The 576,716-nt window shown below is 48.6% G+C and overlaps 1 protein-coding gene across 2 annotated transcripts; it reads right to left on the minus strand.

The window, feature by feature from the left end:
- Positions 1-5,679: 5,679 nt before the first annotated feature.
- Positions 5,680-475,047, minus strand: LOC140741216 (rho guanine nucleotide exchange factor 25-like). 2 transcript variants are annotated; one of them, XM_073071159.1, is made up of 16 exons: positions 474,592-475,047; positions 449,826-450,060; positions 85,066-85,337; positions 78,562-78,690; positions 57,958-58,088; positions 51,247-51,313; positions 48,621-48,724; positions 39,129-39,198; positions 31,472-31,561; positions 30,997-31,089; positions 28,443-28,493; positions 21,751-21,828; positions 20,574-20,765; positions 17,560-17,740; positions 12,702-12,946; positions 5,680-10,201 (listed from the first exon to the last, which is right to left on the minus strand). In XM_073071159.1, the coding sequence occupies exons 1-16, from the start codon at positions 474,685-474,687 to the stop codon at positions 10,121-10,123; spliced, it is 2,115 nt and encodes a 704-aa protein (XP_072927260.1). In that variant the 5' UTR covers positions 474,688-475,047; the 3' UTR covers positions 5,680-10,120. The 2 variants fall into 2 exon arrangements, with proteins under 2 accessions (XP_072927260.1, XP_072927261.1); XM_073071160.1 differs by lacking the exons at positions 449,826-450,060; positions 474,592-475,047 and adding an exon at positions 159,264-159,715.
- Positions 475,048-576,716: the final 101,669 nt, after the last annotated feature.

Genomic DNA, 576,716 nt, shown 5'->3' on the forward strand with positions numbered 1-576,716 from the left:
AGTCTGCAAATCTCACTATTTCTTTTGCTGGAAGAGGAAAACAAAGCAGTTAAGCTTGCTGTGATTTTCAAAGACTTATTTTGTAGATTTTGCATTTGATCATGGCTGATTTATTATCTGTCCTAGCACTATTCTCCTGCCTTCTCCTTGTAGCCTTTGATGCCCTGACTACTCAAGAGCCTATCAAACTCAGCTTTAAACCCAGTGACTTAGTCACCATAATCATCTGTGGTAATGATTCCACAGATTCTCTGCCCTCTGGATAAAGGAATTCCTCTTCGTCTCTGTTCTAAATAGACGTCCTTCTATTCTGAGGCTGTGATCTTTGGTCCAAGACATTAACCTGTTATGGCACATGGGAAGATTAGATAGGACCTACTTTAATGTATAAAGTCTGACTACTTAGGCAGATGAACTTAGGAGCAGTGATCTGCACAAGACAATAAGATATTGTTGCAATCAGTGAGATGCGTTTGAAGGAAGGACAGAACTGGCAACTCATTATCCTAGGGTACAGAAGCTTTACACTTGATAGATGGATGTAAAAGAAGGGGTGATGTTGCAGTAATGAGGGAGAATATCTCAGAAGGTTCTTCCAATAAGGCCATGCGCATAGAGTTTAGGAACAAAAAGGAGGTCACTTCATTGGGATTTTGTGACAGGCTTCCTAATGCTCAGTGGGACAGAGATACAAATGTGTAGGCAAATCACAAAGTAAGAGTTAATAGGTGGAGTGTCAACTTCTCCAATGCTAATTGAGATCTTAGTGTGAAGGATTAAATGGTGTAGAATTTTTAAAGGAGAGCTTTTTGTGCCAGTATGAATATTGTCCAATGAGAGATGGGGCAGTACTGGACCTAATTTTGTGTAATGTAGTCAGGCAAGTTGATGAAAAGTCAGCCAGGAGCACCTTGGAAATAGTGCCATAATATAGATCATAACAGCACAGCACATGCCTTTGATCCTACAATGTTTTGCCAACCTTTTAAGATCAATGAAACCCTTCCCTTCCACATAGCCCTCCATTTTTCTATCATCCATGTGCCTATCTAAGAGTTTCTTAAATGTCCCTAATGTATCTGCCTCTATCACCGCCCCTGGCAGGGCATTCCACTCATCCACCACGCTCTGTGTAAAGCACTTACCTCTGACAGCCCCCCTAGATTTTCCTCCAGTCACCTATAAATTATGCTTTCCTGTATTAGCTGTTGTGGACAGGGATACGGAATGGTCCAAAAATCAAGGAAGGCTGATTTCAATATCTTAAGGCTGGAAGGTATAAAGGTAGACTGGGAGCAGATACTTAGAGATAAATCCACATCTGACAAGTGAGGGTCATTCAAAAGTTACAGAGCAAGAGTTCAGGGTTCCTATAAAGGTCAAAGGTGAGAGCTGCTACTCCAAGGAATCCTGGATGTCAAAGAATATTGAGGGAAAAAAGCAAGCATACAGCACGTAAACAGCATTATAAAAGGTGGTTTAAAGTGTTTACATTGCAGTGCAGTGACTGAGGTAATAGATAGTGGGGAGCGGAGGCAATTACAATAGTTGAACAGATTAACTGCCTGGGGGAAGAAGCCTTTAAAATGGCTCGAAGTTTTTGCTTTAATTGTCCTATAGCACTTTCCAGAAGGGAGCTTTTGGAAAAGGCAGTTTGCTGGGATGGTCGCGTCCACAATGATTTTTCCTGTCCGCTTCTTTGTCCCAGACACATAGAAGCCCTCCAGCGATGGGAGACTGCAGCCAATGACCTTTCTGTTGACCTGACAGTTCACTGCAGTTTCCGTACATTATGAGAGGGTACTGCACCAAATCAAACCGCAATGGCTGACATTGTAACTTTGTAAAACACTGGTTAGACCACACTTTGTGTGCAGTTCCAGTCAGCATACTACAGGAAGGATGTAGTTGTGCTGGAGAGAGTGCAGAGGAGATTCACTAGGATATTGACTGGATTGCTGGTCAATCTATCTCTTGGGAAGAGGTTGGATAGACTGGGCTGTTTTCCCTGAGTTGAAGGAGCCTGAGGGAGACCTAATCAAGGTTTATAAATTGTAAGAGGTAAAATTGTAATAGATAGGGCAAATAGTCAGAATCTTTTTGTTTTGTGGAAGAAGTATCAAATGCCATCTCAATGACTCTTCACTCAACCCTGGAACATTGGGATAGCAATGATGCATACATCAGGATGCTCTTTATCAACTACAGTTCAGCATTCAATACCATCATCTCCTCAAAACTCATCAATAAGCTCCCAAGACTTTGGCCTCAATACATCTAAAACTTAAACAAACTTCTGTAGATGTGTGGTAGAGAGGATACTGACTGGCTGCATCATAGCCTGGTATGGCAACACCAATGCCCTTGAATGGAAAATCCTACAAGAAGTAGTGGATACGGCCCAGTCCATCATGGGTAAAGCCCTCCCCACCATTGAGTGCATTTACATGAAATGTTGTCACAGGAAAACAGTTTCCATCATTGGGGACCTCCAGCACCCAGAACATGTTCTCTTCTCGCTGTTGCTATCAGTAACAAGGTACAGGGCCTCAGCACTCACACCGCTAGGTTCAGGAACAGATGCTTCTCAGGCTGCTGTGGGAGTCAAGAGGAGGAGATTGCTGAAACCCTGATGGAGATTTTGTATCTTCACTGACCATGGGTGAGATGTCTGATCACTGAAGGGCAGGCAAATGTTGTTCCTTTATTCAAGGAGGGCAGCAGGGATAAGCCTGTAAACACCAGGCCTGGGAGAGATCCTATCTGACCAATGAGGTTGAATTTTTCAAAGAGGTAATAAAATGTGTCAACAAGGGCAATGTAGTTGATGTAGTCTACAAGGATTTCTATAAAGTGTTTGGCAAGGCCCCACATGGAAGGGTGGTCCATGAGATCCAAGGTGGATGGCAAATTGGATCCAAAATTGGCTTGAGGATAGGAGGTAGATGATGAAGGTAGAGTTACGTTTTGTGATTCAGAGCCTGTGAGCAGTGGTAAAACACCAGTGCAGGGACCCTTACTGTTTGTCATATAGATTAGCAATCTGGAAGGAAGGGTGACGAGGCCCTGTAAAGTGAGTTTAGGGGGTTTAACATGTAGCTAAGGAGTTGGTGCAGGAAGGAGGACTTCAGATTTTTGGTCATTGGCCACTCTTCCAGGGAAGGTTTGCACCTGAACTGAAGGGGTCCAGTATCCGTGTGAGTTGGTTTGCTAGTTCTGCATGGGCGGGTTTAAACTAGAGTTGCAGGGAGAGGGGAACCAGAGTGCCAGAGCAGATAGGAGAGTGGTTGTGGAGAAAGATGTTATTAAGCTGACATACAAAGACAGGAATAGAAAGTTTGAGCACGGTGGGAATTATAAGTTGCATCTATCTTAATGCAAGGAGTATTGTAGGAAAGGTAGGTGAGCTTGGAGCATGGATCAGCACTTGGAATTATGACATTGTAGCCATTAGTGAGACTTGGTTGCAAGAGGGCCAGGACTGGCAGCTCAATATTCTGGGGTTCCGGTTTTTTAGACTTAATAGAGCAGGAAGGATTGAAGTGGGGAGGGGGGGGTGACATTACTAGTTAGGGAAAATATCACTACAGTGCTCAAACAGGACAGATTGGAGAGCTTTATGGGTAGAACTGAGGAATATGAAAGGTATGACCATGCTAATGAGATTATATTATCGACCATTCAACAGTCCGTGGAATTTAGAGGAGCAAATTTGTAGAGAGGTCGTAGACAATTGCAAGAAACATAAGGTCGTGATAGTAAGTGATTTTAACTTTCAACATATTTTATTTTATTTAAAGATACAGCAATGGAACGGGCCCTTCTGACCCTTCGAGCCAAGCTGCCAGCAACCACCGATTTAACCCTAGCCTAATCAGTGGACAATTTACAATGCTGATTAACCTACTAACAGTATGTCTTTGTACTGTGGGAGGAAACCGAGGCACCTGGATGAAAGCCAGACAGTCATGGGGAGGATGTACAAACTCCATATGTCAGAATTGAGCTGTGAACTCTGAACCCCTGAGCTGGAACAGCCATGGAGCCACGCACAGGAAGAGCATAACTGTGTACCTACCTGCCCGAAAGATATAAATAAGCTTGAAAGAATATAGAGAAAGTTTACAAGGATGTTGCTGGGACTTGAGGACCTGAGTTAAAGAGAAAGATTGAATAGCTTAGGACTTTTTTCTCTGGAGTGTAGGAGAATGAGGGGAGATTTGATAGAGGTAGACAGAATTATGAGGGGTTCAGACTTTTTCCACTGAGGTTGGATGAGACTAGAACTAGAGGATGTGGGTTAAGCGTGAAAGGTGAAATATTTAAGGGGAACATGAAGGAGTCCATCTTCACTCAGGGAGTGATGAGAGTGTGGAACAAGCTGCCAGCAGAAATGATGAATGTGGGTTCAATTTCACTATTTTAGAGTAATTTGGATAAGTACATGGATGGGAGGTGTATGAAGGACTAGGGTCCAGGTGCAGGTCAATAGGACTAGGCAGAGTAATAGTTCAGCATGGACTAGATGGACTGAAGGGTCTGTTTCTGTGCTGTAGCATTCTATGACTCTTCAGCTCTAAAGCTAATCACTCCTTGAGTGATTATGCAGAAAATTTGAAGTTAATAACTCATCAGTTAATAACGCATCAGGGGTGATTGATATGTTTGTGACCTAAGGTAGAAGGAGATGAGTTATTAACTTCAAATTTTCTGCATAATCACCCAAAGAGTTGAACTGCATGTGCATGTGCTGTGAACACTTTCTGGAGGTCCAAGATCCGTATGCTCCATGACCGCTGGACTAAGTGTGTAAATGTAGGAGGGGACTATGTTGAAAAATAAATGTGCAAGGTTTTCTAAAATTGACTCCTTCTACCTTAGGCCACGAACATATCAATCACCCCTCGTAAGTCCTGCAGTGATGGTAGACTGCAGCCAATGACCCTTCTGTTGAACTGAGATCGCAAAAGGTGCTATATCAATGCAAGGCTTAAAGGAGGTGACTTTATATTGTACCTGGGCATAACACACAACCTGCTGGAGGAACTCAGCAGCATCTGTGAGACGAACTGCTGAAAGAGTACGGATTGAACGAATACAAAGAAAATGTACCAGGATGTTGCGTGGACTTGAGGACCTGATTTATAGGGACAGGTTGAAAAGGTCAGGACTTTATTGCCTGGAGCGTCGGAGAAGGAGGGGAGATTTGATGGAGGCATACAAGGTTATGAGGAGTATAGATAGGGAAAATGGCAGCAGGCTTTTGTTCCACTGAGGCTGGGTGAGACTAGAGCTAGAGGTCATGGGTGAAGGGTGAAAGGTGAAATGTTTAAGAGGAACCTGAGAGGGAGCTTCTTCACTCTGAGAATGATGAGAATGTGGAACGAGCTGCCAGTTCAAGTGGTGCATGTGGGTTTGATTGCGATATTTAAGAGAAATTAGTTAGGTACATGGATGGGAGGGGGATGGTCCAGGTGCTGGTCAATGGGACTGGGCAGAATAACAGTTCTGCATGGGACATAGAGCCTGCTTCTGTGCTTTCGTTCTCTATGACTCTCACAGAAGCTGCTCGACCTGCTGAGTTCCTCCCACAGATTGTTTGTTGCTCCAGATTCCAGCGTCTGCAATCTCTTGTGCTTCCTACCTCAGTGTCTTATGAGAACATAAGAAACAAAAGCATTTGATAATTTTTTAAAAGTTTTTCAGTTTTAATTTGATATATGATACAACAGCATTGTACTCCATCTCAACATTTCTTTAAAAGACAATATTTTATTAAAACATGCATGTACAGGAATATAATACACAGAAAAATGCTCAGCAGTGAACTCTGTGGAAATGCAACGACAAACTGACACAAGATATATTGGTAATTGGAACCATACATTCCATTGACCTAATCCCCCAACTCGTATTTCCCTTTTGAAGTCCCTCATGCCTCCATCTTGTGCTAGGAGGGCGGTGGTGAATCACTGGCCACCCTGAAGGCTCAGCAGACTGATGTTCAGTCTTGCCCCTTTCACCTGCTAAGGTCAAAACTTTCCTTGGTAAAGCCACCCCAATTGCTCTGGTCAATAATGATCAGAACCCCAAGTATCAGCCACTACAGTTGAGGCCTGTTGTACGACACACTAATTGTGACCTAAAAGAGGTATAATTCAGCTCAAAGGAAAAGTTTCCTTTGGGATTCAGTTCAGTAATATTACCAGAAGAACCATCAAAAGAATTCTGTGGATCTCCTAATCTTGAGCAGGTTTAGGTAGGAAGATAGGTCACACAAAATCGACTTACATTCTCTTGTGTTCAGTGCAGATCTAATCAAGGTGTCTAAAATGCTACAAGGATTCAATAGGAAATGAGATTCCAGAGAAATTATTCCTCTGAAGGAAAATATAGACCATAGAAAGATAATCTTAAAATAACTACCAAGGGCAAAATTAAGAAACACATTTTATTTTACATCAAGGGCTGTGGATGTGTGGAGATCTTTTCTCCCGAAAGGCTGTGGACAATGAGTGTCAAATGAGCAAAAGGAAAGGGGGCAGGAGTAGGCCCTTTGGCCTCTCAAGCCCGCACCACCACTGAATACGATCAGAGCTGTTCTAATCTCGACCTCAGCTCCAATTTCCTGCCTGTTCCCCAATTGGAAAAGGGATGGGAGTCCGACATGATTTAACTGGATGGTCCCTTCCTCTTCCCAGGATACCAAACTAATGCTGTTTCCATAAAGTGATGAGATTGTTTCAATTTTGTCCCATACCTTATTTCCCAAAGCCATGTCACTTCTAAATATTTTCCCAAGCTCCAGTTTACATTTTTAAACTGCTATTTAAAGGTAAAACCGTCATGTGATTGGGGGGGGTAATATCATACACTTTGGGTGGAGCGACTACTTGACAGCTCCAGAGACCCGAGTTCAAACCTGACCTCCGGTGCTGTCTCTGTGGAGTTTGCACGCTCTCCCTGCGACCATGTGGGTTTCCCCAGGTGCTCCAATTTCCTCCCACAGCTGAAAGTCAGGTGATTTTATGAACTAATTGTGAAACTGCGTGGGTGAGGGGTCGGCCATAGAAATGTCGGGGGATTTGTGTTTAGTTAAATGATTATTCAGTATGCGGCATGGGTTCGATAGATGAAGGTACTGTTTCTATGCTGGATGGCTGTGTGATATGAAGAACCACATAATGTAGCACTACCAATCCTTGGCCCATGAGATGCCATCAGCAGCAGAAGGCCAAACTAATGTCAGGTAAACCGCCATCTGAAATTCAGCACAGGGGCGTGAGTACAGCGGAAATGCTTTGTATTCATTTTGCAACGTGGGACAGTTCGCTGAATGTCAGGAAGGTGTCAGAGAATTGGGATCTGGAGTAAAGCAATCTCGCGGCACCTGCTTGTCAGCAGGTGAAAAGCATAAACACTGCAGATGCTGGAAATCGTAAACCAGAACAGAAAGTGCTGAGGACACTCATCAGGTCGGGCAGCATCCGTGGAGAGGAAAACAGAGCTAATGTTTCTGCTCCAAGATCTCTCAACAGGACTGATGACGGGGCTTGGATCTGAAACATTAACTGTTTCGTTTTCCGCAGCTGCTGCCTGACCTACTAAGAGTTTCTAGTTTAATCGCCTCTAAGATTGGAGTCTTTCAATTTGTGCTAACAATTAAAACTCTAGTAACTGAGCATCATTCTTTTGCTGTTGAGTGTAAAACATGGAAGAGCTTCCCACATGGTTCAGCAGTTATACTGAATTCTGGATGTTTTCAGGTAATTATGGAAGAATACCTTTCAATGATCTGTGAAAACCCTAGGCTGTTTGGAATTAAAATGTGGCAAAAGAGGCCGTTAAACCTGAGATAAGATTTTCACAGAACTTGGTCCTGACCAAGTTTTCCCACTGGAAAACGAGCATGGGTAAATGTTAGGTTGGGAGGGGAGTGCTGTTGAGTCCTAGGTTAGTGAAGAATACTTGGGTCAGGAATCCCCCTCGGCACTGTGTAAAAGCCACTCCAGCTCAAAACAGCATTTTCAGAAGAAGGCGCCTAATTCCCTGCTGATGCCAAAATACAGGCTTCATTTATAAATATACTTCAAATCCCTCTGACAAGCTGCCCAGCTTGCACATTCTTCTGCTCCCAAACATTCAAACTGCTCATACCAGATCAGGAAATCGTGAGGCTTACTCTCAAATTAAACAAGAGATTGCACATATCAAGCACATACACATTCCAGAGAGGATGTATGTACCATAAGTTGGCCACATCTGAATCCTTTGATAAGGTCACTAACTGGGTAGGCTGATTATAATTCTACTCATAGAACAAGCCCATTCCAGTGGCGGGATCTGAACATTGAGAAAAGGCAGGGAACAGGTCAGGAAGAGTGCATCATTAAGTGCTGGAATGTAAGCAAGCATACTCTCAAGGATTAACATCAAACAATGGATGTAATCATACCAGCTCAGACTGAGAGTGTCCTTTGGAGCATATTCTGATTCACTATTTACACATTAACTGCAGTGTTCAAGGGAGCCTGGAATCATTTATTTCTTGACTTCAGCCAAGGCAAGGTCGTTCTTGTTTTTATTCATTTACCACCTTGATACTGCACTAGTGCTGACCAGGAGTGGGAACGAATGGACTGCCGCAAAGCAGCTGAGGTGCGGTAGACTCTGCACATCTGATTGGTTGGGACAAGGAGCCATTCGAGTGAGCCCAGCTCGAAGTACATGCCTATGGATGCAGTGCAGGAACTTGGAAGTTGCAGAGAAGCTCATGGGCTGTTCTCCCAGCTTCTAGCGGGCCTGAGACAGACCGCTGGGGTAGCAATGAAGGTCACAGACTGGAACACTAGTCCAAATTTCAGAAGCTAAAAAGAAGCCAAGAAGGGCCAAAAGGCCTGTTTCTGTGCTGTAATATTCTATGCTTCAAACTGAAAAGCAGATATGGAGCATGAATTTGGAGATGTTTACAATGATCTTTCTCACATGGCGCAGACTATGACAACGTGGCTGGACACTGGCACTGGAAATTTGGCCTTACCTCATGAAGGGTCAACCGCTCTTTCCCTTCCCACCTTGCCTGACACTGTTTGGTTTGGCCGCTTCCTCAGAACGTTGCAGTTGCATCTGGACCTCGAACTAACCTTTACGTTGGCAGTGTTCTCACAATTTCTCCAAGTGGTGTTCAATAGTCTTCACTACAGGAGGCCGACTATGCTTTGACTTGCATTTTGGGTGACAATAATCTTGGGGTCACCTTCCTGCTTTCCCCCTCTCTAGTCAATGAGGGCATCAGGGTTTATGTTCAATATTCAAACACCAATGATAAAATTCAGAAGCACTGTACAGTGTGCTAAAAGCTGGATACAATTCCTCTGGAGACAGCAGGTACCGTTATTCTGAAGCTTTGGCCTTGGACTCCAGTTGTGACAGGAGTTTACACTGCCAGCTCTCTGCTGATGGGGAGTTGAGCTTGTATTAACTGGCAGGACACAGGACTGTGAGGAAAGCGAATGGGGAGGACATTGAAAACACCACATTGGTGCCTCAGTGATTCCGATGGAGTGGATCACACACTTTTCGAAAGTAACCTTGACTGACCTACTTCATGGGTGAAGCTTAATGTAATTCTCCCCTCCTGCTGAGCAGGGATCTCTCACTGGCCACTGAAGGTAGCTGACTTTCATTTGGAGAACACACTCAATGGGCCTTATCTTAGAAGAAAAGCCTTGTCTACCAGTGATGAAACAACTACCTTTACTGGGGCTGGCCAATCAAAGGGAGAGTTAAATAGACACTTCACCACTGAGTTATGATATTCCTATGTAGAAACTGTACTCAGAAGGCAAGAATGAAATGAAAAGCATGACAGCACAATGCCTTTGACTTTCTAGGAATTTGTGTCTGTTATCACACATAACTAGTGTGCAGGAGAACACTGTTGATAGTTGAAACAAATCCGGTTGATACAATCTGTCAATGCTCGTCAAACCTCAACTGACTTATGCTGGGAATTAGTTCATGGACAGAGAACTGAAAGTTGCTACCTGAACCCCTGGTGTATAAGCTCCTGAACCCTAAGTTCCTCTAAGCAAAAACAAAACACAACAAAGCAGCGATATTATAGGTTGATTTCGTCCAGCTTGTCCTCTGAGTTGTGACGTGGGTCATCACTCTTGGCAGAGTTTCCATCCCTGGCGCACTGCGGAAGAGAGTCAGACAAGGAAAGAGGATCACCGTTTCAGTCTCAGGAACCCCACCACAGCACATGCTAGACTTCGCCTCCTCTCAAACCACCAGGCACTTTTTAAGAGAGTGTGCTTTTGTGGTTTTATTATCCTTTCTAGCCAATTCTCCGAACCAGTTTCCTTCCCTTCTCTTCCCTCCACTGCCTGTGGTAGGGCCCCATTGGCAGTGACAGTGTGACAAATCCTCGGAGTGTTGCTGGGCTGTTTTCCCTCAAGGGGTACATCTAATGCTCCAGCAAAACTCACTGGAGGAGGTTCAAAGGGCTTTTCTCTCCCAAAGCTGAATCAGAATCAGAATCAGGATTATTATCACTATCATATGTCATTGAATTTGTTGTTTTGTGGGAGCAGTACCTTGCAATACAAAAAAAATTACTATAAGCTACAATAAGAAAAATATAAAAATAAGTAAGTAGTGTAAAAAGAGAGCAAAATAGTGAGGTAGTGTTCATGGGGTCATGCAACGTTCAGAAATCTGATGACAGAGGGGAAGAAGCTGTTTCTAAAATATAAAATGTGTGTCTTCAGGCTCCTCTACCCCTTACCTGATGGGAATAAAGAGAATAGGGTATGCCTTGGGTGATGGTTGTCCTTCATGTTGGATGCATTTTGAGGCATTGTCTTTTGAAGATCAACACAGACAACACGCTGGAGGAACTCAGCAGGTCGGGCAGCATCCGTGGAAATGAGCAGTCAATGTTTCGGCCCGAGACCCTTCGTCAGGACTTTGTCTTCGTCCTGACGAAGGGTCTCAGCCCAAAACATTGACTGCTCATTTCCATGGATGCTGCCCGACCTGCTGAGTTCCTCCAGCGTGTTGTTTGTGTTGATTTGACCACAGCATCTGCAGTGTACTTTGTGTCTTTTGAAGATGGTGGGAATTCTCGATGGTGGGAAGGTTTGCGCCCATGATGGAACTGGCTGAGTTTACAACATTCTGCAGCTTTTTCCAATCCTGTACAGTGGCCCCTCCATACCAATCTATGAAGCAGCCTGTGAGAATGCTCTCCACGGTACATCTGTAGAGATTGGCTAGTCTTTGGTGACATACCAAATCTTGTCAAACTCCTAATGAAATATAGCCGCTGGCATGCCTCCTTCTTCATTGCATCAAAATTTTGGGCCCAAGATAGACCTTCAGAGATGTTGACGCCCAGGAACTTGAAACTGCTCACCCTTTCCTCTGCTGATCCCTCATTGAGGACTGGTGGATGTTCCCTCGACTTCCCGTTCCTGAAGTCCACAATCAGTTCCTCGGTCTTAATGGTGTTGAGTGCAAGGTTGTTGTTGCAACACCACTCAACCAGCTGATCTACCTCACTCCTGGACACCTCCTTGTCACCATCTAAGATTCTACCGACAACAGTTGCATCACCGGCGAATTTATAGCTGTGAGCTGTGCGTAGCCACACAGTGTAGAGAGAGTAGAGCAGCAGGCTCCATTCTTTTTGAACTGGAGCACTGAATCCAACAGTGAAACTTCTCACACCACATTGGCTAAGATTGGGAACCAGCAGTTTAGTTTATGACATGTATAGCCCTCAAGTGCAAGAGGACTGGAATTGAGGAATAGGGCAGCATTGTTACAAGTGTACAAGGTGTTGGTGAGACCACACCTGGAGTACAGTGTATAGTTTTGGTCCTTTTATCTAATGAAGGCCATACTGGCTTTTCAGGCAGTCAAGAAAAGAGATTCAACAGGTTAATTCCAATAATGAGAGGGGCATTCAGTGTATTTTGGAGCTCAGAAGGAGAAGTGAGCTTACTGAAGTTTGTCAACCCTGAAGGTGCTTGACAGGCAGATGGTGGGATGTTTCCACTAGTGGGAGAGTCTCAAATGAGGATTGAAGGGCGGATCATTTAAAATGTCTCACAGAGGGTGGTAAATCTCTGGAATTCTCTACCCCCGAAAGGTGTGGAGATCAGATCACTGAGTGGATTTAATGAGATGGTCGACAAATTTTGAAAGATTGGGGAATTCGGGGAACTGGCACCAAAGAGCAGACGAGGCCTGAGGCAGATTATCACTACCATCTGGGAGGAGGTATAGGACCCTGATGACCCACACCCAACGATTCAAAAACAGCTTCTTCCTCTCCGCTATCAGTTTTCTGAATGGATTATAAATCGAGAACACTCCCTCACTATTCCTCTTTTGCACTGTTCATATATTTTATTTTTTTAATTGTAACTTAGAATAACTTTTACATCTTGCACTGTACAGCTGCGACAAGATACATTTCCTAGCATATGCTCGTCGTGATTCTGACACAGAGTATATGTGATTAAACTTGATTCTGAGATCAGTCATGGCAGGTTCAGGCTCACAGGGCCGAGTGACCCACTCTTGCTCCTGTGTAGAGTCTGAAGCGCCACAGAGCAACGTAGGAGAGGCCTTGTTCAGGGCAAGCTGTAGAGACTGCCGTGAGAGCCACACCAGGACCCAGCACTTACCTTCTCTTGGCTTTGTGGCTGATGTGTATCCAAGGCAACATCACCTGTCCTGCAGGCGGGCAGGAACAAGGCTGGCAGTGATGTGTTGTAGGCCTTCATGGAGGGAAACTGGTTTCTATCCATGGATGCGGAAGAGTGGGGCCTCATACCGCCTGAGGTGGCCAGTGTTGTCCTGGTATCACGTGGTCTCCCCAGGCTGTTGGATTTATTTTCCCTCCGCTGATATTCAATGGGAGATTGCAGAGCTGGAGAGAGGGAATGAAAAGATGATCCTCTTTGGTTAATGCAACAATAACAATCTACACAATGTTTTTAACATTGAAAGGAGATCCACAAGTGTATTTAGAGTCCAGCTGGTCCATGCTGACAAAGATGCCCATCTAAGCTACTCCTATATGCCTGCATTTGCCCCAAATCCCTCTGAAATCTTTCTATCCATGTACCTGCCCAAATATGTTGGAACAATTGTAAGTCCATTAAATGGTCCCCTTGTACATAAGTCTCTTGACCTCACTGTCTACTTTGTTATGTCCTTGCGCCTTATTGTCAGCCTGCACTGCACTCTCTCTGAGACTGTACCACTTTATTCTGCACACAGTTATTGATTTTCCTTGTACTACCTCAATGTACTGATGTGGGGAAATGATCTGTAAGGATGGTATGTAAAACAATGTTATTCGCTCTATCTCAGTCCATTCCTGGGAATGAAAGCATTAATGCATAAGAAGCGTTTGATGGCTCTGGGCCTGTACTCACTGGAGTTTAGAAGAATGAGGAGGTATCTTATTGAAACATATTGAATATTGAAAGGCCTATATAGAGTGGATGTTTCTAATAGTGGGGGAGTCTAGGACAAGAGGGCACAGCCTCATACCCAAGGCTATCCATTTAAAACAGAGATGAGGGGGAATTTCTTTAGCCAGAGGGTGGTGAATCTGTGGAATTCATTGCCACAGACAGCTGTGGAGGCCAAGTCATTGGGTATATTTAAAGCAGAGTTTGATAGATTCTTGATTAGTCAGGGCAACATAAGTTACAAGAAGAAAGCAGAAGATTGGAATTGAGAGTGAAAATAAATCAGCTAAAACTGACAGAGTAGGTTTGATAGGCTGAATGCCCTAATTCTGCTCTTACAATATATCTTATTATGGTGACAATAATAAACCAATCCGAATTGGAATCAGTTGTGCTATCTCTGACACAGGTCATGTAATTTGTTGTCTTGTGACAGCAGTGCAAGACATACAAATTTACTATAAAGTACAATAAACATAAATAGTGCATAATACAAATAGTGAGGTGGTATTCATGGGTTCATGGACTATTCCGAAATCTGATGGCACAGGGGAAGAAGCTGTTCCTAAAATGTTCAGTGTGTGCCTTCAACTCCTGTACCTCCTCCCTGAATGTAGCAAATTTACTAACTTACCAAACTGACGGCTAAATGTTTGACCAAGTAAGATTTTCAGTAAAATGTAAGGTTCCAACTTGACCAAAGTACCCAGCATGCAATAGCTATATAAGATGATGAGAGGCATTGATCGTGTGGATAGTCAGAGGCTTTTGCCCAGGGCTGAAATGGCTAGCACAAGAGGGCATAGTTTTAAGGTGCTTGGAAGTAGTTACAGAGGGGATATCAGTGGCGTTTTTTTTACACAGAGAGTGGTGAGTGCGTGGAATGGGCTGCTGATGACGGTGGTGGAGGTGGATACGATAGGGTCTTTTAAGAGACTCCTGGATGGGTACATGGAGCTTATAAAAATAGAGGGCTATGGGTAACCCTAAGTAATTTCTAAAGTAAGTACATGTTCAGCACAGCATTATGGGCCGAAGGGCCTGTATTGCGCTGTAGGTTTTCTATGTTTCAATCGGATTGACTCAGCAGGACAGATGTCAGTGGAGTTAGGCCAATGATGCTGAGAAAGAGTGAAGATTACTAGCTGAAGTAAGAGTGCAACATTAAGGAACTGAAGAGCAAAGAACAACTTAACCACAAGGTAAACAAATAAACTAAATCTGTAATAGAAGGCAATTTCGACAGGCTGCAATGAGCATGAGAGGCCACTCGTTGGTGATGTAGCATGAGGTTTAAAGAGAGCTTGGGTGCTTTTGGGACTTTTCAGCAGGAGCTAATAAAAAGAAGTGGAGCGGCCACTGTGGCCACAGAAGTGGAGAGTGTTAGAGTGGTCAGTCTTTGGATCAGCAGGCTTAGGTGATAGAAAGGCTTGGGCTAGCATAGAATCACATTTATTATGCATGTGACATGAAATTTGTTAACTTAGTAGCAGCAGTTCAATGCAATACATAATATAGAAGAAAAATAAAATAATATTAATAATAAATAAATAAGTAAATTTATTCAGTATAGTTTATAAAGTATTTGTATATTGAATAGATTAAAAATTGTGCAGAAAACAAAAATACCATACATTTAAAAAAAGTGAGGTAGTGTCCAAGGGTTCAATGTCCATTTAGGAATCGGATGGCAGAGGGGAAGAAGCTGTTCCTGAATCGCTGAGTGTGTGCCTTCAGGCTTCTGTACCTCCTACCTGATGGTAACAGTGAGAAAAGGGCATGCCCTGGGTGCTGGAGGTCTTTAATAATGGACGCTGCCTTTCTGAGACACCGCTCCCTAAAGGTGTCCTGGGTACTTTGTAGGCTAGTGCCCAAGATGGAGCTGACAAAATAGGTGGACATTCTAAGTAAGTTTCCAGCAATTTTCTTCTGCTAGTACATAGCTAGTGTGCTGAGAATGTGTCTGGAGTTAACGATATGTTCTTTATGTGAGATGTGGGAAGTTTGGGAGATCACCAGTCTCCCTGATAACTACATCTGCATGAAGTGCATCAAGCTGCAGCTCCTTACAGACCGTGTGATGAACAGGAGATGCAGCTCGATGATCTTGATAGGGCTAACATTTGAGAGTGTTTGATGTCTCTGGGCCTGTACTTGCTGGAGTTTAGAAGAATGGGGGTGGGGAGAATCAAAATGTATTGAATGTTGAAAGGCCTAGATGGAGTGGATGTGGAGTGGGTCAGTCTAGAACCAGAGGGCACAGTCGCAGATTAGAAGGATGTCCCTTTAGAACAGAGATGAGGGGGAATTTCTTCAGCAAAAGGATGGTGAATCTGTTGAACTCATTGCCACAGACAGCTTGCAGGCCAAGTCTTTGGGTATATTTAAGGCGGAGGTTGATAGGTTCTTGATTAATCAGGGTGTCAAAGGTTTATGGGAAGAAGGCAGGCAAATGGGATTGAGAGGGATAATAAATCAGCCATGATGGAATGGTGGAGCAGATCCGATAGGCCAAATGGCCTAATTTTCCTCCTATATCTTCGGGTCATATGGTCTTTTGGCAATTAGTTGATCACAGAATGATGGTAAGCCATTGGAATAGGGACAGGGATCACAGGTAGAAGATCAGCTAGACCAGAGGGTGCTCAACCAACTTAGCAGCCTACCTAAATGGCGATTTTATGTTTTAGACAACTTAATGGCATTATTTAATGAACTCTCTTCCTCAAAGGACTGCACAGAGTCAGTGAATACTTTTAAGGCAGAGGAAGAAGGAGGTTTGATAAGCAAAAAGGTCAATGATAAAGGTCAATGTGGGGGTGAAGGGCTACCGGGGATGGGGAATGGTAGACAGGAATGTGGAGTTAAAATTACAGGCAAATCTGCCACTGTCTTCCCACATGACAGAACAGGGACAAGTGTGGGGTATCATCACAAGCTGCAGTTTCCCTTCCGACTCACACACTGTCTTGACTTTGAGCCACAGAGATATGGAGCAATGTAGCATGGATACAGGCCCTGCTGGCCCAAGAGTACCCCCTCCCTCCCAGTTAGTCCCAACTTCCAGTGTTGCTTCTTAAATGATAACATTGTACCCGCCTCAACCACTTCTTTGGGAAGCTTGTTCCATGTACCGTGAAATGAAATGAAGCATCAACTGTTTATTCTTTTCCATATCAGAATCAGGTTTAATATCAGCGGCATATGTTGTGGAACTTGTTGTTATGTGGCAACAGTGCAATGCAATACATGATAATAGAAACTGTAAATTACAGTAAGTATATATAAATAAAAAAATAGTTAAATTGAATAGTGAGGTGGTGTTCATGGCTTTGATGTCCATTCAGAAATTCATTAGCACTTAGTGAAGGGACTTTACCTGAAACACAGACCGTTTATTCCTCTCCATAGATGCTGCCTAACCGGCTGAGTTCCTCCAGCATTTTGTCTGCGTTGCTTTGGATTTACAGCATCTGCAGAACCTCTTGTATTCTATCCCACTGTTATCAGACTCACAAATAGTCCCTCATATACTAAAGAAGAATACTTGATCTCCCAATCTACCTCATGACCCTTGCACCTTAGTTGTCTACCAGCACTGCCCTTTCTCTGTAACTGTAACACTATACCCTGCATTCTTTTTATTGTTTTCCTTTTGTACTACCTCAGTGTACTTGTGTATGGAATGATCTGAGCGGATGCCTGCAAATAAAATCTTTTCACGGAATCTTGATACATAGGACAATAATAAACCATTGACCAGTCCCATGCTGGAATCACACAAAATGCTGGAGGAACTCAGCGGGTCAGGCAGCATCTATGGAGGGGAATAAGCAGTCAACATTTCAGGCCGAGATGCTTCATCAGTCTATTCTTCCTGATGAAGGGTTTCAACACAAAACATTGACTGTTTATACCCCTCCATAGATGCTGCCTGACCTGCTGAGCACCTCCATCATTTCGTGTGTGTGTTGCTCAAGATTTCCAGCTTCTGCAGAGTTTCTTGAGCCCACGCCAGAGTTGTGCCTTCAAATTAAGCAGCAATTATTTGCGTTTCACTCACCATTCAAAAAGTTCCGCTGCGACTCCAAGATTTGACTAACATTCGAAATCCAGGCCTGCCGGATTTCAGGATTTAAGACCTGTAGGACGTAGCGCACCATATTCCCATCCGTCCCACGTGAGGTCAGGGCAAATTTACAAGGATCATTATCCACAGTTTCTTCAAGGCCGAGGCAGCTAACCTAAATGGGGGTGGGATGGAGAGAAGCACTCAATAAATAAAAATCACCACAGAAGTAGCACTCATTTTCTGGTGATGCGGAACAGGAGGGGCCGTCACATGCAGACTCCACACCGAGAGCATCCTAGATCAAGATTGAACTTGGGTCGCCCAAGGATGAATTCTACCCACCAACACAGATTTTTCTGACTATCTTTGAAAAGTGGTCCATTGGAAAACCATCAAGGTCATGGTGTGGGGTGTCAGCATGAATTGTATGTGGTATGTCGGAGGAGTATGAGTTGGAAGGGCCAAGTTTGACCTCCAGAAGGTTGTTGAGTGTGAGAGGACAGGGAAGCTGAGGGAAATGATTCATGGTAGAGAATGTATTTGCTTCAGAGTCTCAGCTTCGACACAGTGAGCATGCAACATGGAGGTTGAGAGTCTGATGAGGTCAGTATTTGGATGACAGAATTGATGGGCTGTGGCCATGTTTGCAGGCGATACAATGACAGGTGGAGGTGTGGTTAGAGGTGAGGAAGCCTGCAGAAGGACTTGGACAGATTAGGAGAATGGGCAAAGAAGTAGCAGATGGAATACAGTGCATGAATTGTATGGTCATGCACTTTGGGGTAGAAGGAATATAGACTATTTTCTAAAAGGGGAGCAAATTTGGAAATCAGAGGTGCAAAGGGACTTGGGAGTCCTGGTGCAGGATTCCCTAAAGGTTAACTTACAGGTTGAGTCGGTAGTAAAAAAGGCAAATGTAATGTTCGTATTCATTTCGAAAACACTGGAATTTAAAAGAGGCTCTGCTCAGGTTATATTTGGAATATTGTGAGTAGTTTTGGACTCCAGAGGAGGTTTATGAGAATGATCCTGGAATGAAAGTGTTAACATTTGAGGAGCATTTGGTGGCTGTGGAGTTTAGAAGAATGAGGGGTGAACTCAGTGAAACCCATCAAATATTGGAAGACCAAGATAGAGTGGAAATGGAGAGGATGTTTCCAATAGTCGGAGAGTCTAGGACCAGAGGGCACAGCCTTAGAATCGAAGGACATTTCTTTAGAACAGAGATGAGAGGAATTTCTTTAGCCAGAGGATGGTGAATCTGTGGAGTTCATTGCCACAGACAGCTGTGGAGGACAAGTCATTGGGTATATTTAAAGTGGAGGTTGATAGGTTCTTAATTAGTCAGGGCATAAAGGTTATGGGAGAAGGCAGAATATTTAGGCTGGGAAGGAAAATAAGTTAGCTATGATTGAATAGTGAAGCAAACTTGATGGGCCAAATGGCCTAATTCTGCTCCTGTTTCTTAAGGTGTTAAGTATTCATTTATGGGAAACCAATAAAAAAAGAGCACGCCAGCCAGTGAATCCTTGCCTTGAAAGACTGCAAGGGAGAGAATGAGTTTGAACAAATTAAGTAGAAGAGAAATAATAGATTAAAAGCAAAGCAATCTCTTTTGATTTTTCTGCTCATTGAAATCTCTCACATATTCTGCAACCTAGCAACAAAAGATGTAGCAATTAACGGCCTCTCGTTAATTGGGAGCTAGTAGGTATTTATATGCATTGGCATTATTTGAAATAAAAATGGATTCCTGCCTGTGATTGACTCCTAGCGTATTGAGCACTTGCCCTGGCCAGGATTTGTGACTGGGCCTCTCACCATGCGATTCTGCGTTCAAGAGCAGGTTAACACCATCCCCCCTCTTGGCTCAGATGATCAGAGAGAGTCAAGTCCCAGAGTAGGATCCTGAATCCCACTTCCAGTCCAGCACTTCGAACTTCCTCAACCCTTTCAGAAGCTCTTAGGAAAGGAAAACTGTAAACAATAGCTAAAATGCAAAAAAAAAAGCCCCATTTATTCCTCCCCCACCCCCATGCATGCTTGGACAGCTTCACAATTTGATAAAAAACCTCAAATTTGATAAATTCAAAGGAGCTGCTTCAGAAATGGAAGTTGAGGACCTGCCAGATCCCTTAAGCTTCACAGTGAGTGTGTGAGTGAGAGAGAGAGGAGAGAGGGGAGAGGGAGAGTGGAGAGGGGGAGAGAGAGAGAAATATGTGAGAGTGTTTAAGTGTCTATGGGTGTGTCTAGGAAGGATGTGCAAGAGCAAGTGTGTAAGAGTGAGAGAAAATATGTGAAAGAGCATTTGTCAGTGTCTGTGGGTGTGAGGGAAATATGTAAATGTAAGTGTGTCCAAGGAGTGTTTCAAGAGTGGGGGGGGGGGGTGAGTGTGTGTGTGTGTGTGTGTGTGTGTGTGTGTGTGTGTGTGTGTGTGTGTGTGTGTGTGTGTGTGTGTGTGTGTGTGTGTGTGTGTGTGTGTGTGTGTGTGTGTGTGTGTGTGTGTGTGAGAGATAGATTGATTGTAGGAAAGTATAGGGGGGATGTCAGAGGTAAGTCTTTACACAGGAAGTGGTTGAGTGTACGGGTGGTGGTAAAGGCAGATATATTAGTGGCATTTATGAAACTCTTAGACACATGGATAAAAGAAAAATGGAGGGCTATGTAGGAGGGAAGGGTTAGATTGATCTTAAGAGTAGTTTAAAAGGTTTTATGCTGATAGGCCTGTACTGAGCTGTAATATTCTACATTCTATTTTCTATGTTCTTCTACGAATGGTGGACCAGGAATAAAGGGCCAAATGGCCTACTCCGACTTCAGTTTCCTTTGTTGTGAGCGAGTGAGAGCCTCTGTACCATTAAAACTGGGTTGGAAGTCTGGAAAATAGAGGTTAGGTTCTGTTCCATCAGTGGGTGGATAGACAGATGCCCATAAGCCGGAGGTGGAAGAGATTTGTCCTACTATAAGCACAGCAGAAAGGCAAAAAGGAAAAGGCTGTCCATCACCTTAATACTGTTCTTGAAGAGATAACCCGGCAGAGAAAATCCCTTCTTCTTATCTAGTGGCTCACTAAAGATCACGATCTGCTCGAAGAGGAAAACTCGCCGCTCCTTGCTGCGGGAGAGAAAGCCGGCATCCTGTTCGATCACGTGGAAGGTGTCCTGTTGAAGGAGTTTTCCCTGAGCTGTGATCTTGCCCTGGAGTTGGAAGGAATGGCGCACATGTCAGATTCTGCTGAGGTGCAGCGATTCAGTGATCAGAGTGAGGACAGCGGATAAATGCAGCAAAGCTGAACCTGTCACCTCAGAGCTGAGGCTGGAGTGGCCATAGTGTGATTTCTCATCAGCTGTCCACCCTACAACTACCCTGTGGGGTGGGGGGCAATGCCCAATGAGCCCAATCATTACCACTTCTTTAGATTTCTGGCCTAAACCATGGGCCCTTACACTGATGTCACTGTGAGCAAGCAGCTTTTGAGAAGGGCACCGATTTTACCTCATTTCTTGTGCACAGAGCTAATTCCCATGCGTACTGTATGTCTCTGTGGAAAACTTGGTTTGAGACCAGAAGACAAAGATTTATGGTCCTGGAAGTATTCTGACTGGGTGCATCATGGCCCGGTATAAAAATTCAAATACACAGGACCACAAGAGATGACAGAGTGGTGGGATGCAGCTCATTCCATCACAGGTATAGCTCTCCCCACCAACAAGGTCATCTACAAGAGACAGTATCTCAGGAAGGCAGCATCCATCATCAGGGACCCTCACCATCAGGGCCATGCCCTCTTCTCAATGCTGCCATCTGGCAGGAAGTACAGGAGCCTGAAGACCCACAAGGTTCAACACCAGCTTCTTCCCCACTGCCGTTAAGTTCTTGAGCCGACCTGAAAAGCCCAAACACTATCCTGGACTATATTCCCCTCAGATGTTACTGGTGTTGTTTTGTCATTTAAATTGTGTTATTTTAAGCTTATGTAATCTATGTTTGTAGTGTACTGTGTTGCTGCTGCATTTCCTAGCATTTATAAACATGGGTATGTATGCCCATGACATTAAACAGACTCATAACGCAAAATGACCATCCTCCAGACTCCTTCCTAAGCCTACAAGGTGGAATAAAGAGCCTTGCTGAGGGTTGTTAAACTGGAAAATGAGGAAAGCAGCTGAAAGCCAAAGGTACCTCGAAGCCTTGTAAGCGACCGACGTTCATCATATCATTGCAGCGCCTGGGTACAAAACACATCACCTCCACAGCTTTCTGCAGGGGAAAACATCACAAGGTTAAGACACGTGCAGGAGGCTCACCTTGCCTACCCAGGTTTGAGAGTGGAGAGAGGGAAGGTGAGAGGACTCTGTAAAGGAACTCCAGAGTGGGGCACTAAAATGTCTCCCACAAGAATCCTGGACTAACTCATTGCCCCGACTGATGAAGGTTAATGTACCAAAAGCCTTCTTCACCACTCTGTCTACCTATGACTACTTTCAAGGAACGTGTACACCTAGGATCACTCTGTTCTACAACACCCCTGGGGCTCTGTTGTTCTCTGTGAAAATCCTACCTTGGCTTATCTTCCCAAAATGACACAAAAGTTGGTGGTGTTGTGGATAGTGTAGAAGGTTGTCATAGGCTACCACAGGACATTGACAGGATGCAGAGCTGGGCTGAGAAGTGGCAGATGGAGTTCAATCTGGAAAAGTGTGAAGTGATTCACTTTGGAAGGTCCAACTTGAAGACAGAATACAGGTTATTCATAGATTCCTGAAGTTACCACACAAGTTGATAGGGTTGTTAAGAAGGTGGCCTTCATTAGTTGGGGAATTAAGTTCAAGAGCCGCGAGATAATGTTGCAGCTCTATAAAACTCTTATTAGACCACACTTGGAGTATTGTGTTCAGATCTAGTCAACTCATTATTGGAAGAATGTGGAAGCTTTAGAAAAGGTACAGAGGAGATTTACCAGGATGCTGCCTGGATATTGAGAGCATGTTTTATGAGGATAGATTGTGTGAGCTAGGGCTTTTCTCTCTGGAGTTAAGGATGATGAGAGGTGACTTGATGGAGGTGTACAAGAAGACAGAGTGGATAGCCAGAGACTCTTTCCCAGAAAATGGTTCTGGTGCAAAAACCTCTTACCCCAAACTGTTTCCATCATAACCAATCCCCAACTCGGGACAAGAAGTGCATGGCAACCAAGACCTCAGATATTTCATATTATGGAGGCAAAAGTGTTAAAGAGGCTCTTAGACAGATGAATATGCAGGGGAAGCAGGAACATAGATCATGTACATACAGAAGGACTTAGTTTAATTTAGCATCGTGTCTGGTACAGACATTGTAGGCTGAATGGCCTATTAATCTGCTGTACAGTTCTGTGTTTTAAATTTCCCTACCTCTGACACTGGCTTATCCATAAGACCATAGGACATTAGAGCAGAATTAGGATATTCAACCCATTGAGTCTACTCCACCATTCCATCATGGCTGATATATTATACCTCTCAACCCCATTCTCTTGCTTTTCCCCATAACCTTAACTCCCTTACTAATCAAGGACCTATCAGCTTCAGCTTTAAGTATACTCAATGACATGGCCTCCACAGCCATCTGTGGCAATTAATTTCACAGATTCATTGCCCTCTGGCAAATAAATTCCTCCTCATCTCTATTCTAAATGAATGTCCCTCTATTCTGAGGCTGTGCCCTCTGGTCCTAGACTCCTCCACCAGAGGAAACAGCCCCACCAGATCCACTCTATCTAGGCCATTCAATATTCGATAGGTTTCAATGAGATTCCAACCCCCTCCTCATTCTTCTAAACTCCAGCGAATACAGGCCCAGAGCTCCTCATGCATTAATCCTTTTATTCCTGGAATCATTCTTGTGAACCTCCTCTGGACCCTCTCCAATGCCAGCACATCTTTTCTTAGATAAGGGGCCAAAAAACTGTTCACAATACTCCAAGTACGGTCTGACGAATGCCTTATAAAGCCTCAGTGTTACATCCTTGTTCTATTTATATACTGTACTAGTCCTCCTGAAATGAATGCTAACATTGCATTTGGCTTCCTCATCACCATCTCAACCTACAAGTTAACCTTTAGGGAATCCTGCACAAGGACTCCCAAGTCCCTTTGCACCTCTGGTTTTTGAATTTTCTCCCCTTTTAGAAAATAGTCTACACTTTCCTTCCTCCTACCGAAGTGCATGACCATACACTTCCCTTCCATCTGCTACTTCTTTGCTCATTCTCCTAATCTGTCTGGCTCCTTCTGGAGACTCCCCACTTCCTCAGCATTACCTGCCCCTCCATCTCTCTCTTTATTATCTGCAAACTTGGCCACAAAACAATCAATTCCGTCATTAAAATTACTGACAAATAACATAAAAAGAATCGGTCCCAACACTAACCCTTGCAGCACACCACTAGTCATTGGCAGCCAACTAGAAAAGACTCCCTTTATTCCCACTCTTTGCCTCCTGCCAATCAGCCACTGTTCTATCCATGCTCGTATCTTTCCTGTAATACCACTGACTCTTAATTTGTTAAGCAGCCTCATATATGGCACCTTGTCAAAGGCCTTCTGTAAAACCAAGTACACAACATCCACTGATTCTCCTTTATCTATCCTGCTTGTTATTTCTTTAAAGAATTCCAATAGATTTGTCAGGCAAGATTTTCCCTTAAGGAAACCGTGCTGACTACAGCTTTTTTTTATCATGTGCCTCCAAGTACCCAGAAACTGCATTCTTTGAACTTCTTTGTGAACCATCTAAGAGAGAATTACTAATGGCTAATCATACTAATAATCATACCAATAGAGGGATAGAACTGATGAGATATCCCTGAGACAACATAGTATAGAATTCCCTGAAGGCATGACAGTAAATATTGCAGTAACAGAGACAGGGGTATGGAAAAAGCCACAACTGGAAAAGGTCAGAGTGCTTGGTGGGATGGAGCAAGTCACAATAAAAGGGAGGAAGTTCATTAGCATCATCTCAAGGGAAACTAGGGATGGACAATAAATTCTGGTAATGCCCACAGAAACTGAAGAAATTAAATAAGCTATCAAGTGATTTGAAAACATAGTGATCATTTTGAAATCAAAAGTGCCGGAGTGCTGCAGTACAAGTTTGGATCGGCAATTTTAAGAAAGGTACAAAACAGCATAGAAAGAGACCCTTTGGCCCACCAAATCAGTCAACAGAAGGGGAATGGGGAGAAGAGGAGAGCTATGGTGATAGGGGATTTGTTAGTTAGGGGAACGGAAAGGAGGTTCTGTGGGCGAGAATGAGATTCCCCGATGGTATGTTGCCTCCCGGGTGCCAATGTCCGGGACATCTCAGATCGAATCCTCAGCATTTTCAAGTGGGAGGGTGATCAGCCAGAAGTCATGTCCCATGTAGGTATGACTGACATGGGTAGGACAAATGACAAGGTTCTTTATAGGGAGTTCAGGGAATTAGGTGCTAAGTTAATGGGCAGGACCTCCAGGGTTGTGATCTCAGAATTGCTACCCATGCCACACGCTAGTGAAGCCAGAACTAGGAAGATCATACAGTTTAACATGTGGCTAAGGAGCTGGTGTAGGAGGGAGGGAATAAAATTTTTGGATCTTTGGGCTCTCTTCCAGGGAAGGTGAGACCTGTACAGAGGAGACGGTTTGCACCTGAACTGGAGGGGGACTAAAACCCTAGTGGGAAGGTTTGTTGATGCTGCGCGGTTGGGGTTTAAACTAGTGTTGCAGGAACCAGAGTGCCAGAACAGTTAGTGGAGAGGTTGTGGAGACAGACGTTGGTAAGACCTCAGACAAAGTTAGGGATCAAAGGGTTGAGCATGAAGTGACTAGTGTCTTGAGCTGTGTAATTTCAATGCAAGAAGCATTTTAGGAAAGGCGTATGAGCTCAGGGCATGGATCAACACCTGGAATTATGACATTGTAGCCATTAGTAAGACTTGGTTGCAGGAAGGACAGGACTGGCAGCTCAATGTTCTGGGTTTCCATTGTTTTAGATGTGACAGAGTGGGAGGGATTAAATGAGGAGGGGTAGTGTTGCTAGTCAGGGAAAATGCCATGACAGTGCTCTGTCAGGACAGACTGGAGAACTCATCTCGTGAGGCGTTATAGATGGAACTGAGAAGTAAGAAAGGTATGACCATGTTAATTGGGCTATATTACAGACCGCCCAACAGTCCGAGGGATTTAGAGGAACAAATTTGTAGAGAGATCACAGACTGTTGCAAGAACCATAAGGTTGTTATAGGAGGTGATTTTAACTTTCCACATTTTGACTGGGAATCCCGTACTGTAAAAGGACTGAATGGGATAGAATTTGTCAAATGTGTTCAGGAAAGATTCCTTCATCAGTACTTAGGCATCCCAACAAGAGAGTGTGTGATATTGGATCTGCTATTAGAGAATGTGACATTCTACACATATATTAAGAGCAAAAGGATTGCAATGGACAAAATTGGTTCTCTGGAAGGTCAGAATGGTAATCCATGTATGGAGATCTTAAAAGATTTTTTTTGCTTCTGTAATTTCTCAGGAGACAGACACAGGGTCTATAGAAGTGAGGCAAAGCGGCATCAACTGTTGTTTCACCTTATAAAAAGGGTCCAAACATAATAAGGAAATTATAGGCCAGTGAGTCTGATATCATTTGTAAAGTTATTGGAAGGTATTCTAAGGGACCAAATACATAAGTCTTTGGATAGACATGGAGTGATTAAGGATAGTTAGCATGGTTTTGTGCATGGTAAGTTTTTCGAGAAAGTTACTAGGAAAGTGGATGAGGGCAAGGCAGTGGATGTTGTCTACATGTACTTTAGCAAGGCATTTGACAAGGTCCTACATGGGAGGTTGGTCAGAAAGGTTCAGTTGCTCGGCTTTCAAGATAAGGCAGTAAACTGGATTAGACATTGGCTTTGTGGGAGAAGCCAGAGAGTGGTAGTAGATAGTTGCCTCTCTGACTGGAGGCCTGTGACTAGTGGTGTGCCACAGGGATTGGTGCTGGGTCTGTTGTTGTTTGTCATCTATATATATGATGGTTAACTGGATCAGCAGGTTTGCAGATGACACCAAGATTGGGGGCGTAGTGACAGCAAGGAAGGCTAACATGGCTTGCAGTGGGATCTGCATCAGATTGAAAATGGGCTGAAAAATGGCAGATGGAACTTAATGCAGACAAGTGCAAGGTCTTGCACTTCAATAGGACCAACCAGTGTAGGTCTCATACAGTGAATGATAGGGCACTGAGGAGTGTGGTAGAACAAAGGGATCTGGGAAAACAGCTCCATAATGCATTGAAAGTAGCATCACAGGTAGATAGGGTCGTAAAGAAAGCTTTTGGCACATTGGCCTTCATAAATCAATGCATTGAATACAGAAGACGGGCTGTTACGTTGAAGTTGTATAAGACAGTGGTTAGGCCTAATTTGGAGTATTGTGTGCAGTTTTGGTCACCTACCTACAGGAAAGATGTAAATAAGGTTGAAAGAGTAAAGAGAAAATTTACAAGGATGTTGTCGGGTCTGGAGGACCTGAGTTATAAGGAAAGATTGATAAGGTTAGGACTTAATCCTTGGAACATAGAAGATTGAGAGGAGATTTGATAGAGGTATACAACATTATGAGGGGTACAGATAGGGTAAACATGAGCAGGCTTTTCCCACTGGGGTTAGTCGGGACGACAACCAGAGATCAAGGGTTAAAGGTGAAAGGTGAAAAGTTTAAGGGGAACATGAGGGGAAACTTCTTCACTCAGAGGGTCATGAGCGTGTGGATTGAGCTGCCAGCACAAGTGGTGCATGCGAGCTCCATTTCAACGTTTAAGAGAAGTTTGGATAGATAAATGGATGGGAGGGGTATGGAGGGCTGTGGTCCCGGTGCAGGTCGTTGGGAGTAGGCGGTCTAAATGGTTCAGCACGGACCAGTTGGACCAAGGGGCCTGTTTCTGTGCTGTACTCTATCTCTTCTCCACTCTCCCATTAGGCAGAAGTCTGAAAATACATACCAACGGGCTCAAGGACAGCTTCTATCCTGCTGTTATAAGGTTAACGCACAGACTCTTGTACAATAAAGGTGAACTCTTGATCCCAATCTATCTCGTCCTGGCCCTTGTGCCTCCATGTCACTTTCTCGGCAAAGCTATGTTCTGTATTTTGTTATTGTTTTTCTTTCCCTATTCTGTTCTTGTTTTTCCTTTCGTATTACCTTGATGTTGTCAGGCCTCCATAGGCATACACCTCCCAGTCTTCACCCAGCTTGTTTCCAGCTCATCTCCTGCAGCCTATTTAAACCCAGCTCTCATCCACAGCTCTTGCTCACCCATCAAACCAACCAGTTGTTTCTAGTCTTCAGTTACCGTGTTGCCTTGTTGTAATAAGTATCTGTTCTCTCTTGTTTTGTGGCCCCTTGTGGCTTGTTATTTTGCAGTTATTATCAAAGTTATCACTCACTGCCAAATCACCTCCGCGGCTCAAGCCTCCTCTACGTTTGACAGATGTACTGATATATGGAATGATCTGTCTGGGTGGCCTTTCCCTGTATCTCAGTACATGTGACAATAATAAACCAATTACCACTCCTGCATTTACACCAATCCCATTTTATTCTCCCCACATTCCCACCAACTCCCCCCAGATTCAAACCCTCAGCCTCACACTGAGGATAATTTACAGCGGCCAATTAATCCATCAAACTGCGTGTCATTGCGATGTGGGGGGGGGGGGAGATCCCACGTGGTCATGGAGAGAACGTGCAAACTCCACACAGAGGTCGGGACTGAACCTGGGTCTCTGGAGCTGTGAATGGCAGCTCTACCCGCTGTGCCACTGTGCTGTCTGCAGTGAGCGGTAGTTACTGTACCTCTAACTGAGTGGTGTCCAGCTCAGCCTTCTTTGAATACTTCAGGAGATCCTGGAGAAAAGGGGGAAAGAAAAGGAACAGGTGACTTAAGGGCTGCAAATTTGTCAGCCATATCAGTATAATCAAACAATAAATTATTATTTTCCCACGGCAACCAATTGAGTACTCAGAAGTGGTCTCCAAAGGGCAGCAGAACCAGTAATGCCTTGTTTTTGGGTAGGCTGAAGGAGGAGGAGATCTGTTGTATCATGCAAAATCCCTCCCCAGTGCCTGGAGTGCTAACTGGAGCTACATGGGGTTAAGTTTATTGGAAGGGCAATTAAATAGACCTTGCAATAAGCTGCCTGGCCTTGCCGATTGCACTGAGTGTGTTGGGGTTGGATAAACTACAAGGAGTGGGAAGGGCAGGAGTTTCGCCCGTGTCTCGTCCCAACAGCTGCGTCCCTGTGGTGGCTTTGGCAATCCAGGAGGGAAACAGGCTCAGTGGAGAAATAACTGATCAACAGGAAGTTGGCCGGGGTGTGGGGGAAGAGCAGGGCAACGGGACAAATTGGTTGGCACTTTCACTTAAAAGGTGCAGACACTGTAAGCAAAATAGCTTCCACCCTTGTTGTATGATTCAATGCTTGACCCTTCTAGAAATGTACAGATGTTGCATGGTGTTTTAAAACAGGCTCTTCAAGGTGCTTATCCAAACTAATTTTATTTCCACAAATTCTCCCTAAACCTTTCCTATCCATCTACCTGTCCGGATCTTTTTTAAACACTGTAATTGCACACACCTTTACCATTTTTCATCCATATATTCACCACCTTCTGTGTGAAAAAGCCGTCCCTCAGGTCCCTTTTAAATCTTTTCCCTCTCACTTTAAATCTATCTCCTCTAGTTTTAGACTTCCCTGCCCTGGGGAAAAAGATTGTGATTATCTATACCCAGTGTAAGTACTTATGCATAGCCAATCATGCTGCAACTCTTCTGGGTCATAAGCATAGATTATGTTGATGGCGTGAGAAGGAGAAGGGAATTTAACCAATATGGTTTAGGTGGACCTAATGTCCTGTGTTTGTGCTGTAATATGATGGGATAAGAATTTAAAGGGGCCACGGCAAGCTCACATTCATTTTACTGTATCTGGTGCTCCCGGTGCGGCCTCCTCTATATCACTGAGATCCAACGTAAGATTTGGGGACCGTTTTGTCGAACATCTTTGCTGCATCTGCTACAAAAGGCAGGTTTCCTTGGTGGTCACCCATTTTATCTCTAAGGCACCGCAGACTGATTGGATGTACATAAAGTGACGCTAGGTGAAGTGGAAGTAGTGGAGGGGTGGGTTAATGGGTGGAGGTGCTGATCAGCCTGATGGCTTAACTGTTTGTGAGCCTGGTGGTCCTGGTGCGGACGTCTCAGAGCCAGTTCCCTGATGGGAGTGGAGCAAACAGTCCAGAGGCAGGGTGAGGGAGTCCATTATGATATTGCTGACCTTTCTGGCGGGTAGTCTGGTGCCAGTGATGCGTTGGGCAGTTTTAACTACCCGTTGCAGAGCCTTCCTGCCCGCCACGGTGCAGTTTCCTCACCATATAGTAATACAGCAAATTGTGAGCCTGGTGTGAATCTTTCATTCCCGGGAAATCCAGGACATCCCTGGAGCTGGGGGAGGCATGTGTACTGGAGCTGGCAATCGATCCAACACATAACATGGAGCATAACTCATAACTGGCTGCAAGGCGTCAGCAGGGTCAGAATTAGATTTATTATCACTCACTTTGACGTCATGAAGTCTGTTGTTTTGCGGCATCTGTACAGTGCAAGTTCATGAAATTACTGTAAATTACAAAAATAAATATTGCAAAGGGAAAAGGTAGTGTTCACGGATTCGTAGACTGTTCAGAGATCTGTTGGCAGATGGGAAGAAACTGTTTCTGAATCACTGCGTGTGTGGGTCTGCCCTTAAAGGGCCAGAAGATTTGCAGGGTGGCCGGAACTGTTTAGTACAGAAGCCACAAGCGTCGCGTGCCCGGCAGTGCGTGAAGAGTCGCTGCTTTCAGCTTGTTAAAGTGCCTCGCTAACAGGTCAGCCATAGCACCACTGTTGTGCGTCCAGTTGAGCACAGACAGGCTCCTGAGTACCACAGAGCAAAATTGCGCATCGCAGAGTGCGCGTTCAGACATGCAAGAGATTAGAAGCAGCTCAGATGCAGCTACCTGGGAAGGATGTTCCAATCCTCCATGTTAGAAGGAAGGAGGAAAATTGTTCATTGGGTCGGGTACAGAGCAGCTTCCGGGAACTGGCAAAGGAGCAGGAAGGAATTGTTTGGCCAGATCAAGGCTTACATACAACTACAAACCACACACTCCTTCCATTCCATACCCACACTGACCCTTTCTCTGTTGCTATGTTGACAGGGGTTGCTGCCTCACTACGTCGGCCGGTGCAAATAAACAGATTGGCTAAGGAATGGTAAACAAATTTTAATGCTTAATCAAGAACAAGCATCCCCTTCGATAATGTTGGTTATTTATCAGTAGGCCCAGGCATAAACAGACTGGTCCCCACCTTCAGAAGAAGCTGGTACTTCATGATTCTTTGAACGGGTTTGATAAGTAAGTCATTCAACTGAAGCCTGTGGCCTAGCTGCTGCTTCAACTCCTGAAAAACAAGCACAAAGCATTACTATAGAAGGGGAGGTCAGCCTTATGCTTCCTGAATGTTGCTTTCTTCCCCCAAATTCACCACATTCACTGCACTCTATGCAACTGTTTGTTATCTTTTAAGCATATTTAGCACTCTGTAATCAAGGAATATTCTGTATCAATTAGTGCCACGTTAAAAGCTCTACCCTCACTAAGCACATAAGTTGCACAAAATGCTTGCAGTCAGCAAAGCTGGAATTCTGGATTCAAAGCCACATCTCCAGAGATAACATGGAATAAGCTCCCTATTCTTCCCCAGTTAAGCTCAGGCATACTAGCATAGAACTTAGTCCAAGTGCTGTGTGTGCAAAACCAGAGCGAAATGAAAGGGCACTCACTTCGAAGTAGGTGTCGATGTACTCGGAGACGATATGCTCTGATTTAGGTTTATTCTGGCAATAAACCACGTACATGTGCAACCGTCTTTCCTGGAAAATAATAGACGTTCATTCTGCTTAAGTTTCAACTCCAGACAAGAACACTCGACACAGGCCCCTTTGCACGTGCACGTTGTTTTCTTTCCTGGCCCTCGCACAAGGTGAGCTGGCTAAAGGATCCAAAACTGACTTGGTGGCTTGGTAATAGGAGGCAGAGGGTCATAATAATGGTGGAGTTTCTGATTGGACGTCAGTGACAGTGGAGTTACTGCAGGGATCAGTGCTGAGACACTTGGAACTTGTGAGATACACTCAATGGGAAATACCCTCCAGTATCAAAAACAAGTCGGTACAGGTTTAAGGTGAAAGGAAGGAGTTTTAAAAGGGATTTGAGGGGAATTTTTTTTTGATCTTTGGAATGTACTGTTAGAGGTGGAATCAGGTACAATCACTATGTTTGAGAGACATTTTGACAGGCTCATAAGTAGGCAAGACAGAGAAGGATATGGATCTATTGTAAGCAAATGGGATTGGTGTAGGGGGTGAAAAGGTCAGCATGAATGTGGTGGACTGAAGGGCCTTTTTTGTGCTGTAAAGCTCAGTGACTCTAAGACACTTTGCAGTTCATCTGAACAGCACACAAAGGAGTTACATACAAATGGTGAAACGTGTTCCTTAATTTGTGCACAGCATAATTGCAAAGTTGAAGTCTGCTTGATGCTTGTTGCACAGGGACAGGGTGTGGTGGGGTAGGTGGCTGCACAGCCCCTCCTGCATTTGCCCCGTCATTCACCATCACAGCAGGTGTATGGTGTATAGCTGTTAAAGTGTAAGCCATCCCATGCGTTCTCACAGGGAGCCCAGAGGCTGAAGCTCACAGGCATTTACCAGCTCTTTACACTGAGTCACCGCTGGGATCCTGCAACGGGTTAGAAATGGCACAAGGACCCAGGGCATGTTCATTTCTATGGGAATAGTAGGGCTTTGGCACTGATGTGAAGGGAATATTTTAAAAAAAGTCATGTTTAATTTGTTCAAAGAAGTTTAAGATGTCCAAAATTAGAATTTTAGTTTTGTTTCTCACTTTAAACTTTTAAAGAATTATTTTTAATTACTTCAATCTTAAAAATGTTAACAGTGCCTAATTATTGGCTATTTAAGCTTATTTATGAGAATGTTGCTTGGACACGAGGTACAATCCTCCTTGGAAAGAGAATGGGGGGTGACTTTATACAGGTGTATAAAATTATGAGGGGCATATTTAGGGTGAATGCAGTTCGACTTTTTCCCATGGAAAAGGAACCAAAAAACTAGAGGGCTGAAGTTTAAGGCCAGGGTTCCCTGAGAGGCAACTTTTTCACCTAGAGGGTGGTGAGTATATGAAATAAGCTGCCAGAGGGAGTGGCTGAGACAGATACTGCAGAGAGTTGTGGACACAGCTCAGCACATCATGGAAACCAGCCTCCCCTCCCCTCCATGGACACTGTCTACACTTCTCTCTGTCTCAGTAGAGCAGTTAGCAGAGTTAAAGAACCCCCCCCCCCCCCGCCCCAGAAATTCTCTCTTCTCCCCTCTCCCCACAGGCAGAAGTTACAAAAGCCTGAAAGCATGTACCACCAGGCTCAAGGACATCTTCTGTCTTGCTGTTACCAGTCTTGAGTGGACCTCCTGCACGATAAGATGGACCTTTGGCCTCACAATCTACCTCATTGTGATCTTGTACTTTATCATTTACCCGCACTGCACATTTTTGGTAGCTTTTACACTTTATTCTGCACTGTTATACTAGCTCAGTGCATCGTTTGATTTCTATGAACGGTATACAAGTCAAGCTTTTCACTGTATCTTGGCACATGTGAAAATACTAAGCCAATACCAATACCAATACCAATACCATAATGACATTTAAAACACAATTAGTTAAGTACATGGATAGGAACGGTTTAGAGGGATATGGGCCAAATGCAGGCAAATGGGGACTAGCTTACTTGGGCCCTTTGGTCAGCATGGACCAGTTGGGCCAAAGGGCCTGTTTCTATGCCGCATTACCCTATGACTGTGTGACTATTAATAATGATTTGAAGTTTAGACAGCCAGTGAAGCTGTGGTAGGGCTTTGCCAGCTGTAAAGACTGTCTAGGGTGCTTAGAGGTGGTCTTTCCTCAGTGCTCCTGCCATTGATCAGTTCACCTTATGTTAGAAAGAAAGGCCCTCAGCATAGGGCAGGGACATTTGGGGATGGCTAAAAATATTTTAATTTACAAACTTCAGCCTAATCTGACTGAACAGCTCTCTCCCCCCCCCCCCCCACCATGTACAAAGTAATTTTAACATGTTGGATTTCTATTTGCAGTCAAAGTACATCTGATCCAAATGGCACATAATTGTTAGAGCAAACACGAGGAAATCTGCAGATGCTGGAAATTCAAACAACAGCACACACAAAATGCTGGTGGAACACAGCAGGCCAGGCAGCATCTATAAGGAGAAGCACTGTCGACGTTTCAGGCCGAGACCCTTTGTCAGGACTCAAGGGTCTCAAAAGTCCTGACGAAGGGTCTCGGCCCGAAACGTCGACAGTGCTTCTCCCTATAGATGCTGCCTGGCCTGCTGTGTTCCACCAGCATTTTGTGTGTGTTGGCACATAATTGTTTCTCTGTAGGGGACCACAATAGTGAAACCAGCACAGAGCAAGATCCCACAAACATCGAAGGTGTTTCTACTTGGCAATGTGACAGTGTGTATGACTTGGAATATCAAGAGGAACCTTTACTTCACTGAACACTTGAAGCCCCCCAAGAATAAGATAGGGCCTCAGCTGAATAGTGGCCTTCAGGCTCTGCAGAACTCCCTCTGTATTGCACATCAGTTTGGATTTAGTATACTTTAGGGTATGGATAGAGACCCACAACTTATGACATCATAACTCATCAGACATAGGAACAGAATTAGGCCATTTGGCCCATTGAGTCTGCTCTACCATTCCATCATGGCTGATTTATTACCCCTCTCAACCCCATTCTCCTGCCTTCTCCCTGTAACCTTTCACAACCTGATTAATCAAGAACCTATCAACCTCCACTTTAAATATACCCAATGATTTGGCCTCCACAGCCTCCTGTGGGAATGATTTCTACAGATTCACTACCCTCCGGCTGAAGAAATTCCACTTCATCTCTGTTCTAAAGGGATGTCCTACTACTCTGAGGCTGTGTCCTCTGGTCCTAGACTTCCTCACTATAGGAGTCATCCTCTCCTCATCCACTCTATCTAGACCTTTCAAAATATGATAGGTTTCAATGAAAACTCCTCCTTATGCTTCTAAACTTGAGTGAGTACAAGCCCAGAGCCACCAAATGGTCCTCATACATTATTGATTCCAAGGACAAACATGCTGCTAACTAGGTTACAGGTGACACCTCATATGAGCACCAGTCAGCGCAGATTCTAAACCTGTGATCATAGTGTCCCTGTTGAATTATACGTGTTCTGTATCACTCGGACGTCTTATTCAAACTGACCCATCTGCCTTGTTCCAGGTTCACAATGAGTCACTTGGGTGCTTCACAGTGAACTGACCCTTCCCACATACAGACAGCTGAAGGCAAAGATTTACTAATTTTGCTCGTGCAGGCAGAGAGCAGATGTTGCAGCTGGCTCCAGTCTGAGGTGTCCGTTTTGATTTGGATGCCCGACTGGAGCTCACACTCTGTCAGAGGGCCAAGATGAAAGCTGAGAAGTACTACAGCACCGGGCTTGTTTACTGGTCACCAACAAGACACCAAGTGAGTCTGCTGTCATGCTCCAGAAAGAAGCATGAGTTGGTGCCAAAATGCACAGAGACAGCATTGAAAGGCAAGGATCTGTTGCATTAATCAGAGACTTGCGCTACATGCATACTCTAAGTGACCCCAGCACCTCATATGCCAAGCTCGCTCAATATATCTACTAACCAGTCAACTGCTGGACAGCTACCACACCTTATGGGTCCTCAAAGTGCTTTACTTTATGATAAATAAGCGAGGTTTATTCATTAAAAAATTGCACGTTAAAATTTGCGCTCCCCCTCAAGAGTTTGCTCGCATTTCGAGGTTGTCCTTGAAGAGTTGACTTTGTTCTGGAACATTGTCATTCTTTATGGGCGGCACAGTGGCACAGCGCTGTCTCACAGCTCCAGAGACCCAGGTTCGATCCCGACCTCTGGTGCTGTCTGTGTGGAGTTTGCACGTTTCCCCTGTTACTGTGTGGGTTTCCCTGAGTGCTCCGGTCTCCTCCCACATCCCAATGACGTGCAGGTTGTTGGGTTAATTAGCCACTGAAAATTATCCCGAGAGTGTGGGTAAGGGGTATCTGGTGGGGAATAATGGGAACATGGGGAGAATAGATTACAGGGGAATATGCTGGCATTGAATTGAATGACCTCTTTTTGTTTCCTATTAAAAAAAAGAATATGATAAAAGATGGCCAAATTTGAGGATGTGACTAAACACATTGATGAAGGTAGAGCAGTAGATGTAGTGTATATGGATTTCAGCAAGGCATTTGATAAGGCACCCCATGCAAGGATTATTGAGAAAGTAAGGAGGCATGGGGTCCAAGGGGACATGGGCTTGCCCACAGAAGGCAAAGAGTGGTTGTAGACGGGTCATATTCTGCATGGAGGTCAGTGACCAGTGGAGTGCCTCAGGGGTCTGTTCTGGGACTCCTGCTCTTCATGATTTTTATAAATGACCTGGATGAAGAAGTGGAGGGATGGATTAGTAAATTTGCTGATGACACAAAGATTGGGGGTGTTGTGGATAGTGTGGAGGGCTGTAAGAGGTTACAGCGGGACATTGATAGGATGTAAAACTGGGCTGAGAAGTGGCAGATGGAGTTCAACCCAGATAAGTGTGAGGTGGTTTATTCTGGTAGGTCAAATATAATGGCAGAATATAGTATTAATGGTAAGACTCTTGGCAGTGTGGAGGATCAGAGGGGTCTTGGGGTCTGAGTCGATAGGACACTCAAAGCTGCTGTGCAGGTTGACTCTGTGGTTAAGAAGGCATACAGTGTATTGGCCTTCATCAATCATGGGATTGAGTTTAGGAGCCGAGAGGTGATGTTGCAGCTTTATAGGACCCTGGTCAGACCCCACTTGGAGTACTGTACTCAATTCTGATCGCCTCACTACAGGAAGGATGTGGAAACCATAGAAAGGGTACAGAGGAGATTTACAAGGATGTTGCCTGGATTGGAGAGCATGCCTTATGAGAATAGGTTGAGTGAACTCGGCCTTTTCTCCTTGGAGCGACGGAGGATGACAGGCGACCTAATAGAGGTGTATAACATGATGAGAGACATTGATCGTGTGGATAGTCAGAGGCTTTTTCCCAGGGCTGAAATGGCTAACAGGAGAGGACACAGTTTTAAGGTGCTGGGGAGTAGGTACAGAGGAGATGTCGGGTAAGTTTTTTACTCAAGAGTGGTGAGTGTGTGGAATGGGCTGCCGGTGACGGTGGTGGAGGCGGATACGATAGGGTCTTTTAAGAGACTCCTAGATAAGTACATGAAGCCTAGAAAAATAAATGGCTATGGGTAAGCCTAGGTAATTTCTAAGGTAGGGACATGTTCAGCACAGCTCTGTGGGCCGAAGGGCCTGTATTGTGCTGTAGGTTTTCTATGTTTCCACGTTTCTAAAATGTCCAACCAATTTTACTCTAACCTGATATCCACATAAGGAGACTCCATTTAGCAAATGTCACTGGCTTGTTATAATGCCTTGTCTGCATTCCTGTCTCCCTTCCTAAAACAGGACAATTGTTTGACTGACTTGTAATGGTCAATAAAACCATTTATTAAATATAATTGTGATGGTCCTCCCCTAACTAAGACAGGCTGGCTTCAAAAGTGTGCCACTGTCTCCTTCCTTGACCTACAATGAACCAATCAGCAAGGACTGAACATCAGCCACGTGACCTTGCTGACCTAGGAGATATATAAGCATAGAGCTGGTAGTTGGGACTAGGCTGACATTTGGAGATTTGACAACACCAGTGCTTTGGCTGAATGGTCTATACTGGAATTTCTAATGTAATTCCATGCCAATGAATAGGCCTAAACTTTTGAGGAGAGCAGTCTGTCTCTGACCCAGCATTAGCTGCTGGTGTGACCTCCTTTAGGAATCCACCACCTATCTTTTCTCCTCCTTCTACCATCCACCTGAGGGAGCAGTTCAATTCCAGATGCTGTATGTGAGGAGCTCCTACCTATGCCCAAACTGTGAAATGACACCTTCTACCTCAGTAGCATGTTGATAGATACCTCAGCAGTACCCACCCATGTGCGGACAGCCAGGAATCCAGATGTGGAATTCAGGAGTGGAGAACATCAGCCTGACAGCCGTTTCTCATCTCGGGGGATGTGAAAGTTCCTGAGCCACCACTGGGGTCCTTCCAAATGGTGTCCTGGCCAATATTCCTCCCTCAGTCAACACTACCCGAATCTTATGCCACCTACCACTGGTGAGGATGACCTCATCCCTTTCTCAATCTCAGCAGGGGTTGCCAGCTCTGGTGAGGTTTTGTCACATGACCTCTTGGTGACAAACCACTCCTGCTACTGGCGCAATCCACTCCTGCTATTGGTCATCCATCCTGCCAATCTTCCCAGAGGTGATCAGAAAGCGAATAGACTCTTCAATTCTTGATTATTTGTCGATTAACACACCCTTGACTCCCCTGCACCCATCTCTAAATATAAGATTTTAAAGAACACCTCATTTCTGGAGGTTTGACAACTCTATTTCTAGTTCTGGGAGTCTCGGCAGAGTTAGCTAGAGGTAGAGTGGGAAAATAGTTTGAACTTAGTTGCTCCAGTCAATTTCTACAATCTGGGGAAACGATAGATTGAGTGATTGAAGAGGGAATATGCTTACTGGAACAAGCAAGGGATTTATAGCGATTTATAAAGACCGCTCAGGGATGTACCAGGTAGTGAGGCTACCTCACAGCTCCAGGCTCAATCCCAACCTCGGCTGCTGTCCGTGTGGAGTTTGCACGTTCTCCCAGTGACCATATGGGTTTCCCCTGGATGCTCTGTTTTCCTCCCACATCCCAAAGTCATGCAGGGTCAGTGGGCTAATTGGCTGCTGTAAGTTGTCCACAGTGAGTGGGTGTGTGTTGGGATAACCAATGGAAATCAATAGAAAGATTAATATTGAAAGGAAGTAAATTGGACTGTTTGGATGCTCTGAGAGCAGGCATAGACCGAATGGGCAGAACAGCCTCCTTCTATGCGGTAAGGAAATATGAGCAGTGGCGGTGTCGGGACTCAGTGTTGCAGTCTACCATTTCAAGAGAGAGCAGGACACTGGCAGACTAGAGAGGCTGCACATCCCAAATGCACAATCCATTCCCGAAATTCAAACCACACTGTGCTTTCAAAACCTCTAACCCTTTTGCGCAAGTTTGCATCAGAGAGAACAAAAGCAAATGCAGACCAATTCTGAAGTGATAAAGGGCCAGGGGAAACGATTAGATGGTGGAGGGCAGGGGAGGTGGGGAGGGGGTGGAAGTGCGCCTGGGGTCCATTTTACGTCAGTTATTTCGATAAAGTGAGCAGGGTCGCTGACGACTCACATGTTTTATGAAGAGCACTGCCAGTCGCTCTGGTTCTTCTAGGCATTTCTCCAGCTCGCCTAAGAAATAGCTGTGAATGAAAGATAGATAATTTAATAATAATCGGCCCTGCACATCATTGCCCGCCAGGATTCCTGTCAGTACAGCACGATGGAAAACCAAATTCTCATCAAGGGAACTGGGCTTTTACAGGACATGCTTCAAAAGTGCCAAATAAATGAACCAGAACCGCAAATGCTGGAAATGCAAAGTAAGATCAAAAAGTACTGGAAACAGTCAGCAAGTTAGATTGCATCTGCAGAGAGCAAACCAGTTTCAGATTCACATCAGGTCTTTGTTTGGCCTCAGCAACACTTCCCTGCTCTCTCTCCATTCCCCTTGAATCGCTTGTGGTTCAAAGGTTTGTCATTGGCACCTGGGGTATGTTCGATAACTCTGCCTCCACACTCTCTGAGGTGGAGCGTTCCAAAGTTTCAGAATCCTCAGAGAAGAAATTGCTCCTCGTGTTCATCTGAAATGTGAGGTAGATAGTGAAGAGTCTCACCTCACTATCCCCCCTAGTTCTTTCTACATACCCATCCCCCATCAGCACCACCAAGAGGAAACTTCCTCTCAGTACCCAGCCCATCAAAACCCCTCAGAATATTTGTATTTCAATGAAGTCACCTCGCATTCTCTTGAATTCCAATGAGTGTCAGACCTGATCAACCTCGCTTCTGACATCTGCCTCTCCATCCCAGGAGTCACCCAGTGAAACATCGCTGCACAGTCTCCAACGCAAGTACATCTGCCCTTAAACATGGAGACCAGAACTGTACACAGTACTCCAGGTACGGTCTCACTAGTGCCCTGTAATCTTGCATCAAAACCTCACTACTTCTATATACTATGCCAGTTGTAATAAAGGCCAACATCCCATCTGCCTTCCTGAATACTTGTTGTATCCGCATGCTAATTTGTTACGTTTCATGTTCTATGATCTCCAGAGCTCTTTCCGTTCTCCAAATGACCACCAAAGAGAACACCTCTGTTCAGTCCACCAGGGTAATGTTGGACATCCAGTCAGCTGTCAGTTAATTTCCATCCTACTTCCACTCTGATCTCTCTGCCTTCAATCTCCCACACTGTCCCAATATAATCTCAAAGTACAGCAACCCATCTTCCTCTACAGCCCTCAGGAACCCAACCAAATTCAGATAACCATTCTGTCACAGACATTTTCTTTGTTCCCTTCTCAACTTCTGATTAAGGGTGTTTGGCCTGAAATGCCTCCACAGATACTGCCTGACCTGGTGAGTGTTTTCATCAATTTGTAATTTTTATGTTCATTATTTTTACTATTTGTTTAACTTTGAGGGCACCTTACTGTTGTACTACTCACACTGCCAGCAAGCTGAGTTAAGAGCTGAGAGGGGAGGCTATTTTGCCCCTAGAGCTGAATTGCCTCCTCCTCTCAACTGTAACAACAGTGTGAGCCATGAGTTCACTATAAATGTGTCATCTAATACCAGACATCCATCTTATATATTTGGTTAACAACTGATGTTGCCTCAACAGTTGCTTGGAGAAGGGAGTTCCAAACTTGTCTGCATATCTCCAAACAAGTGCTTGTTATCCACTCCTGAACCTTGGTTTCAATGTTTAGACTCTACCGAATTAACATACGGGTCACTCAGATCACAACAGGCCTTGAAAGGGTGGAGGGGCGTAGGTGTTTCTACTTGTGATGGAGCCCAAATGAACAAAATAATCACTGATAAATCCAGTGTGATATACAGGAGAGACATCTTCCCCCTGAGAGGTGCAATGAATGTGGAGCTTGTTCCTCGAGCAAGAGATTGAATAGCAGAAGTAATTTTTGTGGGGAAGTTGGATAAGCCCACAGGGCCAAAAGCATTTGGTGAGATGTAGAGGAGATTGATGTGGAGTATGATCACCAGAAGGGACTAGTTGGGCCAAATGGCCTAAATCTATGCTCCTGGAATATTTATGTAATGTGGCCTTTAAGGCTTTAGGCAGCACAGTGGCAAAGCAGGTAGAGCTAGCACCCGACAGCTCCAGAGACATGGCTTTGATCCTGACCACTGGTGCTGTCTTTGTGGAGTGTGCACGCTCTCCCCGCAGTTTCCCCTAGGTGTTCTGGTTTTTTCCTACATCCCAATAATATGTGTGCAAGGGGTTAATTCGCTCATGCAAATCACCCTGAGTGCAGGTGGGTGACAGCAACACTAGGAGGGAGCTAATGGGCAAGTGAGAGACAATAGGTTACAATGACAAAAGAAGGCAAATATGATGGTTTTGAGAGCTAGTATAGACTTTATGGACCAAATGGTCTCCTTATAGATTGTAATACAATGTGAAACAAAATTATCAACCACTAGAGTATGTTTCCATTGGCCACAGTCACATGCAATTTAACATGCCATTCTAAAAACATGTCAAAAGATGACATGGCCTCACAAAAGAGGACACAGGTCCTAAAAAGCAGGCAATCTTATTGCCATATGGAATGGGAGTCAATGATATGAGTACAAATAATCATACTACTAAGGCAATTGGACCAAACAATGCCCATATCCAAATTTAAATCCCTAAATGGTAAACAAGGCAGGAGCCGTTTGCCTGCCTGAAGATCACATATTGGGAATCCTGAGTGCAGTCAGGAAAAACACAAGGAATAGGGGCTCTAGTTCTCCACATGTCCTTCTAGAGGCAGTAAGGTTTTAGATTGAGAAGACTGGATTTCTCAAGGCTAGGAAAGTGTGAATAGAACATTGACAGTGCGAGGTTTAATTGTGAGATAAATTGGGGTCCAGAAACACTTCCCTCTCCTACCCCTGAAAGATGTCCTTATCTGCTGCCCAACCATTACTGATGTGACTGACAGAGAGGGAAAATCAAATAGGCATGTGTGAGAGAATTGCTTACAGGGAAGTACTCAGAGAGTCAGCACAGATCTGATGGGCCAAATGGCTTCCCTCTATTGAAAATATGAAAAGAATATGTTTAATTGCATTTTATTAAAAACTGTTCTCTAATTTGCTACTTGAGGATTAATCCTTCCTTTTTTCTATTTAAAAAAAAACTCTTTCTCACAGCAGCAGCAGATAATCAGTTTCTGAAAGATAAACAATTTTAATTAATCTTCTGTTTCAAAAATAATATACTTTTACCATTGCCTCATGGCAGTTATAGGAGAATTAAACACAGTTCTGCTGCCCTTGAGACCACTTCAGTCCATGCCGGAGATACTTAATTTAGAACCATGCATATAGTATGCCTCACATTTCTGCCCTAATCCCATTCATACAACTGGGAGCACCATGTTGAATTGGGTCCAAAAGATATGAAATATCTTGTGAAATGTCTCACATTTGTCTGTTGCTATTAAACATCATGGTGCACTCCAGTCGCCTCTTCCTGTTGTGAACATTACATTACCAGCCCGAACCTAGTTCAGGATTGTCACTAGGTTCACCACACATTCAGAGATAGCCTCACCTTTTCTTTTCCCTGTTCCCCACACAGTCTGGAATCTTCATCCCTCTACCCTCAGTTAATCCATCCTACTCTTTTAAATACTAGTTCCTTTCTCTTCTAACTCCGTCCAGGGTATGGTAACCTAGGGGGCAGCGTGGTAGCATGGCAATTAGCGCAACACTTTACAGAGCCAGCGATCACTGATCAGGTTTAAATTCCTGCCACTGTCTGTAAGGAGTTTGTACGTTCTCGCTGTGACCACATGGGTTTCCTCTGGGTGATCTGGTTTCAAAGATGTACAGGTTAGGGTTACTAAGTTGTGTGCAGAATACGTTGGCACCATCAGCACGGCGACACTTGTGGGCTGCCCCCAACACATATCGGACTGTGCCGGTCATTGATACAAACAACGGATTTCGCTGTCTGTGCCAACGTTTCGATGTAAACTAATCTCTAACTCTGCTGGGATGAATGGGGTGTGAGAGGCAGCACTGATAAGTGTGGGACTAACTTTCATCTCCCCTGCCCATGGGAAACCAACGGTTTGGCGTGCTGGCTTTACACTGTACAACGGCAGGCAGTGAAGAGTAAAATTAGGCACGATTCCACTCAGTTCAGAAAGGGGTTGGCATAGAATCAGACTCCAACAAGAGATTGTGAATTCCTGGCTGCAACAGCTCTCCAAATCAGCTGGTGGATGTTTTGTGAGGTATGAGCGTGGTCCTTTGCACACACACGATCCGTGCAAACGCACGCACGCGCGCACACACACACACACACACACACACACATTCAAACTTTGCACCTGAACCACTAGGCTGCAAAGATAAGCCAAGGTAAAGGTGGGGCCATTTGTACAGACAGTTGCAACGGCTCAGAATGAGATAGGCTTTATACTCTTCAAAATATGCGAAGGGAAAAAAAGCAACAAGTTAAATCGATGGTGAAAAAGCTAGCACATGAGTTCAGAGGAGTCCCAAACAAAAATGTTCCTCATGAATGCAAGAGATTACACAGATGATGGAAATCTTGAATAACACATACAAAATGCTGTCGGAACTCAGCAAGCCAGGCAGCATTATGGAGGGAAATAAAGTCAATGTTTTAGTCTGAAACCTTTCATCTCTTGACCTGAAACGTTGACTGTTCATTCCTGAAACTTCAATAAAAGTTGCCTGATCTGCTGTGTTCTGCCAGCATTTTGTGTGTTGCTCAAGAATGTTCACTTGTAAAAGAACTTGCAAGCTTTAGCGCCTCTCAGTAGCTCAGGACATCCAAGGTGCTTTATAGCCAATGGAGTTTGTAGTGAAGAGTGGTCGCTATTTCATTATAGGAAACAAGGCAGTCACTTTTGCGCACAGCAAACTCCCAAAGAAAACAAAGTGACAAACAATAATCACTTACTTCAGAATTGCTTGTGAGGGGAAATATTGAGCAGGATCCGGAACTTCTTCAGAAAACTACCGTCCAGCACAGACACCTCTCTGAATGGCAGCACCTCCATTAAAGTAGCACTGTGGGATGTTTCTACTTAACACTCTGGAGTCAGCTTTGAACCCACAGATTAATCACTGTGAGCATGACCACTAGGCAAGGCTGATACAGGCGGGAGAGAGGAATGGGGCTTGTTTTGCTGCTTGTTGTGCTCTGTGTTGTTCTGCCGAGCATTGTGGGTATGCTATGTTGGCGCTGGAATGTGTAGCGACACTTGCGGGCTGCTCCCAGCACACCCTTGAGAGTGTTGGCTGTTTACACAAACGACGCATTTCACTCTATGTTTCCATATACTCATGACAAATAATAATCTTGAGTTGAATCTTGAATACAGAGGGGAAAACAGCTGTCAATTTGCCAGCAGTTGAATTGTAAGTTAGAAAAGGAATCAATCTCAGAAGACTGAAGAGATGTTGTCTAGAACTTGAGAGCTGCCTGTCAAGGTTTGAGGAGCACACAACACCGAAGATGCCATATCACAGCGGAGCCTTTCCGTCGCACCTGCTGCAATAGCGCTGCATGAAGAGAAAGACGGGTCCCCTTCACAATCGCTCTGAAGGCCTGGTTCAGAGTGAACGTCTTCTGGAGAACAGTGCGAGGACCAAAGTTCCAGAAGTGGTGCCCAGGAAATTGCTGAAACCCCCTGGAGTCAAGGTGCATGCCTGAACTTGCGCCATGCCAAATGCACAGAGGGCTCATCGGGAAGATCATACAGCAAGCCCCAGGTCTTCCTTTATGTTATTCATCAACAATATGCCACTTTAGGCACCAAAACAAGGCTCTAGCAGATCTAGTTTCTAAGCAATAAATTCAAATGGCCTCAGATTTAGTGATATGGAAAATGTCACTTGTACTAAGGATGCGGCATCAGTCTTTAGGTCAGACATTGACTGGGGGCTTCAGAGGTAATTTGGGTCAATGTGATGATTACCACAAAGACAGTGTTTGGTTTGGCTCAAATGCTGCAGCAACTGACTGAATGAACACAGTGGCTGAAATATCCAAGGATCAGGCCGGAATTGAGTCACCATATCTTGTTATGGGCACAGGTTGAACAATGGTGCGGTGCACAGATTCCCTGTTACAGGTGAGCAGTCTGCCTTCCAGCTGGATTCTGAAAAACCAACTCCTGTACCTGTGCTGGAAGTCAAGTTCCCTCTTCTGTCCCATCACTCAAACTGAAGAACATGGTTAGGAGGGGCCTCTCCCACATCTGCTAAGGCTAAAACCTGGAACTCCCTCCCCCACAGTACTGTGGGAGCACTTTCACCAGAAGGACTGGAGTGGTTCAAGAAGGTGGCTCACCCCCACCTTCTGAAGGGGCAGTTTGTGTTGGGCAATAAATTCTGGTACTGATGGTATTGCACAGACCTCAACAATTAATAAAAAAGCTTGCTCTATAATTGCCTAGTGACATCTTCTTATTGTTTTGGTCAATTTGGGGCGGCACGATAGCGTAGCAGTTAGCAAAACTCTATTATTGCGCCAGCGACTCGGCTTCAATTCCACCGCTGTCTGTAAGGAGTTTGTACAATCTACCCATGACTGTGTGTGTTCCCTCTGGATGCTCCAGTTTCATCCCATATTCCAAAGATGTACAGCTTAGTAGGTTAATTGGTCACATGGGTGTAATTGGCTGGTGCAGGCCCATTGGGTGAGAAGGGCCTGTTACTGTGCTGAATCTCTAAATAAATAAAAATAATTAATTCCTAAACCAACCCACACCCAGTCCTCTGTGAATGCTTTTGACCAAGACAGCTTCGATCAGTATTCCTACAAAGATACAAAAAGAGTATTTCAAAAAGGCCACTTAAAAAAAATTGTTTTGAGATGCAGACAAGCTGAGGAGTACAGGTACATGGTTTCCTGAAAGTGTTGTTGCAGGTAGACAGGGTAGAGAAGGTTTTGACGCACTGGCCTTCATCAGTCAGGGAAATAAGCACAGAAACTGGGATGTTATGTTGCAGCTGTATAAGACTGTGAGGCTGCATTTGGAATATTGTGTTCAGTTTTGGTCACCCAGGAAAAAGTGCAGAAAAAATTTATGAGGATGTTGCTGGGTGTCAAGGGACTAAATTGTAGAGAGACGTTGAGCAGGTTGTGAATTTATTCACTGGATCATAGAAGAATGAGGTATGATCCCACTACCACTCTGCATTCAACACTATCATCCCTTCATAATTCATCACTAAGCTCTAAGACCTAGGCCTCAAAACCTCCTTGTACAATTGAACCCTCAACTTCCTCACTTGCAGACCCCAGTCAGTTCAGATTGGCAACAGCATCTCCTCCACAATCTCCATCAGCACAGGTACACCACAAGGCTGTGTGCTTAGTCCCCATGCTTAAAACTAATGATTGTGAGGCTAAGTGCAGCTTAGCCTCACAAATGCCATATTTAAGTTTGCTGACGGCACCACTGTTGTTGGCCAGATCAAAGGTGGTGACAATTTGGTATATAGGAGGGAAATTGAAGAAATGTTTGTGTGGTGCTACAACAATAACCTCTTATTCACTGTCAGTAAAACCAAAGAGCTGATTATCAACTACAGGAGGAAAAAGCCAGGGTCATTAGGAGATCAGAGGTGGAGAGGGTCAGTAACTTTAATTTCCTTGACAATATCATATCAGAAGATCTGTCCTGGGACGAGCACATAAGAAGACACAACAACACCTTTACTGTCTTAGATGTTTGTGTAGATTTGGCACGTAACCTAAAACTTTGACAAACTTCTATAGATGCACAGTGGAGAGAATCCTGAGTGGTTGCATTGCAGTCTAGTATGGGAGGACCAATGCCCAGGAATGGAAAAGGCGACAGAAGGGGATGGATACAGCCCAGTCCATCACAGGCAAAGCCCTCCCCACCACTGAACACATTACCATGGAGTGCAGCCACAAGAAAGCAGCATCCATCATCAAGGACCCCCACCATCCAGGCCATGCTCTCTTCTTGCTACGACCATCAGATAGGAGTTACAGGAGCCTTAGGTCCCACACCACCAGTTTCAGGAGCAGTTATTACTCTTCAACCATCAGGATCCAGAACTGGTGTGGATAACTTCACTCACCTCAACACTGAACTGATTCCACAATCTATGGACTCACTTTCAAGGACTGTACAGCTCATGTTCTCAGTATTGTTAGTTTTTTAGATGCACAATTTGTCTTCTTTTGCACATTGTTTGTTTATCAGTCCCTATGTATAGCTTTTCTACTGTATTTCTTTATATTCCTGTAAATGCTTTCAAGAGAATTAATCTCAAGGTATTATATGGTAACATATGCATACTTTGATAATAAATTTACTTTTACATTGACTTTGATCTTGTAGAGGTGTAAAAAAAAAATCACGAGGGACTAGATAGGTTTAACGTGCACAGTCTTTCTTTTCCCCAGAGTTTGCGAGATGCTGTCTGAGTAGTCTAGGTGGGTAACCATGGTGTATTTTGTGGCTGGTACACAGTGCAGCCACTCTGTGCCGGTGGTGGAGGGAGGGGGTGTCCAGGTTGGTGGAGGGGTGCCAATTGTGGCTGTTTTGTGCTGGATGATGTCAAGCTTCCTGAGTGTTCCATCACACTCCTGACTTACACTTTGTTGATGGCGACAAGGCCTTGAGATGTCGGGAGATGAGTCATTCACCACAGGATCCCCACCCTCTGACCTGCTCTTGTAGCCATATCATCTATGTAGCTGGTCCCTGGTGGAGTTTCTGGTCAATGGTGACCCCTTGGATGTTGACAGTGGGGGCCTCAGCAATGGGAATGCCACAGAATGTCCTGGAGTATGTGGTCAGAAGGAATGAAGGAACAACGATTTGTGTACCTGCAACATTTAGATAAACTTTCTGCTCCAGCACCAATCCCTGGCCTGGTGTTGCAAAATGAGATACAGAGTGAAGTCAGACATGCAGAGGTTTCTGAAGTTCTCATGGGGTGAGTGCCATCAGGACACATTGGGGACCTTTCTGCCCTCATGCTAATCTCTGCGTAAAGGTCATTGACCTGAAATATTAACCGTGTTTCTCTCTCCACAGATACTGCCTGACCTGCTGAGTATTTCCAGCTTTTTTTCTGTTTTTATTTCAGATTTGCAAGCATGGTCGTATTTTGATTTTGAACGGAGTGAAGCTTCCTCTACTCTGGTTCAACGGCATCCCTGATCGTGGGATAATACAGCATGCCCTGAGTTTTCAGTGTGAGAGTCTGGAGCGAGGTGCATCCTCATGGACTCTGTGATGACATTGACATTCTCCTACTGTCAGGGTTTTGACCACAGAATGATAGGCCTAATGAAATTTACATCCTAAAGGTCAGAGCTGGATTTGGATTCAGATAGCAGATATCAAAGGGGAAATCTCTTTAACACCAACTCCTTAAACTTCTGAGAAACAATATATCTCCTCTCAGGTCAGGTGCACAATCAAACAGAAACCTGACAACAAACCAAACAGCATGTGTATAACTCAGTGTCGGCTACTGCGCTGGTCATGTCTTACTGGTAATGGGGACTTCTTACTTTTTGTGCCATTCATAGATCTGGTGAATGTTCCCGAACACTATTTTGTCTTTCCCTTTCATGTCTTCGGGCACTCCTTTTTCATTCATTTTTGCTATATATCCCTGGAAAAGAAAAGAACATCCTCAGTAGCATGTAGAGATTGGCATGGCTTAAGAGTTAATGCAATTATGGTCAGTCGCTAATTAGAACTTGTAAGTCCAAAATAACAACAGGCCTTCATGTGTTCCCTACTAGACAGCAAGCAATTGTCCAAGGAGTCATAGAGACTGGAAGTAGATGGTTGCCTCACTGACTGGAGGCCTGTGACTAGTGGAGTGTTGCAGAAATCGGTGTTGTGTCCATTGTTGTTTGTCATCTATATCAACAATCTGAATGATAATGTTGTTAACTGGATCATCAAATTTGCAGATGACACCAAGATTGGGGGTGTAGTGGAGAGTGAGGAAGTCCATCGAAGCTTGTAGCAGGATCTGAAACAGCTGGAAAAATGGGCAGAAAAATGGCAGAAGGAATTTAATGCAGACAAGTGTGAGGTGTTGCATTTTGGGAAGACAAACCAGGGCAAGACTTACACAGTGAGTAGTAGGGCAGAGTGCGGTAGAACAGAGGAATCTGGAAATACAGATCCATAATTTCTTGAAAGTGGCAACACAGGCAGATAGGGTTGTAAAGAAAGCTTTTGGCACATTGACCTTCATAAATCAAAGTAATGAGTACAGGAGTTGTGATGTTATGTTGAATTTGAAAGAGACATACATGAAGCCTAATTTGGAGTATTGTGTCCAGTTCTGGTCACCTATCTACCAAAAAGATATCAATATGATTGAAAGAGTACAGAACATTTACAGGGATGTTGCCAGGACTTGAGGACCTGAGTTATAGTGAAAGGTTGAATAGGTTGGTACTTTATTCCCCAGAATGTAGAAGTCTGAGGGGAGAATTGATAGTAGTATTCAAAATTATGATGGGTAGAGATAGAGTAAATGCAAGCAGGCATTTTCCATTGAAGTTGGGTGAGACTAGAATTAGAGATCATAGGTTTAAGGTGAAAGGTTTATGGGGATGTTTATGGGGAACATGAGGGAGAACTTCTTCATTCAGAGGGTAGTGAGAGTGTGGGAAGAGATGCCAGCCGAAGTGGTGGATATGGGTTCGATTTCAACACTTAAGAGAAACTTGGATAGATAAATGGATGGGAGGGGTATGGAGGGCAGTGCAGGTCGACGGGACAAGTCAGAATAATAGTTTGGCACAGACTAAGTAGGCCAAAGGGCCTGTTTCTGTGCTGTAGTGTTCTATGACTCTGTGAAAATGAATCACAAAATTGTTATACAGCAAACATTACAGGCAGGCAGTTGCTGAATACTGAAGGTCAACTGACTAACATGAGGTGGGTAATTTGCAAGAGTATAGGCCAAAGACTATGGAAAAGAAACTCAGGTTTTCTCAGTTGCTATAGTAACGGCAGGGTTGAACCTGAGCTTCCAGTTCCCTGCCACTTTATATCTCCATTCCACTCCCACTGTAACCTCCTGCACTGAAACACTGAGACCCAATGCAAGCTTTGTGCCATCAGGCTGGAGGAGCAACATCTTATATTCCATCTTGGTAGCCTCCAACTTGATGGTATGAACATTGATTTCTCCTTCTGGTCAACAAATTCCTCCCCCCCCCCCCCCCTCCTCCATTCCACACTCTGACTTTTTACCTCTTCTCACCTGCCTATTTCTTCCCCTCCTCTTTCCCTTTCTTCTGTTATCCAATCCCCTCTCCTATCAGATTCTTTCTTCTCCTCGACCTTTTCCACCCACCTGGCTTCACCCATCACCTTCACACTAGCCTCCTTCCCTTTCCCCCACCTGTTTATTCTGGCATCTTCCTCCTTCCTTCTCAGTCCTGAAGAAGGGTCTCGGCCCAAAACGGCGACTATCTATTCATTCCCACGGATGCTGCCTGGCCTGCTGAGTTCCTCCAGCATTTTGTGTGTGTTGTTTTGGATTTCCAGCATCTGCAGACATCAAAGCATAACGCCCTGACTCCATCCAACATCGCACTTTGGGTCACTGAGTCACGCAAGCCTCTAAACCCTACGACAAGGTTGTGGTCCTCTTGGAGGGAACCAGAGGTAATGCAAGTAGATCACGAGAGGTAGAGAAAAAGGAGTGGTGTAGAGAATTTGGGCTCTGGTTCACTCAATGAAAGCACTTTCACACGACTATTGCAACTAGAATAATGAAGCTGGAAATACCAACTTATATTAATATTAATAAAAATTGTTAATTGGCTTACTATTGTCACATGTGAAAGATACAGTGAAAACTTTTGTCTGCATGCAAGGTCATTCCATACAAAAGTACATCAGGTTAGTACCAAGGGAAAAGCAAAGGCAGTCACAGAGAAAGTGCAGTGCAAGGGTCATGACGAAGTAGACTGAGAAATCAAGAGAGGAAGCCCATTCAATAGTCTTAATTAATAAAGGCATCACAGTGTGAGTATGCATCAAAACCTTAGTGATTTAAATTGTGTCTTAACACTAGTAAAATGTCCCAAGATAGTTGACAATGCAAACAACTTGTTCTTTCATTAAGATCAGAAAAATATATCAATACATGGTGAACTGTACCTCCACTATAAAGCCCAGGTCAGCAACATATAATTTTTCTGTTTCTACAAGTTCTTGAAGGACGTACCTGTGTTGAAAGAACAAAGTTATCAGTAACATAGAAAAGAGCCTGCTGTTGTACCCATCTCCATTCTACATCAAGTTTGCCCCAAATTCTCCAGGAATTAATTTAGACCAGGAGATGTAGGATCAGAATTAGGCTATTCAGTCCACTGAGTCTCCTCTGACATTCCATCATGGCTGATATATTATCCCTCTCAACCCCATTATCTTGCCTTCTCCCCGTAAACTTTGATGCTCTTACTAATCAATCTCCGCTTTGAATATATACCTACTGACTTGGCCTCCACAACTGTCATGGCAATGAATTCCAAAGATTCTCTGCCCTCTAGTTAAAGAAATTCTTCCTCATCTCTGTTCTAAAGCGACATCCTTTCAGTCTGAGTCTGTGCCCCTGGTCCTAGACTCCCCCACCATTGGAAACACTCTCCAGATCCACTCTGCCTAGGCCTTTCAATATTCAATAGGTTTCAATGAGATCCTCCCTTGTTCTATTAATTTCCAGGAAATTGTTTGGAACCAACTGGAGGAAAAGATATTGGATACTAAAAATGATTGTGCTTATTTAATATTGTTGTACACTTCTGTTTGGACATTGTAAAATACTGATGATTCTGAAAAAGGAAGTCAGGAATCTTCCAATCTGATGTGACGATTTTCTAGCTGGCTATTGAAAGGTAGAACAGCATGAGGATGGACATGCTAGGCAACCAGTCAGAGGGTGGTTGGAGGCAGGAGGTCACGCATTACTGGACGACCCAGACTAGAAAGGTGCCATGTTTGATTGCTGGACTGTGGGGAATGGTTGAGGGCTCAGAGGTGATGCTGCAACTTGGATCACAGCAAGGAAAAAGGCTATTCATACAAAGCTTCTGTGCTAGATTCTGAGCCAGCTGATATTGGGAGCATTTTCTTTTCCATTAAAATGACCAAAGACATCATCTCTCTTGTTATTTTTGGAGTGTTTTGTGTTAAGATACCAGGTAAGCATCCTTTAATATTCATTAGAAATTGATGATAGCATTGCAGGACTACAAATGTTAAATCATGAGGCCTGACTTGTGCAGACTAGGTGAATACTCCCCTACTGAAGCTATAGGGCTGATTTATTTAAGGTGTTTAGGATTTGATAGGTAGATTGAGAAAAACTATTTCCTTAAATGTGGGAATCCAGGACAAGGGGCAACACCTTAAAGATTGAACCAGGCAATTGTAGGTGAGATTGGGAAGTATTTTCTTTAACCAAGGGGAGTGAAAATCTGGAATTCCCTCCCCAAAAATGTAAAGCAAGGCTGAGATACAGATGTGAGGCCAGAAGCTTAAGGCAGAAAGATGCAGGTATCATCGAAATCATCTATTATCTGAATGGCTCATGAACAGGTTTGAGGGGCTGATTGGCCTCACCTATAATGATCCTGACGCTAAAATGTTGAGTACATGCCTTGCAGCTATTGAGGTAAATAGCTTCACTGTGCAGTTGTAATCCAAATCCTGGATGCCTTTGTTACTATGATCAGCATTCACTATACAAAAGGTAAATTAAATAGATGTGCACAGAATAAAAATAATAATTGCTAATGTCAACTCTTTGTTATTGATTATTTTTAGACGAGTGCTATTGGTGAGCATTTCAATTTCAAATCATTCATTACATGGATTGAAATTATAATTTAGCATTTTTATACGTGGGAAATATTTAACCTTAAGCCATAAAATTACCTAGCACATCACTGAGCATAATTTAAATAATGCTTCAATGAATCTCTGAATTAAACACAATCAAGAAAAGTAAAATACTGAGGGTTCAAATGGAGGCCAATGCATCTCTGTCAAAGTAAATTAAACATCCTGTGGAGGCACAGAATAGAGCAAATCATTAAAGAAACTGAACAAAGGGTTTGTTTCACATTATCCTGGGCCCACGATGGAGAGAATTGCAAAGCAATGTGAAGGTGTAAGGTCTCTCACAACCTTCAAGACTTCACAGAGCGCTTCATAGTCAATGAGGAGTAACTACTGTAATAATGTCGGATATATGGAGCCAATTTAGCCAAAGCGAGTAGCAAGAAGATAATGACCAGGCCATCTATTCTCCTTTGTGCTGGTTGTGCTGGTCTTCTGGTCTGTTTAGCATTGTACGTAGAGTATACAACAGTACAGTACAGAAGCAAACCCTTCAGCCCACAATATCTGTACTGAATACAATGCCAAATTTAACTAGATCGCTTCTGTCTGCACATGATAAATACCCCTCCAATCCCTGCATATTCATGTGACTGTCTAACAGTGTCTTAAATGCTGCTTTTGTATCTGCTTCCAACACCACCCCCTGGCAGCTCTGTGACCAATCTTTGTACTAACAAAATCTTGCCGCACACATCCCCTTTAAACTTTCCCCATCTCTCCTTAAATGTCCTCTGCCCTCGGAAGAAGATTCTGACCATCTAGCCTCTCTGTGCCTCTCATAAACTTCAATCAGGCCTCCGACGCTCCAGAGAAAACAACCCAAGTTTGCCCATCCTCTCCTTATAGTGCATACCCTCTGATCCAAGTAGCATCCCAGAATACCACCAAGTGTGAACACCTCCCAGCACTTTCTGAGCTCAAGTCACTGAAGCGATAACTGATCTCAGAGACAAGAGTATTGCCCATAAGTGGCAGCCAACACCTGCCAATGGATAAGGACAAGCATCTACCTCCATAAGACAGAAAGGACTTCGTTAGAAGGGTGAATTTACCCTGTGGCATAACACAGCAACCTGTCAATTTACAACCATCATGATGCAAGGATTCAGAGACCTCAAGAAAGACTGCTGGTTGGAGCCCACACAGAGCAGTGGGCATCATAGGGAGATGCCCTCCAGCACAGGCTTGCATGAGGAAATATGAGAGCTGGCAGTTGGATCAGTTTTGTGGAACCACAAACTTGAGTGCACCTGTGAAAGTCACGCGAGTGCAGTGACCCCAGAGCTGGTACTGACAGGCTCATCGGATTTGGTCTACGTCCAAACAACTTGCCAACTGATTGGACAGCCTCATTGTGCTACCTGCCAACATCTCCTCGTGAAGGGAATAATGTTGGCCAAGTAACAAAATGGCCACCTGTCGTGGTTTCCCCAGCATGGGATTAGTGTGGGAGGTTCTTCGTAAGTCAAGAATGAGGCATAATTCTCAAAATCATATTATCTGTTCATAACAATAAAAATTGGTACCCAATTCACTCTATTTGTAAGGGAGAGAGAAAAAACGAAGGAGGAGAACAAAGAAAAGATAAAGTAAAAAAGAAGTTGTGATTGTTGTATGCTAAGCACTAGCTCACTAGGTAGATAAAACACATTTCAATGATAAGAGATAACCTATGAAATAGCCAGATTCAGTGTCGTGACACAGGTTGCAGAGAAACTTCTAGAAAAATAATGTATCAGTTATACTACAGTTACTGAAAATTCACTGAACAATTCCACACATAAAAGTGATTATAGAAAATTATAAGCAAGCTTAGTAAAATAGCAATTTTACACTCTAACCCAGCGGTTCCTGTTTTTTTTTGCCATTAACTTTGTTACTGATTATTGCCTTTTTTTATATCCCTACCATTAACTGAGGTGTCTGTGGGCCCCTGCTTGGGAAATCCTGCTCTAATCCAACACCGCTGACCCTCTGAAAGGGGTGTTGTGGGATGGCAATTGAAGGCAGTGTATACTGCTGGTGACACATACAAAATGCTGGTGGAACGCAGTAGGCCAGGCAGCATCTATAGGGAGAAGCACCCTCGACGTTTCAGGCCGAGACCCTTCGTCAGGACTAACTGAAAGAAGAAATAGTAAGATATTTGAAAGTAGGAGGGGGAGGGGGAAATGCGAAACGATAGGAGAAAACAGGAGGGGGAGGGATGAAGCCAAGAGCTTGAAAGTTGATTTGCAAAAGGGATACAGAGCTGGAGAAGGGAAAGGATCATGGGATGGGAGGCCTAAGGAGAAAGAAAGGGGGAGGGGAGCACCAGAGGAAGATGGAGAGTAGGCAAGGAGTAATTGTGAGAGGGACAGAGAGAGAAAAAAGAGAGAGAAAAAAAAGGGGTGAAAAATAATAAATAAATAAATAAATAAATAAATAAGGGGTGGGGTAAGGAGGGAAGGGGGCCTTAACGGAAGTTAGAGAAATACTGCTGGTGTGTAGGTGCTACGTAGTTAAATGGGTCGGGTTATGAACATCAGCTTCAAGCTGCGGTCTCCCTGGTGATGTCTCTCTATGGATCGCAAAACTCTATTTACGTCCAACAATATAAAACTTAAAGCAGCAAATTTCACAACATACATTGGTGATAATGACCACGATTCTGATTCTGATGGGGGGGGGGAGTATTTTGGCCCATTAAATGGACATTTGCTCAGATTATTCTGAGCACTGTAACGTGTAACCTGTTCTCCCCACATCCCCACATGCTAGCAGCAATAGACAATGGTCAATTAATGTACTGACCCTCAAGTCTTTGGAATGTGGGAGGAAACTAGAGCACCCATGGAAACCCACATGGTCACAGGGAGAATGTACAAACTCCCGAGGGCAGGATCGAACCCAGAAATCAGGAGTTGTGAGGAAGCAGCTCTACAAGCTGTGCCACTGTGTTGATGATATCATGGTGTATCTACTAGCCAAGGTAAGTTGTCCTGAGACTGACTCTTAGTAAGTACTGAAATAGCCTGCTTACAGTAGGTGGGTGCTGGAGTCCTGCAATGAACCTTCCTTTATGATTTCCAGCCTGAGATCCGTAGGAGTGGTTGAGAAAAAAGAAAGACTTGCATTCCTGGGTCACCCCATTCAGGGATGTTGTAAAACACTTCCCAGCCAGTGAAACACATTGGAGACACGGCCACTGTTGTAACAAAGCAATCTATTCGCAAACCCCCAGTTCCCACAAAACAATCAAATGACCAAACCATGTTTGTTGAGGGATAAGTATGGGCCATCGCACTAGAGGTAACTCCCTACTCTTTTCCACATCATGTCATGAGATCATACACATCCATCAGATGGCAGGTAGGAACCTCAGTTTGAAGGCTCAGTACTCATTGTACTGAATTTGTAGAAGGTTCATTCTGACAGGCTTCTCTCCTTGCCTTTGATTGTCACTGGGGTGAGAGAATCCAAAAGGAGTTTTTTTCAACTTAATCTGCCAGGAAGCTTAAGGGACAGCTGTGAGGTAATGTTGCAGCTCTATAAAACCCTGGTTAGAACACACTTAGAATATTGTGTTCAGTTCTGGTCACCTCATTATAGGAAGGATGTGGAAGCTTTAGAGAGGGTGCAGAGGAGATTTACCAGGATGCTGTCTGGGTTAGAGAGCAAGACTTATGAGAATAGGTTGAGCGAGCTACAGCTTTTCTCTTTGGAGAGAAGGAGGATGAGAAGCGACTTGAAAGAGGTGTACAAGATGATACATAGAGCATCATAGACAGAGTGGCTGTCCAGAGACATTTTTTCCAAATAAGGTAAAATGAGATTGAAAGTGTACAGAGAAAATTTACAAGAATGCTGCCGGGTATGGAAGATCTGAGTTATAAGGAAAGATTGAAAGGTTAGGACTTTATTCCTTGGAACATAGAAGATTGAGAGGAGAATTGACAGAGGTATACAAAATTATGAGGAGTATAGATAGGGTAAATGCAAGCAGGCTTTTTCCACTGAGATTGGTTGGGACAACAACCAGAGGTCATGGATTAAGGGTGAAAGGTGAAAAGTTTAAGGGGGGCACGAGAGGAGGCTCCTTCACTCAGAGAGTCGTGAGAGTGTGGAATGAGCTACCAGCACAAGTGGTGCATGCAAGCTCGATTTCAACGTTTATGGGAAGTTTGGACAGGTACATGGATAGTAGGGATATGGAGGGCTATGTTCCAGTGCAGTCTGAGGTGAGTAGGCAGTTTAAATGGTTTTGGCATGGACTAGATGGGCCAAAGGGCCTGTTTCTGTGCTGTACTTTTCTATGACTCTAATACAAGGGGGGATAATTTTAATGTAACTGGAGGAAAGTATAGAGAAGATGTCAGCGGTAGTTTTTTTTACCTAGGCTGGTGAGTGGACGTAACGGTCCTGCCAGGGGTAGTAGTAGAGGCAGAGACATTAGGGGCATTTAAAAAGCTCTTCGGTGGGCACATGGATGAAAGAGAAATGGAGGTCTATAGAGGAGAGAAGGGTTAGATTGATCTTAGAGAAGGTTAAAAGGTCAGCACAACATTGTGGGCTGAAGGGCCTGTACTGTGCTGTAGCGTTTTATGTTTTAAGGCAGCTCAGTACCACTTTCTCATGGGCAATTAGGAATGGGGAATAATTGCTGGCTCAGCCTGCAAAGCTGTCAACCCTTGAATGAATTTTTTAAAAATCAGCCCCACATTCCACCAATATGTTTTACTTATTTGTTCATGGGACACTAGTGTTGATGGGCTAGCGTTTATCGCCAATCTCTAATTGCCCCAAGCTGGGCAATTTCAAAGGCTGGTTAAGAGTTAACCACATTCCTGTGGGTCTGGGATCACAGCTAGGTCAAATGTAAAAGATTTTCTTTCCTAGAGAACACCAGTGCAACAGATGGGATTGTTGTTCCAAACAATCCTGCAATCTATTATAGAATAAAAGTAAAGAGGCTCAGTCACTTACATACTCTTTTCTAAGGCATTCCTCTTTTCCTCCTCAGTGTTGACTGAGGTGACTGATTGGCGTGGGAATCCATTTGGAGGATGGGTCACCGTCACATCCTGATCGGAGAGGGGGGACACTGGAGCCTGCACCTGTGAGACACAAGTCCATGAAAGTGTTACTCACACTCCTGGCACCCACCACTTCTGGAAAGGAACACGTAGGAACACTGACTACTTTTTCCCAGTAACCTGAAGTTGCTCCGTTTGGAAAGTCAAGTTTGAATCTGCATTTAACCCCCCCCCCACCCTCTCCCCTTCATCAATGAATTCCAGTTCAGGTTGACTCACAGAAGGGAAAACTGTCTCTCATATTTCATCTTACGCTTGGAAGGAGGCCATTATGCCCATCAAATCCACGCTGGCTCTCAGAGCAATCCCATTCATCCCATTCCCCAGCTCAGACATTCCCATCAACCTCCCCCAGATTCCAATCTTCACCCACACAGCAGGGGACAATTTACAGCAGTCAATTCGGTCACTGACCCGCATTCTGTTGGGATGTGGGAGAAAACCGGGGCACCTGGGGGAAACCCGCATGGTCACGGGGAGAACGTAGAAACTCCACACAGACAGCGCCAGAAGCCAGGATCGAACCTGCGTCTCTGGACCCGTGAGGCGGCAGCTTGACCCGCTGTGCCTCACTCCTTCAAAGATGGTAGATGTACCTGTGCTAGAAAACAAAATTCACTACAATGGTATCCTACCGAGCTGCACACGCTCACACCAATGCGCTGATTCCACACCCCGTTACAGGTCCTGTGCATAAACATACTACGCATAAACTGTGCATTATACTGTGCATAAACACACATAGACGGTTTCAGCCCCTGCCATCCCCTCCACCACACACTTCTTTCCCTGATCACATTCTCACCCTCAGCACCCTTGATTTCCACTCCCCTCACACACATTCACCACAAACTTTTCCTACATTCTTTAGGGTCTGGCTTTACAAATTCTGAACTACTGTAAAATAGGTAAGAAAAAAAAATTGCCATTCAGCCCATCTAGTTTCTCCTACCACTCAAGAGAGCCACTGTCACTTCACCCTGCCCACAGCTGCCTACACATTAAGGGGTCTGTACTGTTGCGGTTACACTGAGAGAATGTTGGCATGTTTTCAATTCCCAGGATTAAGCATGTGATCGAACTTTGTACTTGGAACCACTTCAGATGACAGTCAGGTTCCTGCATCTGACCTACTCCTTGAGAGTGCCGCAGTTAGTTAAAGCTCCACTTAGTCACCTGTTTGTCAGTAATGGCAGTGTTCTCGTTGAAAGGGGCTTTCCTGGGAGCTATCATAGAGCCATAAAGGAAACAGGCCCTTCTGTTCAACTGATCCAGGCTGACCAAGACACTCATCTAAATTGGTCCCATTTGCTGGTATTTGGCCCATAACCCTCTAGACCTTTCCTATCCCACCATAGGGGTTAAGGATTACCGGGAGAAGGTAGGCAAATGGGGTTGGCTATGATTAAACCGCTGAGCAGACTTGGCCTAATTCTGCCCCAATATCCTATGATATTATGGTCCATCTGTGTACTTGTTGAACTGTCTTTGAAATATTGTTAATGCACCTGTGTCAACCACTTCCTCTGGAGGCACTACAACAGTGCAGGTTATCATTGCTTCATCAATCGTCTAGCCTTGACATTGACAGAGAGCCAAGGTGGGAGCAGAGGAGGGGGAACGGTAGGGACTGTTTCCTTCAAACCCTGCTGAATTTCGTGGCAAGATCAACCACACATTATTTTGTGTCCCTTCCGCCTGGCAGGTGGACAGAGAGGGAGGCTGGTGATTGGGAGGCCAGGTGGCTGGACCGGAGGCACAGCCACAGGGGAGAAAAGAAAAGGGAGATGAGTTAGAAAGGCCTTGGGTTGGAGCAATGGGAGGCCAGTGTTGAGGGAGATCAGCGGTGGTCAGAGTGATCAGTAGATATAGGTAAAACAACCCCATGTCACTGCATCAAAGGTGATCAAGGGAGAATTCTGTAGGAATATAGGGAGCAGAGCAACCAATTTATGTACATTAAGCTCCACAGCAATGTGATAATGACTAGAGAGTCTCTTTCAAAGTCAAAGTAAGTTTATTATCAAAGTATGTATATGTCACCATATCCTACCTTACAATTCATTTTCTTGCAGGCATTTACAGGAAAATAAAGAAAATTTATGCATGAGAAGACTTCCAATCAACCAATGTGCAAAAGAAGACAAACTGTGCAAATAATTTTTTAAAATAAATAAATAGTACTGAGTTGTAGAGTCCTTGAAAGTGAGTTGATAGGTTGTAAAATCAGTTGAGGTGAGTGAAGTTATCCACATCGCTTCAAGAGCCTGATGGTTGAGGGGTAGTAGCTGTTCCTGAACCTGGTGGTGTGAGACCTACGGCTCCTGTACCTCCTGCCCAAAGCTAGTAGCGAGCAGGGAGAATGGCCTGGATGTCGGGTTTGAGTGGCACCCATTGAGTAACAAGTGTTAGCCAGGACCCCATAGATCTCATTCTCAATCCCACCATTGCCTCACCTAAATGGCAGCAACTCTGAAAGTACAGCGCCCCTCAATATTCCCTGCGAAGCATTAACTTTTTGTGTTGTAGTTTTGCGGAGCAGTTGAAGTGGATTATTGACGGCACTCAAGAAGTGTGTAGATGAACACACAAATCGTCTTGGTATAGAAGGCTATGAATCAAGTGCTGAGAAATGGGATTAACACAGAAAGATGCCCAATGGTCAGCACAGATGAGTTTGGCCAAATGGCCTGTTTCCATGTCGTATAATTCTATAATTCTCAAAGTGGGACTTGAACCCACAATGCCCTCACTCAGAAACGAGGTTGCTTCCAACTGAGCCACAACTAACACTAGCACTTAAAGCAAGCTGGCTTTCATTGAAAAGTGCTGTGCTTTGCTGTTATGGGTGATGAATAATTCAACATGGAGACAAATTTGACAAATCAGCCATTTTATTTGCAACCTCCAGAAACCCTGCTCCAAGTGGAGGCTCGGTCAAAAGAGGAAAATTCCTTGGCAAGCAAATTAGCAATTGAATCCAGCCCAGGCGCTTGGCTTGCAGTTTTAACACATACTGTGTTCTTCTGCCAAAGACAAAGAGGAAAGAAACATTGTCAAGATATAGATTCTGTTTAATATTCCATTTCTGAATCTCATTGTGGGTCTTGGCAAGGAACCAGCTGCAGACTCCAAAGCACCTCCCACAGCCATGGAACAGTTACGGGACATCGTAAAGCTGCCCAAACTATCAGACCAGGGCGCTGTTACATGTGCAACAGCTTGCTCTCCATATTGTACTGCCCTGGCTTGTGTATCTAGACAGCTAGGATGCAAAATCCATGGTCAATCCTGTCTGATAGAAACCTCAATATATCCCCCTATACTTTCCTCCAATCATCTTAAAATTATGTACCACATCATCATCTGTACATTGACTTCCCACAGTGCAACACCTCACACCTATCCAGACTAAACTCCATTTGTCACACTACTACTGTTGGGGAGGAGATACAGAAGCCTGAAGTCCCACACCACAAGGTTCAGGAACAGTTACTTTCCTACAGCCATCAGGTACTTGAGCCAACCTGCACAATCCTAATCCCACCTTGGCAATGGAACACTATGGACCACCCCTTTGCCCTACCAGGGACTTGTCTCTGATTGTGTTTTATTTTCTGCACTAATATCTTTGTGCACACAGTACTTTTCCTCACTGTTTTGTATAATTTATGTATAACTTATATCCTGTGTGTTATATGTACAGTACATTCAGTACACAGGAGTTTATGAGCATGTGATGGTACTGTAAGCAAGCTTTTCAGTGTACCTCACTGCACAGGACAATACAGTCGACTTAATGATTTTCTAAATGTCCTGTCACTACTTCCTTCACAGGGGATTCTCTACATCTTTCTTCCCAGATGCTGACTGACCTCCTGAGCTTTCCCTTGCAGTTTCAGTTGTTATCACACTGATAAATGAAGGGTTCATCCCCATGGCAACGAAAAGAACTGCCTTAGGCAAGGAGGCCCTCTGATAAACCTGAGATTCAAATGGAACTACAAGCTCGATGTAGGTCCTCCAGACATATCAAACAAGGGAGTTCCCAGGCGGGCATTGTGTGTACTGACAGAACCCTGCTTTGATTTGGGCTCTGAATGCATCATCTCATCAATCATTTAAGACTTTGAAAATGGACACATTTTCTTTCATTATTAATTTCCTTCATTATTGATGTTTTTGTAGTGAGACAAGGGAGTGTGGTCCCTCTCTCTAAGAAGACACTTATTTCCAAGCAACACACACAAAATGCTGGAGGAACTCAGCAGGCCAGGCAGCGTCTGTGGACAAGAATACAGTCGACGTTTCGGGCCGAGACCCTTCGGCAGGACTCAGACAATTATTTCCCACAGGATTGGATTCTTCAGGAGGTATTCTGTTGGGAAGTAACACATTTTAAGCTGCTGAACTCACACTAGCAGCGGAATAACAATGAGTAGAGAAATACAAACATCCCACATTCAAAGTTCAGATTAAATTTATTATCAAAGTACATATACAGTATGTCACCATCTACTACCCTGAGATTCATTTTCCTGCACAGGCATTCAAAGTAAATACAAAGAAATATGATAGAGTCAATGAAAAACTACACACAAAGTCTGACAAACAACCAATGTGCAAAAGAAGACAAACTGTGCAAATAGAAAAAAGCAAATAATAATATTAATAAAAAATTATATAAATCTCCAGAAAACCACAATACTAAACACTACTAGTGCTAAGGAAGTCCTTGTGCAGGATACCCTTAAGGTTAACCTCTAGGTTGGGTCGATGGTGAAGAAGGTGAATGCAATGTTGGCATTCATTTCTAGAGGAATAAAGTATAGGAGCAGGGATGTGATGTTGAGGCTCTATAAGGCACTGGTAAGACCTCACTTGGAGTACTGTGTGCAGTTTTGGGCTCCTTATTTAAGAAAGGATGTGCTGACGTTGGAGAGGGTTCAGAGAAGATTCACTAGAATGATTCCAGGAATGAGAGGGTTAACATATGAGGAACATTTGACCGCTCTTGGACTGTACTCCTTGGAGCTTAGAAGAATGAGGGGGGACCTCATAGAAACATTTTGAATGTTGAAAGGCATGGACAGAGCGGATGTGGCAAAGTTGTTTCCCATGGTGGGGGAGTCTAGTACGAGAGGGCATGACTTAAGGATTGAAGGGCGCCCATTCAGAACAGAGATGTGAAGAATTTTTTTTAGCCAGAGGGTGGTGAATCTGTGGAATTTGTTGCCACGGGCAGCAGTGGAGGTCAAGTCATTGGGTGTATTTAAGGCAGAGATTGATAGGTATCTGAGTAGCCAGGGCATCAAAGGTTATGATGAGAAGGCGGGGGAGTGGGACTAAATGGGAGATTGGATCAGCTCATGATAAAATGGTGGAGCAGACTCGATGGGCCGAATGGCCGACTTCTGCTCCTTTGTCTTATGGTCTTACTAGGTTTTGCATGTGATCCATACAGATCATTTCATCACATTAAAGTATTGAGGTAGAACAAGGAAAAATTAGTAACAGAATGCAGAATAAAGTGTTACAGTTATAGAGAAAATGCAGTGCAGGCAAACAATGAGTTTCAAGGTCATAACAAGGTAGATTGTGAGGCCAAGCATCCACCTTGTTGTACTAGCAGACAATTCAATAGTCTTAACACAACGAGGTAGAAGTTGCTTTTGAGCCTGGAGGTATGTGATCTTAGGCTTTTGTCTCTTCTACCCAATTGGAAAGGGAGCAGAAAATGTTCAGGGTGGGAGGGATATTTGGTTAGGTAGGCTATTTTACCGACCCACTGGGAAGATAGGCAGGGAGGAAGGTGTGACGCTGAGGTATGAGGATTGAGCATGTTTTATGTAGGGGCCCCAGTCTTTGACCTTGTCTAACAGGTGCAAGGTACTCCCTGACTGTATGGATGCCAAGACTATAGGGGCAATGGTAGCCTGGGACAGGAGACCTTTAAGGAACGTGTTAGTGTAGAGTTGGGGGAATAGTTACTGCTTTCTGCAGCTGTGTCTTGGGATCCCATAGACTGAAAACTCTGCCATATGCCAACATGAAAGGGGTTGAGGGGAACAGAATGGAGGTTAGGGGGAGAGGATGGGATGTAGGGAGGAAATATAGATCTTGGGATACAAGTCCATAGCTCCCTGAAAGCAGCAACGCCATTGGTAAAGAAGATGTACGACATGCTTGCCTTATTGCTTAGGGGATTGAGTATAAAGACTGGAAAGTCATGTTGTAACTGTATAAAACTTTGACAAGCCACATTTTGAGTATTGGGTGCAGCTCTGGTCACTCTATTACAGGACAGGTCTGGAGGCTTTGGAAAGGGTGTAGAAGAGATTCACCAGGATGCTGCCTGAATTAGTGAGGATATAAGGGGAGTTTGAACAACTTGGGTTGTTTTCTTGGGAGTGTTGAAGGCTGAATGGTAACCCAATAGAAGTTCACAAAATTATGAGAGGCATAGATAGGGTAGATAGTCAGAACCTTCCCCCCACAGTAGGAATGTCAAATACCAGACAGCATTAGTTTAAGATGAGAGGAGGAACATTTAAAGGAGATGTGTGGGACAATTATTTTTACACAGAGAGCGGTAGATGCTTAGAATGGGCCACAGGGGAAGTAGTGGGGGCAGATACAATCACAACTTTTAAGAGGTATTTAGACACACATGTGAAGAGGCAGGGAATGGAAGGATATGCAGCCAAATTGAATTTGTTTTCGTTGGCATTCTGGTTGGCACAACATTGTGGGCCAAAGGGGTTGTTCCTGTACTGTGCTCTTCTAGTTGCCATAGCCTAACAACATAGGTGGAACTAATAGACAGCCAGCAAAGGCAGTATGTGAAACCAAGGTCCAAATGAACAAGTCAGACCACCAGAGTGATATCCTTTAGATTATGTGTAAAGTGGCCCAGCACAGAGGCTGGTGTTGGGATTGGGTTTCCATTGGTGTGGATGTCACATGAACTGAGCCGGATTCAATATGAATCGGAGAACTGGAATTGCCGATGTCACTTTAATCTAAAAAAGTTTAAAGCCAGATCTACAATCCTGAGCGGGTGCAAGGTCCTGAAGTGGGAGAAGGTTATAAATTTAAAGAGAAAAGTAAAATAAAAAGCAGCGTGGTTAATCATCAGCATGAAACAGGAAGGAGCAGAGTTTAATGGTCATAATGTCTTCGTAAACAAAGTAAATTCAAAGAGAATTGGTAAAAAGTTAAAATTTAAGATGGTGTATCTGATTGCACAGATCTTTCAGAACAAAAGTGATGAACTAATGGCACAAATAAAGAGAAATGGTTTTGACTTGTCAGCTACTACTAAGGCATTGTTGCATGGCAACCAAGATTGGCCATTAATTATTCCAGGGAGCTTAGTATTTTGAAAGGAGAAAGGAGAGGGCTAATCATGGGTATGTTAGGGCAATGGGGAGGATTAATCTTGGTCCTGTGGAATAGTACAGGGGGTTCAATATGAATGGAAATATGACATAACAACAACAACATAACAGGAGAGAGGATTAGTTAACAAATGAGAAGAACTTGCAGTGCAGGTATTAAAAATTATAAGGGGATTTATATAGCCTCTAACAACCATGTCTAGCTCTTGGCCTTTATGTGTGGCTTAGCTACTAAGCCCATGGAACTATTTCTACTGATAGGACAAGGGGCAAAGGCAGGTTACTGGCACCTTAAAACCAGTTGCTTTGGGCAGATGGGGCTCATCAACTGCGATTGGCAGCTTATCTAGGAGAATGGAAATACCAAACTCAAGCCTCCACAAAGAAATCTGCAGATGCTGGAAATTCAAACAACACACACAAAATGCTGGTGGAACACAGCAGGCCAGGCAGCATCTATAGGGAGAAGCGCTATAAGGAGAGTCCTGACGAAGGGTCTCGGCCCGAAACGTCAACAACGCTTCTCCTTATAGATGCTGCCTGGCCTGCTGTGTTCCACCAGCATTTTGTGTGTGTTGTTTGAACTCAAGCCTCCGCTGCCTTGTGGTTATACCCACTCATGGGGAAGGTTCGGGAGTAAACCCTGAGGGAAAATCCGGAGCTGGAGTCCCTAGTGCAGTCCTATGTTAAGTTCAACATTAACTGGCAACTCTTGTGATACCGCTGGTGCCAAACTATACCGGTCTCAGCTGTTCCTTTGGGCTCATCAGATGCGTGGAGAGGGGAGCTTGCTCTCCATATCGTACTGACCAGGCTTGTGTATCACGTAGACTGCTGGGAAGCAACATCTATTATCAAACACAACCAACAAAGATGGATTTAATCTTAGAGGGGGATTTAATTTTCAGTAAGTCCTGGGACAAAAAATTTGAATGCTTCAAAGAATGGATTGGGGCAGCTTTTAGAATAACACATAATGGCACCAGTTAGGCAACACATTGTCTTTGAGCTTATCTTGTGCAACAAGACCAGATTAATCAGTAAACTTGGAGAAGGTTCAAATGAGGACGTAAGGAATATGACTCACTGAGTCTCACAAACATGACTGTCAACATGATTTTATGAAGGGGACACAGCGTGGACAAACAGAGGAGGTTTTTGAGGACACTGCGAGAAGCAGGTGATATAGGGACTGGGGGACAGAGGACTGGGAGAGATTCGGAACAAGTCATAAGATCAACTGTGATCTTTATTGAACATCGTAGGAGATTCCAGACGATGGACTACTCTTGCAGCCATTTCTAATATTCTTCCTTGAGCTCTTCAGAAACCATGTACGATCAACACTATTGTGCATTTTAATCCTGCCATCAATCTGTGTGGAGTTTGCACCTTCTCCCTGTGACTGTGTGGGTTTCCTCTCACACTCCAAAGGCGTTTATTGGCCGCTGTAAGTTGCCCTCAGAGTGTGGCTCTGAGGTAGAAATGGTAGTGGAGCAGGGGGAGCTGATGGGAATGTGGGGAGAATAGATCACAGGAAAATAGAAGATAAAATGGAATTGACGGACTTAGGCGCTACTGGGCATCTCGCTATGTTGTAAAGAGATGAAATTTTATAGAACTCCAGCCAGGCTGCATCTGGAAAACTACACTCAGTTCTGGTCGCCCCATTACAGGAGGGCCTGAATTGGAGGGCATGTGCTATAAAGAGAGAGTGGATAGATGCGAGTTGTTTTCTTTGGAGCAGCTGAAGTGGGAAGGAGAACAGCCAGAGGTCGTGGTACATATTGGTACCAATGACATAGGCAGGAAAAGGGAGGAGATCCTGAAAGCAGACTACAGGGAGTTAGGAAGGAAGTTGAGAAGCAGGACCACAAAGGTAGTGATCTCGGGATTACTGCCTGTGCCACGTCACAGTGAGTATAGGAATAGAGTCAGGTGGAGGATAAATGTGTGGCTGAGGGATTGGAGCAGGGGGCAGGGATTCAGATTTCTGGATCATTGGGATCTCTTTTGGGGCAGGAGTGACCTGTACAAAAAGGGCGGGTTGCACTTGAATCCCAGGGGGATCAATATCCTGGTGGGGAGATTTGCTAAGGCTATTGGGGAGAGTTTAAACTAGGATTGCTGGGGGGTAGGAACCAAACTGAAGAGATGGAGGAAGAGGCAGTTGGCTCACAAATAGAGAAAGCTGGGAGACAGTGCAGGAGGGAGGATAGGCAGGTGCTGGAGAAGGGACGCACTTAGACTGAAGGTTTGAGATGTGTCTATTTTAATACAAGGAGTATCATGAACAAAGCGGGTGAGCTTAGAGCGTGGATCAGTACTTGGAGCTATGATGTTGTGGCCATTACAGAGACTTGGATGGCTCAGGGACAGGAATGGTTACTTCGAGTGCCAGGCTTTAGATGTTTCAGAAAGGACAGGGAGGGAAGCAAAAGAGGTGGGAGCGTGGCACTGTTGATCAGAGATAGTGTCACGGCTGCAGAAAAGGAGAAAGTCATGGAGGGATTGTCTACGGAGTCTCTGTGGGTGGAAGTTAGGAACAGGAAGGGGTCAATCACTCTACTGGATGCTTTTTATACACCCAATAGTAACAGGGACATCGAGGAGCAGATAGGGAGACAGATTCTGGAAGGGTGTAATAATAACAGGGTTGTTGTGGTGAGAGATTTTAATTTCCCAAGTATTGATTGGCATCTCCCTAGAGCAAGGGGTTTAGATGGGTTGGAGTTTGTTAGGTGTGTTCAAGAAGGTTTCTTGACACAATATGTAGATAAGCCTACAAGAGGAGAGGCTGTACCTGATCTGGTATTGGGAAATGAATCTGGTCAGGTGTCAGATCTCTCAGTGGGAGAGCATTTTGAAGATCGTGATCACAATTCTATCTCCTTTACCATAGCATTGGAGAGGGATAGGAACAGACAAGTTAGGAAAGCGTTTAATTGGAGTAAGGACTGAAAAGCTTGAGCACATAGATATTAAGAAAGAGGATGTGCTGGAGCTTTTGGAAAGCATCAAGTTGGATAAGTCACTGGGACCAGACGAGATGCACCCCAGGCAACTGTGGGAGGCAAGGGAGGAGATTGCTGAGCCTCTGGCCATGATCTTTGCATCATCAATGAGGATGGGAGAGGTTCCGGAGGATTGGAGGGTTGCGGATGTTGTTCCTTTATTCAAGAAAGAGAGTAGAGATAGCCCAGGAAATTATAGACCAGTGAGTCTTAATTTAGTGGTTGGTAAGTTGATGGAGAAGATCCTGAGAGGCAGGATTTATGAACATTTGGAGAGGCATAATATGATTAGGAATAGTCAGCATGGCTTTGTCAAATGCAGGTCATGCCTTACGAGCCTGATTGAATTTTTTGAGGATGTGACTAAACACATTGATGATGATAGAACAGTAGGTGTAGTGTATATGGATTTCAGCAAGGCATTTGACAAGGTACCCCATGCAAGGCTTGTTGAGAAAGTAAGGAGGCATGGGATCCAAGGGGACGTTGCTTTGTGGATCCAGAACTGGCTTGCCCACAGAAGGCAAAGAGTAGTTGTAGATGGGTCATGTTCTGCATGGTGGTCGGTGACCAATGGAGTGCCTCAGGGATCTGTTCTGGGACCCCTTCTCTTTGTGATTTTTATAAATGACCTGGATGAGGAAGTGGAGGGATAGGTTAGTAAATTTGCTGATGACACAAAGGTTGGAGGTGTTGTGGATAGGGTGGAGGGCTGTCAGAAGTTATAGCAGGACATTGATAGGATGCAAAAATGGGCTGAGAAGTGGCAGATGGAGTTCAACCCAGATAAGTGTGAGATGGTTCATTTTGGTAGGTCAAATATAATGGCTGAATATAGTATTAATGGTAAGACTCTTGGCAGTGTGGAGGATCAGAGGGATCTTGGGGTCCGAGTCCATAGGACACTCAAAGCTGCTGCGCAGGTTGACTCTGTGGATAAGAAGGCATACGGTACATTGGCCATCATCAATCGTGGGATTGATTTCACGAGCTGAGAGGTAATGTTGCAGCTATGTAGGACCCTGGTCAGACCCCACGTGGAGTACTGTGCTCAATTCTGGTCGCCTCACTACAGGAAGAATGTGGAAACCGTAGAAAAGGTGCAGAGGAGATTTACAAGGATGTTGCCTGGATTGGGGAGCATGCCTTATGAGAATAGGTTGAGTGAACTTGGCCTTTTCTCCTTGGAGTGACGGAGGATGAGAGGTGACCTGATAGAGGTGTATAAGATGATGAGAGGCATTGATCGTGTGGATAGTCAGAGGCTTTTTCCCAGGGCTGAAATGACTAGCAACAGAGGGCATAGTTTTAAGGTGCTTGGAAGCAGGTACAGAGGAGGTGTCAGGGGTAAGTTTTTTACTCAGAGTGGTGAGTGCGTGGAATGGGCTGCCGGCGACGGTGGTGGAGGCAGATATGATAGGGTCTTTTAAGAGACTCCTGGATAGGTACATGGAGCTTACAGGGCTATGGGTAACAACCCTAGGTAATTTCTAAGGTAAGGACATGTTCAGCACAGCTTTGTAGGCCGAAGGGTCTGTGTTGTTTTGTAGGTTTTCTATGTTTCTATGTTTTAACAGGCACTGAGGGAAGACCTGAAAGAAATTTATAAGATTATAAGAGGTAATAGTAGGCAGCTGGTATCTTTTTCATAGGGTGGAACTGGCATGTATTTAACATGGCGCGGAGGGGGTTAAGTTTTTTTGTTTATACAGAGAGTGATGGGTACCTAGAACACAAAGCCACCAATGCTGGTGGAGGTAGATACATATGTTTAAGAGGCTTTTAGACAGTCACATGAATATGCAGAGAATGCTGGGATATGGACATTGTGCAGTCACAAGGGATTAGTTTAGCTGGGCACTCAACAACTAGGTTAATTATTTGAGTATAACATTGTAGGCCGAATGGTGTGTAACTTTCCATGCTGTGTAACTTTATGACTCTATTGTGCTTAAAATAAAGTTTCACCATGTTAGCTCTCATCATTATTGTGATACCATTAACTACCTTCTGACTCAGAGACATGAAGCCTAATGATAGGGTAAACTGAAACTTATGCAAAGGGCAAGAGGCTTCAGACAAAGTGTGGTAGGGTTGAATCTCACAGTGGAGTCTCACCTGGTTGGGGGCTGCTGATGACTGCGTCATCCACTGTCCCCATTTCTCCCTGTCCCAGTGAACTTCAGGCTGCTTCTCCAGCCGAGCCCAGGGCTGGCCTTTACAGCCGCGAGCTTTGGGCAAACTTTTATTAATGTTCTCTGCTGCCATGCATGCATTCCCTAGCAGACTGGTGAAACAGCTATGGTACTGTAACACTGGCACTGGCCCAGTTCATCAAGAGGATTAGCAGGGATCAATAATCTATCAATGTCCTATTCTGAGAAAAACACACACTCTCTTTTCCTGGAAAATAAGACAAAATTCTGGCAAGACTAAAAGTGCAAGGGTGGCAAAATACTGCAAAGAATAGTTATTAATTTCCTGTTCTAAACAATAAACTTAACACAAACCTTTTATTCTATCTTCTTGGAAAAAGTTATTGAGATTGAATGAAGCAGAGTTGTGTTAATAACCACTCTAATCATTAATTTAGCTCTCTCCGGGATTAAAGGGCACAGTCTCAATTTAACCAATGGATTTCTGGGAAATGAGTTTGCTTTTGGCATCGAAGAGTCTGGCTCAGATTATTTCTGTGCAATTAGTCACATACAAACCTCTAAGAACATTGACTTGGAAGGATATGTCCACTTGTGTACCGGGCAAAAGAAAGCTTGTGCAACAGCAAGTTACATTTAACCCCGTGTGCTATTCTGGAGGGAAGCTAGGATGGAGACTTTAAGTGGGAAGGTCCAACATGCAACAAGGATGGTGCCGTTGTGGGCCCTTCAACTTGAGAGAGTCACAGAACACTACAACACAAAAGCAGGCCCTTCAGCCCATCTTGTTTATGCTGAACTGTTATTCTGCCAACTTCCATTGACCACATGGCCCTCCATACCCTCCCATCCATGTACTTATCCAAACTCCACTTAAGATTTGAAATTGAACTCGCATCCATCACTTCTTCTTGTTGCTCCTTCCACACTTTCACCACCCTCATGGTCCCCTTTCACCCTCAACCTGTGATTTCTAGTTCACCTAGCCTCAATGGGAAAAGCCTGCTTACATTTACCCTATCTATACCCCTCATAATTTTGTGTACCGCTATCAAATCTCCCCTCATTCTCCAATGCTCCAGGGAATGAGTTCCCAACCTATTCAACCTTTCCCTATAACTCAGGTCCTCCAGTCCTGGCAACATCCTTGGAAGTTCTCTCTGTACGCTTTCAGTCTTATCAGAGTCACTGTGTGGGTGAGGCTTTCACTAAAAGGAAGAAGGAAGAGTCAAGACCACCTGGGTTGCTCGAAGGTCAACTTCTGAAGCATGAATGCTGTTGCAAGTTGGGAAGATTTGAAGCCAACTTGTGCACAGCAAAATCTCACAATGTAATAGCAAACAGATAATGTGTTTTAGTGATGTTAATTGAAAGCCACATGCTGGCCAGAAGACAGAGAGACATACCCTGTATAGCATAGAAAGAGGTTTCTTCAAACTACTATGATTGCACTCAATGGCCACTTTATTAGGTACATCTGTACACCTGCTCATTAATGCAAATATCTAAACAACAAAACATGTGGCAGCAACCCATGGTCAAGATGTTCAACTTTTGATCAGACCAAACATTAGAATGGGGAATAAATGTAATCTAAATGACTTTGACCCTGGAATGATTGTTGGGGCCAGACGAGGTGATTTGAATATCTCAGAAACTGCTGATCTCCTGGGATTTTCACAACAGTCTCTAGGGTTTACAGAGAAAGGTACGAAAAACTAAAGAAAATCCAGTGAGCGGCAGTTCTGTGGGCGAAAACACCTCGTTAATGAGAGAGGTCAGAGGAGAATGGGCATACTGGTTCAAGCTGACAGGAACTCAAATAACCACGTGTTACAAGTGGTGTGCAGAAGAGCGTTTCTGAATGCACATCATGTCAAATCTCGAAGTGGATGAGCTACAGCAACAGAAGACCATGAACATCTACTCAGCGGCTACTTCATTAGGCAGAAGAGGTATCATATGAAGTGGCCACTGAGTGCACAGCACAGAAACATGTTCCTTCAACCTACCATGTCGATGCTACCCATTGTAACTATCTCATTTGCCTCCATTCAGTCCATAGCCTTCAATGCATTGGGCAGAGGACAAACCCAATTCCCCGTTACTGCCCAGCCCTGCTGTTCACTAAAATAACATCGCAGGATTCTGGGGCAGTAGATGGGGCTGCATTTTATCTAATTATCTGAATAACGTAGCCTCCAACACCACAGCAGTCCCTCAGCACTGCACCAGAGCACCAGTCTAGAGCTTTGGAGGGGTCTTGAAGCTACCACGTTCTGGAGCAGAGCTCCGTCTCCCTTTCCCTCGCCGATCTGAATTCTTCGGCAGATTGTCATATCGCAGAGGGCACTACTTGCAGTGGCCAATTAACCCACCCACGCGCACACGCCACTGGACGTGGGAGGAAACCAGACGGTCCCAGTGGGAAGTGCTCACTTGAAGTAAAAAAAGAAATCCCGGAAATGTACAACAGTAAAAATATCGGGAGAATTTGAATTAAATCCGAGCAGAAATCCAGTGGCTTGCACCTGATTAGTGCTCCACCCAGAGGCACCTCAGTGGCACGGCTGCCTCACAGGTCCAGAGATGCAGATTTGATCTTGACCTCAGGTGCTGTCTGTGTGGAGTTTGCACGTTCTTCCCTGGTTGCTCTGCTTTTCTCCCCACATCCCAGAAACATGGGGGTTGTTGGGTTAACTGGCTGCTGTTCAGTTGCTCCCTGTGTGCAGGTGATGGTTAGAATGCAGGCAGAGTGACGTGGGATCAGGCGCATTCCCCAAACGCCCCCAGCCAGTTCTGTCCACGCTCCCAGTGACTGAACACTTTAAACATTCCAGGTTGCATGGTCGTGCATGCATGATGGTTCCAACGAGTGAGATATCCTGCAATTGGGAATCAGCTCTGGAACGCTGAAAGCTCGGGGGTATCTGGGTGGCCACCATGAGTGTCCCACTGCACACTCGGAAAAACTGAAGCAAGTCCTGGATCACCCCGAGAGGTGCAATTAACCAAGGGGCTTCTGGGATTGCTCCATTTTGCCCTTCTCTGCAGCGAAGGATTGCAACCCAGCCGCAAAATGCGAGGAGAAATGAACAGATCAGGGCACAGATTCACAGCTGCTGATGCGGTGCAGAAACTGGGCGGGCTCAGGCATCGAGAGGATGAACCGTATCTATCAGGCCACTTGACCTCAGCACCGCTGGCATTACAGCCACTGCTACCAAAAAGCAACAAATTTCAAAACTTATGTCAGTGATCCCACCGCTGCCTGGAAGGAGTTTGTACATTCTCCCCGTGACCGCATGGGTTTCCTTCAGGCTCTCCTGTTTCTACCCACAGTTCAAAGACATTTAGGTTAGTAGGTTAATCAATCATTGTAAATTGTCCCATAATTAGGCGAGGGTTAAATCAGGAGCTGCTGGTTGGCACGGCTCGAGTAGCCTGTTCTGCGCTGTACCTCAATAAATAAATAAACCTAATTCCGATTCAGAGTCAGCAGGATGATTGCAGTACCGCCACGCAGAAGGAACACTGACATTCACGATTTTTATGCATTGAGGTCACAAGCCAATTGTAAACTCGGCAGCTGAATTTCCCATCACCTTTTAAGTCTCTGTTTATGCTAACTTTCAATTACTGTGCTTTTTTCATTGAAAGGTCAGCTTGAATGATTTGACATTTGAAGAAGAGTGCAACAGAACTGTTTGAATTCCTTTTAATGAAGGTCAACCTGCTGATTATCCCGAGTTTGAGTTGACACTACTTCCCCTCATTCCTGGGTTAGGATGACAGGTCACGGGCCAGTACTGGATCCCTTTTTCAGCCCACAATAATATGTATGGCTGGCAAAGTGACTGCCTGGGCTACAGGTGTCACTCTTCCAGCTATCTTGCTAAGTGTGAAACTGAACAAAGGTGCTATTGCTTCATATGGGTCTGTGCTTGTAAATGTTGGCAATGGTGGAATGGGATCAGTCGTTGGTGACTGTTGGGGGCTGTTGATCAGTAGGTGGGCAAAGCTTGTGGTGTGGGGGGGGGGGGGTCAATCAGTTAGGATGATAAGTGGCCATGGAAGTTTTGACCTTAAAGAGGATCCGTGTCAGTTGGTGTCTGAGTGCTTGGCTTGTGGGTTGGGACCCTCACTCTAATCCTGTAATGAGAATCCAGTCTTTGGATATCCTGCACTTAACATGAGCTGGTCACCCCTCCACAGGAAGACAGCAGAGAGGAAATGGACTGGGCCATTACAGACCCAGTTGCCAAACAGTCTAAACCTAAAGATAGAGACCCACTCCAAAAAACTAAACAGAAGAGGTTTAGAAAAAAGGCCACAAATATCAAACGCCACCTTCCCTGTGCTAGGAGCCTCTCTGGATTATTCTGGAGAGGAATACACATTTCAGGACAAGGGTCCTGATGAAGGGTCTCAGCCTGAAACGTGGACTGTTTGTTCCTCTCCTGACCTGCTGAGATCCTCCAGCGTTTTGGATGCGTTGCTCTGGATTTCCAGCATTTGCAGAATCTCCTCTGTTTAGATCATCTTGTTGCTTTCCTTCCTCCTACCTCAATGGTCTGCATGGATGCCAAAGTTCTTCACTGGATCTCGGTACATGTGACAATAATAAACCAATGCCGATTACCAATAAGATCACATAAACAGATGTAACTCTGAACTATAATGAAGTACCTTGACAGGACGACCACCTACCACCAGTAGAAACTTCTCCCTTAGGTTCAAGCCTTCCAGTATAACCAGACACTGGTTTTCCCCCAGGCATATAGAGCCCTCATACATCCCCTTCATGAGCCAAACCCTAGCATCCCAGGGCAGGAGACTGCCCTCTCCACACCACAGCAGCATACTTCTGACCCTCAGCCACCAGAGAAGTACTCCCCCACACTCACACCCCACAAGCACCCTAACCCACCCCCCCCCCCCACACACACACACACACAGTAGCATAGCAGTTAGAGTAACACTTTACAGTGCCAGCAACCCAGGCAAGGGGTTGTATGTTCTGTCCGTGACCACATGGGTTTCCTCCAGGTGCTCTGGTTTCCTCCCACCGTCCAAAGGGTGTGCGGGTTAGTAGGTTAATTGGTCACATGAGTGTAATTGGGTTGCGTGGGCTCGTTGGGTTGGAAGGGTCTGTTACTATGCTGATTCTCTAAATAAAATAAATACAATACTTGGGTCTCCCATCTGTGACCCCCCCCCTCCCCACCCATAATAAAAATAAACAGTCCCGTTTGCCAGCATTTTGCCCCATAACCTTCTAAACCTTCCCAACTGTCTTTTACAAGTTGTTATTGCACCTGCTTCAATTACTTCCTCTGGCAGCTCATCCCACATACAGACCATTATTTGTGTAAAAAAGTTATCCCTCAGGTTCCTGGTATCAGTTTCCCCTGCACCCTCTGCTTCTTGATTCCCCAAGCCTGGGAGAGAGACTTGGTACATAAACACCGTATCTACAGTACGTTCCTAACTCTCGTCTCCCCCCCAAACAGATCCTTTACTCCAGCTGAAGGAAGGTCAGTGAGCCTCTGGTGGGCAAAGGAAATGCTTCAAAGATGACATCGGAATCAGCCTGAAGAAATTCAACATTACATCTGAAAACTGGGAAGGCGTTGAACTCGATGGACCTGGAGGAAATGTGCTCAGGAGGGAGCTGCACGACCTCCGCTGTGCCGCGGAGAGCAAGCGGCAGCTGTGAAAGGAGAGAATGAACAACCAGAAGACCCAGCCATTGACCAGAGTCACCACCTACTCTTGCCCAGTCTGCACCAGAATATGTGGATCCCAGATCTGCCTCTACGGCCACCAGTAGACAACCCCTGAGGAGAGCATCACATTCAACTCCAGTGATTGCACTACTATTTCCTGCAAACTGACACGCTAACCCTTTAAACAATGCTACGCTGACGATGTAAAAACACTATAAAACACTCTTTTGCAAACTTGTGGGAATACGTAACAGAATTGGGAATTAATACCCAATATTGAGACATAAAATTATTATGACTACAAACTCTTGTGTACTTGGTATTGGGCACTAGCATTAAACTGGACATTAACTCTCTCAGTGGGTGTATCACTCGGTAAGATTTTGTTAGTCTCTTCTTTTGGTTTCACTCTCTGTCAATCAGTATTCAGTTTCTTTGTCTGTTTCACTCTCCTGGTTGACACATCTAACCTCTGACGGAGCTCCTCAGTTAGGTCAATCTCTTTCGCAGTGCCTTATTGACTTTTGTGTTGCCTTGATTTCTCTTAAGCGAGTGCCGTCAAAAGAATTGCATATAAACAGGCCAATAATTGTGGAATAAGTGGACCAGAATCCTATGTTTTCATGGATAGTATCTCTCAACATCTTCATAAAAGCTGAATAATGTCGACAGTATGTCCTTCCCTACCTTGTAAAACTAGATCATTTATCTTGCTTTTCTTAGAAAAACTTCAAATGTGTCTCTCTGTGCCTCAGAAACCTGCATCATTGATACTCAGTGGCTACTTTACTAAGGACTTTCTAGGCCTAATAAAGTGGCCACTGAGTGTATGTTCGTGGTCTTCTGCTGCTGTAGCCCATCCACTTCAAGGTTTGATGTGTTGTGCGTTCAGAGATGCTCTTCTGCACACCAGTGTTGTAACACTGAGTTACTGTCACCTTCCTGTCAGCTTGAACCAGTCTGGCCATTCTCCTCTGACCTCCCTCAGTAACAAGGCGTTCTCACCCACAGAACTGCCGCTCACTGGGTGTTTGTTTTGTTTTTCACACCATTCTCTGTCAACTCTGGAGACTTGTGTGTGAAAATCCCAGAAAATCAGCAGCTTCTGAGATACTCAAACCACCCTGTCTGGCACCAACAATTATTCCGCGGTCAAAGACACTTATATCACATTTCTTCCCCATTCTGATGTTTGGTCTGAACAACAACTGAACCTCTTGACCATGTCTGCGTGCTCTTATGCATTGAGTTGCTGCCACATGATTGGCTGATTCTCTGCCCAGGGAAGCAGTTGGGGCTCCTTCACTAAACATATTTAAGATACAGTTAGATAGGTGTTTACATAGTAGGGGAATTAAGGGTTATGGGGAAAAGGCAGGTAGATGGAGCTGAGTTCACGGACAGATCAGCCATGATCTTATTGAATGGCGGGACAGGCTGGATGGGTCGGATGGCCGACTCCTGCTCCTATTTCTTACATTCTTATGTTACTGAGCAGGTAATATAGTGGCCACTGAGTACATATTCCAATGCCTCATGTCCTTCCAAATTGATATAAAGTTCAGATCCATTTTCTTCATGCCCTCATGAAAACTGTATATCAACCAACAAGCTTCCAGTTAAAAAGGTTTGAGCTGTTCTTCATTACTGATTAATGTTATATCTGCTGTTAATCTGGTTGGCTTTATCTTGTCTATCTTAGTAATCTGAATCACCAACAGAGTTCTGTGACAGAGTCACAATTTCTTAAACAGGCTGTTCAGCCCATTGAGCCTGTGCTGACCATCAACCATCCAATTACACTTATCCTATTCAAACTTATTTTATTCAGCCAACATTCACACTGACTCCGCCCAGAGATTTTGGGACGTGGGAGGAAACTGGAATACCCACGGGAAGCCCGCACGGTCACAGGGAGAATATGCAAACCCCACACAGACAGCACCAGAGGAGGGGATGGAACCGGGGTCACAGGACTGGGAGCTCTACCAGCAACAACACTGTATTTCCCTTCTTGCTATTTTATTTAAGTGTGACTTTACCCTCTGCGTTTCTACGAATGTTTGATTGATCTTACGGGATGGATTTTCTCCACAACTATAATCTCAACCAAATGCTTTATGAGAAATGTCTCTGTTTGTGTGGATATTTTGTAGAGCAAACCAAAGCAGGAAGAAATTACACCCACAACTTACTGCAGTATCCTGTTCTTCTACCTCTTTCTTCGGCTCATCGCAAAGGACTGGAGGTGCCTCTGGAATTACTTCTGTTACCCGTTCATCTCTGGATGATCTGCGGCTACCTGGCCCATCCTTCCATTCCTTCTGTGAAGATCAACAAGAATTTGATTGCTTTATTAGTGAATCAGTGGGGCTGCCACATGAACCGGATGTCAAAGCCTGGAGACTATAGGCCGGAAGCCCAGAGGCCAGCCCTGGATCTGGAAGACTGTTCATGTGCGTGGGTGGGTAGGAGGGAGGAAAGGGGCTTGTTTTGCTGTTGTTTTGTTGCTTGTTATGTTCTGTTTCATTTTATTCTGCATTCTGCCGAGCATTGCAGGCATCTTATGTTGGCACCGGAATGGATGGCCACTTCTTGTTACTATCATCAGGAAGGAGGTACAGGAGCCTCAATGCTTCAGGAATAGCTTCTTCCCTAACAGTCCATAAACCAATGAACACAACCTAATTACCCTTTATTTTTGCTCTGTTTATTAACTTCTATAATTTATAGATTTTTATGGCTTTGCGCTGTGGTGCTGCCACAAAATAACAAATTCTGCGTCATATAAATCAGTGATAATCTGATTCTGATTCTGAGGACATCTCTGATTCTGGCAATCCATTTGATCTATGCCTCTTATCATCTTGTACACCTTTATCAAATCACCTCTCATCCTCCTTCATTCCAAGGTGAAAAGTCCTAGCTCGCTCAACCTATCCTCATAAGACAGGCTCCCTAATCCAGGCAGCTTCCTGGTAAATCTCCTCTGCACCCTCTCTAAAGCTTCCACATCTTGAGGCAACCAGAACTGAACACAATATGCCAAGTGTGGTCTAACCAGGGTATTAACCTCACGATTCCCACCATCTACAACGTGACCCTGCCAGCAGTCACATCTCCCCTACTCCTCCCCTGAACGCACTTTTCAGGGAGCGCACTCTTTGTGACTCCCTGCTGCCCTCTTTCATCCCTACCCCACACCCCCCCTTTCCATGTGACCAGAGGAGAAGCAGACTCTTCCCATCGCACCGTCCAGGAGCCCACATAATCATTAAATGGATTGCTGTCCCTGTTCCTTGAAAAACACACTGCCGGCTCATAGAGTTCGAAGCGCGGGTGGACCATATGGTTAAAATGTAAGTTGCCTGAAATACAATTTGTAAACCACTGGCCCACAGGTTGTCTGTGTTGAACCCACAACCTCATGACTCAGATCTGAAGCTAATGTTAACTGGCTCAATTGGAAAAGGCAGCAAATTATAGCTTAGTTTGTTAGAGCTCAGTTGTCGGTAACTAGTACTGTTTGAAAGGGTGAAATTACTGCATTTAGGGACACATTAATCAGGCCAGTCAGTGCAGACTTCAGAAATATAAGTCAGGAGAGGAAAGAAGCACAGAAAGATAAAAGATAAGAAACCTATTGAATATTTGAAGGCCTAGATAGAGTGGATGTGGAGAGGATGATTCCTATAGTGGGGCAGTCCAGGACCAGAGGGCACAGCCTCTAAGTAGAAGGATATTCCTTTAGAACAGAAACAAGGAGGATTCTTGTAGCCAGAGGTGATGAATCTGTGGAATTTATTGCCACAGATATCTGTAGAGGCCACGTCATTGGGTATATTTTAAGCAGAGGTTGATAGGTTCTTGATTAGTCAGGGTGTCAAAGGTTATGGTGAGAAGTCAAGAAAATGGGGTTGAGAGGGATAATAAATCAGCTCTGATTCAATGATGCAGCAGACTCGATGGGCTGAATGGCCTAATTCTGCTCCCATGTCTAAATAACAGCAGTGGTTAGCCTTTCAAGCTTGCCCTGCTTTTCAATGTGATCATGTATACAATTCATTGTGGTCTCAAGGGCAATGAAGAAGGTCATCTGAGGTTACAAGGGGATACTGATCAACTTGGGAAATGGCCCAAGAAGTTACAGATGGAACTTAACATGGACTAGTGTGAGATGTTTCATGTCGGGAAGTTAAATCATGGCAGGACTTGCATAGTGGCACGTACGAAGTGCTGGAGGAACTCAGCAGGTCAGGCAGCATCTGAGGGGAATAAACAGTAATGAAGCCTTTCATGAAGTCTCATCCCGAAACAGCAACTGTTTACTCCCCTCCATCGATACCGCCTGACTTGCTGAGTTCCTCCAGCATTTTGTGTGTGTCACTTAAGATTTCCAAAATTTGCAGAATCTCACGTTCGGGATTTACACCGTGAATGGTAGGGTCTGAGGAGTGTTGCAGAACGGTGAGAATGAGGGGGCAAAGTAAATGGTTCCTGAAAGTGGGAACAAAGGCAGACAGAGTGGTGAAGAAGGTGTCTGCATGCTGGCCTTCATCAGTCAGGATACTGAGCACTGGAGTTGGGATGTCATGTTACAGCTGTACAAGGCAATGAATCAGAATCAGGTTTATTATCACAAGCGTGTGACGTGAAATTTGTTAACTTAGCAGCAGCGGTTCAATGCAATACATAATCTAGCAGAGAGAGAGAAAAATAAAATAAAACATAATAAATAAACAAGTAAATCAATTATGTATATTGAACAGATTTTTTAAAATGTGCAGAAACAGAAATACTGCATATTAAAAAAAGTAAGATAGTGTCCAAAGCTTCAATGTCCATTTAGGAATCGGATAGCAGAGGGGAAGAAGCTGTTTCTGAGTCGCTGAGTGTGTGCCTTCAGGCTTCTGTACCTCCTACCTGATGGTAACAGTGAGAAAAGGGCATGCCCTGGGTGCTGGAGGTCCTTAATAATGGACGTTGCCTTTCTGAGACACCGCTCCCTGAAGATGTCCTGGGTACTTTGTAGGTTAGTGCCCAAGATGGAGCTGACTAGATTTACAACCTTGTAAATGATGAGACTGCACTTGCAGCATTGTGTACAGTTCTAGTTTCCCAGTGACAGGAAGGATGTAATGAAGCAGGAAAGATTCTCAAGGGTTTTACTGGATCTGGAAGGCTTGACTTATAGGGAGAGACTGGATTGGCTGGCACTTTTTCCCCTGGAGCACAAGAGGCTGGAGGTGACTTTAATCATGAGGAGTATAAAATCATGAGTATAGATAAGGTGAGTGATTACAGTCTTTTCCCCAGGGTAGGGGAATCTAAAACTAGAGGGCATGGGTTTAAAGTGAGAGGGGGGAGATTTAAAAGGGACCTGAAGCAACTTTTCATACAGTGGGTATAAGGAATGAGCTGCCAGAGAAAATGATAGCGGTGGGTACAAGTACAATGTTTAAAAGAGATTTTGACAGATTTTGAAAGATAAGAAAAGCTTAGAAGGAAATGGGCCAAATGCAAGGAAGTGAAACTTGCTTAAGTAGACCATGAATAAGCTGAGCTGAACATCCTCTTTTATAACTCAATGACTCGACCTTAATACTACATTCCCTCTCTTTCCCGTTGATGTCATTGTACAGGATTCCAAGATTAAAAGGCAGAGGTTTAGGAGAAGGGGTAGGAAATCTGAGGAAATCTGGGGGATCTGAAAAAAAATGGCTCGATGTAATCTGGGAACATGCTGCCTGAAGGGACTATCACAACGTTTAACTGAATGAGTGCTTGAATCACCAAAGCAGAAAATGCTGTGGACTAAGTGAGCATAAGACCATAAGATATACTGTAGGAGCAGACTTATGCCATTTGGCTCATCAAGTTTGCTCAACTATTCAATCTTGACTGATATTTAAATTAACCTCATTCTCTTGTCTACTTACAGTAACCCTTAACCCTCTTGTGCTGGTCAATGGGGTTAGTATGATGGACAGATGGACCAAAGGGTCTGTTTCTGAACTCTGTGACTCTACGACTCTAAAGCATGGATATGCTTTACATAAATAGAATTAAGTCTTTGCCTTCTTAAATGTATTCAGTGACTTGGCCTCCTCAGCTACTGTGTCATCAGCAAATTTGCTAATGTTACTTTTAATCCCTTCATCTAAATCATTAATGTATATTGTAAACAGCTGCGGTCCCAGCACCGAACCTTGCGGTACCCCACTGGTCACAGCCTGCCATTCCGAAAGGGACCCGTTAATCGCTACTCTTTGTTTCCTGTCAGCCAGCCAATTTTCAATCCATGTCAGTACTCTGCCCCCAATACCATGTGCCCTAATTTTGCCCACTAATCTCCTATATGGGACTTTATCAAAAGCTTTCTGGAAGTCCAGGTACACTACATCCACTGGATCTCCCTTGTCCATTTTCATAGTTACATCCTCAAAAAACTCCAGAAGATTAGTCAAGCATGATTTTCCCTTCATAAATCCATGCTGACTCGGACTGATCCTTCTACTGCTATCCAAATGTGTCGTAATTTCCTCTTTTATAATTGACTCCAGCATCTTTCCCACCACTGACGTCAGGCTAACCGGTCTATAATTCCCTGATTTCTCTCTCCCTCCTTTCTTGAAAAGTGGGACAACATTAGCCACCCTCCAATCAGCAGAAACTGTTCCTGAATCTATAGAACATTGGAAAATGATTACCAATGCGTCCACGATTTCTAGAGCCACCTCTTTAAGTACCCTGGGATGCAGACCATCAGGTCCCGGGGACTTATCAGCCTTCAGACTCAACAGTCTATCCAACACCGTTTCTTGCCTAATATAAATTTCCTTCAGTTCATCCTTTACCGTAGTTCCTTTGGCCACTATTACATCTGGGAGATTGTTTGTGTCTTCCCTAGTGAAGACAGATCCAAAGTACCTGTTCAACTCGTCTGCCATTTCCTTGTTCCCCATAATAAATTCACCCGTTTCTGTCTTCAATGGCCCAATTTTGGTCTTAACTATTTTTTTGCTATTCACATACCTAAAGAAGCTTTATATTCTTGGCTAGTTCATCATCTATAAGGAGTCTGTACATTCCTCCCTGTGGAATGAGTGAGTTTTTCTCTGGGTGCTCCAGTTTCCTCCCACAGTCCATAGACGTACCGGTTAGTAGGTTAATTGGTCATTGTAAAAATCATTCTGTGATTCGGCAAGGGTTAAATCAGGGGATCGCTGGGCTGCACATCTCGTAGGGCCGGAATGGCCTATTCCATGTCGTATCTCAGCAAATACATAAATAAATAATATTCTACATTCTAGGAAATAAAGTCCGAAGCTATTCAACCTTTCCCTATAACTCAGGTCCTCAAATCCCAGCAATATCCTTGTAAATTTTCTCTTTACTCTTTCAACCTTATTTACATCGTTCCTGTAGGTAGGTGACCAAAACTGCACACAATACTCCAAATTAGGCCTCACCAATGTCTTATACAATGTCAACATAATATCCCATTGTATAAGGAAAGGGGAATTAGATTCTCCTCCCTTATTCTTCTAAACTCAAGTGAAAGCAAATCTAATCTCTCCTTATACAGCAGGGTAGGTCATCACGAAACAGTATGTGGTGAATACGGATAAAAGAACTGCACAAAGCCTGCAGTGATAGATAGCCTCTGTTTGGTGATCACACAGGAACAGCAAAGGACAAGGTTAATCCTAAAGTAATAATTCAAGGGCCTCCCAGATAAAAATGTGATTTGCACAGAGGGTGGGATTGTCTTCCAGTAACTGTTGTTGAATCTTTTCTTCTGAGGGTGAATTGAGCTGTTGCATAAGAAGGAAGAATGTGAAGCAAGTCCGTGATTTACTGATGATTCAAACAGCCTCATTTGTAACACAGCACAAACTCCTTCCCTAAACAAGTGACATTATTAGATCTTACCGTATCTGTTTGACTGTTATTGAGTTCAGGTTTTGTAAAGATCATCATTACTGCTCAGTTGATCTCAGTTTCCCTTCAAGTTTTTCTTAACCCGGGGGAAGTCCTGCACAAACATGGAACCAGGTCTTTTATTCACGATGCTGATACGCAGGCCCCAGGTCACGAATCCTCCCATTTACGAAGACCAATTTAGCAACATGCCTTGCTGTTCTCTCCCCAGTGTGATCTGAAGGCAGTGGTGGTGATGGTTTTGGAGAGGGGAAAGTTGGTGGGAGGGGAAGCAAGGGGAAAGGGATGCAAAAGCGAGAAAGCAGAAGGCAAGAAAATGCAGATGCCAGATATCTGAAATAAAATCATAAAATGTTGCAAACACACAACAGGCTAGGCAGCATCTGTGGAGAGAGAACACGTTAAGTGATGACCTTTCATCAAAGAGTCCAACAAATGATGCTGGTATAGGCCAAATTCAGGTAATGAATGGGTTCTGACTTTACAGATGCCCATAAATTAATTTTGTCCATAAGTTGGAAAGAAAAAATACATTTGATATTGTAACCACACCTCCACAGTGTTATATGAATGCCGTCAAACACACATCTGATTGGTGTCCATAAGGTGTGCCTGTGATGCTGCTGCAAGCAATGTTTTCAATGTTCCTGTACCTCACCTCCATATGTATGTGAGAATGCACTTGTCTTTAACTTGTTAACACAACTTTAAACTTTCTTGCAGCTTTACTTGCAGGAAAATGAAAGGGCTCTTACCACATCCTGAGCTTCGCTGCCTTTGTTGACAATGCCCAGGTCGATACTCTTCCTGCGCTCCGTTTTCTTGGGCTTACACTCCAGCTTTTTCACTCGCCTGTTGACCTTGCTGCTGCTCAACTTGCGGACCGGGCTGGTCAGCCACTTCTTCAGCGTGCTCACTGAGTGCTTGGAGCTGGGCGAGCTGGGGGCCGAGCTGGTGGACGGCTGTGGCTGGATGGAGGCCGCGGAGGTGGAGATGCTGCCATCACTGCCCGTCACGGAGTACGACTCTGCAAAGAGAGGGGCAGGGCCTTTCAGTGCAAGCTTGACTATCCCCTGCATTTAACTTCACCTCGCCCTTCTGCTTCCAAACCCTTGGCATGAAATGATGGCAGAGCTGAGAGGTTGCATTTGTTATATTTTCTTACAAGATCAGGGGACATTCAGCCCATTGAGTCTACACTGGCTTACACAACAATCCCATCTATCTCACCCTCCACTTAGCTCCCTGTAAACCAATCTCCTTAACCTGACAGAGACAGGAAGAGAGTGCAGATGCTGGAATCTGGAGCAACGCACAAAATGCTGGAGGAACTCAGCGGGTCAGGCAGCATCCGTGGGTGGAAATGTTCAGTCGATGTTTCAAGTCAAGAGCCTTCATCTGGGCCGAAACCCTGATGTAGGGGACAAAAGCAGAGAAGGGTTGATCATAAGACATAGGAGCAGAATTAAGCCATTCAGTTCATCGAGTCTTCTCTGCCATTCCAACAGCACTGATTTATTATCCCTTTCAACCCTATTTTCCTGCCTTCTCCCCTAAACTTTGATGCCCATACTAGCCTAGAACCTATCGACCTCCACTTTAAATATACCCAATGACTTGGCCATTGGTTGAAGGAGGAACTGGATAAGCACAAATGGCAGAAAGGACTGGTGGGTATGTTATTGCAATGTGTGAATCGGAGGCTGGGAGGTAACCTGATTAAAACATATAAAAATTTAAGAGGCATAGACAGGGGAGATAGTCAGTCTTTCAGTGCAGATCAAAGGTAACACCTGAAACATCAACTGCCCTTTTCCCTCCACAGAGGGTGGCAAAACTACCCAAGAGGGTTGCAGGGGCTCAGTCACCGAGTAGATAAGAGTCCAATATTAATAGTTTTCTTTAGCTATTAAGGGAATTGAGGGATGCAGGGCTGGTATGGGAAAATAATGCTGAGGTGAAAGATGACATTGAAATAGGGGAGCAGAAAGAAGGGGTTGAAAGGCCTCCTCCTGCTTCGAGGAATTGCAGCGAGCCAGTGCAGACTGAATAGGCCGAATGGCATAAGGAAATATAAAAATATGATTTTGTGACTCACATTGAGGTGGACCAAGTCAGACCAGGGTTCAACGTAAGACAAAGAAGAGGAACCTGAGAAATACTTCTTGCAAAATTAGTTTCTAATATTTATTCACCGAGATTGAGAAAAAGAATCCTGGACAGTAAATAATGTAAGAGAAAGCATAGTTTCAAGATAACTACTGCACGATATATTTCTTCATTTTATAAAACTTTCACAGTTTAAGGTAATTCTGAGTTGATTCTCCCATATTGTTCCTCCCTAGTTGGAATGCTTTGGTGTCACACATTCCAGATAGAAAATATTCTCCCCCACCATGACCATAAACCTTATCCTGACATTCACTGGAATAACTCAGCTCCTTCTACCTTAGGCCATGAACTTATCAATCACCCCGATGAGTTATTAACTTCAAACTTTCTACATAATCAAAGAGTTGAACTGCATGCGCATGTAACGAGAGCTGTATAACTCATCTCCGTCTACCTTAGGCCACAAACTTATCAATCACCCCTGCTGTGGACACTTTCTGGAGGTCCAAGATCTGTATGCTCCACGACCGCTGGACTAAGTGTGTAAATGTAGGAGGGGACTATGTTGAAAAATAAATGTGCTAGGTTTTCTAAAACTGACTCCTTCTACCTTAGGCCACGAACTTATCAATCACCTCTCGTACATTTACTTTGATTTTTGTCGATAACATCATTCAGCTCGATTTCAATGTTTTACATTTGGCGGTGGTAAGGACCATACCAGAGGACATCCATTTGAAGTGCTTGGAGGAAAATTCAGGGGGATATCAGAGTTAGGTTATTTACACGGAGAGTTATGGGTGCCTGGAACACACTGGCAGGGGTGGCAATAGAGGCTGATACACTGAGTTCAAAGTTCAAAGTGAAATTATTATCAAAGTATGTTTATGTTACCATATGCTACCCAGAGACTGGGGAAATTTAAGAGACTCTTAGGTAGGCACATGGATGTAAGAAAAATGGAGGGTTATGTGCTCTGTTGGGTTAGATCGATCTTAGAGTAGGGCAATATAGGTTGGCACAACATAGTGAGCCAAAGAACCCGTATGTTATATGCTCTGTTATATGCTGTATGTTATATGCTCTATGTTCTACGTTGAGTGCTGGATTTTATTATACCACTGGATATTGTCACTATACCTCATCTCTCCAATCACTTATTTTTAATAGAACCTTACTCATTACCACATATTTTTCAGGCTTTCGTTGTGTATTTTGTCTTTCTAAGTTGCTATCTCCAAAGCCACAGTGGAAATGCCCTGTGTCACCATGTCACGCTGTAATTATACTCTCCCAACAGTCGCAGTAATGAACTATCTCCCTGCTCCTCAGTATTTTGCAACCTCATGTCCTGCAACCAACTAGAATTTGTTTATCTTAACAGCTTACTATGCAAATTCAGTTATAAATATTAAAGTAAATAAAGTAAGGATGGAATGGATTCAGCTATATCACTTAAATGCCATACACAATTCCATTCTCTCTCCTCCTGATCTTCCCAGTTCCTCACACTTGACCTTTGGCCCATAATGTTGTGCTGGCCCTTTAACCTACTCTAAGATCAATCGAACCCTTCTCTCTTTGGCTTCGAGTGACTTTCATAGATGTGAGACTGGTAGTGACCAAACCCACTGGAGCCAATCTGACCACTGTCCTGTGCAGGTTTCAACTGAGCACCAGATGGAAACAGACACAGAATGGTGGAGGAACTCAGCAGATCAGGCAGCATCGATGGAGGTGAATAAACTGTTGACATTTCAGGGTGAGACCCTTCATCAGGACTGGAAAGGAAGGGGGCAGGAGCCAGAATAAGAAGGTGGGGGAGGCTGATAGCTGCCAGGTGACAGGTGACACTATAAACACAAGAAGTTCTAAAGCATCCACAGCAAGTGGGGTTTCCCAGTGGCCAGCCATTTTAATTCCAATCCCCATTCCCATTCCGACATGTCAGTCCATGGCCTCCTCTACTGCCATGATGAGGCCACACTCAGGTTGGAGGAATAACACCTCATATTCCATCGCCTCCAACCTGATGACATGAACATTGATTTCTCCAACTTCTGGTAAATTTATCCCTCTCCCCTTCCATCTTCTTTCATTCTCCACTCTGACTTCCCTCTTACCTCTTCTCTTTTCCTAACCTGCCTTCACCTCCCCCTGGTGTCCCTCCTCCTTCCCTTTCTCCCATGGTCCACTCTGCTCTCCTATCAGATACCTCCTTCTTCAGCCCTTTACCTTTTCTACCTATCACCTCCCAGCTTCTCACTCCATCTTCCCTCTCATGCCCACCTGGCTTCACCTATCACCGTCTAGCTTGTCCACCTTCCCCTCCCCCCACCCTCTTATTCTGGCATCTTCCCCCTTTCCTTCCAGTCCTGATGAAGGGTCTTGGCTCAAAATGTCAACTGTTTATTCCTTTCTGTAGATACTGCCTGACCTGCTGAGCTCCTCCAGCATTTTGTATGTGATTGGTGAGGCCAGGGGGGTGGGGAATGGAAGGGATACCTCCACTGGCATCAGTATTGACAGAGCGCACACTGGTGATGTGACTTTGTTTGATTTTGGCACTTTGGCTTTGCCATGTGCTGCTACTGTAGTGTAAACAAGTGAACCTTGCATACTGAAATAACACTGAAACCCACCGTTTAGTCACAATGCTCCATGAGGGTTGACCTATGAGCAATTGGCTTGTCAAATAAGTGGGGAAAAGATAACAGCAGGATAATTGAGGGTATTCTTGTTTTGTGGCTGTCTGTGAAGAGTACAAACTTCAGGTTGTACACTATATGCATTCTCCGATATTAAAGGAACCTTTGGAATTCCTTTGAATGATTCACTAGGCATACTTGGCCCCATGGGATGATTATGTGCTCATTTCTTCTTGACAAGGACCTTGCCACAGTCACAGCACAATGCAATCGCTTAGCTAGGACCCGATACCTACTGAGCGGCACGGTAGCATTACGGTTAGCGCTGCACTTCACAACAACCAGCTGTAAGATCAGGGTTAGTGAGGTGTGGGCATGCTATGCTGCTACAGGAAGCATTGCAACACTTGCGAAATGCCCCCAGCAAGATCTTTGCTGATATGATTGACGTCAAACGACGCATTTCACTGTTTGTTCCAATGCACATGTGACAAATAAAGCTAATCTCTACTATTGCACTTGATCCCCTGGCTTAAATCAAGATATTTATACCTTAGAAAATGATGACATGATTCAGTTGGAAGAAAGTGTCTGATGAAAAGATTCTGCAGGTGCTGTTGCTGAAGGAAGTGTCTGTCTGTTAGAATGGATTGTTAATGAAAGTAAGTGTACCCATCAGAGTGGCAATGGATTTGGTTGCCAGGTTGGTGCCCTGGCAGTGTGAAGTATCTGTCTTCCAAATGTCATGAGTGTTGCAATATTGTACCAGAAGTGGTCCATTTGCTTCGGAGGGCATTTAAGCAATAGCACCCTTCAGCCAAGTACCACAGCTGCTGTGGACCTGATGACTTGACAGCTCTACTGACTAACAGGCATATTTTCTCCCAAGCTCAAAGCACTAATACAGGCAAATTCACCTGAGCTGTGTTGCACCAGTGACTGTGCTGTTACAGGACTCCTAATTCACCTGAGAGTGTCCTGATGTTTTTCCCAGCGTCAGTCATAACCCTAACAACATCACTCTTTACGCATTACACATTCCTTCCCCTTTCAGTGCAGTTTCGGTGCAACCTACGACCTACGTTCGACACTCACTAGAGTAGTAGCAGATTTCAGTGAGGTCACTCGCGAGACATGAATCACGGTGGCCACAGCTTGACGTTATCTGTCAGCTGCTGTGGTCATTTTATGTTTGGTGTGTCCTTCTTGCTTCTTTCACAGATGGTCGCCTATTCATTCACAACCTTTGACCCGTTCAGCACAGTGACAATAGCACGGAAGTGTATTGGTTAGTGCAACACTTTCCCAGAGTTTTATAGAGCTGCAATATTATCTCATGACTCTTGAACTTAATCCCCCGAGCAATGGAGGGCAACGCCCCACCTTCTTAGACACTTGTGCAGCAACTTTGAGGGATCTGTGGACATGGACCCCCAAGATCCCTCTGCTAAGAATCCAGCCATTAACCCTGTATTCTACCTTCAAATTTGACATTCCAAAGTGAACCACTTCACACGTTTCTGGATTGAATTCCATCTGCCACTTCTCAGCCCAGCTCTGCATCCTGTCTATATTCCGTTGGCGACCTTCCACACTGTCTACAACACCATCAGCCTTCGTGTCATCTGCAAACTTACTAACTGATTCTTCCACTTCCTCATCCAAGTCATTTATAAAAATCAGAAAGAGCAGGGATGCCAGAACAGATCCCTGTGGAACACCACTGGTCTCTGACCTCCAAGCAGACATTAAAACAAAGCACAGCATTAATTTAATTCTGCATTGCAACAGCGACCAGAGTTATAAAGCTCTCTGGGATATCCTGCAATGGTGAACCATGTTATATGAATACCAGGCCTTCCTACCACTTGTATATATATTTATATTTGATGCTGTAGCGCTGCGGTTATCATGGCACTATTACAGCTCAGAGTGTCAGAGTTCAGAGTTCAATCCCAGCATCCTTTGTAAGGCGTCTCTGTACGTCTTCCCTGTGGAATGTGTAGGTTTCCTCCGGGTGTAGGTTTCCTCTCACAGTCCAAAGACGTACTGGGTAGATTAATTGGTCAATGTAAATTGTCCCTTGATTAGGTTAGGGTTAATCGGGGGTTGCTGGGCGACGTGGCTCGAAGGGTCAGAAGGGCCTGTTCTGCACTGTATCTCTAAACAGATAAACTATATTACGTTGTCCTAGCAATGATAGGGCTTATAGTGGCATAGATATCCTAGTTAGGTCACACAATGGACTATGCCTAACATTTAAAAAAAATTCAAATAGGGTCAGACTCGATTATATTTTGTCAAAAAATGGAAAAAAAAAACTGGAAATCAGAATTAAAATAAAAAAATATTGGAGATACTCATGAACACAGAGATTCTACAGATGTTGGAAATCCTGAACACACACAAAATGCAGGAGGAACTCAGCAGGTCAGGCATTATCTATGGAAGGGAATAAACATTTAATGTTTCCATAAGACCAATAGATATAGGAGCAGAATTAGGCCAATTGGCCCATCACTTCTGCTCCACCATTTCATCATGGCTGATCTAATTTCTCTCTCAGCCCCAATCTCCTGCCTTCTCCCCATATCTCTTCATGCCCAGACCAATCATGTATGTATCAACCTCTGCCTTAAATACACATAAAGACTTTGCCTCCACAGCTGCTTGTGGCAAAGAATTCCACAGATTTACCACTCTCTGGCTAAAGAAATTCCTCCTCATCTCTGTTTCGAGCCAAGATCCGTAATCAGGACAAGAAAGGAAGGGGGAAGATTTTAGAATAAGCTTATTCTGCCTTCTTTCTTTTTGCTTTCCAGTCCTGATCAGGGGCTCAGCATAAAACGTCAACCCCTGGAGATACTCAGCATCTGTGAAGAGAGAAAGCGGTCCCAGGCCTGAATCAATCTTGTCTGCAGATGCTGCCTGATCTGATGAGTGTTTCCAAAACTGACCGTTTCTGCTTGCTGGGGTGCCAGCTCATTTCATTAACAGTGCTCCCCGAAGAGCTGAAGACGACCTCTGACATGTGCAATCGCCACAGGAGTATTCACCCTTCAGCCTCAATCAGCAATGCATCAAATATCCAGCTCAAGCAACTGGATCTAAAGCAATATGAGAAGAATGTCTCCCTTTATGGAACCACTGAAGTTTTCAAACACTAATCGAGTATGAATTCCCTTCTCTGAGGTTGTAGCAGCCCTTTGTAGCTTTGTCAAATCTCAACTTTGTGCATTGATTTAGTAATACAGAGATTTACTCACTGGTCACTGTGTAACACCATATGTTACAATTATTAAACACCCAATTAGCATTGCAATTGTTAAATAACAGTTAAAAATGAATATTATACACTTGTTTAAAATTTGATAGCCAACAAGTAAAAGGAAAATGTCAGTTTGCACAGCGACAACTTGTCAACAACAATCTGCTGGAGGAACTCAGCTGGTCGAGTAGCATCTGTGGGAAGTCCTGGGTTTCAACCCAAAGCCAACAATTCCTCCACAGATGCCGCTCGACCTGCTGAGTGCTTTCAACAGATTGCTTGCTCCTCCAGATTCCAACATCTGTGGTCTCCCATACCTCAATAATCTTTCAGTACCTTTCTCAGCTCTTTCCTTAACAGAAAAAAGGTTAATGGACTGTTCAGAAATCTGATGTTAGAGGAGAAGTAACTGTTCCTAAAACACTGAGTGTGTGTCTTCAAACTCCTGTACCTCCTCCCCGATGGTAGTAATGAGAAGAGGGCAGGTCCTGGGTGGTGGGAGTCTTTAACGACGGATGTCTCATTACAGATCTCCCTCTCTTTTCAGGTCTCCGTTATCACTGTTTGTTGCAATATTTTTTATTTCTCTTTTGATATAACTAGAAGTCTTTGTCTTAGCTTTCCTGTCTTGTTCCTTCTACCTTCCAAATGCTCCCTGTAACCACCCCCCACCCCTGCCTCACCATGCTCAAGTTGGTGCACATAGCTTCAAGCTCCAAAAGATCAGCCGAGTGCATTCTCTCACCTCCCTCACCCTCCCCTCCTCTTTCAGGCTTGTAAAACCCAAGTTAGTCACCCCCTCTTATTTACGCCTTTGCAACACTCCCAACTTTGGTGGGAGGCATCCCTGGAAATTCCTCCATACACCCCAGCCTTGCTAAACCCTCCCACCATTGACCACTTATCTATCCCTCCTCACTGCAACCAGAATGTGGGTCTGGCCTGGACAAGGGCTTCCTCTATTAGCTACAGACTTTTGCTTTTGCCTCACCATATGTCTTATAACTAATACATAAAACTGTTCAAGGAAAATGAAACCTTTAACAACCCTGAAATATTTACTTGCACATCTCTTGTCTTTTTATTTCTTCATGGGGTTAAGACATCTTCAAAAAGTGACACCTCAAAAAGGCTTCATCCATCATTAAGAACCTTCACCACCTAGGGCCCGCCCTCTTCTCGTTACTACCATCAAGGAGGTGGTGCAGGAATTTGAAGGCATACACTCAACATTTTAGTAAGAGCTCCTTCCCCTTCGCTCTCAGGTTTCTGAACAGTCCAACAGGCCCAAATCCTGTACCTAATGAAGTGGCCACTGGGTGTGTGTTCGTGGCCTTCAGCTGCTGTGGCCCATCCATTTCAAGGTTCGATAGTGTTGTGCATTCAGAGATGCTCTTCTGCACAGCACTGTTGTAAACCGTGGTTAGTTGAGTTACTGCCACCTTCCTGTCAGCTCAAACTGGTCTGGCCATTCTCCTCCAACCTCTCTCATTTTGCCCACAGAACACTGGATACGTTTTGTTTATCGCACCACTCTCTGTAAACTCTGGAGACTGTTGTGTGTGAAAACACCAGTTTCTGAGATACTCAAACCACCCTGTCTGGCATCGACAATCTGCATTAGCAAGCAGGTGTACGGGTGTACCTAATAAAGTGGCCACATGGTGTATATATATTTTTAATTGCAATGTAAGGTATATTCTATGTGTTCCACTGTACTGCTGCCACAAAACAACAGATTTTAATGGAATATGTTGGTGACAATAAACCTGATTCTGATTCTGGCTGGCACGGCCTGCATTTATTGTCCAGCCCTGAAAAACAGTACACAGTAGTTTTGGAGTCAGTACAAGGGAGATTCACCAAGATCATTGCCGGGATGAGCAGTACATCTGATCCAGAGAGGTTCTTTGGAGTTCAGGAGAATGAGAGTTGACCTTATTGAAACATGTAAGATCCCGGGGGGTCATGACAGGGTAGCTGTTGAGATGTTTCCACTAGTGGGAGAGTGACGTGGTTACAGGATTCGGGGCCGGTCATTGAAGGGACTTCATCTCTCAGAGGCTGTGAACCACTCCCTGTGGTGACGGTGCTGACGAGAAGCAATTGGTTTACCGAGATACAGTGAAAACTTTGATCTGTGTGCCATCCATACAGATAATTTCATCACATCAGTGCACCGAGGTACTACAAAAGCAAAAATAATAACAGAATGGAGTGTTACAGTTACAGAGAAAGAGCAGTGCAGGCAGACAATAAGGTACAAGGACACAATGAGCTAGACCGTGAGGTCAGGAGTCCATCCTATTATACTAGGGGTTCATTCTATTTGTCTGTCTTATAACAGTGGGATAGTAGCTGTCCCAGGCTTTTGTATCTTCTGCCCGATGGGAGGAAGGAGAAGAGAGGAATGTCTGGGTTTTTGATTATTCTACTGAGGCCAGAAGTATGGACAGAGTCCACGGAGGGGAGGCTGGTTTCTGAGATGTGCTGAGCCATGCCCACAACTCTGAGACTCCTGCGGTTACAGGCGGAACTGTCGTCGTGTATGGTGCCCCCACATAGGATGCTTTCTATGGTGCATCAATAGAAATTGGTGAGGGCTGATGGGAACATGCCAAAGAGCTGGTCCTCCATTCATGGAGGTCTGAAGCTGCTTGCTGCAGTCACTTATTACTGCACACTAATACTGAGCGATTTGAGAAAAATGCTCACCAGCGATCAAATCGCGGCATGCTCATGGCCTGTTTTTTAAAGGGTGCATCTGTGCCATTTTGGGACGTTTAGGCAGACTGCAGGCATGTGGGCTCTTGTTGTTGGGGAAATCCGTTCATTCACTCATCGGCTGAATGCTGCATTCGTGACCCTGAGATTTATTCAACTTGTGCTGTTGCACGCCAAAGTGCCCAAGAATGGAAGAGCCTACAGAAAGTAGCGGATACAGCCCAGTCCGTCATGAGTAAAGCCCTCCCCATCATTGAATGAACTTGCAAGGAGCGCTGACACTAGAAAAGAGCATCCATCATCAAGTACCACACCATCTAGGCCACACTCTCTTCTCACTGCTTCCATTGGGCAGGAGGTACAGGATCCTTAGGTCCCACACTACCAGCTTCAAGAACAGTCATCACCCCTCAGTCATCAGACTCCTGAACTAGCGTGGGTAACTTCACTCACCTCAACACTGAACTAATTCCACAACCTATGGACTCACTTTCAACGACTCTACATCTCATATTCTCAATTTTATTTACTTATTTATTATTTGTTCTTCTGTACTTGCACAGTTTATCTTCCTTTGCACATCAGTTGGTTGTGTGCAGGTTTTCATTGATTCTATTGTATTTTGTTGTTCTACTGTGGGAATACCAGTAAGAAAACGAACCTCAGAGTACTATATGGTGATAAATACATATTTTGATAATAAATTGATTTTGAACTTTGAACTTTTAAGTGGATTTGCACTCAAGTCTCCTTCCATTTGCCACCAGAGGGCCTCAGTCTGCTTTGGAAAGCTAAGTAACACACACAAATTGCTGGAGGATCTCAGCAGGTCGGGCAGCATCTATGAAAAAGAATAAACAGTCGACTTTTTGAGCTGAGGCTCCTCTTCAGTTAAGTGCTGGGGTTTGTCTGAATCAAGAGTTGTGAGGCCAAACGATCTGCACGTGCGCTCCCATGAACTTTATTGTTACGCTTGGTCCTGCTTGGGATTTACAGGTCGCAGTATGTAACCATGGCATGGCCTTCTTGTTCAAAGGATCCCACTGTGCTTGTGCAGAGAACAGAGACGTTCTCCGGGTGCTTGGCCAACAGTTAAAAGCTTCAAGATACACCACCGAAGGCAGCTTAATACCTTAAAAATGAACTTGCAGCATGGCTGTAAGCGTGAAGGGACAACCTGCAGATGTGCAAGGTACTGGACAAAAGCAATCTTGCAGGCACAAGAAACTGCAGACGCTGGAATGCAGAGCAGCAAACTATCTGCTGGAGGAACTCTGCGGGTCCAGCAGCATCTATGGGAGGGAAGTGATTGTCGACGTTTCAGGTTGAAGCCCTGTGTGAGGACTGCAAAGCTTGCAATGTTGCCAGTTCTTCCCAGCCAGTTATTCCCTTGCAATGGTTGTGAGAACTGATTGTTTTCATGCCCCTGTCTTGCACCACACCTCAACCTTGCTGGGAAGGTTAGCAAGGTGTAACAGATACGTTCCATATGTGAGGAATCTGCTTCAGCCCAGAGTGTATACTGAGCCTTCAACTTAAATTGACAAGTACTGATATGTAAATATTCACCCAAACATTAATAAGATTGGAACCTAAAACTGATATTTTGGCTTTTTAGAATGTCACTTAGAAGAGCTGAGGAACTTCAGCAATAACTAATTCCAAAATTTCCTGACACCTGGGCAATGGGACAACTCAGCTGCACACATAATGTGCTGGCAGAGTTGAGTTGAACAATTAATGTTCAGTAGGACAGGGGAATCTTCATTCTAACCCATACCGTGGGAGTGTGTGATGGGACAGTGTGGAGGGAGATTCACTCTGTGTTTGACCCCAGGATTTTACTCTCTAGTTTTAGCCACCCCTGCCTGTCCACTATATCTATGCCTGTCATATTCTTACACACCTCTATCATGTCAACCCTCAGCCTCCTTCACCACAGGGAAAAAGGACCCGGCCAGTCCAATCTCTCCTGATAACTCCAATCCAGCCAGCAGCCCTTGTGAATCTTCTCTGCATCCTCTCCGGGTTAAGCATATCCTTCCTGTAGTGTGATGACCAGAACTGCATTTTAAAAGTATGTTGGGACACAGTGAAAGGTGAGAGTCTTTATACCTTTGAGTCAGCAGCGGCTGATCAAAATGTGCAGCATAGCCCATGGTACAAAAGCTGTTGTGGCTATGTGAATGCTGAGGCCTTATTATGCCTGAACCCAGGCCCAGCCAGAGAAGGCAGAGATCTGAGAGAGTTAAAGCTGCCCTCTGAAATTTCACCAGCACAGTCTGACAGAAAGTTAAACAAAAGGCAAAATGGCTGAGTGAAAAAAAAAATTGAGATTACAATATAAACAGAGTGAAGCAGGAAGTTAGGAGAGGGAAGGTCTTTCAAACAAATTCCCTCTGGGAGAATGTGAGGCCCATGAAAATCCAGCAGAGGGCCTGACTTGTTTCTGCTTCCTGCAAAATTAGTTTAACTTTGGGAAAGTGCTCCTGCAGAACTCGATGTAAGTGGCAGAACTTCGCTTGAAGGAAAACGACTGCCTTTTGATCAGGCTGGTGGTGAGATTTACACCCTGAGCCATGAATCACACCGGCAGGTATGCAATTAGTCAGATTGGATGGGGCAGATTGGATGCCCCAAAGGATGGAGCTGGGAGGCTGGTGGTGATGGTAGGGTGGTGTGTGGCGGTGAAGAGAGAATTAATCACTCCCCCTGCCTGTTCGTGGCCTGATTGCCAGCGGACAAAGAAGCACTTGAGTCTCGAGCTGATTGCATTATCGACTGCTGAGTCTAATTAATTGCTTCAAAGTGGTGACCATTTCTTTGTGGGACTGCACCGTGCTGACTCTTTTAAAAGTCCTTGAACTAGTTTGTACCATGGAGACGCGCTTCTTGCACTGGTCTCAGTGATAAGCATTCTCTCCCCAGTCACAAAGTTTTTGGTTCATGCCATACTTCAGTAAAGAAGTGTTATCACCCAGGTCATGCCCTCTTCTCATTGCTACCACCAGGGAGGAGGTACAAGAGACTGAAGACGCATACTCAACGTTTTAGGAACAACTTCTTCCCCTCCAAAGATTTCTGAATCTCAGAGATTTCAGATTTCTGAACAGACACTGAACCCATGAACCTACCTCAATATTTTGCTCTCTTTTTGCACAAATTATTTCATTTTTATATACATTTATTGTAGCCTATAATAGTTTTTTATGTCTTCTTTCAAACTGCTGCCAAAAACAACATAAACAACATGTATCAGTGATAATAGACCTGTTTCTAATCCTGAAACCCAGGCTAGCTGCCTGCTGCACCGTCAGAGGGTCTGTGTTCTAGGGAGGGGCTGGCTGGTCAGGTGTGGCCTTTATTCCTAGGGGTATAGGAGACTGAGGGGTGACCTTCTTGAGGGGTATAAAACCATGAGGGCCTAGACAGGGTGAGAGCACACAGTGTTTTACCCAGGATCAGGGAATCAAGAACTAGAGGGCGTAGATTTAAGGTGAGAGGGGCTCAAAGACAGCTGCTATAAAACTATTGAACAGTCTCCTAAAACAATGTGGACCCTTGATCTCGTAGTCCGCCACATTATGATCTTGCACCTGATTGTCTGCCTGCACTGCACTTTTTCTGGAGCTGTTACACTACATTCCACGTGCTGTTATTGCTTCACCTAATGCACTGTGTAATGAACTGATCTGTACGGACAGAATGCAAGACAAGTTTCTCACTGTACCTCGGTACCTGTGACAATAATAAAGCAACTTAGCAATTTATTTTCAATAGCATGCAAGTCTACCCATGCTCTGCTTCTATATGAACCAAAGATTGATCAGGGAAAGTTGGCTGCAATTTGTGAGGATTTATTCAAAAAGAATGAATCAACAAGGAAACTCCAACTCTCATCGTCCCGATAAAGCCTCTCCATCTCTTCCCTTTTGCACTTCTTAATACCCGCCTTTTCGGTCATGATTTTGTCGTCTTTGCTATTATCTCTCAATATGGCTCAATGCCAAATGTTTGCTTGGTAATGATCCCACGAGGTACCATTAGACATTTCAGTATGTTAATGGCAATTTTTAAAAGCAAGTTGTTATTACTGGCATGGCATATCTCAGCACATAGGAGGCAGCTAACCTCCCGGCCTCGACCGTCTTTTTTTCACAACACAGAAACAGGCCCTTTGGCCCAATATGATCATCAATTGTCATTTACACTCAACCTGTTTAGTTCTTCCCACTTTCCCATCAACTCCCCCCAGTTTCTACCACTCACCTACACACTAGGAGCAAACTACAGTGGCCAATTAATCCACCAGCCTGTACGTCTTTGGGTTGTGGGAGGAACCGGGGAGGGTGCGTTGGGGGGGTGGGGAACAAACTACACAGACACGAGGAGGACGTGCAAGCTCCATAAGGACAGCGCCCAAGGTCAGGATTGGACCAGGATCACAACCTGCTGCATTTCTGGCCTGCCCCCTCCCTCTTCTTTGCAGCCCTCTGCTCTCTCCCTATGTCCAAGCACCATCCGGGCCATGCCATCTTCTCAAAACTACTGTCCTTGGGGTCACTCGAGGTTAAGGATAAGTTGCTTCCACCCTGGTTCTGTGGGTCCTAGGGTGACCCTTGAGGCCAATGTGGGACCCATAGACCCTTCAACAGATGGGGCAGAGGACGTGTGATGAAGCAGGCGAGTAAGCCGTGAGATGGTGAACTCGTTCGACCACTTACACAGGGTGTCCGTGTCCTCCCGATGCATCAACTCAAGCTTCCCAATCCCATCCCAAATGATCCTTCCCCACACTGAAAGTTCGCGGGCCAGAGATTCCCCAAGAGTAGGGAGGGTGGGGCATTTCTGTAAGTAGGCACTGAGCACATCCCTGAATCTTTCTCTCTGTCTACCTGGTGAGCTCTTCCTGTCACTAAGCTCAGGACAGAGAGCTGCCATGCTAGGGATGTTCATCTGGGAGAAGACAATGCGGTCAACTCATACATCCTTTCAATCAATGTGAAGGGATTTGTGGAAACTTGAGGTGCCTCCTGTAGGTGAATCGGAGTCGGAATTGGATTATTATTGTCTCATGTACTGAGATACAGTGAAAAGCTTGTCTTGCATACTGTCCATTCAGATCAGATCATTACACAGTGCACTGAGGTAGAACAAGGTCAAACAATCAAGTGTAACAGCTACAGAGAAAATGTAGAGCAGGTAAACAAGGAATTATAAAATCACAACAAGGTAGATTATGACATCAAAAGTCCAAGTTATTATACTAGGGAACCATTTGATAAAATCAGAATCAGAATTAGGTTTAATAACACAGGCATATGTTGTGAAATTTGTTAACTTTGCGGCAACAGTACAATGCAATATATGATAAAAGAGAGAAAAAACTGTGAATTGCAGTGAGTATATATAAAGTAGTTAAATTAAATAAGTAGTGGAAAAAAATAGGAAATTGAAAAGTCGTGAGGTAATGTTTATAGATTCAATGTCCATTCAGGAATCGCATGGCAGTGGGGAAGAAGCTGTTCCTGAATCACTGAGTGTGTGCCTTCAGGCTCCTGTACCTCCTCCCTGATGGTAACAATGAGAAGAGGGCTTGTCCTGGGTGATGGGGGTCCTTAATGATGGACGCCACCTTTCTGGGGCACTGCTCCTTGAAGATGTCCTGGATACTACAGAGGCTAGTGCCCACGATGGAGCTGACTAAGTTTACAACTCTCCGCAGTTTATTTCGATCTTGTACAGCCGCCACCCCCCCCCCCCCCCCCCACACCCATACCAGTTGGTGATGCAGCCAGTCAGAATTCTCTCCACGGTACATCTGTGGAAATTTGCAAGTGCCTTTGATGACATACCAAATCTCCTCAAACCCCTAATGAAATAAGTCTTGTAACAGCAGGGTAGAAGCCGTCCTTGGGCCTGGAGGTACAGCTTTCTCAGAAGCATACAGATGGCCAGCGATCACTACCGCCCAAATGTCCATGGATTATGCGTCAGGTCTGAAACAACCTTTTCCTCAGTGGATTAAAGACAGTTAATCATTGCACCACTGACTCAGAGAATCCTTTAACTCAGCAGCACCTTGTTACACATCACTACCGAAAGTTACAACACTCACGAGTAACAGGGCGTCCTACCAAGGTAATCAGAGCTGAACTAAACTGAAATCAGGGAGCCAAAGAGTGTTGGTTCCAAAGGGTTAAGTTAGATCACTGCTTCTGACAATCCTTGGGCCAAAATTAAACATAAATCCTTGCAGCTATATTGAGGCATTAAGAAAATACAGGCCAGAGTGGAAAAACTCCAGAAAGAATCGGAGGGAAATGGGCCAGAACGGAATGTATGACCAAAAATGTTTTGGGCTGGAAGCTCACTGCATTTGCCCTCTTTTTAAATACATTTTGAAGAAGTTTGAGATGCCTTCTCCAATTGCACACTAGGCATCAGGAAACAGAAAGTCCTGGGAAAAAGGAGTCTAAATCTCAAAGTACTTCTTGGGCAGCCTGAGAATTGCCTTTCACATCCCAGGGCATGTTGCTGGAAATACATGATTTGCAAGGTGCCCTGCTGTCAAGTGGCCAAACATGATAGCCAAGTGGGGCAAAGCAAGATCCCACAAACGGCAACTGAGATGGCCTGTTATTCCATTGTCGTTATGTCGGATGAGTCAGCAGATAGGAGGTAGGGTTGTTAGTTGAGGGATAGGACGTAGGATTACTTGGATTGGTAGGCAGTGGGTAGAAGTGATTTGTGGAGGCTCGGGTTAGTCATTGGAGGGTTGGGTTCCCGCCGCCGTCCATAAGTATACTCTCCCCGTGACCGTGTGAGTTCCCTCTGGGTGCTCTGGTTTCCTCCCACATTCCAAAGATGTATCAGTTGGTAGGTTAATTGGTCGTTGTAAATTGGCCCGTGATTAGGCTAAGGCTGCTGAAGAGCTACAAGGGCCAATTCTGCGCTGTATCTCAATCAATCATAAAATGAAGGATTTCCGGTCATAGGGTAGGATTGGTTGTTGGAAGGATAGATCTTTTTATTTTATTTATTTAGAGATGTAACACGGTAACAGGCCCTTCTGGCTCAACGAGCCAGCGGTGCCCAATTACACCCACGTGACCGATTAACCTACTATCCTGCACATCTTTGAAATGATAGAGAAAACCAGAGAGCCCAGAAGAAACCTGTGCGGTCACGGGGAGAATGTACAAAAACCCGTTACAGGTAGAAATGGTAGCTGGAGAGTAAAATTAACAGAAGGTAGGACTAATTGTCAGAGGGCAGGGGAATAGGAATAGGTCGTCAGGAGATAGTAGTTAACAGGTTAGGAGAGATGGTCAGGAATGTAGGGTTGGTAATCAAAGGGTAAGATATGTTTTTAGGAGGGTAGGATTAGTAGATGGAGAGTAACATTTAAAGTCAGAGAGGAGGATTAGTAGTTGGGGCATACAAATTAATAATCAAGAGACAGGATTGGTAGTTGGAAGGTAGAATTAGTAGTCAGAAGATAGGACTGATAATCAGTGGGCAGTTAGGAAAGAGAACTGGTGCTCAGGAAGTAGTAATGGTAGTCAGAGGGCATGACTGCTAGTCAGGAAGTATGTCTGGTGTTTGGAGAATAAGACTGGCAGTCAAAAAGTAGGAATTTTAGTTTGGGAGTAGGGTAGATGGCCTTCAGCCCCCCAAGTGGTAGTGTGAATGCGAGTCATCATATAAATCAGGAAATCCGAGATCTAAAGTATGTGACAAGGGTAATGCAAGAAAGATGTGTAGTGTAATCTACACAGAGACAAGGCAAACCAGCTTAGCAGTAATAGTGTGGAGTGTATTTGTAATGCTTTCCTAGATAGTTAAAATGGAAGATGAGCTGCTGATTTTGGATCTCGTTTTACATAATGAGAAAGGATTAATTAATGATCTGGTAGTGACAGGGTCCTTAGAGAAAAGTTACCATTGTATAATCGAATTTAATGTAAATATTGAAAGTAATTTAATTCAATCTGGAACAAGGGTCTTAAAAATTAAATAAAGCAAACTACTAAGGCACAATGTGAGATTGGGAAATTCCATTAAAAACACCACATTAAACAAGCAATTTCCACATTTAGACAATTGATACATAGTTCACAATAATATCCCTGTACTGCACAGAAACTCATAGGAAATGTGGTCTAACCATGGGTATCAGGAGAAGTTACAGATAATATTAGATCAAAGGAAAAGGCTTGCAATGTTGCCAAACGAGCAGTAAGCCTGGGGGTTGGGAATTTTCAGCATTCAACAAGGGGCGACCACAGCAGTGATAAGGAACAGGAAAGCAGAACACAAGAGTAATAAAACCAGACTGTGAGTGTTTCTGTAGATATGTGAAAAGGAAATGATCAGCAAAAAGTTATATGGGCCCCACATAGTCTGAGACAGAAGAAATTATACTGGGGAATAGGGAAATGTCAGCAAAATTAAACAAATATTTTGTGTGGTCTTCACAGGAGACACAAGAAATTTCCCAGATCTAGTGGAGAATAACAGGCTATACTGAATTCTCAAACAATACAAGAGACTGTTTGACCCAATGCCAAGACAACGCTAGGCTAGTATTTTATTCCTTGCCATGCAGGAGATCAAGGGGTGACCTGATAGAGATGTATACAATAATGAGGGGAAGAGATGGAGAAGGAGAGAGGGAAGGAGAGAGGGAGAGGGGGAGGGAGAGGGAGGGGGAGAGAGAGAGAGGGGAAGGGGAAGGAGGAAGAGAGAGGGACAGAGAGAGAGAGAGAGAGAGAGAGAGAGAGAGAGAGAGAGAGAGAGAGAGAGAGAGAGAGAGAGAGAGAGAGAAAAGACTTAAAATGGATCTGGGGGCAGAGGATGGTGTAATTATGGAATGACTTGAGGTAGGTACATTAAAAGTATTTAAAAGACATTTGGTACATATATGCATTAAAAAGGTTTAAAGGAATAAAGTACTAGCTTAGATAGGCACCACTGTTACCTCTAAGCTACATGGGTATGTGGCTGCACAATAACTGAAATGCTCCTACGCACATGGCCTTTGTCGCAACGGACCTGAAACTTTCTTTTATATAATATTAATATAATTTTGAAATCTATGTTAATAGAATTGTGAAATACCCTGTAATTGTGTGTTAATGAATATAGTCCATAAATTTTCTAAATAATAAACATACCAGAATCCTTACTTTGAAACATTTTAGAGCTTCATCATATTTAAACTGTCAGTATTTTAAGTTACAACACTGTTACAAATTGTAACAATAAACACAGAATGGAAGTCTACAGACTTCCATTAACAAACTGCTGAACCCTAACACTGAACACTAACACTAAGTTTTAAGGTTTATGAAATATGAAAGATTTTCTTTGTTGTACTGTGAATGAGTTGGCTTTTCTCAGTGGAATTTCCCCAATTTATATTCCTGTAACCAACTCCCTTTCATATGCCCATCAACTCTCCCAACTCTTCATACCTAGCAGTAATTTACAGAGAGCAATTAATTGACCTGTACGTCTATAAGGCTCTCGAGATAATTAGTAAAACATGAATAGGGCTGAAAAGCAATAAATCCCTCATGATCAGCACCCTAAGATCTTAAAGGAAATGGCTACGGATGCATTGGCTGGCATCTAAAATTCCATAGCTTCTGAAAGAGTTCCCACAAATAAGATGAGATGAAATGTAACTCTGCTGTTTAAAAAAGGAGAGAGCGAGAGAGAAGAAATAGGGACATCCTAGCCCCGGTTAGCCTGATATTAGTGGCAGAGGAAAGGCTGTAATCTCTAATTTAAAATTGTCAACAAGGCACATAGAAAATGTCAACAGGATTGGGCAGAGTCAATGTGGATCTATCAAAGGGAAACCATGTTTTGAGAGTGCAACAACTAAGTGTGGTAAATTGGTAACTTTCTTTATTATTTTCACATGTACCAATGGACGGTGAAAAGCTTGTCTTGTATACCATCCATTTAGATCATTTTATTACAACAGTGCATCAAGGTAAAACAATAAGAGTACAGTATAAAGTGTTACAGTACAAAGAAAGTGCAGTGCAGTTAGACAGTACAAGGACACAACTAGGTAGTTTGTGAGGTCAAGAGTCCATCCTATCGTACTAGGGAGCCATTCAATAGTCTTATGACAGTGGGGTGGAAGCTGTCCTTGAGCCTGGTGATATAGGTTTTTGTATCTTCTGTGTTTGCATTTTTAGAAGCCTTCAGTAAGGTATCATGCAGCAGGTGATTAAACGTACGATAAGTTGATCTTGATCTCACAGTCTCCCTCGACATGCCCTAGCACTTTAGTTGTCTGCCTGCACTGCACTTTCTCTGCAACTGGAAGACCATACTCTGCATTCTGTTCTTGTTTTCCCTTGTATTATTGTTTTACCTCAATGCGATGAATGGATCTGTATGGATGGTATGTAAAACAAAGATTTTCACTGCACCTCGGTGCATGTGACAATAATCACCAACTTACCAAATAACAGCATGTATGATTGGGATAAAATCCTGGCACGGGGGAACTGTGACAGTGGGAGCAGGGGTGGTGGAGCTTATCTATTCACAGTCCAGAACATTGATTTGAATTCAGGTGAGGACATCAGAGAGATTCGCTTTATTCGCTACATATATATCGAAACTTACAGTAAAATGTGTTGTTTGCATCAAGTCAAATCAGGCAGATGTCACCATGCTTCTGGTGCCAACATAGCATGCTCAAAACTTGCTAACACTGACTGCACATCTTTGGAATTTAGGAGGAAACCAGAGCACCTGGGGCAAACCCTCGTGGTCGTGGGGAGAAGTCTGGCGCTGTAAAGCACATGCAATAACCGTTATACTACTGTGCTGCCCCACGCGGCTATCAGGTGCAGTATATACAAGCTTTCTGATGCAAAAAGATTGGGTGATGAGGTTGATGTCAAGGAAAGTTGATAGATTGGTGGATGTGGGCAAGTTCAGGCAAGAGTTAGAACATAGAACAGAGAACAATACAGTATAGGAGCAGGCCCTTCAGACAATAGACAATAGGTGCAGGAGTAGGCCATTCGGCCCTTTGAACCAGCACTGCCATTCACCATGATCATGGCTGATCATCCACAATCAGTACCCCGTTCCTGCCTTCTCCCTATATCCCTTGACTCCGCTATCTTTAAGAGTGCTATCTAACTCTCTCTTGAAAGCATCCAATGCCTTCTGAGGCAGAGCATTCCATAGATCCACAACTCTCTGGGTGAAAATGTTTTTCCTCAGTTCCATTCTAAATGGCCTACCCCTTATTTTTAAACTGTGGCCTCTGGTTCTGGACTCCCCCAACATCAGGAACATGTTTTCTGCCTCTAGCATATCCAATCCCTTAATAATCTTATATGTTTCAATCAGATCCCCTCTCATCCTTCTAAATTCCAGTGTATACAAGCCCAGTCGCTCCAATCTTTCAACATATGACAGTCCTGCCATGCCGGGAATTAACCTCGTGAACCTACACTGCATTCCCTCAATAGCAAGAATGTCCTTCCTCAAATTTGGAGACCAAAACTGCACACAATACTCCAGGTGGGGTCTCACCAGGGCCCTGTACAACTGCAGAAGGACCTCTTTGCTCCTATACTCAACTCCCCTTGTTATGAAGGCCAACATGCCATTAGCTTTCTTCACTGCCTGCTGTACCTGCATGCTTACTTTCAGTGACTGATGAACAAGGACACCTAGATCTCGTTGTACTTCCCCTTTTCCTAACTTGACACCATTCAGATAGTAATCTGCCTTCCTGTTCTTGCCACCAAAGTGGATAACCTCACATTTATTCAAATTAAACTGCATCTGCCATGCACCTGCCCACTCACCCAACCTGTCCAAGTCACCCTGCATTCTCAGCCCACATTGTTGTGCCGAACTAATTACTAACTAAACCAATCTCTTCTGCCTACATAATGTCCATAACCTTACATTTTCCTCACATTCATGTGCCTATCTAAACATCTCTTAAAAGGACCCTAATGTCCACCACCCACCACTTTCCCCTCACATCTCCTTTGAAATTACTCCCTCTCACCTTAATTGCATGCCCTCTGGTTTTAGACATTTCAACCCTGGGAAAAACATAGTCTGTCTACTCAAGCTATGCCTCTCATAAACTTCTATCAGATCTCCCCTCAGCCTCTGCTGTTCAGAGAAAACAACCCAAGTTTGTCCAGCCTCTCATGATAGCACATGCCCTCTAATCCAGGCAGCATCCTGATAAACCTCTTCTGCCCCTCCTCAAAGCCTCAACATCCTTCCTATAATGGGGCAACCAGAACAGTATGCAATAATCCAGATGTGGCCTAAGTAGAGCTTTATAAAGCTGCAACATAACTTCTGACTTTTCAACTCAATGTGTGGTGCATGGCCATGTGGTTAAGGCATTGGACTAGTGATCTGAAGGTCGTGAGTTCGAGCCCCAGCCGAGGCAGTGTGTTGTGGCCTTGAGCAAGGCACTTAATCACACACTGCTCCAGTCTACCCAGCTGAAAATGGGTACCGGCAAAATACTGAGGGTCAACCTCACGATAGGCACGCATCCTATCCGGGGGGGGGGGGGGGGGGGAGTCTTCTGCTCTCAGTCACTTCACGCCATGGGAACCAGCATAAGCACCGGCCTAATGAGTCTATAGGGCTCGGGACAGACTTTAACTTTTAACTTTACAACTCAATGTCTCAACTAACAAACCATGCCATATGCCTTAACCACCATCAATCTGTGTAGTTACTTTCAGGGAGCTATGAATTTGGATCTCAAAATCCCTCTGCCCATCAACACTGTTGAAGCTCTTGTTCTTAACACTGTACAGTCTCTTTACATTTCTCCTAGGTGTAACACTTCACATTTGTTCAGGTTAAACTCCATCTGTCATTTTGTTGCCCATATCTGCCTATATCCCGCTATATTCTTTTCTAGTCTTCTATGCTATCCGCAACACCACCAATCTATGTATCATCTACAAACTTACTGGCACATCCATTTACATTTTCATCCAGGTAATTTATATACAGTGGATTCCAATTAATTGGGACACTTCAGGACCAGAACATTAGCTGAAGTTTTATGGAAATAGTTAAAAACACATAAAAAAAAACACTGTTTAATTGAGTCACAAATTATGTATTTAAATGAAATACAGAACAAATGAGAACATTACTAATACTAGTGCAGTACTATAAAACTGTGTATTAATTCCTAATTGTTATTGACAGAGGAATTTATTCAGTGTATGCTGACATGTTCATTTGACTGACTGAATCAATGCAAACACCCAAAGGACTGCCTTCATACCATGCTTTTGATGATTGCATCCTCAATATCTTCATTTTCATTGTAAATTCAATATGATTGGCAAAACCTTCAAATTCCTCATAGTTCCTAACTTGTTCAAGCAGTGAAATCATTTCATTTTCACTCCTGGTTGCTTCCAGCATCTCCAAGCCTGAATGCTTGAAACCGTCTCCAACCCTCTTGCAATCCTGTGCATCGGAGCCTCCACACCAAGCAGTGATGCAACCAGTCAGAATGCTCTCCACAGTACATCTGTAGAAATTTGCTGAAGTCTTTGGTGATGTACCAAAGCTCCTCAAACTCCAAATGAAGTACAGCCAGTGGCATGCCTTCTTCGTGATTGCATCAGTGCGTTGAGCCCAGGATAGATCCTCGGAGATGTGGATGCCCAGGAACTTGAAGCTGTCCACCCTTTCCATTGCCGGCCCCTCTTTGGTGTATGTTCTCCCATATACCAATATAACAATCACAGCACGGAAACAGGCCATCTCGGCCCTCCTAGTCCGTGCCAAACTCTTAATCTCACCTAGTCCCACCTACCCGCACTCAGCCCATCTTTCCCTTCCTTGAATCCCAAAGAGCCAGGAAGATATCCAAAAAAGCTGCTCACTTGCTTGGCTCCAGTCTATGAAAGGCCAAAGGCGCTGCCTTAGTTCATAAATACTTCTCTGTTACATTAGGTACTACGGACTGTTGATTCCTCTATAATCCTCTTCTGAGAAAGGGAGAAACTGGTTCCCACCCACCTCTACTACCCCACCCCACACCCTCTCTCCCCACCCCCATCTCATTTACCTGCTCATTGCCCAGCCCATGGAACCAGCTGAAAAACTCTTGGGATCAACCAGATAATAGGAGCTTGAAGCACAGAAAGAGCCCATGCTTTTTTTAAAAAAAAATTTTTTATTAGTTTTTCAAAACATTTTACAAAATTAAAAACCCCAAATCCCAATGAGGAGCATTAATACAGAGCAAGGTTAAGCATACAATAACAATATGCTACAAAGGAAGAGAATTTAACAAAAAAGCACCTAAATTAAAGACAAGTGAGCTTAGTGTCCTCCCCAAACCCCACAACACAAGAAAAAAAACAACAATTCCAGACCAACCACCACACAATATAAAGAGTATAAGTCCGGACAGTCAAACTCCCAGACTGTGAATACACTTAGCAACAGAGGATAATAATGCCTACTACCAGAAAAAAAAAGGAGCTGAAAGCAAGGGACCAAAAAGAAAAAAAACCCTAGTCAAGAGGAAGGTTATGAAAGTACTCGATAAAAGGCCCCCAGACCTTATGGAACTTTAGATCCGAATTGAGAACTGAATAATGAATTTTTTCGAGGTCCAAGCAGGCCATAATGTCGTTAAGCCATTGCGCATGAGTGGGCGGGGCAACATCTCTCCATCTAAGGAGGATCAAGCGTCTCGCCAGGAGAGAGGCAAAGGATAGTATTCGGCATTTGGTCGGACCCAGACATAAATCTGTCTCGCCCCAAAAACCGAACAGAGCAATTAAGGGGTTAGGTTCTAGGTGCTGATTCAGAATACCCGATAGTGTAGTGAAGACATCTTTCCAGAATTTCTCCAAGCTAGGACAGAACCAGTACATATGGATGAGAGAGGCCACGCCCCTCTTGCATTTATCACAGAGCGGACTAATGCCAGGGTAGAATCGAGATAGTTTAGATTTAGACATATGGGCTCTATGAACAATATGGGCTCTATGAACAAACTGTAAGAGACAATGGCGAGCACAAAGAGAGGTTGAGTTAACCGATTTGAGAACTGAGTCCCAGCTCTCCTCGGATAAGGAGATATTTAAATCCTGCTCCCAGGCCATTTTAATTTTATCCACAGGGACCCGTCGTAAGGCTGCTAGTTTATCTTGGATAATTGAAATTAAACCTTTACCTAGTGGATTAATGGAGAGAAATAGGTCCATAGCATTTTTCGCAGGCATTTCAGGAAAGTTAGGAATTAAAGGAGCAGTAAAGTGTCGGATTTGGAGATATCTGAAAAAGTGAGCGTTAGGCAGGTTGAACTTAACAGAGAGCTGTTGAAAAGAAGCGAAGCGGTTATCAATTAAGAGATCTTCAAAATGTCTAATGCCCTTCCTGTACCAAACATGGAATGCTGAATCGAACGTGGTAGGTAAAAAAAGGTGATTATGTGCGACAGGGCTAGAAATGGAAAACCCCTGGAAACCATAGCATTTCCTGAACTGAGCCCATATACGCAAAGTGTGTCTAACCAGAGGATTAGCTATTGATCTGGGCAGACTGCTAGGGAGTGCAGAGCCAAGAAGTGCAGATATAGATAATTCTTTAGTGGAGCTCAACTCCATTGCCACCCAGTTAGGGCACTCAGGTTGACCGTGGAAGAAAGACCAGAAGGCAGCACAACGTATATTAGCTGCCCAGTAATATAAGCGAAAGTTAGGTAAAGCCATGCCACCCTCTTTTTTAGATTTTTGGAGGTGGATTTTATTAATTCTAGTGCACTTATTCTGCCACAGATATGACAAAATAATAGAGTCTAAGGAATCAAAAAAAGATTTAGGAATTGGGATAGATTGAAATAAGTATAAGAATTTGGGGAGAACATACATTTTGACAACATTGATACGACCTACCAAGGACATAGATAGAGGTGACCATTGTACCAGATTCTGTTTTGTAGCATATGAAAGATTGACAAAGTTTTCACGAAAGAGATCTTTAAACTTCCTTGTGACTGTAATTCCAAGATAAGTAAATTGATTATGGACTACTTTAAAAGGGAGATCACGAAATATTAGTTCTTGTGCTTCTTTATTAATTGGGAAAAGTTCACACTTATGTAAGTTGAGTTTATAGCCAGAGATCTGGCTAAACTGGTCAAGAAGTGAAAACATTAGAGGTAAGGATGTAGATGGATATGAGAGAAAGAGTAGTAAGTCATCAGCATAGAGAGAGACTTTATGCTCAACACCCCCTCTCCAAATCCCGGTCAGTTCAGGACATTTTCGAAATGCTATCGCCAGAGGTTCTATAGCCAAATCAAAGAGAAAGGGACTTAAGGGGCATCCCTGACGGGTGCCACGTTTGAGATTGAATACTTGGGATTTCTGAAAGTTAGTTAGAACAGAAGCAGTAGGACACAGGTACAGCAATTGGATCCAAGAGATGAAACTTTGGCCGAGGTCAAATTTTTCTAAGACTGCAAAAAGGTAGTTCCACTCTATACGATCAAATGCTTTCTCCGCATCAAGGGAGATAACACATTCAGGAGTCCCAGTTGGAACTGAGTATAAAATATTAAATAGACGCCGAATGTTAAAAAAAGGGAGACGGTTTTTAATAAAGCCTGTTTGGTCATCAGAGATAATGGAGGGAATAACGGTTTCTAATCTATGAGCCAACACTTCAGCTAAGATCTTTACATCAACATTGAGCAGAGAGATCGGCCTGTACGAGGAACACTCTGTTGGGTCTTTGCCCTTTTTTAAAAGAAGAATAATAGATGCCTCATTGAAAGAGGGTGGCAATTTGCCGTAGTTAAACGAGTCAGATAATACTGAAAGTAACTGAGGAGAAAGAAGTGAGGAGAATGATTTATAAAATTCCACAGGGAACCCATCAGGAGCCCATGCTTTTTGATCTGTGCGAGAACTTGTGGTGTCAGGGTAGGTTGCTAAGTTCTGTACTATCGCTTACCTATTGTAAATATTCCCTGGAGGAAAAAGTGGGTCATTACCTCCAGACAAACAACCATGAACGTATATTCCAGATCGTTCATACTGCAGTGAGGTTTCCGTCTTACAAAACTCAGCCCTCATATCTTCATTCACGGGATGCAGATGTCACCGGCAACATCAGCAAGTCATTGTCCATCTCAAAGGGGCAGCACTGCTGTGCCTCATCTCCAGGGACCAGATGAAACATGAGCTCATAATCTCTCAAGTCTAAATTGTTATGGCTTTTGAACGCTACTGTATGCCTGCACTGCCGCTTCTTTGTAAATGTAATGCTATCCGTTCTCTCTTTACTACTTAAGTATGGCATAATTGGTCTGAATGGCACACAAACAAAAACAGATAATAAACCAAGACCAATCTCATGGCATTATTTAATGAAGACAAGGAAGGTTCTTCCCTGTGATTATTCCTCAACTAACACCAGTAAAACATATTGCCTGGTCTTCATGACATTGTTTTGTGGGAGCTTACTATACAGAAAAAGGTTGCTGCATTTCCTATGTCATACCAGCACAAAAGTACTTCATTGGCGCTATGGGATGGAATGAAATGCAAGTCTCTTTTTTGACCAACTCATCAACCCAATAGGCAGGGTCTCCCTCACACAACACCATCTGATTGCCCTCCGCATCAGAACCTGAAGCATGTAAAACAATGAGATCAAGGTCTGAAATAAAAACTAGATAAATTATCAATGTACGTGGTGGTCAATGCTGTGCTCAGCAAATGAACCACTGCACCAATATACACTCAGAGGCCACTTTATTAGTTACACCTGTACATCTACGCATTAATGCAAATATCTAATCAACCAACCATGTGGCAGCAACTCGATGCACAAAAGCACGCAGACATGGTCAAGAGGTTCAGTTGTTGTTCAGACCAAACATCAGAATGGGGACAAAATGTGATTTAAGAGACTTTGACCATGGAATGATTCTTGGTGCCAGACAGGGTAGTTTGAGTATCTCAGAAACCAGTGATCTCCTGAGATTTTTGCGCACAAGAGCAGAATGGCCCAATTGGTTCAAGCTGACAGGAAGCCGACAGTAACTCAAATAACCAGGTGTTGTAACAGCGGATGGGCTGCAGCAGCAGAAGACCACGATCATACAGTACACCAAGTTCCCACTTTATTAGATCCTGGAGGTACCTAATAAAGTGGCCCCTGGGTTGTAAAGCAGCAAAGTTGATCATTTTGCTATTCGGTGGTCTTCAAGAAATGGTTAAGAGTCCTCAGTTGCTTTGCAACTCTCGTGAGGATCAGCATATTTACAGTGAGCATTCATAACAGGAATACAATGACTTGGATGAGATCAAAATGTTTCAAGAAAAAGTTCTTGTTAAAAGAAATTGAACAAGAAAGGAAGTGATTCAGTCTCATTCAGAGAGCAGGTGCTTTGGGAATTATCTGACGGGCTGTACCTTGTGTTACTGCATAGATTATTTGCAATTAGAGTGCAGGCAACAATAATAGAACAGATCCAAAAATCTATAACAAACAAAATGTTCTTTCATTTTCCAAATATTGCTAAATCAACTCAGAACTTTAGAAAGGGAAGCAAGGTAAATAGAAAAGAGGTACAGTGCAATGATGTAAGAGGAACAGAGTTGCATTTCCACATTTGTTTATGACAGAGGAGGCCATTCAGCCCATTGAATCTATGTTGGCTCACAGAGCAATTCTCCTCTTTCACTAATTTGCCCTCTAACCCATTCCCCTCTTATTCCTATCAACTCCAATCGCTCCAATACCTCACTGTGGCCCTTGCACTTTATTTTTCTGCCTGCACTGCACTTCCTTTGTAACTGCAAGTCTTTATTTCACCATCTCTTTTCCTTTCTACTATGCCAGTGTTGTTCAATGTAATTATGCATGGCATGATCTGTCTGGATGGCACACAAACTAAAAGCTTTTCACCATATCTCAATACGTTTGCCAATAACAAACTCCCATCCACACACCAGGCTCAATTTACAGTGGTCAATGAAACAAATGACTTTCATACTTTGGGGTGTGGGAGGAAACCAGAGGGTCACATGGATGGTAGGAGGACTGCAGAAGTCTGACTTGCCCTTCCAAGCGGGGGAGCCAATGACAACACTGAAAATTACAGGAAGCCTTCAGACACACATACTCAACACTTTAGGATCAGCTTCTTCCCCTCAGGCCATCAGATTTCTGAATGGTCCATGAACCATGAACTCCAACTCACTAAATTGGCCACGATGGAATGGCAGAGCAGACTCGATGGGCCAAATGGCTAATTCTGCTCCCATGTCTTTTATGTATGGCATTATTTACACACACACACACACACACACACACACACACACACACACACACACACACTCACACACACACACACACAGTGGCTACTTTATTAGGTACATGTCTGCACATCAATGCAGACATTGAATCAGCCAATCATGTGGCAGCAACTCAATGTATAAAAGCGTGCAGGCATGGTCAAGAGGTTCAGTTGTTGTTTAGACCAAAAGAAAAGTGATCTAAGTGACTTTGACCGTGGAATGGTTGTTAGTGTTGAGTATCACAGAGACAACTTATCTCTTGGGATAGGTCTTGCACTAGTGCTGTCAGAGGGATATCTGCAGAACAAGAGAAATGGTGCGGTCGAACATTAAGACAGAAAATCACACTAAAATGGTCATAATGTGCCTTCTAGTAGCTCATGGTCACCACAGAGGGCAGCACGCACAAGGAGATGGGGTCAGGTTCAAGAGAAACAGCACCTCCTATTCCCCCTAAGTAATCTACAGCCCGAAGGCATGAACGTTAAATTCCCTCTCTGTCCCTTTTCTCTCTTCTCATGATCTACCCAGTTCCTCCTACACCCATACCAGCACCCATCACCCTGTTCCTTTCCTCTACCTGGCCCACTCCATCTGTCCATCAATCACACACTCCTCCCACTGGCTGCCCTCCCCCACTGTTCCCATCTGCCCTCCCACCTCCACTATATGTTTCCACGGTCCACCTTCCTCTTTTATCAGATCTCATCATCTGCAGCTCTTTGTCACCTCCCAGTCGCTGTCACTATCTCCACTCCACTCTCCTCTCCTCCATCTGCCTATCATCCCTCCTCACCTGGATCCACCCATCACCCGCCACCTCTTCCCCTTACGTCTTTATACTGACTATTTCCCCTTTACTGTTTCAGTCCAGATGAAAGGTCTGGACCCGAAACGTCAACTATACATTCCCCTCCACAGATGCTGCCTGACCCACCGAGTTCCTCCAACATATTGTGTGTTATTCAGTCACTGTTCATCTGCTGAACTGCCTCATCTCAGTCAGAGCAGTGTTAGAAAAGCTGGCAGTTGGACTGTGGTGGGCAAGTGGGGTCAGGAGATGGAATCAGTGATTTTCAGAGCAACATACTCAAAATGCTGGAGGAACTCAGCAAGTCAGGCAACTTCTATGGAGAGGAATAAATCTCTCCATCTCAGTTTTAAAGAGAAGATTCAATTAAAGAGAACCTATGATGAGTCCTGATGAAGGGTCTCGGCCCAAAACATTGACTGTTCATTTCTCTCCATAGATGCTGCTTGACCTGCTGAGTTCCTCCAATGTTTTGTGCCTGCAGCTCTGGGTTTCCAGCATCTGCAGACTTCCAGCCTGATTACATTACATGGAACAAACAGGCTATTCAGCCCACATCGCTGTACTGTCAACATGGCACTGCAAATCAGGCATGATAATCTAGCTTGCAAGATCACAACTGGGCTTGATTATGAAGCTTCCTTTGGGCAAAAGGAGCTCACTGATACCCACCACCATTGTTCGTAATCAGGAAAGGAAAGTAGAAGGGGAAAATTCATTAATGATAAATCTCCCTCAGTGAAGCTGAAAGGCCTGGATAGGGGGAACATGGAGGGGATGATTCCATTAGCAGCAGAGTCTAGGATCCAAGAGCATAACCTAAGAATAAAATCTCTTTAAAACTGAGATGGAGGAATTTCTCCATTCAAAGTATGGTGAATCTGTGGAACTTATTGTCATAGAGTTCAGTGGAGGCCAAGTCAATGGGTGTATTTAAGGCATAAATTAGACCATTCTATTATTGTATTTTATATATATATATATACACACACATATATACATATGCAGAATTAGGCCATTCAGCCCATCAAGTATGCTCTGCAAAGATTGATAGGTTCTTGATTGGTAAATGAGTTAAGGGTATGGGAAGAAAATGAGAGAAAAATAATCACCCATAATTGAATGGAGGATCAGACTCAATGGGTCAAATGGCCTAAAATAGATCTCTGTTTATAAAGAGCAATTAGGATGATTCCTTAAACTGAAGCAATGTGATTTCATGTAATCCTCTAGATAAAAGGGAAAACTCAAGGGGCTGAGATGGCTGCCAATAACGTTATCAGCGATTTCACAATGACATCATGGGGGGGTGCATTTCTACGCCAATGTTATGTGGTATGTTTGGCTTGGGAAGTTTAGGCTCTTACGTGTATGACTCAGAGGCAGGTGTAATCCTTGCAAGGGTTTGCGTTTCGCAGCGGAATGAAGACTTCATCCAGACTTTTCCAGAGCTGGTGACCGCTGTGTGAACCCTTCCAAAAGAAAACTGAATGAAAAGATGGTCAGTGAATCAGAGACCACTGCCATACTTGGCATGCTGATATGAATAGTCCTGACTTACTGGCTGAGCAGAGTTATTAGCATAATCACTCGTTTCCTCTCGAGCCCCTGGCGGACTGAAATACATTTTCTTTTGAACTGTATGCAACTTCCTGGCCTTTTCTGAAAGACAGCCTGCCATTCAGTGATCTGCTGCGCCTTCAATGCAGACCACCGCTTGCTTGTTGGAGACAAAATGGTTCTGAAAAGGGTGTTAATTCCTAATTGGCTTTTATGTGCCAGTGGATCAAGGCTGGAAGGAATCGAGAAATCATTGGGTTCTAGGAAACTGCACTGCTGACCGGGGGAAGAAAAGCAAAGACAGTATTACGTGGCTCCATGCCAGCAGTTACCATCTGGGCCATGTAATAGCTTCCTGTCTCACTCCTTCATTTCATACTTTCTGCAGGCATGTTCCGAGAGATTTGTTCCGTGTCTAGTTTGAAAGCGGTAAACCAAAAACATATTAACGAGTTAGATAACTGTTTCAAAACAAAATGTTTTAGACTCTAGTGTCAGTGTTGGGTGATGTAACTACACATGTTTAAAGAAAAGAAAGCCAGCCATTTATACAGCATTTTTCACAACCTAATGTTACAGCTGTTGGTGGGACCACACCTGAGATACTTTGTGCAGTTCTGGTCACCGTACTACAGGAAGGGTAGGATTAACCTAGAGAGGGTACAGAAAAGATCCACACGGATGGCAGGATTCTTAGCAGTGTGGAAGGACAGAGGGATCTTGAGGTCCACATCCATAGATCCCTCAAAGTTGCCCTGATAGGATGGTTAAGGTGTACGATGTGTTGGCCTTCATTAATCATGGTATTGAGTTCAAGAGCTGTGCGGTAATGTATAAAACCCTGGTCGGTCCTGCCGAATGGTTTCAACCTGAAACATCGACTGCACTCTTTTCCTAGTTGCTGCCTGACCTGCTGAGTTCCTCCGGCATTTTGTGTGTTGCTCAAAGTTACAGCATCTGCAGACTTTCTCCTGTTTGTGATTAGACCACACTCGAAATATTGTGCTCAGTTCTGGTCACTCCATTATAGGAAGGATGTGGAAGCTTTAGAGAGGGTACAGAGGAGATTTACGTGATGCTGTTTGGAATAGAGAGCATGTCTTATGAGGACAGATTGAGCAAGCTAGGGCTTTTCTCTCTGGGTGAAGGAGGATGAGAGGTGACTTGATGGAGATGTACAAGATGATAAGAGGCAGAGATTGAGTGCATATCCCGAGAATTTTTCCCAGGATGGAAGTGGCTGATGTGAGGGGGCATAATTTTAAAATGATTGGAAGAAAGTGTTGGGGAGATGTTAGAAGTAAGATTTTACACAGAGAGAGGTGGGTGTGTGGAAAACCCTTCCGGGATGGTGGTAGAGGCAGATATATTAAGTCATTTAAAGAAACTCTTAGATAGGTACAGGGATGACAGAGAAATGGAGAGCTACTAAGAGGGAAGGGTTAGGTTAATTGGTCATTGTGAAGTGTCCTGTGAACAGGTTCAGGTTAAAACAGGGTTGTCAGGGGTTGCTGGGGTGCATGGCTCGAAGGGCCGGAACAGCCTGCTCCGTGCGGTATAACGAAACAAATAAATAAATGACGTTCATGGATAGGAAAGGTTTCGAGAGATATGAGTCAAATTCAGGCAAGTGTGACCTGCTCAGCAAAGCTCTTTGATTGGCAGGAACCAGTTGGGCTTTATAACTCTATGACCCTGACTCTGTGACTCTAGTCAGCCAAAACATCACTGTTGTGGTGAATGAGAATGTGGGGAAAATATTACAAATTGGAATTAATGTAGGATAAGTGTATATAAGTATATAGAACATAGAACACTGCAACACAGTACGGGTCCTTCGGTCCATGATGTTGTGCTGACCTTTTAACCTACTCTAAGGTCAATCTAACCCTTTCCTCCTATATAGCCTTCCATTTTTCTATCATCCATGTGCCTATCTAACAGTTTATTAAATGCCTGTAATGTATCTGCCACTACCACCACCCTTGGCAGGACATTCCACACACCCACCAGTCTCTGTGTAAAATACTTGCCTCTGACGTCCTCCCTGTACCTTCCTCCAATCGCCTTATGATTATGCCCCCTCGTATTAGCCAGATTCAATGGGCCCGTTTCCCTTAGACTCTATGAACAAGAATATCCAATGTAGTCACAGTCAGCTCCTCCAAGCAGCAATGAGCAAATGACCAGGCCGTCTCCATCTCCTGTTGCTGAGCAGCAAGTCATCAAGCAGAAACTCATTGCTCTCCTTCAAAGCATCTTAACGGACCTTAAACAGCCCCTGACCTTGGTTCAATGCTGAAAGACGGACCTTCTAACAGAGCAGCACCAAAGTGTGTGCCCCCCACCCCCCATCTGAACTGTGGGCTTCAAATCTGTTACCTCCTGACTCAGAAGATACACAGCCTTTAATGGATAGGTTGTTTGAGTTAAGTGAGCGATTACTGTATCAAAGCAGTCCAGGAGTACACAAAAATTAACTAATCCATTCACATCCTGATGTAGGAAGCACCCAAGCCCCACATCAAAAATGGCTGATGGCGATAAATGGCTCTGAGTGATCTCAGCAAGTGGCCATTAAAACTATATTGAGTCTCTACACACACTGAAACATGCACGAGCTTCCGATAACAAGGTCTAAACACACAATTCATAAAAAGGTATGCAATCAAACTTTATCATAATATTCAAACACATCCTTCACATTAAGGTATATGAACACAATCCATTATAAACAGCCTTCATCATAATGATAAATTTGCCTTCACCCTGAGATATAAACAGACCTTACAGAAAAAGCATATAAACATCCAATAAAGATTCAATCTATCTTCATAATATATACAAGCACCTATCATAAGATACATAGGCACTCTTTTAAAGAAGTGTCTTTTATAAAGAAAGAATAAATATACCATTCATTGCAGTTACATATCCTTTAAAATATACATAAGCATTAGAGGTGTACAAAATAATGAGAGACATTGATCATGTGGATATTCAGAGGCTTTTCCCCAGGGCTGGAATGGCTAGCATGAGAGAGCATAGTTTTAAGGTGCCTGGAAGCAGGTACAGAGGAGATGTCAGGGGTAAGTTTTTTACTCAGAGTGGTGAGTGCGTGGAATGGGCTGCCAGCGACGATGGTGGAGGCGGAAACAATCGGGTCTTTTAAGAGACTCCTGGATGGATACACGAAGTTTAGAAAAATAGAGGGCTGAGGGTAACCCTAGGTAATTTCTCAGGTAAGGACATGTTCGGCACAGCTTTGTGGGCCGAAGGGCCTGTATTGTGCTGTAGGTTTTCTATGTTTCTATACTTTATAATGTTGTACAGATACATCCTTTACTATAAGAAAGAGTCATCCCTCATCATACATCAATTACACACAATAGCTCAGTATTCGCAATACCCGCTACTTTTTCTTCATCAGCAGTGTCATTGTGGATTCTATTCTCTCTGATGACAACACAAAACAGTTTTTTTGGGGTGGACTGCAGTTACTTTCGGAACTGATTATGCAGGCTCCCACTCTTAAAGAGTTACTGAATTCAGAGTCAGCATCTGTCATGCCAGGTACCGAGTTTATGAAATCTTGATAAGGAATGCTGGAAACACTCAGCAGGTCAGGCAGCTTCTGTGGAGCAGGAAACAGTGAGGATTTCACGTGGCAGAAGGGTCATCAACCTGAAACATCAATTCCATTTCCCTCTGCACAGATGCTGCCTGACCTGCTCAGTGTTGCCACCATACTCTGTTTTCTCTTTCTCGTAAGATCTCATTGCACACTCAGTGCCATAACAACCGTGTTGTTATCTTGGAGATAAAAATGTGTTTGTTCATTCTCTAGACTAATATTCTCACTTATGGGTTGAGAAAAACAACAGGAAGCAGTCCTGTTAATTGTATCCAATGAGCTGTATCAATCAGAGCTGATTGTAGCTAAGTGTTGTGGAGTAATTAGGGACTCTCTTGTGCACTTAAAAGGATACAAGCTTAGAGAAGCAGAAACTTATAGATGTGTGTGTGTATTTGTTTGAATAAAGGCTATGAGCAACTAATGACATGATAGCCCAATGCTCTGCATCACTACTTAGCTGTCTGAATTTAACAAGCACGTAGCATTGACCCTATTTCTCCATGATAATCAGTCATCCACGACCAGTGCTTCTTACGGAGATCTGCATTAGATTTACAGCATAGGAACAACCCACCTCACCAAACTGGGCTCGCTGCTCCAATGTTGCCTCCTCCCACCCCACTTACCAGAGTAACCTTTCACGGCAACTTTCCACCCCTCCTTTACTCTCTTTGTTGTCAAAAATATACTTGGATCATAAAATATAAACTAATGCAATTGGGACACGCATGAAGATATTCAGGGCAGTTGCAGGATTGGCAACATTCACTCCTGCACATCTCCATACACCTTCGTTACTGGTGACAGAATCACAGAGTCAATGCGTCCCAGAGTCCTACAGTAGAATCAGGCCCTTTGGCCCAACTTATCCATGCCGATCAAGTTGCCCAACTGAGCTCGTCCTATTGCCCCGAGTTTGGCTCAAATCTCTACAAGCCTTTCCTATCCAGGTATCTGTCCAACCGTATTTTAAATGTCATAACTGTGCTCACTCTACCATTTGCTCTGGCACCTCATTCCAAATGCATATCACTCTCTGCAAAAAGTTGCCCCTCTCATCCCCTTTCGATCATTCCCCTTCTCCTTAGGCTTATGGCCTCTTCTTTTGGACTCCCTTAAGCTGGGATAAGGACTGTGGCAATTCACCATATCTGTGCCCCTTAAGATTTTATAAACCTTTATGAGGTCATGCTCCAGGGAAAAAGTCCTGGCCTATTGATCCTCTCCTTAAAACTCAAGCCTGTCCTGGCAACATCCTTGTGAATATTCTGTGCACGCTCTCCAGTTCTGTCACATTCCCTGTAGCTAGGTGACTAGGAAAGTATGCAGTAGTCCAAATGTAGCCTTGTAAACATATTGCACAGCTGTAAAATGACATCTCTATTGCTGTACTCAATGTAGGCAAATGTGTCTCTTCTTTATCATCCTGTCTACCTGTATCTGTCACTGGTAGGCAGGGTAGTAAAGAGAGCTTTTGGTACATTGGCCTTTATAAACCAAAGTATTGAGTATAAGAGTTGGAATGTTATGGTGAGGTTGTATAAGGCATTGGTGAGGCCGAATTTGGAATATTGTGTGCAGTTTTGGTCACCGAATTACAGGAAGGATATTAATAAGGTTGAAAGAGTGCAGAGAAGGTTTACAAGGACTTGAAAAACTGAGTTACAGAGAAAGGTTGAATAGGTTAGGACTTTATTCCCTGGAGTGTAGAAGAATGAGGGGAGATTTGATAGAGGTGTATAAAATTATAATGGGTATAGATAGAGTGAATGCAAGCAGACTTTGTCCACTGAGGTTAGGGGAGAAAAAAACCAGAGGACATGGGTTAAGGGTGAAAGGGGAAAAGTTTAAAGGGAACATTAGGGGGGGCTTCTTCACACAGAGAGTGGTGGGAGTGTGGAATGAGCTGTCAGATGAAGTTGTAAATGCAGGCTCACTTTTAACATTTAAGAAAACCTTGGACAGGTACATGGATGAGAGGTGTATGGAGGGATATGGTCCAGGTGCAGGTCAGTGGGACTAGGCAGAAAAATGGTTCAGCACAGCCAAGAAGGGCCAAAAGGCCTGTTTCTGTGCTGTAATGTTCTATGGTACCTGTGTCTCCACTTTTAAGGAATCATGTACCTGCACCCCAAGTTCTCTCTGTTCTACAACACTCCCCAGGGTCCTACAAGTTACTGTACAAGTTCTGCCCTGGTTTGTCTTACCAAAATGCAACAGTTTACAAGTTAACACAAAGTACACTGCAGATGCTGTGGTCAAATCAAGACATACAAACAAGCTGGATGAACTCAGTAGGTCGGGCAGCATCCGTTGAAAGAAGCAGTCAACGTTTCGGGTCGAAACCCTTCATCAGGACTGACAAAGGGTCTTGACCCGAAACGTTGACTGCTTCTTTCAACGGATGCTGCCCGACCTACTGAGTTCATCCAGCTTTTTTGTACGTCTTGAGTTTACAAGTTAAGCTCTATCTACCATTCCTTGACCCCCAGTCCATTTAATCAAGACCCTGTTGTAATCTAATAGTCGATCACCTTCTTCACTGCTGTAACACCAATGTTAGCTTCCTTTGAAAGACATCAATGCAACATGCTCACTGTGGTGGTTTTGTTCCCCACTCTCATGCTCCTCTCAGTCCCATCCTTCACCGTGACATCTTGGAGAAGAACAAGCAAATGGACCTCAGTGTACCGAGAACTGTCAACTGGCTATCGACTTTCCAGATGAGACTTCCTGGGTTGCTATGGGAAGCTACAGCCCAAACCTGAAGTGGGATAATGAACCCAAAGCCTCTGATCATGAGAGCAGAGGAGCCCCAAGCTAAAGCTAATACTGTCCAAAACACCAGAACCTAAGGGCTTCAGATATGCTGGGTTGCCTCATTTGAAGCAGGATGGGGCTTCACAACTGACCATGGTCCTCTCAGACTTGAACATGCACTGTTGAGAGGAGGCTTGTTCTTCAATGGCACCTGTCACAGCCATGGTCTATAGTACTGGAGAACCTGGGCAGTGGGGGCACAGGAATGTTGGCCACTCAGACTTGGGCACACTAAGGCATTCCTTTACCACGTGTACTTTAATACCCTGGGGCTCCCTATCTAACCTCACAGTGTGAGCACATTCCTAATGCCAACAAGAGATGGTCAATATAGGAAACAAGAGATACTGGAAATCCAGAGTAACACACACAAGATGCTGGAAGAATGCAGCAGATCAGGCAGCATCTATGGAAAGGAATAAAGTGTCGATGTTTCAGACCGAGACCCTTCATCGGGACTGGAAAGGACGGGGGAAGGAGCCAGAATAAGAAGGTGGGGGAGAGGAAGGTATACAAGTTGGCTGATGATAGGTGAGACCAGGTGAGGGGGGAGGCGGGGAAAGGAGGATGAAGTGAGAAGCTGGGAGGTGATAGGTGGAAAATATTAAGGGGTGAAGAGGAAGGAATCTGATAGGAGAGCAGTGTGGACCATGGGAGAAAGGGAAGGAGGAAGAGGACAAAAAGGAGGTGATAGTCAAGGTGAGGAGAAGAGAAGGGGTTAAGAAGGGAGCCAGAATGGGAAATGGAAAAGGAGAGAAGAGGGAGAGGGAAGAAATTACGAAAGGTTGAAGAAATAGATATTGATGGCGTCAGATTGGAGGCTCCCCAAATGGAATATGAAGTTCTTCCAACCTGAGAGCAGCCTCATTGTGGCAATGGACCAACATGTCAGAATGGGAATGGGGAGTGGAATTAAAATGCTTGACCACAGGGAAATCTTCCCTGCTGCAGATGGTGCGAACGCGCTCAACAAAGCGGTCCCTCAATCTATGTCAGGTCTCACTGATGTAGAGAGGCTGAATTGTGAACACCGGATATATTAGATGACCCCGACAGACTTGCAGGTGAAGTACTGCCTTACCTGGAAGGACCGTGCAGGACCCTGAACGTCAGTGAGGGAGGAGGTGTACGGGCAGGTGTAGCACTTGTCCCACTTGCCAGGGATAAGTGCCAGGAGGGAGATCAATGGCAAGGGACAAATGGACAAGGGAGTCACGGAGAGCGATCCCAGAGGAAAGCGGGGTGGGGGGGAGGTAAAGATGTGTCTGGGGGTAGGATCCCATTGTAGATGGTGGAAGTTGTGGAGAATGGTGTGCCCGCCACACCCTGAGAAGAAATTTAGGAAATAACAGTCAGAATGTAAACACTACTTGGAACTGTCACAACTATACTTCAGCCAGATAATGAAAAAGTTATTTTAAAGTTTGGAGAATCCAGGAGATGATGGAAGATTCAGGGAAAAGTTCAGAGCAGTCTTTTTCAAAATTATTAATTATTTAATAAGGTTATTTTAATATAAGTACATCGATGCTGTCATTGAATTAACTGAGAGATGAACATCACAGGAAAGCATCCGACCATTGTCTGCTCACTTTCCACTTGATGCTTTCTATCTCCCTCAGTCTTTCTCGCTCCTTCCATCCAAGTCCACGCCACTCGCTAAGCCCTGACCCCCCTGCCAGTTCCTTCAACTCACCATCTGTTCTTTTTGACGATATGTCTAGGTCACAGCGTGGGATTTTTCCCCCACATAAAAGTGGTTTTGTAAAAGCAACTAGTTAAATTATTATGGAGTGTCACCAAATCGACTATAAAACCAGGTGGAGCTCAGCTCCATGTTGATTGGCCTGGTGGTAACAATATATTGTTCACTCGTGTGTGCCGCGTCATATGACGTGGACGATTGTGGTCTGTCCATGACCATGATTGTTCTTGGCAAATTTTTCTACAGAAGAGGTTTGCCATTGCCTTCTTCTGGGCAGTGTCTTTACAATGTGGGTGACCCCAGCCATTGTCAATACTCTTCAGAGATTGTCTGCCTGGCGTCAGTGGTCGCATAACCAGGACTTGTGATATGCACCAGCTGCTCATACGACCATCCACCACCTGCTCCCATGGCCTCAGGTGACCCTGATCGGGAGGCTAGGCAAGGGCTACACCTTCCCCAAGGGTGACCTACAGGCTAAGAGAGACATATCTCCACCCCACCACCCTATCTGACAGAGTAAAACACACACAAAATGCTGGATGAACTCTGCAGGTCAGGATACATCTATGGAACATTTTGGGCCAAGACCCTTCACCAGGACTGGAATGGACATTCTGACAGGGTAGGTTGGAAGAATACGTCCATTTTCTACATTTTTAATTGCAATAAGAGAGGAAATCTAAGACTGGTGCCGAAACTCAGCCATCGGCTATTTTGAAAATGATGGTTCACCAGGATGCTGCCTGTCTTAGAGGGTATGAGTGACAAGGAGAGCTTGGATGAACTTGGGTTGGTTTCTCTGGAGGTTAAGGGGAGACCTGATAGAAGTTTATGAAATTATGACAGACATGGGTAAGATAGACAGAATTTTTCCCCAAAGATCAAAATGTCTAATACTAGAGGGCATGCATTCAAGCTGAGAGGGGGAAAGTTCAAAGGAGATGTACACAGTGAGTGGTAGGTACCTAGAACGTGCTGCCAGTGGTGGTGGAGGCAGATATGATAGAGGCTTGTAAGAGGTCCTTAGATAGGCACATGAATGTGCAAAGAATGGAGGGATTTTTGGTCCCTTACCCAAGAAAAGGTGTGTTGGCATTGGAGAGGGTCCATAGGAGGTTCACAAGATTGATCCTGGGAATGAAAGGGTTAATGTATGAGGTGCATTTGATAGCTCTAGACCTGTACTTGATGGAGTTTAGAATAAGAATGGGGGATCTCGATGAAACCTATCAAACATTAAAGTGCATAGATAGAGTGGTTGTGGAGAGGATGTTTCCTATTGTGGGGGAGTCCAGGACCAGAAGGCATGGCCTCAGAATAGGACGTCCATTTAGAACAGAGATGAGGAGGAATTTTTAATCTAGAGGATGGTGAATCTGTTGAATTCATTACCACAAAGGGCATATACCCAAGTCACTGGATATATTTAAAGTGGAGGTTGATAGGTTCTAGATTAGAAAGGGTGTCAAAGGTCACAGTGAGAAGGCAGGAGAATGGGGTTGAGAAGGTTAATAAATCAGCCATGATAGAATGGTGGAACAATCTTGATGGGCCAACTGGCCTAATTCTGCTCCTAAATCTTATGATATTGACCATGTGTAGGCAGAAGGTACTAAGTTAATTAGGCATCATTAGTTTAATTGGTTTAGCACAACATTATCAGTTCCTGTGCTGGACAGTGCATTGTCAGTGCATTGTGCATTGTCAGTTCCTATGTTCTACAAAATCTAAAAAACCTGCCAGTAACAGGAGATCAATATTCTGAGGCTCTGGACAGACACGTGGCTCAAACTGAGCTTTCACACAGTGTAGCTCTAGAAGGAGCCCTGACCCCTGGATTAAATGCTCTGCCCACCTGTTTTGCAGTCTCTAGGCATCACGGGCCTAGAGCCCCATCAAATTCCCCTAGAGCCCTGGTCAAGAGTCAACCACCACCACTGGATCACTGATGTTTGCAGGGTCTTGTGGAACAAAAATGGCAGCTCCGTTCTCCAACAATCAAAAGCAATTCATTGCAGGAAGAGGCCTGAAATGGTTCAATATGATAGCGCTCTCTATAAATAAGATTCTGATTACAATGGAGAAAAAAAACATCACTAGGTTTTTCTTACTCAGGCAGGCAGGCATCAAGAGGTTGGCTGAAATCCCACAGCTTTTCCTTCTCCCACTGAAGCCAGCAAGAACAAAACATGCCTGTTTATTTAAATAAGACTCAATATATTTATGACGAGACATGCAACTAGCTGATTATTTTGGCTGTGTGTCATTTTCTGTACTCCAGGGATTAGAAATAGTTTGCATTAAGCAGAAGGCCTTGAGCCTCTTCCAGATTGGGAACGGCCTGGAAAAATGGTTAGGGGGCAAAATGCTATGGGTCACAATCTCTGAACAATCAGGTTGATGAATTGCAGGCTCATGTGCGTATCAATTCCACCCCTTTTTAAGGATTAGAATGCTCACACCAGCGGCCGCCTCTGACTACTTGCCAGAAACTCTAACCCGCGAGATCAAAACATCGGATTGCAATCATAGGAACATGGCTGAGGGAAGGACAGGGCAGGGTTCAGGGGTACAGAAGTTCAGATGTAACAGAAGGTGGTTCTAAGGAGGATGGAGAGTCCCGTCACTGATTAGGGAGAACATCACAGCGGTACTGAGAGAGAATTTCCTGGAGGGATTTTCCAATGAGGCTAAATAGGTAGAACTTTGGAATAAGAGAGGGATGATAATTTTTGCTGGGGTTGTTTGGTAGGCACTTTAATAGTCAGTGGGAATTTAAGGAACAGATATGCAAGCAAAAAACAATCTCCTGGAGGAACTCAGTGGGTCGAGCAGCATCTGTGGTAGGGAAAAGGAGTCGTCGACGTTTTGGGTTGAGACCCTGCCTCAGGGTTGCTCCAGGTTGCAGTATTTGTAGTCTCTTGTATCGCCAGATATGTAAGCAAATTGCAGAAAAGTTATAGTAGCAATAGTGTTACAGTAGTGTGGGATTTACCTCAGGGCAAGGAGATGAGATGGGGTGGGGGGTTCATTATGTGAGTCTAGGGTAGTTTTATGAGACATTATCCAGATAGAGAAGGGGCTGTACTTGACCTTATCTGAGGAAATTAAACTGGGCAGATGGTGGAAGTGTTGGGGGGGGGACGACAATTTGGGCACAATTACCTTAACTCTGTATGTTTCAAGATAGTTAAGGGATAAGACTAGTCCTCCATTTAAACTCATAAATTAGAGGATGATTGATTTCAGTAGATTGAAAAGTTAGGGAACAGATGCTTGTCGGGTAAGACAGCATCAGGCAAGATTGTCAAAAAGCAAACTCAGCAGGTCAGGCTGCATCTGTGGAGAAGAAGAGATGGTCAGTGTTTCAGATTGACCATCTTTCTGATCGTTGGTACAGAAGGTCGGGGACAGAGGAGGCGAGTTGGTCTGGGAACCTCCTTATCTGTCACATTTGTCTCCTCCCGGGCCTGTGAGCATTCTCTCTGAGCCAACTGCCTGCTCCTCTTCCGAGGACATCTCCGTGCATGTGGTATCCCTGGATATGGAGGACATGGTGTCCATAGCTCTCTGGAGGGTTTATGGGACCAGTGGCTGCCAGAGAAGCTGAGTTGTATCCAGCGCACTGAGGATTGCATTTTAATCTAAAATTTGTGCAAGTATTGCAAATAAGTGAAGCTATTGTTTAAAAACAGACGATTGGGGTTCTATGGAGAAGGAGCACAGTTCAAGACCCTCCATCATGACAGAGGTGTTTAAGACAAGAAATTAAAGGTTTAGAGTGAGGAGTAGGAGCAGGAGGTTTAGAAAGGATATGAGGGAAAATATTTTTACTGGGGGGGGGGGTTGAAATCTAGAACACACTGCCTGACTCTCACTACAATTAAGTACGTGGACAAGCACTTGAATCATCAAGGCAGAGAAGGCCAGTGAATGGGATTAGTCTAGATGGGTATCTGAAGGTCAGCACAGAAATTGTGGGCTGAAGGGCCTGTTTCTGTGCTATATAACTCTGTTGACACAAGTTAGTTAAAATTTGTGTTAAAAACCCATGAACTATTTATTTTAATTTGTAAATGTCTGATAACTGATATATTAATGTTAAGTTATGGAATGAATATTACTTGTTATGAAAAATTTGATTTCAATTTTCTGTATTTAGAATGTTTTATGCATAAAGTATATTCTGAAATAAAAATCAACGTAAGACCAGTCTATTCAGGACAACATCCATGTGTTAAAGGTGCAGTTCTCAACTGGGTCACTATTGTAGATGCAGGGTATGAGTTCCTACATCGGATTGCGTTCAAGAGCCGTGATGTTGCAGCTCTGTAAAACTCTGGTTTGACCACACTTGGAGAGCTTGTGTTCAGTTCTGGTCCCTTCATTATAGGAAGGATGTGGAAGCTTTAGAGAGGGTGCAGAGGAGATTTACCAGGATGCTGCCTGGATTAGAGAGCATGTCCTAATGAAAATAGGTTGAATGAGCTAGGGATTTTCTCTTTGGAGTGAAGGAGGATGGGAGTTGACTTGATAGAAAGGTGCAACATAAGAGGCATAGATTGAGTGGACAGCCAGAGACTTTTTCCAAGGGTGGAAATGGCTAACACAAGGGGGCATAATTTTAAAGTGAATGGAGGGAAGTATGGGGATGGGGGATGTTAGAGGCAGTTTTTTTTACACAGTGAGTGGTAGGTGCAGCTGTGGTTGGTGGTAAAGGAGATATACTATAAATATTTAAGAGGCTCTTAGATGTCTTTCTGCAGACAAACACATCACAGCCAAAAGTAGACCTGGAATCAAAACCTGTCCCCCAAATGAGTGAGTTTAATCAGCTTCTAGCAAGGCCATGACACATTCAAATAAAGCTTCAGAGTTGTCTTTACCCACCATATCTTATTAAGAGAGTGAGGCACTATAGTTGGAAAGTGGAGTGTTGGATATAGTGGGACGATTGGGTGCACAAAGGGACTCATTATGCCGTGCCTGTCCAGGTTAAAGACCATGTTAGGGATCTGGAGCAGTAACTGGATGACCTTCGGCTTGTACGGGAGAGTGAGGAGATAATCAATCAAAGTTACAGGGAGGTAGTCACCCCGAAGTTGCAGGAGGTGAGTAGCTGGGTGACTGTCAGGAGAAATGGAAATGTGAATAGGCTGTTAGAGCAGAGCGCCCCTGTGGCCATTCCCCTCAAAAACAAGTATACCGCTTTGGATATTTTTGTGGGGGATGACTGCCCAGAGGAATGCCATGGTGACCGGGTTACAGGTACCGAGCATGGGTCTATGGTGCAGAAGGGAAAGAGAGAGAAGAAGGGAGCGGTAGTGAGGGGAACAGACAGGAGATTCTGTGGATGTGAACGGGACACCCGGATGGTACGTTGCCTCCCTGGTGCCAGGGTCAGGGATGTCTCAGATCATGTCCACGATATTTTGGAGGGGGAGGGAGAGCAGCCAGATGTCTTGGTACATAGTGGTACCAATGACATAAGAAGGAAAAGCAAAGAGGTCCTGAAAAGAGTATTCAGAGAGCTAGGCAGAAAGCTGAGAAGCAGGACCTCCAGGGTAGTAATTTCTGGATTGCTGCCTGTGCCACGTGCCAGTGAGGGTAGAAACAGGATGGATTGACAGATAAATGCGTGGCTGAGAAGCTGGTGCAGGGTTTCAGGTTCTTGGATCATTGGGATCTCTTCTGGGGGAGGTATGACCTGTTCAAAAGTGACAGATTGCACCTGAACCCGAGGGGGACCAATATACTCATGGGCAAGTTTGTTAGAGCTGTTGGGGTGGGTTTAAACTAATTTGGCGGGTGGGGGGTGGGAACCGGAGTGATGGGACTCAGGATGGGACGGATGGTAAAAAAGCAAAGATAGTGTGCAGTCAAACTGTCAGGTAGAGCAGGCAGGTGATGGGACATAGTGGCAGCCAACAGGGTGAGTATCAGTACATTAGGGATGCAAAATCAAAAAGGGTAGCAAATACGGTACTCAAGGTGTTGTATCTCAATGCGCGGAGTAGAAGAAATAAGGTGGATGATCTTGTTGCACTTTTACAGATTGCCAGGAATGATGTCGTGGCCATCACTGAATCGTGATTGAAGGATGGTTGTGGTTGGGAGCTGAGTGTCCAAGGTTACACGTCGTATCGGAGGGATAGGAAGGTCGGCAGAGGGGGTGGCGTGGCTCTGCTGGTAAAGAATGGCATCAAATCAGTAGAAAGATGTGACATCGGATCGGAAGATGTTGAATCCTTGTGGGTTGAGTTAAGAAACTGTGAGGGTAAAAGGACGTTGATGGCAGTTTTATACAGGCCTCCCAACAGTGGCTGGGAGATGAACCACAGATTACAACAGGAAATAGAAAAGGAGAGTCAGAAGGGTAATGGTATGATAGTCATGGGAGATTGGGAAAATCAGGTTGGTATTGGATCTCCAGAGAGTAAGTTTGTTGAATGCTTAAAAGATAGCTTTTTAGAGCAGTTTGTCGTTGAGCCTGCTCGGGGATCAGCTATACTATCTGCTGTGGCAGATAGAGCAAAATTGCTTGAGAAAGCGGTCTCCAATCCACATCATTTCTCACCAATGTAGAAGAGGCCACACTGGGAGCACTAGATCCCACCCAAAGCAACACACACAAAATGCTGGAGGAACTCATCAGGCCAGGCAGCATCCATGGAAATGAATAAACAGTCGACCTTTCAGGTTGAGACCCTTCATCAGGACTCCCACCCTCAGCTTTGTTTTCCCTCATTCTAGTGGCTCCCTCACCCCTTCTCTTCCCTTCATGACCTGTCCATTACCTCTCACTTCCCATCATCCTCCCCCTCAGCTGACTACACACTGCACAAGTTTTTCCACTGCAAGAAAGTCCATTACAATCACATCAGGGCAGTCCTCCTCTGACATACTGAACTACTTTTCAGAGACAAGCTTTAGCCAAGCTCCCAGGAGGTCAACATAAGGGGCACCAGACTAATGTTCACCATCACAACCTACACCCAGAGGCCATTGAAGTGTTCCCATCCACTTCAAGGTTTGATGTGTTGTGTATTCAGAGATGTTCTTCTGCACACCACTGTTGTAACGGCTGGTTATTTGAGTTACTGTCACCTTCCTGTCAGCTTGAACCAGTCTGGCCATTCTCCTCAGACCCCTCTCATTAACAAGGCGTTTTCTCCCACAGAACTGCCGCTCACTGGATGTTTTTTTTTGTTTTTTGCACCCTTCCCTGTAACCTCCTGAGACTGTTGTGTGTGAAAATCCCAGGAGATCAGCAGTTTCTGAGATACTCAAACCACCCTGTCTGGTACCAATGATCCTTCCACAGTCAAAGTGACTTAGATCACTTTTCTTCTCCAATCTGACGTTTGACCTGAACAACAACTGAACCTCTTGACCACGTGTGCATGCTTTTATGCATTGAGTTTCTGCCACATGATATCTGCATTAACGAGCAGATGTACCTAATAAAGTGGCCACTCAGTGTACATCGCAACCTTCATCCGGATGGCCATGGAACAGCTGCTGCATTATCCCAATAAATCCACAGTCGACTGAAGCTCTCCGAGTACTTTGGCTGGGATGCTCTCAGTGATGCTAATGTGCTGCATAAATACGTGTATTTACATGGGGAATAATCCTCCTGTCATATCATCATAAAATTCATTGCAATTCATTAAGATGAAAACTGGTTGAAGAACTAATCAACACTCACATCTGTCAGCGTGGAGACTTCATGTTAATTGGATCGCTAGTGTTGAGTGTGAAAAATGGGATGAAAGCCTCCAGTTTTTTTCCTTTCCATATCTGTTTGATCCCTAATTCTGAAAGAACCAAGGCAGTTATTTTAGTTTCCCCCTCAAGAGGTTTAAGAGATTTGGAGAACTTGGGTGGGTACACGACGATAAACCATTTCCTCTGGTGTGGATCTAGTACATTAAAACAATCGTCAATTTCGAGTCAGAGCTGATGGCGGAGGTAACTCGTCGCGCAGTAACAGGAGAGGGGAGTAGCGAGGGGCATGAATCTGGAACTCACTCCCCCAGAGACTGTCAAGAGTGTGGGGGACTCGGGAGAAGATGAGGACAATTTTTTGTTCAACAAGAGAATGAACAAATGTGGGGAGAAAGCAAGTTGAATGAATTTAAGTACAAATTGGGTATGAACTGAGCCGCTCAGAGACCATGAGTGACAGACACAAAATGCTGGAGGAACTCAGCAGGTTAAGACAGGATCTATGGAAATGAATAAACAGTCAATATTTCCGGTTGAGACCCTTCATCAGGAGTCCTGAAACATCGACTATTTACTCCTCTCCATAGATACTGCCTGACCTACTGAGTTCCCCCAGCAATTTGTGTGTGTTACTCTGGATTTCCAGCATCTGCAGAATTTCTTGTGAATCACCTGGAGAGTCAATGTTCCCCTATCCTGAACTGGTTGGAGGTAGCAGTGGGCAAACACAGACCACCCCCTGTTCACACACCACACACCCTGTACAGCTACTGTACCTCATCATCTCCCGAGGGTAGAGGATGAGCCTAATAGTCACCCTTGTCGCCTGCCCTCATTAGGGCACCACTTTTCTTCTGCAATGCACAAGGTGCCGGAGGAGCTCAGCTGGTGAGGCAGCATCTATGGAGGGAAGTAAATGGTCAACAGTTCAAGCCGAAGTCCTTCATCTGGCTCCCCAAACAAAGTGAACAAGAGGCCCTCAAAGGAAGGAGTTCAAGTTCAACCTTGTATATTGGGTGAATACCAAGTAAAATTTCTCGCGTGTGGAGGCTGACCATGAATTAAAGGCAGCTGACTAGAACAAAGGTGCCCAGGCCAAACTGCTACTAATGGGCTAAAAGTCTTGTGTAAAACAAGGCTCAAGAAGGGAGCATCTAGGGTCCTCACCCTTCGGCTATGCCCTCTTTTCACTGCTACTATTAGGCAGGAGCTACAGAAGACCAAAGCCCCACACCAGCAGGTTCAGGAACAGCTTTCCTACAACCATCAGGTTTTGACCTGCCGTACACAACCCAAACCGTACCCCGTTAATGGAACAGTGCAGACTATGTCTTGCAATACTAGAGACTAGTCCAGAGTGCGCTTTTTTACATTAAGGTCTTGTTTTGCACGTCTTTCTTTTCCTTACAGTCTTGTATAATTTATATTCTGAGTGTAATCTGTACCTACCTGCCTGTGATGCCACTGCGGGGTTTTTGTACAGGCACATGACAATAAACTCAACATCACAGGTTGATGGCTACGTGCAGTGGCATCACTACCCTGGAGATAGTTGGGTTTCTTCCCTGTCATTCATGACTGTTAATGATGTCATGTCTCCATATTGAATTCCGGAACTATCCAACACTCTCTGCATGTTGTTGGAGGATCCCACCTGCAATCTACGAATAAATCCAATAATGCTTCTGCCATGATGGAATGGCAGAGTAGACTTGATGAGCTGAATGGCCTAATTCTGTTCCATCTTTTTGGTCTTATGGTCTTATAACCCCTACACCTCCTCCATCTCTTTGGGTGGTCTCATAAATCGTTTCCCATACTTTCTCATGATACAGGTGGCTATTTGGCCCATTTATTCCATGCCAGCTCACGGAGTAATGTCAACATTCCCATTTCCTGTAAACCCCTCTCCCCGGATTCTGCCTCTCACATATGTACTGGGGTCAATAAACACACCAACTCATAGTGCTGGAGGTCAGGATCGAACACAGGTCTCCGGAGGTGTGAAGCGGCGGCTCTGCTCCCTGTGCTACTGTGTTGTCAAACTGGGTTCCCATGTGCTTCCTGAAAATGGCTTCCACTTCTCTCTAAAACAATCCAGAGCAACGAACGGACTTGTACTGCTCTGACCAGCTGCTTCTTTGCTTACATTACACCAGAGACCACACCTCAAAAGTAATTGGAAATTTTAAAAAACATTGAAAAGATAATAAAAATCTGAAAATGAAGAAAGAGAAAATGCTGGCAGCTCAGTCAGAAGGTTCTCAAACCTGAAACATGAACCATGTCTCTCCCTCCCAGATGCTGCCTGACCTACTATGTGTTTTCTAGCATTTTGTTTTTACTCCAAAACTAATTGATTGATTGCAAAGTACTTTGGATACCCTGGAATTGTGAAAGTTAGTTACTGCCTCTTACACCGCTGCCATTTAGGGCAGCAATGAAGGTCCTCCATCTCTCTCTGTCCTTGGCCATTGTGCCCCAGGCGTGGTTATCCTGGCGGTGTTCAGGGCTTCCTTCATCTCGCTAGTAGCTTGCTCGCCGTTTTCACCACTATCAGTCGTGCAAATCCTGGGTGCAGACTCAAGAATACCGTCACACACTGATATAGGGTTCTTCATTGCTGCTTTCGTAACAGTTTTTCTTTGACCAATCAGGGTTGTTGGCCCTGAGCTGAACCCCTGAACATGGAGGACGAGTGGACCACTCTTAGTCTGGACTCTTACCCTTTGGCCTGTTTGACATGCGTGACCCTACCAAGAGTCAAGGCATAATGCCCTGACTCCATCCAACATCGCTCCCTGGGCCATTGAGGCACGCAAGCCTCCAAACCCTACAACAAGGTTGTGGTCCTCTTGGAGGTGGAAGAGTGAAAGGTGTGATTGAAAATCAACTCTTCATTTCTGTTGACAGGGTTCCACCTTTGCTCTTAATATTGACGACCCCATGACTGCAGCCACATTTCCCTTACTGTTTCCCTTACAGTAGCGGGTAGTGCTAAGGCAGTGCAATGTATTAAGCAAAATCTCTCACCTATGGAACCTGACCATGAATTAAATGCAGCTGACTGGAATAAGGGTCCCCTAGCTAAACAGCTGCTAATGGATTTAAAAGCCGTGTATCAACATCACTGATCAGTTTGGCAACATGAGCAGCTCTGTGGATGGAACCATATAAACTGTCAATGGATTAAAACAAATGTGCACATCGCTCACTCGAAACTTTTAATTCAGCGTTCTCCAAGGTTGCAGTCATTTCTAATGATGTTTTGAATTCAAAAGAGCTTTACCCTCCCTGTCTCTGGAAACTGCTCCAACTTTACAACTCTGATCATTTTCTTCAGATCCAGATTCAGATGTGTTGGGTCATGGATCATTACAGCACAGTGCACACCCTTCAGCCCACAATGTTGTGCCGACCTTTTAACCCACTCTAAGATCAATCTAACCCTTCCCTCCTACATAGCTCTCCATTTTTCTACCATCCATGTACCTATCTAAGAGTTTCTTAAATGTCCTTAATGTATCTGTCTCCCACCACCCCCAATAGGGCATTCCACACATCTACCACTCTCTGTGTTAAAAAAACTTACCTCTGACATCGCCCCTATACATTCCTCCAATCACCTTAAAATTATGCCCCCTTGTACAGTATAAACCACTCCCTGGGTTATTGTTGTATGCACCAGGCTGCAATGAAATTCCTTGCTGGTGGGAAGCTCAGTGTTAATGATAAATGCTTCAACAAATATGCTTCACCACTTCTAGCCTCTTGTGTATCCAGATCTTCTGCTGCATCACAGATGCCCTAACCTTCAGCCAGCGAGCTCCAACGTTCCCTTCCCTGAACCTGTCTGTCTCTCACCCCCCCTTTCTCCATGCCTTGCCAGTGCTTTTGGTCGCCTGTCTGAATATCACCTCTCTACAAAGTAATTGTGAGAGGCTGACAGCACACAGTCCATTCAGCCCAGCTGGTGTGCACTAGACAACGTTTCTACTCAATACCAGCCTCACTTTACCAGCTGATCCCTTTATTCTCCTCTGCCTTGAACACATTTCCCAACCGCTCCCTACGCAAGATCCTCGCTGTTCTGGGTAAAGAGTTTCTGCAAAATTCCCTGCTGGATTTATCAATGATTTCACGTTTAAAGCCCCCAGTTCTGGCCTTACCTGTCAGGACAAGCATTTTATTTGATTTAGAGATATAGCATGGTAACACAGGCACTTCCAGCCCAACAAGCCTGCACCAACCAATTACACGCATGTGACCAATTAGCCTACTAATCGGTACATCTTTGGAGTGTGGGAGGAAACCGGAACACCAGGAGGAAATCCACGCAGTCACAGGGAGAATGCACAAACTGCCTACAGATAGCAGCAGGAATTGAACCAATTGCTGTCCCAAGCATTGACACTGCATCTGCCCTATCAAACTCAACCGCAGCCTTTTATTGACCCTGCCCCGATTGACCAGTGTTCAGAATCTCTTGGCTCCTTCATTCAGTCCCTCCAGAAGCTAAGCTCCTTTTTGCGTTTAGTTTTTCCTCTGGCTTTGTATGAGCTGGGAATGATTACAAATTTCCACAGCTGTATGTCTGTCTGTTGTGGAGACATCAAAGTACAGGATTGCAAGAGACTGCAGACGGTTGTGAACTCGTCCAGCTCCAATACAGGCGCAACCTCCGTCACCACTGAGGACATCCTCAAGAGGCAGTGCCTCAAGAAGGTTACAGTCCCTTAACACCCAGGAAATGCCCTCTTCTTGTTTCCACCATCAGGGAGGAGGTACAGGAGGCTGAAGACCCACACTCAGTGATTCAGGAACAACTTCCTCCCCCCCCACCATCAGATTACTGAATGGTCCATGAACTCATGAACACTACCTCATTAATACATCTCTTTTGTGCTATTATTTTGAAATTTATTACAATTTTATGCCTTTGCATTGCACTTCTGCCACAAAAAAACAAGTTTAATGTCATATTAAACATAATAAACCTGGTTCTGATTCTGATCGAGGGAGTTCAGGAGAATCGCATTGTCTGGGGACAGAAACAGGCTCTTCAGCCCATCGAGTATGTGCTGACCATCAACCACTCATTTACACTGATCCCATTTTATTCTCCCCATGTTCTCATCAGCGCCACACCAGAAATTTACAGCAGCCAGTTAGCTCACTGACCCGCACATCTTTGGGATGTGGGAGGAAACTGGAGCACACCGGGGAGATCCACATGCTCACGGGGAGAACGTGCAAACTCCACATAGACAGCACCCAAGGTTGGGATCAAACCCAGGTCATTGGAGACCTGAGGCAGTTGGTCTACCCACTTGCCACCCCAGACAAGCCCCAGCAGCAGGGTAGCTGTTGGGGTGGGATGGAGAGGAATTTGTTGCATCTTTCCTCTCTCTGGCCTACGGATGTCTGCAGCAAGGGCCCAGCGGGAGAGAATCAAGACATTCCTCGCCCTACATCCAAAGTGACTTAAGTTTATTACCTGTGCAGCCGTATCAGAAATGGCCTCCTTACCAAGGTACTGTACAGCTTATTGTCACCTTTTGCTTTGTCACATGATCTCAACCCCCATCTCACACACCTCCTCTGCAGATCCGACACGATGCCGCCAACTTTGATAGCTTTCACCAAAGAAGGGAAGTGGTTGTTGAGGAATTGATGAGAAATCTGAATAAACTGGAGAGGGAGGGGGGGGGGGTAGAGGGGTGTGCTGAGAAGCTGAGAGGAAGTTGGGTGGGAGGAGGCTTGTATGGAGCATAGGCACCAGCACAGACAGGTGCTGTAAGTAGAACAGTACCACACAGGAACAAGCTCTTCTGCCCACAATGCCAAATTAATATAATCCCTTCTGCCTGCACATGATCCATGTCCCTGCATATTCCTGTGTCTATCTAACAACCTCTTAAATGCCTTTATCGTATCCGCTTCTCCACCTCCCCCCGCAGCGTGTCCCAGGCACCCACAACTTTTTGTGTGGAAGCCTGCTCCACACATCTCCTTTGAACTAATCCCCTCTCACCTTAAATGCACACCCTCTGACATTAGACATTTCAATCCGGGGGAAAAATTCTGACTGTCTACACTATCTATGCTTCTGCTAATCTTATAAACCTCTATCAGATCTCCTCTCGGCCTCCGATGCTCCAGAGAAAAGAACCCAAGTTTGCCCAACCCTTCCTTATAGCAAATACTCATTAATCCTGGCAACTGTACCTCAGTACATGTGACAATAATAAAGCAATTTACTAATTTGCAAACACGAGGAAATCTGCAGATGCTGGAAATTCAAGCAACACACACACAAAATGCTGGTGGAACACAGCAGGCCAGGCAGCATCTATAGGGAGAAGCGCTGTCGACGTTTTGGGCCGAGACACTTCGATAGTTAGTCCTGACGAAGGGTCTCGGCCCGAAATGTCGACAGTGCTCCTTCCTATAGATGTTGCCCGGCCTGCTGCGTTCCACTAGCATTTTGTGTGTGTTACTAATTTGCATCCTGGTGAACCTCTTCTGCACACTCTCCAAAGCCTCAACATTCTCCTTGTAATGGGAATGACCAGAACCTTATCTGATAAAAACTGTATGTAAAAAAACAGAAAATGCTAGAAACATTCAGTAAGTCAGGCAGCATCTGTGGAGGGAGAAATAATTTACAGTTCAGGTCTTAGACATCCTCCGTGGAAAGAGAAACAGTTAACTTCTCAGGTTGAAACCCCTTCTGATGCTTGACTGCTTCCCTTTCTGCTTGATCTGGATAATTGTCCCTGTTTCTCTCTTCGCAGATGCTGCCCGACCTGTCGAGTGTTTTCGGCATTTTCTGTTTTTATTTCAGATTCCAGCACCTGCTGTTTTTTGTCTTGATTTTCACATGTCAAAAAATACTGACTTCAATATAGCTAAGATATTTCTCCAGGGTGGTTCAGAAGATTGGTTTTTTTATTTGGTGGAGACCCCAGGACAACCCAGGAAGGGTGGTAACGCCCGCTGCAAGGATAAAAGTGACACTGATTTAGCATATCAGTCTAACACTGCAGATCTAAATTTGCATTTGCTTTCCAGCTTCTCAGTTAAAGTGCTAATATAAATGGTGTTGAAATATGCACTGTGATCTCAGGCAGAGAGGCTTCAGTTCCAGTGGAGTCATTTAAAGGCACAACAAAAGCTGGACTGCCAGCTGAGGGCCTGAGGCAAAAATGGGATTACAAAAAATAAACTGTTCAAAACCAGTCCATTTGGCCCAATAACCAAATGCTAGTGTTTGATTGTTCCCTGCTGTTATCTCACTCTCTTGATATAACCTTCTAGTCTTCTCTCCTCCTACTTAAACAGAATTTCCTTAAATATATTCCGAGTACTCATCCCATCCACTCCAAATTCTCTCTGTGTAAACTTTTCTGAGCTCCCTTTTTTCTTGATTACATTCTTCTACTGATGGCTTCTGGTTTATTCTTCTGGACCATTAGTGAAATCACTTCCTCAGTTTCTACACAAACAAAACTGTTCAACTTTAAAGAGACTTCATTTGTTAAGAAAGACCTACACAGTTAGGCATTCCCCTGTTAGCATCATCCTTGAACAACTTAACTCAGCCTGCTTTTTAGTGCCTCTTTATCCCTTCACTATAGCAGAATGACACATGGCACTTTGTGTAGTCAAGCCAAGCTTTCCAAATTGTTAGCAGGCAGATCAACGACGGCACGGGGTGCAGCTGGTAGAAATTGGTCTAAAGACCAGGGTTCAAACCTAACCTCAGGTGCTGTCAGTGTAGAGTTTGCACATTCTCCCAATGGCTGTGTGGGCTTCCTCCCACATCCCAACAATGGGCGGGTCGGTGGGTTAATTGGCTGTGATCTGGCCCCTGTAGCATGTGGTCGAGGGGTAGAATCTGGGGGTAGCTGAGGGGTATGCAGGGAGAACAAAATGGGAAGGCCGGCATGGACTCGATGGGCTGAAGAACCTCATCCCACGCAGGATGACTACAACCAGCAATTATATACAGCAGGGCACCCCGAAGCAGTTCAAACTGAACCTATTAAACAACATTGGACACAGAGCCACACAAGTACGTAGATGCCTGTAACTCAGCAAAATGCGCCCCCCACCCCGCGCTCCACAAGAACATAAGAGACGCAGTTTGCCACTGAATCAGGATAGTCTGTAGGGATCTCTAAACTGGAAAGAGAGGGACACAAGAAGGTGTGAGGGAGGGTCCCCGAGTCCATGGCAGCTGAAGGGACGCCACCAATGTCAGAGCAAACACGTCAGGGAATTGGGACCGGAGATGTGCTGAGAACCTGAATGGTGGGTGTGCAGGCAATGGAGTTTATATTGATGGTGGGTGGAACACGTCTGTCAGATATCCAAGCATTCATACAGCACTCCTCTGCTTTTATCAGAGAGGAGTTTTTCTTATAACATAAGGGATTATCCAGCCCATCAAATCCATGCCAGCTCTTACAACAATCCCATCAATGCCACCCCTCCCCCTACCACCACCACCTTTATTCTCTTTCATTTATCCGGGAGGAATGTGAATGAGATTTTTGGTCAGAACCCACCTGATCTCCTTGATGGACGTTAAAGAATCCCGTGCATTATTTCAAAGAATTGCTCCCTGCCAAACCAGGCTGTATTTCTCCGTCAGTGAACAGCACTGCCTGACGGTGTGTGGGAACTTGGTGCCCACATGACAGCAATCACTACACTTCAAAGCACCATAAGATATAGGAACAGAATTAGGCCATTCCACCCATCAGGTCTGCTTCACCATTCAATCAAGGCTGATTTTTTTCTCAATCTCATTCTTCCACCTTCACCCCATAACCTTTAACCTCCTTACCAATCAATCTCTGCTTTGAATACATCCAATGACGATCTCCACATGTGTCTGTGCAAATGAATTCCAGATTCACCATTCGCTGGCTACAGAAATTCCTCATCATCTAAAGGGATGTCCTTCTATTCCGAGGCTGTGCCCTCAGATTGTAGATTCTCCTCTCCACATCCACTCTATCCAGGCCCTTCAGAATTCAGGAGGTTTCAATGAGATCCCCCCTCATCCTTCTTAACTTCAGCAAGTAAAGGCCCAGAGACATTAAACACTCCTCATATGTTCATAGTCACAATCGTTCTTGTGAAGCACCTCTGGACCAATACATTTTTCTTTAGTTGCAGCATCTACAAGTAGTTCTTGTGTGATGTACCTTGGGATATTCTGAGTTATGAAGGGCGCTATAGAAATGTAAGTCCAGATTTTCTGACCTTCCAAACTTATCGCATCAATCTAACTTCCTCACAATATGGTGACATGGCTAATAATAGCTGTTATTATTGTCAGCTGTGGCTCAGTGGGTAGACATTTGCCTCTGAGTCAGGTTTGTGGTTATAATTCAGAAATTTGAATCTAAAACCCAGGCTGACAATCTGAGAGAGCATTGCACTGCCAGAGATTTTGTCTTCTGCATGAAATGTCAAACCATGATCCTTTTTTTGCCTTCTTGGGCTGATGTAAAGGTCCCAGGACTCAGCAAGGGAGATGGCGCACTGCCTGGGCCACAATCTATCCCTCAGTCAAAAATCGTATAACACAGCAACAGGCCCTTTGGCCCATGGAGTTGTGCCAAACTAATTAAGCTAAATCTAATGACACCTAATCACTCCTGCCGACACAATGTTCATACCCCTCCATTCTCTGCACATTCACGTCTCTCTCTAAGAGCCTTTTAAACACTTCTATCGTATCTGCCTCTACCACACCCCTGACAGTGCATTCCAGACACTCTCCACTCTGTAAAAAGCTCGCCCTACATATCTCCTTTGAAAACTCCCCCCTCTGACTTTAAAACTGTCTGGTATTAGACATTTCAACATTGGCTCTTTATGTTAAAAAGTGTTTGCAGGAGGAGGAGGGGAGAGATTTAATAGGAAGCTTTTTCGGAGGAGGAAGACAGCTGTGGAGGCCAAGTCATTGGGTGCATTTAAGGCAGAAATTGACAGATTCTTGATTAGTCAGGGCGTGAAGGGATACGGGGAGAAGGCAGGAGATTGGGGCCGAGAAGGAAAACAGATCAGACATCTCTCCACATAACTTACAGCCCTCCACTCCAGGTCACATCCTGGTGAATCTCCTCCACATTCTCTCTATCACCCCCACATCCTTCCTACAGGTTGCCCACCAGATCTGTACACAACACTCTAAGTGTACACGGTATTCCAAGGAATAGGCCATTTAGATCAGAGATGAGGAGAAATGTTGTCTCTCCGAGGGTAGTGAATATTTGGAATTCTCTTACAGGGCTTGTCCGACTCAGTAATTCAAATAAGAGATCAATAGAGTTGTCTATATTTTAAAGGAATCACAGATAGTGTCAGGAAAATGGCACTGAGGTAAAAAGTCAGCCATGATCTTGATGAATAGTGGGGCAGGACTGAGGGGCTGAATGGCCTACTCCTGCTATTATTTCTTATGTCCTTATGTTAGGATAGTGCAATATCCTGGTTTCTGCAAGTGCTTCAATAATATGAACACAAGAGATTCCGCAGATGCTGGAAATCCAGAGGAACAAACACAAAATGCTGGAGGAACTCAGCAGGTCAGGCAGCCTCTATGGAGAGGAGTAAATAGTCGATGTTTCAGGCTGAGACCCTTCAGCAGTACTGAAAAGGAAGGGGGCAGAATCCAGAATAAGAAGATGGGGGGAAGGGAAGGAGTACAAGCTGGCAAGTGATAGGTGAGGCCAGGTGAGGGGGGAGGTGGGTGGGTGATGAAGTGAGAGGCTGGGAGGTGATTGGTGGAAGACGTTAAGGGCTGAAGAAGAAAGAATCTGATAGGGGAGGAGAGAAGGCACAAGAGGGGAGCGACAATGGGGAATGGAAAAAGAGAGAAGGTGGAGGGAAGAGAAATTACCAGAAGTTATAGACAAATTGATGTTTATGCCCTCAGTTTGGAGGCTACTCAGACAGAATATAAGGTGCTGGTTCTCCAGCCTCAGAGAGGCCTTACTGTGGCAGTACAGGAGGCCTTGGACTGACATGTCGGAATGGGAATGGCAGGCGGAATTAAAATAGGAAATCACACCTTTTGTGACAGACGGAGGAAAGGTGGTAGTTGTGTTGCCAAGCGTTGCAAACCTGCTCTTATTTCAGGGATCTGATGGTGCACATACATTATCACGATCAAAAGAGGCATCATCACTATTAACTTTGAAAATGAGCCAGATAGTTACCTGCTAGGCTCCAGAGTGTAGAAAAGTAAGCACAGAGGTAGTTACGATATCTCACCTCAGCATCAACAAAACTTTATATTTATCGGTGGCTAATGTAGCAACCCCTTCCAAGGTCCAGAAGAGGAACAATTATATCAAACGAACTCTGAACAGAAGAAGAGATACAAGAGCAGGTGACCAAAGGGACATAGAGAGATACAGCATGAAAACGGGTCATTTGGCCAGAGTCCACACCAACCATCAAACACCTACTTACACTAATCGTTAATGATAACTCATTGTTATCATCTCCCACCCACCTACACATTCAGGACAATTTACAGTGGTCAATTAACCCACCAAACCACATATTGTTAGGACGTGAGAGGAAACAGAAGAACTCAGGGGAAACAAAACTAGTCCTTCTGCCTACACAATGTCCATATCTTTCCAGTTCCTGCATGGTCATGTGCCTGTCTAAGGGCCTCCCAAACACCTCTATCGTATCTGCTTCCACTACCACCACCGCTGGCAGCACATTCCAGACACCCACCACTCTCCGTGTAAAAAATCCCTGCTCCACACGTCTCCTTTGAACTTATCTCTCTGTAATAGACATCTCAACCCGGCGAAAAAGAACATGCAAGCTCTACACTGTAGCACTGGAGGTCAGGAGTGAACTCAAGCTGCTTCACCCACTGATCCATCCAGAGATGTGGGTTAATTGGCTGCTGTAAATTGCCCTGAGCGTGTGAGTGAGAGGCAGAATCTGGAGAGAGTTATGGACAAAACGGGACTAGTGTCGGATTCAGAGGCTGATCGTCCCACCTGTTTCCACGCAAGTAACTCTATTCTGCACCCATGGATTTTAAAAAGCAGCAACAGAAGGAGATACAATCACACACACTCCATCTTTATCTCACAAAGAAACTTCGGACTGCACCAGTTGAGAGGGTCTGGTATGCTTGCCTTTATTCGTCGAGGAATTGAGTTTCAGTGCAGCTTTATAAAACTCTGGTTGGACCACATCTGGAGTAGTGCATTCAATTCTGGTCACCTCATTACAGGAAGGATGTGGAGGCAGAAAAGGTTCACCAGGATGCTGTCTGGATTAGAGGGCATGTTATAAGGAAACGTTAGATGAACTTGGGTTGTGTTCTCGAGCAGTGGGGATGAGGGGATTGTGAGATACAGGAGACAATGGCTACTTTTTCACAGGGTTGAAATGTCTAGTACAGGGTGTCAAGTTCAAAGGAGACGTGTGGAGCAAGTTTTTTTTGCACAGAGAGTGGTGGGTGTCTGGAATGTGCTGCCAGGGGTGGTGCTGGTGGCTGATACAATAGAGGCGTCCAAAAGGCTCTTGGATAGGCGCAGGGAATGGAATGTGTAGGCAGAAGGGATTAATATAGTTGGGTATTTGATTACCAGCTTAACTGGTTCAGCACCACATTGTGGGCCGTTCTGTTCTATATTCTACGTTCTGTCTAATTCCCACCACTGTCTGTGTGCCAGTGGAACTGATCACAGCAAGCCGCGAGGACAGAGACTTGGTGCTTTGGCTCTGTGACTGGTTTGCCTGTCTGCTTCAAGTAGAGATCGGAATCAGATTCAGGTTTAATATCTCCGGCGAATGTCGTGAAGTCTGTTAACTTTGTGGCAGCAGTACAATGAAATACTTGATAAATAAATGTCGAGAAAAAAACCTGAGTTACATTAAGTATATGCTCTGTCTATTAAATTGTTAAGTTAAAATAAGTAGTGCAAAAAAACAGAAATAAAAAAATAGTGAGGCAGTGTTCACGGGTTCAATGTCCATTTAGAGATTGGATGGCAGAGGGGAAGAAGTTGTTCCTGAATCACTGAGAGTGTGTCTTCAGGCTTCTGTACCTCCTTTCCGACTGTAACAATGAGAGGGGGGCCTGTGCTGGGTGATGGGGTCCTTAATAATGGACGACTCCTTTCTGAGGCACCGCTCTTTGAAGATGCTTTGGTTACTGCGGGAGCTGCTACCCAAGATGAGGCTGACTAATTTTACCATTCTTTGCAGCTTGCTTCGATCCTGTGCAGTAGACCGCATACCAGACGGTGCTGCAGCCAGTCAGAATGCTCTCCACGGTACTTCTGTAGAAGTTTGAGTGTTTTGGATGACAAACCAAATTTCCTCAAACTGCTAATGAAATATAGCCGGTGTCTTGCCTTCTTTATAGCTGTATCGATATGTTGGGACCAGGTTAGGTCCTCAGAGATCTTGAACACCCAGGAATGTGAAGTTACTCACTCTCCCTACTTCTGATTCCTCTGAAGTTTGATTTGTGTTCCCTCGCCTTACCCTTTCTGAAGTCTACAATCAGCTCTTTGGTGTTGCTGGCATTGAATGCAAAGTTATTGCTGCAACACCACTCAACTAGCTGGTGTATCTCGCTCTTGTACGCCCTCTCGTCACCATCTGTGATTCTGCCAACAATAGTTGCACCATCAGCAAATTTATAGATGGCATTTGAGCTATGCCTTGCCACGTAGTCACGTGTATATAGAGAGTAGAGCTGTAGGCTAAGCACACACCCCTGAGGTGCCCCAGTGTTGATCATCGATGCTTCCAATTCTACCTATTCCACCAGTTCCAGCAATTCCACTTATGGCAGCTTTTGGACTCGGTGGTAGAGTCCTTACATCAACACCTAGCTCCCCTCGTCAGCCTTCGTCAATGTTAATTACTTACAGAAAATGGGGACGTATTGTTCAGTGCTCCAATAATCTGAAGGTCCGGGAGAAAAGGAGTCAAGAGGTGTGCACAAATTTAAATCATTGCAGCTAATATCATTCTTGCTTGGGTGCACGGCCAGTAACTTGTAGCCACACAGTGAGCTGTTTCAGCTCCCCCACATTGAATAAATATTTAAACGAATGTAATCGAACTGCAAAACAAAAGTGGCTGTTAGAGCTTTTCACAGAGCACTCTACCCCGACTATTTTGCTCCCTCTTTGGCTCTAACTCTCCCTTCCCGTACATGACTGATATCTGTAACCCATTGGCGAATTGTCTGGGGCACTGGATTGGTGTCAGAAGGTTTCTGATCTATGTCCAAGCAACATCATGCAGTCTGATTTAAACAGAAAACATGCAAGACACACAAATGCAGGAGGAACTCAGCAGGCCGGGCAACATCCATGGAAAAGAGTACAGTCGACGTTTCGGGCCGAGACCCTTCTTCCGGCCTGAAATGTCGACTGTACTCTTTTCCACAGAATGCTGCCTGGCCTGCTGAGTTCCTCCAGCATTTTGTGTGTGTTGCTTGGATTTCCAGCAACTGCAGATTTTCTCTTGTTTGAGAAAGCAAGCAAGGTTAATTTTGTTGGGGTTTCTTTTTACCTTCAAGGTCTCATCACACCCTAAACAGCCTTCCTACCCAGCAAGCGAGCCAAGAGTTGCTAGGCATATTCAAATTATGGCCGAGCTGCTGCATGAGGTTATGTGGGCCCAGATGGGCACCGCGGCACCTCATCACATCACGGCTGAAGAGAAGTGGGTGCGATCTCTAGTTTCACAGTGTAATCAGCAATGTGAGCCCCTGATTGGGGAATCAGGACAATGTCATCAGCACCTCACAGGAGCAGATGAAGAACCCTTCTGAACGTGTGCAACCCAGCCAGATTTACTATAGGCCCTAAACCTTTGCATTTATGATGTGGAATCCAGAGAAAACAAGCAGCCAGTGATTCTCTGTACAGATGATTAATTTTCTATTTGCTGACAGGATGTGGATGTTGCTGACATTTATTGTCTGCAACCCTAATATCCTCAAAACTGCAGAGGCCTTTAACAGTCAGCCACATTCTTGAATCACATATAGACCAGACTGGAGAATGTAATCATCAGAATCAGGTGAGTTTTCACAATATGTCGTTATTACCGGTGACGAGATTTCTTCTGCTATTCCAAGCATATTTCATTATTGAACCCTACCCCCCCCCCACATTCCCACCTTCTCTATCACCTGCCAGCTTCTGCTCCTCCCCAACCACCCCCACCCCACCCTTTTATTCTGGCCCCTCCCTTTTTCCTCCCCAGTTCTGATGAATGGTCTCAGCCCAAAACGTTAACTATCCCTCTCTCTCCATCGAGGCGCTCTAACCCCTTGAGTTCCTCCAGCATTTTGTGTGTTTTGCTCCAGATTTCCAGCATCTCTGGTGTCTCAAAGAGATAAGGAGGAATTGTTTTGACCAGAGGATGGTGAATCTGTGGAATTCATTGCCACATGGTTATCAACTTCAAGAGGCCTCACACAGCAGTGGAAACTGAGGCAGTTTCATATTCCTCGGGTGCACAACCTCTCACAGTCCCAGAACACATTCTACACAATCAAGAAAGCTCACCAACATTACTCTTTTCTGAGGAGGCTGAAGAGAGCGGGACAACAGGTAGTCAAAACTGCCCAAAGCATCACTGGCACCAGTCCACCCGCCATCAAAGACATATATACAGAAAGTGGGCAGAAAAAGGCCACAAGATCATGAAGGATCCCACCCACCCTGCTCATCCCACTCCCATCAGGAAGGAGGCTACATATCCTCCTTTACACTTGTGTACTGGAAGTGACATTAAACAATCTTGACACGAGGAAATCTGCAGATGCTGGAAATTCAAGCAACACACACAAAATGCTGGTGGAACGCAGCAGGCCAGGCAGCATCTATAGGGAGAAGCACTGTCGACGTTTCGGGCCGAGACCCTTCATCAGGCCTAACTGAAAGGAAAGATAGTAAGAGATTTGAAAGTAGAAGGGGGAGGTAAATGCGAAATGATAAGAGAAGACCAGAGGGGGTGGGGTGAAGCTGAGAGCCAGAAAGGTGATTGGCAAAAGGGATACAGAGCTAGAGAAGGGAAAGGATCATGGGACGGGAGGCCTAGGGAGAAAGAAAGGGGGAGGGGAGCACCAGACAGGGATGGAGAACAGGCAGAGTGATGGGCAGAAAGAGAGAAAAAAAAGGGAGAGGGGGAAAAAACTAAATATATCAGGGATGGGGTAAGAAGGGGAGGAGGGGCATTAACGGAAGTTAGAGAAATCAATGTTCATGCCGTCAGCTGGTATATAAGGTATTGTTCCTCCAACCTGAGTGTGGCTTCATCTTGACAGTAGAGGAGGCCATGGATAGACATATCAGAATGGGAATGGGACGTGGAATTAAAATGTTTGGCCACTGGGAGATCCTGCTTTCTCTGGCGGACAGAGCGTAGGTGCTCAGCGAAATGGTCTCCCAGTCTCAGTAAACAACCTTGAATCTTGAATCACAGATGGCTGTGGAGACCAACCCATTGGGTATATTTTAAGCGGAAGTTGATAGATTCTTGATTAGTCAGAGTGTCAAAGGTTATGGAGAGAAACAGGAGAATGGGGTTGAGAGGCATAATAAATTAATAAATCAGCAAAGATTGAATGGTGGAGTAGACTCGATGGGCCGAATGGCCTAATTCTGCTCCTACGTCTTATGGTCTCACGCTCTCAGTTATTAAGTTTTCCTGGTAAGATTCGCACATACGACCCCTGGACTCTGGAATGGTGGAGAGACTAAGTTCCACATACCTGCCCACCTCATGTTACTGACAGTCACGCTCAGCTATTACCACAGATCTTTACTGCCTCAGCAGGGCAGGTAAAAACTCCTTTCGTGCCTTCTCCAAAGCCCAGTGCTTCATTGTTCTAACACCAGGTTTGGAGCATTGAGGGGAGTTGAACCCTGTCCCCACCTCTGGCCTCTGCCAAACCATTACCAGGCACTGTTGCAGCACTGCCAGGATTTCCTCAAGGGTCTCGGCCCAAAATGCCAACTGTTAATTCCCCTCCATAGATGCTACCTGACCTGCTGAGCTCCTCCAGCATTTTGTGTGCGTTGCCCTAGACTTCCAGCATTTGCAGAGACTCGTATGTTTACAGTTGCACTTGCAAAGCCTTGGCACACAACACAGCACAGAATGGGGGTGGGGGGAGATTCAGCTGCTTTGCGTGGAGATATGGAGGAGTTTCTTCTCTCAGAAGGAAGCCTCTGTCTGTGGAGCTCTCTCTCCCCAGAGAGTAGTGGAGGTTGAGTCACTGAAGGAAATCAAGACCAAAACAGGTACCTGATCCAGAATGAAGTGCAGGGGTCTGAAAAATAGGCAGTGAAATGGGGAGCTGAGACCAAAATCAGATTGGCCAAAGTTCTATTGGATGGCAGAGAAGATCTGGGGGGCTGAGATCTACCATTTCTTATGTTCTTCCTGGCACTGGTCTGAATCCAGCGCTTGCGACGATGTAATGAGGCACTGTACTGAAAATTTACAAGGATGTTGCCAGAACTTGAGGACCTGAGTTAGAAGGAAAGGAAGAATAGGTTAAGACTCCATTCCCTGGAGTGTAGGAGAATTAGTAAGATTTGATAGAGGTGCAAATCATAAATATGAGAAATTCTGCAGATGCTGGAAATCCAGAGCAACCCACACAAAATGCTGGAGGGACTCAGGTCAGGCAGCATTTTGGGCCGAGACCCTTCTCCAGCACTGGGAAGGAAGGAGGTAGATGCCAGAATAAAAAGGTGGGGGGAGGGGAAGGAGGATAGCTCAAAGATGATAGGTTAAGCCAAGTGAGTGGGAAAGATAAAGGGCTGAAGAGGAGGAATCTGATAGGAGAGGAGAGTGGACCATAGGAGAAAGGGAAGGAGGAACAGACCTAGGGGTAGGTGATAGGCAGTTGAGAAGAGTAAGTGGCTAGAGTGGGGAATAGTACAAGTGGGGAGGGGGAGGGAATTTTTATTAACCAGAAAGAGAAATTAATATTTATGCCATTAGGTTGGAGGCTACCCAGACAGAATATAAGGAGTTGCTCTTCCACCCTGAGGGTGCCTCATTCTGGCACAAGAAGAGGCCATGGACCGACATGTCGGAACAGGAATGGGAACTGGAATTAAAATGTTTGGCCACCGGTAAGTTCCACTTCTGGCGGATGGAGCGGATGCGCTCGACAAAGCAGTCCCACAACTTACGATGGGTCCTCATCAAAGTAGAGGAGGCCACATCGGGAGCACTGGACACAATAGACGACCCCAATAGATTGGTAGATGAAATGTTGCCTCACCTGGCAGGACTGTTTGGGGCCCTGAATGGAGGAGAGGGAGCACATAAATAGGCAGGCGTAGTACTTTGGCTACTAGCAAGAATAAGTGCCTGGAGGGAGTTTAGTGAGGAGGGATGGAAGGATAAGGGAATCACGGAGGGAGCAATCCCTGTGGAAAGTGGAGGGGGGGTAAAGATATATTTGGTGGTAGGATCCCTTTGGAGATGGTGGAAGTTGTGGAGCATGATGTGTTGGATGTGGAGGCTCATGGGGTGGTAGGTGAGGAAAAGAGGAACTCTATCACTGTTGAGGTGATGGGAAGATGAGGTGAGCATGGATGTTTGGGAAATGGAGGAGATGCGGGTGAGGCCAGTATCATTGGTGGAGGAAGAGAAGCCCTGTCCTTTGAAGAAGGACATCGCTGATGTCCTGGAAAGGAATGCCACAACCTAGGAAGAGATGCGCTGGAGATGAAGCAGCTAAAAAACGGAATAGCATTTTTACAGGAGAGATGTACAGAATTCTTAAGGGTAAACGTAAGCAGGCTCTTTCTACTGGGGTTCAGTGAGACTACAACTAGAGGTCATAGGTTAAGGGTGAAAGGTGAAATATTTATGGGAAACCTGAGGGGGAACTTCTTCACTCAGAGGGTGGTGAGGGTGTGGAACAAGCTGCCAGTGGAAGTGGTGGATGCAAGCTCTATTTCAACATTTCAGAGAAATTTGGATAAGTACATGGATGGTTCAGGTGCAGGTTTATGGGGCTAGGCAGTATAACAGCTTGGCACAGACTAAATAGGCTGAAGGGCCTATTCCTGTGCTGTAGTGTTTGATGACTCTATGACTTTAGAAAGGATTCACCAGGCTGGTTCCTGGGATGCGAGTGCTGTCCTATCAGAAGTGGCTTAAGTAATTAGATCTGCATTCTTCGGAGTTTAGAAGAATGAGGTGTGATCTTATTGAAACATATCTGATCCTAACAGGGTAGATGTGAAGATATCAGCACCAGTGGGAGAATCTCAAACAAGGGGACATAGCTACAGATCAAGGAGGCAGTCAATTAAAACTGAGATACATAAAAACATCCCACAGAAGGTGGTGAATCTCTGAATTCTCTGTCCAAGTGGGATGTGGAGGCCAGATCACCCGGGGTATTTAAAATTGAGGGAGGTACACTTCTGGAAGATTGTGGAATTGAGGGCTCTGGGGAACTGGCACAGAGAGGACATGAGGCCTGGGGGCAGATCAGCCTTGATCACATTGAGAGGTGGGGGAGGCTTGAGGGACCGAGTGGTCTCCTCCTGCTCCTATTTTCTTACCTCCTTCAGCTCTCAATCCTCCTGACTGTATTCCCAACAACTGGGGCTCATCCTTTCATCCCCCTCCTGGGTAGCTACTAATGGCATAAACTGGGAGCAAACACTCGATCTCCCTTCTCCTGCCGTTTCTAGGTGACACTCAGAAACACTCTGGCCATTTGTCTTTGCCTCTCAGTGGAGAATGGTGAACAAGCGGGGCAAAAATAATCAGATTGCTCATTCACAAATCGGTGAGGTTTGTGTGAGGCCACAGTTATTAACGTGTAATTTGGTCATGAAAGACAAAATCACTATTTTGTTAACCAGATCACACATCAGGTTGCCTGCACCCAGCAGCCTCCCCTCACCAGCAAGGAGGTCAAAGGCTTGTCCCTGCAGCTCAGCACAGCACGGAGTTCAACAACCTCTATCTTTTGGACTGGATGGTTCTTATCGTGTTTACTCTGCCAGGAAAATTTCTAGAATGTAAATCAGAGACAAACAGCTTCTTTTTTTAACAGGCGTCCCTTTCATTGTGTCACAAAGACCACGTGGAATTTATTTGGGTCTCTGCGATCATTAATGGGATCCGGGTGTAGAGTAGGTAAAAGATCAGATGTGATGGCACCTAAGAGAGCAGCCTGCTTCTGCTCTTGTCTTCTGCCCCTCAATCCTGCCCCACTACTCAATACAGAACTGAGATGGATGAAAGAAAGATGGAGGGCTATGCGGGAGGGAAGGGTTAGATTGATCTTGCGGGAGGTTAAAAGGTCGGCACATTGTGGGCCAAAGGGCCTGTACTGTTCTATGTTCTTTGTTCTATGTATGTTCTAGAACAATACAACACAGGAAAAGGCCCACCATATCTGTGTTGACCATGATGCCAATTCAAACCTATCCCCATTTACCTGCACACAGTCCATATCCCTCCAGTCCCGCCTGTTCATGTGTCTGTTTAAATGACTCTTTAATGTTGCTACTGTACTTGCTTCCACCTCCTTCCCCGGTAGTACATTCCAGGCACTTACCACTCTCTTTGTAAAAGATTCCTATAAACCTTCTCCTCTCACCTTGATCTTGATGTGAATGTTTTGAGTTTGTGTCAAGAAAGGCTAAACAGGGTGGCTCTGCATTATTTAGAGATTAGAAGAATGAATGATCGTACTGAGACCTGTCAGATCCTGAGAGGGCTTGACAAGCAGACGTTGAGATGTTTCCACTCGCGGCTGAGTCTTGAACGACGGGACATAGAGGATTCAGGTTTGGTCACTTAATTATGAGGTGTGTAGGAACATCACGGGGTGGGGCAAATCTCTGGAATTCTCTGCCCTGTCATGTTATAGGGAGGTTATGATCATTGGGGGGTTTTGAAAGGAGCAGTTCAAGTTTATTATCATCCTCCAGGCTATAAGTGCCATGAAGATTTGCTTTTTGCAGCATTAACACAGCATATTACAGACATGGCAAACATATACTGTAAATTAACATAAACTTAAATTAGCATTAAATCAAAGGTAAAAGATGAAATCATGGAACTAAAAACAGGGGTAGGCCAGTCATGATCACATTGAATGCCAGGAAAGGCTTGAGGGGCAGAGTGGCCTTCTCCTGCTCCTATTTACTTATGTTCTTGACAGGGAGTCAAGAACTCTAGGCCTGTAATAGGAATTCGGAAGAATGAGGGGTGACCTAAATGAGTCCTATTGGATGTTGAAAGGCCTTGATAGAGTGGACATGGAGAGAATGTTTCCTATGGAGGAAGAGTCTAAGACCAGAGGACACAGCCTCAGAATAGAGGGGCGTCCTTTTAGAATGGAGATGAAGATGATTTTTTTATAGCCAGAGAGTAGTGAATCTGTGGAATTTGTTGCCACAGGCAGCTATGGAGGCCAAATCTTTATGTATATTTAAGGCAGAGGTTGATAGATTCTTGATTAGTCAGGGCATGAAGGGATACAGGGAGAAGGCAGGAGATTGGGGCTGAAGTGGATCAGTCATGATGAAATGGCAGAGCAGACTTGATGGGCCAAATGGCCTAATTCTGCTCCTATATCTTACGGTCTTACGGGAATCTCACTCTATACCCAGTATTTGGACACGTGCCTTTACTTTGCTCTACTGTGGATGAAGGTGGGATAATGGCTCCTGGTTCTGCTTCAGAATTACCTCACACTGTTCGAAGAGAGGGCAACAAACAGAAGCTCTGCAAGATAGAACAGCTCACTTGATTGGTACTCATAATCTCAATACATCTTGCAATAAAGGACAATATGCCTTTTATATTCCCAGTAGTGTTCATGCGTTACACATTTTGTAGTCCTAATCCATTTAAGTAAAAAATTTGCTTTTTTTCATTCTTCTTTCCAAAGTGGATAATCTTACATTTCCTCCCTTTGAACATAAAACAAAGGGCATGGAAAAATATGGCACAACGACAGGCCCTTCAGCCCATAGAATCTGTGCTGACTATGATGCTGATTTTAATTAATCTCATCTGCCTGCACGTGATCCACGTCCCTCCATTCCCTGCCTGTTCATGTGTCCATCTGAATGCTTCATTATCAGCTTCCACCACCTACCCTGGAAGTGCATTCCAGGCACCCATCAGCCTCTGTGTGAAAGGACTTTTCTCAGTCATAAGGACGAAAGAAAAATGGAGGGTTATGTGGGAGGGAAGGGTTAGGTTGATCTTGGAGTAGGTTGAAGGGTTGGCACAACATTGTGGGCCGAAGGGCCTGTACTGTGCTGTACTGTTCTATGTGACAGTAAAGATGCTACAGCTGCTCAGTAGATAACAGGCTCGCCCTGCAGTCTGAAGTTTATGAGTTCAAGCCCCATAACAGACACATTGGCATATAATCCAGTCTGCACTAACCGTTGGAAGAAAAAGATAGGGAGTGTTCAGCCTGATATGTGTGTGGGAGCTTACAGTGTGCTAAAACACTGGAGCCATATTCACTGTGTTACCAAAATACTGTAATGCTTTTTTTTTAAAAAAAGTATTTCATCAGATATAATGTGCCCTGGGATCTGACCAACAAACAAACTGCTGGAAGAGCTCAGCAGGTCAGGCACTATCATGGAGGGAAATGGACAGTCAATGTTTCAGGTCGAGGCCTTCATCTGGACAGTCCTGGCCCAAAACATTGACTGTCCATTTCCCCTCACTGATGCTGCATGACCCACTAAGCTTCTCTAGCAGTTTGAGTATTGCCCCAGATCCCAGCACCTGCAGTCTCTTGTGCCTCCATGCTCTGGGATCTATTGTACTACAGCAAGATAGACAACAGGACAGAAGAGTTTTAGATGAGCTCGATTTGACAGATGATTATTTTTATGCTAAGTTAGCCAGAAGGAATGGGGGGGGATCAAGTCCATTTTGGGCACCAGCGTGAGGTGTCTGCTTGGGAAACGTAACATGTCTCACCTGTATCGGTGGAAACCAGAGAGAGGCAGAGTCACGTTGCCGTCATTTGTTACTGCATGCACAGCATTGTTGCTCCAGGCGAATCTCACTCCATTCGCCAGTTTACAAAGCGAATTTGACGTGTTCCCCGAAAACCCTCACCATTTTTTTTGGCAGATGCACCACAGAAAGCATCCTTTCCGTGGCTTGGTATGGCAACTGCTCCGCCCCAGACCGTGAGAAGCTGGAGAGAGCTATGAACACTGCCAAGTCTATCACGCAAGCCAGCCTTCCCTCCAATGCCTCAGTCTACACTCCTCACTGCCTTGGGAGAGCAGACAACATAATCAAGGATCCCTCCAACCCCCAGACATTTTCTCTTCCCTCCCCTCCCATTGGGAAGATACAAACACTTGAGAACACGCCCCACCAGGCTCGAGGACAGCTTCTATCAGGATGAACTCTTGATATTCCAATCTACCTCATTCTGGCCCTTACATTTTATTTGTCTGCCTGCACTGCATTGTAACAATGTATTCTGTTGTTATTTTCCCTTTGTACTCTTGTGATGTATGGAATGATCTGTCTGGATGGCAAGCAAAACAAAGCTTTTCACTGTATCTTGGTACATGTGACAAGGATAAACCAAGTCCAATACAGTGCACCTTCACTCCGTCCACCACAACAAGCAGGATTTCCTAAACACAGGAAAATCTGCAGGTTCTGGAAATCCAAGTAACACACACAAAGTGCTGGAGGAACTCGGCAGGCCAGGCAGCGTCTATGGGAAAATGAACAGTCGACGTTTTGGGCCCAGACCCTTCGGCAGGACTGGAGAAAAAAAGACGAGGGATAGATTTAAAAGGTGTGGGGGAGGGGAGAGAGAAACACGAGGTGATAGGTGAAACCGGGAGGGGGAGGGATGAAGTAAAGAGCTAGGAAGTTGATTGGTGAATGAGATATAGGTCTGGAGAAGGGGGAGTCCGATTGGAGAAAACAGAAGCCCACGGAAGAAAGAAAAAGGGGATTTCCTGATGGCCACTCATTCTAATTCTACTTCCCATTGATACATGGCCTCCTCTACTGCCCCAATGAGGCCACTCTCAAGTTGGAGAAGGAACACTTCATATTCCATTTGGGTAGCCTCTAACCTGATGGCATGAACATCAATTTTTTCCAGCTTCCAGCAATTTCTCCCTCCTCCTCCTCCTCTCTTTTTCTAATCCCCATTCTGACTTCCCTCTTACCCCTTCTCGTCTCCTCACCTGCCTATCACCTCCCTCTGGTGCCCCTCCTCCTTCCCTTTCTCCCATGGTCCACTCTCCTCTCCTATCAGATTCCTTCTTCTTCAGTGCCTTATCTCCTCCACCTATCACCTCCCAGATTCTCCCCTTCCCCAACCACCCACCCACCTTCCCCCTCACCTGGTCTCATCTATCACCTGCCAGCTTGTACCCACTTCCCTCGCCCCCCCCCCACCTTCTTATTCTGGCTTCTTCCCCCTTCCTCTCCAGTCCTGATGAAGGGTCACAGTTTGAAATATCGACTGTTTATTCCCCTCCACAGTTGATGCCTGAGTTGAGCCCCTCCAGCATCTTGAGCGCGTTGCTCCAATGCAACGCGAATGGTGCAGAACAGCAAGAACAAGGCACTGAACAACATCACAGTGGGCAGCCCCACAGAGAGGGACTGCATGTTGAGTCCTGGCAAGTCCTCTCATCATTACCTTATGCCCCCTCGAGGTGGGCTGGATTCCCAGCCTGATGCCTGAAGATACTCCCCCTCTCAGGGACACTGCCTGAGACAAGGCATTCACAGCACTTGCCTGAAAAAGTACATCTCCGATACAAAACAGGCGAACTGCAGCCTTGGCTTTGAACAAACCAACAGATTGGATTCCTGGGACTACATTCATTACACAAGCAACCTTAATTTCACAACATGACATAGAAATTACCCACTCATCGCCTTAATTAATAATCAATATTTTTTTATCGCAAATCAGAATTGTGCATTGGGGGAGGGGTTTACTTTATCACAGACTCATGCCTGAGTCACATAACCTTTAAACTGCACAGGACAGAAAGCTAAATCAGGGAGTTGTGAGAAAGGCATGCTGGAGAAATAAGGTAATTTGAAAGTGAGTTTTATTCAGCATAAGGAGCTGAGTGTTTCGAATCTGTTGCTCAATATGGCACCTGACAGAACTCTGTGTAATCCTTGCAGGGTCACTGAAGTAAATGATGACAGCTTTTGTGTGCTCCGACGGTGGTTTAAGCCACTTTAATCACAGGAAGTGCAGGAGGAACTCAGCAAGTCTGAAATGTCGATTGTTTATTCCCTTCTGTAGATGCTGCCTGAATTATTGAGCTCCTCCAGCACTCTGTGTGTGTGTGTTGCTCAAGATTTCCAGCATCTGCAGAAAGTTTCATTAACTCTTAAAGCCCTGAGCATTCTTTGTTAACTCTTTACCTGCCCACCTTCCTACTGCATCCCTCCACCCTGGAGCACTCCACAGCCTGGGAAATCGAAGTACCATTTAAAAGTTGTCCATCATCTTTGATCTAGTTTATTAAAGATCTTTTACTTTTCAAAAAGTTTCAAGAGTTCTGGAAAAGTTTAGAGTGGGTGGGCAAAAGGGCTGGAAGAAACTAAATGGGCCAAATGGTTTTCCAGCGACAGTCAATGACCAACCAAAATCTGGGAATTCCAGGTGATTCCCACCTCTTCCTCCCACCTCCCCACAATACTTGGCTGAAGGGCTCCCAGCACAGTTACAGCCGCAATGACTGGTTCTGTGTCCGGTGACCAAGAAACAAACAGCCCCAGCTTCCATGGCCAGCATCCACGGAACCATCCGCTCCAGTGGGAGGCCATTCAACCCTCAGTATCCATACTAGCTGTTTGAAAGACTGCTCCGAGCAGAGCACAGCTCTCCACCTTCTCTGCTGCTGCTCCATCCCTCACAGCCCTGTAAGTCGTTTCATAAGCAAGCTATCTACTTCCCAAACTGCGTGCAAGCTGCAGAAAAATGACCAAGCAGGGAGGGAAAAAGAAGGGTGATTTGTTTCACACTGGCAGTTAAACAAATTAAAGGATTTTATTTGGTCAATTGACTCCAAAACCAGTGTTTACAGCTGCCCATGCTTTTAAGAGATTGCTCTCAAATCCTAATAGCTTTTTGAAATACATCAAAGTGACCTCGTCAACATCCCGGCCGACAGTGGCAGCATGCTGTCAGAGGGGTATTTTTTTCAAAAAGTTGCCTGTCAGACAGTGACCAAAAAATTGACAAAACAGGTGTGAGCTATGTCTTCTATTGAAAACCCGAGGGATGGTAATTGTTCCAGACAATTCCACACACACACACTCACACCAACACACACACATGCACTTACATAGACACACACACACACACAGATAATGTAGATATTCACGTTCATGGACACACACACAAACAGACAGATATTCATGTGGACACGGACACACACACACACTCACACAGAGTCAGAAAAGTGTGCATGGCGAGCAAGTTTTAAGTCACTAACCTCGTACTCTGTAACAACATCCACACTTTGCCAAGACCTTACGGAACAAATGTTGGCACGCGCAGCCTGACCGCTGGTGCCCACTCTTCATGCTGCCTGGTTGGCACTCATGCCAGCCTGCCGTGGCGACTGAGGTACCTTGGCCATGTACGCGGAGAGCCAGCAGTCGGGGTGGGCAGTTGCTCTGTGTGCACAGATATACATGCGAGGAACCTGCTCACTCCAGAACAGGCACAGCACATGAAGTAACGGTTTGCTTCTCTTGGAAGCGGGTGGAGACTGCCTTCACTCGCGTGCTCTCTCTCTCTCTCTCTCTCTCTCTCTCTCTCTCTCTCTCTCTCTCAATCTGTGACTCTTCCAGCAATCAAGGACCACCCCCTCTGCTGCTCTCTGCAGCACTGACTGCAGATTCTGAGGCCTTGCGAAGGGTTGAGAGCACACAAGCTTTCTGTATAGCTGGGTAAAAGTCCAGAGTAATCGTCAACCATTCCAGCAGCCTGAGCTGACAGTTGTCTCCAAGAAACCTCTGCATCCTGACTGACTGAGGCAAAATTCCAAGCTGCTTGCTTTAGTGTCTGCCTGTGAGCTCGATGAAAAGCAGGATCTGAGTGAAACAGTCTCACTACCTTGTGTGCTTTCCAAAACTGGGGCTGATAGCCCGCTCTCTACGTCCTGCATGGCCTGTAACCCAGTCTACTGCCAACACCAGTACGCTCAGTTCAAATGCCAGTCTTAAAGGCATGATACTCTTTCCAAGATGTTGAAGTAAGGTCACAGAGAACCATTTTGACAGGAATGACAGTTTCACAGGCAGGTCATGGAAATGTAGAGCAAAGATTTACATGTATTGGTCAGGCACAGCAAGAGTACATGGTACCAGTCTCTGTAAGACTGACTGGACACCAGACTCTGTGTCAGTAAAGCAGCCAGTATAATCAAAGACCTCACCCACCCCAGACATTCTCTCTTTTCCCCTCGCCCGTCAGGCAGAAGATACAAAAACTTGTAAGCACATACCACCGACCCTAAGGACAGCTTCTATCTTTCTGTTATAAGACTACTGAATGGTCCCCTAGTAAGCTCAACTGGTAACATCTGTCTCTCTCACCACTCAGTCTAAATCCTGCATCTTCCCACCTTACAGCCCAGTGGGAGCACATTTGCCACACACACCATGCCAGCTTTTCGACAGGAATTGTTGATGATTATTGAATACAGTCATATGCCACAATATCAGTGTGTTCTGGAGCTCTGCAGGGGAAATTTAACGGGTTGTCAGAGGAGTGACTGTTAGTGGATATTTCTGAGGTAATGAGATCACTAGGTGGCAATAGACAGGGAGACTACCAAAGCAAGATTGCAACTCCCCCTTTTCTTTTAGACCCCCACCTTAACCCCATCACTGCTGAGGTCTGATTGACTCAGGCCCCAGCGTATTTGGGAAAATATGCAACAGCTTTCCACGAGGGCGGCACAATGGTGTAGCGGTTGGAGCCGTTGGCTTACGGCTCTGGAGACGCGGGTTCGGTCCAACGTCTGGTGCCTGCCAGGTGTGGAGTTTGCATGCTCTCCCTGTGACTGTGTGGGTTTCTAGGTCGGTAGGTAGGAGGGGCTGCTGTAAATTGACTCCTGGTGTGTGGGTAAGCGGTAGAATCTGGGGTGAGTTGATGGGAACTTGGGAGGAATAAAATGGGATTAGTGTAAATTAATCATTGATGTCTGGCACAGATAGGATGGGCAGAAGGGCCTGTTACTGTGCTGTATTTCGCTATGACCCTATAAAGTGTCCAAAGCATCAGTTATGCTCTCTGGAACTTGTAAAGATTTTGGACACCTCCACCAAATTTCCCCTTAGTCTTTGTTGGTGGGAGTTTGACGCCAACTCCCTAGCCACTTCCAGGCACTCTTTGGGCTGTAATGTCTTGACTAAAACAAAAGCAGACTTCCTTGGTTGCCCTGCTGTTCTAAGCCCTCTTCATCAGCTTGCCCTATCAAAGTGCTCAGCTGGCAAGCAAAATAAAATACACTGGAAACCCAAGACCAACATTTATCGACAGCCAATATTTTCAACCTGTGAACTAACTCGCTTTGACAACCTCCTCCTGTTTTCAAGAGCAGTGCCTTTTGCCTGGAGAACAGCGAAGTGCTTTGTGTAATCTTCAGCATGTTGATGGTGCACCTGAGTGCTGATACAATGCCTGTGTGGACTGGGCGATGAACTGGGGTTGAGCCACACCTGGGCTCTGGACCAGGACAGAGGGTGAATCAGCCAAGTTTCCTGGTCCTGTTTCTGTTCAGTGACCGTTGCAATCAAGTGTTAGCCCACAAACGCTTCCAGCAAGACATTTCACTCTCTCCCATTGTGGAGGAGCCCATCTCCCCTACTGATATGATGAATATACAGATAGATATTGGCATCAGTGAGTGAAGACAGGAGGAGGAGGAGGCTGTGGGTGGGAGGGAGAAGGAGGATGGATTGAGAACATTAGCTTCCTCTCTCATTTTAAATAAGACTTTGCCACTTTAAGTGAATATCTTTTCATGAACTGTGTTATAATTCTTACAATATTTACCAAATAACATCCAACTTCTGTATAAACTCCATCAGTATTCACATTCGAACACAGAACAGTACCCTTCATCAGGAACAGGCCCTTCAGCCCACCATGCCTGTGCTGGACGTGATGGCAAATTAAACCAACCCTGTTTGCCCGCACTGGAGACAATAAGAAATAAGAGCAGAACCAGGCCATTCGCTCCATCAGGCCAACTCTGCCATTTGATCACAACTGATTTATTTTCCCTCTCAACCCTGCCTTCTTCCTGTAACCTTTGACACCTTTACTAATCAAGAGCCTTTCAAACATTGCTGTAAATATACCCAGTGACCTGGCCTCCACAGCCATTTGTGGCAAAGAATTCCACAGATTCACCACCCCCGGATAAAGCAATTCCTCTTCATCGCTGATCTAAAGGTTCATCTTTCTGTTCTGTGGTCACTATTGGAAACATCCGCTCCACCCAATATATACGGTATTTCACTATTTGCTAGGTTTCAATGAGATCCCCCCTCATTCTTCTATACTCCAGCAAGTACAGGTCCAGAGCCATCAAACATTCCTCACACATTAACCCTTTCATTCCCGATACTTTGCTCGTACACCTCCTCTGGATCCTCTCCAATGCCAGCATATCTTTTCTTAGATAAGGGGCTCAAAACTGCTCACAATACTCCAAAAGCGGTCCTTTATATCCTCAGCGTTACGTCCTTGCATTTATGTTCTAGTCCTCTGGAAATGGATGTGACATTGCATATGATGTCCTCACCACCAACTCAACCTGCCAGTTAACCTTTATGGAATCGTGCACTAGGACTCCCAGGTCTCTTTGCACCTCCGATTACTGAATTGGCTCCCTGTTTAGAAAATAGTCCGCATCTTTATCCCTTCTATCAAAAATAAATGATGATACACTTGCCCACGCTGTATTCCATCTGACACTTCTTTGTTCATTCCCCTAATCTGTCCAAGTCCTTCCTGCTTCCCCAACTCTAGTTACCATTCCACCTACCTTTGTATCATCTGCAAACTTGGTCACAAAGCCATTAAACCTATCATCCAGATCATTAACATATACCGTGAAAACTGGGGGACTCTAAACTGACCCCTGCGGAACACCTCTTGTCACCAGCAGCCAACCAGAAAAGGCCCCCTTCATTCCATCTCCTCAAATCAACCAATCTCCTGTCCATTCTAGTACCTTCCCTGTAATACCATGGGCTCTTATCTTGTTTAGCAGCCTCATGTGCAGCTAGACATATGATCCATATCTCTCTATTCCCTGACAGTCTCCTAAAACACCTCTACCGTATCTGCTTCCACCACCACCCTAGGCAGTGCATTCCAGTCCGCTGCCACTCTTACCTCACACACCTCCTTTGAACTCACCCCCTCTTACCTTAAATTGGGTGGCACGGTAGTGTAGCGGGTAGCATGGCACTATTCCAGCACCAGCAACTCGGATTCAATTCCGCCGCTGTCTGTAAGGGCTTTGTCCGTTCTCCCTGTGTCCACATGGGTTTCCTCCCACATCCCAAAGATGTACGGGTTAGTAGGTTAGGTGGTCACATGGGTGCAACTGGATGGCACAAACTCTTTGGCCTGGAAGGGCCTGTTACTGTGCTGTATCTCTAAATAAAATATATGCATGTCCTCTAGTATTTGACATTTCTTCCCTGGGAAAAAGACTGACTTTTACCTTATCTACTGTATGCCTCTCATCATTTTATCAACCTCTATCAGGTAAGCCTGCATCATTCATCTTGCCTCCCAATGCAGGCCACAAAGGAAGAGGGGAAGGATAATCAGCCTCTGCCATTCAGAGAATAATTCAGTTCATTCACTGTCTGTTGATCTCTGCCGATTGTTCTTTAACAGCCTGGCCAAACAAAATGCAAGAAATCCATCTCTGATGTGTGATCACAACAGCATCTTAGGTCTCTGCCACTGAGATTCATCCTGCTGACTTTAACTGCAGCTTCTGTGCAGGCTGCTCGGCACCACTGACTAGGAGTGTCAGACTCGAGCACCAAGTTTTCAACTGGTCTCCAACCTCAACAGCTTCACGGGGCTCCATCTCACCCCCCTCACCCCACCCATGTGTGTACTAGGGTCACACAGCACAGAAACGGATGATAACGCTGCACCAGCTCATTGAGAACCCTCGGCCGCAGATTAGTCTCCCTTCTTTCAGCAAGTGTCCCTCCCAAGGGGGAAAGGAGCACCTTGTGTGAGGAAGGTTTGATCACAGTTCATCCTGATAGTCTGTGTGTCTGAAACCCCTTGATCCTGCATTGTCCAGCGACCAGATGGGGGGACATGGAGAGTGCAGACCATCAAATGCCCATTTACACTAATCCCATTTTATTCATCCCACTTTCCCATCATCCTCTCCTGGACTCCACCACTCACCCAGACTGTGACAGAGCCCATGGTCAAAGAATGACATACAACACATAAAGAGGCCATTTGGCCCATTAGCTCCATGCTAGCTCTGTAGAAAGCAATCCCATCAGTCCACTTCCCCCTTTCCTTATATTCCTGCACCCCCAGAACCTACTTTCCCCACATATCCATCAACTCCCACCAGATTCTACCCGTCGACCACACTCTAGGGACAATTTACAGTGGCCAATTAACCCACAGACCCCACTTGAGGAAGAAACCAGAGCTCCAGGAGGAAACCCACATGGTCATAGGAAGAATATGCAAAATCCATTCAGACAACACCAGAAGCTAGGATCGAACCTGGGTCCCTGGAGATGTGAGGCAGCAGAATTACCAGTGCACCATTGTGCTGCCTTTATGTGAGCAAGTATTTCCTGACATCACCCTCAAAACAATCTGGCTCTCACTTCAAAGTCATGCCTCCTTATTACTGAACTCCAAAACAAAGGGAATAGTTACTGTCAACAGCCTTAATGATCTTAAAAAACTCCATCTAATCTCCCCTCCATCTTCTCTACTCAAGAAAGCACGATTTTACTTTTTCAGTCTGCTGGACTCGAGCGCACCCACCACAAGGCCGTCTGCCCTGAGGTGCAGTGCTCAGACCTAAGCATGCTACTCCAAACAGTACCTACCTGAAGCCCTATCCATCCTCCATGTTGCGTTGATCGAGGTTGCAGGGAGACTCCAAAGACTTGCTTGTTCATGATTCAGAGGGTGTTTCATGCTCTACGTTTTGCCTCAGAGCCCCATTCCCCATTTGGCCACCCCCCTTCACCATTTCCCTTCCCCTTTCCCCTTGCTCACCTTATCTCCTTGCCTGCCCACTGCCTCCCTCTGGTGCTCCTCCCCCTTTTTTCTTTCTCCCCTCCCCACACCTTTTAAATCTACTCTTTGGCATTTTTTTCTCCAGTCCTGCTGAGGGTCTCAGCCTGAAATGTCGACTGTATGTTTTTTCCACAGGTGCTGCCTGGCCTGCGGAGTTCCTCCGGCATTCTGTGTGTGTTGCTCGGATTTCATGTATCTGCAGCTTTTCTCTTATCTGCACTCTCTGGTGTTTCTGTATTTATATGGCACCTTTAATGTGGTAAAATAAGATGCTTTGCAGGAATGTGTTCAGTCAAAATTTGACAGACACAATTTTCACAATGCTGGACTAGAGAGGTAGGATTCAAGTAGTAGAGAGAGACAGGGAGGTGTAGGGAGGGGGTTCCAGAGCTCAGGGACCCGGGGTTCTGAAGAAGGAGAGAGGACGGAGATGTCAGTCGGGTGTTCCAGAGTTCAAGGCCCAGTGTAAGCGAGCGACACAACTGTTGTGGGCAGAATCACAGATGGTGACAAAGAGGCACCCAGGAGTGAGATAGAGCGGCTGGTTGACTGAAATTGCAACACTCTCGCACTCAACATCAGTAAGACCAAGGAACTGGTTGTGGACTTCAAGAAGAGGAAGCTGGGAAAACAGACACCAGTCTTCATTGTGTGGTCTGCAGTAGAAAGGGTGAGCAGTTTTAAGTTCCTGAGTGTTCACATCTCTGAAGATCTATCCTGGGGCCAACATATTGATGCAATTACAAAGATGGTATGCCAGTGGCTATATTTCATTAGAATTTTCAGGGGATTTGGTTTGTCACCAAAGACTCCAGCAGATTTCTACAGATGTCCTGTGGAGAACAGTCACCACCATCTTGTATGGAGGACCACTGCACAGGATTGGGAAAGCTGACTCAGCCAGCCCCATCATAGATAGATAGATAGATAGATACTTTATTCATCCCCATGGGCACTAGCCTCCCACCATCCAGAACATTTTCAGGAGGTGGTGCCTCAAAATGGAGGCATCCACCATTAAGGACTCCCATCACCCCAGTCACGCCCCCTTCTCATTACTACTACAGGACCCTGAAGGCACACACTCAATGTTTTAAGAACAACTTCTACCCCTCTGCCATCAGATTTCTGATCAAACCATGAACCCATGAACACGACTTCACTTTTTGTTCTCTGTCTGCATTTTTAATGTGTATTTCTTATTGAAAATTTTAGTATTTTTTTTACATTGCACTGTACTGCTGCCACAAAACAACAAATTTCATGACATACGCCAGTGATAATAAATCTGATTCTGAACACAGCGGCACTGGTGAAGGATACTGTATATGAGTTAGTGCACCAGGCAACACAGTCGGTCAAAAGGGATGAATTAAAGGGGAAAGAGAGGCACAAATTTAAATTGAAGAGCAACACTTTGTGACAAATGCACTAACACACACAATCACGTCCTCTTAGCCTGATGAATGTCATGTTGGTTGATCAGTGTGTGGCTTAGCTCCACAGCCAGCATACGTTTACCAAAGCAACCACCTTGGCAAGCTCACAATGCTTCTTTCACACATGTATATAATTAACAAGAGGTGCAATGTTGTGACCTAAGTAGTGGTAGTTTATAGATCTAATCTTGCCAAGGGTTAAGGTTCAAGCTCACAAATATTAAATTGATGGTCACCATGCCAACGAAAAGTCACGGAAGCCAGCACATCTTAGCAAAAGTGCAAGTGGAAGATTTATCTGCATGAACATCACTGAACCTTAATACAGTTCTAGCATTTACAATGTAGTACCTCACAGTGCTGGCCACTTACCCTATCACAGCACGGGAACAGGCCCTTCGACCCACCAAGTCTGTGCTGACCATCAACTACCCATTCACACTGATCCCATTTTATTCTCTCCACATTCCCATCAACACACCCACTCAAAGATTCTACCCCTCATCCACACTCTGGGACAATTTACAGCAGCTGATTAACCCATCAACCCGCATTTCTATGGGATGTGGGAAAAATTTGGAGCACCCCGGGGAAGTCCAGGTGTTCCAAATTCACTCTGCCCTGACCCACCTGGACAGCCCCAACTCTTACGTCAGAATGCTGTTCGTTGACTTTAGTTCCACATTCAATACTGTGATCCCCTCCAAGCTAATCGCCAAACTTCGCCAGCTTGGTATCAGCTCAGCCCTCTGCAATTGGACCTTGGACTTTCTGACTGACAGACCCCAATCTGTTAAGTTAGACAACCTCTCCTCCTCCACTCTCACCCTGAACACCGGCGTGCCTCAAGGCTGTGTGCTGAGCCCTCTTCTGTACTCCCTTTTCACCTATGACTGTGTTCCTGTACATGGTTCTAACTCCATAATCAAGTTCGCAGATGACACCATGGTGGTTGGCCTGATCAGAGGGGATGACGAGACAGCCTACAGGGACGAGGTCCAGCACCTGGCCACATGGTGTGCTGACAACAACCTGGCCCTTAACACCCAGAAGACCAAGGAGATCATTGTGGATTTCAGGCATGCTAGGAGCCACACTCACATCCACATCTATATCAATGGAGCTGTAGTGGAGCATCTATCAAGCTTCAAATTCCTTGGTGTCCACATTTCCGAGGATCTCACCTGGTCCCTGATCTCCTCCATCCTGATCAAAAAGGCACAACAGCGCCTTTATTTCCTGTGGAGCATCAAGAAAGCTCACCTCTGTCCCAGGATACTGACGGACTTTTACCGCTGTACCATTGAGAGCATACTCACCAACTGCATCTCAGTGTGGTATGGCAATTGTCCCGTATTGGACCGCAAAGCACTCCAGCGGGTGGTGAAAACTGCCCAGCGGATTATCAGCACCCAATTGCCCACCATTGAGAACGTCTACCATAAATGCTGCCAGGGCAGGGCGAAAAGCATTATCAAGGACGCATCTCACCCTAACCATGGACTCTTTACTCTCCTCCCATCTGGTAGGCACTACAGGAGCCTCCGCTCCTGCACCAGCAGGCACAGGAAGAGCTTCTTCCCTGAGGCTGTGACCCTGCTGAACCTCACATCACAGCGCTAAGCAGTATTGCACCAATATTGTACTGTCTCAGTACTTTTATATTTGTTGCTGTAACACTTACTTTTTATTCACAGTTATTTTGTAAATAACACTATTCCTTGCATTTCTGGTTCAATGCTAACTGCATTTCATTAGCTTTGTATCTGTACTCGGCACAATGACAATAAAGTTGAATCTAATCTAATCTAGTCTAAAAGTCCATGCAGTCACAGGGAAAACATGCAAACTCTACACAGAATCGAACCCGGGTCACTCGGGCTGTGAGGTACAGGCTCTACCCGCTGCGCCACTCTGCCATAAGATACATTCCATCTAAATGAACGCTGGCATCTTTTGGCCTATTGAAGGTAAGGTTCCCCAAGAGGCAGGTTAACAGGAGCCTGCCAGTGAGGGAGAGAGCTGTCCCTACTGGAAAGTCGGCAGACAGTCTCATCGTGATACTAGTCCCAAACAGAGGAGGCGCTTTGAAGCACTTAAAGCCCTCTATTGCCGGAGTACAGTGATGCTTTCTTTATTTTCAACTCTTCTTCTTTGGATAGACACAGCCCAGTCCATTACCATCCTTCCCTCCACTCACCCTGTCTACTCTTCCTGCTGTGTCGGGAAAGCAGCCAATGACCCCTCCCACCCTGGACATGCTCTCTTCTCCCCCTCTCATCGGACAGAAGGTACAAATACCCGAGAACACAGCTTCTACCCCATTGCTGTAACAGTCTTGAATGGACCCTTATACAATGAGAATAAACTCTTGACCTCACAAACTACCTCACCACGGCCCTTGCAACTTATTGTCTGCCTGCACTGCACTTTCGCTGTAACTGTGACACTTTATTCTGTTATTGTTTTTCCTTTTGTACTTTGATGTACTTATATTTAGAATTATAATTTGAATTATAATTGAACTACAATTCCCAATTAATTACCAATGCTACTAGTTAAGTAATGACATAAAGGGATATGGAGCCAAGATATTCAACTTTGGAAAGTCTCATAGCCAATCTTAAACATACTGTGTGTTACTCTCAAGAAATGTTTGTGCAGTGCTTTCAAGTGGTTTTTATGCCAGAATGGGGAGGAGCTAAGGTGGCATCAGAGGGCTACTTCTTCGAGCTCATCTGTGAAACAGCTTAAATTCTTCTCCTTAATGTCTGTTTTTCCCTTTTCACGGTGGCTGGGGTCCTGTCGGAGTCTGTGATTGATAGCTGCACTCTAACTGCGGTGGGTCCCCACTTCACAGAGATCAGAACATCGGGACAGTGGGTGCAGCTGTTGGAGGCCTCTGCACTTGGGCGATCTCTCTCCTCTCTCCCCCTTCTCCCTCTCTCTCTCCCACTCCTACTCCTTCTCCCTCGCTTGCTTGGTGAGTGCTGATGGAACAGGTGGGGGGAGGGTTGATGCTTTGTTGCTGCTTGTGTGTACGAGGGGGGTGAGAGGGCTTTGGGGTCCTCACATTTTTCTGTTCATTCTTTGGGGTTTTTCTTGTGTTTCATGGATGTCTGCGAAGAGTAAGAATTTCGGGTTGCATTCTGCGTAAATTCCCTGATATTAAATTGAACCACTGAACCACTTATTGTCTTTGAGCTCAGGACAACAGCCTTAGTCCAATTCAGTGTAGAGGAATTGAACCATCCTGTGCTGGAGCCAGGGCAGGTGCCTGGCTACCTGACCCAAACTGGACTGGAGCCAACAATACCTGGATGGGTCTGTTGCATATTCTGCAGGAACATTTGGGCTTGGGTCGGGTTGGGTCAGCCTGACTTCAGCAACCTATGTTAGTACCTGATCGGTGGTGCTGTGTACGAAGCTTTTCTGCAAATGACTGGGCCGCGTGGAGTGTGGAAAATATCACAAACCTTCAGGCTGGGGCTAAGATTTGGACTTTAATCTCATACTTATGAAAACCTGCTGGTGAGCCAGAGGGAGCCCATTGCACTCCAGTGTTACACTTACTGAAAGCTAGATTCAAAACACATCACCCTCTATAGACCTATGCTGATGGTACCCACATCCTAAATCATGTCCCTCCCGACCACTGTGCTCACTGACCCCTGGCCCACCATTGCTCCGGGGCGCCTAGGTGCGACTCGAGTAGCAGTGGTACTCTTAATGGATATGATTAAATATTCCCGTTTCAGCCTGATACAGCTAAAAAGGTCAACTGCTTCCAAGGTCAGTACAGTCAACAAAGATGTCTTGATGTGTTTAAATGAACTATCGCTGCTTAAAACCGATGGAAACAACACCGATTGTGGCCGGAAGCGCCCATGGAGGACACCTCGGAGGAACCGCGGGTGTGCGTTTAAGGAAACAGGGTTTTAAACTCCCTGTACCGACTATCTTGCAGGCAAACGTGCAGTCTCGGTGAATAAAATCGATTATCTCAGAGCTAGGGTGCTGAATCAGAGGGACATTAGGACTGCATGTGTCCTTTGTTTCACGGAATCCTGGTTAACCCCCTCCGTACCGGATGCAGCGATCCAGATCAACGGGTTTACTATACACCGTCAGGATAGATCTATAGAGTCTCTCAAAAGCAGAGGAGTGTGCCTCATGATCTCTCAAAAGCAGAGGAGTATGCCTCATGATCAACTCTCCTTGGTGCACAAATATATCAGTGCTGTCCCAATTCTGCTCACCAGACCTGGAATATCTAGCAGGAAAGTGTCGTCCTTTTTACCGACCACGGGAGTTCTCTGGGGTCATTCTGGTAGCAGTATACATTCCACCTCAGGCCAATGTCAAGCAGGCTTTAGATCATATATGTCAAACTCAAGGCCCGCGGGCCAAATCCGGCCCGCGGTGGAATTATCTTTGGCCCGCGAGATAATATCTAATTACTATTAAAGCTGGCCCCAGTAATCGAAGCGCCTATGGCGTATGATATGGCTAATGCTGAGTTTATTCAGGTACCAGGTTTTCAGGGTTTTTAGTGTTTATTCGGCAGTCTTGCTCGGCAGTCTTCTTCATAAGAAACGGAATTTGTAAAGTGAAACACTTTGTAGTTATAGCAGAGACTGAGACACATGAGAGCAGGCTGGAAAAACGGAGGCAACAAAAGCTGCGTTCGCACGCGTCCGACTGATCGGGCCCGCATGAAGCTGCATTTTGCTCAATCCGGCCCGTGACCTAAAATGAGTTTGACACCCCTGCTTTAGATGATCTGAGCAATGGGATCAATATGCACGAAACAGCGCACCCTAATGCCTTCACCATCGTTTTGTGAGATTTTAAACAGGCCAGTCTGAAAAAAATCACTAAGCAATTATCACCAACAGATCACTTGCAATACCAGAGGAAACAACACCGTCAAGACCATTGTTACACCACCATCAAGAATGCCTACCACTCCCTCACTTCGGGACCTGCCTGTACTTCTACACCCCGAGTACAGGCAGAGACTGAAGACTGCAGCACCAGTAGTGAGGACCAAGAAGGTTTGGACAAGGGAAGCACAGGAGCACCTACAGGACTGCTTTGAATCGGTGGACTGGACTGTACTGAGGGATTCACCTTTGAACCTGGATGAGTATACTGCAGTTGTTACCAACTTCATTAAAACCTGTGTGGATGAGTGTGCGCCTACAAAGACTTACTGTACATTCCCAAACCAAAAGCCGTGGATGAACCAGGAGGTACATCGTCTGCTGAAGGCTAGATCTGTGGCATTCAAGTCTGGCAACCCAGGCCTGTACCAGAAAACCAGGTATGACTTGTGGAGGGGATTTCAAGGGCAAACAGACAATCTCAATGGCTCTCCACACAGCTTTAGACCACCTGGACAACACAAACACCTACGTCAGGATGCTGTTCATCGACTATAGCTCAGCATTTAATACCATCATTCCCACAATCCTGATTGAGAAGTTACAGAACCTGGGCCTCTGTACCTCCCTTTGTAATTGGATCCTTGACTTCCTAACTGGAAGACCACAATCTGTGTGGATTGGTGATAACATCTCCTCCCCGCTGACGATCAACACTGGTGCACCTCAGGGGTGTGTGCTTAGCCCACTGCTCTACTCTCTCTACACCCATGACTGTGTGGCTAGGCATAGCTCAAATACCATCTATAAATTTGCTGACGACACAACCATTGTTGATAGAATCTCAGGTGGTGACGAGAGGGCGTACAGGAGTGAGATATGCCAACTAGTGGAATGGTGCCGCAGCAACAACCTGGCACTCAACGTCAGTAAGACGAAAGTGCTGATTGTGGACTTCAGGAAGGATAAGACAAAGGAACACACACCAATCCTCATAGAGGGATCAGAAGTGGAGAGAGCGAGCAGTTTCAAGTTCCTGGGTGTCAAGATTGCTGAGGATCTAACCTGGTCCCAACATATTGGTGTAGTTATAAAGAAGGCAAGACAGTAGCTATACTTTATTAGGATTTTGAAGAGATTTGGCATGTCAACAAATACACTCAAAAACTTCTATAGTTATACTGAGAAGAGCATTCTGACAGACTGCATCACTGTCTGGTATGGAGGGGCTACTGCACAGGACCGAAAGAAGCTGCAGAAGGTTGTAAATCTAGTCAGCTCCATCTTGGGTACTAGCCTACAAAGTATCCAGGACATCTTTAGGGAGCGGTGTCTCAGAAAGGCAGTGTCCATTATTAAGGACCTCCAGCACCCAGGGCATGCCCTTTTCTCACTGTTACCATCAGGTAGGAGATATAGAAACCTGAAGGCACACACTCAGTGATTCAGGAACAGCTTCTTCCCCTCTGCCATCAGATTCCTAAATGGACATTGAATCTTTGGACACTACCTCACTTTTTTTAATATACAGTTTGTACATTATTTCTGTTTTTGCACATTTAAAAAAAATCTATTCAACGTACATAATTGATTTACTTGTTTATTTATTATTATTTTATTTATTATATTTTTTCTCTGCTAGATTATGTTTTGCATTGAACTGCTGCTGCTAAGTTAACATATTTCACGTCACATGCCGGTGATAATAAACCTGATTCTGATTCTGCTCTGATTTAAAAATTCTCCTGCTGGCTTTCAGCCTCACCCCTCTCTATCACTGTTACCTCCTTCAGCCCTTATAATCACCAGGATCGACGTACTCCTCTAGATATGGTCTCGAAAGCTGCTGCTGTCCATTGCTCCCCACTGGTGATTGTCTTCAGCTACCTGTGTCCTAAGCCCTGGATTTCCTTCTCGAAACCTCTCCTTCTTCAAAACCTACCTTTTTGTCCAAACTTTTAGATACCTGCAGAGGGTTGTAGCCTCAGCTAACTCCATCACAGGCACAACGCCCCCCATTACCATGGAAGACATCTTCAAAAGGTGATGCCTCAAAAAGGCGCATCCCTCCCCACACGGGTCATGCCCTCTTAGGGAGGAGCTACAGGAGCTTAAAGACTCACAACATTTTAGTTTCCTCCTCTCCACCATCAGATTTCTGAAAGCCCATGAACTCATGAACACTACCTCACTATTCCTCTTTCGCATTATTTCTTTATTCTTTGTAACTTACAGTAATTTTTGTCTTGCACTGTACTGCTACCACAAATCAATAGAGTTCACAATACAAGCCAGTGATAATAAACCTGATTCTGATTCTAGGATCTCCCAGGAATTGAAGATTTTCCAACTGGAAGAGAAGTGGTAGAAATGGTGTTTAACAATGGAGGTGTTTATTCACTTCGATCTCTTCCGTTAATTAATTCTGGAAATGCAGATATTTGTTGGAAGATTGGAAAGCGTTCGTTCAGGAGATTCAGGTTCTTCCAAGGGCTTGCTGGCTTTCAGATTGGTGTGGGAAGCGGGAATGCCATGTGGACTGACACACGGGGTGACCAATGGCAAGGCATGGGGGCGGAGTTCTAGAGGGAGGAGGCCTCCAGGAATGAGTCCAACTTGGGTTGGCAACCCTCGTCCAAACGATGATTGTACGCAGGAAAGCTGGTCATGACTCCAAAAGACAAGGCCTGATGTGTCTTACAAGTCAAGAGTGGTTGCTATGAGCCCTGTTCTGCAATCACTAATCAGCTACTCCCGGTTTTGAATTTCACTCTTATGTTCCTGCTAATTGTAGAGAGTCACGCAACTTGCATCAAACAGCTCTGATTACATAGACACTGCAACTAAATTAGGTCACATAATCAATGTAAAAAGAGTTAGACAATTCTCAGCTAGATTTACAGCTCCGACGTGCACATCAGCTCTGCAGGTTTTCTCGACTACTGGTAAAGAGGTGGGAAGTCAGGAAATGGAGTAGGTTGAGGTGGGGAAGAGATGAACCAGCATTTCGGATCACGGATTCAGATGTAAGGCAAAGTTACTTTTCACTACTGGGAAGAGGTCATTTTCCTCCTGGTTTAATCTGCTTCCCAATGGTCAGGTCTGTAACTCATTCACAACTGGGGGTTGCCGCCTATCAGTTACACCAAGTCATTTGACGTACTGTGAGGACAGGAGGATAATCGTTGCCCCCAGGGGCCTGAAGAACCATCCATCATCGCCTCAGCTAACCTAACCCCAAGACCAACAAACACCCCCCTCCCCCCGTGTTCCCGGAACTGAAAAATCCAGGGAAGAATATGCTTACCCAGCTAAAGTGTGACTGTGAGCCTCACTGCCCAGCTATGCAGTAAAAAATTCTATTGTAAACTTCCTGCCTTGCTGATTTGGTCTCTGTTCCCAGCTGTAGCACTGCCCAGCTTTTCTTTCTACACATGGCCTCACACTCTGCTCTTCTGCACTTCCTCCTGCCCGAACAACAAAGATGTCGTGGGCAGCTTTCTTGCTGATGCGGTGTCTGCTCTGAGGGATGCTGACGTGCCAGAAATCCCTGGGAATGCAGTGAGCCAGCGTCCCAACCAATGGCAGCATCTGCTTTTGATTGCAATTTTCCTGGAGGATGCGACTGTGAGGGTTAACTGACGAGAACGGGTTGATTAGACAAGGTTGCTATTTCCCCTGAGAACAGGAGATTAGGGTTATTCAAAGAGGTGTTTCTGAACAGATTCAAACCTGGACCTGATTGACTGGAAGCAGGGAATATTGCAGCATTTAAGAAGTATTTGGACCAGTATTTCAATCACATAGAAGGCTATGGACCAAGTGCTGGTAAATGGGAGTAATATAGGTAGATACTTGATGGTCCACACAGACATGAAGGGCCTGTTTTCACGCTGTGTGACTCTGTGATTCCAGGAAGCCCTCTTTTATCAGCCCTGGTGGAGGGAACCTGGAAATCATCCCCACCCCACCCGCCGAAAAGCTTCAGAGGGTTTTTTTTTCTGTTCAACGTGTTCAAACTGAGACTGATTGTTTTTCATTTGACAAGGGGATTAAGAGGAGCAGAATCTAGGTGAGGGGATGGTGGAACGATGTAGATCAGCCACGTGAGGGGTGAGAAGGCCTGAGGGAACAGCTTGTTCCTGTTACCGTGTCTCCGATTTCAGCCAACCATTGTAAACCCTGGCTCTGTGCAGTTCTGCCATCAGTCTGCCAAACTCCATTGTAAAGTACTCTGCTCTGAACCAGAAGATCATTAGACATAGGAGCAGAATGAGGCCATTCGGCCCATTGAGTCTGCTCCACCATTCCCTGATGGCTGATTTATTATCCTTCTCAATCCCAGTCTTCTGCCTTCTCATAACCTTTGACACGCTGACTAATCAAGAACCTATCAACCTCCACTTTAAATATACCCAATGACTCGGCTTCCACAGGCATCTGTGGCAATGAATGCCACCAATTCACCATCCTCTAGCCAAAGAAATTCCTCCTCATCTCTGTTCTACATCGACAACCTTCTACTCTGAGACTATGCTCTCTGGTCCTAGATTCTCCCACTACAGGAAACATCCACTCCATCTCGGCCTTTCAATATTCTGTAGGATTCAATGAGATTCCCCCCCCCCCCCCCCCCCCCCCCCATTCTTCTAAACTCTAGTGATTATTGGCCCAGAGCCATCAAACACTCCTCATACGTTGACACTTTCATTCTTGTAAATCTCCTGTGAATTCTCGTGGCTGGTCTGCCTCAGGACTCATCTCCTACTTGGTAACTAGTGGACAATTCATTGGAGCTGTATAAACATTGGACAGACCACGTAGAGTAATCCTTGCTGTTTTGGTTTCCACATTACAGAAAGGGTGTGGAGATTGTGGAGAGGGTGCAGAAAAGGTTCACCTGGATTAGAGGGTATTAGCAATGAGAGGTTGGACAAATTTGAGTCATTTTCTTTGTAATGTCAAAGGGGGCTGAGGGGAGACCTGAGAGAGGCAGAGATAGGGTATACAGTCAGGATAGAAACCTAAAGAAAGGTCTCAGCATAAAATGTCGACTGTTTATTTCCCTCCATAGATGCTGCCTGACCTGCTGAGTTCCTACAGCATCTTGTGTGTGCTACCCAGGATTTCCAGCATCTGCAGAATCCCGTGTTGATGATTTACACAGAGAGTGGTGGGTGCCTCGAACTGGGGAGGTAATGATGGAAGCAGGTACAATATGGGAGGCAGTTACAGCCTCCATTATGAGGAAGCTGAGCGCCACAGTAGTGTAGCAGTTAGTGTGACACAATTACAGCTCAGGGCGTCGGAGTTCAGAGTTCAATTCTGACATCATCTATAAGGAGTCTGTATGCCCTCCTTGTGGAACACATGGGCTTTCTCTGGGTGTTCTGGTTTCCTCCGAAAGCCCACATACGTGCAGGTTAGAAGGTTAATTGTTCAATGTAAGTTGTCCTGTGAGTAGGCTAGGGTTAAATCGGAGGTTGCCGGGGAGTGCAGCTCAAAGAAACGGCAGGACTATTCTGCTCTGTATCTCAGGAGGTAAATACATAACTAAATAAAATGGATTGCATGTAGGCAGATGGGATTAGCTTAATTTGGCATTGTGTTCAGCACAGACATGATGGGCTGAAGGGCCTGCTCCTGCTGTACTGTTCTGTATGCAAATAATATCTTTGTCACTCCTCTCAGGATAGGCACAATATGAGGGCACTTTCTTTTTTTGGGGTCAGTGTAAGTGCACAGACAACACGACTATCAGGTGATGCCGGTTTGCCAAATACTATCCAGGTGCTGCTTTCTGTTTTTGGTTCAGTGGATGACCAAGTCTGGTCCTACTCCAGCCTCAGTCTCTTTGTTTTTTGGGAGTGATGCACCATCAATAACTCTCTCTGAGACGTGAAGTCGAGATATCGGCTTTTATTGACTGGAAGAAAGAACAAGCAGTAGTTGACCACCATACTACATCCTGGAGAATGAGGCCGGGCTCAGGCCTCAATTGCCTTTATACCGGGGTCTGTGGGAGGGGCCACAGGAGCAGTCAGCAGGGGGGGGCGTGTCCAGACAGGTATATGTAGTTCACCACAGGGAGCAGAGGAGGAAGTTAGGGGTTAGGTTAGGGTTCAGGGACAGGGATGTGAGGAGTAAGCAGACAGGCCTCTGCTATGTGTTCGAAGTCCAGCAACGGGGACAGGTGATGAAGGACATCTGCGGTTCAAGCCTGCGCTTCATGTTCGAAGGCCACGTGACTAGAGTTCGAGCCTGAGTTCGTCTGGTGTTTGGGTCCTGTCATTGGCAAGTGGGGGGGGGGGGGGGGGGGTTAACACTGAGATCGGAGCCAAAAGATTGATCAGAAGTCTGGAAGTCAAAGCCCACTGGCTAAAACCTGCAGACCGGAGGCTCGGAGCACTGTCCGAGAGTTGTAGGACTATCTTGTGTGCGGGTGGGAGGAAAGGGGCTTGTTTTGCTGTTGTTTTGTTGCTAATTGTATTCTGTGTTGTTCTGCTGAGCATTGTGGGTATGCTGTGTTGGCACCTGAATGTGTGGTGACACTTGAGGATTGCCCGCAGAACATCCCTAAGTTGTTTTGCTTGTTAATGCAAATGATGCATTTCACTGTATGTTTCGATGTACACGTGATAAATAAATCTGAATCTGAATCCTTGTTTTTTCCCTGTTCCTGGGCACGCTCAGAGCCCCTGTTTTCTGAGATCCGACAGCTTCCCACCCAAACAACACTGCTGAGGGTTGGCCGTCTAACAAGCCCACACCTCAAAGTGTACAACATCTTCTTCTAGGGGCACAGAAAATGCTGGAGACCATTTAGTCCATCTAGCCTGTTCCACAATTCACTACCACTTTGATGAACTGTTTAATTTCCTGAATTTCAAATTTTTGCTCATTGGTTGTTTGTCTGTCCTGTTGGGTGCAATCTTTCATTAATCCTGTCGGGTAACGTAATTGGTGGAAATGTGCATAATTCACAACCACCGACATTGAGTTGGGGGTTTCACTTTAAGAGGCTGGTCTGACGTGATGACGTAATTACATAAAGTGTTTGAGCACGCTTCTGTGTTCAGATTTTTGGAGTTCAGTAAATGTGTTATTACGGTTTTCTTAAACTTAGAATGCCTCATGTTGTTTTATTTGCGAAAACCAGCAATTATATTGTGTTTCTCGGATTTACAGTGTATGCCCACAAGAAAACAGATCTCAGGGTCAGATGCGGTGACATACATGTACTTTCATAGTAAGTTTACTTTGAACTTCCGTCAGGGCACTGAGTACAGGATTTGTGACATCATGTAGCATTTGTGCAAGATGTTGAAGAGGCCTCAATACTGTGTTCAGTTTTGATCATCCAACCAAAGGAAAATGCCACCTCAGCTGGAAAGAGTGCAGAGATTTATGAGGATGTTGCTGGGAGTCAAGGGACTGAGTTATGGACAGAGGTTGAGCAGATTGGGACTTCTTTCAAGAGAGGGTAGGACACTGAGGAGTGATCTCCTCAACAGGGCATGGACAGGGTCAATGTGCACAGTCTTTCTCCTGGGGTTGGGGAATCAAGAATTAGAGAGCACAGGCTTAAGGTGAGAGGAGAGAGATTTAATAGGGGCAACTGAAGGGCAACTTTTTCCACACTGAGGGTGGTTGTATATGGAATGAGCTGCCGGAGGAAGTGGTTTGAGGCAGGTACATGTACAACATTTAAAAGGTAGTAGGACAGCTACGTGGATAGGGAAGGTTTAGAGGGATATAGGCCAAATACAGGCATACAGGACTGGCTGAGATGGACATTCTGGTCAGCATGAACTAACTAGGCTGAAGGGCCTTTTTCTGTGCTGTGTGACTCTATGATTCTTTAGTTGTTGCTTGGGCAGGAGAGTTCCAGACATACGCATTTACGATGTGTGCATGTGTGTGTGTTTTTCCTGTCAACTCCTGAAATCCCGGTTCTAATTTTTAGACTCTGCCGCTGGCCAGATACTTCCCCTCCATAAACCCCCTTGGTTGCCCTTGTTACCACTGGAACAAGTACATTTTCGGATGAGAAAGCTACTCCTTTTTCAGCCCGATCTACAGGTCATCGTTTCACTGTGTTTGGGAAGGCACACCCCTGCTCTCTTCCCTCCTTGCCTCTCCTCAATCGACACATTTATTCTCTCCATCTGCCCTCAACAATTCACCCATTTCTCTTCCCCCTCCCACACTTTTGAAGCCAGTGTTACAGTTTGCTTTAATATCCACTGCCCTGGCCATTGCACAAAAGCAGTAAACCTTGGGGAATAATTTGATTTGTTTCCTGAGTAGTGAGCTGAGTAATTTTTAATTTTTCTCCTCTGGCAATTGAACTTTTCCCCGCACACAATGAGGCCAATGTCAGCCGTTTCTCTGCATAATCCCAACTCAGATGAGCATATAAGATAGCACCCCTAATGTCCCAGAGCATCTCACAGCCTTTCTGCTTTAAATGCAGCCCCCATTCTCTATGTAGGCAGCAGCCATTTTGTGCAAAGCAAGAGTTCACAGACAGCAATAAGCCTAATGCTTGTATAGTGCTGGTGATGGGATAAAGCTCCTCAACCGGTACCCATCTCACTCAGCGAGGCGGGCGGGACTCCAGTTAACATCTCACCCGATACGAGAGATGTTCTAACAGCATGACATGCCTTCAATCCTGTATTACTAGGTGAGATAACATGTGTCTAGGTGGCACAGCTGCCTCAGAGTTCCAGAGATTCAGGTTCGATCCTGGCCACCGGCGCTGCTTGTGTGTGGGAATGTTTCACCAGAATGCTCTAGTTCCCTTCCATATCACAAACATTGCCGGGGGACAGTGTAGGGTTAGAGTAGGATGAGTATGAATGGGTGGTTGATGGTCAGCACAGAGTCAGTGGCATGGTTGGCTAACTGGCCTCTGTAAATCCTGTCTGGCGAGTAGGGGATCAGAGGGGCATTAATGGGACTATGGGGAAAATAAAAGAGATGGTGAAATTATTGCATGTACTCAATGGGCTGAATAGCCTATATCCTTGCTGTATGACTCTATAGCCTTACGCCCTTCTGATTCAGGGATAAACCAAGATTACTTCAGTTAGGTGACCTCGTAACCTCTTCCTTTGCTTCACTGGAAGGGGGTGAGCTGTACATTGGCTGCCATTGCACACTCTGCTCTCTGCCTGATATTGAAATCAGCAGGGCTGATATTAGAACGGCACTACAACAGGCATTCAATGATATTGAGCCCATTTAGTACCATCGACCAACGAGCTATTTCCACTCTTAAGTAAAGTTCCTTATGTTTGAAGTGAATAAGGCAGAGTTTCGATCCCTGAACATGAACATTTTGCAAACTAGTGGGAATGAGATTGATCTTGCAAAATCCTATATTTGAGTTTAATGGGTTGCTTGTGTCTCTTCAGAGTTTCTCAGTTCTGTCAGGGTAAGCTGACATCTCTGGGTTCTGATAGTTGAACTCAAAAGCCTTTGGACTGACAGCCCAGCGGAGAGCAGTTCCCTCATAACGGTGGGGGGGGGGGGGGAGATTGTCTTTCAATCTATTTGTGTTACCACCATAAGCATGGGAGAAGAGAATTGGCCTTGTTTTACATTTTCTTTTGCATTTAAAGTCGATCTGAGCCAGACTAGTAACCGAATCAAAAACACCTTCATACCATTAACGGGAGAGGCAGCTTGGACTTGCTTGAAGGAATTAACTCAATCTTTCATTCATCTGCAATGTTTCTGGGATGTGCCTGGGCTGGGTTCTGCAGTGTCTGGGATCTAGGGTCTGTGGTGTGTCTGTGTCTGAGACTGGGTCTGGGATGTGCGGCGTGTCAGAGTCTGGGGTCTGGGGCCTGCAATGTGGGGTGTTTGCATATTGCCCACTACCCTTAAACTCGGAAGTTTCACCAGGAAATTTATCACACTACTGTGCTTAGGGACATAAACGCATTGATATGACCATGAATTATGTCCAAAAGTCCAGTGTGGGATTAATAGAGTCTTTCTGTGCATGGAATTTTCACTGCGTCCAAAGTTCAAAGTAAAAATTTATTATCAAAATATATACACGTCTCCAAATGCGACCCTGAGATTCATTTTCTTGCAGGCATTCACAGTAGAACAAAGAAACACTACACACAAAAACTGACGTATTGTACAAATACAAAAGGAAACAAGTAATAATAAATAAATCTGCAAATATGAGTTGTAGGATCCCTGAAAGTGAGTCCGTAGGTTGTGGAATTAGTTCTACGTTGTGCTGAGTGATGGATCCTGCTTTCGCGTGGCAGTGGTGGCGATGGCTTATCCAGAAATGCTGTCTAACTTGTGCTATAATTTGTTGAACTGAATTCATCAAAAATTGTGCCTAATCACTGGGCTTCAAGAGGCAGGAAATGATTGGACTTCACATCATGTCCCTTTGTCCAAATTTGGCTCCCCGGTTCATTTCACAAAAACTGGAAGCAGTTTGCTAAGTGTAGCTGGCCTCAGGATCTGCAGTTCAGCTCTCTTCTTCAGAGTCTTTGAAACCCTGTGATTACACCGCAGATAAAAATTGTGGACATGTGCAGCCCAGGTGTGCTCCCTTGTACTCCCTCAGAGTTGTACAGTATAAGCATTATTTTTCTAATTGGAACCCAATCAAAATAGCCATGATTTTAAGCCAACTTGGAAGGATAATAGGCTCTTCCAGTGGTTTAGCTGTGTTTGCTACACTCTTGAGAAATTTCACCAAATTTTAACGAATTTTTCAAATGTTTACCCTTGCCCATTTTTATTAATGCACCACAGATAGCAACCTACCTGGAAGCGTAATGGCTTGGGATGGCAACTGCTCAGCCCGTGACCACAACAAGGTTGTGGACATAGCTCGGCACATCACAGAAACCAGGCTCTGCGGGAAGATCACCTGACTTCAGCTCCTGACTGACAAGATTAAGGAACTGGAGCGGGAGCTGGATGTCCTCGGGATCATCTGTAAGCCTCATTATGTGACTTTTACTGAGCTGTTCACACCCAGAGTGCAGGCTTCAGATGGGTGACCACCAGGAGAGGTAAGGGGAGTAAACAGTCAGCACGGGGTTCCCCTGTGACCTTTCCCCTCAGCAACAGGTATACCCCTTTCGATACTGCTGGGGTGATGACCTATCAGGCCACGGCAGCAGCAGCCAGGCCAGTGGGACTGTGGTCAGCTCTGAGGCTCAGCAGGGAAGGGGAAAGTCAGGCAGAGTGATAGTGATAGGAGACTCGATAGTTAGAGGAATGGACAGGAGAGTCTGTGGCCGTGACAGAGAAGCCAGGATGGTGTGTTGCCTTCCAGGAGCTAGGGTCCAAGATGTTTCAGAGCAGAATATTCTCAAAGGGGAGCGTGAGCAGCCAGAGGTCCTGCACAGTAAGTTTAGGGTGGCACAGGGTGTTGGGAAAGAAGCTTAAGAGCAGGACCCCAAGGTAGTAATCTCTTGATTACTCCCGGTGCCATGTGCTAGTTAGGATGATAACAAGGATGAGGAAATGGTGCAAAGGGCAGGGTTTTAGGTTCTTGGATCATTGAAACCTCATCTGCGGCCGGGCTGACCTATACAGCAGTTCCACGGCAGGTGCCAGTTCATTGGCTCTCCACTTCTGGAAGAAGATGGCATCAGCAAACAATGCGACCAAAGGCGGCATCCTCCAGATGGTTCACGAAACTACTTTCACTTCTTTCACGCCTTCTCTTTCCTCCAAATATGACTCTGCCACTGTTGAAGCCTGTGATCTACATTTTGGTAGTATGTTTTTGGGCTGATTGAGCGATCTGTTGCTTTGCTGTCTCCAAGAAGGTTTCGAGCGAAGGGTTCAGCCTCGAGCCCAAGATGACCAGAGACTATGATTGCCTCCATTTCTCATCGATCTCACCAATTAAAGTGTTGAGGAAAATTAAAATCATCGAGGAGTGAGCAGAAGACAAGCGGGTGTTCAGTGCTGTTTATCAGCCTCTGGAGGAAGGCGTCTGCGTGTGACAGTCTCTCTCTCCCTCTCATCCGCTGCTGCCAGAGGATTGTGCTGGAGTCCTGGGTCTTGGGTGAGGGTTAATCAATGGGGTTTGTGGATTGGACTCTGTACTTCACGTTATGATATGTTTCTGGTTCATGGTTGCTCTTTTTGTTGCTATTTTGGTCGATTTTGATCGGGGCGGCCTACAGATAATGAACGACACAGCACTAGATTGAAATGAACTGAGCTGAACTGAATGCCTGGACTCTTGAATTTGTGTTTTATATTCGGTGTTTTTTGCTCGTATTTTACCGTTTGTGTCATTTGATTTTATTTTTGCACATAAGGTAGGGTGGAGGGTGAGGCGGCTGATGTTTTTCTATGAATGGGTTCCAAGGTTTTCTTTGTTTAGTGGCTGTCTGTGGGAAGATGAATCTCAGGGTTGTATTCTGAATGCATACTTTAATAATAAATGTACTTTGAATCTTAAATTAAATCTTTGAACCTTGGAACATCTGGACAGCAAAGATGTACACATCCGGATGCTCTTTATTGACTACAGCTCAGCATTCAATACTACCATCTCCTCAAAACTAATCAATAAGATTTAAGACCTTGGCCTCAATACCTCCTTTTGCAATTGCATCATTAATTTCCTTACTTGCAAAACCCAGTCAGTTTGGATTGCTAACAACATTTCCTTTACAATCTCCATCAGCACAGGTGCACCACAAGTCTGTGTGCTTAGCCCCCTGCTCTACTCACTTTACATTATGACTGTGTGGCTAAGCACAGCTCCAATGCCATATTTAAGTTTGTTGATGATACCACTGTCACTGACTGAATCAGAAGTGGTGATGCATCAGTATATAAGAGGGAAATTGAAAATCTGGCTGAGTGGTGCCACAACTACAACCTCTTACTCAGTGTCAAGACCAAGGAGAAGTTTATTGACTTCAGGAGGATTAAACCAGAGGTCCATGAGCCAGTCCTCATCGGGGGATCAGAGGTGGAGACTGGCAGAAACTTTAAATTCCTTGGTGTTAACATTTCAGAGGACCTCATATGTAAGTGTAACTATGAAAAAATCATAGCCATGCCTCTACTTCCTTCGGAGTTTGTGAAGATTCAGTGTGCTATCTAAAACTTTGACAAACTTCTATAGAAGTGTGGTGGAGAGTACATTGACTGCCTGCATCACAGCCTGGTATGGGAACACCAATGCCCTTGAATGGAAAATCTTACAAAAGGTAGTGGATACGGCCCAGTCCATCACAGGTAAAGCCCTCCCCACCACTGAGCATGTCTATATGGATTGTTATCACAGGAAAGCAGCATCCATCATCAGGGATCCCCCACCACCCAGGACATGCTCTCCTCTCGCTGCTACCATCAGGAAGAAGGTACAGGAGCCTCAGGACCTACACCACCAGGTTCAAGAACAGATATTACCCCTCAACCATCAGATTCTTGAACTAAACGGGATAACTTCATTCACCCCTTCACTGAAATATTCCCACAGTCTATGGACTCACTTTCAAGGACTCTTCATCTCATGTTCTCGATATTTATTGCTGATTTATTTATTATCATTTCTTTTTTCCTTTCTTTTTTGTCTTTACAGTTCGTTGTCTTTTGCACACTGGTTGTCCACCTTGTTGGCGGGGTCTTTCGTTTGATTCTATTCTGGTTATTGGATTTATTGAGTACGCCCACAAGAAAATGAATCTCACGGTTATACATACTGACATATATGTACTTTGATAATAAATTTGCTTTGAACTTTGAACCTTGAAGAAGGATGGTTTGCACCTGAACATTCTCTCTTCTCCCAATCCCCCATCAGGAAGAGATACAAAAGCCCGAAAGCGCGTACCACCAGGCTCAAATACAGCTTCTATCCCACCGTTACAGACTCGTGAACAGACCTCTTGTACAATGAGATGGATTCTTGGCCTCAAACTCTACCTCGTTATCACTTTGCATTTTATTGTCTACCTGCACTGTGTAATGAACAGAATGCAAGAGAAACTTTTCACTGTGTCTTGGTAAATTAATAAACCAATACTCATACCAAATTCCTTCTCATAAGCACCAAGAAAACTGTTCATATGATGTTGGACCTGGTTCAGAACAGTAATATACTTCAGCTTGGCCTCTTCAATCTGGCAGGAAATTTCACCTCCAGGGGAAATTCAGGAGCATCAGAAGCAGTGTTCCGGTGTAAAACAGGCCCAAAGGACATCAATAACAAGGGCCAATGTTCATCTCTGGTGGGATTCTCCACATCACTCCTTGTTTACTCCTGGAATAAGCACCTTTCACTGACCCCAGTCCCCCCAAACCCTTCCACTCAGCCCTTCTCCAGGCTGCTGCAGTTCCCCGTGCACCCTCTCTGCTCACTCCACACACGGCCTGCTTGTCCTTCCCCACTCCAGACCAACTTCCAATGGGCTTTGTCTGTGCCCAATGCTAGTGGCCAGGATAATGGATCACTGACTTCGGAGGGAGTGGAGAAACTTGTGGGGGAGGTATACAGGGTCCCTCACCTGAGACCTTGTCCATCCAGAGCTTCCCAGGGAGCCTCGCTCACAGCCGGATGTCTGAAGAACAATGTCTACACGGACTGGATCTCACCAAGACTGCCCTCATTTAGATTCTGAGGCCTGTGACCTACTGTGACCTCATATCCAGACTCGCTTGCCTGGGGCACGCCCAGCTTCCTGACCTCAGGGCTCATCTCTGCCACCTCTCATGGCTTGCTGCTCACCGCATTGGGGAGTCTTCAAATTCCTCCCTCAAGGAGAGGAGACTTTGTCGTCTGTACACCCAATTCCTCTGACTTAAACATGCAATGCAGTAATCCATAAATATTAAATTTACCTCTCTACCTTTCTGAGGCAGTTTTACTTGCATCCATTATTGCAGCATGCACAGCCGAGGGCATACTTGTATGCCGCTCTATAAAAAAACTTACTCTGCACATCTTTCAACTTTCCTCTCCTCAATGTAAAGCTCTCCAGACATTTCTACACTGAGAGAATGATTCTGTCTGTTTACGCTATCTATGCCTCTCATAGTTTTAAAAACATCTATCAGGTTTCCCCTCAGCCTCCGATGCTCCAGAGAAAGCTACTGGACCAAGCATGCTTCACCTTAACATGTCATTCTGGTGTAACAGGATTTTCATGTTCAAAGTTCAAAGTAAATTTATTATCAGATCACATATATGTCACCATAAGATTAATTTTCTTGCAGGTGTTTACGGAAAATTAAGAAATCCAATAGAAATTTTGAAAAACTAAACAAAAACAAAGACTGAAAAAACAACTAATGTGCAAAAGAAAACAAATCATGCAAATCATTAAAAATAACAATAAATAACACTGAAAACGTGAGTTGTAGCGTCCTTGAAAGTGAGTCTATAGGTTGTGGAATCAGTTCAGGGCTGAGGGGAGTGAAGTTATCCATGTTGGTTCAGGAGCCTGACGGCTGATGAGGACTGGTGTGTGTTCCCTCAACTTCCCTTTCCTGAAGTCCACAATCAATTCCTTGGTCTTACTGACACTTCCATTTCCACTGGCCTGATACTCACACGCTTTCACTGGATCCGCAATGTACTCCAATGCCATACACATGCTGGGCCATTTATTCTGTTGTCAGGACACAGGAAAGGATGCCATCCACTCTGTACCTGATTTTCAATTGGAAGATAGCAGTTGGGAAACCAATTTCTATCTGTGCTCAAAAGCTTGGCTGGTAAAATGCTAGCTGCTGACTTTAGCAGCTACCAGCTCCAGGGTGCCTAGGATACAGACGATGGGTCCTTTGCTACTGCCAACTGGTTCACACTTTTAGCAAAGTTTATGAAAACTGCTGAGTTTTTTTTCCCAGATCTACAGCAATTTAACCATGGAAGCCAGCCAAAAACAGACATTTGTATTTACTTACCTCACTCCAATGCCCCTCTCACTATCCCTCCACTCACCCTGTGAGCTAAATTGCTGACTGAAGGATCTGACCTGACAGGCTCCAACCTTGATACCTGACTGGTGCTTAAAGATTACAAACGAATCCAAAGCCAAATTTCCTGACCAAGTTCTCTTTTCCATTGTTGAACATTCAATCTAGCTTTTTGCTGGAATATCCAAGGAAGGAAAGCTAGCCCCTTAACTCACATGAGAGTACCAGAGCCATGGAATGATCAGCTCTCACAATGCTCCAGAGGCATTTTATCTCAGTCATCTTCTGAGATAATGGAAAGAAGGTGGTAATTCACATGAGTTACAAAGATAATTTATTAACTAAAAAAGTTTACAGTGCCAGCCAACATCTATTACTGTGAATGTGACAGCTTAGTTTTGTGTTTGAGACTTTTCACTCAGTTGTGCTTTTTGTCTACCTTGCTCACTCTCTCTCTGTGACCTTGTTTGTGACGCTTTCTGCAGACTTTTCCTTTGAACCAACAGTCATTTGCATCATGGGAGGATTTGTCACACCGATAACATCTTTGGCCTTTTGCACCATTCAGGGACATTTTGCGCATTTCCCATTCTAACCTCCTTTTCTGTAGTCCTGCTGCATCCTTTGCTGCAGTCTCTAGTGATATTGCAATGGTCAATGCCCGTTCTAAGGTTTGGTCTCTTTCTGCCAGTAGCCTCTTTTGAGTACCTTGACTATGCGTGCCACATACAAACCTGTTCCTTAATGTGTCAGAAATCCACCTCTAAAGTCACAGTACTGGGAAAGTTTGCGCAGTTCTGCAGTGTATTCAGAAAGGCTTTCATCTTTTGACTGGATCCTTCGGTAAACTCTAAATCTCTCAGCTATTGCCAGCGGTTTAGGTTTCAAGTGATTTTGCAAAATTGTCACGATTTCATTGAACGTCTTGCTTGCTGGCTTTTCAAAGGTTACTGGGCAGCGTAAGAGACTGTACGTCCTTGTACCCATTAAGCTAAGAAGTGCAGGGGCTTTCCTTTGCTCCTCCATGTTGTTTTTGTTACAATACAGTTCAACACTCTTGATATACGACTCCCAGCCTTCATTCACACTATCAAATGTGTCAACTTCCCCGACTGAAGCCATTGCCACGTTATTTTCATTCTGAATTCAGCGTGTCTTTCACTGTTACTCATGGGTCCTTTGGCATTTTCTGACATTCAGGTTCGTACTCGTTGCCAATGTGTTGTGTCTGTATTCACATTGCAGAGAGAAGAATGCGCGTGCCTGGATCAATACTTAGCGCTAAGGGGGAGGGGTCATTGCTCTAATAGATCCATACACTACAGGCACCCACATCACATCCACAATCTCCACCAGCACAGGTGTACCACAATGCTGTGTGCTTAGTCCCTGCTCTAGTCACTTTACACTTATGACTGTGTGGCTGAGCACAGCTCCAATGCCATATTCAAGTTTGCTGATGACATCAATATCGTTGGCCACATCAAATTTGGTGACAAATCAGCATATAGGAGCCAGATTGAAAATCTGGTTGAGTGGTGCCACTACAATGTCAGCAATTTGTCAGCAAGGAGAAGGAAACCAGAGGTCCACGAGCCCGTCATCATTGGGGGAATCAGAGGTGGAGAGGGTCAGCACCTTTAATTTTCTCGGTGTTATAATTTCGGAGGACCTGTTCTGGGCCCAGGACATAAGTGCAATTACAAAGAAAGCACAACAACACCTCCACTTCCTTAGAAGTTCGTGAAGACTCAGCATGACATCAAAAACTTTGGCAAACTTCTACAGACATGTGGTAAAGAGTATATTGACTGCCTGCATCACAGCTTGGTATGGAATCACCGATGCCATTGAATGGAAAATGCTTCAGTGGAGGTCATGGGTTAAAGGTGAAAGATGAAATGTTTAAAGGGAACTTGAAGGGGAATTTTTTCACTCAGAGGGTGGTGAATGTGCAAAACGAGCTGCCAGCAGAAGTGGTGGATGCAGGTTCTATTTCACCATTTAAGAGAAGTTTGAATAAGTGATGGGAAGGTAATGGAGGTCTATGGTCTAGGTGCAGGTCGATGGGACTAGACAGAATAATAGTTTCATAATAGTTTGGCCTGAACTAGATGGGCCAAAGGGTCTGTTTCTGTGTCATAGTGCTCTATGATTTTTATGACTCTAAGAAGGCCCAAGTTATCCGGCTACATTGCAGAAAGGGTGTTGTACAGGAAATGCGACCATCTCACGCACCACTGAGGCAGAAGTAGTGTTTGGATCATGCCCAGAATTGATGGGCAAATTTCAGATGTGGCAAAGTGCTCATCCCGGAAAAACAAAAGAGATTTTCAGTTGTATGATGCTGAATCACCTTAATCACCTTTAATCACCTTAAATACCTTAATCCATTCACACTCAACTACTACTCTTAATGGAATACAAAGGCTCTCCAAAAGAGTGCTACGACCTTTCTGAGATTCAATAAGAGCCTGCGAGAGCCATGGCAATTGCGCACTTAATGTAGCTAAATAAAATGAGATATTCATCAACTGTCCAGCTTCATGTTCTTAAGCAATGAGCACTTCAGCCTCTAATTTGCCCCTCCAGTTTCCTGGAAGTCTCAGATTGTTTGCTTTCAGGTTTTCCAATGCACCGAAGAAAGCATCACAGCTTCATCCAACAACTGCTCTGTTCAAGAGCTCGAGAAAGTACAACACACAAAATGATAGAGGAACTTAGTGGGTCAGACAGCATCTATGGAGGGAAATGAGTAGTCAACATTTTGGGTTGAGACTAGAAAGAAAGAGCCAGTAATCAAAAGGTGGGAGGAGGAGCTGACAGGTAATAGGTGGATTTGGGTGAGAGGGGAATGATAGGGAAGGGGATATCCAGCATCCTCAATCTCTTGTGTTTCTACAAGAAACTGCAGAGAGCTGTGGACACAGCCCAGTCCATCACCTCCATGGACTCTGTCTATACTTCCCGCTGTGCCGGGGAACAGCCAAAGTATTGAGGGGCCCCTCTGAAGCCAGTCATTCTCTCTTTTCCCCCTGCTGTTCAGTAAATGATAGAAAAGCCTGAAAGTATGTACCAAAACGTTCAAGGACAGCTTCTATCCCACTATGAACAGACCTTTCATATCCTAGAAGGTGTACTCTTGATCTCCGAACCTGCCTCGTTGTGGCCATTGCATTGTGTCTACCCGCACTGCACTTTCTCTGGAACTGTAACACTATTCTGCATTCTGTGTTCCTGTTACCACCTCGATGTACTGACGTGTGGCACGTTCTGCCTGGGTGGCACGCAAACTGTGTTTTGGTACAGAGGGCAATAATAAACCAACACCAATACGGCTTTACTTTGTCTCCAGTGAACATATCCTTGGGCCACCCTGGCAGCTAACAAGTCAGACATTTCAGACGAATGCAGGTCGACTTAATGGAAAATTATAAATGCTCTCCACTTGCAACTTGGGCCGTGTTGATCCAAAACACATATGGGACGTGCCAACTTGGCTGCTTACCTACTTTATTTTTGGAAGAGGTGAGATGGTGTTAATTGGCATGCAGAATGAACCCGCATGTTGAATCAGCATCTGGTCACTGGCTTGAAGCAAATGAACCCTGTGTTGACACTTGTCTCAGTTCTATTGACAGTACTGACTCCTACCAGACTGGAATATCAACTAATTTTTAAATTACTTGTGCACCTACTGAAGTAAGACACTAAGGTCCTTGTTCACCTCAAACCCGAGACTGGTGCTCATCCATATACACTGCTTCTCCCCATGGGGACGAGGTTCCAATATAAACAAGGCAGCTTCTGTGCTGGAAATGCAAATAGTCCATGTCTACAAGCAATTAGAGGGACTGAAATCGTCCAAAGAGTTCCCTCATTTTCTAATTGGTGCAGAGGTATGCCCCATGAGGATGGACATATGGGCTGACCAATGGTGAGAGTGAAGGGGTGGGACTGCTAGGGACTGGAGGTTGCAAGATAAAGCCTGTATGATTATAATCATCCAGAGTTGGCAATCTGAATGCATGTTTATTTAAACCCAGTGCTGGCAACTCCACAAGGACTGCTCCCTTGTGCCAAGCCCATCCTCCCTATAACCATAAGATCATAAGACATTGAAGCAGAGTTAGGCTATTTGAACTGTCAAATCTACTCTGGCATTCCATCATGGCTGATTTATTATCTTTCTCAACCCTATCCCCCTGCCTTCTCCTCACAACCTTTCACACCCTTACTAACTGGAGAGATATGCACATAATTTAGCCTAGAGGCACATACTTCCTCCAATTAGACCTAACCTACACTTCTCTCGAGTCCTGGAATTAATGGGCAAAGTGCCAAGTGAAAAACCTCCATGAATTAGGCTAATATTAGGCCAAAGGGCCTGTTTCACTGCCACAAGAAAGCAGCATCCTTCATCAAGGACCCCCACCATCCAGGCCATGTTTGCTTCTTGCTCCGATCATCGGGCAGGAGGTACAGCATCCTTTGGTCCCACACCACCAAGTTCAGTAACAGTCATTACCCTACAACCATCAGGCTCCTGAACCGGCATGGAAAACTTTACTCACCTCAACTCTGAATAGATTCCACAACTTACAGACTCACTTTCAAGGACTTTACAACTCATGTTCTCAATATTTTTTAATTGCTTTTATTTGCACGATTTGTCTTCATTTTGTTTGTCAGTCTTTGTTTATGTATAGTTTTTCATAACTCCTATTGATTTCCTTTATTTTCCTGTAAATGCCTGCAAGTAAATGAATCTCAAGATAGTATATGGACTTTGATAATCAATTTACTTTGACTCTACAGCTTTGGTACAGAAGAGCAATGAGCATGTGTCAGCCTTTGGTGGAGATAATGACCACACTCCAAGTAGTCAGTGATCAGCTGTTACCTTAGGGACTTACTATTTTCAGTCAGTTGTGTACCTTCACTTGACTGATGATGCAAATTTTCAGCAGGATTAGAATAACCAGCTCTGTGCCAGTTTTACAATCTACTGAGGGACAAAGTGTGAAAGTGCATCACTTTGCAAGGGATATGGCTCACAAAAGAAAGCCCTTGACACAGCGAGAGAATGGATTTCTTTTGATGTACGGTTACTCCTGGCATGGAAGCAAGCACAACAGCCCAATTGTGCATAGCAAGCTCCCACACACTGTGTAAATGATGGAGGCCAGATGCTTTTCTTTTGATGTTTGAAGAAAAATATTACAGCGCCATGTCCGTGGGCCCTGATGAAGGGCTCCTGACTTGAAATGTTAACGGGTTCTCTCTCCACAGATGCTCCTGATTTGTTGAGTGTGTCCAGTGTTTTCTGTTTATATTTCTATATAAATGGAATTGTTTTACTGTATTGAACAGATTTTTAGTTACCCACCTTTGTAGGAAGGATAGAAGAACAGCAAAGATGGTAATAATATAGCACATAACAGATTGTGGCAGGAAGGGATAAAGTGTGCATGTCTTAGAGAGTATCAGCACATAATACCATCAGATATAGGAGCAGAATTAGGCCATTTGGCCCATTGAGTCTGCTCTGCCACTTCATCATGGCTGATCCATTTTCCCTCTCAGCCCCAGTCTCTTGCCTTCTCCCTGTATCCCTTTATGCCCTGACTAATCAAGAATCTATCGTCCTCTGCCTTAAATATACATATCTTGGCCTCCACGACCTTCTGTGGCAATGAATTCCTTAGATTCACCACTCTCTGGCTAAAGAAATTACACTTCATCTCCATTCTAAAAGAACGCTTCTATATTCTGAGGCTGTGCCCTCTGGTCTTAGACTCTCCCACCATAGGAAACATCCTCTCCACAACAACTCTGTTGAAGCCTTTCAACATTTGATAGGCTTCAATGAGGTCAGCCCTCATTCTTCTAAATTCCAGCGAATACAGGCCAGAGCCATCAAATACTTCTCATATGACAAGCCTTCCAATTCCAAAATCATTTTTGTGAACCTCCTTTGAACCCTCTCCAATGTCAGCACATCCCTCCTGATTCACAGTACTCCAAGTGAGGCTTCACCAGTGCCTTACATCCTTGTTTTTATACTCTAGTCCTCTTGAAATTAATGCTAATATTACATTTGCCTTCCCCACTATCAACTCAACCTGCAAATTAAATGTTAGGGAATCCTGCACAAGAACTCCTAAGTCCCTTTGCACCTCAGATTTTTGAATTTAGGAAATAGTGTGCCCTTTTATTCTTTCTACCAAAGTGCATGACCATACACTTCCCAACACTGTATTCCATCTGCAATTTCTTTGTCCATTCTCCTAATCTGTGTAAGCCATTCTGTAGCATCTCTGCTTCCTCTACTTAGCTTCATATCACCTGCAAACTTTGCAACGATGCCACAAAGCATCATAAAAGGACAAAACTAAAGGCACTGTACTTGGATGCCTGTGGCCTTTGGGGAAAAAAGGCAGATGACCTGAGAGTGAAAATACAAGTAAATATACAGTAGGTCATCTTTGGGTTACAAACATCCAGCTTTCAGACAACCTTGCCTACAAGTTAGCTCCCATTACAAAATTCAAAAGCCTGACGTACATACATAAACCTATTCCTTCAAATGGCAGAACTAGTTTCCCCTCTCTCTTCCCTTTCTTACCAGTCTGATGCGGGTTTGAAAGCATTCATTACAACACCATGGTTGAGTGATTGAGTGATCTTTGTGTATTTTCCAGCTTATGGACTTCTGCAAAAATAGAACTTGTTTGTTACCTGGCAATATGACCTGATGACCATCACACAGACCTGGCAACCGGTCATCGTTGGTTGGGACAAACATGCGAAAATCTGCCGATGCTGGCAATCCAAAGCAACACACACAAAATGCTGGAGGAACTCAGAAGGCCGGGCAACATCTATGGAAATGAGTATAGTCGACGTTTCGGGCCCTTCATAGATACATTCCAGTCCTGATGAAGGGTCTCGGCCCGAAACATCGACTGTTCACCCTTTTCCATAGATGCTGCCTGGCCAGCTGAGTTCCTCCAGCATTTAGTGTGTGTAATGTTGGTTGGGACCTGGATATTCTATTTTGGAAGGACAGGAAGCTGGGGAAGGTGGAGGAGTGGTTCTGTTAATTAACATTCGTCTGAGTGTGATCGAGAGCAATGACCCTCATTCAGAAACTGAGGATGTAGGAGTTGTTTGCGTGGAGATAAGAAACAATAAAGGGCTTAAAGTTGCTTGTGAGAATGCTGTACAGGCCCTGGAAGAGTGAACAAAAGTAATGGGAGCTTGTCAGAAAGGCAGAGTGAAGTGAGTGGGGAAGTTTCAGACTATTCATACAGTAGACTAGAAACTCAGATGTACGCATGCTGTGCGGATGGGCAGTTCACAACGTTTTCAGGGCGATTCTGTAGAACAGCACACTCTAGAACCAAGCAGAGAGCAGTCTACACTAGACCAGGTATTGTACAATGAGACAGTATCAATGACCTCACAGTGAAGGCACCTCTCAGTAGCAGCGATCAGAAGGTGATTGAATCTTACGTTCAGTCGGGGAGAGAGAGGAGTGGGTCCGAGAAAAGTATTTTAAACTTACATAAGAACGACAAAGAGGGGACAACAAGCAGAGCTGGCTAAAGTGAGCTGGGTTCAGTCAGTGGAGACACAGTGGCAGATGTTGATGGGAATCGTTCAGAATACACAGAACAGATACATTCCAATGAGAAAGAAAATTCCCGTGGTTCACTAAATAAACTAAGAGTAGTAACAGACTTAATGAACAAACACATTATTGGGCCAAGATGGATGGCTAGTCAAGAAACTGGACGGAAGATGAAAAACCACAAAGAGCTGATGAAAGGCAAGAAAACCCTAATGAGACTTGTAAAAACAGATAACAATATAGCAATATAACAGTTAATATTGATAATACACTGCATCAGTTTTAAGAAGTTACAGTGAGTGATAGTCCTAAAGAAAGTGAGTTTGGGGAATTAATATTTGAAAACAAAGAGATGCTAGATGAATTATAAAAATATTTTGCACATGTCATCACTATGGAGAATGTTTTTATAGGACGTGGGCTTTGCTGGCTTGGCCAGCATTTAATTAGCCATCCTAATTTCCCTTCAGAAGGTGGTGGTGAGCTGCCTTCTTGAACTGCTGCAGTCCTTGTGTACCCCTCAACATAGCAGCGGTACAAGTGACGTCCCAGAAAGAGCCAGGAAAGGAGACCCTCAGGAAAATTACAACCACTGAGCAAACTGGTGGAGCTGTAGGCCGACTAACAGTTTGGTGGGGGGGGGGGGGAGTGCAATTTTACTTAATCTCAAGTCAAGCTGAGTTTATTGGCATATGCACAAAGTACACACCTGGGTCGATCTCTGAGGTTAGTGTCCTTCATCAATTTTACCTTGCACTCTTCTTGTTCATCCACTTTCTGACTTACTTCAACTTACGCTGCCCGACTCCCCCAACACCCACCATTTACCTTGAACCAAAGGGTATATCTAGCTGATCCAGTGCGGGCTGTTTCAGTCCAGGGCTGCTGTTGTACTGAAATGTGCCGGGTACAGTTGTGGATTTCAGTTACACTCACACTCTGTGTGCGACTGTTCCTGGCTCCCATGCCGCGTCACTCTGGCAAGGCGACTCAGGCACAATAAAGCACATTTGCAGCAGAGACTTTTTCCCCCACTCGCGCATTACTGCCCCGGAAGAAGCCCATCTTGTGTTTCGAAGGGGAGGACGCATGTGCTATTGGCTCCAGGAGGTGGTCAGTCAGTTACTGCATGGCCTATCTACATCTCATCCCTACGTTCTCATCTGCATCCTACAACTTTTGATACAATTCTCCGAACAACTGGATCAAATCGTTGAAAGCTCTTACGGGACTCCAGTGTCCACAGCCTGTCATAAAATGTAAGAACTTAGGATTCAAGATTGTTTAATATCATTTCCAGTACGCAAGTGTAAAGGAGAACGAAATAGTTGTAACTCTGGATCTGATGCAGCACAAAAAACACAATAAGATCAAGAACATAATAATAAAAAAGCACAAATATAAATACATAAGATAGCTTGTATACTGTACATAGATTGATTGTGTGCCCATAAAGTGACGCTGGGCACAGGAGCGTCTGTACATGAGGTGACTCTGACAGGAAATGATAAAGTAGTGGTGGTTGGGGGTGTGGAGGGGTGGGTTAGTGGGTGGAGGTGTTGATCAATCTTATTGCTTGGGGAAAGTAACTGTTTTCGAGACTGGTGGTCCTGGCGTAGATAATACGTAGTCTCCTCCTTGACAAAGAGTCTGTGAGCAGGGCAGATGGGACCCTTATGATATTGCTGGCCTTTTTCCCACATTGAAGCTGGACTAGGCCACTTAGTGCTTCCCGTATGTCTGCCATTGATTAAGAACATAGGTGATTTTTTACCTCCGTGTTACTGTCCATCACAATCACTTAATTCCCTTAAAAATCCAAAAATCAAGTTTTGCTTTGAATCCAATCAGTGAATGAGCCTCTACAGTGCTCAAAGGCGGCAAATTCCAAAGGTTCATCACACTCTCCCTCATGTGGTTACCAACTACTCTGCACTTCTCTCTTGGCACTCTCTGCATGACAAAACTTCTCCTGAATTCCCGGTTGGATTTATCAGTGTCTCTCCACTATTTATGAACTCACCTGAGATTTCTTCACATGGAAAATCTTCTATCTGACCAAAGCCCCTTCATGATGCAAACTATGCACAAGCAGGTGAACCCTCACCCTCAGGAGAAGAGTGCCAGCCTGTCATGTCATTCCTGATACAAGCATCTTCTCAGTACTAGGATTATGTTTGTCACTCGTTATGACACATTCTCCATGCATTATACACTCAGTGGCCATTTTATTTGGTACCCCTTGTAACTAATAAAGTGGCCACTGAGTGTATGTTTGTGGTCTTCTGCTGTAGCCCATCCACTTGTGCGTTCAGAGATGCTCTTCTACACACCTCTGTTGTACCATGTGGTTATTTGAGTTACTGTCTCCTTCCTGTCAGCTTGAACCAGTCTGGCCATTCTCCTCTGACCTCTCTCATTAACAAGGCATTTTCACCCACAGAACTGCCGCTCACTGGATATTTTTTGGTTTTCGCACCATTCTCTGTAAACTCTAGAAACTACTGTGCGTGAAAATCCCAGGAGATCGGCAGTCTCTGAGATACTCAAGCCACCCTGTCTGGCACCAACAATCATTCCACAGTCAAAGTCACTTCAATCACATTTCTTCCCCATTCTGATGTTTGGTCTGAACAACAACTGAACCTCTTGACCATGTCTGCGTGCTTTTGTGCATTGAGCTGCTGCCACGTGATTGGCTGATTAGATATTTACATTAATGAGCAGGTGTACAGGAGTACATAATAAAGTGGCCACTGAGAGTATATCCTAATGAGAAAGAGGGTTGCAATTCAGCCCACTGAATCTATGCCAGCTTACAGAGCAAGCTCTGTGCCCCATTGGCACCCTTCGCACAATACAGAGGTCAGAGCTATCCCTACCTTTTACTGTTAACCTTTCCCTTTTCTGCTACTAATCCTTGGTCTTATTAACCCTTTAGTGCATTCCTCTACTGAGGTACTGAACAAGTAACAATACATCCTCTGCTCTCCCAATAAACCGAGGGATTCCACTGACTTCTTCATTCAGTGCCCAATGCAGTCTCTGTGTCAACACTTTTTGCAATGCGCTCTAATTAATTTTAATAATGTAGAGAAGACTCAGGTGGCTGCTGACAAACACATGATTATTAACTTTTTATTGAATCAGAAGGCACTTTAATTACCACACATTATCAGTGTTTGCTGTGTTACACTGTAATATTCTAAAAAACAAGAGGAAAAAAATCCTCTAGGCCCTTAAATCTGTAATGCAATATATTTAATGGAATGGAAAATGCATTTCAGGGACATTGCTTAATCCAGATGAATTACTGATCACTACATCCCAGCTATTTCAGTTCTGTGACCTTAAATATCAGAACAGGTGCATATGAGTCTGAAATGGTATTTTAGTTTCGACCTCAAGTGAATAATGAATTAGCCCAGGGTCACTCAGCAGAAGGTCCACTGCCCCATGGCAAATTTTGCACAATTTATCCAGTTAATAACAGATTGAAGGGAGGGTGGGGCCCAGCCTGATGCCCACAAAACGGGTGCTTTGTTATGATGCCTCAAAGTTTGGCTGCATGGTGCCCGCAGGATACAAGATTTGTAGATAGATCCATGCAAAATAGTCGGCAGTGTGCCTTGCCCACAGCTAAAATGGCCCGTTGTGCCCTTACTGGCCTTTCCTGAGGCAGCATTCAGGTCCTCCGTGAGGGCTGTCCTCAAAGGGTGTCCCTCAAGCTACCTACAGGCAGATCAAAGGTAGCAACAGGGTTCTGTTCCCGAGAACTGTCCGTAAGTTGGAAATGAACATCAACGTGTGGGAGATGGTCAGGGAAATAGGTGTGGCGAGAGGGGGAGCGGGCACGGGAAGAGCCGCTGCCAGCTGGCTTCGCTGACTCAACGTGTGAGTGAGTCTGCTCGGCGCTCCCGGCTCCACTCAGCCCCCGAATAGTGCGGCTCGGGGAGGGTGAGGAGAGAAGGCACAGGGAAATATCCCATTCCGACCCGACAGAAGATGCTTCCGGCCCTACAGCAGTCGGCAGATGTGTCCCCATCCGTCCCGTTGGTCTCTCAAACTCTCGATTGTATGTACGGAGTGCCCATAAGACAGGTGTCCATTACCCGGGGCGGGCCTTTACTTAACTCATGCTTACCACCATGGAAACAAAAAGTTCAACAGTTTAATCCACCCACTTCCCACACTAAAGCATTAACAAGATGCCAACCTCTTTGCCTCTTTCTGGTGCCCGCACTCAGTGTCTCAGTGGCACAGTGGGTAGAGCCACAGCCTCATGGCACCAATAACGCGGGTTCAATTCTGAACTCTGACACTGTCGACGTGAAGTTTGCGCATTCTCCCTGTGGGTGTGTGGGTTTCCACGGATGCTCTAGTTTCCTCCCACATTCCAAAGGCGTATGGGTTGGTGGGTTAGTTGGCCGCTGTAAGTTGTCCCTACTGTGTGGCTGAGGGGCAGAATCTTGGTGGGGGGCTGATGGGAATGTTTAGAGAACAGGAGAACAAGTGAGGGAGTGGAACTGATGGGATTAATCAGAGAGCTGGCATGGACTTGATGGGTTGAATGTCCTTTTGTAAGGAAATATAAGTGATTTTACTCTATACAGTGATACCTCACTGCAAGTCTGCCTCTCAGCATTTGGCAGAGGAACCCTCCCCATCAGATGCCATGTCATCATTCCTCAATGTTGGTGCTCCAGGATGGTTTACTGATTCCAACATCCAGAGAAGCCATCCTGGAAACTGTGAAAGATGCAGTTGAATTTACCTTTCCTGCAATCTGGCCCTAAAAATGAAGGGAAAATCACCTTTGCTGCCAGTAGGGCAGCTTGTTACCACGGTTTGGTCGGTGCCTGGCAACACACTAGATGAAGAGGAGAGTCCTGATTTGATTTTTTCTCCCTGCATAACAAAGAAAATGCTTTGCTCACCAGTTGATCTGCTCCTGCCTCATGACCCTAGCAACCCTTCTTCCAACTCTGGCCTCTTACACACCACTGATTTGTCGGCAACCATGCCCTTAGTTGTTAAGATCCTTCCTCAGGCCTTGTGATCCATCTTTGTCATTTTTATCATCACTAGCCTCCCCAACATCAAGAACATCTTCAAAAGGCGATGTCTCAAGAAGGCAGCATCCATCATTAAGTATCCCTACTGCCCAGGACATGGCCTCTTCTCATTACTACCATCAGAGAAGAGGTACAGGAGCCTGAAGACACCCACTCCATATTTTAGCAACAGCTTCTTTCCCTCTACCATCTGATTTCTGAACAATGGACCCATAAACACACTACCTCAATATTTTTGCTCTCTTTTTGCACAAATTATTTATCTATTTAAATATATATCTTTCTTGTTATAATCTATGGTAATTTTTATGTACTGCACTGTACTGCTGCTGCAAAACAACAAATTTCACGACATACTTCAGTGATAATAAACCTGATTTTAATTCTGACCACTGCACAAACACAGGAAGAATATGGGACTATGACCAGAGGCCATAGGTTAAGGGTGAAAGGTTTAAGGGGAATGTGAGGGGAAACTTCTTCACTCAGAAGGCCGTGAGAGTGTGGAATGAGCTGCCAGCACAAGTGGTGCATGCAAGCTTGACTTCAATGTTTAAGAGAAGTTTGGATAGGTACATGGATGGGAGGGGTATGGAGGGCTATGGTTCTGATACAGCTGGATGGAGGAGGCAGTTTAAATGGTTTGGCATGGACTAGATAGGCCGAAGGACCTGCCTCTGTGCTGTACTTCTTCATGACTCTATGACTAAAAATAATGCAGAGGAATAAATGCAACGGCCTCTGTCTCCCTCTCCTTCCTCAGCAGTTGCTCTGTAAATGGATTCTTCAAGTCCAGTCATATCCTGAAAACTGGGAAACTCATCCACAAATACACATCACCCAGGCACTGGAGTTATTTTTAAACCGCAAACAGGTCCTGCTAATGGCCAGAATCTGCAAATCTTTATTCAGCTGCCAGTTTAACTATTAATTCAGGAACCCAATCTAAACAGGGCTGTGTTAATTGAATCTTTAAAAGGAGGATGTGAGGTGTGTCAACTGTGGGCACAGCCTCTAACTCCAAACCCCCGCAACTGCATCTGGTCTTCAAGGCTGCTCACAAATTGGTCAACTAGAGGAGATCGCCGATGTTTCAGGAAAGCACTGAGTGTGTGAACTTAGCTGGCAGCCCGTCCCTGAAGCAGCAGCCATGGGCTCGAGCCCCCTGCATTGCTCCTCTCCTCCAGTGCAGTGCCAAGGGAGTGCTGCATCACTACAGCAGCTGCCCGCTTGACAATCACAGACCCAAATCCTTGCCTGCTGATTTTGGATGCATGCCTTCACTGAACTCTCCAGTAGATTTCTACGGTTTATTTTACAGCAATTAATCTCAAGGATCGGAAAAATCCAGCCTCAGCAATCGACACAGAGCCCAGCCTGTGTGCACAGCAAACACCCGCAATGGAGGGTCCTGCCTCATCGGCGTACTGCCATGCTCAAAATGGCTGCCATGCTCACCCACATGGCAACAGCGAGAGTGCCGCAACAGGAAAGGGGGCCTTGCTCTCACTGGCTACAGGGAGAAAAGAAAAACACACTCTGACCGCAGGGAGCCTTGGGAAGGCTCTGCCTCTTGGGATTTTAGTCTTAAATTTGGCTGGTCACTTGGGTGTGATGAAAGGCCAACTCGGCAGTATTAAATGAAGCATGAATTCTATTTAAAGAAAGCCTGCTGCCATGTGTACTTTGTCCTGGCTGCTTTGCTCAAAGGTTGCTATTTCCACAATCACATGACTAAAGCTGCGAACGTTATTTCCAGTGGTTCGCTCTTTTGCCAACTGTTCGGTCCTCCGTGAAAAGCAGCCTGCAGGTCCTGGAGAGCTGCCCGCTTGGACAGCACTCCCCATTGCGGTGTAGGTGAATGGATCTGAAACAGCAGCCGACTGCCTGAAGTCCACAGAGCCCCTGTGCCTGTTGCTGCCGGTGGAAACAGTAATCCAGGCCACGGTACAAGCAATGGCGGCTGACAACCGGAGAGAACTGTAAAGAGAGGCAGGCTCTTTTGTGGTTGGGTTGGGCTTTAAGGGTGCCCAATGACCACTGCTGTCTGTAGTGGGTTCAACTAGTTGAACAGCTAGTGACAGGTCCTGCAGTCAAAGAATGATGCATAGTACTTCTTAAAGCACAGAAAAAGGCCGTTTGGCACATTATCGCCACACCAGCTATCTCATCAGACCAATTACACATTTCCTTATTCCCCTGGGCCCCTACAACCTGTTCTCCCCACAATCATATGAACTCCCCCCCCAGATTCCACCCCTCACCCACATTCGAGGTAATTTACAGTCCACCGACCCCGCATGTCTTTGGGATATGAGCACAAACGGTCACAAGGAAAATTTACAACACATAGAAGCCATTGAGCACATCACAGAACCTGGCCGCCCCCTCCATCGACTCTGTCTGCACTTCCCCCTGTCTCGGGATAGCAGCCAACATAATCAAAGACCCCACTCTCACCCTAGACATTCTTACGTCCCATTGAAGATACAAAAGTCTGAAAGCACATACAGCCAGTACCAATACTATTCATTGTGTGTGTGCTGGTGGGAAAAAGCTCACCTGCCCCATCGCATCCTCCCTTACCGTGCCTGCGGCCTTGCTGGACATGAACGTGAGCATGGGTTTCTGCCTCCAGCACCTTCTCAGGCTCTGAGCTTCTGACCTCTTCCCCATCCTCTGGTGAAGGGAAATGTTATTCCTCCATTTCTCTCTCATCCTTTCATCAATTACGTTCAATCCCTGCCCCCTAGTTTTTGTCTCTTCTACTAAGGGTGGCGGGGTGAAGATATTTCTCCACTAAAGAAGGTGTAAGGTGCATTGAACTGCTGCTGCTAAGTTAACCAATTTCATGAGACGTGCCGGTGATAATAAACCTGATTCTGATTCTGACTCGCTAGCCTGCAGGTCACCCTTGGGCAAGGTGTAGCCCCCGACCAGGGTCACGTGAAGCCATGGGAGCAGGAGGTGGATGGTCGTGTGAGCAGCCGATGCCGATCACAAGTCCCGGTTATGCGACCACTGACGCCAGGCAGATAATCTCTGAAGATTATTGACAATGGCTGGCGTCACCCACCCTGTAGAGACACTGCCCAGAAGAAGGCAATGGCAAACCATTTCTGTAGAAAAAAATGTGCCAAGGACAATCATGGTCACAAGATCGTGATTGCCCACGTCATACGACACGGCTCATACTGATGATGATGACTAAGGGAAGTAAGTTATTGTTTTAGTTTATTGTCATGTACACCAGGCTGCAAGGAAACTCCTTGCTCGCGTGACGCTCTCAGAAGTACGGCAACAAGCACGAAACAGTGGAATGACACGCAGATTGTACTGTATTCTGAGGGAATGCAAACAGAAATGGTAAAGTTAAATGCTAAACTCCCAGGGTACAAATGGCAAATTCTAAGGAACACGCTTTTAAGGTGAGAGGGGCAAAGATTAGAGTCGATGCGTGGGGTAAGGTTATTCACAGTGATGTGGGTGCCTGGAACACGCTGCCAGAGGTGGTGGTGGAAACAGATATGACAGTGACATTTAAGACTCAGATAGACACATGAATATGCAGGGAGCGGAGAGATATGGACCAGGTATAGAAGAGATTTTGTTTAATTCGGCATTGTGGGCCAAAGGGCCTGTTCCTGTGTGTACTGTTCCTTTTTTCTATGATTTACCCAATATGGCCAACTAACGTAATTAGAGCCTCGATATGGGGGACGTTAACCTGGGAGAGGATACTTACCCTGCCAGTGGATTTCAAGGGTTTTGCGGCCTTTATTATCAGAGTGTGGTGCAGTGCAGTGAGGTCAAATTGGTAGGGGAGCCTTTTGTTGGAGACGATGCCGGAATCCACAAATGTGCTTCATTTTTCACTGGGAACAAGTAGTTGCAAGGAACACTGGCAACAAATTACGCTGTGATTAGTAAGTTTGCAGGTGGTACCAGAATATTTGATGTCATAGACAGGCAAGATGGCTGTCAGGATGTACAGAGGGATCTTAATTGGCTGGGTAAGTTGGCCGAGGAATGGCAAATGGAGCTTAATTTGGATGTGCGAAGTGTTGCATTTTGGGAAGACAGATAAGGGTAGGACTTCCGAAGTGAGCGGTAAGGCCTCCTGGGGGCATTGTAGAACAGAGGGACCTACGATTACAAGTACATGGTTCCCTGAGAGTGGTGTTGCAGGTAGACAGGGAGGTGAAGAAGGGTATTCGCACTCTGGCATTGAGTACAGGAGTTGGGATGTTATGTTGCAGTTGTACCAGACATTGGTGAGGCTACAGTTGAGTGTTCAGTTTTGGTCACCCTGCTATCAGAAATATACCATTAACTTGGAAAGAATGCAGAGGAGATTTAAGAGGGTGCTGCCGGGACTCGAGGGACTAAGTTATAGGAAGCTACTGGATCCAGATGGGGATTGGGAAGAGTGAGAGAGGCTGACGCTGTGCAACTCTCCCTCACTTAAGTCCAAATCAAGCGCTTGTCTCGACACCATCAAACTCGACCTCGTAAAAAGTACTAATGGTGTCGAGGTCTTCATCGATGACGATGGACGAACCTTATAGGAAAAGCATGGGTAGGGTGGGACTTTATTTATTGGCATGTAGCAGGCTGAGAGGTGATCTCATAGAGGTGTATAAAACCATGGACAGGGTCAGTGTGCACAGAGTCTCTTTCCCGGGGTTGGGAAGCCAAGAACCAGAGGGCATAAGCTTAAGGTGAGAGGGGGGAGACTTAAGGGGCAACTTCTCCACCCAGAAGGTGGTCTGTAAACAGAACGAGCTACCAGAGGAAGTGGTTGAGGCAGGTACATTAATAACATTCAAAAGGTAGTTGGACAGGCACATAGATAGGAAAGGTAGCGGGCTATGGGATAGATGTGAACAAGTGGGACTGACTTAAATGGAGATTTTGGTTGGCATAAGTCAGTTGGGCCGAAAGGCCTCTTCCTGTTCTGTATGACTCTGTAACTGACAACAGGGGTATCACTCTGTAGTTACCACAGAGACTCTGAGGGGTGATATTTATGGTGAACTGTTCAAACTCTATTGATCACTTAAACACCACTCCTCCATCTCTCCCGGCAGTGTGCTCCAGTCACCTACAACTCTGTAAGATAAAAATGACCTTGTAAACCTCCTTCAAACATTCCCCTCTCACCTTAAGGCTATACCCTGAAATATTTTACATTTTTACATTTCTGTCCTGGGAAACAGACTCTGACATAAAAGAGAGAGGCCTCCCAACTGAGCCACTTCGATCGAATCACGTGTTTCTGCCCAGTAAGTAGCAGCATTGTGGTCAAAAGATTCAGTTGTTGTTCAGACCAAACGTCAGAACGGGGAAGAAATGTGATCTAAGTCACTTTGAATTTGTTTTATTTCCTATCTGCTTTCTGCAATTAAAGAAATAGAGAGCGGAATCAATAACACATTGAACAATCATCATTATGTTTAAAATGACTCATAGTCAGTCAGATCACTCGGGCTCAGAAATGGCTCATCCAGACTGACAACGCGTAAATTAGGGACACAACATACAAACAAAAGGGAAAGGCCGTTAAGTCAAACAAAGCACTCCTTTTATAGACGTGGGACTAGCTGCACCAACATGGATTAGGGGGTGACAGCACACCCACTGAAAGGTAGGCTGGAGTGAGTCCAGGAAGCACTTCTTCTCAGACAGGGGCCAGTACATGGGTGCATAACCTGGAGAATCAGACAGAGAGGGCTGGTGGGGAAATGGAGTGATGGTGGACTTCATAAGAGACATAAAATATAGGACCAGGAGTAGGCCATCTGGCCCATCGAGCATGTTCTGCTAGTCTACTAGATCATGGCTAATCTAGTCATGCACTACCTACTTGCCCCCATAACTCCTGAATTCCCCTGCTATGCAAAAATCTATCTAACTGTGTCTGAAATATATTTGATGATGTAGCCTCTACTGCTTCTCTGGACAGAGAATTCCACAGATTCACTACTCTCTTGAAAAAGCAGTTTTAACTTATCTCCATCCTAAATCTATTCTTCCTAATCTTGAGGCTATGTCTCCTAGTTCTAGTCTCACTTACCAGATGAAACAAGTTTCACACCTTTAGTTTATCTATCCCTTCCATGATTCTATTTGGGCCCCATGGAAGTGTAGCGGCTGTTTCAGCTCAGGACATTCGGGAGTTCAGAGTTCATGTCTGGCGCCATATTGTAAGGAGCCTCTGTAGATCTTCCCCATGGAATGCGGGAGTTTTCACCGAGTGCTCTTGCTTCTGCTCACAGTCCAAAGACGTACCGGGTAGGTCAATTTGTCGTTGTAAATTATCCTGTGATTAGGCAGGGTTAATTGGGCTTGTTGAGGGTTACTGGGGCGCCATGGTTTGAAGGGCTGGAAGAGCTGACTTCACACTGGATTGCTAAATGAACATAAGAACATAAGAGATAGGAGCAGGAGTAGGCCAATCGGCCCCTCAAGCCTGCTCCGCCATTCAACAAGATCATGGCTGATCCAATCTTAACTCTAGTTTTCACCGAATCCCACAAGTCAACAGTGCCAACCAACAGGGCACCATGCCGCCCATTTTATTTTATTATTCATCCCGCCCAAACCCACGTGATCACCCGGGGGAAAAAAAACGATTTGCCAATTGAGGAGAAAAAATCTGGAAAATTCCTCTCCGACCCATCCAGGCTATCGAAAACTGGTCCAGGAGATCACATGGCTGATCTAAACCTAGCCTCATGTCCACTTACCTGCTCGCTCACCGTATGCCCAATGCCATTTTTATCCAGGAAAATGTCTATCTCCGTTTTGAATTTATTGAGTGTAGTAGCTTCCACAGCTCTCTGGGGCAGTAAATTCCACAGCCCCACTACCCTCTGAGTGAAGAAATTTCTCTGCATCTCAGTCCTGGAACGGCATCCCCTTATTTTAAGATTATGCCCCCTAGTCCTAGTTTCACCCATCATTGGGAACATTCTCCCCGCATCCACCCGATCAAGCCCCTTCACAATCTTATATGTTTCAATAAGATCGCCTCTCATTCTTCGGAACTCCAATGAGTAGAGTCCCAATCTACTCAACCTCTCATCATACATCAACCCACCCATCCCCGGAATTAACCTAGTGAACCTTCTCTGCACTGCCTCGAGAGCCAGTATGTCCTTTCTTAAATATGGACACAAGAACTGCACGTAGTACTCCAGGTGTGGTCTCACCAATACCCGGTACAACTGCAGTAAGACCTCCCTGTTCTTATACTCCATCCCCCTAGCAATAAAAGCCAGCATTCCATTGGCCTTCTTGACCACCTGCTGCACTTGCATACTAACTTTTTGTGTTTCCTGCACCAGGACCCCCAGATCCCTTTGCACAGAAGCACTTTCCAGTTTCTCTCCATTTAGATAATAACTTGCTCTATTATTTTTCCTGCCAAAGTGCAAGACCTCACACTTGTCAGTATTATATTTCATCTGCCAAATGTCTGCCCAATCACTCAGCCTATCTATGTCCCCCTGCAGGGTTTCAATGTCCTCCGCACTCATTACACTCCCTCCCATCTTTGTGTCATCAGCAAACTTCGATACGTTGCACTTAGTCCCTTTCTCCAAATCATTAATATAGATTGTAAAGAGTTGGGGTCCCAACACCGACCCCTGCGGAACACCACTAGTCACCAACTGCCAGTCTGAGAATAAACCATTTATCCCAACTCTCTGTTTTCTGTTAGAAAGCCAATCCTCCACCCATGCCAGAATATTATCCCCAATCCCATGATTTTTTACTTTAAGTAATAATCTTTGGTGTGGCACCTTGTCAAATGCCTTTTGGAAGTCCAAATACACCACATCCACTGGTTTCCCTTTATCTACCCTATATGTTATGTCCTCAAAGAACTCCAACAAATTTGTCAAACATGACTTCCCTTTTGTAAAGCCATGCTGACTTTGTCCTATTAAGCTATGTTTATCCAAATGCCCTGTTACTGTTTCCTTAATTATCGATTCCAACATTTTGCCAACCACAGATGTTAGGCTAACTGGCCTATAATTCCCAGCCTTCTGTCTATTGCCCTTTTTAAATTAAGGAGTTACATTAGCATTTTTCCAATCAAAAATGAATATGTTTCCACAAGATCCCCTCTCATTCCTCTGAATTCCAGCAAGTATAGTCCCAGGCGACTCAATCTCTCCTCATGGGCTAACCCTCTCATCTCCAAAATTAACCTGGTGACCCTCCTCTGCACCACCTCCAAAGCCAGTATATCCCTCAGGTAAGGAGACCAGAACTGCACGCAGTACTCCAGATGCGGCCTCACCAGTACCCTGTATAGTTGCAGCATAACCTCCCTGCTCTTAAATTCAATCCCTCTAGCAATGAAGGCCAACATCCCATTTGCAAACCAACCTTTGATAACTATTATTATTCCATGGACTATTATTTATGAAGAAAGAGCTGTGGATATTGTCCGTAAGGTGTTTGACAAGGTCTAAATGGTAACTCGCACAGAATACTAAGATGCATGGGATTCACTGTGACTTGGCCATTTGGATTTGAAACTGATTTGCCTATAGAAGATCGAGGGTAGTGGTCAATGGGTTTTATTCTGGCTGGAGGTCCATCTTCAGTGCTGCACCACAGGGATCTGTACTGGGACCTCTGCTGTTTATGATATACTGTATATCAATGACCTGGATGAAAATATAGTTGGGTGGGTTAGAAAGTCCACAGACAACACAAAAGTTGGTGACGTTGTGGCTAGTGTAGAAGGATACAGTAGGATATAGATCAGTTACAGATATAGGCAGAGAAATGGGTAATAGAGATTAATCCAGGCAAGTGTGAACTGTTGCACTTTGGGAGATCATATGTAAAGGTGGGACCCTTAAAAGTGTTGATGAACAGAGAGATCTTGGGGTCCAAATCCATAGCTCCCCGAGAGTGACTGCAGATAGGATAATACTTCCGACATTCCCACTAGACTTTCCTCCAATCACCTTAGAATTATGCCCCCTCGTATTAGCCATTTCTGCTCTGGGGAAAAGTCTTTGGCTGCCCACTCTATCTTTGCCTCTTATCATCTTGTACACCTCTATCAAGTCACCCCTCATCCTCCTTCAGTCCAAAGCGAAAAGCATGCTCTTTAATCGAGGCAGTAAATTTCCTCTCTACCAGTAGTTCCCAACCTGGGGTCCACGGACCCCTCAGTTAATGGTAGGGGTCCAAGGTTGGGAACCCCTGCTCTAGACCCTCTCTAAGGTTTTGATAAAATATCAGCAACAATTATATTCAAATACCCTCCGATGGGTGTAGGAGATAAAGACTTACTGCTCCATTGTTCAACTAGATGTCTGTTGCTCCAAGAACAATATACTTGAACATCCCTGCACGGGGACAGAAAGAATCTGTTGGTGAAGCAGAGGAGGAGGTGCAGCGGCTTTAAGAAGGATCTCCAAGGAGGAAAGTGAGGAAGAGGGATTTGGGAAATGAATTCCAGAATCCTGGGCAGCTGCCAGTGTTGGAGAAATGGAAACTCAGAATTAGCGAAAATCATGGTGCCCATTGGAGTACAGACAAATCAGGGTCACAGCAAGGAAGAATATGACTGTGAGTATTCTCCTCTGAACTGAATGATTTTGTCAAAGCCTTTTCAGGATTCCAACTGAGGGTGCATGCAAACCTTCTGAGTACATCGCTGATTCAACTTGGGGACTGGAACTAATTTACTGTTCCCACAAACATCTCATATCTTCAGCTGACCACACTGCATACTGTGACAGATCCTCTCGCTGCTCTCCGAGCTTCCGTGGCACGCAAGTATGTGATCATCAATGCCTGGTAGCTTTGCCAGTCATGAAAGAGACACAAGCCAGAATACACCCACTGCTCCGAAGCCGGTGTTAACAAAAAAAGCAGAAGAATGCAACGTTTGAAAACAGAACAGCAAGAATCTGGTGGATCAACTTAGTTCCATAACATAGTTAAAAAAAACACAACGGTGTGAATTTGGAAACCTGAAATTAAACAGTGTACTGAAACACAGCAGCTCAGGCAGCATCAGTGGGAGAGAAACAGGGCTCATGTTTTAGGTCAAGTGAGCTGAAGCAGAAAACATTAGAGGGATGAGGGAGAGAGGAGAGGCTGGAGATAGGCACAAGAGACTGCAGATGCTAGGATCTGGGGCAACACACAAAATGTTGAAGGAACTCAGCAGGTCAGGCTTCATCGATGGAGGGACGTGAACAGACAACGTTTTGGGTCGAGGCCCTTCATCAGACTGGAAAGAGAGGATGTAGTATAAAGAGGTGAGGGGAATGGGTAGACCAGGAGCTGACAGGTGATAGGTGGATCCAGGTGAGAGAGGGAGAATGGGAGTGATGCAAGAAACTGGGAGGTGATAGGTGGAAGTAGCAAAGGGCAGAAGAAGATGGAATCTGATTGGAGAGGACAATGGAGCATGAAATAAAGGGCAGGTGGAGGAATCCGAGGGCAGAATGTGTGGGTGATGGGCAGATTGAGAGGAGAGGAGAGGAGAGGAGAGGGGAAAGAAAATGAATGATGGGACTGGTCAGATCAGGAGAGAACAAAAAAATAGGAAAAAAGGGATAGACTGGGTGTGTTTACTGGACGTTAGAGAATTTGCTGTTCATGCCGCTTGGTTGAAGACTGCCTAGGTGGAATATGAGATGCTGTTCCTCCAACTTGTCAGGACCTGGCAGTGTCAGAGAGAAACAAGTTTCTGTTTTAAACTGCAGAGACTGTGGGTGATCCGATCAAAAGGCAGAGAAGATTAGATGATGAAAGGGAGGTTAGTGTGAGGTGATAAGGCCTAGAGCTGGTGAAAATGTGGGACGATAAGGAGAGGGGATTGGCGAGGAATGTCAGACTGCTGATTACTTCAAACTGCTGAACTCAAAACTAAGACCGAAAATCAGAAACCTTTGATTTGTTCAACCCCTGTGGGGGGTAAGGCGGCTAGTTGTGGTGAGGGGTAAAGAGTTCAGGGTGAACAGGAGAATGGTGGCTGGGGGTGGAGTCGAGCTGTTGTGAGCGTGGATTGGGGAGAGGGAGCCAAGAAGCTGGAGGTGCTGAGCAAGAACTGTGTTGTTACATTACCAAAAGGGGGCCTATGCAAATCAGGTTCTAAACACCAGCCTAGGACCTTTAAGGATGTCACCTTTAAGTCCCACTAAGGAACTTTCACTAGCATTGTGAAAGGCGCTCTGCTGAGGCTGGAAGGCTGCTGTTCTGCTTAATGTATTAACCTTCAGATGAAACATCAAGCTTGCTCACTTGGGCTGTGGTGTAGCAGGTAGAGAAGCTGTTTCACAGCTCCAGAGATCCAAAACCAAAAAGCTGATTAATGACTCCAGGAAGAAGCAGGAGGTCCGTGAGCCAGTCCTCGTCAGGGGATCGGAGGTGGAGAGGGTCAGTAACTTTAAATCCTCGGCATTATCATTTCAGAGGATCCGTGCTGGGACTAGCACGTAAGTGCTACTGCAAAGAAGACACAGCAGTGCCTCTACTTTCTTCAAAGTTTACGTAGATTTGGAACATCATCTAAAACTTTGACAAACTTCTATAGATACACAGTGGAGAGTATCCTGACTGGTTGCATCATGGCCCGGTGTGGAAACACCAATGCCCAGGAATGGAAAAGCCTACAAAAAATTGTGGATAGAGCCCAATCTACCACAAGAATAGCCCTCCCCACCATTGAGCACACCTACAAGGAGTACTGCCACAATAAAATAGCATCCATCATCAAAGACTCCCACAATCCAGGCCACGCACTCTTCTCACTGCTGCCATCAGGAAGAAGATACGGGAGCTTTAGGTCCCATGCCACCAGGTTCAGGAACAGTTATTACCCTTCAACCACGAGGTTCATGAACCAGTGTGGATAACTTCACTCACCCAACAGTAGACTGATTCCACAACCTACAGACTCACTTTAATGGACCCAACAACTCATGTTCTCAGTATTATTTATTTTTTATTATTATTATTTGATTGTTTTATGTTTGCACAGTTTGTCAGTCTCTGTGTATAGCTTTTAATTGGTTCTATTGTATTTCTTTGTTCTACTGTGAATGCCTGCGAGGAAATGAATCTCTGGGCAGTACATGGTGACATATACAAATCTTGATAATAAGTTCACCTTTGAACTTTAAATTGCTCCAGCGTGTGGCTGAGGGGTAGAATCTGGGGGTGGGGGGGGGGGGAGAATAAATGGGATCAGTGTAAATGGTCAGCACAAACTCAGTGGGCTGAAAGGCCTGTTTCTGGGCTGTATTGCTCTGAGAGCAAGATGGTTCTTAACAATAGTTATTCATCGAACAATATCATATTGCTGTTTGTGGGAGCTTGCTGCACATTAACCGGCTGCCATGTTTGCTCGATTGGCTACTCAAAAGAGTGTTTTGCTGGCTGGGAACCTTTTTGGGACATCCGGCAGCACTACAGAAATACCATCTCTCTTCCTGCTCCTTGAACATTTCAGATGCCAGGGGATTGTGGAGTGCGACGAGACCTTTTCGACAAGTCAGCAATGCAAGCCCTGGCAGCCTCTGCAGGCTCACCGATTCTATCTAAGAGTAAACTGTTGAGGTTAGAAAAATATACAGAGATTAAAAGCCACTAACCGCAATCAGTAAATAGATAAGGCTCCGAATGGCAACACATGGAGAATGCGGCCATCACTGCAGACGGATGATATGCTTTCATCTGAGGTGCTGCTTTTGGTGAATAGATCCAGGAGCCTGGTGAACCCAATAATCCCTGTGTGATAAAGCATAGTCATGACTGATTGTCTCCACCATAGCCACATTTCTGGGACCCAGCTTCATTTCTGTGCCTGAACAAAATGGACTGTTGAGGTTTCGGGTCAACCCGAAACATCGACTATCCATTTCCCTCCACGGATGCTGCCTGACCTGCTGAGCTCCTCCAGCATTTTGTGTGTTGCTCCAGATTCCAGCATCTGTGGTCTCTTGACTCTCAGTTTGGACCTCGACTGACAACCGTACTGTGGGAGCACCTTCACCAGGACCACAGGGAAAAAAGAAGGCAGCTCAGCAACCCCATCCACCACCCCTTTCACGGGCAATAAACAATGGACAGTAAATGCCAGATTCTCTTTTTGTACATTGTAGTAGGCCTCTGTTAGTCTCGATAGACCATGGATTTGTACCTTGGAAAGTTTCCAGGGCGCAAGCCTGGGTAAGGTTTTTTTTATGGGAGACCGGCAGTTGCCTATGCTGCAAGTCTCCCCTCTCCACGCCACCGATGTTGTCCAAGGGAAGGGCATTAGGACCCATACAGTTTGGCACTGGTGTCGTCGCAGAGCAATGTGTGGTTAAGTGCCTTGCTCAAGGACACACACGCAACCTCAGCCAAGGCTCAAACTAGCGACCTTCAGATCACTAGACGAACGCCTTAACCACTTAGCCACGCGCCAACACATTTTGTACATTAACTTGCTGTGTCTCACGACCTGGTGCCCAGATCCCTCTATATACCAAATGTGGAAAACAAACTGATGCACCATCAATAACTCACGCTGAGACTTAGGAAGCGAGATATCGGCTTTTATTGACTGGAAGAATAAACAGCACTACATCCTGGGGAAAATGAGGGAGAGCAGCAGCCCACAGTCGCCTTTATACAGGGGTCTGTGGGAGGAGCCACAGGAGCAGTCAGCAGGGGTCTGTGGGAGGAGCCACAGGAGCAGTCAGACAGGTATATCTAGTTCACCACACAAACCTTCCTTCAGATGTTGTCTCATTTAAAGAGCTGCACTTTTAAAAATCATCTCTCAGTCTGGGAGCATGTCAAAGGATCTTAAAATCACATGAATCAGAATCAGATTTATTGTCACTGATGTATAACATAAAAACCGTTGTTCTGCAGCAGTGCAGTATAAAGACATAAACACAGAACACAACAGCACGGCACAGGCCCTTCAGCCCACTATGTTGTGCTGACCTTTTAACCTACCCTCAGATCAATCTAACCGTACCCTCCTGCATAGCCCTCCGTTTTTCCACCATGCATCTGTCTACCTAAGAGTTTCTTAACTGCCTCTACCACCAGCACTGGCAGTGTGTTCCACACACCCACCCCTCTGTGTAAAAACTTACCCTTGACATCCCCCCCGTACTTTACTCCAATCACCTTAAAATCATATCCCCCGGTGTTAGCAATTTCCATTCTGGAAAAAAAGTCTCTGTCTATCGACATGATTTATGCCTCTCATCTTCTTGTACACCTCTAGCAATATTACTACAAGTTACAAAATAAATAAATAGTGTAAATATGAATAATGAGGACGCTCATGGACCGTTCAAAAATCTGGTGGCAGAGGGGGAGAAGTCATTCCTGAACCATTGAGTGTGGGTCCTCAGGCTCCCGTACGTCCTCAATGATGGTAGTAATGAGAAGAGGGCATGTCCCAGATGGTGAGAGTCCTTAATAATGGATGCTACCTTCTTGAGGCCGTGCTTTTTGAAGATGTCCTTGATGGTGAGAAGGCTGGTGCCTGTGATGGAGCTGGCTGAGTCTGCAGCCCTCTGCAGGCACCATACCAGGCAGTGATGCAACCAGTCAGTATGCTCCCCACAAAATTTGCAGAGTCTTTGTCGACATACCAGATCTCCTCAAACTCCTAACGAAGCAGAGCCACTGGTATACCTTCTTTGTGATTGTATCAATGTGTTGGCTGGTGTGCAGCCACTATTGTAATGTTGGAAAGGCAGCAGGCAATGTGTGCACAGAAAAATCGCACATCTGCCTTCTCAAGCAGAACTGAGAGAACTCCTGCTCTTTAAAAAGAATGTCTGCTCAAAGAGAAATTAAATAAATATTTCCCAGTTGTTCCTCTTGTTAATAGCCAATTCTGTAAACTGATGCTGGCACCTTCAAGGTAGCTGCTTCAGGTAGCCACCCAGGATGCCCCAAAAAATGTGATGGCAGCCAGCCATCCCATCAGTCGTGGCATTTGGGCTTGATTGAAAGAGGACTGACAAGTTTGCAGCCCTGATGCATGTCAGCATCCTGTTGCGCTTCCTGCAGGTGCCACTCTGGCAGCTTTCCTGACGTTGCAGTGGGAAATGTCAGGCTCCATTGCTCAGGAAAGCCAGAGCATTCCCAGAATTTTGAATACTCTATTTTTCCTTTGAAGAGTGGGCTCCAGATTTCACCTAGGCCATAAGACCCTAAGACTTAGGAGCATAATTAGGCCATTTGGCTTATTGGGTCCACCTTACCATTCAATCATGGCTGATTTATTATCTCCCCTATTCTTCTGCCTTCTCCCTGTAACCTTTGACACCCTAACTAATCAAGAACCTATCAACCTCCACTTTAAATATACCCAGTATAAATGACTTGTCCTCCACGGCCATCTGCGGCAATGAATTCTACAGATTCACCACCCTCTGGCTAAAGAAATTCCTCCTCATCTCCATTCTAAACGGATATCCTTCTATTCTGAGGCTGTGTCCTCTGGTCCTAGACTCCCTAGATAATACTCCAAGTGCAGTCTGACCAATGCCTCAGCATTACATTTGTGCTTTTATATTCTCGTCCAACAACCCCAAAGTTAAAGGGCAATTAGACTGGAACAATAGCCTAGTATATACTTTGGAAGTAATTAGCAGATTTAGTGGCATTTTATACAGTACAAAGTAGCATATAGTTTGCAACAGCTGTGCTAATCTCTAATGTAAGCAATCTTCTCAAATAGCAGTGCCACTTCTCCCCATCTACAGGAGCTGCCTGGCCTATTTCCAGCTATGCTTGGCACATTTCCAGAGCAACCCTTCTCCCATGCATTTCAGACACCTGTTACATCCGCCTTGCAGGATTCAAAGCCCCCTGAATGCTGAAACTATCTCTCCCGGATGGTAGGAGACAGGGTGGACAAGCTGAGCCCACCAGACTGACAAGTGACTGGGACCAAGATGCGAAGATTTAAATCATTGCTTACTCACTTATTTATACCCCCCCCCCCCCCAAAGGCTAAAAACACGCCGTCTTTGAACTGAATGGCTTTATCCTTCTTGGGTACACAAACAATTTGCTTGAGGCAGTTTCCCTCATTGAAACCAAGACTTTGTTGGAGCGCATTCTGGGGTTAGTGTATATAGCAAATATTAACTTCACCAGCAGCCGATCTTCAGCTTGCAGATTGGATTTAAAACGCAGCTCAGAACATTTAGACCTCTGATGCCTGCAGACGCATGAAATCAAACTGGAGTCAGTGGAGATTAACATTCATATTGGGTGTCTGGAGTGTGGACGTGAAGGACGAGTGCTTGAAAACTATATGTAATTCAAAGGAAGCACTGTAGATACATCGTAACTATAGAATTATCCTGCTGTTACCTTTGATTATTAGTATATAAAATGTCATGTAATATTGTGTCAGGAGGCCTTTTCCTCCAAGAGAGTCTCAATATGATGCCTGTTGAATAAAACATTCTGTATCCACTAGCTTCAGCGTCTCTTCAGTGATTTTGCTCATGTCACAACAGCTTAACCTTTTATACCATACGCAGAAGCAGATGGGAGCCAAAATTATGCTGAATGGACATCATGGATAGGATAGGTTTAAAGAGCCATGGACTAAGTGTGGATAGGATGGGACCCTATAAAGATCCCTCGGAACAACCTGCCAGGGGCACTTAAATGTTGTTGGGGGCTTTCTGACCACCCCTCAGCCACCCCACTATGACCACCAGCACACAGAAAACTTGCCCCTCTCTAGCTTGTCCAGGTCTCTCTGACCACATGGTAGCACCTACCCTTGTTTCTCCCTTTATTCCAGCGTCTATTCGCCAAGCTGCAACACTTCCCTGTAGCTGGAAGAGCGCTGCGTTTATTGTGCCGATATCCTTTATGGTTGGCTGCCAAGGTCGCAGGTGTGAGGTTAAGTGCTGGCAGCTGCGAGATCTTGAAATAGATCAATGGATTAATGTGCACTGAAATTAACACAGCTAATTAAGTAGGGAAATGGGACAACAATGTTCTGACAATATTGCAATGGAAGATCAGGGTCCTTAGGAGGCTTTCAAAAGGTGATTCAGGGTGATTTACAATGTTATAGTAATGCCTTAAAGTGGCAGTAAAGCAGTTTCTATGTTCAAAACCTTAGAAGTGGTCATTCTTAGTTAAATGCTGGAAAATAGAATCACATGAAAAACAGGCATGGATCCACACTGGCAGCTTTACACTCTGGCAGTAAGTGAAGAACCAGCTGGACTTTGAGATGATTGAGGTCCAAATGATATGGGAGAGGAATTGATTCTGTGGCACGAAGGGTCTTGACCCAAAACATCGACTGTCCACATCTCTCCATAGATGCTCCCTGACCTACTGAGTTTCTCCAGCATTTTGTGCGTTGCTCACTCCCGCTGCATTGTGAAACCACCCAATAGAATCAAGGCAGAAAATACAAAAGCTTGAGAACATGTACCACCTGGCTCAAGGGCAGCTTCTTTCCCAATGTTATAAGAAAAGACCTCTAATACACTGGCATCCCAGCCTACCTCATTGTGCACTGCACTTTCTCTGTAACACTGTATTCTGCATTCTGTTTTCCTTTTGAACTACCTCAATGTACTGATGTATGGGATGATCCATCTGGATGGCACACAAACAAAGAGTTTCACCGCATCTCTGTACCGCTGACAAGAACAAACCAACTACATAAGCCCTGCCCACTGGCAGCCATGCCTTCTGCAGCCTCTCCACACTTCACTTTTCAGATATTCTTTAAAGCCTACCACTCGGACCAAACTACAGTATGCCTCAGCACTAACATGCAGTTCATTTATTTCAAATCTTCTCGTGGCTTCCTGTTACTTTTTATTTGATATTGCAACTTGGAAGGATCATGAGATGTTTTCCTACTAAAGTTCAAAGTAAATTTATTATCAAAGTATGCACATATGTATATATATATATATATATACTACACACTATATATGTCACCATATACAACTTTGAGATTCATTTTCTTTCAGGCATTCACAGTAAATACAAGAAACACAGTAGAATCAATGATAGACCTCACCCAATAGGACAAACAAACAATCGATGTGCAAAAAAACAATAAACTGTGCAAACACAAAATTTAATAAGTAATAATAAATAAAAGAGCAATAAATATTGAGAGTGAAGTGAGTTCATAGGTTGTGGGAACACTTCAGTGATAGGGCAAGTGAAGTTATCCCCTCTGCTTCAAGAGCCTGATGGTTGAGGGGCTACAACTGTTCCTAAAAATTTAGTGGCGAGTCCTGAAGCTCCTGTACCACCTTCTTGGTGGTAGCAGCAAGAGGCTGGATTGTGGGCGTCCTTGATGATGGATGCTGCTTTGCAGCAACAGTGCTTCGTGTAGATGTGCTCAATAGTGGGGAGGGCTTTAGCCGTGATGGACTGGGCCGTATCCACTACTTTTATAGGATTTTCCATTCAAGGGCATTGGTGTTTCCATAGCAGCCATTATGCAAGCAGTCAATATATTCTCCACCACACATCTATAGAACACACAAGAGACTCTGCAGATGCTGGAAATCCAAATCAATATATATAACATTCTGGAGGAACTCAGCAGGTCAAGTAGCATTTATGGAAATGAATAAACAGTTGCATTTTGGGTCAAGACCCTTCACCAGGACTGGAAAGGAAGGAGCAAGATGACACAATAAAAGGTGCAAGGAGGGTCAGCTAGAAGGTGAGGGGTGAAGCCAGGTGGGTGGAGGAGGGAGGATGGAGTGAGAAGCTGGAAGGTGATAGGTGGAAAAGGTAAAAGACTGAAGAAGAAGGAATCTGATAGGACAGGACAGTGGATCATGGGAGAAAGGGGAGGAGGAGGGGCACCAGGGGAGGTGATTGGCAGGTGATGAGAAGAGGTAAGAGGCCAGAGTGAGGGATAGAAGAAGAGGGAAGGGGGGGCGGAGGGGAAAAATTACTGAAAGGAAAAATCGATGATTGAGCCATCAGGTTAGAGGCCACCTAGATGGAATATGAGGTGTTGCTCCTCCACCTTGAGAGTGGCCTCATCATAGCCTTATAGAAGCTACCACATGACCTTCTGATCAGTACGATTCAGTATTACACAGCAGGCATCTTTACTCACTGACCCATCAGTCTCTCATGTTTCTCAGCACATTGAAGAAGGCCATTTGTCCCATTGTGTAGATGCCAGCTCTCAGAACTATTCCTTAGCCCTCACTTGGGAAAGCCTTTACTCTGACAGTCTCGGGGTCTGGAAGCAGAGGTCCCTGGCAAGTGCTGAGTTGGAGGCCTAATGTTCAGTGATTGGTGAGCCCTGGGATTGACGCCAAGGCCAAGGGTCAATTGGAAGTCCGGAAGTCGAGGCCTGATGTCCGGAAACCTGACACTGCAAATCTCTACAAGCCAACTGGGGAAGCTGAAGGCCCACTCTCTGAGAGTCCAGCTGGGGGCTGGAGGCCGAAGATGACTCGCCTTTGGGTTGGAGGACTGCGTAGGGGTGTGGGAGGGAGGAAAGGGACTGGTTTTGCTGTTGTTGTACTGTGGCTTGTTGTGTTCTGTGTTGTTCTGCAGAATGGTAGGTATGCCAGACTGTGTGGTGACGTCTGCGGGCTGCCCCCAGCACACCCTCGGCTGTGTTGGTTGTTAACGCAGATGATGCATTTCACTGTATGTTTCGATGTACATGTGAAAAATTAATCTGAATCTTGGACAGGCCAGTCAACTAGAGATTGCTTGGGATGACTTCTGGATGCATCAAAGTACTTTAAAGGTCTTCTGATACCATGTCAGGCATGGCTCGCTCGTCCCTTTCCGTCCCAGGGTTGTGTGTTCAATCCCCAGTCCAGACAGAGGGAGTGCTGCACTGTTAAACACACAGGCCTGGAAATCCAGCTGCATTGTAGAACACGGAACAATACAGCACAGGGACAGATCCTTTGTTGTGCCAAACTAATTAAATCAGTTATCAAATGCTCATAAAGCTAATCCTTTCTGCCTAAACAATGTCCAAGTCCCTCCATTCAATGCGCATTCATATTTGCCTCCATCACCATCCCTAGCAGTGCATCCCAGACACCCAACACACTCTTTGTGTCAAAAAACCTTGCCCCGCACATCTCCTTTAAACTTATCCCTTCTCATCTTAAATGCATGCCCTTTGCTATCAGACATTTCAACCCTGGCGAAAACATACCAGCTGTCATAATCTTAGAAACTTCTATCAGCCTCCACCACTCCACAGAAAACAACCCAAGTTTGTCCAACCTCTCTTTACAGCACATGCCCCTATATCCAAGCAACATCATGGTAAGCTTCTTCTGCACCCTCTCCAAAGCCCCCACACCCTTCCTATTTTGAGTGACCAGAAATGAGTGCAATACTCCAGACGTGGCTGAACTAGAACTTTATCAAGCTGAAACATAACCTACCAGTTTGTGAACTCAGTTCCTCAGCTAATAAAGGCAAGGGTGCCATGTACTCTCCTTACCACCTTCCCAAGCTGAGGAGCCTACTACTGCTTATAAGCTAAAGCTACTTTTGAGCTAACACTGCTCATTTCAGTCCTAGGGAACTGAAAGTGCACTTTAGATAGAATGAAATGTGATCGTGATCTTTCCTGTCTCTAGGGGAGCTGACACAGAAGAGGAGTTGAGGCCTGAGGCTGATCAGCCATGATCACCTTGAGTAGTGGGATAGGATTAACAGGCCGAATGGCCTTCTCCTGATCCTACTTCATTGTGTTCTAATGGACACTCACTGGGGAAATTACTCCACTGTGTTTTCAGCACACAGCATCAGTCGAGGTCCCCAATCAGGCAACACCCATAATTATTTTCGGTCTTATAGATGATCCCATCCCTCAATACCAGCCCTAACCCCCCATCATCAATCTCACTTTCCAAGTCCTACACAAACATGATTGGCCCTGGCCCCAGTCTCCTGACGGAGGTCCTGATCAACAACATACTTCCCAACCCCCGTATGCTGACGGAACGCAACCGGCTTGTCATCAATATGCTCGTCGGTACACTGTGACACCGCGGAGTCGTACAGCTAATCAGCTTGGAAGCAACCCAATCCAGGGTTTGCAGTTTTCATGCTTCTGTCTTTTAGACCGACACTCCTCTGGTCTCTTAGCTCAAACACAAAAACATCCCTTGAGACAGGCACATTAACAGCAATCAAAACATATTTGGATGTTTACATGGACAGGAAAGACTTAGAGATACACAGGCCAACCGTGAGCAAATAGGGCTTACTTTGACGGCATCTCGGTTGGCAAGGACGAGTTGGGCCAAAGGGTCTGTTTCCCTGCTTGTTTTTCTATGACTCTAAGAGCAAGGTGTATCTCCAGTGACCGAGCCAATATTTACCCCGTAGTCAACAGCTGTAATAAATAATTTCACTTCAGTATTGCTGGGAAGTTACTCTGTTCTGATTGGCTGCTATGCTTCCTACACTGTTGACTACATTTCAATGAAAATAATGAGCTGCGATGGACATTCCAAATCCCAATATACCCATTGATATCTATCCACTGATATTGAATCACATGGCACCAATCGAACGTCAGTGTAATCACTTCCTATTCGTTTCTGTGGATCACATATTTACCAATCACATTTCAGTTTATTATTGTGCATCATTGACTCTCAGTCGTTTCTGTACCAGTCATTTTCTGTTCATTCCCAAGAAACCACCTCAAATATTTTAACATTTCTTTCAGTCTCTTGATGCAGAGACAACAGCTTGCTTTCCTATACACTTCTCAACTTTGTAAGGACAGACTGAAGGTGTACAAACTGTCACAATGCCAAAGAGTGGATGTTACCGGGGGTGACCAAAATCATGGTTAAATACGCAGGTTTTAAGTAGACTCGTAAAAAAAGAAGAGGGGTGAGAAGGAAGAGAAAGATGAGAGGGAGGAGAGGGAGAGGAGGGTGGAGGGGGGAATGAGAGGGGAGGAAGAGGAAGGCAGAAGGTGGAGGGGGAAGTGGAAGTTGGGAGGGGGGGGGAAGGTGGAGGGAGAGAGGATTTCAGAGCCGGCAGCTGTAACGGCAGAAGAGACTGTGGGCCAAGGAAATCAAATCTGGGCATGGTTACAGAGACAGGGAGGGGTGTAGGGAACTGAGGGGGTTACAGAGACAGGGAGGGGTGTAGGGAACTGAGGGGGTTACAGAGACAGGGAGGGGTGTAGGGAACTGAGGGGGTTACAGAGACAGGAGGGGTGTAGGGAACTGAGGGGGTTACAGAGACAATGAGGGGTGTAGGGAACTGAGGGGTTACAGAGACAGAGAGGGGTGTAGGGAACTGAGGGGGTTACAGAGACAGGGTGGGGTGTAGGGAACTGAGGGGTTACAGAGACAGGGAGGGGTGTAGGGAACTGAGGGGGTTACAGAGACAGGGTGGGGTGTAGGGAACTGAGGGGTTACAGAGACAGGGAGGGGTGTAGGGAACTGAGGGGGTTACAGAGACAGGAGGGGTGCAGGGAACTGAGGGGGTTACAGAGACAGGGAGGGGTGTAGGGAACTGAGGGGGTTACAGAGACAGGGTGGGGTGTAGGGAACTGAGGGGTTACAGAGACAGGGAGGGGTGTAGGGAACTGAGGGGTTTACAGAGACAGGGAGGGGTGTAGGGAACTGAGGGGGTTACAGAGACAGGAGGGGTGCAGGGAACTGAGGGGGTTACAGAGACAGGGAGGGGTTTTGGGAACTGAGGGGGTTACAGAAACAGGGAGGGGTGTAGGGAACTGAGGTGTTACAGAGACAGGGAGGGGTGTAGGGAACTGAGGGGGTTACAGAGACAGGGTGGGGTGTAGGGAACTGAGGGGTTACAGAGACAGGGAGGGGTGTAGGGAACTGAGGGGGTTACAGAGACAGGGTGGGGTGTAGGGAACTGAGGGGTTACAGAGACAGGGAGGGGTGTAGGGAACTGAGGGGGTTACAGAGACAGGAGGGGTGCAGGGAACTGAGGGGGTTACAGAGACAGAGAGGGGTGTAGGGAACTGAGGGGCTTACAGAGACAGGGAGGGGTGTAGGGTACTGAGGGGGTTACAGAGACAGGGAGGGGGGTAGGGAACTGAGGGGTTACAGAGACAGGGAGGGGTGTAGGGAACTGAGGGGGTTACAGAGACAGGGAGGGGTGTAGGGAACTGAGGGGTTACAGAGACAGGGAGGGGTGTAGGGAACTGAGGGGGTTACAGAGACAGGAGGGGTGTAGGGAACTGAGGAGGTTACAGAGACAAGGAGGGGTGTAGGGAACTGAGGGAGTTACAGAGACAGGGAGGGGTGTAGGGAACTGAGGGGGTTACAGAGACAGGAGGGGTGTAGGGAACTGAGGGGGTTACAGAGAAGGGGAGGGGTGTAGGGAACTGAGGGAGTTACAGAGACAGGGAGGGGTTTTGGGAACTGAGGGGGTTAAAGAGACAGGGAGGGGATTTGGGAACTGAGGGGGTTACAGAGACAGGGAGGGGTTTTGGGAACTGAGGGGGTTAAAGAGACAGGGAGGGGATTTGGGAACTGAGGGGGTTACAGAGACAGGGAGGGGTTTTGGGAACTGAGGGAGTTACAGAGACAGGGAGGGGTTTTGGGAACTGAGGGGGTTACAGAAACAGGGAGGGGTGTAGGGAACTGAGGGGGTTACAGAGACAGGGAGGGGTGTAGGGAACTGAGGGGGTTACAGAGACAGGAGGGGTGTGGGGAACTGAGGGGTTTACAGAGACAGGGAGGGGTGTAGGGAACTGAGGGGGTTACAGAGACAGGAGGGGTGCAGGGAACTGAGGGGGTTACAGAGACAGGGAGGGGTTTTGGGAACTGAGGGGGTTACAGAAACAGGGAGGGGTGTAGGGAACTGAGGTGTTACAGAGACAGGGAGGGGTGTAGGGAACTGAGGGGGTTACAGAGACAGGGTGGGGTGTAGGGAACTGAGGGGTTACAGAGACAGGGAGGGGTGTAGGGAACTGAGGGGGTTACAGAGACAGGGTGGGGTGTAGGGAACTGAGGGGTTACAGAGACAGGGAGGGGTGTAGGGAACTGAGGGGGTTACAGAGACAGGAGGGGTGCAGGGAACTGAGGGGGTTACAGAGACAGAGAGGGGTGTAGGGAACTGAGGGGCTTACAGAGACAGGGAGGGGTGTAGGGTACTGAGGGGGTTACAGAGACAGGGAGGGGGGTAGGGAACTGAGGGGTTACAGAGACAGGGAGGGGTGTAGGGAACTGAGGGGGTTACAGAGACAGGGATGGGTCTAGGGAACAGAGGCATTTACAGAGACAGGGAGGGGTGTCGGGAACTGAGGCATTTACGGAGACAGGGAGGGGTGTAGGGAACTGAGGCATTTACAGAGACAGGGATGGGTGTAGGGAACTGAGGGGTTTACAGAGACAGAAGGGGTGTAGGGAACTGAGGGGGTTACAGAGACAGGGAGGGGTGTAGGGAACTGAGGGAGTTACAGAGACAGGGATGGGTGTAGGGAAATGAGGGGGTTACAGACACAGGACGGGTGAAGGGAACTGAGGGGTTTACAGAGACAGGAGGGGTGTAGGGAACTGAGGGGGTTACAGAGACAGGGAGGGGTGTAGGGTCTGAGGGGAGTATAGTGACAAGGAGGGATGTAGGGAATTGAGTGTTTACAGAGACATGGAGGGATGTAGGGAACTGAGGGTGTTAGAGATACAGGCAGGGATGTAGGGAAATGAGGGGTTTACACAGACAGGGAAGGGTGTAGGCATTTGAGGGGATTACAGAGACAGGGAGGGGTTTTGGGAACTGAGGGGGTTACAGAGACAGGGAGGGGTGTAGGAAAATGAGGGGGTTAAAGAGACAGGGAAGGGTGTAGGGAACTGAGGTGTTTACAGAGATGGAGGGGTGTAGGGAAATGAGGGGGTTACAGAGACAGGAGGGGTGTAGGGAACTGAGGGGGTTACAGAGACAGGGAGGGGTGTAGTGAATTGAGGGGTTTACAGAGACAGGGAGGGGTTTTGGGAACTGAGGGGGTTACAGAGACAGGGAGGGGTGTAGGGAAATGATGGGGTTACAGAGACAGGAGGGGTGTAGTGAACTGAGGGGTTTACAGAGACAGGGAGGTGTTTTGGGAACTGAGGGGGTTACAGAGACAGGGTGGGGTGTAGGGAAATGAGGGGGTTACAGACAGGGAGCTGTGTAGGGAAATGAGGGGGTGACAGAGACAGGAGGGTTGTAGGGAAATGAGGGGGTTACAGAGACAGGGAGGGTTGTAGGGAACTGAGGGCGTTACAGAGACAGGGAGGGGTGTAGGGAACTGAGGGGTTTACAGAGACAGGGAGGGGTTTTGGGAACTGAGGGGGTTACAGAAACAGGGAGGTGTGTAGGGAAATGAGGGGGTTACAGAGACAGGAGGGGTGTAGTGAACTGAGGGGTTTACAGAGACAGGGAGGGGATTTGGGAACTGAGGGGGTTACAGAGACAGGAAGGGTGTAGGGAAATGAGGGGGTTACAGACAGGGAGGTGTGTAGGGAAATGAGGGGGTTAAATAGACAGGAGGGTTGTAGGGAAATGAGGGGGTTACAGAGACAGGGAGGGGTGTAGTGAACTGAGAGGGTTTCAGAGACAGGAGGGGTGTAGGGAACTGAGTGGGTTACAGAGACAGGGAGGGGTGTAGGGAACTGAGGGGGTTACAGAGACAGGGAGGGTTGTAGGGAACTGAGGGAGTTACAGAGACAGGAGGGGTGTAGGGAACTGAGGGGTTTACAGAGACAGGGAGGGGTGTAGTGAACTGAGGGGGTTACAGAGACAGGGAGGGGTGTAGGGAACTGAGGGAGTTACAGAGACAGGAGGGGTGTAAGGAACTGAGGGGTTACAGAGACAGGGAGGGGTGTAGGGAACTGAGGGGGTTACAGAGAAAGGGAGGGTGTATGGAACTGAGGGAGTTACAGAGACAGAAGGAGTGTAGGGAACTGAGGGGTCTACAGAGAGAAAGGGATGCAGGGAGTTTAGGAGGTAACATAGAAAGGGTGGGAGGTGCAGGGTACTGAAGGGTTTACAGAGACACGGAGGGATTTACGGAACTGAGGGAGTTACAGAGGCAGGGAGGGGTGCAGGGTCTGAGGGGAGTATAGTGACAATGAGGGATGTATGGAATTGAGTGTTTACAGAGACATGGAGGGATGTAGGGAACTGAGGGTGTTACAGATACAGGCAGAGATGTAGGGAAATGAGGGGTTTACACAGACAGGGAAGGGTGTAGGGATTTGAGGGGATTACAGAGACAGGGAGGGGTTCTGGGAACTGAGGGGGTTACAGAGACAGGGAGGTTTGTAGGGAAATGAGGGGGTTAAAGAGACAGGGAAGGGTGTAAGGAACTGAGATGTTTACAGAGACGGAGGGGTGTAGGGAAATGAGGGGTTTACAGACACTGAGGTGTGTAGGAAAATGAGGGGGTTAAATAGACAGGAGGGTTGTAGGGAAATGAGGGGATTACAGAGACAGGGAGTGGTGTAGGGAACTGAGGGGGTTACAGAGACAGGGAGGGGTGTAGGGAACTGAGGGCGTTACAGGGACAGGGAGGGGTGTAGGGAACTGAGGGAGTTACAGAGACAGGGAGGGATGTAGGGTACTGAGGGGGTTACAGAGACAGGAGGGGTGTAGGGAACTGAGGGGGTTACAGAGACAGGGAGGGGTGTAGGGAAATGAGGCAGTTACAAAGACAGGAGGGGAGTAGGGAACTGAGGGGGTTACAGAGACAGGGAGGGGTGTAGGGAACTGAGGGGGTTACAGAGACAGGAGGGGTGTAGGGAACTGAGGGGGTTACAGAGACAGGGAGGGGTGTATGGAAATGAGGGGGTTACAGAGACAGGGAGCGGTGTAGGGAACTGAGGGGGTTACAGAGACAGGGAGGGTTGTAGGGAACTGAGGGAGTTACAGAGACAGGGAGGGTTGTAGGGAACTGAGGGAATTACAGAGACAGGAGGGGTGTAGGGAACTGAGGGGGTTACAGAGACAGGGATGGGTCTAGGGAACAGAGGCATTTACAGAGACAGGGAGGGGTGTCGGGAACTGAGGCATTTACGGAGACAGGGAGGGGTGTAGGGAACTGAGGCATTTACAGAGACAGGGATGGGTGTAGGGAACTGAGGGGTTTACAGAGACAGAAGGGGTGTAGGGAACTGAGGGGGTTACAGAGACAGGGAGGGGTGTAGGGAACTGAGGGAGTTACAGAGACAGGGATGGGTGTAGGGAAATGAGGGGGTTACAGACACAGGACGGGTGAAGGGAACTGAGGGGTTTACAGAGACAGGAGGGGTGTAGGGAACTGAGGGGGTTACAGAGACAGGGAGGGGTGTAGGGTCTGAGGGGAGTATAGTGACAAGGAGGGATGTAGGGAATTGAGTGTTTACAGAGACATGGAGGGATGTAGGGAACTGAGGGTGTTAGAGATACAGGCAGGGATGTAGGGAAATGAGGGGTTTACACAGACAGGGAAGGGTGTAGGCATTTGAGGGGATTACAGAGACAGGGAGGGGTTTTGGGAACTGAGGGGGTTACAGAGACAGGGAGGGGTGTAGGAAAATGAGGGGGTTAAAGAGACAGGGAAGGGTGTAGGGAACTGAGGTGTTTACAGAGATGGAGGGGTGTAGGGAACTGAGGGAGTTACAGAGACAGGAGGGGTGTAGGGAACTGAGGGGGTTACAGAGACAGGGAGGGGTGTAGTGAATTGAGGGGTTTACAGAGACAGGGAGGGGTTTTGGGAACTGAGGGGGTTACAGAGACAGGGAGGGGTGTAGGGAAATGATGGGGTTACAGAGACAGGAGGGGTGTAGTGAACTGAGGGGTTTACAGAGACAGGGAGGTGTTTTGGGAACTGAGGGGGTTACAGAGACAGGGTGGGGTGTGGGGAAATGAGGGGGTTACAGACAGGGAGCTGTGTAGGGAAATGAGGGGGTGACAGAGACAGGAGGGTTGTAGGGAAATGAGGGGGTTACAGAGACAGGGAGGGGTGTAGGGAACTGAGGGGGTTACAGAGACAGGGAGGGGTGTAGGGAACTGAGGGCGTTACAGAGACAGGGAGGGGTGTAGGGAACTGAGGGCGTTACAGAGACTGGGAGGGGTGTAGGGAACTGAGGGGTTTACAGAGACAGGGAGGGGTTTTGGGAACTGAGGGGGTTACAGAAACAGGGAGGTGTGTAGGGAAATGAGGGGGTTACAGAGACAGGAGGGGTGTAGTGAACTGAGGGGTTTACAGAGACAGGGAGGGGATTTGGGAACTGAGGGGGTTACAGAGACAGGAAGGGTGTAGGGAAATGAGGGGGTTACAGACAGGGAGGTGTGTAGGGAAATGAGGGGGTTAAATAGACAGGAGGGTTGTAGGGAAATGAGGGGGTTACAGAGACAGGGAGGGGTGTAGTGAACTGAGAGGGTTTCAGAGACAGGAGGGGTGTAGGGAACTGAGGGGGTTACAGAGACAGGGAGGGGTGTAGGGAACTGAGGGGGTTACAGAGACAGGGAGGGGTGTAGGGAACTGAGGGAGTTACAGAGACAGGAGGGGTGTAGGGAACTGAGGGGTTTACAGAGACAGGGAGGGGTGTAGTGAACTGAGGGGGTTACAGAGACAGGAGGGGTGTAAGGAACTGAGGGGTTACAGAGACAGGGAGGGGTGTAGGGAACTGAGGGGGTTACAGAGACAGGAGGGGTGTAAGGAACTGAGGGGTTACAGAGACAGGGAGGGGTGTAGGGAACTGAGGGGGTTACAGAGAAAGGGAGGGTGTATGGAACTGAGGGAGTTACAGAGACAGAAGGAGTGTAGGGAACTGAGGGGTCTACAGAGAGAAAGGGATGCAGGGAGTTTAGGAGGTAACATAGAAAGGGTGGGAGGTGCAGGGTACTGAAGGGTTTACAGAGACACGGAGGTATTTACGGAACTGAGGGAGTTACAGAGGCAGGGAGGGGTGCAGGGTCTGAGGGGAGTATAGTGACAATGAGGGATGTATGGAATTGAGTGTTTACAGAGACATGGAGGGATGTAGGGAACTGAGGTTGTTACAGATACAGGCAGAGATGTAGGGAAATGAGGGGTTTACACAGACAGGGAAGGGTGTAGGGATTTGAGGGGATTACAGAGACAGGGAGGGGTTCTGGGAACTGAGGGGGTTACAGAGACAGGGAGGTTTGTAGGGAAATGAGGGGGTTAAAGAGACAGGGAAGGGTGTAAGGAACTGAGATGTTTACAGAGACGGAGGGGTGTAGGGAAATGAGGGGTTTACAGACACTGAGGTGTGTAGGAAAATGAGGGGGTTAAATAGACAGGAGGGTTGTAGGGAAATGAGGGGATTACAGAGACAGGGAGTGGTGTAGGGAACTGAGGGGGTTACAGAGACAGGGAGGGGTGTAGGGAACTGAGGGCGTTACAGAGACAGGGAGGGGTGTAGGGAACTGAGGGAGTTACAGAGACAGGGAGGGATGTAGGGAACTGAGGGGGTTACAGAGACAGGAGGGGTGTAGGGAACTGAGGGGGTTACAGAGACAGGGAGGGGTGTAGGGAAATGAGGCAGTTACAAAGACAGGAGGGGAGTAGGGAACTGAGGGGGTTACAGAGACAGGGAGGGGTGTAGGGAACTGAGGGGGTTACACAGACAGGAGGGGTGTAGGGAAATGAGGGGGTTACAGAGACAGGGAGCGGTGTAGGGAACTGAGGGAGTTACAGAGACAGGGAGGGTTGTAGGGAACTGAGGGAGTTACAGAGACAGGGAGGGTTGTAGGGAACTGAGGGAGTTACAGAGACAGGAGGGGTGTAGGGAACTGAGGGGGTTACAGAGACAGGGATGGGTCTAGGGAACAGAGGCATTTACAGAGACAGGGAGGGGTGTCGGGAACTGAGGCATTTACGGAGACAGGGAGGGGTGTAGGGAACTGAGGCATTTACAGAGACAGGGATGGGTGTAGGGAACTGAGGGGTTTACAGAGACAGAAGGTGTGTAGGGAACTGAGGGGGTTACAGAGACAGGGAGGGGTGTAGGGAACTGAGGGAGTTACAGAGACAGGGATGGGTGTAGGGAAATGAGGGGGTTACAGACACAGGACGGGTGAAGGGAACTGAGGGGTTTACAGAGACAGGAGGGGTGTAGGGAACTGAGGGGGTTACAGAGACAGGGAGGGTTGTAGGGAACTGAGGGAGTTACAGAGACAGGGAGGGTTGTAGGGAACTGAGGGAATTACAGAGACAGGAGGGGTGTAGGGAACTGAGGGGGTTACAGAGACAGGGATGGGTCTAGGGAACAGAGGCATTTACAGAGACAGGGAGGGGTGTCGGGAACTGAGGCATTTACGGAGACAGGGAGGGGTGTAGGGAACTGAGGCATTTACAGAGACAGGGATGGGTGTAGGGAACTGAGGGGTTTACAGAGACAGAAGGGGTGTAGGGAACTGAGGGGGTTACAGAGACAGGGAGGGGTGTAGGGAACTGAGGGAGTTACAGAGACAGGGATGGGTGTAGGGAAATGAGGGGGTTACAGACACAGGACGGGTGAAGGGAACTGAGGGGTTTACAGAGACAGGAGGGGTGTAGGGAACTGAGGGGGTTACAGAGACAGGGAGGGGTGTAGGGTCTGAGGGGAGTATAGTGACAAGGAGGGATGTAGGGAATTGAGTGTTTACAGAGACATGGAGGGATGTAGGGAACTGAGGGTGTTAGAGATACAGGCAGGGATGTAGGGAAATGAGGGGTTTACACAGACAGGGAAGGGTGTAGGCATTTGAGGGGATTACAGAGACAGGGAGGGGTTTTGGGAACTGAGGGGGTTACAGAGACAGGGAGGGGTGTAGGAAAATGAGGGGGTTAAAGAGACAGGGAAGGGTGTAGGGAACTGAGGTGTTTACAGAGATGGAGGGGTGTAGGGAACTGAGGGAGTTACAGAGACAGGAGGGGTGTAGGGAACTGAGGGGGTTACAGAGACAGGGAGGGGTGTAGTGAATTGAGGGGTTTACAGAGACAGGGAGGGGTTTTGGGAACTGAGGGGGTTACAGAGACAGGGAGGGGTGTAGGGAAATGATGGGGTTACAGAGACAGGAGGGGTGTAGTGAACTGAGGGGTTTACAGAGACAGGGAGGTGTTTTGGGAACTGAGGGGGTTACAGAGACATGGTGGGGTGTGGGGAAATGAGGGGGTTACAGACAGGGAGCTGTGTAGGGAAATGAGGGGGTGACAGAGACAGGAGGGTTGTAGGGAAATGAGGGGGTTACAGAGACAGGGAGGGGTGTAGGGAACTGAGGGGGTTACAGAGACAGGGAGGGGTGTAGGGAACTGAGGGCGTTACAGAGACAGGGAGGGGTGTAGGGAACTGAGGGCGTTACAGAGACTGGGAGGGGTGTAGGGAACTGAGGGGTTTACAGAGACAGGGAGGGGTTTTGGGAACTGAGGGGGTTACAGAAACAGGGAGGTGTGTAGGGAAATGAGGGGGTTACAGAGACAGGAGGGGTGTAGTGAACTGAGGGGTTTACAGAGACAGGGAGGGGATTTGGGAACTGAGGGGGTTACAGAGACAGGAAGGGTGTAGGGAAATGAGGGGGTTACAGACAGGGAGGTGTGTAGGGAAATGAGGGGGTTAAATAGACAGGAGGGTTGTAGGGAAATGAGGGGGTTACAGAGACAGGGAGGGGTGTAGTGAACTGAGAGGGTTTCAGAGACAGGAGGGGTGTAGGGAACTGAGGGGGTTACAGAGACAGGGAGGGGTGTAGGGAACTGAGGGGGTTACAGAGACAGGGAGGGGTGTAGGGAACTGAGGGAGTTACAGAGACAGGAGGGGTGTAGGGAACTGAGGGGTTTACAGAGACAGGGAGGGGTGTAGTGAACTGAGGGGGTTACAGAGACAGGAGGGGTGTAAGGAACTGAGGGGTTACAGAGACAGGGAGGGGTGTAGGGAACTGAGGGGGTTACAGAGACAGGAGGGGTGTAAGGAACTGAGGGGTTACAGAGACAGGGAGGGGTGTAGGGAACTGAGGGGGTTACAGAGAAAGGGAGGGTGTATGGAACTGAGGGAGTTACAGAGACAGAAGGAGTGTAGGGAACTGAGGGGTCTACAGAGAGAAAGGGATGCAGGGAGTTTAGGAGGTAACATAGAAAGGGTGGGAGGTGCAGGGTACTGAAGGGTTTACAGAGACACGGAGGGATTTACGGAACTGAGGGAGTTACAGAGGCAGGGAGGGGTGCAGGGTCTGAGGGGAGTATAGTGACAATGAGGGATGTATGGAATTGAGTGTTTACAGAGACATGGAGGGATGTAGGGAACTGAGGTTGTTACAGATACAGGCAGAGATGTAGGGAAATGAGGGGTTTACACAGACAGGGAAGGGTGTAGGGATTTGAGGGGATTACAGAGACAGGGAGGGGTTCTGAGAACTGAGGGGGTTACAGAGACAGGGAGGTTTGTAGGGAAATGAGGGGGTTAAAGAGACAGGGAAGGGTGTAAGGAACTGAGATGTTTACAGAGACGGAGGGGTGTAGGGAAATGAGGGGTTTACAGACACTGAGGTGTGTAGGAAAATGAGGGGGTTAAATAGACAGGAGGGTTGTAGGGAAATGAGGGGATTACAGAGACAGGGAGTGGTGTAGGGAACTGAGGGGGTTACAGAGACAGGGAGGGGTGTAGGGAACTGAGGGCGTTACAGAGACAGGGAGGGGTGTAGGGAACTGAGGGAGTTACAGAGACAGGGAGGGATGTAGGGAACTGAGGGGGTTACAGAGACAGGAGGGGTGTAGGGAACTGAGGGGGTTACAGAGACAGGGAGGGGTGTAGGGAAATGAGGCAGTTACAAAGACAGGAGGGGAGTAGGGAACTGAGGGGGTTACAGAGACAGGGAGGGGTGTAGGGAACTGAGGGGGTTACACAGACAGGAGGGGTGTAGGGAAATGAGGGGGTTACAGAGACAGGGAGCGGTGTAGGGAACTGAGGGAGTTACAGAGACAGGGAGGGTTGTAGGGAACTGAGGGAGTTACAGAGACAGGGAGGGTTGTAGGGAACTGAGGGAGTTACAGAGACAGGAGGGGTGTAGGGAACTGAGGGGGTTACAGAGACAGGGATGGGTCTAGGGAACAGAGGCATTTACAGAGACAGGGAGGGGTGTCGGGAACTGAGGCATTTACGGAGACAGGGAGGGGTGTAGGGAACTGAGGCATTTACAGAGACAGGGATGGGTGTAGGGAACTGAGGGGTTTACAGAGACAGAAGGGGTGTAGGGAACTGAGGGGGTTACAGAGACAGGGAGGGGTGTAGGGAACTGAGGGAGTTACAGAGACAGGGATGGGTGTAGGGAAATGAGGGGGTTACAGACACAGGACGGGTGAAGGGAACTGAGGGGTTTACAGAGACAGGAGGGGTGTAGGGAACTGAGGGGGTTACAGAGACAGGGAGGGGTGTAGGGTCTGAGGGGAGTATAGTGACAAGGAGGGATGTAGGGAATTGAGTGTTTACAGAGACATGGAGGGATGTAGGGAACTGAGGGTGTTAGAGATACAGGCAGGGATGTAGGGAAATGAGGGGTTTACACAGACAGGGAAGGGTGTAGGCATTTGAGGGGATTACAGAGACAGGGAGGGGTTTTGGGAACTGAGGGGGTTACAGAGACAGGGAGGGGTGTAGGAAAATGAGGGGGTTAAAGAGACAGGGAAGGGTGTAGGGAACTGAGGTGTTTACAGAGATGGAGGGGTGTAGGGAACTGAGGGAGTTACAGAGACAGGAGGGGTGTAGGGAACTGAGGGGGTTACAGAGACAGGGAGGGGTGTAGTGAATTGAGGGGTTTACAGAGACAGGGAGGGGTTTTGGGAACTGAGGGGGTTACAGAGACAGGGAGGGGTGTAGGGAAATGATGGGGTTACAGAGACAGGAGGGGTGTAGTGAACTGAGGGGTTTACAGAGACAGGGAGGTGTTTTGGGAACTGAGGGGGTTACAGAGACAGGGTGGGGTGTGGGGAAATGAGGGGGTTACAGACAGGGAGCTGTGTAGGGAAATGAGGGGGTGACAGAGACAGGAGGGTTGTAGGGAAATGAGGGGGTTACAGAGACAGGGAGGGGTGTAGGGAACTGAGGGGGTTACAGAGACAGGGAGGGGTGTAGGGAACTGAGGGCGTTACAGAGACAGGGAGGGGTGTAGGGAACTGAGGGCGTTACAGAGACTGGGAGGGGTGTAGGGAACTGAGGGGTTTACAGAGACAGGGAGGGGTTTTGGGAACTGAGGGGGTTACAGAAACAGGGAGGTGTGTAGGGAAATGAGGGGGTTACAGAGACAGGAGGGGTGTAGTGAACTGAGGGGTTTACAGAGACAGGGAGGGGATTTGGGAACTGAGGGGGTTACAGAGACAGGAAGGGTGTAGGGAAATGAGGGGGTTACAGACAGGGAGGTGTGTAGGGAAATGAGGGGGTTAAATAGACAGGAGGGTTGTAGGGAAATGAGGGGGTTACAGAGACAGGGAGGGGTGTAGTGAACTGAGAGGGTTTCAGAGACAGGAGGGGTGTAGGGAACTGAGGGGGTTACAGAGACAGGGAGGGGTGTAGGGAACTGAGGGGGTTACAGAGACAGGGAGGGGTGTAGGGAACTGAGGGAGTTACAGAGACAGGAGGGGTGTAGGGAACTGAGGGGGTTACAGAGACAGGGAGGGGTGTAGGGAACTGAGGGCGTTACAGAGACAGGGAGGGGTGTAGGGAACTGAGGGAGTTACAGAGACAGGGAGGGATGTAGGGAACTGAGGGGGTTACAGAGACAGGAGGGGTGTAGGGAACTGAGGGGGTTACAGAGACAGGGAGGGGTGTAGGGAAATGAGGCAGTTACAAAGACAGGAGGGGAGTAGGGAACTGAGGGGGTTACAGAGACAGGGAGGGGTGTAGGGAACTGAGGGGGTTACACAGACAGGAGGGGTGTAGGGAAATGAGGGGGTTACAGAGACAGGGAGCGGTGTAGGGAACTGAGGGAGTTACAGAGACAGGGAGGGTTGTAGGGAACTGAGGGAGTTACAGAGACAGGGAGGGTTGTAGGGAACTGAGGGAGTTACAGAGACAGGAGGGGTGTAGGGAACTGAGGGGGTTACAGAGACAGGGATGGGTCTAGGGAACAGAGGCATTTACAGAGACAGGGAGGGGTGTCGGGAACTGAGGCATTTACGGAGACAGGGAGGGGTGTAGGGAACTGAGGCATTTACAGAGACAGGGATGGGTGTAGGGAACTGAGGGGTTTACAGAGACAGAAGGTGTGTAGGGAACTGAGGGGGTTACAGAGACAGGGAGGGGTGTAGGGAACTGAGGGAGTTACAGAGACAGGGATGGGTGTAGGGAAATGAGGGGGTTACAGACACAGGACGGGTGAAGGGAACTGAGGGGTTTACAGAGACAGGAGGGGTGTAGGGAACTGAGGGGGTTACAGAGACAGGGAGGGTTGTAGGGAACTGAGGGAGTTACAGAGACAGGGAGGGTTGTAGGGAACTGAGGGAATTACAGAGACAGGAGGGGTGTAGGGAACTGAGGGGGTTACAGAGACAGGGATGGGTCTAGGGAACAGAGGCATTTACAGAGACAGGGAGGGGTGTCGGGAACTGAGGCATTTACGGAGACAGGGAGGGGTGTAGGGAACTGAGGCATTTACAGAGACAGGGATGGGTGTAGGGAACTGAGGGGTTTACAGAGACAGAAGGGGTGTAGGGAACTGAGGGGGTTACAGAGACAGGGAGGGGTGTAGGGAACTGAGGGAGTTACAGAGACAGGGATGGGTGTAGGGAAATGAGGGGGTTACAGACACAGGACGGGTGAAGGGAACTGAGGGGTTTACAGAGACAGGAGGGGTGTAGGGAACTGAGGGGGTTACAGAGACAGGGAGGGGTGTAGGGTCTGAGGGGAGTATAGTGACAAGGAGGGATGTAGGGAATTGAGTGTTTACAGAGACATGGAGGGATGTAGGGAACTGAGGGTGTTAGAGATACAGGCAGGGATGTAGGGAAATGAGGGGTTTACACAGACAGGGAAGGGTGTAGGCATTTGAGGGGATTACAGAGACAGGGAGGGGTTTTGGGAACTGAGGGGGTTACAGAGACAGGGAGGGGTGTAGGAAAATGAGGGGGTTAAAGAGACAGGGAAGGGTGTAGGGAACTGAGGTGTTTACAGAGATGGAGGGGTGTAGGGAACTGAGGGAGTTACAGAGACAGGAGGGGTGTAGGGAACTGAGGGGGTTACAGAGACAGGGAGGGGTGTAGTGAATTGAGGGGTTTACAGAGACAGGGAGGGGTTTTGGGAACTGAGGGGGTTACAGAGACAGGGAGGGGTGTAGGGAAATGATGGGGTTACAGAGACAGGAGGGGTGTAGTGAACTGAGGGGTTTACAGAGACAGGGAGGTGTTTTGGGAACTGAGGGGGTTACAGAGACATGGTGGGGTGTGGGGAAATGAGGGGGTTACAGACAGGGAGCTGTGTAGGGAAATGAGGGGGTGACAGAGACAGGAGGGTTGTAGGGAAATGAGGGGGTTACAGAGACAGGGAGGGGTGTAGGGAACTGAGGGGGTTACAGAGACAGGGAGGGGTGTAGGGAACTGAGGGCGTTACAGAGACAGGGAGGGGTGTAGGGAACTGAGGGCGTTACAGAGACTGGGAGGGGTGTAGGGAACTGAGGGGTTTACAGAGACAGGGAGGGGTTTTGGGAACTGAGGGGGTTACAGAAACAGGGAGGTGTGTAGGGAAATGAGGGGGTTACAGAGACAGGAGGGGTGTAGTGAACTGAGGGGTTTACAGAGACAGGGAGGGGATTTGGGAACTGAGGGGGTTACAGAGACAGGAAGGGTGTAGGGAAATGAGGGGGTTACAGACAGGGAGGTGTGTAGGGAAATGAGGGGGTTAAATAGACAGGAGGGTTGTAGGGAAATGAGGGGGTTACAGAGACAGGGAGGGGTGTAGTGAACTGAGAGGGTTTCAGAGACAGGAGGGGTGTAGGGAACTGAGGGGGTTACAGAGACAGGGAGGGGTGTAGGGAACTGAGGGGGTTACAGAGACAGGGAGGGGTGTAGGGAACTGAGGGAGTTACAGAGACAGGAGGGGTGTAGGGAACTGAGGGGTTTACAGAGACAGGGAGGGGTGTAGTGAACTGAGGGGGTTACAGAGACAGGAGGGGTGTAAGGAACTGAGGGGTTACAGAGACAGGGAGGGGTGTAGGGAACTGAGGGGGTTACAGAGACAGGAGGGGTGTAAGGAACTGAGGGGTTACAGAGACAGGGAGGGGTGTAGGGAACTGAGGGGGTTACAGAGAAAGGGAGGGTGTATGGAACTGAGGGAGTTACAGAGACAGAAGGAGTGTAGGGAACTGAGGGGTCTACAGAGAGAAAGGGATGCAGGGAGTTTAGGAGGTAACATAGAAAGGGTGGGAGGTGCAGGGTACTGAAGGGTTTACAGAGACACGGAGGGATTTACGGAACTGAGGGAGTTACAGAGGCAGGGAGGGGTGCAGGGTCTGAGGGGAGTATAGTGACAATGAGGGATGTATGGAATTGAGTGTTTACAGAGACATGGAGGGATGTAGGGAACTGAGGTTGTTACAGATACAGGCAGAGATGTAGGGAAATGAGGGGTTTACACAGACAGGGAAGGGTGTAGGGATTTGAGGGGATTACAGAGACAGGGAGGGGTTCTGAGAACTGAGGGGGTTACAGAGACAGGGAGGTTTGTAGGGAAATGAGGGGGTTAAAGAGACAGGGAAGGGTGTAAGGAACTGAGATGTTTACAGAGACGGAGGGGTGTAGGGAAATGAGGGGTTTACAGACACTGAGGTGTGTAGGAAAATGAGGGGGTTAAATAGACAGGAGGGTTGTAGGGAAATGAGGGGATTACAGAGACAGGGAGTGGTGTAGGGAACTGAGGGGGTTACAGAGACAGGGAGGGGTGTAGGGAACTGAGGGCGTTACAGAGACAGGGAGGGGTGTAGGGAACTGAGGGAGTTACAGAGACAGGGAGGGATGTAGGGAACTGAGGGGGTTACAGAGACAGGAGGGGTGTAGGGAACTGAGGGGGTTACAGAGACAGGGAGGGGTGTAGGGAAATGAGGCAGTTACAAAGACAGGAGGGGAGTAGGGAACTGAGGGGGTTACAGAGACAGGGAGGGGTGTAGGGAACTGAGGGGGTTACACAGACAGGAGGGGTGTAGGGAAATGAGGGGGTTACAGAGACAGGGAGCGGTGTAGGGAACTGAGGGAGTTACAGAGACAGGGAGGGTTGTAGGGAACTGAGGGAGTTACAGAGACAGGGAGGGTTGTAGGGAACTGAGGGAGTTACAGAGACAGGAGGGGTGTAGGGAACTGAGGGGGTTACAGAGACAGGGATGGGTCTAGGGAACAGAGGCATTTACAGAGACAGGGAGGGGTGTCGGGAACTGAGGCATTTACGGAGACAGGGAGGGGTGTAGGGAACTGAGGCATTTACAGAGACAGGGATGGGTGTAGGGAACTGAGGGGTTTACAGAGACAGAAGGGGTGTAGGGAACTGAGGGGGTTACAGAGACAGGGAGGGGTGTAGGGAACTGAGGGAGTTACAGAGACAGGGATGGGTGTAGGGAAATGAGGGGGTTACAGACACAGGACGGGTGAAGGGAACTGAGGGGTTTACAGAGACAGGAGGGGTGTAGGGAACTGAGGGGGTTACAGAGACAGGGAGGGGTGTAGGGTCTGAGGGGAGTATAGTGACAAGGAGGGATGTAGGGAATTGAGTGTTTACAGAGACATGGAGGGATGTAGGGAACTGAGGGTGTTAGAGATACAGGCAGGGATGTAGGGAAATGAGGGGTTTACACAGACAGGGAAGGGTGTAGGCATTTGAGGGGATTACAGAGACAGGGAGGGGTTTTGGGAACTGAGGGGGTTACAGAGACAGGGAGGGGTGTAGGAAAATGAGGGGGTTAAAGAGACAGGGAAGGGTGTAGGGAACTGAGGTGTTTACAGAGATGGAGGGGTGTAGGGAACTGAGGGAGTTACAGAGACAGGAGGGGTGTAGGGAACTGAGGGGGTTACAGAGACAGGGAGGGGTGTAGTGAATTGAGGGGTTTACAGAGACAGGGAGGGGTTTTGGGAACTGAGGGGGTTACAGAGACAGGGAGGGGTGTAGGGAAATGATGGGGTTACAGAGACAGGAGGGGTGTAGTGAACTGAGGGGTTTACAGAGACAGGGAGGTGTTTTGGGAACTGAGGGGGTTACAGAGACAGGGTGGGGTGTGGGGAAATGAGGGGGTTACAGACAGGGAGCTGTGTAGGGAAATGAGGGGGTGACAGAGACAGGAGGGTTGTAGGGAAATGAGGGGGTTACAGAGACAGGGAGGGGTGTAGGGAACTGAGGGGGTTACAGAGACAGGGAGGGGTGTAGGGAACTGAGGGCGTTACAGAGACAGGGAGGGGTGTAGGGAACTGAGGGCGTTACAGAGACTGGGAGGGGTGTAGGGAACTGAGGGGTTTACAGAGACAGGGAGGGGTTTTGGGAACTGAGGGGGTTACAGAAACAGGGAGGTGTGTAGGGAAATGAGGGGGTTACAGAGACAGGAGGGGTGTAGTGAACTGAGGGGTTTACAGAGACAGGGAGGGGATTTGGGAACTGAGGGGGTTACAGAGACAGGAAGGGTGTAGGGAAATGAGGGGGTTACAGACAGGGAGGTGTGTAGGGAAATGAGGGGGTTAAATAGACAGGAGGGTTGTAGGGAAATGAGGGGGTTACAGAGACAGGGAGGGGTGTAGTGAACTGAGAGGGTTTCAGAGACAGGAGGGGTGTAGGGAACTGAGGGGGTTACAGAGACAGGGAGGGGTGTAGGGAACTGAGGGGGTTACAGAGACAGGGAGGGGTGTAGGGAACTGAGGGAGTTACAGAGACAGGAGGGGTGTAGGGAACTGAGGGGTTTACAGAGACAGGGAGGGGTGTAGTGAACTGAGGGGGTTACAGAGACAGGAGGGGTGTAAGGAACTGAGGGGTTACAGAGACAGGGAGGGGTGTAGGGAACTGAGGGGGTTACAGAGACAGGAGGGGTGTAAGGAACTGAGGGGTTACAGAGACAGGGAGGGGTGTAGGGAACTGAGGGGGTTACAGAGAAAGGGAGGGTGTATGGAACTGAGGGAGTTACAGAGACAGAAGGAGTGTAGGGAACTGAGGGGTCTACAGAGAGAAAGGGATGCAGGGAGTTTAGGAGGTAACATAGAAAGGGTGGGAGGTGCAGGGTACTGAAGGGTTTACAGAGACACGGAGGTATTTACGGAACTGAGGGAGTTACAGAGGCAGGGAGGGGTGCAGGGTCTGAGGGGAGTATAGTGACAATGAGGGATGTATGGAATTGAGTGTTTACAGAGACATGGAGGGATGTAGGGAACTGAGGTTGTTACAGATACAGGCAGAGATGTAGGGAAATGAGGGGTTTACACAGACAGGGAAGGGTGTAGGGATTTGAGGGGATTACAGAGACAGGGAGGGGTTCTGGGAACTGAGGGGGTTACAGAGACAGGGAGGTTTGTAGGGAAATGAGGGGGTTAAAGAGACAGGGAAGGGTGTAAGGAACTGAGATGTTTACAGAGACGGAGGGGTGTAGGGAAATGAGGGGTTTACAGACACTGAGGTGTGTAGGAAAATGAGGGGGTTAAATAGACAGGAGGGTTGTAGGGAAATGAGGGGATTACAGAGACAGGGAGTGGTGTAGGGAACTGAGGGGGTTACAGAGACAGGGAGGGGTGTAGGGAACTGAGGGCGTTACAGAGACAGGGAGGGGTGTAGGGAACTGAGGGAGTTACAGAGACAGGGAGGGATGTAGGGAACTGAGGGGGTTACAGAGACAGGAGGGGTGTAGGGAACTGAGGGGGTTACAGAGACAGGGAGGGGTGTAGGGAAATGAGGCAGTTACAAAGACAGGAGGGGAGTAGGGAACTGAGGGGGTTACAGAGACAGGGAGGGGTGTAGGGAACTGAGGGGGTTACACAGACAGGAGGGGTGTAGGGAAATGAGGGGGTTACAGAGACAGGGAGCGGTGTAGGGAACTGAGGGAGTTACAGAGACAGGGAGGGTTGTAGGGAACTGAGGGAGTTACAGAGACAGGGAGGGTTGTAGGGAACTGAGGGAGTTACAGAGACAGGAGGGGTGTAGGGAACTGAGGGGGTTACAGAGACAGGGATGGGTCTAGGGAACAGAGGCATTTACAGAGACAGGGAGGGGTGTCGGGAACTGAGGCATTTACGGAGACAGGGAGGGGTGTAGGGAACTGAGGCATTTACAGAGACAGGGATGGGTGTAGGGAACTGAGGGGTTTACAGAGACAGAAGGTGTGTAGGGAACTGAGGGGGTTACAGAGACAGGGAGGGGTGTAGGGAACTGAGGGAGTTACAGAGACAGGGATGGGTGTAGGGAAATGAGGGGGTTACAGACACAGGACGGGTGAAGGGAACTGAGGGGTTTACAGAGACAGGAGGGGTGTAGGGAACTGAGGGGGTTACAGAGACAGGGAGGGTTGTAGGGAACTGAGGGAGTTACAGAGACAGGGAGGGTTGTAGGGAACTGAGGGAATTACAGAGACAGGAGGGGTGTAGGGAACTGAGGGGGTTACAGAGACAGGGATGGGTCTAGGGAACAGAGGCATTTACAGAGACAGGGAGGGGTGTCGGGAACTGAGGCATTTACGGAGACAGGGAGGGGTGTAGGGAACTGAGGCATTTACAGAGACAGGGATGGGTGTAGGGAACTGAGGGGTTTACAGAGACAGAAGGGGTGTAGGGAACTGAGGGGGTTACAGAGACAGGGAGGGGTGTAGGGAACTGAGGGAGTTACAGAGACAGGGATGGGTGTAGGGAAATGAGGGGGTTACAGACACAGGACGGGTGAAGGGAACTGAGGGGTTTACAGAGACAGGAGGGGTGTAGGGAACTGAGGGGGTTACAGAGACAGGGAGGGGTGTAGGGTCTGAGGGGAGTATAGTGACAAGGAGGGATGTAGGGAATTGAGTGTTTACAGAGACATGGAGGGATGTAGGGAACTGAGGGTGTTAGAGATACAGGCAGGGATGTAGGGAAATGAGGGGTTTACACAGACAGGGAAGGGTGTAGGCATTTGAGGGGATTACAGAGACAGGGAGGGGTTTTGGGAACTGAGGGGGTTACAGAGACAGGGAGGGGTGTAGGAAAATGAGGGGGTTAAAGAGACAGGGAAGGGTGTAGGGAACTGAGGTGTTTACAGAGATGGAGGGGTGTAGGGAACTGAGGGAGTTACAGAGACAGGAGGGGTGTAGGGAACTGAGGGGGTTACAGAGACAGGGAGGGGTGTAGTGAATTGAGGGGTTTACAGAGACAGGGAGGGGTTTTGGGAACTGAGGGGGTTACAGAGACAGGGAGGGGTGTAGGGAAATGATGGGGTTACAGAGACAGGAGGGGTGTAGTGAACTGAGGGGTTTACAGAGACAGGGAGGTGTTTTGGGAACTGAGGGGGTTACAGAGACATGGTGGGGTGTGGGGAAATGAGGGGGTTACAGACAGGGAGCTGTGTAGGGAAATGAGGGGGTGACAGAGACAGGAGGGTTGTAGGGAAATGAGGGGGTTACAGAGACAGGGAGGGGTGTAGGGAACTGAGGGGGTTACAGAGACAGGGAGGGGTGTAGGGAACTGAGGGCGTTACAGAGACAGGGAGGGGTGTAGGGAACTGAGGGCGTTACAGAGACTGGGAGGGGTGTAGGGAACTGAGGGGTTTACAGAGACAGGGAGGGGTTTTGGGAACTGAGGGGGTTACAGAAACAGGGAGGTGTGTAGGGAAATGAGGGGGTTACAGAGACAGGAGGGGTGTAGTGAACTGAGGGGTTTACAGAGACAGGGAGGGGATTTGGGAACTGAGGGGGTTACAGAGACAGGAAGGGTGTAGGGAAATGAGGGGGTTACAGACAGGGAGGTGTGTAGGGAAATGAGGGGGTTAAATAGACAGGAGGGTTGTAGGGAAATGAGGGGGTTACAGAGACAGGGAGGGGTGTAGTGAACTGAGAGGGTTTCAGAGACAGGAGGGGTGTAGGGAACTGAGGGGGTTACAGAGACAGGGAGGGGTGTAGGGAACTGAGGGGGTTACAGAGACAGGGAGGGGTGTAGGGAACTGAGGGAGTTACAGAGACAGGAGGGGTGTAGGGAACTGAGGGGTTTACAGAGACAGGGAGGGGTGTAGTGAACTGAGGGGGTTACAGAGACAGGAGGGGTGTAAGGAACTGAGGGGTTACAGAGACAGGGAGGGGTGTAGGGAACTGAGGGGGTTACAGAGACAGGAGGGGTGTAAGGAACTGAGGGGTTACAGAGACAGGGAGGGGTGTAGGGAACTGAGGGGGTTACAGAGAAAGGGAGGGTGTATGGAACTGAGGGAGTTACAGAGACAGAAGGAGTGTAGGGAACTGAGGGGTCTACAGAGAGAAAGGGATGCAGGGAGTTTAGGAGGTAACATAGAAAGGGTGGGAGGTGCAGGGTACTGAAGGGTTTACAGAGACACGGAGGGATTTACGGAACTGAGGGAGTTACAGAGGCAGGGAGGGGTGCAGGGTCTGAGGGGAGTATAGTGACAATGAGGGATGTATGGAATTGAGTGTTTACAGAGACATGGAGGGATGTAGGGAACTGAGGTTGTTACAGATACAGGCAGAGATGTAGGGAAATGAGGGGTTTACACAGACAGGGAAGGGTGTAGGGATTTGAGGGGATTACAGAGACAGGGAGGGGTTCTGAGAACTGAGGGGGTTACAGAGACAGGGAGGTTTGTAGGGAAATGAGGGGGTTAAAGAGACAGGGAAGGGTGTAAGGAACTGAGATGTTTACAGAGACGGAGGGGTGTAGGGAAATGAGGGGTTTACAGACACTGAGGTGTGTAGGAAAATGAGGGGGTTAAATAGACAGGAGGGTTGTAGGGAAATGAGGGGATTACAGAGACAGGGAGTGGTGTAGGGAACTGAGGGGGTTACAGAGACAGGGAGGGGTGTAGGGAACTGAGGGCGTTACAGAGACAGGGAGGGGTGTAGGGAACTGAGGGAGTTACAGAGACAGGGAGGGATGTAGGGAACTGAGGGGGTTACAGAGACAGGAGGGGTGTAGGGAACTGAGGGGGTTACAGAGACAGGGAGGGGTGTAGGGAAATGAGGCAGTTACAAAGACAGGAGGGGAGTAGGGAACTGAGGGGGTTACAGAGACAGGGAGGGGTGTAGGGAACTGAGGGGGTTACACAGACAGGAGGGGTGTAGGGAAATGAGGGGGTTACAGAGACAGGGAGCGGTGTAGGGAACTGAGGGAGTTACAGAGACAGGGAGGGTTGTAGGGAACTGAGGGAGTTACAGAGACAGGGAGGGTTGTAGGGAACTGAGGGAGTTACAGAGACAGGAGGGGTGTAGGGAACTGAGGGGGTTACAGAGACAGGGATGGGTCTAGGGAACAGAGGCATTTACAGAGACAGGGAGGGGTGTCGGGAACTGAGGCATTTACGGAGACAGGGAGGGGTGTAGGGAACTGAGGCATTTACAGAGACAGGGATGGGTGTAGGGAACTGAGGGGTTTACAGAGACAGAAGGTGTGTAGGGAACTGAGGGGGTTACAGAGACAGGGAGGGGTGTAGGGAACTGAGGGAGTTACAGAGACAGGGATGGGTGTAGGGAAATGAGGGGGTTACAGACACAGGACGGGTGAAGGGAACTGAGGGGTTTACAGAGACAGGAGGGGTGTAGGGAACTGAGGGGGTTACAGAGACAGGGAGGGGTGTAGGGTCTGAGGGGAGTATAGTGACAAGGAGGGATGTAGGGAATTGAGTGTTTACAGAGACATGGAGGGATGTAGGGAACTGAGGGTGTTAGAGATACAGGCAGGGATGTAGGGAAATGAGGGGTTTACACAGACAGGGAAGGGTGTAGGCATTTGAGGGGATTACAGAGACAGGGAGGGGTTTTGGGAACTGAGGGGGTTACAGAGACAGGGAGGGGTGTAGGGAAATGAGGGGGTTAAAGAGACAGGGAAGGGTGTAGGGAACTGAGGTGTTTACAGAGATGGAAGGGTGTAGGGAAATGAGGGGGTTACAGAGACAGGAGGGGTGTAGGGAACTGAGGGGGTTACAGAGACAGGGAGGGGTGTAGTGAACTGAGGGGTTTACAGAGACAGGGAGGGGTTTTGGGAACTGAGGGGGTTACAGAGACAGGGAGGGGTGTAGGGAAATGAGGGGGTTACAGAGACAGGAGGGGTGTAGTGAACTGAGGGGTTTACAGAGACAGGGAGGGGTTTTGGGAACTGAGGGGGTTACAGAGACAGGGTGGGGTGTAGGGAAATGAGGGGGTTACAGACAGGGAGCTGTGTAGGGAAATGAGGGGGTGACAGAGACAGGAAGGTTGTAGGGAAATGAGGGGGTTACAGAGACAGGGAGGGGTGTAGGGAACTGAGGGCGTTACAGAGACAGGGAGGGGTGTAGGGAACTGAGGGGTTTACAGAGACAGGGAGGGGTTTTGGGAACTGAGGGGTTACAGACACAGGGAGGTGTGTAGGGAAATGAGGGGGTTACAGAGACAGGAGGGGTGTAGTGAACTGAGGGGTTTACAGAGACAGGGAGGGGATTTGGGAACTGAGGGGGTTACAGAGACAGGAAGGGTGTAGGGAAATGAGGGGGTTACAGACAGGGAGGTGTGTAGGGAAATGAGGGGGGTAAATAGACAGGAGGGTTGTAGGGAAATGAGGGGGTTACAGAGACAGGGAGGGGTGTAGTGAACTGAGAGGGTTTCAGAGACAGGAGGGGTGTAGGGAACTGAGGGGGTTACAGAGACAGGGAGGGGTGTAGGGAACTGAGGGGGTTACAGAGACAGGGAGGGGTGTAGGGAAATGAGGGGGTTACAGAGACAGGGAGGGGTGTAGGGAACTGAGGGGGTTACAGAGACAGGGAGGGTTGTAGGTAACTGAGGGAGTTACAGAGACAGGGTGGGGTGTAGGGAACTGAGGGGGTTACAGAGACAGGAGGGGTGTAGGGAACTCAGGGGGTTACAGAGACAGGGAGGGGTGCAGGGAAATGAGGGGGTTACAGACACAGGGAGGGGTGTAGGGAACAGAGGGGGTTACAGAGACAGGGAGGGGTGTAGGGAACAGAGGCATTTACGGAGACAGGGAGGGGTGTAGGGAACTTAGGGGGTTATAGAGACAGGGAGGGGTGTAGGGAACTGAGGCATTTACAGAGACAGGGAGGGGTGTAGGGAACTGAGTGGGTTACAGAGACAGGAGGGGTGTAGGGAACTGAGTGGGTTACAGAGACAGGGAGGGGTATAGGGAATTGAGGGGTTTACAGAGACAGGAGGGGTGTAGGGAACTGAGTGGGTTACAGAGACAGGGAGGGGTGTAGGGAACTGAGGGGGTTACAGAGACAGGGAGGGGTGTAGGGAACTGAGGGGGTTACAGAGACAGGGAGGGGTCTAGGGAACTGAGGCATTTACGGAGACAGGGAGGGGTGAAGGGAACTGAGGCATTTACAGAGACAGGGAGGGGTTTTGGGAACAGAGGGGGTTACAGAAACAGGGAGGAGTGTAGGAAACTGAGGGGTTACAGAGACAGGGAGGGGTGTAGGGAACTGAGGGGGTTACAGAGACAGGGGCTGTGTAGGGAACTGAGGGGGTTACAGAGACAGGGAGGGGTGTAGGGAACTGAGGGGTTACAGAGACAGGAGGGGTGTAGGGAAATGAGTGGGTTACAGAGACAGGAGGGGTGTAGGGAACTGAGGGGTTACAGAGACAGGAGGGGTGTAGGGAACTGAGGGGGTTACAGAGACAGGAGGGGTGAAGGGAACTGAGGGGTTTACAGAGACAGGGAGGGGATTTGGGAACAGAGGGGGTTACAGAAACAGGGAGGGGTGTAGGGAACTGATGGGTTACAGAGACAGGGAGGGGTGTAGGGAACAGAGGGGGTTACAGAAACAGGGAGGGGTGTAGGGAACTGAGTGAGTTACAGAGACAGGGAGGGGTTTTGGGAACAGAGGGGGTTACAGAAACAGGGAGGGGTGTAGGGAACTGATGGGTTACAGAGACAGGGAGGGGTGTAGGGAACTGAGGGGGTTACAGAGACAGGGAGGGGTGTAGGGAACTGAGGGGTTACAGAGACAGGAGGGGTGTAGGGAACTGAGGGAGTTACAGAGACAGGGAGGGGTTTTGGGAACAGAGGGGGTTACAGAAACAGGGAGGAGTGTAGGGAACTGAGGGGTTACAGAGACAGGAGGGGTGTAGGGAACTGAGGGGGTTACAGAGACAGGAGCTGTGTAGGGAACTGAGGGGGTTACAGAGACAGGGAGGGGTGTAGGGAACTGAGGGGTTACAGAGACAGGAGGGGTGTAGGGAACTGAGGGAGTTACAGAGACAGGGAGGGGTTTTGGGAACAGAGGGGGTTACAGAAACAGGGAGGAGTGTAGGGAACTGAGGGGTTACAGAGACAGGGAGGGGTGTAGGGAACTGAGGGGGTTACAGAGACAGGAGCTGTGTAGGGAACTGAGGGGGTTACAGAGACAGGGAGGGGTGTAGGGAACTGATGGGTTACAGAGACAGGAGGGGTGTAGGGAACTGAGGGGGTTACAGAAACAGGGAGGGGTGTAGGGAAATGAGGGGGTTACAGAGACAGGGAGGGGTGTAGGGAACTGAGGGGTTACAGAGGCAGGAGGGGTGTAGGGAACTGAGGGGGTTACAGAGACAGGGAAGGGTGTAGGGAACTGAGGGGGTTACAGAGACAGGAGGGGTGTAGGGAACTGAGGGGGTTACAGAGACAGGAGGGGTGAAGGGAACTGAGGGGTTTACAGAGACAGGGGGGGTGTAGGGAACTGAGGGGGTTACAGAGACAGGGATGGGTGTAGGGAACTGAGGGAGTTACGGAGACAGGGCGGGGTGTAGGGAACTGAGGTATTTACGGAGACAGGGAGGGGTGTAGGGAACTGAGGGGGTTACAGAGGCAGGAGGGGTGTAGGGAACTGAGGGGGTTACAGAGACAGGGAGGGGTGTAGGGAACTGAGGGAGTTACAGAGACAGGAGGGGTGTAAGGAACTGAGGGGTTACAGAGACAGGTAGGGATGTAGGGAACTGAGGGGGTTAAAGAGACATGGAAGGGTGTAGGGAACTGTGGGGGTTACAGAGAAAGGGAGGGGTGTAGGGAACTGAGGGGTTTACAGAGAGAGAGGGATCTACGGAGTTTAGGAGGTAACATAGACAGGGTGGGAGGTGCAGGGTACTGAAGGGTTTACAGAGACACGGAGGGATTTACGGAACTGAGGGAGTTACAGAGGCAGGGAGGGGTGCAGGGTCTGAGGGGAGTATAGTGACAAGGAGGGAAGTAGGGAATTGAGTGCTAACAGAGACATGGAGGGATGTAGCGAACTGAGGGTGTTACAGATACAGGCAGGGATGTAGGGAAATGAGGTGTTTACACAGACAGGGAAGGGTGTAGGGATTTGAGGGGATTACAGAGACAGGGAGGGGTTTTGGGAACTGAGGGGGTTACAGAGAAAGGGAGGGATGTAGGGAACTGAGGGGGTTACAGAGACAGGGAAGGGTGTAGGGAAATGAGGGGGTTACAGAGACAGGAGGGGTGAAGGAAACTGAGGGGTTTACAGAGACAGGAGGGGTGTAGGGAACTGAGGGGGTTACAGAGACAGGGAGGGGTGTAGGGAACTGAGGGAGTTACAGAGACAGGAGGGGTGTAGGGAACTGAGGTGTTTACAGAGACAGGGAGGGGTGTAGTGAACTGAGGGGGTTACAGAGACAGGGAGGGGTGTAGGGAACTGAGGGGGTTACAGAGACAGGGAGGGGTGTAGGGAACTGAGGGAGTTACAGAGACAGGAGGGGTGTAGGGAACTGAGGGGTTTACAGAGACAGGGAGGGGTGTAGTGAACTGAGGTGGTTACAGAGACAGGGAGGGGTGTAGGGAACTGAGGGAGTTACAGAGACAGGAGGGGTGTAAGGAACTGAGGGGTTACAGAGACAGGGAGGGGTGTAGGGAACTGAGGGGGTTACAGAGAAAGGGAGGGTGTATGGAACTGAGGGAGTTACAGAGACAGAAGGAGTGTAGGGAACTGAGGGGTCTACAGAGAGAAAGGGATGCAGGGAGTTTAGGAGGTAACATAGAAAGGGTGGGAGGTGCAGGGTACTGAAGGGTTTACAGAGACACGGAGGGATTTACGGAACTGAGGGAGTTACAGAGGCAGGGAGGGGTGCAGGGTCTGAGGGGAGTATAGTGACAATGAGGGATGTAGGGAATTGAGTGTTTACAGAGACATGGAGGGATGTAGGGAACTGAGGGTGTTACAGATACAGGCAGAGATGTAGGGAAATGAGGGGTTTACACAGACAGGGAAGGGTGTAGGGATTTGAGGGGATTACAGAGACAGGGAGGGGTTCTGGGAACTGAGGGGGTTACAGAGACAGGGAGGTTTGTAGGGAAATGAGGGGGTTAAAGAGACAGGGAAGGGTGTAAGGAACTGAGATGTTTACAGAGACGGAGGGGTGTAGGGAAATGAGGGGTTTACAGACACTGAGGTGTGTAGGAAAATGAGGGGGTTAAATAGACAGGAGGGTTGTAGGGAAATGAGGGGATTACAGAGACAGGGAGTGGTGTAGGGAACTGAGGGGGTTACAGAGACAGGGAGGGGTGTAGGGAACTGAGGGCGTTACAGAGACAGGGAGGGGTGTAGGGAACTGAGGGGGTTACAGAGGCAGGAGGGGTGTAGGGAACTGAGGGGGTTACAGAGACAGGGAGGGGTGTAGGGAACTGAGGGAGTTACAGAGACAGGAGGGGTGTAAGGAACTGAGGGGTTACAGAGACATGTAGGGATGTAGGGAACTGAGGGGGTTAAAGAGACATGGAAGGGTGTAGGGAACTGTGGGGGTTACAGAGAAAGGGAGGGGTGTAGGGAACTGAGGGGTTTACAGAGAGATAGGGATCTACGGAGTTTAGGAGGTAACATAGACAGGGTGGGAGGTGCAGGGTACTGAAGGGTTTACAGAGACACGGAGGGATTTACGGAACTGAGGGAGTTACAGAGGCAGGGAGGGGTGCAGGGTCTGAGGGGAGTATAGTGACAAGGAGGGATGTAGGGAATTGAGTGCTAACAGAGACATGGAGGGATGTAGCGAACTGAGGGTGTTACAGATACAGGCAGGGATGTAGGGAAATGAGGGGGTTACAGAGACAGGGAAGGGTGTAGGGAAATGAGGGGGTTACAGAGACAGGAGGGGTGAAGGAAACTGAGGGGTTTACAGAGACAGGAGGGGTGTAGGGAACTGAGGGGGTTACAGAGACAGGGAGGGGTGTAGGGAACTGAGGGAGTTACAGAGACAGGAGGGGTGTAGGGAACTGAGGTGTTTACAGAGACAGGGAGGGGTGTAGTGAACTGAGGGGGTTACAGAGACAGGGAGGGGTGTAGGGAACTGAGGGGGTTACAGAGACAGGGAGGGGTGTAGGGAACTGAGGGAGTTACAGAGACAGGAGGGGTGTAGGGAACTGAGGAGTTTACAGAGACAGGGAGGGGTGTAGTGAACTGAGGTGGTTACAGAGACAGGGAGGGGTGTAGGGAACTGAGGGAGTTACAGAGACAGGAGGGGTGTAAGGAACTGAGGGGTTACAGAGACAGGGAGGGGTGTAGGGAACTGAGGGGGTTACAGAGAAAGGGAGGGTGTATGGAACTGAGGGAGTTACAGAGACAGAAGGAGTGTAGGGAACTGAGGGGTCTACAGAGAGAAAGGGATGCAGGGAGTTTAGGAGGTAACATAGAAAGGGTGGGAGGTGCAGGGTACTGAAGGGTTTACAGAGACACGGAGGGATTTACGGAACTGAGGGAGTTACAGAGGCAGGGAGGGGTGCAGGGTCTGAGGGGAGTATAGTGACAATGAGGGATGTAGGGAATTGAGTGTTTACAGAGACATGGAGGGATGTAGGGAACTGAGGGTGTTACAGATACAGGCAGAGATGTAGGGAAATGAGGGGTTTACACAGACAGGGAAGGGTGTAGGGATTTGAGGGGATTACAGAGACAGGGAGGGGTTCTGGGAACTGAGGGGGTTACAGAGACAGGGAGGTTTGTAGGGAAATGAGGGGGTTAAAGAGACAGGGAGGGGTGTAAGGAACTGAGATGTTTACAGAGACGGAGGGGTGTAGGGAAATGAGGGGTTTACAGACACTGAGGTGTGTAGGAAAATGAGGGGGTTAAATAGACAGGAGGGTTGTAGGGAAATGAGGGGATTACAGAGACAGGGAGTGGTGTAGGGAACTGAGGGGGTTACAGAGACAGGGAGGGGTGTAGGGAACTGAGGGCGTTACAGAGACAGGGAGGGGTGTAGGGAACTGAGGGAGTTACAGAGACAGGGAGGGGATTTGGGAACTGAGGGGGTTACAGAGACAGGGAGGGGTGTAGGGAACTGAGGGTGTTACAGAGACAGGGAGGGGTTTTGGGAACAGAGGGGGTTACAGAAACAGGGAGGGGTGTAGGGAACTGATGGGTTACAGAGACAGGGAGGGGTGTAGGGAACTGAGGGGGTTACAGAGACAGGAGCTGTGTAGGGAACTGAGGGGGTTACAGAGACAGGGAGGGGTGTAGGGAACTGAGGGGGTTACAGAGACAGGAGCTGTGTAGGGAACTGAGGGGGTTACAGAGACAGGGAGGGGTGTAGGGAACTGAGGGAGTTACAGAGACAGGGAGGGGTTTTGGGAACAGAGGGGGTTACAGAAACAGGGAGGAGTGTAGGGAACTGAGGGGTTACAGAGACAGGGAGGGGTGTAGGGAACTGAGGGGGTTACAGAGACAGGAGCTGTGTAGGGAACTGAGGGGGTTACAGAAACAGGGAGGGGTGTAGGGAAATGAGGGGGTTACAGAGACAGGGAGGGGTGTAGGGAACTGAGGGGTTACAGAGACAGGAGGGGTGTAGGGAACTGGGGGTTACAGAGACAGGGAAGGGTGTAGGGAACTGAGGGGGTTACAGAGACAGGAGGGGTGTAGGGAACTGAGGGGGTTACAGAGACAGGAGGGGTGAAGGGAACTGAGGGGTTTACAGAGACAGGGGGGGTGTAGGGAACTGAGGGGGTTACAGAGACAGGGATGGGTGTAGGGAACTGAGGGAGTTACGGAGACAGGGCGGGGTGTAGGGAACTGAGGTATTTACGGAGACAGGGAGGGGTGTAGGGAACTGAGGCATTTACAGAGACAGGGATGGGTGTAGGGAACTGAGGGGGTTACAGAGACAGGGAGGGGTGTAGGGAACTGAGGGGGTTACAGAGGCAGGAGGGGTGTAGGGAACTGAGGGGGTTACAGAGACAGGGAGGGGTGTAGGGAACTGAGGGAGTTACAGAGACAGGGGGGGTGTAAGGAACTGAGGGGTTACAGAGACAGGTAGGGATGTAGGGAACTGAGGGGGTTAAAGAGACATGGAAGGGTGTAGGGAACTGTGGGGGTTACAGAGAAAGGGAGGGGTGTAGGGAACTGAGGGGTTTACAGAGAGAGAGGGATCTACGGAGTTTAGGAGGTAACATAGACAGGGTGGGAGGTGCAGGGTACTGAAGGGTTTACAGAGACACGGAGGGATTTACGGAACTGAGGGAGTTACAGAGGCAGGGAGGGGTGCAGGGTCTGAGGGGAGTATAGTGACAAGGAGGGATGTAGGGAATTGAGTGCTAACAGAGACATGGAGGGATGTAGCAAACTGAGGGTGTTACAGATACAGGCAGGGATGTAGGGAAATGAGGTGTTTACACAGACAGGGAAGGGTGTAGGGATTTGAGGGGATTACAGAGACAGGGAGGGGTTTTGGGAACTGAGGGAGTTACAGAGACAGGGAGGGATGTAGGGAACTGAGGGGGTTACAGAGACAGGGAAGGGTGTAGGGAAATGAGGGGGTTACAGAGACAGGAGGGGTGAAGGAAACTGAGGGGTTTACAGAGACAGGAGGGGTGTAGGGAACTGAGGGGGTTACAGAGACAGGGAGGGGTGTAGGGAACTGAGGGAGTTACAGAGACAGGAGGGGTGTAGGGAACTGAGGTGTTTACAGAGACAGGGAGGCGTGTAGTGAACTGAGGGGGTTACAGAGACAGGGAGGGGTGTAGGGAACTGAGGGGGTTACAGAGACAGGGAGGGGTGTAGGGAACTGAGGGAGTTACAGAGACAGGAGGGGTGTAGGGAACTGATGGGGTTTACAGAGACAGGGAGGGGTGTAGTGAACTGAGGTGGTTACAGAGACAGGGAGGGGTGTAGGGAACTGAGGGAGTTACAGAGACAGGAGGGGTGTAAGGAACTGAGGGGTTACAGAGACAGGGAGGGGTGTAGGGAACTGAGGGGGTTACAGAGAAAGGGAGGGTGTATGGAACTGAGGGAGTTACAGAGACAGAAGGAGTGTAGGGAACTGAGGGGTCTACAGAGAGAAAGGGATGCAGGGAGTTTAGGAGGTAACATAGAAAGGGTGGGAGGTGCAGGGTACTGAAGGGTTTACAGAGACACGGAGGGATTTACGGAACTGAGGGAGTTACAGAGGCAGGGAGGGGTGCAGGGTCTGAGGGGAGTATAGTGACAATGAGGGATGTAGGGAATTGAGTGTTTACAGAGACATGGAGGGATGTAGGGAACTGAGGGTGTTACAGATACAGGCAGAGATGTAGGGAAATGAGGGGTTTACACAGACAGGGAAGGGTGTAGGGATTTGAGGGGATTACAGAGACAGGGAGGGGTTCTGGGAACTGAGGGGGTTACAGAGACAGGGAGGTTTGTAGGGAAATGAGGGGGTTAAAGAGACAGGGAAGGGTGTAAGGAACTGAGATGTTTACAGAGACGGAGGGGTGTAGGGAAATGAGGGGTTTACAGACACTGAGGTGTGTAGGAAAATGAGGGGGTTAAATAGACAGGAGGGTTGTAGGGAAATGAGGGGATTACAGAGACAGGGAGTGGTGTAGGGAACTGAGGGGGTTACAGAGACAGGGAGGGGTGTAGTGAACTGAGGGGTTTACAGAGACGGGGAGGGGTTTTGGGAACTGAGGGGGTTACAGAGACAGGGAGGGGTGTAGGGAAATGAGGGGGTTACAGAGACAGGAGGGGTGTAGTGAACTGAGGGGGTTACAGAGACAGGGAGGGGTGTAGGGAAATGAGGGGGTTACAGACAGGGAGCTGTGTAGGGAAATGAGGGGGTGACAGAGACAGGAGGGTTGTAGGGAAATGAGGGGGTTACAGAGACAGGGAGGGGTGTAGGGAACTGAGGGCGTTACAGAGACAGGGAGGGGTGTAGGGAACTGACGGGTTTACAGAGACAGGGAGGGGTTTTGGGAACTGAGGGAGTTACAGAAACAGGGAGGGGTGTAGGGAACTGAGGGGGTTACAGAGACAGGAGGGGTGTAGTGAAATGAGGGGTTTACAGAGACAGGGAGGGGATTTGGGAACTGAGGGGGTTACAGAGACAGGAAGGGTGTAGGGAAATGAGGGGGTTACAGACAGGGAGGTGTGTAGGGAAATGAGGGGGTTAAATAGTCAGGAGGGTTGCAGGGAAATGAGGGGGTTACAGAGACAGGGAGGGGTGTAGTGAACTGAGAGGGTTTCAGAGACAGGAGGGGTGTAGGGAACTGAGGGGGTTACAGAGACAGGGAGGGGTGTAGGGAACTGAGGGGGTTACAGAGACAGGGAGGGGTGTAGGGAAATGAGGGGGTTACAGAGACAGGGAGGGGTGTAGGGAACTGAGGGGGTTACAGAGACAGGGAGGGTTGTAGGGAACTGAGGGAGTTACAGAGACAGGGTGGGGTGTAGGGAACTGAGGGGGTTACAGAGACAGGAGGGGGGTAGGGAACTGAGGGGGTTACAGAAACAGGGAGGGGTGCAGGGAACTGAGGGGGTTACAGAGACAGGGAGGGGTCTAGGGAACAGAGGCATTTACAGAGACAGGGAGGGGTGTCGGGAACTGAGGCATTTACGGAGACAGGGAGGGGTGTAGGGAACTGAGGCATTTACAGAGACAGGGATGGGTGTAGGGAACTGAGGGGTTTACAGAGACAGGAGGTGTGTAGGGAACTGAGGGGGTTACAGAGGCAGGGAGGGGTGTAGGGAACTGAGGGTGTTACAGAGACAGGGATGGGTGTAGGGAAATGAGGGGGTTACAGACACAGGAGGGGTGAAGGGAACTGAGGGGTTTACAGAGACAGGAGGGGTGTAGGGAACTGAGGGGGTTACAGAGACAGGGAGGGGTGTAGGGTCTGAGGGGAGTATAGTGACAAGGAGGGATGTAGGGAATTGAGTGTTTACAGAGAAATGGAGGGATGTAGGGAACTGAGGGTGTTAGAGATACAGGCAGGGATGTAGGGAAATGAGGGGTTTACACAGACAGGGAAGGGTGTAGGCATTTGAGGGGATTACAGAGACAGGGAGGGGTTTTGGGAACAGAGCGGGTTACAGAGACAGGGAGGGGTGTAGGGAAATGAGGGGGTTAAAGAGACAGGAGGGCTGTAGGGAACTGAGGGGGTTACAGAGACAGGGAGGGGTGTAGTGAACTGAGGGGTTTACAGAGACGGGGAGGGGTTTTGGGAACTGAGTGGTTTACAGAGACAGGGAGGGGTGTAGGGAACTGAGGGGTTACAGAGACAGGGAGGGGTGTAGGGAACTGAGGGGGTTACAGAGACAGGGAGGGGTGTAGTGAACTGAGGGGTTTACAGAGACAGGGAGGGGTTTTGGGAACTGAGGGGGTTACAGAGACAGGGAGGGGTGTAGGGAAATGAGGGGGTTACAGACAGGGAGCTGTGTAGGGAAATGAGGGGGTTACAGAGACAGGGAGGGGTGTAGGGAACTGAGGGCGTTACAGAGACAGGGAGGGGTGTAGGGAACTGACGGGTTTACAGAGACAGGGAGGGGTTTTGGGAACTGAGGGGGTTACAGAAAAAGGGAGGTGTGTAGGGAAATGAGGGTGTTACAGAGACAGGAGGGGTGTAGTGAACTGAGGGGTTTAAAGAGACAGGGAGGGGATTTGGGAACTGAGGGGGTTACAGAGACAGGAAGGGTGTAGGGAAATGAGGGGGTTACAGACAGGGAGGTGTGTAGGGAAATGAGGGGGTTAAATAGTCAGGAGGGTTGTAGGGAAATGAGGGGGTTACAGAGACAGGGAGGGGTGTAGTGAACTGAGAGGGTTTCAGAGACAGGAGGGGTGTAGGGAACTGAGGGGGTTACAGAGACAGGGAGGGGTGTAGGGAACTGAGGGGGTTACAGAGACAGGGAGGGGTGTAGGGAAATGAGGGGGTTACAGAGACAGGGAGGGGTGTAGGGAACTGAGGGGGTTACAGAGACAGGGAGGGTTGTAGGGAACTGAGGGAGTTACAGAGACAGGGTGGGGTGTAGGGAACTGAGGGGGTTACAGAGACAGGAGGGGTGTAGGGAACTGAGGGGGTTACAGAAACAGGGAGGGGTGCAGGGAACTGAGGGGGTTACAGAGACAGGGAGGGGTCTAGGGAACAGAGGCATTTACAGAGACAGGGAGGGGTGTCGGGAACTGAGGCATTTACGGAGACAGGGAGGGGTGTAGGGAACTGAGGCATTTACAGAGACAGGGATGGGTGTAGGGAACTGAGGGTTTTACAGAGACAGGAGGTGTGTAGGGAACTGAGGGGGTTACAGAGACAGGGAGGGGTGTAGGGAACTGAGGGTGTTACAGAGACAGGGATGGGTGTAGGGAAAAGAGGGGGTTACAGACACAGGAGGGGTGAAGGGAACTGAGGTGTTTACAGAGACAGGAGGGGTGTAGGGAACTGAGGGGGTTACAGAGACAGGGATGGGTGTAGGGTCTGAGGGGAGTATAGTGACAAGGAGGGATGTAGGGAATTGAGTGTTTACAGAGACATGGAGGGATGTAGGGAACTGAGGGTGTTAGAGATACAGGCAGGGATGTACGGAAATGAGGGGTTTACACAGACAGGGAATGGTGTAGGCATTTGAGGGGATTACAGAGACAGGGAGGGGTTTTGGGAACTGAGGGGGTTACAGAGACAGGGAGGGGTGTAGGGAAATGAGGGGGTTAAAGAGACAGGGAAGGGTGTAGGGAACTGAGGTGTTTACAGAGACGGAGAGGTGTCGGGAAATGAGGGGGTTACAGAGACAGGAGGGGTGTAGGGAACTGAGGGGGTTACAGAGACAGGGAGGGGTGTAGTGAACTGAGGGGTTTACAGAGACAGGGAGGGGTTTTGGGAACTGAGGGGGTTACAGAGACAGGGAGGGGTGTAGGGAAATGAGGGGGTTACAGAGACAGGAGGGGTGTAGTGAACTGAGGGTTTTACAGAGACAGGGAGGGGTTTTGGGAACTGAGGGGGTTACAGAGACAGGGAGGGGTGTAGGGAAATGAGGGGGTTACAGACAGGGAGCTGTGTAGGGAAATGAGGGGGTGACAGAGACAGGAGGGTTGTAGGGAAATGAGGGGGTTACAGAGACAGGGAGGTGTGTAGGGAACTGACGGGTTTACAGAGACAGGGAGGGGTTTTGGGAACTGAGGGGGTTACAGAAACAGGGAGGTGTGTAGGGAAATGAGGGGGTTACAGAGACAGGAGGGGTGTAGTGAACTGAGGGGTTTACAGAGACAGGGAGGGGATTTGGGAACTGAGGGGGTTACAGAGACAGGAAGGGTGTAGGGAAATGAGGGGGTTACAGTCAGGGAGATGTGTAGGGAAATGAGGGGGTTAAATAGTCAGGAGGGTTGTAGGGAAATGAGGGGGTTACAGAGACAGGGAGGGGTGTAGTGAACTGAGAAGGTTTCAGAGACAGGAGGGGTGTAGGGAACTGAGGGGATTACAGAGACAGGGAGGGGTGTAGGGAACTGAGGGGGTTACAGAGACAGGGAGGGGTGTAGGGAAATGAGGGGGTTACAGAGACAGGGAGGGGTGTAGGGAACTGAGGGGGTTACAGAGACAGGGAGGGGTGTAGTGAACTGAGAGGGTTTCAGAGACAGGAGGGGTGTAGGGAACTGAGGGGGTTACAGAGACAGGGAGGGGTGTAGGGAACTGAGGGGGTTACAGAGACAGGGAGGGGTGTAGGGAAATGAGGGGGTTACAGAGACAGGGAGGGGTGTAGGGAACTGAGGGGGTTACAGAGACAGGGAGGGTTGTAGGGAACTGAGGGAGTTACAGAGACAGGGTGGGGTGTAGGGAACTGAGGGGGTTACAGAGACAGGAGGGGTGTAGGGAACTGAGGGGGTTACAGAAACAGGGAGGGGTGCAGGGAACTGAGGGGGTTACAGAGACAGGGAGGGGTCTAGGGAACAGAGGCATTTACAGAGACAGGGAGGGGTGTCGGGAACTGAGGCATTTACGGAGACAGGGAGGGGTGTAGGGAACTGAGGCATTTACAGAGACAGGGATGGGTGTAGGGAACTGAGGGTTTTACAGAGACAGGAGGTGTGTAGGGAACTGAGGGGGTTACAGAGACAGGGAGGGGTGTAGGGAACTGAGGGTGTTACAGAGACAGGGATGGGTGTAGGGAAAAGAGGGGGTTACAGACACAGGAGGGGTGAAGGGAACTGAGGTGTTTACAGAGACAGGAGGGGTGTAGGGAACTGAGGGGGTTACAGAGACAGGGATGGGTGTAGGGTCTGAGGGGAGTATAGTGACAAGGAGGGATGTAGGGAATTGAGTGTTTACAGAGACATGGAGGGATGTAGGGAACTGAGGGTGTTAGAGATACAGGCAGGGATGTACGGAAATGAGGGGTTTACACAGACAGGGAATGGTGTAGGCATTTGAGGGGATTACAGAGACAGGGAGGGGTTTTGGGAACTGAGGGGGTTACAGAGACAGGGAGGGGTGTAGGGAAATGAGGGGGTTAAAGAGACAGGGAAGGGTGTAGGGAACTGAGGTGTTTACAGAGACGGAGAGGTGTCGGGAAATGAGGGGGTTACAGAGACAGGAGGGGTGTAGGGAACTGAGGGGGTTACAGAGACAGGGAGGGGTGTAGTGAACTGAGGGGTTTACAGAGACAGGGAGGGGTTTTGGGAACTGAGGGGGTTACAGAGACAGGGAGGGGTGTAGGGAAATGAGGGGGTTACAGAGACAGGAGGGGTGTAGTGAACTGAGGGTTTTACAGAGACAGGGAGGGGTTTTGGGAACTGAGGGGGTTACAGAGACAGGGAGGGGTGTAGGGAAATGAGGGGGTTACAGACAGGGAGCTGTGTAGGGAAATGAGGGGGTGACAGAGACAGGAGGGTTGTAGGGAAATGAGGGGGTTACAGAGACAGGGAGGTGTGTAGGGAACTGAGGGCGTTACAGAGACAGGGAGGTGTGTAGGGAACTGACGGGTTTACAGAGACAGGGAGGGGTTTTGGGAACTGAGGGGGTTACAGAAACAGGGAGGTGTGTAGGGAAATGAGGGGGTTACAGAGACAGGAGGGGTGTAGTGAACTGAGGGGTTTACAGAGACAGGGAGGGGATTTGGGAACTGAGGGGGTTACAGAGACAGGAAGGGTGTAGGGAAATGAGGGGGTTACAGTCAGGGAGATGTGTAGGGAAATGAGGGGGTTAAATAGTCAGGAGGGTTGTAGGGAAATGAGGGGGTTACAGAGACAGGGAGGGGTGTAGTGAACTGAGAAGGTTTCAGAGACAGGAGGGGTGTAGGGAACTGAGGGGATTACAGAGACAGGGAGGGGTGTAGGGAACTGAGGGGGTTACAGAGACAGGGAGGGGTGTAGGGAAATGAGGGGGTTACAGAGACAGGGAGGGGTGTAGGGAACTGAGGGGGTTACAGAGACAGGGAGGGTTGTAGGGAACTGAGGGAGTTACAGAGACAGGTTGGGGTGTAGGGAACTGAGGGGGTTACAGAGACAGGAGGGGTGTAGGGAACTGAGGGGGTTACAGAGACAGGGAGGGGTGCAGGGAACTGAGGGGGTTACAGAGACAGGGAGGGGTGTAGGGAACTGAGGGCGTTACAGAGACAGGGAGGGGTGTAGGGAACTGAGGGAGTTACAGAGACAGGGATGGGTCTAGGGAACAGAGGCATTTACAGAGACAGGGAGGGGTGTCGGGAACTGAGGCATTTACGGAGACAGGGAGGGGTGTAGGGAACTGAGGCATTTACAGAGACAGGGGTGGGTGTAGGGAACTGAGGGGTTTACAGAGACAGGAGGGGTGTAGGGAACTGAGGGGGTTACAGAGACAGGGAGGGGTGTAGGGAACTGAGGGTGTTACAGAGACAGGGATGGGTGTAGGGAAATGAGTGGGTTACAGACACAGGAGGGGTGAAGGGAACTGAGGGGTTTACAGAGACAGGATGGGTGAAGGGAACTGAGGGGTTTACAGAGAAATGGTGGGATGTAGGGAACTGAGGGTGTTAGAGATACAGGCAGGGATGTAGGGAAATGAGGGGTTTACACAGACAGGGAAGGGTGTAGGCATTTGAGGGGATTACAGAGACAGGGAGGGGTTTTGGGAACAGAGCGGGTTACAGAGACAGGGAGGGGTGTAGGGAAATGAGGGGGTTAAAGAGACATGGAAGGGTGTAGGGAACTGAGGTGTTTACAGAGACGGAGGGGTGTAGGGAAATGAGGGGGTTACAGAGACAGGAGGGGTGTAGGGAACTGAGGGGGTTACAGAGACAGGGAGGGGTGTAGTGAACTGAGGGGTTTACAGAGACGGGGAGGGGTTTTGGGAACTGAGGGGTTACAGAGACAGGAGGGGTGTAGTGAACTGAGGGGTTTACAGAGACAGGGAGGGGTTTTGGGAACTGAGGGGTTTACAGAGACAGGGAGGGGTTTTGGGAACTGAGGGGGTTACAGAGACAGGGAGGGGTTTTGGGAACTGAGGGGGTTACAGAGACAGGGAAGGGTGTAGGGAAATGAGGGGGTGACAGAGACAGGAGGGTTGTAGGGAAATGAGGGGGTTACAGAGACAGGGAGGGGTGTAGGGAACTGAGGGCGTTACAGAGACAGGGAGGGGTGTAGGGAACTGAGGGGTTTACAGAGAGGGAGGGGTTTTGGGAACTGAGGGGGTTACAGAAACAGGGAGGTGTCTAGGGAAATGAGGGTGTTACAGAGACAGGAGGGGTGTAGTGAACTGAGGGGTTTACAGAGACAGGGAGGGGATTTGGGAACTGAGGGGGTTACAGAGACAGGAAGGGTGTAGGGAAATGAGGGGGTTACAGACAGGGAGGTGTGTAGGGAAATGAGGGGGTTAAATAGTCAGGAGGGTTGTAGGGAAATGAGGGGGTTACAGAGACAGGGAGGGGTGTAGTGAACTGAGAGGGTTTCAGAGACAGGAGGGGTGTAGGGAACTGAGGGGGTTACAGAGACAGGGAGGGGTGTAGGGAACTGAGGGGGTTACAGAGACAGGGAGGGGTGTAGGGAAATGAGGGGGTTACAGAGACAGGGAGGGGTGTAGGGAACTGAGGGGGTTACAGAGACAGGGAGGGTTGTAGGGAACTGAGGGGGTTACAGACAGGGAGGTGTGTAGGGAAATGAGGGGGTTAAATAGTCAGGAGGGTTGTAGGGAAATGAGGGGGTTACAGAGACAGGGAGGGGTGTAGTGAACTGAGAGGGTTTCAGAGACAGGAGGGGTGTAGGGAACTGAGGGGGTTACAGAGACAGGGAGGGGTGTAGTGAACTGAGGGGGTTACAGAGACAGGGAGGGGTGTAGGGAACTGAGGGGGTTACAGAGACAGGAGGGGTGTAGGGAACTGAGGGGGTTACAGAGACAGGGAGGGATGTAGGGTAATGAGAGGGTTACAGAGACAGGGAGCGGTGTAGGGAACTGAGGGGGTTACAGAGACAGGGAGTGTTGTAGGGAACTGAGGGAGTTACAGAGACAGGAGGGTTGTAGGGAACTGAGGGAGTTACAGAGACAGGAGGGGTGTAGGGAACTGAGGGGGTTACAGAGACATGGATGGGTCTAGGGAACAGAGGCATTTACAGAGACAGGGAGGGGTGTCGGGAACTGAGGCATTTACGGAGACAGGGAGGGGTGTAGGGAACTGAGGCATTTACAGAGACAGGGATGGGTGTAGGGAACTGAGGGGTTTACAGAGACAGGAGGGGTGTAGGGAACTGAGGGGGTTACAGAGACAGGGAGGGGTGTAGGGAACTGAGGGTGTTACAGAGACAGGGATGGGTGTAGGGAAATGAGGGGGTTACAGACACAGGAGGGGTGAAGGGAACTGAGGGGTTTACAGAGACAGGAGGGGTGTAAGGAACTGAGGGGGTTACAGAGACAGGGAGGGGTGTAGGGTCTGAGGGGAGTATAGTGACAAGGAGGGATGTAGGGAATTGAGTGTTTACAGAGACATGGAGGGATGTAGGGAACTGAGGGTGTTAGAGATACAGGCAGGGATGTAGGGAAATGAGGGGTTTACACAGACAGGGAAGGGTGTAGGCATTTGAGGGGATTACAGAGACAGGGAGGGGTTTTGGGAACTGAGGGGGTTACAGAGACAGGGAGGGGTGTAGGGAAATGAGGGGGTTAAAGAGACAGGGAAGGGTGTAGGGAACTGAGGTGTTTACAGAGACGGAGGAGTGTAGGGAAATGAGGGGGTTACAGAGACAGGAGGGGTGTAGGGAACTGAGGGGGTTACAGAGACAGGGAGGGGTGTAGTGAACTGAGGGGTTTACAGAGACAGGGAGGGGTTTTGGGAACTGAGGGGGTTACAGAGACAGGGAGGGGTGTAGGGAAATGAGAGGGTTACAGAGACAGGAAGGGTGTAGGGAAATGAGGGGGTTACAGACAGGGAGGTGTGTAGGGAAATGAGGGGGTTAAATAGTCAGGAGGGTTGTAGGGAAATGAGGGGGTTACAGAGACAGGGAGGGGTGTAGTGAACTGAGAGGGTTTCAGAGACAGGAGGGGTGTAGGGAACTGAGGGGGTTACAGAGACAGGGAGGGGTGTAGGGAACTGAGGGGGTTACAGAGACAGGGAGGGGTGTAGGGAAATGAGGGGGTTACAGAGACAGGGAGGGGTGTAGGGAACTGAGGGGGTTACAGAGACAGGGAGGGTTGTAGGGAACTGAGGGGGTTACAGACAGGGAGGTGTGTAGGGAAATGAGGGGGTTAAATAGTCAGGAGGGTTGTAGGGAAATGAGGGGGTTACAGAGACAGGGAGGGGTGTAGTGAACTGAGAGGGTTTCAGAGACAGGAGGGGTGTAGGGAACTGAGGGGGTTACAGAGACAGGGAGGGGTGTAGTGAACTGAGGGGGTTACAGAGACAGGGAGGGGTGTAGGGAACTGAGGGGGTTACAGAGACAGGAGGGGTGTAGGGAACTGAGGGGGTTACAGAGACAGGGAGGGATGTAGGGAAATGAGAGGGTTACAGAGACAGGGAGCGGTGTAGGGAACTGAGGGGGTTACAGAGACAGGGAGTGTTGTAGGGAACTGAGGGAGTTACAGAGACAGGAGGGTTGTAGGGAACTGAGGGAGTTACAGAGACAGGAGGGGTGTAGGGAACTGAGGGGGTTACAGAGACATGGATGGGTCTAGGGAACAGAGGCATTTACAGAGACAGGGAGGGGTGTCGGGAACTGAGGCATTTACGGAGACAGGGAGGGGTGTAGGGAACTGAGGCATTTACAGAGACAGGGATGGGTGTAGGGAACTGAGGGGTTTACAGAGACAGGAGGGGTGTAGGGAACTGAGGGGGTTACAGAGACAGGGAGGGGTGTAGGGAACTGAGGGTGTTACAGAGACAGGGATGGGTGTAGGGAAATGAGGGGGTTACAGACACAGGAGGGGTGAAGGGAACTGAGGGGTTTACAGAGACAGGAGGGGTGTAGGGAACTGAGGGGGTTACAGAGACAGGGAGGGGTGTAGGGACTGAGGGGAGTATAGTGACAAGGAGGGATGTAGGGAATTGAGTGTTTACAGAGACATGGAGGGATGTAGGGAACTGAGGGTGTTAGAGATACAGGCAGGGATGTAGGGAAATGAGGGGTTTACACAGACAGGGAAGGGTGTAGGCATTTGAGGGGATTACAGAGACAGGGAGGGGTTTTGGGAACTGAGGGGGTTACAGAGACAGGGAGGGGTGTAGGGAAATGAGGGGGTTAAAGAGACAGGGAAGGGTGTAGGGAACTGAGGTGTTTACAGAGACGGAGGGGTGTAGGGAAATGAGGGGGTTACAGAGACAGGAGGGGTGTAGGGAACTGAGGGGGTTACAGAGACAGGGAGGGGTGTAGTGAACTGAGGGGTTTACAGAGACAGGGAGGGGTTTTGGGAACTGAGGGGGTTACAGAGACAGGGAGGGGTGTAGGGAAATGAGGGGGTTACAGAGACAGGAGGGGTGTAGTGAACTGAGGGGTTTACAGAGACAGGGAGGGGTTTTGGGAACTGAGGGGTTTACAGAGACAGGGAGGGGTGTAGGGAAATGAGGGGGTTACAGACAGGGAGCTGTGTAGGGTAATGAGGGGGTTACAGAGACAGGGAGCGGTGTAGGGAACTGAGGGCGTTACAGAGACAGGGAGGGGTGTAGGGAACTGAGGGGTTTACAGAGACAGGGAGGGGTTTTGGGAACTGAGGGCGTTACAGAAACAGGGACGTGTGTAGGGAAATGAGGGGGTTACAGAGACAGGAGGGGTGTAGAGAACTGAGGGGTTTACAGAGACAGGGAGGGGATTTGGGAACTGAGGGGGTTACAGAGACAGGAAGGGTGTAGGGAAATGAGGGGGTTACAGACAGGGAGGTGTGTAGGGAAATGAGGGGGTTAAATAGTCAGGAGGGTTGTAGGGAAAAGAGGCGGTTACAGAGACAGGGAGGGGTGTAGTGAACTGAGAGGGTTTCAGAGACAGGAGGGGTGTAGGGAACTGAGGGGGTTACAGAGACAGGGAGGGGTGTAGGGAACTGAGGGGGTTACAGAGACAGGGAGGGGTGTAGGGAAATGAGGGGGTTACAGAGACAGGGAGGGGTGTCGGGAACTGAGGGGGTTACAGGGACAGGGAGGGTTGTAGGGAACTGAGGGAGTTACAGAGACAGGGTGGGGTGTAGGGAACTGAGGGGGTTACAGAGACAGGAGGGGTGTAGGGAACTGAGGGGGTTACAGAGACAGGGAGGGGTGCAGGGAACTGAGGGGGTTACAGAGACAGGGAGGGGTGTAGGGAACAGAGGGGGTTACAGAGACAGGGAGGGGTGTAGGGAACAGAGGCATTTACGGAGACAGGGAGGGGTGTAGGGAACTTAGGGGGTTATAGAGACAGGGTGGGATGTAGGGAAATGAGGCAGTTACAAAGACAGGAGGGGAGTAGGGAACTGAGGGGGTTACAGAGACAGGGAGGGGTGTAGGGAACTGAGGGGGTTACAGAGACAGGAGGGGTGTAGGGAACTGAGGGAGTTACAGAGACAGGGAGGGATGTAGGGAACTGAGGGGGTTACAGAGACAGGAGGGGTGTAGGGAACTGAGGGGGTTACAGAGACAGGGAGGGGTGTAGGGAAATGAGGCAGTTACAAAGACAGGAGGGGAGTAGGGAACTGAGGGGGTTACAGAGACAGGGAGGGGTGTAGGGAACTGAGGGGGTTACAGAGACAGGAGGGGTGTAGGGAACTGAGGGGGTTACAGAGACAGGAATTGGTGTAGGGAAATGAGGGGGTTACAGAGACAGGGAGCGGTGTAGGGAACTGAGGGGGTTACAGAGACAGGGAGGGTTGTAGGGAACTGAGGGAGTTACAGAGACAGGGAGGGTTGTAGGGAACTGAGGGAGTTACAGAGACAGGAGGGGTGTAGGGAACTGAGGGGGTTACAGAGACAGGAGGGGTGTAGGGAACTGAGGGGGTTACAGAGACAGGGAGGGGTGTAGGGAAATGAGGCAGTTACAAAGACAGGAGGGGAGTAGGGAACTGAGGGGGTTACAGAGACAGGGAGGGGTGTAGGGAACTGAGGGGGTTACAGAGACAGGAGGGGTGTAGGGAACTGAGGGGGTTACAGAGACAGGGAGGGGTGTAGGGAAATGAGGGGGTTACAGAGACAGGGAGCGGTGTAGGGAACTGAGGGGGTTACAGAGACAGGGAGGGTTGTAGGGAACTGAGGGAGTTACAGAGACAGGGAGGGTTGTAGGGAACTGAGGGAGTTACAGAGACAGGAGGGGTGTAGGGAACTGAGGGGGTTACAGAGACAGGGAGGGGTGCAGGGAACTGAGGGGGTTACAGAGACAGGGAGGGGTGTAGGGAACTGAGGGCGTTACAGAGACAGGGAGGGGTGTAGGGAACTGAGGGAGTTACAGAGACAGGGAGGGATGTAGGGAACTGAGGGGGTTACAGAGACAGGGATGGGTCTAGGGAACAGAGGCATTTACAGAGACAGGGAGGGGTGTCGGGAACTGAGGCATTTACGGAGACAGGGAGGGGTGTAGGGAACTGAGGCATTTACAGAGACAGGGATGGGTGTAGGGAACTGAGGGGTTTACAGAGACAGGAGGGGTGTAGGGAACTGAGGGGGTTTCAGAGACAGGGAGGGGTGTAGGGAACTGAGAGTGTTACAGAGACAGGGATGGGTGTAGGGAAATGAGGGGGTTACAGACACAGGAGGTGTGAAGGGAACTGAGGGGTTTACAGAGACAGGAGGGGTGTAGGGAACTGAGGGGGTTACAGAGACAGGGAGGGGTGTAGGGTCTGAGGGGAGTATAGTGACAAGGAGGGATGTAGGGAATTGAGTGTTTACAGAGACATGGAGGGATGTAGGGAACTGAGGGTGTCAGAGATACAGGCAGGGATGTAGGGAAATGAGGGGTTTACACAGACAGGGAAGGGTGTAGGCAATTGAGGGGATTACAGAGACAGGGAGGGGTTTTGGGAACTGAGGGGGTTACAGAGACAGGGAGGGGTGTAGGGAAATGAGGGGGTTAAAGAGACAGGGAAGGGTGTAGGGAACTGAGGTGTTTACAGAGACGGAGGGGTGTAGGGAAATGAGGGGGTTACAGAGACAGGAGGGGTGTAGGGAACTGAGGGGGTTACAGAGACAGGGAGGGGTGTAGTGAACTGAGGGGTTTACAGAGACAGGGAGGGGTTTTGGGAACTGAGGGGGTTACAGAGACAGGGAGGGGTGTAGGGAAATGAGGGGGTTACAGAGACAGGAGGGGTGTAGTGAACTGAGGGGTTTACAGAGACAGGGAGGGGTTTTGGGAACTGAGGGGGTTACAGAGACAGGGAGGGGTGTAGGGAAATGAGGGGGTTACAGACAGGGAGCTGTGTAGGGAAATGAGGGGGTGACAGAGACAGGAGGGTTGTAGGGAAATGAGGGGGTTACAGAGACAGGGAGGGGTGTAGGGAACTGAGGGCGTTACAGAGACAGGGAGGGGTGTAGGGAACTGAGGGGTTTACAGAGACAGGGAGGGGTTTTGGGAACTGAGGGAGTTACAGAAACAGGGAGGTGTGTAGGGAAATGAGGGGGTTACAGAGACAGGAGGGGTGTAGAGAACTGTGGGGTTTACAGAGACAGGGAGGGGATTTGGGAACTTAGGGGGTTACAGAGACAGGAAGGGTGTAGGGAAATGAGGGAGTTACAGAGATAGGGAGGGGTGTAGGGAAATGAGGGGGTTACAGACAGGGAGGTGTGTAGGGAAATGAGGGGGTTAAATAGTCAGGAGGGTTGTAGGGAAATGAGGCGGTTACAGAGACAGGGAGGGGTGTAGTGAACTGAGAGGGTTTCAGAGACAGGAGGGGTGTAGGGAACTGAGGGGGTTACAGAGACAGGGAGGGGTGTAGGGAACTGAGGGGGTTACAGAGACAGGGAGGGGTGTAGGGAAATGAGGGGGTTACAGAGACAGGGAGGGGTGTAGGGAACTGAGGGTGTTACAGAGACAGGGAGGGTTGTAGGGAACTGAGGGAGTTACAGAGACAGGGTGGGGTGTAGGGAACTGAGGGGGTTACAGAGACAGGGAGGGGTGCAGGGAACTGAGGGGGTTACAGAGACAGGGAGGGGTGTAGGGAACTGAGGGGGTTACAGAGACAGGGAGGGGTGTAGGGAACAGAGGGGGTTACAGAGACAGGGAGGGGTGTAGGGAACAGAGGCATTTACGGAGACAGGGAGGGGTGTAGGGAACTTAGGGGGTTATAGAGACAGGGAGGGGTGTAGGGAACTGTGGCATTTACAGAGACAGGGAGGGGTGTAGGGAACTGAGTGGGTTACAGAGACAGGAGGGGTGTAGGGAACTGAGTGGGTTACAGAGACGGGAAGGGGTATAGGGAATTGAGGGGTTTACAGAGACAGGAGGGGTGTAGGGAACTGAGTGGGTTACAGAGACAGGGAGGGGTGTAGGGAACTGAGGGGGTTACAGAGACAGGGAGGGGTGTAGGGAACTGAGGGGGTTACAGAGACAGGGAGGGGTCTAGGGAACTGAGGCATTTACGGAGACAGGGAGGGGTGTAGGGAACTGAGGCATTTACAGAGACAGGGAGGGGTTTTGGGAACTGAGGGGGTTACAGAGACGGAGGGGTGTAGGGAACTGAGGGGGTTACAGAGACAGGGAGGGGTGTAGGGAAATGAGGCAGTTACAAAGACAGGAGGGGAGTAGGGAACTGAGGGGGTTACAGAGACAGGGAGGGGTGTAGGGAACTGAGGGGGTTACAGAGACAGGAGGGGTGTAGGGAACTGAGGGGGTTACAGAGACAGGGAGGGGTGTAGGGAAATGAGGGGGTTACAGAGATAGGGAGCGGTGTAGGGAACTGAGGGGGTTACAGAGACAGGGAGTGTTGTAGGGAACTGAGGGAGTTACAGAGACAGGGAGGGTTGTAGGGAACTGAGGGAGTTACAGAGACAGGAGGGGTGTAGGGAACTGAGGGTGTTACAGAGACAGGAGGGGTGTAGGGAACTGAGGGGGTTACAGAGACAGGGAGGGGTGCAGGGAACTGAGGGGGTTACAGAGACAGGGAGGGGTGTAGGGAACTGAGGGCGTTACAGAGACAGGGAGGGGTGTAGGGAACTGAGGGAGTTACAGAGACAGGGAGGGATGTAGGGAACTGAGGGGGTTACAGAGACAGGGATGGGTCTAGGGAACAGAGGCATTTACAGAGACAGGGAGGGGTGTCGGGAACTGAGGCATTTACGGAGACAGGGAGGGGTGTAGGGAACTGAGGCATTTACAGAGACAGGGATGGCTGTAGGGAACTGAGGGGGTTACAGAGACAGGGAGGGGTGTAGGGAACTGAGGGAGTTACAGAGACAGGGAGGGATGTAGGGAACTGAGGGGGTTACAGAGACAGGGATGGGTGTAGGGAACTGAGGTGTTTACAGAGACGGAGGGGTGTAGGGAAATGAGGGGGTTACAGAGACAGGAGGGGTGTAGGGAACTGAGGGGGTTACAGAGACAGGGAGGGGTGTAGTGAACTGAGGGGGTTACAGAGACAGGAGGGGTGTAGGGAACTGAGGGGGTTACAGAGACAGGGAGGGGTGTAGGGAACTGAGGGGGTTACAGAGACAGGAGGGGTGTAGGGAACTGAGGGGGTTACAGAGACAGGGAGGGGTGTAGTGAACTGAGGGGTTTACAGAGACAGGGAGGGGTTTTGGGAACTGAGGGGGTTACAGAGACAGGGAGGGGTGTAGGGAAATGAGGGGGTTACAGAGACAGGAGGGGTGTAGTGAACTGAGGGGTTTACAGAGACAGGGAGGGGTTTTGGGAACTGAGGGGGTTACAGAGACAGGGAGGGGTGTAGGGAAATGAGGGGGTTACAGACAGGGAGCTGTGTAGGGAAATGAGGGGGTGACAGAGACAGGAGGGTTGTAGGGAAATGAGGGGGTTACAGAGACAGGGAGGGGTGTAGGGAACTGAGGGCGTTACAGAGACAGGGAGGGGTGTAGGGAACTGAGGGGTTTACAGAGACAGGGAGGGGTTTTGGGAACTGAGGGAGTTACAGAAACAGGGAGGTGTGTAGGGAAATGAGGGGGTTACAGAGACAGGAGGGGTGTAGAGAACTGAGGGGGTTACAGAGACAGGAAGGGTGTAGGGAAATGAGGGGGTTACAGACAGGGAGGTGTGTAGGGAAATGAGGGGGTTAAATAGTCAGGAGGGTTGTAGGGAAATGAGGCGGTTACAGAGACAGGGAGGGGTGTAGTGAACTGAGAGGGTTTCAGAGACAGGAGGGGTGTAGGGAACTGAGGGGGTTACAGAGACAGGGAGGGGTGTAGGGAACTGAGGGGGTTACAGAGACAGGGAGGGGTGTAGGGAAATGAGGGGGTTACAGAGACAGGGAGGGGTGTAGGGAACTGAGGGTGTTACAGAGACAGGGAGGGTTGTAGGGAACTGAGGGAGTTACAGAGACAGGGTGGGGTGTAGGGAACTGAGGGGGTTACAGAGACAGGAGGGGTGTAGGGAACTGAGGGGGTTACAGAGACAGGGAGGGGTGCAGGGAACTGAGGGGGTTACAGAGACAGGGAGGGGTGTAGGGAACTGAGGGGGTTACAGAGACAGGGAGGGGTGTAGGGAACAGAGGGGGTTACAGAAACAGGGTGGGGTGTAGGGAACAGAGGAATTTACGGAGACAGGGAGGGGTGTAGGGAACTTAGGGGGTTATAGAGACAGGGAGGGGTGTAGGGAACTGTGGCATTTACAGAGACAGGGAGGGGTGTAGGGAACTGAGTGGGTTACAGAGACAGGAGGGGTGTAGGGAACTGAGTGGGTTACAGAGACGGGAAGGGGTATAGGGAATTGAGGGGTTTACAGAGACAGGAGGGGTGTAGGGAACTGAGTGGGTTACAGAGACAGGGAGGGGTGTAGGGAACTGAGAGGGTTACAGAGACAGGGAGGGGTGTAGGGAACTGAGGGGGTTACAGAGACAGGGAGGGGTCTAGGGAACTGAGGCATTTACGGAGACAGTGAGGGGTGTAGGGAACAGAGGCATTTACAGAGACAGGGAGGGGTTTTGGGAACTGAGGGGGTTACAGAGACGGAGGGGTGTAGGGAAATGAGGGGGTTACAGAGACAGGTAGGGTGTAGTGAACTGAGGGGTTAACAGAGACAGGGAGGGGTTTTGGGAACTGAGGGGTTTACAGAGACAGGGAGGTGTGTAGGGAAATGAGGGGGTTACAGAGACAGGGAGGGGTGTAGGGAACTGAGGGGTTACAGAGACAGGTAGGGGTGTAGGGAACTGAGGGGGTTAAAGAGACATGGAAGGGTGTAGGGAACTGAGGGGGTTACAGAGACAGGAGGGGTGTATGGAACTGAGGGAGTTACAGAGACAGGAGGGGTGTAGGGAACTGAGGGGTTTACAGAGAGACAGGGATGTAGGGAGTTTAGGAGGTAACATAGACAGGGTGGGAGGTGCAGGGTACTGAAGGGTTTACAGAGACACGGAGGGATTTACGGAACTGAGGGAGTTACAGAGGCAGGGAGGGGTGCAGGGTCTCAGGGGAGTATAGTGACAAGGAGGGATGTAGGGAATTGAGTGTTTACAGAGACATGGAGGGATGTAGGGAACTGAGGGTGTTACAGATACAGGCAGGGATGTAGGGAAATGAGGGGTTTACACAGACAGGGAAGGGTGTAGGGATTTGAGGGGATTACAGAGACAGGGAGGGATTTTGGGAACTGAGGGGGTTACAGTGACAGGGAGGGGTGTAGGGAAATGAGGGGGTTAAAGAGACAGGGAAGGGTGTAGGGAACTGAGGTGTTTACAGAGACGCAGGGGTTTAGGGAATTGAGGGGGTTACAGAGACAGGAGGGGTGTAGGGAACTGAGGGGGTTACAGAGACAGGGAGGGGTGTAGGGATCTGAGGGGGTTACAGAGACAGGAGGGGTGTAGGGAACTGAGGGGGTTACAGAGACAGGGAGGGGTGTAGGGAACTGAGGGAGTTACAGAGACAGGGATGGGTGTAGGGAAATGAGGGGGTTACAGACACAGGAGGGGTGAAGGGAACTGAGGGGTTTACAGAGACAGGAGGGGTGTAGGGAACTGAGGGGGTTACAGAGACAGGGAGGGGTGTAGGGTCTGAGGGGAGTATAGTGACAAGGAGGGATGTAGGGAATTGAGTGTTTACAGAGACATGGAGGGATGTAGGGAACTGAGGGTGTTAGAGATACAGGCAGGGTTGTAGGGAAATGAGGGGTTTACACAGACAGGGAGGGGTGTAGGGAAATGAGGGGGTTAAAGAGATAGGGAAGGGTGTAGGGAACTGAGGTGTTTACAGAGACGGAGGGGTGTAGGGAAATGAGGGGGTTACAGAGACAGGAGGGGTGTAGGGAACTGAGGGGGTTACAGAGACAGGGAGGGGTGTAGTGAACTGAGGGGTTTACAGAGACAGGGAGGGGTTTTGGGAACTGAGGGGGTTACAGTGACAGGGAGGGGTGTAGGGAAATGAGGGGGTTAAAGAGACAGGAGGGGTGTAGTGAACTGAGGGGTTTACAGAGACAGGGAGGGGTTTTGGGAACTGAGGGGGTTACAGAGACAGGGAGGGGTGTAGGGAAATGAGGGGGTGACAGAGACAGGAGGGTTGTAGGGAAATGAGGGGGTTACAGAGACAGGGAGGGGTGTAGGGTACTGAGGGCGTTACAGAGACAGGGAGGGGTGTAGGGAACTGAGGGGTTTACAGAGACAGGGAGGGGTTTTGGGAACTGAGGGGGTTACAGAAACAGGGAGGTGTGTAGGGAAATGAGGGGGTTACAGAGACAGGAGGGGAGTAGTGAACTGAGGGGTTTACAGAGACAGGGAGGGGATTTGGGAACTGAGGGGGTTACAGAGACAGGGAGGGGTTTTGGGAACTGAGGGGGTTACAGAAACAGGGAGGTGTGTAGGGAAATGAGGGGGTTACAGAGACAGGAGGGGAGTAGTGAACTGAGGGGTTTACAGAGACAGGGAGGGGATTTGGGAACTGAGGGGGTTACAGAGACAGGAAGGGTGTAGGGAAATGAGGGGGTTACAGACAGGTAGGGGTGTAGGGAACTGAGGGGGTTACAGAGACAGGGAGGGTTGTAGGGAACTGAGGGAGTTACAGAGACAGGGTGGGGTGTAGGGAACTGAGGGGGTTACAGAGACAGGAGGGGTGTAGGGAACTGAGGGGGTTACAGAGACAGGGAGGGGTGCATGGAACTGAGGGGGTTACAGAGACAGGGAGGGGTGTAGGGAACAGAGGGGGTTACAGAGACAGGGAGGGGTGTAGGGAACAGAGGCATTTACAGAGACAGGGAGGGGTGTAGGGAACTTAGGGGGTTATAGAGACAGGGAGGGGTTTAGGGAACTGAGGCATTTACAGAGACAGGGAGGGGTGTAGGGAACTGAGTGGGTTACAGAGACAGGAGGGGTGTAGGGAACTGAGTGGTTTACAGAGACGGAGGGGTGTAGGGAAATGAGGGGGTTACAGAGACAGGTAGGGTGTAGTGAACTGAGGGGTTAACAGAGACAGGGAGGGGTTTTGGGAACTGAGGGGTTTACAGAGACAGGGAGGTGTGTAGGGAAATGAGGGGGTTACAGAGACAGGGAGGGGTGTAGGGAACTGAGGGGTTACAGAGACAGGTTGGGGTGTAGGGAACTGAGGGGGTTAAAGAGACATGGAAGGGTGTAGGGAACTGAGTGGGTTACAGAGACAGGAGGGGTGTATGGAACTGAGGGAGTTACAGAGACAGGAGGGGTGTAGGGAACTGAGGGGTTTACAGAGAGAGAGGGATGTAGGGAGTTTAGGAGGTAACATAGACAGGGTGGGAGGTGCAGGGTACTGAAGGGTTTACAGAGACACGGAGGGATTTACGGAACTGAGGGAGTTACAGATGCAGGGAGGGGTGCAGGGTCTGAGGGGAGTATAGTGACAATGAGGGCTGTAGGGAATTGAGTGTTTACAGAGACATGGAGGGATGTAGGGAACTGAGGGTGTTACAGATACAGGCAGAGATGTAGGGAAATGAGGGGTTTACACAGACAGGGAAGGGTGTAGGGTTTTGAGGGGATTACAGAGACAGGGAGGGGTTCTGGGAACTGAGGGGGTTACAGAGACAGGGAGGGGTGTAGGGAAATGAGGGGGTTACAGAGACAGGAGGGGTGTAGTGAACTGAGTGGTTAACAGAGACAGGGAGTGGTTTTGGGAACTGAGGGGTTTACAGAGACAGGGAGGAGTGTAGGGAACTGAGGGGGTTACAGAGACAGGGAGGGGTCTAGGGAACTGAGGGAGTTACAGAGACAGGGATGGGTGTAGGGAAATGAGGGGTTTACAGAGACAAGAAGGGTGAAGGGAACTGAGGGGTTTACAGAGACAGGAGGGGTGTAGGGAACTGAGAGGGTTAAAGAGACAGGGAGGGGTGTAGGGAACTGAGGGAGTAACAGAGACAGGAGCGGTATAGGGAACTGAGGGGGTTACATAGACAGGGAGGGGTGTAGTGAACTGAGGGGGTTACAGAGACAGTGAGGGGTGTAGGGAACTGAGGGAGTTACAGAGACAGGAGGGGTGTAAGGAACTGAGGGGTTACAGAGACAGGTAGGGGTGTAGGGAACTGAGGGGGTTACAGAGTCAGGAAGGGTGTAGGGAACTGAGTTGTTTACAGAGACAGGGAGGGGTGTAGGGAAATAAGGGGGTTACAGAGACAGGGAGGGGTGTAGGGAACTGAGGGGGTTACAGAGACAGGGAGGGGTGTAGGGAACAGAGGGGGTTACAGAGACAGGGAGGGGTGTAGGGAACAGAGGCATTTACGGAGACAGGGAGGGGTGTAGGGAACTGAGGGGGTTACAGAGACAGGGAGGGGTGTAGGGAAATGAGGGGGTTACAGAGACAGGAGGGGTGTAGTGAACTGAGTGGTTAACAGAGACAGGGAGTGGTTTTGGGAACTGAGGGGTTTACAGAGACAGGGAGGAGTGTAGGGAACTGAGGGGGTTACAGAGACAGGGAGGGGTCTAGGGAACTGAGGGAGTTACAGAGACAGGGATGGGTGTAGGGAAATGAGGGGTTTACAGAGACAAGAAGGGTGAAGGGAACTGAGGGGTTTACAGAGACAGGAGGGGTGTAGGGAACTGAGGGGGTTAAAGAGACAGGGAGGGGTGTAGGGAACTGAGGGAGTAACAGAGACAGGAGCGGTGTAGGGAACTGAGGGGGTTACATAGACAGGGAGGGGTGTAGGGAACTGAGGGAGTAACAGAGACAGGGAGTGGTGTAGGGAACTGAGGGGGTTACATAGACAGGGAGGGGTGTAGTGAACTGAGGGGGTTACAGAGACAGTGAGGGGTGTAGGGAACTGAGGGAGTTACAGAGACAGGAGGGGTGTAAGGAACTGAGGGGTTACAGAGACAGGTAGGGGTGTAGGGAACTGAGGGGGTTAAAGAGACAAAGAAGGGTGTAGGGAACTGAGGGGGTTACAGAGAAAGGGAGGGGTTTATGGAACTGAGGGAGTTACAGAGACAGGAGGGGTGTAGGGAACTGAGGGGTTTACAGAGAGAGAGGGATGTAGGGAGTTTAGGAGGTAACATAGACTGGGTGGGAGGTGCAGGGTACTGAAGGGTTTACAGAGATACGGAGGGATTTACGGAACTGAGGGAGTTACAGAGGCAGGGAGGGGTGCAGGGTCTGAGGGGAGTATAGTGACAAGGAGGGATGTAGGGAATTGAGTGTTTACAGAGACATGGAGGGATGTAGGGAACTGAGGGTGTTATAGATACAGGCAGGGATGTAGGGAAATGAGGGGTTTACACAGACAGGGAAGGGTGTAGGGATTTGAGGGGATTACAGAGACAGGGAGGGGTTTTGGGATCTGAGGGGGTTACAGAGACAGTGAGGGGTGTAGGGAAATGAGGGGGTTACAGAGACGGAGGGGTTTAGGGAAATGAGGGGGTTACAGAGACGGAGGGGTTTAGGGAAATGAGGGGGTTACAGAGACAGGAGGGGTATAGGGAACTGATGGGGTTACAGAGACAGGGAGAGGTGTAGTGAACTGAGGGGTTTTCAGAGAGAGGGAGGGGTTTTGGGAACTGAGGGGGTTACAGAGACAGGGAGGGGTGTAGGGAAATGAGGGGTTTACAGAGACAGGAGGGGTGTAGGGAACTGAGGGGGTTACAGAGACAGGGAGGGGTCTAGGGAACTGAGGGAGTTACAGAGACAGGGATGGGTGTAGGGAAATGAGTGGGTTACAGAGAAAAGAGGGGTGAAGGGAACTGAGGGGTTTACAGATACAGGAGGGGTGTAGGGAACTGGGGGGTTACAGAGAGAGGGAGGTGTGTAGGGAACTGAGGGAGTTACAGAGACCGGAGCGGTGTAGGGAACTGAGGGGGTTACAGAGACAGGGAGGGGTGTAGTGAACTAAGGGGGTTACAGAGACAGGGAGGGGTGTAGGGAACTGAGGGAGTTACAGAGACAGGGGTGTAAGGAACTGAGGGGGTTACAGAGACAGAGAGGGGTTTTGGAAACTGAGGGGGTTACAGAGACAGGAGGAGTGTAGTGAACTGAGGGGTTAACAGAGACAGGGAGGGGTTTTGGGAACTGAGGGGGTTACAGAGACAGGGAGGGGTGTAGGGAAATGAGGGGGTTTCATACAGGCAGGTGTGTAGGGAAATGAGGGGGTTACAGAGACAGGGAGGGGTGTAGGGAACTGAGGGCATTACAGAGACAGGGAGGGGTGTAGGGAACTGAGGGGGTTACAGAGACAGGAGGGGTGTAGGGAACTGAGGGGGTTACAGAGACAGGAGGGGTGTAGGGAACTGAGGGCGTTACAGAGACAGGGAGGGGTGTAGGGAACTGAGGGGGTTACAGAGTCAGGAAGGGTGTAGGGAACTGAGGGGGTTACAGAGACAGGAGGTGTGTAGGGAACTGAGGGCGTTACAGAGACAGGGAGGGGTGTCAAGTACTGAGGCATTTACGGAGACAGGGAGGGGTGTAAGGAACTGAGGCATTTACGGAGACAGGGAGGGGTGTAGGGAACTGAGGGGTTTACAGAGACAGGGAGGGGTTTTGGGAACTGAGGGTGTTACAGAGACAGGGAGGGGTGTAGGGAACAGAGGCATTTACGGAGACAGGGAGGGGTGTAGGGAACTGAGGCATTTACAGAGACAGGGATGGGTGTAGGGAACTGAGGGGTTTACAGAGACAGGAGGGGTGTAGGGAACTGAGGGGGTTACAGAGACAGGAGGGGTGTAGGGAACTGAGGGGGTTACAGAGAGAGGGAGGCGTGCAGGGAACAGAGGGGGTTACAGAGACAGGGAGGGGTGTAGGGAACTGAGGGGGTTACAGAGACAGGGAGGGGTGTAGGGAACAGAGGGGGTTACAGAGACAGGGAGGGGTGTAGGGAACAGAGGCATTTACGGAGACAGGGAGGGGTGTAGGGAACTGAGGGGGTTACAGAGACAGGGAGGGGTGTAGGGAAATGAGGGGGTTACAGAGACAGGAGGGGTGTAGTGAACTGAGTGGTTAACAGAGACAGGGAGTGGTTTTGGGAACTGAGGGGTTTACAGAGACAGGGAGGAGTGTAGGGAACTGAGGGGGTTACAGAGACAGGGAGGGGTCTAGGGAACTGAGGGAGTTACAGAGACAGGGATGGGTGTAGGGAAATGAGGGGTTTACAGAGACAAGAAGGGTGAAGGGAACTGAGGGGTTTACAGAGACAGGAGGGGTGTAGGGAACTGAGAGGGTTAAAGAGACAGGGAGGGGTGTAGGGAACTGAGGGAGTAACAGAGACAGGAGCGGTATAGGGAACTGAGGGGGTTACATAGACAGGGAGGGGTGTAGTGAACTGAGGGGGTTACAGAGACAGTGAGGGGTGTAGGGAACTGAGGGAGTTACAGAGACAGGAGGGGTGTAAGGAACTGAGGGGTTACAGAGACAGGTAGGGGTGTAGGGAACTGAGGGGGTTACAGAGTCAGGAAGGGTGTAGGGAACTGAGGGGGTTACAGAGACAGGAGGGGTGTAGGGAACTGAGGGCGTTACAGAGACAGGTAGGGGTGTTGGGAACTGAGGCATTTAAAGAGACAGGGATGGGTGTAGGGACCTGAGGGGTTTACAGAGACAGGAGGGGTGTAGGGAACTGAGGGGGTTACAGAGACAGGGATGGGTGTAGGGAAATGGGGGGGTTACAGAGACAAGAAGGGTGATGGGAACTGAGGGGTTTACAGAGACAGGAGGGGTGTAGGGAACTGAGGGGGTTAAAGAGACAGGGAGGGGTGTAGGGAACTGAGGGAGTTACAGAGACAGGAGCGGTGTAGGGAACTGAGGGGGTTACAGAGACAGGGAAGGGTGTAGGGATTTGAGGAGATTACAGAGACAGGGAGGGGTTTTGGGATCTGAGGGGGTTACAGAGACAGTGAGGGGTGTAGGGAAATGAGGGGGATAAAGAGACAGGGAAGGGTGTAGGGACCTGAGGTGTTTACAGAGACAGAGGGGTTTAGGTTAATGAGGGGGTTACAGAGACGGAGGGGTTTAGGGAAATGAGGGGGTTACAGAGACAGGTGGGGTGTAGGGAACTGAGGGGGTTACAGAGACAGGGAGGGGTGTAGGGAACAGAGGCATTTACGGAGACAGGGAGGGGTGTAGGGAACAGAGGCATTTACTGAGACAGGGAGGGGTGTCGGGAACTGAGGCATTTACGGAGACAGGGAGGGGTGTAGGGAACTGAGGCATTTACAGAGACAGGGAGGGGTGTAGGGAACTGAGGCATTTACAGAGACAGGGAGGGGTGCAGGGAACTGAGGGGTTTACAGAGACAGGAGGGGTGTAGGGAACTGAGGGGGTTACAGAGACAGGGAGGGGTCTAGGGAACTGAGGGAGTTACAGAGACAGGGATGGGTGTAGGGAAATGAGTGGGTTACAGAGAAAAGAGGGGTGAAGGGAACTGAGGGGTTTACAGATACAGGAGGGGTGTAGGGAACTGGGGGGTTACAGAGAGAGGGAGGTGTGTAGGGAACTGAGGGAGTTACAGAGACCGGAGCGGTGTAGGGAACTGAGGGGGTTACAGAGACAGGGAGGGGTGTAGTGAACTAAGGGGGTTACAGAGACAGGGAGGGGTGTAGGGAACTGAGGGAGTTACAGAGACAGGGGTGTAAGGAACTGAGGGGGTTACAGAGACAGAGAGGGGTTTTGGAAACTGAGGGGGTTACAGAGACAGGAGGAGTGTAGTGAACTGAGGGGTTAACAGAGACAGGGAGGGGTTTTGGGAACTGAGGGGGTTACAGAGACAGGGAGGGGTGTAGGGAAATGAGGGGGTTTCATACAGGCAGGTGTGTAGGGAAATGAGGGGGTTACAGAGACAGGGAGGGGTGTAGGGAACTGAGGGCATTACAGAGACAGGGAGGGGTGTAGGGAACTGAGGGGGTTACAGAGACAGGAGGGGTGTAGGGAACTGAGGGGGTTACAGAGACAGGAGGGGTGTAGGGAACTGAGGGCGTTACAGAGACAGGGAGGGGTGTAGGGAACTGAGGGGGTTACAGAGTCAGGAAGGGTGTAGGGAACTGAGGGGGTTACAGAGACAGGAGGTGTGTAGGGAACTGAGGGCGTTACAGAGACAGGGAGGGGTGTCAAGTACTGAGGCATTTACGGAGACAGGGAGGGGTGTAAGGAACTGAGGCATTTACGGAGACAGGGAGGGGTGTAGGGAACTGAGGGGTTTACAGAGACAGGGAGGGGTTTTGGGAACTGAGGGTGTTACAGAGACAGGGAGGGGTGTAGGGAACAGAGGCATTTACGGAGACAGGGAGGGGTGTAGGGAACTGAGGCATTTACAGAGACAGGGATGGGTGTAGGGAACTGAGGGGTTTACAGAGACAGGAGGGGTGTAGGGAACTGAGGGGGTTACAGAGACAGGAGGGGTGTAGGGAACTGAGGGGGTTACAGAGAGAGGGAGGCGTGCAGGGAACAGAGGGGGTTACAGAGACAGGGAGGGGTGTAGGGAACTGAGGGGGTTACAGAGACAGGGAGGGGTGTAGGGAACAGAGGGGGTTACAGAGACAGGGAGGGGTGTAGGGAACAGAGGCATTTACGGAGACAGGGAGGGGTGTAGGGAACTGAGGGGGTTACAGAGACAGGGAGGAGTGTAGGGAACTGAGGGGGTTACAGAGACAGGGAGGGGTCTAGGGAACTGAGGGAGTTACAGAGACAGGGATGGGTGTAGGGAAATGAGGGGTTTACAGAGACAAGAAGGGTGAAGGGAACTGAGGGGTTTACAGAGACAGGAGGGGTGTAGGGAACTGAGAGGGTTAAAGAGACAGGGAGGGGTGTAGGGAACTGAGGGAGTAACAGAGACAGGAGCGGTATAGGGAACTGAGGGGGTTACATAGACAGGGAGGGGTGTAGTGAACTGAGGGGGTTACAGAGACAGTGAGGGGTGTAGGGAACTGAGGGAGTTACAGAGACAGGAGGGGTGTAAGGAACTGAGGGGTTACAGAGACAGGTAGGGGTGTAGGGAACTGAGGGGGTTACAGAGTCAGGAAGGGTGTAGGGAACTGAGGGGGTTACAGAGACAGGAGGGGTGTAGGGAACTGAGGGCGTTACAGAGACAGGTAGGGGTGTTGGGAACTGAGGCATTTAAAGAGACAGGGATGGGTGTAGGGACCTGAGGGGTTTACAGAGACAGGAGGGGTGTAGGGAACTGAGGGGGTTACAGAGACAGGGATGGGTGTAGGGAAATGGGGGGGTTACAGAGACAAGAAGGGTGATGGGAACTGAGGGGTTTACAGAGACAGGAGGGGTGTAGGGAACTGAGGGGGTTAAAGAGACAGGGAGGGGTGTAGGGAACTGAGGGAGTTACAGAGACAGGAGCGGTGTAGGGAACTGAGGGGGTTACAGAGACAGGGAAGGGTGTAGGGATTTGAGGAGATTACAGAGACAGGGAGGGGTTTTGGGATCTGAGGGGGTTACAGAGACAGTGAGGGGTGTAGGGAAATGAGGGGGATAAAGAGACAGGGAAGGGTGTAGGGACCTGAGGTGTTTACAGAGACAGAGGGGTTTAGGTTAATGAGGGGGTTACAGAGACGGAGGGGTTTAGGGAAATGAGGGGGTTACAGAGACAGGTGGGGTGTAGGGAACTGAGGGGGTTACAGAGACAGGGAGGGGTGTAGGGAACAGAGGCATTTACGGAGACAGGGAGGGGTGTAGGGAACAGAGGCATTTACTGAGACAGGGAGGGGTGTCGGGAACTGAGGCATTTACGGAGACAGGGAGGGGTGTAGGGAACTGAGGCATTTACAGAGACAGGGAGGGGTGTAGGGAACTGAGGCATTTACAGAGACAGGGAGGGGTGCAGGGAACTGAGGGGTTTACAGAGACAGGAGGGGTGTAGGGAACTGAGGGGGTTACAGAGACAGGGAGGGGTCTAGGGAACTGAGGGAGTTACAGAGACAGGGATGGGTGTAGGGAAATGAGTGGGTTACAGAGAAAAGAGGGGTGAAGGGAACTGAGGGGTTTACAGATACAGGAGGGGTGTAGGGAACTGGGGGGTTACAGAGAGAGGGAGGTGTGTAGGGAACTGAGGGAGTTACAGAGACCGGAGCGGTGTAGGGAACTGAGGGGGTTACAGAGACAGGGAGGGGTGTAGTGAACTAAGGGGGTTACAGAGACAGGGAGGGGTGTAGGGAACTGAGGGAGTTACAGAGACAGGGGTGTAAGGAACTGAGGGGGTTACAGAGACAGAGAGGGGTTTTGGAAACTGAGGGGGTTACAGAGACAGGAGGAGTGTAGTGAACTGAGGGGTTAACAGAGACAGGGAGGGGTTTTGGGAACTGAGGGGGTTACAGAGACAGGGAGGGGTGTAGGGAAATGAGGGGGTTTCATACAGGCAGGTGTGTAGGGAAATGAGGGGGTTACAGAGACAGGGAGGGGTGTAGGGAACTGAGGGCATTACAGAGACAGGGAGGGGTGTAGGGAACTGAGGGGGTTACAGAGACAGGAGGGGTGTAGGGAACTGAGGGGGTTACAGAGACAGGAGGGGTGTAGGGAACTGAGGGCGTTACAGAGACAGGGAGGGGTGTAGGGAACTGAGGGGGTTACAGAGTCAGGAAGGGTGTAGGGAACTGAGGGGGTTACAGAGACAGGAGGTGTGTAGGGAACTGAGGGCGTTACAGAGACAGGGAGGGGTGTCAAGTACTGAGGCATTTACGGAGACAGGGAGGGGTGTAAGGAACTGAGGCATTTACGGAGACAGGGAGGGGTGTAGGGAACTGAGGGGTTTACAGAGACAGGGAGGGGTTTTGGGAACTGAGGGTGTTACAGAGACAGGGAGGGGTGTAGGGAACAGAGGCATTTACGGAGACAGGGAGGGGTGTAGGGAACTGAGGCATTTACAGAGACAGGGATGGGTGTAGGGAACTGAGGGGTTTACAGAGACAGGAGGGGTGTAGGGAACTGAGGGGGTTACAGAGACAGGAGGGGTGTAGGGAACTGAGGGGGTTACAGAGAGAGGGAGGCGTGCAGGGAACAGAGGGGGTTACAGAGACAGGGAGGGGTGTAGGGAACTGAGGGGGTTACAGAGACAGGGAGGGGTGTAGGGAACAGAGGGGGTTACAGAGACAGGGAGGGGTGTAGGGAACAGAGGCATTTACGGAGACAGGGAGGGGTGTAGGGAACTGAGGGGGTTACAGAGACAGGGAGGAGTGTAGGGAACTGAGGGGGTTACAGAGACAGGGAGGGGTCTAGGGAACTGAGGGAGTTACAGAGACAGGGATGGGTGTAGGGAAATGAGGGGTTTACAGAGACAAGAAGGGTGAAGGGAACTGAGGGGTTTACAGAGACAGGAGGGGTGTAGGGAACTGAGAGGGTTAAAGAGACAGGGAGGGGTGTAGGGAACTGAGGGAGTAACAGAGACAGGAGCGGTATAGGGAACTGAGGGGGTTACATAGACAGGGAGGGGTGTAGTGAACTGAGGGGGTTACAGAGACAGTGAGGGGTGTAGGGAACTGAGGGAGTTACAGAGACAGGAGGGGTGTAAGGAACTGAGGGGTTACAGAGACAGGTAGGGGTGTAGGGAACTGAGGGGGTTACAGAGTCAGGAAGGGTGTAGGGAACTGAGGGGGTTACAGAGACAGGAGGGGTGTAGGGAACTGAGGGCGTTACAGAGACAGGTAGGGGTGTTGGGAACTGAGGCATTTAAAGAGACAGGGATGGGTGTAGGGACCTGAGGGGTTTACAGAGACAGGAGGGGTGTAGGGAACTGAGGGGGTTACAGAGACAGGGATGGGTGTAGGGAAATGGGGGGGTTACAGAGACAAGAAGGGTGATGGGAACTGAGGGGTTTACAGAGACAGGAGGGGTGTAGGGAACTGAGGGGGTTAAAGAGACAGGGAGGGGTGTAGGGAACTGAGGGAGTTACAGAGACAGGAGCGGTGTAGGGAACTGAGGGGGTTACAGAGACAGGGAAGGGTGTAGGGATTTGAGGAGATTACAGAGACAGGGAGGGGTTTTGGGATCTGAGGGGGTTACAGAGACAGTGAGGGGTGTAGGGACCTGAGGTGTTTACAGAGACAGAGGGGTTTAGGTTAATGAGGGGGTTACAGAGACGGAGGGGTTTAGGGAAATGAGGGGGTTACAGAGACAGGTGGGGTGTAGGGAACTGAGGGGGTTACAGAGACAGGGAGGGGTGTAGGGAACAGAGGCATTTACGGAGACAGGGAGGGGTGTAGGGAACAGAGGCATTTACTGAGACAGGGAGGGGTGTCGGGAACTGAGGCATTTACGGAGACAGGGAGGGGTGTAGGGAACTGAGGCATTTACAGAGACAGGGAGGGGTGTAGGGAACTGAGGCATTTACAGAGACAGGGAGGGGTGCAGGGAACTGAGGGGTTTACAGAGACAGGAGGGGTGTAGGGAACTGAGGGGGTTACAGAGACAGGGATGGGTGTAGAGAAATGAGTGGGTTACAGAGAAAAGAGGGGTGAAGGAACTGAGGGGTTTACAGAGACAGGAGGGGTGTAGGGAACTGGGGGGTTACAGAGACAGGGAGGTGTGTAGGGAACTGAGGGAGTTACAGAGACAGGAGCGGTGTAGGGAACTGAGGGGGTTACAGAGACAGGGAGGGGTGTAGTGAACTGAGGGGGTTACAGAGACACGGAGGGGTGTAGGGAACTGAGGGAGTTACAGAGACAGGGGTGTAAGGAACTGAGGGGTTACAGAGACAGGGAGGGGTGTAGGGAACTGAGGGGGTTAAAGATACATGGAAGGGTGTAGGGAACTGAGGGAGTTACAGAGACAGGAGGGGTGTAGGGAACTGAGGGGTTTACAGAGAGAGAGGGATGTAGGGAGTTCAGGAGGTAACATAGACAGGGTGGGAGGTGCAGGGTACTGAAGGTTTTACAGAGACACGGAGGTATTTATGGAACTGAGGGAGTTACAGAGGCAGGGAGGGGTGCAGGGTCTGAGGGGAGTATAGTGACAAGGAGGGATGTAGGGAATTGAGTGTTTACAGAGACATGGAGGGATGTAGGGAACTGAGGGTGTTACAGATACAGGCAGGGATCTAGGGAAATGTGGGGTTTACACAGACAGGGAAGGGTGTAGGGATTTGAGGGGATTACAGAGACAGGGAGGGGTTTTTGGAACTGAGGGGGTTACAGAGACAGGGAGGGGTGTAAGGAAGTGAGGGGGTTAAAGAGACAGGGAAGGGTGTAGGGAACTGAGGGGTTTACAGATACGGAGGGGTTTAGGGAAATGAGGGGGTTACAGAGACAGGAGGGGTGTAGGGAACTGAGGGGGTTACAGAGACAGGGAGGGGTGCAGGGAACTGAGGGGGTCACAGAGACAGGGAGGGGTGTAGGGAACTGATGGGGCTACAGAGACAGGGAGAGGTGTAGTGAACTGAGGGGTTTTCAGAGAGAGGGAGGGGTTTTGGGAACTGAGGGGGTTACAGAGACAGGAGGGGTGTAGGGAACTGAGGGGGTTACAGAGACAGGGAGGGGTGCAGGGAACTGAGGGGGTCACAGAGACAGGGAGGGGTGTAGGGAACTGATGGGGTTACAGAGACAGGGAGAGGTGTAGTGAACTGAGGGGTTTTCAGAGAGAGGGAGGGGTTTTGGGAACTGAGGGGGTTACAGAGACAGGGAGGGGTGTAGGGAAATGAGGGGGTTACAGAGACAGGAGGTGTGTAGTGAACTGAGGGGTTTACAGAGACAGGGAGGGGTTTTGGGAACTGAGGGGGTTACAGAGACAGTGAGGGGTTTAGCGAAATGAGCGGGTTACAGAAAGGGAGGTGTGTAGGGAAATGAGGGGGTTACAGAGACAGGAGTGTTGTAGGGAAATGAGGGGGTTACAGAGACAGGGAGGGGTGTAGGGAACTGAGGGGGTTACAGAGACAGGGAGGGGTGTAGGGACCTGAGGGCGTTACAGAGACTGGGAGGGGTGTAGGGAACTGAGGGGTTTACAGAGACAGGGAGGGGTTTTGGGAACTGAGGGGGTTACAGAGACAGGGAGGGGTGTAGGGAACTGAGGCGGTTACAGAGACAGGGAGGGGTGTAGTGAACTGAGGGGTTTATCAGATACAGGGAGGGGTTTTGGGAACTGAGGGGGTTACAGAGACAGGGAGGGGTGTAGGGAAATGAGTGGGTTACATACAGGGAGGTGTGTAGGGAAATGAGGGGGTTACAGAGACAGGGAGGGGTGTAGGGAACTGAGGGCGTTACAGAGACAGGGAGGGGTGTAGGGAACTGAGGGGGTTACAGAGACAGGAGGGGTGTAGGGAAATGAGGGGGTTACATACAGGGAGGTGTGTAGGGAAATGAGGGGGTTACAGAGACAGGGAGGGGTGTAGGGAACTGAGGGAGTTACAGAGATAGGGAGGGGTGTAGGGAACTGAGGGGGTTACAGTAACAGGGAGGGGTGTAGGGAACTGAGGGTGTTACAGAGACAGGGAAAGGTGTAGGGAACTGAGGGAGTTACAGAGACAGGGAGGGGTGTAGGGAACTGAGGGGGTTACAGAGAAAGGGAGTGGTGTAGGTAACTGAGGGGGTTACTGAGACAGGGAGGGGTGTAGGTAACTGAGGGGCTAACAGAGACAGGAGGGGTATAGGAAACTGAGGGGTTTAAAGAGACAGGGAGGGGTGTAGGGAACTGAGGGGGTTACAGAGACAGGGACGGGTGTAGGGAACTGAGGGGGTTACAGAGACAGGGAGGGGTGTAGGGAACTGAGGGGGTTACAGTAACAGCTAGGGGTGTAGGGAACTGAGGGGGTTACAGAGACAGGGAGGGGTGCAGGGAACTGAAGGGGTTACAGTGACAGGGAGGGGTTTAGGGAACTGAGGGAGTTACAGAGACAGGGAGTGGGGTAGGGAACTGAGGGAGTTACAGAGACAGGGAGGGGTGTAGGGAACTGAGGGAGTTACAGAGACAGGGAGGGGTGTAGGGAAATGAAGGGTTTACAGAGACAGGAGGGGTGTAGGGAACTGAGGGTTTACAGAGAAAGGGAGGGGTGTAGGGAACTGAGTGGGTTACAGAGTCAGGGAGGGGTGTAGGGAATTGAGGGGGTTACAGAGACAGGAGGGGTGTAGTGAACTGAGGGGTAACAGAGACAGGGAGGGGTGTAGGGAACTGAGGGGGTTACAGAGACAGGGAGGGGTGTAGGGAACTGAGGGGGTTACAGTAACAGCTAGGGGTGTAGGGAACTGAGGGGGTTACAGAGACAGGGAGGGGTGCAGGGAACTGAAGGGGTTACAGTGACAGGGAGGGGTTTAGGGAACTGAGGGAGTTACAGAGACAGGGAGTGGGGTAGGGAACTGAGGGAGTTACAGAGACAGGGAGGGGTGTAGGGAACTGAGGGAGTTACAGAGACAGGGAGGGGTGTAGGGAAATGAAGGGTTTACAGAGACAGGAGGGGTGTAGGGAACTGAGGGTTTACAGAGAAAGGGAGGGGTGTAGGGAATTGAGGGGGTTACAGAGACAGGAGGGGTGTAGTGAACTGAGGGCTAACAGAGACAGGGAGGGGTGTAGGGAACTGAGGGGGTTACAGAGACAGGAGGGGTGTAGGGAACTGAGGGGGTTACAGAGACAGGAGGGGTGTAGGGAAGTGAGGGGGTTAAAGAGACAGGGAAGGTTGTAGGGCACTGATGGGTTTACAGAGACGGAGGGGTTTAGGGAAATGAGGGGGTTACAGAGACAGGAGGGGTGTAGGGAACTGAGGGGGTTACAGAGACAGGGAGGGGTGCAGGGAACTGAGGGGGTCACAGAGACAGGGAGGGGTGTAGGGAACTGATGGGGTTACAGAGACAGGGAGAGGTGTAGTGAACTGAGGGGTTTTCAGAGAGAGGGAGGGGTTTTGGGAACTGAGGGGGTTACAGAGACACGGAGGGGTGTAGGGAAATGAGGGGGTTACAGAGACAGGAGGTGTGTAGTGAACTGAGGGGTTTACAGAGACAGGGAGGGGTTTTGGGAACTGAGGGGGTTACAGAGACAGTGAGGGGTTTAGCGAAATGAGCGGGTTACAGACAGGGAGGTGTGTAGGGAAATGAGGGGGTTACAGAGACAGGAGTGTTGTAGGGAAATGAGGGGGTTACAGAGACAGGGAGGTGTGTAGGGAACTGAGGGGGTTACAGAGACAGGGAGGGGTGTAGGGACCTGAGGGCGTTACAGAGACTGGGAGGGGTGTAGGGAACTGAGGGGTTTACAGAGACAGGGAGGGGTTTTGGGAACTGAGGGGGTTACAGAGACAGGGAGGGGTCTAGGGAACTGAGGCGGTTACAGAGACAGGGAGGGGAGTAGTGAACTGAGGGGTTTATCAGATACAGGGAGGGGTTTTGGGAACTGAGGGGGTTACAGAGACAGGGAGGGGTGTAGGGAAATGAGTGGGTTACATACAGGGAGGTGTGTAGGGAAATGAGGGGGTTACAGAGACAGGGAGGGGTGTAGGGAACTGAGGGCGTTACAGAGACAGGGAGTGGTGTAGGGAACTGAGGGGGTTACAGAGACAGGAGGGGTGTAGGGAAATGAGGGGGTTACATACAGGGAGGTGTGTAGGGAAATGAGGGGGTTACAGAGACAGGGAGGGGTGTAGGGAACTGAGGGAGTTACAGAGATAGGGAGGGGTGTAGGGAACTGAGGGGGTTACAGTAACAGGGAGGGGTGTAGGGAACTGAGGGTGTTACAGAGACAGGGAAAGGTGTAGGGAACTGAGGGAGTTACAGAGACAGGGAGGGGTGTACGGAACTGAGGGGGTTACAGAGAAAGGGAGTGGTGTAGGTAACTGAGGGAGTTACTGAGACAGGGAGGGGTGTAGGTAACTGAGGGGCTAACAAAGACAGGAGGGGTATAGGAAACTGAGGGGTTTAAAGAGACAGGGAGGGGTGTAGGGAACTGAGGGGGTTACAGAGACAGGGAGGGGTGTAGGGAACTGAGGGGGTTACAGAGACAGGGAGGGGTGTAGGGAACTGAGGGGGTTACAGTAACAGCTAGGGGTGTAGGGAACTGAGGGGGTTACAGAGACAGGGAGGGGTGCAGGGAACTGAAGGGGTTACAGTGACAGGGAGGGGTTTAGGGAACTGAGGGAGTTACAGAGACAGGGAGTGGGGTAGGGAACTGAGGGAGTTACAGAGACAGGGAGGGGTGTAGGGAACTGAGGGAGTTACAGAGACAGGGAGGGGTGTACGGAAATGAAGGGTTTACAGAGACAGGAGGGGTGTAGGGAACTGAGGGTTTACAGAGAAAGGGAGGGGTGTAGGGAACTGAGGGGTTTACAGAGAGAGAGGGATGTAGGGAGTTCAGGAGGTAACATAGACAGGGTGGGAGGTGCAGGGTACTGAAGGTTTTACAGAGACACGGAGGTATTTATGGAACTGAGGGAGTTACAGAGGCAGGGAGGGGTGCAGGGTCTGAGGGGAGTATAGTGACAAGGAGGGATGTAGGGAATTGAGTGTTTACAGAGACATGGAGGGATGTAGGGAACTGAGGGTGTTACAGATACAGGCAGGGATCTAGGGAAATGTGGGGTTTACACAGACAGGGAAGGGTGTAGGGATTTGAGGGGATTACAGAGACAGGGAGGGGTTTTTGGAACTGAGGGGGTTACAGAGACAGGGAGGGGTGTAAGGAAGTGAGGGGGTTAAAGAGACAGGGAAGGGTGTAGGGAACTGAGGGGTTTACAGAGACGGAGGGGTTTAGGGAAATGAGGGGGTTACAGAGACAGGAGGGGTGTAGGGAACTGAGGGGGTTACAGAGACAGGGAGGGGTGCAGGGAACTGAGGGGGTCACAGAGACAGGGAGGGGTGTAGGGAACTGATGGGGTTACAGAGACAGGGAGAGGTGTAGTGAACTGAGGGGTTTTCAGAGAGAGGGAGGGGTTTTGGGAACTGAGTGGGTTACAGAGACAGGAGGGGTGTAGGGAACTGAGGGGGTTACAGAGACAGGGAGGGGTGCAGGGAACTGAGGGGGTCACAGAGACAGGGAGGGGTGTAGGGAACTGATGGGGTTACAGAGACAGGGAGAGGTGTAGTGAACTGAGGGGTTTTCAGAGAGAGGGAGGGGTTTTGGGAACTGAGGGGGTTACAGAGACAGGGAGGGGTGTAGGGAAATGAGGGGGTTACAGAGACAGGAGGTGTGTAGTGAACTGAGGGGTTTACAGAGACAGGGAGGGGTTTTGGGAACTGAGGGGGTTACAGAGACAGTGAGGGGTTTAGCGAAATGAGCGGGTTACAGAAAGGGAGGTGTGTAGGGAAATGAGGGGGTTACAGAGACAGGAGTGTTGTAGGGAAATGAGGGGGTTACAGAGACAGGGAGGGGTGTAGGGAACTGAGGGAGTTACAGAGACAGGAGTGTTGTAGGGAAATGAGGGGGTTACAGAGACAGGGAGGGGTGTAGGGAACTGAGGGGGTTACAGAGACAGGGAGGGGTGTAGGGACCTGAGGGCGTTACAGAGACTGGGAGGGGTGTAGGGAACTGAGGGGTTTACAGAGACAGGGAGGGGTTTTGGGAACTGAGGGGGTTACAGAGACAGGGAGGGGTGTAGGGAACTGAGGCGGTTACAGAGACAGGGAGGGGTGTAGTGAACTGAGGGGTTTATCAGATACAGGGAGGGGTTTTGGGAACTGAGGGGGTTACAGAGGCAGGGAGGGGTGTAGGGAAATGAGTGGGTTACATACAGGGAGGTGTGTAGGGAAATGAGGGGGTTACAGAGACAGGGAGGGGTGTAGGGAACTGAGGGCGTTACAGAGACAGGGAGGGGTGTAGGGAACTGAGGGGGTTACAGAGACAGGAGGGGTGTAGGGAAATGAGGGGGTTACATACAGGGAGGTGTGTAGGGAAATGAGGGGGTTACAGAGACAGGGAGGGGTGTAGGGAACTGAGGGAGTTACAGAGACAGGGAGGGGTGTAGGGAACTGAGGGAGTTACAGAGACAGGGAGGGGTGTAGGGAAATGAAGGGTTTACAGAGACAGGAGGGGTGTAGGGAACTGAGGGTTTACAGAGAAAGGGAGGGGTGTAGGGAACTGAGTGGGTTACAGAGTCAGGGAGGGGTGTAGGGAATTGAGGGGGTTACAGAGACAGGAGGGGTGTAGTGAACTGAGGGTAACAGAGACAGGGAGGGGTGTAGGGAACTGAGGGGGTTACAGAGACAGGGAGGGGTGTAGGGAACTGAGGGGGTTACAGTAACAGCTAGGGGTGTAGGGAACTGAGGGGGTTACAGAGACAGGGAGGGGTGCAGGGAACTGAAGGGGTTACAGTGACAGGGAGGGGTTTAGGGAACTGAGGGAGTTACAGAGACAGGGAGTGGGGTAGGGAACTGAGGGAGTTACAGAGACAGGGAGGGGTGTAGGGAACTGAGGGAGTTACAGAGACAGGGAGGGGTGTAGGGAAATGAAGGGTTTACAGAGACAGGAGGGGTGTAGGGAACTGAGGGTTTACAGAGAAAGGGAGGGGTGTAGGGAATTGAGGGGGTTACAGAGACAGGAGGGGTGTAGTGAACTGAGGGGTAACAGAGACAGGGAGGGGTGTAGGGAACTGAGGGGGTTACAGAGACAGGAGGGGTGTAGGGAACTGAGGGGGTTACAGAGACAGGAGGGGTGTAGGGAAGTGAGGGGGTTAAAGAGACAGGGAAGGTTGTAGGGCACTGATGGGTTTACAGAGACGGAGGGGTTTAGGGAAATGAGGGGGTTACAGAGACAGGGAGGGGTGTAGGGAACTGATGGGGTTACAGAGACAGGGAGAGGTGAAGTGAACTGAGGGGTTTTCAGAGAGAGGGAGGGGTTTTGGGAACTGAGGGGGTTACAGAGACACGGAGGGGTGTAGGGAAATGAGGGGGTTACAGAGACAGGAGGTGTGTAGTGAACTGAGGGGTTTACAGAGACAGGGAGGGGTTTTGGGAACTGAGGGGGTTACAGAGACAGTGAGGGGTTTAGCGAAATGAGCGGGTTACAGACAGGGAGGTGTGTAGGGAAATGAGGGGGTTACAGAGACAGGAGTGTTGTAGGGAAATGAGGGGGTTACAGAGACAGGGAGGGGTGTAGGGAACTGAGGGGGTTACAGAGACAGGGAGGGGTGTAGGGACCTGAGGGCGTTACAGAGACTGGGAGGGGTGTAGGGAACTGAGGGGTTTACAGAGACAGGGAGGGGTTTTGGGAACTGAGGGGGTTACAGAGACAGGGAGGGGTGCAGGGAACTGAAGGGGTTACAGTGACAGGGAGGGGTTTAGGGAACTGAGGGAGTTACAGAGACAGGGAGTGGGGTAGGGAACTGAGGGAGTTACAGAGACAGGGAGGGGTGTAGGGAACTGAGGGAGTTACAGAGACAGGGAGGGGTGTAGGGAACTGAGGGGTTTACAGAGACAGGGAGGGGTGTAGGGAAATGAAGGGTTTACAGAGACAGGAGGGGTGTAGGGAACTGAGGGTTTACAGAGAAAGGGAGGGGTGTAGGGAACTGAGTGGGTTACAGAGTCAGGGAGGGGTGTAGTGAACTGAGGGGTAACAGAGACAGGGAGGGGTGTAGGGAACTGAGGGGGTTACAGAGACAGGAGGGGTGTAGGGAACGGAGGGGTAACAGAGACAGGGAAGGGTGTGGGGAACTGAAAGGGTTACAGACAGGGAGGGGTGTAGGGAACTGAGGCGGTTACAGAGACTGGGGGGAGTGTAGGGGACTGAGGGGATTAAAGAGAGAGAGGGATGTAGGGAGTTTAGGAGGTAACAGAGACACAGTGGGAGGTGCAGGGTACTGAAGGGTTTACAGAGTCACGGAGGTGTGTTGGGAACTGAGGGGTTTAAAGAGGCAGGAGGGGTGTAGGGAACTGAGGGAGTTACAGAGACAGGAGGGGTGTAGGGATCTGAGGGGGTTACAGAGACAGGGAGGGGTGTAGGGAACTGAGGGGGTTACAGAGACAGGAGGGATGTAGGGAACTGAAGGGGTTACAGAGACAGGAGGGTTGTAGGGATCTCAGGGGGTTACAGAGACAGGGAGGGGTGTAGGGAACTGAGGGGGTTACAGAGACAGGAGGGGTGTTGGGAACTGAGGGGGTTACAGAGACAGGGAGGGGTGTAGGGAACTGAGGGGTTTACAGAGACAGGGAGGGGTGTAGGGAACTGAGGGAGTTACAGAGATAGGGAGGGGTGTAGGGAACTGAGTTACAGAGACAGGAGGGGTGTAGGGAACTGAGGGAGTTACAGAGACAGGAGGGGTGTAGGGAACTGAGGGCGTTACAAAGACAGGAGGGCTGTAGGGATCTGAGGGGGTTACAGAGATAGGGAGGGGTGTAGGGAACTGAGGGAGTTACAGAGACAGGAGGGGTGTAGGGAACTGAGGGGGTTACAGTGACTGGTAAGGGTGTAGGGAACTGAGGGGGTTACAGAGACAGGGAGGGGTGTAGGGAACTGAGGGAGTTACAGAGACAGGGGGGGCGTAGGGATCTGAGGGGGTTGCAGAGAAAGGGAGGGGTGTAGGGAACTGAGGGGGTTACAGAGACAGGAGGGGTGTAGGGAACTGAGGGGGTTACAGAGACAGGAGGGGTATAGGGATCTGTGGGGGTTACAGAGACAGGGAGGGGTGTAGGGAACTGAGAGGGTTACAGAGACAGGAGGGGTGTAGGGAACTGAGGGGGATACAGAGACAGGGAGGGGTGTAGGGAACTGAGGGGTTTACAGAGACAGGGAGGGATGTAGGGAACTGAGGGAGTTACAGAGACAGGGAGGGGAGTAGGGAACTCAGTTACAGAGACAGGAGGGGTGTAGGGAACTGAGGGGGTTACAGAGACAGGGAGGGGTTTAGTGAACTGAGGGGGTTACAGAGACAGGGAGGGGTGTAGGGAACTGAGGGAGTTACAGAGACAGGGGTGTAAGGAACTGAGGGGTTACAGAGACAGGGAGGGGTGTAGGGAACTGAGGGGGTTAAAGAGAAAAGAGGGGTGAAGGAACTGAGGGGTTTACAGAGACAGGAGGGGTGTAGGGAACTGGGGGGTTACAGAGACAGGGAGGTGTGTAGGGAACTGAGGGAGTTACAGAGACAGGAGCGGTGTAGGGAACTGAGGGGGTTACAGAGACAGGGAGGGGTTTAGTGAACTGAGGGGGTTACAGAGACAGGGAGGGGTGTAGGGAACTGAGGGAGTTACAGAGACAGGGGTGTAAGGAACTGAGGGGTTACAGAGACAGGGAGGGGTGTAGGGAACTGAGGGGGTTAAAGAGACATGGAAGGGTGTAGGGAACTGAGGGAGTTACAGAGACAGGAGGGGTGTAGGGAACTGAGGGGTTTACAGAGAGAGAGGGATGTAGGGAGTTCAGGAGGTAACATAGACAGGGTGGGAGGTGCAGGGTACTGAAGGTTTTACAGAGACACGGAGGGATTTACGGAACTGAGGGAGTTACAGAGGCAGGGAGGGGTGCAGGGTCTGAGGGGAGTATAGTGACAAGGAGGGATGTAGGGAATTGAGTGTTTACAGAGACATGGAGGGATGTAGGGAACTGAGGGTGTTACAGATACAGGCAGGGATCTAGGGAAATGAGGGGTTTACACAGACAGGGAATGGTGTAGGGATTTGAGGGGATTACAGAGACAGGGAGGGGTTTTGGGAACTGAGGGGGTTACAGAGACAGGGAGGGGTGTAGGGAAGTGAGGGGGTTAAAGAGACAGGGAAGGGTGTAGGGAACTGAGGGGTTTACAGAGACAGGGAGGGGTGCAGGGAACTGAGGGGGTCACAGAGACAGGGAGGGGTGTAGGGAACTGATGGGGTTACAGAGACAGGGAGGGGTGCAGGGAACTGAGGGGGTCACAGAGACAGGGAGGGGTGTAGGGAACTGATGGGGTTACAGAGACAGGGAGAGGTGTAGTGAACTGAGGGGTTTTCAGAGAGAGGGAGGGGTTTTGGGAACTGAGGGGGTTACAGAGACAGGGAGGGGTGTAGGGAAATGAGGGGGTTACAGAGACAGGAGGTGTGTAGTGAACTGAGGGGTTTACAGAGACAGGGAGGGGTTTTGGGAACTGAGGGGGTTACAGAGACAGTGAGGGGTTTAGCGAAATGAGCGTGTTACAGACAGGGAGGTGTGTAGGGACATGAGGGGGTTACAGAGACAGGAGTGTTGTAGGGAAATGAGGGGGTTACAGAGACAGGGAGGGGTGTAGTGAACTGAGGGTGTTACAGAGACAGGGAGGGGTGTAGGGACCTGAGGGCGTTACAGAGACTGGGAGGGGTGTAGGGAACTGAGGGGTTTACAGAGACAGGGAGGGGTTTTGGGAACTGAGGGGGTTACAGAGACAGGGAGGGGTGTAGGGAACTGAGGCGGTTACAGAGACAGGGAGGGGTGTAGTGAACTGAGGGGTTTATCAGATACAGGGAGGGGTTTTGGGAACTGAGGGGGTTACAGAGACAGGGAGGGGTGTAGGGAAATGAGTGGGTTACATACAGGGAGGTGTGTAGGGAAATGAGGGGGTTACAGAGACAGGGAGGGGTGTAGGGAACTGAGGGCGTTACAGAGACAGGGAGGGGTGTAGGGAACTGAGGGGGTTACAGAGACAGGAGGGGTGTAGGGAAATGAGGGGGTTACATACAGGGTGGTGTGTAGGGAAATGAGGGGGTTACAGAGACAGGGAGGGGTGTAGGGAACTGAGGGAGTTACAGAGATAGGGAGGGGTGTAGGGAACTGAGGGGGTTACAGTAACAGGGAGGGGTGTAGGTAACTGAGGGGTTTACAGAGACAGGAGGGGTATAGGAAACTGAGGGGATTAAAGAGACAGGGAGGGGTGTAGGGAACTGAGGGGGTTACAGAGACAGGGAGGGGTGTAGGGAACTGAGGGGGTTACAGTAACAGCTAGGGGTGTAGGGAACTGAGGGGGTTACAGAGACAGGGAGGGGTGCAGGGAACTGAAGGGGTTACAGTGACCGGGAGGGGTTTAGGGAACTGAGGGAGTTACAGAGACAGGGAGTGGGGTAGGGAACTGAGGGAGTTACAGAGACAGGGAGGGGTGTAGGGAACTGAGGGAGTTACAGAGACAGGGAGGGGTGTAGGGAAATGAAGGGTTTACAGAGACAGGAGGGGTGTAGGGAACTGAGGGTTTACAGAGAAAGGGAGGGTTGTAGGGAACTGAGGGGGTTACAGAGACAGGAGGTGTGTAGTGAACTGAGGGGTTTACAGAGACAGGGAGGGGTTTTGGGAACTGAGGGGGTTACAGAGACAGTGAGGGGTTTAGCGAAATGAGCGGGTTACAGACAGGGAGGTGTGTAGGGACATGAGGGGGTTACAGAGACAGGAGTGTTGTAGGGAAATGAGGGGGTTACAGAGACAGGGAGGGGTGTAGTGAACTGAGGGTGTTACAGAGACAGGGAGGGGTGTAGGGACCTGAGGGCGTTACAGAGACTGGGAGGGGTGTAGGGAACTGAGGGGTTTACAGAGACAGGGAGGGGTTTTGGGAACTGAGGGGGTTACAGAGACAGGGAGGGGTGTAGGGAACTGAGGCGGTTACAGAGACAGGGAGGGGTGTAGTGAACTGAGGGGTTTATCAGATACAGGGAGGGGTTTTGGGAACTGAGGGGGTTACAGAGACAGGGAGGGGTGTAGGGAAATGAGTGGGTTACATACAGGGAGGTGTGTAGGGAAATGAGGGGGTTACAGAGACAGGGAGGGGTGTAGGGAACTGAGGGCGTTACAGAGACAGGGAGGGGTGTAGGGAACTGAGGGGGTTACAGAGACAGGAGGGGTGTAGGGAAATGAGGGGGTTACATACAGGGTGGTGTGTAGGGATATGAGGGGGTTACAGAGACAGGGAGGGGTGTAGGGAACTGAGGGAGTTACAGAGATAGGGAGGGGTGTAGGGAACTGAGGGGGTTACAGTAACAGGGAGGGGTGTAGGGAACTGAGGGTGTTACAGAGACAGGGAAAGGTGTAGGGAACTGAGGGAGTTACAGAGACAGGGAGGGGTGTAGGGAACTGAGGGGGTTACAGAGAAAGGGAGTGGTGTAGGTAACTGAGGGGGTTACTGAGACAGGGAGGGGTGTAGGTAACTGAGGGGTTTACAGAGACAGGAGGGGTATAGGAACCTGAGGGTTTTAAAGAGACAGGGAGGGGTGTAGGGAACTGAGGGGGTTACAGAGACAGGGAGGGGTGTAGGGAACTGAGGGGGTTACAGAGACAGGGAGGGGTGTAGGGAACTGAGGGGGTTACAGTAACAGCTAGGGGTGTAGGGAACTGAGGGGGTTACAGAGACAGGGAGGGGTGCAGGGAACTGAAGGGGTTACAGTGACCGGGAGGGGTTTAGGGAACTGAGGGAGTTACAGAGACAGGGAGGGGTGTAGGGAACTGAGGGAGTTACAGAGACAGGGAGGGGTGTAGGGAACTGAGGGAGTTACAGAGACAGGGAGGGGTGTAGGGAAATGAAGGGTTTACAGAGACAGGAGGGGTGTAGGGAACTGAGGGTTTACAGAGAAAGGGAGGGTTGTAGGGAACTGAGTGGGTTACAGAGTCAGGGAGGGGTGTAGGGAATTGAGGGGGTTACAGAGACAGGAGGGGTGTAGTGAACTGAGGGGTAACAGAGACAGGGAGGGGTGTAGGGAACTGAGGGGGTTACAGAGACAGGAGGGGTGAAGGGAACGGAGGGGTAACAGAGACAGGGAAGGGTGTAGGGAACTGAAAGGGTTACAGACAGGGAGGGGTGTAGGGAACTGAGGCGGTTACAGAGACTGGGGGGAGTGTAGGGGACTGAGGGGATTAAAGAGAGAGAGGGATGTAGGGAGTTTAGGAGGTAACAGAGACACAGTGGGAGGTGCAGGGTACTGAAGGGTTTACAGAGTCACGGAGGTGTGTTGGGAACTGAGGGGTTTACAGAGGCAGGAGGGGTGTAGGGAACTGAGGGAGTTACAGAGACAGGGGTGTAAGGAACTGAGGGGTTACAGAGACAGGGAGGGGTGTAGGGAACTGAGGGGGTTAAAGAGACATGGAAGGGTGTAGGGAACTGCGGGAGTTACAGAGACAGGATGGGTGTAGGGAACTGAGGGGTTTACAGAGAGAGAGGGATGTAGGGAGTTCAGGAGGTAACATAGACAGGGTGGGAGGTGCAGGGTACTGAAGGTTTTACAGAGACACGGAGGGATTTACGGAACTGAGGGAGTTACAGAGGCAGGGAGGGGTGCAGGGTCTGAGGGGAGTATAGTGACAAGGAGGGATGTAGGGAATTGAGTGTTTACAGAGACATGGAGGGATGTAGGGAACTGAGGGTGTTACAGATACAGGCAGGGATCTAGGGAAATGAGGGGTTTACACAGACAGGGAAGGGTGTAGGGATTTGAGGGGATTACAGAGACAGGGAGGGGTTTTGGGAACTGAGGGGGTTACAGAGAGAGGAGGGGTGTAGGGAACTGAGGGGGTTACAGAGACAGGGAGGGGTGCAGGGAACTGAGGGGGTCACAGAGACAGGGAGGGGTGTAGGGAACTGATGGGGTTACAGAGACGGAGAGGTGTAGTGAACTGAGGGGTTTTCAGAGAGAGGGAGGGGTTTTGGGAACTGAGGGGGTTACAGAGACAGGGAGGGGTGTAGGGAAATGAGGGGGTTACAGAGTCAGGGAGGGGTGTAGGGAATTGAGGGGGTTACAGAGACAGGAGGGCTGTAGTGAACTGAGGGGTAACAGAGACAGGGAGGGGTGTAGGGAACTGAGGGGGTTACAGAGACAGGAGGGGTGTAGGGAACGGAGGGGTAACAGAGACAGGGAAGGGTGTAGGGAACTGAAAGGGTTACAGACAGGGAGGGGTGTAGGGAACTGAGGCGGTTACAGAGACTGGGGGGAGTGTAGGGGACTGAGGGGATTAAAGAGAGAGAGGGATGTAGGGAGTTTAGGAGGTAACAGAGACACAGTGGGAGGTGCAGGGTACTGAAGGGTTTACAGAGTCACGGAGGTGTGTTGGGAACTGAGGGGTTTACAGAGGCAGGAGGGGTGTAGGGAACTGAGGGAGTTACAGAGACAGGGAGGGGTGTAGGGAACTGAGCGGGTTACAGAGACAGGAGGGGTGTAGGGAACTGAGGGGGTTACAGAGACAGGAGGGTTGTAGGGATCTGAGGGGGTTACAGAGACAGGGAGGGGTGTAGGGAACTGAGGGGTTTACAGAGACAGGAGGGGTGTTGGGAACTGAGGTGGTTACAGTGACAGGGAGGGGTGTAGGGAACTGAGGGGTTAACAGAGACAGGGAGGGGTGTAGGGAACTGAGGGAGTTACAGAGATAGGGAGGGGTGTAGGGAACTGAGGGAGTTACAGAGATAGGGAGGGGTGTAGGGAACTGAGGGGGTTACAGTAACAGGGAGGGGTGTAGGGAACTGAGGGTGTTACAGAGACAGGGAAAGGTGTAGGGAACTGAGGGAGTTACAGAGACAGGGAGGGGTGTAGGGAACTGAGGGGGTTACAGAGAAAGGGAGTGGTGTAGGTAACTGAGGGGGTTACTGAGACAGGGAGGGGTGTAGGTAACTGAGGGGCTAACAGAGACAGGAGGGGTATAGGAAACTGAGGGGTTTAAAGAGACAGGGAGGGGTGTAGGGAACTGAGGGGGTTACAGAGACAGGGAGGGGTGTAGGGAACTGAGGGGGTTACAGAGACAGGGAGGGGTGTAGGGAACTGAGGGGGTTACAGTAACAGCTAGGGGTGTAGGGAACTGAGGGGGTTACAGAGACAGGGAGGGGTGCAGGGAACTGAAGGGGTTACAGTGACAGGGAGGGGTTTAGGGAACTGAGGGAGTTACAGAGACAGGGAGTGGGGTAGGGAACTGAGGGAGTTACAGAGACAGGGAGGGGTGTAGGGAACTGAGGGAGTTACAGAGACAGGGAGGGGTGTAGGGAAATGAAGGGTTTACAGAGACAGGAGGGGTGTAGGGAACTGAGGGTTTACAGAGAAAGGGAGGGGTGTAGGGAACTGAGTGGGTTACAGAGTCAGGGAGGGGTGTAGGGAATTGAGGGGGTTACAGAGACAGGAGGGGTGTAGTGAACTGAGGGGTAACAGAGACAGGGAGGGGTGTAGGGAACTGAGGGGGTTACAGAGACAGGGAGGGGTGTAGGGAACTGAGGGGGTTACAGTAACAGCTAGGGGTGTAGGGAACTGAGGGGGTTACAGAGACAGGGAGGGGTGCAGGGAACTGAAGGGGTTACAGTGACAGGGAGGGGTTTAGGGAACTGAGGGAGTTACAGAGACAGGGAGTGGGGTAGTGAACTGAGGGAGTTACAGAGACAGGGAGGGGTGTAGGGAACTGAGGGAGTTACAGAGACAGGGAGGGGTGTAGGGAAATGAAGGGTTTACAGAGACAGGAGGGGTGTAGGGAACTGAGGGTTTACAGAGAAAGGGAGGGGTGTAGGGAATTGAGGGGGTTACAGAGACAGGAGGGGTGTAGTGAACTGAGGGGTAACAGAGACAGGGAGGGGTGTAGGGAACTGAGGGGGTTACAGAGACAGGAGGGGTGTAGGGAACTGAGGGGGTTACAGAGACAGGAGGGGTGTAGGGAAGTGAGGGGGTTAAAGAGACAGGGAAGGTTGTAGGGCACTGATGGGTTTACAGAGACGGAGGGGTTTAGGGAAATGAGGGGGTTACAGAGACAGGAGGGGTGTAGGGAACTGAGGGGGTTACAGAGACAGGGAGGGGTGCAGGGAACTGAGGGGGTCACAGAGACAGGGAGGGGTGTAGGGAACTGATGGGGTTACAGAGACAGGGAGAGGTGTAGTGAACTGAGGGGTTTTCAGAGAGAGGGAGGGGTTTTGGGAACTGAGGGGGTTACAGAGACACGGAGGGGTGTAGGGAAATGAGGGGGTTACAGAGACAGGAGGTGTGTAGTGAACTGAGGGGTTTACAGAGACAGGGAGGGGTTTTGGGAACTGAGGGGGTTACAGAGACAGTGAGGGGTTTAGCGAAATGAGCGGGTTACAGACAGGGAGGTGTGTAGGGAAATGAGGGGGTTACAGAGACAGGAGTGTTGTAGGGAAATGAGGGGGTTACAGAGACAGGGAGGGGTGTAGGGAACTGAGGGGGTTACAGAGACAGGGAGGGGTGTAGGGACCTGAGGGCGTTACAGAGACTGGGAGGGGTGTAGGGAACTGAGGGGTTTACAGAGACAGGGAGGGGTTTTGGGAACTGAGGGGGTTACAGAGACAGGGAGGGGTCTAGGGAACTGAGGCGGTTACAGAGACAGGGAGGGGAGTAGTGAACTGAGGGGTTTATCAGATACAGGGAGGGGTTTTGGGAACTGAGGGGGTTACAGAGACAGGGAGGGGTGTAGGGAAATGAGTGGGTTACATACAGGGAGGTGTGTAGGGAAATGAGGGGGTTACAGAGACAGGGAGGGGTGTAGGGAACTGAGGGCGTTACAGAGACAGGGAGTGGTGTAGGGAACTGAGGGGGTTACAGAGACAGGAGGGGTGTAGGGAAATGAGGGGGTTACATACAGGGAGGTGTGTAGGGAAATGAGGGGGTTACAGAGACAGGGAGGGGTGTAGGGAACTGAGGGAGTTACAAAGATAGGGAGGGGTGTAGGGAACTGAGGGGGTTACAGTAACAGGGAGGGGTGTAGGGAACTGAGGGTGTTACAGAGACAGGGAAAGGTGTAGGGAACTGAGGGAGTTACAGAGACAGGGAGGGGTGTACGGAACTGAGGGGGTTACAGAGAAAGGGAGTGGTGTAGGTAACTGAGGGGGTTACTGAGACAGGGAGGGGTGTAGGTAACTGAGGGGCTAACAAAGACAGGAGGGGTATAGGAAACTGAGGGGTTTAAAGAGACAGGGAGGGGTGTAGGGAACTGAGGGGGTTACAGAGACAGGGAGGGGTGTAGGGAACTGAGGGGGTTACAGAGACAGGGAGGGGTGTAGGGAACTGAGGGGGTTACAGTAACAGCTAGGGGTGTAGGGAACTGAGGGGGTTACAGAGACAGGGAGGGGTGCAGGGAACTGAAGGGGTTACAGTGACAGGGAGGGGTTTAGGGAACTGAGGGAGTTACAGAGACAGGGAGTGGGGTAGGGAACTGAGGGAGTTACAGAGACAGGGAGGGGTGTAGGGAACTGAGGGAGTTACAGAGACAGGGAGGGGTGTAGGGAAATGAAGGGTTTACAGAGACAGGAGGGGTGTAGGGAACTGAGGGGTTTACAGAGACAGGGAGGGGTTTTGGGAACTGAGGGGGTTACAGAGACAGGGAGGGGTGTAGGGAACTGAGTGGGTTACAGAGTCAGGGAGGGGTGTAGGGAATTGAGGGGGTTACAGAGACAGGAGGGGTGTAGTGAACTGAGGGGTAACAGAGACAGGGAGGGGTGTAGGGAACTGAGGGGGTTACAGAGACAGGAGGGGTGTAGGGAACGGAGGGGTAACAGAGACAGGGAAGGGTGTGGGGAACTGAAAGGGTTACAGACAGGGAGGGGTTTAGGGAACTGAGGCGGTTACAGAGACTGGGGGGAGTGTAGGGGACTGAGGGGATTAAAGAGAGAGAGGGATGTAGGGAGTTTAGGAGGTAACAGAGACACAGTGGGAGGTGCAGGGTACTGAAGGGTTTACAGAGTCACGGAGGTGTGTTGGGAACTGAGGGGTTTACAGAGGCAGGAGGGGTGTAGGGAACTGAGGGAGTTACAGAGGCAGGAGGGGTGTAGGGATCTGAGGGGGTTACAGAGACAGGGAGGGGTGTAGGGAACTGAGGGGGTTACAGAGACAGGAGGGATGTAGGGAACTGAAGGGGTTACAGAGACAGGAGGGTTGTAGGGATCTCAGGGGGTTACAGAGACAGGGAGGGGTGTAGGGAACTGAGGGGGTTACAGAGACAGGAGGGGTGTTGGGAACTGAGGGGGTTAAAGAGACAGGGAGGGGTGTAGGGAACTGAGGGGTTTACAGAGACAGGGAGGGGTGTAGGGAACTGAGGGAGTTACAGAGATAGGGAGGGGTGTAGGGAACTGAGTTACAGAGACAGGAGGGGTGTAGGGAACTGAGGGAGTTACAGAGACAGGAGGGGTGTAGGGAACTGAGGGCGTTACAAAGACAGGAGGGCTGTAGGGATCTGAGGGGGTTACAGAGATAGGGAGGGGTGTAGGGAACTGAGGGAGTTACAGAGACAGGAGGGGTGTAGGGAACTGAGGGGGTTACAGTGACTGGGAGGGGTGTAGGGAACTGAGGGAGTTACAGAGACAGGAGGGGTGTTGGGAACTGAGGGGGTTACAGAGACAGGGAGGGGTGTAGGGAACTGAGGGAGTTACAGAGACAGGAGGGGTGTAGGGATCTGAGGGGGTTGCAGAGACAGGGAGGGGTGTAGGGAACTGAGGGGGTTACAGAGACAGGAGGGGTGTAGGGAACTGAGGGGGTTACAGAGACAGGAGGGGTGTAGGGATCTGTGGGGGTTACAGAGACAGGAGGGGTGTAGGGATCTGAGGGGGTTGCAGAGACAGGGAGGGGTGTAGGGAACTGAGGGGGTTACAGAGACAGGAGGGGTGTAGGGAACTGAGGGGGTTACAGAGACAGGAGGGGTGTAGGGATCTGTGGGGGTTACAGAGACAGGGAGGGGTGTAGGGAACTGAGAGGGTTACAGAGACAGGAGGGGTGTAGGGAACTGAGGGGGATACAGAGACAGGGAGGGGTGTAGGGAACTGAGGGGTTTACAGAGACAGGGAGTGATGTAGGGAACTGCGGGAGTTACAGAGACAGGGAGGGGAGTAGGGAACTCAGTTACAGAGACAGGAGGGGTGTAGGGAACTGAGGGGGTTACAGAGACTGGAGGGGTGTAGGGAACTGAGGGGGTTACAGAGACAGGGAGGGGTCTAGGGAACTGAGGGAGTTACAGAGACAGGGATGGGTGTAGGGAAATGAGTGGGTTACAGAGAAAAGAGGGGTGAAGGAACTGAGGGGTTTACAGAGACAGGAGGGGTGTAGGGAACTGGGGGGTTACAGAGACAGGGAGGTGTGTAGGGAACTGAGGGTGTTACAGAGACAGGAGCGGTGTAGGGAACTGAGGGGGTTACAGAGACAGGGAGGGGTTTAGTGAACTGAGGGGGTTACAGAGACAGGGAGGGGTGTAGGGAACTGAGGGAGTTACAGAGACAGGGGTGTAAGGAACTGAGGGGTTACAGAGACAGGGAGGGGTGTAGGGAACTGAGGGGGTTAAAGAGACATGGAAGGGTGTAGGGAACTGAGGGAGTTACAGAGACAGGAGGGGTGTAGGGAACTGAGGGGTTTACAGAGAGAGAGGGATGTAGGGAGTTCAGGAGGTAACATAGACAGGGTGGGAGGTGCAGGGTACTGAAGGTTTTACAGAGACACGGAGGGATTTACGGAACTGAGGGAGTTACAGAGGCAGGGAGGGGTGCAGGGTCTGAGGGGAGTATAGTGACAAGGAGGGATGTAGGGAATTGAGTGTTTACAGAGACATGGAGGGATGTAGGGAACTGAGGGTGTTACAGATACAGGCAGGGATCTAGGGAAATGAGGGGTTTACACAGACAGGGAAGGGTGTAGGGATTTGAGGGGATTACAGAGACAGGGAGGGGTTTTGGGAACTGAGGGGGTTACAGAGACAGGGAGGGGTGTAGGGAAGTGAGGGGGTTAAAGAGACAGGGAAGGGTGTAGGGAACTGAGGGGTTTACAGAGACAGGGAGGGGTGCAGGGAACTGAGGGGGTCACAGAGACAGGGAGGGGTGTAGGGAACTGATGGGGTTACAGAGACAGGGAGGGGTGCAGGGAACTGAGGGGGTCACAGAGACAGGGAGGGGTGTAGGGAACTGATGGGGTTACAGAGACAGGGAGAGGTGTAGTGAACTGAGGGGTTTTCAGAGAGAGGGAGGGGTTTTGGGAACTGAGGGGGTTACAGAGACAGGGAGGGGTGTAGGGAAATGAGGGGGTTACAGAGACAGGAGGTGTGTAGTGAACTGAGGGGTTTACAGAGACAGGGAGGGGTTTTGGGAACTGAGGTGGTTACAGAGACAGTGAGGGGTTTAGCGAAATGAGCGGGTTACAGACAGGGAGGTGTGTAGGGACATGAGGGGGTTACAGAGACAGGAGTGTTGTAGGGAAATGAGGGGGTTACAGAGACAGGGAGGGGTGTAGTGAACTGAGGGTGTTACAGAGACAGGGAGGGGTGTAGGGACCTGAGGGCGTTACAGAGACTGGGAGGGGTGTAGGGAACTGAGGGGTTTACAGAGACAGGGAGGGGTTTTGGGAACTGAGGGGGTTACAGAGACAGGGAGGGGTGTAGGGAACTGAGGCGGTTACAGAGACAGGGAGGGGTGTAGTGAACTGAGGGGTTTATCAGATACAGGGAGGGGTTTTGGGAACTGAGGGGGTTACAGAGACAGGGAGGGGTGTAGGGAAATGAGTGGGTTACATACAGGGAGGTGTGTAGGGAAATGAGGGGGTTACAGAGACAGGGAGGGGTGTAGGGAACTGAGGGCGTTACAGAGACAGGGAGGGGTGTAGGGAACTGAGGGGGTTACAGAGACAGGAGGGGTGTAGGGAAATGAGGGGGTTACATACAGGGTGGTGTGTAGGGAAATGAGGGGGTTACAGAGACAGGGAGGGGTGTAGGGAACTGAGGGAGTTACAGAGATAGGGAGGGGTGTAGGGAACTGAGGGGGTTACAGTAACAGGGAGGGGTGTAGGGAACTGAGGGTGTTACAGAGACAGGGAAAGGTGTAGGGAACTGAGGGAGTTACAGAGACAGGGAGGGGTGTAGGGAACTGAGGGGGTTACAGAGAAAGGGAGTGGTGTAGGTAACTGAGGGGGTTACTGAGACAGGGAGGGGTGTAGGTAACTGAGGGGTTTACAGAGACAGGAGGGGTATAGGAAACTGAGGGTTTTAAAGAGACAGGGAGGGGTGTAGGGAACTGAGGTGGTTACAGAGACAGGGAGGGGTGTAGGGAACTGAGGGGGTTACAGAGACAGGGAGGGGTGTAGGGAACTGAGGGGGTTACAGTAACAGCTAGGGGTGTAGGGAACTGAGGGGGTTACAGAGACAGGGAGGGGTGCAGGGAACTGAAGGGGTTACAGTGACCGGGAGGGGTTTAGGGAACTGAGGGAGTTACAGAGACAGGGAGTGGGGTAGGGAACTGAGGGAGTTACAGAGACAGGGAGGGGTGTAGGGAACTGAGGGAGTTACAGAGACAGGGAGGGGTGTAGGGAAATGAAGGGTTTACAGAGACAGGAGGGGTGTAGGGAACTGAGGGTTTACAGAGAAAGGGAGGGTTGTAGGGAACTGAGTGGGTTACAGAGTCAGGGAGGGGTGTAGGGAATTGAGGGGGTAACAGAGACAGGAGGGGTGTAGTGAACTGAGGGGTAACAGAGACAGGGAGGGGTGTAGGGAACTGAGGGGGTTACAGAGACAGGAGGGGTGAAGGGAACTGAGGGGTAACAGAGACAGGGAAGGGTGTAGGGAACTGAAAGGGTTACAGACAGGGAGGGGTGTAGGGAACTGAGGGGGTTACAGAGACAGGGAGGGGTGTAGGGAACTGAGGGAGTTAGAGAGAGGGATGGGTGTAGGGAACTGAGGGGGTTACAGAGACAGGGAGGGGTGTAGGGAAGTGAGGGGGTTACAGTAACAGCGAGAGGTGTTGGGAACTGAGAGGGTTACAGAGACAGGAGGGGTGTAGGGAAATGAGCGGGTTACAGAGACAGGAGGGGTGTAGGGAACTGAGGGGTTTACAGAGAAAGGGAGGGGTGTAGGGAACTGAGTGGGTTACAGAGACAGGAGGGCTGTAGGGAACTGAGGGGGTTACAGTGACAGGGAGGGGTGTAGGGAACTGAGGGGGTTACAGAGACAGGGAGGGGTGTAGGGAACTGAGGTAGTTACAGAGACAGGAGGGGTGTAGGGAAATGAGCGGGTTACAGAGACAGGAAGGGGTGTAGGGAACTGAGGGGGTTACAGAGACAGGAGGGGTGTAGGGAACTGAGGGGGTTACAGAGACAGGAGGGGTGTAGGGAACTTAGGGGGTTACAGAGACAGGGAGGGGTGTAGGGAACTGAGGGAGTTACAGAGATAGGGAGGGCTGTAGGGAACTGAGGGGGTTACAGTAAAAAGGAGGTGTGTAGGGAACTGAGGGGGTTACAGAGACAGGGAGGGGTGTAGGGAACTGATGGGGTTACAGAGACAGGGAAAGGTGTAGGGAACTGAGGGGTTTACAGAGACAGGGAGGGGTGTAGGGAACTGAGGGGGTTACAGTAACAGCGAGGGGTGTAGGGAACTGAGGGGCTTACAGTGACAGGGAGGGGTGTAGGGAACTTAGGGGGTTACATAGACAGGGAGGGGTGTAGGGAACTGAGGGGCTTACAGTGACAGGTAGGGGTGTAGGGAACTTAGGGGGTTACATAGACAGGGAGGGGTGAAGGGAACTGATGGAGTTACAGAGACAGGGAGGGGTGTAGGGAACTGAGGGGGTTACAGAGACAGGGAGGGGTGTAGGGAAATGAGGGGGTTACAGAGACAGGAGGGGTGTAGGGAACTGAGGGTTTTACAGAGAAAGGTAGGGGTGTAGGGAACTGCGTGGGTTTCAGAGACAGGGAGGTGTGTAGGGAACTGAGGGGGTTACAGAGGCAGGAGGGGTGTAGGGAACTGAGGGGTAACAGAGACAGGGAAGGGTGTAGGGAACTGAGGGGGTTACAGACAGGGAGGGGTGTAGGGAACTGAGGCGGTTACAGAGACTGCGGGGTGTGTAGGGAACTGAGGGGTTTAAAGAGAGAGAGGGATGTAGGGAGTTTAGGAGGTAACAGAGACACAGTGGGAGGTGCAGGGTACTGAAGGGTTTACAGAGTCACGGAGGTGTGTTGGGAACTGAGGGGTTTACAGAGGCAGGAGGGGTGTAGGGAACTGAGGGGGTTACAGAGAAAGGGAGTGGTTTAGGGAACTGAGGGTGTTACAGAGAAAGGGAGGTGTGTAGGTATCTGAGGGAGTTACAGTAACAGGGAGGTGTGTAGGGAACTGAGGGGGTTACAGAGACAGGGAAAGGTGTAGGGAACTGAGGGAGTTACAGAGACAGGGAGGGGTGTAGGGAACTGAGGGGGTTACAGAGAAAGGGAGTGGTGTAGGTAACTGAGGGGGTTACTGAGACAGGGAGGGGTGTAGGTAACTGAGGGGTTTACAGAGACAGGAGGGGTATAGGAAACTGAGGGGTTTAAAGAGACAGGGAGGGGTGTAGGGAACTGAGGGGGTTACAGAGACAGGAGGGGTGTAGGGAACTGAGGGGTAACAGAGACAGGGAAGGGTGTAGGGAACTGAAAGGGTTACAGACAGGGAGGGGTGTAGGGAACTGAGGCGGTTACAGAGACTGGGGGGAGTGTAGGGGACTGAGGGGATTAAAGAGAGAGAGGGATGTAGGGAGTTTAGGAGGTAACAGAGACACAGTGGGAGGTGCAGGGTACTGAAGGGTTTACAGAGTCACGGAGGTGTGTTGGGAACTGAGGGGTTTACAGAGGCAGGAGGGGTGTAGGGAAATGAGGGAGTTACAGAGACAGGAGGGGTGTAGGGATCTGAGGGGGTTACAGAGACAGGGAGGGGTGTAGGGAACTGAGGGAGTTACAGAGATAGGGAGGGGTGTAGGGAACTGAGTTACAGAGACAGGAGGGGTGTAGGGAACTGAGGGAGTTACAGAGACAGGAGGGGTGTAGGGAACTGAGGGCGTTACAAAGACAGGAGGGCTGTAGGGATCTGAGGGGGTTACAGAGATAGGGAGGGGTGTAGGGAACTGAGGGAGTTACAGAGACAGGAGGGGTGTAGGGAACTGAGGGGGTTACAGTGACAGGTAAGGGTGTAGGGAACTGAGGGGGTTACAGAGACAGGGAGGGGTGTAGGGAACTGAGGGAGTTACAGAGACAGGAGGGGTGTAGGGATCTGAGGGGGTTGCAGAGACAGGGAGGGGTGTAGGGAACTGAGGGGGTTACAGAGACAGGAGGGGTGTAGGGAACAGAGGGGGATACAGAGACAGGGAGGGGTGTAGGGAACTGAGGGGTTTACAGAGAAAGGGAGGGGTGTAGGGATCTGAGGCATTTACAGAGACAGGGAGGGGTGTAGGGAACTGAGGGAGTTACAGAGATAGGGAGGGGTGTAGGGAACAGAGGGAGTTACAGAGACAGTAGGGGTGTAGGGAACTGAGGGGTTTACAGAGACAGGAGGGGTGTAGGGAACTTAGGGGGTTACAGAGACAGGGAGGGGTGTAGGGAACTGAGGGAGTTACAGAGATAGGGAGGGCTGTAGGGAACTGAGGGGGTTACGGTAAAAAGGAGGTGTGTAGGGAACTGAGGGGGTTACAGAGACAGGGAGGGGTGTAGGGAACTGATGGGGTTACAGAGACAGGGAAAGGTGTAGGGAACTGAGGGGTTTACAGAGACAGGGAGGGGTGTAGGGAACTGAGGGGGTTACAGTAACAGCGAGGGGTGTAGGGAACTGAGGGGCTTACAGTGACAGGGAGGGGTGTAGGGAACTTAGGGGGTTACATAGACAGGGAGGGGTGAAGGGAACTGATGGAGTTACAGAGACAGGGAGGGGTGTAGGGAACTGAGGGGGTTACAGAGACAGGGAGGGGTGTAGGGAACTGAGGGGGTTACAGAGACAGGGAGGGGTGTAGGGAACTGAGGGGGTTACAGAGACAGGAGGGGTGTAGGGAACTGAGGGGGTTACAGAGACAGGGAGGGGTGAAGGGAACTGATGGAGTTACAGAGACAGGGAGGGGTGTAGGGAACTGAGGGGGTTACAGAGACAGGAGGGGTGTAGGGAACTGAGGGTTTTACAGAGAAAGGTAGGGGTGTAGGGAACTGCGTGGGTTTCAGAGACAGGGAGGTGTGTAGGGAACTGAGGGGGTTACAGAGGCAGGAGGGGTGTAGGGAACTGAGGGGTAACAGAGACAGGGAAGGGTGTAGGGAACTGAGGGGGTTACAGACAGGGAGGGGTGTAGGGAACTGAGGCGGTTACAGAGACTGCGGGGTGTGTAGGGAACTGAGGGGTTACAGAGACAGGGAGGGGTGTCGGGAACTGAGGGGGTTACAGACAGGGAGGGGTGTAGGGAACTGAGGCGGTTACAGAGACTGGGGGGTGTGTAGGGAACTGAGGGGTTACAGAGACAGGGAGGGGTGTCGGGAACTGAGGGGGTTACAGACAGGGAGGGGTGTAGGGAACTGAGGCGGTTACAGAGACTGCGGGGTGTGTAGGGAACTGAGGGGTAACAGAGACAGTGAGGGGTGTAGGGAACTGAGGGGGTTACAGACAGGGAGGGGTGTAGGGAACTGAGGCGGTTACAGAGACTGGGGGGTGTGTAGGGAACTGAGGGGTTTAAAGAGAGAGAGGGATGTAGGGAGTTTAGGAGGTAACAGAGACACAGTGGGAGGTGCAGGGTACTGAAGGGTTTACAGAGTCACGGAGGTGTGTTGGGAACTGAGGGGTTTACAGAGGCAGGAGGGGTGTAGGGAACTGAGGGGGTTACAGAGAAAGGGAGTGGTTTAGGGAACTGAGGGTGTTACAGAGAAAGGGAGGTGTGTAGGTATCTGAGGGAGTTACAGTAACAGGGAGGTGTGTAGGGAACTGAGGGGGTTACAGAGACAGGGAAAGGTGTAGGGAACTGAGGGAGTTACAGAGACAGGGAGGGGTGTAGGGAACTGAGGGGGTTACAGAGAAAGGGAGTGGTGTAGGTAACTGAGGGGGTTACTGAGACAGGGAGGGGTGTAGGTAACTGAGGGGTTTACAGAGACAGGAGGGGTATAGGAAACTGAGGGGTTTAAAGAGACAGGGAGGGGTGTAGGGAACTGAGGGGGTTACAGAGACAGGAGGGGTGTAGGGAACTGAGGGGTAACAGAGACAGGGAAGGGTGTAGGGAACTGAAAGGGTTACAGACAGGGAGGGGTGTAGGGAACTGAGGCGGTTACAGAGACTGGGGGGAGTGTAGGGGACTGAGGGGATTAAAGAGAGAGAGGGATGTAGGGAGTTTAGGAGGTAACAGAGACACAGTGGGAGGTGCAGGGTACTGAAGGGTTTACAGAGTCACGGAGGTGTGTTGGGAACTGAGGGGTTTACAGAGGCAGGAGGGGTGTAGGGAACTGAGGGAGTTACAGAGACAGGGGTGTAAGGAACTGAGGGGTTACAGAGACAGGGAGGGGTGTAGGGAACTGAGGGGGTTAAAGAGACATGGAAGGGTGTAGGGAACTGCGGGAGTTACAGAGACAGGATGGGTGTAGGGAACTGAGGGGTTTACAGAGAGAGAGGGATGTAGGGAGTTCAGGAGGTAACATAGACAGGGTGGGAGGTGCAGGGTACTGAAGGTTTTACAGAGACACGGAGGGATTTACGGAACTGAGGGAGTTACAGAGGCAGGGAGGGGTGCAGGGTCTGAGGGGAGTATAGTGACAAGGAGGGATGTAGGGAATTGAGTGTTTACAGAGACATGGAGGGATGTAGGGAACTGAGGGTGTTACAGATACAGGCAGGGATCTAGGGAAATGAGGGGTTTACACAGACAGGGAAGGGTGTAGGGATTTGAGGGGATTACAGAGACAGGGAGGGGTTTTGGGAACTGACGGGGTTACAGAGACAGGGAGGGGTGTAGGGAAGTGAGGGGGTTAAAGAGACAGGGAAGGGTGTAGGGAACTGAGGGGTTTACAGAGACGGAGGGGTTTAGGGAAATGAGGGGGTTACAGAGACAGGAGGGGTGTAGGGAACTGAGGGGGTTACAGAGACAGGGAGGGGTGCAGGGAACTGAGGGGGTCACAGAGACAGGGAGGGGTGTAGGGAACTGATGGGGTTACAGAGACGGAGAGGTGTAGTGAACTGAGGGGTTTTCAGAGAGAGGGAGGGGTTTTGGGAACTGAGGGGGTTACAGAGACAGGGAGGGGTGTAGGGAAATGAGGGGGTTACAGAGTCAGGGAGGGGTATAGGGAATTGAGGGGGTTACAGAGACAGGAGGGCTGTAGTGAACTGAGGGGTAACAGAGACAGGGAGGGGTGTAGGGAACTGAGGGGGTTACAGAGACAGGAGGGGTGTAGGGAACGGAGGGGTAACAGAGACAGGGAAGGGTGTAGGGAACTGAAAGGGTTACAGACAGGGAGGGGTGTAGGGAACTGAGGCGGTTACAGAGACTGGGGGGAGTGTAGGGGACTGAGGGGATTAAAGAGAGAGAGGGATGTAGGGAGTTTAGGAGGTAACAGAGACACAGTGGGAGGTGCAGGGTACTGAAGGGTTTACAGAGTCACGGAGGTGTGTTGGGAACTGAGGGGTTTACAGAGGCAGGAGGGGTGTAGGGAACTGAGGGAGTTACAGAGACAGGAGGGGTGTAGGGATCTGAGGGGGTTACAGAGACAGGGAGGGGTGTAGGGAACTGAGCGGGTTACAGAGTCAGGAGGGGTGTAGGGAACTGAGGGGGTTACAGAGACAGGAGGGTTGTAGGGATCTGAGGGGGTTACAGAGACAGGGAGGGGTGTAGGGAACTGAGGGGTTTACAGAGACAGGAGGGGTGTTGGGAACTGAGGGGGTTACAGTGACAGGGAGGGGTGTAGGGAACTGAGGGGTTTACAGAGACAGGGAGGGGTGTAGGGAACTGAGGGAGTTACAGAGATAGGGAGGGGTGTAGTGAACTGAGTTACAGAGACAGGAGGGGTGTAGGGAACTGAGGGAGTTACAGAGACAGGAGGGGTGTAGGGAACTGACGGCGTTACAAAGACAGGAGGGCTGTAGGGATCTGAGGGGGTTACAGAGATAGGGAGGGGTGTAGGGAACTGAGGGAGTTACAGAGACAGGAGGGGTGTAGGGATCTGAGGGGGTTGCAGAGACAGGGAGGGGTGTAGGGAACTGAGGGGGTTACAGAGACAGGAGGGGTGTAGGGAACTGAGGGGGTTACAGAGACAGGAGGGGTGTAGGGATCTGTGGGGGTTACAGAGACAGGGAGGGGTGTAGGGAACTGAGAGGGTTACAGAGACAGGAGGGGTGTAGGGAACTGAGGGGGATACAGAGACAGGGAGGGGTGTAGGGAACTGAGGGGTTTACAGAGACAGGGAGGGATGTAGGGAACTGAGGGAGTTACAGAGACAGGGAGGGGAGTAGGGAACTCAGTTACAGAGACAGGAGGGGTGTAGGGAACTGAGGGGGTTACAGAGACAGGAGGGGTGTAGGGAACTGAGGGGGTTAGAGAGACAGGGGGGTGTAGGGAACTGATGGTGTTACAGAGACAGGGACGGGTGTAGGGAACTGAGGGGGTTACCGTGACAGGGAATGGTGTACGGAACTGAGGGGGTTACAGTAAAAGGGAGGGGTGCAGGGAACTGAGGGAGTTAAAGAGACAGGGAGGGGTGTAGGGAACTGAGGGGGTTACAGTAACAGCGAGGTGTGTACGGAACTGAGAGGGTTACAGAGACAGGGAGGGGTGTAGGGAACTGAGGGGGTTACAGTGACAGGAGGGGTGTAGGGATCTGAGGGGGTTACAGCGACAGGGAGGGGTGTAGGGAACTGAGGGGTTTACTGAGACAGGAGGGGTGTAGGGAACTGAGGGGTAACAGAGACAGGGAAGGGTGTAGGGAACTGAGGGGGTTACAGACAGGGAGGGGTGAAGGGAACTGAGGCGGTTACACAGACTGGGGGGAGTGTGGGTGACTGAGGGGATTAAAGAGACAGAGGGATGTAGGGAGTTTAGGAGGTAACAGAGACACAGTGGGAGATGCAGGGTACTGAAGGGTTTACAGAGTCACGGAGGTGTGTTGGGAACTGAGGTGTTTACAGAGGCAGGAGGGCTGTAGGGAACTGAGGGGGGTACAGAGACAGGGAGGGGTGTAGGGAACTGAGGGGGTTACAGAGAAAGGGATGGGTGTAGGTAACTGAGGGGGTTACAGAGACAGGGAGGGGTGTAGGTAACTGAGGGGTTTATAGAGACAGGAGGGGTGTAGGAAACTGAGGGGGTTAAAGAGACAGGGAGGGGTGTAGGGAACTGAGGGGGTTACAGGGACAGGGTGGGGTGTAGGGAACTGAGGGAGTTACAGAGACAGGAGGGGTGTAGGGATCTGAGGGGGTTACAGAGACAGGGAGGGGTGTAGGGAACTGAGGGGGTTACAGAGACAGGGGGGGTGTAGGGATCTGAGGGTGTTACAGAGACAGTGAGGGGTGTAGGGAACTGAGGGAGTTACAGAGACAGGAGGGGTGTAGGGAACTGAGGGGTTTACAGAGACAGGGAGGGGTGTAGGGAACTGAGGGGTTTACAGAGACAGGGAGGGATGTAGGGAACTGAGTGAGTTACAGAGATAGGGAGGGGTGTAGGGAGCTGAGCTACAGAGACATGAGGGGTGTAGGGAACTGAGGGGGTTACAGAGACAGGAGGGGTGTAGGGAACTGAGGGGGTTACAGAGACAGGGAGGGGTGTAGGGAACTGAGGGATTTACAGAGATAGGGAGGGGTGTAGGGAACTGAGGGAGTTACAGTAACAGGGAGGTGTGTAGGGAGCTGAGGGGGTTACAGAGACAGGGAAGGGTGTAGGGAACTGAGGCGGTTACAGAGACTGGGGGGAGTGTAGGGGACTGAGGGGATTAAAGAGAGAGAGGGATGTAGGGAGTTTAGGAGGTAACAGAGACACAGTGGGAGGTGCAGGGTACTGAAGGGTTTACAGAGTCACGGAGGTGTGTTGGGAACTGAGGGGTTTACAGAGGCAGGAGGGGTGTAGGGAAATGAGGGAGTTACAGAGACAGGAGGGGTGTAGGGATCTGAGGGGGTTACAGAGACAGGGAGGGGTGTAGGGAACTGAGGGGGTTACAGAGACAGAAGGGGTGTAGGGAACTGTGGGGGTTACAGAGACAGGAGGGTTGTAGGGATCTGAGGGGGTTACAGAGACAGGGAGGGGTGTAGGGAACTGAGGGGGTTACAGAGACAGGAGGGGTGTTGGGAACTGAGGGGGTTACAGAGACAGGGAGGGGTGTAGGGAACTGAGGGGTTTACAGAGACAGGGAGGGGTGTAGGGAACTGAGGGAGTTACAGAGACAGGAGGGGTGTAGGGAACTGAGGGGGTTACAGAGATAGGGAGGGGTGTAGGGAACTGAGGGAGTTACAGAGACAGGAGGGGTGTAGGGAACTGAGGGGGTTACAGTGACAGGTAAGGGTGTAGGGAACTGAGGGGGTTACAGAGACAGGGAGGGCTGTAGGGAACTGAGGGAGTTACAGAGACAGGAGGGGTGTAGGGATCTGAGGGGGTTGCAGAGACAGGGAGGGGTGTAGGGAACTGAGGGGGTTACAGAGACAGGAGGGGTGTAGGGAACTGAGGGGGTTACAGAGACAGGAGGGGTGTAGGGATCTGTGGGGGTTACAGAGACAGGGAGGGGTGTAGGGAACTGAGAGGGTTACAGAGACAGGAGGGGTGTAGGGAACTGAGGGGGATACAGAGACAGGGAGGGGTGTAGGGAACTGAGGGGTTTACAGAGACAGGGAGGGATGTAGGGAACTGAGGGAGTTACAGAGACAGGGAGGGGAGTAGGGAACTCAGTTACAGAGACAGGAGGGGTGTAGGGAACTGAGGGGGTTACAGAGACAGGAGGGGTGTAGGGAACTGAGGGGGTTAGAGAGACAGGGGGGTGTAGGGAACTGATGGTGTTACAGAGACAGGGACGGGTGTAGGGAACTGAGGGGGTTACCGTGACAGGGAATGGTGTACGGAACTGAGGGGGTTACAGTAAAAGGGAGGGGTGCAGGGAACTGAGGGAGTTAAAGAGACAGGGAGGGGTGTAGGGAACTGAGGGGGTTACAGTAACAGCGAGGTGTGTACGGAACTGAGAGGGTTACAGAGACAGGGAGGGGTGTAGGGAACTGAGGGGGTTACAGTGACAGGAGGGGTGTAGGGATCTGAGGGGGTTACAGCGACAGGGAGGGGTGTAGGGAACTGAGGGGTTTACTGAGACAGGAGGGGTGTAGGGAACTGAGGGGTAACAGAGACAGGGAAGGGTGTAGGGAACTGAGGGGGTTACAGACAGGGAGGGGTGAAGGGAACTGAGGCGGTTACACAGACTGGGGGGAGTGTGGGTGACTGAGGGGATTAAAGAGACAGAGGGATGTAGGGAGTTTAGGAGGTAACAGAGACACAGTGGGAGATGCAGGGTACTGAAGGGTTTACAGAGTCACGGAGGTGTGTTGGGAACTGAGGGGTTTACAGAGGCAGGAGGGCTGTAGGGAACTGAGGGGGGTACAGAGACAGGGAGGGGTGTAGGGAACTGAGGGGGTTACAGAGAAAGGGATGGGTGTAGGTAACTGAGGGGGTTACAGAGACAGGGAGGGGTGTAGGTAACTGAGGGGTTTATAGAGACAGGAGGGGTGTAGGAAACTGAGGGGGTTAAAGAGACAGGGAGGGGTGTAGGGAACTGAGGGGGTTACAGGGACAGGGTGGGGTGTAGGGAACTGAGGGAGTTACAGAGACAGGAGGGGTGTAGGGATCTGAGGGGGTTACAGAGACAGGGAGGGGTGTAGGGAACTGAGGGGGTTACAGAGACAGGAGGGGTGTAGGGAACTGAGGGGGTTACAGAGACAGGAGGGGTGTAGGGATCTGAGGGTGTTACAGAGACAGTGAGGGGTGTAGGGAACTGAGGGAGTTACAGAGACAGGAGGGGTGTAGGGAACTGAGGGGTTTACAGAGACAGGGAGGGGTGTAGGGAACTGAGGGGTTTACAGAGACAGGGAGGGATGTAGGGAACTGAGTGAGTTACAGAGATAGGGAGGGGTGTAGGGAGCTGAGCTACAGAGACATGAGGGGTGTAGGGAACTGAGGGGGTTACAGAGACAGGAGGGGTGTAGGGAACTGAGGGGGTTACAGAGACAGGGAGGGGTGTAGGGAACTGAGGGGGTTACAGAGAAAGGGATGGGTGTAGGTAACTGAGGGGGTTACAGAGACAGGGAGGGGTGTAGGTAACTGAGGGGTTTATAGAGACAGGAGGGGTGTAGGAAACTGAGGGGGTTAAAGAGACAGGGAGGGGTGTAGGGAACTGAGGGGGTTACAGGGACAGGGTGGGGTGTAGGGAACTGAGGGAGTTACAGAGACAGGAGGGGTGTAGGGATCTGAGGGGGTTACAGAGACAGGGAGGGGTGTAGGGAACTGAGGGGGTTACAGAGACAGGAGGGGTGTAGGGATCTGAGGGTGTTACAGAGACAGTGAGGGGTGTAGGGAACTGAGGGAGTTACAGAGACAGGAGGGGTGTAGGGAACTGAGGGGTTTACAGAGACAGGGAGGGGTGTAGGGAACTGAGGGGTTTACAGAGACAGGGAGGGATGTAGGGAACTGAGTGAGTTACAGAGATAGGGAGGGGTGTAGGGAGCTGAGCTACAGAGACATGAGGGGTGTAGGGAACTGAGGGGGTTACAGAGACAGGAGGGGTGTAGGGAACTGAGGGGGTTACAGAGACAGGGAGGGGTGTAGGGAACTGAGGGATTTACAGAGATAGGGAGGGGTGTAGGGAACTGAGGGAGTTACAGTAACAGGGAGGTGTGTAGGGAGCTGAGGGGGTTACAGAGACAGGGAAGGGTGTAGGGAACTGAGGCGGTTACAGAGACTGGGGGGAGTGTAGGGGACTGAGGGGATTAAAGAGAGAGAGGGATGTAGGGAGTTTAGGAGGTAACAGAGACACAGTGGGAGGTGCAGGGTACTGAAGGGTTTACAGAGTCACGGAGGTGTGTTGGGAACTGAGGGGTTTACAGAGGCAGGAGGGGTGTAGGGAAATGAGGGAGTTACAGAGACAGGAGGGGTGTAGGGATCTGAGGGGGTTACAGAGACAGGGAGGGGTGTAGGGAACTGAGGGGGTTACAGAGACAGAAGGGGTGTAGGGAACTGTGGGGGTTACAGAGACAGGAGGGTTGTAGGGATCTGAGGGGGTTACAGAGACAGGGAGGGGTGTAGGGAACTGAGGGGGTTACAGAGACAGGAGGGGTGTTGGGAACTGAGGGGGTTACAGAGACAGGGAGGGGTGTAGGGAACTGAGGGGTTTACAGAGACAGGGAGGGGTGTAGGGAACTGAGGGAGTTACAGAGACAGGAGGGGTGTAGGGAACTGAGGGGGTTACAGAGATAGGGAGGGGTGTAGGGAACTGAGGGAGTTACAGAGACAGGAGGGGTGTAGGGAACTGAGGGGGTTACAGTGACAGGTAAGGGTGTAGGGAACTGAGGGGGTTACAGAGACAGGGAGGGCTGTAGGGAACTGAGGGAGTTACAGAGACAGGAGGGGTGTAGGGATCTGAGGGGGTTGCAGAGACAGGGAGGGGTGTAGGGAACTGAGGGGGTTACAGAGACAGGAGGGGTGTAGGGAACTGAGGGGGTTACAGAGACAGGAGGGGTGTAGGGATCTGTGGGGGTTACAGAGACAGGGAGGGGTGTAGGGAACTGAGAGGGTTACAGAGACAGGAGGGGTGTAGGGAACTGAGGGGGATACAGAGACAGGGAGGGGTGTAGGGAACTGAGGGGTTTACAGAGACAGGGAGGGATGTAGGGAACTGAGGGAGTTACAGAGACAGGGAGGGGAGTAGGGAACTCAGTTACAGAGACAGGAGGGGTGTAGGGAACTGAGGGGGTTACAGAGACAGGAGGGGTGTAGGGAACTGAGGGGGTTAGAGAGACAGGGGGGTGTAGGGAACTGATGGTGTTACAGAGACAGGGACGGGTGTAGGGAACTGAGGGGGTTACCGTGACAGGGAATGGTGTACGGAACTGAGGGGGTTACAGTAAAAGGGAGGGGTGCAGGGAACTGAGGGAGTTAAAGAGACAGGGAGGGGTGTAGGGAACTGAGGGGGTTACAGTAACAGCGAGGTGTGTACGGAACTGAGAGGGTTACAGAGACAGGGAGGGGTGTAGGGAACTGAGGGGGTTACAGTGACAGGAGGGGTGTAGGGATCTGAGGGGGTTACAGCGACAGGGAGGGGTGTAGGGAACTGAGGGGTTTACTGAGACAGGAGGGGTGTAGGGAACTGAGGGGTAACAGAGACAGGGAAGGGTGTAGGGAACTGAGGGGGTTACAGACAGGGAGGGGTGAAGGGAACTGAGGCGGTTACACAGACTGGGGGGAGTGTGGGTGACTGAGGGGATTAAAGAGACAGAGGGATGTAGGGAGTTTAGGAGGTAACAGAGACACAGTGGGAGATGCAGGGTACTGAAGGGTTTACAGAGTCACGGAGGTGTGTTGGGAACTGAGGGGTTTACAGAGGCAGGAGGGCTGTAGGGAACTGAGGGGGGTACAGAGACAGGGAGGGGTGTAGGGAACTGAGGGGGTTACAGAGAAAGGGATGGGTGTAGGTAACTGAGGGGGTTACAGAGACAGGGAGGGGTGTAGGTAACTGAGGGGTTTATAGAGACAGGAGGGGTGTAGGAAACTGAGCGGGTTAAAGAGACAGGGAGGGGTGTAGGGAACTGAGGGGGTTACAGGGACAGGGTGGGGTGTAGGGAACTGAGGGAGTTACAGAGACAGGAGGGGTGTAGGGATCTGAGGGGGTTACAGAGACAGGGAGGGGTGTAGGGAACTGAGGGGGTTACAGAGACAGGAGGGGTGTAGGGAACTGAGGGGGTTACAGAGACAGGAGGGGTGTAGGGATCTGAGGGTGTTACAGAGACAGTGAGGGGTGTAGGGAACTAAGGGAGTTACAGAGACAGGGAGGGGTGTAGGGAACTGAGGGGTTTACAGAGACAGGGAGGGATGTAGGGAACTGAGTGAGTTACAGAGATAGGGAGGGGTGTAGGGAGCTGAGCTACAGAGACATGAGGGGTGTAGGGAACTGAGGGGGTTACAGAGACAGGAGGGGTGTAGGGAACTGAGGGGGTTACAGAGACAGGGAGGGGTGTAGGGAACTGAGGGATTTACAGAGATAGGGAGGGGTGTAGGGAACTGAGGGAGTTACAGTAACAGGGAGGTGTGTAGGGAGCTGAGGGGGTTACAGAGACAGGGAAGGGTGTAGGGAACTGAGGCGGTTACAGAGACTGGGGGGAGTGTAGGGGACTGAGGGGATTAAAGAGAGAGAGGGATGTAGGGAGTTTAGGAGGTAACAGAGACACAGTGGGAGGTGCAGGGTACTGAAGGGTTTACAGAGTCACGGAGGTGTGTTGGGAACTGAGGGGTTTACAGAGGCAGGAGGGGTGTAGGGAAATGAGGGAGTTACAGAGACAGGAGGGGTGTAGGGATCTGAGGGGGTTACAGAGACAGGGAGGGGTGTAGGGAACTGAGGGGGTTACAGAGACAGAAGGGGTGTAGGGAACTGTGGGGGTTACAGAGACAGGAGGGTTGTAGGGATCTGAGGGGGTTACAGAGACAGGGAGGGGTGTAGGGAACTGAGGGGGTTATAGAGACAGGAGGGGTGTTGGGAACTGAGGGGGTTACAGAGACAGGGAGGGGTGTAGGGAACTGAGGGGTTTACAGAGACAGGGAGGGGTGTAGGGAACTGAGGGAGTTACAGAGATAGGGAGGGGTGTAGGGAACTGAGTTACAGAGACAGGAGGGGTGTAGGGAACTGAGGGAGTTACAGAGACAGGAGGGGTGTAGGGAACTGAGGGCGTTACAAAGACAGGAGGGCTGTAGGGATCTGAGGGGGTTACAGAGATAGGGAGGGGTGTAGGGAACTGAGGGAGTTACAGAGACAGGAGGGGTGTAGGGAACTGAGGGGGTTACAGTGACAGGTAAGGGTGTAGGGAACTGAGGGGGTTACAGAGACAGGGAGGGGTGTAGGGAACTGAGGGAGTTACAGAGACAGGAGGGGTGTAGGGATCTGAGGGGGTTGCAGAGACAGGGAGGGGTGTAGGGAACTGAGGGGGTTACAGAGACAGGAGGGGTGTAGGGAACAGAGGGGGATACAGAGACAGGGAGGGGTGTAGGGAACTGAGGGGTTTACAGAGAAAGGGAGGGGTGTAGGGATCTGAGGCATTTACAGAGACAGGGAGGGGTGTAGGGAACTGAGGGAGTTACAGAGATAGGGAGGGGTGTAGGGAACAGAGGGAGTTACAGAGGCAGTAGGGGTGTAGGGAACTGAGGGGTTTACAGAGACAGGAGTGGTGTAGGGAACTTAGGGGGTTACAGACACAGGGAGGGGTGTAGGGAACTGAGGGAGTTACAGAGATAGGGAGGGCTGTAGGGAACTGAGGGGGTTACAGTAAAAAGGAGGTGTGTAGGGAACTGAGGGGGTTACAGAGACAGGGAGGGGTGTAGGGAACTGATGGGGTTACAGAGACAGGGAAAGGTGTAGGGAACTGAGGGGTTTACAGAGACAGGGAGGGGTGTAGGGAACTTAGGGGGTTACATAGACAGGGAGGGGTGTAGGGAACTGAGGGGCTTACAGTGACAGGGAGGGGTGTAGGGAACTTAGGGGGTTACATAGACAGGGAGGGGTGAAGGGAACTGATGGAGTTACAGAGACAGGGAGGGGTGTAGGGAACTGAGGGGGTTACAGAGACAGGGAGGGGTGTAGGGAAATGAGGGGGTTACAGAGACAGGAGGGGTGTAGGGAACTGAGGGTTTTACAGAGAAAGGTAGGGGTGTAGGGAACTGCGTGGGTTTCAGAGACAGGGAGGTGTGTAGGGAACTGAGGGGGTTACAGAGGCAGGAGGGGTGTAGGGAACTGAGGGGTAACAGAGACAGGGAAGGGTGTAGGGAACTGAGGGGGTTACAGACAGGGAGGGGTGTAGGGAACTGAGGGGGTTACAGAGACAGGGAGGGGTGTAGGGAACTGAGGGGGTTACAGAGACAGGAGGGGTGTAGGGAACTGAGGGGGTTACACAGACAGGAGGGGTGTAGGGATCTGAGGGTGTTACAGAGACAGTGAGGGGTGTAGGGAACTGAGGTAGTTACAGAGACAGGAGGGGTGTAGGGAACTGAGGGGTTTACAGAGACAGGGAGGGGTGTAGGGAACTGAGGGGTTTACAGAGACAGGGAGGGATGTAGGGAACTGAGTGAGTTACAGAGATAGGGAGGGGTGTAGGGAGCTGAGCTACAGAGACATGAGGGGTGTAGGGAACTGAGGGGGTTACAGAGACAGGAGGGGTGTAGGGAACTGAGGGGGTTACAGAGACAGGGAGGGGTGTAGGGAACTGAGGGATTTACAGAGATAGGGAGGGGTGTAGGGAACTGAGGGAGTTACAGTAACAGGGAGGTGTGTAGGGGACTGAGGGGGTTACAGAGACAGGGAAAGGTGTAGGGAACTGAGGGAGTTACAGAGACAGGGAGGGGTGTAGGGAACTGAGGGGGTTACAGAGAAAGGGAGTGGTGTAGGTAACTGAGGGGGTTACTGAGACAGGGAGGGGTGTAGGTAACTGAGGGGTTTACAGAGACAGGAGGGGTATAGGAAACTGAGGGGTTTAAAGAGACAGGGAGGGGTGTAGGGAACTGAGGGGGTTACAGAGACAGGAGGGGTGTAGGGAACTGAGGGGTAACAGAGACAGGGAAGGGTGTAGGGAACTGAAAGGGTTACAGACAGGGAGGGGTGTAGGGAACTGAGGCGGTTACAGAGACTGGGGGGAGTGTAGGGGACTGAGGGGATTAAAGAGAGAGAGGGATGTAGGGAGTTTAGGAGGTAACAGAGACACAGTGGGAGGTGCAGGGTACTGAAGAGTTTACAGAGTCACGGAGGTGTGTTGGGAACTGAGGGGTTTACAGAGGCAGGAGGGGTGTAGGGAAATGAGGGAGTTACAGAGACAGGAGGGGTGTAGGGATCTGAGGGGGTTACAGAGACAGGGAGGGGTGTAGGGAACTGAGGGGGTTACAGAGACAGAAGGGGTGTAGGGAACTGAGGGGGTTACAGAGACAGGAGGGTTGTAGGGATCTGAGGGGGTTACAGAGACAGGGAGGGGTGTAGGGAACTGAGGGGGTTACAGAGACAGGAGGGGTGTTGGGAACTGAGGGGGTTACAGAGACAGGGAGGGGTGTAGGGAACTGAGGGGGTTACAGAGACAGGAGGGGTGTAGGGAACAGAGGGGGATACAGAGACAGGGAGGGGTGTAGGGAACTGAGGGGTTTACAGAGAAAGGGAGGGGTGTAGGGAACTGAGGGAGTTACAGAGACAGGGAAAGGTGTAGGGATCTGAGGCATTTACAGAGACAGGGAGGGGTGTAGGGAACTGAGGGAGTTACAGAGATAGGGAGGGGTGTAGGGAACAGAGGGAGTTACAGAGACAGTAGGGGTGTAGGGAACTGAGGGGTTTACAGAGACAGGAGGGGTGTAGGGAACTTAGGGGGTTACAGAGACAGGGAGGGGTGTAGGGAACTGAGGGAGTTACAGAGATAGGGAGGGCTGTAGGGAACTGAGGGGGTTACAGTAAAAAGGAGGTGTGTAGGGAACTGAGGGGGTTACAGAGACAGGGAGGGGTGTAGGGAACTGAGGGGTTTACAGAGACAGGGAGGGATGTAGGGAACTGAGTGAGTTACAGAGATAGGGAGGGGTGTAGGGAGCTGAGCTACAGAGACATGAGGGGTGTAGGGAACTGAGGGGGTTACAGAGACAGGAGGGGTGTAGGGAACTGAGGGGGTTACAGAGACAGGGAGGGGTGTAGGGAACTGAGGGATTTACAGAGATAGGGAGGGGTGTAGGGAACTGAGGGAGTTACAGTAACAGGGAGGTGTGTAGGGAACTGAGGGGGTTACAGAGACAGGGAAAGGTGTAGGGAACTGAGGGAGTTACAGAGACAGGGAGGGGTGTAGGGAACTGAGGGGGTTACTGAGACAGGGAGGGGTGTAGGTAACTGAGGGGTTTACAGAGACAGGAGGGGTATAGGAAACTGAGGGGTTTAAAGAGACAGGGAGGGGTGTAGGGAACTGAGGGGGTTACAGAGACAGGAGGGGTGTAGGGAACTGAGGGGTAACAGAGACAGGGAAGGGTGTAGGGAACTGAGGCGGTTACAGAGACTGGGGGGAGTGTAGGGGACTGAGGGGATTAAAGAGAGAGAGGGATGTAGGGAGTTTAGGAGGTAACAGAGACACAGTGGGAGGTGCAGGGTACTGAAGGGTTTACAGAGTCACGGAGGTGTGTTGGGAACTGAGGGGTTTACAGAGGCAGGAGGGGTGTAGGGAAATGAGGGGGTTACAGAGACAGGGAGGGGTGTAGGGAACTGAGGGGGTTACAGAGACAGGAGGGGTGTTGGGAACTGAGGGGGTTACAGAGACAGGGAGGGGTGTAGGGAACTGAGGGGTTTACAGAGACAGGGAGGGGTGTAGGGAACTGAGGGAGTTACAGAGATAGGGAGGGGTGTAGGGAACTGAGTTACAGAGACAGGAGGGGTGTAGGGAACTGAGGGAGTTACAGAGACAGGAGGGGTGTAGGGAACTGAGGGGGTTACAGAGACAGGGAGGGGTGTAGGGAACTGAGGGAGTTACAGAGACAGGAGGGGTGTAGGGATCTGAGGGGGTTGCAGAGACAGGGAGGGGTGTAGGGAACTGAGGGGGTTACAGAGACAGGAGGGGTGTAGGGAACAGAGGGGGGTACAGAGACAGGGAGGGGTGTAGGGAACTGAGGGGTTTACAGAGAAAGGGAGGGGTGTAGGGATCTGAGGCATTTACAGAGACAGGGAGGGGTGTAGGGAACTGAGGGAGTTACAGAGATAGGGAGGGGTGTAGGGAACAGAGGGAGTTACAGAGACAGTAGGGGTGTAGGGAACTGAGGGGTTTACAGAGACAGGAGTGGTGTAGGGAACTTAGGGGGTTACAGAGACAGGGAGGGGTGTAGGGAACTGAGGGAGTTACAGAGATAGGGAGGGCTGTAGGGAACTGAGGGGGTTACAGTAAAAAGGAGGTGTGTAGGGAACTGAGGGGGTTACAGAGACAGGGAGGGGTGTAGGGAACTGATGGGGTTACAGAGACAGGGAAAGGTGTAGGGAACTGAGGGGTTTACAGAGACAGGGAGGGGTGTAGGGAACTGAGGGGGTTACAGTAACAGCGAGGGGTGTAGGGAACTGAGGGGCTTACAGTGACAGGGAGGGGTGTAGGGAACTTAGGGGGTTACATAGACAGGGAGGGGTGTAGGGAACTGAGGGGCTTACAGTGACAGGGAGGGGTGTAGGGAACTTAGGGGGTTACATAGACAGGGAGGGGTGAAGGGAACTGATGGAGTTACAGAGACAGGGAGGGGTGTAGGGAACTGAGGGGGTTACAGAGACAGGGAGGGGTGTAGGTAAATGAGGGGGTTACAGAGACAGGAGGGGTGTAGGGAACTGAGGGTTTTACAGAGAAAGGTAGGGGTGTAGGGAACTGCGTGGGTTTCAGAGACAGGGAGGTGTGTAGGGAACTGAGGGGGTTACAGAGGCAGGAGGGGTGTAGGGAACTGAGGGGTAACAGAGACAGTGAAGGGTGTAGGGAACTGAGGGGGTTACAGACAGGGAGGGGTGTAGGGAACTGAGGGGGTTACAGAGACAGGGAGGGGTATAGGGAACTGAGGGGGTTACAGAGACAGGAGGGGTGTAGGGAACTGAGGGGGTTACAGAGACAGGAGGGGTGTAGGGATCTGAGGGGGTTACAGAGACAGGGAGGGGTGTAGGGAACTGAGGGGGTTACAGAGACAGAAGGGGTGTAGGGAACTGTGGGGGTTACAGAGACAGGAGGGTTGTAGGGATCTGAGGGGGTTACAGAGACAGGGAGGGGTGTAGGGAACTGTGGGGGTTACAGAGACAGGAGGGGTGTTGGGAACTGAGGGGGTTACAGAGACAGGGAGGGGTGTAGGGAACTGAGGGGTTTACAGAGACAGGGAGGGGTGTAGGGAACTGAGGGAGTTACAGAGATAGGGAGGGGTGTAGGGAACTGAGTTACAGAGACAGGAGGGGTGTAGGGAACTGAGGGAGTTACAGAGACAGGAGGGGTGTAGGGAACTGAGGGCGTTACAAAGACAGGAGGGCTGTAGGGATCTGAGGGGGTTACAGAGATAGGGAGGGGTGTAGGGAACTGAGGGAGTTACAGAGACAGGAGGGGTGTAGGGAACTGAGGGGGTTACAGTGACAGGTAAGGGTGTAGGGAACTGAGGGGGTTACAGAGACAGGGAGGGGTGTAGGGAACTGAGGGAGTTACAGAGACAGGAGGGGTGTAGGGATCTGAGGGGGTTGCAGAGACAGGGAGGGGTGTAGGGAACTGAGGGGGTTACAGAGACAGGAGGGGTGTAGGGAACAGAGGGGGATACAGAGACAGGGAGGGGTGTAGGGAACTGAGGGGTTTACAGAGAAAGGGAGGGGTGTAGGGATCTGAGGCATTTACAGAGACAGGGAGGGGTGTAGGGAACTGAGGGAGTTACAGAGATAGGGAGGGGTGTAGGGAACAGAGGGAGTTACAGAGACAGTAGGGGTGTAGGGAACTGAGGGGGTTACAGAGACAGGAGGGGTGTAGGGAACAGAGGGGGATACAGAGACAGGGAGGGGTGTAGGGAACTGAGGGGTTTACAGAGAAAGGGAGGGGTGTAGGGATCTGAGGCATTTACAGAGACAGGGAGGGGTGTAGGGAACTGAGGGAGTTACAGAGATAGGGAGGGGTGTAGGGAACAGAGGGAGTTACAGAGACAGTAGGGGTGTAGGGAACTGAGGGGTTTACAGAGACAGGAGTGGTGTAGGGAACTTAGGGGGTTACAGAGACAGGGAGGGGTGTAGGGAACTGAGGGAGTTACAGAGATAGGGAGGGCTGTAGGGAACTGAGGGGGTTACAGTAAAAAGGAGGTGTGTAGGGAACTGAGGGGGTTACAGAGACAGGGAGGGGTGTAGGGAACTGATGGGGTTACAGAGACAGGGAAAGGTGTAGGGAACTGAGGGGTTTACAGAGACAGGGAGGGGTGTAGGGAACTGAGGGGGTTACAGTAACAGCGAGGGGTGTAGGGAACTGAGGGGCTTACAGTGACAGGGAGGGGTGTAGGGAACTTAGGGGGTTACATAGACAGGGAGGGGTGTAGGGAACTGAGGGGCTTACAGTGACAGGGAGGGGTGTAGGGAACTTAGGGGGTTACATAGACAGGGAGGGGTGAAGGGAACTGATGGAGTTACAGAGACAGGGAGGGGTGTAGGGAACTGAGGGGGTTACAGAGACAGGGAGGGGTGTAGGGAAATGAGGGGGTTACAGAGACAGGAGGGGTGTAGGGAACTGAGGGTTTTACAGAGAAAGGTAGGGGTGTAGGGAACTGCGTGGGTTTCAGAGACAGGGAGGTGTGTAGGGAACTGAGGGGGTTACAGAGGCAGGAGTGGTGTAGGGAACTGAGGGGTAACAGAGACAGGGAAGGGTGTAGGGAACTGAGGGGGTTACAGACAGGGAGGGGTGTAGGGAACAAAGGGTGTTACAGAGACAGGGAGGGGTGTAGGGAACTGAGGGGGTTACAGAGACAGGAGGGGTGTAGGGAACTGAGGGGGTTACACAGACAGGAGGGGTGTAGGGAACTGAGGGGGTTACAGAGACAGGAGGGGTGTAGGGATCTGAGGGTGTTACAGAGACAGTGAGGGGTGTAGGGAACTGAGGTAGTTACAGAGACAGGAGGGGTGTAGGGAACTGAGGGGTTTACAGAGACAGGGAGGGGTGTAGGGAACTGAGTGAGTTACAGAGATAGGGAGGGGTGTAGGGAACTGAGGGGGTTACAGACAGGGAGGGGTGTAGGGAACTGAGGGGGTTACAGAGACAGGGAGGGGTGTAGGGAACTGAGGGATTTACAGAGATAGGGAGGGGTGTAGGGAACTGAGGGAGTTACAGTAACAGGGAGGTGTGTAGGGAACTGAGGGGGTTACAGAGACAGGGAAAGGTGTAGGGAACTGAGGGAGTTACAGAGACAGGGAGGGGTGTAGGGAACTGAGGGGGTTACAGAGAAAGGGAGTGGTGTAGGTAACTGAGGGGGTTACTGAGACAGGGAGGGGTGTAGGTAACTGAGGGGTTTACAGAGACAGGAGGGGTATAGGAAACTGAGGGGTTTAAAGAGACAGGGAGGGGTGTAGGGAACTGAGGGGGTTACAGAGACAGGAGGGGTGTAGGGAACTGAGGGGTAACAGAGACAGGGAAGGGTGTAGGGAACTGAAAGGGTTACAGACAGGGAGGGGTGTAGGGAACTGAGGCGGTTACAGAGACTGGGGGGAGTGTAGGGGACTGAGGGGATTAAAGAGAGAGAGGGATGTAGGGAGTTTAGGAGGTAACAGAGACACAGTGGGAGGTGCAGGGTACTGAAGGGTTTACAGAGTCACGGAGGTGTGTTGGGAACTGAGGGGTTTACAGAGGCAGGAGGGGTGTAGGGAAATGAGGGAGTTACAGAGACAGGAGGGGTGTAGGGATCTGAGGGGGTTACAGAGACAGGGAGGGGTGTAGGGAACTGAGGGGGTTACAGAGACAGAAGGGGTGTAGGGAACTGAGGGGGTTACAGAGACAGGAGGGTTGTAGGGATCTGAGGGGGTTACAGAGACAGGGAGGGGTGTAGGGAACTGAGGGAGTTACAGAGATAGGGAGGGCTGTAGGGAACTGAGGGGGTTACAGTAAAAAGGAGGTGTGTAGGGAACTGAGGGGGTTACAGAGACAGGGAGGGGTGTAGGGAACTGATGGGGTTACAGAGACAGGGAAAGGTGTAGGGAACTGAGGGGTTTACAGAGACAGGGAGGGGTGTAGGGAACTGAGGGGGTTACAGTAACAGCGAGGGGTGTAGGGAACTGAGGGGCTTACAGTGACAGGGAGGGGTGTAGGGAACTGAGGGAGTTACAGAGACAGGAGGGGTGTAGGGAACTGAGGGGTTTACAGAGACAGGGAGGGATGTAGGGAACTGAGGGGCTTACAGTGACAGGGAGGGGTGTAGGGAACTGAGGGATTTACAGAGATAGGGAGGGGTGTAGGGAACTGAGGGAGTTACAGTAACAGGGAGGTGTGTAGGGAACTGAGGGGGTTACAGAGACAGGGAAAGGTGTAGGGAACTGAGGGAGTTACAGAGACAGGGAGGGGTGTAGGGAACTGAGGGGGTTACAGAGAAAGGGAGTGGTGTAGGTAACTGAGGGGGTTACTGAGACAGGGAGGGGTGTAGGTAACTGAGGGGTTTACAGAGACAGGAGGGGTATAGGAAACTGAGGGGTTTAAAGAGACAGGGAGGGGTGTAGGGAACTGAGGGGGTTACAGAGACAGGAGGGGTGTAGGGAACTGAGGGGTAACAGAGACAGGGAAGGGTGTAGGGAACTGAGGCGGTTACAGAGACTGGGGGGAGTGTAGGGGACTGAGGGGATTAAAGAGAGAGAGGGATGTAGGGAGTTTAGGAGGTAACAGAGACACAGTGGGAGGTGCAGGGTACTGAAGGGTTTACAGAGTCACGGAGGTGTGTTGGGAACTGAGGGGTTTACAGAGGCAGGAGGGGTGTAGGGAAATGAGGGAGTTACAGAGACAGGAGGGGTGTAGGGATCTGAGGGGGTTACAGAGACAGGGAGGGGTGTAGGGAACTGAGGGGGTTACAGAGACAGAAGGGGTGTAGGGAACTGAGGGGGTTACAGAGACAGGAGGGTTGTAGGGATCTGAGGGGGTTACAGAGACAGGGAGGGGTGTAGGGAACTGAGGGGGTTACAGAGACAGGAGGGGTGTTGGGAACTGAGGGGGTTACAGAGACAGGGAGGGGTGTAGGGAACTGAGGGGGTTACAGAGACAGGAGGGGTGTAGGGAACAGAGGGGGATACAGAGACAGGGAGGGGTGTAGGGAACTGAGGGGTTTACAGAGAAAGGGAGGGGTGTAGGGATCTGAGGCATTTACAGAGACAGGGAGGGGTGTAGGGAACTGAGGGAGTTACAGAGATAGGGAGGGGTGTAGGGAACAGAGGGAGTTACAGAGACAGTAGGGGTGTAGGGAACTGAGGGGTTTACAGAGACAGGAGGGGTGTAGGGAACTTAGGGGGTTACAGAGACAGGGAGGGGTGTAGGGAACTGAGGGAGTTACAGAGATAGGGAGGGCTGTAGGGAACTGAGGGGGTTACAGTAAAAAGGAGGTGTGTAGGGAACTGAGGGGGTTACAGAGACAGGGAGGGGTGTAGGGAACTGATGGGGTTACAGAGACAGGGAAAGGTGTAGGGAACTGAGGGGTTTACAGAGACAGGGAGGGGTGTAGGGAACTGAGGGGGTTACAGTAACAGCGAGGGGTGTAGGGAACTGAGGGGCTTACAGTGACAGGGAGGGGTGTAGGGAACTTAGGGGGTTACATAGACAGGGAGGGGTGTAGGGAACTGAGGGGATTACAGTGACAGGGAGGGGTGTAGGGAACTGAGGGGCTTACAGTGACAGGGAGGGGTGTAGGGAACTTAGGGGGTTACATAGACAGGGAGGGGTGTAGGGAACTGAGGGGCTTACAGTGACAGGGAGGGGTGTAGGGAACTTAGGGGGTTACATAGACAGGGAGGGGTGAAGGGAACTGATGGAGTTACAGAGACAGGGAGGGGTGTAGGGAACTGAGGGGGTTACAGAGACAGGGAGGGGTGTAGGGAAATGAGGGGGTTACAGAGACAGGAGGGGTGTAGGGAACTGAGGGTTTTACAGAGAAAGGTAGGGGTGTAGGGAACTGCGTGGGTTTCAGAGACAGGGAGGTGTGTAGGGAACTGAGGGGGTTACAGAGACAGGAGGGGTGTAGGGAACTGAGGGGGTTACAGAGGCAGGAGGGGTGTAGGGAACTGAGGGGGTTACAGAGGCAGGAGGGGTGTAGGGAACTGAGGGGTAACAGAGACAGGGAAGGGTGTAGGGAACTGAGGGGGTTACAGACAGGGAGGGGTGTAGGGAACTGAGGCGGTTACAGAGACTGCGGGGTGTGTAGGGAACTGAGGGGTTTAAAGAGAGAGAGGGATGTAGGGAGTTTAGGAGGTAACAGAGACACAGTGGGAGGTGCAGGGTACTGAAGGGTTTACAGAGTCACGGAGGTGTGTTGGGAACTGTGGGGTTTACAGAGGCAGGAGGGGTGTAGGGAACTGAGGGGGTTACAGAGAAAGGGAGTGGTTTAGGGAACTGAGGGTGTTACAGAGAAAGGGAGGTGTGTAGGTATCTGAGGGCGTTACAGTGACAGGGAGGGGTGTAGGGAACTGAGGGAGTTACAGAGATAGGGAGGAGTGTAGGGAACTGAGGGAGTTACAGAGACAGGAGGGGTGTAGGGAACTGAGGGGGTTACAGAGATGGGGAGGGGTGTAGGGAACTGAGGCATTTACAGAGACAGGGAGGGGTGTAGGGAACTGAGGGGTTTACAGAGAAAGGGAAGGGTGTAGGGATCTGAGGGGGTTACAGAGACAGGAGGGGTGTAGGGAAATGAGGGGTTTACAGACAGGGAGGTGTGTAGTGAACTGAGGGGGTTATAGAGACTGGGAGGTGTGTAGGGAACTGAAGGGGTTACAGAGACAGGGAAGGGTGTAGGGAAATGAGGGGGTTACAGAGACAGGAGGGGTGTAGGGAAATGAGAGAGTTACAGAGACAGGAGGGGTGTAGTGAACAGAGGGGGTTACAGAGAAAGGGAGGGGTGTAGGGAACTGAGGGGGTTACAGAGACAGGGAGGGGTGTAGGGAACTGAGGGGGTTACAGTGACAGGGAGGGGTGTAGGGAACTGAGGGGCTTACAGTGACAGGGAGGGGTGTAGGGAACTTAGGGGGTTACATAGACAGGGAGGGGTGTAGGGAACTGAGGGGCTTACAGTGACAGGGAGGGGTGTAGGGAACTTAGGGGGTTACATAGACAGGGAGGGGTGAAGGGAACTGATGGAGTTACAGAGACAGGGAGGGGTGTAGGGAACTGAGGGGGTTACAGAGACAGGGAGGGGTGTAGGGAAATGAGGGGGTTACAGAGACAGGAGGGGTGTAGGGAACTGAGGGTTTTACAGAGAAAGGTAGGGGTGTAGGGAACTGCGTGGGTTTCAGAGACAGGGAGGTGTGTAGGGAACTGAGGGGGTTACAGAGGCAGGAGGGGTGTAGGGAACTGAGGGGTAACAGAGACAGGGAAGGGTGTAGGGAACTGAGGGGGTTACAGACAGAGAGGGGTGTAGGGAACTGAGGCGGTTACAGAGACTGCGGGGTGTGTAGGGAACTGAGGGGTTTAAAGAGAGAGAGGGATGTAGGGAGTTTAGGAGGTAACAGAGACACAGTGGGAGGTGCAGGGTACTGAAGGGTTTACAGAGTCACGGAGGTGTGTTGGGAACTGAGGGGTTTACAGAGGCAGGAGGGGTGTAGGGAACTGAGGGGGTTACAGAGAAAGGGAGTGGTTTAGGGAACTGAGGGTGTTACAGAGAAAGGGAGGTGTGTAGGTATCTGAGGGCGTTACAGTGACAGGGAGGGGTGTAGGGAACTGAGGGAGTTACAGAGATAGGGAGGAGTGTAGGGAACTGAGGGAGTTACAGAGACAGGAGGGGTGTAGGGAACTGAGTGGGTTACAGAGATGGGGAGGGGTGTAGGGAACTGAGGCATTTACAGAGACAGGGAGGGGTGTAGGGAACTGAGGGGTTTACAGAGAAAGGGAAGGGTGTAGGGATCTGAGGGGGTTACAGAGACAGGAGGGGTGTAGGGAAATGAGGGGTTTACAGACAGGGAGGTGTGTAGTGAACTGAGGGGGTTACAGAGACAGGGAAGGGTGTAGGGAAATGAGGGGGTTACAGAGACAGGAGGGGTGTAGGGAAATGAGAGAGTTACAGAGACAGGAGGGGTGTAGTGAACAGAGGGGGTTACAGAGAAAGGGAGGGGTGTAGGGAACTGAGGGGGTTACAGAGACAGGGAGGTGTGTAGGGAACTGAGGGGGTTACAGAGACAGGGTGGGGTGTAGGGAACTGAGGGGGTTACAGAGACAGGGAAATGTGTAGGGAACAGAGGGGATTACAGAGACAGGGAGAGGTGTAGGGAACTGGGGGAGTTACAGAGACAGGGAGGGGTGTAGGGAACTGAGGGGGTTACAGAGACAGGGAGGGGTGTAGGGAACTGAGGGAGTTAGAGAGAGGGATGGGTGTAGGGAACTGAGGGGGTTACAGAGACAGGGAGGGGTGTAGGGAAGTGAGGGGGTTACAGTAACAGCGAGAGGTGTTGGGAACTGAGAGGGTTACAGAGACAGGAGGGGTGTAGGGAAATGAGCGGGTTACAGAGACAGGAGGGGTGTAGGGAACTGAGGGGTTTACAGAGAAAGGGAGGGGTGTAGGGAACTGAGTGGGTTACAGAGACAGGAGGGCTGTAGGGAACTGAGGGGGTTACAGTGACAGGGAGGGGTGTAGGGAACTGAGGGGGTTACAGAGACAGGGAGGGGTGTAGGGAACTGAGGTAGTTACAGAGACAGGAGGGGTGTAGGGAAATGAGCGGGTTACAGAGACAGGAAGGGGTGTAGGGAACTGAGGGGGTTACAGAGACAGGAGGGGTGTAGGGAACTGAGGGGGTTACAGAGACAGGAGGGGTGTAGGGAACTTAGGGGGTTACAGAGACAGGGAGGGGTGTAGGGAACTGAGGGAGTTACAGAGATAGGGAGGGCTGTAGGGAACTGAGGGGGTTACAGTAAAAAGGAGGTGTGTAGGGAACTGAGGGGGTTACAGAGACAGGGAGGGGTGTAGGGAACTGATGGGGTTACAGAGACAGGGAAAGGTGTAGGGAACTGAGGGGTTTACAGAGACAGGGAGGGGTGTAGGGAACTGAGGGGGTTACAGTAACAGCGAGGGGTGTAGGGAACTGAGGGGCTTACAGTGACAGGGAGGGGTGTAGGGAACTTAGGGGGTTACATAGACAGGGAGGGGTGTAGGGAACTGAGGGGCTTACAGTGACAGGTAGGGGTGTAGGGAACTTAGGGGGTTACATAGACAGGGAGGGGTGAAGGGAACTGATGGAGTTACAGAGACAGGGAGGGGTGTAGGGAACTGAGGGGGTTACAGAGACAGGGAGGGGTGTAGGGAAATGAGGGGGTTACAGAGACAGGAGGGGTGTAGGGAACTGAGGGTTTTACAGAGAAAGGTAGGGGTGTAGGGAACTGCGTGGGTTTCAGAGACAGGGAGGTGTGTAGGGAACTGAGGGGGTTACAGAGGCAGGAGGGGTGTAGGGAACTGAGGGGTAACAGAGACAGGGAAGGGTGTAGGGAACTGAGGGGGTTACAGACAGGGAGGGGTGTAGGGAACTGAGGCGGTTACAGAGACTGCGGGGTGTGTAGGGAACTGAGGGGTTTAAAGAGAGAGAGGGATGTAGGGAGTTTAGGAGGTAACAGAGACACAGTGGGAGGTGCAGGGTACTGAAGGGTTTACAGAGTCACGGAGGTGTGTTGGGAACTGAGGGGTTTACAGAGGCAGGAGGGGTGTAGGGAACTGAGGGGGTTACAGAGAAAGGGAGTGGTTTAGGGAACTGAGGGTGTTACAGAGAAAGGGAGGTGTGTAGGTATCTGAGGGAGTTACAGTAACAGGGAGGTGTGTAGGGAACTGAGGGGGTTACAGAGACAGGGAAAGGTGTAGGGAACTGAGGGAGTTACAGAGACAGGGAGGGGTGTAGGGAACTGAGGGGGTTACAGAGAAAGGGAGTGGTGTAGGTAACTGAGGGGGTTACTGAGACAGGGAGGGGTGTAGGTAACTGAGGGGTTTACAGAGACAGGAGGGGTATAGGAAACTGAGGGGTTTAAAGAGACAGGGAGGGGTGTAGGGAACTGAGGGGGTTACAGAGACAGGAGGGGTGTAGGGAACTGAGGGGTAACAGAGACAGGGAAGGGTGTAGGGAACTGAAAGGGTTACAGACAGGGAGGGGTGTAGGGAACTGAGGCGGTTACAGAGACTGGGGGGAGTGTAGGGGACTGAGGGGATTAAAGAGAGAGAGGGATGTAGGGAGTTTAGGAGGTAACAGAGACACAGTGGGAGGTGCAGGGTACTGAATGGTTTACAGAGTCACGGAGGTGTGTTGGGAACTGAGGGGTTTACAGAGGCAGGAGGGGTGTAGGGAAATGAGGGAGTTACAGAGACAGGAGGGGTGTAGGGATCTGAGGGGGTTACAGAGACAGGGAGGGGTGTAGGGAACTGAGGGAGTTACAGAGATAGGGAGGGGTGTAGGGAACTGAGTTACAGAGACAGGAGGGGTGTAGGGAACTGAGGGAGTTACAGAGACAGGAGGGGTGTAGGGAACTGAGGGCGTTACAAAGACAGGAGGGCTGTAGGGATCTGAGGGGGTTACAGAGATAGGGAGGGGTGTAGGGAACTGAGGGAGTTACAGAGACAGGAGGGGTGTAGGGAACTGAGGGGGTTACAGTGACAGGTAAGGGTGTAGGGAACTGAGGGGGTTACAGAGACAGGGAGGGGTGTAGGGAACTGAGGGAGTTACAGAGACAGGAGGGGTGTAGGGATCTGAGGGGGTTGCAGAGACAGGGAGGGGTGTAGGGAACTGAGGGGGTTACAGAGACAGGAGGGGTGTAGGGAACAGAGGGGGATACAGAGACAGGGAGGGGTGTAGGGAACTGAGGGGTTTACAGAGAAAGGGAGGGGTGTAGGGATCTGAGGCATTTACAGAGACAGGGAGGGGTGTAGGGAACTGAGGGAGTTACAGAGATAGGGAGGGGTGTAGGGAACAGAGGGAGTTACAGAGACAGTAGGGGTGTAGGGAACTGAGGGGTTTACAGAGACAGGAGGGGTGTAGGGAACTTAGGGGGTTACAGAGACAGGGAGGGGTGTAGGGAACTGAGGGAGTTACAGAGATAGGGAGGGCTGTAGGGAACTGAGGGGGTTACGGTAAAAAGGAGGTGTGTAGGGAACTGAGGGGGTTACAGAGACAGGGAGGGGTGTAGGGAACTGATGGGGTTACAGAGACAGGGAAAGGTGTAGGGAACTGAGGGGTTTACAGAGACAGGGAGGGGTGTAGGGAACTGAGGGGGTTACAGTAACAGCGAGGGGTGTAGGGAACTGAGGGGCTTACAGTGACAGGGAGGGGTGTAGGGAACTTAGGGGGTTACATAGACAGGGAGGGGTGAAGGGAACTGATGGAGTTACAGAGACAGGGAGGGGTGTAGGGAACTGAGGGGGTTACAGAGACAGGGAGGGGTGTAGGGAACTGAGGGGGTTACAGAGACAGGGAGGGGTGTAGGGAACTGAGGGGGTTACAGAGACAGGAGGGGTGTAGGGAACTGAGGGGGTTACAGAGACAGGGAGGGGTGAAGGGAACTGATGGAGTTACAGAGACAGGGAGGGGTGTAGGGAACTGAGGGGGTTACAGAGACAGGAGGGGTGTAGGGAACTGAGGGTTTTACAGAGAAAGGTAGGGGTGTAGGGAACTGCGTGGGTTTCAGAGACAGGGAGGTGTGTAGGGAACTGAGGGGGTTACAGAGGCAGGAGGGGTGTAGGGAACTGAGGGGTAACAGAGACAGGGAAGGGTGTAGGGAACTGAGGGGGTTACAGACAGGGAGGGGTGTAGGGAACTGAGGCGGTTACAGAGACTGCGGGGTGTGTAGGGAACTGAGGGGTTACAGAGACAGGGAGGGGTGTCGGGAACTGAGGGGGTTACAGACAGGGAGGGGTGTAGGGAACTGAGGCGGTTACAGAGACTGGGGGGTGTGTAGGGAACTGAGGGGTTACAGAGACAGGGAGGGGTGTCGGGAACTGAGGGGGTTACAGACAGGGAGGGGTGTAGGGAACTGAGGCGGTTACAGAGACTGCGGGGTGTGTAGGGAACTGAGGGGTAACAGAGACAGTGAGGGGTGTAGGGAACTGAGGGGGTTACAGACAGGGAGGGGTGTAGGGAACTGAGGCGGTTACAGAGACTGGGGGGTGTGTAGGGAACTGAGGGGTTTAAAGAGAGAGAGGGATGTAGGGAGTTTAGGAGGTAACAGAGACACAGTGGGAGGTGCAGGGTACTGAAGGGTTTACAGAGTCACGGAGGTGTGTTGGGAACTGAGGGGTTTACAGAGGCAGGAGGGGTGTAGGGAACTGAGGGGGTTACAGAGAAAGGGAGTGGTTTAGGGAACTGAGGGTGTTACAGAGAAAGGGAGGTGTGTAGGTATCTGAGGGAGTTACAGTAACAGGGAGGTGTGTAGGGAACTGAGGGGGTTACAGAGACAGGGAAAGGTGTAGGGAACTGAGGGAGTTACAGAGACAGGGAGGGGTGTAGGGAACTGAGGGGGTTACAGAGAAAGGGAGTGGTGTAGGTAACTGAGGGGGTTACTGAGACAGGGAGGGGTGTAGGTAACTGAGGGGTTTACAGAGACAGGAGGGGTATAGGAAACTGAGGGGTTTAAAGAGACAGGGAGGGGTGTAGGGAACTGAGGGGGTTACAGAGACAGGAGGGGTGTAGGGAACTGAGGGGTAACAGAGACAGGGAAGGGTGTAGGGAACTGAAAGGGTTACAGACAGGGAGGGGTGTAGGGAACTGAGGCGGTTACAGAGACTGGGGGGAGTGTAGGGGACTGAGGGGATTAAAGAGAGAGAGGGATGTAGGGAGTTTAGGAGGTAACAGAGACACAGTGGGAGGTGCAGGGTACTGAAGGGTTTACAGAGTCACGGAGGTGTGTTGGGAACTGAGGGGTTTACAGAGGCAGGAGGGGTGTAGGGAAATGAGGGAGTTACAGAGACAGGAGGGGTGTAGGGATCTGAGGGGGTTACAGAGACAGGGAGGGGTGTAGGGAACTGAGGGGGTTACAGAGACAGAAGGGGTGTAGGGAACTGAGGGGGTTACAGAGACAGGAGGGTTGTAGGGATCTGAGGGGGTTACAGAGACAGGGAGGGGTGTAGGGAACTGAGGGGGTTACAGAGACAGGAGGGGTGTTGGGAACTGAGGGGGTTACAGAGACAGGGAGGGGTGTAGGGAACTGAGGGGTTTACAGAGACAGGGAGGGGTGTAGGGAACTGAGGGAGATACAGAGATAGGGAGGGGTGTAGGGAACTGAGTTACAGAGACAGGAGGGGTGTAGGGAACTGAGGGAGTTACAGAGACAGGAGGGGTGTAGGGAACTGAGGGCGTTACAAAGACAGGAGGGCTGTAGGGATCTGAGGGGGTTACAGAGATAGGGAGGGGTGTAGGGAACTGAGGGAGTTACAGAGACAGGAGGGGTGTAGGGAACTGAGGGGGTTACAGTGACAGGTAAGGGTGTAGGGAACTGAGGGGGTTACAGAGACAGGGAGGGGTGTAGGGAACTGAGGGAGTTACAGAGACAGGAGGGGTGTAGGGATCTGAGGGGGTTGCAGAGACAGGGAGGGGTGTAGGGAACTGAGGGGGTTACAGAGACAGGAGGGGTGTAGGGAACAGAGGGGGATACAGAGACAGGGAGGGGTGTAGGGAACTGAGGGGTTTACAGAGAAAGGGAGGGGTGTAGGGATCTGAGGCATTTACAGAGACAGGGAGGGGTGTAGGGAACTGAGGGAGTTACAGAGATAGGGAGGGGTGTAGGGAACAGAGGGAGTTACAGAGATAGGGAGGGGTGTAGGGAACTGAGGGGGTTACAGAGACAGGGAGGGGTGTAGGGAACTGAGGGGTTTACAGAGACAGGAGGGGTGTAGGGAACTTAGGGGGTTACAGAGACAGGGAGGGGTGTAGGGAACTGAGGGAGTTACAGAGATAGGGAGGGCTGTAGGGAACTGAGGGGGTTACAGTAAAAAGGAGGTGTGTAGGGAACTGAGGGGGTTACAGAGACAGGGAGGGGTGTAGGGAACTGATGGGGTTACAGAGACAGGGAAAGGTGTAGGGAACTGAGGGGTTTACAGAGACAGGGAGGGGTGTAGGGAACTGAGGGGGTTACAGTAACAGCGAGGGGTGTAGGGAACTGAGGGGCTTACAGTGACAGGGAGGGGTGTAGGGAACTTAGGGGGTTACATAGACAGGGAGGGGTGTAGGGAACTGAGGGGCTTACAGTGACAGGTAGGGGTGTAGGGAACTTAGGGGGTTACATAGACAGGGAGGGGTGAAGGGAACTGATGGAGTTACAGAGACAGGGAGGGGTGTAGGGAACTGAGGGGGTTACAGAGACAGGGAGGGGTGTAGGGAAATGAGGGGGTTACAGAGACAGGAGGGGTGTAGGGAACTGAGGGTTTTACAGAGAAAGGTAGGGGTGTAGGGAACTGCGTGGGTTTCAGAGACAGGGAGGTGTGTAGGGAACTGAGGGGGTTACAGAGGCAGGAGGGGTGTAGGGAACTGAGGGGTAACAGAGACAGGGAAGGGTGTAGGGAACTGAGGGGGTTACAGACAGGGAGGGGTGTAGGGAACTGAGGCGGTTACAGAGACTGCGGGGTGTGTAGGGAACTGAGGGGTTTAAAGAGAGAGAGGGATGTAGGGAGTTTAGGAGGTAACAGAGACACAGTGGGAGGTGCAGGGTACTGAAGGGTTTACAGAGTCACGGAGGTGTGTTGGGAACTGAGGGGTTTACAGAGGCAGGAGGGGTGTAGGGAACTGAGGGGGTTACAGAGAAAGGGAGTGGTTTAGGGAACTGAGGGTGTTACAGAGAAAGGGAGGTGTGTAGGTATCTGAGGGAGTTACAGTAACAGGGAGGTGTGTAGGGAACTGAGGGGGTTACAGAGACAGGGAAAGGTGTAGGGAACTGAGGGAGTTACAGAGACAGGGAGGGGTGTAGGGAACTGAGGGTGTTACAGAGAAAGGGAGTGGTGTAGGTAACTGAGGGGGTTACTGAGACAGGGAGGGGTGTAGGTAACTGAGGGGTTTACAGAGACAGGAGGGGTATAGGAAACTGAGGGGTTTAAAGAGACAGGGAGGGGTGTAGGGAACTGAGGGGGTTACAGAGACAGGAGGGGTGTAGGGAACTGAGGGGTAACAGAGACAGGGAAGGGTGTAGGGAACTGAAAGGGTTACAGACAGGGAGGGGTGTAGGGAACTGAGGCGGTTACAGAGACTGGGGGGAGTGTAGGGGACTGAGGGGATTAAAGAGAGAGAGGGATGTAGGGAGTTTAGGAGGTAACAGAGACACAGTGGGAGGTGCAGGGTACTGAAGGGTTTACAGAGTCACGGAGGTGTGTTGGGAACTGAGGGGTTTACAGAGGCAGGAGGGGTGTAGGGAAATGAGGGAGTTACAGAGACAGGAGGGGTGTAGGGATCTGAGGGGGTTACAGAGACAGGGAGGGGTGTAGGGAACTGAGGGAGTTACAGAGATAGGGAGGGGTGTAGGGAACTGAGTTACAGAGACAGGAGGGGTGTAGGGAACTGAGGGAGTTACAGAGACAGGAGGGGTGTAGGGAACTGAGGGCGTTACAAAGACAGGAGGGCTGTAGGGATCTGAGGGGGTTACAGAGATAGGGAGGGGTGTAGGGAACTGAGGGAGTTACAGAGACAGGAGGGGTGTAGGGAACTGAGGGGGTTACAGTGACAGGTAAGGGTGTAGGGAACTGAGGGGGTTACAGAGACAGGGAGGGGTGTAGGGAACTGAGGGAGTTACAGAGACAGGAGGGGTGTAGGGATCTGAGGGGGTTGCAGAGACAGGGAGGGGTGTAGGGAACTGAGGGGGTTACAGAGACAGGAGGGGTGTAGGGAACAGAGGGGGATACAGAGACAGGGAGGGGTGTAGGGAACTGAGGGGTTTACAGAGAAAGGGAGGGGTGTAGGGATCTGAGGCATTTACAGAGACAGGGAGGGGTGTAGGGAACTGAGGGAGTTACAGAGATAGGGAGGGGTGTAGGGAACAGAGGGAGTTACAGAGACAGTAGGGGTGTAGGGAACTGAGGGGTTTACAGAGACAGGAGGGGTGTAGGGAACTTAGGGGGTTACAGAGACAGGGAGGGGTGTAGGGAACTGAGGGAGTTACAGAGATAGGGAGGGCTGTAGGGAACTGAGGGGGTTACGGTAAAAAGGAGGTGTGTAGGGAACTGAGGGGGTTACAGAGACAGGGAGGGGTGTAGGGAACTGATGGGGTTACAGAGACAGGGAAAGGTGTAGGGAACTGAGGGGTTTACAGAGACAGGGAGGGGTGTAGGGAACTGAGGGGGTTACAGTAACAGCGAGGGGTGTAGGGAACTGAGGGGCTTACAGTGACAGGGAGGGGTGTAGGGAACTTAGGGGGTTACATAGACAGGGAGGGGTGAAGGGAACTGATGGAGTTACAGAGACAGGGAGGGGTGTAGGGAACTGAGGGGGTTACAGAGACAGGGAGGGGTGTAGGGAACTGAGGGGGTTACAGAGACAGGGAGGGGTGTAGGGAACTGAGGGGGTTACAGAGACAGGAGGGGTGTAGGGAACTGAGGGGGTTACAGAGACAGGGAGGGGTGAAGGGAACTGATGGAGTTACAGAGACAGGGAGGGGTGTAGGGAACTGAGGGGGTTACAGAGACAGGAGGGGTGTAGGGAACTGAGGGTTTTACAGAGAAAGGTAGGGGTGTAGGGAACTGCGTGGGTTTCAGAGACAGGGAGGTGTGTAGGGAACTGAGGGGGTTACAGAGGCAGGAGGGGTGTAGGGAACTGAGGGGTAACAGAGACAGGGAAGGGTGTAGGGAACTGAGGGGGTTACAGACAGGGAGGGGTGTAGGGAACTGAGGCGGTTACAGAGACTGCGGGGTGTGTAGGGAACTGAGGGGTTACAGAGACAGGGAGGGGTGTCGGGAACTGAGGGGGTTACAGACAGGGAGGGGTGTAGGGAACTGAGGCGGTTACAGAGACTGGGGGGTGTGTAGGGAACTGAGGGGTTACAGAGACAGGGAGGGGTGTCGGGAACTGAGGGGGTTACAGACAGGGAGGGGTGTAGGGAACTGAGGCGGTTACAGAGACTGCGGGGTGTGTAGGGAACTGAGGGGTAACAGAGACAGTGAGGGGTGTAGGGAACTGAGGGGGTTACAGACAGGGAGGGGTGTAGGGAACTGAGGCGGTTACAGAGACTGGGGGGTGTGTAGGGAACTGAGGGGTTTAAAGAGAGAGAGGGATGTAGGGAGTTTAGGAGGTAACAGAGACACAGTGGGAGGTGCAGGGTACTGAAGGGTTTACAGAGTCACGGAGGTGTGTTGGGAACTGAGGGGTTTACAGAGGCAGGAGGGGTGTAGGGAACTGAGGGGGTTACAGAGAAAGGGAGTGGTTTAGGGAACTGAGGGTGTTACAGAGAAAGGGAGGTGTGTAGGTATCTGAGGGAGTTACAGTAACAGGGAGGTGTGTAGGGAACTGAGGGGGTTACAGAGACAGGGAAAGGTGTAGGGAACTGAGGGAGTTACAGAGACAGGGAGGGGTGTAGGGAACTGAGGGGGTTACAGAGAAAGGGAGTGGTGTAGGTAACTGAGGGGGTTACTGAGACAGGGAGGGGTGTAGGTAACTGAGGGGTTTACAGAGACAGGAGGGGTATAGGAAACTGAGGGGTTTAAAGAGACAGGGAGGGGTGTAGGGAACTGAGGGGGTTACAGAGACAGGAGGGGTGTAGGGAACTGAGGGGTAACAGAGACAGGGAAGGGTGTAGGGAACTGAAAGGGTTACAGACAGGGAGGGGTGTAGGGAACTGAGGCGGTTACAGAGACTGGGGGGAGTGTAGGGGACTGAGGGGATTAAAGAGAGAGAGGGATGTAGGGAGTTTAGGAGGTAACAGAGACACAGTGGGAGGTGCAGGGTACTGAAGGGTTTACAGAGTCACGGAGGTGTGTTGGGAACTGAGGGGTTTACAGAGGCAGGAGGGGTGTAGGGAAATGAGGGAGTTACAGAGACAGGAGGGGTGTAGGGATCTGAGGGGGTTACAGAGACAGGGAGGGGTGTAGGGAACTGAGGGGGTTACAGAGACAGAAGGGGTGTAGGGAACTGAGGGGGTTACAGAGACAGGAGGGTTGTAGGGATCTGAGGGGGTTACAGAGACAGGGAGGGGTGTAGGGAACTGAGGGGGTTACAGAGACAGGAGGGGTGTTGGGAACTGAGGGGGTTACAGAGACAGGGAGGGGTGTAGGGAACTGAGGGGTTTACAGAGACAGGGAGGGGTGTAGGGAACTGAGGGAGATACAGAGATAGGGAGGGGTGTAGGGAACTGAGTTACAGAGACAGGAGGGGTGTAGGGAACTGAGGGAGTTACAGAGACAGGAGGGGTGTAGGGAACTGAGGGCGTTACAAAGACAGGAGGGCTGTAGGGATCTGAGGGGGTTACAGAGATAGGGAGGGGTGTAGGGAACTGAGGGAGTTACAGAGACAGGAGGGGTGTAGGGAACTGAGGGGGTTACAGTGACAGGTAAGGGTGTAGGGAACTGAGGGGGTTACAGAGACAGGGAGGGGTGTAGGGAACTGAGGGAGTTACAGAGACAGGAGGGGTGTAGGGATCTGAGGGGGTTGCAGAGACAGGGAGGGGTGTAGGGAACTGAGGGGGTTACAGAGACAGGAGGGGTGTAGGGAACAGAGGGGGATACAGAGACAGGGAGGGGTGTAGGGAACTGAGGGGTTTACAGAGAAAGGGAGGGGTGTAGGGATCTGAGGCATTTACAGAGACAGGGAGGGGTGTAGGGAACTGAGGGAGTTACAGAGATAGGGAGGGGTGTAGGGAACAGAGGGAGTTACAGAGATAGGGAGGGGTGTAGGGAACTGAGGGGGTTACAGAGACAGGGAGGGGTGTAGGGAACTGAGGGGTTTACAGAGACAGGAGGGGTGTAGGGAACTTAGGGGGTTACAGAGACAGGGAGGGGTGTAGGGAACTGAGGGAGTTACAGAGATAGGGAGGGCTGTAGGGAACTGAGGGGGTTACGGTAAAAAGGAGGTGTGTAGGGAACTGAGGGGGTTACAGAGACAGGGAGGGGTGTAGGGAACTGATGGGGTTACAGAGACAGGGAAAGGTGTAGGGAACTGAGGGGTTTACAGAGACAGGGAGGGGTGTAGGGAACTGAGGGGGTTACAGTAACAGCGAGGGGTGTAGGGAACTGAGGGGCTTACAGTGACAGGGAGGGGTGTAGGGAACTTAGGGGGTTACATAGACAGGGAGGGGTGTAGGGAACTGAGGGGCTTACAGTGACAGGGAGGGGTGTAGGGAACTTAGGGGGTTACATAGACAGGGAGGGGTGAAGGGAACTGATGGAGTTACAGAGACAGGGAGGGGTGTAGGGAACTGAGGGGGTTACAGAGACAGGGAGGGGTGTAGGGAAATGAGGGGGTTACAGAGACAGGAGGGGTGTAGGGAACTGAGGGTTTTACAGAGAAAGGTAGGGGTGTAGGGAACTGCGTGGGTTTCAGAGACAGGGAGGTGTGTAGGGAACTGAGGGGGTTACAGAGGCAGGAGGGGTGTAGGGAACTGAGGGGTAACAGAGACAGGGAAGGGTGTAGGGAACTGAGGGGGTTACAGACAGGGAGGGGTGTAGGGAACTGAGGCGGTTACAGAGACTGCGGGGTGTGTAGGGAACTGAGGGGTTTAAAGAGAGAGAGGGATGTAGGGAGTTTAGGAGGTAACAGAGACACAGTGGGAGGTGCAGGGTACTGAAGGGTTTACAGAGTCACGGAGGTGTGTTGGGAACTGAGGGGTTTACAGAGGCAGGAGGGGTGTAGGGAACTGAGGGGGTTACAGAGAAAGGGAGTGGTTTAGGGAACTGAGGGTGTTACAGAGAAAGGGAGGTGTGTAGGTATCTGAGGGCGTTACAGTGACAGGGAGGGGTGTAGGGAACTGAGGGAGTTACAGAGATAGGGAGGAGTGTAGGGAACTGAGGGAGTTACAGAGACAGGAGGGGTGTAGGGAACTGAGGGGGTTACAGAGATGGGGAGGGGTGTAGGGAACTGAGGCATTTACAGAGACAGGGAGGGGTGTAGGGAACTGAGGGGTTTACAGAGAAAGGGAAGGGTGTAGGGATCTGAGGGGGTTACAGAGACAGGAGGGGTGTAGGGAAATGAGGGGTTTACAAACAGGGAGGTGTGTAGTGAACTGAGGGGGTTATAGAGACAGGGAGGTGTGTAGGGAACTGAAGGGGTTACAGAGACAGGGAAGGGTGTAGGGAAATGAGGGGGTTACAGAGACAGGAGGGGTGTAGGGAAATGAGAGAGTTACAGAGACAGGAGGGGTGTAGTGAACAGAGGGGGTTACAGAGAAAGGGAGGGGTGTAGGGAACTGAGGGGGTTACAGAGACAGGGAAAGGTGTAGGGAACTGAGGGGTTTACAGAGACAGGGAGGGGTGTAGGGAACTGAGGGGGTTACAGAGACAGGGAAAGGTGTAGGGAACTGAGGGGTTTACAGAGACAGGAGGGGTGTAGGGAACTGAGGGGGTTACAGTAACAGCGAGGGGTGTAGGGAACTGAGGGGTTTACAGAGAAAGGGAGGGGTGTAGGGATCTGAGGCATTTACAGAGACAGGGAAAGGTGTAGGGAACTGAGGGAGTTACAGAGACAGGGAGGGGTGTAGGGAACTGAGGGGGTTACAGAGAAAGGGAGTGGTGTAGGTAACTGAGGGGGTTACTGAGACAGGGAGGGGTGTAGGTAACTGAGGGGGTTACAGAGACAGGGAGGGGTGTAGGGAAATGAGGGGGTTACAGAGACAGGAGGGGTGTAGGGAACTGAGGGTTTTACAGAGAAAGGTAGGGGTGTAGGGAACTGCGTGGGTTTCAGAGACAGGGAGGTGTGTAGGGAACTGAGGGGGTTACAGAGGCAGGAGGGGTGTAGGGAACTGAGGGGTAACAGAGACAGGGAAGGGTGTAGGGAACTGAGGGGGTTACAGACAGGGAGGGGTGTAGGGAACTGAGGCGGTTACAGAGACTGCGGGGTGTGTAGGGAACTGAGGGGTTTAAAGAGAGAGAGGGATGTAGGGAGTTTAGGAGGTAACAGAGACACAGTGGGAGGTGCAGGGTACTGAAGGGTTTACAGAGTCACGGAGGTGTGTTGGGAACTGAGGGGTTTACAGAGGCAGGAGGGGTGTAGGGAACTGAGGGGGTTACAGAGAAAGGGAGTGGTTTAGGGAACTGAGGGTGTTACAGAGAAAGGGAGGTGTGTAGGTATCTGAGGGAGTTACAGTAACAGGGAGGTGTGTAGGGAACTGAGGGGGTTACAGAGACAGGGAAAGGTGTAGGGAACTGAGGGAGTTACAGAGACAGGGAGGGGTGTAGGGAACTGAGGGGGTTACAGAGAAAGGGAGTGGTGTAGGTAACTGAGGGGGTTACTGAGACAGGGAGGGGTGTAGGTAACTGAGGGGTTTACAGAGACAGGAGGGGTATAGGAAACTGAGGGGTTTAAAGAGACAGGGAGGGGTGTAGGGAACTGAGGGGGTTACAGAGACAGGAGGGGTGTAGGGAACTGAGGGGTAACAGAGACAGGGAAGGGTGTAGGGAACTGAAAGGGTTACAGACAGGGAGGGGTGTAGGGAACTGAGGCGGTTACAGAGACTGGGGGGAGTGTAGGGGACTGAGGGGATTAAAGAGAGAGAGGGATGTAGGGAGTTTAGGAGGTAACAGAGACACAGTGGGAGGTGCAGGGTACTGAAGGGTTTACAGAGTCACGGAGGTGTGTTGGGAACTGAGGGGTTTACAGAGGCAGGAGGGGTGTAGGGAAATGAGGGAGTTACAGAGACAGGAGGGGTGTAGGGATCTGAGGGGGTTACAGAGACAGGGAGGGGTGTAGGGAATTGAGGGAGTTACAGAGATAGGGAGGGGTGTAGGGAACTGAGTTACAGAGACAGGAGGGGTGTAGGGAACTGAGGGAGTTACAGAGACAGGAGGGGTGTAGGGAACTGAGGGCGTTACAAAGACAGGAGGGCTGTAGGGATCTGAGGGGGTTACAGAGATAGGGAGGGGTGTAGGGAACTGAGGGAGTTACAGAGACAGGAGGGGTGTAGGGAACTGAGGGGGTTACAGTGACAGGTAAGGGTGTAGGGAACTGAGGGGGTTACAGAGACAGGGAGGGGTGTAGGGAACTGAGGGAGTTACAGAGACAGGAGGGGTGTAGGGATCTGAGGGGGTTGCAGAGACAGGGAGGGGTGTAGGGAACTGAGGGAGTTACAGAGACAGGGAGGGGTGTAGGGAACTGAGGGGGTTACAGAGACAGGGAAAGGTGTAGGGAACTGAGGGAGTTACAGAGACAGGAGGGGTGTAGGGATCTGAGGGGGTTGCAGAGACAGGGAGGGGTGTAGGGAACTGAGGGAGTTACAGAGACAGGGAGGGGTGTAGGGATCTGAGGGGGTTACAGAGACAGGGAAAGGTGTAGGGAACTGAGGGAGTTACAGAGACAGGGAGGGGTGTAGGGAACTGAGGGGGTTACAGAGAAAGGGAGTGGTGTAGGTAACTGAGGGGGTTACTGAGACAGGGAGGGGTGTAGGTAACTGAGGGGTTTACAGAGACAGGAGGGGTATAGGAAACTGAGGGGTTTAAAGAGACAGGGAGGGGTGTAGGGAACTGAGGGGGTTACAGAGACAGGAGGGGTGTAGGGAACTGAGGGGTAACAGAGACAGGGAAGGGTGTAGGGAACTGAAAGGGTTACAGACAGGGAGGGGTGTAGGGAACTGAGGCGGTTACAGAGACTGGGGGGAGTGTAGGGGACTGAGGGGATTAAAGAGAGAGAGGGATGTAGGGAGTTTAGGAGGTAACAGAGACACAGTGGGAGGTGCAGGGTACTGAAGGGTTTACAGAGTCACGGAGGTGTGTTGGGAACTGAGGGGTTTACAGAGGCAGGAGGGGTGTAGGGAAATGAGGGAGTTACAGAGACAGGAGGGGTGTAGGGATCTGAGGGGGTTACAGAGACAGGGAGGGGTGTAGGGAACTGAGGGAGTTACAGAGATAGGGAGGGGTGTAGGGAACTGAGTTACAGAGACAGGAGGGGTGTAGGGAACTGAGGGAGTTACAGAGACAGGAGGGGTGTAGGGAACTGAGGGCGTTACAAAGACAGGAGGGCTGTAGGGATCTGAGGGGGTTACAGAGATAGGGAGGGGTGTAGGGAACTGAGGGAGTTACAGAGACAGGAGGGGTGTAGGGAACTGAGGGGGTTACAGTGACAGGTAAGGGTGTAGGGAACTGAGGGGGTTACAGAGACAGGGAGGGGTGTAGGGAACTGAGGGAGTTACAGAGACAGGAGGGGTGTAGGGATCTGAGGGGGTTGCAGAGACAGGGAGGGGTGTAGGGAACTGAGGGGGTTACAGAGACAGGAGGGGTGTAGGGAACAGAGGGGGATACAGAGACAGGGAGGGGTGTAGGGAACTGAGGGGTTTACAGAGAAAGGGAGGGGTGTAGGGATCTGAGGCATTTACAGAGACAGGGAGGGGTGTAGGGAACTGAGGGAGTTACAGAGATAGGGAGGGGTGTAGGGAACAGAGGGAGTTACAGAGACAGTAGGGGTGTAGGGAACTGAGGGGTTTACAGAGACAGGAGGGGTGTAGGGAACTTAGGGGGTTACAGAGACAGGGAGGGGTGTAGGGAACTGAGGGAGTTACAGAGATAGGGAGGGCTGTAGGGAACTGAGGGGGTTACGGTAAAAAGGAGGTGTGTAGGGAACTGAGGGGGTTACAGAGACAGGGAGGGGTGTAGGGAACTGATGGGGTTACAGAGACAGGGAAAGGTGTAGGGAACTGAGGGGTTTACAGAGACAGGGAGGGGTGTAGGGAACTGAGGGGGTTACAGTAACAGCGAGGGGTGTAGGGAACTGAGGGGCTTACAGTGACAGGGAGGGGTGTAGGGAACTTAGGGGGTTACATAGACAGGGAGGGGTGAAGGGAACTGATGGAGTTACAGAGACAGGGAGGGGTGTAGGGAACTGAGGGGGTTACAGAGACAGGGAGGGGTGTAGGGAACTGAGGGGGTTACAGAGACAGGGAGGGGTGTAGGGAACTGAGGGGGTTACAGAGACAGGAGGGGTGTAGGGAACTGAGGGGGTTACAGAGACAGGGAGGGGTGAAGGGAACTGATGGAGTTACAGAGACAGGGAGGGGTGTAGGGAACTGAGGGGGTTACAGAGACAGGAGGGGTGTAGGGAACTGAGGGTTTTACAGAGAAAGGTAGGGGTGTAGGGAACTGCGTGGGTTTCAGAGACAGGGAGGTGTGTAGGGAACTGAGGGGGTTACAGAGGCAGGAGGGGTGTAGGGAACTGAGGGGTAACAGAGACAGGGAAGGGTGTAGGGAACTGAGGGGGTTACAGACAGGGAGGGGTGTAGGGAACTGAGGCGGTTACAGAGACTGCGGGGTGTGTAGGGAACTGAGGGGTTACAGAGACAGGGAGGGGTGTCGGGAACTGAGGGGGTTACAGACAGGGAGGGGTGTAGGGAACTGAGGCGGTTACAGAGACTGGGGGGTGTGTAGGGAACTGAGGGGTTACAGAGACAGGGAGGGGTGTCGGGAACTGAGGGGGTTACAGACAGGGAGGGGTGTAGGGAACTGAGGCGGTTACAGAGACTGCGGGGTGTGTAGGGAACTGAGGGGTAACAGAGACAGTGAGGGGTGTAGGGAACTGAGGGGGTTACAGACAGGGAGGGGTGTAGGGAACTGAGGCGGTTACAGAGACTGGGGGGTGTGTAGGGAACTGAGGGGTTTAAAGAGAGAGAGGGATGTAGGGAGTTTAGGAGGTAACAGAGACACAGTGGGAGGTGCAGGGTACTGAAGGGTTTACAGAGTCACGGAGGTGTGTTGGGAACTGAGGGGTTTACAGAGGCAGGAGGGGTGTAGGGAACTGAGGGGGTTACAGAGAAAGGGTGTGGTTTAGGGAACTGAGGGTGTTACAGAGAAAGGGAGGTGTGTAGGTATCTGAGGGAGTTACAGTAACAGGGAGGTGTGTAGGGAACTGAGGGGGTTACAGAGACAGGGAAAGGTGTAGGGAACTGAGGGAGTTACAGAGACAGGGAGGGGTGTAGGGAACTGAGGGGGTTACAGAGAAAGGGAGTGGTGTAGGTAACTGAGGGGGTTACTGAGACAGGGAGGGGTGTAGGTAACTGAGGGGTTTACAGAGACAGGAGGGGTATAGGAAACTGAGGGGTTTAAAGAGACAGGGAGGGGTGTAGGGAACTGAGGGGGTTACAGAGACAGGAGGGGTGTAGGGAACTGAGGGGTAACAGAGACAGGGAAGGGTGTAGGGAACTGAAAGGGTTACAGACAGGGAGGGGTGTAGGGAACTGAGGCGGTTACAGAGACTGGGGGGAGTGTAGGGGACTGAGGGGATTAAAGAGAGAGAGGGATGTAGGGAGTTTAGGAGGTAACAGAGACACAGTGGGAGGTGCAGGGTACTGAAGGGTTTACAGAGTCACGGAGGTGTGTTGGGAACTGAGGGGTTTACAGAGGCAGGAGGGGTGTAGGGAAATGAGGGAGTTACAGAGACAGGAGGGGTGTAGGGATCTGAGGGGGTTACAGAGACAGGGAGGGGTGTAGGGAACTGAGGGGGTTACAGAGACAGAAGGGGTGTAGGGAACTGAGGGGGTTACAGAGACAGGAGGGTTGTAGGGATCTGAGGGGGTTACAGAGACAGGGAGGGGTGTAGGGAACTGAGGGGGTTACAGAGACAGGAGGGGTGTTGGGAACTGAGGGGGTTACAGAGACAGGGAGGGGTGTAGGGAACTGAGGGGTTTACAGAGACAGGGAGGGGTGTAGGGAACTGAGGGAGATACAGAGATAGGGAGGGGTGTAGGGAACTGAGTTACAGAGACAGGAGGGGTGTAGGGAACTGAGGGAGTTACAGAGACAGGAGGGGTGTAGGGAACTGAGGGCGTTACAAAGACAGGAGGGCTGTAGGGATCTGAGGGGGTTACAGAGATAGGGAGGGGTGTAGGGAACTGAGGGAGTTACAGAGACAGGAGGGGTGTAGGGAACTGAGGGGGTTACAGTGACAGGTAAGGGTGTAGGGAACTGAGGGGGTTACAGAGACAGGGAGGGGTGTAGGGAACTGAGGGAGTTACAGAGACAGGAGGGGTGTAGGGATCTGAGGGGGTTGCAGAGACAGGGAGGGGTGTAGGGAACTGAGGGGGTTACAGAGACAGGAGGGGTGTAGGGAACAGAGGGGGATACAGAGACAGGGAGGGGTGTAGGGAACTGAGGGGTTTACAGAGAAAGGGAGGGGTGTAGGGATCTGAGGCATTTACAGAGACAGGGAGGGGTGTAGGGAACTGAGGGAGTTACAGAGATAGGGAGGGGTGTAGGGAACAGAGGGAGTTACAGAGATAGGGAGGGGTGTAGGGAACTGAGGGGGTTACAGAGACAGGGAGGGGTGTAGGGAACTGAGGGGTTTACAGAGACAGGAGGGGTGTAGGGAACTTAGGGGGTTACAGAGACAGGGAGGGGTGTAGGGAACTGAGGGAGTTACAGAGATAGGGAGGGCTGTAGGGAACTGAGGGGGTTACGGTAAAAAGGAGGTGTGTAGGGAACTGAGGGGGTTACAGAGACAGGGAGGGGTGTAGGGAACTGATGGGGTTACAGAGACAGGGAAAGGTGTAGGGAACTGAGGGGTTTACAGAGACAGGGAGGGGTGTAGGGAACTGAGGGGGTTACAGTAACAGCGAGGGGTGTAGGGAACTGAGGGGCTTACAGTGACAGGGAGGGGTGTAGGGAACTTAGGGGGTTACATAGACAGGGAGGGGTGTAGGGAACTGAGGGGCTTACAGTGACAGGGAGGGGTGTAGGGAACTTAGGGGGTTACATAGACAGGGAGGGGTGAAGGGAACTGATGGAGTTACAGAGACAGGGAGGGGTGTAGGGAACTGAGGGGGTTACAGAGACAGGGAGGGGTGTAGGGAAATGAGGGGGTTACAGAGACAGGAGGGGTGTAGGGAACTGAGGGTTTTACAGAGAAAGGTAGGGGTGTAGGGAACTGCGTGGGTTTCAGAGACAGGGAGGTGTGTAGGGAACTGAGGGGGTTACAGAGGCAGGAGGGGTGTAGGGAACTGAGGGGTAACAGAGACAGGGAAGGGTGTAGGGAACTGAGGGGGTTACAGACAGGGAGGGGTGTAGGGAACTGAGGCGGTTACAGAGACTGCGGGGTGTGTAGGGAACTGAGGGGTTTAAAGAGAGAGAGGGATGTAGGGAGTTTAGGAGGTAACAGAGACACAGTGGGAGGTGCAGGGTACTGAAGGGTTTACAGAGTCACGGAGGTGTGTTGGGAACTGAGGGGTTTACAGAGGCAGGAGGGGTGTAGGGAACTGAGGGGGTTACAGAGAAAGGGAGTGGTTTAGGGAACTGAGGGTGTTACAGAGAAAGGGAGGTGTGTAGGTATCTGAGGGCGTTACAGTGACAGGGAGGGGTGTAGGGAACTGAGGGAGTTACAGAGATAGGGAGGAGTGTAGGGAACTGAGGGAGTTACAGAGACAGGAGGGGTGTAGGGAACTGAGGGGGTTACAGAGATGGGGAGGGGTGTAGGGAACTGAGGCATTTACAGAGACAGGGAGGGGTGTAGGGAACTGAGGGGTTTACAGAGAAAGGGAAGGGTGTAGGGATCTGAGGGGGTTACAGAGACAGGAGGGGTGTAGGGAAATGAGGGGTTTACAAACAGGGAGGTGTGTAGTGAACTGAGGGGGTTATAGAGACAGGGAGGTGTGTAGGGAACTGAAGGGGTTACAGAGACAGGGAAGGGTGTAGGGAAATGAGGGGGTTACAGAGACAGGAGGGGTGTAGGGAAATGAGAGAGTTACAGAGACAGGAGGGGTGTAGTGAACAGAGGGGGTTACAGAGAAAGGGAGGGGTGTAGGGAACTGAGGGGGTTACAGAGACAGGGAAAGGTGTAGGGAACTGAGGGGTTTACAGAGACAGGGAGGGGTGTAGGGAACTGAGGGGGTTACAGAGACAGGGAAAGGTGTAGGGAACTGAGGGGTTTACAGAGACAGGAGGGGTGTAGGGAACTGAGGGGGTTACAGTAACAGCGAGGGGTGTAGGGAACTGAGGGGTTTACAGAGAAAGGGAGGGGTGTAGGGATCTGAGGCATTTACAGAGACAGGGAAAGGTGTAGGGAACTGAGGGAGTTACAGAGACAGGGAGGGGTGTAGGGAACTGAGGGGGTTACAGAGAAAGGGAGTGGTGTAGGTAACTGAGGGGGTTACTGAGACAGGGAGGGGTGTAGGTAACTGAGGGGTTTACAGAGACAGGAGGGGTATAGGAAACTGAGGGGTTTAAAGAGACAGGGAGGGGTGTAGGGAACTGAGGGGGTTACAGAGACAGGAGGGGTGTAGGGAACTGAGGGGTAACAGAGACAGGGAAGGGTGTAGGGAACTGAAAGGGTTACAGACAGGGAGGGGTGTAGGGAACTGAGGCGGTTACAGAGACTGGGGGGAGTGTAGGTGACTGAGGGGATTAAAGAGAGAGAGGGATGTAGGGAGTTTAGGAGGTAACAGAGACACAGTGGGAGGTGCAGGGTACTGAAGGGTTTACAGAGTCACGGAGGTGTGTTGGGAACTGAGGGGTTTACAGAGGCAGGAGGGGTGTAGGGAAATGAGGGAGTTACAGAGACAGGAGGGGTGTAGGGATCTGAGGGGGTTACAGAGACAGGGAGGGGTGTAGGGAACTGAGGGAGTTACAGAGATAGGGAGGGGTGTAGGGAACTGAGTTACAGAGACAGGAGGGGTGTAGGGAACTGAGGGAGTTACAGAGACAGGAGGGGTGTAGGGAACTGAGGGCGTTACAAAGACAGGAGGGCTGTAGGGATCTGAGGGGGTTACAGAGATAGGGAGGGGTGTAGGGAACTGAGGGAGTTACAGAGACAGGAGGGGTGTAGGGAACTGAGGGGGTTACAGTGACAGGTAAGGGTGTAGGGAACTGAGGGGGTTACAGAGACAGGGAGGGGTGTAGGGAACTGAGGGAGTTACAGAGACAGGAGGGGTGTAGGGATCTGAGGGGGTTGCAGAGACAGGGAGGGGTGTAGGGAACTGAGGGGGTTACAGAGACAGGAGGGGTGTAGGGAACAGAGGGGGATACAGAGACAGGGAGGGGTGTAGGGAACTGAGGGGTTTACAGAGAAAGGGAGGGGTGTAGGGATCTGAGGCATTTACAGAGACAGGGAGGGGTGTAGGGAACTGAGGGAGTTACAGAGATAGGGAGGGGTGTAGGGAACAGAGGGAGTTACAGAGACAGTAGGGGTGTAGGGAACTGAGGGGTTTACAGAGACAGGAGGGGTGTAGGGAACTTAGGGGGTTACAGAGACAGGGAGGGGTGTAGGGAACTGAGGGAGTTACAGAGATAGGGAGGGCTGTAGGGAACTGAGGGGGTTACGGTAAAAAGGAGGTGTGTAGGGAACTGAGGGGGTTACAGAGACAGGGAGGGGTGTAGGGAACTGATGGGGTTACAGAGACAGGGAAAGGTGTAGGGAACTGAGGGGTTTACAGAGACAGGGAGGGGTGTAGGGAACTGAGGGGGTTACAGTAACAGCGAGGGGTGTAGGTAACTGAGGGGTTTACAGAGACAGGAGGGGTATAGGAAACTGAGGGGTTTAAAGAGACAGGGAGGGGTGTAGGGAACTGAGGGGGTTACAGAGACAGGAGGGGTGTAGGGAACTGAGGGTAACAGAGACAGGGAAGGGTGTAGGGAACTGAAAGGGTTACAGACAGGGAGGGGTGTAGGGAACTGAGGCGGTTACAGAGACTGGGGGGAGTGTAGGTGACTGAGGGGATTAAAGAGAGAGAGGGATGTAGGGAGTTTAGGAGGTAACAGAGACACAGTGGGAGGTGCAGGGTACTGAAGGGTTTACAGAGTCACGGAGGTGTGTTGGGAACTGAGGGGTTTACAGAGGCAGGAGGGGTGTAGGGAAATGAGGGAGTTACAGAGACAGGAGGGGTGTAGGGATCTGAGGGGGTTACAGAGACAGGGAGGGGTGTAGGGAACTGAGGGAGTTACAGAGATAGGGAGGGGTGTAGGGAACTGAGTTACAGAGACAGGAGGGGTGTAGGGAACTGAGGGAGTTACAGAGACAGGAGGGGTGTAGGGAACTGAGGGCGTTACAAAGACAGGAGGGCTGTAGGGATCTGAGGGGGTTACAGAGATAGGGAGGGGTGTAGGGAACTGAGGGAGTTACAGAGACAGGAGGGGTGTAGGGAACTGAGGGGGTTACAGTGACAGGTAAGGGTGTAGGGAACTGAGGGGGTTACAGAGACAGGGAGGGGTGTAGGGAACTGAGGGAGTTACAGAGACAGGAGGGGTGTAGGGATCTGAGGGGGTTGCAGAGACAGGGAGGGGTGTAGGGAACTGAGGGGGTTACAGAGACAGGAGGGGTGTAGGGAACAGAGGGGGATACAGAGACAGGGAGGGGTGTAGGGAACTGAGGGGTTTACAGAGAAAGGGAGGGGTGTAGGGATCTGAGGCATTTACAGAGACAGGGAGGGGTGTAGGGAACTGAGGGAGTTACAGAGATAGGGAGGGGTGTAGGGAACAGAGGGAGTTACAGAGACAGTAGGGGTGTAGGGAACTGAGGGGTTTACAGAGACAGGAGGGGTGTAGGGAACTTAGGGGGTTACAGAGACAGGGAGGGGTGTAGGGAACTGAGGGAGTTACAGAGATAGGGAGGGCTGTAGGGAACTGAGGGGGTTACGGTAAAAAGGAGGTGTGTAGGGAACTGAGGGGGTTACAGAGACAGGGAGGGGTGTAGGGAACTGATGGGGTTACAGAGACAGGGAAAGGTGTAGGGAACTGAGGGGTTTACAGAGACAGGGAGGGGTGTAGGGAACTGAGGGGGTTACAGAGACAGGGAGGGGTGTAGGGAACTGAGGGGCTTACAGTGACAGGGAGGGGTGTAGGGAACTTAGGGGGTTACATAGACAGGGAGGGGTGAAGGGAACTGATGGAGTTACAGAGACAGGGAGGGGTGTAGGGAACTGATGGAGTTACAGAGACAGGGAGGGGTGTAGGGAACTGAGGGGGTTACAGAGACAGGGAGGGGTGTAGGGAAATGAGGGGGTTACAGAGACAGGAGGGGTGTAGGGAACTGAGGGTTTTACAGAGAAAGGTAGGGGTGTAGGGAACTGCGTGGGTTTCAGAGACAGGGAGGTGTGTAGGGAACTGAGGGGGTTACAGAGGCAGGAGGGGTGTAGGGAACTGAGGGGTAACAGAGACAGGGAAGGGTGTAGGGAACTGAGGGGGTTACAGACAGGGAGGGGTGTAGGGAACTGAGGCGGTTACAGAGACTGCGGGGTGTGTAGGGAACTGAGGGGTTTAAAGAGAGAGAGGGATGTAGGGAGTTTAGGAGGTAACAGAGACACAGTGGGAGGTGCAGGGTACTGAAGGGTTTACAGAGTCACGGAGGTGTGTTGGGAACTGAGGGGTTTACAGAGGCAGGAGGGGTGTAGGGAACTGAGGGGGTTACAGAGAAAGGGAGTGGTTTAGGGAACTGAGGGTGTTACAGAGAAAGGGAGGTGTGTAGGTATCTGAGGGAGTTACAGTAACAGGGAGGTGTGTAGGGAACTGAGGGGGTTACAGAGACAGGGAAAGGTGTAGGGAACTGAGGGAGTTACAGAGACAGGGAGGGGTGTAGGGAACTGAGGGGGTTACAGAGAAAGGGAGTGGTGTAGGTAACTGAGGGGGTTACTGAGACAGGGAGGGGTGTAGGTAACTGAGGGGTTTACAGAGACAGGAGGGGTATAGGAAACTGAGGGGTTTAAAGAGACAGGGAGGGGTGTAGGGAACTGAGGGGGTTACAGAGACAGGAGGGGTGTGGGGAACTGAGGGGTAACAGAGACAGGGAAGGGTGTAGGGAACTGAAAGGGTTACAGACAGGGAGGGGTGTAGGGAACTGAGGCGGTTACAGAGACTGGGGGGAGTGTAGGGGACTGAGGGGATTAAAGAGAGAGAGGGATGTAGGGAGTTTAGGAGGTAACAGAGACACAGTGGGAGGTGCAGGGTACTGAAGGGTTTACAGAGTCACGGAGGTGTGTTGGGAACTGAGGGGTTTACAGAGGCAGGAGGGGTGTAGGGAAATGAGGGAGTTACAGAGACAGGAGGGGTGTAGGGATCTGAGGGGGTTACAGAGACAGGGAGGGGTGTAGGGAACTGAGGGGGTTACAGAGACAGAAGGGGTGTAGGGAACTGAGGGGGTTACAGAGACAGGAGGGTTGTAGGGATCTGAGGGGGTTACAGAGACAGGGAGGGGTGTAGGGAACTGAGGGGGTTACAGAGACAGGAGGGGTGTTGGGAACTGAGGGGGTTACAGAGACAGGGAGGGGTGTAGGGAACTGAGGGGTTTACAGAGACAGGGAGGGGTGTAGGGAACTGTGGGAGTTACAGAGATAGGGAGGGGTGTAGGGAACTGAGTTACAGAGACAGGAGGGGTGTAGGGAACTGAGGGAGTTACAGAGACAGGAGGGGTGTAGGGAACTGAGGGCATTACAAAGACAGGAGGGCTGTAGGGATCTGAGGGGGTTACAGAGATAGGGAGGGGTGTAGGGAACTGAGGGAGTTACAGAGACAGGAGGGGTGTAGGGAACTGAGGGGGTTACAGTGACAGGTAAGGGTGTAGGGAACTGAGGGGGTTACAGAGACAGGGAGGGGTGTAGGGAACTGAGGGAGTTACAGAGACAGGAGGGGTGTAGGGATCTGAGGGGGTTGCAGAGACAGGGAGGGGTGTAGGGAACTGAGGGGGTTACAGAGACAGGAGGGGTGTAGGGAACAGAGGGGGATACAGAGACAGGGAGGGGTGTAGGGAACTGAGGGGTTTACAGAGAAAGGGAGGGGTGTAGGGATCTGAGGCATTTACAGAGACAGGGAGGGGTGTAGGGAACTGAGGGAGTTACAGAGATAGGGAGGGGTGTAGGGAACAGAGGGAGTTACAGAGACAGTAGGGGTGTAGGGAACTGAGGGGTTTACAGAGACAGGAGGGGTGTAGGGAACTTAGGGGGTTACAGAGACAGGGAGGGGTGTAGGGAACTGAGGGAGTTACAGAGATAGGGAGGGCTGTAGGGAACTGAGGGGGTTACGGTAAAAAGGAGGTGTGTAGGGAACTGAGGGGGTTACAGAGACAGGGAGGGGTGTAGGGAACTGATGGGGTTACAGAGACAGGGAAAGGTGTAGGGAACTGAGGGGTTTACAGAGACAGGGAGGGGTGTAGGGAACTGAGGGGGTTACAGTAACAGCGAGGGGTGTAGGGAACTGAGGGGCTTACAGTGACAGGGAGGGGTGTAGGGAACTTAGGGGGTTACATAGACAGGGAGGGGTGTAGGGAACTGAGGGGCTTACAGTGACAGGGAGGGGTGTAGGGAACTTAGGGGGTTACATAGACAGGGAGGGGTGAAGGGAACTGATGGAGTTACAGAGACAGGGAGGGGTGTAGGGAACTGAGGGGGTTACAGAGACAGGGAGGGGTGTAGGGAAATGAGGGGGTTACAGAGACAGGAGGGGTGTAGGGAACTGAGGGTTTTACAGAGAAAGGTAGGGGTGTAGGGAACTGCGTGGGTTTCAGAGACAGGGAGGTGTGTAGGGAACTGAGGGGGTTACAGAGGCAGGAGGGGTGTAGGGAACTGAGGGGTAACAGAGACAGGGAAGGGTGTAGGGAACTGAGGGGGTTACAGACAGGGAGGGGTGTAGGGAACTGAGGCGGTTACAGAGACTGCGGGGTGTGTAGGGAACTGAGGGGTTTAAAGAGAGAGAGGGATGTAGGGAGTTTAGGAGGTAACAGAGACACAGTGGGAGGTGCAGGGTACTGAAGGGTTTACAGAGTCACGGAGGTGTGTTGGGAACTGAGGGGTTTACAGAGGCAGGAGGGGTGTAGGGAACTGAGGGGGTTACAGAGAAAGGGAGTGGTTTAGGGAACTGAGGGTGTTACAGAGAAAGGGAGGTGTGTAGGTATCTGAGGGCGTTACAGTGACAGGGAGGGGTGTAGGGAACTGAGGGAGTTACAGAGATAGGGAGGAGTGTAGGGAACTGAGGGAGTTACAGAGACAGGAGGGGTGTAGGGAACTGAGGGGGTTACAGAGATGGGGAGGGGTGTAGGGAACTGAGGCATTTACAGAGACAGGGAGGGGTGTAGGGAACTGAGGGGTTTACAGAGAAAGGGAAGGGTGTAGGGATCTGAGGGGGTTACAGAGACAGGAGGGGTGTAGGGAAATGAGGGGTTTACAGACAGGGAGGTGTGTAGTGAACTGAGGGGGTTATAGAGACAGGGAGGTGTGTAGGGAACTGAAGGGGTTACAGAGACAGGGAAGGGTGTAGGGAAATGAGGGGGTTACAGAGACAGGAGGGGTGTAGGGAAATGAGAGAGTTACAGAGACAGGAGGGGTGTAGTGAACAGAGGGGGTTACAGAGAAAGGGAGGGGTGTAGGGAACTGAGGGGGTTACAGAGACAGGGAGGTGTGTAGGGAACTGAGGGGGTTACAGAGACAGGGAAAGGTGTAGGGAACTGAGGGGTTTACAGAGACAGGGAGGGGTGTAGGGAACTGAGGGGGTTACAGTAACAGCGAGGGGTGTAGGGAACTGAGGGGCTTACAGTGACAGGGAGGGGTGTAGGGAACTTAGGGGGTTACATAGACAGGGAGGGGTGTAGGGAACTGAGGGGCTTACAGTGACAGGGAGGGGTGTAGGGAACTTAGGGGGTTACATAGACAGGGAGGGGTGAAGGGAACTGATGGAGTTACAGAGACAGGGAGGGGTGTAGGGAACTGAGGGGGTTACAGAGACAGGGAGGGGTGTAGGGAAATGAGGGGGTTACAGAGACAGGAGGGGTGTAGGGAACTGAGGGTTTTACAGAGAAAGGTAGGGGTGTAGGGAACTGCGTGGGTTTCAGAGACAGGGAGGTGTGTAGGGAACTGAGGGGGTTACAGAGGCAGGAGGGGTGTAGGGAACTGAGGGGTAACAGAGACAGGGAAGGGTGTAGGGAACTGAGGGGGTTACAGACAGGGAGGGGTGTAGGGAACTGAGGCGGTTACAGAGACTGCGGGGTGTGTAGGGAACTGAGGGGTTTAAAGAGAGAGAGGGATGTAGGGAGTTTAGGAGGTAACAGAGACACAGTGGGAGGTGCAGGGTACTGAAGGGTTTACAGAGTCACGGAGGTGTGTTGGGAACTGAGGGGTTTACAGAGGCAGGAGGGGTGTAGGGAACTGAGGGGGTTACAGAGAAAGGGAGTGGTTTAGGGAACTGAGGGTGTTACAGAGAAAGGGAGGTGTGTAGGTATCTGAGGGCGTTACAGTGACAGGGAGGGGTGTAGGGAACTGAGGGAGTTACAGAGATAGGGAGGAGTGTAGGGAACTGAGGGAGTTACAGAGACAGGAGGGGTGTAGGGAACTGAGGGGGTTACAGAGATGGGGAGGGGTGTAGGGAACTGAGGCATTTACAGAGACAGGGAGGGGTGTAGGGAACTGAGGGGTTTACAGAGAAAGGGAAGGGTGTAGGGATCTGAGGGGGTTACAGAGACAGGAGGGGTGTAGGGAAATGAGGGGTTTACAGACAGGGAGGTGTGTAGTGAACTGAGGGGGTTATAGAGACAGGGAGGTGTGTAGGGAACTGAAGGGGTTACAGAGACAGGGAAGGGTGTAGGGAAATGAGGGGGTTACAGAGACAGGAGGGGTGTAGGGAAATGAGAGAGTTACAGAGACAGGAGGGGTGTAGTGAACAGAGGGGGTTACAGAGAAAGGGAGGGGTGTAGGGAACTGAGGGGGTTACAGAGACAGGGAGGGGTGTAGGGAACTGAGGGGTTTACAGAGACAGGGAGGGGTGTAGGGAACTGAGGGGGTTACAGTAACAGCGAGGGGTGTAGGGAACTGAGGGGCTTACAGTGACAGGGAGGGGTGTAGGGAACTTAGGGGGTGACATAGACAGGGAGGGGTGTAGGGAACTGAGGGGCTTACAGTGACAGGGAGGGGTGTAGGGAACTTAGGGGGTTACATAGACAGGGAGGGGTGAAGGGAACTGATGGAGTTACAGAGACAGGGAGGGGTGTAGGGAACTGAGGGGGTTACAGAGACAGGGAGGGGTGTAGGGAAATGAGGGGGTTACAGAGACAGGAGGGGTGTAGGGAACTGAGGGTTTTACAGAGAAAGGTAGGCGTGTAGGGAACTGCGTGGGTTTCAGAGACAGGGAGGTGTGTAGGGAACTGAGGGGGTTACAGAGGCAGGAGGGGTGTAGGGAACTGAGGGGTAACAGAGACAGGGAAGGGTGTAGGGAACTGAGGGGGTTACAGACAGGGAGGGGTGTAGGGAACTGAGGCGGTTACAGAGACTGCGGGGTGTGTAGGGAACTGAGGGGTTTAAAGAGAGAGAGGGATGTAGGGAGTTTAGGAGGTAACAGAGACACAGTGGGAGGTGCAGGGTACTGAAGGGTTTACAGAGTCACGGAGGTGTGTTGGGAACTGAGGGGTTTACAGAGGCAGGAGGGGTGTAGGGAACTGAGGGGGTTACAGAGAAAGGGAGTGGTTTAGGGAACTGAGGGTGTTACAGAGAAAGGGAGGTGTGTAGGTATCTGAGGGCGTTACAGTGACAGGGAGGGGTGTAGGGAACTGAGGGAGTTACAGAGATAGGGAGGAGTGTAGGGAACTGAGGGAGTTACAGAGACAGGAGGGGTGTAGGGAACTGAGGGGGTTACAGAGATGGGGAGGGGTGTAGGGAACTGAGGCATTTACAGAGACAGGGAGGGGTGTAGGGAACTGAGGGGTTTACAGAGACAGGGAGGGGTGTAGGGAACTGAGGGGATTACAGAGACAGGGAGGGGTGTAGGGAACTTAGGGGGTTACAGAGACAGGAGGGGTGTAGAGAACTGAGGGGGTTACAGAGATGGGGAGGGGTGTAGGGATCTGAGGCATTTACAGAGACAGGGAGGGGTGTAGGGAACTGAGGGGTTTACAGAGAAAGGGAAGGGTGTAGGGATCTGAGGGGGTTACAGAGACAGGAGGGGTGTAGGGAAATGAGGGGTTTACAGACAGGGAGGTGTGTAGTGAACTGAGGGGGTTATAGAGACAGGGAGGTGTGTAGGGAACTGAAGGGGTTACAGAGACAGGGAAGGGTGTAGGGAAATGAGGGGGTTACAGAGACAGGAGGGGTGTAGGGAAATGAGAGAGTTACAGAGACAGGAGGGGTGTAGTGAACAGAGGGGGTTACAGAGAAAGGGAGGGGTGTAGGGAACTGAGGGGGTTACAGAGACAGGGAGGTGTGTAGGGAACTGAGGGGGTTACAGAGACAGGGTGGGGTGTAGGGAACTGAGGGGGTTACAGAGACAGGGAAATGTGTCGGGAACAGAGGGGATTACAGAGACAGGGAGAGGTGTAGGGAACTGGGGGAGTTACAGAGACAGGGAGGGGTGTAGGGAACTGAGGGGGTTACAGAGACAGGGAGGGGTGTAGGGAACTGAGGGAGTTAGAGAGAGGGATGGGTGTAGGGAACTGAGGGGGTTACAGAGACAGGGAGGGGTGTAGGGAAGTGAGGGGGTTACAGTAACAGCGAGAGGTGTTGGGAACTGAGAGGGTTACAGAGACAGGAGGGGTGTAGGGAACTGAGGGGTTTACAGAGAAAGGGAGGGGTGTAGGGAACTGAGTGGGTTACAGAGACAGGAGGGCTGTAGGGAACTGAGGGGGTTACAGTGACAGGGAGGGGTGTAGGGAACTGAGGGGGTTACAGAGACAGGGAGGGGTGTAGGGAACTGAGGTAGTTACAGAGACAGGAGGGGTGTAGGGAAATGAGCGGGTTACAGAGACAGGAAGGGGTGTAGGGAACTGAGGGGGTTACAGAGACAGGAGGGGTGTAGGGAACTGAGGGGGTTACAGAGACAGGAGGGGTGTAGGGAACTTAGGGGGTTACAGAGACAGGGAGGGGTGTAGGGAACTGAGGGAGTTACAGAGATAGGGAGGGCTGTAGGGAACTGAGGGGGTTACAGTAAAAAGGAGGTGTGTAGGGAACTGAGGGGGTTACAGAGACAGGGAAAGGTGTAGGGAACTGAGGGGGTTACAGAGACAGGAGGGGTGTAGGGAACTGAGGGAGTTACAGAGACAGGAGGGGTGTAGGGAACTGAGGGGTTTACAGAGACAGGGAGGGGTGTAGGGAACTGAGGGGGTTACAGTAACAGCGAGGGGTGTAGGGAACTGAGGGGCTTACAGTGACAGGGAGGGGTGTAGGGAACTTAGGGGGTTACATAGACAGGGAGGGGTGTAGGGAACTGAGGGGCTTACAGTGACAGGGAGGGGTGTAGGGAACTTAGGGGGTTACATAGACAGGGAGGGGTGAAGGGAACTGATGGAGTTACAGAGACAGGGAGGGGTGTAGGGAACTGAGGGGGTTACAGAGACAGGGAGGGGTGTAGGGAAATGAGGGGGTTACAGAGACAGGAGGGGTGTAGGGAACTGAGGGTTTTACAGAGAAAGGTAGGGGTGTAGGGAACTGCGTGGGTTTCAGAGACAGGGAGGTGTGTAGGGAACTGAGGGGGTTACAGAGGCAGGAGGGGTGTAGGGAACTGAGGGGTAACAGAGACAGGGAAGGGTGTAGGGAACTGAGGGGGTTACAGACAGGGAGGGGTGTAGGGAACTGAGGGGGTTACAGAGACAGGGAGGGGTGTAGGGAACTGAGGGGGTTACAGAGACAGGAGGGGTGTAGGGAACTGAGGGGGTTACAGAGACAGGAGGGGTGTAGGGAACTGAGGGGGTTACAGACAGGGAGGGGTGTAGGGAACTGAGGGGGTTACAGAGACAGGGAGGGGTGTAGGGAACTGAGGGGGTTACAGAGACAGGAGGGGTGTAGGGAACTGAGGGGGTTACAGAGACAGGAGGGGTGTAGGGATCTGAGGGTGTTACAGAGACAGTGAGGGGTGTAGGGAACTGAGGGAGTTACAGAGACAGGAGGGGTGTAGGGAACTGAGGGGTTTACAGAGACAGGGAGGGGTGTAGGGAACTGAGGGGTTTACAGAGACAGGGAGGGATGTAGGGAACTGAGTGAGTTACAGAGATAGGGAGGGGTGTAGGGAGCTGAGCTACAGAGACATGAGGGGTGTAGGGAACTGAGGGGGTTACAGAGACAGGAGGGGTGTAGGGAACTGAGGGATTTACAGAGATAGGGAGGGGTGTAGGGAACTGAGGGAGTTACAGAGACAGGGAAAGGTGTAGGGAACTGAGGGAGTTACAGAGACAGGGAGGGGTGTAGGGAACTGAGGGGGTTACAGAGAAAGGGAGTGGTGTAGGTAACTGAGGGGGTTACTGAGACAGGGAGGGGTGTAGGTAACTGAGGGGTTTACAGAGACAGGAGGGGTATAGGAAACTGAGGGGTTTAAAGAGACAGGAAGGGGTGTAGGGAACTGAGGGGGTTACAGAGACAGGAGGGGTGTAGGGAACTGAGGGGTAACAGAGACAGGGAAGGGTGTAGGGAACTGAAAGGGTTACAGACAGGGAGGGGTGTAGGGAACTGAGGCGGTTACAGAGACTGGGGGGAGTGTAGGGGACTGAGGGGATTAAAGAGAGAGAGGGATGTAGGGAGTTTAGGAGGTAACAGAGACACAGTGGGAGGTGCAGGGTACTGAAGGGTTTACAGAGTCACGGAGGTGTGTTGGGAACTGAGGGGATAACAGAGGCAGGAGGGGTGTAGGGAAATGAGGGAGTTACAGAGACAGGAGGGGTGTAGGGATCTGAGGGGGTTACAGAGACAGGGAGGGGTGTAGGGAACTGAGGGGGTTACAGAGACAGAAGGGGTGTAGGGAACTGAGGGGGTTACAGAGACAGGAGGTTTGTAGGGATCTGAGGGGGTTACAGAGACAGGGAGGGGTGTAGGGAACTGAGGGGGTTACAGAGACAGGAGGGGTGTTGGGAACGGAGGGGGTTACAGAGACAGGGAGGGGTGTAGGGAACTGAGGGGTTTAGAGAGACAGGGAGGGGTGTAGGGAACTGAGGGAGTTACAGAGATAGGGAGGGGTGTAGGGAACTGAGTTACAGAGACAGGAGGGGTGTAGGGAACTGAGGGAGTTACAGAGACAGGAGGGGTGTAGGGAACTGAGGGCGTTACAAAGACAGGAGGGCTGTAGGGATCTGAGGGGGTTACAGAGATAGGGAGGGGTGTAGGGAACTGAGGGAGTTACAGAGACAGGAGGGGTGTAGGGAACTGAGGGGGTTACAGTGACAGGTAAGGGTGTAGGGAACTGAGGGGGTTACAGAGACAGGGAGGGGTGTAGGGAACTGAGGGAGTTACAGAGACAGGAGGGGTGTAGGGATCTGAGGGGGTTGCAGAGACAGGGATGGGTGTAGGGAACTGAGGGGGTTACAGAGAGGAGGGGTGTAGGGAACAGAGGGGGATACAGAGACAGGGAGGGGTGTAGGGAACTGAGGGGTTTACAGAGAAAGGGAGGGGTGTAGGGATCTGAGGCATTTACAGAGACAGGGAGGGGTGTAGGGAACTGAGGGAGTTACAGAGATAGGGAGGGGTGTAGGGAACAGAGGGAGTTACAGAGACAGTAGGGGTGTAGGGAACTGAGGGGTTTACAGAGACAGGAGGGGTGTAGGGAACTTAGGGGGTTACAGAGACAGGGAGGGGTGTAGGGAACTGAGGGAGTTACAGAGATAGGGAGGGCTGTAGGGAACTGAGGGGGTTACAGTAAAAAGGAGGTGTGTAGGGAACTGAGGGGGTTACAGAGACAGGGAGGGGTGTAGGGAACTGATGGGGTTACAGAGACAGGGAAAGGTGTAGGGAACTGAGGGGTTTACAGAGAAAGGGAGTGGTTTAGGGAACTGAGGGTGTTACAGAGAAAGGGAGGTGTGTAGGTATCTGAGGGCGTTACAGTGACAGGGAGGGGTGTAGGGAACTGAGGGAGTTACAGAGATAGGGAGGAGTGTAGGGAACTGAGTGAGTTACAGAGACAGGAGGGGTGTAGGGAAATGAGGGGTTTACAGACAGGGAGGTGTGTAGTGAACTGAGGGGGTTATAGAGACAGGGAGGTGTGTAGGGAACTGAAGGGGTTACAGAGACAGGGAAGGGTGTAGGGAAATGAGGGGGTTACAGAGACAGGAGGGGTGTAGGGAAATGAGAGAGTTACAGAGACAGGAGGGGTGTAGTGAACAGAGGGGGTTACAGAGAAAGGGAGGGGTGTAGGGAACTGAGGGGGTTACAGAGACAGGGAGGTGTGTAGGGAACTGAGGGGATTACAGAGACAGGGAAAGGTGTAGGGAACTGAGGGGTTTACAGAGACAGGGAGGGGTGTAGGGAACTGAGGGGGTTACAGAGACAGGGAAAGGTGTAGGGAACTGAGGGGGTTACAGAGACAGGGAGGGGTGTAGGGAACTGATGTGGTTACAGAGACAGGGAAAGGTGTAGGGAACTGAGGGGTTTACAGAGACAGGGAGTGGTGTAGGGAACTGAGGGGGTTACAGAGACAGGGATGGGTGTAGGGAACTGAGGGAGTTACGGAGACAGGGCGGGGTGTAGGGAACTGAGGTATTTACGGAGACAGGGAGGGGTGTAGGGAACTGAGGCATTTACAGAGACAGGGATGGGTGTAGGGAACTGGGGGTTACAGTAACAGCGAGGGGTGTAGGGAACTGAGGGGCTTACAGTGACAGGGAGGGGTGTAGGGAACTTAGGGGGTTACATAGACAGGGAGGGGTGTAGGGAACTGAGGGGCTTACAGTGACAGGGAGGGGTGTAGGGAACTTAGGGGGTTACATAGACAGGGAGGGGTGAAGGGAACTGATGGAGTTACAGAGACAGGGAGGGGTGTAGGGAACTGAGGGGGTTACAGAGACAGGGAGGGGTGTAGGGAAATGAGGGGGTTACAGAGACAGGAGGGGTGTAGGGAACTGAGGGTTTTACAGAGAAAGGTAGGGGTGTAGGGAACTGCGTGGGTTTCAGAGACAGGGAGGTGTGTAGGGAACTGAGGGGGTTACAGAGGCAGGAGGGGTGTAGGGAACTGAGGGGTAACAGAGACAGGGAAGGGTGTAGGGAACTGAGGGGGTTACAGACAGGGAGGGGTGTAGGGAACTGAGGCGGTTACAGAGACTGCGGGGTGTGTAGGGAACTGAGGGGTTTAAAGAGAGAGAGGGATGTAGGGAGTTTAGGAGGTAACAGAGACACAGTGGGAGGTGCAGGGTACTGAAGGGTTTACAGAGTCACGGAGGTGTGTTGGGAACTGAGGGGTTTACAGAGGCAGGAGGGGTGTAGGGAACTGAGGGGGTTACAGAGAAAGGGAGTGGTTTAGGGAACTGAGGGTGTTACAGAGAAAGGGAGGTGTGTAGGTATCTGAGGGCGTTACAGTGAAAGGGAGGGGTGTAGGGAACTGAGGGAGTTACAGAGATAGGGAGGAGTGTAGGGAACTGAGGGAGTTACAGAGACAGGAGGGGTGTAGGGAACTGAGGGGGTTACAGAGATGGGGAGGGGTGTAGGGAACTGAGGCATTTACAGAGACAGGGAGGGGTGTAGGGAACTGAGGGGTTTACAGAGAAAGGGAAGGGTGTAGGGATCTGAGGGGGTTACAGAGACAGGAGGGGTGTAGGGAAATGAGGGGTTTACAGACAGGGAGGTGTGTAGTGAACTGAGGGGGTTATAGAGACAGGGAGGTGTGTAGGGAACTGAAGGGGTTACAGAGACAGGGAAGGGTGTAGGGAAATGAGGGGGTTACAGAGACAGGAGGGGTGTAGGGAAATGAGAGAGTTACAGAGACAGGAGGGGTGTAGTGAACAGAGGGGGTTACAGAGACAGGAGGGGTGTAGGGAACTGAGGGGGTTACAGAGACAGGGAGGTGTGTAGGGAACTGAGGGGGTTACAGAGACAGGGTGGGGTGTAGGGAACTGAGGGGGTTACAGAGACAGGGAAATGTGTAGGGAACAGAGGGGATTACAGAGACAGGGAGAGGTGTAGGGAACTGGGGGAGTTACAGAGACAGGGAGGGGTGTAGGGAACTGAGGGGGTTACAGAGACAGGGAGGGGTGTAGGGAACTGAGGGAGTTAGAGAGAGGGATGGGTGTAGGGAACTGAGGGGGTTACAGAGACAGGGAGGGGTGTAGGGAAGTGAGGGGGTTACAGTAACAGCGAGAGGTGTTGGGAACTGAGAGGGTTACAGAGACAGGAGGGGTGTAGGGAACTGAGGGGTTTACAGAGAAAGGGAGGGGTGTAGGGAACTGAGTGGGTTACAGAGACAGGAGGGCTGTAGGGAACTGAGGGGGTTACAGTGACAGGGAGGGGTGTAGGGAACTGAGGGGGTTACAGAGACAGGGAGGGGTGTAGGGAACTGAGGTAGTTACAGAGACAGGAGGGCTGTAGGGAACTGAGGGGGTTACAGTGACAGGGAGGGGTGTAGGGAACTGAGGGGGTTACAGAGACAGGGAGGGGTGTAGGGAACTGAGGTAGTTACAGAGACAGAGAGGGGTGTAGGGAACTGAGGGGGTTACAGTGACAGGGAGGGGTGTAGGGAACTGAGGGGGTTACAGAGACAGGGAGGGGTGTAGGGAACTGAGGTAGTTACAGAGACAGGAGGGGTGTAGGGAAATGAGCGGGTTACAGAGACAGGAAGGGGTGTAGGGAACTGAGGGGGTTACAGAGACAGGAGGGGTGTAGGGAACTGAGGGGGTTACAGAGACAGGAGGGGTGTAGGGAACTTAGGGGGTTACAGAGACAGGGAGGGGTGTAGGGAACTGAGGGAGTTACAGAGATAGGGAGGGCTGTAGGGAACTGAGGGGGTTACAGTAAAAAGGAGGTGTGTAGGGAACTGAGGGGGTTACAGAGACAGGGAAAGGTGTAGGGAACTGAGGGGGTTACAGAGACAGGAGGGGTGTAGGGAACTGAGGGAGTTACAGAGACAGGAGGGGTGTAGGGAACTGAGGGGTTTACAGAGACAGGGAGGGGTGTAGGGAACTGAGGGGGTTACAGTAACAGCGAGGGGTGTAGGGAACTGAGGGGCTTACAGTGACAGGGAGGGGTGTAGGGAACTTAGGGGGTTACATAGACAGGGAGGGGTGTAGGGAACTGAGGGGCTTACAGTGACAGGGAGGGGTGTAGGGAACTTAGGGGGTTACATAGACAGGGAGGGGTGAAGGGAACTGATGGAGTTACAGAGACAGGGAGGGGTGTAGGGAACTGAGGGGGTTACAGAGACAGGGAGGGGTGTAGGGAAATGAGGGGGTTACAGAGACAGGAGGGGTGTAGGGAACTGAGGGTTTTACAGAGAAAGGTAGGGGTGTAGGGAACTGCGTGGGTTTCAGAGACAGGGAGGTGTGTAGGGAACTGAGGGGGTTACAGAGGCAGGAGGGGTGTAGGGAACTGAGGGGTAACAGAGACAGGGAAGGGTGTAGGGAACTGAGGGGGTTACAGACAGGGAGGGGTGTAGGGAACTGAGGGGGTTACAGAGACAGGGAGGGGTGTAGGGAACTGAGGGGGTTACAGAGACAGGAGGGGTGTAGGGAACTGAGGGGGTTACAGAGACAGGAGGGGTGTAGGGAACTGAGGGGGTTACAGACAGGGAGGGGTGTAGGGAACTGAGGGGGTTACAGAGACAGGGAGGGGTGTAGGGAACTGAGGGGGTTACAGAGACAGGAGGGGTGTAGGGAACTGAGGGGGTTACAGAGACAGGAGGGGTGTAGGGATCTGAGGGTGTTACAGAGACAGTGAGGGGTGTAGGGAACTGAGGGAGTTACAGAGACAGGAGGGGTGTAGGGAACTGAGGGGTTTACAGAGACAGGGAGGGGTGTAGGGAACTGAGGGGTTTACAGAGACAGGGAGGGATGTAGGGAACTGAGTGAGTTACAGAGATAGGGAGGGGTGTAGGGAGCTGAGCTACAGAGACATGAGGGGTGTAGGGAACTGAGGGGGTTACAGAGACAGGAGGGGTGTAGGGAACTGAGGGATTTACAGAGATAGGGAGGGGTGTAGGGAACTGAGGGAGTTACAGAGACAGGGAAAGGTGTAGGGAACTGAGGGAGTTACAGAGACAGGGAGGGGTGTAGGGAACTGAGGGGGTTACAGAGAAAGGGAGTGGTGTAGGTAACTGAGGGGGTTACTGAGACAGGGAGGGGTGTAGGTAACTGAGGGGTTTACAGAGACAGGAGGGGTATAGGAAACTGAGGGGTTTAAAGAGACAGGAAGGGGTGTAGGGAACTGAGGGGGTTACAGAGACAGGAGGGGTGTAGGGAACTGAGGGGTAACAGAGACAGGGAAGGGTGTAGGGAACTGAAAGGGTTACAGACAGGGAGGGGTGTAGGGAACTGAGGCGGTTACAGAGACTGGGGGGAGTGTAGGGGACTGAGGGGATTAAAGAGAGAGAGGGATGTAGGGAGTTTAGGAGGTAACAGAGACACAGTGGGAGGTGCAGGGTACTGAAGGGTTTACAGAGTCACGGAGGTGTGTTGGGAACTGAGGGGATAACAGAGGCAGGAGGGGTGTAGGGAAATGAGGGAGTTACAGAGACAGGAGGGGTGTAGGGATCTGAGGGGGTTACAGAGACAGGGAGGGGTGTAGGGAACTGAGGGGGTTACAGAGACAGAAGGGGTGTAGGGAACTGAGGGGGTTACAGAGACAGGAGGTTTGTAGGGATCTGAGGGGGTTACAGAGACAGGGAGGGGTGTAGGGAACTGAGGGGGTTACAGAGACAGGAGGGGTGTTGGGAACGGAGGGGGTTACAGAGACAGGGAGGGGTGTAGGGAACTGAGGGGTTTAGAGAGACAGGGAGGGGTGTAGGGAACTGAGGGAGTTACAGAGATAGGGAGGGGTGTAGGGAACTGAGTTACAGAGACAGGAGGGGTGTAGGGAACTGAGGGAGTTACAGAGACAGGAGGGGTGTAGGGAACTGAGGGCGTTACAAAGACAGGAGGGCTGTAGGGATCTGAGGGGGTTACAGAGATAGGGAGGGGTGTAGGGAACTGAGGGAGTTACAGAGACAGGAGGGGTGTAGGGAACTGAGGGGGTTACAGTGACAGGTAAGGGTGTAGGGAACTGAGGGGGTTACAGAGACAGGGAGGGGTGTAGGGAACTGAGGGAGTTACAGAGACAGGAGGGGTGTAGGGATCTGAGGGGGTTGCAGAGACAGGGATGGGTGTAGGGAACTGAGGGGGTTACAGAGAGGAGGGGTGTAGGGAACAGAGGGGGATACAGAGACAGGGAGGGGTGTAGGGAACTGAGGGGTTTACAGAGAAAGGGAGGGGTGTAGGGATCTGAGGCATTTACAGAGACAGGGAGGGGTGTAGGGAACTGAGGGAGTTACAGAGATAGGGAGGGGTGTAGGGAACAGAGGGAGTTACAGAGACAGTAGGGGTGTAGGGAACTGAGGGGTTTACAGAGACAGGAGGGGTGTAGGGAACTTAGGGGGTTACAGAGACAGGGAGGGGTGTAGGGAACTGAGGGAGTTACAGAGATAGGGAGGGCTGTAGGGAACTGAGGGGGTTACAGTAAAAAGGAGGTGTGTAGGGAACTGAGGGGGTTACAGAGACAGGGAGGGGTGTAGGGAACTGATGGGGTTACAGAGACAGGGAAAGGTGTAGGGAACTGAGGGGTTTACAGAGAAAGGGAGTGGTTTAGGGAACTGAGGGTGTTACAGAGAAAGGGAGGTGTGTAGGTATCTGAGGGCGTTACAGTGACAGGGAGGGGTGTAGGGAACTGAGGGAGTTACAGAGATAGGGAGGAGTGTAGGGAACTGAGTGAGTTACAGAGACAGGAGGGGTGTAGGGAAATGAGGGGTTTACAGACAGGGAGGTGTGTAGTGAACTGAGGGGGTTATAGAGACAGGGAGGTGTGTAGGGAACTGAAGGGGTTACAGAGACAGGGAAGGGTGTAGGGAAATGAGGGGGTTACAGAGACAGGAGGGGTGTAGGGAAATGAGAGAGTTACAGAGACAGGAGGGGTGTAGTGAACAGAGGGGGTTACAGAGAAAGGGAGGGGTGTAGGGAACTGAGGGGGTTACAGAGACAGGGAGGTGTGTAGGGAACTGAGGGGATTACAGAGACAGGGAAAGGTGTAGGGAACTGAGGGGTTTACAGAGACAGGGAGGGGTGTAGGGAACTGAGGGGGTTACAGAGACAGGGAAAGGTGTAGGGAACTGAGGGGGTTACAGAGACAGGGAGGGGTGTAGGGAACTGATGTGGTTACAGAGACAGGGAAAGGTGTAGGGAACTGAGGGGTTTACAGAGACAGGGAGTGGTGTAGGGAACTGAGGGGGTTACAGAGACAGGGATGGGTGTAGGGAACTGAGGGAGTTACGGAGACAGGGCGGGGTGTAGGGAACTGAGGTATTTACGGAGACAGGGAGGGGTGTAGGGAACTGAGGCATTTACAGAGACAGGGATGGGTGTAGGGAACTGGGGGTTACAGTAACAGCGAGGGGTGTAGGGAACTGAGGGGCTTACAGTGACAGGGAGGGGTGTAGGGAACTTAGGGGGTTACATAGACAGGGAGGGGTGTAGGGAACTGAGGGGCTTACAGTGACAGGGAGGGGTGTAGGGAACTTAGGGGGTTACATAGACAGGGAGGGGTGAAGGGAACTGATGGAGTTACAGAGACAGGGAGGGGTGTAGGGAACTGAGGGGGTTACAGAGACAGGGAGGGGTGTAGGGAAATGAGGGGGTTACAGAGACAGGAGGGGTGTAGGGAACTGAGGGTTTTACAGAGAAAGGTAGGGGTGTAGGGAACTGCGTGGGTTTCAGAGACAGGGAGGTGTGTAGGGAACTGAGGGGGTTACAGAGGCAGGAGGGGTGTAGGGAACTGAGGGGTAACAGAGACAGGGAAGGGTGTAGGGAACTGAGGGGGTTACAGACAGGGAGGGGTGTAGGGAACTGAGGCGGTTACAGAGACTGCGGGGTGTGTAGGGAACTGAGGGGTTTAAAGAGAGAGAGGGATGTAGGGAGTTTAGGAGGTAACAGAGACACAGTGGGAGGTGCAGGGTACTGAAGGGTTTACAGAGTCACGGAGGTGTGTTGGGAACTGAGGGGTTTACAGAGGCAGGAGGGGTGTAGGGAACTGAGGGGGTTACAGAGAAAGGGAGTGGTTTAGGGAACTGAGGGTGTTACAGAGAAAGGGAGGTGTGTAGGTATCTGAGGGCGTTACAGTGAAAGGGAGGGGTGTAGGGAACTGAGGGAGTTACAGAGATAGGGAGGAGTGTAGGGAACTGAGGGAGTTACAGAGACAGGAGGGGTGTAGGGAACTGAGGGGGTTACAGAGATGGGGAGGGGTGTAGGGAACTGAGGCATTTACAGAGACAGGGAGGGGTGTAGGGAACTGAGGGGTTTACAGAGAAAGGGAAGGGTGTAGGGATCTGAGGGGGTTACAGAGACAGGAGGGGTGTAGGGAAATGAGGGGTTTACAGACAGGGAGGTGTGTAGTGAACTGAGGGGGTTATAGAGACAGGGAGGTGTGTAGGGAACTGAAGGGGTTACAGAGACAGGGAAGGGTGTAGGGAAATGAGGGGGTTACAGAGACAGGAGGGGTGTAGGGAAATGAGAGAGTTACAGAGACAGGAGGGGTGTAGTGAACAGAGGGGGTTACAGAGACAGGAGGGGTGTAGGGAACTGAGGGGGTTACAGAGACAGGGAGGTGTGTAGGGAACTGAGGGGGTTACAGAGACAGGGTGGGGTGTAGGGAACTGAGGGGGTTACAGAGACAGGGAAATGTGTAGGGAACAGAGGGGATTACAGAGACAGGGAGAGGTGTAGGGAACTGGGGGAGTTACAGAGACAGGGAGGGGTGTAGGGAACTGAGGGGGTTACAGAGACAGGGAGGGGTGTAGGGAACTGAGGGAGTTAGAGAGAGGGATGGGTGTAGGGAACTGAGGGGGTTACAGAGACAGGGAGGGGTGTAGGGAAGTGAGGGGGTTACAGTAACAGCGAGAGGTGTTGGGAACTGAGAGGGTTACAGAGACAGGAGGGGTGTAGGGAACTGAGGGGTTTACAGAGAAAGGGAGGGGTGTAGGGAACTGAGTGGGTTACAGAGACAGGAGGGCTGTAGGGAACTGAGGGGGTTACAGTGACAGGGAGGGGTGTAGGGAACTGAGGGGGTTACAGAGACAGGGAGGGGTGTAGGGAACTGAGGTAGTTACAGAGACAGGAGGGCTGTAGGGAACTGAGGGGGTTACAGTGACAGGGAGGGGTGTAGGGAACTGAGGGGGTTACAGAGACAGGGAGGGGTGTAGGGAACTGAGGTAGTTACAGAGACAGAGAGGGGTGTAGGGAACTGAGGGGGTTACAGAGACAGGAGGGGTTTAGGGAACTGAGGGGGTTACAGAGACAGGAAGGGGTGTAGGGAACTGAGGGGGTTACAGAGACAGGAGGGGTGTAGGGAACTGAGGGGGTTACAGAGACAGGAAGGGGTGTAGGGAACTGAGGGGGTTACAGAGACAGGATGGGTGTAGGGAACTGAGGGGGTTACAGAGAGAGGAGGGGTGTAGGGATCTGAGGGGGTTACAGAGACAGAGAGGGGTGTAGGGAACTGAGGGGGTTACAGAGACAGGAGGGGTGTAGGGAACAGAGGGGGTTACATAGACAGGGAGGGGTGTAGGGAACTGAGGGGTTTACAGAGAAAGGGAGGGGTGTAGGGATCTGAGGCATTTACACAGACAGGGAGGGGTGTAGGGAACTGAGGGGGTTACAGTAACAGCGAGGGGTGTAAGGAACTGAGGGGCTTACAGTGACAGGGAGGGGTGTAGGGAACTTAGGGGGTTACATAGACAGGGAGGGGTTTTGGGAACTGAGGGGCTTACAGTGACAGGGAGGGGTGTAGGGAACTTAGGGTGTTACATACACAGGGAGGGGTGAAGGGAACGGATGGAGTTACAGAGACAGGGAGGGGTGTAGGGAACTGAGGGGGTTACAGAGACAGGGAGAGGTGTAGGGAAATGAGGGGGTTACAGAGACAGGAGGGCTGTAGGGAACTGAGGGTTTTACAGAGAAAGGTAGGGGTGTAGGGAACTGCGTGGGTTTCAGAGACAGGGAGGTGTGTAGGGAACTGAGGGGATTACAGAGACTGGAGGGGTGTAGGGAACTGAGGGGTAACAGAGACAGGGAAGGGTGTAGGGAACTGAGGGGGTTACAGACAGGGAGGGGTGTAGGGAACTGAGGCGGTTACAGAGACTGGGGGGTGTGTAGGGAACTGAGGGGTTTAAAGAGAGAGAGGGATGTAGGGAGTTTAGGAGGTAACAGAGACACAGTGGGAGGTGCAGGGTACTGAAGGGTTTACAGAGTCACGGAGGTGTGTAGGGAACAGAGGGGATTACAGAGACAGGGAGAGGTGTAGGGAACTGGGGGAGTTACAGAGACAGGGAGGGGTGTAGGGAACTGAGGGGGTTACAGACAGGGAGGGGTGTAGGGAACTGGGGGAGTTACAGAGACAGGGAGGGGTGTAGGGAACTGAGGGGGTTACAGAAACAGGGAGGGGTGCAGGGAACTGGGGGAGTTACAGAGACAGGGAGGGGTGTAGGGAACTGAGGGGGTTACAGAGACAGGGAGGGGTGTAGGCAACTGAGGGAGTTAGAGAGACAGGGATGTGTGTAGGGAACTGAGGGGGTTACAGAGACAGGGAGGGTTGTAGGGAAATGAGGGGGTTACAGAGACAGGAGGGGTGTAGGGAACTGAGGTGTTTACAGAGAAAGGGAGGGGTGTAGGGAACTGAGTGGGTTACAGAGACAGGGAGGGGTGTAGGGAACTGAGTGGGTTACAGAGACAGGGAGGGATGTAGGGAACTGAGGGTGTTACAGACAGGGAGGGGTGTAGGGAAATCAGGGGGTTACAGAGACAGGAGGGTTGTAGGGAACTGAGGGGTTTACAGAGAAAGGGAGGGGTGTAGGGAAGTGAGTGGGTTACAGAGACAGGAGGGGTGTAGGGAACTGAGGGGGTTACAGTGACAGGGAGGGGTGTAGGGAACTGAGGGGGTTACAGAGACAGGGAGGGGTGTAGGGAACTGAGGGAGTTACAGAGACAGGAGGGGTGTAGGGAAATGAGGTGGTTACAGAGACAGGAAGGGGTGTAGGGAACTGAGGGGGTTACAGAGACAGGATGGGTGTAGGGAACTGAGGGGGTTACAGAGACAGGAAGGGGTGTAGGGAACTGAGGGGGTTAGAGAGGAGGGGTTTAGGGATCTGAGGGGGATACAGAGACAGAGAGGGGTGTAGGGAACTGAGGGGGTTACAGAGACAGGAGGGGTGTAGGGAACTGAGGGGGTTACAGAGACAGGATGGATGTAGGGAACTGAGGGGGTTACAGAGACAGGATGGTTGTAGGGAACTGAGGGGGTTAGAGAGGAGGGTGTAGGGATCTGAGGGGGTTACCGAGACAGGAGGGGTGTAGGGAACTGAGGGGGTTACAGTAACAGCGAGGGGTGTAAGGAACTGAGGGGCTTACAGTGACAGGGAGGGGTGTAGGGAAGTTAGGGGGTTACATAGACAGGGAGGGGTTTTGGGAACTGAGGGGCTTACAGTGACAGGGAGGGGTGTAGGGAACTTAGGGTGTTACATACACAGGGAGGGGTGAAGGGAACGGATGGAGTTACAGAGACAGGGAGGGGTGTAGGGAACTGAGGGGGTTACCGAGACAGGAGGGGTGTAGGGAACTGAGGGGGTTACAGAGTCAGAGAGGGGTGTAGGGAACTGAGGGGTTTACAGAGAAATGGAGGGGTGAAGGGATCTGAGGCATTTACACAGACAGGGAGGGGTGTAGGGAACTGAGGGGGTTACAGAGACAGGGAGGGGTGTAGGGAAATGAGTGGGTTACATACAGGGAGGTGTGTAGGGAAATGAGGGGGTTACAGAGACAGGGAGGGGTGTAGGGAACTGAGGGCGTTACAGAGACAGGGAGGGGTGTAGGGAACTGAGGGGGTTACAGAGACAGGAGGGGTGTAGGGAAATGAGGGGGTTACATACAGGGAGGTGTGTAGGGAAATGAGGGGGTTACAGAGACAGGGAGGGGTGTAGGGAACTGAGGGAGTTACAGAGATAGGGAGGGGTGTAGGGAACTGAGGGGGTTACAGTAACAGGGAGGGGTGTAGGGAACTGAGGGTGTTACAGAGACAGGGAAAGGTGTAGGGAACTGAGGGAGTTACAGAGACAGGGAGGGGTGTAGGGAACTGAGGGGGTTACAGAGAAAGGGAGTGGTGTAGGTAACTGAGGGGGTTACTGAGACAGGGAGGGGTGTAGGTAACTGAGGGGTTTACAGAGACAGGAGGGGTATAGGAAACTGAGGGGTTTAAAGAGACAGGGAGGGGTGTAGGGAACTGAGGGGGTTACAGAGACAGGGAGGGGTGTAGGGAACTGAGGGGGTTACAGAGACAGGGAGGGGTGTAGGGAACTGAGGGGGTTACAGTAACAGCTAGGGGTGTAGGGAACTGAGGGGGTTACAGAGACAGGGAGGGGTGCAGGGAACTGAAGGGGTTACAGTGACAGGGAAGGGTTTAGGGAACTGAGGGAGTTACAGAGACAGGGAGTGGGGTAGGGAACTGAGGGAGTTACAGAGACAGGGAGGGGTGTAGGGAACTGAGGGAGTTACAGAGACAGGGAGGGGTGTAGGGAAATGAAGGGTTTACAGAGACAGGAGGGGTGTAGGGAACTGAGGGTTTACAGAGAAAGGGAGGGTTGTAGGGAACTGAGTGGGTTACAGAGTCAGGGAGGGGTGTAGGGAATTGAGGGGGTTACAGAGACAGGAGGGGTGTAGTGAACTGAGGGGTAACAGAGACAGGGAGGGGTGTAGGGAACTGAGGGGGTTACAGAGACAGGAGGGGTGTAGGGAACGGAGGGGTAACAGAGACAGGGAAGGGTGTAGGGAACTGAAAGGGTTACAGACAGGGAGGGGTGTAGGGAACTGAGGCGGTTACAGAGACTGGGGGGAGTGTAGGGGACTGAGGGGATTAAAGAGAGAGAGGGATGTAGGGAGTTTAGGAGGTAACAGAGACACAGTGGGAGATGCAGGGTACTGAAGGGTTTACAGAGTCACGGAGGTGTGTTGGGAACTGAGGGGTTTACAGAGGCAGGAGGGGTGTAGGGAACTGAGGGAGTTACAGAGACAGCAGGGGTGTAGGGATCTGAGGGGGTTACAGAGACAGGGAGGGGTGTAGGGAACTGAGGGGGTTACAGAGACAGGAGGGGTGTAGGGAACTGAGGGGGTTACAGAGACAGGAGGGTTGTAGGGATCTCAGGGGGTTACAGAGACAGGGAGGGGTGTAGGGAACTGAGGGGGTTACAGAGACAGGAGGGGTGTTGGGAACTGAGGGGGTTACAGAGACAGGGTGGGGTGTAGGGAACTGAGGGGTTTACAGAGACAGGGAGGGGTGTAGGGAACTGAGGGAGTTACAGAGATAGGGAGGGGTGTAGGGAACTGAGTTACAGAGACAGGAGGGGTGTAGGGAACTGAGGGAGTTACCGAGACAGGAGGGGTGTAGGGAACTGAGGGCGTTACAAAGACAGGAGGGCTGTAGGGATCTGAGGGGGTTACAGAGATAGGGAGGGGTGTAGGGAACTGAGGGAGTTACAGAGACAGGAGGGGTGTAGGGAACTGAGGGGGTTACAGTGACAGGTAAGGGTGTAGGGAACTGAGGGGGTTACAGAGACAGGAGGGGTGTAGGGAACTGAGGGGGTTACAGAGACAGGGAGGGGTGTAGGGAACTGAGGGGGTTACAGTAAAAGGGAGGGGTGTAGGGAACTGAGGGAGTTACAGAGACAGGGAGGGGTGCAGGGAACTGAGGCGGTTACACAGACTGGGGGGAGTGTAGGTGACTGAGGGGATTAAAGAGACAGAGGGATGTAGGGAGTTTAGGAGGTAACAGAGACACAGTGGGAGATGCAGGGTACTGAAGGGTTTACAGAGTCACGGAGGTGTGTTGGGAACTGAGGGGTTTACAGAGGCAGGAGGGCTGTAGGGAACTGAGGGGGGTACAGAGGCAGGGAGGGGTGTAGGGAACTGAGGGGGTTACAGAGAAAGGGAGGGGTGTAGGTAACTGAGGGGGTTACAGAGACAGGGAGGGGTGTAGGTAACTGAGGGGTTTACAGAGACAGGAGGGGTGTAGGAAACTGAGGGGGTTAAAGAGACAGGGAGGGGTGTAGGGAACTGAGGGGGTTACAGGGACAGGGTGGGGTGTAGGGAACTGAGGGAGTTACAGAGACAGGAGGGGTGTAGGGATCTGAGGGGGTTACAGAGACAGGGAGTGGTGTAGGGAACTGAGGGGGTTACAGAGACAGGAGGGGTGTAGGGAACTGAGGGGGTTACAGAGACAGGAGGGGTGTAGGGATCTGAGGGTGTTACAGAGACAGTGAGGGGTGTAGGGAACTGAGGGAGTTACAGAGACAGGAGGGGTGTAGGGAACTGAGGGGTTTACAGAGACAGGGAGGGGTGTAGGGAACTGAGGGGTTTACAGAGACAGGGAGGGATGTAGGGAACTGAGTGAGTTACAGAGATAGGGAGGGGTGTAGGGAGCTGAGCTACAGAGACATGAGGGGTGTAGGGAACTGAGGGGGTTACAGAGACAGGAGGGGTGTAGGGAACTGAGGGGGTTACAGAGACAGGGAGGGGTGTAGGGAACTGAGGGGTTTACAGAGATAGGGAGGGGTGTAGGGAACTGAGGGAGTTACAGTAACAGGGAGGGGTGTAGGGAACTGAGGGGGTTACAGAGACAGGGAAAGGTGTAGGGAACTGAGGGAGTTACAGAGACAGGGAGGGGTGTAGGGAACTGAGGGGGTTACAGAGAAAGGGAGTGGTGTAGGTAACTGAGGGGGTTACTGAGACAGGGAGGGGTGTAGGTAACTGAGGGGTTTACAGAGACAGGAGGGGTATAGGAAACTGAGGGGTTTAAAGAGACAGGGAGGGGTGTAGGGAACTGAGGGGGTTACAGAGACAGGAGGGGTGTAGGGAAATGTGGGGTAACAGAGACAGGGAAGGGTGTAGGGAACTGAAAGGGTTACAGACAGGGAGGGGTGTAGGGAACTGAGGCGGTTACAGAGACTGGGGGGAGTGTAGGGGACTGAGGGGATTAAAGAGAGAGAGGGATGTAGGGAGTTTAGGAGGTAAGAGAGACACAGTGGGAGGTGCAGGGTACTGAAGGGTTTACAGAGTCACGGAGGTGTGTTGGGAACTGAGGGGTTTACAGAGGCAGGAGGGGTGTAGGGAACTGAGGGAGTTACAGAGACAGGAGGGGTGTAGGGATCTGAGGGGGTTACAGAGACAGGGAGGGGTGTAGGGAACTGAGGGGGTTACAGAGGCAGAAGGGGTGTAGGGAACTGAGGGGGTTACAGAGACAGGAGGGTTGTAGGGATCTGAGGGGGTTACAGAGACAGGGAGGGGTGTAGGGAACTGAGGGGGTTACAGAGACAGGAGGGGTGTTGGGAACTGAGGGGGTTACAGAGACAGGGAGGGGTGTAGGGAACTGAGGGGGTTACAGACAGGGAGGGGTGCAGGGAACTGAGGCGGTTACACAGACTGGGGGGAGTGTAGGTGACTGAGGGGATTAAAGAGACAGAGGGATGTAGGGAGTTTAGGAGGTAACAGAGACACAGTGGGAGATGCAGGGTACTGAAGGGTTTACAGAGTCACGGAGGTGTGTTGGGAACTGAGGGGTTTACAGAGGCAGGAGGGCTGTAGGGAACTGAGGGGGGTACAGAGACAGGGAGGGGTGTAGGGAACTGAGGGGGTTACAGAGAAAGGGAGGGGTGTAGGTAACTGAGGGGGTTACAGAGACAGGGAGGGGTGTAGGTAACTGAGGGGTTTACAGAGACAGGAGGGGTGTAGGAAACTGAGGGGGTTAAAGAGACAGGGAGGGGTGTAGGGAACTGAGGGGGATACAGGGACAGGGTGGGGTGTAGGGAACTGAGGGAGTTACAGAGACAGGAGGGGTGTAGGGATCTGAGGGGGTTACAGAGACAGGGAGTGGTGTAGGGAACTGAGGGGGTTACAGAGACAGGAGGGGTGTAGGGAACTGAGGGGGTTACAGAGACAGGAGGGGTGTAGGGATCTGAGGGTGTTACAGAGACAGTGAGGGGTGTAGGGAACTGAGGGAGTTACAGAGACAGGAGGGGTGTAGGGAACTGAGGGGTTTACAGAGACAGGGAGGGGTGTAGGGAACTGAGGGGTTTACAGAGACAGGGAGGGATGTAGGGAACTGAGTGAGTTACAGAGATAGGGAGGGGTGTAGGGAGCTGAGCTACAGAGACATGAGGGGTGTAGGGAACTGAGGGGGTTACAGAGACAGGAGGGGTGTAGGGAACTGAGGGGGTTACAGAGACAGGGAGGGGTGTAGGGAACTGAGGGATTTACAGAGATAGGGAGGGGTGTAGGGAACTGAGGGAGTTACAGTAACAGGGAGGGGTGTAGGGAACTGAGGGGGTTACAGAGACAGGGAAAGGTGTAGGGAACTGAGGGAGTTACAGAGACTGGGGGGAGTGTAGGGGACTGAAGGGATTAAAGAGAGAGAGGGATGTAGGGAGTTTAGGAGGTAACAGAGACACAGTGGGAGGTGCAGGGTACTGAAGGGTTTACAGAGTCACGGAGGTGTGTTGGGAACTGAGGGGTTTACAGAGGCAGGAGGGGTGTAGGGAACTGAGGGGGTTACAGAGACAGGGAGGGGTGTAGGGAACTGAGGGGGTTACAGAGGCAGAAGGGGTGTAGGGAACTGAGGGGGTTACAGAGACAGGAGGGTTGTAGGGATCTGAGGGGGTTACAGAGACAGGGAGGGGTGTAGGGAACTGAGGGGGTTACAGAGACAGGAGGGGTGTTGGGAACTGAGGGGGTTACAGAGACAGGGAGGGGTGTAGGGAACTGAGGGGTTTACAGAGACAGGGAGGGGTGTAGGGAACTGAGGGAGTTACAGAGATAGGGAGGGGTGTAGGGAACTGAGTTACAGAGACAGGAGGGGTGTAGGGAACTGAGGGAGTTACAGAGACAGGAGGGGTGTAGTGAACTGAGGGCGTTACAAAGACAGGAGGGCTGTAGGGATCTGAGGGGGTTACAGAGATAGGGAGGCGTGTAGGGAACTGAGGGAGTTACAGAGACAGGAGGGGTGTAGGGAACTGAGGGGGTTACAGTGACAGGTAAGGGTGTAGGGAACTGAGGGGGTTACAGAGACAGGGAGGGGTGTAGGGAACTGAGGGAGTTACAGAGACAGGAGGGGTGTAGGGATCTGAGGGGGTTGCAGAGACAGGGAGGGGTGTAGGGAACTGAGGGAGTTACAGAGACAGGAGGGGTGTAGGGAACAGAGGGGGATACAGAGACAGGGAGGGGTGTAGGGAACTGAGGGGTTTACAGAGAAAGGGAGGGGTGTAGGGATCTGAGGCATTTACAGAGACAGGGAGGGGTGTAGGGAACTGAGGGGATTAAAGAGAGAGAGGGATGTAGGGAGTTTAGGAGGTAACAGAGACACAGTGGGAGGTGCAGGGTACTGAAGGGTTTACAGAGTCACGGAGGTGTGTTGGGAACTGAGGGGTTTACAGAGGCAGGAGGGGTGTAGGGAACTGAGGGAGTTACAGAGACAGGAGGGGTGTAGGGATCTGAGGGGGTTACAGAGACAGGGAGGGGTGTAGGGAACTGAGGGGGTTACAGAGGCAGAAGGGGTGTAGGGAACTGAGGGGGTTACAGAGACAGGAGGGTTGTAGGGATCTGAGGGGGTTACAGAGACAGGGAGGGGTGTAGGGAACTGAGGGGGTTACAGAGACAGGAGGGGTGTTGGGAACTGAGGGGGTTACAGAGACAGGGAGGGGTGTAGGGAACTGAGGGGGTTACAGACAGGGAGGGGTGCAGGGAACTGAGGCGGTTACACAGACTGGGGGGAGTGTAGGTGACTGAGGGGATTAAAGAGACAGAGGGATGTAGGGAGTTTAGGAGGTAACAGAGACACAGTGGGAGATGCAGGGTACTGAAGGGTTTACAGAGTCACGGAGGTGTGTTGGGAACTGAGGGGTTTACAGAGGCAGGAGGGCTGTAGGGAACTGAGGGGGGTACAGAGACAGGGAGGGGTGTAGGGAACTGAGGGGGTTACAGAGAAAGGGAGGGGTGTAGGTAACTGAGGGGGTTACAGAGACAGGGAGGGGTGTAGGTAACTGAGGGGTTTACAGAGACAGGAGGGGTGTAGGAAACTGAGGGGGTTAAAGAGACAGGGAGGGGTGTAGGGAACTGAGGGGGATACAGGGACAGGGTGGGGTGTAGGGAACTGAGGGAGTTACAGAGACAGGAGGGGTGTAGGGATCTGAGGGGGTTACAGAGACAGGGAGTGGTGTAGGGAACTGAGGGGGTTACAGAGACAGGAGGGGTGTAGGGAACTGAGGGGGTTACAGAGACAGGAGGGGTGTAGGGATCTGAGGGTGTTACAGAGACAGTGAGGGGTGTAGGGAACTGAGGGAGTTACAGAGACAGGAGGGGTGTAGGGAACTGAGAGGTTTACAGAGACAGGGAGGGGTGTAGGGAACTGAGGGGTTTACAGAGACAGGGAGGGATGTAGGGAACTGAGTGAGTTACAGAGATAGGGAGGGGTGTAGGGATCTGAGGGTGTTACAGAGACAGTGAGGGGTGTAGGGAACTGAGGGAGTTACAGAGACAGGAGGGGTGTAGGGAACTGAGGGGTTTACAGAGACAGGGAGGGATGTAGGGAACTGAGTGAGTTACAGAGATAGGGAGGGGTGTAGGGAGCTGAGCTACAGAGACATGAGGGGTGTAGGGAACTGAGGGGGTTACAGAGACAGGAGGGGTGTAGGGAACTGAGGGGGTTACAGAGACAGGGAGGGGTGTAGGGAACTGAGGGATTTACAGAGATAGGGAGGGGTGTAGGGAACTGAGGGAGTTACAGTAACAGGGAGGGGTGTAGGGAACTGAGGGGGTTACAGAGACAGGGAAAGGTGTAGGGAACTGAGGGAGTTACAGAGACTGGGGGGAGTGTAGGGGACTGAAGGGATTAAAGAGAGAGAGGGATGTAGGGAGTTTAGGAGGTAACAGAGACACAGTGGGAGGTGCAGGGTACTGAAGGGTTTACAGAGTCACGGAGGTGTGTTGGGAACTGAGGGGTTTACAGAGGCAGGAGGGGTGTAGGGAACTGAGGGGGTTACAGTAACAGCGAGGGGTGTAGGGAACTGAGGGGCTTACAGTGACAGGGAGGGGTGTAGGGAACTTAGGGGGTTACATAGACAGGGAGGGGTGTAGGGAACTGAGGGGCTTACAGTGACAGGGAGGGGTGTAGGGAACTTAGGGGGTTACATAGACAGGGAGGTGTGAAGGGAACTGATGGAGTTACAGAGACAGGGAGGGGTGTAGGGAACTGAGGGGGTTACAGAGACAGGGAGGGGTGTAGGGAAATGAGGGGGTTACAGAGACAGGAGGGGTGTAGGGAACTGAGGGTTTTACAGAGAAAGGTAGGGGTGTAGGGAACTGCGTGGGTTTCAGAGACAGGGAGGTGTGTAGGGAACTGAGGGGGTTACAGAGGCAGGAGGGGTGTAGGGAACTGAGGGGTAACAGAGACAGGGAAGGGTGTAGGGAACTGAGGGGGTTACAGACAGGGAGGGGTGTAGGGAACTGAGGCGGTTACAGAGACTGCGGGGTGTGTAGGGAACTGAGGGGTTTAAAGAGAGAGAGGGATGTAGGGAGTTTAGGAGGTAACAGAGACACAGTGGGAGGTGCAGGGTACTGAAGGGTTTACAGAGTCACGGAGGTGTGTTGGGAACTGAGGGGTTTACAGAGGCAGGAGGGGTGTAGGGAACTGAGGGGGTTACAGAGAAAGGGAGTGGTGTAGGGAACTGAGGGTGTTACAGAGAAAGGGAGGTGTGTAGGTATCTGAGGGCGTTACAGTGACAGGGAGGGGTGTAGGGAACTGAGGGAGTTACAGAGATAGGGAGGAGTGTAGGGAACTGAGGGAGTTACAGAGACAGGAGGGGTGTAGGGAACTGAGGGGGTTACAGAGATGGGGAGGGGTGTAGGGAACTGAGGCATTTACAGAGACAGGGAGGGGTGTAGGGAACTGAGGGGTTTACAGAGAAAGGGAAGGGTGTAGGGATCTGAGGGGGTTACAGAGACAGGAGGGGTGTAGGGAAATGAGGGGTTTACAGACAGGGAGGTGTGTAGTGAACTGAGGGGGTTATAGAGACAGGGAGGTGTGTAGGGAACTGAAGGGGTTACAGAGACAGGGAAGGGTGTAGGGAAATGAGGGGGTTACAGAGACAGGAGGGGTGTAGGGAAATGAGAGAGTTACAGAGACAGGAGGGGTGTAGTGAACAGAGGGGGTTACAGAGAAAGGGAGGGGTGTAGGGAACTGAGGGGGTTACAGAGACAGGGAGGGGTGCAGGGAACTGAGGGGGTTACAGAGACAGGGTGGGGTGTAGGGAACTGAGGGGGTTACAGAGACAGGGAAATGTGTAGGGAACGGAGGGGATTACAGAGACAGGGAGAGGTGTAGGGAACTGGGGGAGTTACAGAGACAGGGAGGGGTGTAGGGAACTGAGGGGTTTACAGAGACAGGGAAATGTGTAGGGAACGGAGGGGATTACAGAGACAGGGAGAGGTGTAGGGAACTGGGGGAGTTACAGAGACAGGGAGGGGTGTAGGGAACTGAGGGGGTTACAGAGACAGGGAAATGTGTAGGGAACGGAGGGGATTACAGAGACAGGGAGAGGTGTAGGGAACTGGGGGAGTTACAGAGACAGGGAGGGGTGTAGGGAACTGAGGGGGTTACAGAGACAGGGAGGGGTGTAGGGAACTGAGGGAGTTAGAGAGAGGGATGGGTGTAGGGAACTGAGGGGGTTACAGAGACAGGGAGGGGTGTAGGGAACTGAGTGGGTTACAGAGACAGGAGGGCTGTAGGGAACTGAGGGGTTTACAGAGAAAGGGAGGGGTGTAGGGAACTGAGTGGGTTACAGAGACAGGAGGGCTGTAGGGAACTGAGGGGGTTACAGTGACAGGGAGGGGTGTAGGGAACTGAGGGGGTTACAGAGACAGGGAGGGGTGTAGGGAACTGAGGTAGTTACAGAGACAGGAGGGGTGTAGGGTAATGAGCGGGTTACAGAGACAGGAAGGGGTGTAGGGAACTGAGGGGGTTACAGAGACAGGAGGGGTGTAGGGAACTGAGGGGGTTACAGAGACAGGAAGGGGTGTAGGGAACTGAGGGGGTTACAGAGACAGGATGGGTGTAGGGAACTGAGGGGGTTACAGAGAGAGGAGGGGTGTAGGGATCTGAGGGGGTTACAGAGACAGAGAGGGGTGTAGGGAACTGAGGGGATTACAGAGACAGGAGGGGTGTAGGGAACAGAGGGGGTTACATAGACAGGGAGGGGTGTAGGGAACTGAGGGGTTTACAGAGAAAGGGAGGGGTGTAGGGATCTGAGGCATTTACACAGACAGGGATGGGTGTAGGGAACTGAGGGAGTTACAGAGATAGGGAGGGGTGTAGGGTACTGAGGGATTTACAGAGACAGTAGGGGTGTAGGGAACTGAGGGGTTTACAGAGACAGGAGGGGTGTAGGGAACTTAGGGGGTTACATAGACAGGGAGGGGTGAAGGGAACTGATGGAGTTACAGAGACAGGGAGGGGTGTAGGGAACTGAGGGGGTTACAGAGACAGGGAGGGGTGTAGGGAAATGAGGGGGTTACAGAGACAGGAGGGGTGTAGGGAACTGAGTGTTTTACAGAGAAAGGTAGGGGTGTAGGGAACTGCGTGGGTTTCAGAGACAGGGAGGTGTGTAGGGAACTGAGGGGGTTACAGAGGCAGGAGGGGTGTAGGGAACTGAGGGGTAACAGAGACAGGGAAGGGTGTAGGGAACTGAGGGGGTTACAGACAGGGAGGGGTGTAGGGAACTGAGGCGGTTACAGAGACTGCGGGGAGAGTAGGGAACTGAGGGGTTTAAAGAGAGAGAGGGATGTAGGGAGTTTAGGAGGTAACAGAGACACAGTGGGAGGTGCAGGGTACTGAAGGGTTTACAGAGTCACGGAGGTGTGTTGGGAACTGAGGGGTTTACAGAGGCAGGCGGGGTGTAGGGAACTGAGGGGGTTACAGAGAAAGGGAGTGGTGTAGGGAACTGAGGGTGTTACAGAGAAAGGGAGGTGTGTAGGTATCTGAGGGCGTTACAGTGACAGGGAGGGGTGTAGGGAACTGAGGGAGTTACAGAGATAGGGAGGAGTGTAGGGAACTGAGGGAGTTACAGAGAGAGGAGGGGTGTAGGGAACTGAGGGGGTTACAGAGATGGGGAGGGGTGTAGGGAACTGAGGCATTTACAGAGACAGGGAGGGGTGTAGGGAACTGAGGGGTTTACAGAGAAAGGGAAGGGTGTAGGGATCTGAGGGGGTTACAGAGACAGGAGGGGTGTAGGGAAATGAGGGGTTTACAGACAGGGAGGTGTGTAGTGAACTGAGGGGGTTATAGAGACAGGGAGGTGTGTAGGGAACTGAAGGGGTTACAGAGACAGGGAAGGGTGTAGGGAAATGAGGGGGTTACAGAGACAGGAGGGGTGTAGGGAAATGAGAGAGTTACAGAGACAGGAGGGGTGTAGTGAACAGAGGGGGTTACAGAGAAAGGGAGGGGTGTAGGGAACTGAGGGGGTTACAGAGACAGGGAGGGGTGCAGGGAACTGAGGGGGTTACAGAGACAGGGTGGGGTGTAGGGAACTGAGGGGGATACAGAGACAGGGAAATGTGTAGGGAACGGAGGGGATTACAGAGACAGGGAGAGGTGTAGGGAACTGAGGGGGTTACAGAGACAGGGAGGGGTGTAGGGAACTGAGGGAGTTAGAGAGAGGGATGGGTGTAGGGAACTGAAGGGTTTACAGAGAAAGGGAGGGGTGTAGGGAACTGAGTGGGTTACAGAGACAGGAGGGCTGTAGGGAACTGAGGGGGTTACAGTGACAGGGAGGGGTGTAGGGAACTGAGGGGGTTACAGAGACAGGGAGGGGTGTAGGGAACTGAGGTAGTTACAGAGACAGGAGGGGTGTAGGGTAATGAGCGGGTTACAGAGACAGGAAGGGGTGTAGGGAACTGAGGGGGTTACAGAGACAGGAGGGGTGTAGGGAACTGAGGGGGTTACAGAGACAGGAAGGGGTGTAGGGAACTGAGGGGGTTACAGAGACAGGATGGGTGTAGGGAACTGAGGGGGTTACAGAGAGAGGAGGGGTGTAGGGATCTGAGGGGGTTACAGAGACAGAGAGGGGTGTAGGGAACTGAGGGGGTTACAGAGACAGGAGGGGTGTAGGGAACAGAGGGGGTTACATAGACAGGGAGGGGTGAGGGAACTGAGGGGTTTACAGAGAAAGGGAGGGGTGTAGGGATCTGAGGCATTTACACAGACAGGGATGGGTGTAGGGAACTGAGGGAGTTACAGAGATAGGGAGGGGTGTAGGGAACTGAGGGAGTTACAGAGACAGGGAGGGGTGTAGGGAACAGAGGGGGTTACATAGACAGGGAGGGGTGTAGGGAACTGAGGGGTTTACAGAGAAAGGGAGGGGTGTAGGGATCTGAGGCATTTACACAGACAGGGATGGGTGTAGGGAACTGAGGGAGTTACAGAGACAGGGAGGGGTGTAGGGAACTGAGGGAGTTACAGAGACAGTAGGGGTGTAGGGAACTGAGGGGGCTACAGAGACAGGAGGGGTGTAGGGAACTTAGGGGGTTACGGAGACAGGGAGGGGTGTAGGGAACTGAGGGAGTTACAGAGATAGGGAGGGCTGTAGGGAACTGAGGGGGTTACAGTAAAAGGGAGGAGTGTAGGGAACTGAGGGGGTTACAGAGACAGTGAGGGGTGTAGGGAACTGAGGGGGTTACAGAGACAGGGAAAGGTGTAGGGAACTGAGGGGGTTACAGAGACAGGGAGGGGTGTAGGGAACTGAGGGGGTTACAGTAACAGCGAGGGGTGTAGGGAACTGAGGGGCTTACAGTGACAGGGAGGGGTGTAGGGAACTTAGGGGGTTACATAGACAGGGAGGGGTTTTGGGAACTGAGGGGCTTACAGTGACAGGGAGGGGTGTAGGGAACTTAGGGTGTTACATACACAGGGAGGGGTGAAGGGAACGGATGGAGTTACAGAGACAGGGAGGGGTGTAGGGAAATGAGGGGGTTACAGAGACAGGAGGGGTGTAGGGAACTGAGGGTTTTACAGAGAAAGGTAGGGGTGTAGGGAACTGCGTGGGTTTCAGAGACGGAGGTGTGTAGGGAACTGAGGGGGTTACAGAGACAGGAGGGGTGTAGGGAACTGAGGGGTAACAGAGACAGGGAAGGGTGTAGGGAACTGAGGGGGTTACAGACAGGGAGGGGTGTAGGGAACTGAGGCGGTTACAGAGACTGGGGGGTGTGTAGGGAACTGAGGGGTTTAAAGAGAGAGAGGGATGTAGGGAGTTTAGGAGGTAACAGAGACACAGTGGGAGGTGCAGGGTACTGAGGGTTTCACAGAGAAAGGTAGGGGTGTAGAGAACTGAGTGGGTTACAGAGACAGGAGGGGTGTAGGGAACTGAGGGGGTTACAGTGACAGGGAGGGGTGTAGGGAACTGAGGGTGTTACATAGACAGGGATGGGTGTAGGGAACTGAGGGAGTTACAGAGACAGGAGGGGTGTAGGGAAATGAGGGGGTTACAGAGACAGGAAGGGGTGTAGTGAACTGAGGGGGTTACAGAGACAGGAGGGGTGTAGGGAACTGAGGGGGTTACAGGGACAGGAAGGGGTGTAGGGAACTGAGGGGGTTACAGAGACAGGATGGGTATAGGGATTTGAGGCATTTACACAGACAGGGAGGGGTGTAGGGAACTGAGGGAGTTACAGAGATAGGGAGGGGTGTAGGGAACTGAGGGAGTTACAGAGACAGGAGGGGTGTAGGGAACTGACGGGGTTACAGAGACAGGAGGGGTGTAGGGAACTGAGGGGTTTACAGAGACAGGGAGGGGTGTAGGGAACTGAGGGGGTTACAGACAGGGAGGGGTGTAGGGATCTGAGTGGGTTACAGAGACAGGGAGTGGTGTAGGGAACTGAGGGGTTTACAGAGACAGGGAGGGGTGTAGGGAACTGAGGGGGTTACAGACAGGGAGGGGTGTAGGGAAATGAGGGGGTTACAGAGACAGGAGGGGTGTAGGGAACAGGGGTTTACAGAGAAAGGTAGGGGTGTAGAGAACTGAGTGGGTTACAGAGACAGGAGGGGTGTAGGGAACTGAGGGGGTTACAGTGACAGGGAGGGGTGTAGGGAACTGAGGGGGTTACAGAGACAGGAGGGGTGTAGGGAACTGAGGGGGTTACAGAGACAGAGAGGGGTGTAGGGAACTGAGGGGTTTACAGAGAAAGGGAGGGCTGTAGGGATCTAAGGCATTTACACAGACAGGGAGGGGTGTAGGGAACTGAGGGAGTTACAGAAATAGGGAGGGGTGTAGGGAACTGAGGGGGTTACACTAAAAGGGAGGGGTGTAGGGAACTGAGGGGTTTACAGAGACAGGATGGGTGTAGGGAACTGAGGGGGTTACAGAGAGAGGAGGGGTGTAGGGATCTGAGTGGGTTACAGAGACAGGGAGGGGTGTAGGGAACTGACGGGGTTACAGAGACAGGAGGGGTGTAGGGAACTGAGGGGGTTACAGAGACAGAGAGGGGTGTAGGGAACTGAGGGGTTTACAGAGAAAGGGAGGGCTGTAGGGATCTAAGGCATTTACACTAAAAGGGAGGGGTGTAGGGAACTGAGGGGGTTACAGAGACAGGGAGGGGTGTAGGGAACTGAGGGGGTTACAGTGACAGGGAAAGGTGTAGGGAACTGAGGGGGTTACAGAGACAGGGAGGGGTGTAGGAAACTGAGGGAGTTACAGAGACAGGGATGGGTGTAGGGCACTGAGGGGGTTACAGAGACAGTGAGGGGTGTAGGGAACTTAGGGCGTTACTGAGACAGGGAGGGGTGTTGGGAACTGAGGGAGTTACAGAGACAGGGAGGGGTGTAGGGAACTGAGGGGGTTACAGTGACAGGGAGGGGTGTAGGGAACTTAGGGCGTTACTGAGACAGGGAGGGGTGTTGGGAACTGAGGGAGTTACAGAGACAGGGATGGGTGTAGGGAACTGAGGGGGTTACAGAGACAGGGAGGGGTGTAGGGAAATGAGAGGGTTACAGAGACATGAGGCGTGTAGGGAACTGAGGGGTTTACAGAGAAAGGGAGGGGTGTAGGGAACTGAGTGGGTTACAGAGATAGGGAGAGGTGTAGGGAACTGAGGGGGTTACAGAGACAGGGAGGGGTGTAGGGAACTGAGGGGGTTACAGAGAGGGAGGGGTGTAGGGAAATGAGGGGTTTACAGAGACAGGAGGGGTGTAGGGAATTGAGGGGTTTACAGAGAAAAGTAGGGGTGTAGAGAACTGAGTGGGTTACAGAGACAGGAGGGGTGTAGGGAACTGAGGGGGTTACAGTGACAGGGAGGGGTGTAGGGAACTGAGGGGGTTACAGAGACAGGGAGGGGTGTATGGAACTGAGGGAGTTACAGAGACAGGAGGGGTGTAGGGAAATGAGGGGGTTACAGACACAGGAAGGTGTGTAGGGAACTGAGGGGGTTACAGAGACAGGAGGGGTGTAGGGAACTGAGGGGGTTACAGGGACAGGAAGGGGTGTAGGGAACTGAGGGGGTTACAGAGACAGGATGGGTGTAGGGATCTGAGGCATTTACACAGACAGGGAGGGGTGTCGGGAACTGAGGGAGTTACAGAGATAGGGAGGGGTGTAGGGAACTGAGGGAGTTACAGAGACAGGAAGGGGTGTAGGGAACTGAGGGGTTTACAGAGACAGGATGGGTGTAGGGAACTGAGGGGGTTACAGAGAGAGGAGGGGTGTAGTGATCTGAGGGGGTTACAGAGACAGGGAGGGGTGTAGGGAACTGAGGGGGTTACAGAGACAGGAGGGGTGTAGGGAACTGAGGGGGTTACAGAGACAGAGAGGGGTGTAGGGAACTGAGGGGTTTACAGAGAAAGGGAGGGCTGTAGGGATCTGAGGCATTTACACAGACAGGGAGGGGTGTAGGGAACTGAGGGAGTTACAGAAATAGGGAGGGGTGTAGGAAACTGAGGGGTTTACAGAGACAGGGAGGGGTGTAGGGAACTGAGGGGGTTACAGTAACAGCGAGAGGTGTAGGGAACTGAGAGGGTTACAGAGACAGGGAGGGGTGTAGGGAACTTAGGGCGTTACTGAGACAGGGAGGGGTGTAGGGAACTGAGGGAGTTACAGAGACAGGGATGGTTGTAGGGAACTGAGGGGGTTACAGAGACAGGGAGGTGTGTAGGGAAATGAGAGGGTTACAGAGACAGGAGGGGTGTAGGGAACTGAGGGGTTTACAGAGAAAGGGAGGGGTGTAGGGAACTGAGTGGGTTACAGAGATAGGGAGTGGTGTAGGGAACTGAGGGGGTTACAGAGACAGGGAGGGGTGTAGGGAATTGAGGGGGTTACAGACAGGGAGGGGTGTAGGGAAATGAGGGGTTTACAGAGACAGGAGGGGTGTAGGGAACTGAGGGGTTTACAGAGAAAGGTAGGGGTGTAGAGTACTGAGTGGGTTACAGAGACAGGAGGGGTGTAGGGAACTGAGGGGGTTACAGAGACAGGGAGGAGTGTAGGGAACTGAGGGAGTTACAGAGACAGGAGGGGTGTAGGGAAATGAGTGGGTTACAGACACAGGAAGGGGTGTAGGGAACTGAGGGGGTTACAGAGACAGGAGGGGTGTAGGGAACTGAGGGGGTTACAGGGACAGGAAGGGGTGTAGGGAACTGAGGGGGTTCCAGAGACAGGATGGGTGTAGGGATCTGAGGCATTTACACAGACAGGGAGGGGTGTAGGGAACTGAGGGAGTTACAGAGATAGGGAGGGGTGTAGGGAACTGAGGGAGTTACAGAGACAGGAGGGGTGTAGGGAACTGAGGGGGTTACAGAGACAGGAGGGGTGTAGGGAACTTAGGGGGTTACAGAGACAGGGAGGGGTGTAGGGAACTGAGGGAGTTTCAGAGATAGGGAGGGGTGTAGGGAACTTAGGGGGTTACAGAGACAGGAGGGGTGTAGGGAACTGAGGGGGTTACAGAGACAGGATGGGTGTAGGGAACTGAGGGGGTTACAGAGACAGGATGGTTGTAGGGAACTGAGGGGGTTAGAGAGGAGGGGTGTAGGGATCTGAGGGGGTTACAGAGACAGGGAGGGGTGTAGGGAACTGAGGGGGTTACAGAGACAGGAGGGGTGTAGGGAACTGTGGGGGTTACAGAGTCAGAGAGGGGTGTAGGGAACTGAGGGGTTTACAGAGAAAGGGAGGGGTGTAGGGATCTGAGGCATTTACACAGACAGGGAGGGGTGTAGGGAACTGAGGGAGTTACAGAGATAGGGAGGGGTGTAGGGAACTGAGGGGTTTACAGAGACAGGAAGGGGTGTAAGGAACTGAGGGGGTTAGAGAGGAGGGGTTTAGGGATCTGAGGGGGTTACAGAGACAGGGAGGGGTGTAGGGAACTGAGGGGGTTACAGAGACAGGAGGGGTGTAGGGAACTGAGGGGGTTACAGAGAGAGGATGGGTGTAGGGAACTGAGGGGGTTACAGAGACAGGATGGTTGTAGGGAACTGAGGGGGTTAGGGAGGAGGGGTGTAGGGATCTGAGGCATTTACACAGACAGGGAGGGGTGTAGGGAACTGAGGGAGTTACAGAGATAGGGAGGGGTGTAGGGAACTGAGGGATTTACAGAGACAGGAGGGGTGTAGGGAACTGACGGGGTTACAGAGACAGGAAGGGTGTAGGGAACTTAGGGTGTTACAGAGACAGGGAGGGGTGCAGTGAACTGAGGGAGTTACAGAGATAGGGAGGGGTGTAGGGAACTGAGGGTGTTACAGTAAAAGGGAGGGGTGTAGGGAACTGAGGGGGTTACAGAGACAGGGAGGGGTGTAGGGAACTGAGGGGGTTACAGTGACAGGGAAAGGTGTAGGGAACTGAGGGGGTTACAGAGACAGGGAGGGGTGTAGGGAACTGAGGGAGTTACAGAGACAGGGATGGGTGTAGGGCACTGAGGGGGTTACAGTAACAGCGAGAGGTGTAGGGAACTGAGAGGGTTACAGAGACAGGGAGGGATGTAGGGAACTGAGGGGGTTACAGAGACAGGAGGGGTGTATGGAACGGAGGGGGTTACAGAGACAGGAGGGGTTTAGGGAAATGAGGGGGTTACAGAGTCAGGAGGGGTGTAGGGAACTGAGGGGCTTACAGAGACAGGGAGGGGTGTAGTGAACTGAGGGGGTTACAGTGACAGGGAGGGGTGTAGGGAACTTAGGGCGTTACAGAGACAGGGAGGGGTGTAGGGAACTGAGGGAGTTACAGAGACAGGGATGGGTGTAGGGAACTGAGGGGGTTACAGAGACAGGGAGGGGTGTAGGGAAATGAGAGGGTTACAGAGACAGGAGGGGTGTAGGGAACTGAGGGGTTTACAGAGAAAGGGAGGGGTGTAGGGAACTGAGTGGGTTACAGAGACAGGGAGGGGTGTAGGGAACTGAGGGGGTTACAGACAGGGAGGGGTGTAGGGAAATGAGGGGTTTACAGAGACAGGAGGGGTGTAGGGAACTGAGGGGTTTACAGAGAAAGGTAGGGGTGTAGAGAACTGAGTGGGTTACAGAGACAGGAGGGGTGTAGGGAACTGAGGGGTTTACAGAGATAGGGAGTGGTGTAGGGAACTGAGGGGGTTACAGAGACAGGGAGGGGTGTAGGGAACTGAGGGGGTTACAGACAGGGAGGGGTGTAGGGAAATGAGGGGTTTACAGAGACAGGAGGGGTGTAGGGAACTGAGGGGTTTACAGAGAAAGGTAGGGGTGTAGAGAACTGAGTGGGTTACAGAGACAGGAGGGGTGTAGGGAACTGAGGGGGTTACAGTGACAGGGAGGGGTGTAGGGAACTGAGGGGGTTACAGAGACAGGGAGGGGTGTAGGGAACTGAGGGAGTTACAGAGACAGGAGGGGTGTAGGGAAATGAGGGGGTTACAGAGACAGGAAGGGGTGTAGCGAACTGAGGTGGTTACAGAGACAGGAGGGGTGTAGGGAACTGAGGGGGTTACAGGGACAGGAAGGGGTGTAGGGAACTGAGGGGGTTACAGAGACAGGATGGGTGTAGGGATTTGAGGCATTTACACAGACAGGGAGGGGTGTAGGGAACTGAGGGAGTTAGAGAGATAGGGAGGGGTGTAGGGAACTGAGGGAGTTACAGAGATAGGGAGGGGTGTAGGGAACTGAGGGGGTTACAGTAAAAGGGAGGGGTGTAGGGAACTGAGGGGGTTACAGAGACAGGGAGGGGTGTAGGGAACTGAGGGGGTTACAGAGACAGGGAGGGGTGTAGGGAAATGAGGGGGTTACAGAGACACGAGGGGTGTAGGGAACTGAGGGGGTTACAGAGACAGGAGGTGTGTAGGGAACTGAGGGGGTTACAGAGACAGGAAGGGGTGTAGGGAACTGAGGGGTTTACAGAGACAGGATGGGTGTAGGGAACTGAGGGGGTTACAGAGAGAGGAGGGGTGTAGGGATCTGAGGGGGTTACAGAGACAGGGAGGGGTGTAGGGAACTGAGGGGGTTACAGAGACAGGAGGGGTGTAGGGAACTGAGGGGTTTACAGAGAAAGGGAGGGCTGTAGGGATCTGAGGCATTTACACAGACAGGGAGGGGTGTAGGGAACTGAGGGAGTTACAGAAATGGGGAGGGGTGCAGGGAACTGAGGGGGTTACACTAAAAGGGAGGGGTGTAGGGAACTGAGGGGGTTACAGAGACAGGGAGGGGTGTAGGGAACTGAAGGGGTTACAGTGACAGGGAAAGGTGTAGGGAACTGAGGGGGTTACAGAGACAGGGAGGGGTGTAGGGAACTGAGGGGTTTACAGAGACAGGGAGGGGTGTAGGGAACTTAGGGCGTTACAGAGACAGGAGGGGTGTAGGGAACTGATGGAGTTACAGAGACAGGGATGGGTGTAGGGAACTGAGGGGGTTACAGAGACAGGAGGGGTGTAGGGAACTGATGGAGTTACAGAGACAGGGAGGGGTGTAGGGAAATGAGAGGGTTACAGAGACATGAGGGGTGTAGGGAACTGAGGGGTTTACAGAGAAAGGGAGGGGTGTAGGGAACTGAGTGGGTTACAGAGATAGGGAGTGGTGTAGGGAACTGAAGGGGTTACAGAGACAGGGAGGGGTGTAGGGAACTGAGGGGGTTACAGACGGAGGGGTGTAGGGAAATGAGGGGTTTACAGAGACAGGAGGGGTGTAGGGAACTGAGGGGGTTACAGAGACAGGGAGGGGTGTAGATAACTGAGTGTGTTACAGAGACAGGAGGGGTGTAGGGAACTGAGGGGGTTACAGTGACAGGGAGGGGTGTAGGGAACTGAGGGGGTTACAGAGACAGGGAGGGGTGTAGGGAACTGAGGGAGTTACAGAGACAGGAGGGGTGTAGGGAAATGAGGGGGTTACAGACACAGGAAGGGGTGTAGGGAACTGAGGGGGTTACAGAGACAGGAGGGGTGTAGGGAACTGAGGGGGTTACAGGGACAGGAAGGGGTGTAGGGAACTGAGGGGGTTACAGAGACAGGATGGGTGTAGGGATCTGAGGCATTTACACAGACAGGGAGGGGTGTAGGGAACTGAGGGATTTACAGAGATAGGGAGGGGTGTAGGGAACTGAGGGAGTTACAGAGACAGGACGGGGTGTCGGGAACTGAGGGGTTTACAGAGACAGGATGGGTGTAGGGAACTGAGAGGGTTACAGAGAGAGGAGGGGTGTAGGGATCTGAGGGGGTTACAGAGACGGGAGGGGTGTACGGAACTGAGGGGGTTACAGAGACAGGAGGGGTGTAGGGAACTGAGGGGGTTATAAAGACAGAGAGGGGTGTAGGGAACTGATGGGTTTACAGAGAAAGGGAGGGCTGTAGGGATCTGAGGCATTTACACAGACAGGGAGGGGTGTAGGGAACTGAGGGAGTTACAGAAATAGGGAGGGGTGTAGGGAACTGAGGGGGTTACACTAAAAGGGAGGGGTGTAGGGAACTGAGGGGGTTACAGAGACAGGGAGGGGTGTAGGGAACTGAGGGGGTTACAGTGACAGGGAAAGGTGTAGGGAACTGAGGGGGTTACAGAGACAGGGAGGGGTGTAGGGAACTGAGGGAGTTACAGAGACAGGGATGGGTGTAGGGCACTGAGGGGGTTACAGTAACAGCGAGAGGTGTAGGGAACTGAGGGGGTTACAGTGACAGGGAGGGGTGTAGGGAACTTAGGGCGTTACTGAGACAGGGAGGGGTGTAGGGAACTGAGGGAGTTACAGAGACAGGGATGGGTGTAGGGAACTGAGGGGTTTACAGAGACATGAGGGGTGTAGGGAACTGAGGGGGTTACAGAGACAGGGAGGGGTGTAGGGAAATGAGAGGGTTACAGAGACAGGAGGGGTGTAGGGAACTGAGGGGTTTACAGAGAAAGGGAGGGGTGTAGGGAACTGCGTGGGTTTCAGAGATAGGGAGTGGTGTAGGGAACTGAGGGGGTTACAGAGACAGGGAGGGGTGTAGGGAACTGAGGGGGTTACAGACAGGGAGGGGTGTAGGGAAATGAGGGGTTTACAGAGAAAGGTAGGGGTGTAGAGAACTGAGGGGGTTACAGAGACAGGAGGGGTGTAGGGAACTGAGGGGTTTACAGAGAAAGGTAGGGGTGTAGAGAACTGAGGGGGTTACAGAGACAGGAGGGGTGTAGGGAAATGAGGGGGTTACAGACACAGGAAGGGGTGTAGGGAACTGAGGGGGTTACAGAGACAGGAGGGGTGTAGGGAACTGAGGGGGTTACAGGGACAGGAAGGGGTGTAGGGAACTGAGGGGGTTACAGAGACAGGATGGGTGTAGGGATTTGAGGCATTTACACAGACAGGGAGGGGTGTAGGGAACTGAGGGAGTTACAGAGATAGGGAGGGGTGTAGGGAACTGAGGGAGTTACAGAGACAGGAGGGGTGTAGGGAACTGAGGGGGTTACAGAGATAGGGAGGGGTGTAGGGAACTGAGGGGTTTACAGTAAAAGGGAGGGGTGTAGGGAACTGAGGGGGTTACAGAGACAGGGAGGGGTGTAGGGAACTGAGGGGGTTACAGAGACAGGGAAAGGTGTAGGGAACTGAGGGGTTTACAGAGACAGGGAGGGGTGTAGGGAACTGAGGGGTTACAGTAACAGCGAGGGGTGTAGGGAACTGAGGGGCTTACAGTGACAGGGAGGGGTGTAGGGAACTTAGGGGGTTACATAGACAGGGAGGGGTGTAGGGAACTGAGGGTTTTCCAGAGAAAGGGAGGGGTGTAGGGAACTGCGTGGGTTACAGAGACAGGGAGGGGTGTAGGGAACTGAGGGGTAACAGAGACAGGGAAGGGTGTAGGGAACTGAGGGGGTTACAGACAGGGAGGGGTGTAGGGAACTGAGGCGGTTACAGAGACTGGGGGGTGTGTAGGGAACTGAGGGGTTTAAATAGAGAGAGGGATGTAGGGAGTTTAGGAGGTAACAGAGACACAGTGGGAGGTGTAGGGTACTGAAGGGTTTACAGAGTCACGGAGGTGTGTTGGGAACTGAGGCGTTTACAGAGGCAGGAGGGGTGTAGGGAACTGAGGGGGTTACAGAGAAAGGGAGGGGTGTAGGGAACTGAGGGTGTTACAGAGAAAGGGAGGTGTGTAGGGATCTGAGGGCGTTACAGTGACAGGGAGGGGTGTAGGGAACTGAGGGAGTTACAGAGATAGGGAGGGGTGTAGGGAACTGAGGGAGTTACAGAGACAGGAGGCGTGTAGGGACCTGAGGGAGTTACAGAGACAGGGAGGGGTGTAGGGAACTGAGGCATTTACAGAGACAGGGAGGGGTGTAGGGAACTGAGGGGTTTACAGACAGGGAGGTGTGTAGTGAACTGAGGGGGTTATAGAGACAGGAAAATGTGTAGGGAACTGAAGGGGTTACAGAGATAGGGAAGGGTGTAGGGAAATGAGGGGGTTACAGAGACAGGAGGGGTGTAGGGAAATGAGGGGGTTACAGAGACAGGATGGGTGTAGGGAACTGAGGGGTTACAGAGAGAGGAGGGGTGTAGGGATCTGAGGGGGTTACAGAGACAGGGAGGGGTGTAGGGAACTGAGGGGGTTACAGAGACAGGGAGGGGTGTAGGGAACTGAGGGGGTTACAGAGACAGGAGGGGTGTAGGGAACAGAGGGGGATACAGAGACAGGGAGGGGTGTAGGGAACTGAGGGGGTTACAGAGACAGGGAGGGGTGTAGGGAACTGAGGGGGTTACAGAGACAGGAGGGGTGTAGGGAACTGAGGGGGTTACAGAGACAGGGAGGGGTGTAGGGAACTGAGGGGGTTACAGAGACAGGAGGGGTGTAGGGAACAGAGGGGGATACAGAGACAGGGAGGGGTGTAGGGAACTGAGGGGTTTACAGAGAAAGGGAGGGGTGTAGGGATCTGAGGCATTTACACAGACAGGGAGGGGTGTAGGGAACTGAGGGAGTTACAGAGATAGGGAGGGGTGTAGGGAACTGAGGGAGTTACAGAGACAGGAGGGGTGTAGGGAACTGAGGGGGTTACAGAGACAGGAGGGGTGTAGGGAACTTAGGGGGTTACAGAGACAGGGAGGGGTGTAGGGAACTGAGGGAGTTACAGAGATAGGGAGGGGTGTAGGGATCTTAGGGGGTTACAGAGACAGGGAGGGGTGTAGGGAACTGAGGGAGTTACAGAGATAGGGAGGGGTGTAGGGAACTGAGGGGGTTACAGTAAAAGGGAGGGGTGTAGGGAACTGAGGGGGTTACAGAGACAGGGAGGGGTGTAGGGAACTGAGGGGGTTACAGAGACAGGGAAAGGTGTAGGGAACTGAGGGGTTTACAGAGACAGGGAGGGGTGTAGGGAACTGAGGGGGTTACAGTAACAGCGAGGGGTGTAGGGAACTGAGGGGTTTACAGTGACAGGGAGGGGTGTAGGGAACTTAGGGGGTTACATAGACAGGGAGGGGTGAAGGGAACTGAGGGAGTTACAGAGACAGGAGGGGTGTAGGGAACTGAGCGGCTTACAGTGACAGGGAGGGGTGTAGGGAACTTAGGGGTTTACATAGACAGGGAGGGGTGAAGGGAACTGAGGGAGTTACAGAGACAGGAAGGGGTGTAGGGAACTGAGGGGTTTACAGAGACAGGATGGGTGTAGGGAACTGAGGGGGTTACAGAGAGAGGAGGGGTGTAGTGATCTGAGGGGGTTACAGAGACAGGGAGGGGTGTAGGGAACTGAGGGGGTTACAGAGACAGGAGGGTTGTAGGGAACTGAGGGGGTTACAGAGACAGAGAGGGGTGTAGGGAACTGAGGGGTTTACAGAGAAAGGGAGGGCTGTAGGGATCTGAGGCATTTACACAGACAGGGAGGGGTGTAGGGAACTGAGGGAGTTACAGAAATAGGGAGGGGTGTAGGGAACTGAGGGGGTTACACTAAAAGGGAGGGGTGTAGGGAACTGAGGGGGTTACAGAGACAGGGAGGGGTGTAGGGAACTGAGGGAGTTACAGAGACAGGGATGGGTGTAGGGCACTGAGGGGGTTACAGTGACAGGGAGGGGTGTAGGGAACTTAGGGCGTTACTGAGACAGGGAGGGGTGTAGGGAACTGAGGGAGTTACAGAGACAGGGATGGTTGTAGGGAACTGAGGGGGTTACAGAGACAGGGAGGTGTGTAGGGAAATGAGAGGGTTACAGAGACAGGAGGGGTGTAGGGAACTGAGGGGTTTACAGAGAAAGGGAGGGGTGTAGGGAACTGAGTGGGTTACAGAGATAGGGAGTGGTGTAGGGAACTGAGGGGGTTACAGAGACAGGGAGGGGTGTAGGGAATTGAGGGGGTTACAGACAGGGAGGGGTGTAGGGAAATGAGGGGTTTACAGAGACAGGAGGGGTGTAGGGAACTGAGGGGTTTACAGAGAAAGGTAGGGGTGTAGAGAACTGAGTGGGTTACAGAGACAGGAGGGGTGTAGGGAACTGAGGGGGTTACAGTGACAGGGATGGGTGTAGGGAACTGAGGGGGTTACAGAGACAGGGAGGAGTGTAGGGAACTGAGGGAGTTACAGAGACAGGAGGGGTGTAGGGAAATGAGTGGGTTACAGACACAGGAAGGGGTGTAGGGAACTGAGGGGGTTACAGAGACAGGAGGGGTGTAGGGAACTGAGGGGGTTACAGGGACAGGAAGGGGTGTAGGGAACTGAGGGGGTTCCAGAGACAGGATGGGTGTAGGGATCTGAGGCATTTACACAGACAGGGAGGGGTGTAGGGAACTGAGGGAGTTACAGAGATAGGGAGGGGTGTAGGGAACTGAGGGAGTTACAGAGACAGGAGGGGTGTAGGGAACTGAGGGGGTTACAGAGACAGGAGGGGTGTAGGGAACTTAGGGGGTTACAGAGACAGGGAGGGGTGTAGGGAACTGAGGGAGTTTCAGAGATAGGGAGGGGTGTAGGGAACTTAGGGGGTTACAGAGACAGGAGGGGTGTAGGGAACTGAGGGGGTTACAGAGACAGGATGGGTGTAGGGAACTGAGGGGGTTACAGAGACAGGATGGTTGTAGGGAACTGAGGGGGTTAGAGAGGAGGGGTGTAGGGATCTGAGGGGGTTACAGAGACAGGGAGGGGTGTAGGGAACTGAGGGGGTTACAGAGACAGGAGGGGTGTAGGGAACTGAGGGGGTTACAGAGTCAGAGAGGGGTGTAGGGAACTGAGGGGTTTACAGAGAAAGGGAGGGGTGTAGGGATCTGAGGCATTTACACAGACAGGGAGGGGTGTAGGGAACTGAGGGAGTTACAGAGATAGGGAGGGGTGTAGGGAACTGAGGGGTTTACAGAGACAGGAAGGGGTGTAAGGAACTGAGGGGGTTAGAGAGGAGGGGTTTAGGGATCTGAGGGGGTTACAGAGACAGGGAGGGGTGTAGGGAACTGAGGGGGTTACAGAGACAGGAGGGGTGTAGGGAACTGAGGGGGTTACAGAGAGAGGATGGGTGTAGGGAACTGAGGGGGTTACAGAGACAGGATGGTTGTAGGGAACTGAGGGGGTTAGGGAGGAGGGGTGTAGGGATCTGAGGCATTTACACAGACAGGGAGGGGTGTAGGGAACTGAGGGAGTTACAGAGATAGGGAGGGGTGTAGGGAACTGAGGGATTTACAGAGACAGGAGGGGTGTAGGGAACTGACGGGGTTACAGAGACAGGAAGGGTGTAGGGAACTTAGGGTGTTACAGAGACAGGGAGGGGTGCAGTGAACTGAGGGAGTTACAGAGATAGGGAGGGGTGTAGGGAACTGAGGGTGTTACAGTAAAAGGGAGGGGTGTAGGGAACTGAGGGGGTTACAGAGACAGGGAGGGGTGTAGGGAACTGAGGGGGTTACAGTGACAGGGAAAGGTGTAGGGAACTGAGGGGGTTACAGAGACAGGGAGGGGTGTAGGGAACTGAGGGAGTTACAGAGACAGGGATGGGTGTAGGGCACTGAGGGGGTTACAGTAACAGCGAGAGGTGTAGGGAACTGAGAGGGTTACAGAGACAGGGAGGGGTGTAGGGAACTGAGGGGGTTACAGAGACAGGAGGGGTGTATGGAACGGAGGGGGTTACAGAGACAGGAGGGGTTTAGGGAAATGAGGGGGTTACAGAGTCAGGAGGGGTGTAGGGAACTGAGGGGCTTACAGAGACAGGGAGGGGTGTAGTGAACTGAGGGGGTTACAGTGACAGGGAGGGGTGTAGGGAACTTAGGGCGTTACAGAGACAGGGAGGGGTGTAGGGAACTGAGGGAGTTACAGAGACAGGGATGGGTGTAGGGAACTGAGGGGATTACAGAGACAGGGAGGGGTGTAGGGAAATGAGAGGGTTACAGAGACAGGAGGGGTGTAGGGAACTGAGGGGTTTACAGAGAAAGGGAGGGGTGTAGGGAACTGAGTGGGTTACAGAGACAGGGAGGGGTGTAGGGAACTGAGGGGGTTACAGACAGGGAGGGGTGTAGGGAAATGAGGGGTTTACAGAGACAGGAGGGGTGTAGGGAACTGAGGGGTTTACAGAGAAAGGTAGGGGTGTAGAGAACTGAGTGGGTTACAGAGACAGGAGGGGTGTAGGGAACTGAGGGGTTTACAGAGATAGGGAGTGGTGTAGGGAACTGAGGGGGTTACAGAGACAGGGAGGGGTGTAGGGAACTGAGGGGGTTACAGACAGGGAGGGGTGTAGGGAAATGAGGGGTTTACAGAGACAGGAGGGGTGTAGGGAACTGAGGGGTTTACAGAGAAAGGTAGGGGTGTAGAGAACTGAGTGGGTTACAGAGACAGGAGGGGTGTAGGGAACTGAGGGGGTTACAGTGACAGGGAGGGGTGTAGGGAACTGAGGGGGTTACAGAGACAGGGAGGGGTGTAGGGAACTGAGGGAGTTACAGAGACAGGAGGGGTGTAGGGAAATGAGGGGTTTACAGAGACAGGAAGGGGTGTAGCGAACTGAGGTGGTTACAGAGACAGGAGGGGTGTAGGGAACTGAGGGGGTTACAGAGACAGGATGGGTGTAGGGATTTGAGGCATTTACACAGACAGGGAGGGGTGTAGGGAACTGAGGGAGTTACAGAGATAGGGAGGGGTGTAGGGAACTGAGGGAGTTACAGAGATAGGGAGGGGTGTAGGGAACTGAGGGGGTTACAGTAAAAGGGAGGGGTGTAGGGAACTGAGGGGGTTACAGAGACAGGGAGGGGTGTAGGGAACTGAGGGGGTTACAGTGACAGGGAGGGGTGTAGGGAAATGAGGGGGTTACAGAGACACGAGGGGTGTAGGGAACTGAGGGGGTTACAGAGACCGGAGGTGTGTAGGGAACTGAGGGGGTTACAGAGACAGGAAGGGGTGTAGGGAACTGAGGGGTTTACAGAGACAGGATGGGTGTAGGGAACTGAGGGGGTTACAGAGAGAGGAGGGGTGTAGGGATCTGAGGGGGTTACAGAGACAGGGAGGGGTGTAGGGAACTGAGGGGGTTACAGAGACAGGAGGGGTGTAGGGAACTGAGGGGGTTACAGAGACAGAGAGGGGTGTAGGGAACTGAGGGGTTTACAGAGAAAGGGAGGGCTGTAGGGATCTGAGGCATTTACACAGACAGGGAGGGGTGTAGGGAACTGAGGGAGTTACAGAAATGGGGAGGGGTGTAGGGAACTGAGGGGGTTACAGAGACAGGGAGGGGTGTAGGGCACTCAGGGGGTTACAGTAACAGCGAGAGGTGAAGGGAACTGAGAGGGTTACAGAGACAGTGAGGGGTGTAGGGAACTTAGGGCGTTACTGAGACAGGGAGGGGTGTAGGGAACTGAGGGAGTTACAGAGACAGGGATGGGTGTAGGGAACTGAGGGGGTTACAGAGACAGGGAGGGGTGTAGGGAAATGAGAGGGTTACAGAGACAGGGAGGGGTGTAGGGAACTGAGGGAGTTACAGAGACAGGGATGGGTGTAGGGAACTGAGGGGGTTACAGAGACAGGGAGGGGTGTAGGGAAATGAGAGGGTTACAGAGACAGGGAGGGGTGTAGGGAACTGAGGGGTTTACAGAGAAAGGGAGGGGTGTAGGGAACTGAGTGGGTTACAGAGATAGGGAGTGGTGTAGGGAACTGAAGGGGTTACAGAGACAGGGAGGGGTGTAGGGAACTGAGGGGGTTACAGAGACAGGAGGTGTGTAGGGAACTGAGGGGGTTACAGAGACAGGGAGGGGTGTAGGGAAATGAGGGGTTTACAGAGACAGGAGGGGTGTAGGGAACTGAGGGGTTTACAGAGAAAGGTAGGGGTGTAGAGAACTGAGTGTGTTACAGAGACAGGAGGGGTGTAGGGAACTGAGGGGGTTACAGTGACAGGGAGGGGTGTAGGGAACTGAGGGGGTTACAGAGACAGGGAGGGGTGTAGGGAACTGAGGGAGTTACAGAGACAGGAGGGGTGTAGGGAAATGAGGGGGTTACAGACACAGGAAGGGGTGTAGGGAACTGAGGGGGTTACAGAGACAGGAGGGGTGTAGGGAACTGAGGGGGTTACAGGGACAGGAAGGGGTGTAGGGAACTGAGGGGGTTACAGAGACAGGATGGGTGTAGGAATCTGAGGCATTTACACAGACAGGGAGGGGTGTAGGGAACTGAGGGATTTACAGAGATAGGGAGGGGTGTAGGGAACTGAGGGAGTTACAGAGACAGGACGGGGTGTCGGGAACTGAGGGGTTTACAGAGACAGGATGGGTGTAGGGAACTGAGAGGGTTACAGAGAGAGGAGGGGTGTAGGGATCTGAGGGGGTTACAGAGACGGGAGGGGTGTACGGAACTGAGGGGGTTACAGAGACAGGAGGGGTGTAGGGAACTGAGGGGGTTATAGAGACAGAGAGGGGTGTAGGGAACTGAGGGGTTTACAGAGAAAGGGAGGGCTGTAGGGATCTGTGGCATTTACACAGACAGGGAGGGGTGTAGGGAACTGAGGGAGTTACAGAAATAGGGAGGGGTGTAGGGAACTGAGGGGGTTACACTAAAAGGGAGGGGTGTAGGGAACTGAGGGGGTTACAGAGACAGGGAGGGGTGTAGGGAACTGAGGGGGTTACAGTGACAGGGAAAGGTGTAGGGAACTGAGGGGGTTACAGAGACAGGGAGGGGTGTAGGGAACTGAGGGAGTTACAGAGACAGGGATGGGTGTAGGGAACTGAGGGGGTTACAGAGACGGAGGGGTGTAGGGAAATGAGGGGGTGACAGAGACAGGAGGGGTGTAGGGAACTGAGAGGGTTACAGAGACAGGGAGGGGTGTAGGGAACTTAGGGCGTTACTGAGACAGGGAGGGGTGTAGGGAACTGAGGGAGTTACAGAGACAGGGATGGGTGTAGGGAAATGAGGGGGTTACAGAAACAGGAGGGGTGTAGGGAACTGAGGGGTTTACAGAGAAAGGGAGGGGTGTAGGAAACTGAGTGGGTTACAGAGATAGGGAGTGGTGTAGGGAACTGAGGGGGTTACAGAGACAGGAGGGGTGTAGGGCACTGAGGGGGTTACAGTAACAGCGAGGGGTGTAGGGAACTGAGGGGGTTACAGAGAAAGGGAGGGGTGTAGGGATCTGAGGCATTTACAGAGACAGGGAGGGGTGTAGGGAACTGAGGTGTTACAGAGACAGGGAGGGGTGTAGGGAACTTAGGGCGTTACTGAGACAGGGAGGGGTGTAGGGAACTGAGGGAGTTACAGAGACAGGGATGGGTGTAGGGAAATGAGGGGGTTACAGAAACAGGAGGGGTGTAGGGAACTGAGGGGTTTACAGAGAAAGGGAGGGGTGTAGGAAACTGAGTGGGTTACAGAGATAGGGAGTGGTGTAGGGAACTGAGGGGGTTACAGAGACAGGGAGGGGTGTAGGGAACTGAGGGGGTTACAGACAGGGAGGGGTGTAGGGAAATGAGGGGTTTACAGAGACAGGAGGGGTGTAGGGAACTGAGGGGTTTACAGAGAAAGGTAGGGGTGTAGAGAACTGAGTGGGTTACAGAGACAGGAGGGGTGTAGGGAACTGAGGGGGTTACAGTGACAGGGAGGGGTGTAGGGAACTGAGGGGGTTACAGAGACAGGGAGGGGTGTAGGGAACTGAGGGAGTTACAGAGACAGGAGGGGTGTAGGGAAATGAGGGGGTTACAGACACAGGAAGGGGTGTAGGGAACTGAGGGGGTTACAGAGACAGGAGGGGTGTAGGGAACTGAGGGGGTTACAGGGACAGGAAGGGGTGTAGGGAACTGAGGGGGTTACAGTAAAAGGGAGGGGTGTAGGGAACTGAGGGGGTTACAGAGACAGGGAGGGGTGTAGGGAACTGAGGGGGTTACAGAGACAGGATGGGTGTAGGGATTTGAGGCATTTACACAGAGGCAGGAGGGGTGTAGGGAACTGAGGGGGTTACAGTAAAAGGGAGGGGTGTAGGGAACTGAGGGGGTTACAGAGACAGGGAGGGGTGTAGGGAACTGAGGGGGTTACAGAGACAGGATGGGTGTAGGGATTTGAGGCATTTACACAGACAGGGAGGGGTGTAGGGAACTGAGGGAGTTACAGAGATAGGGAGGGGTGTAGGGAACTGAGGGAGTTACAGAGACAGGAGGGGTGTAGGGAACTGAGGGGGTTACAGAGATAGGGAGGGGTGTAGGGAACTGAGGGGTTTACAGTAAAAGGGAGGGGTGTAGGGAACTGAGGGGGTTACAGAGACAGGGAGGGGTGTAGGGAACTGAGGGGGTTACAGAGACAGGGAAAGGTGTAGGGAACTGAGGGGTTTACAGAGACAGGGAGGGGTGTAGGGAACTGAGGGGTTACAGTAACAGCGAGGGGTGTAGGGAACTGAGGGGCTTACAGTGACAGGGAGGGGTGTAGGGAACTTAGGGGGTTACATAGACAGGGAGGGGTGTAGGGAACTGAGGGGCTTACAGTGACAGGGAGGGGTGTAGGGAACTTAGGGGGTTACAGAGACAGGAGGGGTGTAGGGAACTGAGGGTTTTCCAGAGAAAGGGAGGGGTGTAGGGAACTGCGTGGGTTACAGAGACAGGGAGGGGTGTAGGGAACTGAGGGGTAACAGAGACAGGGAAGGGTGTAGGGAACTGAGGGGGTTACAGACAGGGAGGGGTGTAGGGAACTGAGGCGGTTACAGAGACTGGGGGGTGTGTAGGGAACTGAGGGGTTTAAATAGAGAGAGGGATGTAGGGAGTTTAGGAGGTAACAGAGACACAGTGGGAGGTGTAGGGTACTGAAGGGTTTACAGAGTCACGGAGGTGTGTTGGGAACTGAGGCGTTTACAGAGGCAGGAGGGGTGTAGGGAACTGAGGGGGTTACAGAGAAAGGGAGGGGTGTAGGGAACTGAGGGTGTTACAGAGAAAGGGAGGTGTGTAGGGATCTGAGGGCGTTACAGTGACAGGGAGGGGTGTAGGGAACTGAGGGAGTTACAGAGATAGGGAGGGGTGTAGGGAACTGAGGGAGTTACAGAGACAGGAGGCGTGTAGGGACCTGAGGGAGTTACAGAGACAGGGAGGGGTGTAGGGAACTGAGGCATTTACAGAGACAGGGAGGGGTGTAGGGAACTGAGGGGTTTACAGACAGGGAGGTGTGTAGTGAACTGAGGGGGTTATAGAGACAGGAAAATGTGTAGGGAACTGAAGGGGTTACAGAGATAGGGAAGGGTGTAGGGAAATGAGGGGGTTACAGAGACAGGAGGGGTGTAGGGAAATGAGGGGGTTACAGAGACAGGATGGGTGTAGGGAACTGAGGGGTTACAGAGAGAGGAGGGGTGTAGGGATCTGAGGGGGTTACAGAGACAGGGAGGGGTGTAGGGAACTGAGGGGGTTACAGAGACAGGAGGGGTGTAGGGAACTGAGGGGGTTACAGAGACAGAGAGGGGTGTAGGGAACTGAGGGGTTTACAGAGAAAGGGAGGGGTGTAGGGATCTGAGGCATTTACACAGACAGGGAGGGGTGTAGGGAACTGAGGGAGTTACAGAGATAGGGAGGGGTGTAGGGAACTGAGGGAGTTACAGAGACAGGAGGGGTGTAGGGAACTGAGGGGGTTACAGAGACAGGAGGGGTGTAGGGAACTTAGGGGGTTACAGAGACAGGGAGGGGTGTAGGGAACTGAGGGAGTTACAGAGATAGGGAGGGGTGTAGGGATCTTAGGGGGTTACAGAGACAGGGAGGGGTGTAGGGAACTGAGGGAGTTACAGAGATAGGGAGGGGTGTAGGGAACTGAGGGGGTTACAGTAAAAGGGAGGGGTGTAGGGAACTGAGGGGGTTACAGAGACAGGGAGGGGTGTAGGGAACTGAGGGGGTTACAGAGACAGGGAAAGGTGTAGGGAACTGAGGGGTTTACAGAGACAGGGAGGGGTGTAGGGAACTGAGGGGGTTACAGTAACAGCGAGGGGTGTAGGGAACTGAGGGGTTTACAGTGACAGGGAGGGGTGTAGGGAACTTAGGGGGTTACATAGACAGGGAGGGGTGTAGGGAACTGAGCGGCTTACAGTGACAGGGAGGGGTGTAGGGAACTGAGGGGCTTACAGTGACAGGGAGGGGTGTAGGGAACTTAGGGGGTTACATAGACAGGGAGGGGTGTAGGGAACTGAGCGGCTTACAGTGACAGGGAGGGGTGTAGGGAACTTAGGGGTTTACATAGACAGGGAGGGGTGAAGGGAACTGAGGGAGTTACAGAGACAGGGAGGGGTGTAGGGAACTGAGGGGGTTACAGAGACAGGGAGGGGTGTAGGGAAATGAGGGGGTTACAGAGACAGGAGGGGTGTAGGGAACTGAGGGTTTTACAGAGAAAGGGAGGTGTGTAGGGAACTGCGTGGGTTACAGAGACAGGGAGGGGTGTAGGGAACTGAGGGGGTTACAGAGACAGGAGGGGTGTAGGGAACTGAGGGGTAACAGAGACAGGGAAGGGTGTAGGGAACTGAGGGGGTTACAGACAGGGAGGGGTGTTGGGAACTGAGGCGGTTACAGAGACTGGGGGGTGTGTAGGGAACTGAGGGGTTTAAATAGAGAGAGGGATGTAGGGAGTTTAGGAGGTAACAGAGACACAGTGGGAGGTGCAGGGTACTGAAGGGTTTACAGAGTCACGGAGGTGTGTTGGGAACTGAGGGGTTTACAGAGGCAGGAGGGGTGTAGGGAACTGAGGGGGTTACAGAGAAAGGGAGGGTGTAGGGAACTGAGGGTGTTACAGAGAAAGGGAGGTGTGTAGGGATCTGAGGGCGTTACAGTGACAGGGAGGGGTGTAGGGAACTGAGGGAGTTACAGAGATAGGGAGGGGTGTAGGGAACTGAGGGAGTTACAGAGACAGGAGGGGTGTAGGGAACTGAGGGAGTTACAGAGACAGAGAGGGGTGTAGGGAACTGAGGCATTTACGGAGACAGGGAGGGGTGTAGGGAACTGAGGCGTTTACAGAGAAAGGGAGGGGTGTAGGGATCTGAGGGGGTTACAGAGACAGGAGGGGTGTAGGGAAATGAGGGGTTTACAGACAGGGAGGTGTGTCGTGAACTGAGGGGGTTATAGAGACAGGGAGGTGTGTAGGGAACTGAAGGGGTTACAGAGACAGGGAAGGGTGTAGGGAAATGAGGGGGTTACAGAGACAGGAGGGGTGTAGGGAAATGAGGGGGTTACAGAGACAGGAGGGGTGTAGTGAACAGAGGGGGTTACAGAGAAAGGGAGGGGTGTAGGGAACTGAGGGGGTTACAGAGACAGGGAGGGGTGTAGGTAACTGAGGTGTTTACAGAGACAGGAGGGGTGTAGGGAACTGAGGGGGTTACAGAGACAGGAGGGGTGTAGGGAACTGCGGGGGTTACAGAGACAGGAGGGGTGTAGGGAACTGAGGGGGTTACAGAGACAGGAGGGGTGTAGGGAACTGAGGTGTTTACAGAGACAGAGGGATGTGGGGAGTTTAGGAGGTAACAGAGACAGGGTGTGAGGTGCAGGGTACTGAGGGGTTTACAGAGACAAGGAAGTGTTTTGGCAACTGAGAGGGTTAAAGAGACAGTGAAGGGTGTACGGAACTGAGGGGTTTACAGAGACAGGTAGGGGTGTAGGGAACTGAGGTGTTTACAGAGACGGAGGTGTGTAGGGAAATGAGGGTGTTACAGAGACAGGAGGGGTGTAGGGAACTGAGGGGGTGACAGAGACAGGAGGGGTGTATTGAACTGAGAGGGTTACAGTAACAGGGAGGGGTGTAGGGAACTGAGGGGGTTACAGAGACAGGGAGGGGTGTAGGGAACTGAGGGAGTTACAGAGACAGGAGGGGTGTAGGGAACTGAGTGGGTTACAGTGACAGGGAGGGGTGTAGGAATCTGAGGGGGTTACCGAGACAGGAGGGGTGTAGGGAACTGAGGGGGTTACAGTGACAGGGAGGGGTGTATGGAACTGAGGGGGTTACAGAGACAGGGAGGTGTGTAGGGAACTGAGGGAGTTAGAGAGACAGGAGGGGTGTAGGGATCTGAGGGGGTTACAGAGACAGGAGGGGTGTAGGGAACTGAGGGGGTTACAGAGACAGGAGGGGTGTAGGGATCTGAGGGGGTTACAGAGACAGGGAGGGGTGTAGGGAACTGAGGGGGTTACAGAGACAGGAGGGGTGTAGGGAACTGAGAGGGGTTACAGAGACAGGGAGGGGTGTAGGGAACTGAGGGGGTTACAGAGACAGGAGGGGTGTAGGGATCTGAGGGCGTTACAGTGACAGGGAGGGGTGTAGGGAACTGAGGGGGTTACAGAGACAGGGAGGGGTGTAGGGAACTGAGGGGGTTACAGAGACAGGGAAGGGTGTAGGGAACTGAGGGGGTTACAGAGACAGGAGGGGTGTAGGGATCTGAGGGCGTTACAGTGACAGGGAGGGGTGTAGGGAACTGAGGGAGTTACAGAGACAGGAGGGGTGTAGGGATCTGAGGGAGTTACAGAGACAGGGAGGGGTGTAGGGAACTGAGGCATTTACAGAGACAGGGAGGGGTGTAAGGAACTGAGGGGTTTACAGAGAAATGGAGGGGTGTAGGGATCTGAGGGGGTTACAGAGACAGGAGGGGTGTAGGGAAATGAGGGGTTTACAGACAGGGAGGTGTGTAGTGAACTGAGGGGGTACAGAGACAGGGAAGGGTGTAGGGAAATGAGGGGGTTACAGAGACAGGAGGGGTGTACGGAAATGAGGGGGTTACAGAGACAGGAGGGGTGTAGTGAACAGAGGGGGTTACAGAGAAAGGGAGGGTTGTAGGGAACTGAGGGGGTTACAGAGACAGGGAGGGGTGTAGGTAACTGAGGGGTTTACAGAGAAAGGGAGGGGTGTAGGGATCTGAGGCATTTTCACCGACAGGGAGGGGTGTAGGGAACTGAGGGAGTTACAGAGATAGGGAGGGGTGTAGGGAACTGAGGGAGTTACAGAGACAGGAGGGGTGTAGGGAACTGAGGGAGTTACAGAGACAGGGAGGGGTGTAGGGAACTGAGGGAGTTACAGAGATAGGGAGGGGTGTAGGGAACTGAGGGGGTTACAGTAAAAGGGAGGGGTGTAGGGAACTGAGGGGGTTACAGAGACAGGGAGGGGTGTAGGGAACTGAGGGAGTTACAGAGACAGGAGGGGTGTAGGGAACTGAGTGGTTTACAGAGACAGGGAGGGGTGTAGGGAACTGAGGGAGTTACAGAGACAGGAGGGGTGTAGGGAACTGAGGGAGTTACAGAGACAGGAGGGGTGTAGGGAAATGAGGGGGTTACAGAGACAGGAAGGGGTGTAGGGAACTGAGGGGGTTACAGAGACAGGAGGCGTGTAGGGAACTGAGGGGGTTACAGAGACAGGGAGGGGTGTAGGGAACTGAGGGAGTTACAGAGATAGGGAGGGGTGTAGGGAACTGAGGGGGTTACAGTAAAAGGGAGGAGTGTAGGGAACTGAGGGGGTTACAGAGACAGGGAGGGGTGTAGGGAACTGAGGGAGTTACAGAGACAGGAGGGGTGTAGGGAACTGAGGGGTTTACAGAGACAGGGAGGGGTGTAGGGAACTGAGGGTGTTACAGTAACCTAGAGGGGTGTAGGGAACTGAGGGGGTTACAGAGACAGGAGGGTTGTAGGGAACTGAGGGGTTTACAGAGACAGAGGGATGTAGGGAGTTTAGGAGGTAACAGAGACAGGGTGGTAGGTGCAGGGTACTGAAGGGTTTACAGAGACAGGGAGGTGTGTAGGGAACTGAGGGGTTCAGAGAGACAGTGAGGGGTTTAGGGAACTGAGGGAGTTACAGTGACAGGGAGGGTTGTAGGGATTTGAGGGGATTACAGAGACAGGGACGTGTGTAGGGAACTGAGGGGGTTACAGTGAGATGGTGGGATATAGGGAACTGAGGGGTTAACAGAGAAAGGGAGGGGTGCAGGGTCTGAGGGGAGTAGAGTGACAAGGAGGGATGTAGGGAATTGAGTGTTTACAGAGACATGGAGGGATGTTGGGAACTGAGGGAGTTACAGATACAGGCAGGGATGTAGGGATTTGAGGGGATTACAGAGATAGTGTGGCGTGTAGGGAACTGAGGGTGTTACAGAGTCAGGGAGGGATGTCGGGAACTGAGGGAGTTACAGTAACAGGGAGGGGTGGAGACAACTGTGGGTGGTACAGAGAGAGGGAGGGATGTAGGGAAATGAGGGGTTTACAGAGACAGGAGGGGTGTAGGAAACTGAGGGGGTTACAGAGACAGGGAGGGGTGTAGGGAACTGAGGGAGTTACAGAGACAGGGAGTGGTGTAGGGAACTGAGGGGTTTACAGAGACAGGGAGGGGTGTAGGGAACTGAGGGGGTTACAGAGACACGGAAGGATTTAGGGGATGGAGGGGGTTACGGAGCCAGGGAGTTTTTTAGGGAACTGAGGGAGTTACAGAGACAGGGAGGGGTGTAGGGAACCAAGGGGGTTAAACAGACAGGGCATGATGTAGGGAACTGAGGGGTTTACAGTGTCAGTGAGGGATGCAGGGAACTGAGGGGGTTACAGTGTGGTGAACTACATATACCTGTCTCGACTGCTCCTATGGCTCCTCCCACAGACCCCTGTATAAAGGCGATTGAGGCCTGAGCCCGGCCTCAGTCTCCAGGATGTAGTGTTGTTCATTCTTCCAGTCAATAAAAGCCGATATCTCACTTCTTACGTCTCAGTGAGAGTTATTGATGGTGCATCAATTTTATTGACTGGAAGTTAAATCATGGAAACCGTTTTACGTCCGGAAAAATTGGATTTGGACCCCCAAGACCCTGATGCAACTCTTGCCTTTGAACTCTGGCTTGCATGCTTCCAATCATACTTGGAGGAGGTTCGTGCAACTGACCCCGCTGTTAGGCACGGAATTCTCCTCTCGAGAGTCGCCCCAAAAGTTTATTCATTCATCAGGGACCTCTCGACCTATGAAGGGGCGCTTGACGCCCTCAAAAGACAGTACCTGCGACCGGTGAACGCCGTCTACGCCAGACATCTCTTGGCCACGCGCAAACAGCGCCCTGCGGAGTCGTCCGCCGAATTTCTCCGAGCTCTACAGGCACTTGTGCGGACTTGTGACTGCAAAACGCTCACGGCGGAACAGCATGCGGAACTCTTGGTACGAGACGCCTTTGTGACCGGAATTAGGTCAGTGTATGTGCGCCAGCGGCTGCTGGAAAATGCTGATCTTACCTTACGCTCAGCGATCGAGACGGCCGACACGCTGGAGGCTGCTCTGCACAACGCTGACGCTGTCCAGCCGCGCGATTCCCCGCCGGTTCCGTGGACACCTCCGACTCCGCCACCACCGGTTCCCGTGAGTGAATTCGCCAACGCCGCTGCCAGTCGCGGTTCCACGCACTCCCCGAACTCGACCAAGCGAAAGCTGTGTTATTTCTGTGGGCTTGAGAAACATCCTCGAAACCGTTGCCCAGCTCGAGAAGCGACCTGCTCCAGCTGCGGAAAACCGGGCCATTTCGCCAGAGCCTGTAAGTCTAAACCGCGCATGGGGTCGAGCAGTGCTGCGTTTGAGACGTGGGGGCCGCCATCTTCCATGCCCGGATGTGGGCGGCCATCTTTGCCGGCGTCTCCATGCCCCCGCCCCTACCTACCCGTGTGAGACATGGGGGCCACCATCTTGCATGCCCGGATGTGGGCGGCCATCTTTGCCGGCGTCACCATTCCCCGCCCCTACCTACCCGTGTGAGACGTGGTGGCCGCCATCTTGCATGCCCGGATGTGGGCGGCCATCTTTGCCGGCGTCTCCATGCCCCGCCCCCGACTCACCGGTGTTTACTGGGCACCAATACGGCATTTCAACCTGGCCACCGTAACCCTCAACCAAAGCGCTCCGCACCAGGCATCTCGTACGCGTATATTCCGGGCGCCTCGCACACACGTGAGGGATCCCTGACACCTCCAGTTAGGCCAGAACCAGCACAACCTCCGTCTCCTATGCAATCACCACCTCCGGCACCTGTGCAATCGCAGCCGGAGCTACGTAGATCGTAGCGACAGATTCGACCACCTGATAGACTTAACCTGTAAATATGCTTGTAAGAAACTTCGCCACCTGGGAGGGATGTAGGGAACTGAGGGGGTTACAGAGACAGGGAGTGTTGTAGGGAACTGAGTGTGTTACAGAGACAGGAAGGGATGTAGGGGACTGCAGGGTTACAGAGACAGGGAGAGGTGTAGGGAACTGAGGGGGTTACAGAGACAGGGAGGGATGTAGGGGACTGCAGGGTTACAGAGACAGGGAGAGGTGTAGGGAACTGAGGGGGTTACAGAGACAGGGAGGGGTGTAGGGAACTGCAGGGTTACAGAGACAGGGAGAGGTGTAGGGGACTGAGTGTGTTACAGAGACAGGAAGGGATGTAGGGGACTGCTGGGTTACAGAGACAGGGAGGGGTGTAGGGAACTGAGGGGTTTACAGAGACAGGGAGGGGTGTAGGGAACTGCGGGGTTCACAGAGACAGGGAGGGATGTAGGAAACTGCGGGATTTACAGAGACAGGGAGGGATTTAGGGAACTGAGGGGGTTTCGGAGACACGGAGGGATGTATGGATCTGAGGGTTTTAAATTGACAGGAAGGGATGTAGGGGACTGCAGGGTTACAGATACAGGGAGAGATGTAGGGAACTGCGGGGTTTAGAGAGACACGGAGGGGTGTAGGGAACTGAGTGGGTAACAGAGACGGGGGTGAACTTGGGAACTGAGTGGGTAACAGAGACAGGGAGGGGTGTAGGGAACTGAGGGGGTTACAGAGACAGGGATGAGGTATGCCTTGAGTCTGGCGAGTAGGGGGAAGAGCTGGCAGAGCAGTGGAACTAACAGGTGTGCAGGTAACGTCAACAGGCTTTAAGGAAGAGACGAGGTGAGATGGGTGTCAGTAGGAGACCGTAATAATGGAGCACGTTCAATTGTAGGCAGATGCGCAGCACAGGTCCTTGCCCCCCAGTTCAGTGTCAGAGAGCATCCGGCATGGGAGATGGAACCAGCAGCAATGGAAGAATTGGAGCAGGGTCTGGCAGTTTTCCTGATCTCAACTGGAGGAAACTGTGGTTCCTCCAGAACTGGATGTCAACACTGTTCGAAGCAACAGGAAGTAAGTGCGTCACTGACATTAAGCAGCCCGATGAACTCAACGCATTCTTGTTTTTTTTAAAATACTTTGATTATCTCAAGTGCTCTATCTCAAGTATTTAATCTCACATCTAATTGGCAACTGAAAAACAAGGAACAAGCTGTCTTCCAGGTTGTGTCAACTTGTGTAGGTTGGCATTAAAAAAAACTGCGAGGGCAGTAACACAATAACATTTGGAAAGTGCCAGCAGAGTCCATGTCACGTGATGAGACCTTCACGAGTAGAACAAACCCGAGGAAGCAGCACCTTGTCAGGAGCTGATCTCCCTGCAGCAGAGTGCCCGGCCCACCATTCAGGCAGAGAGCCCCAATAGCAACTGCAAAAGATGCCAATGGCACCCTGCCAGTGTTAATGCAATTAAACCTCAATGGGCTGTGGTGAAGCTCTCTCATGTTGGCAAAAGGTCACTGCTTGGTACAAGTGGCAAGAGAAGGGTGCCGATAGTTCAGACACACCCCTTGAATCCATAGCTGGGGTCTAATATTAATGAGGATTGAGATGGGCAAGTATTTAACCTGGAACAGTGTAATTAAAAATTTTTAAATGGTAGAATGCTGAAATTTAATAAAAAACAGAATGTGAGAAACACTCAACGGGTCAGGCAGCATCTGCGGTGAGAGAAACAGTTAATGTTTCAGAACCGAGGGCATTCTCTGTGGATAAAGAAACAGAGTTAATACTGCAGTTTGAATTCTCATCTTACACCAGCTCTTCCAATGAAAACATTGACATAAGTGATTCTGTAGAAGCTGTAAACCTTGGTGATGAGCCCTGATGAAGGTCTGGGCCCAAAACTTTGACTGTTTATTCCCCTCCATAGATGCTGCCTGGCCTGCTGAGCTCCTCCAGCGTGTTGTGTGTGTTGAACTGAGACTGTAACTCTGTTTCTTTACAGATACAACCTGGCCCACGGAGCATTTCCATCAGTGCTCACTTACATTCCACGAGGAACAGACTCTCTGCATTGTCTCTTTATTTCCCAGAATATTTGGAAGAGTGACGATGTGAATGCACAGGATTGCAGCAGAAGGGGGTGGGGGAGAGAGAGAGAGAGAGAGAGGTAGAGTGGGGTGGAGAAGGGGACAGGGGGAGAGTGGGGGGGATGAGAGAGGGAGAATGTGTGTGTGTTGGAGCCCGACTGAACCTAACTGGATGAAATAATCCCCAGTGAATTTACAAGCTAATTGCTGCCCGTTAGATGCTTCCAGAAAGGGGTAGGTATTTGCATATTGCTGATCAGCTGGAGACCACTATTGATCCTTTTATGCAAGTTCTGTGGAGTGGGAAAAGCAGACAAGCAGACTTGCTCAAAGCCCTGCAGAATTTCACTGTGGGGTTCCACTCTGTCATGTTCCAGCTCTCCTGGTCGTGGAGCTAGGGGTCTTTCAGGTAAGAATAAAACCACAGAATCCTTACAGCACAAGAAGGGGAACATTTGGCCCATTGTGTTTATACTAGCTCTCTACCAGAGCAATGAGGGGAATGCTCAGGTTCCTCAGGGGACTAGTCAGTTTCCGCGGAGGAAGAAACACACAGTGAATGTTGCAGCTCGATGACCTTTCAACATGACCACTTTGGGTAGGAAGCCTGTCCCAGAAGGCTAAGCATACATAGGCTACAGGTAGCAAATGAGGGGGAACACAGGGGAGTCTTTGAGATGGGGTGTGGGGTGGAGGGAGAAGCGGCAGGGATTGAGCAGGATTGCAAATGAAGAGGCTGTTGTTTCATTTGTGGTTGGAGTGGGAGGGGGGTGGGGACCAAGCAGATGGAATGCAATCGGTTGGGCCAAAGGCGGTGGCATGCGTGCCTGTAAAGGCAAAATCCTCCATATCCACAGGCAGGATCAGTGAACCAACATCACTGTCCTCTCCCAGGCTGATATCCTCAGAATTGGAGCCTGAGTTACATTGGACAGGCCATTTCATTGACAGGCCTGACAGCTGGACCCCTAGAACAGGCCCTCTGTCCCGAACTCTGTCATAGGAAGAGATCATCAGGTGTACAAGGGAACCCATTCAAGGATGTGCCCAAAATGTCATTCAGTGATCAGGGAGTAACAGCTTAGAACAATAGCACAGGAAAATAAGGAAGTGCATTATCTAAATGGTGAGAAATGGCAGAACCCAAGTGATTTGAACTCTGTAGAAGACTTTCCATTACATGCACCCTGTGATGGATAAAACCTAGCTGTACCGCCACATGTCAGGCACATCCACAGGTAGATACTTTGCACCAGTTTAAACACTTGTTCGCTTTGGTCTGTGTTCCAACTCCAAGCTTAAAGATAAAGGTGAGCTTTATTTGTCACATGTACATCGAAACATACGGTGAAATGTGTCATCTGCATCAAATCAGTGAGGATTGTGTTTGTAGCCCATAGGTGTCACACGCTCCTGGCGCCAACATAACATGCCCACGACTCCCTAACCTCAACCGCGCATCTTCGGAATATGGGAGGAAACCGGAGCATCCAAAGGAAATCCACACGGTCACGGGGAGAACGAACAAACTCCTCACAGACAACAGTGAGAATTGAACCAATCTTATAGCAATATAATTCCCTGAACTAGGTGACACAGATAGACAAGGGAGAAGGTGGTATTTGACACAGTTACCTCTATCAGTGGAGACATCGCAAGACCCTGCAGTGGATAGTGAGGTCAGCTGAGAAGGTCATTGGGGTCTCTCTTCCCACCATCACGGACATTTACACCACACGCTGCATCCGCAAAGCAAACAGCATTATGAAGGACCCCACGCACCCCTCATACAAACTCTTCTCCCTCCTGTTGTCTGGGTAAAGGCACCAGAGCATTCGGGCTCTCACAACCAGACTATGTAACAGTTTCTTCCCCCAAGCTATCAGACTCCTCAATACCCAGAGCCTGGACTGATACCTTACTGCCCTATTGTCTTGTTTATTACTTATTGTAATGCCTGCACTGTTTTGTGCACTTTATACAGTCCTGGGTAGGTCTGTAGTCTAGTGTAGAAGTTGTGTGTTTTTTTTCTCTGTGTTTTTTTTTACATAGTTTAGTTTTTGTACTGTGTCATGTAACACCAGGGTCCTGAAAATACGTTGTCTCATTTTTACTGTGTACTGTACATAGCAGTAATGGTCGAAATGACAAGAAAAGTGGCTTGACTTGACATTGACTACAAGAGTTGGGACGTCATGTTATCGTTGTACAAGTCATTAATTAGGACACACTTGGATTATTATGTGTTGTTCTGATCACCACACTATAAGAATGATTAACCCAGGGAAGGTGTAGAAAAAGATCCACAAAGGTATTGACTGGATGGAAAGGTTTGAGTTATCAGGAGGGATTGGACAGGCCAGGGTTTTATTTTCCCTGGAGTTATGGAAGCCGAGAGGGACGTGACAGAGGTACATGAAATTAAGAGAGACGTAGGTAGGGTAGATGGTCAGAGTCTGTTTCTCTGCTAGGAGTGTATAAACTATAAGTCAAAGGTTTAAGCTGAGAGGGAGGGGGTTTAAAGGAGTACTGAGGGGTAAATCATAAACACGAGAGATTCTGCAGATGCTGGATATCCAAAGCAACACACACACAAAATGCTGGAGGATCTCAGCAGGCAGAATCGACATTTCAGGCTAAGACCCTTCTTCAGGATTGAAAAGGAAGGGGGAAGACACCAGGATAAAAAGGTGGGGGGGGGGGGGGAAGGAGGATGGCTTGAAGGTGATAGGTGAAGCCAGGTGGGTGGGAAAGCTAAAGGGCTGGAGAAGAAAGAATCTGGTAGAAGAGGAGAGTGGACCATGGGAGAAAGCAAAGGAGGAGGGGACCCAGGGGGAAGTAATAGGTAGGTGAGAAGAGCTAACAGGCCAGAGTGGGGAATAGAGAAAAGGGGAGCAGGAGGGAAAGTTCTTTTTACTGGAAGGAGAAATTGAAAATCAGGTTGGAGGCTACCCAGATGGAAAATAAGGAGTTGCTCCTCCACCCTGAAGGTGTCCTCATTTTGGCACGTGGAGCCCATGGACCGATGTGTCTCAGCGGGAATGGGAATGGGAATTAAAGTGTTCAGACACCTGGAAGTTCCACTTTTGGCAGGAGGAGTGGAGGTTCTCGACAAAGTGGCCCCCCAGTTTATGACGGGTCTCACCAATGTAGAGGAGGCCACATCAGGAGCATCGGACACAAAAGATGACCCCAGCAGATTCACAGGTGAATGTTTTGCAGGTGAGGGGTAAATGTTGGGATGGGTATCTGGAATGAGATGGTGGAGGCAGGAATAGTAAAAACATTTAAGAGGCATTTGGACAGATATTTGAATAAGCAGAGAATTCAAGCTTCAATGTCTGTAGTCTGCTGATGACATGAAGGTTGGTGTAGATAACGAGAATGGTTGCCTGAGGATACAGTGGGACATATGTGTGGTGAACTACATATACCTGTCTGGATACGCTCCCCCTGCTGACTGCTCCTGTGGCTCCTCCCACAGACCCCCCGCTGACTGCTCCTGTGGCTCCTCCCACAGACCCCCCGCTGACTGCTCCTGTGGCTCCTCCCACAGACCCCTGCTGACTGCTCCTGTGGCTCCTCCCACAGACCCCCGCTGACTGCTCCTGTGGCTCCTCCCACAGACCCCTGGATAAAGGCGATTGGAGACACTGCTCCTCCCTCAGTCTCCAGGATGTTGTGTGATGGTCACTTGCTGCTTGTACTTTCTTCCAGCCAATAAAAGCCTACCTTAACCCACGTCTCAAGAGTTATTGATGGTGCATCAATTTTATTGGCTGGAAGTTTTAAAACATGGAAAGCATTTTACGTCTGGAAAAATTGGACATTGATCCTCAAGACTCAGAAGCAGCTCTTGCCTTTGAACTCTGGCTTGCATGCTTCCAATCATACTTGGAAGAGATTCGCGTGACTGAGCCTGCTATCATGCACAAAATCCTCCTCTCCAGGGTCAGCCCGAAAGTATACTCCCTTATCAGGAACCTGCCGACCTACCAAGGGGCACTGAACTCCCTCAAAAGACAGTACCTGCGGCCGGTGAACACCGTCTACGCAAGACATCGCTTAGCGACGCGGCGACAGCGGACTGGAGAGTCGAGCGTGGAGTCTGTCCGGGCCCTACAGACACTTGTGCGGGCCTGCGACTGCAAGGGACTGACGGTGGAACAACATGCGGAGCTGCTAGTACGAGACGCCTTCGTTACGGGGATCAAGTCAGTGTACGTGCACCAGCGGCTGCTGGAAAATGCCGATCTTACCTTATGCTCGGCGATCGAGACGGCCGACACGTTGGAGACTGCCCTGCACAACGCTGACGTTGTCCAGCCACGCGATCCCCCACCAGTTCCGTGGACACCGCAGACCCCGCCACCCGTGAGCGAATCGACCTTGGCTGCTGCCAGTCGCGAGTCCACGAACTCCCCGAAACCGACCACAGCTGCTGCCAGTCGCAAGTCCGCGCAGTGTTACTTCTGCGGACTTGAAAAGCACCCCCGAAAACGCTGCTCGGCCCGAGAAGTGACCTGCTCCAGCTGCGGGAAGAAGGGCCATTCCGCCAAGGTCTGTAAGTCTGAACCACGAGCGGGGTCGGGCAGCGCCGCGTGTGAGGCATGAGGGTCGCCATCTTGGTTGCCGCCATCTTGCCTGCCCGCCTCGTGTGAGGCATGGGGGCAGCCATCTTGGTCGCCGCCATCTTGCCTGCCCGCTTCGTGCGAGACATGGGGGCGGCCATCTTTGTCGGCGCCACCTCGCCCCGCCTCCGACCCACGGGTGTTTACCGGGCACCAAGATGGCGGTTCTACTCTGGCCTCCGTAACCCTCGACCAAAGCGCCCCACACCAGCTTGCAAGGTCAATGAAGGACATCCTGGTGGAGGGGCACAGGACTAGCTGCCTGTTTGACATGGGCAGCACTGAGAGTTTTATTCACCCGGACATGGTGCAACGCTGCGGACTCGTGACACGGCCGGTAAGCCAGAGGGTCACCATGGCCTCTGGGTCGCATTCCACAGACATCCGGGTGGGTTGTGTAGCGACATTGGTGGTGCAGGGCACAGAATATCGGGACTTTGCGCTACTGGTCATACCTCAACTGTGCGCGCTTGTGCTATTGGGGCTGGTCTTCCAGAGCCACTTAAAAAGTGTGACTATGGCATATGACGGGCCCCTCCCACCACTCACTGTCAGGAATCCTCAGTTTTGTGGGACTTCGTCATATACCCCGCTACTGACCACACACACACACTGACCCACACATCCCACCCAGCACCATGCCGACAGCTGTGCTACTGACACCACTTGCAGCCTCTCCACCCTCAAGATCCCTTCCCCACCGCTGTTCGCCAACCTGACCCCCGACTGTAAACCTGTGGCAACTAAAAGCAGGAGGTACAGCGCGGGGGACAGGGCCTTCATTCAGTCGGAGGTGCAGCGGCTGCTCAGGGCTCAGGACTCAGCCAAGCACAAGTCCTTGGAGGGCCCAGGTGGTTGTTGTTCGGACCGGGCAGAAAAATAGGATGGTCGTGGACTATAGCCAGACCATCAATAGGTTCACGCAGCTTGACGCGTACCCCCTACCCCGCATCGCAGATATGGTCAACCAGATAGCTCAGTACAAGGTGTACTCGACAATAGATCTAAAATCCGCTTATCACCAGCTCCCCATCCGCCCAGAGGACCGCCCCTACACCGCCTTCGAGGCGGGCGGCAGGCTCTATCACTTCCTGCGCGTCCCCTTCGGTGTCACGAATGGTGTCTCTGTCTTCCAGAGGGAAATGGACCGGATGGTGGACCAGTGCCAACTGAAGGCCACATTTCCCTATCTGGATAACATCACCATCTGCAGTCACAACTGGCTGAATCACAACGCCAACCTCCAACGATTTTTCCAAGTGGCCAAAGCCCTGAACCTTACTTATAACAGGGTATTCGGGACCACCCGACTCGCTATCCTTGGGTATGTCGTGGAGAACGGGGTCATTGGCCCTGATCCCGACCGTATGCACCCCCTGTTAGTACTCCCTCTTCCCACCACCCTCAGAGCCCTCAGACGGTGCCTGGGCTTCTTTTCCTATTACGCCCAATGGGTCCCCCATTACGCAGACAAGGCCCGCCCCCTGGTCAAGACTACCACATTTCCCCTCTCTGCCGAGGCCCGTGCGGCCTTCAGCCGCATTAAAGGGGACATTGCCAAAGCAACGATGCATGCGGTGGATGAGACCATTCCCTTCCAAGTAGAGAGTGACGCCTCTGATTTCGCGCTGGCTGCTACCCTCAATCAGGCAGGCAGGCCAGTAGCATTCTTCTCTCGTACCCTTCAAGGCTCTGAAATTCGGCACTCCGCGGTGGAGAAAGAAGCCCAGGCCATAGTGGAAGCTATTAGGCACTGGAGGCACTATCTCGCCGGCAAAAGGTTCACCTTGCTGACCGACCAGCGCTCAGTTGCGTTCATGTTCAGCAACCAACAGTGGGGCAAAATCAAAAATGATAAAATTTTGAGGTGGAGAATAGAACTCTCCACCTACAACTATGATATCCTGTACCGGCCTGGAAGGCTCAATGAGCCCCCTGATGCTCTATCCCGGGGAGCGTGTGCCAGCGCGCAGCTCAACCAGCTGTATGCCCTTCATGCACATCTTTGCCATCCGGGGGGGTCACCCGATTTTACCATTTCATGAAAGCCCGGAACCTGCCTTACTCCCTTGAGGACATCAGGACGATGACCAGGGACTGCCAAGTCTGCGCTGAGTGCAAACCGCACTTCTACCGTCCTGAAAAGGTGCAACTTATCAAGGCCACCCGCCCCTTTGAGTGACTGAGTGTTGACTTTAAGGGCCCCCTTCCCTCCACCGACCGAAATGTCTACTTCCTCAAAATTATCGACAAGTACTCACGGTTCCCCTTTGCCATCCTCTGCCCCGACACCACTGCCACGTCCGTCATAAAACCCCTGCGCCAGCTCTTCACTCTGTTCGGATACCCCTGCTATATCCACAGTGATAGAGGGTCCTCCTTTATGAGTGATGAGCTGCGCCAGTACCTGCTGGCTAGGAGCATTGCTACTAGTCGGACCACGAGCTATAATCCCCGGGGAAATGGACAGGTGGAGAGGGAGAATGCCACAGTGTGGAAGGCCACACTTTTAGCCCTTAAGTCAAAGGGATTGCCGGTCTCTCGATGGCAGGAGGTCCTCCCCAAGGCACTCCACTCCATCCGCAATAAATACTCCCCGATGGTTGAGAGGGTTCACCTACTTCATGCCTAGTATGAAGTATGTCTAGTATGTATCCCCAGTATGCCTACGTGGTCTTACCTGATGGGCAGGAGGACACGGTCTCCGTCCGCGACCTGGCGCCCGCAGGAGCAGCAGACCCCTACCCCGAACACTCCACGGTAACTATGAACCCCGTACCCGAGGTGACACCGCGCACACCGAGCCCTACACAGACTCCTCACGACACTCCTATACCGGGCGCCTCGCACACCTCCAGTCAGGGCTGACACCTCCAGTCAGGCCGGAGCCAGCACAACCACCGTCTCCGGTGCAATCACCACCGGCACCTGTGCAATCACCACCACCGGCACCTGTGCAATCACCACCGGCACCTGTGCAATCACCACCACCGACTCCTGTGCAATCACCACCACCGACACCTGTGCAATCATCACCTCCGGCACCTGTGCAATCACCATCACCGGCACCTGTGCAATCATCACCTCCGGCACCTGTGCAATCACCACCACCGGCACCTGTGCAATCACCACCACTGGCACCTGTGCAATCATCACCTCCGGCACCTGTGCAATCACCACCACCGGCACCTGTGCAATCACCAGCACCGGCACCTGTGCAATCACCACCGGCACCTGTGCAATCATCACCTCCGGCACCTGTGCAATCACCACCACCGGCACCTGTGCAATCACCACCACCGGCACCTGTGCAATCATCACCTCCGGCATCTGTGCAATCACCACCACCGGCACCTGTGCAATCACCACCACCGGCACCTGTGCAATCACCACCGGCACCTGTGCAATCACCACCACCGGCACCTGTGCAATCACCACCGGCACCTGTGCAATCACCACCACCGGCACCTGTGCAATCACCACCACCGGCACCTGTGCAATCACCGCCGGTGCTACGTAGATCACAGCGACAGATTCAACCACCTGATAGACTTAACCTGTAAATATACTTGTAAGAAACTTCGCCCCATGGGGACTCTCTTTTAATACAAAGGGGGGGGGGTGAATGTGGTGAACTACATATACCTGTCTGGACACGCCCCCCCCACTGACTGCTCCTGTGGCTCTCCCACAGACCCCGGTATAAAGGCAATTGGAGGCACTGCTCCTCCCTCAGTCTCCAGGATGTTGTGTGGTGGTCGCTTGCTGCTTGTGCTTTCTTCCGGCCAATAAAAGCCTACCTTAACTCACGTCTCTGAGAGTTATTGATGGTGCATCAATATGTACAGTAGATCACCTGGAAAGTTGGGGGATGTAGCTTATTCCGCCCGTCAAAAGTCGCTTTGTCGTGATTGGTTAGTTTAGAAACTGCTGCTGTGTTTCCTATTGGTTAGTCATCTGGTGCCCAGTTTCAAATATCCCTGGTGGGGATAGCACGTGGAAGAGGCTTGCTCTCGCTTCCTCTGTGTAAGGCAAGCAACACCCACGGCCACGGGAGGGTATGCTCCGTGCACACTTTTAACTAAGCACGTTTGTTGAATGTTCAGATTTGTAGTTTTTTTAACTTGGGGAACATGAATGTTTGGTTGAAATTTACTGTTTGTAAATAAATGATTAACATGCTTATTTGCTAGTCAATGTTTTCTGTCTCACAGACAGCTGGATGGTGGCAGATGGAACTTAATCCAGACAAGTGTGTGGTAATGCATTTGGATCATCTCATACGGGCTGGACATATACAGTAAACAGCAGGAACTTTAGACGTGTTGATATACAATGAAGAGTGCCCATTTGACCCCTTCACTCTTAGTTTCAACAACACCAATTCCTTTTGGGCGGCGTGGTAGCATAGCGGTTAGCCTACCCTTTACAGCCTCAGCAACCTCGATCAGGGTTCAATTCCTGCCGCTGCCTGTAAGGAGATTGTAAGTTCTCCCTGTGACCGCCTGGGTTTCCCCCGGGTGCTCTGGGTCCCTCCCACGTTCCAAAGAAGCACGGGTTGGTGCTAGCAAATGTCGGTGCTGGAAGCTTAGCAACACTTGCGGGCTGCCCCAGCACATCCTCAGACTGCGTTGCTTGCCGACACAAAAACGACGCGTGTCACTGTGTGTTTCAAAGTTTTGATGTACATGTGACAAATAAAGGTAATCTTTACCCACTGTCGACACAAGCCCAGCACTTTCTTCAGGGCACGTGAACTATGAGAAAAGCTGGTTCCAGTCAACAAAGCTGGGATTTGGATTGGTCGGAGCAGCCATTATAACCGAGTGTGTTTGGGCTGCTACTAGGTCCCAATGAGGATTGTCAAATCTGAAATCATCTGAATGAACTGAAGGAAAATACAAAGGACAGTAACAGTTGCCATAGCAGCAACTGGCCATTAAGACTGTTGTGGAGCTAAAGGGTGCCATCTTATGGAAGGAAACTCCATTTACCTTCTGCAGGCACAGCTTTGAGAAGCTATCGCCCTATCGCCTTCAGCAGGGAGAGCTAAATTGTTTCTATTTTCAGGGTAATAAAGACGACAAAGGAAAGCAGGCAGCAGTGATAGTGAAGGCTCTAAGATTAGATAGAGCATGGGTCAGATCAATGTGGAAGTGAGATTTACTTGAATGAATTATCGCTGCCTAAAATGTTAACTCTTATCAGGTTCAAATTCAGATTTACTTATTACATGTACATGAAGTATCTTACACGAGGTCCAGAGTTAGCTTCCGATTTATTTATAACATGTACATTGAAACTTACAGTGGAGTGCACCAAGGGTGTGCTGGGGGCAGCCCACAAGTGTCACCACACATTTCAGCACTAACACAGCATACCCACAATGCTCGGCGGAACAACACAGAACGCAATAGAACAGAACATAACAAATGGCAAAGCAACAACAGCAAAACAAGCCCCATTTGTCCAGTGGACTTGTGGATTCGCAGGCATTGATCCTTCGACTTCCCTAGCAGACTCGCAGAGGTTTGAAGACTCAGGCCTCAAACCATCAAGCCTCAACTTTTCAACTTCCGATCGATCTTCGGGCTTCAATCAGTGCTTAATAACCGGATAGTCCCGGTAGAGGCAAATTCTGACAATGTATCGAAGTAACCCTACAGGTTATGGATGAATAACTGCTGACAACACAGTAAAGTCTTCAAAAATATTTCAAGTGCACATCAATCAGCATGAAAGGTGAGATTGCATGGGAGAGCTGGCTAAGGGTGAAGCTTGTTTCTTGTAAGGGAAGCCCATGACAGGTAGTGTGCCTCAGCAATCAGTGCTAGGTCTTTGTTGTTCACTATTTATATAAACAATTTGGAAGAGAACATAAAAGGCATGGACTGTATCGTTGACAATGAAGATGCTCGTCAGGATGTACAGAGGGATTTTGATCGGCTGCGTAAGTGGACCAAGGAATGGTAAATGACATTCAATTCAGATAAGTGTGAGGTGTTGCATTTTTGGAAGTCAAACCTGGGCAGAGTGAACAATCGGGCCCAGGGGAGTGTTGTAGAACAGAGGGGTCTAGAATATTAAGTACCATCATTTGCTGATCGCGGTGTCACAGATAGATAAGATAGTGAAGAAGGCTTTCTCCCCCCCACCCTCCCTCTTCTTTAATTCCCCACTCTGGCCCCCCTCTTACCTCTTCTCTTCTCCTCACCTGCCTATCACCTCCCCCCCCCCCCCCCCCAGTATCCCTCCTCTTTCCCTTTCTCCCATGGTCCACTTTCCTCTCCTATCAGATTCCTTCTTCTCCAGTCCTTTACCTTTTCTACCTATCACCTTCCAGCTTCTCACTCCATCCTCCTGTTCTCACTTTATACAAATAACTGTACCTCCACAGACAAATCCATTAAAAACCTAAAGTTCACAGACAACACAGCTATAGCTGGTCTCATCTCTAATAACAGTGCGATCTGCGATCAAAGAGAGGTAGACCATCTTGCACCATGGTGTGCTCATAATAATTAGCAGCTTAATGCAATCAAGACAGTGAAAATGAGGATCAACTTCCACTGACAACCCCCTACCTGTCCGCCCCCCCAGTTGTGTCTGTGGTCGAGTCATTCAAACTCTTACCACTACCAATACATTGAAGTGGGACAAGCAGGTTACGCTCATCATTAGGGAATCCCAGCAGAGATTATTCTTGCTATGCCAGTTTATGAAACCCAACATCTCGGGGTGTATCCTGATGAGCCATTACAGAGTGTTGTGACCACCTCTCTCACCGTTTGGTTTCCTGCCAGGTTGCAGTGACTGGTTCACTCAGTGGAGAAGATCATTGACTGTCATCTACTGACATTTAAAGACCTGGTCATCACCAGAGTGAAGAAAAGAGCTGAAAAATACCGCTGACTCCACCCATCCTAGCAGCCACCTACTCACCAAACTGCCATCAGGGAGACGCTACAGGTCCGTCAACACCAGGACTACACGTCACCTCCATCCTGTAGCTCTCCAGCTTCTCAACAAAACTCACTGTCCCTGCACAACATTCATTAAATCATCTTTCCTGCTCTCCTTGTTCTGTTGATAATCATTTAGTCTGTTCACCTGTTCACATTTATTTAATTTGGTTGTTGACGTTTGTGCATGTGACCGTTCTGCTAATTGTTGATTGCTCATGACTGTTTGCACTATTGTCTTGTAAACTGTTGGTTGTTATTGTGTTGTCTGTTATGGTATTGTCCTGTGTTTTACACTTGGCACTGAGACACCATCAATTCTGCTATGTTTCACATACTGGCAATAAAGTGATTCTGATTCTGATCAACGGCAACATAGTTGGTGCTGTTTGGTGTACATTCATGTAGAATTTACAGTACATGAACAGGACTTTCAGCTCATCTGGTACATACTGGCTCTTGTGCTCTCATCACTCACTGTGGGATGTGGTTTGTCCTGAACTCCCTGCTACACTGAATAACAATCTTATACCTCTGCCTCAGAAACAGCAATATCTTTGCCCTGTCTGGCTAATGGGACCACTTTGAATTTCGACTTAGGTTATCTTTCAGGGTTTGCTTTTGCTGAAATGATCCCCCATGCCTACTCAACATTTTTGGTGCTAAGCAACTTGCATTCCTTTAAAAACACTACACTTCCTTCACTGCCTCTTTGCGTGATAATGTATGTCCAGAGCAGAACTGACCAGTGCTCTGAGTAACATCATCCAAGGCTGTATACAAGTTTAACAGAGTTCTAGTGCTTTGTTTGTACTTTTTATGGCCTTGTTAATTTGCATCTGGCAGAGGGAGGGATTCAGACTCAGCAAGAACTTTGCTCTTTCTTCAGATTGTGTCACAAAATCGTCAACAGTTGTGGCTTGATGAATCAGCTACGCCCAGAGCACTGGAAATCCAGACAGGATGCAGAAAATCTAACGCAAGGCTTGAACACCCAACCTTATTGTCATACGGTCAGAGCCACACAGTATTAAAAAGGTCCTTTGGCCCACTGTGTCCATGCTAACCATCAGCCACCCATTTACCAGCACTTGCTCTGTCCTTGGTGATTCAAGTGCTCGTCCAGATGCTTCTTGAACATTGTGAGAGCCTCTACCTCCACCTTGCCCTCAGGCAGTGCGTTCCAGATTCCAACCCCCATCTGAGGGAACGGGGGTGGGGGGGAGAAGCACCCCCCTTCAGATCCTCTCTAAACATTTTACCCCTCATCTTAAATCTACTTCTAAGCACCTCTATTATGAGGAAAGGTTTTCCTATCTGCACCCTGTCTGCATGCCTTATAACTTTCTACACCTTTATCAGTCATTTTCACCTCCCCAGCCTCCTCCACTCCAAGGAAATTGTCTCTCCCAATTACTAAAACCCTCCATCCCAGGCAACATCCTGGTGAATCTCCTCTGCACCCTCTCCAGTGCAGTCACATCCTTCCTACAGAGTGGTGACCAGAACTCCAGCTGTGGTCTGGCCAGTGTTTTATAAAGTTGTATCACAGCCTCCCTGCTCTTCTATTTTATTCCCCAGCCAAAACAGGGCAGTATCCTGGGGATTCCTTCTTCATCGTCTATCTACTGTGCTGCTGCCTTCAGGAGTCTTTGAACTTGTATACCAAGATCTCTCTGCTCTTCAATACTCCCCAAGGCCCTACCATTCTTTGTGTAGGTCTTCTTCTAACCTCCCTGTTATAATCTGAGCAGTTTGCTTTTTCCATGATGTCACTGACAGGCCTCTGTTTGACTGCTCAGTCCCATGTCAATTATTGGGGCATATATTACTGCAACGGGGAACTGGCGGTACCCACAGTTACGGATTCATAGACAAAAAAAAATCAACAATATTTGGCACAAGTATTTCTGGGAAGGAATCCAGACAAGAGTGCAAAGATTTAAAGGGAAGGAAAATTGACTGTAGTTGGATTAAAAATACACCCTGCTTGTATACTTGGGAATGAAACGGTGTGGCTACTGCAGCAACTTCAAAGACCATAAGAGCTAAATTAGGCCATTCAACCCATCCAGACTGCTCCGTCATTCCAACATAGCTGATTTATTTTCCTTCTCAATCCCATTCTTTTGCCTTCTCCTGATAACCTTTGATGCCCTTCCTAATCAAGAACCGTTTTTCAATCTGCTGTAAGTCATCCCTACAATCGCCAAGATCTTTTTCTGTAGTGAATACTGAAGCAAAGTATTCATTAAGTACCTCTGCTATCTTCTCCAGTTCCACACTCACTTTTCCACTGTCACATTTGATTTGTCCCATTCTCTCTCGTCTTATCCTCTTGCTCTTCACATACTTGTAGAATGCCTTGGGGTTTTCCTTAATCCTGTCTGCCAAGGCCTTCTCATGGCCCCTTCTGGCTCTCCTAATTTCATTCTTAAGCTCCTTCCTGCTAACCTTATAATCTTCTAGATCTCTATCATTACCTAGTTTTTTTTAACCTTTTGTAAGCTCTTCTTTTCTTCTTGACTAGATTTACAACAGCCTTTGTACACCATGGTTCCTGTACCTTACCATCCTTTCCCTGTCTCATTGGAAAGTACCTACGCAGAACTCCACACAAATATCCCCTGAACATTTGCTACATTTCTTCCACACGTTTCCCTGAGCACATCTGTTTCCAGTTTATGCTTCCAAGTTCCTGCCTGATAGCCTCATATTTCCCCTTACTCCATTTAAACGCTTTCCTAACTTATCTGTTCCTATCCCTCTCCAATGCTATGGTAAAGGAGATAGAATTGTGATCACTATCTCCAAAATTCTCTCCCATTGAGAGATCTGACACCTGACCAGGTCCATGTCCCAATACCAGATCAGGTACAGCCTCTCCTCTTGTAGGCTTATCTACATATTGTGTCAAGAAACCTTCCTGAACACACCTAACAAACTCCACCCCATCTAAACCCCTCACTCTAGGGATATGCCAATCAATATTTGGGAAATTAGAATCTCCTACCACAACAACTCTGTTATTATTACACCTTTCCAGGATCTGTCTCCCTATCTGCTCCTCAATGTCCCTGTTACTATTGGGTAGTCTAAGAAAAACAAAACTTACATATCTGAAAAACCTGGAACTGTAGTTAGATCTACGATTCACAATTATGGTGGTTCCCTAAGTGCTTTGTAAGCAATGGAGAGGTTTTGAAGTGCAAGGGTTCAGGTGTGCTAGCGAATTTGCACAATTCACATCTTGCTGTGTGCAAATTGACTACCACAGCTGGAGCACTACAGCAGAAGTGCCAAGGCACAGAGGACATGTGACCTGGCCTTCCCCGAGACAGTGACATAGTGACGCAGTCTTGCTTGTTCACCTGAGAGAGCAGACAGAATGGTCCCCCAGTGTCAACCAAGTAGATGGAGACAACAGATCACCAGACAAACATATGACCACAATCAGGTTATTAGCCTTAATACTACGTTTTTTTAAAAAAAACTGCAGATGCAGGAAATATGAAATAAAAACAGAACGTGCTGGAGACACTCAGTAGGTCAGACTGCATCCATGGAGAGAAAAACACAGTTAATGCCTGACCCACTTGAGTTCCTCCAGCCCTTTGCGTGTTGCTCCAGATTCCAGCATCTGCAGTCTCTGGTGTCTTCAACAAGGTTAAAGTTACAGATCCAAGATCTTTTGTCAGGACTGAGAAAGAGTAGAGCAAGTTTTGTGCGTGGTAGGTCACGTTTAACCAATCTATTAGAGTTCTTCGAGGAGGTTACCAGGAAAGTGGATGAAGGGGAAGGCTGTGGACGTTGTCTACATGGACTTCAGTAAGGCCTTCGAGAAGGTCCCGCATGGGAGTTTAGTTAGGAAGATTCAGTCGCTAGGTATACATGGTGAGGTAGTAAATTGGATTAGACATTGGCTCAATGGGAGAAGCCAGAGAGTGGTAGTGGAGGATTGCTTCTCTGAGTGGAGGCCTGTGACTAGTGGTGTGCCACAGGGATCAGTGCTGGGTCCATTGTTATTTGTCGTCTATATCAATGATCTGGATGATAATGTGGTAAATTGGATCAGCAAATTTGCTGATGATACAAAGATTGGAGGTGTAGTGGACAGTAAGGAAGGTTTTCAAAGCTTGGAGAGGGATCTGGACCAGCTGGAAAAATGGGCTGACAAATGGCAGATGGAGTTTAATACAGACAAATGTGAGGTATTGCACTTTGGAAGGACAAACCAAGGTAGAACACACAAGATAAATGGTAGGACACTGAGGAGTGCGGTAGAACAGAGGGATCTGTGAATACAGATACAAAATTCCCTAAAAGTGCCGTCACAGGTACAAACGTTTGTAGATAGGGTAGTAAAGACAGCTTTTGGTATATTGGCCTTTATAAATCAAAGTACTGAGTATAAGAGTTGGAATGTTATGGTGAGGTTGTATAAGGCATTGGTGAGGCCGAATCTGGAGTATTGTGTGCAGTTTCAGTCACCTAATTACAGGAAGGATATTAATAAGGTTGAAAGAGTGCAGAGAAGGTTTATGAGGATGTTGCCGGGACTTGAGAAACTGAGTTACAGAGAAAGGTTGAATAGGTTAGGACTTTATTCCCTGGAGTGTAGATGAATGAGGGGAGACTTGATAGAGATATATAAAATTATGATGGGGATAGACAGTGTGAATGCAAGCAGGCTTTTTCCACTGAGGCTAGGGGAGAACAAAACCAGAAGACATGGGTTAAGGGTGAAAGGGGAAAAGTTTAAAGGGAACATTAGGGGGGGGCTTTTTCACACAGAGAGTGGTGGGAGTGTGGAATGAGCTGCCAGATGAAGTGGTAAATGTGGGCTGACTTTTAACATTTAAGAAAAACTTGGCCAGGTACATGGATGAGAGGGGTATGGAGGGATATGGGTCAGGTGTAGTTTAGTGGGACTAGGCAGAAAAATGGTTCGGCACAGCCAAGAAGGACCAAAAGGCCTGTTTCTGTGCTGTAATGTCCTATGGTTCTATGGTTCTAAGTTAGTTTTAAACTGCAGAGAAGGTAGGAGAGGAAGGACAGGATGGAGGAAACACCTGATACTCAAATGGGTCAACCGTGAAAACCAATAAATAGCAATCTAAATTGTGCACTGCAAGGCTCAATGTCCACTCCCCTCCCTCCACCCCATTGTGTGTGGAAGAGTGTGCAGGGGAGGACTGGCAGTTGATGTTGCATTGATCAACACTCATAAGCAGCATAATTTGCTCTATGGCAGGGATTTTGGGATAAATCGCAGCAAAGGTGATAGAAACATGGAAAAATAGAAGCAGAAGTCAGCCATTTGGCCCTTTGAGTCTGCTCTTTCACTCAGTACAATAATTCTCTATGATCCGGTGCTATGGGGTATATTGGGTTACTGGGCTGTAGATACCACAGTAAGACCACGACAGGCAGCACAAAGAGAAGTCATACAGGGCTGCGCACTCCACATGCTGATAACTCTCTGTATGCCATCTTTGGGAAGGTTCAATTGGTTGGATCTGGATCTAAGCACCCCCCGGATTCGCCGGGCTCTGTAACACAGGCCGCAGCTTGCACTACACCTTCTGAGAGAGTTGTCATTAGGCTGAAGCATCCTCAGAATGATGTCATGACACTAAATGAGGAAAAAACTCTGGGCATCTTGGCTAATCTATATCAATGGAACAGGTCACCTGGTTTGTCTCTGCAAGAACTGGCTGCTGCACTTCCGATGGCATTGCACGCTTCAGAAAACCCTGAAACCATGAATCACAGGCCTTGCTCGTTCAATTCATCCCCAGCTGCATAATAATTATTAAAAGTCTTATAAGTGTTGTCCACAGACCCCTCGGGGTCTATTGGTCAACACCGAGGGTGCAGATCAAATTCTCTGGAGTGTTCGGGGAAGGGCTCGTAACCAATGTACACTCTATTTATTACCTCCAGGCCTCCTTAGCTACATAATGGCTCAGACATCTGCCTTCATCACTGAGTAATACTGGAGTAGTGGTTGATTATTGTCACATGTAACACACAGTGAAAAACTTGTCTTGCATGCTCTTCATACAGATCAGGTTGTTACACAGCGCATTGAGGTAGAACAAGGTAAAACAATAACAATGCAGAACAAAGACGAGGAAATTCCCCGATGCTAAAAATCCAAAGCAACACACACAAAATGCTGGAGGAACTCAGCAAGCCAGGTAGCATCTATGGAAATGAATAAACAGTCGATGTTTCGAGCAGAGACCCTTCAGCAGGACTGGAAAAAGGATGAGAAGTTAGAGCAAGAAGGTGGGAGGGGGAGAAGGGGAGGGGAGGAAGAACCACAAGATGATAGGTGAAACCAGGAGAGAGGGAGGGTGTAAGTAAAGAGCTGGGAAGTTGTTGGTGAAAGAGATAAAGGGCTGGAGAAGGGGGAATCTGATAGGAGAGGGCAGAAGGCCATGGAAGAAAGGGAAGGGGGAGGAAAACCAGAGGGAGATAATAGTAAGGAGATAAAAGAGAGAAATGGGAATGGGAATGGTGAAGGTAGGGGGCCATTATCGAAAGTTCAAGAAATCGATGTTCATGCCATCAGGTTGGAGGCTACCCAGAACGAATATAAAGTGTTGCTCCTCCAACCTGAGTGTGGCTTCATCATGGCAGTCGAGGAAGCGATGGACTGACATGTCGGAATGGGAATGGGAAATAGAATTGAAGTGGGTGGTGAGTGGGAGATCCTACTTTTTCTTATGGATGCATAGGTTCTTGATGAAGCAGTCTCCTGCAGGAATGGCCAATCCGGGAACAAATGCAGATAAAGGCACAACTTGGCTCAAGTGTTGCTTTCCTACTTGAGTGCAAAGGTGTCAATTTGGAAGTCCACAGGGTGAGATCACGGCCGCGACACTCAAATGCCGATTTGGAAACCCAATTGCATGATCAGTCAGAACCTCAAGACACTGCAAAGTGTCCTCATTCGAGACCCTCTGTAGTTTCTGAATTCTCCTCATTGTCATGGGAATGGGGGACAACGGGGAGAAAGAGGAAAGTCCTGGGCATTGTCGGCAGAAGTCTATTGTAAGGAGATATTTAATAATTAGACAGCAACCTTTTGTACATCTCCCTTGTAATTGATCATAGCTTTTTAGATTAAGGATCAAGGACCAAATTTATTAACATTTAATAGGAATTTGCTGTTGTGTGTTGGTCTGTAACTTTGGCTAATGTAAATTGGGAAGAGAGTGGAAGATAAACCTGAGCATCCTTTTAAGGAGGGGCTGCACTGCTGGGGGGGGGAGAATGATCACTTTAAAGGACAGTGTCACTATTGCTAACCTTTATTGGGACATTTTCTAGATGTGATCTATCATAAATATTCTTTCCACTAAAAGAAATGAGTTTGTTGAAGCTCATTTCAAATAAGAGGGATGAACTTGTAAAATCAGAAAGGATGAAGAACACCCAAGGGGTTTAAAAGAAAGGACATTACAGATGGTGAACCCATTGTTTGAAATGTGTCATAACTTGCTAAACTCCCAAAAGTATCAGAGTCTAGGAAACAGTCAATATGGCTCTCTGGTTCAAAAGGAAGACTGAACGCTGGGAGCTACAGGTAGAGTAACACACACGCAAAATTCTGGAGGAACTCAACAGGTCAGGCAGCATCTATGGAAAGGAATTTCAGGTGAAACCCTTCACAGTCTTGATGAAGGGTCTTTGGTTGAATCATCAACTCTTTCTTCCCCTCCATCGATGCGCCTGACCTGCTGAGTTCCTCCAGCATTTTGTGTGTGTTACTCTGGATTTCCAGTAACTGCAGAATCTCTTGTGTTTATGACTGACAGGAGGTTAGTTTAACATCTATTGTTGATAAGATGCCAGAATCGATAATCAAAGTGGAAATAACTAATAATTTAGAAAATCTAGATATAATCAGGCCTGGTCAATATGGTTTTAGGAAAGGTAAATCATATTTGACAGATGTGCTCATTCGTTTCAGTATTAAGATTGGTGGACATGGGACATAGACCAATTATAATCGCATTGAAGTGAGGAACAGGCTCAAAGGGCCGAATGGTCTTTTATTCCAGCCTCCTTGTTCCCATTTCTATAGATACTAGGAAAAACGTTGTGGAATACCCAAGTTGAAGGCTAGCCATTGGCCCTAATATACATGGCAAAGAGACCATCACACCATCACTCCTCCACACCACATTAATAAACAGGCCCTCTCTCCACAAAATGTTTTAAAGATGTGAACAGTGTGTTACTGATGAGATCATTTGGCTCAGTGTCTCAGTGGAATCACTGGCAGTGAGAGACAACTGAATTAGTATCAACAATGAGATGCAATCAGGAACCCTGGTTAATTCAGTGAGCATCTCTTTCCTTCACACTGCCAGTATTAGTTACTCTTACAAACCAACTCCCCAGATAAATTTGACCAACACTTTTTGACTAAGAATAGGACCATAAAAGGGAATGAGTAGAAACAGGCAGATGCAATTAAATTGTGTGAACATTAATCTGAATTCTTTGCTCCTAAATTTCAACAGCTTCTATTTCCAAAAAAAAGGTTTTAAGCAGGAGATGTTGCCTTAAGTGATAATGAGCTTTCCTTAAGGGGAAAACTTTCTCTTAAAGAGGTGGTGAAATTCCCTTTAAGTGGCAAAGCATTGCCTTCCAGACAACTGACAGTGAGAATTCATCCTAAAAAGGCAGAGTATGGAAAATTTCTCTGAACAGAATCTTTCCTTCAGCAATCTTTAAGAGTTAATGATGATGGGATTCTTGATTCATAGCAACAATGATGTCTTTAGAAGGGACTGAGAGGCAGAAACTTCTCATTACAAATGATATCTTCTTCAGCCTTAAGAAAGGAAATGGCTTCTAAAGAGTGCCTCTAAACATCCACAAACTACTTCACAGCCAACAAAGTACTTTCAAAGTATAGGCAGTGCTGTTATGCTGGTAGCTAATTACTGCACAGTATGATCCTGTAAACAACACTGGGAAAAACCCACCACTAATTACAGTACAAGGAAGGTCAAACGATGTCCAGGATATCATTCACTGTTTTCCTTTTACCCTTTATTTTCCATGCTCTGTCCAAGCTAAATTGACCCACTGCTTCTGCGCGTGTTGAGAGCATCTTGTAGGGCGATACTGCCAACTGCACAGTCAGATCCCACTCTCTGCCCTTGATTGTTAGCTGTCAGAGCTGTGAAGGGATGGCAGTTGGTTTTACAAGTGCACTTGGACCAAAGGACACTCTCCAAGTGTTTTAAGACTGCACACCCCATCCGCTGTCCCCACAGAATGTGGATCTTTTGCACAAATCGAAGTTGAGTTTATTGTCACATGCACAGGTATATGTGTGGACTGATGCAATGAAAAACATATCTGCAACAACATTACAGGCACATAGCATCAGAAACATAACACACACAAGAAAAAAACATGAATTAAACTAAAAGATATATTAAAAAAAACACATTAGAACAAAAGACGTCCATTCTTGGGCAAAGTGCTCATAGTGTAACTATACTGGGTTAGTGATTAGGGTTGGGCCATCTGGACAAGAGCCTAATTCTGCATGGAGGTCGGTCACCAGTGGAGTGCCTCAGGGATCTGTTCTGGGACCATTACTCATTGTGATTTTTATAAATGACCTGGATGAGGAAGTGCAGGGATGGGTTAGTAAGTTTGCTGATGGATAGTGTGGAGGGCTGTCAGAGGTTACAGCGGGACATTGATAGGATGCAAAACTGGGCTGAGAAGTGGCAGATGGAGTTCAACCCAGATAAGTGTGAGGTGGTTCATTTTGGTAGGTCAAATATGATGGCAGAATGTAGTATTAATGGTAAGACTCTTGGCAGCGTGGAGGATCAGAGGGATCTTGGGGTCCAAGTCCATAGGACGCTCAAAGCAGCTGAGCAGGTTGACTCTGTGGTTAAGAAGGTGTATGGTGTATTGGCCTTCATCAACCATGGGATTGAGTTTAGGAGCTGAGAGGTAATGTTGCAGCTATATTGGACCCTGGTCAGACCCCACTTGGAGTACTGTGCTCAGTTCTGGTCGCCTCACTACAGGAAGGATGTGGAAGCCATAGAAAGGGTGCAGAGGAGATTTACAAGGATGTTGCCTGGATTGGGGAACATGCCTTATGAGAATAGGTTGAGTGAACTCGATCTTTTCTCCTTGGAGCGACAGAGGATGAGAGGTAACCTGATAGAGGTGTATAAGATGATGAGAGGCATTGATCGTGTGGATAGTCAGAGGCTTTTTGCCAGGGCAGAAATGGTTGCCACAAGAGGGCACAGGTTTAAGGTGCTGGGGAGTAGGTACAGAGGAGATGTCAGGGGTAAGTTTTTTTACTCAGAGAGTAGTGAGTGCGTGGAATGGGCTGCCGGCGACGGTGGTGGAGGCAGGTACGATAGGGTCTTTTAAGAGACTTTTGGATAAGTACATGGAGCTTAGAAAAATAGAGGGCTATGGGTAAGCCTAGGTAGTTCTCAGGTAGGGACGTGTTCGGCACAGCTTTGTGGGCCGAAGGGCCTGTATTGTAATGTAGGTTTTCTATGTTTCGATGTTTCAAATGGTTCAAGTCAATTCAAAGTAAATATATGTACTTTGATAATACATGTCACCATATACAACCCTGAGATTCATATTGTAGGTATTTACAGGAAAATAAAGAAATGCAATATAATTTATGAAAAATTATACATAAACAAAGACTGAGAAACAATCAAATTGCAGAACACAAATTGTACAAATAATTTAAGCAAATAAGTAACACTGAGGACATGAGCTATAGAGTCCTTCAAAGTGAGTCTGTAGGTTGTGGAATCAGTTCAGAGTTGAGGTGAGTGAAGATGTCCATGCTGGTTCAGGAACCTGATGGTTGTAGGAGAACAACTGTTCCTGAACCTGCTGGTGTGGGACCTAAGGCTCCTGTACCTCCTGCCTAATGGCGAGAAGAGAGCATGGCCTGGATGGTGGGGGTCCTTGATGATGGATGCTGCTTTCTTGTGGCAGCGCTCGTCATAAATGTGCTCAATGGTGGGGAGGGCTTTTCCTGTGACGGACTGGGCTGCATCCACTACTTTTTGTAGTCTTTTCTGTTCCTGGGCTGAAGGAAAGCATCTGCTCCTGAACCTGACAATATGAGGCTTCAGACTTCTGTACCTCCCGCCCAATGGCAGCCATGAGAAGATGGCATGGCCCGGACGGTGGGGAGGTTTGATGACGGATCTTGCCTCATGTAGATACCACTGATGGTGGGGAGGGGTGACGTCTTCATTGGAAGTTGAAACTGAGTTGCAGTTTGATGAAATAGATGTAAGATTTCCAGAGTGAGTAAGGCAAAGTGACCTGGAAACAGTCACAATCACAGTTCACTGAGGGAAAGTACCTGTTTTCAACTGCCTAACACCAAAGTAAACAGAATTGTAGAATTGAGGCAAATTGTGTGCTGAGATGATGATTGAGGTCAACTTTCTAATAACAAGTTGAGTGCTGATATTTAGTCTAACACACACACACACACACACACACACACACACACACACACACACACACACACACACACACACACACACACACACACACACACACACACACACACACACACACAATGTTGGAGAAGAATAACAGGTCAGGCAGCACCTACGGAAAGGAATAAAGAGTTGACAGTTTGGGGCAAGACCCTACTTTCTGGCGGTAACAGTAACTTAGTTTTTGAGGGGACTAAGGATACTATGGGGTGTCACTGTTTCAGTTTGGAGAGAAGTGCAGTAGAAAATAATAGAGTCTTGGAAATGTTTAAATAACAAAGTAAATGAGTTTTGGATTAACCAGCTCATTTCAGCTGCACATCAGATTACAGGAATCAGATATTTTTAACGAGCACTATGGAGTTCATAAAGAACAACTGCTTCCATTGTCAGCAAGGTCAGTAATTACATGGAAAAGGATCGAAGAGAACTAGCACATGAAGCAAACGCGGATGAAAGGAGGAGAGTTTATTGCTGCAATCTTGTGGTCTGAAAGTGGCTGGCTGCAAAACGAGATTCAACAGAGACCGACAGAGGGGGATTGGCAAGTACGCCAATGTGCGGGGCTGGGAGAAAGAGGAGACCAATGAGAGAACCCCATTAAAGGGCCAGCATGGGTAAAGTTTGCTCCTATTGGTGCACAATTCACTCATGGTTTAAACTTTGGCTACACCCACCTATTACATTTATCTGTAATATACTAAAAACAGGACTTGCTGCAAATCCTATCGACCTTCACAATGGGCATTCACTATACTTACACTTTCATTTCCCAAGAGGTTAGATTCATGGGGAGACACAGTAGGGAGAGGCCCTTTGGCCCCTCAGGTTTGTGATGACTATTGAACACTTGTTTACACTAATGCATTTTTGTGATAGCCATAGAGCTCTATGGCATGAAAACAGGCCCTTCAGCCCAACTGGTCCATGTTAGCCAAGTTACTTACCCATTGCCCCGCATTTGATACATATCCCTTTAAACCTTTCCTATCCATGCACCTGATACGACTCTACAACTAAAGTTCTCAGTTTTATTTCTTAAAATATTTGTACAATTTGTTTTCTTTTGTACATTAGTTGTATGTTTTTTCATAAACTCTATAGTATTGTATATCTTTATTTTCCCATAAATGCCTGCAAGAAAACAAATCAAACACACACACTCACGCACACACACGCACGCATGCACGCACACACACTTCTGATAATAAACTTATTTTGACTTTGATTTTTAACTAAATAGCTTTTAGACACTGTGATTGCACCCACCTCTACCACTTCCTCTAACGCTCATTTCATATATATACAGCCCCGACTGTGTGGAAAATGTTTCCCCTTAGTTCCCTCATAAATCTTTCTCCCCTCACCTGAAACCTCTGTTCGCTAGATTTGGACTCCCTTACCCTGGGAGTAATTTTCCCCAGATTCCCAACAAATTCAACCACTCCCATCCTAGATTCTACCCCTCACCCACACATACTGGGGGAAAATTAATTTACAGGAGCCAATTAACACACATCTTTGGGAAGTCAGAGAAAACCAGAGCAACCTAGGGTAAGCAATGCACTCACAGGGAGAACATGCAAACTCCGCAAAGACAGCGCCAGAGTTCAGCATCCAACCTGGTTTCTGGAGCTGTGACACAGTGGCTCAGCTAGTCAAGCCTCTGGGCCTCCTCCTTCTCCCCACTTTTGGTCGTTTTGGATGATGCACAAGCGGTAGGCTTCTCATGACCTCTGTACAATATTGTACAAAAGTTTTAGGCACCGCAGCTACATGCATGTGCCTAAGACTTTTGCACAGTATTGCCTCTGTCCATTTGCCTTTGAAATGTCACCACTATGCCCATCTCTATGACTTTCTCAGGCACCCACCATCCTCCATATGGAAAACTTACTCTCAAGTAGGTTCCTTTTAAACCTTTCCCCTCTCTCTTCAAACCTGTACTCTCTAATCTTAGACTCCCCTGTCCTGGAAAAAGATTGTGATCAATCATCTTACTTGCGTGCCTCATGATGTTAAATGCCCCTATAAATTCATGAGCAGTTCCTCGGGTTTGAGAATGAGTTGTTTCCACCTCTGTCCTAAATGACTGATAAGGCCAATGTGGGATCCACAGACTCTTCCACAGATGGGGAAGGGTGGGTAGTTTGTGAGCTGGTGAACTCCTTCCACCACATACACAGGGTCTTTGTGTCCTCCTGATGCACTGACTCAAGGTTCTCAATCCCATCCCAAATGCTCTTTCCTTACACTGAAAGGCCATGGACTCAAGATCCTCAAGCATCAGGGGTAGATGGTACAATTTTTTTTAAAAAAGAAAGCCTTAAGCATATTCTTGAATCTCTTCCTCTGTCTGCCAGCGAATCTCATCCTGTGACACAAAGTTTGGGTCAGAAGGTCTCCTTCAGGAGTGAAGAAATGTGACCTGCTCAGACCTCAATGCAATGTGGCAGAAAGGAGTAGTGGTAGGTCATTTGGCCCTTTGAGGTTACTCCACCATCCAACGTCATTGAAACTCAGTCCCCTGTGTGCTGAATTGACCCAGCCTTTGTGCGTTAATGCTGGCAACGTTGGACTGGGAGGGGCCGCCAACATTCTTTTGCTTATCCTTCTTATGAGTTTCGAGGACTTTGCAATGAGAGACTGCTGGTATTTTGCTAGTGTCTGGAGATGCCTGTTTAAGGTAAAACAGGTCTCAGAAGCATATTGAGGGACGGTGATCACTGCTGCCCACTAGACCGTGAGTTCTGTGTCAGGTACAATGACTGTGCTTAAAGACCGGTCCTTTTTCCACTTGCTTTCCGTGCTCATTGCTTGGGCTTTGGCTGCATGAGGTAGGGTTTAAAGAATCGAGGGGCGTAACTGCATGATGTGTGCCAACGATTTTTGTGGGTGCCATCTTGGGCACGGGTGCCATCAGTTTGCCATCTCATATTCCAGAGACCAGAGAATATTGGGAGATGGCCACAAATGCACCCACTGTTTCCAGGGATTTTTTCCTTTAGTACTCTGCAAGGGGGGAGGAATAGATTATCAGACCCTAGTGATTGTTCAGCCTGAATCACTCTTCGTTTACTTGTATAAATCTCCTTCAGCTTCTCCTCCTCGTTAGACCCTTGCTTCCCTCACAAACTTAGGAGAGAACAGCAAGTGCCTATCACTCTGCTTTCCAATTATATTTCTGCACCTCGAACTCAAAGTCTCTGTACTATATAAAAAATTCTATCACCCAGTGAGGTTAGTCATTAAGTCTTCTCTTGAAACAATAAAGATCCTGTTTAAAGAAGATCCAATTAACCTCTTTTCAATAATAAATGTTATTATCAGTACTTAATAGCTTAGCTAGAAATTATTTACTTGTGTTATACCTGCTTTCAAACACCAGTCCATGGCATGCAAACAACGTTTTAAAAGTTATTTTAAAGTTTGCATTCCTGGAATGCAAGGTTTCCAAAACAGTGTTATCAGGTTTCCCTGTGTACATTGCTGCATTAGTTTAAGTGTGCCTATTCTATTGCAAGATTTTGCGTTTGGCTTTGCAACTGCAGTCTTGGCAGCCAGTCCTTAAAGGAACATACTACAACACACTCCTCCAGCAAATGGACAGGGCTACTGCTCAAAGCATGGCTGCGACAATGACGAGAGAGGGAAGGGAGACGGAGTGGCACCTTCCCCACTGAAGGTTAAAGAGACCCTCACAGGTGCCAAGGGAGTCTCCGACTGCCCGCACTCTGCGTAAATCTGCAGTGCAGACAGACGCCTGTTCCTAGGGACTGGCGGAGAAGGGATGAAGTTTCATGTCCTTGACGGAGGAGTTTGGCAGCCGTGAGGTGGGGCAGGGGTCAGCGGCAGCCTGGAATGGTCCTGAGGTCAGGAAGCTGGGAGTGACCCTGACACATGAGGGCAGGTGTGAGGTTCCGAGAGGTACCTGACCTCAGTCTGTCAGCGAGGACAGCATTGGTGAGACCCAGCCTACGAAGTCTCTGTTCCTCGGAGGTCCGACTGTGAGAGAGGCTCCCTGGCAATCTCTGGATGAACAAAGTCTCAGGTGAGGACCCTCAGGGTTCTCCACTCCCTCTGAAGCCTGCGATCCACTATCCTGGCCACTAGCTGTGGTGAACTACATATACCTGTCTGGACACGTCCCCCCCGCTCCCCCCGGCTGACTGCTCCTGTGGCTCCTCCCACAGACCCCGGTATAAAGGCGATTGAGGCCTGAGCCCAGCCCTCAGTCTCCAGGATGTAGTATGGTGGTCAATTGCTGCTTGTTCTTTCTTCCAGTCAATAAAAGCCGATATCTCGCCTCACGTCTCAGAGAGTTATTGATGGTGCATCACTAGCATTGGGCACAGACAAGTGGAAGTTGGTCTGGAGTGGGGAAGGACAAGCAGGCCGTGTGTGGAGTGAGCAGACAGGGTGCACGGGGAACTGCAGCAGCCTAGAGAAGGGCTGAGTGGAAGGGCTTGGGGGGACTGGGGTCAGTGAAAGGTGCTTATTCCAGGAGTAAACAAGGAGTGATGTGGAGAATCCCACCAGAGATGAACATTGGCCCTTGTTATTGATGTCCTTTGGGCCTGTTTTACACCGGAACACTGCTCCCAGTGCTCGTGAATTTCCTGCAGGGATGTCAGGGATCAAATTCCTTTTGGGTATGAAGAGACCTGGAAATGGGTGCAGTTTTGCTCTGTTTCCATGTGCTAAGTGCTGTTGTATTATGGGAAGGAATTTCTGGGCCCTGGTTTCTGCCTAGAGTAGAGCTTTTTCTGAGCCTTCTGTGGGAAGGCCTGAGAAGAAAGATGATAAACGTTAGGTCTTTAAAAAGGAGCACCAAGTGGAAAATTTGTCTCTTGATGGATTCAAGGAGTCTCCTATAAACACAGGCAAAGGGAAAAGTTGGAGGAATAGTCAGACTAACTGCTGGGACGTTATCAAGTTTGCTGATTCAAATCGTAAAGAATGGGAGGAATGATGGATGGTAAATAAGTGAATTGGAACAGGGAAAAATGGGACGATATCCAGATTAAATTACAAATCGCTAAAGCAGAACCCGGTGGGAAAGACTTAAACAGGAAATGGAAGAGTTAGAAATTCAACTATGCAAAATATAAAGGAATTTAAAAGAGACCAGGCTCTGTGAGTGTATATAGAGTCATAGAACACTACAGCCCAGAAACAGGCCCTTTGGCCCATCTAGTCCATGCTGAAACCACTTAAACTGCCTACTCCCATCGACCTGCACCGGGACCATAGCCCTCCATACCCCTACCATCCATATACCTATCCAAAGTGCTCTCAAGCTCACATGCCCCACTTGCACTGGCAGCTCGTTCCACACTCCTGAGTGAAGAAGTCTCCCCTCATGTTCCCTTCACATTCGATTTGGATTGCAAATCTGTTGGGGTGACACTTGCCTTTGGCTGTTCTGGCATTTCTCTATAGAGAGTGCCAGGGCAGTACAGTCGGCTGCCTTTAGTATCACCCTCTGCATCGTGAGGTGTAGCTAGCTGTCTTCGGAAGCGGCCCGGTGAGCCACGTGGCTGGTCTCAAAAGCAAGGCCCAGTGCCCGAGACTGAATGAAAAGAATGGAGTTGGAAAACGCAGGGCAGGGTCTTCGACTCGGCTGCCTGCTTTGCTGAGGCAGCAAAAAGTATAGACAGAGTCCATGGAGGGGAGGCTGGTCTCCATGATGTGCTGAGCTGTGTCCACAACTCTCTGCGGTTTCTTATGGTCATGGGCAGAACTGTCGCTGTACCAAGCCGTGACGCATCTGGATAGGGTACTTTCAGTGGTGCATCTGTATAAATTGGTGAAGATCAGCAGGAGCACGTTACGTTTCCTTAGCCTTCTGAGGAGGCAGAGGTGTTGGTGAGCTTTTTTGGTATCAGTGTCCATGTAGCTGGACCGGGAGATTTTTTGGAGGGGGTGCAAGTTTGCCGCGGATAGACGGGACTACAGAGTTGAGGTTACTGATTGATTAGCCATGATCTTAGTTCACGATAGAGCAGATGTACACCTGCTCCTTATTTTTATTGGCAGTAGAGGCATGAAAAGTGGGATTTGCATCTTGACACTGTGTTGATACGCAGACAGACCAGGCCTTGGTTCCCGCCGCAGCCTGGCTCCCTGCTAAGGCATCGCCCCTTATCCAGTGCTCAGCTTGCCCCCTCCTCTCTGGAACTGAGTGGCTTCTGTCAGGCAAGCCGTAGCTGGCACCATGCCACTGCCTTGCCCAGGTGGCCACTTGTTACATGAGCCAACTTGGAGGCAACTTGGCTGCTGAACTTACGCGCATTAACACAACTGTAGCTGTGAATGCTTTACTTCCATGGGAACCCTGGTGGATTATAATCACTACCCCCTGAAGCAAATACAGTATTGCTGAAGCACACCCAACATGATATCAGACCTTTCTGCCCACCAAGTATAGCAACTCCTCTGCACGTGACAGCCAGAAAGTGCAGGAACAAGCCTCCTCTCCATGGACTCTGTCTCTACTCCTTACTACCTCAGTAAAGCAGCCACTATAATCAAAGACCCCACTCATCCCTCACATTCCCTCTCCTCCATACGGAGAGAGATGGAAGTCAGGATTGAACCCTGGGGCTTTGGGGCTCTGAGGCGGCAGCTCTGCCAGCTATGCCACTGTGTGATATAGTTCAGAGCAGTACAATCTTTTGATGTGATTCAGTCATGGAGTGAGCTAGTTGCTGTGACAGATCGAGGTGTAATTCATTTCCATTGCCAGACACTACATCCCATCTTTATTTCCATTGTTCTTTTCTAAAGTCATAGACAGAGACTACATTTTATCAGTGGAAGTGAATTGTCACTCTGAAGGTGCATGAAGGAACACAGGAATCTTGGGGTCCAAGTACACAGATCCCTCAAAGTTGCTGTGCAAGTTGATAGGGAGGTTAAGATGGCTTAAGGAGGGTTGCCCATCATTAGTCAAGAGATTAAGTGCAAGATAACACTGGAGCTCTATAAAACTCTGATTAGATCACATTTGGAATATTGTGTTCAGTTCTGGTCACCTCATTATAGGAAGGATGTGAAAGCTTTAGAGAGGGTGCAGAGGAGATTTACCAGGAAACTATCTGGATTAGGGAGCATGTCTTATGAGAATAGGTTGAGCAAGCTGGGGTGTTTCTCTCTGGAGCAAAGGAGGATGAGAGGTGACTTGATAGAAGTGTACCAGATGATTACAGACATTGCGAGAGTAGACAGCATGTTCCTTTTTCCCCAGGGCAGCAATGGCTCATACCAGAGCACATCTGTTTAAGGGGAGCAAAGGATGGTTTAGAAACATAGAAAACCTACAGCACAATAGGTTTGTGGACTTACAGCCCACAATGCTGTGCTGAACATGTACTTACTTTAGAAATTACCTAGGGTTACCCATAGCCCTCTATTTTTCTAAGCCCCATGTACCTATCCAAGAGTCTCTTAAAAGACCCTATCATTTCCACCTCCACCACCGTCGCCGGCAGCCCATTCCACACACTAACCACTCTCTGCATAAAAATCTTACCCCTGACATCTCCTCTGTACCTGCTTCCAAGCACCTTAAAACTGTGCCCTCTCATGTTAGCCACTTCAGCCCTGGGAAAAAGCCTCTGACTATCCACATGATCAATGCCTCTCATCATCTTATACACCTCGATCAGGTCACCTCTCATCCTCCGTCACTCCAAGGAGAAAAGGCCGAGTTCACTCAACCTAGTCTCACAAGGCATGCTCCCCAATCCAGGCAACATCCTTGTAAATCTCCTCTGCACCCTTTCTATGGCTTCCACATCCTTCCTGTAGTGAGGCGACCAGAACTGAGCACAGTACTCCAAGTCGGGTCTGACCAGGGTCCTATATAGCTGCAACATTACCTCTCAGCTCTTGAACTCAATCCCACAGTTGATGAAGGCCAATGCACTACATGCCTTCGTAACCACAGAGTCAACCTGCACAGCAGCTTTGAGTGTCCTATGGACTTGGAAACCAAGATCCCTCTGATCCTCCACACTGTCATTAATACTTACCATTAATACAATATTCTGCCATCATATTTGACCTACCAAAATCAACCAACTCACACTTACCTAGGTTGAATTCCATCTGCCACTTTTCAGCCCAGTTTTACATCTTATCGATGTCCCGCTGTAACCTCTGACAGCACTCCACAATATCCACAACACCTCCAACCTTTGTGTCATCAGCAAACTTACTAACCCATCCCTTCACTTCCTCATCCAAGTCATTTTATAAAAATTACAAAGAGAAGGGGTCCCAGAACAGATCCCTGCGGTTCTCCACTGGTGACCGACCTCCATGCAGAATATGACACGTCTACAACCACTCTTTGCCTTCTGTGAGCAAGCCAATTCTGAATCCACAAAGCAAGGTCCCCTTGGATCCCATGCCTCCTTACTTTCTCAATAAGCCTTGCATGTGGTACTTTATCAAATGCCTTGCTGAAATCCATATACACTACATCTACTGCTCTTCCTTCATCAATGTGTTTTGTCATGTCCTCAAAAAATTCAATCAGGCTCGTAAGGCACGACCTGCCCTTGACAAAGCCATGCTGACTATTACTAATCATATTATGCCTCTCCAAATGTTCATAAATCCTGCCTCTGAGGATCTTCTTCATCAACTTACCAACCACTGAAGTAAGACTCACTGGTCTATAACTTCCTGGGCTATCTCTACTCCCTTTCTTGAATAAGGGAACAACATCCGCAACCCTCCAATCCTCCAGAACCTCTCCCGTCCCCATTGATGATGCAAAGACCATCGCCAGAGGCTCAGCAATCTCCTCCCTCGCCTCCCACAGTAGCCTGGGGTACATCTTGTCTGGTCCCGGAGACTTATCCAACTTGATGCTTTCCAAAAGCTCCAGCACATCCTCTTCCTGAACATCTACATGCTCAAGCTTTTCAGTCCATTGTAAGTCATCCCTACAATCACTAAGATCCTTTTCCATAGTGAATACTGAAGCAAAGTATTCATTAAGTACCTCTGCTATCTCTTCCGGTTCCATACACACTTTTCTACTGTCACTCTTGATTGGTCCTATTTTCTCATGTCTTATCCTCTTGCTCTTCACGTACTTGTAGAATGCCTTGGGGTTTTCCTTAATCCTGCCCGCCAAGGCCTTCTCATGGCCCCTCTGGCTCTCCTAATTTCATTCTTTAGGGGAGATGTCAGTTGTAGGTTTTTTACACATGCCTGGAATGCACTGCTGAGGATGGCAATAGAGGCAGATACATTAGGGACATTTAAGAGACTCTTAGATGATAGAAAATCATCTTACATAGATGATAGAAAAATGGAGGATTTGGGGCTGTGAAGGAAGGAAAGATTAGATTGATTGGGGAGTAGTTTACAATGGGTTGGCACAACATCATGGGCTGAAGGGCCCATACTGTTCTATGGTGCATGTTTTATATTCTGTTAGTGAAAGACAAACTATGAAGGTGGAAGAAAGATCAGGACACACACTTGATCTGTGTGAGAAGATCCTTGGTACCGGCTCATTTCTGAGTGCATCATGATATCAACGCCTCGCTGAACTTGTCTACAGTGCTTTCGATGGGGCAACGATTATCCATATCAGATTCAATACTGTGAAAAAGTCTTAAGCCTTCACACTGCATAACTCTATGATGCTGTAACAAGGATTGAGTATTCACACACACACTCCCTGTCAGCTGTATGAAGTTTGCCGATGACATGACCGTGGTGGGTCTCATCAGCAAGAACGACGAGTCAGCTTACAGAGAGGAGGTGCAGCGGCTAACGGACTGGTGCAGAGCCAACAACCTGTCTCTGAATGTGAACAAAACAAAAGAGATGGTTGTTGACTTCAGGAGGGCACGGAGCAACCACTCCCCGCTGAACATCGACGGCTCCTCGGTAGAGATCGTTAAGAGCACCAAAATTCTTGGTGCTCACCTGGTGGAGAATCTCACCTGGTCCCTCAACACCAGCTCCATAGCAAAGAAAGCCCAGCAGCGTCTCTACTTTCTGCGAAGGCTGAGGAAAGTCCATCTCCCACCCCCCACCCTCATCACATTCTACAGGGGTTGTATTGAGAGCATCCTGAGCAGCTGCATCACTGCCTGGTTCGGAAATTGCACCATCTCGGATCGCAAGACCCTGCAGCGGATAGTGAGGTCAGCTGAGAAGGTCATTGGGGTCCCTCTTCCCGCCATTACAGACATTTACACTACACACTGCATCCACAAAGCAAACAGCATTATGAAGGACCCCAAGCACCCCTCATACAAACTCTTCTCCCTCCTGCTGCCTGGGAAAAGGCCCCAAAGCACTCAGGATCTCATGACCAGACTGTGTAACAGTTTCTTCCCCCAAGCTATCAGACTCCTCTATACCCAGAGCCTGGACTGGCAATTTACTGCCCTATTGTCCTGTTTATTATTTATTGTAATGCCTGCACTGTTTTGTGCACTTTATGCAGTCCTGGGTAGGTCTGTAGTCTAGTGTAGATGTTGTGTGTTTTTTTTCTCTGTGTTGATTTTTACGTAGTTCAGTCTAGTTTTTGTACTGTGTCATGTAACACCATGGTCCTGAAAAACGTTGTCTCATTTTTACTATGTACTGTACCAGCAGTTATGGTCAAAATGACAATAAAAGTGACTTGACTTGACTTGAACACACCCAAACGCAGGCACCCATGAGCAGATGACAGTCACTGTGCCCAAACTGAAACCACCTTGGGTCATCTCAAGCCACAGAAGTAGAGTCAAGAATCTCACTGACAAGTCACCATTACACATGGTTTGCCCTGGGCTCTATCACACACTACATTCCCATCACCGAGGCAATGGACCATAGCCAAAAAGGTTTGGCACAGGCATTTCCTCTACTCAAGACAAGCTTGGTTTCTTGCAAGGATTTTTTTTCTACAGAACACTAATTTTGATTCATTTTTGCAGTCCTTTTCGTGTCCTCCTGCCAACACAAATACAAACTGGAACCAAGAGGCCGTTTGCCAGTCCCAGGGCCATGAAACCCAAGAGCAGCGACAGAAACACAGCTTTCCCTACCTTCACCAGATGGGATTAAATTTTCCATCACAGGCGCCCTGGGGAAGTCAGAAAGACCAGTCACGTTTGTGAAACCAGAATCCACCGGAGGGTATGGGGCAGCAGCAGCTTCAGCTGGGCTACAATCAGCCTTGGAATCTCCTGGGTCACCCTTGCTCTCTCCTGCCTGTTCACCCTCACTGCTGGGGGGCTTAAGTTCACCCACGTCTGCCGTCACCTCACACGGGTCAGAGAGCTGCGAAAACAATGAATAAACTGTCATTTATGTCTCCTAGCTGGAATCCAGCTGCTCTACAGTGGCTTCACTTTCTATTGATAACTTCATCTCAAAGCTTTCCTCAGGCTTCTTTCAACTAGGCCTGGCTCTTATGCTGTTTAGCTTGGCAACATTAACAGTACCAGCTTCACCATTTCTTGGCTATCAGAACAGACTAGGTGCTTTTTTTTTCTCAGAAGGAGGAGAGACCATGAAACCATAAGAAATACGAGCAGAATTAGGCCATTCAGCCCATCAAGTCTGCCCCGCCACTCCATCATGGCTGATTTATTATCCCTTTCAATCCCACTCTCCAGTTTTCTCCCCATAATGTTTGACACCCCTTTTAATCACAAACCTATCAAAACCTGCTTTAAATATATTAAAAATATATCGAAAAGAAATTCTCCTCGGTTAGTCTTGGAGACATCAGAGTTCAGTCGAGAATGACCTTGCCTGGGAAATGGCTCATGGCACAAGGAGGTGTCAAGTAAAACTGCGTAAAAGACAACACTGTGTGTTCGTCTGTATGACACGATATCTGGCAAATAAGGATGAAAGAAAAAACAGAAAATTGCAGAAACACACAGAGGCAGTGGAGGAACTCAGTGGGTCAGGCAGCATCTGTGGCGGGAAATGGACGATTGATATTTCGGGTAGAGACCTTTCACGAGGACTGAAAGAATAGAGTGGTGATAGGGGGATAAAGAGAAGAGGGAAGGGGAGGGGCAAGAGCTGGCAGCAGAGAGATAGATCCAGTTGATTTTGCCGCACCCCTTTATACTGGCTATCGCCCCTCTATCCTTTCCACCCAGCTGAAGGGTATCAATCCAAAACATCGGCTGCCCTTTTCCCTTCATAGAAGCTGCCTGGCCCACCGAGTTCCTCCAGCACCTTTTGTGTGACGCTCCAGGTTTCCAGCACTGGAGAACTGCAGATACTAGCATCTGAAATAAAATCAAAAGTTGCTAGAAGCACTGAACAGGTCGGGCAGCATCCGTGGAGAGTGGAACAGTTAACGTTCAGGCCTGACATTTCATCAGAACTCAGAGAGGAAACAAATTATATTTCAGAAATAAAAAATGTGCAACAGTTTGGATAGGACAGAGGGAATATCTGTGATAGTGTGAGACCAGGGTTACTGTGGGGAGGGGCTAGAGAGATCATTTTGTTGATGGGTTAATGGGGGCCATTGGAGAGACAGAAAGAGCAAGAGAGAAAAAATAAAGGTGGTGGAGGCAGAGATTCTCACAATATTTAAGAAGTATCTGGATGAGCCCTTGAATCACCAAGAGAATGATTGGACCAAGTTTTGGTATACGGGATTAGTATAGATGGGTGCTTGATGGCCAGCATAGACATGGTGGGCCAAAGAGCCCATTTCTGTGCTGCCTGACCCTAGGACTCCAGAAATATCCAACTCTGATACCAGCAGAGAAAGCAAGTATCCCAAAGTTGTAGAAATCGGGAGAGTCTGATAGGCCTCAATATGCCCAGAAAGAAGATAAGGTATTCCTCAAGCTTCTGTCGTATAGTATAGAGTAAAGCACAGAACAAACTTCTCCTTCAGAGCAAGAAATGACAAACTCCTTTGCAAAGATACTGATCCCACACTGTAACAATTAGTGCAGGGTAGATCAAATTTGCCTGAACCTTTCCAGTAGGATTTTGCAGAAAACATCAAAAAACATGTCTGTTGTTCAATTTACTGACAGCTTTAATCTGGAGACTTTCATCCACCCCATTAGAGGTCTGATCCAGGACAAAAGCTAACCAGCAAGTACAAGCAAGGTAACCAATGAATACTTATCATCATGACAATATTTTTCATCATATTCATTAGCAAAAAGGACACAGCAGCTAAAAAATCAGGGATGTGAAATCCAAGAATATATTACCAATAGAAGGGGATCTTAGCTAGCTTTAAGGTGGATAAATTCTCGGTCCTAATGAGACGGTAGGGTACTTCGAGAGTGTAACGGAACAGAGGGATCTAGAATGGAAGTGCATAATTTGTTGAAAGCTGCATCACAGATAGACTGTTATGTGAAAAAGTCATAGAACGTAAAATACTACAGCACCGTTGGGCCAAAGTATTAACTTACTCTAAGATCAATCTAACCCTTCCCTTCTCCATAGCCCTTATTTTTCTATCATCCATGTGCCTATCTAAGAGTTTTTTTTTAAATGTCCCTAACGTATCTGCCTCTACCACCACCCCTGGCCCCAGTACTCTTTGTGTAAAAATCTTACCCCTGACATCCTCCTATACGTTCTTCCAATCACCTTAAAATTATGCCCCCTGGTATTAGCCATTTCTGCCCTAGGGAAAATAATCTCTGGTTACCCATGCGATCTATGCCTCTTGTCATCTTGTACACCTCTGTTAAGTCACCTCCCATCCTTTTTCATTCCAAGGAGAAAAACCCTAGGTCATTTAACCTATTATCATAAGTCTTGCTCCCTAATCCAGGCAGCATTCTGGTAAATCTCCTCTGCTCCCTCTCTAAAGCTTCCACATCTTACCTATAATGAGGTGACCAGATCTGAACACAATTCTCCAAGTGTGGTCTAACCAGAGTTTTATAGAGCTGCAACATTACCTCATGGTTCTTGAACTCAATCCCCCAACTCATGAAGGCCAACACACAATACACATTTTTACCAACTTTATCAACTTGCTCTACAACTTTGAGGGATCTATGGATATGGACCCAACTATCTCACTGTTTTTCCACACTACGAAGAATCCTGCCATTAATCTTGTATGCTGACTTCACGTTCAACTTCCCAAACTTCATACTTTTCCAGTTTAAACTCCATCTGCCATTCCTCGGCTCAGCTTTGCATCCTGTCAATATCCTATACAACCTTCTACACTAACCACCAACCTCGGCGTCAGCTGCAAACTTACTAATCCACTCTTCAACTTGCTCATCCAAGTCATTTATAGAAATCACAAAGAACAAGGGATCCTGGAACAGATCCCTGCCAAACACCATTGGCTACTGACTTCCAGGCAGAGAACGCTCCATCGTCATCTTGCTGTCTATGGGCAAGCCAATTCTGAATCCACACAGCTAAGTTTGCCTGGATCCCATGTCTCTTGACTTTCTGAATGAGGAACCTTATCAAATGCCTTCTGAACTGGAAATGTGAAAAAATATTAGGTTTAAGTTGTATAGAAGTTGGGTTGGGTTTAGGAGGACAAAGGGAATCCGATAGGCAGAGGCAGGGTTGCTATGGTCATAATTTGATGAAGCCAACTGGTTGGCAGGTTAAGAGTCACGGGGGGGGGGGGGGGAGGAGAGAGGAGAAGGGGGAAAAAAGAGAGAGAGAGAGAGAGAGGAATAGAGATACAGGGAGGAAGAGGCATGTAAAATATATGAAATGCAGGTCAAATTTCAAGGCAAATCTGTTTTGGAGATGTCACTGTAGGACAAATATTCTTCAGGACACTGGGAGAATGTTTCTAATTTGAATCTTTTCATGCCATCTGTGGGATAGACAAGAAGTCAACTTAATGTTAAATTAGGAAAAGATGACACACCACTACCCGAGTATTGCACTGGAGGTGTGGTCTACAACCTGTCCTTAAGGGCACAGTCCTTTGATGATTATTATCTGCAAAACTGACAGGCAAGTCCCTCTGAATATAGTGACTCTCCAAGTCTCTGAAACCAACTTTCAGCAATGCCAGTCACGTTACACAATTGACTCTCAAGTGAGTATGTTCTGACATGAACTACTATAAAATAGATTCCCCAAGAGAAGAAATATTTAATTCCCCAAGAGAAGGAACTCGCACTCTCTCCCCCTCTGAGTAGCAGTCTCTATTGTGGATGATAGCCACGGCCGTAGAAATTCCAGGGATGCGTCAACACATGACTTCCCAATTTCAAGCACCTCCACATTCTTCCTTTTGGTCATCCAGTTGGTAATGGGGGCCAAGAGGAGAGAAAGGGAAGTGCTCCAAGTGGGATTTTCATATCATTTCTCATCACCATCAGACCTGTGGCCTCAGGATTAAGTTTTTTTTTCCCTCTGCTACCAGAGAACAGGATCTTCAAGGTGTCTTTTTAAATTTCATCTTTGGATATGTTCAACTTTGGAGTTCAGATCATGACATCAGCTTGCCCCCTAATCTATGTTAACTCCAAAACCAGACTGCTATGTAGCCTCTTCATCAGGGTGCCACTGATGGATAATCTTCTAGGTTTTCCAGATGACGTTGGGTTCTCAACACCTTCAATATTGCGACCTGGAAGTCCACTGCCCCAAAGTAAACCACTTGTGCTGAATAACCTAGATCCCATTAGTTTTGCCCCATCAATGCTGCACCCTGCTTCACTTCTTTCCTTTATCAGGAAAATTAAAAAAAAGAATACTGCAGATGCTAGAAATCAGAATAAAAGCAAGGAAATGCTGGAAACACTCAACAGGTAAAGCAGTTTCAGGAGGGGAAGGGGGAGAATGAATTAATGGTTCAGTTCTGAGACTCTTCATCAGAACATGGTACAGAGAGAAAGACATTAGTGTTAAGTTGTAGAGCGGGCAGGGAAGGTGTTGGATAGGACAAAGGGGCTATCTCCTGATCAGGAATTCAGGGTCAGTGTAGTGATTAATAGGGCAGTAGCAGGTGACAATGAAGAGTGTCAGGGGCAAGAAACCTCACCAATGCCTCGACTTCCTCAGGAGGCTAAAGAAATTTGGCATGTGCTTGTTGACTCTTACCAATTTTTGTCAATGCATCATAGAAAGCATTCGCCCTGGATGCATAACAGCTTGGTATGGCAACTGCTCCATCCGTGACCGCAGGGAACTGCAGAGAGTTGTGGACACAGCCCATCACATCATGGAAACCAGCCTCCTTCCCTCCATGGACTCTGCCTATACTTTTTGCTGCTTTACTAAGCAGCCAACATATTCAAAGGCCCCAGCCACCCTGTCTATTCTCTCTTTTCCCCCCTCCCATCAGGCAGTAGATAGAAAAGCCTGAATGCACGTACGACTAGGCTGCAGGACAGCTTCTATCCCACCATCTTGAATGGACTTCGTACAATAAGATGGACTCTTGCCCTCACACTTTACCTTGTTATGACTGAAAGGTCCCTTACTGATACCTTGGGTTGATAAGCACCCCAGAACCATTCTTTAAAGTCAACTCTTCAGAATTTGGACAACCTCAATTTAATTGCCCCTATCTGCTTTCCACCTACCCAAGATGGAATCCCAATCTGTTAACTCAGACCTTTGGTGCATTTTCCAGCTCTATGTCTTTTTTTTATAAATAGGAAAAAAAACAATCTAATGTTGCAGAGCCTAGGCAAGGCTTATAGGCATTTGACAAGGTACCCCATGCAAGACTTATTGAGAAAGTAAGGAGGCACACGATCCAAGGGGACATTGCTTTGTGGATCCAGAACTGGCTTGCCCACAGAAGGCAAAGAGTGGTTGTAGACAGGTCATATTCTGCATGGTGGTCGGTGACCAGTGGTGTGTCTCAGGGATCTGTTCTGGGACCCCCTACTCTTCGTGATTTTTATAAGCGACCTGGATGAGGAAGTGGAGGGATGGGTCAGTAAATTTGCTGATGACACAAAGGTTGGGGGTGTTGTGGATAGTGTGGAGGGCTGTCAGAGGTTACAGCAGGACATTGATTGGATGCAAAACTGGGCTGGAAAGTGGCAGATGGAGTTCAACTCAGATTAAGTGTGAGGTGGTTCATTTTGGTAGGTCAAATATGATGGCAGAATATAGTATTAATGGTAAGACTCTTGGCATCTTGGAGAATCAGAGGGATCTTGGGGTCCAAGTCCATAGGACACTCAAACCTGCTACGCAGGTTGACTCTGTGGTTAAGAAGGCATAAGGTATATTGGCCTTAATCAATCGTGGAATTGAATTTAGGAGCCAAGAGGTAATGTTGCAGCTTTTTAGGACCCTGATCAGACCCCACTTGGAGTACTGTGCTCAGTTCTGATCACCTCACTATGGGAAGGATGTGGAAACCATAGAAAGGGTGCAGAGGAGATTTACAAGGATGTTGCCTGGATTGGGGAGCATGCCTTATGAGAACAGGTTGAGTGAACTCAGCCTTTTCTCCTTGGAGCGACGGAGGATGAGAGGTGACCTGATACAGGTGTATAAGATGATCAGAGGCATTGATCTTGTGAATGGTCAGAGGCTTTTTCCCAGGGCTGGAATGGCTAGCACGAGAGGGCATAGTTTTACGGTGCTGGGGAATAGGTACAGAGGAGATGTCAGGGGTAAGATTTTACTCAATAGAGATTGGTGAGTGTATGAAATAGGCTACTGGCGACGGTGGTGGAGGCGGATACAATAGGGTCTTTTAAGAGACTCCTGGACAGGTATGTGGAGCATAGAAAAATAGAGGGCTATGGGTAACCCTAGATAATTCCTGAGGTAAGGACATGTTCAGCACAGCTTTGTGGGCTGAAGGGCCTGTATTGTAATGTAGGTTTTCTATGTTTCTAAGGCCCCAACACAGCATTAAAAAAATTAAATACTGTAGATGCTGGAAATCCGAAATAAAAACTAAGAGAATGCTGGAAAATCTCAGCCAGTCAGGCAGCATCTGTGGAGAGAGACATGCATTCAAAGTACCATGTCAAAGACAGCCACATCTCCGCAGCCACATGAACATTTTGGCTTCCACCTCTGTGCCCCCATAACTTCTCACCAAAACTTGAATGAGCTGGCTCACTTGGATGAACACAGGCCTCAGGCCTGACATGTGGACATCCTTCACAGATAGAGTCATAGAAAAATACAGCACAAAAACAGGCCCTCCAGCCCATGCCGAACCATTTAAACTGCCTGCTCCCATCGACCTGCACTGGGACCATAGCCCTCCATATCTCTACTATCCATGTACCTATCCAAACTTCTCTTAGTGTTGAAATCAAACTTGCATGCTTCACTTGTACTGGCAGCTTGTTCCACAATCTCTCACAACCCTCTGAGTGAAGAAGTTTCCCTTCATGTTCCACTTAAACTTTTTACCTTTCACCTTTAACCCATGACTTCTGGTTGTAGTCCCATCCAACCTCAGTGGAAAAAGCCTGCTTGCATTTACCTATCTATACCCCTCATAATTTTGTATACCTCTACCAAATCTCCTCTCAATTTTCTACATTCTAAAGAGTAAAGTCCTAACCTATTCAATCTTTCCTTATAACTCAGGTCCTCCAGATCCGGCAACATCCTTATAAACTTTCTCTGTACAGGATACTTTTTCAACATAACGTCAATGCATTGATTTATGAAGCCCAATGTGCCAAAAGCATTCTTCACAACCCTATCTACCTGTGATACCACTTTCATTGAATTATCGACCTGTATTCCCACATCCTTTTGTTCTACCACACTCCTCAGTGCCCTACCGTTCACTGTGCATGGTCGGTCCCACCAAAGTGCAACACTTTACACTTGTTTGCATTAAATTCCATCTGCCGTCTTTCAGCCCATTTTCCAGCTGGTCCAAATCCTGCTGCGGGCTCTGATAGCCTTCCTCACTGTTCACTCCACCAAACTTGAAATCATCTGCAAATTTTCTGATCAGGTTCGCCACATATTCATCAAGATCATTGATATAGATGACAAACAACAACAGACCCAGCACCGATCCCTGCAGCACTCACCTAGTCACAGGCCTCCCGTCAGAGAGGCAACTATCTACTACCTGGCTTCTCCGCAAAGCTGATGTCTAATCCAATTTACTAACTCCTTTCGAATGCCGAGCGACTGAACCTTCTTGACCGACCTCCTACAAGTCAGCACTGGCCACAGGTTATTTGCCATAGGAGCCAGTATAGCCAATGCTAACCCAAGTTTCAATATGAACTTGCTGTTTTTACCGTGGCTTTAAGGCACTTCAAGTGACTGCTACATACACACGTTTGTCAGCCAACGTCAATAGACTGCAAAAGAAAAAGTAGCAGGAATTAAAACCCCTTGCTGCTGTTTTGGCATTCAGTAACGTTACTGCTGATCACAAGGCTTCCCTCGTAGTTGTTCCTCTCTGCGCATTATGGTGCACTGGGTGGCATTTCTTTAGTACTTTGTCTGTTTTTTACAAGGCTGAGTTGCTAGCTCGACACTCAACCCAGCACAGATGGAAAGCGTGCAAGGAGCAGGCTGGATTTGAACCCAGGACCACTTGCCTTGAAGTCCAGTGCAGATGCCACTACACCGCCTCCTAGGCTTCCCTCCTAGTACCCCTCTAAATTGAGTTTTATCTGACACGAGGGTGCAGAATGCCTTTACTTCATTACTGACTGTATTGTTCAAATCTGGAGCATACTGTCATCCTGCTAAACAGCTGTGCTCCCGTCCGTACATTTCATAAGGTCATGAGTTTAATGCAGTAGGAGCGCTCAAATGAATTTTTTGAGCTCAACGCTCCCACCTCCAATACAATCCAGCTCTCAGAGCCGAGTGCACATCCCTTTTAATCAGCCGTACGTGTGATTAGCACCAACTTAGTTTTGCAGAGCTAAACCAAAAAGCTTGCAGAATGATTTCACATGATTACTGTTCTGGACTTGGTGCTGTGCAGAGACCCATTTCCCTGTTCTGATACCATTCCTATTGACAATGCCAGTGAACTCCCAGTTGCTGTTTTCCCTCTTAGAGGTCACGTACACCCCCTGCCAGCTCTCAGGCTGTGGCTAAGTGGCCCCAGTGAGGGCTTCCAGGGAAGGAGAAAATAAGCGGCTTTTGGGGGGAAAATTAGCTCTGTTTTCTTTTCTGATCTTAATCTGGCTGCAATCCAAGCTACAAGCGTTTGAAATGGGTGAATGGGAACATTTCTCCTGGCTGTCTTGGGAGGAAATGGGATCTGACAAATAATTGGAAAAGGAAGAAGAAAAAATAAAGAGAAAGGAAAGAGAGACTGGAATAAAGTTCTGTGGTACTTTCAACAATTTCATAACATCCCCACGGAGCCAGAGAGGTACTCCTGAAATGTGGTGCAGTCCAAAGATAATGTGAGAAACAAAGCAGCCAATTTACACACAGCAGGCTCCCAGACACTGTACAGTGTTGGTCCACTGGAGACACAAGACACTGGAAACTGGAGCAATAAACAAGATGCTGGAGGAAGTCAGCAGGTCAGGCAAGTATCCATGGAGGGAAATGAACAGTCGACCATTCGGGTCCAAACCCTTCATCTGGACTGCAAGTGCACAGCTGACATTTGGGATTATTCCAGTGGTGAACGTAGAACAGTGCAGCACTGGGCAGGCCATTTGGCCCACAATGTTGTGCAGGATACTGGTGAGGCTACACCTGGAGTACTGTGTGTCCTTACTTGAGGAAAGATATACTAGCTTAGGGGCGAAGCAGAGGAGGTTCACCGAGTTGATTCTGGAGGGGATTAGCCTATGAGGAGAAATTGAGTTGCCTGGGACCATAATCACTGGAATTCAGAAGAATGAGAGAAGATCTGATAGAAACATACAAAATTATGAAAGAGATAGATAAGATAGAGGCAGGAATGTTGTTTCCACAGGTAAGAGAGACTGGAACTAAGGGAAAATGCCTGATGATTTGTGGGAATAGATTTAAGAGAGAGATGAGGAGAAACTGCTTTTTTCCAGAGAGTAGTGACTCTGTGGAATTCAGTGGAGGCCACATAATCAAATATATTTAAGAAATAGATAGATTTTCGACTAGCGGGAGAATTAAGGGTTATGGAGAAAGGGCAGGTAGATGGAGCTGAGTTCACGGCCAGAACAGTCATGATCTTATTGGATGGCGGAGCAGGCTCGATGGTCAGATGGCCAACTCCTGCTCCTATTTTGTATGTTCTTGATGGCCATTTATACTAAATGTCCTCCTCCCGATTATAGTCTGCATCCCTCCATTCCCCTCACATTCAGATTCGAGGTTAAGGGATAAAGGTTGCTCACGTCACCAGGAAAAATGCTGCTTCTTCAAATGAAATTGTGGGCTCTTTCATCTCCAAAACAACAGGCAAGAATCTTCACCACACACTAAAAAAACAGCATCTCTGACATTACAGCACTGGGTGTGTGTGGAATCTATAATCATTCTAACTCGGATGTAAGAGTGCCAGAAAATGAGACACATTTCAGGGAAAGGGCAAAAATCTTTAGTGCCAAAGAGATGATTAAGTTTTACACTGCTGTGCCCACCATTTGAAAAAAGAAGTCTCCTCCTCTGCACTTTCCCAAATACACTGCGAACTTTTCATTTTCATGATTGATCCAATTTTCCTTTGAAAGTCAGTTGAATTTGCTTGTACAGCCTATAGGAGAACATTAAATGCATTTGACATTCCTATATTACAAGAGAGCTTAACCAATTTATAATAAAAAGGTTAACACCTCCATTAAAACAGTGAAATGTCAATCAAGCATTTTAAGCATTTCTCTGTTCAGACCAATAGGAATTTTGAAGCTTAAGCATTAAGCTGCTCCTCTCCATCTGTCTCTGTGTCCACTATTACTGAGGCAGGTCGCTGCTCATTCGAGGAAAAGACTTGGTAAATAATTCCTCATTTATTCCAATAAAGGATCATGCAGCAGACAATGGCCCTGTGCTCCAGTACAAAAACGGTGCATCTAGCTAATAATAAACACAAGAGAGTCTGCAGATGCTGGAAATAAAGAGAAACACACACACACAATGCTGGAGGAACTCAGCTGGGCAGGCAGCATCTATGAGCAGGAATAAACAGATGACTCTTAGTGCTGAGACTCATCATCAGGACTGGAAAGGAAGAGGCAGAAGCCAGAATAAGAAGGTGGGGGTAAGGGAAGGACTACTAGTTTCTTCCTCCTCCTTTTCCAGTCCTGATGAAGGGTCTCAGCCTGAAACATTGATAATTTATACCTCTCCATAGACGCTGCCTGACCTGCTGAGTTCCTCCGGCATTTTGTGTGTGCTTCTCCAGCTAATCACTGTGCTCACCTTCATCCTGCAGAGCGAGATGCTGGCTCGTCTCCAGTTGCTCCCATCGCTGCTAGCGACATCCTGGCCGGTGACTTCAACTCATCATCAAAGCAGCTGGACAGCAACAAACTAGGTAGCGTCTGTTAAGATGTTAAGATGGCAAACTGTGTCGAGTACAGGAGTACACAGTTCTGCCATGTCCCAGGTATACTTCTCTGATCACTGCCTCCTTCCTGTGACCCTCAGGAAGACATGGAAACGGACTGTCAATTGCTGTCCCTAGTAAAACACTAGGGAACTGAAAAGAGTCTCCAGGTCGTAGAATGCAAAGCTTCTCTCTCTGTCTCCCCAAAGCAATCAAGACATTAATCAAAAAGGTTTCTTCAATGGTGTTCAGAAAGCAAGTGATGATCAGAGGGGGAGACATCAACTCCCAGAAAGCATCAGAAACTGCTCCTTGTGCAGTCGATGGGAGTGGACGTAGAAGAGGAACTTTGAGGGGGAAACAGACAGATACCAGCCTAGGCAGCAAGTACCAGGAGAAGGAGGTTTACAGAATTTTGGATGACGCTACCATTTTCTGCTTGGAAGATCATCATCTGCGACCAGTGGAGCTGGCCTTGGGGGTCAGAGGCAATTGCAGGAAGAGCAAGACCATGTTCTCTGCACGCTAGTCTGACCAATCCTCCACTCCCTTCACCGGTGGGTCTGGTCACCTGAAGGTGCTGGTCGCAGAGAAACCGAGATGTGCGATGTGGAGTGGATAGCCAAGGTGAAACAGAGGTTGGGAATGTGTGAGCGAGGCCCCCCCTTGATGGTAGGAAGGACCTGGTCCTTGGGTGCAAGGTGCTGTACTTGGTGCAGCTGTGGTCCATACCGTACTCTTCTGTCAGCCGAGCAGACTTCTGGTTTATCTGGAGATCCAGAACATGGATACATGGATCCAGTTCATGTCACAAAGCACAAGTCCCCATAGAAATGGCGGGGGGAGTGGGGAGAAACATATTCTCATCCTGATGACTACCTTTGGGTGTGGCTGTACCAAGCTGTGAGTGTACCCTGAGTACAAAAGCACCCTGTGTCACAGTGAGCTGAGGTTCTACCTGCCCCCGGAGTTACGAAGATGGGACGGGCCTCGTTGCCCGGCAATGTCCCATTCAGTCGGACTGTGCCGCGCTATCAATCGTTTGTAGGAATAGTTCTGCAGAAAACACTTTTGACCAGAAGTCAATCAGATAGTGGTTGTCACTGAATACCCTGCAGATCCTGTTGGGCCAGGGGTATGATGGATCCAGTGGGATGGTTTCTGAACAGACTGCACAAACCATCTGACAGAACGCCTCACCAGAACTCAGTGGATTTGTAGTGCAGGAGTACATGCTGAGGAACGCACAGAAGATAGATGCAGCCAATGCTAAGGCTCGGTGGGGTGGACTGCAGTCTAGAGCCCTTCTATTGTGTTTCTTTGTACTTACTGTGAACGCTCACAAGAAAATGAATCTCAGGTTTGTATATGGTGACAAATGTACTTTGATAATAAATTTATTTTGAACTTTGAACTTCACCCACTGGATAATGTGTAATAACCTTTCGGATTGTTGCTTAGGAATAAAATGCAAAGAGACAAATTGATGTCATGCTGATGTAATGAGAATCCTGAAAGAAAATGGAATTAGACAAGTAACACACACAAAATGCTGAAGGAACTCAGCAGGTCAGGCAGCATTAATGGAGGGAAATGAACAGTTGATGCTTTGGGCTGAGCCCCTTCATTAACTGCTTATTTGCCTCAATAGATGTTGCCTGACCTGCTGAGTTCCTCCAGCATTTGGTGTCTGTTGCTCTAGATTTCCAACATCTGCAGAATCTCTTTTGTCAAATGGAGATGATAAACCTTGTGCCAAGAACGATAACACGTAAGGATACCATATACACTGTATAACCATGAATGCATGAATGAAGTATTTGTTGTTCAGTCATTAGTGTCGAGTCCGACTCTTCATGACCTCATGGACCACAGGGTTTTCATGGCAAGATACAGAAGTAGGTTGCCAGGCCTTTCTTCCTCATAGATACTGCTGCTGGCCAGGTTGGGACCCGGCTGGGTTTGAACTCAGGACCATCTGCCTCGAAGTCCAGTGCTGATGCCACTACGCCACCAGCCAGTGAATGAAGTATAGTTCCTTCAAATAAATAAAACTGGTGCCATCAACTTGGCAACCTGCTTCTCCTCTCCTGGTTTTAACTTCCATTGACACCAGTGGCACCAGGAAAGTGATAGGGTTGTGGATGCACGCCACTGGCTAATGTTAACACGCACCTCAGTGGGGCACACAAAGTTGACGGAGGCCAGTTAACCTACCAAACCCAAGATGGCTCTTTGATGGAGCTGACAACTAGTCTCACTGTCTGTTCAAACCCCTGCAAAATCTGTTTTATGAAATCATAGATGAAGTCATACAACACAGAAACAGGCCCTTCGGCCCATTGAGTCTGCATTGGCCATCATTTACATTGATCCCATTTTATTCCCCACAGTCCCATTAACTCCCCCGAGATTCTCCCCCTCACCTACATACCGGGGACAACTTACAGTGGAAAATTAATCTACCAACCCACACTTCTTTGACAGGAGCTCCAGGGGTGTGTGTGGGGGGGGGAGGGGGGAAAGAGGGGTCAGTGGAACCCATAGAGTTAGAGCGAGAACACTCAAGCTCCATGCAGTCAGCATCCGAGGTCAGAATAGTGAGGGTGTAACTCCATGAGCTACATCACTGTGCCGCCCAAGTAGTTTGAAAGTTACTATTGAATTAGCACCCACAGGAGGTCCACTGCAGATCATAACAACTCACTGTGCATTAAAAGAAAACTGACACCTCCCTTGTTCTATTCCAATTTACTTTCAATCCGTGCTGAACAGCTACCAACCCTCCCACCTGTGGTAACAATTGCTCCTTGTGTACTCTTGAATAAACTTATGCTTGGATGAATCTAAAAACATCCTTTGGCTGCTAAAAGACCTTGCTGCTCTTCAAGCTCACCAAAACATATTTGCAGTTCGCACATCTCCTTCCTGCGTAACCCTTCCCTGGCAAGCTGAAAGAGGCCTTCCTACCCACTGTTGTCATGATTCCAAACAAACCAGGGTGAAAGATGGTTAACAGCAGGGATGTGTGTCGGGGGAGGCGAGCAAGAGGTTTGTGGTTGAGGCACCAATATTGGTCACATGGAGAGGACACTTGAACGCTGACTATTCTGTGTCGTAGAAACATAGAAAACCTACAGCACAATACAGGCCCTTCAGCCCGCAAAGTTGTGCCAAACGTGTCCCTACCTTAGAAATTACTAGAATTCCCCACAGCCCTCTGTTTTTTTAAGCTCCATGTACCCATCCAGGAGTCTCTTAAAAGACCCTGTCGTATCCGCCTCCACCACCGTCGTCGGCAGCCCATTTCACACACTCACCATTCTGAGTAAAAAACTTACCTCTGACACCTCCTCTGTACCTACTTCCAAGCACTTTAAACCTGTGTCCTCTTGTGGCAACCATTTCAGCCTTGTCGAAGAGCTTAATTGCAATCATAGTACTTATAAAAAAAGTCCTGCAAAGTGCTTCTTGTTCTGGTGTAGGATGTGCAAAACACTATATGAATGCAAGTTTTTCTTCATAGTAACTGGAGGAGACAACCTGTATCCATCCTACCTCTGGATGCACAAGAGACTACAGCTACTGGAATCCAGATGATCTGTCGTCGGTGAACTTGACAATGTGATTCCTCGGGTGCTTGGCCGTGCAGTCGTGTGTGAGCAGAGATACAGCAGTGGGCTCAGCACACTGCCCTGGGGGGACACCCATATTCAGGATGATGGAGAGGGAGGATCAGTTGTGCATCCTGACTATCTGAGGTCTGTTCGTCAGGAAGTCCAACACCCAGATGCACAGAGGTGTATTTAGACCAAGGAGTAAGAGTTTGTTCACCAAGGTCTGTGGGACAATAGTGTTGAATGCTGGACTGAAATCCAGAAACAGCATTCAGACATAAGTGTCCGTGTTTTCTAGATGTGTCAGGGCCAGGTGCAGGACAGATGCTATGGCATCCATCGGCATCTGTCGTAGAGCGGTTTTGCTGCTGAGTGTGTCCAGTGTGGCAGGAATGGAGTTTTTGATACGTGCCATTATCAGCTGTTCAAAGCTCTTCACGATGATAGTCGTCAGTGCCACTGGGAGGTAGTCATTTAGTTCTGAAAGTGCGGAGTTCTTTGGTACAGGGATGATGGTGGCTGATTCGAAGCATGTGGGGACAGCAGCCTGGGTGAGTGAAGTGTTGAAGATGTCCGTGAAGACATCAGTGAGCTGTGTGCACACTCCCTGAGTACCAGGCCTGGGATGTTGTCTGGCCCGGCAGCCTTACAGGGGTTGACTCTGCAGAGTCCTTCTCATGTCTGCCACTGTCCCCACATGCTTTAAATCAGCCACCATCATCCCTGTACCAAAGAACTCTACACTTTCAGAACTAAACAACTACTGCCCAGTGGCATGGACACCAATCATCAGGAAGTGCCGTGTGCATTTCCGGTCACTGCACTCTAGGAAGGGTGTTTCAATAGATACATTTAATGTCAGAGAAATGTATACAATATACATCCTGAAATTCTTTTTCTTCACAAAACATCCACAAAAACAGAGGAGTGCCCCAAAGAGTGAATGACAGTTAAATGTTAGAACCCTCTCCAGCTCCCCCCATCCACAAGCAGCAGGAAAGCAACGGCCCCCACCAGCAAAAAGCATCGGCACCCCCCCCCCCACGAGCACTCAATCGTGCAGCAAAGCATCAGTAAAGACACAGACTTGCAGAACCCCAAAGACTACTCGTTCACCCGGTATTCGACATACCACAGGCTCTCCCTCTCCCTAATAAGGGAAAAAGAGGTGTCCCCGTTTCACAGTGAGAGGGGAGACATAACAAACAACTCACTGGTTTACGATGTTAAAAGTCTGTTGCGTCGTTTTTTCTGAGCTCTGTGCCCAAAGAACTTGTGTCTCCGGGCACACGGCCAGCAGCCAGATCGCAATGGAGAGAGTGCAGAAGAGATTCACCAGGATATTGCCTGGACAGGTGGGAAAGAAAAACAAAGGAAGCAGTGGAAACAGCAGGTCAGGTTAGATCTGTGCAAAGAGACACCAAATTAATGCTTCAGATCGAAGACCCTTTGGAAAGAGAGAAAACAGATAAGTTACAGAGATGGTGGGCGAGGGATGGTTAGGACAAGGGAAATATCTGCAATAGGGTTAGGCTGGGATTGGCTAGGTTTACCATGGGAATAAGTGGCAGTCGATGGGTTAATGCAGCTGTTAGGGAGTAACACCGTGGGCAAAGGAGTGTAAAGCGTCCCAAAGCGCAGAGGTGTGGGGAATGCACAGTAGGCTAGGCTGTACTAATGGAGAGAGGGAAACTGAGTCAATATCACAGACGAATGACGGACAGAACTCCCCGATTCTGGTACTGACAGTGTGAATTGAATATTGAGTCCAGAAGGCTGCAACGTGGCCAGATGAAAGGCGAGGTGCTGTTCCTTAAGCTTGCCTTGGACCTCAAGAGATTAACGACCAGTAGGTCAGATTGGGTGTGGGCTGGTGAATTACTGGAGCTCGCGGTCATCGATGTACTGAACACAGGTGCTTCGCAAAGCTGTGTGTGGGGTCCCCAGTGTAGAGGTCAAGGGGAAGATGCTGTAGAACGCTAGGGATGGAAAAATGGACCAGAGAGTCATACTGGGAATCCCTCCCCCCTCCGCCTTGAAATGCTGAAGGGAGGAGGGGCGTGTGTATCTGCAGGTTGAATCTTGTTTAAGGTACCGGAAATTAGATTTTCAGATCACGGAGACAGGCGCTTCTGCCCATCATGTCCCTGCTGGCCATCAAGTCCTATCTACACTAATCTCACGATCCGCGGTGGAGGCAGAGCAGGTGAGCCCTTGAATCGCCACCGTATCGGAGGCTGCGCACCAAGTCTGGTAGATTGGATTGGTGCCGACAGGCTGGAATGAACATTGTGCCCCGATTCACCCACGCACTAGAGAACAATTTATAGCGACAAATTAACCCACCGGCCTGCACGTCTTTGGAATGTAGGAAGAAACCAGAGCACCCGGGGGGGATCCCAAACAGTCGGAGGGTGAATGTGCAAACTCCACATAGACAGTGGCAGGAGGTTGGGATCGGACTCTGATTTCTGGAGCTTGAGGCAGCTGCTCTACCCACCGCATCACCTGTGGTGCCCTGTCGTGGGCACGTGCAATTTAGGCTTCATGACTGAAGTTTCACAAACCCTGGGGTCCCTAAAGTACTCTGCAATCAGATGAATACTCCTGAAGTATCGTTCACAGTGCAGTGTAGGGCAGAGGGGAGCCAGTCAAACAGATAGCAACAGGCCAGCTGTTAGAAGAATCCATTGTTTAGAAAGATATCTTCGTCAGAATGCAGATTCTGTTCCTCCCCACAGATACTGCTTGACCTGCTGAGTGCTTCCAGCAGTTTCTGCTCTTATTTGGAGGGTTGAATGATGGTTTGAAGGGTTCGAGGGGGTGGGAGGGAGTAGCTTGACTATCAGAACAAGGCCAGCTTAACTCGTGGGCACTAATGGTTAGACTGGGGAGGGGCGATGTGCACAGGAGAGCCCGGCTTGCAGGCTGTCACGTCCTTTGGGAGTCAGCATCCTGCAGTGGGTATAGCACTCCCTCAGTCCTGGCTCCCAATGTGCCTGTCGCTCTGTTCTCGTGCCCCTGCTTGGAAGCCATTCAGCAGTCAGAAATGGTTGGGGGGGGGAGTCTACTCTTTATGTTCTTCTGTTTGAGTTCACAGTGGGGATTGAACATACAACATGCAGTATGCTATAGGCAATGTTGTGCCAGCCTTTTAACCCACTCTAAAATCAATTTAACCCTTCCATCCAACATAACCCTCCAGTTTTCTATCATTCATGTGCCTATCTGTTTCTAAGTGCCCCTAAGATATCTCCCTCAATCATCACCATCGTTCTCTGTGTAATAAATACATTCCTGCCCTATACTTTCCTCTAATCACTTTAAAATTATGCCCCTTTGTATTAGCCCTTTCCGCCCTGGGAAGAAGTTTCTGGCTGTCCACTCGATCTCTGCCTCTTATCATCTCGTATGCCTTTATAAAGTCACCTCTCATCCTCCTCTTCAGAGAGAAAAGCTGAAGCTTGCTGAATGTATGACATAAGACATGCTCTCTAATCCAGGCAGCGTCTAGGTAAATCTCCTCTGCGACCTCTCTAAAGCTTTCACATCCTTCTTATAATGAGGCGACCAGAACGGAATGCCACTCTCCCAGAGTGGTCTAACCAGGGCTTTATAGAGCTGCAACATTACCTCGCAGCTCATGAACTCAATCAAGAGACTACTGAAGACCAATCCGCCATGCGTATTCTTAATCTTGTCAGTTTACACATCAACTTTGACAGAACTAAGGACGCGTATCTCATTGGTTATCAGGCGTGATTAAAGAGTGAATGTGGGGAAATATGGCGACACAATGGGACTTTCCTCGAAGTGAGTCCCTCTGGAATGCCATGACCTCGGGAAATGGACTGACAAGGTAGTGTAGAGGTGATAGAGCCAGACTAGGTAACGATAGGCTTTTGGATAATGCCATATTTTGCATTTTGTGACCTGATTATCCACATTAAGCAGCATTATTTATTCCACAAAGAAGCAGTGGAATCAGAAGTGAGAAACAACTTGTAAAGTACGTGCTGCAACTGAGGCAGCTGTTATTTGGCTGCTGTTTCACTGTTGCGAGCATTTTATAAGACCCTTCTGCTAGTTCCTTCACTGCTGTGGTTAACCCTTTAACTGCAGTGGTTAACCAGCTTTCCTTTCCGCTTTTCACATCAACTACTCCAAGTGGGCGTGAGTTCCACTCTCGGGGTAAAGTAGTTTCTCCTGATGTCTCTGCTAGATTTAATGCTTATGGACTTGAGATCTAGCGTCCTCTGCCTCTGTCTTTTTGAGCCTTTCGTGAGCGGCAATACAAGTGGATCGAGTGGTGAGGAAGGCGTACAGCCAGCTGGTTGGCGCATTGAGCACTGAAGTCAGCACTTCCTACTGCAGCTTTGGCTTGGTGCATTTCTGGTTGCGCCTTTATAGAAAATACGTGGAAGTTTTGGAGAGGCTGCAGAAAAGATTCACCAGGATGTTGCCTGGACTGGAGGGTATGAGCTATAAGGAGAGGTAATGTTTCAGCTCTTTAAAACTCTGGGGAGATCGCACTTAGAATATTGTGTTCAGTTCTGGTCACCTCATTATAGGAAGGATGCGAAAGCTTTAGAGAGGGTGCAGAGATTTACCCAGATGTTGCCTGGATTAGAGAGCATGGTTTATGAAGAAAAGTTGAGTAAGCTAGAATTTTTCTCTCTGGAGTGAAGGAGGGTGAATGTTGACTTGATAAAGATGTACAAGATAATAAGAGGAATAGATTGTGTGGATAACCAGATATTTTTTCCCAGGACAGAAATGGCTAATACGAGGGGGCATAATTTTAAGGTGAATTGAAGGAGGGGATAACAGTGGGAGGTTTTTTTCTCTTTTAAACACAGAGAGTGGTGGGTGAATGGAACGTGCTGCTGGGGGATTAGGTAGAGACATTACACATGGTGGAAACAGATATGATAGGGGTATTTAAGAGGCTGTTCAACTCATGAATATGCAGGGATGGAGGGGAGATGGATCATGTACAAGCAGAAGGGATTTAGTTTAATTTGGCATCACGTTTGGCGCGGATATTGTGGGCTGCAGAGCCTGTCCCTGCGCTGTATCGTTCTGTGTTCTGTGATAGCTTGATAGCACTTAGAGAGCATTCCTCAAGAAGCACCACTTTTTAAAAGGGATTAACCCTTGCATATTCTATACCTTCACAGTACAGTCCGGGCCAATTCTGACCCAGCTCAAGAATCCCCTCATAACAAGTGTCTATACCAAATTTTGAACCACAGATCCATTTAGAATGTATAAAGAGCCTATCTGACATTAATAAATGGGTGATTAATCCTTAATTAATGTTTCAGAGATCTAAAATCCATTTCAATAGATACGGGTCAAATTTGAGCCGGAACAGCTTCAATGCACAAAAATTTGTAGCACCTGTACAAAAGTATAAAATTTTTAAATATTTTCATTTTTGCACATTTTGGGTCACTTTAGGAAAAGTCATAAAATTTTGGCTAAAAAAATGGTGTTTAGGGTGTTTTTACTGCTGTCAAATGTCAAAACGGGTCAAATTTGACCCAAACAGTATGTAAGGGTTAAAGGAAAGAATGGCATTCAAAGCAAACGAGTGGCTGGCAGACGTACGTTAAAATTACTTGCAGGCAGAGTGGTGGGTGAGCGGGGCTAAGGTTATTCTGGAGATGAACACCAGGTAAAGGAGCAGACAAAGGTGACATGAACCTGTAAAAAACTCTTCCTTATCATATTTTCATAAGATGGTGGTGGCCATTTGGCTCTTTGAGTCTCTGCTCTCTCTTGGAGCAATCCCATTCCCTCACTTGTCTTCCCCGTTATCTATCTTCTCGTGTGCCTCCCTTCCCTCTATCTTCTCTTTGATGGCTTAGAGCCAGCGAGAAGTGAAGGGAGGGAAAGGATCTTAAACTGAGACTCAGTTTGTGAGGAAAATACAGTTTTTACACACTGCATGGAGGCTAGAAGTTGTGAGCTTCAGGGGGACAGCGACTACAGTCTCTCACACTGATGTCCTGATTGGTGTCTGCATCTTAGTCAAGTGGTGAGACCTTCCTCAGTAAATCTACCGGCAATAACTTCCTCAACATTGTGAGCTGGTCTGCAAAGAGTCCACACTGACAGTACCAATGTTCTCCCTTGCTCTCTGGAATGCCAGTTTTATTTCAAGCATTTGCAATCCTTTGTCGGGGGGTGGGGTGGTCATGACAGAGTGGATGTTTTCTGCTGTGGGAGAATCTAGAATTAGCGGTCACTATTTTAAAAATAATGGTTTTGGGGCTTGCCCATTCAAGGCAGAGATGAGTCAAAATTATTTCTCTCAAAAGATAGTGAGTCTTTGCAACTCAAAGGATGGTGGAAGCTTAGAATATTTTAATATTCTTTAGTAAAGCATGGAATATTTTTAAGACCGAAATAGATCAATTCTTGGTACACAAGGAAGTGAAAGATTACTGTGAAGATCACAAAATAAATCTTCAGATGCTGTAAATCTAAACTAAATGCAGCAAGCACAGAGTATCTCTGTCTGTATTAAGAAAGGTTATTGAGATAGATAGGAATTGCGTTAAGGTTGTAGTTAGGTCAGCCGTGATCTTACTACATGGTGGGGCAGGGCTGAGTTGCTAATCTGTGTGTCTGTAGCGTAGTGCTCAGCGCAAATGTTTTACAGCAAGCCAGCTGCAAGATTGGGGTTCAATTCCTGTCTCTCCAGCTTCCAGCATCTGCTGTCTAAAATTCAAGCCAGGCTTGTTCAGGAATGGAGACGAGAAGCTGCTCCTCACACACAGACTCATGGAAATCTTGAACGCCTCCCTTAAAAAAAATGCTGTTGAGCGGATGGGGTGCAACTGAAAATGACAAAACAGATTGCACTTTGTTCAGATGGGGGATGAGCAGGATTAGAGCTGTTAATAATAGAATAAAGCAAAACACAAACTGCTGGAGGAACTCAGCAGGTCAGGTAATATCTGTGGAGGGAAATGGACAGTGGTGGGGCTCATCACCGACAATGAAGAGAAGATGTGGAAGAGCTCGAAGCGTGGTGCCAGGCAAATAACCTTTTCCTCAATTGGAACAAGACAAAGGAGATGGTTATCAACTTCAGGAAAACCCGCACCACCCACACCCCTCAACATTGGCGGCACAGCAGTGGAAACTGTAAGCAGTTTCAGACTCCTGGGAGTGCATATCACGTACAATCTCTCACGATCGCAGAACACATTATACACAATCAGAAAAACTCACCACCGCCTCTACTTTCTGGAAGTTGAAGAGAGCTTGACCATGCACATCTAAACTCGCGTCGTTTTGCAGAGCACACTAACGAGTATGCAAGGTGCGGAAAATGCACTGTGGCGGAGAGGAAGGCCCACACACCAGCTAGTGAAAACTGCCCAGTGTGTCACCGGCACCAGCTTACTCACAAACAAGGATATATATACAGAAAAGTGCTGGAACAGGGCCAGCAACCTCATGAAAGATCCCACCCACCCTTCTCATGTTTGTCCCCCTCCCATCAGGGAGGAGACTGCGTAGCATCCAAGCCAGGACCACCAGACTCAAAAAGAGTTACTTTCCCCAAGAGTAAGGCTACCCAACTAACCCTCCACCCACTAATCTACCACCCCTCCACCACTACTTTATCATTTTCTGTCAGAGCCACCTTATGTACAGACATTTCTTTGCCTAGTGTCACTTTATGGACATAAAAGCTATTTTATGTATTTATATTTATTGTGTTTTTTTAAAAATTATTACTCTATTCTCACAATTGTGTACTAGAAGTGACATTAAACAATTTTGATTTCTTTCTTGATTACTTGTCTACCTCAATGGTATTGAGTTTGAGAGGGTTGAGAACTCCAAGTTCCTTGGAGTAAGCATAACCAATAGCCTGTCCCGGTCCAAGAAAGCACATCAGCGCCTCTACTTCCTCAAGAGGCTAAAGGAATTAGGCATTAGTCCTTTGACCCTCACCAACTTTTATAGATGCACACAACAAATCATCCTTTCTGGATACACCGTGGCTTGATATGTTAACTGCTCTGTCAAAGAACACATGAAACTGCGGAGAGTTGTGAACACAGCTCGGCACATCACAGAAACCAGCCTCCTCTCCATGGACTTCGTCCACACTTTTTGCTGCCTCCGTAAAGCAGCCAGCATAATCAAAGACCCCACCCACCTTGGGCATTCTCTCTTTGCCCCTCTCCCTAGATTCAAAAGCCTGGCCGCGCGTACCACCAGGCTAAAGGGCAGCTGTTATAAGACCATTGATAAGATGGACCTCACAATCCACCTTGTTACGCCTTACACCTTAATGTCTGTCTGTACTGCTCCTTCTCTGTAACTGTGGTAGTGGATTCTGCAGTCTGGCTTTGTTTTCCTTCGTACTACCCCGACGTACCAATGTAATTAAATAATCTGAATGGATAGCATGCAAAACAAATTTATTCACTGTCCCTCGGTACACATGACAATAATAAACCAATTTATAAACCTCACATCCTCTGCCATCTTTCACTGCTTGAAGGGAGCTGCCCTCTCAGGGAATACTTTGCCAAATTGAACTAATTCTCTTCTGCCTGCTCATGATCCCTATCCCTCCATATTCACGAACCTATGTGAAAGCATCTTAAACACCTGTTATATCTGCTTCCACTACCTCCCCTGGCAGCAAATTTAGGCACCCACCACTCTGTGTAAAAATTTGCCCTGCACATCCCCTCTCATATCTGGTATTTCTACCCTGGGAGAAACTTCTGACCATATCCCGCTCAAAATTTTATAAACTTCTCTCTGGTCTTCCCCCAGCCTCTGACGCTTCAGAGAAAAGAACCCAGGTGTGTCCAACTTCTGCTTATAGTTCATACCCTCCAATCTACGCAGTGTCCTGGTAAACCTCTTTGGCACCCTCTCCAAAGCCTCCACATCACGGGCACAACCTTCCCCACCATCGAGGATATAAGAGCAGAATTATACCATTCAGCCCATCATGTCTGCCCTACCATTCCATCAGGGCTGATATTTCCCCTCTCCACCCCATTCTCCTGCCTTTTCCCCCTAACCTTTGACACTCTTACTAATCAAGAACCTGTCAACCTTCATTGTAAATATTCCGAACAGTCGTCTGTGGCAGTCAACTCCACAGATTCACCAGGCTTCATTTTCAAGAGGCGGTGCTCACTCAAGACCCTAAGCAACCGGGGCATGCCATCTTCTCGTTACTGCCATCGGGGAGGAGGTACAAGAGCCTGAACACCCACTCTCAACATTTTAGGAACAGCTTTTCCCCTCCACCATCAGATTTCTGAACGGTTCATGACTGCATTATATTTTGTACCATTTAATTGCTTTGTAATTTATAGTAATTTTATCTCTTTGCACTGCATTGCTGTCGCAAAACCACACATTTCGGGTCCTACAAGTCAGTGATAATAAACCTAGCTCTGATTCTATGATGGGGCGATCAGATTGCACATCATACCTCAACTTCAACCTCCTGCCCCTTCCCACCCACTGGAGTTAGAGTCCCCTTCAGTCATCGTGATAGCCGGACACACCCCTCTGTACCTCGCCTTGCTGACAGTAGCCAGCCAAATTCCAGGAGCTTTCAAACACCTGACTTCCCGCTGCCAATTACTTCCTCCACCCCTCTCTAGATATTGTTTAAACAGACGTGAACTTTCCGTTCTGATGACTTGACCTCCCCCCCCCCCCCCCACCCTTGGATATGCCTGGACCGCTTGCCGCTGAATTACCCCCTCCCCCCCTTAAAAGAAGGCTCAGGGAAAACGGTGCACATACCCACTGTTGGCTGGGCAGGGCAAAAGAGGTCAAGATATCTGCCATTGCTCCAAGCATTTGCTCTGCCCGGCCAGGGCTCCGCTGAGGGGCTTTCATTGCAGAGTGCAGACCGTCTCTCGGTAGCTGCTCTTTCCAAGCAGCCCGGACTTTCGGCCGACTTATTGCTCTTTTTAGCTCTGTGAGAAGAGATGTCTCTTTAAATGTCTTCTCGGTCCCAAGACCATTGAACTCTACACGGGCTGAATATTCTCTTGCGATCGCAAGTTCGAGGTGCGCTGTCTCTCAGTCCGTCAAACTGTTGCAATGCACGTCGGCGGGTGGTGCATGCTGGCCGGTATCTACTTGGTCATTTAGGAGGGAGGGTGTTCTGATCCGAGAGATCTTTTTTTTTAAATCTTGAGAGCAGATAAGGGGCGAATCGCAGGCTGGTTCAAGTCTCCCAACTCTGCAGTCTCTTTCCATGTGTGCGTTGGGCTTTGAGAAGGGCCATATGGTTTGAGTAATGTACCGTAAATTTCAGTCTACAAACCGCGATCTCTATAGACAGGAAAGTAAAGGAGCCAGGCAAGTAGCTCTCGCTTGAGTGGGATGAAAAAACTATTGGCAATGTAAGTTTCGGGATCAATTCCTTTTAAAAAACTGTGATTTCTGCGTTTTAGCCACCTTAAAGCAAACTACATGTTTTGCAGCTAATAATGTTTAAGGGAACGGGCAGAGTTTCCAAGAAACGAGGGCAGAGTTCCACCTAACACATCCTTTATTCAAATCCAGATGAGGGGTCTCGGCAGGAACATCGACTCTTTATTCCTCTATCCATAGATGCTGCCCGACCTGCACAGTTCCTCCAGCATTTTGTGTGTGTTACTCTTTATTCAATATATTAACTATTCAATGAATAGCAGCGGCTGACACAATACATCAAAATATCGCATGGTACTCAGTTTCCGAAAGGTACATATGCACATATATAATGTTGCTTTCAACATAAAACGAGGCATAAGAACAGCCCCTTCCGCCCTCAGTGTCTGTGCTGGACTTAACCCCTTTATGCCTGCGCCTGATCCAAATCCCTTTGGTCCCTGCCTGTCGAAAAGCTTCCTAACTGCCTCTATATTGTATCTGCCTCCACCCCATCCCTGGCAGTACATTCCAGGCAACTACCACCATCCACTGTGTAAAAAAAACTTACCCCACACATCTCCTTAAAACTCCCCCCCCCTTACCTGAAATGTATGTACTCTATTTCTTTGTCTCCCCTATCTATGTCAGATTCTGACAGTCTACCCAGGGGTGGAGAACCTTTTTCAGAGCGTGTAAGCCATGGTAATTTTTTTTTTATTAAACATTTTTTATTGTGTTTTCAAGTAATTACAGAATAAAAGTATATGAAAAAAATGTATATTACCCATCCCCCCTCCCCTTAACCCCTCCCCCCTAACATCCCTATAGAAAAAAAAGAAGAAAGAAAGAAAGAAAGAAAGAAAGAAGAAAAAAAGAAAGAGTGCCTGGATTGCATTCCAGGCGTCATTCAATGTCTGCAGTGAGATGCTGAAGATGTTCTATAGGTCAGTTGTTGAGAGCGCCCTCTTCTTTGTGGTGGCGTGTTGGGGAGGAAGCATTAAGAAGAAGGACGCCTCACGTCTTAATAAGCTGATAAGGAAGGCGGGCTCTGTCGTGGGCAAAGTACTGGAGAGTTTAACATCGGTAGCTGAGCGAAGGGCGCTGAGTAGGCTACGGTCAATTATGGAAAACCCTGAACATCCTCTACATAGCACCATCCAGAGACAGAGAAGCAGTTTCAGCGACAGGTTACTGTCGATGCAATGCTCCTCAGACAGGATGAAGAGGTCAATACTCCCCAATGCCATTAGGCTTTACAATTCAACTGCCAGGACTTAAGAACTTTTTTTTAAAAGCTATTATTAATGCTTTTTGAGTTAGTGATTTAGATGCATATCATATTATGACTGAGTTAAGTATTGTATGTAATGAGTTTTTGCTACAACAAGTGTATGGGACATTGGAAAAAATGTTGAATTTCCCCATGGGGATGAATAAAGTATCTATCTATCTATCTATCATCTATCTATATTGGAAGATCCCCACATGCTCCACGGAGTTCGTAATAACTTTAGTATATATATTTATTTATTTCCCCAAATAACCAATTATTTCATCTTCGGAGCACCTATATATTTAATCCTGTCTTTTGTAAATAAGGGCGCCAAATTTTCAAAAATGTTTCATATTTATCTAGCCATGGTAATTTTAAGCAGAGATGATCATTGATTGATGAATTAGTAATAATAAATACGTTTTAAATATGACGATATTTCACCAAAGACCCTCACAAATTTCTACAGATGTACCACAGAAAGCACTCTAACTGGTTGCATTACCGTCTGGTATGGGCGGAGGGGGTCACTGCACAGGATCGGAAAAAGCTGCAGAAAGTTGTAACCCTATCCAGCTCCATCATGGGCACCAGCCTCCCCACCATCCAGGACATCTTCAAAAGGCAATGCCTCAGGAAGGCAGCATCCACCATTAAGGACCCCACCACCCAGGACATACCCTTTCCTCATTGCTACTGTCAGGGAGGAGGGACAGGAGCCTGAAGGAACACACTCAATGTTTTAGGAACAGCTTCTTCCCCTCTGCCATCAGATTTCTGAACGGACAATGAACCCATGAACACTAACTTACTATTTTTTTTCTTCTGTTGCTCTCTTTTTGCACAATTTTAATTTCATTTATACATATTTCTTATTGTAATTTATAGTTTTTTAAGAAAAGCTTTAAGAATAAACTGGGAAATTATAGGCTGGTAAGCTTGACGTCTGTAGTCAAAGTTCTTGGAAGTGGAAGGTGTCCTAAAGGACTGGATTATAAGTTTTTGGATAGACAGGGCTTGATTAAGGATAGTTGGTATGGCTTTGTACATGGTACATCATGCCTAACTAATCTCACAGAGTTTTTCAAGGAAGTTACCAGGAAAGTTGATGAAGGAAAGACAGTGGATGTTGTCTACATGGACTTTAGCAAGGCCTTTGACAAAGTCCCACATGGGAGTTTGGTCAAAAAGGTTCAGTCACTGGGCATTCAGGATGAGGTAGTAAATTGGATTTAACATTGGCTTTATTAGAGAAGCCAAAGAGTGGTTGCCTCTCTGACAAGGGGCCTGTGATGAGCGGGGTGCCGCAGGAATCGGTGCTGGGTCCATTGTTGTTTGTCATCTATATCAACGATCTGAATGATAATGTGGTTAACTGGATCAGCAGATTTGCAGATGACACCAAGATTGGGGGTGTAGTGGAGAGCGCGGAAGACTATCAAACCTTGCAAAGATCAAAGCTATCAAAGATTAAAAGCGTGATCTGGAACAGCTGGGAAAGTGAGCAGAAAAATGGCAGATGGAATTTAATGCGGACAAGTGTGAGGTGTTGCACTTTGGGAGGGAAAATCAGGGTAGGACTTACACAGTGAATGGTTGGGCACTGAGGGAAGCAGAAGAACAGAGGAATCTAGGAGTACAAGTCCTTGAAAGTGGTATCACAGGTCGATAGGGTCATAAAGAGAGCTTTTAGCACATTGACCTTCATAAATCAGTACAGGAATTGGGATGTTATGTAGAAGTTGTATAAGACATTGGTGAGGCCAAATTTGGAGTCTCGTGTGCAGTTCTGGTTTCCAACAAGAGAGAATCTAATTACTAATCCTTGAGATTCATTGACTTTACTATCACTGAGTTCGAGGCCTAACGTTCAGTGTTTCATCATAGGCGAGTCTGGAGCTCAAGGCCTGTATTTCGGGTCCTCGTTCATCGTTATCAGTGAGTACTGGGCTGATGCCGAGGATGGAAGCTCAAGGGTTGATTGGAAGTCCAGAGGTCGAGGCCGGATGGCTGGACCAGAGAGTATGTGAATCCTTGTGAGTTCACTGGGGACATAGAAGGCCCAATATCTGTGAATCCACTGTTCAGCGGAGGCTAGAGACCAAAGAAACCTGTCCTGGAGTTAGATGATTGTCGATGTGTGTGGGTGGGAGGAAGAAATGGGTCTTGTTTTGCAGCCATAATTGCATAGTCAGAGTCATAGAACACTACAACACAGAAACAGGCCCTTCAGCCCATCTAGTCTGTGTTGAACTATTAATCAGCCTCGTCCCATTGACCTGCACCCGGACTATAATCCTCCATACCCCTTCCATCCATGTACCTATCCAATTTTCTCCTAAATGTGCTGCTCCAGGTAAACCTAACTTCTTTTTATTAGCCCTTGCCAAGTGCCTGATTATGCACAATCCAATGCCTCCTCAGGAACTGTGGGGCGCAAAACGTGTTAAGTGCTCCTGCCCACTTCTTTGAAACTCTCTTCCCCTCTACACTATCCGTTGGCTCCTTAGGAACGGTGGTGTGTAAAATGTGCCTACTGCTCCTGCTCATTTATTTTAACCTCTGTTTACAAAATGCACGCTGTTACTCACCCAGTCTACTCTGACAACACCTCCCAAACCCTCAACCCCTTCCACCAAGAAGGAAAGGACAACAGATGCAAGAGAACACCACCACCTGCAGGTTCCCCTCCAAGTCACACACTATCCCAACTTGGAAAGATATTGGCATTCCTTCATTGTCGCTGGGTATAAGTTATACTGAGTCATAAGACCATAAGATATAGGAGCAGAAGTAGGCCATTTGGCCCATCGAGTCTGCTCCACCTTTCAATCATGGGCTGATCCAATTCTTCCAGTCATCCCCACTCCCCTACCTTCTCCCCAAACCTTTTGATGCCCTGGCTAATCAAGAACCTATCTCTCTCTGCTTTAAATACACCCAATGACTTGACCTCCACATCCGCTCGTGGCAACAAATTCCACAGATTTACCACCCTCTGACTAAAGTAATTTCTCGGCATCTCTGTTCTAAATGGACATCCTTCAATCCTGAAGTCGTGCCCTCTTGTCCTAGACTCCCCTACCATGGGAAGTAACTTTGCCGTATCTAATCTGTTCAGGCCTTTTAACATTCAGAATGTTTCAATGAGACCCCCACTCATTCTCCTGAACTCCAGGGAATACAGCCCAAGAGCTGCCAGACGTTCCTCATACGGTAACCCTTTCAATAATATTGTGAGGGCATTTTCACCAGAAGGACTGCAGCAGTTCTACTACACAGCTTACCCCCACCTTCATGATGGCAAATGGGGATGAGCAATAAATGCTGGCACGAGAAACAATGCTCACATTGCGCCACTCCCCCCCAAAAAATGAACCATAAAGGTAACTAGGATATAGAGTTTGCAACAAAACATCTTTATTGTAGGTAGTCAACTCTCAACTAACAGCAATAGTTAGTACAATAATATATCAAAAATCAAATGGCACCCATGATTCATCAAAGCTGCATAATATCCCACATATAAACTGGTAATCATTAAATTGCACACACCACACTCTCACAGACACTTTCTCTTTAAGGGTGTATATTTGTGAATATCTCAGGCATGGCTATGAGGAAACTAACCGTTGTTTACATTGTACTAAACAGACTGTCTTCAGAATTAATCACAGAAACCAGGGGTAATTAGTGGGAAGCTAGAGGACTGGGAAGCTTTTAAAACCAACAAAAGTCAACTAAAAATACAAAAAGGAGAGAGCAGATGAAATATGAATGTGAGCTAGCCAAATAATATAGAAGAGGATACCAAAAGTTTATTCAGATACATAACGAGTAAAAGAGAGACTAAACTATATATTGGATTGCAGGAAATTGAGGCTGGAGACATAATGGGGGACAAAGACATGACAGATGAACTGAATAAGTTTATTTGTCAGGCTTCACTGTGTGCTAGAAATTCAGGGGAGTCAGAGGGCAGAAGTGAGTGTAGTTACTTTTACTAAGGAGAAAGGTTTGAAGGTAGATAAATTACCTGGACCAGATGGACTCCATCCGAGGGTTCTGAAAGAGGTAGCTGAAGAGATTGTGGAGGCATTAGTAATGATCTTTCAAGAATCCCTAGATTCTGGAATGTTTCCGGAGGACTGGGAAATTGCAAATGTCAGTCCACTCTTTAAGAAGGAAGGAGACAAATGATTGGAAATTATAGACCAGTTAGCCTGATTTCAGTAGTTGGTAAGGTGTTAGAGTTCATTGTTAAGAATGAGGTTTTGGAGTACTTGGAGGCACGTGATAAAATAGGCCAAAGTCAGCATGATTTCCTTAAGAGAAAATTTTGCCTAACAAATCTTTGAGGAAATAACACGCGGGATAGACAAAGGAAAGTTAGTGGATGTTGTTTACTTATCAAAGAGCCAAGGAAAGGCACTCAAGTCTGCTAAGCAAGATAGCATGATATTGCAGACATGGAATTGTGCTGATGGTGATTGTGGAGTAGGTGTTGTAGCCAATCCATACTGACTGGGGTCTGCAAGTGAGGAAATCGAGGATCCAGTTGCATAGGGAGGTATTGAGACCAAGATATTGGAGCTTACTGGGCTTTGGAGCAATGATAACGTTGAGCTCTGAGCTGTAGTTAATGAAGAGCACTGGCCAGATCTTCCAGAGCTGAGTGAAGAGCCAATGAAATGGCATCTTCTGTTGGCCTGTTGTGACTGTAGGCAAATTGGAGTGGATCCAAGTCACTCTCAGTCAGGAGTTGATATGCTTATGACCAAACTCTCACAGTGGATAGAAGTGCTACTAGATGATAGTCATTGAGGCAGGTTACTACATTCTTCTTGGGCACCGGTATAATCGAAACATGCTTGAAGAGCGTGGGTACCTCAGACTGATGAAGTGAGAGTTTAAAGATATCCGTAAACACTCCACAGGTCTTCAGTACTTGGCAGGTCTACCATCTGGGGCCAGATGCTTTCCATAGTTTTACCCCCATGAATGTGATGTAGCTTTCTGGAGATCACTCTTGGACCTCTTGTACTTTTCTGGATTGCCAGCCCTGAACACCACTGATCTAACCCTTAGCAGATTTTGAATCTCTTGGCTCATTCAGTGTTCTGGTTGGGGAAGACTTTGGATGATTTAAGCTCTGTGACAACCTTGATGTATTCATTCAGATCCTCTGGTGAGTTCTTGAACATGGCCCTGTTCACTGACTCAAAGCAGCCAAGTGACCGCTCCTCCCATAACCACCTATTTGTTGTTCTTAACTCCGGTGCCCTGCTCTTTAGTCTCTGCTTCTATGCAGGTAGGAGGAGGACAGCCAAATGGTCAGATTTCCTGAAATGATGTTGAGGCATGGAACGGTAGGCATTCTTGATGGTAGCGTACCAGTGGTCGAGTGTATTAACCCCCTTGGTGCTGCTGGTGATGTGCTGATGTTGGTTGGGCAGGGATTTCTTCAAACTAGCCTGATAGAAGTCCCCAGTAAGGATGTGAACGGTGTCAAGGTAGGCTGTTTCTTGGTTGTTAATCATGACACTCAATACATCAAGTGCTAGCTTGACATCTGCCTTTGGCGGTATGTAAATAGCAGTCAGGATCGTGGTGGAGAACTCTCCCTGTAAGCGAGAAAGCCAGTTGGCTTTTATTCATTAAATAGTCCATGTTGGAAGAACAATATCACTACGTCCAAACACCACAAAGAGTTTATCGTAAAGCAGACACCGCTGCCTCTGCTTTTTCCTGATGGAAGTGTAAGTGCATTTTAGTAGAAGGAATTAAGGTGTAGACTATTTTCTAAACAGGGAGTGAATTCAGAAATTGGAGGTGCAAAGTGACTAGGGAGTCCTAGTGCAGGACTCCCTAAAAGTTAACTCAAGAATGTTATGCTGAGGCTTTATAAGGTTATATCACATTTGGAGTATTCTGAGCAGCTTTGTGTCATTGGCTATATTTAAAGCAGATGTTGATAGGTTCCTGATTAGTAAGGGTGTCAAATGTTATGGGAGAGGGCACGAGAGTGTGGTTGAGAGTGAAAATAAATCGGCCATAATTGGATGGCGGAGCAGGCTTGATGTCTTTTAGTCTTATGGCCTTAAACAGCTGTAGTTGACACTGGTGTCGAGGATGGGGACATGGAAATCAGGTTAGATATTTTGTGTGTGTGGGATTTCTTGTAGATGTCTGTAACCCATCGTTTAACCCTAGAGCTGCTATGAAGACTTATACCTCATTGACTTTAGCCAACCAATATTGAACATATATCTTTACATAACCAATAATTTTAAGAATACACAGTCTTCCCCTGTTGCATTTTGCATATTCTTAAACTAGAAATGTCCTAATCTACTTGTATGTCAATTAACAAGTATCAGTCCTGTACCAATGGTAGGAATGGCTTTATCGAACCAGTGTCAGTCTAAATATAATCCAGAATGTATTGAAGACAAAGGTCAAAAGGTATTTGGATGATATTAATTATGAGTATCATTAATATAATAATAAGTCAGTATTTAAGGGAATCATCAGATGAATTCACAATCACAGCTAACTCAGATCCTAAACTACAAAGTTGGTTACATTGTCATTAAGGAATGTGTTATTGATAATGCTCACAAGGGCTATCAAGGACAATTATGGAGCAGGCATGTTTCCCAGGAATAATTAATTTGGCTGAAAACAAAATCAACAAATGCCTGGGTGTCAACAACCAACAAGTCTCACCGACAAGTTACTCGACGGGCCGTGGGCTAATGTCAGGGTTGATACCGTTTGTTTGTGGTTGGCTACAATTATTGTCCCCCTCAGTACTGCTCGCACTCCAGTAGCCCTCTCCACACCCACAGAGGCCATCAGTATGCTGTTTGGTGAGGATGGACAACTGACTGTCGTTTGACAGATTGACAGCTCAGAAAGTTTGTCACCTATGCAAGCCACCAAAGTACGGAGATTTATGTGAGTACTGAAGGAAGTCCTTGGCACAGCTTATGTCAAGGCAAACCTTGGAAGCAAGAACTTCAGAACAGGGTCTATTATCCCTGACATACGTTGTGAAATTTGTTGTTTTGTGCAGCAGTACAGTGCAAGACACAAAAATATCACCATAAATTACATTAATATTGTATAAAATAAATAAATAACACAAAAAGAGAGCAAAATAGTGAGGTAGTGTTCACGAGTTTGTGGCCTGTTCAGAAATCTGATGGCAGAGAAGAAACTGTTCCTAGTACATTGAGTGTGTGTTTTCTGGCTCCTGGACCTGCTCCTTGACAGTAGTAATGAGAAAAGGCCATGTCCTGGATGGTGAGAGTCCTTCATGATGGATGCTAACTTCTTGAGACATCACCTATTGAAGATGTTCTTGATGGTGAAGAGGCTAGTGCCCGTGATGAAGCTGGCTAGGTCTGAAACCCTCTACAGCTTTTTCTGATGCATCTTCACACCAGGTGGTGATGCAACCAGTCAAAATGCTGTCCAGGATGTATCTGCAGAAATTTATAGCAGCTTCATTGTGTTTTACGAAACTACAGAGTCACATCATACCCATCAATATGAAGACAGCCAATGCCCCTCGTCATGGCTCCTAGAACTCTAAAAGGTAGATGATCAGCACCCAGTGGGTATGAAAAAAACAAGAAAAACAACGGGGAAGTGAAAGGCAGAGAAAGATTTGACATTCAGATTTACACCATTACAGCCTGGGGGTACAATCCTTGTAAAATGCAATAACTGCATAGACAAGCAAGTAAAACCACAGAACACTTAGCCATCTGGTTGCCTCAGTGATAGGATCTACAATTACAGCAATGCACGTTGCACAAAGAGCCACTGAAAGTACGTCATCCTCCAAAGCACCAAACACCATCCACTGGCAGTGACTCCAGATGGAGGCGAAACAGAGGAATCACGGTGGACACAACCGCCAGCGTCCTCGCAAAAGAATCACTGAACTTCATCCATTGAGCACACAGAAACCGACCTCATAGCCAGATGAATCTGTAACAAAATGATATAAGAATGAAGAAAGCTATTTAAATGAAGGGATGAAGTTTTATTTTGCCCGTGTTGCTGCTCTTCCTTCTTAAAAACAGTGTGTACAGTATTTCCTCCTTTTGAAACTGTATAGTCTGAGCGGGTGTGGAGATAAGGATACCAGCCATTGTTTGGATTTTAATGAGCAGTGAGTCTGCATATTGAGGTGAAATCATCGCAGTTGACTGTCCCGGCTCAGTACCGTGCCTCTTGTAGTGCAGCAAACACTCAGTACAGCTCGTGCCACTGAGCTCTTCCCTAATGCACCACCTCGTCCTGTACCGCACGCCCAGTGACCGAGCGGGATTCCTTCAGCACCGCACCAGCTGCTCCATTCTGCACCGTCCTCCAAACTGGGCCACTCCATCAGCATGGCCAAACACCCCTGCACTGCCCCCTTGCAAAAGAGCATTCATTGAGACCCAGGAGACTGCAGGTGTTGCTACCTGGAGTGGCACAGAAAATGCTCGGCACAGCATTGTGGGCCGAAGGGCCTGTATTGTGCTGTAGGTTTTCTATGTTTCTATATAAATTATATGAATCAAAGTGGGAAAGGTATTGTGGAAGAAGAATTTGTGGAGTGCTTTGAACACTTTTTCTTAGAGTGGCATGTCAGGGAACAGGCTATTTTAGATTTGGTTATCTATAATGAGCAAGGATTTATAAGAGATCTTGTGCCCCAAGGAAGGAGTGACCACAGACAAACAGAATTCCACATAGAGTTTGAGAGTGAACACCACATAAACCAGGGCCTTCAACTTATAATAAGGGCAATTATAGAGGTGTGAAGCTGTAAGTATCTAAGTTGAACTGGGCAAGTAAGCGAAGAGACAAGTCAGCAGATGAACAGTGGCAGATATTTACACAGCTGCTTCATAACATTCAGCAAGAATTTACTCCAATTAGACAGAGAGATTCCGTGACAGAGAAGCACCATCTGTGGTTAACAAAGAAGATTAAGTGTAATGTTAAATTGAAAAGTAGGGCATATAGAGTAGCAATGGCTGGTAGTAAACCAGATGATGGGAAAATTTTAAGATACAGCCATGAACACTAAAACACTAATGAGAAAGGAGAAAATGAATGGAAAGTTTTTCATGGCTATGTGTTGTGTGCATATACGCACGTGTCTAAGGTAGATGTGGGAGCTCTAGTGAATGAAGTTTGTGCCTTCATATCAGGAAAAAAAGTGTAGAAATATTAAATTAATGTTTGCATCAATCTTCACCGTGGAGGACACTCAGATGAGTTCATCTCAAGTAAGAGGGAGGAACTTGTAAAATCAGAAAGGATGAAGTACTAGAGAAACTGACAGGACTAAAGGTGGAGAAATCGCCAGTGCTTGATGGATAACACCTGAAGGATTTTAAAAAATGACCATGGGGATGATGAGCACATTGGTTGAAATGTGTCTTAACTCACTAAACTCCTGGAAGTACCTGAGATTAGAAAACAGCCAGCGTGACTCCCTGGTTCAAAACAGGAGGAAGACAGAAGACTAGGAACTAGAGGACATTAGTTTAACATCTATTGTTGGTAAGGTGTCAGAGTCTATAATCAAGGTGGAAATAACTAATCATTATGAAAATCTGGATATAATCAAGCCTGGTCAATATGGTGTTAAGAAGAATCAAGCATGTTTGACAGATTTGCTAATTCATTGAAGATGTAAGGGTGAGGAATGATAGCGGGGAAGTTGTAGATGTCATGTATTTAGATTTCCAAAAGACTTTTGATAAGGGTCCAATGCCCAAAGGGTCCAGAGGCTGGTGCATAAGTCAAGAGCCCAAGGTACTGGAGTGACGTGGGATTCGGTGATGGCAGATGGAGAGACACAGCAGCAGAATGAACAGTTCATTGAATTCTAATGAGAACTGCCCAGAACAAAAGGAAAAATAATAAACACTAGGCCAACATGGCTACTAACTAAAACTCTCAAACTAAAATCTAACGCTATCACTGTGGCTCAGAAGCAGTAATTAATACTAAATAAATACAGCTCCTTTGCATCGAATGTGTTCAGTTGTGCACCTGCGAGGGCGCCCAGACTCCGCGGCAGAGTCTGTGGCTGTGACGTTGGAGGAAGTGTGTTGGAATGGGTTGAAAACTGGCTGTCACATGGAAAACAGAGGGTTGGAATAAATGTCTGCTTTTCAGGCTGGAGTGATGTAACTGGAGGAGCTCCCCACAGACCGGCTCTTGGCCCTGAGTTGTTCACTGTTTACATTAATGGTGTTTGCACGTGGCCAAATGGTTAAGGCGTTCGTCTAGTGATCTGAAGGTCGCTAGTTCGAGCCTTGGCCGAGGCTGCGTGTTGTGTCCTTGAGCAAGGCACTTAACCACACATTGCTCTGCGACGTCACCGGTGCAAAGCTGTATGGGTCCTAATGCCCTTCCCTTGGACAACATCGGTGGCGTGGAGAGGGGAGACTTGCAGCTTGGGCAACTGCCGGTCTTCCATAAAAAAAACACCTTGCCCAGGCTTGTGCCCTGGAAACTTTCCAAGGTACAAATCCATGATCTATTGAGACTAACGGAGGCCTACATACATTAATGACCTGGAGGAGGGAATGAAATGTAAGGTTTTTTTTCGAGTTTGTTGATGACATAAGAACAGGTGGGAGGGCATCTTGTGATGGGACATTGTGGTTCTGTAATGGGATGTAGATAGATCGAATGTGTGTGTGTGAAAACCTGGTAAATGGAGTTTAATGTGGGGAAGCGTGAGGTCAGTGATATTAAACCTGATTCTGATTCATGCACTTTGGTGAGAGGAGTCAAATGGTGGATTATTATCTGAACAGAGAGAGGCTGCATGTGAGTGAAATTCAGAGAGATCTCGGTGTTCTGGTGCATGAATCACAAAATGCTAGCAGGTAGGTCCAACATGTAATTCAGAAAGCAAACAGCTTGCTGGCCTTTATTGCCAAAGGGCTGGAGTTTAACAACAGGGAAGTTTAGTTCCAAATGTACAGGGTGTTGGTGACGCCTCAGAGTTGACATGACAGTGCAGTGCTCCTTCAGTGTTGCCCCTCCAGTTGTGTCACACTCTGTCACTCTGCATTGACAGAGATGTTCATCAGTGCACCATACCCATTGAAGAAGTACATGTGGCAGAGAGCAAGGGTCTTCCCAATTGGATAGAACTGAGTATTTGCAGTTCTCTTTGAGCTTGATGTTCTTCAGTGGAGCTTGCTGAAGGAATTATGTCTGGCTAAGTATGTGGGTGAGGGTTAGAATCTGGCGGAAGTTGATGGGAAGGTGAGAGAATTAATGTAAATGGGTGGTTGATGGTCAGCATGGACTAGGTGGGCTGAAGGGCCTTTTCTGTAATGGATGACTCTGTGACCTCTATGACCTTTCTTTTGGCCTGTGCCTATGGCAAAACAATTTGAAGTTGCTTCTGCTGTGTTTGGGCAGGGGCATGTCGACAGTAACTGTGACCCATTCATCGTCTGGAGCCAGTTATCTCAGTTACTCAGCAACAAATAAAACCGTCATAGTTTTTCTCGCTAATTTTACCAGGATTGAGTATTGTCGGTCTGGAGTTCCCTGGCTGGATGTGCATGGTGAATGACATGAATGGATTTTGCTCAATCCCTTATTGTTCTTCCCTGGTTTTCGCCATAGCTAGTCACCGCAACCCCTTGTGCTCTGACTTTATCTCTGGATTTTCCAATTCTGAGTTCTTAGTGCAACTTTTGGCACTCCATCCTCTTCTGGAGTCCATGCTCACTCACACCTCATGGTTTATTATCAACTTCTCTGCATTTGTTCTGAAATGATGCTGTTCCTGGGCATCTTGCTTTGGACACTCTCTCTATTGTGTCTTCCTTACCAAATGCACGCTGGAAATCCATGGAACTCCTGACCTGCTCCCACTGATGATCACCAGTGTGTCCTGATATTTTTGCTTGTGGTTTCAGAATTGTTTCTCAAGTTTACGTTTAACCATCCCCATACTTGCCAGTTCCAAATCAAAGATTCTGAGCCAACTGAAGAGGTAGGAATTCTCATGCCTATGGTGTCTTGGATTTCTTGAGGCCAGTGAACACAATGATGTTTGGCAGCTGTGAAACAATGTTCTTCAAACCCTTGGTACTTTTACCTGCTGGATACTTGCATAAGCTTCCTTCCAGTCAGTTGGTATAGCTCATCTCTCCTTGACTAAGACCTTATCTGTCTCTGCCTGGCTCAGCTGCTGAGATTTTTAAAGTTTGCTCCAAGCATTGACTCGCTCACTTCATCAGAAACTCACAGGTAAACCATTACATGTCTTTCAGCTCTGAATGTTCATAGAGTCAACAGGTCAAATACATAGAAATAGGACTTTAGCCTACAGAGTACATTATATATTACATTATATTGGAACATAGAATACAGAACACTACAGCACAGTACAAGCGCTTTGGTCCACGATGTTGTGCCGACCTTTAACTTACTTCAAGATCCATCTAACCCTTCCCTCCTACACAGCCCCCATTTCTCTATCATCCATGTGCCTAAGAATGTCTTTGATGTCCCTACCAGCACCCCGGGCAAGGTGTTCCATGCACTCACCATTCTATGTAAAAAAATCTTGCTGTACCTCTGACATCCCCCTCTACTTTCCTCCAATCACCTTAAGCTTATTCCCCCCCCCACCCCAGTATTAGCCATTTCCACCCTACATTCCCATCAACTCTACCCCTCAACTACACATAAGGGTGCAATTTACAGCAACCAGTTAACTTACTAACCCTCATGCCTTCGGGATATGGAACAAAATCGGAGCACCCAGGGCAAATCCCATCGGCTCATAGGAGAGAATGTGCAAAGCTCCACACAGACAGTGCCAGATGTTGGGGTCAAACTCGGGTCTCTGGAGCTGAGAGACGACGGTACTGCTAGCTGTAGCATTGCGTCAGTTCTTAGTAACTGCCTGCTCAGCGATTTTTCCATGGCTTCCATCCCTTTTCTAGTGCTGACTTTTCTCACTACTGGCCACCAAGGCACTTCCCCTGGCTAGATAGGATTACTGTCTCTTTCTTTGCCATGTGCTCAATCAAAGTCAATACAAATGACTCTGGAGCAAAAGAAGGACTTGTCTGCTTTTTATCTTTTCCTGCTGGACTAAGAATTGAGCTGAAACAGAACATGTTAACCCCATGTGCTCTATTTCCAGTCCCTGTCCAACACAGTCAGTTTGTGGCTGTAGCCTGTGACAATGATTGGCAGTCCAACTGCCCGATGACCCCAGAGCAGAGAATAGTTCATATCTCCCAGTGTTGACAACACTTCTGTGGGGTTAAACAGACAGTGGTGGAAACACTCAGAATGTCAGGCAGCATCTCTGAAAAGAGAAACAGATTTTCACGGAAACATCTTCAACTTGAAACATTAAGGCTACGTCCACACTACGCCGGATAAATCCGTAAACGAAGCTTTTTCTCTTCGTTTTTACCCTCTGTCCACACTAAAACGGCGTTTTTGTCCCCCCAAAACAGAGATTTTCAGAAACGCTCTCCAGAGTGTGTAATTTTGAAAATGCTGGATTGGCTGGAGCAGTGTGGACGGGGTAACCGGAGAAATCTAAAAACACTGTCATGACGTGCCAGAACAGATGGTGACAGCAGCGCGCCATTTCATTGTTTTCTTGAATGTAACCTAACAATTTCAGAACAGACGGCAACGAGACTGAAGCCAGAAGAGTTAGAAATGTACTCACCAAATACTTTGACCCATAACTTACTGAATAAATAAGTATACTGTCCTCACTTTGCCCTGTTTTCTGTCCTTGCTTGTATGAAGGTGGTTTACCTATTTATGCAAGTACTTCCCTGACAATAGATGTGTAACAGCCTAATGTAACATTGTATGGAAATACAAGATAATACTGATGCAGACATGTTTTATACATTTAACAAGGTGCTTTATTAATGTAACAGAGTTCGTCAGTTTTTCAATGTTTGTTGTCAGCCGAGTCATACTGCCCATGAACTCCCTGTCGGTTGCCTCCATATGCTCCAGTATTTGTTTTTTTACCTTTAAGTCCTCCTGCACGAGAGCCAACAGCTGTCCATCATTTAAGTTTTTCTAGTCTGCAACTGGACAAATGCGCACGGCGAGATTCGACACCAAACACGTCGCTTGTTTTCGGTAGATGTGTCCTGCGCATGCGCAGTAGGAGGAGGTTCGCTGAAATATCCGTTTCAATGTGGACAGAGATATTTTTTAAAAGGCTTAGTGTGGACGCCTATCGTTTTTACACGAAACTGGCGTATTCAAAATTATCCGGTCTAGTGTGGACGTAGCCTAAGTCTGTTCCTCTCTTTGCTGACTTTACCTGACCTGCTGAGTGTTTATATCACTTTCTGTTTTTATCTATGGTTTCCAATATTCACAGCTATTTTGCTCTTCTCTCCTCTGGAGTCCTTGTGATGTGGGACGTGATCTTCTATTGGTAGGACTTGTCCAAAGTTGCACTGCTGGATTCCCATCCCAGTACTGAGTGTCTGCTGATATTTCACCACAATGACTTCAAAGGTTGTTGTGAACTTGTTGCAGTCTTTGTGGATGCCATTCAATATGCATTCCTTGACACTTACTCCAATGGCATTCAAAGCTTCTCCTTGGGTGTATTTGGTAGTCACGTTATTTGTCTCTGATCAAACCTTGAAATGCAATTCTCCATGTTAGCTCACAAACAAGAGAAAATCTGCAGATGCTGGAAGTCCGAGCAGCACACGCAAAATGCTGGAGGAGCTCAACAGGCCAGGCAGCATCTAGGAAAAGAGTACAGTTGAAACCTGCCAAAGGGTTTCGGCCCGGAACGCCAACTGTACTCTTTTCCACAGAATGCTGCCTGACCTGCTGAGCTCCTCCAGCATTTTGTGTGTGTTGCTCTGTGTTAGTTCGTCCTGTTTGCTTTTACTTACTGGTGCCAGATGTGTGAGTGGGCTATGGACACTGTGTGACTTCGCCCCATCATGTCCTCCCTCGTATGTTCTGACTGGTGAAAGAGGGCCATCTCAATCAGTCCTGGGCGGATCACTTCTCACAGCTTCATTGGCATTGGGGTTGCCTCTGACCACAGTCTTCAGCCTCGTGGAGATGGGGAGATGCTGTCGTCAGGAATGGGACGGTAACGGTCAGATCAGAGAACTACATTCATTGGCTGCAATCTCCCATTACTGCAGGTCTTGGATGTGTCCAGGACAAAGAATCATTGTGGACACTACCCTCCCAACAAACTGCCTTTTCCAAAAGCTCCCTTCTGGAAAGCACTACAGGGCTATTAAAGCACAAACTTCACACCATCTTAAAAGTTTCTTCCCCCAGGTAGTTAATCTGATCAGTCATTCTAGTTACCCTCCACCTCCCTCTACCTATTACCCCTGTCACTGTAAGCATTTTAAACCACTCTTTATAATGCTGTTTACATTGTAAATACAAGCTGGTAATTATGTACTAATGCACATTTTATTCCATTACTGTACTTTAACCTCCATCTTATTTTCGTGTGATTATTTGTTCTTTGTAATTGTTGAGTGTTGCTGTTTCTTGTTGCATGTCACGCCAACACACCACAGCAAATTCCTAATAGATGTAAATGCATATGGTGAATAACATTGATCCTTCATCCTTCATGCTCACATGACCAAATCCTGAAAGAATGCACGGCTGTGGCTCCCTTTACCGTCCCTCTAGCCAAGCCCAATATTGCTGGCCCAGATTTGTTTATACTTCTCCATGCTTTATCCCAGTGTTTGTCGCTCTGCGGCCATTTTCATAACTAATCTCCGGTGCATAGAGAGTTCTGTTTTACATCTGTGAAACCACTGATAAATTATCATTGGGGTTCTTTCTATCGAGGGGGGAGACTGATAGTCAGCAGGGATGTGGTGAGCTGAAGGACTGGTCTCTGTGTTGTCTAATCTGATTACTCTACAGCACAGAAACAGGACCCTCAGTCCACGATGTTGTGATGAACTAGATTAGAAATCAGATGTCCAGCTTCCACTAATATAATGTCCATATTCTTCTATTTCTTCCATAGTCATGTGCCCTGAAGATCGTAGAAGGTGAGGTCCTGCTTCAGCTGAAAAGACTGAAGGTTAATAAATTTCCAGGGCCAGACAACATCTTTCCAAGGGTACTGAAAAAGGTCAGTGACTCTGCTCTTCAGCACCAATCCCAGCACACAGACTGGAGCACGTTTGCTGCCCACGCCACCACAGACTCTCAGATTAACATTGACTTGTATACCAACTCTGTCCTTGACCCCATCAACAAGTGTGTAGGTAGAGTGACATCACAAAAACAAAGAAAAGTTTTCCCCAATCAGAAGCCATGGATGAACAGAGAGGTTCGCCTCCTGCTCAAAGCCAGGGATTCAGCCTTCAGGTCTGGAGACCGGGAGGCTTACAGCTCAGCCAGGGCCAACCTGAGGAGGGGAATCTCTCAGTATAAACACACAAACAAACAGAGAATTGAGGGGCATTTCAACTTGCCGCAAGTGGCATGGCATACAGGTCATTACAGACTTCAAACCACCTAGTACTGTGCCCCCGTCCAGCTCTGCTTCCCTCCCTGATGAGCTCAATTACTTCTACGCTCGCTTTGACCGAGGGAACAAGGAGGTCACCCTCAAAGCGGATCTCCCACCTGGTGAACTGCCTCTCTCACTTTCCACCTCCGATGTTTGCGCCACCCTGAGCAGGATGAATGTACGGAAGGCGGCTGGTCCAGATGGAATACCTGGCTGTGTGCTCAGAGTCTGTGCAGGGCAGTTCGCCGGGGTTTTCACCCGACATTTTCAATCTGTTCCTGGCCCAGGCAGTTGTCCCCACAAGCTTCAAGATCGCCACCATCGTGCCAGTGCCGAAGCATTCCACTGCCACGGGCCTGAATGACTTCCGCCCAGTTGTACTCACCCCCATCATTGCAAAGTGCTTTGAGAGGCTGGTTCTGTCATCTGAAATCCTGTCTGCCCCTTACCCTGGACCCCCATCAATTTGCCTATCGCACCAACAGGTCAACAGAGGACGCCATCTCCACAGCACTTCACTCTGCCCTGACCCACCTGGACAGCCCCAACTCTTACATCAGAGTGCTGTTCATTGACTTTAGTTCCACATTCAATACTGTGATCCCCTCCAAGCTGATCACCAAACTTCGCCAGCTTGGTATCAGCTCAGCCCTCTGCAATTGGACCTTGGACTTTCTGACTAACAGACCCCAATCTGTTAAGTTAGACAACCTCTCCTCCTCCACTCTCACCATGAACACCGGCGTGCCTCAAGGCTGTGTGCTGAGCCCTCTTCTGTACTCCCTTTTCACCTATGACTGCGTTCCTGTACATGGTTCTAACTCCATAATCAAGTTCGTAGACAACACCATGGTGGTTGGCCTGATCAGAGGGGATGACGAGACGGCCTACAGGGACGAGGTCCAGCACCTGGCCGCATGGTGTGCCGACAACAACCTGGCCCTCAACACCCAGAAGACCAAGGAGATCATTGTGGATTTCAGGCATGCTAGAAGCCACACTCACGTCCACATCTACATCAACGGAGCTGTAGTGAAGCGTGTATCAAGCTTTAAATTCCTTGATGCCCACATTTCTGAGGATCTCACCTGGTCCCTGATCAAAAAGACACAACAGCGCCTTTATTTTCTGCGGAGCATCAAGAAAGCTCACCTCTGTCCCAGGATACTGACGGATTTTTACCACTGTACCATTGAGAGCATACCCACCAACTGCATCTCAGTGTGGTATGGCAATTGTCCCATATCGGACCGCAAAGCACTCCAGCGTGTGGTGAAAACTGCCCAGCGGATTATCGGCACCCAATTGCCCACCATTGAGAACATCTACCATAAACGTTGCCAGGGCAGGGCAAAAAGCATTATCAAGGATGCATCTCACCCTAACCGTGGACTCTTTACTCTCCTCCCATCCGGTAGGCACTACAGGAGCCTCCACTCCCGCTCCAGCAGGCACAGGAAGAGTTTCTTCCCTGAGGCTGTGACCCTGCTGAACCTCACATCACAGCGCCAAGCAGTATTGCACCCATATTGTACTGTCTCAGTACTTTTATATTTGTGTGCTGTAGCACTTACTTTTTATTCACAGTTATTTTGTAAATAACACTATTCCTTGCATTTCTGGTTCGATGCTAACTGCATTTCATTGGCTTTGTATCTGTACTCGGCACAATGACAATAAAGTTGAATCTAATCTAATTATATATATAAACACCTATCTGGTGAAATCCCCTAGAACTGGAAATGGGCTAACATTGTCCTGGTATACAAGAAGGGTGATTGCACTGACCCTGGTAATGATAGACCAGTAAGCTTAACGTGTATCATAGGTAAGATAATGGAAACATTAATAAAGAATGCAACACACACAAAATGCCGGTGGAACACAGCAGGTCAGGCAGCATCTATAGGAAGAAGTTAGTCGACGTTTCGGGCCGAGACCCTTCGTCAGGACTAACTGAAGAATGAGTGGAAAAGCAGATGATGAGAACAGGCATGTTAGCAAAAAGCCAGCATGGATTCAGAAAGGGGAAATCATGTTTTACTAATATGCTGGAGTTCTATGAAGAGGCAATTACGATAACAATAGAGTGATTGATATCAGTTACCTGGACTTTCAGAAGGCTTTTGACAAGGTACCCCACGATAATCGAATAGCAGGAGGTAGGGATTCAGGGCTTGGCATGCAAATTGATGCAGAACTGACTCAAAAACAGAAACCGAGTTATGGTGAGATGATTATTTTTACAGCTAGAAGATGTTAAAAGTGGGGTTCTGTGGGGATCAGTTTTGGGGCCACTGCTGTTTTTAATTTACATTAATAATCTGGATAAGTGCATAGCAAATAAACTAGTAAAGTTTGCAGATGACACCAAATTAGGGGGAACAGGCTGATAACATCCAGGCAGCAGAATCAATGCAGTTAGATCTAAACAAAATCCAGATGTGGGAAGATAAATGGCAGATGAAACTTAATGTAAGTAAATGTAAAATATTACACATAGGAAGCAGAAATATCAGATATAAATATACAATGGGGGGTCTTGAGTTAGAAAGTACATTTGTGAGAAGAATTTGGGCTTCCTGTCAATGTAAACATCTAGACATTACACAGAAGCGATTACAAAGGCTAATAGAATGTTGGGTTATATAATGTGCTCAGTGGAGTTCAAGTCTGCAGATGTTCTCCTTAAGCTGTATAATGCGCTTGTGAGGCTACACCTTGAGTACAATTCTGATCTCCATGTTGTGTGAGGGAAGTGAAGGCACTAGAGAAAGTCCACAGCAGGGCAATGAGACTCTTTCCAGATCTGCAGGGTATGAGCGATGAAGAAAGATTGAAAGAATTAAAGCTTTTTAGGCTATATGGACGTAGAATGAGAGGAGACATGATAGAAGCGTATAAGGGTATAAAAAATATGGATGCCAGCTGCTACTTCAAAATTAATCCCTCATCGAGGACACGGGGCCATAGGCAGAGACTGGTTAAAGGGAGACTTCAGACTAACATCAGGAAGCATTTCTTTACCCAGTGAGTTGTGGGCATATGGAACAAACTACCTAGATGTGTAGTTGACAGTAGTACCTTAGAGACTTTCAAATCTAAACCCAATAGTTATTTTAACACACAATGTGAATAGGAATGTGATAAGCTTTGTCAGCCGAATGGCCTGTTCTTGTCAAAGTAATTCAAATGTTTCTAATGCTCTATCCAAGAGACTGTTAAACACCTCTATCACGTTTCCATCCACTACCACCCTGGCACCACATTCCAGGTACCCGCCACTCTCTATCCAAAAACAACTTGTCCTCCTCATCTCCCTTGAACAGTTCCCCTCACTCCTTAAATGCATATCCTTAAATTTGACATTTCGACCCTAGGAAAAAGCTTCTCATGGTCTTTTAAACCTCTCTCAGGTCTCCTCACAGGCTTCGCTGCTCCAGAGAAAACAACCCAAACTTGTCCGACCTCTCGTTATAGAATGGCAATGGGAGATCTTGGCTGTTGGATTGAAGGTGCTCGATGGCCTGTCTGCTGTAATGGCCAGGAACTCCTGCTGAACCACCCATTCCAATTTGACTTCCCAATCCCACATCAACATGTCTGACCATGGCCTCTTCTATTCCTACTAAGAGGTCAAATGCAGGTTGGACGAGGAACAGCTCTAGCTTCCAGTAGCCACTCCCCTCTAACCCCCATGTCCTTTTTGTTCTTGTAGTCCTCTCACCCCTTCTCTTCTCCTGCCCTACCCTCATGCCCTTCGCTTCATCCACTGATGTTTCCTATTAGATTCCCCCTTCTCCAGTCTTTTATCTCTTCCACTTTCTCACATCACTCACCCCTCCCTCACCCACCCACCTTTCCCCTCACCTGATCTGACCTGTAACCTGCCAGCTTGTACTCCTCCCCCTCTCCCCACCACCTTATTCTGGCCTCTTCCCCCTTCTTTTCCAGTCCTGATGAAAGATTCAGCCCGAAACATGGACTGTTTATTGTCCTCTATAGATGCTGCCTGACCTGCTGAGTTCCTCCAGCATTTTGCGTGTGTTACTCATGATTTCTAGCATCTGAAGAATCTCTTGTGCCCTGATTTCTGTGATGCACTGAGTGGTGTCCATGACACTCTGCTGTTTCTTGTGGTCTGAGGCCGAGCATTTGCAATGCCAAACCCTGATGCATCTGGATAGGTTGCTTTCTATAGTGCAAATGTAAAAATTGGTGAGGGTCAACGGGGACATGCTAAATATCTTTAGCTTCCTGAGGAAGTAGAGACCATGGTGCACTTTCCTGGCCATGGTAGCTACACGAACTACTCTTAGGAACTTGAAGCTCTCAGCTATCTCCACCTCATGACAGTTGATTAAACAGGAGGGTGTGTGTCCTAAAAAGCCAATGACCAGTTCAATGTATAATTCTCCATAACTTCTGCCACCTCCAACAGGATCCCACCACCAAGCATATCTTTCCCTCCCCTCCTCTTTCTGCTTTCCGCAGGGATCGCTCCCTACGCGACTCCCTTGTCCATTCGTCCCCCCCATCCCTTCCCACCGATCTCCCTCCCGGCACTTATCCTTGTAAATGGAACAAGTGCTACACCTGCCCTTACACTTCCTCCCTCACCACCATTCAGGGCCCCTGACAGTCCTTCCAGGTGAGGCGACACTTCACCTGTGAGTCGGCTGGTGTGGTATACTGCGTCCAGTGCTCCCGGTGTGGCCTTTTATATATTGGTGAGACCCGACGCAGACTGGGAGACCGTTTCGCTGAACACCTACGCTCGGTCCGCCAGAAAAAGCAGGATCTCCCAGTGTCCACACATTTTAATTCCACGTCCCATTCCCATTCTGATATGTCTATCCATGGCCTCCTCTACTGTCAAGATGAAGCCACACTCAGGTTGGAGGAACAACACCTTATATTCCGTCTGGGTAGCCTCCAACCTGATGGCATGAACATTGATTTCTCTAACTTCCGTTAATGCCTCCCTCCCCTCCTTACCCCATCCCTTATTTATTTATTAATTGTTTTTTTCTCTTTTTTTCTTTTTCTCTCTTTTTTCTCTCTCTGCCCCTCTCACAATCACTCCTTGCCTGCTCTCCATCTCCCTCTGGTGCTCCCCTCTCCCTTTCTTTCTCCCTAGGCCTCCCGTCCCATGATCCTTTCCCTTCTCCAGCTCTGTATCCCTTTTGCCAATCACCTTTCCAGCTCTTAGCTTCACCCCACCCCCTCCTGTCTCCTATCATTTCGCATTTCCCCCTCCCCCTCCCACTTTCAAATCTCTTACTATCTTTCCTTTCGGTTAGTCCTGACGAAGGGTCTCGGCCCGAAACGTCGACAGCGCTTCTCCCTATAGATGCTGCCTGACCTGCTGTGTTCTACCAGCATTTTGTGTGTGTTGTTGTTTGAATTTCCAGCATCTGCAAATTTCCTCGTGTTTGTGTCAATGACCAGTTTTTTTGTTTTGCTGGTATCGAGGAAAAGATTGTTGTTATAATACCAACACTGCCTTTGATCTGCCCAAGACTTGTTGGTCTGCCAGCACATCGAGATGTTCACAGAGGAACGCAGCCAACTGGCACATTGCAGGCTGCACTGAAGCTCGGTGAAATCACCACAAGGGCTTGGTGGGGAAGGACCGTAGTGTTGCTGGTCAGGGAGCGGCCGGTTTGGGTGAGGAAGCACTCCATTATTGTAGCAGTGTACCACCCCAGGGGGCCACACCAGTGGCAACAGTCCTACTAGTTTTATGGAATGTAATAAAGCATGACTTCATGCATCGCACAGTTTACTCTTCTAAATGCTTTTTTAAAAATTATGAATAAAGTTTATTTTCCTCCTGATGGCTTGTGTGTGTGAAAGCCCTTGATCCTGAATTGTCCAGTGACCAGCTGGGAGAACTGAGATGTTTTGAGCAATAGGCCCAGGGTATGGCAATGGCAAGTTTGGCAATCGCTTTCTGTTTCCCACGAAGAGAAAATGAATATAAGCAGCCTCCCGCCTTGCGGGCAGCACTAACTTTCTGAGGTGGTGCACACTCAATCTGAGTCCATAATCTCTGTGCCATCGGGGGTTTGTTGGGGTTTGCTATCTTCTCAGTGGAACACTAAACCAAGGCCCTATCTGTTTCAAAGGGCAGGAAGCTCACCTCACTGTTCCCACAACAGTCTTCCTCAAGAAACACCACAAAGGCAGCACACCTGAGCTACTGGGTGAGGGATACAATCTGGGGGGAGAGATTTGGTTATGCAGTAGGTAAAATTAAGCAGGGAATTGCTTTGTGAGCTGCCATATGCTCGATAGACTGAATGGTCTCCTATGTTATAATGATATATGATTATAGAGGAGCCCTCTGATTGGTCCATTCCTGCCTTCTTGCATTGTCTGTTTTTGAAAATTGGAGCTGGTTTATTATTGTCACATAGAGTGAAAATCTCTGAACTGATTTGGTGAATAAGTGAAAATGGTTTCATCTTCACTTGGCACACCAGTTAACCCACCAACACACACGTTTTTGGGATGTGGGGAGGGAACCGGATCACCCAGGGGAAAAGCCCAGAGGGTCACAGAAGAACATACAAACTCCATACACAGGGCCAGAAGTCAGGAGCGAACCTACTCTCTGAAGCTGTGAGGCGGCGGCCACTCTTGTACCCTTACTGAATTGAAATCTATCAGTACTGCAAGCTCCAGATGTCCCACAGAATCTGCAATTTGTCAGGGAGATTTGCAATTACTAGTGTGCTCTGTGTGGAAAATGTTCTTCTTGACTTTTGGAACGTACCCCAGGAAGGAACTGTTTTTTTGGTATCTCAGCTATTGAATTCTGTCAACATTTTAAGTACCATTTTAAACGGCTGTGCTCCCTCACATTGGCAAGACCCATCGTAGATTGGGGGGCCGCTCTGCACCGTCCGCCAGACATTTTAATTCCGATTCCTGTTCCCATTCCAACTGGTTGGGCCACGGCCTCCTCTTGTGCCGTGATGAGGCCACTTTCAGGGTGGAGGAGTAGCATCTTATATTCCATCTGGGTAGCCTCCAACCTGATGGCTTGAATATCGATTTCTCCTTCCAGTAAAAAATGTTTTCCCTCCTCCTCCCCTCTTTTTCTATTCCCCACTCTTGCCTTTTACCTCTTCTTACCCGGTGTCCCTCCTCCTTCTCTTTCTCATATGGTCCACTCTCTTCCCTGATCACATTCTTTCTTCTCCAGCCCTTTACCTTTCCCACCCACCTGGTTTCACCCATCACCTTCCAGCTATCCTCCTTCCCCTCCTCCCATCTTTTTATTCTGGCATCTTCCCTCTTCCTTTCCAGTCCTGAAGAAGGGCCTCGGCCCAAAATGTCAACTGTTAGTTCATTTCCATAGATGCTGCCTGACCGGCTGAGTTTCTCCAGCATTTTGTGTGTGTTGCTTTGGATTTCCAGCGTCTGCAGAATCTCTTGTGATTATAAATACCATGTCTAGATCATTTTCATAGAACGTAGAATAGTACAGCACAGTACAGGCCCTTCGGCTCACATTGTTGTGCCGACCCTTAAACCCTGCCTCCCATATATCGCACCCCCCCCCCCACCACCATAAATTCCTCCATATACCTGTCTAGTAGTCTCTTAAACTTCACTAGTGTATCTGCCTCCACCACTGACTCAGGCAGTGCATTCCACACACCAACCCCTCTCTGAGTAAAAAACCTTCTTCTAATATCCCCCTTGAACTTCCTTCCCCTTACCTTAAAGCCATGTCCTCTTGTACTGAGCAGTGATGCCCTGGGGAAGAGGCGTTGGCTGTCCACTCTGTCTATTCATCTTAATATCTTGTATACCTCTGCCCTAGCTCCCTTAATCTCTGATCATAATGCATACTCTCTAAATCAGGCAGCATCCTGGTAAATCTCCTCTGTACCCTTTCCAATGCTTCCACATCCTTCCTATAGTGATGCGACCAGAACTGGACACAGTACTCCAAGTGTGGCCTAACTAGAGTTTTATAGAGCTGCATCATTACCTCGTGACTCTTAAACTCTATCCCTTGACTTTTGAAAGCTAACACCCCGTAATCTTTCTTAACACTACCCTATCTACCTGTGAGGCAACTTTCAGGGATCTGTGTACATGTACCCCCAGATCCCTCTGCTCCTCCACACTACCAAGTATCCTGCCATTTACTTTGTACTCTGCCTTGGAGTTTGTCCTTCCAAAGTGTACCACCTCACACTTCTCTGGGTTGAACTCCATCTGCCACTTCTCAGCCCACTCCTGCATCCTATCAATGTTTCTCTGCAATCTTCGACAATCCTCAACACTATCCACAACACCACCAACCTTTGTGTCATCTACAAACTTGCCAAACCACCCTTCTACCCCCACATCCAGGTCGTTAATAAAAATCACAAAAAGTAGAGGTCCCAGAACCAATCCTTGTGGGATACCACTAGTCACAACCCTCCAATCTGAATGTACTCCCTCCACCACAACCCTCTGCTTTCTGCAGGCAAGCCAATTCTGAATCCACTTAGCCAAACTTCTCCGGATCCCATGCCTTCTGACTTTCTGAATAAGCCTACCGTGTGGAACCTTGTCAAATGCCTTACTAAAATCCATGCAGATCACATCCACTGCACTACCCTCATCTATATGCTTGGTCACCTCCTCAAAGAACTCTAACAGGCTTGTTAGACATGATCTGCCCTTCACAAAGCCATGCTGCCTGTCCCTGATCAGACCATGATTCTCTAAATGCCCATAGATCCTATCTCTAAGAATCTTTTCCAACAGCTTTCCCACCACAGACGTAAGGCTCACTGGTCTATAATTACCTGGACTATCCCTACTACCTTTTTTGAACAAGGGGACAACATTCGCCTCCCTCCAATCCTCCGGTACCATTCCCGTGGACAACGAGGTCATAAAGGTCTTAGCCAGAGGCTCAGCAATCTCTTCCCTCACCTTGTGGAGCAGCCTGGGGAATATTTCATCAGGCCCCGGGGACCTATCCATCCTAATGTATTTTAACAACTCCAACACCTCCTCTGACTTAATATCAAAATGGTCCAGAACTTCAACCTCACTCATATTGTCCTCACCGTCATCGAGTTCCCTTTCATTGGTGAATACCGAAGTATTCATTGAGGACCTCGCTCACTTCCACAGCCTCCAGGCACATCTTCCCACCTTTATCTCTAATCGGTCTACCTTCACTCCTGTCATCCTTTTGTTCTTCACATAATTGAAGAATGCCTTGGGGTTTTCCTTTACCCTACTCACCAAGGCCTTCTCATGCCCCCTTCTTGCTCTCCTCAGCCTCTTCTTAAGCTCCTTTCTTGCTACCCTATATTCCTCAATAGACCCATCTGATCCTTGCTTCCTAAACCTCATGTATGCTGCCTTCTTGCACCTGACTAGATTTTCCACCTCACTTGTCACCCATGGTTCCTTCACCCTACCATTCTTTATCTTCCTCACCGGGACAAATTTATCCCTAACATCCTGCAAGAGATCCTTAAACATCGACCACATGTCCATAGTACATTTCCCTGAAAAAACATCATCCCAGTTCACACCCGCAAGTTCTAGCCTTATAGCCTCATAATTTGCCCTTCCCCAATTAAAAATGTTCCTGTCCTCTCTGATTCTATCCTTTTCCATGATAATGCTAAAGGTCAGGGAGTGGTGATCACTATCCCCCAGATGCTCACCCACTGACAGATCTGTGACCTGACCCAGTTCGTTACCTAATACTAGATCTAGTATGGCATTCCCACTAGTCGGCCTGTCAACATACTGTGGCAGGAATCCATCCTGGACACACTTAACAAACTCTGCCCCATCTAAACCCTTGGAACTAATCAGGTGCCAATCAATATTAGGGAAGTTAAAGTCACCCATGATAACAACCCTGTTATTTTTGCACCTTTCCAAAATCTGTTCCTCGGTATCTCTGCTGCTACCAGGGGACCTATAGAGTACTCCCAATAGAGTAACTGCTCCTTTCCTGTTCCTGACTTCCACCCATACTGACTCAAAAGAAGTTCCTGCTACATTACCCACCCTTTCTGTAGCTGTAATAGTATCCCTGACCAGTAATGCCACCCCCTTCCCCTTTCCCCCCCTCTCTATCCCTTTTAAACCACTGAAATCCAGGAATGTTGAGAATCCATCCCTGCCCTGGTGCCAGCCAAGTCTCTGTAATGGCCACTACATCATAATTCCATGTATGTATCCAAGCTCTCAGTTCATCACCTTTGTTCCTGATCACAACCTGGTACTCCAGCTGCAGTGCTGCCGACAAAAAAGCCTTGCAGAGGGTGGTTAGGGGAGCAGAGAAGGTTATTGGGGTCTCCCTACCTTCTATCCAAGACCTCTTTCAGAGTCGATGCCTCCAGAAGACACAGTACATCATTAAAGACCCCTCACACCCTCTCCATAAACTGTTTGTTCTTCTGCCATCAGGCAAACGATACAGGAGCATCAAAACTAAAACCACAAGGCTACTAAACAGCTTCCTCCCACGGGCAGTCAGACTGCTAAATAGCTGCTCTACCTGACTCTGCTTTGGACACTTTTAACTTGCACTGGACACTTATAACTTGATTTTAACTGACATGTGGCTGTTGTGTTTTACTATTTATTGTTGTGTTTATTATTTAGTGTTGCATTTGTTATGTTATGATTGCACTGCCCCTGGGAAACGCTGTCTCATTCTGCCCTGCAGAGCTGATGTATGGTTGGAATGACAGTAAAGTTTTTGAATCTTGAATCTTGATGCTTCATGCATTGAAGTACACGCACTTTAGCCCTTCTACCTTACTACCTTTATACCCTTTATTCCACTTCTCTTTCCTCAAAGCCTCCCTATATGTTAGATCTGGTTTTACTCCATGCACTATACTTGCAGTTCTCGCATGACCTTTATCCTCCTCCACCTCACTATCTGCTCTAACACTCTGGTTCCCCTCCCCCTGCAAATCTAGTTTAAACCCCTCCCCCTTCCCCCGGAGCAGCACTAGCAAACCTTCCCACAAGGATGTTAGTCCCCCTCCAGTTCAGGTGCAACCCGTCCCATCAGAACAGGTCCTACCTTCCCTGGAACAAGGCCCAATTGTCCAGAAACATGAAGCCCTCCCTTCTGCACCAACTCCTTAGCCACGTATTTAGCTGTATTATCTTCCTGTTTCTAGCCTCACTAGCACGTGGCACGGATAGCGATCCTGAGATTGCAACCCTGGAGGTCCTGTCCTTCAACTTTGCACCTAACTCCCTAAACTCTCTTTGCAGGACCTCCTCCTTCTTCCTATCCACGTCATTGGTCCCTACATGGACCACAACATCTGGCTGCTCACCCTCCCTCTTGAGAATACTGAGAATTCAATCCAAGATATCGCAGACCCTGGCACCAGGGAGGCAACAGACCATCCGAGATTCTCGATCTCTCCCACAGAACCTCTAATCTATCCTCCTAACTATCTAATCCCCTGTCACTACTGCTCTCCTCTTTTCCCTCCTTCCCTTCTGAGCTGAGGGTCCAGTCTCGGTGCCAGAGGCGCAACCACTGCAACTTGTCCCTGGTAGGTCATCTCCACCAACAGTATCCAAAACGGTATACTTATTGTTGGTGGGAACGGCCACAGGGGTGCTCTGCTCTTCCTGTCTATTCCCCTTCCCTCTCCTGACAGTCACCCAACTACCTGTCTCCTGACTCTTAGGGGTGACTATCTCCCTGAAACTCCTGTCTATTTCTGCCTCTGCCTCTTGAATGATCCGAAGTTCATCCAGCTCCAGCTTCAGTTTCCTAACTCGGTTTGTCAGGAGCTGCAGCTAGATGCACCTTTTTCAGGTGTAGTCATCAGGGACAATTGTGCTCGCCCTGACTTCCCACATCCTGCAAACGGAGCACTCAACTGCCCTAACTGCTGCCTCCATTACCTACTCCTAAGCTAATTAGATTCATTAAAGGAGCTTACCTGGCCTTACCTGTCTGGGAGCAAGCTCGTTCTTAGCCTCTGCTCGCCGAAGCCTCTCGAGCCAAAGCCTTCCTACTCTCGCCCGCTCTGTTAATCTGCTCGCTTTTTAAGCTCTCCCACTGTCTCAGAGGCCGATCTTCATGCGCTTGCGCAGTCGTGCCCTGTTCAAACTGCCGAAGAAATGCCAAGGAATTTTCACCATTGTAACCTGAAGCTTCATCACTAAAACTGTGTTGTGGAAGCACAACATCTCACCTGTACACCCAGTCCCGATGGAGGGTCTTGACGCGAAGTGTCAACTGTCCCTCTGCTTCCAGAGATGCTGCCTGTCCCTCTCCCACTGAGTTCCTGCAGCAGCTTGTAACCTACAACTGTCTACCCCCAGCACAGCACAGTGAAAAACCTCTCTTGCATACTGTCCAGTGCAATGGTGCATTCGGTAGTGCAAGGTAAAACAATACCAGAGTGTAGAATAGAGTGGTAGAGTACAGAGAGAGTGCAGTGCAGGCAGACATAAGCAGCAACATCCTAGTGAGGAAGATTGTGAGTCCATCTTATTATACTAGAGGGCTGTTCAATAGCCTTATAACCGCGGTATAGAAGATGGAGGTTATTACCTTCTTGGTTCTGCATTTTAATTTAGTCCCTAGCTGCTCAAGTTCCCGCAGCAGAACCTCTACCCTTGTTCTTTCTGCGTCGTTGGTACCCACATGGACCACGAGAACTGGATCTTTCTCTCCAATTTCCTCTGCAGGTCAGATGAGATGTCCTGAACCCGGGCATCAGGTGGGCGACACAGCCTTCGTGACTCTCGATCCTTGCAACAGAGAATTGTGTTTACTCCCCTGACTATGCTATCTCCAATCACAACTACGTTTCTCTTCTCTCCCGCGTCCTGAAAGGCTCCCTGGACTACGGTGGCTCATCCTCCCCACACTCTCATCCTCACAGGAAGCAACAATCTTCGACCTTTTGGGAAAGCTCAAGGGCTGAGGCTCCTTCAGCACTACCTCTTGTCCCTGACCACAGATTGACCTGAAGTAGTTAATCTACTGGGTGTGACTGACTCCTGAAGCATAGTGTCCAGGTAACTCTCCGCCTCCCTGATGCATCAGACTGATCCAGGTCACGGTGTACTCTATTCTCTCAACCTCTCCTTCAAATTCTTTCTTCCTTTGATCTATTAAACACCAGTTTTTTCTTTTTGCAGACAATACTTCTAACCTTCCTCAGCCTTTTGTTCTATGGTAAATATCAATGAAAGAGAGTTGTGGCATGGAAGCAGACCCTTTCTCCCTCCCTCCATGCTTACCAGCAACTAAACCGACAATAAACCCGTCTTTTATTCTCCCCACATTCCCCAGATTCTGTCCCTCATGTACACACCAGGGATAGTTTACCACAGCCCATTAACTTACCAGCCTACATGTCTTTGGGATACAGAAAGAAATTGGAAGCCGACACGGACACAAGGATAAAGCATAGAGTATAGCCCTTCAGCCCACTGTCTATGTTGGCTATCAAGTGTCCATGTCCTTCAATCTTGCTCTAATCCCATTTTATTCTCCTGATATCCTGGCAGTAGGTTAATTGGCTGCTGTAAATTTCCTCTGGTGTGCAGGTGGGGGGGGGTTAGAATCCAGAGGGGAGTTAATGGCGAAGTGGGGAGAATTGGTGTAAATAAATGGTTGATGGTCAGCACAGACTCAGTGGGCTGAAGAGCCTGTACTCTGCTTGAGACAAGAGAAGTGAGTGGAGACAGTGGAAATGATTACATATTATTTCAATAAACCAAAACACACAAAAATTCCTGCTGCATGTAGACAGTACATTACTGTAAAATCTCTGAGTAGCACAGAAAGCCACAAATATTCCCCTTCCTCATAAACCCCCTCACTCCACCCTCTTCCCTGATTGGAAAATTTCCACTTCCAAATACATATTTTTTTTAAACTGGTTTTAAAGCGATGGGAGGAATTTGCAGCAAAGTAAAACCTGCTCTCACTCCTGCTGTGGCCAAACCAACTCCGCGTGCCTCCATTAGCTGGCCTTTTAACTGACAGAGCTGGGCTGTGCATTCAGCAGTGATTATCTGCAGTAAAACCACAAACCACCACAAGAATGAAGAGAAGAGACATCTCTCTGCATGCGCTTAAACCTTGTTTATGCTGGGCTTTTGGTACTGTCCAGAACATAACAATATTAAGCTCTCCCAGAGTTCATACCTAGCTTCTCTTGATTAGCTCATGATGTTTCAGAGGAGCTAATTCAGAGTCGTGAGGGAGTAGGGAACATGGTGCCTTGGCGGGCACTGACTCAAACGATCCCTCCCTTTACCCAAGGCTGCATCTGTGCTCAGCTAGTGGTAGGGGAGGGAGTCGAGGTGATATTCACTTATGTAGAAATGCAAAAGTGGCAATTGCCAAGTGGTTTCAGGGTTAGTTAATAAGCTTTGATGGCAGTTAAAATCAAGTGGAGTAAGAGCAAGATGGCTATTTTGTGCTGGTGCTCAAGAGATGCTTTGGCTCCAATTTGTCCAGACTAATGGTGGAAACTGGGAGAAGGGGGGATGGGTCCAATTGGCCAAAGTGCCAGTTTATTTATGCGGTGAAATTACTTTAGTCAGAGGGTGGTAAATCTGTGGAATTGTTGCCACGAGCGGCTATGGAGGCCAAGTCATTGGGTATACTTAAGGCAGAGATAGACAGGTTCTTGATTAGCCAGGGCATCAAAGGGTATGGGGAGAAGCCAGGGGAGTGGGGACGACTGGAAGAATTGGATCAGCCCATGATTGAATGGCGGAGCAGACTCGATGGGCCAAATGGCCTACTTCTGCTCCTATATCTTATGGTCTTATGGTCTAACTTCAGAGCTGCGCCCAGGGAAATGAAGTAGGCTTGTTGTTGCCTTGATTGTTGTTACTGGCAGGTGCTCTTGTCATGATCACTGTGGATGACTCTGAGGTAACAGTGGTAAAAAATAGCTGAAAATAGCTTTTAAAGTCCTGATGGATCAGCTCAGAGAGGCAGAGAGAGAGAGAGGGAGAGAGGAAGAGGGAGAGGGAGATTGGGAGGGGGAGAGAGAGATGGGGAGAGAGGAGAGAGAGGAAGAGAGAGGGGAGAGAGAGAGTGGGGAGAGAGGGGGAAAGAGGGGAGAGGGAGAGAGATAGGGAGGGAGAGAGGGGGTAGAGAGAAGGGGAGAGAGGAAGAGAGAATAAGAAAGGGGAGAGAGTGAGAGACGGAGAGTGAAAAAGAAAGGGGAGAGAGTGAGAGAGGGAGAGTGAAAAAGAAAGGGGAGAGCGTGTGTGGGAAAATGAATGAGAGAACGAAAGAGTAATGGATCTGTAATAGATGTTTAAGCAGCCATTTCCTGTGCAGAGTACATTGAACAGTTAAGTGACTGGGTCTGGACTATATCAGACTCCAGACCCACCAGGCCCACCAATGTAACACAGTCAGAGAGTCCTAGAGTTACACTGTACAGAAACAAGCCCTTCAGCCTAATTGTCCATGCCATCTAATGTGTTGATCTGAATTAGTCCCATTTTCCTGCATTTGGCTCATATTCCTCGAGACCAGAAGTTCTCAACCTGGGGTTTACAGACCCCCGTGCTTAATGGTATTGGTGCATAGCATAAAAAAGGTTGGGAACCCCGCTGTAGATCTTGCAAGCCAACTAGGGATGGACATTAAATACTGCCTTTATCAATGAAACCCAAGTCTTAAATACATTACTTAACTTCCTTTAAATGATTGGTTGTCCATTGTATCCGACCCTGACAGTTAGATTTATGCAGTTCATGTAAATTGCAGGAAGAAATCTGTGCGGGTGAGTTTTTAAAAGAGTGGAAAAGCTATTGCACTGGGAGGTTCCACTCCCTCGACCTTGGAAGTCCGGGTCCAGTGGTACGAAGTAGATGGAACCTTCCTTGGTTGGAGTGGATGACCATGACTTTTGAGTATTGTCATGCCCTTCGCTCTCCACAAAGCATTGCAGAACCGCCTTCCTGCCTTCCTGATGGTTTAAGCCCTACCCTTTAACCCCTACCTCCTACCTGAGTGGGTTAGTAATTTTGCAGATGATATGAAGATTGGCGGTGTTGTGGATAGAGTAGAAGACTGCTGAAGAATACAGCACAATACAGATCAATTGCAGATAAGGGCAGAGAAATGGCAGATGGAGTTTAACCTGGACAAATGTGAGGTGTTGCACCTCGGTAGGGCAAATGTAAAGAGACAGCACACTGTTAAGAGCAAGACCCTTATCAGTGTTGATGACAGTGGAATCTTGGGGTCCACGTTTATAGCTCCTTGAAAGTGGCAACACAGCACGGGTTGATGGGGTGGTTAAGAAGGTATATGGCATATGTGCCTTTATTAGTCTAGGAATTGAGTTCAAAAGTCAGGAAGTTATGCTGCAGCTTTTTGAACACCAGTTAGGCTGCATCTGGAGTATTGGATACAGTTCTGGTCACCCCATTACAGGAAAGGTGTCGAGGCTTTGGAGAGGGTGTAGAAAAGGTTTAGCATGATGCTGCCTGGATTAGAGGGCATGTGCTATAATGAGAGGTTAGGCAAACATGAGTTATTTTCTCTGAAATGGCGGAGGCTGAAGGGAGATCTAATAGAGGTTTATAAGATTATGAGAAGCATAGATAGACAAACATTATCTTTTTCTAAGGGTTAAAATGTTTAATACCAGAGAGTATGCATTGATTACCAATTGAATGGGCTCGGCACAACATTGTGGGCTGAAGGGCCTGGTCCTGTGTTGTACTGGTCTATGTTCTGTGTTACATATGTTGAATCCTTCAGGCATCAACATCCCAGGAGTTACCCCAAAGTATGGAGAGTGTAGGAGAGTGCTTAAAACAGAAGAGGACAGAAGAGCCATGAGATATCAATGGTAGAGAAGTGAAAGAAGAGTCCCAATGCATATTATATTAGGAACAAGAGGGTAACTGGGGAAGAGTAGGACCCATTAAGGACCAAAGGGACAACTGGTGTATGGAGTCAGTGGATGCAAGTGAGGTTTTAAATGAGTATTTCTTATTTGCATTCACTAAGGAGAGAAAGACATGACAGATGGAGATTTCAGGGGTTTCTGCAGCAGGAGATATTAGATACCAGAGCAAGATAGGACACCTGGTTGAGTAGCACTGCAATTAGAGCTTCTCGATCAATGTCATTAAAACTAAAGAGCTGATTGTGGACTTCAGGAAGGGGAAGGAGGTGAACATGTGTCAGTCAACATTGGGGGAATATCAATGGAGAGAGTCAGCAGTTTTAAATTCAGAAGATCTGTCTTGGGCCCAGCACCTAGATTCAATCACAAGGAAAGTATGCCAGTGTCTTTACTTTCTTCAGAGGTTGAGAAGTGTAGTTTGCTCTAATTCTGTCCTTTCTTGTAAAATTCATGTATAATTAATGTTTACTGTTTATTTTTTTCTGCTTATATGACGCTGTGTCCCTGCAATGTGGCTGCAGGTTTTTCATTGCACCTGTGCATGCACACACTTGTGCAGAGGACAATAAACTCCACTTTGACTTTGACTTTGACTTTGATGCAGTGTTGGAAATCTGGTGACCAGTGATGGGTTGGTGCTCGAGCTCTTATTAATTGTGATACGCATCAACGACTTGGATGTGAATGTAGGATTGGTAAGTCTGCTGATGGCATGAAAATTGGTGGTCCTGAAGAAGAGTGAGAAAGGTTGTCTGAGGTTTGAGCATGATATTGATCAGACAGAGAGTTGAGTGAGTGCCAGCAGATGGAATTCTGGGGGACAACTCATTGACAGGTGCAAGGAATATACAAAAGGAATAAACAGTCGACATTTTGGGCTAAGACCCTTCATCAGGTCTGGAAAAGAAGGGGTAGGAAGCCAGAATAAGAGAGTGGGGAGACAAAAAGGAGTTTAAGCTGGAAGGTGATAGGTGAGACCAGATGAGGGGGAAGGTGGGTAGAAGGGGAAGGGAGGATGAAGTAGGAAGCTGGCAGGTGATAGGTAGGTGAGTTAAAAGGCTGAAGAAGGAATCTGATAGGAGAGGAGAGTGGACCATGGAAGAAAGGGAAGGAGGAGGGGCATCAGGGGGAGGTGAAGGGAAGGGAGCCAGAATGGGAAATGGAAAAGGAAGGGGGAGGGGAATAATTTCCAAAAGTTAGAGAAATCAATATTCACGCAAACAGGTTCGAGGCTACCCAAGACAAATATGAGGTGTCGCTCCTCCAAACTGAAAGTGGCCTCATCATGGCAGTAGAGGAGGGTATATGGACTGACATTGGAATGGAAATATGGAGTGGAATTAAACTGGTTGGCCACCAGGAAATCCTCCCTGTTGTGGATGGAGCAAAGCTGGTCAACAAAGTGGTCCCCCGATCTACATCCGTTCCCTTCTTTCCTCTCCATAGATGCTGCCTGACCTGCTGAGTTCCTCCTGCATTTTGTGTGTGTGTTGCTTTGGATTTTCAGCATCTGCAGATTTTCGCTTGTGTTTATGGACTATAAGAGCTGGAATATCATGTTACTTCCGTACAAAACACTGGCCGGACCACAGCTGGAGTTCTGGTCACCACTCTGTAGGAAGGATGTGACTGCACTGGAGAGGGTGCAGAGGAGATTCACCAGGATGTTGCCCGGGATGGAGGGTTTCAGTTATGTGAAGAGATGGGAGAGGCTAGGTTTATTTGTCGGAATGGAGGAGGCTGAAGTGATCCTGACAAAGGGACACAAAATTATGAGGGAAGCAGTAGATAGCCAGATAGTAAGAATTTTTTTCCCATTATGGAGTGTCAAAAGCAAGGTGGGTATACAGTGAAAAGTAGGAGGCATAGAGGGGATCTGAGGGGGTATTTTTCCCCAGAGGGTGGTTAGAATCTGGAACACACTGCCTGAGGGGATGGTGATGCAATGGCTCTCACAATGCTTAACAAGTAACTGAACCAGTGGACAGCTTGGGATCTCAAAGAGTAGTATGCCCCATGTGCAGGATATCACCTGTGTTCTTATACACACTAGGGGATATTTGACACTGTGCACAGTGCAGTGCATCACACATGTGTGGTTATGGTGCATGTCCTTGGACACATTTAAATCCAGTGGAACCTGAAATGAAGATATGAAGGACAAAATGGATGCCCCAGAGGGACTAAAATTTCCCTCAGCCCGTAATTATCCAATAGATAAGGGTGATTTAAACCAGCATTTATTACTTACCCAACATTAGTGAAGTCATTGCAAGCAAGCTTTACATGGTGCTGGAGGTGATGCTTAACGATTGAGATGGATGATTTTAAAAGTGAACAGGCTCAGGCTTCCTTTCTCCAGAGAAAGAGGCCAAGAGAGGTTGACTGAGGTTAACAAGGCTTTGGTAGGTCAGATAGGGAGAAAGTATTTCCACTTGTAGAGAACCTAACTAGTGACCATAAATATAAAGCAGTTACTTGTAAACCCAGTTGAGAGTTCAGGAGAAAATATTTACCCCATGAGCAGTGAGACAGTGGGTTAAAGGACCTGAGAGGTTTGTGCAGAGGCGACAGAGTTCATGGGACTAGCACTGGACTGCTTTCAGATACTCTGGTGCTGTTTCATGAACAGAGATGTCAGAAACTGTCCAGAATTGTTCTGATTGGCTTAAGATCACAAGAAAGGAAGTAACATTAAGACATCAGTTGGAGTCACAACAGGGCAGAGAGAGGAAGTCTCCCCTCACTAAGACAGTCCCTTTCTTTCTAGTTTCTGTTGCCTATGAGTGAGAGGTCTTCATTATATTTGAAATGCCGATAATGGAAATCCTGTCAGTTTGTTGAATCACAAATCTCCTTAGTAACAGCGTCATGAATGACCAGAGTGAATCGCCCATTTGGGAGCTGCACTGCCCTCTTTTTACTGATTGCTCAGTTTATCTTCTCATATTAATTCCTGATTTGCTAGTCCTTTGATTTTAACATTCAGTCCCATGTCTTTGAAATTAAAAGTAAATTCATGTCATTATATACTACCCTGAGATTCACTTTCTTGTGGGCATTCACAGCAGAAGCACAATCAAATCAATTAAAAACTATGCACAAACTAAGATGGACAAACAACCAATGTACAAAAGAAGACAAACTGTGCAATGCAAAACATCTAAATAATAATAAACAAATAAATAAATAAATAATATTTAGAACATAAGTTGTAGAATCCTTGAAAGTGAGTCCACAGGTTACAGAATCAGTTCAGTGTTGAGGTGTGTGAAGTTATCCCCTCTGGTTCACGAGCCTGATGGTTGAAGAGTAATAACTGTTCCTGGAAATGGTAGTGTGGGACCTATGGCTCACATACCTCCTTCCCAATGGCAGCAGTGAGAAGACAGCATGGCCTGGTTGGTGAGGGTCCTTGATGGTGGATGCTAATTTCTTCTGGCGGAGCTCTGTATAGTTGGCACTTTTTTTGTGCTGTAGTTCCTGAGGAGACATTGGATTGTGCATAATTGGGCACTTGGTAAGGGCCAATAAAAAGAACAACACACACAAAACGCTGGTGGAACACAGCAGGCCAGGCAGCATCTATAGGGAGAAGCGCTGTCAACGTTTCGGGCTGAGACCCTTCGTCAGGACTAACCGAAAGGAAAGATAGTAAGAGATTTGAAAGTAGTGGGGGGAAGGGGAAATGCAAAATGATAGGAGAAGACCGGAGGGGGTGGGATGAAGCTAAGAGCTGGAAAGGTGATTGGTGAAAGTGATACAGAGCTGGAGAAGGGAAAGGATCATGGGACGGGAGGCCTCAGGAGAAAGAAAGGGGGGGGGGGAAGCACCAGAGGGAGATGGAGAACAGGCAAACAACTAAATATGTCAGGGATGAGGTAAGAAGGGGAGGAGGGGCATTAACGGAAGTTAGAGAAGTCAATGTTCATGCCATCAGGTTGGAGGCTACCCAGCTGGTATATAAAGTGTTGTTCCTCCAACCTGAGTTTGGATTCATTTTGACAATAGAGGAGGCCACGGATAGACATATCAGAATGGGAATGGAACGTGGAATTAAAATGTGTGGCCACTGGGAGATCCTGCTTTTTCTGGCGGACCGAGCGAAGGTGTTCAGCGAAACGGTCTCCCAGTCTGCGTTGGGTCTCACCAATATATAAAAGGCCACACCGGGAGCACCGGACGCAGTATACCACACCAGCCGACTCACAGGTGAAGTGTCGCCTCACCTGGAAGGACTGTCTGGGGCCCTGAATGGTGGTAAGGGAGGAAGTGTAAGGGCAGGTGTAGCACTTGTTCCGTTTACAAGGATAAGTGCCAGGAGGGAGATCGGTGGGAAGGGATGGGTGGGACGAGTGGACAAGGGAGTCGCGTAGGGAGCGATCCCTGCGAAAAGCAGAAAGGGGGGGAAGGGAAAGATGTGTTTGGTGGTGGGATCCCATTGGAGGTGGCGGAAGTTACGGAGAATTATACGTTGGATCTGGAGGCTGGTGGGGTGGTAGGTAAGGACAAGGGGAACCCTATCCCGAGTGGGGTGGCGGGTGGATGGGGTGAGGGCAGATGTGCGGGAAATGGGAGAGATGCGTTTGAGAGCAGAGTTGATGGTGGAGGAAGGGAAGCCCCTTCCTTCGTCCTGGAATGAAAAGCCTCATCCTGAGAGCAGATGCAGCGGAGACGGAGGAATTGTGAGAAGGGAATAGCATTTTTGCAAGAGACAGGGTGGGAAGAGGAATAGTCCAGGTAGCTGTGAGAGTCTGTAGGCTTATAGTAGATATCAGTAGATAGGCCGTCTCCAGAGATGGAGACAGAAAGATCAAGAAAGGGGAGGGAGGTGTCGGAAATGGACCAGGTAAATTTGAGGACAGGGTGAAAGTTGGAGGCAAAGTTAATGAAGTCGACGAGCTCAGCACGTGTGCAAGACGTAGCGCCAATGCAGTCGTCGATGTAGCAAAGGAAAAGAGGGGGATGGACACCAGTATAGCCTTGGAAAATGGACTGTTCCACAAAGCCAACAAAAAGGCAGGCATAACTGGGACCCATACGGGTGCCCATGGCTACACCCTTGGTTTGGAGGAAGTGGGAGGAGCCAAAGGAGAAATTATTGAGAGTAAGGACTAATTCCGCTAGACGGAGGAGAGTGGTGGTAGAGGGAAACTGGAATCCAAAAAGAAGCGAAGAGCTTTGAGACCTTCCTGGTGGGGGATGGAGGTATATAGGGACTGGGCATCAATGGTGAAAATAAGGCGGTGGGGGCCAGGGAACTTAAAATCATTGAAAAAATTCAAAGCATGAGAAGTGTCACGAACATAGGTGGGAAGAGATTGAACAAGGGGGGATAAGACAGTGTCAAGGTATGCAGAAATGAGTTCAGTGGGGCAGGAGCAAGCTGAGACAATAGGTCTACCTGGACAGGCAGGTTTGTGGATCTTGGGTAGGAGGTAGAAACGGGAAGTGCGGGGTGTGGGAACTATGAGGTTGGTGGCAGTGGATGGGAGATCCCCAGAGCTGATAAGGTCGGTGATGGTATAGGAGACAATGGCCTGGTGCTCCTTAGTGGGGTCATGATCAATGGGTAAATAAGAGGAGGTATCAGAGAGTTGTCGATGTGCCTCGGCCAGGTAGAGGTCAGTACGCCAGACAACAACAGCTCCCCCCTTATCAGCAGGTTTTATAGTGAGGTTGGGATTGGTGCGGAGGGTGCGGAGGGAGCGGAGAGCAGAGCGTTCAGAAGGAGTGAGGTTGGAATTGGAACAGGGTGTGGTGAAGTCAAGACGGTTGATGTCCCATCGGCTCTCGGCCCAAAACGTCGACAGCGCTTCTCCTTATAGATGCTGCCTGGCCTGCTGTGTTCCACCAGCATTTTGTGTGTGTTGTTGTTTGAATTTCCAGCATCTGCAGATTACCTCGTGTTTGCCCAATAAAAAGAAGTTAGCTTTAAGTGGAGCAGTCATTGTGTGAGTGGGCCAGTGTTAGATTGGGGAGTCGAAGCTTTGGTGAGGAGAAGCGTAGGCCATAGGTCGAATTTTTACGTCATTTATTCTTTCTTCCTTATTGGACATTTAGAGCAGTGGGGATGCCAGGCAGGATGGTGGAATGCTCCTCTTTTAGGATGAGGGAAAGCAGGAAGGCCTCCAGTGTCCCTGACGACTAAAACTGCGAGAAGTGCATCCAGCTGCAGCTTCTAACAGACCAGCTGGATCTGGATGAACTCCAGATCATTCAGGAGGCCGAGGGGTTAATAGACAGGACATACAGGAAGGTAGTTACACCCAAGGTTCAGGACGCAGGAGACTGGATGACAGTGAGGAGGGGGAAAGGGGTAGGCAATTAGTGCAGAGTACCCCTGTGACTTCAATAACAGCTATACTGTACTGCTTTGAATATGTTTTGGGGGGGAGGGTATGACCTAGCAGAGGAAAACCATAGCAGTCAGATCTCTGGCACTGAGTCTGCCTCTGTGGCGCAGAAGGGAAGAGGGGAGAAGAGACACGCTGTAGTGATAGGGGATTCGTTAGTTAGGGGTACAGACAAGAGGTTCTGTGGATGAGAACAAGATTCCTGGATGGTATGTTGCCTCCTGGGTGTGAGGATCAGGGACATCTCAGATCAAGTCCACAGCATTCTTAAGTGGGAGGGTGGACAGCCAGAGGTCATAGTCTATGTAGGTACCCATGACATGGGTAGGACGAGTGATGAGGTTCTCCCTAGGGAGTTCAGGGAGTTATGTGCTAAGGTAAAGGACAGGTCCTCCAGGGTTGTGATCTCAGAATTGCTACCCGTCCCACACGCTAGTGAGCCGGAAATAGGAAGATCATTCAGTTTAACACGTAGCTAACGAGATGGTGCAATAAGGGGGGAGGCTTCAGATTTTTGGACCATTGGGCTCTCTTCCAGGGAAGGTGGGATCTGTACAGAAGGGATAGTTTGCACCTGAACTGGAGGGGGACTAATATCCTAGCAGGAAGGTTTGCTACTGCTGCACGGGGGTTTGGGGGGAGGGGGCTAGTCTCAAGTTGCAGGGGGATGGGAATCAGAGCACATAGTGGAGTGGTTGTGGAGAAATATTGTGTTAAGCCTAGAAATAAAGTCAAGAATCAAAAGTTCAAGCATAGTAGGACAAATGTTCTGAACTATGTATATTTCAATGCAAGGGGTATCGTAGGAAAGGTGGATGAGCTTAGGACATGGATCAGCACATGGAATCATGATATTGTAGTCATTAGTTACAATCACTTACTATCACAACCATTTGCAGTTGTGGCAGGACTGGCAGATCAATGTTCTGGCATTCCGTTAGTTCAGACATGATGGAGCGGGAGGGATTAAAGGGAGAGGGTAGTTGGGGAAAATGTCACTGCAGTGCTCTGTCAGGACAGATTGGAGAGCTTGTCTAATGAGACTTTATTCTGAGGAATAGGAAAGGTATGACCATATTAATGGGATTATATTCTTGACCACCCAACAGTCGACAGGATTTAGAGCATATATGTCAAACTCAAGGCCCGCGGGCCAAATCCGGCCCGCTGTGGAATTATCTTTGGCCCGCGAGATAATATCTAATTACTATTAAAGCTGGCCCCAGTAATCGAAGCGCCTATGGCGTATGATATGGCTAATGCTGAGTTTATTCAGGTACCAGGTTTTCAGGGTTTTTAGTGTTTGTTCGGCAGTCTTCTTCATAAGAAACAGAATTTGTAAAGTGAAACACTTTGTAGTTATAGCAGAGACTGAGACACATGAGAGCAGGCTGAACAAACGGAGGCAACGAAAGCTGCGTTCGCACGCATCCGACTGATCCGGCCCGCATGAAGCTGCATTTTGCTCAATCCGGCCCATGACCTAAAATGAGTTTGACACCCCTGATTTAGAGGAACAAATTTGTGGAGAGATTGTAGACTGTTGCAAGAAACAAATGGTTGTGATAGTAAGTGATTTTAACTTTGCACATATTGCCTGGGATTCCCATACTGTAAAAGTACTGGATCGGATAGAGTTTGTCAAATGCGCTCAGGAAAGTTTCCTTAATCATTACTTAGAAGTCGCAAATAGAGAGAATGTGATACTAGATCTCTTATCAGGGAATGAGAGAGGGCAGGCGACAGAAGTTTGTGTAGGGAAGCACTTTGGATCTAGTGATCATAATGTCATTAGTTTCAAGATAATTATGGAAAAGGATAGGTCTGGTCCTCAGGCTGAGATTCTAAATTGGAGAAGGGCCAATTTGGATGGTATCAGCAAAGATCTGGCAAGTTTGGATTGAGACAGGCTATTTTCTGCCAAAGGTGTACTTGGTAAGCAGGTGGCCTTCAAAGGAGAAATTTTGAGAGTAAAGAGTTTGTATGTTCTTGTCAGAATAAATGCAAGGATGACAGATTTAGGGAACCTTGGTATTTGTGGGATATTGAGGCCTTGGTTCAGGAAAAAAAGGTGGTGCATAGCAGATATAGACAGGAAGGTGCCTCTGGAGTATAAGAAATGCAAGAGAACACTTAAGAAATAAGTCAAGGAGGCTAAAAGAAGGCATGAAGTTGCTTTAGCAGACAAGGTGAAGGAGAATCCTAAGGGATTATACAGATATATTAGGAGCAAAAGGATTGCAAGAGACAAAATTGGCCCTCTGGAAGGTCAGACAGGTTATCTATGTGTGGAGCCAAAAGAGATGGGGGAGATCTTAAATGGATCTTTTGCATCTGTATTTACTTGGGAGATGGACACAAAGTCTGTAGAAGTGAGGCAAAGCGAAGTCATGAGCCCTATACAGATTACAGAGGAGAAGTTGTTTGCTGTTTTGAGGTAAATTAGGGTGGATAAATCCCCAGAGCCTGACAAGGTGTTTCTTCGGACCCTGTGGGAGGCAGGTGTAGAAACTGCAGGGGCCCTAGCAGAGATATTTATAACATCGTTAGCCATAGGTGAGGTGTCTGAGGATTGGAGGATAGCTAATGTTGTTCTGCTGTTTAAGAAAGGCTCTAAGAATAAGACAGGAAATTATAGGTTGGTGAGCCTGACATCAGCAGTGGGAAAGTTACTGGAAGGTATTCTGAGGGAAAGGGACTGATTAGGGATAGTCCACATGGCTTTGTTTGTGGTAACTCATGCCTAACCATTCTTATAGTGTTTTTCGAGGAAGTTACCAGGAAAGGCCCACTTCTGCATGGGCTTTAGCAAGGCCTTTGAGAATGCCCACATGGGAGGTTGGTCAACAAGGTTCAGTCATTGAAGAAGCCAGAGAGTGGTAGTAGATGGTTGCCTCTCTGACTGGAGGCCTGTGACTAAGTGAGTGCTGGGTCCTTTGTTGTTTGGCATCTAAGTGATTTGGATGAGAATGTGGTTAACTGGATCAGCAAATTTGCGGACAACACCAAGATTGGGGATGTAGTAGACAGTGAGGAAGACTATCAAAGCTTGCAACAGGATCTGGACCAACTGGAAAAATGGGCTAAAAATGCCAGATGGAAGTTAATGCAGACAGGTATGAGTTGTTGCACTTTAGAAGGACCAACCTGGGTAGGTCTTTCATGGTGAGTGTTAGGGTTCTAAGGAGTGTGGTATAACAGTGAGATATAACATAAGAACATAAGAGATAGGAGCAGGAGTAGGCCAATCGGCCCCGTCAAGCCTGCTCCGCCATTCAACAAGATCATGGCTGATCCAATCTTAACTCTAGTTTTCACTGAATACCACAAGGCAACAGTGCCAACCAACAGGGCACCATGCCGCCCATTTTATTTTATTATTCATCCCGCCCAAACCCATGTGATCACCCGGGGGAAAAAAAAACGAGTTGCCAATTGAGGAGAAAAAATCTGGAAAATTCCTCTCCGACCCATCCAGGCTATCGAAAACTGGTCCAGGAGATCACATGGCTGATCTAAACCTAGCCTCATGTCCACTTACCTGCTCGCTCACCGTATCCCCTAATGCCATTTTTATCCAGGAAAATGTCTATCTCCGTTTTGAATTTATTGAGTGTAGTAGCTTCCACAGCTCTCTGGGGCAGTAAATTCCACAGCCCTCTGAGTGAAGAAATTTCTCTGCATCTCAGTCCTGGAACGGCATCCCCTTATTTTAAGGTTATGCCCCCTAGTCCTAGTTTCACCCATCATTGGGAACATTCTCCCCGCATCCACCCGATCAAGCCCCTTCACAATCTTATATGTTTCAATAAGATTGCCTCTCATTCTTCGGAACTCCAATGAGTAGAGTCCCAATCTACTCAACCTCTCATCATACATCAACCCACCCATCCCCGGAATTAACCTAGTGAACCTTCTCTGCACTGCCTCGAGAGCCAGTATGTCCTTTCTTAAATATGGACACCAGAACTGCACGCAGTACTCCAGGTGTGGTCTCACCAATACCCGGTACAACTGCAGTAAGACCTCCCTGTTCTTATACTCCATCCCCCTAGCAATAAAAGCCAGCATTCCATTGGCCTTCTTGACCACCTGCTGCACTTACATACTAACTTTTTGTGTTTCCTGCACCAGGACCCCCAGATCCCTTTGCACAGAAGCACTTTCCAGTTTCTCTCCATTTAGATAATAACTTGCTCTATTATTTTTCCTGCCAAAGTGCAAGACCTCACACTTGTCAGTATTATATTTCATCTGCCAAATGTCTGCCCAATCACTCAGCCTATCTATGTCCCCCTGCAGGGTTTCAATGTCCTCCGCACTCATTACACTCCCTCCATCTTTGTGTGATCAGCAAACTTCGATACGTTGCACTTAGTCCCTTTCTCCAAATCATTAATATAGATTGTAAAGAGTTGGGGTCCCAACACCAACCCCTGCGGAACACCACTAGTCACCAACTGCCAGTCTGAGAATAAACTTTATGGATCTAGGAATGCAGATCCATAATTCCTTGCAAGTAGCATAGTGTTGTAAAGAAAGCTTCTGGCACATTGGCCTTCATAAATCAAAGTATTAAGTACAGGAGTTGGGATGTTGTGTTGAAATTGTATAAAATGTTGGTGAGGGCTAATTTAGAGTGTTGTGTGCAGTTTTGGTCACCTACCTACAGGGAATACTGAAAGAGTGCTGAAAAAAAATTACAAGGATGTTGCTGGGACTTGAGGACCTGAGTTATAGGGAAAGGTTGAATATATTAGGATTTTATTCCCTAGAATGTAGAAGATTGGGTGGAGACTTGATAGAGGTATACGAAATTATGAGGGGTATAGATAGGGTAAATGCAAGCAGGCTTTTTCCATTGAGGTTGAGTGAGACTAGAACTAGAAGTCATGGATTAAGGGTGAAAGGTAGAATATATATGGAGAATATGGGGGGGAACTTCTTCACTCAGAGGTCGCGAGAGTGTGAAATGAGTTGTCAGCACAGGTGGTGGATGTATGGTTGATTTCAACATATAAGAGAAGTTTGGATAGGTACATGGATGGGGGGTTATGGAGGGCTATGGTTCAGATGCAAGTAATTGGGACTAGGCAGATTAATGGTTAGGCATGAAGTAGGTGTTTCTGTGCTGTAGTGTTCTCTGACTCTTTGTCTCAACTGTGGGGAGAGCTTTCTCTGTGATGGACCAGGTTGTATCCACTAATTTTTGTAGGCTTTCCTGTTCATGGGTCAAGCCCATTGCCCTTCCCCTTCTCTGTCCCCAGAACTTTCAGACCATCTGTGTGAATTACTTTGTCCCAGCAAAAGTATCTGTAAATCATCACATGCAGATAATGTCAACTAGTAGCAAAACCGTATTAATGTTAGAAAGCATTGGGGATTGTTGGAGATGACAAGGAGAATGACAGAAAGATGGGGTGACAGAAGGAAGAATTATTCCTCAACCTTCAATTTCTGCAATAGATGACTCACTCATCTTTAACTTGTTGGTGTGTTCTGTTAGTTCGCCAGAATTAACCCATGTTTGGAAATCCTTTATAGTTTATAAATCTTCAGTAATGCAGAAATCTTCTATAGATCAGAAATCTTCTGCGAGTATTAAATTTGCGTTAAGTTCTACCTATCTAAAATTAATCTTTTTTAATTGCAAGGCATCTGACCGCAAATTGCTAAAAAGGATTGTGAGGACTGCAGAGTGGATCATCGAGCTTTCTCTTCCACCCATCAGAGATATTTATCTGGAGTGCTGCATACACAGGGCCCTGAGCATTCTCAATTATCCCTCCCATCCATCTATCCAACAATCTCTTTGACCTCCTACCATCAGACAAGACAAGAACTGTGAGGATGAGGAACAGCTTCTTCCCCAGGCTGTAAGACAACTACTCCCTGCCACCACTCAGATCTCATCACACATGAAGTGTCAGTAATGTTATACTCTTTACTTTGTAACTTGTGTCATAAATGCACCTTATTATTTGTTAATTTATCTGTGGTAATATTACTATATGTGCACAAGTTATATGTACTGTGCTATGCACCTCGGTCCAGGGGAATGTGGTTTCATTTGGTGTATGGTTGAAAGATAATAAACTGAACTTGAACTTGTGTATGATTAAAAATAAAATACTGTAAACTGTGTTTAAACTACTTTGCTAGCTGAAAGTATCTCCTCGTTAGCAGGGAGGGGGAACCTGCCACTCAGATAGTGGATATTGGCCGATGGACCTCTCCATAGACCCTGGACAGCTAGTCTTTGAAGAGTAGGTGGATACAATATATCCTCATTATAGTGAGGGTGTCAATAGATACCTCTATTGAATAGGGCTTAAAATTTTCTTTTGCATTTAGGGCATTGTGGATAGTGAACCCAATACCATCACAACTCTCCATCACACAACCATTCCCCCTAACTCATGAATATAGACCTAAAAAAGATAGGGACAGAGTGCTTATTCCTATGGATCCCACTGTTACCATGCTCCCAGTTACAAACCACCCGCCAAACATTGATGAAGTGGATGTAGTCTAAGTGTACTTTAGCAAGGCCTTTGACAAGGACCTGCATGGGAGGTTAGTCAGGAAGGTTCAGTCACTTGGCATGCAAGATATAACCATATAACAATTACAGCACAGAAACAGGCCATCTCGGCCCTTCTAGTCCGTGCCGAACGCTTACTCTCACCTAGTCTCACTGACCCGCACTCAGCCCATAACCCTCCATTCCTTTCCTGTCCATATACCTATCCAATTTTTTTTTTAATGACAAAATCGAACCTGCCTGTACCACTTCTGCTGGAAGCTCATTCCACACAGCTACCACTCTCTGAGTAAAGAAGTCCCCCCTCGTGTTACCCTTAAACTTTTGCCCCCTAACTCTCAAATCATGTCCTCTTGTTTGAATCTCCCCTACTCTCAATGGAAAAAGCCTATCCACGTCAATTCTATCTATCCCCCTCATAATTTTAAATATCTCTATCAAGTTCCCCCCTCAACCTTCTACGCTCCAAAGAATAAAGACCTAACTTGTTCAACCTTTCCCTGTAACTTAGGTGCTGAAACACAGGTAATATTCTAGTAAATCTTCTCTGTACTCTCTCTATCTAACCCTCTATCTCACAACTCACTAACCCTAACCTGTTAGAATCTGGGAGGAAACCGGGGCACGTGGTTAAATAAATGCTCTCCCTGTGACCTTGTGGGTCTCCCCTGGGTGCTCTGGTTACTTCCCACATGCTGGACCAAACCCACACGGTCATGGGGAGAACGTACACATAGCAGCAGTGGGAATTGAATCCAATGTCCTTATGTCTTCCGGTCTTATGCTATTCGTGGGAGCTTGCTGTGTTAAATTGGCTGCCATATTTCCTACATTCCAGCAGTGATTACTCTTCAGAAGAGCTTCTTTGGCTGGGAATGTCGGGGGCAGTGATAAGCACTGCTCAACCCAGGCCGTATTCATTTCCATCTGATTTCACTTCCAGTCTAATCCACATCTTGCTTCCAGCCTCCATACTCCAATTCTCCAGTTTAACAGAGTGACCTTACTTTTGGGAAGTGTCTCAACAAAGCACTGTGGCTTGGCTTCCTGTTTTTGGGGTTGCTGTATTTTCTCTGCGCTCGTTGGCCTCTGTGTGTCTGGAAGAGTTTAAGTGACACATAATCCCACTTTGGAGGTGGTGGTGCTGGCATCTCACTACAGGAGCATGACTCAAGAATTCCTACCGCTTTGCAAGAGGTACGCAGACCCTAATGAATGATAGAGTGCATATGTTCGACAAAGATACCTGAACCATTAATAATGAAACTGCTCATTGTTTACACATTGCAGACCACTGAAGACCCTCCCACTGTGCTTTGAACAGAGTGTTCCCTGGCGTAGAATCAGACAGACCATATGAATGTGGAACCAGGAGAAAGCAGAGAACATTCATAACAAGAGAAAAAAAGAATCCTGTGCCAACAAAGGAGAAAAAAGGATTGTATTGATGAAGAAGGTTTGGAACTTAAATGGGCTAGCTTATTGCAAAGAGAGGACACTGGATATCGCAAGACACTTTGCAACTGATGAAGCACTTTACAAGTCTCATCGTTGTTGTGATGGAGTGAACCGATTTGTGCACAGCAAGCTCCCACAAATAGCAATTAATTAATAAGATCATAATACCAGAAGACATAGGAGCAAAATTAGGCCATTATGTTCCATCATGGCTGATTTATTATCCCTCTCAACTCCATTCTCCTGCTTTCTCCCTGTAACCTTTGATGCCCTGACTAAACAAGAACCTATCAAGCTCCGTTTTAAATATACCCAATGACTTGGCCTCCACAGCTGTCTGTGGCAATGGTTGGGGTATTCCAACCAGCCTTGGCCACCGTCCATATGAATGGGGAGAGTCACCTAGATTTCAGGACTTTTCCAGAGATTTCTCCCAAATACTATTATACGTGTCCACCACTGGGAGAAGGCACATGCCCTCAGTGTTACCCCATATGCGGGAAAATGCTGGAAAATGGAGAAGAAACAGAGTTATTCATTTTTTCTTCTCTCTATAGCTGCTGCCTGACCTGATCAGTGTTTTTTGCTCTTATTACAAGCCTGGAAAGTTATCATTGTTCCTTTTCTCAGCAATGTCTGAACTGCTGGGTACCTCTTGGCATTTTCTGTTTTATTTCAGGCTTCAGTTCTCAAGGGCCTGAAGCTGGCAATAGGCCAGAAGGCAGAGGAGTGGGGTGAAAGATATTGCTGGTGTAAAAGTTCTATGCCCAGGATACTGATAGCAATGGCCATGATCTCTCCAGCCTCCCAGCTTTGCCAGGTCTTTACTGGTGCTCAGACTTCGGTAGACAGTGTTACTATAGGAATGTCACCCTTGGGAGATGGAGACAGTGAACACCGATCTCCACAGACAGAACCAGGTCAGTATATTGGCATCTGGATATCCGGGCTCCCAGGCTCCTTGCGGATTGTAACAGGTGCTGGAGGTGTAAGTATACCTGCAGTCTTCCCTTCTCCATCTGATCACCTCCAGATCCCAAACAGCCAACAATGGATGTAATAGCACAGCCGTGGTCAGGGAATGGGAATGGGGATCAGACTGGGAGCTGGCACTAGGATCAGATCTGTGTAGAGAAGAGTACTCTGTTCCACCAGTTCAGCAGATTAATGTATTTTAAAATCAATTAAAATTAGCCATCAGGTTGGGAACTCACAAGGAAAGAGATTATGCATCACACAGAAAGTGCTGGAGCAACTCAGCAGGCCAGGCAGCATCTACGGAAAAGAGTAAACAGTCGACATTTTGGGCCGAGACCCTTCATCAGGACTGGAAAAAAAAGATGAGAGAAAAGATTATACTCATCGAGCAGAATATCTGCCTTTTCTTTAAATACCTCCAATTTTCTGGCTTCCACAACTCCCTGGGGTAGGGAATTCCAGAGATTGCCTGACCTCAATCTTTGGAATTTTCTGCACTGTATGGTTGTTGGGGAGTACTTGGTTCAGAAGAAGAGTGCATCAACACATTATATCATGGTAATAAGCTAGAGTGGTGTGTAACTGGGCCATCACTGAGGTAATAATGCAAAATAAACTATCTGTGATCAAGAAGGAAAACTGAGTAATTGTGTGGGTATAATCCAGGAGGTGCTTTCGCGTGCCTGCAACACATTCATGGTTTATGAGATTATCTCTGGTTTGGTGTTTTGTCCTAAGGATATCAAAGTGGTTACCAGTGAAATGATTAATTTTTTATCAACTATATCCTTTAGGCTCAGGGCCTGTTTCAATTTGCCATTTGTTTGATTTTGGAGGTTTTGCAAAAGAAGTGATTTAAAGTTGGTTTATGAGCAGGCTGCCAGCAGCCTTTAGAGGAAGAAATAGCAACCAGCTTTGTTTATGAGATCATAATCACAAACTCTCAGTTTTAAAGGATTACTCAGCAGTGTTGAAGCTTGTCCTTATTCCAAGTGTCCAATTGACTGATGCCATTCCAACTGAGAAAGCACAATGGAGGTTAAGTTCCTGGTATTCCCTTTCTGTGCCTAAGCACAACCAGATTTTCACTTATCTTTGCCCACGCCATTAGAAACTCGTTCAGTGATTACCATGGCTTAAAATAGACCTACTTGCTGATCTGATGTTAATGGCATTTCTTTTGGCTTGGCAAAGATCTGTTGCAACAAGGGTCAGTGTCGGGCGACCCATTAAGCTGGAAAAAAGACTCAGAAGGGATGTGGCCAGAAATTGAGGGCTTGAGTTATCAGGAGAGACTGGATAGGCTGGCTCTGTTTTCCCTGGAGTGAAGGAGGCTATGAGAACATAGGTTATAAGGTTATGAGAACATAGATATGGTAGACAGCCTGAGATTGTTCCATGTGATACATGTATATAAAACTAAAGGGCATAGGTTTACAGTGAGAGCAAGGAGATTTCAAGGAGTATGAAGGAGTTTTTTTTCTCAAAGAGTAATTGGTAGCTGGAGTAAGCTATTGGTAGAGGTGGTGGAGACTGGAACATTAGCAACATTTGGCCATGTACTTGAATGAGCAAAGTATAGATGAAGATGGAATTAATGCAGACAAGTTGGATTAGCATACCTAAGCATGATGACCAACATAGACACAATGGCTGAAGGGCCTGTTTCTGTATAGTACAACTCTATGGATCTATTAAATGAAGGTTATTCTCTTCTCTCAGAAAGATGTGGGTGACGTGGTAAATGTGGGCTCACTCTTAAGTTTTAAGAATAGATTGGATAGATACATGGATGGGAGAGGTATGGAGGGTTATGGACTGGGTGCAGGTAAATGGGACTAGTGGAATAAAGTTTTGGCACAGACTAGAAGGGCCGAATGGTCTGTTTTCTGTGCTGTAGTGTTCTATGGTTCTAACCTTTGGCAAAGCATAGAAATAGAGCAGGAGCATTGTGCCTGGTGTCTGACCAAGAATATAGCACACTACAGGCCCTTCAGCCCACAATGTTGTGCTAGCCTTATAACCTACTCCAAGATCAATCTAACCTTTCCCTCTTACATAGCCCTCCATTTTTCTATCATTCATGTGCATATCTTAGAGTTTCTTAAATACCCCTAATGTATCTGCCTTTATCACCACCCCTGGCAGGATGTTCCACACACCCACCACTCTCTGTGTTAAAAAGAAACATGCCTCTGACAACCCCCTATAATTTTCTCCATTCACCTTAAGATTATGCCCCTTCTTATAAGCATTTTCGCCCTGGAAAAAAAGTCTCTGGCTATCCACTTGATCTATGTCTCTTAACATCTTGTACATCTCTATCAAGTCATCTCCCATCCTCCTTCACTACAAAGAGAAAAGCCCTAGGTCGCTCAGCCTATCCTCGTTAGGACATAATCTTTAATTCAGGCAGTATCCTGGTATATCTCCTTTGCACCCTCACTAAAACTTCCATATCGTTCCTATAATGAAGTGACCAGAACTGAACAAAATATTGTAGGTATGGTCAACTAAGGTTTTCTAATCTTACGACATTACCTCACAGCTCTTGCACTCAATCCCCTGACTAATGTAGGCCCACAAACCATGGGCCTAGATTTATATTTTGACCACAATCACCAGAGCTGGATAGAGTCATAGAGTCATGGAAAATTGCAGCACAGAAACAGAACCTTCAGCCCATTTAGTCTGTGTCGAACCATTAATCTGTCTATTCCCATCAATCAGCATTTGGACCATAGGCCTCCATGCCCCTCCCATCCATATACCAATCCACATTTCTATTAAATGTTGAAATCAAACCTACATCTACCATTTGTACTGGCAGCTCGTTCCACACTCTCACCACCTAAGTAAAGAGTCCCTCTCATGTTGCCCTTAACCATTTGACCTTTCACCCCTAACTCATGACCTCTAGTTCTAGTCCCACCCAAGCCCAGTGAAAAAAGCCGACTTGCATTTACCCTATCTATAACACTCATAATTTTATATACCTCTATCAAATCTCCCCTCAGTCTTTTACATTCTAGGGAATAAAGTCCTAAGCTATTCAACCTTTCCCTGTAACTCAGATCCTTAAGTTCTGGCAACATCCTTGTAAATCTTCTATGCATTTATTCAACCTTATTGACATCTTTCCTATAGGCAGGTGACCAAAACTGTACACAATGCTCCAAATTAGGCCTCACCAATATCTTATACAATTTCAACCTAATACCCCAACTCTTGTACGCAATACATTGATTTATGAAAGTCAATGTGTCAAGGCTTTCTTTATGACTCTATCCATCTGTGATGACACTTTCAAGGAATTATGGGTCTGTATTCCCAGATCTTTGTTGTTATACTTGATCACACTCAGATCTCAGGCCTATTATCCACCCCATGTTTCGTGTTTCTTTCACTCTGACCTGAAGCACTGTTGGCATTTGGAATTTGCCTTGAAGCTCTCCATGATGCTCAGTTAATCTTCCAAAGCTGCACAATCAAAGCGACCATTCAACCGCTAAAAAATAATTTTAAAAAATTATTTTTAATTTTAGTGAATATTTTGAACTCAGCAAGAAGCTGCAAGCAGCCACAAAATGGTGTTTACTGTAAATTCTATCTTTCCTGAAGATTATTGAGGGAAAAATGATAGCCAGGGGATCTTTCCTTCTCTGTTTTGAAATAGTGTAGTTATTTTTTTCACATCCACCTGTGAGGACAGGTAGCACTTTACTTTAATGTCTCGTCTGGCAGGTAACAGTTCCGTGCTCCTTCAGCATTGCACCACAGCGTCAGTGTAAGATTTTATGCTCAATTCTCCAGAGTGGTCACAAGCACAACCATTTGAGAATGGAAATGAGTGAGGTTGTTGTAACAGAATCAGTACAAGTGGGAAGAGTTTTGTTGTTTTCTATTGTGCTTTTTGTGTTTCCTATCCATGTACCTGTCCAAATGTCTTTAAAAAGTCATAACTGTACCCACCTTGACTACTTCCTATGTCAACTCGTTCCACCTACCCACCACCCTTTGTGTGTACATGTTGCATCTAAGGTCTCTTTTGAATCTTTCCTGTCTTAGCTTAAACTTATGATCTCTAGTTTTAGGCCCCCCTGTCATGGGAGAAAACTGTCCCTCATGATTTTAATAACTTCTATCAGGTCATCCCTCAGCCTTCTATGCTGAGGGGTGACCTTATAAAGATTTATAAAATCAGGTAAAATAGTCCCAGCCAATCCTGTCTCTCATTATAATTGAAACCCTTCAATCCTGGTAACATCCTTGCAAATCTTTTTCTGCACACTTTCCAGTTTAATGACATCCTTCTTGTAGCAGGGTGACCAGACTGCACACAGCTTTACCAAAGTCTTATATAGCCGGAACATGACATTCCAATTCCTGTACCCAGTGCTCTGACTAATAATATCTGTTGGAGGGTTTTATTCTTCTGTCGTCATTGGCTCAGTGGGCAGTATTTTCATCTCTTAGAAGGACATGGGTTCCATTCCATTGCAGAGACTTGAACAATACTCCTGTGGTGTGCTGCACTGTAGAAAGTGCCTTGTTTGGATAGGATATCGAACGGAGGTCCAGCCCTGATCAACCTGTCTCCTTCCCCTCCCCCACCCACTCCATCTGTCTGTCAACCACACACCCCTCCCACTGGGTCCCCTCCCCCACACACTCCATCTGTCCGTCACCCACACACTCCTCCCACTGGGTCCCCTCCCCCACCCACTCCATCTGTCCATCACCCACACACTCCTCCCACTGGGTCCCCTCCCCCACCCACTCCATCTGTCCGTCACCCACACACCCCTCCCACTGGGTCCCCTCCCCCACCCGCTCCATCACCCACACACCCCTCCCACTGGGTCCCCTCCCCCACCCACTCCATCTGTCCATCACCCACACACCCCTCCCACTGGGTCCCCTCCCCCACACACTCCATCTGTCCGTCACCCACACACCCCTCCCACTGGGTCCCCTCCCCCACCCACTCCATCTGTCCGTCACTCACACTCTCCTCCAACTGGGTCCCCTCCCCCACCCACTCCATCTGTCCATCACCCACACTCCCCTCCCACTGGGTCCCCTCCCCCACCCACTCCATCTGTCCATCATCCACACACCCCTCCCACTGGGTCCCCTCCCCCACCCACTCCATCTGTCCATCACCCACACACTCCTCCCACTGGGTCCCCTCCCCCACCCACTCCATCTGTCCGCCACCCACACTCTCCTCCCACTGGGTCCCCTTCCTCACCCACTCCATCTGTCCATCACCCACACTCTCCTCCCACTGGGTCCCCACCCCCACCCACTCCATCTGTCCGCCACCCACACACCCCTCCCACTGGGTCCCCTCCCCCACCCACTCCATCTGTCCGTCACCCACACACCCCTCCCACTGGGTCCCCTCCCCCACCCACTCCATCTGTCTGTCAACCACACACCCCTCCCACTGGGTCCCCTCCCCCACACACTCCATCTGTCCGTCACCCACACACCCCTCCCACTGGGTCCCCTCCCCCACCCACTCCATCTGTCCGTCACCCACACACCCCTCCCACTGGGTCCCCTCCCCCACCCACTCCATCTGTCCGTCACCCACACACTCCTCCCACTGGGTCCCCTCCCCCACCCACTCCATCTGTCCGTCACCCACACACCCCTCCCACTGGGTCCCCTCCCCCACCCACTCCATCTGTCCGTCACCCACACACTCCTCCCACTGGGTCCCCTCCCCCACCCACTCCATCTGTCCGTCACCCACACACTCCTCCCACTGGGTCCCCTCCCCCACCCACTCCATCTGTCCGTCACCCACACACCCCTCCCACTGGGTCCCCTCCCCCACCCACTCCATCTGTCCGTCACCCACACACTCCTCCCACTGGGTCCCCTCCCCCACCCACTCCATCTGTCCGTCACCCACACACCCCTCCCACTGGGTCCCCTCCCCCACCCACTCCATCTGTCCGTCACCCACACACTCCTCCCACTGGGTCCCCTCCCCCACCCACTCCATCTGTCCATCACCCACACACCCCTCCCACTGGGTCCCCTCCCCCACCCACTCCATCTGTCCATCACCCACACACTCCACCCACTGGGTCCCCTCCCCCACCCACTCCATCTGTCCGTCACCCACACGCCCCTCCCATTGGGTCCCCTCCCCCACCCACTCCATCTGTCCGTCACCCACACGCCCCTCCCAATGGGTCCCCTCCCCCACCCACTCCATCTGTCCATCACCCACACACCCCTCCCACTGTGTCCCCTCCCCCACCCACTCCATCTGTCCATCACCCACACACCCCTCCCACTGGGTCCCCACCCCCACCCACTCCATCTGTCCATCACCCACACACCCCTCCCACTGGGTCCCCTCCCCCACTCACTCCATCTGTCCATCACCCACACACCCCTCCCACTGGGTTCCCTCCCACACCCACTCCATCTGTCCGTCACCCACACACCCCTCCCACTGGGTCCCCTCCCCCACCCACTCCATCTGTCCATCACCCACACCCCTCCCACTGGGTCCCCTCCCACACCCACTCCATCTGTCCGTCACCCACACACTCCTCCCACTGGGTCCCCTCCCCCACCCACTCCATCTGTCCATCACCCACACACCCCTCCCACTGGGTCCCCACCCCCACCCACTCCATCTGTCCATCACCCACACACCCCTCCCACTGGGTCCCCTCCCCCACCCACTCCATCTGTCCATCACCCACACACCCCTCCCACTGGGTCCCCTCCCCCACCCACTCCATCTGTCCATCACCCACACACCCCTCCCACTGGGTTCCCTCCCACACCCACTCCATCTGTCCATCACCCACACACCCCTCCCACTGGGTCCCTTCCCCCACCAACCCCATCTGTCCATCACCCACACACCCCTCCCACTGGGTTCCCTCCCACACCCACTCCATCTGTCCGTCACCCACACACCCCTCCCACTGGGTCCCCTCCCCCACCCACTCCATCTGTCCATCACCCACACACCCCTCCCACTGGGTCCCCACCCCCACCCACTCCATCTGTCCATCACCCACACACCCCTCCCACTGGGTCCCCTCCCCCACCCACTCCATCTGTCCATCACCCACACACCCCTCCCACTGGGTCCCCTCCCCCACCCACTCCATCTGTCCGTCACCCACACACCCCTCCCACTGTTCCCTCATTTGCTCTCCCAACTCCATTATTTGGTTCCATGCTCCACCTTCCTCTTCTAGCAGCCCTTTGTCACCTCCACCTCTCACCTCCCAGCCTCTGTCACTATCTGCACTCTCCCCTCCTCCATCTGTCTATCACCCTTTTCAGCTGGATCCACCTATCACCTGCCAGCTCTTGCTCCCTCCTTCCCCTCCACCTCTTTATACTAGCTATTTCTACTTTATCTTTCGGTCCTGATGACGGGTCTTAACCCAAAACATTAACTGTTCATTTCCCTCCACAGATGTTGCCTGACCACTGAGTTCCTCCAGCTTTTTCTTGTGTCATGTCCATGTGACTTATCTACTTTCAGACATTTCAGCTTCCCAAGCACCTTCTCATTAGTAATAGCAACTACACTCACTTTTGCCCCCTGACACTCTCGAATATCTGGCATACTGGTAGACTAATGCAAAGTACTTAGTTCATGTATCATATCTTTGTTTCCCATTACTACCTCTCCAGTGACATTTTCCAGTGATCCGATATCCACTCTCACCTTTCTTTTACTCTTCATGTATCTGAAAAAACATTTCTGTATCTTCTTTTATATTAATTGCTAGCTTACCTTCATATTTCATCTTTTCTCTCCTTATGGCTTTTTTAGTTGGTTTTAAAAAGCTTCTCAATCCTCGAACTTCCCACTATTTTTTGCTACATCATATGCCTCTTTTTTGCTTTAGTGCTGTCTTTGACTTTCTTCATCAGCCAAGGTTGTGTCATCCTCCCTTTAGTACACTTCTTTTGTGAGATGAATCTGTCCTGCGCCTGCCGAATTGCTCGCAGAAATCCCACCCATTGCTGTTATGCCATCATCCCTGATGGTGTCCTCTTCCAATCAACTTCGGCCAGCTCCTCTCTCATGCCTCTGTAATTCCCTTTATCCTCTGTAATACTGATACAGTCGACTTTATCATCTCCCCCTCAAACTGCAGGGTGAATTCTGTCATGCCATGATCAGGCTTCTAAGGGTTCTTTTACCTTAAGCTTCCTAATCAAATTTGGTTCATTACACAACACCCAATCCAGAATTGCCTTTCCCCAAGTCGGCTCATCTACAACCTGCTCTAAAGAACCATCTTGTAGGAATTCTACAAACTCCATCTCCTGGTATCCAGCCCCAAACTGATTTCTACCTGCATATTGAAATCCCCCATGACTATCTTAACATTATCCTTTTGACATGTACCTTTTCATTCTCCCATTGTAATTTGTAGCCCACATCCTGGCTACTGTTCAGAGACCTCTATATAACTCCTGTCAGGGTCTTTTTACCCTTGTAGCTTCTTAACTCTTCCGATAAGAATTCTACATCTTCCAATCCTATGTCACCTCTTTCGAAGGAATGGATTTCATTTTTTACCAACAGGGTTTTCCACCCCATCCTCTCTGCTTACCTACCTGTACTTTCGATACAAGATGGTATCTTGGGTGTTGAGCTCTGATGCACCATCAATAACTCTCTGAGACGTGAGGCGAGATATCGGCTTTTATTGACTGGAAGAAGGAACAAGCAGTAATTGACCACAATACTACATCCTGGCGACTGAGGGCAGGGCTCAGGCCTCAATCGCCTTTATACCGGGGTCTGTGGGAGGAGCCACAGGAGCAGTCAGCGGGGGGGGGGGGGGGGGGGGGGGCGTGTCCAGACAGGTATATGTAGTTCACCACAAGCTCCCAACTACAATCTTCTTTCAGCCACGACTCAGTGATGCCCACAACATCGTATTTGCCAATCTCCAACTGTGCTGTAAGATCATCTGCCTTATTCCTTATACTGTGTACATTCAAGTATAAACCCTTCAGTCCTGTATTCATCACCTTTTTCAATTTTGCTTCCGTGTTACACTTTAACTCATCCCACTGACTATAATTTTCAATTCAATTCAATTTCAAGTTTGATTGTCATTCAACCATACCGCCGAATGAGACGGTGTTACTCCGGGGTCAACGTGCAAAACCTAGTACCAACTGTCACACACAGCACAAAGCACGCATAGCACACACACAAGGTAGCAAGCACATGTAAGATATCAGTAAAATACAGCCACGCAAAAACAAAATTATCTACCATCTGCCTGTCTTTCCGCGCAGTCTCACTACACACTGCATCTTCTTGTATACCGACTGCCCCAACCTCCAGTTCCCATCCCTCTGCCAAATTAGTTTAAACCCTCCCCCACAACTCTTGCAAATCTGCCCGCAAGGATATTGGTTCCCCTCGGGTTTAGGTGTGACCCGTCCTTTTATACCTTTCCCAGAAGAGGTCCTAATGATCCTGAAATCTGAAACCCTGCCTCCTGCTCCAATTCCTCAGCCATACATTCATCCGCCAAGACATCCTATTCTTACCCTTGCTGGCACGTGGTACAGGCAGCAATCCAGAGATTGCTACCATTGAGGTCCTGCTTCTCAGTTTTCTACATAACTCCCCATATTCTCTCTTCAGGCCTCATCTCTTTTCCTGCCTATGTCATTGGTATCAATATGTACCTTGACTTCTGGCTGTTGCCCCTTCCCCTTTAGAATGCTGTGGACCCAATCCAAGACAACCCTGACCCTGGCACCTGGGAGGCAACATAACATCCGGGTGTCTCTTTCACATCCACAGAACCTCCTGTCTGTTCCCCTGTCAGTGCTGCAGTTCTCACTCCACCCACTCCTTCCCTTCTGAGCCATAGAGCCAGGCTCAATTTCCAAAAATCAGCTGCTGCGGCTTCTCCCTGGTATATTGTACCCCTCCCCCCAAGAGTATCCAAAGTGGTATACTTATTATTGCGGGGAATGGCCACAGGGGTACGCTGCACTGGCTGCCTCTTCCCTTTCCCTCTGCTGACAGTCACTCGGCTATGGGTGACTATCTCCCTGTAGCTCCTATTTCTCACCTCCTCATTCTCCCATGTGAGCCAAAGGTCAGGAGCTGCAGCCTGATGCACTTCATGGAGATGAGGTTGTTAAGGAGACTGGAGGACTCCCAGAGTTGTCACATCTTACACGAAGAGCATACCACTAACCCTGGATCCATTCTCAATACACTTAGCTATGTACTAATAGACAAAAAAAGACAGAAAAAAAATCTTATTAGAAACTTACTTCAAGCCTCTGCCTGTTCTCACCTGTTCTGTTGCGCCAAAGCCTGACCACTCTAATACTGTCCACTCCAACAATGACATCTCTTCTTATACCTTGCTTCATTTTATTGGCCTTTGCCAAATGCGTAATAGACCAAACAGCACACACAAAATGCTGGTGGAACACAGCAGGCCAGGCAGCATCTATAGGGAGAAGAACTGTCAATTTTTCAGGCCGACGTGCTTCTCCTTACAGATGCTGCCTGGCCTGCTGTGTTCCACCAGCATTTTGTGTGTGTTGCTTGAATTTCCAGCATCTGCAGATTTCCTCGTGTTTGCGTAATAGATAGTTATGATTGCAGCCTGCCCAAATGTCCTGAAAGGTCCCGAACTCTAAGGTGAAAAGTAAACTAATGATCGTACGGTCTTTATTGGATCTTACTTTGATCTGAATTTTCCCTATATTACAAGTGATTACTAAACCTTGGAACAGAAAGCTTTTGAACGTGCTGATTTGGTGAAAAAAGAGGGGAAATGCATATGACAGTGGGATAACGTTTCACACCATTGCTAAATTCGCGCATCTTCTACTTTACTTATTACATGTGAGAAAGGAGCTGGAAGAGTTAACATATACAGTGTGTTACAATGGTGAACCTTTTGACAAACCCCCATCGAATGTCCCCAGGTCTCCGCCAGTATGAGGCCGCACAGTGTACGCGGCAGTGGCGGTGGAAAGACTCTGGTATTGTAAGTCCCCACCACGTGAACAGGAAGTCATTTCTTTCATTCTCATCTCTGGACGAATATGCCTAGTGAACGCCCCAGTTTTTTCCTGCCTTGTCTTTACTTGAAAAGCACAGTGTGGCATACCAGCAAGAGCCAAAACAAAATGCAGAAGGCTATATATAGCTGACTGCCCTCTCGCTGCCAGTCTCGGGGTTTAGTGAATGCCTTTTTCTCCAGTTCCCGGAGGACTTAAAGTACAGACAGAAAAAGTGGAGGAAATAGCAAGAACAATTATTTATAGAAACACAAAATGGGCCACTTTTATGAGTATGCCATAAGCTTAAATGCAATTGGCAAATCTCTCTGCAAATTCTCCCTGTGCTTTTCCATTTTTGACTCATTTACTTTCTCCTGTCAACAGCTGAGGGAAAGGATCCTTACATTCTGCTTTTCAGGACAAGAATGCACACAATTAATTAGGTGAAAAGCACCAGAAGCTCTCTGGGAATATTGGAACAGAAGGAGAGCATTCAGCCCATTGAATCTGTTCTGTCATTCAATGAAAGCATGGTTGATCTCTATAGTCACACAATTTACCTGCCTTGGTTCCACATTTCTAAATCCTGTTATGAAAGAGAAATTTATTCACCTCAGTACTGATATTTTAAATTAAGCCTTGACCTCAGCTAGGTTTTGGGTGAGAGAGAATTCTGAAGTTTTCCTACATGAAGAAGTTCCCTCTGACATCGTCCCTGTACAACGTGACTCTAGGGTTTGGCCTATCTCTTGTTGTTCCACTCTCTTTCCTCTCAAAGTGCATCCTCCACCACTTAAAATCATCCTCAAAATTGATTTATTTAGAGCAACACAGCACAAAAAAAGGCCCTGATGAGCCACGTCTCCGAGCTGACCACACAATGGCCATCTTGCACAGTCAGCAGAGGCAGGAACTATAACTCAGACGTTTTTAGCTGAAGCTGGGGAAAAAAGGCATTGATAAAAGCTTCCCTGACAGGTAAAAGGTGAAAAGTTATTGTTTTGTTTTAAAAATAAACCTAGTTCATGAAAAATATACAAGAAACACAAAGTAGTGTGGGACTTTCTTTACCTCCGTGGTGATGTCCAGTCTGTACATTCCTGGTGCTGCGAGGTTTATACCTTTCCAGTCCTGGTGAAGGGTCATGGCTCAAAATGTCAACTGTTATTCTTCTCCACAAATGCTGCCTGACCTAGTGAGTTCCTCCAGCATTTGTGTTTGCTTGTCTGGAGTTCCAGTATCTGCAGAAGGTCTATACCTTTGTGGTGTTAGCCATACAGCATGAAAATGGTTCCAATTCAAGTTCAAGTTTATTGCCAGTACCACCAAACAAAATCCAGACCAAGATGCACAACACAGTACGACACCCAAAGTAATATTACCACAAATAAACGAACAAGCAATAAAAAGATATTTCAATAGCTTTACATTTAGCACAAGGTACATTTACAACACAAGTTAAAGTAAACAGTGTAACACTACTGGCGTTCCATGCGTGATGAGACCTGAGTGGTGGCAGGGAGATCAGTAGTCTCACGGTCTGGGGGAAGAAGCTGTTTCTCATCCTAATGCCATGGTACCTCCTGCCTGATGGTAGGGGGTCAAAGAGATTGTCGGACGGCTGGGAGGGATCATTGACAATGTTAAGTATGCAGCGTTCCTGATGAATATCTTGGTCCTTCAGGTTAATACATTCTATGTACAAGGCATCATTGCTACTCATATGGCCGCTTTGAACAGTATACCCTTCAGGTGTTTGTGAGTCCAGGATACCCTTGAGGTGGTTGACTGTCCAGCCCCTCAATCTCCAGTGGCTGTTGACCTTAGATTGCAATCCCTTCCCACAGAGATTTTGTATTGGTTTCACTGACTTCAGTGCATCCCTCTGCATGTACCCCTGGAATGTGCCAGTCGACAGCATTCCCTTACAATGTTTCGCTGTGCTGGAAGGCCAACAAATTTTGGGCAGATCAAAGAGCGTCTTTCATCGAGCTGATGACCTTCCAGCAGCACTTGGTGTGTGTCCCCAGGAACAGCCCATAGATCAGAGAGTCCTCTGTTATGCAGCTGCTCAGATGACGACCTTGCATCCTTTCTTAGTGTGTCTTTGCAAGCACACAGTCCACAAGGAACTGGACAGTTGTCTTGTCCTCATCATAACATCCCGAGGACATCATGTACTCTGAGTGAAACTCTGTGCAGGAAGGATCTGATGGAGAGAGCCTTTCTTGCTACCAGCCTCTGCCCAGGAAACCACCCCACAGGACCTGCAGGACATCCCATGCTGACCACTGCTTGATGGAGTTGTAGTCAAGAGTGTTTTCTTGAAGGGCCTTTTCCACAAAGGAAAGGTAGTGTGGCAAAGTGCAGAACAAACTTTGAATTTTGAATTTTGGCATGAGTTATTGGAAGAGTTAATAAAAGATCTTGTGATTAAGATTCTGTCAGGTGATAGTGATCACAACCTGACAGAATTTCAGGTGCAATTTAAAATATTTAATATTTCAGTAATATTGTAAATATAGTGTTTGATTAAGCATTCATTGCATAATTCATCATGGCTTACATGTAGAAGTAGATGAATATCATACTGTTTGTCATTATGTCACCATGTCATAAGTGCATGCCTCACTAAAGTGAAATAAAAACTAGAACATGCATTATCCCCATTCTCTCCAGGTTTTTCTTTCAATTAGTTTATGTTACAAAACATAACAGTGATGACAAGGAAATTTTAAACAAACCTGAGATGACTACCTACCCGTTGAAGTGCAGCGAGATGATTGGGTTTTAAAAAATGTGCAGCGAGACATTTGAGTTATGAAAAAAGCACAGCGGGATGTTCAAGTTAAAACAAAATTGCAGCACATTATTTTATTTCTTCGCAAGAGGAGAAAGATGTTCGAGTTTAAAAAAGGCAGAAAACAGACAAGTTAAGGGGTTCATAAACAGTGATAATTGGGTGACAATAATTGTAAATAAAAAAGCAGAAGTGGCTGGCTACATCGGAAAGATAGACATGTTGGATTGCACAACAGATAACTGGACAATGTATGATGAATAAATTGAACAGTATTTTGAAGCAAATGAAAGAGCCAATGAAAAGCGAGTGCCAGTGTTAATGAGTGTAATAGGTAGAAAAGCATACAGTTTGCTTCAACGTTTGACTGTTGCAACCAAACCATTTGAAACAAGCTTTGCTGATATTGTGAGCACAATGCAGGAACATTTAGAACTGAAGCCATTTTTGATTGCAGAATGCGTCAGGTTTCATAAGTGGAATCACAAGGAAAGGAAGCCCATTTCAATGTATGTGACTGAATTGAAGAAGATGTCTGAGCATTGTCAGTTCGATAATGGGCTTAATGATGCACTGAGAGATCATTTAGTTTGTGGAATCTTACAAGAAAGCATTCAGAAATGGCTACTAACTGAAGCACAGCTTACATTTGAAAGAACAGTTGAAATTGCTGTATCAATTGAAATGACAGCCAGAGACACAATTGAGTTGCAGTCAGGAAAAAAAGTGAGCATGGACAAAATTACAATGTCTAAACAGAAACCTGCCTGGCCAAACAATAGAGGTAACATTGTGGCAAGGGCTTATGCACACCTGACCAATGCAGACTTAAAGGCAAACTTGCAGAAATGCAACAAAGTGGAACGCATACAAAGAGCATGTCAGGCAGACAAAAATAAATGGACTGCACAAGGAAGAGAAAATGATAAAAAGTGAAGTTGCAGTTTCAAAAAGGGCACTAATCTGCATGCTGTTGATGAAAAATCTGATAATGATGAGAATGACAGGACTGAGTAACCTTGAGATTTACAATGTGAAAATTAACATAGACAAGCAATATGGCTTACACTAGATGTGAACGGAAAATTAATTAAAATGGAATTGGGCACTGGCTCAGCCGTTTCAGTCATTCCACAAAATGAGTTTGAACAGCATTTCAAAGATACTGAACTGAAACCTGCAGATATCCAACGAGGAACTCAGAAAAGATAACTCCTGTGGGAATGATATTTAAAACAGTAAATACAACAACCAACAAACCACATTGGGATTGCATGTGCTAAAAACTGTAGGCCCAGAATTATGGGGACATGATTGGCTGAGACAACTATGACTTGATTGGAGATCCATCCACCTTCCCTCCATGCCACATTCCCTCCTATAGAGTCAACTGACAGTGAATTAAGAAAGGTGCTGGATAATGCCACAGCAGTGTCCAAGGATGGCATTGGAAAACTCAAACATATCAAGTGTGATATAGTGTTAAATGAAAATGCCACACCCAAATTTTACAAACCCTGTCCAGTTCCATATACTATCTGTGATAAAGTAGCCACTAAGTGAAATCACATGGAGGCTGAATGAATTATTTCCAAGGTTGAGTGGAGCCCAAGGACAATGTTCCTAGTAGCCACCAAGAATGGATCCATCAGGATCTGTGGTGATTTTAAGGTCACCGTCAGCCTGGTACTGAAAGTATATCAATACCCTCTGCCCAGGATAGAGGATCTTTGCAAACACTTCAGCAAAGTGAAGCCTACCTACAGATGGAGATGGAGAAAGAGTCCAAGGTGTTTCTCACTATCATAGGCTTATTTTTGGAGTAGCATCTGAACCTGGCAGTAAGCTATGGACCAGGTGCTGCAAGGCTGTCCAGGTACTCAGTGTTACCTGTGAGGATGACAAGGGACATCTCCAAAATCTCAAGACGGTGTTTAAACAATAAGATTATGGACTCAGAGCACGACACAACTAGTGTAAGTTCTTCAAACCAAGCATCACTTACTGTGGTCACACCATTGATGTACAAGCATTACACACATGTGCTGAGAAAATTCAAGCAGTAGTGAACGCACCATGACCCAAGGGTGTGTGGCAGATGCAGTCCTTTGTGGGTTTGTCAATTAGTATAACAAGTTCCTGCCAAGCCTGCTCCACCCTTTGAACTCATTACTACAAATCAGGAGGAAATGGCAATAGACAAATCATTGTGAGTTGGCTTTGAAAACAGTGACATCAGACACTATACTCACACATTATGATCCACATTGCCCAGTGAAGCTTGCCTGCGGCCCCTTACCTTATGGTATTGGTGCATGTTATGAGCAATGGCAGTGAACGCCCCATAGCTTTTGTATCACATTCCCTTACTGCTACAGAGAAAAAATACGCACAGTTTGACAGGCCTTGAGACAGGTTTGGGGTGTAAAACCTTTCAACCAGCATTTGTATGGGTAAGTGTTTACCCTCATTACTGATCATCAACCACCAGTGTCCATTTTTAATCCACAGAAGGGTGTTCCACTAACAGCAACAGCACGAATGCAGAGATGGGCTCTGTTTCTTGGAGGACACAATTAGAAGATCGAATTCAAGAGCACGACTAATCATGGAAATGCTGGTGGATTGCCTGGTTTACCCTTGGAAAAGGACATACCCTAAAATTTACAAAAGAGGACACTTCTTGTGACATATTTTCCCAAATGCAAATCAAAGACTCCATATTATGGCAGAGATGATCCAAAGGGACACCAGAAAAAAAAACACACACACTGTCTCAGGTCTACATGGCCACCCAAAATGGCTTGCGTGTGCAGCAGAAACTCCAGTTCCTTCATTTTTACCAGCACCAGGATGAGTTTGCCCTAGAAGGGGGTTGCCTTATGTGGGGATTCAGAGCTGTTGTACCACCCAAAACTGAGAGCCAAAGTGTTGGAGGAGCTACAAGCATGGTCAAAATGGAAGCAATGGCTCAAAGCTTTGTCTGGTGGCCTGGGATAGATCAGCAGATCGAGCAGCTTACCCTGCACTGTTCGGGATGCCAAGAGCGACTTGAAGAAGAGAAGTGTCCAGAGCTGTCAGAACCACTTCCTGCAGTCCCAGATCCAACTCCTACAACCACCACGGAGGAGGCCCCTGAACCTCAGATTGTTCCACATCCACGTCTCAAGTCAAGTCAAGCCACTTTTATTGTCATTTAAACCATAAGCTGCTGGTACAGTACACAATAAAGATGAAACAACGTTCCACAGGACCATGGTGCTACATGAAACAACACAAATCTACACTAGACTATGTGAGACAACTCAAGGCTACACTAGACTTTGTAAAACAACACGAAAACTACACTAAACTACAGACCTACACAGGACTACATAAAGTGCACAAAACAGTGCAGGGCAGTACAATAATTAATAAATAAATAAATAATAAACAAGACAATAGGCACAGTAGAGGACAAATTTCAATAGAATAATAAATGATGTAGATGTCAGTCCAGGCTTCGGGTATTGAGGAGTCTGATGGCTTGGGGGAAGAAACTGTTGCATAGTCTGGTCGTGAGAACCCGAATGCTTCGGTGCCTTTTCCCAGATGGCAGGAGGGAGAACAGTTTGTATGAGGGGTGCGTGGGGTCCTTCATAATGCTGTTTGCTTTGCGGATGCAGCGTGTGGTGTAAATGTCTGTAATGGCGGGAAGAGAGACCCCAATGATCTTCTCAGCTGACTTCACTATCCACTGCAGGGCCTTGTGATCTGAGATGATGCAATTTCTGAACCAGGCAGTGATGCAGCTGCTCAGGATACTCTCAATACAACCCCTGTAGAATGTGATGAGGATGGGGGGTGGGAGATGGACTTTCCTCAGCCTTCGCAGAAAGTAGAGACGCTGCTGGGCTTTCTTTGCTATGGAGTTGGTGTTGAGGGACCAGGTGAGATTCTCCGCCAGGTGAACACCAAGAAAATTGGTGCTCTTAAAGATCTCTATGGAGGAGCCGTCGATGTTCAGTGGGGAGTGGTCGCTCTGTGCCCTCCTGAAGTCAACAACCATCTCTTTTGTTCACACTCAGAGACAGGTTGTTAGCTCTGCACCAGTCTGTTAGCCGCTGCACCTCCTCTCTGTAAGCTGACTCGTCGTTCTTGCTGATGAGATCCACCACGGTCGTGTCATTGGTGAACTTAATGATGTGGTTCGAGCTGTGTGTTGCAGCACAGTCGTGGGTCAGCAGAGTGAACAGCAGTGGACTGAGCACACAGCCCTGGGGGCCCCCGTGCTCAGTGTGATGGTGTTGGAGATGCTGCTCCCAATCCGGACTGACTGAGGTCTCCCAGTCAGGAAGTCTAGGATCCAGTTGCAGAGGGAGGTGTTCAGGCCCAGTAGGCTCAGCTTTCCAATCAGGTGCTGAGGAATGATTGTGTTGAACGCTGAACTAAAGTCTATGAACTGCATTTGAACGTACGTGTCTTTTTTGTCCAGGTGGGTGAGGGCCAGGTGGAGGGTGGTGGCGATGGTGTCATCTGTTGAGCAGTTGGGATGATACGTGAACTGCAGGGGGTCCAGTAAGGGGGGCAGCAGGGTTTTGATGTGCCTCATGACGAGCCTCTTGAAACACTTCATGATGATGCATGTGAGAGCAACGGGACAGTACTCATTGAGAAAGGACACCTGCCACCACCTGCCAAGCTGAGTGAGCACCCCCTCCCCCGACAAGAAAGCTGTTACCCCACAAGAGTAGGAAATCATCCACAGAGGTTAAATCTTTAGGCCTGAATGGGACCATTAAAAATGTACTATTTTGTGGATTTAATATGTAACCATTGGAGTAATTACAGAATTACAGAATTACAGAATTACGTAATTACAGAGGTAATTGGAGTTGAGTTGCACTCTATTTGGAGTTTATAACTAAGCAAGGAGGAGTGTTGTGCATTTAATATTTGAGTAATATTGTAAATATATTGTTTGATTAAGCATTCTTGGGTTGTTTACATATTATGGGTTAGATATAAAAGTACGTGAATGGTATACATCATTACATCATTACGTGCCTCGCTTAATTAAAATCAAAAAGTAAGACACGCATTATCCTCAGTCTCCCCATGTTTTTATTTCAATTAATTTTATGTTTTGGAGTCACAAAACATAAGAATATACACTACAGGACCTAAATCAAGGGCTTTTATGGTGATATGAAAGTGAAGTTGTCTAAGGTGGACTGGGAAATAAGAGACATGTCAGTAGATGAACAGTGGCAGATATTTCCAACAGTTGGTCCTTAACATTCAGCAGGAATTTACCCCAATTAGACAGAGGGATTCCATTAACAAGAGGCGTGATCTGTGGTTAATAAAGAAGACCAAGTATAACATTTATTTGAAACATAGGGCACATAGAGTGGCAAAAGCTGGTGGTAGACCAGAAGATGGGAAGATTTCGAGATCCAGTAGTGAAAGACTAAAATACTCATGAGAAGGGAGGGAAGTAATTTTAAACCAAACTAAGAATTTATTTCAATATATAAATAGCAAGATGGCAGCTAAGTTAGCCATAGGATCTCTACTGAACAAAAAAATTGCAATCAGAAGGGATAAAGATATTTACAGGACTAAAGATGGACAAATCACCAGACCTACACCAAAGGGTTTTTTAAAGGATTGAGTGTTTCTTTTCAACCAATGAACCCATTGGTTGAAATGTTTCATAACTTTCTAAACTCCTAGAAGTACTAGAGATTAGAAAACAGTTAGTGTGACTTCCTGGTTCAAAGGGGGAGGAGAACAGAAGACTAGGAACTAGAGGACATTAGTTTAACATCTATTGTTGATAAAGTGTCAGAGTCTATAATCAAAGTGGAAATAACTAATCATTTAGAAAATCTGGATATAATCAAGCCTGGTCAATATGGTTTTACTAAACTTGCTTAAGTAATTTGAAGGTGTGAAAGGGAGGGATGATAGACAGATGAAAGGGTGGGATATCCTGCAGATATCATGTATTTAGATTTCCAAAAGACATTTGACAAGGTGCCACATGAGAGGCTGCTGCATAAATCAAGAACTGAAGGAACTGGAGGAAGTGTGTTGGAATGGGTTGAAAACTGGCTGTCACATGGAAAACAGAGGGTTGGAATAAATGTCTGCTTTTCAGGCTGGAGTGATGTAACTGGAGGAGCTCCCCACAGACCGGCTCTTGGCCCTGAGTTGTTCACTGTTTACATTAATGCTGTTTGCACGTGGCCAAATGGTTAAGGCGTTCGTCTAGTGATCTGAAGGTCGCTAGTTCGAGCCTTGGCCGAGGCTGCGTGTTGTGTCCTTGAGCAAGGCACTTAACCACACATTGCTCTGCGACGACACCGGTGCCAAGCTGTATCGGCCCTTGCCCTTCCCTTGGACAACATCGGTGGTGCGGAGAGGAGAGACTTGCAGCATGGGCAACTGCCGGTCTCCCATAAAAAACACCTTGCCCAGGCTTGCGCCCTGGAAACTTTCCAAGGTACAAATCCATGGTCTATTGAGACTAACGGAGGCCTACATACATTAATGACCTGGAGGAGGGAATGAAATGTAAGGTTTTTTTTCGAGTTTGTTGATGACATAAGAACAGGTGGGAGGGCATCTTGTGATGGGACATTGTGGTTCTGTAATGGGATGTAGATAGATCGAATGTGTGTGTGTGAAAACCTGGTAAATGGAGTTTAATGTGGGGAAGTGTGAGGTCAGTGATATTAAACCTGATTCTGATTCATGCACTTTGGTGAGAAGAGTCAAATGGTGGATTATTATCTGAACAGAGAGAGGCTGCACGTGAGTGAAATTCAGAGAGATCTTGGTGTTCTGGTGCATGAATCACAAAATGCTAGCAGGTAGGTCCAACATGTAATTCAGAAAGCAAACAGCTTGCTGGCCTTTATTGCCAAAGGGCTGGAGTTTAGCAACAGGGAAGTTTAGTTCCAAATGTACAGGGTGTTGGTGAGGCCACACCTGGAACACTGTATACAGTTTTGGTTCCATTATCTAAAAAAGACACCGTAACTTTGGAGGCAGTCCAAAAGCGATTCACCAGAGTAATTACTACACAATTACAATTCACCAGGGTAATTACTATTCACTTCTGGTAAGATGGTGGTGTGCCTGGACACTGTGGTTTCTCCGGGGCCGACCAAATGCGATGGTGTCTTTTTTAAACCTATTTTTTTTTATGATTGCAAGACCCTGCTGGATATTAAGAAATTAAAGTACTTCAGGGCTAAGTAACTTGCTGGTTGGCGGTGAAACTGAAGGAGCCGGACTTGGTGCAGATGGTGCTGCTGCCTCTGTCTGCAAGGCGTCGTAGGTGTCAGGTGTGTGAAGGAGGTGTACAGTCTGACAAGGAGTGATCATCTTAGTTGCTTTTCTTGTGAATGCAATACCCTATTGGACATTGTTAAAGTGGAATGCTGCAACTCTGATTAGCAAACAACAGGGGCTGATGGCCGTATAGCCTTAACAAGGACTAGGCCTCAAGCCTGTTTGCATCCACCCGGGACAGAGGCGTCAGAGTCAGTGCACTCCACTGGACTGCTGGAGGCAGACTGGCGCAGTGTAAAGGCTGGAGTCGCTGCTGCCCTCCAGTGTTCACTCGGCAGAAGACAAGATGTGTTTTATTCAACTGCAGACTGCTGCAACATTCGTGGATGCAGGGACTGGGACTGTATATTTTTTGTGTGACTGTATTTTACTGCTGCCTTGTATGTGCTATGTGTGCCTTGTGCTGTATTTGACTGTTGGTGCTGTGTTTTTCACCTTAGCCCCAGAGTAACACTGTTTCATTTGCCTGGAATGTGTACTTATCAACTTACTACACTAGTTATTTGCCCATGTCCTACATATATACACTCAGTGGCCACTTTATTAGGTGTACCTGTATACCAGCTCATTAATGCAAATATCTAATCAGCCAATCACGTGGCAGCAACTCAATGCATACAAACATGCAGCCATGGTCAAGAGGTTCAGTTGTTGTTCAGACTAAACATCAGAATGAGGAAGAAATGTGATCTAAGTGACTTTGACCATGGAATGATTGTTGGTGCCAGACAGGGTGGTTTGAGTATCTCAGAAACCGCTGATCTCCTGGGAATTTTATGCACAACAGTCTCTGGAGTTTACAGAGAATGGTGTGAAAATCAAAAAAAAATCCAGTGAGCAGCATTTCTGTGGACAAAAACACTTTGTTAATGAGAGAGGTCAGAGGAGAATGGCCAGACTGGTTCAAGATGACAGAAAGGTGACAGTGACTCTAATAACCAGGCATTACAACAGGGGTGTGCAAAAGAGCATCTCTGAATGCTTACCACGTCAAGATTTGAAGTGGTTGGGCTACTGCAGCAGAAAATCATGAATATACATGTAGTGGCCACTTTATTAGGTACCTCCTGTATCTTATGAAGTGTATATACTGCACATGTGAGAGGCCTGGGCAAGGATGGTAAGGACCCAAGTGCTGGAGTATCCCAGACTCGAACTGAGACACGATTTCGAGGCTGAGGCAACAACAGGATTCTTGATGACAACCTGATGAGACTTGATGAGAATCCAAACGAGATGGAAATCCTAAACGCAATTACAGACCAAACCAAAGTTGAGTGGACAATTGAGCCCCGAACCTGGGTTCAGATCCTCTTTAAATATCCAAATCTTGGCGCCAAAACATGGCCGTCAATTAGCGAAGTGGTCCAGCGTCTTTATAGGGACTATGCCAGCGATCGATACTCTGGATCATTGGAGCATCTAAACCCTGGAGATTGGCACAGTCGTGTGCATACCATAACACATACCTGACACCACATTCCTCAGTTTGAAAGGAGTGTTTGAAAAATGTGTATTATTTAAGGGGTTAACCTGTTCACAAACTTTCTAAGTCTTTGATCCTCTCAAAGAATCTTGTGTCCATGGTGTTAATTTATTTTTATCTGAACCCTAAATAAAGCAAACTACAATTGTACGAGGGTGCGGGTTGAATATAACTATCTTGGTAAACTACATTTAAAAAGTATGACATTAAACAAGCAATAACCAACATTAAAAAAATGTATTGCTTACAACAAATATACATCCTTTAGAAGCAGAGAAATCCAAAGGGAAAAGTGATCCATCATGGCTGACAAAAGAATTTAAAGATAATATTAGATCAAAGGAAAAGGACTGTAACGGTGCCAAAAAGCTTGATGCTGAGAATATTTCAGTCTTCTGCAAAGGAGAACCAAGGCATTGATGGAGAAAGGGAAAATAGACAAAACACATAAACAGGAGACATAAGCGACCACAGGTGGGGAAAATCTGGAGCAACACACAAAATACTGGAGGATCAAAACCGGTTGGGCCGCATCTTGGAGGGATATGGACAACTGACACTTCAGGCTAAGACCCTTCACCAGGACTGGAAAGGAAGAGGAGAGATGGCCAGTACAAAAAGTTGGGAGGAAAGGATGGAACAAGAGCTGATAGGTGATGGTGGATCGAGGTGGGGGGAGGGGTGGGCAGGTGTGGTTGCTGATAGGCTGGTGAGGGAGTGGGAAGAGTGGGAATTTTGCCAGAATCACAGAGGTGATAGGTGGAAGTAACAAAGGGCTGAGGAAGACGGAATCTGATTAAGAGAGAACAGTGGACCATGGAATAGATGGAAGGAATTGAGGAGGGGGTTGGAGGAAGGTGATGGCCAGATGGAGAGGTCAGGGAGGGGAAAGGGAAGGGATGATGGATCTGGTAGGATAAGTGAAAAGAGAGGGCCAGAAGGGGGTGGTTATTGGAAGTTAGAGAAGTGGATGTTCATGCTGTCAGGTTGGAGACTACCAAAGTGGAATATGAGGTGCTATTCATCTGAGCAGACTGTGAACAATTCAGGAAATATGTAAGTGTCCAGCAATGGTCCATGCAAAATGGAAGTAGGCACAGAACCAGAATCAGAATCAGGTTTATTATCACTGATATATGTTGTGATGCTTGCTGCTTTGTGGCAGCAGTACAGTGCATTACATAAAAATGACATAACATCACGAAAATAAATAAATGGTGCAAAAGACAAATAACTCTTGCTCCATCCCTTCCTTCCATCATTTTTATAAAAGACTAAGACTGAAAATAGTAGGTGCAAAACCCATGGGGGAGGAGAAGCAGCTGCTCTTAAAACACTGAGTGTGTGTCTTTAGGCTCCTGTACCTTTTCCCTGTTGGTAGTAAGGCAAAGAGAGCATGTCCCACATGGTGAGGGTCTTTAATGATGGATTCTATCTTCTTGAGGCACCACCTCTTGAGATATCCTTAACACTTGGTAGGGTTGTGCCCATGATGGAGCTGGCTGAGTCCCAAATCCAGAGTCCCAGGCTTGATCCTGACTTCCAGTGTGGCCTGTGTGAAGTTTGCACGTTCTCCCTGTAATGCATGAGTTTCCCCTGAGAGCACCACTTGCCCAAAGGCATGGGGGGGTGGGGTTGCTATATTAAAGGGCTGATAGAGTGGCAGTGAGAGGTGGAGAATAAAACAAGATCGACGTAGACATAAAAGGCTGCTGGAAGAACTCAATGGGTGCAGAGGGATTGGTGACATGTCAGGTCATCAGGGAGGATAGAGATTACTTAGGCACTGCCTAAACATAGGTTGCCTTAGTCAACGGGGTCTAAATAGACTCTATTTAGTTGTAGATTCAGCCAGTTCCGTCATGGGAACAGCCCTCGCCACCATTGAGGAGATCCTCAAGAGGCCATCCATAATTAAGGATCCTCACCATCTGGAACATGCCCTCTTCTTGTTATTACCATCAGGGAGGAGGTGCAGGAGCCTGAAGACCCACACTTAGCGTTTTAGGAACAGCTTCTTCCCCTCCAACGTACAATCTCTGAACAGTCCATGAACCTGCAAACACCATCTCATTACGCCTCTTTTGTACTATCTATTTATTTTGTAACTTATTGTAATTTTTATATGTCTGCACTGTAATGCTGCTGCAAAACAAGACATTTCATGAGATATGTCAGTGATAATAAGCATAATTCTGATTCTGAAATAGAACAGTTTACGTAGATTAAACTGGGACAGTAGCAATTAACCAGGAAAAGTAACCTTCCCGCTCTAACCTTAATAACATTAACCAGTGGCTGTCAGAGTGAATTAACCTGGGACAATAGAGATGAACCGGTAGCAGGCTCTGTTAACCTGTGAAAATAAACAAGCATGCTCACTATAAACCAGGAGAGATGAATCGGTGTAGTTAATGACTAATGGGTATAGCTAGTATTACCACTGTGAAAAACAAAAGTCTCACCACCTGGCCCACCTGAGTTCACCTATCACCTTCTGGCTCGCCCTCCTTCCCTTCTCCCCAATTTTTTATTCTGGCATCTTCCCCCTTCTCTTCCAGTCCTGAAGAAGCATCCCAGCCCGAAACATTGACTGTTTGTTCATTTCCATAGATGCTGCCTGACCTGCTGAGTTTCTCCAGCATTGTGTGTGTGTTGCTGTGGATCTCCGGCATTGGCAGACTCTCTTGCACTCTCCAGTGCCTGTCATATTTGAACAACCCGGAATCTGCAGCTAAGAATAACAAGTGAATGCTGGCATCCTCTCAGCAGAGAAGATAACAGTGATTCAAAAATAAAACATGATACTTGACTGAAATCAGAAAATGTGAAATAAAAGGAACCTACTGGTACCTTTTTACATAATTTTGAAAATGGCTTTGTAAAATCACAAGTAACATTTAAAGCTCAGGGGTGTGTTGGAAATGCTTGCTCTGTTTTAATCCCCCGTGAGCAGTTCTCTACAGCGGAAAGTGAGGCCAGCTGAGATAATCTTCCTGCCATCATGGACATTTACACTACACGCTGCATCCGCAAAGCAAACAGCATTATGAAGGACCCCATGCACCCCTCATACAAACTCTTCTCCCTCCTGCCATCTGGGAAAAGGCACCGAAGCATTCGGGCTCTCACGACCAGACTATGTAACAGTTTCTTCCCCCAAGCTATCGGACTCCTCGATACTCAGAGCCTGGACTGACACCTTACTGCCCTATTGTCCTGTTTATTATTTATTGTAATGCCTGCACTGTTTTGTGCACTTTATGCAGTCCTGGGTAGGTCTGTAGTCTAGTGTAGTTGTTTTTTTTCTCTGTGTTGATTTTTACGTAGTTCAGTCTAGTTTTTGTACTGTGTCATGTAACACCATGGTCCTGAAAAACGTTGTCTCATTTTTACTATGTACTGTACATAGCAGTTCTGGTCGAAATGACAATAAAAGTGACTTGACTTGACTTGACTTCTTGAAGAAATTATAGGATGGGAAGGTATGGTGGTGAGCCAGACATCAGTTGTGGGCAAGTTATTGGAGGGTATTCTAAGGGAGCGGTAATATAAATATTTGGATAGACGTGGACCAATTAGGAATAATCAATGTGGCTTTGTGCGTGGTAGGTCGTGTCTAATCTATTTTATTGAGTATTTTGAGGAATTTATCAAGAAAGCTGATGAAGGAAAGGCAGTTGTTGTCTGCATGGACTTTAGTTAGGCCTTTGACAAAGTCCTGCATGTGAAGTTGTCAGGAAGGTTCAGTCATTCAGCATTCAGGATGAGGTAGTAAATTGGATTAGACTTTGGCTTTGCGGAGTAAGTCAAAGAGTGGTAGTAGATGGTTGCCTCTCTGACTGGAGGCCTGTGACTAGTGGTGTGCCACAGGGATTGGTGCTGGGTCCATTGTTGTTTGTCATCTATATCAATGATCTGGATGATAATGTGGTTAACTGGATCAGCAAATTTGCAGAAGACGCCAAGATTGGGGATGTAGTGGAGAGCAAGGAAGACTATCAGAGCTTGCAGCAGGATCTGGACCAGTTGCAAAAATGAGCTGAAAATGGAATTTAATGCAGACAAGTGTGAGGTGTTGCACTTTGGGAGGACTTACACAGTGAGCGGTAGGGCACTGAAGAATGTGGTAGAACAGAGGGGTCTGAGAATACAGATCCATTCATCTTTGAAAGAGTCGTCACAGGTAGTTCAGGTCATAGAGAAAGTTTTTGGCACATCAACCTTCATAAATCAAGGTATTAAGTACAGGAGTTGGGATGGTATGCTGAAGGCCAAATTTGGAGTATTGTGTGTCAGTCTGGTCACCTACCTATGGGAAAGAAGTCAATAAGATTGAAAGAGTGCAGAGAAAATTTACAAGGATATTGACAGGACTTGGGGACCTGAGTTATAAGGAAAGGTTGAATAGGTTAGGACTTTATTCCCTAGCCTATAGCATAGGAGAATGAGGGGCGATTTGATAGAGGTGTACAAAATATTGAGGAGTATAGATAGGGTAAATGCAAGGCTTTTTCCACTGAGGTTGGGTGACACTAGAATTCAAGGTCATGGGTTAAGTATGAAAGGCGAAATGATTAAGGGAAACATATGGCGGACATCTTCAGTCAGAGTGTGGAACGAGTTGCCTGCAGAAATGGTGGATGCAGGTTCAATTTCAACATTTAAGAAAAATTTGGATGGGAAGTGTATGGAGGGCTATGGTCCAGGTGTTGGTCAAAGGGACTAGGCAGATTAATGGCTCGGCATGGACTAGATGGGCCGAAGGGCCTGTTTATATGCTGTAGTGTTCTATGAATCTATGATTTTAAGAAATGCACCACCCTCACAGACTCCTGGGAATCTTTGACCCACAACCATTTAAAGTGGGAAAGGAGCATTTGGGATGGGATTAGGATCCTTGAGTCAGTGCATCAGGAGCAAATGGAGACCCTGTGTAAGTGGTGGAAGGAGTTCACCAGCTCACAAGCTACCCGCCCATCCCATCATGCACCCCTTCCCCATCTGTGGAAGAGTCTGTGGATACCACATTTGTCTTATTAACCAAAGGAATGCCTAAGGTGTATGTGGTGGTTGAGAAAAGTGACTTCTGGTCAATGCTAACTCCCAGGAAATGGAATGTGGTGGACTCTGATAGTATTATCTCCATTTCTGCCTACCACTCTCCTCTGACCACTTCTGTCTGACGAAGAATCAAGATAGCTCCATCCCATCCTTGCCCAAACTGGAGCTCTGCATCTCACTCAATGAGTCCCAGCAACAAGGATATAACCTGGTCCAGAATCCCCCACAAATCCTCAGGCACTTGAATAAAAACAGAAAATGCTGGATATGCCTCTGTTCTGATGAAGGGACTCTGTTCCTCTCTCCACAGAAGCTGCCTGACCTGCTCAGTGTTTCAAAGATTCAAAGATTCAAAGTATATTTATTATAAGGGTATGTGTGCAGTATACAACTTTCAGAGTTGTCATCCCACAGACAGCCATGAAACAAAGAAAACCAAGGAACCTGTTCAAAGAAAAACATCAACATCACCCCCCCCCCCACGTGTAAAAAAAACAAATTCCGCAAATGGTAAAAAAGAGTGAAAAACACAGAATATAAAATACAAAATTGAAAGAGTCCCGGCATATTCAGTTCGGCTCAGTTCAGTTCAATCTAGCGCTGTGTTATTTGTTACCTGCGGGCCGCCCTGATCAAAATCACCCAAAATAGCACAAAAGGGGAGTGACCAGAAACCAGAAAGACATCATAACGTGAAGTACATAGTCCAATCCACAAGCCCTGTCGATTAAACATTGCCGAAGATTCAGGACTCCTGTGCCATCCTCCAACAGCATCGTCACCTCAACAACACCTCATCGAACACCGTTGGAGACAGCAAAGCACCAGATTGCTCAAACAACCCAAAAACACACAACCAACATGTCGATCACAGGCTCCAACAGCAGCAAAACCATGTTTGAAAGTAAAAGAAGACATAAAAGACATGAAAGAAATAGTTTCATGGCCGTGCTGGCGGATGTCACCCTTGGTCGTGCTGTTCACTGGCGCCATCTTCTTTCGGTCTTTTGTAGCACCCTTTGCTTTTATTTCAGATATGAGGCATCTGCAGTTCTTTTGGCTTTCATACGTTGAGCTCGAACTGCCCAGCTCAGTTCAAGGGATTTCCGCCACTTCACCACTGGCAGTGAGATTTACACAAACGTCAAGAGCCTCTTTGCAGTTACACCACGAGTGGCTGGGGGAGAGAATTTTCCACTCTGCCCCATCAACGCTTTCCACATGCGTAGAATGTTTGCTGGGCAGAAAACGATGGAAGAAGAGTATTGAAACCAAGCCTGGAGAATTCTTTGGGCTGCCTCCTCCCTTCCCTGGAACAGTTCTCCTTTATTGCTATGTCTTCATCTTGTAGCTTGGCTATGGATCTGAGACATCGGCCAAAGTGAACACAGCTGTCAGCACAGAGCTATGAAGGGAAGCTATTTGGACACATGATGGATGTGTACTGTACTAACCTGTACTTTTATCACCACTTGTAAAACACTAAAACCAAATATTGCATTTATTTTATTTCTTTCAAAGCTTTACTCTATTTCAAAGCTTTCAATCCTTTTCGCTAGAACCACTCTTTTAATGTTACAGCATGACATAGAATCTTTCGGGTCATTCGATTGCTCTCGTCGCTGTTTTCCACTCCGAGCCTCTTTTGTCTTTTTCTTGTCTCAATCACTTCACTCTTGTGTTTTAAGTACAACCTGTTTTTCACTGATTTCATATTATATTGTACCTTCATTAGTTTAGCTTCTTGATTCCTCCATCCTTGTCCCCACTTCATGTGGAAATCATCCAGTTGAGTGGCATAGAGTACAGGGATGCACATGGCTACATAAGTGACTCTCTCTGGCCCAGTTCCCAACAATAAACTACACGGAAAGTGCACTTAAGGGATTTAATAACCTGAGTTATAGGGAAAGGTTGAATAGGTTAGGACTTTATTCCCTGGAGCGTTAGCCAATGAGAGGAGGTATACATAATTATATGGGGCCGAGATAGGGTCAATGAAAACAGGCTTTTTCTACTAAGGTTAGGTGAGACTAGAACTAGAGGTCATAAGTCATAGGTTAAGGGTGAAATGTGAAATATTTAAGACAAACATAAGTATAATAGCTTCAGGTCCCACACTACTAGGTTCAGGAACAGTTATTGCCCTACAACCATCAGGCTCCTGACTAGCATGGATAACTTCACTCATCTCAACTCTGAACTGATTCTTCAACCTATGGACTCACTTTCAAGGACTGTACGACTCATCTTCTCAGTATTACTTATTTATTTAATTTGCACAATTGTCTTATTTTGTACATTGGTTGTTTGTCAGACTTTGCTATGAATTTTTTCATAAATTCTACTGTATTTCTTTATTCTCCTGTAAATACCTGAAAGAACATGAATCTCAAGGCCGTATATAGGGATATATATATATACACTTTGATAATAAATTGCCTTTGTTGTGTTCCAGGAGAGGAACCTTGGAGTACATCCTGAGCTGCTGCCCAAAAGCTGTTGGAGAGGGCCGATACCGTTGGAGATGTGACCAGGCACCGAAGACCCTGGTGGAAGCAATCTTCTTAAGAATCAGTAACAGCAAACGGGTTCAACCCTGCAATCGAGCCAGCGCCTTTGGGAGAGCTGGAGAGCAAGAGCAAAGCCACCCACAGGGGTCTGGCGCCCGCTCGTGACTGACCTAGAGAAACAACCAAAGTTTCCACAGCACATCGTCAAGACCACTGACGTCCTCCTGGTCTCAGAGGCATCATCCTGTTGGAGCTGACAGCGCCGTGGAAGGAGTGTCTGGAGGAGGGCCATGAGAGGAAGCTGACCTGGTCAGCGACTGTCAGAGGTAGGGATGGAAGGCAAAGTCCATGCCCGTTGAAGTGGGCTGCCAGGGCTCTGCTGGACAGTCTCAGCGCATTGGACATCGCTGGCACAAGGAGGCAGAGGGCCACTGGCAACATTATCGAGGCAGCAGAGAAAGCCTCAAGATGGCTCTGGATGAAGAGAGCAAGTCCCTGGGGATCTGCAGCACATGCTGCCTGAACACAAGTCGTGGCTTCATCAACAATGGCTGGGTCGCCTGGGTGAGGGTGTTGAAAGACCCGAAACACCCGATGACCCCAGGTTACATCACTGATGATGTGTTCAGAGCATCCTGAGGTGTATTCTTCAAAAGCTCTGAAAAAAAAATTAAATTTACTCACAGGGTGATAAGAGTGTGGAAGGAGCTGCCAGTGGAAATGGTGGACCTGGCTTTGATTTCAGCATATGAGAATTTTGGATAAGTATATGGATGGGAGGGGAATGGAGGGCTATGGACAAGATGGGCTGAAGGGCCTGTTTCTGTGCTACAATGCTCTATGACACTAAGTTGCACCTTGGTAAGCCACAGTCAGGTTATCCAAGCACACACCCAGCTTCTACTCACAGTATTTCTTTATTCCTAAGTAGTCCATTATGGTGGAGCATGACTTAATTCCACTCTCCCACACATTCCCATCAAATCCACACGCTGAGATTCTATACCTCACCCACGAACTAGGGACTATTTCTGGGTCTCAATTAACCTTCCAACCCACGTCCTGGGGATGTGGAGGAAACTGCAGCTCCTGTGGTGTGAGGGGAAAGGGGAGGGGAGCTCCACACAGACAACACCAGAGGTCAGGGTTGAACCTGGCTGAGTTGGCTTATTATTGTCACGGGTACCAAGCGAGCTACAGTTAAAAATTGTCTGAGGACTATTCAATAGTCTTAGAACAGTGGGAGAGAAGTTATTTTTGAGCCTGTTAGTATGTGTTCTCAGGCTTTTGTATCTTCTGCCTGACGGGAGGGGGAGAAGAGAGAATGTCCGAGGCGGGTGAGGTCTTTGATTATGTTATTGCTTTTCCAAAGCAGTGAGAAGTGTATTTTTGTTTATTTTTATTTAGAGATACATCACGGAACAGGCCCAATGAGACACACCGCCCAGCAAACTACCTATTTAACCCCAGCCTAATCACAGGACAATGTACAATGACCAATTAATCTACTAACTGTACGCCTTTGGACTGTGGGAGGAAACCCACGCGGTCACGAAGAGAACATACAAACTCCTTACAGGCAGCGGCAGACCGCCCCTAGCTGTAATAGTGCTCAGCTAACTGCCACAGTACCACAGAGGCCCTGGAGGGGAGGCTGGCTTCTGTGATGTGCTTAGCTGTGTCCACAAATCTCCAGTTTCTTGTGGCCACGTGCGGAGAGCAGTTGCCGTACCAAACTGTGATGTATCCACATAGAATGCTTTCCATGGTGCATCGAGAAAAATTGGAGAGGGTCATTAGTTCTGCCCATTGTGCTGCTGTTTTCAGAGAATGTCCAGGGAAGCGGATGCTTGCTGAGCCTTTCCACCTCCTTCCTCAAAGTTCAAAGTGAAACTTAGTATCAGCTGAGGTTCTTTTTCCTGTGAGCCTACTTAGCAAATCTATAGAACAGTAACTGTAAACAGGATCAATGAACAACAAACGGTGCAAATGCAAATATAAATAAATAGCAATAAATAACGAGAGCATGAAAGAACAAGTTAAAGAGTCCTTAAAGTGAGACTATTGGTTGTGGGACACCAGAAATAGAATGAGTGTAGCTATCCCCTTTTGTTCAGGAGCTTGATGGTTGGGGGTAGTAACTGTTCTTGAATCTGGTGGTGCAAGTCCTGAGGCTCCTGTACCTTCTACCTGATGGCAGCAGTGAAAAGAGAGCATGGACTAGGTGGTGAGGATCTCTGATCATGGATATTGCTTTTCTATGGCAACGTTTTCATGTAGATGTGCTCAATAGTTGGGAGGGCTTTACCCATGATGTACTGGGCCGAATCCACTCAAATTGAGCGGGATTTTCCACTCAAAGGCATTGGTGTTCCCATACCAGGCCATAATGTAGCCAGTCAGCACACTTTCCACCACACAGTTTGCCAAGGTTTTCGATGACATGCCGAATCTCCACAGAGTCCTGAGAAAGTAGAGGCACTGTCGTGCTTTCTTCACAATTATACTTATATGATGGGGTCCAGGACCAGTTCTCTGAGAAAGTGACACCTAGGAATTTGAAATCCCCTTCCTCTTCTTACGCTTTGCTGTGTGTGTCCTCTGTTCTTTCTCTTAATCATGGCCAAAAGTATGGCCTTACAGGCAGTGGGTTTATGTGCAAGTTTTTAAGTTAACAAAAACAAATATTCCAAGTCAGTTAAGTCTACTCCCTCTTAACTCCAGGTGTGGAAAAGCCCCAAAGCTGAGAGAACGGTAGTAACTCCCAAGTTTGCGATTCAAGATTGTTTATTATCATTCTTCAGTACACAAGTGTAAAGGAGAATGAAATTATTGTTAGTCCAGATCCGATGCAGCAAAATAAACACAATAAGCATAAACAACACAATAAAAAAACAAAAACATAATAATCAAAAATATAAAAGCAACCCAGTAAAATACAAGGTATGTGTGTAATGTATGGTCGACCATGGATGTTGTGTCCCAGCTGTCTACGTGATACACAAGCTGGGGCAGAACAATATGGGGAGCAAGCCGTTGCCCATGGAGCGGGCTACCCACCCCCCACCTCTCCACACAGTCGATGAATCCAAAGGAACGGCAGAGATTGATTCAGTTTGGCATCAGCGATGCCGCAGGAGTTGCCAGTCAGTGTTGAACTCAACGTAGGACTGCCTCAGGGAGTCCAGCTCTGGATTTTTCCCTCAGGTTTTACTCCTGAAGATTTCCCCATGAGCGGGTTTAGCCTCAAAGCAGCAGTGGTTTGAGATCAGAGTTTTCCTTCTCCTAGGTGAGCTGCCAACCACGGCTGACAAGCCCCATCTGCCCGAAGCGATTGGTTTTAAGGTCCCAGTAACCCGCCTTTGTCACTTATCCTGTCACTAGCAATGGTTCCGCCGGGCTTGGTAGTTAAGCCACACGTGAAGGCCGAGAGCTGGGCTTGATTGTCAGAGGCTATGTGAGGTGCACGCCATTGGAAGCATTTAGTAGGTAGTGGGAGTTTAGCCTCACCCTGGCTATGGAGTAGGCCAAGGACAGGCAGGTTGGTGCGGGATTGGGGAGGGGAGTTGGAAAGGTCTGCAACTGGGAAGTCTGTGGGTGAGTTGAAGCCAAAAAGGGCTTTCTACAAGATTAAAATCAAGCACCGTCAAGCTTTATTTTGTAGTCTTCTTTCTTACTTATATTCCAAACCCTTGCAAGAATGTTATTTGCTAACATATCAGACGAGGAAAAAAGTACAGAGAGATGGTGAGGTGACGGTAAAAGGTTTTGAGTCGAAGAGTATAATGTTCTGTGGTAGCTGGGCCTTGAGAGAAAATGAAACAGGTCTCTAGTACCACCTATAGGACTGGGTGTCTTATAACACCAGCCAGAACACACAGCAATGGAGTTCAGGCAGCAAACACGGCCCTCTTTCAGACTTTCCCCTTCGGGTATAAGAACTGCAAAGTAATTAGATTTATTTGATTGTTACTTGGAGCCAGCAAGGATCACTGCACAGAAAGGGGTGAAAGGTTACTGCTTGTAGATGGGAATCTGGTTTTAAGGTTACAGCTAGAATGGTCATAATCTCATTAAATGATGGTGCAGCCTTGAAGGGTCGAGTGGTCTATCCCACTCCTGTTTGCATACTTAGACCATAAGATTTAGGAGCAGAATTAGGCTATTTGGCCCGTTGGGCCAGGCAGCATCTATGGAAATGAGTAAACAGTCAACATTTCAGACCGAGGCTCTTCATCAGGATTTCAAAAAAAAGATTAGAAGTCAGAGTAAGAAGGTGGGTGCAGAAGGTAGGAGGAAGTACAAGGTGGTAGGTGATAGGTGAAACTGGCAGAGGGGGAGGGGTGAAGTAAAAAGCTGGGAAGTCGATTGGTGAAAGAGATACAGGGCTGAACAAGAGGAATCTGATAGGAGAGGACAGAAGACCATGGAAGAAAAGAAAGGGGAGGAGCACCAGAGGGAGGTGATGGGCAGGCAAGGAGAGAGGAGAGAGAGGGAAACAGGAATGGAGAATGGTGACAGAAAATAAGGTGTTGCTCTCCCAATCTGAGCTTGCTCCCATTGCGGCAATAGAGGAGGCCAGGGACTGAGATGTCGGAATGGGAATGGGAAGTGGAATTAAAATGGGTGGCCAATGCTTCCCCCTTTTCTGACAGATGGAGTGTGGGTGCTCAGCAAAGCGGTCTCCCAATCTGCATCAGGTCTCACCGATGTACAGGAGGCCACACTGGGAACACCGGACACAGTAGATGACCCCAACAGACTCACAGGTGAAGTGTTGCCTCACTTGCATGTACTCTTTAGGGCTCTGACTGGTAGTGAGGGAGGAGGTTGTAGGGGCAGGTGTGGCACTTGCAAGGATAAGTGCCAGGAGGGAGATCTCCCTCTCTCACATACACAGGCTGTACACACACATACACCGGGAGGCAACAAAAGACTGCAGAGGTGGAAAGTGGAATTGGATAAGGGAGGGATGATGGGCAGATGGGACACTAGGAAGAAGGGAGGAGATAGGTCACCCAGTGGGAGTAGTATGTGGGTGGTGGGCAGATGGTGGGTGGGGGAGGGGAAAGGAAAAGGGTGATGGGGGTTTAGGAGGAACTAGGTAGGTCAGGAGAGGAAAGGGACAGAGAGGGGGCAGGTTACCTGAAGTTGGAGAATTCAATGTTCATGCCTTTGGGCTGTAGACTACCCAGGGGGTAGTTCCTCTAGTTTGTGACTAGCCTATCCCTGGCTGTGGAGAGGCCAAGGATAGACAGCTCAGTGTGGGAAGGGAGGCGAGGGGAGGACAGGAATTAAAGTGGCTGGTAACCGGGAATCCAGGCGACTGTGGTAGATGAAATGCAGGTGCTTGGTGAAACATCTGTACTGGGTCTTACCAATGGAGGGGTCGTGACACTGAGAGCACCGGCTGCAGCAGGCAAGGTTGGAGGAGGTGTAAGGACAGTCCGGTATTTTCATGCACACCATTACTCCTCCTTGTGCAATTGCAGAGCCCAGTCACTTCGAATTGGCAACAACACCTCCACAATCTCCACTGGCACGTGCAGCACAAGGCTGTGTGCTTAGTCCCTGCTCTACTCACTTTATACTACTCACTTTATACTCCTGACTGTGTGGCTAAGCACAGCTCCAATGCCATATTTAAGGTTTGCTGACGACACCACGGTCGTTGGCTGAATCAAAGGTGGTGATGAATCAGCAGATAGGAAGGAGATTGAAAATCTGGCGGAGTGGTGTCACAACAACAACCTCTCACTCAATGTCAGCAAGACCAAGGTATTGACATCAGGAGGAGGAAACAAGAAGTTCACGAGCCAGAGGGTCAGAGATGGAGAGGGTCAGTAACTTTAAATTCCTCTGTGTTATCATGTCGGTGCGGGCCGCGGAGCGGGAGCAAGGAGTGCTCGAGGTCGACAGACGACTGGAGATCAGAGGATCGGAGGATCAGCCATTGTAGGTAGGCTGAGACTGTCGGACCTACCTGGACAGTACCTGAGGAGGAAGGTAAAACTCCATAGGCGTGGGTGACGTCAGTGGTGAGCGCGGGGTTTAAAAAAAGGCCCACTTTTAGGAGCGGGCAGCGGAGCGCGTGGGAGCAGAGTGCTGGGCTTTGGCTCAGCAGGCTTCAGCACAAGGGGACTGGTGAGAGGAAATCAGTGAGCCTGAGTACGTGCTTACTGAGGTAAAAAAGGTAAGGTCAGTAGGTACTTTTTTCATTTATTCTGACTAATCTGGGATCAGGTAATGGGGGAGACAGTTAGAGCAGTGGTGTGCTCTGTATGCAGTATGTGGGAGGTCAGGGTCAACACAGTTGTCCCCGATGACTACACCTGCAAAAGGTGCATCCAGCTGCAGCTCCTATCAGACCGAGTTAGGGAATTGGAGCAGGAGCTGGATGAACTATGGATCATTCGGGAGGCAGAGGCAGAGATAGATAAGAGTTATCGGGAGGTAGTCACACCGAAAAGACAGGAGGTAGGCAAATGGGTGACAGTCAAGAGAGGCAGGGGGAACAGACAGAGAGAGCAGAGCACCCCTGTGGCTGTTCCCATCAACAATAAGTATACCGTTTTGGATACTGTTGGTGGGGATGACCTACCAAGAACAAGTTGCAGTGGTCCTGTCTCTGGCTCTGAGGTTGGACCCTTGACTAGGAAGAGGAGGAGGGAAGAGAAGAGAGCGGTAATGATAGGGGATTCTATAGTCAGGGGGGCGGATAGGAGATTTTGTGGGGAAGATCGGGAGTCTCGGATGGTATGTTGCTTCCCTGGTGCCGGGGTCCGAGACATCTCAGATCGGGTGCAGGTTATTCTTGAGAGGGAGGGCAAGAACCCAGATGTTGTGGTCCATGTAGGGACCAACGACGTGGGTAGGATGAGTGAGGGGGTCCTGTGTAGGGAGTTCAGGGAGTTAGGTGCGAAGCTGAAGAGCAGGGCCTCCAGTGTAACAATCTCAGGATTGCTACCTGTGCCACGTGCGAGTGAGGCAAGGAACAGAAGGATTATAAAGATTAATACGTGGCTGAGAGGATGGTGCAGGAGGGAGGGCTTCAGGTGTTTAGATAATTGGGCTTTGTTCCAGGGAAGGTGGGATCTGTTCCGACGGGACGGTTTACACCTGAACTGGAGCGGTACTAACATTCTTGCAGAAAAATTTGTTAGTGCTTCTTGGGGGGGTTTAAACTAAATTTGCAGGGGGCAGGGATCCAGAATGCGAGAGAGGATAGCGAGATGAAGAATAAAGGACAGGTGGGGACTACACGGTTCTGGAATATTAAGTGTGTGGTAGAGAAAGGTGAGGCGGAACAAGTGATAAGGAGGACACATGTACAGAGGGATGGTCTGATGGAACATGGAGTTAAATGTGTTGAAAGAATAAGTAAATTTAGGAAGGACAACAAAATTCAAGGGGCGTATAGCCCGATGGGAGTTCAGGGAGCTGGGTTAAGCACAATAGGCAGCGATTTAAACAGAGAGAGGAGAAATGGGCTAAAAATTCTATATCTGAATGCACGAAGTGTCAGAAATAAGGCGGATGAGCTTGAAGCCCAGGTGCGAATGGGTAACTATGATGTTGTTGGGATAACGGAGACATGCTGCAGGGAGATCAGACCTGGGAAATGAATGTACAAGGGTATACGTGCTATCGTAGGGACAGAAACGTGGGCAGAGGGGGTGGGGTGGCCCTGTTGGTGAGGAATGGGATTCAGTCCTTTGCAAGGGGGGACATAGGATCAGGAGAAGTAGAGTCTGTGTGGATAGAACTGAGGAACAGTAAGGGCAAAAAGACCCTAATGGGTGTTGTCTACAGGCCACCAAACAGTAGCATGGATATTGGGTGCAAGTTGAATAGGGAGTTAACATTGGCATGTGACAAAGGTAATGTTGCAGTAGTTATGGGGGATTTCAATATGCAGGTGAACTGGGAGAATCAGGTTGGTGCTGGAACCCAGGATAGGGAGTTTGTAGAGTGCCTACGGGATGCATTCTTGGAACAGCTTGTACGAGAGCCGACCAGGTACAAGGCTATTCTGGATTTAGTGTTGTGTAATGAACAGGATTTGATAAGCGATCTTGAAGTAAAGGAGCCATTAGGAGGTAGTGACCATAATATGATAAGTTTTTATCTGCAATTTGAGAAGGATAAGGGCAGATCGGAGGTGTCAGTGTTGCAGTTGAACAAAGGAGACTATGTAGCCATGAGGGAGGAGCTGGCCAAAGTTGACTGGACGGATAGCCTAGCAGAAAAGACAGTGGAACAGCAATGGCAGGTATTCTTGGGAATAATGCACAAGGTGCAAAATCAGTTCATCCCCCGGAGAAGGAAGGATTCAAAGGGGGGAAAGGGGCCACAGTGGTTGACAAAGGAAGTCAGAGATTGCATAGCATTAAAAAAAGGAAGTATGACAGAGCTAAGGTGAGTGGGAGGACAGATGATTGGGAAATTTTTAAGGAACAACAGAACTTAACTAAAAAGGCAATACGGGGAGAATAAATGAGGTACGAACACAAGCTATCCAGGAATATAGAGGAGGATAGCAAAAGCTTTTTTAGGTATGTGAAGAGAAAGAAGATAGTTAAGAACAATGTTGGGCCCTTGAAGAATGAATTGGGTGAAATTGTTATGGGAAACAGAGAAATGGCAGAAAAATTTATTAAGTACTTTAGATCTGTCTTCACTAGGGAAGACACAAGCAATCTCCCAGATATATGGATGGGCCAAGGACATAGGGTAACAGAGGAAATGAAACAGATTGACATTAGGAAGGAAACGGTGATGAGTAGACTGACGGGACTGAAGGCTGACAAATCCCCAGGTCCAGATGGTCTGCATCCTAGGGTACTAAAGGAGGTGGCTCTGGAAATTGCGGATGTAATGGTAATCATTTTCCAATGTTCCTTAGATTCAGGATCAGTTCCTGAGGATTGGAGAATGGCTAATGTTATCCCACTTTTTAAGAAAGGAGGGAGGGAGAAAACAGAGAACTATCATCCTGTCAGCCTAACATCAGTAGTGGGGAAGATGCTAGAGTCCATTATTAAAGATGAAATAGTGGCATATCTAGATAGCAGTGATAGGATTGGGCCAAGCCAGCATGGATTTACCAAGGGCAAATCATGCTTGACTAATCTATTGGAGTTTTTCGAGGATGTAACCAGGAAGTTAGACAAGGGAGATCCAGTGGATGTAGTGTACCTTGATTTTCAGAAGGCATTTGATAAGGTCCCACATAGGAGATTGGTGGGTAAAATCAGAGCTCATGGCATTGGGGGGAAGATATTGACATGGATAGAAAACTGGTTGGGAGATAGAAAGCAAAGGGTAACGGTGAATGGGTGTTTCTCGGAATGGCAGGTGGTGACTAGTGGGGTGCCACAGGGCTCGGTATTGGGACCACAGCTGTTTACGATTTACATCAACGATTTAGATGAAGGCATTGAGAATAACAGCACCAAGTTTGCTGATGATACTAAACTGGGTGGCAGTGTGACATGTGATGAGGATGTTAGGAGAATTCAGGGTGACTTGGATAGGCTGGGTGAGTGGGCAGATACTTGGCAGATGACATTTAATGTGAATAAGTGTGAGGTTATCCACTTTGGGAGTAAGAACAGGAAGGCAGATTATTATCTGAACTGTGTAGAGTTAGGTAAGGGAGAAATACAAAGAGATCTAGGACTCCTTGTTCATCAGTCACGAAAGGTGAATGAGCAAGTGCAGCAGGCAGTGAAGAAGGCTAATGGAATGTTGGCCTTTATTACAAAAGGAATTGAGTACAAGAGCAAGAAAATCCTGTTGCATTTGTACAGAGCCCTGGTGAGACCACACCTGGAGTATTGTGTACAGTTTTGGTCTCCAGGGTTAAGGAAGGACATCCTGGCTGTAGAGGAAGTGCAGCGTAGATTCACAAGGTTAATTCCTGGAATGTCTGGACTGTCTTACGCAGAGAGGTTAGAGAGACTGGGCTTGTACATGCTGGAATTAAGGAGATTGAGAGGGGATCTGATTGCAACATATAAGATTATTAAGGGATTGGACAAGATAGAGGCAGGAAATATGTTCCAGATGCTGGGAGAGTCCAGTACCAGAGGGCATGGTTTGAGAATAAGGGGTAGGTCATTTAGGACAGAGTTAAGGAAAAACTTCTTCTCCCAGAGAGTTGTGGGGGTCTGGAATGCACTGCCTCAGAAGGTAGTGGAGGCCAATTCTCTGGATGCTTTCAAGAAGGAGCTAGATAGGTATCTTATGGATAGGGGAATCAAGGGATATGGGGACAAGGCAGGAACCGGGTATTGATAGTAGATGATCAGCCATGATCTCAGAATGGTGGTGCAGGTTCAAAGGGCTGAATGGTCTACTTCTGCACCTATTGTCTATTGTCTATTTCAGAGGATCTGGCCTGAGTCCGGACTGTAAGTTCCATTACAAAGAAGGCATAGCAGTGCCTCTACTTTCTTAGAAGTTTGTACAGTTTTAGCATGTCACCTAAAACTTTTACAACCTTCTATAGATGCACAGTGGAGAGTATCCTAACTGGTTGCATCATGGCCCGGTATGGAAACACCGATGCCCAGGAATGGAAAAGCCTACAGAAAGTGGTGGATATGGCCCAGTTCATCACAGGCAAAGTCCTCCCCATCACTGAGCACCTCAACAAGAAGCAGTGACTCTAGAAAAACAGCGTCCATCATCAAGGACCCCACCGTCCAGGCCAAGCTCTTTTCTCTCTGCTGCCACCGGGAAGGAGGTACAGGAGCAGCAGGTCTCACATCACCAGGTTCAGGAACAACTATTACCCTACATCAGTTTCCTGAACCAATGTGGATAACTTCATTCACGTCAACACTGAACACAACCTCTGGACTCACTTTCAAGGACTCTACAACTCATTTTCTCAGTATTATTTATTTTATTTAATATAATAATTTGTTGCTTATGTATTTACACAGTCTGTCTTCTTTTTCACATAGGTTCCTTGTCAATCTTTGTGTGTAGTTTTTCATTGATTCTATTGTATTTCTTAGTTTATTGTGAACGCCTGTAAGAAAAGGAATCTCAGAGTTGTATATGGTGATATATACATACATTGATAATAAATTTACTTTGAACTTTGAAACTAACTTTGTCTTGCTGAATGATTTAATGAACTGTATTTAAATCCAGAGGTGGGATTGAGCTCTCATCTCCAGGTCAATTGTCTAGACTTCCAGATATTAGTGCAGTACTTTAATCACTGTGCTACTGTGTCCTGACTGCACTTCAGTTATCAGTTTAGCTCTGAAGTGTAATTCTAATTTCTTTAGCTTCCTCACCATAATTGCTGGGAGTTTAAAGCTAGTCTCATTAATAACACAATGCATCTCTGGACAACAGTTTCCCTTCTTTCCAGACAACCATAAATTGACTTTGACCATCAGTCGAAAAACATGCTAAATCACACAATAAGGTGCAAGGGCCATGACAAGATAGGTTGTGGGGTGAAGAGTCCATCTTATCATATAAAAAGTCCGACTAACAGTCTATCTGGATGCATTATAGCTTTGATATAGCAACTGCTCTGCCCGTGACCACAAGAACAATTCAGTACATCACAGAAACTAACCTCCCCTCTATGGACTCTGTAGGGAATCTGCACACCCACGACTCCCTAACCTCAACTGCGCATCTTCGGAATATGGGAGGAAACCGGAGCATCCAAAGGAAACCCACACGGTCACGGGGAGAACGAACAAACTCCTCACAGACAACAGTGAGAATTGAACCAATCTTATAGCAATATAATTCCCTGAACTAGGTGATGCACCATCAATAACTCTCGGAGATGTGAGTTAAGGTAGGCTTTTATTGGCTGGAAGAAAGCACAAGCAGCAAGCGACCACCACACAACATCCTGGAGACTGAGGGAGGAGCAGTGCCTCCAATCGCCTTTATACCGGGGTCTGTGGGAGAGCCACAGGAGCAGTCAGCAGGGGGGGCGTGCCCAGACTGGTATATGTAGTTCACCACACTAGGTAACACTGATAGACAGGGGAGATGAAGGTATTTGACACAGTTATCTTTATCAGTGGAGACATTGACTACACGAGTTGGGACATCATGACATAGTTGTACAAGTCATTAATTAGGACACACTTGGTAGTGATAGGGGACTCAATAGTCAAGGGAACAAACAGGAGATAGTGTGGATGTGAAGGGGACACATGAATGGTATGTTGCCTCCCAGCTGCCAGAGTCAGGGAGTCTTGTAGCGCGTCCACAGCATTTTGGAGAGGGAGGGAGAGCAGCCAGATGTCTTGGTACATATTGGTACCAAAGACATAGAAAGAAAATGCAAAGAGGTCCTGAAAAGCGAATTTATACAGCTAGGCAGAAAGCTGAGAAGCAGGACCTCCAGGGTAGTGATTTCTGGATTGCTGTCTGTGCCACATTCCAGTGAGGGTAGAAACAGGATGATTTAGCAGATTAATACATAGCTGAGTGCAGAGGGAAGGCTTCAGCTTCTTGGACCATTGGGATCTCTTCTGGGGGAGGTATGACCTGTTCAAAAGTGACAGGTTGCACCTGAACCTGAGGGGGACCAATATTTTTGTGGGCAGGTTTGTTAGAGCTGTTGGGGAGGGTTTAAACTAATTTGGCAGGGGGGTGGGAACCGGAGTGAAGATACTCAAGGCAGGATGGATGGTAAAAAATCAAAGATATCATGCAGTCAGATGGTGAGCAGGGAGATGATAGGATAATATGGCAGCCAGCAGGGTGAATATCAGTGTATCAGGGATGCAGAATCAAAGAGGGTAGCAATTACAGTACTCAGTGTTATAATTCAATGCACGGAGTAGAAGAAATAAGGTGGATGATCTTGTTGCACTTTTACTGATTGTCGGGTATGATGTCGTGGCCATCACTGAATCGTGGTTGAAGGATGGTTGTGGTTGGGAGCTGAATGTCCAAGGTTACACATTGTATTGGAGGGATAGGAAGGTCGGCAGAGGGGGTGGCGTGGCTCTGCTGGTAAAGAATGGCATCAAATCAGTAGAAAGATGTGACATAGGATCAGAAGACGTTGAATCCTTGTGGGTTGAGTTAAGAAACTGCAAGAGTAAAAGGACCCTGATGGCAGTTATATACAGGCCTCCCAACAGTGGTTGGGATGTGGACCATAGATTACAACAGGAAATAGAAAAGGTGTGTCAAAAAGGGAAATGTCATGATAGTCATGGGAGATTTCAACATGCAGGTCGATTGGGAAAATCAGGTTGGTAAAAGAGCTCCAGAGAGTGAGTTTGTTGAATGCCTACGAGATGGCTTTTTAGAGCAGTTTGTCGTTGAGCCTGCTCGGGGATCAGTTATACTGGATTGGGTGTTATGTAATGAACCAAGGGTGATTAGGGAGTTTGAGGTAAAAGAATCCTTACGAGGCAGTGATCACAATATGATTGAGTTCAGCTTGAAATTTGATAGGGAGAAAGTAAAGTCTAATGTAGCAGTATTTCAGTGGAGTAAGGGAAATTTCAGTGGTATGAGAGAGGAGTTGGCTAAAGTAAATTGGATGAGATGCTGACAGGGAAGACAGCAAAGCAGCAATGGCATGAGTTTCTGGGGAAAATGAGGAAGGTCCAGGATAGATGTATTCCAAAAATGAAGAAATACTCAAATGGCAAAATAGTACAACCATGGCTAACAAGGAAAGTCAAAGCCAATGTAAAAGCATACAACAAAGCAAAAATTAGCAGTAAGATGGAAGATTGGGGAGTTTTAAAAACCTATAGGGAGCAACTAAAAGAATCATTAGGAAGGAAAAGGTGAAATGTGAAATCAAGCTAGCAAACAATATCAAAGTGGACAGTAAAAGCTTTTTTTAAGTATGTAAAAAATAAAAGAGAAATGAGAGTGGATATAAGACCGCTAGAAAACGAGGCTGGAGAAATAATAATGGGACACAGGGAGATGGCAGATGAACTAAATTGATAATTTGCATCAGTCTTTACTGTGGAAGACACTAGCAGTGTGTCAGATGTTGAAGGGTGTGAGGGAAGAGAAGTGAGTGCAGTTACTATTACAAGAGAGAAGGTGCTCAAAAAGCTGAAAGACCTAAGGGTACATAAGTCCCCTGGACCGGATGAACTGCACACTAGGGTTCTGAAGCGATTATGGAGGCATTAATAATGATCTTTCAAAAATTATTGGACTCTGGCATGGTGCCAGAGGACCGGAAAATTGCAAATGTCACTGCACTCTTTCAAATAGAGGAAGGCAGCAGAAAGGAAATTATAGACCAGTTAGCCTGTCCTCAGTGGTTGGGAAGATGTTGGAATCAATTGTTAATGATAAGGTTATGGACGTGGTGACACTGGACAAAATAGAACAAAGTCAGCATGGTTTCTTGAAGGGAAAATATTGCCTGACAAACCTGTTGGAATTCTTTGAGGAGATTACCTGTAGGGTTGATAAAGGGGATAAGAACGTAAGAACATTAGGAATAGGAGCAGGAGTCGGCCATCCGGCCCATCGAGCCTGTCCCACCATTCAATAAGATCATGGCTGATCTGTTCGTAAACTCAGCTCCATCTACCTGCCTTTTCCCCATAACCCTTAATTCCCCTACTATGTAAACACCTATCTAACTGTATCTTAAATATATTTAGTGAAGAAGCCTCAACAGCTTTCCTCGGCAGAGAATTCCAAAGATTCACCACTCTCTGGGAAAAACAGTTTCTCCTCATCTCCGTCCTAAATCTTCTCCCCTGAATCTTGAGGCAATGCTCCCTAGTTCTAGTCTCACCTAACAATGGAAACAACTTTCCTACTTCTATCTTACCTATCCCTTTCAAAATTTTGTATGTTTCTATAAGATCTCCTCTCATTCTTCTGAATTCCAGAGAGTATAGTCTCAGGCGACTCAATCTCTCCTCATAGGTTAACCCTTTCATCCCTGGTGAACCTGGTGAACCTCCTCTGCACTGTCTCCAAAGCCAGCATATCCTTCCTCAAGTATGGAGACCAGAACTGCACATAGTACTCCAGGTGTGGCCTCACCAGTACCCTGTATAGTTGCAGCATGACTTCCCTGCTCTTGAATTCAATCCCTCTAGCAATGAAGGCCAACATTCCGTTTGCCTTCTTAATAACCTGTTGTACCTGCAAGCCAATTTTTTGTGATTCATGAACAAGCACTCCCAAGTCCCTCTGCACAACAGCATGCTGAAATCTTTCACCATTTAAATAATAATCTGCTCTTCTATTATTCCTTCCAAAGTGCATGATCTCACATTTATCAGTGTTGTATTCCATCTGCCAGACCTTGGCCCACTCACTTAACCTATCTATATCCCTCTGCAGACTCTCCACATCCTCTGTACAATTTGCAGTGGGCATAGTATACTTGGACTTTCAGAAGGCCTTTGACAAGGCTGCTTACCAAGTTAAGAGCCTGTGGTATTACAGGAAAGTTACTGGCATGGTTAGAGCATTGCCTGATTGGTAGGAGGCAGTGAGTGGGAATAAAAGGATCCTTTTCTGGTTGGCTGCCAGTGACTGGTGGTGTTCCACAGGGGTCGGTGTTGGGACCACTTCTTTTTATGCTGTATATAAATGATTCAGATGATGGAATAGATGGCTTTGTTGCCAAGTTTGCAATGATACAAAGATTAGTGGAGGGGCAGGTAGTGTTGAGGAAACAGGTAGGCTGCAGAAGGACAGACAGATTAGGAGAATGGGCAAGAAAGTGGCAAATGAAATACAGTGTTGGAAAATGCATGGTCATGCACTTTGGTAGAAGAAATAAATGTGCAGACTATTTTCTAAGTGGGGAGAAAATCCAAAAATCTGAGTTGCAAAGGGACTTGGAAATCCTTGTGCAGAACACCCTAAAGAGTAATTTGCAGGTTGAGTCAGTGGTGAGGAAGGCAAATGCAACGTTAGCATTCATTTCAAGAGGTCTTGAATACGAGAGTAGGAATGAGACGCAGAGGCTTTATAAGGCACTGGTGAGGCCTCACCTTGAGTATTGTGAACAATTTTGTGCTCCTCATCTAAGAAAAGATGTGCTGGTAATGGAGAGGATTCAGAGGAGGTTCACAAGGATGATTTTAGGAATGAAATTGTTATCATACAAAGAACGTGTGATGTCTCTGGGTCTGTACTCGCTGGAATTCAGAAGGATGAGGGGGAATCTCATTGAAACCTTTCGAATGTTGAAAGGCCTAGACAGAGTAGATGCGGAAAGGATGTTTCCCGTGGTGGGGGAGTTGAGGACAAGAGGGCACAGCCTCAGGATAGAGGGGCATCCATTTAAAACAGAGATGCAGAGGAATATCTTTAGCCAGAGGGTGGTGAATTTGTGTAATTCGTTGCCACAGGCAGCTGTGGAGGCCAGGTCATTGGGTGTATTTAAAGCAGAGCTTGATAGGTTCTTGATTGCACAAAATGTCCATGAGTGATGCAAAAGGCCAAAGATGTTATCGGTGTGACAAATCCTCCCATGATGCAAATGACTGTTGGTTCAAAGAAAATGTCTGCAGAAAGCGTCATAGACAAGGTCATATTGAGAGAGTGAGCAAGGTAGACAGAAAGCACAACCGAGTGAAAAGTCTCAAACTAAGCCAGTGCATAAAGTTACCGAATGTAAAACAGCATCAGACAACATAGAGTCTGACAAAGGTGAACTGTCATGCATAGAACTGCACAGTATAACTGAAGCAGATCACAAAATCATTTGGATCACAATAGATGTGTCTGGTGTAAAACTGAAAATGGAGCTAGACACAGCTTTGTCCATAATTCCAGAGGCTGACTACAACAGAATATTTTCTAAGATACCTTTAGAGAAGACCCCAGTGATGCTAAAGACTTACACAGGGGAAAAAAGTGTCCCCCAAAGGCAAACTGAGGGTAAATGTGACGTATGGAGGCCAAACGCAACAGTTAGAGCTTTACGTATTGAAAAGCGGAGGGGCAGCACCTTTTGGACACGAATGGTTGAGAAAAATCCAACTAGACTGGCACGCAATCAAAGCTGTCAGTGTGGCATCAACAGGTATCGGCAGCCCAAACGGTAGACCTAACCAGAGGCTGTCACAACTGCTTAATGCTAATCAGAAGGTGTTTAAGAAGGGAATAGATAAACAGATTGAAAACTTGGCTAAAAGCTGTTCAGGATGCCAAAAAGTTCAAAATTACCCCCACAGATGCCATTACACCTGTGGGAGTGACCATCATCACCATGGCAAAGAGTACATATTGACTTTGCTGGGCCATTCATGGACTCCATGTTTCTGATTCTCATTCGAAATGGCCGGAGGTTATACCAATGAAGTCAACCACCTCGGCAAAGACGGGCTCCGCTGTGAGGACTATCTTAACCAGAAGCGGCTTATCAAAACAAATTGTGAGTGACAACAGACCACCATACACATCAGGAGAATTCCAACTGTTCATGAAGTAAAATGGCATCAGACATTTCAAATCAGCTCCTCGCCACCCAGCAACGAATGTGTTAGCATTTTATCCAAACCTTCAAGAATTCCATTAAAGTGATGGACAAGGAGGACATTTCTCTACAGCACAAGGTGAACAATTTCCTTTTTGTGTATTGGAACACTGTTCTTGTGATGACATATCAAACACTTACAATGCTGTTCATGAGCAGGAATCTGAGATCTTGCGTAGAACTCCTGAAACCAGACCTCCGGAGGGCAGTGCAGAATAAACAGTTCAGCCAGTTGCCAAGTGAATCAGTAAGGAGCTTTGAGATTGGACAGGATCCTAGCACATGATTATTGAGAAGACCAGTGGACACCCGGTAGGATAGCTCCAAGAACTGAAACACTGATGTACACAATGGAACTTGAAGATCAGACATGGAGACGTTATGTGGACAGGTACTGGATGGAAAACTGAAGAACACACCTGAGTCGATTGCATCCAACAAGACAGACACGTTGCAGCCACCGGAATTACCTCTCAGTGATCAGGTCACTAACAGCAATGTGACACTGGAAAGCGAGAAAGTTGTCTTAGACAGGACACCTACTAAACCTAATGCCGATCCACAGGTCCAGAGTTGCTATCCTAAAAGAAGCAGAGTTTCACCCTAAAGACTGAACTTTAGAACTGTGAAGTTAGTTATGGACTGTTATTGTGAAAGCACATTTATGAAAGAGAAATTGAACGTTTTGTATATATACAGTTTATGTTGCATTAAATCTAAAGGGGGAGGAAGTGTAATGTATGGATCTAGTTCTTTTATAGCAATGACCCCTCCTTATCACTACATACTGATCTGTTGTCTACTCATGTGTATTGTTCTCTCTCCCTCTCGCTGCAATGTGAATACACCAGTTAAAGCCAACTCCTGATTATGTGCTTTTATTTAATATATATGTAACTGTGCACAGACACAACAATGTGCATGTATGTATATTGGTGTACGTCTGCGTGCACTTTTGAATGTACAATTGACATGTGCGATGGGTTTCTGCATATGTCTGTATTTCTACACATGTATGAGTGTGCAAATGCATGCACGTGTTACGCTGTGTGCTCCATGCGAGGACGCGCATAGTTGTGAGAGTGTCTTTCACGAAGTGTGTCTGTATTTATGTGTGCGTGTGCCAATGCTTTTTGTACTGAACATACGTCTGTGTGAAGGTGTTCACAAGCGTGTCTGACAGTCACCGGATTGCTTAGTCAATGACTCTGCACTGCAGTTGTACCATTCTCCAGGAGGAGCCATTCACCAATCAATCCTGGATGGCTTCTTTGAGGGAGGCCCTCATCCGTCTCCTATCTTATCTTTACGTACTTATTCATTTACCTTCTTGTAAGGCAGTATTGAAAGAGCATCCATCACCGATTCAGGCGGTGTATTCTAAATTGTAAATCACTGCAGCAAATAGATTCTGAGAGTCATAGGGCACTACAACACAGAAATGGCCCTTCAGCCATCTATTTATTTCTTATTGAGAGATACAGCATGGTAACAGGCCCCTCCAGCTCAAAAGGCTCACGTCGCCCAATTACGCCCATGGGACAAATTAACCTGCTCACTGTATGTGGGAGGTAACAGTTTCTTCCTCTTTCAAAAACTGTCATCATTTTGAACAGTTAAGTTCATCCAGCACGGTCTGCTGAGTCCGTGCTGACCATGAACCACCCACTTACACTGATCCTCCACCAATCCCATTTTATTCTCCCCACATTCTTCTGAAATACTGTCCTTCACCCACACACTAGGAGACAATTTACAGTGGCCGATTAACCCACTGACCTGCGAGTCTTTGAAATGTGGGAGGAAACCGGAGCACCTGGGTGAAACCCATTCTGTCACAGGGAGAACATGCAAACTCCACACGGGTCGTGATTGAACTTGAGTCCCTAGAGTTGTAAGGCATGTGATCCAGGGTGTGCTGAAGGGATTGGTGCTGAGTCTGCTGTTGTTTGTCATCTATATTAATAATTTGGATGACAATTTAGGTTTGTGGATGACACCCAAATTGGTGATGTGGTGAGCAGTGAAGAAGGTTGTCTAATGTTACCACAGGAACTGGGAGATCGGACAGAGGAATGACAGATGGAATGGAACTCAGGCAAGTGTGAAGTGATGCATTTTGGAAATAAAAGGGCTCTGGGGTGTATTGTAGGACGAGAGACCTAGAGATGCAGATACATTACTCCCTGAATGTGGCGACATGGATAGTCAGGGTGATGAAGGTGGCTTTGCATGCTTACCTTCGTTGGTCAGGGCACTGAGTGCAGGAGTTGAGATGTTATGTTACATCTGGACAAGATGTTGGTGAGACCACGGCTGTTCTGGTCACCCAGCTGTAGGAAGGATGTCGTTACACTGGAGAGGGTTCAAAAATAACTTACAAGGATGTTACCAAGGGTAGAGTTCTTGAGCTACAAGGAGAGATTGGAAACTTTGCACTATTTAAGGCATACACTTAAATAATTCAAGGAACACAGAATCCCAATGCCTATCAAAATAAAGTTAGCAAGCTTAAACAGAAATTACCGGGAGACCACATTACAAAGAGCGAGTCCCTGAACAAAAACACAAGGAAGTCTAAATAATTAACAACTGTCGTTAAACAACAATTCACTAATTCAGGTGCTGTTAAAAACCTCGGAGCACAATGCTCTCCAGTGCCCCACACAGGCCTGAAGAGCTCATTGCAGTACACCCTTCCCGATGGCAGGCACCTGATGACCCAGGGTAACCTGAAAACTCAAGCTCCAGGGACGTCTCGAGAGTCCTGGGGAACCCCAGACGGAGGCTGGGGAACTCAAGAGAGAGAAAGCTGGGGAACCTGAGAGGGAGGCATGGGGAAAATTGAGAGGTAGCATGGAGACCTCACTTGAGAGGGGGTCCTGGGAGACCTCAAAGAGGCAGAGAGACTTGGAGGCCTCGAGAGGCAGGGAGAATTGGGAACCTCGAAAGAGCCAACTGTGGGCCTCCCCTCTCGCTGTGGAAGGAGTGATATTTCTCTCCCTCATTGGTGAGAGAGAGAGAGTCTGTTGAGATGTCGAAGTGTTGGGATGGACGGTAGCTCCTGATGGACTCTAGATCATGATCTAAGAAGTTTGCTATTGCTTGCATGGTGGGTGGTGGGAGTGAGCTGGTGCTTGTGCTGAGGGAAGGAGGGAAGGGGGGAGGGAAGTGGGGAGGGTTGATGCTTTTGCTGCTGCTTGTGTGTCGGAGGAGGCAGGGGCTTTTGAAGTTCTAACACTTTCCTGCCATTGTTTTTTCTCTCTGTTTCATGGATGTCTGTGAAGAGGAAAGATTTCAGCTTGTATACTGTATACATTCTCTGATGTTCAATTGAACCATTGAACTATTGAAACATTGAAAAGACCTCAGAAACCTGGAGGCTCTGGGAAACCGGGAAAAAGCCATGAGACTTGGAAACCCGAGTCCTTGAAAACATGAAACTCGAAACCCTTGGAAGAATCTTAGAAGGATTTTTTCTCACAGTGTTTTAGTCTTCAGTATTTTTCCAGTAGCAGTTAAGATGTCAAAGGTTGTACTCTCTACTTTACAGATTGAGGCAGCATGGTTAGGCTCGTTCTATCAGTGAGCTAGCTGGATCTTTGTAAATCTGTTTCATTTGTTACTTGGAAGTTCAATTTTCACAG

The sequence above is a fragment of the Hemitrygon akajei genome, chromosome 18 (genome assembly GCF_048418815.1).
Source record: "Hemitrygon akajei chromosome 18, sHemAka1.3, whole genome shotgun sequence".
Classification (NCBI taxonomy): Eukaryota; Metazoa; Chordata; class Chondrichthyes; order Myliobatiformes; family Dasyatidae; genus Hemitrygon; species Hemitrygon akajei.

Coding starts and splice junctions, on each gene's coding strand:
- LOC140741216 (XM_073071159.1), bottom strand. CDS start 474,687: ATGAAAGCCCCTCAGCGGAGCCCTGGCCGGGCAGAGCAAATGCTTGGA. Junction 31,562..39,128: donor CAGTGCTCTTCATAAAACAT/GTGAGTCGTCAG, acceptor ATTATTTTCCAG/GAAAGACGGTTGCACATGTA. Junction 12,947..17,559: donor GCAGCGGAACTTTTTGAATG/GTGAGTGAAACG, acceptor CCCTCTCTCCAG/CTCTGCAATCTCCCATTGAA.